We start from the raw sequence: 533,633 nt of genomic DNA, 5'->3' as shown, positions 1-533,633 counted from the left end.
ACTATTAAGTCTAAGGGAGGGGTTCCTTTCCTTTTTTTCCCTTTGTATTTAGTTGAATTATAGTGACTTTGCCAGAATCATTTGTGCTTGTGTTGTGTATTGATGAGTATTGTGTTGTATTTATATCCATATAAATGTAAGGACAGCTGTATCTAGATCAAATTAATTGCAGTCATGTTTTCTTATCTAAGCTTAGTGTGATAATAAACTTTTGAAAGGATATTTCAAGCCGAAAATGAAATGTTTAGTGTAAAAATTAATACGGTGGCTAAGTGCTTTTGTTTTTTGTTTAGTGTGTGTATGTGTTACGTTTTGTTATCGCTATTTCAGTTTTTCCATAGGCTGTGGCATATTGTGATCTAATTATGTTAGAATTTTCTTGTTACACTCAATCATTTGCTATTTAAGTTTAAAATGTAATCATCAGGCTCTTCCTCTTAACCTCTCTTTGGAGTGCACATCCTTAGATGGCTTGCCTATCTGGAGATCCCCATCCCGTGTCTTAAATAAACCAAGTTCATCATTTGGCGATCTTGATTAGTGAATCATTAACCATTATTCTCGAATGGTTTTGTCTTCTGTCCATTTGTGATCTGGTTCCATATATGAACAGGTTCGTGTCGTATATAAGAGGAATTTATCCTTTGGCAATCTCGATTAGTAAATCTTCAATTATGTTCATATTGTAAACAAGTCGCTGTTATCGTTTTCCTTAATTGATTTTGTTATCCATCCGATTGTGATCAGCTTCAAAGTTCTTATTCATTCCAGCTGTAGATTAAAACTTTTAATGTTCCGTATGAATCATCCTGAATTCTAGATCAAAGTCCATTTTCGAGTCTATGTTCGTTCCATTACTATGAAATCTTCCTGGGTTAGGATATTCCATGTCCTTGTCCTTGTGGTTTCATACTTTTGTCGGTTATACCTTGTTATAGGTAGTGTGAACGTGTTATTTTAAAGTTCCGTATGAAATATCCAAAATTCTAAATCCAAGTCCATTTCCTTTTCTATGTTTATTCCATCACCAAGAAATTTTCTTTCCTAGGTTAGAAGATTCCATATCCAAGTTCTTGTGGTTTCTTGGTATTATGGTTTATACCTGGTTAAATGTATTGGGAATGTCTTGAAATCCAAATTCTACCCCTCCTCCTGACGGATATATATTTTGTGGTAGATTCAGATTACAATTGATGATTCTGCTCACACCGGTAATGTCTGAAAGAATGCCACCACTCCAGGCGAGCAATCTGAGGCCTGGGTATGTGCCCGCCTAGAACAACGGTCACTCCCCGGGGAGGCGATGTGGGAGGAGCTGTCTACGTCTGATTACAATAACGGGCACTTCGTCCACATCTTGTGACGAGAACAGGTGATATGGTTATTACTGTGAGAAATGTGACTATCGCAATAACAGTCAAGAGCAACACAAGCATTGTGGATCGAAATGTGGGGGATATTTGGCCTCTCAAGCCTGTATGGACGAAGTACAACCACGAGTGCATTGCCCTGCTTGTCAGCGCACTTTTATAAGACCTGCCTGTTACCAACAAAAGTGCTTGTCAACTCCTGAGATTGTGTCCTACTTGTGGACAAGGCATCCGTACCAACAGTGCCAAGTTTCACGTATGTAGAGGAAAGAAACGACGTCACATTTGTCACCAAATCGTGGACTTGGAACACGAATGCTACATTCAAAAATACCATTCCAAACAAGAGGAGGAAGATGACCAGAAGAAAGGCAATTTCATCTTTTTTCGATTTCGAATGTACTCAAGAGACCAGTATTCACTTTACTAATTTCTGCGTGGCTCATCGAGCGTGCGAAAAGTGCATTCAATAGTCTATCTTTACTCATTGTCCTCACTTCAGCAAGATTCCTGGAGGACGTGAAAAATTATTTCGAGGACCGAACATACTAGCCGATTTCGCCCAATGGATCTCTGACCTCATCGACGAGACTTGGAACCAAGAGGACATCGAACGTTACGGAGATTGTCATCGCCATGCCACGGTAATGGCTCACAATTTCTCTGGATACGATGGTCAGTTTCTTTTGAGATACTGTACGGAACAAAGTACCGAACGTTCTAAAGTGACTTTGAACGGAGCCAAAATCATTTCCATGCAAGTGGGACAAGTACAGTTTAAAGATTCGATGAGCTACTTGGCCATGCCTTTGAGCCGAATGCCTAAAACGTTTGGAATGACAGAAATGGCCAAAGGTTATTTTCCTCACTTTTTCAATACCGAAGCCAATCAACACGCCGTACTACCAAATTTTCCTGAGGTTCACGACTACGACCCTGACAACATGCGTACCGAGCAACGAGAAGCTTTCTACGCTTGGTAATAGGATCACGCCTCGGACCCCTTCCACTTTCAGGAAGAAATGATAAAATTTTGTCGTTCCGACGTGGACATTTTACGGCGTTGCTGTGGAAAATTTCGAGACCTGTGCATGGAACACAGAGGGGTCGCTCCTTTGAAAGAAGCCTGCAAGGATACCAAGTGGTGGAAATGTGGGAACATGAATACAATCACCGTTTGAAAACCGATTCCGAGTTTAAACGCATCGCGGAAAGTTAGAAGCTTGTGGACCCACTGGTCCCGCGGAATAGTTTGTACGGAGGACGGACGAATGCCACCTGTTTGCTGTGCCACGCTGACGAAGAGAAAGAGGAAGAAATCAAATACTTGGTCGTGTGTTCGCTGTATCCGTACGTGTGCAACTATTGTCGTTATCCGCAGGGTAGCAGCAATTGCTGATGGAACACATTGACTTGGACAACATTCGACAATACGAAAGCTTGATCAGATGCAAAGTCTTGCCTCCCACGGACTTGTACCATCCCGTTTTACCTTACCATTGCCAAGGAAACTGATGTTTCCCTTGTGCCGTATTTGTGCCGGAACGTGCAACCAAGACCAGCCTTGTCTGCACATGCAGGAAGAACGCGCCTGGACGAGAACGTGGGTCAGCGTGGAATTGTTTAAAGCTCTGGACCTGGGATAGCAACTGTTAGAAGTGAACGAAATTTACCATTTCCCAAGACAGAACAGTACCACAAGGGCGACGAGACCCAGAAAGGTATTTTCACAGACTACGTGGATGCCTTTTTGAAACTGAAACAAGAAGCCAGTGGCTATCCTTCCTGATGCCACACTCCCTAAGACCAAAATAAATTCAAAGATAAATACTGGGAGCAGGAAGGCATCACTTTAGACCACGAGGAGAAAGCGAAGGAAGGCGATCGTTTGCCAAAGTGATGTTGAATTGTTTGTGAGGTAAAATGGCACAACGACCGTGTTTACCCAAGACGGAGTATTTGATAAGAGCCTTCCCGATGATTCACGACAAAATTAAATACATGAAACACGTGAACGTAGTTCGCGAGGACTTGATCTTAGTCAATTACGACGAAGAACTGGGCTTTGTAGAAGCCGACGAATTTGGAAATGTCATCATTGCGGCATACGTGACAGACCGAGATATCGCAGCTAAACACGAATTGCAGTCGTTGAAGGATCGCAATGATTTGTCCGAAACAGAAAAATCGCAAAAGTACGGTCAACTCTTGCAATCACTACAACTCTTTCATCAGAAAGCTTTAGACGAAACAGCACTACCCACTCTGAAAGATTTTAAGGTCCTGATGAAAAGTCCACCACCACCACAACCACCTCCAGAGGTCAAGACAGACGCAACCCCACGAAAGCCTGAGGAAGAAGTGGTACGAGAAGCCAGCAGCTCCCATTCCTAGTAAGATTTCAGCGTTCTTGTTGACCCCATCTCCCACACTCCAACGAGAAGAGATGAAAGCTTGGGAGAAAAAGACGATGTACACTCCTCCTTCGACAGAAGTGAAAAAGAAAGAAGGGAAACAAGAAGTGAAAAACGAAAAGAAGACCAAAGCCATTCCATTACCACCTCCACCACTACCTTCGTCTTATACTCCCGAGGCACATCGGACACATAAATCCGTTTCCAAACCTCCCTATCGCCCCATCCAAGGTAGCATCATCGCAGTGTGTATGACTTATTAAAAGATGGAGTTACGGTGGAGTTCAGAAATTGTATCATGCTGCCAAAACGCGACTGAAAGGTCTCCGTTTACCTCAAGTGCAACGATGGTTACAAGAACAAGGTACGTACACTTTACATAAACCCATTGGACGAAAATTCCCCTAACGTCGCACTCGAGTGAACGGCATTTATCAACAATGGCAAACAGATTTAGCCGATGTCTCTCATTTGGCCACCTACAATCATGGCTACAAATATTTGTTTAGTACCATCGATGTCTGTTCCAAATTTGGCTGTGTCGTGCCATTGACTTCCAAATCGAGCAGTGAGTTAGTGCGAGCCCTCCAACTGGTGTTGAAACAAAGCGGTCGTCACCCTCTTCGATGGCAAACTGACAAAGGCACCGAATTTCTGAACCAAGCTTTCCAAAAAGAATTGAAGAGATCAGGCAATCCTTTTTTCACCACCAAGAATCCCGAAACCAAAGCCAGCATTGTGGAACGTTTTGAACGCACTTGAAAGAAAGCATGTGGGAATATTTTACGCATCAACACACTCTCCAATACATCTACGTCTTACCACACTTGGTTCAAGCGTAAACCCAATTTTACCATCGAAGCATCGCACGAGCACCCCAAGAAGTGACTCGCGCCAACAAAGTGACCGTTTCTGAGCGCCTGTTTGGTATGTCCCCGACGGGGGCTGTCCCCAAGAAAAGTGGAGTGTTTGCAGTAGGAGATTGGGTGCGCATTGGCAAAACCAAAAACACTTTCGACAAAGGTTACTTACCCACCTAGACTACCGAATTGTTTCGTATCACTGGAAGAGTGCGTATTCTGTCGTCTATAAATTGGAAATAATGAAAGGGGAAGTGTTAAAAGGAACGTTTTACTTGCCCGAGTTACAAAGTATGACTAAAAAAGAAGACGAAGTGTACGACATCGAAAGCATTCTCGAACGAAGAACCCGTAAAGTGGGAAAACGACGTGTCAAAGAAGTCACACTACATTGGAAAGGATATCCTCCCAGTTTTGATTCTTGGATCGACGCTTCGCAAGTCATCGATTATAAAAAGGAGTGACCATCATGCCCTTCCACTCCGCCTCAGCTACCGCTATCACTGCAGTGACCACTCCTTTACCAAGTTCTTCTCTGCAAGATCTACAAAAGCATCCCTTGTTGGTGTTGTGTGGAGACGTGTGCCTAAAAAGCAAATCGTCTTTTTCTGCCAAATCTTTGTGGTGTATTGTGTCATCGGTGCAGCCATTGCCAATTTGAGTTTGCAACAAGGAGACAAACAATTGTGGACCATTTTATTGAGCAGTTGCATCGGTTACCTTGTTCCCAACCCTTCTCTGAAATACTCCTCGAACGGGAACAACGGGAATCTTGCGTCCAGTGTCAGTCACCATTCCTACAACATCAGCCACAACATCTTGGGCGGAGACACTCCTTTGACTTCCCGTGACCCCTCGGACAGCAGAACTCTGGCAGTATGAACAACAACAACCAATTTTACTTAACCTTACCCAGTGACAGTTCCATGGAGGTGTTTCCCAATAACTCTTTGTGTTGTTACACGGCCAAATTACCTCAAGCCATCCAATTAGATCACGAAGCTGATTGGGAAGTGGCTTTGGTGGAAATGATTTACCGCACACAAATCAAAAACATCACTGAAAAGCAATATACTTTCCAGGTCGAAATCCTGAACTCCCTAGTTGCTAGAAGAAAAAAATAAAATCGCGTTTTCAGGTGACACAAAGTCAGCAAGCAATCTATCATTCAGCATCTATACGTTGAAAATTACGTCAGGCTATTATTTTAGTGGTGATCATTTGGTGCACACCATTGCGGACAGGTTCGAGTTAGCCTTTGGCAAAGCCCTGACCAGAGCAGAGAGAGAGAGAGAGAGAGAGAGAGAGAGAGAGAGAGAGTGTTTGTTGAGTGTGATTTAGATCTTTAACGTAGCTTTAACACATTTTCAGTCATACCGCTATGATGTCAGCAGTGTGCCAGTTTATAGTGATGTCTAGCAGTGGGTCATCATGCCGCGAGTAATTAGCATTATGTACCACCCAGTCACATTATCCTGACACCAGGCCAACCAGTCCTAACACTAACGTCTTAATGCTGAGCGCCACGCGAGGCAGCTGTCAATTCCATTTTTGTAAGTCTTTGGTATGACTCGACCGGGGATCGAACCCACGACCTTCCTTATCCGAGGCGGACGCTCTAACCACTAGGCCACCGGAGCTGTCGGGAGAGCCAAACGAAGTTTTAAGATTGAATATCATAAAGTGAATCGTCGCCTAATTATAAAATTTCAGGATAACGACACATTTTCCCTCAGGTTTAATGGTAGTTTGTTTGAAATTTTGGGTGGACATTAACAGATGGTAGCAGAAAATTGTGGTCCAAAGATCAACAGTATTATGGATTTTTACAGGGCTTTTGGATCCCTGGTAGAACTAAACAAAGGACTCAGTTTGATCTTTGTGTACTCCAATATAGTGGAGTACAACGTGTTGGGACACACCTCTGTACCGCTACTGCTTGTCATTCCTTTCAAAGTGGATAGTACCACGGCCAATGACCAGGAAGGTGGAAACACCTATCACGTTCACCGCGAATTAGTACATCCTCACTATTTACCCGTCATTAAGTCGTATTTCGATATTGTCAACATTACTATTAAAGGAGATCTGGGACAAAATATTCCATTCTCCAAAGGTAAAGTCACGGAGAAACTCCATTTTCGTAAACGATTCTCTACGAATTTTAAGTCATGTATCTAGTGTACCGAGGAGTCACTCGACAGCGAGGACACGGGTTAGGAGATATGTTGAAATCAGCCTTTCGTTCGGTGGCTCCGGTGTTGACATAGTCAAGATGTCCAGATGTCTTGCTTCAAACGGGAAATACATTTTGGGCCAACGAGAAACGCATATAAATGCCCTGGACGATACTGAGTCAGGCATTCCCGCTTCTCTGACGCCACAGCAATGGCAAGGCAAAAAGAGACGACGAAAACACCCATTCAGAAGACTTCACACTCATAAAGCTAGAAAGACTAAGAAAAGAAGAACTGCTCGAGACTTAGACGTTTTTGATTATTAAATCATAAAAACAAAAATGATGCACCGAGAGTCTTCCGCCTCTTCCAAGTCGGAAGTGGATATGTTTGCCATGCCGCCTACTATGATGACAATGCAAGAATCCCAATGGGTCGAATTTCATCCCATTTCCTCCGTCAAGGACTCAGGATCAGCCCCCATCGACTTTGAAATCAAAGGACAGCCTGAAGATTACATTGATCTGAATAGCAGTTACTTGTACTTGAAAGTGAAAGTGATCGACACATCGACAGAGGGTCCCGATATAAATGACGAAGTCAGAGTAGTCCTCGTCAACAATTTCATGCATTCCTTGTTCAGTGGAGTAGATTTGTATTTGAATAACAAACTGTTCAGTATCAGTATGGACACTTACCCTTATGGAGCGTGCCTGAAAAATTCTTGACGTACGGATAGAAGCCAAGAACACCCATCTGAATGCTTGCGTGGTATGGAAACCTGACACAGCGGCAAGGTTCTAGATATCGATTTGATTACATATAAAGTCCCCAACCACAATGTGGCATTCAATGTCCGAAGAAACAAAATCAAAAGCCCCAACAAATAATTAGATCTGATGAATCGTTTGCATTTAGACATGTGCTTGCACGAGAAGTATTTGCTGAACGATGCGGATGTCCGTTTGAGACTGAATCGTAGCAGTGCCGCTTTCCAATTGGTAGCTGAGTCTGCCTATTACAAAACCATTATTCATTAAGCGAAACTCTACGTACGACGTGTGGAAGTATTACCTACAGTCGGAAACGACATGAGTCACACTTAAAGCAGAACGACCGCTAAGTATCCGATACGACGCGTGGAAGTGAAAACTTTCACCATTCCCGCTGAACATCAATGCAGGATGTTAAAAATACAGCCTTCAATGGAGCCTTCGAGGAGAATCCTTTTGAGTTTCAGCACTACCATGCGTCCAAGATCGAAGTCAGTCGAGATGGTAAAAACCTTGTGTACCAGACCTTTCGAACCTGACTTTAGTGACGAGAAGAAGAATTGCTTAACCTCGTACTTGTCCCCGTACGAAGCCACAGGACAGTTAGGAACCAACACTTGTCACGGCATTACGTATGATGATTATGCAGAAGGTTACACTTTGTGAGCCTTTTATTTCACCTCAGACCAAGGCAGCGACGAGGGACATTTCCACCTATAAAATCCGGCCAGATTCATGTGGAACTTCAGTTTGCAAAGCAGTATCTGTAAACAACACGGTGAACGTCATCCTGTATGCCGAATTCGATAATACCATAGAAATCAACAGTTTGAGAGAAGTCATTCTAGATTATTAGACGCTATGGGAGACTGTTATCTCTCTTTGAATAGTGGAAACTCTTTGGAAATGGAATGAGGGGAGACCGTGGAAGCAGAAAGACAAAGACGAAAAGGACATAGTCAAGATGTCCAGATGGCCAGAACAAGAACAACATTTAGTATCCTGTTTTGCCAAACACCTGGCAGAAAACAATATGGAATTTATCAAGAAAGATTGCTATGGATGTGAAAACCATCATCCCAGTCAAATTCAACACGATACATGTCTGATACTGAGTCAAGAAGAAAAATTAGACGAGTATCTGGACGAAGCTTGTAGTCTCACATTGATGACTCTAGAGATCCAACACATCGAAGCTCTCTTGGCTCAGAGTGCAGAGACAAAACGAAGAAACGGTTACTTGTCAGACATTTTCAAACAGAAAGTCAGGGCTGAATTTGTCACTTATCATTACCTGTGAAGAAAAACAAGAAGAAAAAAACAATACAAAAAATGGATACCTGGGAACTTTATTATATTACCACAACAGTTTGTACACTGCTTCATGGAATCCTGTCGTGTGTGCTAAAGATGAACTACCTTATCGCAGACCTCAAGACCATCAAGTTTATTTCATCAACACTGACGACAGTCATCTCCCAGGAACCTACTGGGTAGCCGTCTACTTTCCTAAAGAAGTATGTGGGGAGTATTTCGATTCGTATCAACTTTATGAGAAGAAATGCTCAGACAACGCGATTCAATAATGTGAAATTACAAGGCACATTTTCCTTGGTGTGTGGACAATATTGTGTGTGTATTTTCTTCATCAACGCAGTCTTGGATATTCTTTAGAACATTTAGTGACTTATTTTGATCGTCACTCATCCAGAAACGATGACAAAGTAGATCAATGGATTTGTAAACCTTATAGTTATCTTATGTCTTTAGCTAGGTAACGTAGTGTACATCAGTTGCCCAATGACTTCCAACAGTGGAAGTCTACCTTCACTTCACAACGTTGTCAACCTTGTCCAAAATACTTTGTATTAGAAAAATAATGTTTGTAAGTTTATTGGACTGTTTTATATAAAAATTTGTTAATTGGTAATTGTTGGATGTTAGTTATTTGAATTAAAATGTTGTGTTTTGAAAAAGGCATCTGTCGTTTATTTTCCACTTTTATCACGATATATGCTCTTTGACTTCTCTCTATCCTCATATGAAACTATTCTAGCGTTTCGACTCTAAACAGTGTAGGGATGGTTTCTATCGCTTCCGCGTCTGAACCATATAAAGTGGGGTAGTTTCCAGTCTGACCAGCTATTGTTGTCTCATCCTCCTATGAAGATGTGCTCAAGACTAGCCAAGTTGAATGAAGCTTACGTGAATTTACATCGTGAGCGGCAAGGCCTGATACCGAAGCCTGCAGAGATAGGGAATGTCAGAATGTTGAAATAACTGAAGACCTGATAGAAGAGCTCTTCAGAGAGGAAATCAAGGAGGAGAAAGAAGAATGGACGGAGAAGTACAGACTTCAGAAACATCAGAGAGAGAGAGAGAGAGAGAGAGAGAGAGAGAGAGCAGCATCAGCAACAGCAGAGAGAGAGAGAGCAGCAGCAACTTCAGCAGCAGGAACCAGACAGAGGTTTTGTTGACTGTCGTGTAGACACCAAAGAGTTCTCCTTCTCTTTCCGAAGAAGCAGACCCAATCCTGTGGGAAAGCCTGCTGCCAGACGGGGACGCAACCTTAAACAATAAAAGATTGCCATAGCTCCTTTCAGGGCTACCCAATACTCCAGAAAAGATATACTGATTCAATTGCCAATGTATGTTAGTAAGTTAGAAAAAAATGTGAGTGTCTATAAGCAGTTCGTTTGTTGAACTTTGTTAAAAGTGTATCTATAAGCACTTCGTTTCTTTGACTTTGTATGAAGTGTGTCTTTAAGCGCTTCGTTTTCCGTAATTTGGCAAATAGTCAGTTAGTTTTTAATAGTAGTTACGGTTTGTAAGTAAAAAGTGAGTGTTTATTTTAATTCCGCGCGTTCCATATTTGGTTTGGAAATTTTTGTAATTTCTCCTTCTCGTGTGTGTATAGTATATTATGGTTTTGTGGATAGTATAAGTGTTTGTTGTTTCTCATTCCCGTGTGTATGGATATTATAATATGGTTATGTGGATATTATAGTAAGGCTTTGACTTTCTCCATCTTGTGTGTGGATAGTATATTTTGTTTTCGTTTTTTCTCCTTCTCGTGTGTGTATGGTATATTATGGTTTTGTGGATAGTATAATAAGTGTTTGTTTTTCTCCTTCCCGTGTGCATGGATAGTAGATAATAAGTGAAGTGAGTGTAGGGGATGTTTTCCTTCAGGTCCGTGCTTGCCAATTATAAAGTCAAAGCGTTTGTCGTTCGCGCCATTCTACACAGAATAAAAAGGATGACCATGGAATTGTTTCACCAGTTAAAGGACAGTTGGTACTGGATGGTGGATGGTACCTATGTGGTGGAAAGGCTAGAGAAAGAATGGAGGTATCCAGTTACCAAGGACTTTGTGACAAGTTAAGTGACCAATCTGAAAGTAGCTAGGGATCTGGTCCAGGGCATGATCGAACAGGAAGTCAAAAATGTATGAGGCTACATTCAACTTCCGTATGTGAGAGTGGGCAGCTTGAAGGAGGTCTTGATAATGTGAAGAAAGGTGTTTTTTTTTTTGAAGACATACTACGTTTGACGGAGTGGTCTTTTGTGAAGTGGGTGATGGAACAACTAAAGAAAGCAGAACTAATGAGAAAAGTGTTGGACGAAGAAGTGAAGAAGATAAAATGTGGACTAAGGAAAGAAAGGAAAGAGTAAACAGAAAGAAAAAAGAGGAGTTTGACAGACTAAATGAAAACTGGATGAAGGTGCAGGAAAAATTTAGATCAATGGGCCATTCTGACTGGATACCAGAAAAAGAGAAAAAGAAGAAGAATGGATTGATTGACAAAGTGAGGAAATGGTGAAAGAACTGGAGAAAATAGATGAACCCAAAGGCCCTTTTCAGGGCCACTCATATGCCTCAAATTATTGAATTCAAGTGATTATTTTCTCTTGAAATACAAAAGTGCTCTATTGAAATTCTCGAATAAAGTCATTCACTAGAATTTATAGTTAATTCAAAACTGGAATTATAGTACTGCAATTCACCAAAAGATTGCTGGCACATCAACACTCCAGGAGCTATAACAGACCCATCATCGACTTCATTTATGGATTTGTTTGGGAGATCTACTAAAAAAATGTCAGGACTTTAAATTACTAGGACTTGTGTCTGTAATTCTTGGATTATTTTGGGATTTAATTCGCAATAGCGTAGTTTTGTTTCTTCATTTTTACTTTGTATTCAAGGGAAATAAATTATTTGTTACATTTTGCAAAGCTTGTTGTCTTTCACTCTTTTATGTTACATATTTTATGAGCATTGACTCGTAACATTTTTATGTAATTCGAATTTGTTTCATTATTAATAATAATCCTTCACAGTTACGCATCACTGCCATCTCACCTATGTCTGCGTGGGTTCGAGTCTCGGATTCGGCCAGTGTGGGTATGTGAGAACGCTTGCCAGTAGCTTCTTGTGGGTCGGTGGTTCTTTCTGGGATTTTCCCGGGTTCTTCCTCCACCATGTGTACTGGCCGCCATGAATAGCCTAGCTTGAGCTGAAAATGGCTTTAAACCTTACAACAACAACAATAACAATCCCTAAATGAAGGTTTATATACAAGCTCTGTAAACAGACTATACTGGCCTTTATATATTATCTAATATCACATCTGTCCATTGATTGTATGTCTCAGTTGGTTACACCGTCGTGCTACAAACGCGATGGTAGTGGGTTCAATACCCACTATAAGCACTATTTTCCTTTTATTTTATTTTATCCTGCAGAACAAATTTAAAATTTTCATGCTATAACAGTATACAGCTTTCATATCATACATTAATACACAAACTGGTGAATTTCGCATGGTACCATCATGTCTTGAATCAATAGCAAAGATATCTCGTTTATTTGTAAAAAGGTCCCGTATTTGGTTCATAATTAAAATCCTGCGTAAGAATAGGAGCTTGATTGATTCCTTATTATAAATACACGAGCTCTGCCAAATGTCAATCTGGCACAACTTTTCGAAATCAAGTTTCTAATAAGATTGATCAGAAGTCCTTATGTCTTCCTATGTATACCAATTGTAAGAAGGAAGGACACGTTATTCCTCATTGCTACGAACTGAAAAATAAGCAACTTAATCAAGACACACCTATTTCAAATGCTCTTATTTGTAAGAGGTCAAGGCCACGGTCATGTATTACATTTATTGGGTCTAATAAACCCCAGTCTGATTTTATTATGGAGAAAATTTATGAACCATTGATTTCGAAGGGTTCTATATCACTAATGGTTGATTCGGCCAATCCCATCCCTATTAAAAGTTTAAGGGACACAGGAGCTTCTCAGAGACTTTTATTATCAGGTACTTTGCCTTTTTCTAACAAGTCATGTTTTAATGAGAGTGTTCTTATTCAGGGAGTGCGGCTTTGCTAATGTTCCTCTCCATTGTGTAAATTTGTCATCAGAGAACGAGTGAGAGTCGGAACAGTGTCTGATTTATCCGTTGAGGGCATTCGTTTATTACTAGACAATGACCTAGCTGGAGATAAGGTTGTGGTTAATCCATTTGTTACTGACAAGCCTTGTTTGGATCAGAAAGGCGATCCTATTGAAAAAGATGTCCATGATTTATACCCAACTTGTGCAGTTACTAGAACTATGGCAAAGAAAGCTCTTGAGAATGATGTTGATAAGGAAAGTATTCCTTTTGCTGACACATATATTGATCAGGTTTTTGATGAGGTCAGTTTCACTCCTCGTTTGGACCAAAGGGTATTGATCACAGTGATCCTCTTGTAACTACTCATTCTCTTTATTATAATCAGGGTGACAAACGACAATCACTTGTCGTCGAACAGGAAAAATATCATGAAATCTCATGTTTGTTTCAAAGGGCCTTTAGTGAAACTGAAGCCACAGAAGTACCTGTTTGTTATTTTATTGAAATGGGATTCTTATGAGAAAATGGAGACCACCTGAGGTACCTGCTGGTGAAGTGTAATTCCAAAACCTCACAGACAGGAAATTTTTAGTCTGGCCCATGAAACTCCGTTGGCTGGTCATTTGGGGATTAACAAGACTTATCATAAGATCTTGACTCACTTCTAATGGCCAAAAATGAAAAGTGATGTTTGTACATACTGCGGATCTTGTCACATTTGTGAAATAGTACGAAAATCCAATCAGAAGATACCTAAGGCTCACCTGCAACCTATTCCCGCATTTCACAAACCACTTAATAGAATAATGGTAGACTGTGTCGGTCTCTTACCTAAGACCAAGTCAGGTAACCAATACTTGTTGACCATAATGTGTGCGTCAACAAGATTCCATTAGGCAATTCCTTTGAGGAATGTTAAAACTAAATAGAAAAGCTTTGATAAAGTTAGTTTTTTTAATGCTCAATTTAACCTTCCCAAATTTGTCCAGTCTGATCAAGGGTCAAATTTTATGTCTGAGTTTTCAAGCAAGTTATGTACGAATTAGGCATCCGACAATTCAAGTTTTCTGCCTATCGCCCTGACAGCCAAAGGGCTTTAAAAAGATTTCATCATACTTTGAAAAATATGATTAGGTCATGATGTTTTGCTACAAGCGTTCATTTAATTGTTTGCTGTTAGGAAAGCAGTTCTAGAATCTTTAGGATTCAGACCCTTTTAACTAGTTCTTGGACACAGTGTTCGTGAACAATTGAAGTTTTTAAAAGAGAAACTTCTCTCCAAGAAGATAGTGAAATTAGTCTTCTCGATTATGTTTCCAATTTTAAGCATAAGTTGTCAAAGGCTTGTGAGGTTGTAAGAGCTAATATGCACGCTTCTCAGTCCACAATGAAATCAAGTTTGAAAAAAAAATACAAAGGAAAATGAGTTGACAGCCAGTAATAGAGTTCTGGCTCTCTTGCCCGCACCACAAAATCCTCTTTATCCAAAGTATTATGGTCCGTACACAGTTGAAAAGAAAGTAAATGATTTTAATTATATAATAAATACTCATGGAAGGCGAAAACAAAAACAACTTTGCCATATAAATATGTTAAAGGAGTATGTTGAGAGAGATATCCAGGTTAATCATGCAGTTAATTTAACATTAAAGATCTAAGCAATGGAATGCAATATAACTGTATTGATTTTGGAGTAACAAATCTTCGGAATTCAGAAATTATGAATAATATGGACCAGAAACTCTCACATTTGCAGCAACAAGAAATAATGAATTAAAGCAGTTATTATTTGAATATGAGCACTTATTTCCAGATGTTACTACAGGAACGAATAAAATCTACCATGCCGCTGCAGTTGAAAATTCCACACCTGTGAAACAAACCGTACAGGATGAACCCTGTCAGTCAAGAATGTTTGAAAAAAGAAATTCGGTTTTTGCTGGAGAATGAGTTTATAAAACCGGGTAAAAGTGAGGGGAGTTCACCATGTACACTTGCTCCGAACCCAGATAATACTTTTCGCATGTGCACTGATTATAGAAAGGTGAACAGTGCGACTAAAATGGATTCATTTCCGTTACCAAGAATCGATAACTGCACTGGTAAAATCGGAATGTAAAGTATGTCACCGTATTTGGCCTTCTGAAAGGGTTTTGGTAAATTCCACTGACGGAAAGGGCAAAGGAAATTTCGGCATTCGTGACTCCAGATGCACTTTATCAATTGAAAGTGATGCCGTTTGGGATGAAAGGTTCACCTAGCACTTTTCAACTCATAATGAACATGATTACATCTGGTCTACATAATTGTGATGCTTACATCGATGATGTCATCATCTACAATGACCATTGGAAAGATCATTTAGCGACAGTTTGGAAATTCCTTGACAGATTCACTGATGTAAATCTGACAATTTTCTTTTAAAAGTGAGTTTTGCCGTGCCTGCATAACATTTCTAGGACATATCGTGGGGCATGGACAAGTTAAACCTATATATGCTAAGTCAAGGCTATCTCTGAATTCGATGTACCTATCAGGAAAAAGCAACTGATGAGATTTGTGGGTATGGCTGGATTCTATCATAAATTTTGTTCCAATTTTTCCATAACTGCTGAACCCCTGAGAAATTTATTGAGCAAGAAAACCAAGTTTCATTGGTTTGAAAAATATCAGGAGGCTTTTAATAAGTTAAAGGCCATACTTAAGAGTGCACCAGTTCATACAGCTCCAAATTTCAGTCAATCAATTAAACTGTCTGCTGATGCTGGAGTTAGAGCAGTATTGATTCAGGAAGATAAAAATGATTCTGATCATCCTATGTGCTATTTTTCTAAGATATTAAATTAGCATCAGAGAAATTATTCCACAATTGAGAAGGAATGTTTGGCTTCGATATTGGCATTACAACACTTTGAAGTTTACATTAGTTCAGCTCCTTCTTCGATTATTGTGTTTAGTGATCACATTACCATTACTTTCATCGGCAAGATGAAAAAGAAAAATCTGGGATTATAAAAGTAGAGTTTGATGTTGCATCAATATAATATTGACATCTGGCACATCAAGGGAAAAGACAATTTAATAGCTGATGCACTTTCACGTATATTTAGTTTCATGTATTCTTTGTGTTATTCATAAGATTTCATCTTATATATTTTTTACACAATGACTAATAGTAAAAAGAAAGCTTTATTGAACAAATCTTTCTTTTTCTTTATGAGGGTAAGTGTTATGCATATTTGATTTAATTGTTAGTTATTTTTTTATTTCATTCTATGCTATTGTAATGTAACATTGTATACTGTAATTTATCTTGTCCAAAATCGAGTTCATTTCTGCTTGACCTGACCGACTTTTAATTTTTTTATTCATTGTCAACAACTAATACATAGCTGTATTATGTTCTATATGTATGGGTTTAACATCAGGATCTTTATTAATAGAAGTTAATATATGTATTTGGGTCAGGGTTTTGCAGTTTCCCAAGTGAAATTTACAGGTTATGGGTTTGATTTTGTAAAGATCAGGATCATTCTAGAAGGTTATTTTCCATTAGTTAGTTTTGTTTAGAAAATGCTACTTGTGACCTGAGGTCAAGTTGAGAACTCGATAATCTTGTGCTTGTGAGGACTTGGTCATTCGTGCTTAACATGTAGCACTTTGAAGTTGTTTTATGTGGTGACCAGTTAGGATGAATTTTATTTTCTCCCGATTGCTGAATTCAAGTGATTATTTTCTCTAGGAATACAAAAGTGTTCTGATAAAATTCTTGGATAGAGACATTCATTGGAATTTATACTGAATTCAAACCTGGAATAATATTACTGTGATTCAACAAAAGACGGTCGGCACAACAACACTCTATAAACTATAACTGACACGTCATCGTTTCAGTTTTGGATTTCTTCGGGACTTGTACTGAATTTTGTTCAGGACATTAAATTACTAGGACTCGTGTATGTAATTCTCTGATTATTTTAGGATTTAATTCGCAATACCTTACGTTCTTTTTCTCTCATTTTCACAATGTATTCTATGGAAATAAATTATATTTGTTAAATTTTACAAAGCTTATTGTCTTTCACTCGTTTATGTTACTTTTTTTAAACGCATAGACTCGTAACACCGATTTACATAACTACTAAAATATAGTACACTTTAAACTAATTCTGTATGACTTTTCGAGCACATTGGATCAGTGAATTTGATTAGCAGTATTTTTAAAGCAGGTAAAATTTTCACGAGTATAATACCCAATGAAATGTATGCCTCAGTATCTGAAAGTAACAAAGAAGTATGCCAATATTCTCTCCATTTTGCATGTTGAAAATGCAAGCAACTGAACCTATCACCTGTCACTATCTCACACGTTCATAATACCTGTATAGTGCCCTCATATAAGTAAAGTGAATACTGAAACTTTAACCATGGACCCCATAATATTCTATGCATTATATGTTTGGGTATGAATGACTGAATTTTCCAATTAAAATAATTGTGATAATTCATTTGAGTGAAATACGGGAGACAATTTCACTGCTGCGTCGATAAAAAGATAACCATGAAATTCGAAGTCATTTTGCCGAGTGCCAAACATTGCCGCTTCCTGTTAAAAATTAGTGAAGTTCAAATCCAGCAACGCGCGAATTATTATAATTTTTTCTTAATGTGCTATTTTACTTGGAAGAGGGAAGGAGACTTATGTAACTGTGTATATTTACTTTCTGAGTAACCACAAAACACAGCAAAACATAAACAGCAAAGCGCTGAAATAGCTTGATATCCAGTAAGATATCTGCTACTTTATTCTGTTATACACGACATCTTGTTAGCCAATACTGTTGAACATACAATAAAAAGAAACTTTGCTTGTTATGAGTGAATAACGAACACGTTTCATCCAGTGGGTGCAAATACTGAGTTATACAGCCACTCGATGAAATATATTCTTATTCACTCATTTAAAGCAAATATCCTTTGTACAATCAAAGAGATGAGAGTTATGTAATTTATATGAAACTGGAATCAAAGTCTCAGAAGTAAGTGGAATCAAGATTTCAGGAACCATATGGACAGAAAACATTCTCGACCACTGTAACAAGTGTACCGTGAATGTTACAATATACACCTTTGTGAACGGGCAAATTTCTGGCGATCTATGAAGAACACATTAGTTTGAGACCAGAGAACAATTAATTAGATTTATGGGGACAGGCGCGTATCAAATCGCCATACTGCCATGATCGGTAATGTCTCTTGGGGGGGGGGAGAATTTTGTTCTTATTTAAGCACTTGTTTATATAGTGGCCAGATGGACTATTAGGGACACGGTCAACTCTAATTTGATGGCAAAACTGTCACAAATTGAGAATTTCCATTGACCAGTAGTCGCAACGTAGAAGGTCAAATTGACCCAAGATTTGGCGCCTCTGGAAAAAGGCAACAAATATACTTAATCCTGATTGGTTACGCTAAATAAGGGGCGTGTTTCCCACCGTACATTTCCTAGTTTTAATATCGCACATCAAAAAATTTAATCAGTCTAAGCTTTTCTGCAAGAGAAAACAAGCGTAATAAGACGCCGAGAGTACATTTGGGAGAAATTCTCTCGTAAAACTGTTGTCCAAGAGGACTGCTGTCGAAGGAAAAAACCGACGAACAAATTTGGCGATAGGAGCGAGGAACGTTGAAAGCAAAGGTAGTTGTGACAATTCCATGTAATTTGTTGATGCCATATATAATGCTTTGCTAAATTTATTTACTTATATTTGCATGAATCTATTTGCTATATTCGTATATCAGTTTGCTTTATGAAGTATAACTGTGTTGAGTTTATGCATAGGAAGTCGTACATTAATCTGTAGATAAGTTTGACGAATTGTTTGAATTTGTCGTCTTCTTTGCATAAGAAATAGGTTCTAAGAATTTCATGCATTACATTAGTTAATATGAGCTACGAGAATCCGTGTAAATTCACCGAATTTAGACTTTCACGTATGATTAAGGTAGAGTGTGTATTGACTGAAATAACTTAGTAAGCCATGTAATGTATCTCATTTATTCACTTGTGTAAATTGAGGCTGGCTTGGAGCCGATATGCCTCGTGTGGTGTTAACACGTGATGAATTAGCAATTAAACTAACTAGGGACATAATAGGACATGTGGAGCCGACTGATATCCTTAGCATCTGTTTTGCACCGGTAGTAAGATCTGATAACGAGATGGGGATAATTCAAGACCCTGTATTCCTAAACAACAGGAAATTTAGGTTGTCTCTATTTATATTTTTTTAAAGGCAGAAAATAGCTCATGCGACGCATGGTGCGACGTATTAATTCTGAGACGAATTCTGAGACGTATCCTGTGACGTATTAATTCGGAGACGTATCCGGTGACGTATTAATTCGGAGACGTATTCTGAGACTATCTCTGAGACGTACTTATCCTGAGATCCAGGCATCTGTGAATCTACGTGCTACGCAAAGAGTGAGGACCGAAAGAGGCAAGACCGACGAAAGTCGAAGGAACAGCTACAGTGGAAGTGGTGTGAACGAAGAAACAAGTCATGCAAATAGTACAAGGCATTGACTTCGATTGTTCACTCGATCCTATGATGAACTAAATCTATCAGTAAAACAGATCGGCTATTTTATTAAAATATAATTGTGTTTTTTGTGATTCGGTGTAAGTTTATTTCTAAAAGCAGAGTTTATTCCTGATGTAATGAATTCTCAAAGTTGTTTTATGTAATTGATTAAATTGTTTACATGTACGGGGGACTCGTGTTGGTTTGTTCTATATATCTGCTCAGATCTCTATCTATTCCACCTATGAGTTTCACCACTTATATTTATATTTACTCGAACCGGGCAATAATATCGAGGGCGGTCAACCTCTAGATAGCGAGAACCAAATTAAGCGGACACCTTGAAAGAAGGTACAATCCGCCAACCCAACACTTCTTGCAAGAAGAGGGGACTTTGTGTAAGGTTTCTACAAAGTGGACCGTGGGTAGCGTTACAGCTCTTACAACCTTCTTCATGTGTAATCATCCTCTATGTGGGCACTAGTAGAACAAGATCTATGTTTCTTTATTACCCTCAATGCAAGTAATCTGCATAATTTGGTCAAGGACCCATACTCAAAAACAAATGCTATTCTGTAAAACCTATTTTTCTTTGTCATGATTACCTTGATCCCAAAGTCAGTTGTCAATATCTTTAGTGCAAGCTTTTCACTAAACTCTGGTCAAGGTATGTATTTTAGAACATGTCAGTCAAACTGACCTTGACATTGGACCTTCTTAGCTTGAAACATACAATGGTGTGTAAAAAACATTTTTAGACCTCCAGTCAATGACCAAGACTTAAAATCGATAGGCTTCTTATTTACTCCAGGTGCAATCAGTTCATAAAGTGTGATAACTGTAAATGGTGGAGAACCATCGTTACTGTGTAGATACATTTTTTTTTTTGGGGGGGGGGAGGGATCACAATGACGTTTACCTTTTCATCCCAAAATCGAACTGCAAGACGTCTACCTAGTTTCGTAACTGGATATAGTGGACAACTCGAGTGATTATGTGGAGCCAAAATAGACAAGATACAAATGGATAGACAGACAGACATCATTACGTACGATAGGTATTATAATCTTGTTACAAAAAAAATGGTTTGTGCAGACTTGGTAACTTTGGGGCAACTTTTCAAAATTTATTAGAGTTTTAAAGGAGCTATGTTTCAGAAGGAAATCTACAAAAAACTGCGCTTGATACTACTTAAATTTGTAAAACTGCGCTGGTTATAAAGAGCAACAACGTGGCAAACGGAAAAATAAACAAAATAACCTGATGATTGTAAGAATGGCAATGTCAGTTTATTAAGTTTTACAATTTTGTATTTCTTTTTAAAACTCAAAAACCTTTCAGCATTTTTTTAAGATGAAGAATTCAAGTTCTTTTAGAGGACCCCCCCCCCCCTTTGGTAAATTCAAAGAATGTTCCAGGCAACTCCTTAATATCAAGGACATTCTACAATATTATGAATGACAGGTCTCCAAAATTGATCGAAAAATAATAATCTATTGTGTATTTGTTTGCTTAAAAAAGGAGATAAATTACTAAAATGAAAGAAAATAGAATTTCGGATTTCCAATCATGCGTAACCTCTTGGATTAATATCTCTACCATCCACCTCACCCAGTGGATAAAGACATTATGCTTCGAATGCACGATCACCTACATCTTAACAAGCCGCGGTTTCCATGAGATAACCCTATCTACATCTTAGCGTATCGAGCAGATATTTCTGTGCTTTGGGTCTGTGATTGTCATTGTATGCGGCGGAAAGCCAATGCATCCAATCAAAATTAAGTTGTTAAAATTAGAACACTGTTTCTACGTGATTGAGAAAAGGGGAGCAGACAACTGGAATGGACTGATAGATGCGCAATTTTCCAGTGCCGGTCCGTGTTTGCACGAATACCTTTCAAATACACCTGTAATGGCTTCCCTCTGGTACGTAGTTATACTTTCCATGTTAAACTTCAAAGTATCCTGTTTAGGTCAAGTGCCCGAAGGACCTTTTTTTCAATATACAATACACCACGCTATTGGTTAGTTGGCCTTACATACTAATGGAGGCAACTTGATATCCAATAGATGTCGCTAGGACAAAGCACCAATATATATATTCGATACGCCAAGGTGTAGAAAGGGTTATCATATCGGAACCTTGGCTAGTGAAGATGGCTCGCCTAAGGCACACAGCAATTTATCAACGACCTAAATGGAAGAGTTATCTCCCTTGCACTATCGTCGCTGCAGTCAACACTGCATAGACCGTGCTTACTGATTAAAAACAATTACTGATTTTAAAAAAAACAACAACATTTGAATGTTATTTTGAAAATATTAGTAAAGATTTCTTTGTCAAAGAATAAGCTACAGATATTATTTTAAAGAAACATTACTATTAGACATTTGAAATGTATGGGTGATGGTGTAAATTTTGCGTTGTTTATTTTCATATACTGGTCAGATATATAGATATGCCTTTATTAATGATTATTAACAGATTGCTATCAAGGATTAACTATATAAAAATAGGCCCAATGGTGTTGGAATTGAAAAAAAAAAAAGATTTTTTTAAAAATCAGTTTACATAATAGACTTAAGAAAATGCTACTCAGTGAAAATATACAAACAGGTCTTGGTGAAAGCTTAAATGATCATAGCATGATATGGCGATCCAAACTTACTTGTATATTATTAATTAGGAATCAATGCATTACACATGAAGTTATAACAACAAATTTCTTGAGACAACAAAATAACACAATCAAATACGTGGCAAAAATAACTTGTGTGAATAAAATGCATATCTTTACTTTGACTAAAACTGCGTTAGCTGACCTGGTAATAAGGCTTAGTCAAATCACGCTATGGCACTGTTTTTGTCATGTGTTGTCAGGCTATCAACAATGGCTTGCGCCCATTTTGTAAGCCATACTTCTAATCTGACTTACTTCATACTTGGCATAAGTAAAGACTATATACGTTTTTTGAGGGAATATTTCGTGAGTTAAGGTGACGTGTGACACTATTGTGACGAAGAGACGAGACGAGTGACAAAACAAAATGATACTACTTCACGTAGATTTTTTTTTTTCAAAGGCAAAAACCTCCATTCTGTGTCAATGCTATTAAGGATGTATTAATACATGAATGACGACAAAAAGTCACTAACTTTATAATAATTTTGGGACAGCAACGTTTTACAAATTTAGACTGCAGATATAATTTTTCAAATCGTGTATTTTGTTCATTTAATCAATAATTTCATGCAACAATAAGGATAACTTTATTTTCGTAGAGATTTCCTGCAATTATTGAAATATAATATTGCACATTACTGGGGCACGAACATTAGAGCAACATGACAGAACGCTCCAATAGGCTTCAGAGCGACGTATCATTAAACAACATATCCAATGACATCGAATAGCAGTAGAGAGGGCGAACAGACCACTTGTCTGAAACCTAATTTGCTTAAAGTATAAGCTTCTTCCGAAATAAAAAGAAATAAGGTCACTACTAACCTGACCGAGAGTTGTGTTTACATACCAGAGGTCCCGCCCCCTCTGCTGCTATCAATTTATCCAAAATTTTTATCAAGTCCAATACGATATCTTGTTCTAGGATCATGTAAATTTATTGTTATAAATCCGTGCTGGGTTGATTGTGCTTGTGAAAAGAAATTTCTGAATTTAATTATATCCATGTCACCGCTACACCAAGTTTGATGAATATTTCGCAACGTATGCGTATCAACTCCATTAAACATAACTAAAATATTACAGTTATCTCTGATCACTTTTGGTATTTGTGTGTATCGCTGTGTAACATAAATCACATCAGTGTTTTTATGTCTGCCGCGTGAAAAAATTCTGGCAGGATTTGATTGCTTGTCCAGCATCACACCATCGTATACAACTAAATTATTAATAAATCCGTCTAAAACATCAACGCTCGGCGCTTCATCAATATCGGTTATAAACTCTATAACATCATTATCTTCGTCCAGTGATCTTGCGTTTTCATTGAAATCTTTAAGTACATCATAACATCGTTGATCATCAACTGATGGTGCTACCAAATATAACTTATCCCATTTTAGCCATCTCATTATCAAATTAAGTAATAATTGCGTCTTACCAGATCCAGATGGACCTATTATTATCATTCTGATCGAATTTGGCAACGCAGGATGGTGTTTAACTGGCTCTTGTTTTCGTGTCGCTGAGAAATCAATTATATCCATATATAAATAATATGAATCTATATTGTTTACGTTGTAGAGTTAAAACTCCAACTAATGATCTATCTACGGTTACAACAAATAATGCGAGAATAGCATATGGTGGAAAGTGTGCAGTATGTAACAGAAAAAAGTTTTCGTTTTTACCCAGAAAAGATGGTGGTGATATTGCTAAATTAAGGTCAAATTTCCCAGGAACCCCATGGGCTAAATACCCTGGAGATAAACATCTACCAGGATATAATTATTGTGGTCAGGGTACACGACTTGATATCAGGCTTGACAATCAGGATCAACCAAAACCAGGTGTGTATCCCATAAATGATATTGATAAAGCATGTCACGTTCATGATGTGGCTTATAAAAATAAAGATCTACAACATAGGCATATTGCAGATGTGAAGTTGATTCATTCGCTAGATTCCATAAAAAATAAAAATATCAGAGAATCATTAGCTAATTGGTTAGTAAAATCTGCGATGAAAGGTAAACTCGTATTAGGGGCTGGTAATTAATTATAAATGGAATCAATTTATTATAGTCCAAGGGGATACTGGAGGGGTAAAGCAGCAATTAGTAAACTCGCTGATGCAGAAGCAGTTAAACATTCTACTGTTAAAGCGTGGTTATCCAAACAAGCAATATAGCAAATTTACCTACCATCACCGAAACGAATTCTGTACGCGTATTTCGATGCTAGTGTTCCTAATGAGGTTCATCAAGCAGATATTCTGTTTTTACCTTATGATACGATTAAAGTACGCAGACGTCAAATAACACACAAATAAGCGTTAACTGTCATTGACGTTGCAAGTAGATATAAAGAGGCAGAACCATTATCAACGAAAACATCATCTGAAGTAGCCGATGCGTTTGAACGAATTTATCAACGAGAACCATTACGATGGCCACAACTATTACAGGTTGATCCTGGCAAAGAATTTCTTGGTCCAGTATCATCGTTGATGAAGCAACATAATGTCAAAATCAGACGAGGACACACTGCAATTCATCGTGATCAGGCAATTGTTGAACGATTTAATCGAACACTTGCTGAGCGGTTATTTGGATATCACTACGCGAAAGAATTTATTCAAGATAAAAGATCTCGCGAATGGGTTGCAAGATTACCAAGTGTGATAGCCGCGTTAAATAATGAGATTACTCGAACAACCAATATGAAACCATTAACGCAATTACCAAAAAAATATAACTGTACAACGACGTGATTTTTCAACACAGCCAGTACTGGGTAATGTGACCGTAAGATATTTATATGAACGAGGTGAACTTGAAGGTGGTAAAAAAAGAGCGACTGATCCTATTTGGAGTATTACGACACACAAGATATCTAACATAACAAGATCCACTGGTAGACCAGCAATTTACAGACTAGATTCAACTGCTCCTCAACGTGGATTTGTACGTGAACAACTACAAATAATTCCCGAGGACACTCAATTACCACCGCAATCACTTAACTAGCACTCCTAAGTCGATTACACTCAAGACAGGTCAACATCGTGTTTTCTCGTGTATGGCCAAGATGGTTATCTTTCCTATCTACGGTAAATTGTCTTGGATCATTTTTCAGATACCGCCATAACATTATACATTTACAACTCGCACAGTGATTATTCTGCTGTTATTTCAGCGTATTAATAAATTCAACGTCAAGATTAAAATCACGTTTATTTTTTTTTATCACATTGATTATAACCAGCTAATTTTTTTCTTATTATGTCACCGTCAACATCATCATCATTGATCACTGACACGTCCAGGACAATCCTTCGTAGTTAAGATATTCTTCTAACTCTAGATACTGCGAGATAAACCAAATTTGACCACTCGATACGATCATCGACGATCCAAACAACTGTATCAGAGATAGTTAATCCTTGAGATGAATGAATCGTCATTGCGTATCCTAGCGTCCACGGGGATTTATTTGGTTTTAGCGCATCCTCAACAACATTGACATAGACTGCGACAATATCATTCAACACTAAATTCTGTTTCTCGGTCTGTCCTGGTATATCAACGTCAATATTCTGCCGTCGCGTGTCTGCTGGTCGATAACATAACGGCACTGGCAACATTGGAAACTTTTCTCGTTGTAACTGAAACAATTCCCGTTGAAGTGTGTCTCTGACTATCCTTCTACTTGCAACTATCAAATCGTTTAGTCTCCACGCGCGCAAAAAGTCTTTCATGGGTGTTTCTGAAATCACTTCACGCATTACTTCACACTGAATTTTATTTGGTCGCAGTCTGATTAATTTTTTAAACTCCCTTAATTCTGGATCAAGTGCTCTATGATCATCAGTCACTTCTTCGAAGTGGTCAACAAAATCTTTCAGCCAATCATGTGGAGATGGTCCAACAAAAGGTGGTGGTTGACCGTGATCGCCACACATTTTCACAGAAGTATTTCTTGTTAATAACCAATCAAGAAATGTTTTTAATGTTTCTAACGGTACTGTACATATTTCATCCCAAACGATAATCATCGGAATATATTTCTCACCCATCCTCGATGAAGTCCATGCATCACCCTTCCATCGAAAGAAGCTGTGATAAGTACACGATTGCACTCCTCGTTGTTTCATCTCTCGTGCGAGTCTAAGTGTAGGAGTTAAAACGATCATATCTGAATTCTGAAATAATTCGATTGCTCGGGTCGTCTTACCAGAACCACCTGGTCCTTTCAGATAAACCGTTTTATTTCTGGTTATTGGATCGTACACCGATGGTGCAGAAGATAGCTTTAATGTTTGATATTTTTTACAATAAATATCTTTGATCGTAACATCAGCGGATTCGGAATAATGGAGTATGTTTTCTTTTTTTATTCTCCACGAACCCCACTGTGCACAAGTATCGAAATGTAGTTGTTCTAACAATCCTGAATATTTTTATTGATATAAAACGAGTCCGTGGCAACTATGACAGCGAGTGTAGAAACCTTATTTATCATCGATAATAGATTTATTGAAACATATGCGAGTATCGATGATCTTAAATGAGTATACTGAGGTGACTCACCGTCCATGTAGCTCACGATTGTGCCTAGTTTAGTTCCATTTGACAAGAAAGCTATTTCTCGACTTATAAACGTGTTTTTCTTCATTGTATCATCGATTATAAAATCTAACTCAGCATCGTCCATGATCAATCTTATACAATGTCGTTTATGATCGTATGATCCTCCTTGAGTGAACTTGCCAATTATTTTTCTGCCAAGATCTTTCGTAATTTTATTCTCGTAATCTGTTTTATCCGGGTTTTCATCATCAGAATATAGTTTTTTGTTGTGGTAACCAAACTTCGGTTTGTTTCCGATATGATATAATTGCTTCGCTGATCGTCAGTGATATTAACATCGCACAATCAAGCATATATCTTAACAGTACTATTGGTGCCCACATTTTTTCTGAAAAATGTTAGCAAACCAAATATAACAAATTGGATGAAGTCCCATAGCAAACTCGAATGCCTCGATACGAGCGAATACAGTCAGGTCAAAATCCGGTAATGGTCCATTTATTGATACTCGTGTCATTTCATGCGTCGGATGACCGAATCGCTCAAAGTACACAGAACAATCTCTGTACCCGAGAAAACTTCCGGGATAACACGCGACCATATCAACCGAAATAACATCTCTGTGATCGTATATAGTATTCCATAATCCACTGTGTCCGTATTCGACACAATTGGATATTATGTCATCGAGAAAATCAAATCTAGTTGGCTTCCACGAATTTTTCTTTCTAGCAAAATGAGCCGCAACTGACGGAACAGTAAAACAGTTGCTCAATAGTTCATCAGTATCATCAGTATATTGCAGTGCAAGATTTTTCATTTTCTCGTAGAGAAGATCTTTTCGATAAATAACGCCATTAGGTCGTACAAACTGATCAAATTTATTTTTTTCTTCCACGCAAGAACTCTGAAATAACCATATTGACACAGCATCGCCTTTACTTATTTCGTTAATAAAATCAAACATGTCTCCGCGGTCAATTTTAACAGTTCGATTTCGTGGAAACACTGTTACTGCGCTGGTCCATGCATGCGCGTTATGATCAATAATTTCGATCGAAGCTCCTTTTGATTTATATTTTGATTCAAACAATATTTCTCCTGTTATCGTCGCTACGATTATTGGGAACTTTAGTTTTTTTCCTAACTCAGCCACATCTTTGACTGACGCCCCGGTATCTTTAACCAGTTCTCCCCACCTGTTTATTATTTTACGTCTTTTATCCGTTAAGCTGTTTCCACGAGTCGAAACTGTAAAATGTTCTGTTACTCGTTCAGCCACACAGTTTATTTTTGAAAATTTCATCGGCGCCAGTTTATCAACGTTGGGTTTTTCATTTATCACATAGATTCCATAAATAACAGCGGTCACAGGATACGCTCGCTCATAATATGGTTCGTCAATGCCAGTCAATAGACCTGGTTTGGAATCTTTACTTAGTACGACAGTTTTATCACCCTTGTGTACAGGGTCATATTTGTCACGGATAATCCAATTACCTGTTTCTGTTAGCACGACAAATTTTATTCTAAAAAGATATTTGCGATTATCAATATAGTTAATGATAATTGCTGCTCGTTCGTCATTCATCGTAACGTCGATGACACGGTTGCGTATAATCTTGAACGTTGACCATACATGAGATGCACCATCTGTGTGAAATTCTTTCATGGTGCCGTGAATTTTATTAATCAAGCTTTTATTTTTCGGATCAACCAGATCTCGCATCGGTAGGTCGGGAGATATTCTGTCGAGATTAAATTTATCTGCGCTCCAGGGCTTGATTCGGTATAATCTATCGAACTCGCTCATATTATATTTTAAACAAGTATTTAAATGAAAAATATTATATATAATGTCTCAATGCAAATGGTTGATGATCGGTTTATTGACTCGCTATAATAAATCCTGTAAAAACGAATTTTGCGGACAACACTTGCAGAGCGTTCACCGTGGAAGCTTAGGACCAATACCGTGCCTGCGTTGTGGTGCTGGAGTACGAGGAAAAACACAATTATGTGCTCGCTGTGGTGGTAAGCGATACAGGAAACTTAAAAGATATTATGATAAAAAAAATAATGACAGTGACAGATCTATAAAATCCGTAGAGGATTATTTAAATAAATTCTCAGACAATTTATGATTTAAACAAATAATATTATTATATAAATGGAGCAAAATATGAACGAGTTTGTGAAGCATCCTATAATAACGAAATATGAATCAAATAGTAATGGTTTGATCAGAAATTGCAGGTTGCAGAGACCAGTTGGTGTTATTAGTAATACTGGTTATCTCCAGTTTAGTGCTGGGAATAAAAGATATTATTGTCATCGTTTCATATTCGAATGTTTCTTTGGGGTGATTAAAGACGGTCTTGTGATCGATCATAATAACGGAATCAAACTTAATAATAATTTACCTAATCTTCAGGCTATCACACAAAGCGAGAACTCTGCACGGGGAGGGACAGGTAAATATGAAAAAAAAACAGTTGCAAAGAGAGCGATTAAATCTGTCAATGTAGAGACCGGCGACGAGATGATATTTCAGTCAATGAACGCGGCTGGAAAATATTCTCATATTAACTCGCGTATGGTAAAATATGTTGCAGATAAGAGAACGAAATGATCATTTTCATACCGGTTTGGAAACTGGATTTCGTTCTCTTATATTCCATTGGTGTTAGATACAGATAACTCTGCCGCAATTGTGCAAAAGTCAATGATGGAGATAAATCGTCAAATTACGTCGAATTATATTTATTAACTACTTATTTAATATTTGGATCTATAGTATACGAGCAGACAACTTATCTGAAGAAGGGGGATAACTCCGTTGAGCAACCCATGTAATTGAGTTACTTACCTTTGACCGTGTCACGGATCCGCGTACGTGTTTACGATCGTAAGCGGAAAATTGCTGTAATACATCTATTTCAAATTTGCGATGCATTCACGCATGTCAGTTAACCATCTACGTCGTAATTAATACTCGTACAAGGATATTTATGGTTTCTAACTTACAAACAGAAAAAATAACTGCAGTTACATTGTATAATAGTAGATCCGTTGCAGAGATACATATCATTTTGATGATGCGGAAAAATCCCAGAAAAAACTCCCCCCAATTATGGGTTTTCCCGGATACATGTACCATTTTGATGATGCGGAAAAACTCCCCAATTATGGGTTTTCCCGGAGATATTTGGTGGCGCTCACCAGATAATATGTACTTTTGAGAGAGTGACATATGTAAGGTGAAGTAGTTCGCATTTAAAACATGCACAGTGGAGAGAATGTTGGCATATCTCTATGCTACATTAATGTAATGTGGATGATATTTCTTTTGGATATTGTACTTTTGGAAATTTTGCATGACTTAAGCACACTGCTAACTAAAGTGACTGCTCCCTTGTGTTAAAAAATCAGTCTGAATTAGTCTAAAGTACACTATACATAGCAGCTATTAAAATAGGGAAAATGAATTTTACCAGACTAGACAATACCAGCTTCTGAAAGTGCAATGAATGAATTACCAAATATATAAAATGTAAAAAAAGTTATCAGCTCTTTTTTATACAATTGACCTCTGAAGTTCAGGAAGTGAAAATGACCAAGTGGAGCTAGCACTTTTTTGAAAGGTGCACATTTGAAGTAAGGCCAAGCTGTATACTCTATAACCCATAGTACACCTATCAATCATACACCAAAATAAAGGGAATTAAAGGTGCTTTGCATTATACCTAAGATATACAAGGTCTTTTATAAATAGCCAGTATAACCAGTGAGGAAAGCCGGGGAAATTCTTTTCCTTTAAAATCCTAACCCTATGCAAAATGCGAAACTGTATAGCGCCACCTTTATCATTTTGATGATGCGGAAAGCCCCCCAGAAAAAGTTCCCCAATTATGGGGTTTTCCGGGTTGCTCCACTATATATACTGGCCTTATACGTTGTGTTTTTTCCTCTAAACTTGCTAGTGTGCGGTGGCAGACTAGGAGTTATGGGGCCGCCTCTAAACTTGCTAGGCTGTGGTGGCAATCTAGAAGTTATGGGTTTAATGTTGTGTTTTGCCTCTAAACTTGCTAGTGTGCGGTGGCAGACTAGGAATTATGGGGTTGTACTGTCTTTATATGTATCCTTGAACTTGCTAGGCTGCGGTGGCAGACTAGGAGTTATGGGATTTATATGTATCCTCTAAACTTACTAGAATGCGATGGCAATCTAGGAGTTTATATGGGGATTTATGCCCTTGAACTCGTAGATTGCGGTGGCAAGCTACGAGTTCTGGGTTGTGCTGTCCTTTGTGCCCTTGAAGTCGTAGAATGCGGTGGCAAGCTACGAGTTCTGGGCTGCTCACCAAATACACCCTCTTGAGCCTCTAGGCCGTTGTTTGACGGGTTAGGGGCTCTCATAGGGGGTTGTGTTTCGTGTGCCCAGTGAACTCGTAGAATGCGATGGCAAGCTACGAGTTCTGGGTTGTGCTGTCCTTGTGTATCCTCGAATGTGATGGCAAACTAGAAGTTTATTTTGTTTTGTTAATATAAAAATAGAATAATAAACTTTGTTGTTGTTGTTGTGGGGTTTAACGCCATTTTTCAGCACGATAGGCTATACATGGCGGCCAGTATTAATGGTGGAGGAAGAACCCGGAAAACCCCGGAAAGAACCACCGACCCACGAGAAGCTACTGGCAGGCTTTCTCACATGCCCACATTGGCTGAATCTTAGACTCGAACCGCCGCAGACAGAGGTGAGATGGCAGTGATCCGTAACGAAGAGCGCTTTAGACCACTCGGCCACTCGGGGCCCCTGAATAATAAACTACATATCAGAATAAAAAATATTTCTGAATATAATAATTATTGCAGCACTGGTTGATTTATATGATTTTAAGTACCAACCACCCCATCAGAGTTAACAAACTGATTGATTTACATGATTTTAAGTACTAACCACCCCATCAGAATTAACAAAATGATTGATTTGCACAATTTTAAGTACCAACAACCCCATCAGAATTAACAAACTGATTGATTTACATGATTTTTTTTACCCCAATAATAATAAAATATTTCAGAATAAAATATTTCTGAATATTTTTTGTAGTATTTTTTTTTACAAAACCGATCAATTTGCATAATTTTGAGTACCCATAAGAATTAACAAACTGATCAATTTACATGATTTTGAGTACCAACTACCCCATCAGAATTAACAAACTTATCGATTTGTACCAAACCACCCCATCAATTTCTGAATAAATAAAATATTTCTGAAAAATCATTAAGATTTCACATACAGATTCACTATCAATTCCTCTCCCCTCAGGTCAATTAAGTGTCCAAGGTGGTCAGTTAGTTTAAAATTTATTCGTGTTAACATATTATGATACCGCAGATAAACAGGATTGGTTGGTACTTGCACGATCAAATCCCCAGGGGGTACTTGTGGTGTGAACGTATATAAAATGTATCCTTGTTGAGCCTGATTTGATTTTCCAAGATCTATTTGATAGCTGCCATCGATCACATCACAGACGAGATTAACCGCGATTGTCGATGTTATATTAACTACTCCCGGTGAAACATGTCTGCCGCCGCCGTATGGATCGTTATCATGTTTGAAAACAAGCGGAGGTGGGGCTATTTTTCTCCATGATTCGATGATTTTAGGAAAGTTTTCATTGATAAGATCGTTGAATGATTTTACTATTTCGTCCATATTAAATCCTGGTATTACAAATGTTGGTAATTGTTGTTCAGTTATTTTGTAATGATTGAGAAACAGTTGTTTAAGGGTCATTGTTGTACGTAGTTCTATATCATCACCAGAGAGAATCATATTCCAAATGATAGTTTTATTGATGTATCTAAGATCAGATATAACCTGATTTAGATGTTTTATCGTCTCAACGATTTGTTGTTTCACATCATCGCTGTAGTATTTTGTGATGTCAGAAAAGAAATTTCGTAGTTTCTTCATTGATTGTCTAAATTCAGAATTAACAGGATCGAAATATGACTGAATAAATCCTTCATCGATGATTGGATTCATTTTATCATCATAGGCACGCAAATGTCCTATTATTTCAGGAAGCTGTTCACCATCAGGAGCAGTAGTAATTAGGATAATTCCAGTCTGTCTCCACGGGTATTTGCCTCGATATTTTGGAGTTGTCATAAATTTCTTTTCATTTACTATAAAATCATCCCGATGTGGTTCTGGTGGTCCATGATATTCTGGCGGGATTTCAGGCCAACCTAGTACTGATCTTATCGATGATTGATAAATATCAACGGCGTAATCAGGTGAATGTATTTCAATCGTTGCTGATAGTGTCGGCTCATGAACTTTAATTGATATGTTTGCTTCTTTTCCCGTTATTGATTTTATTCTACGCGCAAATTCTTCATTAATCTCTTCAATCTCATAACTGCCAGTTGGTATTCCAACAACGACCCAGTCAGGTGTTCCATCATCTTTATTTTTATTAGCAAATACAAGCGAATTATTTGTTGGTGTATCATTAAATGATTTCGATCTGATATTTGGCCAACTGTGATATACTCGTAATTGTGCTAGTGCAATTTCTTTTACTGGAATCGCAGTTGGAAAACTGACGTTAAATTCAGGATTAATCGAACTTACTGAGATCATCGCTGTTTTCAGCGGAGTTGTGTTTGTCACGATCTGTTGGAGTAGCTCTAGTGATGTCATTATTTAATATATTTGTGCCTTTAATACCAGCACAGCTGTATATTTTAATCATTTCTGTAAACTCAAAATCAGATATAATTCCATCATTAAGACCTGCTGATAACAACGAAGATAACTTCGAGTATGCTGCCGTCGCCGTGTGCAACTTTATCATGTAATCGGATAATTTTTTTATTCGTGCAAGTACTTATCTGTTTTTTCAATGATATTGAGCACACATGTAATTGATGTTGTAGCTGAAATACAGATTGTTACGGCTACTGGCGCCATCATTGTTGTCGTTGATAATAATACACCGGTGGACACAACAACAACAGCGGATACTGAATAAACGATTACGTCAACGATAACTAGTCGTCGTCGATATTTCTTTATTTTTACCGTATATTGTTCGACTCGATTTTTTATGTTCGTTTGCCATTCACGTGCTTGATTGTACCTGTACGATGCTGAGGTACTCATTATATTTTATACAGTAACCAATTGACGTGTTTCAGCTACAAATTCTAGACACCACCAGAAAGATGTTGCGGTTAATTTCTTATCAGCTGCTTCGAGAATAAATATTTCTTCGTTTCCGCTATTTAATATGATAGACACAACTCCAGAAAACTTGTCGGTGGAATGACGCCATGGGGTACGTTGTGAAAATCTCGAATTTTGCAGCACTGAACACAGACAGCCTGTACACGCCAGTGACTGTTGCGGTATATTTGATAGTTTTATTTTGCTGTGACCATGTTGCGAATCCAGATGACACCGTGCATACGATATTGGTAATATGCCCGGAAGTTACTCCGGCTCGAATTTTAATCAGACTTATTTTGTTAACGATATCAGGAATTCCACGCACGACATCTTCTAATGTTTTTTTAGTTGCATCTAGGTTAGTTTTGATATCAGAAAGTTTTATGTCAACGGCGTGCGGAGTGCCGAAGAATTTATCTGTAGATTCATCGGTTTTTTGAAAATTTCTTCGAAATCTTCCAAAAGCGCCTACGTGCACATCATGCTCGGCCAGCAACGTGGATAATGTACCATCTACGGTGTTGTAGTTGACGTCAACGTACTTTTTTGTTGCGGCATCTTCGTCGGATGTTGCATCTCTTAACACTACTATCTTGTTTCCGTTCATGCTAAGTTCACCTGTCATTGTGTCGCCGGTGTTTTTCACGCGATTAGCAACACTTTTTGCAATTTCATCTCTGATAGTTGTAATCGATATACTTGAATCCCTGATTCTATCGCCGTCAGTAAATATAGGAATGTTATCCGTGACCGCACCGAGTACTCGTCGAACTATATCATTTCATTTGATATTGTTCGTTTTTAGTTTTCCGTATCGGTCCTGAAAAATAACAACCTCATCTGGGTCAACTCCAGTCAGGTTCATAATATCAGCGAGCTCATCTTTAGTCGCGTACTTCGACAAATCAATGTCGGATTTTTTTTTCTTACTGGTAGAAGAAGATCTTCCGTAAATATCAACCATTATAATTTAAGATCTGTTTAAAACGAAGCGGTTACTTGTATAATCATGCAGGACTTTATGAGGTGCCGCGGAGGACTTTGATATAGCGTCAAGTACATTAATTACTTCACTGCCGCATATTGGCGGATCAGTCATTGTTTGTGTTGGTAGCGTTGAATACCAAACCGCTGCGTGAAGTGGCGCGACATACTTGATAAACTCACGAGGTGGAGCTAACCCGTACGAATCGAAATAAACGATTCCACGTGGATCAATTGCGTATGCGGTCCAATGAGTACCAGGTCCTGAAATACATCGAGATTAATAATACCTGTTTCAGCGCTGTTTGGTCGGTCCGGCAATTGATCTCGCATAAAAACACCTCTAAAGTTTTTTATTTTTAGTTGTTTAACAGCATCAAGTAAATCAAAATTTGATGCTGGAATAATTAACAAAGTGATCCTGGAAGCCTCAGACCTTTTCCCCAACGAGATCCCGGTAATCTTAATCCGGTCCCTCTTTTTTTTAATCCTCGCCCTGTTGCTTTCTTTAGAGCCATTCCAGCAGCGGTTCCAACAGCACCTAATGCGGCTGCTTTTGCTACGGCAGGTGCCGCTGCGGCAATTAATGCTGGAATAGCCGCGAGAAGTGAAAAATACCGTCTGTTTTGATTGAGTCTTTAACCGCACCCGCAGAGAGATTAAGTTTGACGCCTGTCTTTGATTGTTTAGCGCTGTTGAAATGTTTAAGTTGACGTTCTGATAATGATAATTTATTTTGACCACCCGTGATCTGATCTCGCTTTAGTGATAATTTCATTCCTCAATTTTTTGCTGAATTTGATTGAAGGTTTTTAATCTGACCAGGAGTCAGACTGACACTAACGTGATGATATGGCATTTTATGATAATACTCGTGTTTTTAAATAACATGATTAAAGATTTTCCACTGGTGCATCAATAACCCTCATTCGACCACTACCACCTTCAAGTAACATCGCTTTGTCACTGAGTATGACCGCGATTGCTCTGTAGAAGGCACCACCACCTGGCGGGTCATTAACACGAGCTCGAAAGTGTATATCAACGACAGATTGCTTGGATAAATCAAGATGCTCCAGCGAAAAGTAATAAATCGGATACAGATTTGTAAAATCTAACTGTGATATTTGCAGCCCAGTATCCACATTTTGATCACGTCCCATAAATGACATCAAACAATGATATGCACGCGCTACGTGATTTTGATTAAAATTTAACAATATATCTTCAGCTGGTTCTTGATGTCCATTTATCCACAAGGAAACTTCATCAACTCCAAGTTTGTCAAATATCATATGTGAACGTTCTTGACTATTCGTCCGATCATTATTTTGCAGCGCAATAAAAATATGTCGTGGCGCAGAAACACCTTGCTGTGATGCTATATTCCATATGAATAAACCATTAACGTTACTTTGAACAGCATCTGTGGTTATTGTTAACCATGATAGCAATGATTTACCGCCTTGATCCGTAAAAGAGAGTAATTTTTGTTCTTCAGCAATAGATGGAATCATTACTGGCATCCACAATGAAAGTTTCGTTATATTTACTTTACCAGTATCAGCAACACCAACACCTCGCCAGATTGCATCATTATCATCACCTTTTCTTACTAGCACAACTGTGTGTTTAGCTCCAAAGATGACCTTTCTAACATTTCTGCATAATCCAAAGATGTGAGACAATGGAATCGCACACGAAAAACTTCTACGGTCACCATTTTAACATCGATCGTCGTGATAAAAATCCTAAGTTGTAAGTTGCACTAACACTTCCTATAATATCAAAAACATCAGCTGGTCTGGCTGCATATTCAGGACCATCAGCAACTGGTTGTGGATCAGATGCAGTATTTCGTGGTGTCCGTATTTTATTATATTGAACATGATCGGCGTTGTTGGTAGTATCCTTAGCAAACATCATTGTTGGACCGGCTGATCTTGTGTAATCATCAGAATATCTCGCTAGACCAATTATTTTTGTAGCAACATCAACATCCTTCTGAATTGATTCAATATTTTTTCCATCAATCATGTATGTGGCGCTATCAAACAGCGCCATAATCCCGTTGTTGACAAAACCAACTCGCAAATTGGCATCATATGGCGTATCAGCACATTCGTTACAAGTTCACCTTCTACTTCAATAAACGCCTCAGCGGGCAAGAAATATCTACTTGTATCCTGAACCTGTAATTCGATTCTCCCCCGCTGATTTGGTTGTCTTGCGTCATAGGAATAAAATTGATAATCGCGTCCTGATTCATCTTTGAGGACTGGTGCATCCATGTCAAATGCTGGGTCGGACATACGCTTGAACATTTTATTATAATTACTAATTTTCCAAATGGTGATCTAAATTATCGTTGAAGACCACTTCCCGCCATTAAATTTGCAGTTATATTTCTTTCTGCTTCTTCAGATAATTCCGCTAGTTTTTGATATGCGGCTTGATTTATTATTTTACTGACATTTCCAGGCGTAACTTCAGTGCTGGCCAGTTTCATTGGTTGCTGCTGTTTTCTTCGTACTAATCGAGCTAGTCTGTCCTTGACAGTCGAGAACGCTTTACTGGCAAGATTACCAATAGCGCCAGGACTTTTATTACGAACAGCCTCAATAGCCTTCATCCCTAATTGTTTTGCAATCGGTATTGCTTTTGGAGCCATCCTTCTAAATAGACCCTGAACAACATCACCAAGTCCATCTCCGTAAATTGTTTTGTAATTTGGCAGTCATGAGTTTACTACCCTGACCATGATCGGTCTACGTTGAGCAGTGTGTATAATCATTTTATATACTGATTAATTAATTGTTTAGTCGCTGTGATAATCATCGGCAATTTCTTCAATAAGAGAACGATAAATGCTGCGATCCATAATACCGCCTTGAAATAATCTTCGACAAATATCAGATATTTCATTAACAATTTCTGAAGAATTGTTTCCAGCTCGTTTTCCTCCAATCAGTATTTCTAGTCGTTCTACGTCAGAAAGAACACTGTTAGGACAGGCAATAAGACCACTCCCCAAACCGCTTCCAGTAGCGCCAGGAGGATCATCAAGATCTTCTTTTTTATAATCTTTTTTACTTAATAAAAGGGACAATTTCTTTTTCCGCTCAGTCTCTCTCTCTCAATCAATTCTTCTTTTTTTTTTGTCTCGCTCTTTCTTTTTCTTGTTCCATTTCTGCCAGCCCCCCGTTCCCTTTCTCTTTTCAACTCTTTAATTGACTCCCGCCTCGTTGGAGAAGATTGTTGTTGTTCTATCTGTTGCAGAGGTGAAGGAAGCTGATAGTAAGGCTCTTGCTGGGGGGATTGCGGTGGAGAAGATTGTTGTTGTTTTGCTTGTTCCAGTGTCTCTCTATAAAGTCTCTTTACTCTTTCATCAAGACCTCTGTATTTTGGAGCATCATCTCTGGCCTGTTTTTTGTTTTTACGTATGCGATATATCCATTTAATAAGATTACCATCATTTACCTTTTCAAAACCGGATTTTAAAATAATGGATTTATCAAGCATACCAATTACTATTTTTTCAGGTAATTTTTCACTTTTAGTATTTCTAATATCTCTGATAAATTTTTCATTAAATTTTTTGATTATTTTAATGTTTTCCTTTACTGGTTTAGACGCAAGTTCTTTTTTCACGTCGGCGATTTCAGTACGAACTTTACCAATATCTTCAAGTATTTCTTCGCCGATGGGTAGATGTTGAGCTGCAGCTATATCAGTTGGCAGATCTCGTAAAATCTTTTTTGTTTTCTTAGTTCTCGCAGCTATTTTTTCAGTTTGCTCAGCGGTTTGTTTTAATACTGGAAAAATACCTTTTTTCCTCTCCTTATCATCCTCCTTAATATCTCCCCATATAGTTTTTTCAGCAGCCGCTGCAGCTTTCTCAGTAGCTGTAGTGACGGGTTTAAATAACTTTTTAGTGTCTTCTTCGTATTCAACTTGTGCTTCCTGCTGCGCTTGTATATTTTCTCTAAATGAATCTCTAACAGGAAGAAATTTCTTTATTGCTTCTAGTCTTTCTCGAGCTAATCTAGCGGTGTGAGATTTACTAACCGGTGGCATTTATTAATATGATGATGATTTAATTATAGCAGCAGAGGGGGCGGGACCTCTGGTATGTAAACACAACTCTCGGTCAGGTTAGTCAGTGACCTTATTTTTGATTTTATTTCGTAAGAAGCTTATACTTCAAGCAAATTAGGTTACAGGCAAGTGGTCTGTTTGCCCCCTCTGCTGCTCGAATTTATTTTTAAGTATTTTGGTTACTATTTTTTAAAATTTATTTCTGCATCCAGACGTAAATGCTGGCAGGGTTGCAGTTTATTTCTGTTACAGACGCTGTATCCAAACTGCGATTGTCACTTACATTCGGCTTGCAGTCCACACAATTCAATGACTGATTTCTCCATCGTTTTCAGACATGGTTATGATCAAGGTGACAGTTAAAATCACTAAGCAAACATTGTTATTACTATATGTACTGAAGACTTTTTCTTAAAACTGTGTGAACCATTGTCATTGAGTGTAACAGGTATATGATACTGAATAGGCAACTCAAAATATCGTAACTAAAGGTCATTAAGTTCAGTGACTTTCAATTTGCACCATTCATTTACATAACTAATTATAAAATATTTTAATACCTGAAGCCTGCTTGTTTTGTTAGGAGTTTATTTTTATGCATTCTGGAAGGTGCTTTCTCATTGATTACATAAATTTATACTAGAGGGTGAACAGACTTGACACGTTTTAAGACCTGTTCATCCTGAATCGTGTGTGTGCATGAGAGAGAGAGAGAGAGAGAGAGAGAGAGAGAGAGAGAGAGAGAGAAGAAGAAGAAGAAGAAGAAAAAGAAGAAAAAGGACATACACATGGAAAAAGCGTGTAGTTCCAAGTGATATCACCACTGTTGTGATAAAAGTGGTATCGCCTCCGTGGGCGGTATCATTTTTCTCGCACTGATTTATTTACTTATTTCATTATGAAATATATAATAACGCCCTATACTATCAAGATCTTGTTCAAGTTAATACTCAGCGAGATCCACATATATTGGCAATATGACGCTGCATCTGCTTCGCGGAGTTTAACCTCCTTAAGACTGTATTTCTGGTCAGATTTGAATCAAAGTGGTCTTATACCATAATATATCGGACATGTTTGATGATAAACGAGATCCATGGATATAAACAATGTTGTTGTTGTTGCATGGTTTAACGCCATTTTTCAGCACAAGATAGGCTATACATGGCGGCCAATATAACTGGTGGAGGAAGAACCCTGGAAAACCCCGGGAAGAACCACCGACCCACGAGAAGCTACTGGCAGGCTTTCTCACGTACCCACGTTAGCCGAGCCTGAGACTCGAACACACGCAGACAGTATAAACAATGTAGTATTGCATCTGATTGAATTTTTAACCTTGTATAAGCAATGTTTCTGATTGAGTAATGGTCAGAACCTGAAACGTGGCTTTAAGAGCGTTAAGAAGATCATTCAGGCAGCTCAAGGTCAATTCCTCAATCATTATAAGATAACATAAGAATTCTATATTTCAGACTACATAGTCCATACATCTAAATTAAATACAGATATAAAGTAAAAACATTCAAAACATAAAAGAGTATATATATCATACGTACAAGTATACACATACATCTACACAATTAACGGCGCCATGAATTATTTAGAATGAAATTAAGTGGCAGATTTAAAGAGTAATTTGTGCGTCAACCTTTTCTCGTTACTAAAACACTCAAAGTTCCTGTGATAAAAGCACGTCTTCCAAGTTCAATTAAAATCAGATCCACAAATATGGCTTCCAGAATGGTGACGACAAGTGCCGGAAATCAGATAAAAGATTACTTCATTCATACGCGTGGATCTCGCTCGTTATCGAACCCAATTTCGTTGATAGAAGTCATTATTTCAAGTTTAAACAGGGTCGCATCAGAAATATAGTTTTCAGGTGGCAAAACACTTAGCAAATCAGATGCAGGATGGATTCATCAAAATGTTTACATCTCACATATTATAGAACTTGTACAATATCTGCATGATGTAAGAATATATTCCGTTTGATCAAAATCAGAACATAAATATGACCCATGGAGGAGTCACAAGCTCAATCAGTTAGATGCATGATCACTTTATTAATATGCTTGAATCTCACGAATTAATAACTCATCCGAAATCTTAATGATACAGGCATATATTCAAAATTTGATTAAAATCGGATCAGAAATACGGACTCCTCAGTTGCAACTAGCTCAGTCAATGAAACGCAAGATTATCTCATTAATATGCGTTAATGAAAATCATTATCAAAGGCATTCAAGATTTGGAAGGTATAAACCCATGTCACAAGTTCGATCAAAATCGAAAAAAATATGACTCTCAGAATTGTTGCAAGCTTTGCTCTCAGATGCAGGACCAATTTCATCGGCATACATGGAACTCGCTCACCATCAAACTCGTATGGATTTGAGAGTGCTAGCAAGCACTTGTTGATGGATCGAAGCACAACTTGCAACGGATATGTGTGCACAACGGACATTCCATAAGCTCTCTTGGCTAATAATCCCTATCCAAATGTCCATTTAAGAAAAGTGTCAAAATTTGGGACCGCAAATATTAACCTCTATAGGATGCCCTGACGTGTGAATTACACGCGAATTTTAGGTGTTATAAAGTAAAACTGAAATCTTTGTTGACAGCATTTTCGTTTAAACTTAAAGTACTGAAAATCGATTCATATTATATCAGATGTAACCAGAAGTTGTACTATATAATTAATAGATGCAGAGTCAAACAATAAGTAAAGTTATGATCTGCCTTTTTTAATTTGTAAGAAAAATATGAAACATCTTGTCATCTGCGAGTATTGAAACGTCGTTATCTCTAACTGTCAATCAGAACAATATGAAGCATAATTGTTGGACATACGACAGAGTAGAGAATATTTTTTTAAATACAAATCTTCAAGTACGACATGTTGCAAAAGTCAGAAACTGGTACACAACGCCACAAATACCACCGATGTTTGTGTGAAATCCAATATAATGACCGACACAAGAGATCTTATCTATAATTAGAACAGGTCCATTCTGCGAAATGATCAGGGGGTAACAATTTATATGGCTTCCAGCACGAAAATTGCAGCCATTTTAGAGTTCAGTGGTTTCGCTTAGTAAGTGGCTACACCAAAGTTGTATAATAACACACAAAATACAATTAGAATACCCACTGGGGTTCAAGCATTCATGCAATCTGTGTCATGATTGCTTATCTATTTAATAGCTTTTTCAAGTAGCTTATTTTGATTGAACACCTTTAGTTATTCAGGTATGCTGAGCTTATACTATATGTAACTCATATACAGGATTATCAAAGAAAAATGATGGTATAATATTATTTACACCCATCTATAGGGTTGCAATCATTAACACAATAGTGTCAATTTAAAATAAAAATTGAAAAACTGTATTAAAGTCTGCTACTATAAATGATCATTTTAAATATGGAGTCTCAGAGAAATGTAATTTTATGGAATGAACCAAAAACAGCATTTTCCAGCAAGCAAATGACGAACAATGAAACATTTAAATTTTATAATGTACATAATAGACACGTACACATTTATTTTGTTCTTTGGTATACTGAAATTTAACAATATTGTGAAATTTGGACAGAATGTTATTTTATTCTTCAGTAGACCGCATGAAACTATTGTTTGGCTATTCACACAATTTGAAGTGTCTCCTATTTATCTTGTGGCATTCAAACAAGAAGCTATATCGTGACTGTTCTTGCTCGTACGTGAAAGACAAGGACTACTGCAAATTTAGAGTCTGTGGAACAATGCGTCATACCTGGGAACTGAGTTATAATGATATATTTTGTCTTCATCTGAAGGCAATACAAACCATGCTAGCATAGCAGGGTTAAACGTTTGGCTAATATAATGCCAAAGTTTCTGTTTAAGACCAGGGTCCACACAAAACTAAAATTTTAGGTGAAGCGGCTGTTCTACCCAAGACAGTGGTAGAAAAATCAATTGCCCCTAAAAACAGGGCAACTACAAATTAATACCGTGCATAAATATTTACCACTATAAAAGCTTGATCCGTCAAAAAAACAAACAAATATAATGAATAAAATGATCACGTTTAAATTTATAATATATTTTAATATATTCTTTAACGAAAGACATTTGATAATTAAATTGTCTTTCTGGGTATCTACAGTGGAGTGCCCAACTTATACCCATTTAGTAGCTGTTAACAAGATTTTCAAGACGGCGGCTATGGTGATCATATGGGCGTCAGATTGGCACCATTTTTATTTAGTACAAACTAGAAACAATAAGATTTTATCTGGTGAAAACCTGTTGTTGATACAAGGAGTAGCGATAAAAGTTTCAAGATGACCACTGTTGTGACTATATTGGATATCAGATCGTCACAATTTATATTCAAGATGAGCTAGACACCATACAAAGTGGATTGGTGAAACCCCTATGCTGATATAACTTTCGGTGCAAGAGAGGTAGCAATAACCGAAATTTCAAAATGGCTGCTGTAGTGACCATACTGGCTGTCAGATTAGCAACGCATTCGATTAGGACAAACGAGAGAAAAGCCCAGAGTGATATGACCATCCACTCAGAAGGAGTTGCCACAACAAGCAATATCATAAGCTCTCCTGATCTTAAAACATGGATTTGTAAAACTTCCTTGATGCAATGTTCAAACTAAAACAGAATCCTTGTTCCTGGGCCAAACATGCCAATCAAATTCAGTTTAACAACTATCCATGTCAAGCCGAAGAACCCAACAGTTAACTACTTGAAAAGAGATGCCGCTACAAGCGCTACGTTACCTCTACCAGCGGCGTCAGTCATGTCGCGGCAAGGACTTTAACGGTGAACAATTAAGTAAAATTTTATACTGAGCAAGCGTACATTTTTTTTCGTGCATTATTGCTCTCCAAGTGCACGAATTTGTACAAATTTTACGCGATTCCCGCATTCACGCATCCTGGCAGCATCTCTAAAAATGATGTTAGGCCCAAAACAACAACAAACACGGCAGTTTGTTCACTCGAGCTGAAATCTGATTCGCCACTAGCTGTGCAAAACAGACATAGACGGCAGCATTTCCATGTAGTTAGTAACGCCACATACACCAGGAACTGGCCTATCTGGAATCAATATTTGAGATATGAAGAAAAAAATCATTTTTGTTTGAAATATTGTCAAATTCATTCAGTCAGTCTTTCAGTAAGTAACTAAGTAAGAAACGCTGAACAAACGATTTTAGAATGAAACAAATTATGAACATTAGAACTGTTTAAGATTTTAAAAGTCTTTATAACATTTTGTTGCACGTTTATTTAAAAAGGTATTTTATGTGTTTATTTGTAGATCGAAATTTAGATATTTTTGTCTCCTAATTGCTTAAAACTATTAGTCTACTGCCAACATAAAAATGGACTGGGCATATCAGTATTGTTGTCAAAATAACTAAACATGAACATGAATTAAGACATTCAATTCATAGTTACATATAATATTAAAAAGATGAAATGTGATCAAGGAAATATTAATTTATCACATGACTGCTGTGTTATTCTCGTTAATACACCCATACCTTAAGTGCTATAGATGAAAAACGTATGATAACAATCCATGACTTCACAACCGACGTCATATTGTCACGCAGATGAAAGTTCTGAAGAGAAATGCATCCCCTTTTTGTTTTTCAACATTCATTCACTAAACTATTTTTTGGTCTGATCTTATAAAATTAGTATACTTGTCATGCTATAAATATAATCTTTGTGTTCATTGGAAATAAAGTTCATGGAACTCGTGGAATAATGCCAATCCTTTTCTTTGCCAAGGATCTCAGAAGAAATACATTTTCACTAGTTTCAAAAATTTCATTTGAACTGAGCAACTCGGGTATTATCCTCTATTATGCAAACAGTGGTGATATAATGTATGTTTAAACAGCGACTGAACCGTCAGACGGCAAAATACAGACCTCAGTTAATGCCCAAGAACTTTAAATTAACTTTGAAAAATAAGCACATAAAATTTACTTAACAATGACTTATGTAAAGTGACAAAATTTAATGATCATAAACTGTAATGCTACAAATTCATTCTGCTATATATTTGTTATCATATGCAATGACTTGAGTAGGTTATTATTTCTCGACTACCTTTCTTATCCATTATATTTGGCAAGTCCATCCAACCCTTTTTTATTTTATCTTCGCAAAGACTTTAAACTGTCCTTTTTCAGTCCTAGCGCATCTCTCTAGTGCTCATCGCCAATGACTTTGATGTGTGTGCATGTGTGAGTATGGTGGATGGTCAAAGATGATCGGATTAACTTGAAAATAAGTTTCCTATTTATTGATCTCTACATGTAACTGGGACACCACTACCTATTAAACCCTATTTCTGGAGAATCTGAATAAGATTTACCTTTATAACTATTTCTTCAATATAACTGATACAAAATGTTCTTTTTATTTATAAATCAGAACTACAATAGTTTTGAAGTTTTCTGAGGGAATGTTTCCTAAAATGATATGGTCGGTCCCCAACCGATTAAACTATTCTATGCAAGTAAGAGATGTAGGAACCTGCATGGAAGATTTTGTTGTTGTTGTAGGGTTTACCGCCATTTTTCAGCACACAATAGGCTATACATGGCGGCGAGTATTAATGGTGGAGAAAGAACCCGGGAAAACCCCAGAAGGAACCACCGAACCACGAGAAGCTACTGGCAAGCTTTCTCACATACCCACATGAGCCGAATCCGCAGTGATCTGTAACGGTGAGCGCTTTAGACCACTCAGCCACTCGGGGACCCCTGCATGAAAGCCAGTGCATGGATAGATAAACACTGTTTTCAAGCCTAATGGTGCCAATGAACAGAACAAATGATAATGCCTATCATGGACATGTCGTCCAGTCGAAACATCTTAAGAGTGCATCCACAATTAACTGACCATTGAGAGGCATTCGTTAGCATTATTATATAATTAATGAATATTTACAAGCTATCATTATAAGTACATACATCGCATTCAACAAATAAAGAATATTTCATTTGATATCTTCATGCCTTACAGCAGTAACATTTAAACCCTTATGAACTTCCATCTTTTTGGAAACCGCAATCTCCCAGACAACGTCTGATTTCTCTCTCACAGGTCGACCAAAGAGGAATGAGTTGAGATGGGACAAGCCCTCTGTAGTTTGTCAATGTTGGGTCAGCCCCTCTTTTCATAAGGACTTCCACAGCCTCATTATGGCTACCTCTGCACGCATAATGGAGAGGCGTATTCTCAGCGAGATCGCGTGCGTGTAGATCGGCACCTTGTTCTAACATAAAAGTCAAGCAAGCAACCGAGGAATACTGAGCACCATAGTGTACAGGCTGCTTTCCGTCCTTACATTTGGCACCAATATCTGCACCCTTCTCTAGTAACAGCGAGAGTAGTTTTACGTTGTCCTCAGCAGAAACAAAGTGAATTGGCTGACGGCTCTGAAATCCTTTGACATGGATGTCAACACCTTTCTCGATTAACAACACTGCTGTCATCTCACAATTACTTTCGCAGGCATAGCACAATGGGGTCATGCCGTATTTATCTGGGACATTCATATCAACACCCTGCTCAATCAGAAACTTGACGATGTCATGGCATTTGTCATAACGTTTGCGACACGCATAGTGGAGAGGCTGCATCTTATCGTGGTCCATTACGTTGAAGTCGACGGATGATTTTTTTTCAGTTAATGCAAGAACGCTATCCATATCTGTTTCACATGCGATGTGCATAGGCGTTCTACCACGTGTGTCTGCTATGGTAATGTCCGCTCCAAAATCTATTAGAACACGAATGCTTTGAACTCGTCCCCATTTGCATGCTTGGTGAAGTGGTGTCTTTCCTTCGTTATTGATTGAATTCGGATCTGCTCCTTTTTCTAGCAGCAAACGGAGGGGTTCAGAATTAAGAAATTCGGACGCATAATGAGTTCCTTGAAAATCAAGAAAATCTCGAGCATTGGGGTCTACTCCCCTATCAAGCAATAATTTGACGCATTCTGGTTTTCCACTCAAACAAGCGAAATGGATAGGTTGTCGGCCGAACGTATCTCTGGCTGATAAGTCAACACCTTTTTCTAAAAGAAGAGAAACAGTTGCCACATCACCACTTTGGCAAGCAAAATGGAACGCATTTGTTTCATTTGAATTTGCACTCTCTAATTTACCTCCAGCTTGGAGCAACAAGTTCAGAATGTCCGACTTCCCTCTGTAGGCACTTAAGTGAACAGCGTTGTTCCCTGCTTTAGGACAGGATGCATTCACATCGGCACCATAATTAACTAAAAGCTTTACCACCTCAGCGTGGCTTCGATCGGCTGCAACGAGTAAGAGTTCGCTGGTTAGAGCGATACCTTTATCCAATAAACACTTCACAAGTGATGTTGCACCGATCTGGCATGCATAATAAATAATATTTCGCCTCGTTTTCGTGTCCTTCACGCACTTAATCTTTTCGATGGGCATTTTCTCCATCTCTTTAACAAATGGTTGTAAAATATGAGGTTCCAAAATACATGGGTTTTGAAATGTTGACAGCCGTCCAGCCAACACCTCTTTAAGAAACCTTATAGCCAGATCTTTGTACCATTTCCTTTGCACAACCAAAAGTTCCCCATTGGTCCAATGAGTTGCTGAATTTTGAACATAGAATTCTGTTCTAATTCGTCTCATAAGAAAATCTGTGGAACACATGCGTATGACCTCTTTTGGATATTTTTCACCAAACAATAAAGTAACGGTTTCAAAGACAGCATCATGAATGTAGGCGTAATGGTCTTCATACTCAGCAACATACATCCCAACCAGAGACTGTAATCCCTCTTCTATTCTGGACAGAGGTACATTAGCATCCACCCCACATGCGTCCTTAATGGTGGATATCTTAGATTTTTCCTCCAACGAACCGTGAAATATATCAAACGTCATCTTAGCCAAATGACCGTCATGCATTAGAAGAAGAACCAGACCACAGAACACAGTAGGGTCTGCTTTGGCAAGGACTTTTATATGGCGTTGTAAAACAACAAGAGGCTTCTCGAAGAAGTCATCTATTTCCCTAAGATTTACATCAGCTGAAAAAAAACGACACATCAATGGGAATCCGGACAATGCGCATTTCTTAGACTGCTGTAAAATTCTTGATGACAGCTCAATGTTTCTTTGCTTGCAGTATGCCAATAACATTTGTTCCTTCTCTTCCTCCGTCAGTTTATTACTTTCTGCCGTCAGATCCACCAAGTGTGAACTATAACCGTCTAATTCGCCAAGCAGCTCCGAGCAGAACGACAACACTTGTTTTCTTGATGTCAGGATAAGACCAAAGTTTCCCGTCTTCAAAAAGCCAACTATTTTGTCATGAAGTCTTGTCCACAACTGCACAAGATTGTTGTCCAATGTAGGGCTTCCAAAAGCATCGTCCACGAAAAACACAATTTTCTCAGAGGGATCATATGTTTTTTCAATCAAGATAGGGTCCATTACTATAGCGACTCCAAAGCCAGCAGATTCTGCTTCAACCAATATGTATTTTGCTAAAGATGTTTTCCCATCCCCTGCGTTTCCTGTGATTGTAAGACAATTTCCATCTTTAAACTGCAATAAAGCACGAGTCCAAGCCCGGGTATTCACATAGTTCCTGGATTCTTCTTTCCAGCTTTGAAGCATACGCCTGGTCTGCTCTGAAATCAATAAGATATTAAATAATACTAAGTCTTGAGATTTTGTATACCAAAGCAAATTTCATATCACACTAATTGGTTTAATTTCATTCTTCTATTTATTGCATGTTTTATGTCAAATGATCTGTACTATGAATGACCTACCTTTTATTCTGTTCAGATCGTTTGATGCTGGTCGCTGAAACACAACAGACGCCAAGGCCTCTGATATTTTTATGACATCGGCACATGTTTCACATTGTCCGTCAATATCATCGTAACCTTCTGAAAAAAGGCATTAATATATATATATAAAAAATTCTGCTAATTCCATAAAAGAAGATTGAACACAATGTTCTAAAATCAGGATAAAAACATCATTATCAACATCTTAGGAGAAAAAGTAATCCAGATGCATCTTCATTCGTGGGGAAAATGAGACAATAGGATCCAAGTTTGTATACTAGTTAAAAACTGACATATGTCGTCATTAATATATTACACACTAAGTACAACATCAATTCCTTCATATCTAAGATATCTAACCAGCGAACACTTAGTTACAAGCAACTACCATCCAAAAGTAATAGGCTTAGCCACACCAGGAATAAGATTTGTTGCGACCTGTTCATCTTGATTAACTTACAACCCACTTGGTTACCTCTTAGAATGAGTCCTTTTGGGGTAAAATCTGACATACAATGAAATCCACAAATCGGCGAATTATTAACTGTGATGTTGTGGGTAACTTACACAAGGTTACTTTATTACAAATGGAAAATGTTTCGCCACCATATGATGTTGAACTATATTCAATAGCACATTCCAAAACCACAAACTTAGCATGGTCAGTACCCTCTGAGTGCACTCCATTACTGATCTGACATTGAATCGATGTGGCCATTAAGTAAAGATATGAAAACAAAACTATTTCCACGGCGGCGGAGAGATGCTTGCAATATGGGTGTTTAGAGTGAAAAGGGACTAAACAAACCATACTGTAACAAAAATAATAGGGAAGGTTTTTTTTAATTTGAAATAATATGAATCAGCATGCGAACCTAAGAAAGTCTCAAATATGTTTCACTCCGTGATTGATTATCAAACTATAGTATACTCATAAAGCAGACTTTAAATCCCAAATGGTTGAAAGCAGCGTCATATGTTGTTAATATATTGCAAAATTAGACAAAACGTTAAGTGCATTTATACTATCTATTATCCTGAAATTCTACTGCAATCGGATCAGTCAACAGAATAAAGGGGGAAATTATAGTGCAAGTTTTGAGTCTTTTAAGTATATCACACACAGCTGTGGACAGCCCGGTCATTTAGTCAGTTCAAGAAATTAATAAAGCGTTGAGTCTTTGTTACGAATCTATGCTCTAAAAATAAGTAACAGAAAAGAGTGAAAAGCAACAAGCTTTGTAAAATTCAACAAATAATTTAATTCCATATAATACAAAGTGAAAATGAAAGAAAAAAGGACCTTCAGTTTTGGGAATTAAATCCCGAAATAATCCAACAATTACAGACACGAGTCCTAATAACTTAAAGCCCTGAATAAAAGTCAGTAAACGTCCGAATTAAATCCAAAACTGACGATGATTATGTGTCTCTGGTAGCTCAAAGAGTATTGATGTACCAACAGTCTTTTGTTAAATCACAGTAATAAAATTCCAAATTTGAATTCGCTAAAAATTACAGTGAATGTCTCCATCCAAGAATTTGATATAGCACTTTTGTATTTCCAGTGAAAATACTCACTTGAATTCAATACATTTTAACAAAACAGATTCTAGCCCAAAAGTGAATTACTGGACACAACATATAATACAAGCTGACTGTGCAATAACTTAAAGCAAAAATGAAAACTCGTCTCAGTTACAAGATTATATAGTTTTCTACTTGACCTCATGTCACAATTAGCATTTTCTAAAACAAATTATTACCTAATGGAAAATAACCTTCTAGAATGATCCCGATGTTTACAAAATAAAATTTTTTTAGTTATTATTAGAAACAGTTCCTGGACTATTGTCAAAATACACTAAGGAAATTCCAAAACTTATACCTAGACCCAAATAAACAGATTTACTTCTCTTGATAATGAATCTGATTTTAAACCCACACACATAAAGAATAATTTTGCTATGTATTAGTTGTTTACAAAAAAAGTCATTTCAGATCAAGCAGAAATGAACTCAATTTTGGACAAGGTCAAGTCCAACATGCAAGGTTACATTACAATAGCATGTAAGGAAATAATAAAAAAAAAAACCATGAAGCCCCCCTCCCCCAAACAAACAATGCAAATTAAATATATGTAAGTCTTACATAACATCAGACAAAGCAGGATATACTTTGTTTTAGTCGGTTTAGGGTTAAAGCAACTGATATTCCAGTGTATCCCCTAGGGGTGCAAGACTGAGAGTCAAAATTCACCTTGGTGTCAAAACTGGGGGTCAAATATAAAAATGTGAGGGTCTCTGAAGCGCAAATGAGGGAAAGGGAAAAAACTGTATTCCCAGTTTGGTTCTTCAGCAACACTATCAAAGCAATAAAAAGTCCAAAGCAAATAATAATCTGTTGTTTTGAGTCGTAAGCCCATCAGGTGAAGCAATCAACAATAGTAAGATTAAGTCTAAAATCTATCACTCAAAGGAATTGTAAGTCTAAGTTTTGGGCGTCATGTCTATCAGACAAAGTGATCGAAAGTCGGGGATTTTAGTCTTAATTCTTTCAATGAAATCGATTAATAGGATGTTTATTAGTCTAAACTCAAACAATCAATGCAATTAATAGACAGACATGTAACCTAAAGTCCATCAATCAAATCAATTAATAGTCAATTTTTAGTTTAAAGTCTGTGTAATCTGTCAAAGCAATTCATTTAGTATAAAGTCAGTCATTCTAATATATGAGTGCTGAGTTGACACTTTTGCTGAAACATCTTACAGCTTTGCATCTGAAGTTCCATACCTGATATCCCGACGAGGTTCTTCAATTTATCTGCAAGCTCTATCATACCGCAGTCCATTAGACTCTTGCTCAGAAGTGGAACGAGGTCTACATTAGGCACCTGCTCCAGCACATTGTCCCTCCAACTAGTCAGCATGCTCAGAACACACTCCTGTATGTTGTAGGGGAACATCTGCTGCAACTGTTCTAACTGTACCTGCCGGAACCCCAGGTTTATCCCAAGAAACATCCAATCCTTCCCGATGCCCCAACTCAATTCGGCAAGGCACTGGTCACTCAGACCTATATTTACATTTTGAAAAAAAAATTTACATAGCCTGAATCAATATTTTGGCCATCTTTGTTTTGCTTCAGAAGACATGATAATCGTAATGAATGTATATTCTCAATATAATACACGCCAAATGATGACAGTGGCGTTAAGTCCTCCATATAACATCAAGTCCTACATATAACATAAAGTCCAACATATAACATCATGTCCTACATATATCTGCAATAAAGTTTAAGAAAATATCACCCGAAAAATTTGTTGTAGCAATTAAACATGCTATCTAGTTAGGGCTCAGATGTACATGTTAGGGCGGAGGAATCCATGTCAGCTATTAAAACAATAGATCTGAGTTAAAACCTGTAATATAAAATGTAACCACCTTTGACACAAAGCTTCCCAGTATGTGCGGCTTGCAATATATTGTGCATATAATTGTTCTCATAAGATACACAATCAGCAGCACAGGATTAAATTTGAATAGGCAGCATCGTATTTAACTACGAGGCATGTCAGGCGAATGCTCTGTTCCAGTATGCCTTTATGCCAAATTTAAGTGAGCGGTTTTCAAGAAGCCTTAATAGTAGGGATAACAGGCCAAATTTTAAAAAAAAAATTCATCTCAGGCTAGTAAATATGGTATTTTTGAGAAGGTCAAAGCATCAGAAATAACAACTTAGCAAATAGAGTATACTCCTTTTCATGGTTTTTGCTTAAAGCAAGTGCAAACAACTTATTTTATTGCTTGCTAAAAAAAAGAATTCTCCAAAATGTGAGCATTTTTTGTACAGTGTATATATTGAAAACCAATCCAGTAATGGAAAGTTTTTTTTGGCTAATTAATGAAGCAGTCACTAGAGAACATAACCAGACTGTTCTTGAGGCATAATTAATTTATGGGGAAATGTGCCTCGGCCAATCCAGAATTTGCAGCTTTAATAACTCAGAATTTACAGTTATGAGTGTACGTCCAATCCAAAGGCTTTATTATGTGTAAAGTTTGTTTTTTTATTCATGTTTTATTCAAGTGAAAGTGAAAAACAAAAGGGATTGGTAACATCTGCATCCTTACTTTTCAAAAGAAATCTATAAGAACAACGTAACAAGACAATCCAGGTATTTATTCCTTTTAAATGTCTACCTGTATTAGAATTTGTTTAGACTAATTCATCTAAAAATATTGTTTTTATGACTGAAAGTTTACAAAAAAATATTTACTTTTCTCTAACATTTCCTGTGAAAAGTTAAATCCGGTACTGTATATACTTTTTTTTCAATTTATTTATTTTGCAGTTGCTTTATTGCATAGTTGGATTGTGCCGGCATTTTTTTTGTTGTCATAATAATATTCTTATTTTTTAAACAATGTAAAATTACAATAAAATTACAGACAAATGAAGCTGTTTATGCAGCGGGGTATGGGTGCTACAACAGCCTGAGCTGTGAGTAACCTTAAAAACTTCAAAAGTTTCTTTTAACTTCTTAGTGTGTGTGTGTGTGTGTGTCTTATTCATCAAACAGAAACAATCACATCTCATCTGTGAAGATACAAGTATACGTTTGTATTAATCTTTTTTTTACCACTACATTAATTTCATATCCAAAGGTATCAAACAGGTTTTATTTTACTTTTTAGCAGTAATTATAAAAACAAACTACTGGTTACAGGTAGCGGTTGCAACAATATTTATATTCATTGAGTAAATAGTTGCTACCGAAGGAGTCTGACGTTTTGTCAGTAAAGTACCTTACAATAAATCACCTGAATGTACTATAAATATATGTATATTTATCATACGGATACGGTGATCTCGTATTGTCACAGATTTAGTGTACTTTATTGATAAAACGTCAGACTGGTCGATATCTCTACCAGGTGCTCAAGGGAGAGAACTGACACATATTTCCGGTTAAAGATGAGACGGAGGGTATGCTATAATACAACCCTACTCCCACGAAACGAAGATAAGTATCACAATATCATTGGCACATTCTATATTTAGACAGAAATAAAACCTCTCCCACGTGAAACTCTCCATAATCCACACGTTCTGTGGATTTTTCATGAAAATATTCTCAGAGCCGTATCAATTACTTACCAATAACGTATAGTTTAAAATAAAAGCCAAATGGTTTCCTTTGCGCAGGTTATCGCGCAAAATTTTCCTGCTATCCATGAAATTATCCGATCAAAATTAAAAGAATGGGAGCCCCGTAAAGAGGGGTACCCTCTATGTACAACAATAGTAAGATGGTGTCACTCGGCCCGTCTGATGCGCCCTCTAGTTACGATGTTATCGTTACTAAAAGGTTTTGCTATGTTTAGTAACGCAAGCCCTTGAATATGGATCACCATCATTGGTATAAATTTGAAGGTTTTCATGCCTGAGTATTTTTTCTCAAAATTGATCATTGCCACCATTTAATCGAATCATCCTCGGCTTTGTCTAACATACCGAAAGTGTACGTGTTGCTTTCTTACATTTAAGTGTATTACAATTGAAATGGTAATCCACTTGTCAAGTACTTATTCCAATATTTTCTTGCCTTAATGAATGTATGTGAAGACAACTATTTATATATATGCCAAACACTGGTTCCCCTGCACTCTCTCCCTCCAACAAGTCACTGCCTTTCGTATGACGTGTTCATTTGTTTATTTATTAAGGGCATGCTGTTAGCATGTACATCACATATTTAATATTTATTTATTTACATTTAAGAGGGTGCGTCAACATCTGGGTCCATGAGCACCTAGCAAGGCATATTAAATGTCATTTTTAGAAGTCTTTGGAAGACCTGCCAACCCTGACGAGTCCGTCTCAGTAAGGCAGTTGATTTTTTCCGTAAGACTGACCAGTTGTCAGTAAGGTGTAGCAAAATATCAATAACTGCTATTGTAAAGCTGGAAAACGTAATTAAAAGTTCAACGCAGCGGCAATAAAGATTATGTTCAACTGAAAAGTTTGTAAAGTACGCGTAGACTTTATCTACCACTAGTACAGTAGGACAAACGTTAGTTCCAAACCATATGCAACTCAATGGCTTGGCTCTATCTCTCAACTTGACGTAATAAAATACTTGTAAATTCTTTTTCCATTTCACATGACGACGGCAATCGTATATCCAGCAAAGAAACACTCAAATTGGCACGCGATGTCCAATAAACGTAACTGTGTCCTTTCCCAGTTTTATTCACAATAATCTGAACACTCCTTTTTATTCTTAGTGTTGACTTTTCTAGAAGCTTATTTTCCCTTTCGTCCCAAACATGCATATGTTTCTGGACGCCATTTAAATTTTTTATTTATATAATCAACAATCTGATCATGCAGATACTTCGCGTGAACAAACAGGTAAAGTTTAAAGCGTCTGGGGTGCTGCTGTAAAGCTAGTCTGGTTCCCTGACTAATTTTACTAATTCTAATATGAAACCCGGATCCAAATCAAACACCGATTAACCAATTATCCGGATTTTTCGGCAACGATCATTTTTCCGTAGTGTTTGCTTGCATGCCGTAAGTCTGTATTTTGAGGGTAATTTTCGTAAGACTTACGACAAAATCGTAAGGGTTGGCAGGTCTGCTTTGGTATGATTCTGCCGTGGTTCGAATCCGAGACCTCCCACATCCGAGGCGGACGCTCTAACCACTGGGAATTATGTGGTAACAAGAGTTGGTACAAATTGGATGGCGGTAAAACTTTGCATTTGATCAAACCTTCGTACTGATGAATGTTTCCCACGTCGATGTATTCTGGCAACATTTCAGAGTGGCCGGTAGGGAATAGAGCATATTTTCGTCGTAACTTTTGGTCTTGCGTCTAAATTCTGGATCAGTTTTGAAACGCCGATCGTAATCGTGTTGCAACATTTCTAAACCTTTGGATCATTCAGGTTCTAACCTCAGGCGTTGTTGGCATATTTGCTGGTACAAATATTCCATGGTAAACTCTGAGAAAGGACTTTTCAGTCTCGTTGTGGAAAGCACGTACGGCATTCGTGAAATAAACATCCCTGGAATTCGCAGATGACTAGGAGGTATTCGAAATCCCAGCCATCCACTAAAGGACTTCACATTTTCTCTTCTTCACCAATAGCTAGTTTTTTTTTTTTTTTTCATGAACAAACTTCTTTCCTTAACCTAATCCAAGCTCTGTTTGCGATAGTAGAAGCTTCCTTCAGAGGATTAACAACACCGCGATCCAGAAGTAACTGCTGTCATTGTGCATACGGCGTTAAATGTCCACATCAGATCCGCAATATTTCCATACTTCGTCTTGAAAGTGAAACGGGTTTGAAGAGTGAGTTTGGTATCAAGCGTAGATCTTTTGTAATATGTGATTGGTTTCGTTGAAGGTAACTGTGGGGTACTCAGCGCCTTGTTCTGAATAATATTTCAAGATATTGTCCCTCATATTCATAGAAATCGTGAGCCATTAGTGTAGCATACCGATAGCAGTCCCTGTAACGCTGTGTCGTTCACTCTCCACGTGTCGCCAATAGGCAACATCGCAAAGAGTGTGGGCTTCTTGAAAGATTTTCGCTTCCTCAGGAACCGCTCAGGTGGCCTATTGGATAGAGCGTCCGCCTCGGATGCGGGAGGTCGCGCGTTCGAACCCCGGCCGAGTCATATCAAAGACTTCTAAAAATGGTACAAGCAGCTGCCTCGCCAAGAACTGAGCATTAAGAGGTTAGTGTAAGGACTGGTCGACCTGCTGTCAGTATAATGTGACTGATGACATGATCCTAAATGTTTTCCGCATGATGCCCCAGTGCCAGACATCAGTATAAACTGTCACACTGCAGACATCCTATCGATATGACTGAACAATTGTTAAAGCTACATTACAAATCACACACACACACACACACACACACACACACACACACACGCGCGCTTCCTCTGGGAATCTTACTGCAACTGGGACAGTGAACAAATATAGGTTCTTCCATGTGCTAGTCACAAGCACAATGACCTACGTATAAACTAGGGATGCGAATGACAGTCTGCTGTGTACATTCAGAGTCTAAAAATATAAAATCCACTTGCTTCTTTTTGTTCTTGTGCTAGCCTTCCTTGAAGTCTTCCAACAATTTATTTTCATAGTTCTTAATGTATTATGGATGCTCAACTGCCACAATATAGTTACAAAATATCATCTTTTTTCCCTGTACAAACATATGCTGTTTTTGAATTATTGGTTGGAATAAGACGTCAACAAATGGAACACAATATCAATAATCGGCGAGTACTTTTCCGTTTTTTGAACTTGTTTCAAGCGATGTTGTTCGAAACAAGTGGGACTGACAAAGATTCGCTTCCAAGAAGACCAACGAATTCGTGACTGCATGGTTTGCATGTTAAACAGACAAATCTCTCTCTCTCTCTCTCTCTCTCTCTCTCTCTCTCTCCACAATGAATGTGTTGGTCTTGACTATTAGAACCTTGGTTATATTGCTCACAATAAAAAACGTATCCATGAATCCAAGGATGGTACTAATGGTATTAAAATGCTTCTGATGATGATACATGTGAATGTAGTTTCCGTCTGGGAAATCCGGTCCTCGAAACAAGATGAGCTCCGTGAACTGCTTGAGGACGCACTTTAAAAGTATAAATAGAAGCCAAGACATCTTGAAGTTTCTGCATTTCATGAATGCCACACACCGTCTCTTTGGAAATAACTTGTTTCGATGGAGTTCAGCTTTCCTTCGTTTGTTGGAGCCTTCCAATTTTCGAATACACGCCCATGACCTTTTTTCATTTTGTTGTATCATTATTCTTGGCTTATGTTCGACCCACGATGATTGCACGGGCTAAACAAGTACGGTTTTGTGAGTTGTCAATTTAAAAAATATTGCGTTTTGTACTGCGAATTTCGTGCTTGGTCCCTACCTCTCGGTGGTGAAATGTGCGTCGTGTGAAGCTTTACCATCTCTCATGTTAAAAATGACATTGGATTTTAGGGTGTGTTGAATTTCGTTCATAAATTTGCACGGTCTTAATTATGCCTGTGTATTAAACTCGATTAAGACTGGAAAATTCAAACTGTCGCGATGGATTTAGTCTCAAACGATCTTCATCTTCGCTTTTGGGTGTGGCACTTGAAACCTGAACTCCATAAATTTCACAGTGTATGTGTAAGCGGTGGTTTTGAAGATTCTGGAAGTCGCGTTTTGCTTTTCTCAATGTAAACTGATCTTCAGTAAATGGTGAACGATTCTTTTTCTTCGTGGATCTTTACTCTCCTGGTCTTGTGGTAGAAGTAGAGGGTGTTGGTTCGGGCTCACTCATGTCATCTAAGAAATCACTGGCAAGTAATTGTGCCAACACTTCAGCTAGTGTATGGGGCGAAACAGAAAGTCGTCGTCGTCTCTTGGTTTCTTCTTCTGGTTTCTTGCTGGAATAGTGTTATTGTTTCATCTTGATTGCTGATTCGGATGTATTATATATATTCCTGCTTCTAGCCATGTTTGTGTTGATGACTTGCTACACTTCAAATTTGCCAAAGTTGAAATTAATACGTGAAACAGAAACATAAGTTATGTTTGTTTTTAAACTTGCGCAGTCTCCCAACTTTATGTGTCATGAGAAAAATGTATAAATTATGTTTGCCGTTTTCCAAAACATTAAAACTTGAAACTTTATTAGAAATCCTAACTTCATACAAACCCACAAATGTACTATTTTGAAAAACTGACACTAAATACTGTATCCATTCTCTCTACCCATATGTGTGTGTGTGTGTGTGTGCGCGCGCGCGCATGCGTATGTGTCAAAATGACAAAATGGCCAAAATGTGTCAGTTTCAAAATGGGGAACCAGTAATATTGCAGTTCATTTTTTAGCGTGGCGAGAAAAAATGTTCCATTTTTATTAACATGACTGCACATTTACTTTAGTCAGTCTGCATTTGTTCATATGCATTATTTTGCCACGCTGACTATCCTGAATCGATAATAAAAGACTTCGCCACTCATTACTGTACAAGTGATTTCACTGGCTAACAAACAATTTTTACCGCCTTAGCTTCCAGTAGGCTTCGTTAAATATGTGAGTGAGTATTTTCCACCTTTTGCGGAAAACCCCACCAAGAAATGTTTGGAGATCTACGTTTTCAAAAGTATAGTTTAATATGGATACGTGTCCTATTTAGTCTTGTGATATTTAACCTAAAAAAGATGGAACTCCTCGGTATTTTTAAAAAAGGCGGAGCAAAATTTTCTCTCGCACACTTTATGGCGTAGTATGATTTTTCTGTGTTTCACACACACACACACACACACACACACACTTAAGCATCTTGGAACTGACTTGGATTGAAAACATTATAGTATCCGTTCCAGTTTTAAGACACCTCTAAACAGTTGGTAGTAATCAGAGTGATCATGGGGAATGTTACTTTAGTTCTTTAATTTTTTAAACATTTTCACACCAGAAAGTTGTAGGAGTTTTGGTCAATGGGTAAAATTCATAGATTATATAAAATCTTTAGTCACGTTGTGCTCGTGCATGTAAGATATATTACATTTGTTTATAGGTAGTCCTATATCCCCCACTGTAATGTGTCAAGAGAAAAAAAAGTAACATTATGTTTTTCTTTTTTTCTGTGCGAGTGCATAGTGTTTGTGTGAGGGTATAGAAGTGTCTATAAACACTCCCAACTTTATGTGATAGTATGTCTGAATGCAAATATAACGTGCCTCTAGAACATTCCTACCCTTATGTGATAGTACGTTTGTATGTAAGTAGAGCGCCCGTATAAACATTCACAGGCTTTCCGTTGAATAGTATGTATGTATGTATGTATGTATGTATGTATGTATGTATGTGTGTATGTATGCATGCATGAGAAGAAAAAAAAAGAAATTACGGTATTGCGAATTAAATCTAAAAATAATCCAAGAATTAAAGACACAAGTCCTAGTAATTTCAAGTCCTGAATAAAATTCAGTAAATGTTCCGAAGAGATACCAAACTGAAGGCTATGACGTGTCTGTTTTAGCCTATGAAGTGCTGACGTGTCAACAGTCTCTTGTTGAATCACAGAAATATTATTCCAGATCTGAATTCAATATAAATTCCAGTCTTTATCCATGAATGGTATCTGAGCACTTTTGTATTTCTAGAGATCACTTAATTAAATAATTTGATGAAAATAAACTTCAGACCAAACTGGGCACAACATAATACAACTTGAAGGTGCTAGATGTTAAAGCACTAATGGCAAATCCTCACAATCACAAGATTATATAGTTCTCTGCTTGACTTCAGGTCACAATTAGCATTTTCTAAAACAACAAAAAACAAAACAATAATACCTAATGGAAAATAACTTTCTAGAATGATCTAATGAACCTTATTTATTTACAACAAAATAACCTGTAAAATTCACTCAGGAATCTCCAAAACTCTGATCCAAATCAACATATTTGCTCCTTGTTTACCTGAATAATAATCCTGATAATAAGCTCATACACATAGTGAATAATAAAGCCATTATTAGTTGTTTACATAAATGAAATAAAAAAAATCAATCAGGTCAAGCAGAAATGAACTCAGTTTTGGACAAGGTCAAGTCCAGCATACACTGTTACATTACAATAACATGTGATGAAATACAATTTTTAAAAACTAACAATTAAATTAAAAATACATAACAACAGCGCGTCTATAAATAAAACTAACATTGTTTACTTGCGTGTGATAATAGTATAGTATGTTTTTGTGTGTGTGAGTTAGTATCTATTCCATCCCTTCTTTAACACCCTAACCCGTTGTATGTGACAGTATGTTTGTATATATGTAAGCATAGTTTGTATAAATACTCGTACCCTTTTCGTTGGATGGCAGGAGTGTATGTTTGGATTGTAATTAAAGAGACGGTGATGGATTGTAGAGCGTATTTTTGGATAGTAATCAAAAGGAGCGTACTGGATAATATACGTTGTGCGTTGAATTGTAGCGCAAACGTTTAACACTATCATTTTGGTTCGTCCACATAAACGTTAGTACCCTTCTTCTCTTCACAATTTTAACATTCCCATTCCCGTTTGTCCCCATAAACTTTCGACCCTTTTTACCCCATAACATTTTAACAATACCATTCTCGTTTGTCCCCATACACACTTCTATCCCTAGAAATATTCTTGTCCCGATAACACAATTCCCATATTAAACCTTAAGGACACGTTTAACATACGATTTCTCGTACATATACAGAGTGGCTCATATTCTCGTACATATCCAGAGTGGCTCATATTCTCATACATATCCAGAGTGGCTCATATTGAGGTAAACTCTAAAACTGCAACCTTGTAGCCCCAACTGAGGCCAGCCACTTCTAACAATGTTACGATTTACCCTCAACATTATAACTATGGACAAATATAATAAAGGATTACCCGTAATTCTTACATACTGTCGGATCCATGTAAGTCTATGGGCTAATTTTAATTTCCGTACACCACCCAATACCCACCTATGTCTTCTCACGCATGAAAATACTCGGGAAGAAATAAAAGGACAAGTCAGTCTAAGTGTATCCGATATGAAGGCCAAAAAAAGAAAAACACAAAAGTAAACAAAGCGTGGAGCTGTGAGCGGACGTAAAAGGTATTGTGTATCAGTTAAGTGGTGTGACAGTCACAAGTTCAAAACTCTAGACAAGAGCAAAATTGTGGCTAGTGTATGTATGGATGTGGTGGGAGGGGAAGAGGAGGGATTGCGAAAGCAGCCGCTGAGGCACATAAAGGTTCATCGAGATGAAATGCAATATCAGCAAGGAGCTTGTGGAAAGAGAGTTGTTGTTGTTCTTGTTCTAGGGTTGAACGCCATTTGTCAGCACAAGATAAGCTATATATGGCAGCCAGTATAACTGGTGGAGGAAGAACCCTGGAAAGCCCAGGGAAGAACCATCGACCCACGAGAAGCTACTGGCAGGCTTTCCCACGTACCCACGCTAACCGAGCCTTGGACTCGAACATACGCAGAAAGAGGTGAGATGGCAGTGATCCGGAACGGTAAGCGCTTTAGACCACTCAGCCACTCGGGGCCGTGGAAAGAGAGAAAAACTTGAAAGGATTAAATTCACCCTGACATGCTTTAATCCAAACTTTCGAACATAAAAAGCACGTGGAGGGAAAGGAGAATCGTTTTAGCACTTGCTGACTATCTAATTCGCATTATTTAGGAAATTTAAGTGCACGGATGTCTAACCCCTCTTGGTGTCAGTAAAAGCGAGTCCAGTGATCGAGAGGATTAAAAGGGAATTATGTGCTAATTTCACCAGTTTGAGATGCTACTGTTTCGCTCGATGATATAATTCCTTCGAAAGATATGATCAGTGAAATACAAAAGACGGGTGCTGCACATCTTTGGAAGAGCAGTATAAGCGCTTTCTCTTTGGATATGATAGCGGAGAAATCAACCCAGCTGTTAGGCAGACCAGCAAAGCACGATTCCACATGTATTCGGGGCAGAAGCCATTCGGAGAGAGGTGATAACTATGACTCCGCCAGCCATGCATGCATTCAGTTTCTCTACCCCGCCCCCTTTGTGTAATTTAAAAATGTCGATGATATCTTGTATTTCAAAAACGTCCACATCGTTTCGATTTCTTGAAATGAGCTTGGCCCTTTAGTAAACAGTTACAGAAATAGCTTAGCATAATGTCCACTTCACATTCGAGTGAGCAATTCGGAGATTCGGCTTCCGATATGCATGTATATAATCTGCGTTATGAGTAAGGCGTGCACAAACTTCGTTTTTCTTTAATTTATACTTGATACCCCTGATCAATTGCGAAAACATTCGACATGTTCTTTTTTGTTAGAGTTTATCTTCTGCATTACTGTTTCTTAGACGTGATCTCTGACCTCGATATCGTTTTGTGGTTCCGTAAAAGAGATGTGAAAGATATATGTTTAAATTAATTAAATATTTCGTTTCATTCCTGTTATTTTTTTAAACATAAGTTCATGCAAGCATTTCTACTCTCTTCCGGTTCTAGATTTACTTCACTGCTTTAGATTAGTATTGGGAATTCTCGAGTTTTCGCATTGCCAGACTCAGAACACTTTGTCGTCCTTCATGCATTAAGTCGCAAAATTAACACGTTAGAAAAGAAAAACATTAAAAGAATGCGTTTCTTTTTGTACAAATAACACATTACTCTTTTACGTGAATGCCTTTGGACCGATGAAAATCAAGATTTTAAGTCATATATGAAAATATTTGACAAATTTCCGGTATATAACTAACCGTGCACCCTAAATATTTAACAAAGAGCTGCGGTGAAATTCGCAAATGTGAATTTTAGCAAACACGTATATCACGTAAAAGGTATCCATCTTCATACAAACACTGAGTACTTGGTTTTCGCAAATAACCAATAGGATTTCTTTCGTTGTTCATCATTTTGGTAAAATATGAAAATTCAAAGCAAATAAAAATGTCACAATATATTCATTTTTATTTGTGCTTGTGTCCTAGGAAAGGAACTTATCCTCCATTTCGACAGCATTATAGCCAATAACAAACTTCAACAAAACTAACTTATGCATTACGTGATAAACGGAAAACAATGCCACAGCTGATATCGATAATTTCGAACTGACGTCATCACAGGCGTTCAACCAATGAAACACTGCTATCTGTCTATCGAGTGGGTGATTGACTGTTTTTATTCTTTTAGACCTTTGTTTTTGAAAGCGAAGAAAACCCTTATGGCCTGCTATATTTGTTTTAAAACTAAATATTAAAAACCAATAACATGTTAAAACGTATTCCCAAGATTTTCCCAAATTCATTTTGAAAAATTATATGATGGCGAAATTAGAATCGTATAATGTAAGATGAAGGATAAGACAGGAGTAAACCAAGTCCTACATGTAAGACCTCGACGCTGATATTTATATTGTGGGCGTCAAGGTCTTACAGCCTAACTAACGGAGCTGTGTAACGTGTTTTGATGTCGATTAACATCGTTACGAAAGTCAAATATTCAGGAATTTTTCACGCAACTGACAACTGAACTAGCTACGCTTTACTACAAAGTAAGGTCATAATGTTTTAGTCAGACTTTACTTACTCTGATGTATTTTCTCTAATAAATTCAAATTCTCACAAAGAAAGGGACCTGTTTTGGTGGCGCTCTATAGTTTTGTATTTTGCATGGGTTAGGATTTTAAAGAAAAAGAATTTTCCCGGCTATCCTCACTGGTTATACTGGTTATTTAAAAAAGACCTTGTATATTTTAGGTATAATTCAAAGAACCTTTAATTCCCTTTATTTTGGTGTATGATTGATGGGTGTAATATGGGTTATAGAGTATACAGCTTGGCCTTAATCCAGATGTGCACCTTTCAAAAAAGTGCTAGCTCTACTTGGTCATTTTCACTTCCTGAACTTCAGAGGTAAATTGTATAAAAAAGAACCGATAACTTACTTTACATTTTATATATTTGTTAATTCATTCATTGCACTTTCAGAAGCTGGTATTGTCTAGTCTGGCAAAATTCATTTTCCCTATTTTAATAGCTGCTATGGATAGTGTACTTTAGCCTAATTCAGGCTGATCTTTTAGTACAAGGGAGCAGTCACTTTAGTTAACAGTGTGTTTAAATCATGTACAATTTCCAAAAGTACAATATCCAAAAGAAATATCATCCACATTACATTAATGTAGCATAGAGGTATGCCAACAGTCTCTCCACTGTGCATGTTTTAAATGCAAACAAATTCACTTTACATACGTCACTCTCTCAAAAGTACATAATAACTGGCGAGCGCCCCCTTTCAAGTTTCATTGGCCTACATTTCATTTGGCTGGAAAGCGATGAAAGCCGGGACTGCCGAAATCGGGTTAAGTTGAAATATTATTCTTTAACGAAACGAATTAAAATATATTACGCTTATTGGAACTGTAAGCAATGGTTTGTTTCGTTAAATAAACATATCCCCAACTTGAATCTACATGAACTTGCTTCGGCATACTTCGACTACCGTCACATTGCAACAAATTCAAATGTATGTCAGGTGGCGCTCACCAGATAATATGTACTTTTGAGAGAGTGACATATGTAAGGTGAAGTAGTTCGCATTTAAAACATGCACAGTGGAGAGAATGTTGGCATACCTCTATGCTACATTAATGTAATGTGGATGATATTTCTTTTGGATATTGTACTTTTGGAAAATTTACATGATTTAAGCACACTGCTAACTAAAATGACTGCTCCCTTGTGTTAAAAACTCAGTCTGAATTAGTCTAAAGTACACTATACATAGCAGCTATTAAAATAGGGAAAATGAATTTTGCCAGACTAGACAATACCAGCTTCTGAAAGTGCAATGAATGAATTACCAAATATATAAAATGTAAAAAAAAGTTATCGGCTCTTTTTTATACAATTGACCTCTGAAGTTCAGGAAGTGAAAATGACCAAGTAGAACATACACTTTTTTGAAAGGTGCACATTTGAAGTAAGGCCAAGCTGTATACTCTATAACCCATAGTACACCCATCAATCATACACCAAAATAAAGGGAATTAAAGGTTCTTTGCATTATATCTTAAGATATACAAGGTCTTTTTTAAATAGCCAGTATAACCAGTGAGGAAAGCCAGGGACATTCTTTTTCTTTAAAATCCTAACCCTATGCAAAATGTGAAACTGTATAGTGTCACCTTAAACAAAATAAAAAAATGGTTGTAATTATTTTTCTTTATTTTCATATAATTCTGTATGATGTTCTGAATAAAATGGTACATTCATATTGATGTTAAGCATGAAAATAAGCTAATTATGATCATGTTTCTCTTGCTTACATAATTTGCCATGAGGTATGTTTGTGTGAGTAGTGACCTTAATTATGGGGAAATTAGAAGACTTAGAATATAGGAATAGAGTCAACTTAAATTTAAAACTGTTGCAATAAGTGACAGAAATATATGGTGAAAATGTTTCTTTTCATTTATTTGCAATGAAATAAACAAATAAATGAAGAGAAAGTGAATTCGCTTCTTCCATATTAAACAATAGGCAAATATTTTAAACTTTGACCTTTGACCTTTATGAAGCTGATGAGTTACCTCCCTTTTCTAATTGTAAAATTCATTGTTGATATCTCAGAAATAATTCTGGCTAGTTTCATGTTCCTGTCATTCAGCATAACATTGGTTGCTATGTTTACAAAATGTAATGTGCATTCTTAAAATAGCTCACTTTTAACATGGGGTGGGGAGGCTGGACTTGTTAGAGACTCTGACACTCATAAATACTGTTCTGTGGGGGAAAAAGGCAGGAGAATTATTCATAAGGATTGTTTTGATGCTTGCGACTTAAATGTTTCAGCCATATAAACATAATTAAATCATACAAAAATAATACCTACATCTTCTTTATGGTGGCGCTCACCAAATAATATGTACTTTTGAGAGAGTGACATATGTAAGGTGAAGTAGTTCGCATTTAAAACATGCACAGTGGAGAGAATGTTGGCATACCTCTATGCTACATTAATGTAATGTGGATGACATTTCTTTTGGATATTGTACTTTTGGAAATTTTACATGATTTAAGCACACTGCTAACTAAAATGACTGCTCCCTTGTGTTAAAAAATCAGTCTGAATTAGTCTAAAGTACACTATCCATAGCAGCTATTAAAATAGGGAAAATGAATTTTGCCAGACTAGACAATACCAGCTTCTGAAAGTGCAATGAATGAATTACCAAATATATAAAATGTAAAAAAAAGTTATCGGCTCTTTTTTATACAATTTACCTCTGAAGTTCAGGAAGTGAAAATGACCAAGTAGAGCTAGCACTTTTTTGAAAGGTGCACATTTGAAGTAAGGCCAAGCTGTATACTCTATAACCCATAGTACACCCATCAATCATACACAAAAAAAAAGGGAATTAAAGGTCCTTTGCATTATATCTAAGATATACAAGGTCTTTTTTGAACAGCCAGTATAACCAGTGAGGAAAGCCGGGGACATTCTTTTTCTTTAAAATCCTAACCCTATGCAAAATGTGAAACTGTATAGCGCCACCTCAACGGGAACGTGAAAATGTGTCCATTTGCTCACTGGGGTTCATTAAAAAGAAAATTTGGAGTATCCGTCCTTGAATCAAGGGATGAGGGTTCTAACCGGTAACACAAGGGAAGACATCGGTCCGCACCCCTCGGTAGTTCCAACACGGCTAGTTTTTCCTAATTGCGTCTGCTAATTTCCAACTTAAGCCAGTCGTAATCAAGAATAGTGCAATTTTCAAAACAGCTCGTCACACTTCATTCAGTTTGTGACATAATGGAGAAAATGCAATAATTGTTTGCCGATTTTGACATTTGGACAAATGCCGACTGGAAGTGCTGTTTTGCATTTGGATAGTCTTGGATTTCACCATTGACCGAAAGGTAAGATCCGAACAACCTAGAGTCCGCAGCGTGTCGAGCTATTTTGAAAATTGCACTATTCTTGATTACGACTGGCTTAAGTTGGAAATTCGCAGACGCAGTTAGGATAAACTAGCAGTGTTGGAACTACCGAAGGGTGCGGACTGGTGTCTTCCCCTTATGTTATATTGTTACAGGTTAGAACCCCCATCCCTTGATTCAAGGACGGATACTCCAAATTTTCTGTGTAACGAACCCCTGTGATTTGCTAATGTCATATTTTCATTCCGCCAGGATAAAGAAAGTACAGTAATTTTATTAATTACACATTAGTTGGTGGAAGAGTGTCTATATAGGCTGCCAAGTGCGTGAGATGTTCCTGAAATTATGATTACTCATCCCGATATCGTTGACATCGGAACACACTATACAAGGCCGTTATTTGGATAGTAAACATAGCACTAAAACAAAAACAACATGTGCTATGTCTTACATCGTAGGACTAGAGTAAACATAATGCTTTCACCTTCCGGATACGGGCATCAAGCCTGCTGTAGCCCATACGTAAACGGTATCAACAAGTGACTAATGTGATTTAAAGGGCTATATAGTTAACAGAACTGGGTTACACGTGCTATCAAATCCGTGGATGTAGCTTACCTGCCATTGTGCCACAGCGTGGGTAGACGTCGATAATGAGCTGCCACTATCCGATTCTTTCACAATGAGTGACGAGCATCATGTATTGTTCTAGTCTGGTTCCCAAATCATTATCCACTCCGTTACTCTTCGTTATCAGGGTCAGGTTACGGCCTCAGCCTTGTTGAAATTGCGCAATGTACACGGAAGCACATGAGTGTGACGTTTTATAAATAAAGTACGGCGAAATCTCTGACAACATAAAATCACCTTATAGGTAATATAAATGAACACAAGGAGTGCAAGCGTAACCACAAACCTCCGCTCGATTCGACTTTTCTCACGCGTCTTTTATCGCTTCAGAATCGCAAGAAGACTGAAAAACTGCACATACATTGCAAAGGCAGTGATGTCCCAACGCTTAACTCTCGGACGACCATCGCATAAATCCAATCCGGCGAATTCACCTTTATTTTCACCAAACAGAAGTAGCCCATGCTACCAGTTTCTACCCTGCAGTAAATATGCGTTAGTGTACACGGCGCAGAATCTGTGTTATCTTTTATTACTAGAGAAATTAACAATGCGGTATCAATAGATTAGTTGAATTAGCTCAGAATAATGAATGTATCGTGAAAATGTTATTTACAGTATTATATTACTACTATTTTCAAAAGTTGTAAATAAAATGCTCTCCGCACATACATACATACATACATACATACATACATACATATATATATATATATACATACATACATGTGGGTATTTGAGAGAGAGAGAGAGAGAGAGAGAGAGAGAGAAAGGGGTAGTTTTGAAGATTGAATATTGTAACCTTCCCGTACCTTTGAAAGAAATTATTCAGGTATTAGATAAACTATTACAATTTCGGTACAAATCTTTATATCATTGGCAAGAGCAAGGTATTAAACAGTGAAACATGTTTCTCTTCTCTCGCCTTCTTCACCACCACCATGTTTTTCACCTCATCATCATCAATGGTATAATTATCAGGTAAAGAATAACTTGTACCTCTCTAACGTCAGTATTACCATAAATGTTAAATATAAGTAAATTTTTCATTCGTCATCTGCCTTTGCTCACTCTCTCTCTCTCTCTCTCTCTCTCTCTCTCTCTCTCTCACACACACACACACACACACATCATCGGTAAATCATACCAGAATCATTTTGTTCTCTGGCATCATCATTATTTGGAATGTTTCGTATTACATATTGATTTTATCCGTCATAACTTCTCTCTCTCTCTCTCTCTCTCTCTCTCTCACCACACACACACACACACACATCACCATCATCATCATTTGTTTATCAGTGGTATAAAGTATAAGCCTCTCTCCTTTTCTACTGTTTTTTTTTTCTTTCTATCATCATCATAATAATAAATGGTACATCTCTCATTCAAGTATCACATTTTCTTCTTCACTATTATTTTCTGTTATAAAAAAAAAAGTAAAAAGAAAGATGATCTTACCAGGTGGCAACCTCTAGAAAGTCGATCAAACACATTCTTTAATCTACCGGGTCCACCATAGGTCTTTAATATTTGAAGTGTGACGATGTCATTAACCATTATTTCTACTATCCGATCTTTACATATTTCTGTTCTGGAAATTTATGTAAGATAATAAAATGATACAATCTGAAATAAAAACCAAGCTAAGTATTTTATCTAATGAAATTACTTTCATCGTGTTATTCAGTCCGTGGTAGAATGGGCTACTTCCGTCTGGTGGAGACCGCTCCAGTTGCCTAGTGGTTAGAGCGTCCGTCTCGGATGCGGGAGGTCATGGGTTCGATCACCGGCCGAGTCATACCAAAGACTTACAAAAATGGTACTAACAGCTGCCTTGTTTGGCGCTCACCATTATGAGGTTAGTGTTAGGACTGGTCGGCCTTGTTAGCCAATACTGTTGAGCATACAATAAAAAGAAACTTTGCTTGTTATGAGTGAATAAGGGACACATTTCATCCAGTGGGTGCAAATACTGAGTTATACAGCCACTCGATGACATATATCCTTATTCACTCATTTAAAGCAAATATTCTTTGTACAATCAAAGAGATGAGAGTTATATAATTTATATGAAACTGGGATCAAAGTCTCAGAAGCAAGTGGAATCATGATTTCAGGAACCATATGGACAGAAAACATGCTCGACCACAGTAACAAAAGTACCGTGAATGTTACAATATACACCAGTAGTGAATGGGGACGATTCAGGGACTATGGGACTTACCATAAAAAACCAACCTGGGACGATATAGGGACTATGTAAATTTAACATGGGGAAAACCAGCAAGGCATTATAGGGACTATGGGAATTTAACATGGTGGGATGGGACTGTCTAGGGACAATGGGATATGAACATGGGGAATACCAGCAAGGCATGGGACTGTCTAGAGACAAGGGGAATTGAACATGGGAAAAGAACATTAGTTTTTCCCATTGTCCCTATAACTGGACAAACATGGCAAACATCATAGGCATTATAGGGACAAGGGGAAAATGGAACAGGGTCGGGACCCTATTTTAATAAGGTCCCGACCTTATGGGTCTATAGAAATTGAACATGGGAAAATTTAAACAGGGCGGGTCTCTATTTAAAAAAAAAAAAAACAGGGGTAGGCATGAAAGTCAAGGTCTTTTCGAGGCATATGAAGGGGCCCTGAAAAGGGCCTTTGTTTTTCTTCTTCTTCTAATTTCTTCTATTCTTCCACCAGCTTCTTATTTTCTGTCCCACACTTTTCTATTCTTTTCTTTCTTTTCTTCCTCCTTTTACTTCTTTTTCTCCTCTTTCTGCTTCTCCTCCTCTTCTTTCTTCCTCTTCTCATTTTCTTCTTCCTTTTCAATTTTTTCGTTCCACGCTCTCATCCTTATCCTTTCCTCTTCATCCTCCTTCTCCTCCTTTATTTCTTTCAACAGATCACTGATGATTTCCTTTAGTTTTCTTAAGTTGTTGATCTCCATCTTTATTCTATGTGGACTATAAGAATAGCGATCCTCGTCCAGTCTTACTAACATCTGCTCCATTATTCCTAAATTGTCCAAAACGTCTTGCAATTTTTTCATTTTGTCAAGGTGGTTCGAAGCCATCTTCTTTTTTATTCTTTGTAGAATGGTGCGGACGACGAACGTTGTGGGTTCTTATATAAAAAGCGCGGACGTGAAGGAAAACATCCCCCTAAGAACCAAAACTTATATTACCTAGATCAGGACTTAAAACGCGCGGACGTGAAAGAAAACATCCCCTACTTTTCTCATCTCATATTATCTACTATCCACATACGCGATGCAGCAATAAACAAACCCAAAATATACCATCCACACACGCCAATGAGCAAAAAATCAAACCCATTAATCTACTATCCACACAAACGTACGTTAGCGCTTACAAAACCCAAACTATACTATCCACACACACGCTAAGCAGCAAAATTAAACCCAAAATCTACCATCCACACACTCAAAACATTAAAATCAAACCCAATAATCTACTATCCACACAAACCTACGCTATCGCTTACAGACACACAATCATATACATAAACACATACAATCTTAACAGGAAAAGAGTGAGTGTTTATAAATACACTACTTCACATACACACACATTGGCAAATGGATTACTATCTCTTTTCAAGTTTTTGGCTAGCCCTGAAAAGGGCTGTTTGATTTGAACTCCAGGGCACCTGGTTAATGGTTACACCTCCCCGGCCTGGCACCGCAGACACATCTAAACCTCCAATCTTTCTCCCAGTTTACTCTTTTGACTGGGAGCGCAGAGGGAGGATAATTGGCTTCAGCACCCCAATCCTCTGTCTCTGGAATATTGTAAGCCATCCTCTCTCCTATTTTCTTTTCCTCCTCTTCTTTTTTCCTTTTTTGCTCCTCTTTCTCTTTTATTCTCCCTTCTTCAGCAATGGCCTCCGCAGCCAGCTCATTCACTATACGCCTGGCATATTCCAGGTGCATCTGGAGTTCTAGAAGTTTTACAATCCTTGTATTCATTGTCTTGCTGTTAACAGGTCAACGATAGGTAGCCCGACTGCCGACTAGTTTTGTATTTATACGAAAAGCGCGGACGTGAAGGAAAACATCCCCCTACGACCCAAAACTTAGTTAGTTAGTTAGTTGGATTATAGTGGTTTTCGTTCTTTTGAACATGTACCACTTGTTTATTCACGCACTGCGTGATTTTTAATTACTCCTGGGGGAAGGAAAAGGAGCCTCATCCCCCAGGCTTTTATGTACTCAAAGAGTACTTTTTAATTTAGCTACTCAGGTGTAGGACTAACTAGTCCTTAACAACCTGACTGAAAGGCTAATAAATATGAGTGGGAATAGTCACACCACACACTCGTGTTTCTTAGTAGGATTGAAATGCCCCAGGTGTCAAACCAAGCAGTAGGTGACTCCCGCTACGATTGGTCGGCAGCGACGACGTCACATTAGGACACCTGGTCTTGTGGCATTGACGAAGTGGCCCGCTTTTTTGATATCATCAATTGCCTATTGCCTTTCCCAGTCCCATATTCCGGTAGACAGAACCTTCCTTTTCTCCACTCTGTTTAGGTGGTACAGGTTCATCAGCTTCATCGCCGCTGGATGATGATACTTACAGGGCCGCTGCCAGCGTGGAAGTTTCAAATTGTTCAGGGTCGTCTGCCAACATTGCCTGGATTTGGCTGAGTATGTTAGTAGAAATAGCTGTGGAAGCTTGATTTAAAAGTTCAGCCAGATTTTGTTTTAGAGACAAGGAGACGGTTAGGAGTATATTTTTTTTTTCTTTTTCTTTTTTTCTTTTCTTCATGAATTCCTTATTTATTTTGATTCCTTATCTTATTGGTTTGGAATGAAAACTTGTTTTATGGTTGTTTGTATGTTATTATGGAGTCCTGTTTTAATTAATTCCTATTTTCCTATTTTAATTTTTTGTGGCCTTAATTGGTTTTTATTATTCGGGCTATGAACGGCTGTGTCAATTTATGCACCTACGAGACCTAGCAGGCCGTCATAATTCCCAAACAGTGATTTTGTAATATTCGTCCTTAACTGGTTTTTATTATTCGGGCTATGAACGGCTGTGTCAATCTGTGAACCCACGGGACCGAGCCGGCCGTCATAATTCCCAAACAGTGATTTGTAATATTTTTAACTGGTCTTTTATTTACTTTCTTAGATTTTTTTTGATTAGATTGGATTCGTGTATAAAACTTATAATATTTTTGAGTGTTAGATTAATATTGGGGTTTGTGTTCATCAAGAATTCTGGGTATGTTGCAGGGGATCCAATATTATGCTGTTTAACTTTAAACTTAGCCCTTTCTTTTTCAAGCGTATGGCAGTTGTTAAAAATATGCTCTATGTCTTCTGGGACCCTGCAGTGGTAGCAGTTAGGGTTATGTGGTTGTGGTCCTATGTACTGTCCGAAGCTGTTAGCCAGCTTGGTTTTGCCCGTGAGTATTCTATTTATGAATTTTTGTTCACTGCCTTTTGTTTTGGGTGGTTTCCTATTTCTACATACTTCTTTAATGATGGTTTTTAGTTTCCTGCCTTGAGTGCTTGTGTTCCATAATTCCTGCCATTTATTATCAATGAGGGTTTTAGATATGCTATTGAGTTCGCATATGCTATAATCTAGGTTAATGTGAGTGGTTTCGTTTAGTTTTTGTTTAGCTGTTATATCTGCCATATCGTTACCTGGTATGTTAATATGGGATGGTATCCACATAAATTCTACTTGTAAGTTATTATTGTTCAGTATTTTTAACAATAAATTGGTTTGCCTAAGATAATTTTCTCTTGATTTGGTGTTGTTATTAAGTATTGAGTTTATGACGCTTAGCGAGTCACTTATTGTTACCGCTTGGGGTATTTTGTTCTCTTTGATCCGTTTGAGTGCTTCAAGTATGGCCCAGAATTCAGCTGTGTATATAGAACAGAGGTTAGGTAGTCTTCGTCCTACTTTAATGTTAAGTTCGGGGATTACGTAAGCTGCTGCTGTTCTGGGTGGTTCTGTAATTTTGGATCCATCAGTGTAAATCTTAATGTAGTTGCAATATTTTGAGTTGATTTCTTCTGTACAGATTGTGTTTAGTTTGAGTTCAGTTCGTTTTTATTGCCATATTTCGTAATGAGGGTGTTAACTGAGGGGTTGATATTTATCCATGGTTCTTTGTCATAGTGATTTGCAATTTCTGCTTGGAGGTTGTCTATAGGAAGTTGTTCAACTAATTGATGGACTAATTTCCCTGCTGGTATGTTTTGTGATAATTTAGTTCTAAAAGGTATGTTGCATTTATTTATAGCTAGCAGGGTGGGGTGTGTGTCGGGGTGTGTTGTTAGCCTGGCTGCATATCTGAGGGTGAGTTCTTGTCTTCTAAGGTGGAGCGGCAGTTCTCCAGTTAAGATTTGAAGTTCCACTAGTGATGTGGATGGTAGTGCTCCAGTGCAAATAATTAGAGCCTTTCTTTGTATGCTATCTAGTTTCTTGAGGTTATTTTGGGGTGCCGAGTTGTAAATTTAGCATCCGTAATCTAATTTAGATCTAATTAACGATTTATATAATGCTAGTAAGGTTTCTTGATTGGATCCCCAGGTGGTTCCTTTAAGGGTTGTAAGGGTGTTAAGGTCTTTATTGCACCTTTTGACTAGTTCGTTTATGTGGTGTCCCCAGTTTAGCTTGGAGTCATAATGCATTCCTAAAAATCGTGCTACTTTTACAAATTTAATTTCTTGATTTTGGATGGTGAGTTTGGGAAACTGATTTTGTAATTTACGTTTGGTGGTGAATAATACTGCTATGGTTTTTTCATGGGATAATTTGAAACCCCATTTATCAGCCCATTTCCCTATTTTGTTTAAACTTGTTTGAATATCGCTGACTACTTTGTGGTTGGAGGGGTTTCCTGCTCTCCATAATCCACTATCAGCAGCAAATTGTGAGAACCCTAACACAAAACTTATATTACCTAGATCATCACTTAAAACGCGCGGACGTGAAGGAAAACATCCCCTAAGACAAAACTTATATTACCTAGATCATGACCAAACAACGCGCGGACCCAAAAGAAACACTCACTCACTTTTTTATACTACCCATCACTATTCTAAAACATGTTGACAAGCCACTTAAAGAAAATACTTACACACACACACACACACACACACACACACACACACACACACACTTTCTAAGCAAGATAAAGAATTCATGTGCTTATACACGCACTTCTATTTTTTAACTTATTATAGGCAATCGATTGTTATTTCTTTTCTAGAGGTTGGGGTAGCCCTGAAAAGGGCTGGGTTTTTTTGCGTGTGAACTTGAAGCTATGGCCATCTTTTAGGTTCTAAGTTTGCGGCCTCCTCTGACGATAGGCTTTCTCCCAGGATAAGGTCTGCTTCTTCGGAAAGAGAAGAAGAACTCTTTGGCATCGATACGACAGTCGACAAAGCCTCTGTCAGGTTCAGGTTGCTGCTGCTGCTGCTGCTCTTGTTGCTGTTGCTGCTCTCTCTGCTGTTTCTGAAGTCTGTGCTTCTCTGTCCATTCTTCTTTCTCTGTGTAAATTTTTTCTCTGAAGAGCTCTTCTATTAGGTCTTCAGTGACTTTTAACATTCTCACATTCTCTATCTCTTCTGGCTTCGGTATCAGACTGTGTCTGACCCCATGCAAATTCACGTAGGCTTCGTTTAGCTTAGCTAGTCTGGAGCACATCTTCATAGGAGGATGAGTCGACAATGGATGGTTAGACTGGAGACTTCCCCCGGTTTTATAGTCAAAGCGCGGACTTGAAGGAAAACATCCCTACACGGTTTTCGAGTCAGAACGTTCAATGAGTGTTATGGGAGGGATAGAGAGAAGTCAAAGAGCATGAATCAGGATACCTATAGCAAAACAAAAGACAAAGACATTTGTTTTTCAAACACAACATTTTTTATTCAAAATCACTTAACACTAACAAACAACTGTAACATTTTTAACATTAACCATTTAATATAACATTAAACATTTTTTTCAAATAACAAACATTTTTTTCAATTAACACTCTATTTTGGACAGGGTTGACAACGTTATGAATGAAATTGTGATTTCCATTGTTGTAAGTCATTAGGCCATTGATGGACACTGAGTTTCCTAGCTTGAGACAAAAGATAAGCATAATGGTCATAAAACCATCGATCTACTTTCACATCGTTTCTAGAAGAAGAACGAGGATCAAAATGAGTCACTAAATGTTCTAAGGAATAGCCCAGGCTGCGATGATGCAGAAAATACACACAATATTGTCCACACACCAAGGAATCTGTGCCTTGTAATTTCACATTATTGAATCGTGTGGTCTGAGCATTTCTTCTCATAAAGTCAATGATATCGTCTTCCAAAGGAGGCAATCCATAGGAATCGAAATATTTCACACATCCTTCTTGAGGAAAGTAGACGGCTACCCAGTGGGTTCCTGGGAGATGACTGTCGTCCGTGTTGATCACATAAGCTTGATGGTCTTGAGGTTTGCGATGAGGGAGTTCATCTTTAGCACATACGACAGGATTCTAAGAAGCAGTGTACGAGCTGTGGTTCAAAAGATAATAAAGTTCCCAGGTATCCATTTCTTTTTTTTTTGTTTTCTTGTTTTTTTTCTTCTTCTTCACAGGTAATGATAAGTAATCAATTCGATCCTGACTTTTTGCTTGAAAATGTCTGACAAGTAAAAGGCGTTTAGCTCCGACTTCTTACTCTGGTCAAAGAGAGATTCGATGCGACGGCACTCCAGAGACGTTAATGGAGGAGAAGAATGTTTATCCAAGCCTTTATACCACTCATTCAGCACGAATTCTATCTCGATGAGACCCCAAGCTTTGTCCAGATATTCGTCCAATTTTTCTTCTTGACTCAACATCAGACATTTGTCGTGTTGAATTTGACTGGGATGATCGTTGTGACATCCATAGCACTCTTCGTTGATCAATTCTTTCATTTTACCTGCCAGGACTGCGGCAAAACAGGAGACTATATGGGCTTCTTTTTCTGGCCATCTCGACTTCATCATGATAACTTCTTCGTCTTTGTCTTGGGATTCTTCTTCTTCCACAGTCTCCTCACATTCCATGTCTCAAGTTTCTCCACTAGGTAAAGAGAGATAACAGTCTTCCATAGCTTCTAATAATCTAGAATGACTTCTCTTAAACTGTTGATTTCTATGGTATTGTCAAATTCTGCATACAGGAGACGTTCACTGTGTCAGGTAGAGGATTAGTAAACTGAAGTTCCACTCGAATCTGACCGGATTTTATAGGGTGGAAACGTCCCTCTTCGCTGCCTTGGTCTGGAGTGAAATTAAACGCCCACAAACCGTAGCCTCCTGTATAATTCTCGTACGATATGCCGTGACTGGTGTTGGTTCCTAACTGTCCGGTGGCTTCGCACAGGGACAAGTACGACCTCAAGTAATTCCTGTCACGAAACTTAGGCTCAAAGATTCGGGTACACAGTGTCTTGCCATCGCGACTGACTTCGATCTTGGCTACGTTGTAATGATGAAACAGGAAAGGATTTTCGTTGTGGGCTCCGTTGAAGGCTGAATTTTTGACGATACCAATGATCAAACGCTTGGGTAACTGGCCTTGGAACAGATGATCTTCGATCATGGATCGCTGTCCAGCAGGAATAGTGAACGTTTTTACTTCCACGCGTCGTATCGGCTACTTGGCGGTCGTTCTGCTCAACGTTTGACTGATGTCGTTTCCCACTTTGGGTAACACTTCCACGCGTCGCGCGTAGAGCCTGGCTTCTTGGATGATGGTTTTGTACTCGTTAGCATGGGCCATCAAATGGAAAGCGGTACTGCTACGATTCAGTCTCAGGCGAATATATACCCCGTTCAGTAAATACTTTTCTTGTAACCACATGTCCAAATGCAAACGATCCATCAGTTCTAAACTACGTCCTTGCAGAATTTTATTTATACGTATGTTAAATCCCACATTGTGAGGATCGTCATCTGCTGTCAGGGCTGTATCGTTAAACGTGTTATCACCCGCTGTGTCAGGTTTCCATACCACGCAAGCATCCAGATGAGTATTCTTGGCTTCTTTTCCGTACGTCAAGAGATTTTCCAGGTAGGCACGATACGGGTAAGTAAGGCCGATTTTAACATATCTCCTAAACCGTGTCCTCGCTGTCGAGCAACCCCTCGGTATACTGGATACATGACTTACAACTCGTGAGAGAACCGTTTTCGAAACTGGAGTTTCACCGTGACTTTTCCTTTGGTGAATGAAATATTTTGTCCCAGATCTCCTTTTATAGCAATGTTGACCGTGTCCAAATACGACTTGCTGACAGGCAAATAGTGAGGATGTACAAATTCGCGGTGGACGTGATAAGTGTTTCCACCTTCCTCGTCAGCGAGCGTGGCAGAATCCACTTTGAAAGGAATGACACGCATTATCGGTACGGAGATGTGTCCCACCACGTTATACTCCACCACATCGGAGTACACAAAGATCAAATTCAGTCCTTGGTTGAGTTCTACCGGGGAAGAAAATAACTTGCTAAAAGAATCGTTGTCGGAAATGACTGGTAATTCGTTTTTCTTGATCATGGTCATCCTCATGTCCATGTCCCCGCCCAACATGTCAAACAATTCAGGACAAAATAAAAAAGACATGATTTTACCTCCGTCAAATTTCATCAGGAAGTGACGAGCTGCTTTGCAGTACTCCATGGTGACACTTTTTTGACACTTTCTAAAGCTTTCAGAAACACAACATTAAATCTGGAGGTAATGGTGCTGACTAAATGTTGACCACTAAAATAATAGCCTGAAGGAACGAACGAGTGGTAGGACCACTTTTGAGTTTTGTCATCATAGGTTTTGTGATCATATTTGCCATGGGTATTCAAGTACTTTTGCAATGGTTCGTCATGAACTTCACCGTAAAAAAATTTTGATTAGGAAGGACATTGAGGACTTGGGTCGGGTGAATGATTACTACCAAAGCCACTTCCCAATGGGCTTCGTGATCTAATTGGATGGTCTGGGGTAATTTGACCGTGTAACAGCACAACGTGTTCTTGGGAAACACCTCCATGGAACTGTCACTGGGTAAGGTTAAGTGAAATTGGTTTTGGTGACTCATAATTCCAGAGTTCTGTAGCTGTCCGAGGGGTTACTGGACGTCAGAGGCGTGTCTCCGCCCAAAATGGGATTGTTGTTGCTATTGGAGTGGTGACTGGCACTGACACTTGACACAAGGTTCCCGTTGTTCCCGTTCGAGGTGAATTTCCGGGAGGGATTGGGAAGCAGGTAACCGATGCAACTGCTTAATAAAATGGTCCACAATTGTTTGTCTCCTTGTTGCAAACTCAAATTGGCAATGGCTGCCCCGATGACACAATACACCACAAAGATTTGGCAGAAAAAGACGATTTGCGTTTTAGGTACACGTTCTCCACACCACACCCACAAGGGTTGTTTTTGTAAATCTTGCAGAGAAGAACTGGGTGAAGGAGTGGTCGACGTAGCTGCGTCCGTGTAAAAGGGCATGATGGTCACTTCTTTTTATAGTCGATGACTTGCGAAGCGTCGATCCAAGAATCAAAACTGGGTGGATATCCTTTCCAACGTACTTTGACACGTCATTTGCCCACTTTACGGGTTCTGCGTTCGAGAATGCTTTCGATGTCGTACACGTCGTCTTCTTTTTTGGTGACACGTTGTAACTCGTGTAAGTAAAACGTTTCTCTGAGCATTTCTCCGTTCATGTCTTCCAATTTATAGACGGCAGGATCACGGCCATGCACTCGTTCAGTGACACGAAACAATTCGGTGGTCCAGTTAGGTAAGTAACCTCTGTCGAAAGTGAATTTGGTTTTGCCAATGCGTACCCAATCTCCTACGGCCAATACTCCACTTTTCTTGGGGACAACTCTCGTCGGGGACGTACCAAACAGGCGATCAGACACCAGCACTTCGTTCTCGGTAGTCACCTCTTGCGGGGCACGTCCAATGCTTCGATGGTACGATTGGTTGTACGCTTGCACCAGGTTCGGTAAGATGTCGATGTACTTCAGAGTGTGGTGATGCGTAAAATATTTCCACATGCGTTCTTTCAAAGTGCGTTGAAAACGTTCCGCGATGCTGACTTTGGTTTCGGGATTCTCGGTGGTAAAAAAAATGAATGTCACGTTTCTTTAATTCTTTTAGGAAAGCTTGGTTCAGAAATTCGGTCCCTTTGTCCGTTTGCCATCGAAGAGGGTGACGACCGCTTTGTTTCAACACCCGTTGCAGGGCTCGCACTAACTCGCTGCTCGATTTGGAAGTCAAGGGCACGACCCAGGCAAATTTGGAAAAGACGTCGATGACACAAAACAAATATTTGTAGCCGCGATTGTAGCTGGCCAAATGAGAGACATCGGCTAAGTCGGCTTGCCAGTGATGATCGATGCCTTCCACTCGGGTGCGACTTCTGGAAAACTTGCGTCGAATGGATTTGTGTAAAGTGTAAGTAGCTTCTTCTTGTAACCATCGTTGCACTTGAGGTAAACGGAGACTTTTCAGTCGAGTTTTGGCAGCACGATGCAATTTTTGAACTCCTGCGTAACCTGCAGGATGGGAGGGATCGTAGTAAATGCTGGCTAACACTTTCTCCATTTTTTGTGTGTTAATAAGTCACCCACTCTTCGGTGATGCTACTTTGGGTGGGACGAAAGGTTGGTTTGGAAACTGATTTACGTGTCCGATAGGAAACGGGAGTAGAAGTCGATGGTAGTGGTGGAGGTGGCAATGGAATGGCTTTGGTCTTCTTTTCTTTTTTCAGTTCTGGTTTCCCTTCTTTCTTTTTCACTTCTGTCGAAGGAGGAGTGGACATCATCTTTTTAACCCAAGCTTTCATTTCTTCTCGTTTAGATGTGGGGGACGGGGTCAACAAGGATGCTGCAATCTTACTAGACATGGGAGCTGCTGACGGTGTTTGAAACACTTCTCGTATCTCTTCTTCCTCAGGCCTTCGTGAGGTAGCATCTCTGGTGACCCCTGGGGATGGTAGTAGTGGTGGTGGTGATGGTGTGGGGAATGGACTTTTCATCAAGGTCTTAAAATCTTTCAGAGTGGGTAGAGCTGTTTCGTCTAAAGCTTTTTGATGAAAGAGTTGCAGTCGTTGCAAGAGTTGACCGTACTTTTGCGATTTTTCTGTTTCGGACAAATCTTGGCGATCCATCAAGGACTACAATTCGTGGTGCAACTGGGACATCTCGCTCAAATTGGGATTGGGAGGTAAATGCGGGGTGCGTTGTTCTTGCCAACGATGGTATTCCGTCCATCGTTTGTAAGGCACTAAAGCTAGTTTTCGTCCTTCCATGGGATGTCAGGGGTCAATTCTAAGATCTTGGGACTCCAGAGGGCCTTTTTATCTTGCTCCCACCAGTCCTCCCAACACGGTCCCCAAGACTCCTTTCAGTAATGGGTCTAACAAGAGGGGTAAAATTCCTCCACGTTGGACCAACATCTTCTTTTGTCCGATGGGGATTTTCTTTTGAACCATTTGGCGAAGAACGTGACGTTTGCCTAAGCATTGTTTCTGGTGTTTGGACAATGGGATCGTGCCTTTCAACACGTTCAAACAACATTCGCACACGGTATCGATGACCTCTTTGGAGGCCGTTTGAATGAATTTTTTTTCGCAGGGGCGGAGAAGCTTTGGACAGGACAGACAACATGTCCCCATGTTTGGCTAAACGTGGAGGCAGTCCTTTCCTTTTCTTTCCTTGGGGTTTAGAAGAGGAATGTTTTCTGGAGGGTGACATCTTTGCTTGTGGGTTCCGGGACATTCACCAAACATACACTAACGTCGATGACTTAACACACGCCCTTTTATCTTTTTTGGGACTATCGCTTTGTCATAAAGGTGACAATGTTTTTTCCAAAATCGCCAAGGAATCCTCCCCTTTGTTGACGCCTCTTTTTCTTTGAACGACTGTGTCTTTTCTTAGGGTAACATCGATGCTTGGCTAAGCGCTTTGTCGGATAAGGAGTCTGCCTTTGTCTCTTTCTTTTTTGATGATAGTGACGGTGTGCACTTCTTGGAGGTGACATCTTTTGGAAGTTCACTGATACCCCTACTTTGTCGCAGGCCTTTTTATACTGGAACGCGTCGCCACTGATTGTCTTTACGTCGAATCAACTTGAGGACAGGCATGACACGTCGTGCAGGGGTACGCAACGGACTAAATTGAGCCAGTTCTTGCTTGGACAAATCCAGTAAACTTTGTAACATGCCCGATATTTCTTGAACTTTGATTTTGGGAGCAGGTACTTTGTAAGCAGCTGCCACTGCCGCTAAATTGGAGGGTCCTGCGACTGGGGAAGTTCTTGGGGTCATCAACGGAGTTCTTGGTGTGATCAACGTCTCCAAGTACTTTTCAGTTCTTGGTGTCATCAACGGAGAAGTGGATGAACCTGAGGCTACCGGAGACGCGGTCACCGCCGTTGCAGGTCGTGGTTTGCGAGTGTAAGGTTGCGTCCTGGCCGAAGTGCCTCTCTTGCGACTAGTTTTCTGTGGGCTTTTCTTTTTCTGGGGACTTTTTCTCTGCTTCTTTTTCTGGGGGCTTTTCTTTTTCCGGGGTGGTGACTGGTAAGAGGAGGGTCCCGCCACTGGAGAAGTTCTTGGAGACACGGGTCTCCTTGGGGACCTGGTCTTGACACCGTGGCTCTTTTTCTTCTTCTTGGAGCTTCGTTTGACTTTTTTCTTGGGGAGAACTTTGGGAGCATTATGATCCGATTTTAAGAGAGAGCGAATGATGACACCTCCTTGAGTACCGCTCCCTCAAGGTTTCAAAATGATGTGTTTTTTGGTTTGTGTGTCGATGCGGGGATCGGCCAGTTGGGTCAAAGCAACTTTCACGGAATCTGTTCAATCACATGTGATAAAAGTCGTGGCATGGATTCCTGTTTTTATGGTCTCTTTGTTTCTGAAGCAATAAAGGTACTTTCTAAGTAGACATCTTCGTTCTCCAGTAGGGAATCTAAATCTTGCATACTGTAACCGAAACGTCAGAGTTTGTCTAGATGTTTCGTCTTCCGCTAAGCAGATTCCACGTAAAATATGTTGGTAATCCTTTAACTCGTCTTCCTCAATACGTTGCACTAGGTGAATCTCGAAGTAACCAAAATTACGAACGTTTAGTTCATTCACTAACTGAAAGTGTTCAACAAGGTCTGACCACTGAAACAATTTCTGACGAATCAGTTCTTTTATAGCATTCAGGTACCAGGTTCAACCACCGGTGACGTAACGGAAGCAATTGTTCTTTACCTTTCACTTGTATTTTGACCGGTTCTCGGTAAATGCGTTCTCTCAACTCCACAGGCAAAGCACGAATGTTCTCTTGTAAAGTATCCATGAATAGGTCAGTCCGTACAATTCACAATCTTCTCCTAGAGCAAAAGTAATCCACATAGTGAGTAATTTCTGACCACTGCCACTCAGGGTAACGTCCAAGAATCTCACTGAAATCATTTGATGTAAACGGTCTAAAGCGGTATAATAGGATGAATGCACCCTTGACCCAGAGAAATCTAACACACTGGTGGACTTTTTCACTTTCCTCTTGTGAATTTCTCGGCACAAAAGTTCTACAGTTACCCATTGAGATTTCACTCTGGCAAGTCCCTGCCAAACTTCCTTGTAAATCTTCTCTTGCAGTTCTTTAGGTAATGATTCAATATCATTTTTGAAATGAAGTTTAAATACTGGTCTCGGTGATGTCCAACATTTGACTCCTAGCCAATCTGGTTTCTTAATCAACGACATGGCAAATTACTTTAATGTCTCGGTCCCACTAAGGGTAAGTAATGACAATTCGGTGACCATCGAGCATGTTCTTGGTAGGCCGAATCTTGTGGTTCCCAGTGGTGAAGTGACACACCGCAACTGAAGCACTTGACTTTATCCCCTTCGCCCAAGTAGAAAAATCCGGCTCTGGCTAATTCTTCGGGGGTCGGTCCTCCCAGACACTTAGGCCATTTTCCTTTGAACGATTGAAGACGATTTTCAAAGTCGCAGTATTCCGACAAACGCACAGGGAACGAATATCTGTCTTTCACAGGTTCGTTTCGATGAGGGAAGGGTGACATGGACAGGAGTTTACTCAGGGCTGGATGACATCCGTGGGGGGGGGGGTAGACGTGAAGGTTGACATCCACCTTTAAAATGAAACCCAATAAAGTGTCCACGATGACTAGGGACATCGCTTTCGCATCCCTCAGGTTTGACACGCACATCATCACTTTCCATGATAGGGGCAGTGACACTGAAGTCCCCATGATGCTTTACGGCATCGCTAAGGTCACAACGTACAGCATCGTTCCCATCGCAAAGCTCACAATCGCACTCGTCTGCAAACTTTGTTACGCAATTATAATGGTAACCGCATGGACACTTGCAGTTTCCTTCCGGACATTTTCCGTCGCAATGCATGGGTCTTATCCATCCAATATTAGTCACTAGGGGAAGGTAAAACTTTTTTTACAATCCCCAAACTGAAATGTTGTCTTTTTCAAAAGATTCATCTTGTTCGCTTGGTCTTGGTAGTCGCAATGAACTATCGATCTTGCCTAGGGTTCCTTTTTATACTAGTCGCAATGAAGTCTCAAGCTTGTATATCGTTCCTTTTTTATGTTTTGTTTTGGAAGGTACCGTCTCTAAGGTGCCGTCATAATTGTACCGTAGTGTAATGGGTGGAAAGGCCATAGAAAGGTAAGGACAGTGCGGAGACCATCGAGTATGTTCCAGAATAGCTGAATCTTTATAGATACATAGATCCATTCGTAACTTCAGGCCACAACTAAAACACTGTACTTCGTATCCCAATCCAGTCTCAGGTCCCAAGTAGACAAATCCTGTTCTAGCTAAAACATTCGTAGTAGGTAATCCTTTCCTATCCGTGGGCCATTTTTGAAACGTGTCTAATCGACGGGCACAATCACAATAGTCAGGCAAGAAGACCGGAAAATGGTGGGGTTTGAACTTGGAGTTCTCATCGGGTTTCTCACTCGATTCTTGCTATGGCGAAGTCATTCTTTTGGTGAGTGGCTATGCTCTTACAACCAATGTTTTATACCAACGTGTCCATACGGCAGCGTGAAGTGATTGGGAAGTCGCACTCGCTTCTGGTACACGATTTGATAGACTTTTTCCAAGGGTCTACTGACGATGTGGTGAGTGGGTAAACGTACAATCTTGTTGGGCTGATAGGTGGTCACTTTAAGGTGGTCATCTTTTCCAGAGTGTAAGCCTTCTTTCAATACGCCAAAGTTCACCACTCGACTGGTACGATAATTCAGAGTCAGTCCTTTCACTTTACACTTCGTGTGCACTTCTCCTTGTGGGTTCCGGTATTCGTAGCCGTAACTTTTAGGACCGCCACTTTCGAAACTTAGAATCTTGTCGTCGGGGTGCTCGTCTGTCCAGGCTCCTAAACGGTCTCCTTCGATGTCAGGGTGCTGTTGACTCGGGTGATCGATAAAAATGCAACTATCCATGTCAAAGTACAGGACGCGTTCCCCTAACAGTTCTAAAGCTTCGTACAATTTTAAGCGAGCATGAACTGTCACGTAAGCCGCAATGATGACATTTCCAAAGGGGTCGGCTTCGACAAAGCCCAGTTCTTCTTCGTAATTGACTAAGATCAAGTTCTTACAAACGACGTCCACGTGTTTCATGAATTTGGTTTTGTCGTGAATCATCTGAAAGTAGCGGGAAGGTTCTGTCAAATACTCCGTCTTGGGTAAACACGGTCGTTGTGCCATTTTATCCCACAAGCAATTTAACATCACTTTGGCAAACGATCGCCTGCCTTCGTTTTTCTCGATGTGATCTAAAGTGATGCCTTCTTGTGCCCAGTATTTCGCTTTGAATGTCTTTTGGTCTTCGGGAGTGTGACACCAGGACGGATAGCCACTGGCTTCTTGCTTTAGTTTCAAAAAGGTATCCACATAGTCGGCGAAAATGCCTTTCTGCGTGGGGTCACCCTTGTGTTATTGTTGTGTCTTGGGAAAGTGACAAATTTCGTACACTTCTAACAGTTGGTATCCCATGTACAGACCTTTGAACAATTCTACGCTAACCCACGTCCCCGTCAAGGCGCGTTCTTCCTGGGTGTGCTGACAAGGCTGGCCTTGGTTGCACGTTTCGGCACATGTACGGCACAAATGAAACATCAGTTTGTCTTGACAATGGTGAGGCAGCACGGGATGGTACAAGTCGGTGGGAGACAAAACTTTGCACTTGATCAAGCCTTCGTATTGTCGAATGTTTTTCAGGTCGATGTGTTCCGTTAACAATTGCGGGTGCCCTGCAGGAAAGCGACAATATTTGCACACGTAGGGATACAGCGAACACACGTCCAAGTATTTGATTTCTTCTCCTTTCTCTTCGTCGGCTTGGTACAGCAAACAGGTGGCATTGGTCCTTCCTCCGTACAAACTATCCCTCGGATTCAGGGGGTCCATGAACTGGTAACTTTCCACGATGCGTTTAAACTCGGGATCGATTTTCAAACGGTGATCGTATTCGTGTTCCCACATTTCCACTACTTGGTATCCTTGCTGTTCTAACTTTAGGCGTCGCTGACAAGTGGCCTGGTACAAGTCTTCCATGGTCCGTTGTAAAAACTGATTTTTAGTGCCACGGTCAGGGTAACAGACGGGACATCCGTGAAATAAGCAACCGTTAAACTCGTACTTGGGGTTTTCTAAGTCCCAGCCATCGACCGAATGCGTTCCAATTGTCTTTTCGCCCCGTCCGTTGCGGGCATGCTGAATCCATTTGTCTTCCTTGTCGCACAAGTAATGTAACCAGCGTAGGGCTTTGACCGAGTATTGACGTTTGACATAGCTGGTCGATTGAGGACTGATGACAGCCACGGTGTTTTCAGGCATGAATCGTTGTCGGTACACTAAGGAACATGCTTTGGCAATGGTGCAAGTTTCTTTCAAAGAATCGACCCCTCCGTGTTCTATGAACAGTTCTCGAAATTTTCCACAGCAACGCCGTAAAATGTCCACGTCGGAACGACAATACTTTAACATTTCTTCCTGAAAGTCGAAAGGGTCCGAGGCGTGAGCCTGGTACCAAGCGTAGAAAGCTTCTCGTTGTTCGTTAGACATGTTGTCGGGGTCGTAATAGTGAGCCTCAGGCAAATGGGGTAGAACGGCATGTTGATTGGCTTCGGTATTGAAAAAGTGTGGAAGGTACCCTTTAGCCATTTCTGTCATTCCAAACGTTTTAGGCATTGGACTCAAAGGCATGGCTCATCGAATCTTTAAATTGTACTTGTCCCACTTGCATGGAAATGATTTTGGCTCCGTTCGAAGTGACTCTAGGACGCTCGGTACCATGTTCCGTATAGTATCTGAGAAGAAACTGTCCATCGTATCCGGAGAAATTGTGAGCCATCACCGTGGCATGACGATGACAATCTCCGTAACGTTCGATGTCCTCTTGGCTCCACGTCTTGTCGATGGGGTCTAAGGCCCATCGGGCAAATTCGGCCAGCGTGTTCGGTCCTCGAAAGATTTTTTCACGTCCTCCAGGAATTTTGCTGCAGTGAGGGCAATGACTCAAGATAGGTTCTTGAATGCACTTCTCGCACACTCGATGAGCCACGCAGAAATTAGGAATGTGAATACCGGTCTCTTGAATGCATTCGAAATCGAAAAAGATGAAATTGCCTTTCTTCTTCTTCTTGTGACCATCCTCTTTCTCTTGTTGGGGTTCATATTGTTGCATGTAGCATTGGTGTTCCAAGTCCACGATGTGGTGACAAATGTGACAGTTTTTCTTTCCTGAACATACGGGTGCCTTGGCACTATTGGTACGTATGCTTTGTCCACACGTAGGGCACAATCTCAGAAGTTGACAAGCACATTTCTTCTGTGAACCTTGCGTTTTCAAATGTTGCTGGTAACAGGCAGGGCTGACAAACGTGCGCAGACAAGCAGGGCAATGCACTCTTTCTTGTCCTTCGTCCAGACAGGGTTGAGAGGCCAAACATCCTGAGCATTTCGATCCACAATGTTTGTGTTGTTCTCGATTGTTATAGCCATAGTCACATTTCTCACAGTAATAACCATATCCCAGGAATGCGGTGATACTGGAAATGGTATCGAAATGGTCATCGTGATGATAGAGGTGAATGTATTTTCCGTCCTTAAAGTCTTGGCCTCGAAACAACAGAGGTCCGCGCACTTCTTGAGGGTACACTTTCAAGGTGTAGCGTGGAGCTAGAGCACCTTGCAATTTTTGCATTTCAGGAATGCCACAGGTTGTGTCTTTGGACAGGCCTGCTTGTTGTAACAGAAGTTCCGCTTCATTTCGTTGTTTGGCTCGGTTCGATTTTCGAATGTTCTCCCAGTCTCTTTTCCATTCTACCGTGTCGTTCTTGTTGGCATAGGTTCGTCCCACCACGATAGCCATGGCTAAACACATGTGGTCTTGAAAATTGTTAATTTGAACGAGGCTCTTTTTGGTAACGCGAAGGTTGTTGACCAGTAAGGTCTTTTTGCGTTGTCCGGTCCCTTGAGGAGGAGAGACGTGGGTCATGTCCAGTGTGGCTTTTCCATCGGTGATGTCAAACTGGTCATTGGATTGTTGTACGTGTTGAATCTTGTCCATGATTTTGGAAGTGGTCAATTCTGCAGGGCTGCTAAACTCGATCCAAACAGGGGATTTCAAGCCTTCGTGTTTTATGGAAAGTCTCAAGCGATCGTCTTCTTTCGATTGGCATTGTCGCTTGAGTGTGGTGAGCAAAGAATCCCACATCTCGGTGATGAACCCTTCTGCTTTTTCTAACGGTACTTCGGACATGAAATCTTTAAACTTCACCGTGTTTTTGTAAGCAGTGGTTCTAAATTTTCTAGAGGGACGCTTTTCCGTCTCTCGAATGGAATAGTATTTTTCAGGATTGACTAAGGGTGGTGAACTTTGTTTAGAGGAAAACTCTGTGGGTTTGGATTCTGGTTCACTCATGTCCTCTTCAAAATCACTAGCATGGATTTGTGCCAAGACTTCAGCTCTGGTACGAAGCGATAGATCACGTTTCTGCCTCTTACTTTCTTCTTCTTTCTTCTCAAATGAATTGGATCGTTTCATCTTGATAGCAAAAAGTCAAATGACTAAAGTTTAAACACCATGGGCTACTTTATAGTCATAGCAGACCAGCGTATATGAAGGGTATGTTTCTTGTCCTTTCACTATTCATTTCACTCTCAAACCGAGTAGAACGATGGAAGAGACTACCCAGATCGAACGTTTCATCAGAGCTTTGCGAGGGGTCATTAGAAAATTTTCTTCAGACCCGCCGCCGGACTACTCTCCTTCCTTTAGAGATAAAAGTCAAGATACTTGCTATATCTGTCAGAAGAAAGGGCATTGGTCTTCAGAGTGTCCAGTCCGTCAAAAAAGTAAAACAGGGCCTAAAAGAGACAAAAGTCAAGATACCTGTTATCATTGTCAAGAAAAAGGACATTGGTCTCCAGATTGCCCTAAGAAAAAAAAGGAGCAAGAAGAAGAGAGGGATTATGGAGAGGAAGAAGAAGAGGAAGAAAGTAGACAGGTGAAGAATTAGAAACAAGAGAAGAAAAGAAGAAGGGAAGAAATTGAGGATGAAGAAGAGGAAAAGATTGTGACTGTGAAGAAATTCAAAAAACAGAGAGAATAAACAAAGAGACAGAAGAAGTCCATGAACTTTTTAAAGTGCTCTGTTGTGAATTGTGAATTGGATTGTAAATATTTATAAAAGAATAAATTAGGTATAAAAGGTAAGTGTCTTTAGGTTTTGATTTTAAAATAAGAACCTACACTCAAGCACTCATACACAAACACGTACTATAGGGGTAAAATGGGGGGGGGGTTGAGTTTGAATGGATTTTGGCAATTGAAAGACTATCTCTTTTCGAGAGACATGGGTGGCCCTGAAAAGGCCCTTTTTGGTGTATGAATGAGTTTAAACAATCAACTTTAACTGCCTTAAGCCCTTGCCACGGCCAAAGCCTACTTCTGGACTGCGTAATGTTGATGATGGTGATGATTTGGTTGAAATCACTAAGGGTGGTACGGTAGGCTTAGTCACAGGGTTGGAGTGTTTAGCTCGGGAAGGTCGTATTCTCTTCGGTCGTAATAAAGAAGTCTGATACATTTGTTTCAGACTTCTTAACTCCGCTAAAATGTCCAACAGTACCGTGACCGTTTGACTTTCACCCTCTTGTTTCTTTGCTGCTTCTTCTTGTTGTTGTTTTTTTCTTACCTCTTCTTGTTGTTGCTGTTTCTGTAGGAGGAAAGCTTGTTCCGCTTCCTTTTGCTGTTGTATAAATTTCTTCAATTCTTCTTTCTGTCTCTGTCTAAAATTCTTCACGTGCGGTAATGAAGGAGAAGGTGGCGAAGGTACCGGAACAAATTCTTGCGAGGTAAGAAGATCCACAAAATCCCAATTCACCTCTTCTGAAAGTAAGTCCGGGTTCCCTTGGGTAGTCTCCACGACTGGTGCACCCCAATTTATCGTTTTCTGAGTTTCCGTCATGTTGAAAAACTGTCACATGGATTGACTACGCACAGGCGCTAGCGAATCTATATAGGGAATGTGACGTCACAGACTGCTCTCTTCGGATTGGACGTGGGCTGACTGAATTTTGTAACGCGTGTTTGGATTTGTTAACCAACTCAATCCGTTTCAATCCTTCCTTTCCCTATAAATAATCGCAGTTCACTGCATTCCTTCACCTGTTCTCGGCACCCCCAACATGCGGACCACAGTCGAATCATCAACTCTTCTTTCTTCCATAATGTTCCGGACGGACATACCAATGTATGTCCGATCTACCTGGACTATTGTCAGAATGACAGAAACCTGTGCGTGGAAAAGAAGAATCTACGTGGAGAGGCAAGGATGTTTAAAAAGGGTTCTCATTTATGGCCCTGAAGTAAGACATAGTTTGAGGACAAGAAGAAGACCAATACGATGCCCTGTATGTTAACAGTTTGGTATATTAACATAAAACCAAAGGCCCTTTTCAGGGCCCCTTCATATGCCTCGAAAAGACCTTGACTTTCATGCGTACCCCTTTTTTAAAAAAAAAAAATAGAGACCCTCCCTGTTTAAATTTTCCCATGTTCAATTTCTATAGACCCATAAGGTCGGGACCTTATTAAAATAGGGTCACGACCCTGTTCCATTTTCCCCTTGTCTCTATAATGCCTATGATGTTTGTCATGTTTGTCCAGTTATAGAGACAATGGGAAAAACTAATGTTCTTTTCCCATGTTCAATTCCCCTTGTCTCTAGACAGTCCCATGCCTTGCTGGTATTCCCCATGTTCAATTCCCATTGTCCCTAGACAGTCCCATCCCACCATGTTAAATTCCCATAGTCCCTATAATGCCTTGCTGGTTTTCCCCATGTTAAATTTACATAGTCCCTATATCGTCCCAGGTTGGTTTTTAATGGTAAGTCACATAGTCCCTGAATCGTCCCCGTTCACTACTTACACCTTTGTGAAGGGGCAAATTTCTGGCGATCTATGAAGAACACATTAGTTTGAGACCAGAGAACAATTAATTAGATTTATGGGGACAGGCGCGTGTCAAATCGCCATACTGCCATGATCGGTAATGTCTCTTCGAGGGGAGAATTTTATTCTTAATTAAGCATTTGTTTATATAAGAGCCAGACGGACTATTAGGGACACGGTAAACTCTAATTTCATGGTAAAACTGTCACAAATTGAGAATTTCCATTGACCAGTAGTCGCAACGTAGAAGGTCAAATTGACCCCAGATTTGGCACCTCTGGAAAAGGCGGCAAAGACACTTAATCCTGATTGGTTACGCTAAATAAGGGGCGTGTTTCCCACACTACATTTCCTAGTTTTAATATCGCCACATCGAAAATTTTAATCAGTCTAAGCTTTTCTGCAAGAGAAAACAAGCGTAATAAGACCCCGAGAGTAAATTTGGGAGAAATTCTCTCGTAAAACTGTTGTCCAAGAGGACTGTTGTCGAAGGAAAAAACCGACGTACAAATTTGGTGATAGGAGCAAGGAACGTTGAAAGCAAAGGTAGTTGTGACAATTCCATGTAATTTGTTGATGCCATATATAATGCTTTGCTGAATTTATTTACTTATATTTGCATGAATCTATTTGCTACATTCGTATATCAATTTGCTTTATGAAGTATAACTGTGTTAAGTTTATGCATATGAAGTCGTACATTAATCTTTAGATAAGTTTGACGAATTGTTTGAATTTGTCGTCTTGTTTGCATAAGAATTAGGTTCTAAGAATTTCGTGCATTACTTTAGTTTATAGGAGTTACGAGAATCCGTGTGAATTCACCGAATTTAGACTTTCACGTATGATTAAGGTAGAGTGTGTATTGACTGAAATGACGTAGTAAACCATGTAATGTATCTCATTTATTCACTTGTGTAAATTGAGGCTTGCTCGGAACCGTTATGGCTCGTGTGGTGTTAATGCGTGATGAATTAGCCTTTAAACTAAAAAGGGTCATTATAGGACATGTGGAGCCGACTGATAGCCTTAGCATCTGTTTAGCACCGAAAGTAAGATCTGATAACGAGATGGGGATAATTCAAGTCACTGTATTCCTAAACAACAGGAAATTTAGGTTGTCTCTATTTATATTTTTTAAAAGGGAGAAAATAGCTCTTGCGACGTATGGTACGACGTATTAATTCTGCGACGTATGGTGCGACTTATTAATTCTGAGACGTATCCGGTGACGTATTAATTCTGAGACGTATTCTGAGACTATCTCTGAGACGTATAGTGAGACGTACTTATCCTGAGATCCAGGCATCTGTGAATCTACGTGCTACGCAAAGAGTGAGGACCGAAAGAGGCAAGACCGACGAAAGTCGAAGGAACAGCTACAGTGGAAGTGGAGTGAACGAAGAAACAGGTTATGTAATTGTACAAGGCATTGACTTCGATTGTTCACTCGATCCTATGATGAACTAAGTCTATCAGTAATACAGATCGGCTATTTTATTTAAATATATTTGTGTTCTTTGTAAATCGGTGATAGTTTATTTCTAAAAGCAGAGTATGTTCCTGATGTAATGAATTCTCAAAGTTGTTTTATGTAATTGATCAAATTGTTTGTTTAGATGTACGGGGACTCGTGTAGGTTTGTTCTATATATCTCCTCAGATCTCTATCTATTCCACCTATAAGTTTCACCACTTATATTTATATTTGCTCGAACCGGGCAATAATATCGAGGGCGGTCAACCTCTATATAACGAGAACCATATTAAGCGGACACCTTGAAAGAATGTACAATCCGCCAACCCACACCTCTTGCAAGATGAGGGGACTTTGTGTAAGGTTTCTACAAAGTGGACCGTGGGTAGCGTGTCAGCGCTTACAACCTTCTTCATGTGTAATCATCCTCTATGTGGACACTAGTAGAACAAGGCTGACTCTAGAGATATCGACCAATGGGTTTCGGTGTTCTGACCTTTAACCTTTATCCCCCTGAATCTGTGTTTCTTTATTACCCTCAATGCAAGTAATCCGCATAATTTGGTAAGGGAACTTACTCAGAAACAAATGCTATTCTGTAAACCCTATTTTTTATTAAGTCTTAATTACCTTGATCCCAAAGTCAGTTGTCCATATCTTAAGTGCAAGCTTTTCACTAAACTCTGGTCAAGGTATGTATTTTAGAACATGTCAGTCAAACTGACTTGACATCGGACCGTCTTAGCTTGAAACTTACAATGGTGTGTAAAAAGATTTTTTTCCTCCAGTCAATGGCCAAAACTTAAAATCGATACAGGTACAATCAGTTCATAAAGTGTGATAAATGTAAATGGCGGAGAACCATCGTTATTGTGTAGATACATTTTTTTTTTTTTTGGGGGGGGGAGGGGGTCACAATGACTTTTACCTTTTCATCCCAAAATCGAACTGCAAGACGTCTACCTAGTTTCTTAACTGTATATAGTGGACAACTCGAGTGATTATGTGGAGCCAAAATTGACGAGATACAAATGGATAGACAGAGAGACATCATTATATACGATAGGTATTATAATCTTGTTACAAAAATGAACCCATACAATGGTTTGTGCTGACTTGGTAACTTTGGGGGAACTTTTCAAAATTTATTAGAGTTTTAAAGGAGCTATGTTTCAGAAGGAAATCTACACAAACTGCGCTTGATACTTCTTAAATTTGTAAAACTGCGTTGGTTATAAAGAGCAACAACGTAGCAAACGGAAAAATAAACAAAATAACTTGATGATTGTAAGAATGGCAATGACAGTTTATTAAGTTCTACAATTGTGTATTTCTCTTTAAAACTCAAAAACCTTTCAGCATTTTTTTAAGATGAAGAATTCAAGCTCTTTTAGAGGATCGCGCACCCCCCCCCCCCTTGGTAAATTCAAAGAATGTTCCAGGCAACTCCTTAATATCAAGGACATTCTAAAATATTATGAATGACGGGTCTCCAGTAATGATCGAAAAATAATATTCTATTGTGTATTTGTTTGCTTAAAAAGGAGATAAATTACTAAAATGATAGAAAATAGAATTTCGGATTTCCAATCATGCGTAACCTCTTGGATTAATACCTCCATCATCCACCTCACCCAATGGATAAAGACATTATGATCCGAATGCACGATCACCTACATCTTCGCAAGCCGGGGTTTCGATGAGATAACCCTATCTACACCTTGGCGTATCGAGCAGATATTTCTGTGCTTTGGGTCTGTGATTGTCATTGTATGCGGCGGCAAGCCAATGCATCTAATCAAAATTAAGTTGTTCAAATTAGAACACTGTTTCTACGTGATCGAGCCAAGGGGAGCAGACAACTGGAATGGACTGATAGATGAGCAATTTTCCAGTGCCGGTCCGTGTTTGCACGAATACCTTTCAAATACACCTGTAATGGCTTCCCTCTGGTACGTAGTTATACTTTCCATGTTAAACTTCAAAGTATCCTGTTTAGGTCAAGTGCTCCAACGATCTTTTGTCCAATGTACAATGCACCACGCTATTAGATAGTTGGCCTTACATACTAATGGAGGCAACTCATGAAATCCAATAGATGTCGCTAGGACAAAGCACCAGTATATCTGTCTGATACGCCAAGGTGTAGAAAGGGTTATCATATCGGAACCTTGGCTAGTGAAGATGGCTCGCCTAAGGCACGTAGCAAGTTGTGAACGACCTAAATGGAAGAGTTATTTCCCTTGCACTATCGTCGCTGCAGTCAACACTGCATAGATCGTGCTTATTGATTAAAAAAAATAACTGATTAAAAAAACATTTTAATGTTATTTTGAAAAGGTTACTAAAGATTTCTTTGTTAAAGAATAAGCTACACATATTATTTTAAAGAAACAATGCTATCAGATATTCGAAAATGAATGTATGGGTGATGGTGTAAATTTTGCGTTGTTTATTTTCATATACTGGCCAGATCTTTTAGATCTGCCTTTATTAATGTTTATAAACAGATTTTATATCAAGGAATAACAATAAAAAAGTGCCAATGGTGTTGGATTTTTTTTATATAAAAAGGAAACAAAAAATTAAAGTTTTTCATCCTATATTAGTTTACATAATAGACTTAAGAAATGCTGCTCAGTGAAAATATACAAACAGGTCTTGGTGAAAGCTTAAATGATCATAGCATGATATGGCGATTCAAACTTACCTGTATATTATTAATTAGGAATCAGTGCATTACACATGAAGTTATCACAACAAATTTCTTGAGACAACAAAATAACACAATCAAATACGCGGCAAAAATAACTTGTGCGAATAAAACGCATATCTTTACTTTGACTAAAACTGCGTTAGCTGACCTGGTAATAAGGCCTAGTCAAATCACGCTATGGCACTGGTTCTGTCCTGTGTTGTCAGGCTATCAACAATGGCTTGCGCCCATTTTGAAAGCCATACTTCTAATCTGACTTACTTCAGACTTGGCATAACTAAAGGCTATATACGTTTTTTGAGTGGATATAAGGGAATATTTCGTGAGTTAAGGTGACGTGTGACACTATTGTCACAAGTGGCGAAGAGACGAGTGACAAAACAAAATGGTACTACTTCACGTAGATTTTTTTTTTTCAAAGGCAAAAACCTCCATTCTGTGTCAGTGCTATTAAGGATGTATTAATACATCGACGACAAAAAGTCACTAACTTTATGATAATTTTGGGACAGCAACTTTTTACAAATTTAGAGTGTAGATATAATGCTTCTAATTCTGTGTTTTGTTCATTTAATCAGTAATTTAATGCAATAATGAGGATAACTTTTTTTTCGTAGAGATTTCCTGCAAGGATTGATATATATATATATATATATATATATATATATATATATATATATTGCACATTACTGGGGCACGAGCAGTAGATCAACATGACAGAACGCTCTAATAGGCTTCAGAGAGACGTATCATTAAACAACATATCCAATGCCATCGAATTTATTTTTATACTATTTTTTAAAATTTATTTCTGCATTCAGACGTAAATGTTGGCAGGGTTGCAGTTTATTTCTGTAACAGACGCTGTATCCAAAATGCGATTGTCACTTACATTCGGCTTGCAGTCCACACAACTCAATGACTGATTTCTCCATCTTTTTCTGACATGATTATGATTAAGGTGACAGTTAAAATCACTAAACAAACAATGTTATTACTATATGTACTGAAGACTTTTTCTTAAAACTGTGTGAACCATTGTCATTGAATATAACAGGTATATGATACTGAATAGGCAACTCAAAATATCATAACTAAAGGTCATTAAGTTCAGTGACTTTCAATTTGCGCCATTGATTTACATAATTATAAAATATTTTAATACTTGAAGCCTGCTTGTTTTATTAGGAGTTTATTTTTATGCATTCTGGAAGGTGCTTTCTCATTGATTACATAAATTTATACTAGAGGGTGAACAGACTTGACATGTTTTAAGACCTGTTCATCCTGAATCGTGTGTGTGCATGAGAGAGAGAGAGAGAGAGAGAGAGAGAGAGAGAGAGAAGAAGAAGAAAAAGGACATACACATGGAAAAAGCGTGTAGTCCCGTAAGTGATATCACCACTGTTGTGATAAAAGTGGTATCGCCTCCGTGGGCGATATCATTTTTCTCGCACTGATTTATTTAATTATTTCATTAGGAAATATATAATAACGCCCTATACCATCAAGATCTTGTTCAAGTTAATACTCAGCGAGATCCACATATATTGGCAATATGACGCTGCATCTGCTTAGCGGAGTTTAACATCATGAAGACTATTTCTGGTCAGATTTGAATCAACGTGGGCTTATACCATAATATATCGGACATGTTTGATGATAAACGAGATCCATGGATATAAACAACGTAGTCTTGCATCTGATTGAGTTTTTAACCTTGTATAAGCCATGTTTCTGATTGAGTAATGGTCAGAACCTGAAACATGGCTTTAAGAGCGGTAAGAAGATCATTCAGGCAGCTCAAGGTCAATTCCTCAATCATTATAAGATCATTCAGGCGGCTCAAGGTCAATTCCTCAATCATTATAAGATAACATAAGAATTCTTTATTTCAGACTACATAGTCCATACATCTAAATTAAATACAGATATAAAGTAAAAACATTCAAAACATAAAAGAACATATATATCATACATACAAGTATACAGATACATCTACACAATTAACGGCGCCATGAATTGTTAAGAATGAAATTAAGTGGCATTTGTGCGTCAACCTTCTCTCGTTACTAAAACATTCAAAGTTCCTGTGATAAAAGCATGTCTTCCAAGTTCAATTAAAATCAGATCCACAAATATGGCTTCCAGAATGGTGACGACAAGTGCCGGCAATCAGATAAAAGATTACTTCATTCATACGCGTGGATCTCGCTCGTTATCGAAACCAATTTCGTTGACAGAAGTCATTATTTCAAGTTTAAACAAGGTCGCATCAGAAATATAGTTTTCAGGTGGTAAAACATTTAGCAAAAATCAGATGCAGGATAGATTCATCAAAATGTTTACATCTCACATATTATAGAACTTAGAACTTGTACAATATCTGCATGATGTAAGAATATATTCCGTTTTATCAAAATCAGAACATAAATACGACCCATGGAGGAGTCACAAGCTCAATCAGTTAGATGCATGATCACCTTATTAATATGCTTGAATCTCACGAATTAATAACTCATGCGAAATCTTAATGATACAGGCATATATTCAAAATTTGATTAAAATCGGATCAGAAATACGGACTCCTCAGTTGCAACTAGCTCAGTCAATCGAACGCAAGATTATCTCATTAATATGCGTTGATTAAAATCATTATCAAAGGCATTCAAGATTTGGAAGGTATAAACCCATGTCACAAGTTCGATCAAAATCGAAAAAAATATGACCCTCAGAATTGTTGCAAGCTTTGCTCTCAGATGCAGGACCAATTTCATCGGCATACATGGAACTCGCTCACTATCAAACTCGTATGGATCTGAGAGTGCTAGCAAGCACTTGTTGATGGATGGATGCACAACTTGCAACTGATATGTGTGCACAACGGACATACGGCCATTCTATAAGCTCTCTTACCTAATAATCTCTATCCAACTGTCCATTTAAGAAAAGTGTCAAAATTTGGGACCGCAAATATTAACCTCTATAGGATGCCCTGACGTGTGAATTACACGCGAATTTTAGGTGTTATAAATAAAGTAAAACTGAAATCTTTCTTGAGAGCATTTTCGTTTTAACTTAAAGTACTGAAAATCGATTCATATTAAATCAGATGTAACCAGAAGTTGTACTATATAATTAACAGATGCAGAGTCAAACAATAAGTAAAGTTATGATCTGCCTTATTTAATTTGTAAGAAAAATATGAAAAATCTTGTCATCTGCGAGTATTGAAACGTCGTCATCTCTACCTGTCAATCAGAACAACACGAAGCATAATTGTTGGACATACGACAGAGTAGAGGATATTTTTTTTAATACAAATCTTCAAGTTTGAAATGTTGCAAAAGTCGGAAACTGGTACACAACGCCACAAATACCACCGATGTTTGTGTGAAATCCAATATAATGACCGACACAAGAGATCTTATCTATAATTAGAACAGGTCCATTCTGCGAAATGATCAGGGGGTAACAATTTATATGGCTTCCAGCACGAAAATTGCAGCCATTTTAGAGTTCAGTGGTTTCGCTTAGTAAGTGGCTACACCAAAATTGTATAATAACACACAAAATACAACTAGAATACCCACTGGAGTTCAAGCGTGCATGCAATCTGTCATGATTGCTTATCTATTTAATAGCTTTTTCAAGTAGCTTATTTTGATTCAACACCTGAGGTTATTCAGATATGCTGAGCTTATACTAAAGGTAACTCATATACAGGATTATCAAAGAAAAATTATGGTATAATATTATTTACAACCATATATAGGGTTGCAATCATTAACACAATAGTGTCAGCTATGTTAATTGAGGATCAAATCTCTTGTGATATAAATAATTTAAAATAAAAATTGAAAAAATGCATTAAAGTCTGCTATTATAAATGATCATTTTAAATATGGAGTCTCAGAGAAATGTAATTTTATGGAATGAACCAAAAACAGCATTTTCCAGCAAGCAAATGACGAACAACGAAACATTTAAATTTTGTAATGTACATAATAGACACGTACACATTTATTATGTTCTTTGGCATATTGAAATTTGACAATATTGTGAAATTTGGACAGAATGTTATTTTATTCTTCAGTAAACCGCATGAAGCTATTACGAGAAAAAAAGGTTTTATTTACCAGCTTTTATGAAAAAAAGTATTTATCCGTCAGAAACGATTTATCCATAGGCCTTTACGAGAAAGGGTTGTCCATCAGCTTTTATGAGACGGATTTTCTCGTAAACTCTTGGTCAAGCTGTTTTCAAAACCCAACGGAGAGAGAGAGAGAGAAGGAAAGACGAAGTTCAATCCTCTTGAAAGAGATGTCACTTGACGATGAAGATGTAGCAACATCCGGGGAATTTGGCTTGCGAGAGATACGGGATACTGTAAAGACAGAAGTCTGTTTGAGTTTCTGGCGAACAAACTTTATTGAAATACTCAACATATAAAATTACATTTCAATATCAGTCTACATAAGCTTAAATTGCGGATATAAGAGATACATATAAAACTACGATATTCTTTCACTTACCAACATCATACATTGTATAATTTCTGGTTTGAAGGCATTAGAGCCGTTTCTATGGCGATATCGTCGTGACACAGTACCATAAGATATACATTCATACGATTCGTATGAAAACATAAGAGAAAACTCTCAATAACATTATCGAACCCCATTGGGCTGACACAATAAACATCTGCATCAATATGTCTGAGACGGCTAGGCGGAAATTACAATTCTCGCTAAGATAGGCGAATACGGTAAGACATTGTTAAATGTGTGTAGGCAGCGAAACGTGTATACGCTGGTTTCAGATTTCAGTAGGAACAGGTTTGATGTAAAAGCTTAGTCTGGAATGCAAATTAAAGTCGGTAGGTTCATTCACTCTCAGTTGTAGAAAACTTAGCTAGCGCGATGAATGTTACTTAAGTAGGTATAGAAAAAGTTATTGTTACTAAATAAGAAATTAAGTACAACATAACTTAGATGAGTTATTTGGAAATATTTTGAAATTAACGCACTAACCTTGTAATGTTTGTAATTCAAGATACAAAATATGGTATAGCAAAAACATACCTGTGTGAGAATTACCACAGTCCAGAAATATTCTCCTTATGAAACGAACTGTATATTAAATGAATAGTAAACAATACACGTATTGTCTTTAATATAGAAAGAGTTCAAATTGTAAAAGTTAAAGCCACTATCACTGGAAAGGAAACTGTCTTTGACTTGGGGGATGATGGAGATGTCGCTGTTGGACCCATGGAAATCTCTGTTGTGGCATGGATAGATGTATTTCAGCCTGGGTTGTAGGTAGCTCGAATTCAGGGCTGGACTAAGTATAGTATGCATTCAACAGGTCGGAATTTCAAGTGTTACTGCAAGAAGAATTCTCATCGGCGATGTATACATTGTATACTTGTAATATGTTCGTTACCTTTGTAATGTTTCTGGCGCTGATGTTTCAGAACAGACCCTTTTTGTGTGCGAAAAGTACGAAAATCACAAAGAGTTGTCCAGTCGTTCCGGAGTTGATGCAGCGTAGCAGGGCGGCGTGACGACTGATGTTCGCAAAGGTTTTGGTGCGAGTCTCTCTCGTGAATCATCATTATGTGGAGTGACACCTTTATTCATGTTTTCCACTTCGTTTAATTCTCCACCAATTTTTACGAGAAAAAAACGTTTTATCCACCAGCTTTTATGAAGAAATTTTCTTTTTTTATCCATCGGAAAATATTTATGTATCAGCTTTTATGGATTAGCCACCTGCTTTTACGAAATAAAGTATTTATTCGTCAGAAACGATTTATCCATACGCAGTGCCGGATTTAGGACAAATGAGGCCCTGTGCTAGTAAAGTTATGAGGCCCCTTACTTGGGCCCTGAAAGAGGTAGGCCGCTAGGCCTACATAGGTAGTCAGTCATACATACTTAGGAAGTTTAGGACGTTTTGACCTTTGAAAAACATTTGAAAAATTCATCGTAAAATTTTTTGGTTGCCAGGAAGATGGGGCCCCCTGGCCAACGGGTCCCTGTGCTTAAGCACACCTAAGCGCAATGGTAAATCAGGTACTGTCCATAGGCCTATACGAGAAAGGATTGCCCATCAGCTTTTATGAGACGGATTTTCTCGTAAACTCTTGGTCAAGCTGTTTTCAAAACCCAACGGAGAGAGAGAGAGAGAAGGAAAGACGAAGTTCAATCCTCTTGAAAGAGATGTCACTTGACGATGAAGATGTAGCAACATCCGGGGAATTTGGCTTGCGAGAGATACGGGATACTGTTAAGACAGAAGTCTGTTTGAGTTTCTGGCGAACAAACTTTATTGAAATACTCAACATATAAAATTACATTTCAATATCAATCTACATAAGCTTAAATTGCGGATATAAGAGATACATATAAAACTACGATATTCTTTCACTTACCAACATCATACATTGTATAATTTCTGGTTTGAAGGCATTAGAGCGATATCGTCGTGACACAGTACCATAAGATATACATTCATACGGAGAGAGAGAGAGAGAGAGAGAGAGAGAGAGAGAGACGGAAAGACGAAGTTCAATCCTCTTGAAAGAGATGTCACTTGACGATGAAGATGTGGCTACATCTGGGGAATTTGTCTTGCGAGGGTAGGGGACCGAGCTGTAAAGACAGAAGCCTGTTTGAGTTTCTGGCGAACAAACTTTATTGAAATACTCAACATATAAAATTACATTTTAATATCAATCTACATAAACTTAAATTATGGATATAAGAGATACATATAAAACTACGATATTCTTTCACTTACCAACATCATACATTGTATAATTTCTGCCTTTTAGAATACAATAGAGATAATTAAATATCAAATAAATTCACGATAGCAAAAGAATCTAAAATTCAATGTTTCAGACTAATACCGTAATTGAAATATATTTTACTGAATTTAATGTAAAATGTCAACATATTAAACTCTATTATTTAAAGAGTATTTTATTTCTAAATTAACTATTACTGAGTATGAAGTTGGTAGCGAACTTGCTTTTTATTATAGTCAATAATATAATTACAAGTAAATATAAGTTCTTCAAACAATTAAATTTTCCAATATATTATATTAAAGAATAGTAAAGAAATATTAAAATAATCCAATGTTTAAACATACTAATGTTAGATTAACATCTTAACACTAAAAATTCTTATAACACTAAAAATCCTTATACTATATGAAAAACTGTACATAGACAATAATCTTACCTGTAAAGACAGAAGCCCGTTTGAGTTTCTGGCGAGCAAACTGGCGTGCCCTAGGTCTGGGACCTTTTTATATCAGTTTCTTAGGTCAAAGCCAAATATGGACATGTGTCTAGCTCTTGTGTTCGCCAGAATCTCAACGTGAGGCTTCGTAGTCTCTTACAGATTATCGTATTGGTCTATGCACGTTATTACATAAGTAATTCTGCAAGATCAGCTCATTTACTAGTCTAGGAAAAATCTTTGGAATTCGTCTAGTTCATCTACTTACGTAACCTAGCGAATGTACTTTATGCTGACTTTGAGATACAGGGGCAATGTATGTATAAGACGGTTTTGTATTTGTTCATAAGGGCGCAATCTTTGTTAAATAGTATATAATTGTAATACCGAAATAGATTTAATTTCAATATATTTTAATAGAAAATTACTTTCAATATAATTTAATTAAAACATACATTTAATACAATTTAGAGAAAATTTCTATCTGATAACTTGTACTAAAAAATTCTGTCCTAATAAAACTATTGTTTGGCTATTCACACAATTTGAAGTGTCTCCTATTTATCTTGTGGCATTCAAACAAGAAGCTATATCGTGACTGTTCTTGCTCGTACGTGAAAGACAAGGACTACTGCAAGTTTAGAGTCTGTGGAACAATGCGTCGTACCTGGGAACTGAGTTATAATGATATATTTTGTCTTCATCTGAAGGCAATACAAACCATGCTAGCACAGCAGGGTTAAACGTTTGGCTAATATAATGCCAAAGTTTCTGTTTAAGACCAGGGTCCACACGAAACTAAAATTTTAGGTGAAGCGGCTGTTCTATCCAAGACAGTGGTAGAAAAATCAATTGCCCCTAAAAACAGGGCAACTACAAATTAATACCGTGCAACAATATTTACCACTATAAAAGCTCGATCAAACAAAACAACGACAACAACAACAAAACAACAAATATCATGAATAAAATGATCACGTTAAAATTTATAATATATTTTAATATATTCTTCAGCGAAAAACATTTGATAATTAAATTGTCCCTCTGGGTATCTACAGTGGAGTGCCCAGCTTATACCCATTTTGTAGCTGTTAACAAGATTGTCAAGACGACGGCTATGGTGGTCATATGGGTGTCAGATTGGCACCATTTTTATTTAGTACAAACTAGAAACAATAAGATTTCTTCTGGTGAAAACATGTTGTCGATAAAAGGAGTAGCGATACAAGTTTCTAGATGACCACTGTTGTGACTATATTGGATATCAGATCGTCACAATTTATATTCAAGATGAGCTAGACACCATACAAAGTGGATTGGTGAAACCCTCATGCTGATATGACTTTCGGTGCAAGAGAGGTAGCAATAATCGAAATTTCAAAATGGCTGCTGTATTGACCATACTGGCTGTCAGATTAGCAATGCATTCAATCAGGACAAACTAGAGAAAAACCCAGAGTGATATGACCATCCACTCAGAAGGAGTTGCCACAGCAAGCAATATCATAAGCTCTCCTGGTCTCAAAACATGCATTTGTAAAACTTCCTTGATGCGATGTTCAAACTGAAACAGATTCCTTGTTCCAAGTCCGAACATGCCAATAAAAGTCAGTTTAACAACCATGCATGTCAAGCCGAAGAACCCAAGATGTGTGAACAGTTAACTACCTGAAGAGAAACAGATGCCACTACAAGCGCTACGATACCTCTACCGGTGGCGTCCGTTATGTCGCGGCAAGGATTTTAACGATTAACAGTTAAGTAAAAATGTATACCGAACAAAAGTACATTTTAAATGCGCGACATTAAACTAACTTGCGATAGTTCTCGTGCATTATTGCTCTCCGTGTGCACGAATTTGTACAAATTTTACGCGATTCCCGCATTCACTCATCCTGGAAGCATATCTAAAAATGACGTTAAGCCCAAAACAACAACAAACACGGCAGTTTGTTCACTCGAGCTGAAATCTGATTCGCCACTAGCTGTGCAAAACAGACATAGACGGCAGTATTTCCATGTAATTAGTAACGCCACATACACCAGGAACTGGCCTATCTGGAATCAATGTTATAGATTTGAAGGAAAAAAAACATTTTTGTTTGAAATATTGTCAAATTCATTCAGTCAGTCATTCACTAAGTAACTAAGTAGAAACGCAGAACAAACGATTTTAGAATAAAACAAATTAGGAACATTGGAACTATTTAAGATTTTAAAAATGTAGGTCTTGATAATTTTGTTGCACGATTATTTAAAAAGGTGTTTATGTGTTTATTTGTAGATAGAAATTTAAATATTTTTGTCTCCTAATTGTTTAAAACTATTAGTCTACTGCCAACATAAAAATGGATTGAGCATATCAGTGTTGTTGTCAAAATAACTAAACATGAACACGAATTAAGACATTCAATTCATAGTTACATATAATATTAAAAAGATGAAAAGTGATCAAGGAAATATTAATTTATCACATGACTGCTGTGTTATTCTCGTTAATACACCCATACCTTAAGTGTTATGGATGAAAAACGTACAATAACATTCCCAGACCTCACAACCGACGTCATATTGTCACGCATATAAAAGTTCGAAAGAAAAATGCATCCAATTTATTTTCAAAATTTATTCACTACACTATTCTTCGGTCTGATCTAATAAAATTAGTATACTTGTCATGCTATAAATATAATCCTTGTATTCATTCGAAATAAAGTTCATGAAACTCGTGGAATAATGCCATTCCTTTTCCTTGCCAAGGATCGCAGAAGAAATACATTTTGACTAGTTTCAAAAATTTCGTTTGAAATGAGCAACTCAGGTATTATCCTCTATTATGCAAACAGTGGTGATATAATGTATGTTTAAACAGCGACTGAACCGTCAAATTGTAAAGCACAGACCTCAGTTAACGCCCAAGAACATTAAATTAACACTGAAAAATAAACACAGATAAAATTTACTTAAAAATAACTTATGTAAACTGACAAAATTCAATGATCATAAAAAGTAATGCTACAAACTGATTCTGCTATATCTTTGTTATAGCATGCAACGACTTGAGTAGGCTATTATTTCTCGACTACCTTTCTTATCCATTATATTTGGCAAGTCCATCCAACCCTTTTTTATTTGATCTTCGCAAAGACATTAAACTGTCCTTTTTCATTCCTAGCGTATCTCTGTAGTGTTCATCACCACTGACTTTGATGCGTGTGCATGTGAATATGGTGGATGGTCAAAGATGATCCGATTAACTTGAAAATAAGTTTCGTATTTATTAATCTCTACATGTAACTGGGACACCACTACATATTAAACCCTATTTCTGGATAATTTGAAAAAGATTTACCTTTATAATTATTTCTTTAATATAATTGATACAAAAAGTCCTTTTTATTTATAAATCAGAACCAAAATAGTTTTGAAGCTTTCTGAGGGAATTTTTCCTAAAATGATATGGTCGGTCCCCAACCAATTAAGTTATCCTATGCAAGTAAGAGAGGTAGGAAACTGCATGGAAGCTTTTGTTGTTATTGTTGTTGTTGTAGGGTTTAACGCCATTTTTCAGCACACAATAGATTATACAAGGCGGCCAGTATTAATGGTGGAGGAAGAACCCGGGAAAACCCCAAAGAGAACCACCGAACCACGAGAAGCTACTGGCAAGTTTTCTCACATACCCACATTGGCCGAATCCGAGACTCGAACCCACTGAGACAGAGGTGAGATGGCAGTGATCCGTAACGGAGAGCACTTTAGACCACTCGGGGCCCCCTGCATGGAAGCCAGTGCATGGATAGATAAACACTGTTTTCAAACTTAATGGTGCCAATGAACATAACAAATGATAAAGCCTATCTTGGACATGTCGTCCAATCGAAACATCTTAAGAGTGTATGCACAATTTCTTGAACATCGCCAATACACCAGCGAAAACGACTTCCAATATAGTATGATGAAGTATTAAGTTTAAACTGTTTGAGAGGCATTCGTTAGCATTATTATATAATTAATGAATATTTACAAGCTATCATTATATGACGTACTTGGCATTCAATAAAAAAAGAATATTTCATTCAATATCTTTATGCCTTACAGCAGTAACATTTAAACCCTTATGAACTGCCATCTTTGTGGAAACCGCAATCTCCCAGACAACGTCTGATTTCTCTCTCACAGGTCGACCAAAGAGGAATAAGTTGAGATGGAACAAGCCCTCTGTAGTTTGTCAATGTTGGGTCAGCCCCTCTTTTCATAAGGACTTTCACAGCCTCATTATGGCTACCTCTGCACGCATAATGGAGAGGCGTATTCTCAGCGAGATCGCGTGCGTGCAGATCGGTACCTTGTTCTAACATAAAAGTCAAGCAAGCAACCGAGGAATACTGAGCACTATAGTGTACAGGCTGCTTTCCGTCCTTACATTTGGCACCAATATCTGCACCCTTCTCTAGTAACAGCGAGAGTATTTTTACGTTGTCCTCGGCAGAAACAAAGTGAATTGGCTGACGGCTCTGAAATCCCTTGACGTTGATGTCAACACCTTTCTCGATTAACAACACTGCTGTCATCTCACAATTACTTTCGCAGGCATAGCACAATGGAGTCATGCCGTATTTATCTGGGACATTCATATCAACACCCTGCTCAGTCAGAAACTTGACGATGTCATGGCATTTGTCATAACGTCTGCGACACGCATAGTGGAGAGGCTGCATCTTATTGTGGTCCATTACGTTGAAGTCGACGGATGATTTTTTTTCAATTAATGCAAGAACGCTATCCATATCTGTTTCACATGCGATGTGCATAGGCGTTCTACCACGTGTGTCTACTTTGGTAATGTCCGCTCCAAAATCTATTAGAACACGAATGTTTTGAACTCGTCCCCAGTTGCATGCTTGATGAAGGGGTGTCTTTCCTTCGTTATTGATAGAATTCGGATCTGCTCCTTTTTCTAGCAGCAAACGGAGGGGTTCAGAATTAAGAAATTCAGACGCATGATGAGTTCCTTGAAAATCAAGAAAATCTCGAGCATTGGGGTCTACTCCCCTATCAAGCAATAATTTGACGCATTCTGGTTTCCCACTCAAACAAGCGAAATGGATAGGTTGTCGGCCGAACGTATCTCTGGCTGATAAGTCAACACCTTTTTCTAAAAGAAGAGAAACAGTTGCCACATCACCACTTTGGCAAGCAAAATGGAACGCATTTGTTTCATTTGAATTTGCACTCTCTAATTTACCTCCAGCTTGGAGCAACAAGTTCAGAATGTCCGACTTCCCTCTGTAGGCACTTAAGTGAACAGCGTTGTTCCCTGCTTTAGGACAGGATGCATTCACATCGGCACCATAATTAACTAAAAGCTTTACCACCTCAGCGTGGCTTCGATCGGCTGCTACGAGTAAGAGTTCGCTGGTTAGAGGGATACCTTTGTCCAATAAATACTTCACAAGTGATGTTGCACCGATCTGGCATGCATAATAAATAATATTTCGCCTCGTTTTCGTGTCCTTCACACACTTAATCTTTTCGATGGGCATTTTCTCCATCTCTTTAACAAATGGTTGCAAAATATGAGGTTCCAAAATACATGGGTTTTGCAAAGTGGACAGCCGTCCAGCCAACACCTCTTTAAGAAACCTTATAGCCAGATCTTTGTACCATTTCCTTTGCACAACCAAAAGTTCCCCATTGGTCCAATGAGTTGTTGAATTTTCAACATAGAATTCTGTTCTAATTCGTCTCATAAGAAAATCAGTGGAGCACATGCGTATGACCTCTTTTGGATATTTTTCACCAAACAATAATGTAACGGTTTCAAAGACAGCATTATGAATGTAGGCGTAATGGTCTTCATACTCAGCAACATACATCCCAACCAGAGACTGTAATCCCTCTTCTATTCTGGACAGAGGTACATTAGCATCCACCCCACATGCGTCCTTAATGGTGGATATCTTAGATTTTTCCTCCAACGAACTGTGAAATATATCAAACGTCATCTTAGCCATATGACCGTCATGCATCAGAAGAAGAACTAGACCACAGAAAACAGTAGGGTCTGCTTTGGTAAGGACTTTTATTTGGCGTTGTAAAACAACAAGAGGCTTCTCGAAGAAGTCATCTATTTCCCTAAGATTTACATCAGCTGTAAAAAAAACGGCACATCAATGGGAATCCGGACAATGCGCATTTCTTGGACTGCTGTAAAATTCTTGATGACAGCTCAATGTTTCTTTGCTTGCAGTATGCCAATAACATTTGTTCCTTCTCTTCCTCCGTCAGTTTATTACTTTCTGCCGTCAGATCCACCAAGTGTGAACTATAACCGTCTAATTCGCCAAGCAGCTCCGAGCAGAACGACAACACTTGTTTTCTTGATGTCAGGATAAGACCAAAGTTTCCCGTCTTCAAAAAGCCAACTATTTTGTCATGAAGTCTTGTCCACAACTGCACAAGATTGTTGTCCAATGTAGGGCTTCCAAAAGCATCGTCCACGAAAAACACAGTTTTCTCAGAGGGATCATATGTTTTTTCAATCAAGATAGGGTCCATTACTATAGCGACTCCAAAGCCAGCAGATTCGGCTTCAACCAATATGTATTTTGCTAAAGATGTTTTCCCATCCCCTGCGTTTCCTGTGATTGTAAGACAATTTCCACCTTTAAACTGCAATAAAGCACGAGTCCAAGCCCGGGTATTCACATAGTTCCTGGATTCTTCTTTCCAGCTTTGAAGCATACGCTTGGTCTGCTCTGAAATTATTAAGACATTCATTAAATACTAAGTCTTGAGATTTTGTATACAAAAGCAAATTTTATATCACGCTAATTGGTTTAATTTCATTCTTCTATTTCTTGCATGTTTTATGTCAAATGATCTGTACTATGAATGACCTACCTTTTATTCTGTTCAGATCGTTAGATGCCGGTCGCTGAAACACAACAGACGCCAAGGCCTCTGATATTTTTATGACATCGGCACATGTTTCACGTTGTCCGTCAATATCATCGTAACCTTCTGAAAAAAGCCATTAATATATATATTTTTCTTCTTCTAATTCCATAAAAGAAGATTGAACACAATGTTCTAAAATCATCATTATCAACATCTTAGGAGAAAAAGCAATCCAGATGCATCTTCATTCGTGGGGAAAGTGAGACAATGGAATCCAAGTTTGTACACTAGTTAAAAACTGACATATGTCGTCATTAATATATTACACACTAAGTACAACATCAATTTTCGATTCCTTTCATATCTAAGATATCTAACCAGCGAACTCTTTGTTACAACCAACTACCATCCGAAAGTAACAGGCTTAGCCAGACCAGGAATAAGATTTGTTGCGACCTGTTCTTCTTGATTAACTTACAACCCACGGAGTTACCTCTTAGAATGAGTCCTTTAGGGGTAAAATCTGACATCCACAAATGTGCGAATTATTAACTGTGATCTTGTGGGTAACTTACACTAGGTTACTTTATTACAAATGGCAAATGCTTCGCCACCATATGATGTTGAACTATATTCAACAACACATTCCAAAATCACAAACTTAGCATGGTCAATACCCTCTGAGTGCGCTCCATTACTGATCTGACATTGAATCGATGTGGCCATTAAGTAAAGATATGACAACAAAACTATTTCCACGGCAGCGGAGAGATGCTTGCAATATGGATGTTTAGAGTGAAAAGGGACTAAACAAACCATACTGTAACAAAAATAATAGGGGAGGGGTTTTAATTTGAAATAATATGAATCAGCATGCGAACCTAAGAAAGTCTCAAATATGTTTCACTCCGTGATTGATTACACTGGACAACAAATTTTTACAAAAGTCATGTTACTGAAATAAAATTAGTCAATTCTTATCAATTTTTATGTGCTGAACACGAATATGACAGTCAAATTGCAAAATTGGCTCTAGTTTTTTTGTAATCTGCAAGAAATTAATGTTTACATAACGAAATGCATTCCAATAGTAAAAGGTCAACTGTAATAGCCTACCTATAAAAAATCAAGTCATTGACTACATCTTAGATTTCTTCGCCTGTCTCTTGTACAGCTGTTCGGGAGCATCTCTGAGGAGTGTCCAGCAGTAGTCAGCCAGCATTGTAGTGGACCATTTTCCCTGGTATCTTTGTTCCATTGTTGCGATATCTTGATGAAAACGTTCGCCGTGTTCATCACTAACAATACCACAGTTGCTAGGAAAGAAATCCAAATGGGAATGAAGGAAGTGAATCTTTAGAGACATATTGCAGCCAAGTTTCTTATACTTCATCAACATGTCTTCTACTAGTTCCTTATAGTTTTCTGCCCTAACATTTCCGAGGAAGTTTGTAGAAACTAGGCGAAAAGCATTCCATGCTTGTTTCGCGTCACCTTCCAGCAAGTTGTTGAACCGGTCATCTTTGAAAAGCTCTCGAATCTGAGGACCCACAAAAACTCCCTCTTTAATCTTTGCTTCGCTGAGTCGAGGGAATTTTTCATGCAGGTATCGGAATGCTGGCAAAGTCCGGTCAATGGCTTTCACGAAGTTCTTCATCAAACCTAGTTTGATGTGAAGGGGTGGTAGCAAGATTTTCTGAGCCTCAACCAGAGCTGGGTGTTGGATATTCTTCTCTCCAATGGCTACATTCTGCCTGTGAGTCCATTCCTTCCTCATGTAGTGCATTTCCCTTGCTCGGCTATCCCACTCGCATAAGAAACACATGTATTTTGTATATCCTTGCTGCAGTCCCATTAAAAGGGCAACTACCTTCAAATCACCACAGAGGTGCCAGCTGTACTTGTTATACTCAATGGAATTCAGTAGCTGCCTTAAGTTATCGTATGTCTCTTTCATGTGGACAGCATACGCTACTGGAATAGATGGAAGAATGTTTCCATTGTGCAAAAGCACAGCCTTGAGACTCAGTTTCGAAGAGTCCACAAATAGTCTCCATTCTTGTGGGTCATGAGTGATTTTTAAAGCATTCATGAGGCCCTCAATATCGGAACAGAATATCAGATTACTTTCCTTTCTGAAGAAAGGCTCCAATTGCTGGTGGCGCTTTCGATATGCAGTAATTGTGACATCTTCTTCTAGAAGATTCCATTGTTGGAGTCTTGATCCTAGCAATTCTGCCTTGTTCTTTGATAAGTCCAAATCACGAATCAGGTCATTTAGTTCTTCCTGTGTTATTCTGTGTGGGGTTGATGATGCACCACAGTGAAAATCTGGATCACTGCATGCTGATGGACCAGGAGAAGAACAGGTCGACTCACCTTTGTCTTCGTCAGATGAATCAAGAGAATATTCTGCTGGAGGTTCTGGAATAGGAAGTCCCTCACCATGTGGAACTGGTCTCAATGCAGACGGAATGTTTGGGTAGACTATTCTCGACTTCTTTCGCTTCGTTATTCCGCCGGAAAGAGGAGGAACCAAGCAGAAGTAACAGTCATTTAGGTGGTTGCTTGGCTCTCTCCACACCATTGGGACTGCAAACGGCATTGATGACCTTTTGCAATTCAACCACTGTGAAAGCTGTGTTGTACATGTAGCACAGCATATATGCGGAGCCCAAGGCTTGTCTTGGTCACCAACCTTGCATCCGAAGTAAAGATGATATGCCTTCTTCACTTGAGAATTGATACTTTTCTTCTGGTTGGCAAATGTCACTTCCCCACAAATATAGCAAAAATTGTCCGCGGTATTAACACACTTTCGAGGCATTACTGTTCTTTATTGTACGTAAATGGATAAAATAATAAGTTTTATGTAACAGTAGCTTGAACTGTCTCGCACAACGTCTAAAATATTTTAAATGCTGAACCTATCTGATTGGGCTTTATATAGTACACTGCTTACGTCAGCTTCAGCAGCCGCCTGGCATTAGTATAATAGGCCTACACATGTATAGTACACTGCTGACGTCAACTTACTTCAGCAGCCGCATGGCATTAGTATTGCATTGCATCAGAAAATGATGCAATCAACTGTGGATGATGTGAGCATGATGGTATTATGCAATGTTACATCATTATTCCGGATGTTGCTGCAGTCCTACTGGAGAAATTTACACAGTGAAACATAGAAAATGAGGTATATGAATATCTTCAAAACGAGAGCCAATACAAATTTTTCACGGTTATATTCGTGTTCGGCACACCAAAATACTACAGATTAGGGCCTTTTCAAGTCAGTAATGATTTCACTGTTGACCAGTGTTATCAAACTATTGTATATTAACAAAGTTGACTTTAAATCCCAAATGGTTGAAAGCAGCGTCATATGTTGTTAATATATTGCAAAATTAGACAAAACGTTAAGTGCATTTATACTATCTATTATCCTGAAATTCTATTGCAATCGGATCAGTCAACAGAATAAAGGGGGAAATTATAGTGCAAGTTTTTAATCTTTTAAGTACATCACACACAGCTGTGGACAGCCCGGTCATTTAGTCAGTTCAGGAAATTAACAAAGCTTTGAGTCTTTGTTACGAATCTATCCTCTAAAAATAAGTAACAGAAAAGAGTGAAAAGCAACAAGCTTTGTAAAATTCAAGAAATAATTTAATTCCTTATAATACAAAGCGAAACTGAAAGAGAAAAAAAGAACTTACAGTTTTGGGAATTAAATTCCGAAATAATCCAACAATTACAGACACGAGTCCTAATAACTTAAAGTCCTGAATAAAACTCAGTAAAAGTCCACATTAATCCAAAACTGACAATGATGACGTGTCTGTGGTAGCTCAAAGAATATTGATGTACTAACAGTCTTTTGTTAAATCACAGTAATATAATTCCAAGTTTTGAATTCGCTATAAATTACAGTGAATGTCTGCATCCAAGAATTTGATATAGCACTTTTGTATTTCCAGAGAAAATACTCACTTGAATTCAATAATTTGAAGAAAATAGATTCCAGCCCAAAAGTGAATTACTGGACACAACATATAATACAAGTTGATTGTCTAGAACTTAAAGCACAAATGAAAAATCGTCTCAGTTACAAGATTATATAATCCTCTACTTGACCTCAGTTCACAATTAGCAATTTCTAAAACAAATTATTACTTAATGGAAAAGAACCTTCTAGAAGGTTCCCGATGTTTACAAAATGAAAAATGTTAGTTATTATTAGAAACAGTTTCTGAACTATTGTCAAATACACTAAGGAAATTCCAAAACCTATACCTAGACCCAAATAAACATATTTACTTCTCTTGATAATGAGTCTGATTTTAAACCCACACACATAGAGAATAATTTAGCTATGCATTAGTTGTTTACAAAATAGTCATTTCAGATCAAGCAGAAATGAACTCTGTTTTGGACAAGGTCGAAACCAACATGCAATGATACATTACAATATCATGTAAGGAAATTAAAAAAACATGAAGACCCCCCACAAACAAACAATGCAAATTAAATATATGTAGGTCTTACATAACATCGGACCAAGCAGGATATACTTTGTTTTAGTCGGTTTAGGGTTAAAGCAACTGATATTCCCGGTTTGGTTCTTCAGTACCACTATCAAAGCAATAAAAAGTCCAAAGCAAATAATAATCTGTTGTTTTGAGTCGTAAGCCCATCAGGTGAAGCAATCAACAATAGTAAGATTAAGTCTAAAATCTATCACTCAAAGGAATTGTAAGTCTAAGTTTTGGGCGTCATGTCTATCAGACAAAGTGATCGAAAGTCGAGGATTTTAGTCTTAATTCTTTCAATGAAATCGATTAATAGGATGTTGATTAGTATAGACTCAATCAATCAATGCAATTAAGAGACAGACGTGTAACCTTAAGTCCATCAATCAAATCAATTAATAGTCAATTTTTAGTTTAAAGTATGTGTACATCTGTCAAAGCATTTCATTTAGTATAAAGTCAATCATTCTAATATATGAGTGCTGAGATGACACTTTTGCTGAAACATCTTACAGCTTTGCATCTGAAGTTCCATACCTGATATCCCGACGAGGTTCTTCAATTTATCTGCTAGCTCTATCATACCGCAGTCCATTAGACTCTTGCTCAGAAGTGGAACGAGGTCTACATTAGGCACCTGCTCCAGCACATTGTCCCTCCAACTAGTCAGCATGCTCAGAACACACTCCTGTACGTTGTACGGGAACATCTGCTGCAACTGTTCCAACTGTACCTGCCGGAACCCCATGTTTATCCCAAGAAACATCCAATCCTTCCCGATGCCCAAACTCAATTCGGCAAGGCACTGGTCACTCAGACCTATATTTATATTTATAAAAAAAAAAGATTACATAGCCTGAATCAATATTTTTGTTATCTTTGTTTTGCTTCAAAAAACATGATAATCGAAATGAATGTACATTCTCAATATAATACATGCCAAATGATGACAGTGGCGTTAAGTCCTACATATATCTGCAATAAATTTTAAGAAAATATCACCGGAATCTTTTGTTGTAGCAATTAAACATGCTATCTAGTATGGGCTTAGATGTACATGAAAAGGCGGAGGAATCCATGTCAACTATTAAAACAATAAATTTGAGCTAAAACCTGTTATACAAAATTTAACCACCTTTGACACAAAGCTTCCCAGTATGTGTGGCTTTCAATATTGTTTAAAGAATGGTTCTCATAAGATACACCGGATAAAATATGAATAGGCAGCATCCTATTTTGCTACGAGGCATGTCATGCCTTTATACCAAATTTAAGTGAGCGGTTTTCAAGAAGCCGTTAAAAGGTTTTGCTATGTTTAGTAACGGTGGCCCTTGAATATGAATCACCATCATTGGTATAAATTTGAAGGTCTTCATGCCTGAGTATATTTTCTCATAATTGTGTATTGCCACCCTTTAATCGAATTATCCTCGGCGTTGCATAACACACAGAAAGTGTACATTTTGCTCTCCTATATTTAAGTATATTACACTTGAAATGGTAATCCACTTGGTCAAGTTCTTATTACAATATTTTGTTCCCTTAATAAATGTATGTGTCGACAAACTATTTATATATATACCAAACATTGGTTCCCCTGCACCCTCTTCCTACAACAAGTCACTGTCTTTCGTATGACGTGTTCATTTGTTTGTTTATTAAGGGCATGCTGTTAGCATGTACATCACATTTAATATTTATTTATTTACATTTAAGAGGGTGCGTCAACATCTGGGTCCATGAGCGCCTCGCAAGGCATATTAAGTGTCATTTTTAGAAGTCTTTGGAAGATCTGCCAACCCTAACGAGTCCGTCTCAGTAAGACAGTTGATCTTTTCCGTAAGATTGACCAAACGTCAGTAAGGTGTAGCAAAATTTCAATAACTGCTATTGTAAAGCTGGAAAACGTAATTAAAAGTTCAACTCAGCGACGATAAAGATTATGTTCAACCGAAAGGTTTGTAAAGTACGCGTAGACATTATCTACCACTAGTACAGTAGCACAAACTTTAGTTCCAAACCATATGCAACTCAATGGCTTGGTGCTATCTCTCAACTTGACGTAATAAAAATACTTGGAAATTCTTTATCCATTTCACATGACGACGGCAATCGTATCTCCCGCCAAGAGACACTCAAATTGGCATGTGATGTCCAATACACATAATTGTGTCCTTTCCAAGTTTTATTCACAATAATCTGAACACTCCTTTTTATTCACCAGTGTTGACTATTAACATTTTTTCTAGAAGCTTATTTTCCCTTTTGTCCCAAACATGCAAAGCTTTCTGAACGCCAGCTTAATTTTTTGTATTATATAATCAACAGTTTGATCATGCAGATGCTTCGCATTAACAAATAGGTATAATTTAAAGCGTATGGGTGCTGCTGTAAAGCTAGTCTGGTTCCCTGACTAATTTTACTAATTCTAATATGAAACCCGGATCCAAATCAAACACCGATCAACCAATTATCCGGATTTTTCGGCAACGATAATTTTGTCGCAGTGTTTGCTTGTATGCCGTAAGTCTGTATTTTAAGGGTAATTTTCGTAAGACTTACGGCAAAATCGTAAGGGTTGGCAGGTCTGCTTTGGTATGATTCTGTCGTGGTTCAAATGCCAGACCTCCCACATCCGAGGCGGACGCTCTAACCACTGGAGACGATGTGGTAACAAGAGTTGGTACACGTTGGATGGAGGTAAAACTTTGCATTTGATCAAACCTTCGTACTGGTGAATGTATTCCACGTCGATGTGTTCAGGCAACATTTCAGGGTGACCGGTAGGGATTCGAGCATATTTTCATCGTAACTTTTGGTTTTGCGTCTAAATTCTGGACCGTTGACCGTAATCGTGTTGCAACATTTCTAAATCTTTGAGTCATTCAGGTTCTAACCTCAGGCGTTTGTTGGTATATTTGCTGGTACAAATATTCCATGGTAAACTCTGAGAAAGGACTTGTCAGTCTCATTGTGGAAAGCACGTACAGCATTCGTGAAATAAACATCCCTGGAATTCGTAGACGACTAGGCGATATTGGAAATCCCACCCATCCACTAAAGGACTTCTAATTTTCTCCTCTTCAGCATTTCTAGCATTTCTATCCAGTTATCTTCACTTTGACAAATGTAATGGAGAGCAAATCTTTAGCGAGGTAGCGACACCTGACCGAAAGACAGGACTAATAGCTAGTTTGTTTTCATGAACAAACTTCTTTCCTTAACCTAATCCAAGCTCTGTTTGCGATAGAAGAAGCTTCCTTCAAAGGATCAACAATACCGTGATCCAGAAGTAATTGCTGTCGCTTTGCATAGCAACAGCGCAAAATATTCACATCAGATCCGCAATATTTCCAGATTTCTTCTTGAAAGTCAAACGGGTTTGAAGAGTGAGCTTGCTATCAAGCGTAGATCTTTCGGGTAGATGTGATTGGCTTCGTTCAAGGTAACTGTGGGGTATTCAGTGCCTTGTTCTGAATAATATTTCAAAAGAAACTGTCCCTCATATTCCTAGAAATTGTGAGCCATTATTGTAGCATACCGATGGCAGTCCCTGTAACGCTCAGTGTCGTCCACTCTCCAAGTGTCGCCAATAGGCAAAATCGCAAAGAGTGTGGGGTTCTTTAAAGATTTTAGCTTCCTCCGGAACCGATCCGGTGGCCTAGTGGATAGAGCATCCGCCTCGGATGCGGGAGGTCGCGCGTTCGAACCCCGGCCGAGTCATACCAAAGACTTCTAAAATGGTACAAACAGCTGCCTCAGTATAATGTGACTGAGTGTGACATGATCCTAAATGTTTTCCGCATGATGCCCCAGTGCCAGATATCACTATAAACTGTCACACTGCAGACATCCTATCGATATGACTGAAAAATTGTTAAAGTTACATTACAAATTAGATCATGCAGTAAATATCGTTAATGTATATTGTGATGCGTTTTAATTTTGGTGACAGAAACAAATATTGATTTTGGTAAATTTGGTGCTGATTGCTGGTTACATTGTTGCAGAGTGCATTGTTAACTCCAGAAACATACTTATTGTTTGAAAATACATGTCAATACTTATTTACTGCGGACTCTAGGTTGTTCGGATCTTACCTTTCGGTCAATGGTGAAATCCAAGACTATCCGAATATAAAACGGCACTTCTAGCCGGCATTTGTCCAAACGTCCAAATCGGCGAACAATTATTGCAGTTTCTCCATTATGTCACAAACTGAACGAAATGTGTCGAACTGTTTTGACAATTGCACTATTCTTGATTACGACTGGCTTAAGTTGGAAATTCGCAGACGCAATTAGGATAAACTAGCAGTGTTGGAACTACCGAAGGGTGCGGACCGGTGTCTTCCCTTGTGTAATATTGTTACATATTAGAACCCCCATCCCTTGATTCAAGGACGGATACTACAAATTTTCTTTGTAACGAACCCCTATGATTTGTAAACGTCACATTTTCATTCCGCCAGGATAAAGAAAGCACAGTAAGTATATTAATTACACATAAATTGGTGGAAGAGTATCCTGAAACTTCGATTACTCATTCCGATGTCATCGACATCGGAACACACTATACAAGGCCGTTATTTGGATAATAAACATAGCACTAAAACAAAAACAACATGTGCTATGTCTTACATTGTAGGACTAGAGTAAACCAAATGTTGTTACCTACCGGATATGGGCATCAAGCCTGTTGTAGCCCATATGTTAGTTCGAGTTTCCTCTGACCCTTGCCACCCCACTTTTGATATTTGGACATTTATGTTGGGGTGTAGGGTCAGAGCGCATTCCCTATCGAAAAGTTGGAATTCGCCGACACCATTTGGTGTCGGCATGGGGTAGCCGCTTACTAGCCAGCCCAGCAAACTTGAACGACCTTTCATCGAGATATAACTGCATGATATCGATAGGAATATGATTTATGTTCTCAGAACTTGCGATCATAGCATTCTTTATGTCTTTAATCCGATGATACTAGACAAAAGTACATCGTTGCTAAAATTTGACCTGGATCTGGCCATTTGTACTCCTAGTCACGTGACTACACAGCGCTCGCGACCGACATCTGAATCACATCAGAGGTCATACAGTCACGTGATATCAACAACAGCCCATTTCTAGTGTTGCTGTAGGAAAACAAATCGAACATATATATAAAAGTCATGTAATTTTTATAGAAAAATAAAAAACAAAATTCTCAAAATATTTATTGTGAAAACAACGACGAAAATCTGTAAATGTTGCAAAAGTTGGAAGAAAACCAGATTCACTACGAAGAGCACGTGTCAATGTGGTATAGTCACGTGACACCAACAAAAAAACATCGCTGACGCGTGCTCGGTACTTCTTGAAAATGGTTTTCTCCACCCTGCTGCGATACCGACAGGTTTCTGTTCGTTGCTCTTAGAATAAATATGTTGAGAATTAAGTATGCATTATATTTATTTACAAACATTAAGTGACTTCTATATAATATTTCAAAATTCTATGTACAACAACTTGGGAAATTTGTTTATTTCGATGTCACGTGACTATATGACCTCTGTGATCTAAGGTTGTTAATGCCCGGGGTGTGAGTGGGAGACAAGCGCCCCAATCCTCCAAAAATGCCCCATACGGCTTGCGTCTCTGATTGCCTCTGTCAACTAAAATCCAGCTCCTGGCCTTCGCGAGTGGCATAGATTTGAAGCCCGGCAGACCACGTTTTCCACTAACAAGAGAAGGGGTGAAGGCGGGCCAATGGCGCCTTAAAACCAGTTGCTTCGGGTAGATGGGACTCGTAAACCTTGGATGGTAGCTCATCTAGGAGAAGGAAAACTCCGATTCCAAACCTCTGCTGCCTTGTGGCTATACCCACTCATGGGAAAGGCTAAGGGAGTAAACCCCGACAGAAAATCCGGAGATGGATTCCCTAAGGCGGTCTAACATTGACTTTAACGTCATTCCGGCAACTCCTGCGACGCCGTTGGTGCCAAGCTGTATAGGGATTCCTCGTTCCCTTGGGCCCACCAGCTGTGTGGAGAGGGGGGATCTGCTGCATGGACAACAGCTGATTCTCCATACCACCCTGCCCAGGCTTCATAGCTCCACTGGAGAGGACACTCAAGCGTCGTTGTACGGCGTCGGCACAACACGAGAAGTAGCAGTTTACCGGTTCTAAGTCAAAGCCCGATTGGTGTAGAGCTTGGCGCCAGGGGTTACTTCTGATGGTGGGAGAGATCACCAGGTCTCACTGGACAGCTACCGCCCGCTCAAACTGGGCAGCCCCCAGTCAGTAAGGTGCTGCCCGCCATGGCCTGCCTGCTTCACTGGGTGCGTGGAGCTTAGAGCACCATCTTGACAAGTGGGCCACAAAACTCCGCACAAGGAAAGACTAAAAGAAGAAATAAAGAAGACTCGAACTCTTCGTTTTGCAACCAGGAACATCAGGACCATGTGTCCTGGATTGACCACTGACCTACAGCAGATCGATGATGCAAGGAAGACTGTCGTCATTGACAGAGAACTCTCCCGACTGAACATCGACATTGCCTGCCTCCAGGAGACCCGACTGGCTGACAGCGGCACCATCAGGAAAGCCAATTACACGTTCTTTTGGCAGGGGAAGCCCTCGGATGAACCTGGCAGCATGGTGTAGGCTTTGCCGTAAGGAACACGCTAATCGCCTTCACTGAACCTCCATCAACAGGTACTGAGAGAATCCTTGCCCTACGGCTGTCAACATCCTAAGGCCAGGTCAACATCGTCAGCGTGTACGCCCTAGCCCTATGCTCTACCCACGATGAGAAAGACAAGTTTTATAAGGCTCTGGATCAGGCAATATCCAGTGTCCCCAACAATGAAAGCCTTTACATACTAGGAGACTTCAATGCTAGAGTGGGAGCTGATCATGAGGCCTGGTCCACCTGTCTCGGCTTTTACGGAAGTGGCAAGATCAACGAGAATGGTCAGCGACTGCTGGAGATGTGCTGCTCCCACAGCCAATGTGTGACCAACACTTTCTTCAAATGCAATGAGATCCACCAGGTGTCGTGGAGACACCCACGTTCACGCCACTGGCACCAGCTAGACCTCGTCATCACCAGGCGTGCAGAACTGGCCAGTGTTCTCCTCACCCGCAGCTATTACAGTGAACATTCCCTCGTGGCCAGCAAGGTGCGACTATTACCCAAGAAGTTGCACCACGCCAAGAAGAAGGGTCACCCACGCATCAACACCTGCTGTGCAAGCAACCCAGAGAAAACACAGCAGTTCATCAGCAAACTGAAGGAAGCCCTCACCAAAGTGACACCTGATGAAACTATTGACTCCAAGTGGTCCCATATCCGTGACTCTGTGTACAATTCAGCCATCACAGCTTACGGGAAGAGGGAGCGAAAGAATGTCGACTGGTATGAGGCAAACTGGGAGGAGATGGAGCCCGTGACTGAGGCAAAGAGGAAAGCCCTCCTGGCATACAAGGCTGCACCTAGCCCCAGAACACTACAATCCCCCAGGATTGCAAGGAACAACGCCCAGAAGACCGCCCACCGATGTGCCAACACCTACTGGCTGAACCTTTGGAACATTATACAGACAGCTGCCGACACCGGCGATACAAGAGGAATGTATGAGGGTATCAAAAAGGCGATAGGCCCCACCAGCTACAAGAAAGCCCCCCTCAAGTCCAAGACGGGTGAAGTCATCACAGACCAGGGGAAACAACTGCTGAGATGGGTTGAACACTATCTCAAGCTATATGTAAACCAAAACAATGTCACTGGAACTGCCCTGGACGCATTTCCAGACCTGCCTGTCATGGAGGAGATAGACACACAGCCCATCCTGGAAGAGCTCGGAAAAGCCATCGTCGGAAAGGCTTCCGCCCCTGTTGCCTTGGCGCGCTTGCAGATCCTAGCCTCCCGCGTCTACCCAGAGTTCCAGTGTAGATTTCGAGCCGGCAGGTCAACTGTAGACATGATATTCTCACTACGCCAGCTGCAGGAAAAGTGTCGCGAGCAGCCCCTCTACATTGCCTTCATAGACCTGACGAAGGCGTTTGACCTGGTTAGTCGGAGTGGACTCTTCAGACTCCTGCAGAAGATAGACTGCCTTCCACGTCTGCTTGCTGTCATCATGTCGTTCCACGAGAACATGCACAGCACAGTGTGCTTCAATGGCGCAACATCTGAAGCATTCCCAGTCATCAGCGGAGTCAAACAAGGATGTGTCCTTGCGTCGACGCTCTTTGCCATCTTCTTCTCCATGCTTCTCCAGTACTCATTCAAGGACTGCAGCGAGGGAGTGTACATCCATACCAGGGCTGACGGCAAGCTGTTACAACATCGCCCGTCTCCGTGCTAAGACTAAAGTCACATAGGTACTCATCTGTGAATTGCTCTTCGCCGACGATGCAGCCTTGACATCACACACGGAAGATGGACTTCAAAAGCTGGTATGCCGCCTCTCCCATGCTTGTAAGGAATTTGGACTGACCATCAGTTTGAAGAAAACGAACGTTATGTCGCAGGACGCAGACTCCCCTCCCTCTCTCACCATCGATGGGTACAACTTGGAAGCTGTCGAGAACTTCACATACCTCGGGTCTAACATCTCCAGCTCACTCTCCATTGATTCTGAGGTGAACGGCATGATTGCCAAGCCAGCAGCAGTGATGGTCAGACTTAACCAGAGGGTCTGGAACAACCCCAACCTTACAAAGAAGACCAAACTGCATGTCTACAAAGCCTGCGTGCTCAGCTCACTTCTCTACAGCAGCGAAACATGGACCACCTATGCAAGACACGAGAGGAAACTCAACAGTTCCCACCTGAGATGTCTGCGGAGCATTCTGCACATCCAGTGGCAGGACAAAGTACCCAACACAGAGGTTCTAGAACGCGCCAACATGAACAGCATGTTCTCCATTTTCAGCGAGAGGCGCCTTCGCTGGCTTGACCATGTCAAAGAGAATGGACCCAGGCCGCATTCCCAAGGACCTGTTATATGGGGAGTTAGCAGAAGGTGCACGACCAACTGGACGACCACATCTGCGCTACAGTGATGTTTGCAAGAAGGATATGAAGACGGCAAACATCAATGTCAACGACTAGGAGACCTGTGCAAACAACCGTTCTAGCTGGCGTCTAGCTGTCAGGCAGGGAGTTCAAAACACAGGGGAAGAGAGAAAAATAAAACAAGCTGAAAAGAGAGCTAGAAAGAAGGATAACAAAAGCTTACTTTGGAGCTACGCCATCGTCTCCCGTAGACGGACGGATGCCAAGAAGATATGACGTCTGATGTCATTGACATGTAGGTTCCGAGATTTGTATAGTCATGTGACTCAGAATGCAAATGACCAGATTCAGGTCAAATTTCAGCAACGACGTACTTTCGTCTAGTCTGTCAGCGGATTAAAGACATGACGAATGCTATGCTCACGATTTTTGAGAAAATAAATAATATTCCTATTGATTTCATGCAGGTATATCTGAATGAAAGGTCGTTCAAGTGTGTTGGGTCAGCTAGAAAGCGGCTACCCCATGCCGACACCAAATGGTGTCGGCGAATTCCAACTTTTCGATAGGGAATGCGCTCTGACCGGTTTAGTCTCACTTGAGCGCATCGCATTTGAGCGCCGCTCAGTGAGGCGCTGATTTTTTTTTTTCTTTTTCTCATTACGGCTAATCCCATTAGGGCGCAAAAAAGTCTCACTCGAGCGCGAGTTTAATAAGATTGAATTGCCATCAGGTTTGATGTTATATATATATATATATATATATATATATATATATATATATATATATATATATATATATATATATATATATATATATATATATATATATATATTATAATATGTACAAAAACGGCGGTCTCGTCACTATTAGAAAATAATTACTAGACAGAAACCAGAGAACCATCAATACACATAATTTTATACAACTATTATACCTTACACCGGTTTATTCTTTTTTGTACGCAAATAAACAAGTAGATAAAAAATGTAATGCAAATTAAAATATATAAAGTGGTCATTCCTAGCACAAACACGATATTACATGAATAAAACAATATAGATACATATATAACACAAACACAATACTGTAATAGATTGATCCTTGGTCAAGATCACTATAATTTAGGGACCATGATATATAAACCAGTCGCTCCTCCGCTTCACATGTTTTGGCGCCTCTATTCGGATATTTCGAACAACAGTGGATGGTAAACATTCCGATACAAATGTGGAATGTCTACCAGGTCAACCTACGAACGAACAATCATTGTGAGGGATGGCATAACCGCTTTAATCGTCTGGTCAACAAACATCATCCGAACATCTGGCGTTTACTTACAGCAATTCGTGACGAGCAGGCAAGTTCCGCCGTTACACGACTGCAAACTACTGCAGGACAAGAAGTGGTACGTCCAAACAAGAAATATTTGGACAATGAAAAACGCATTCAGAGACTGACGGTAATGTACAACGATGGGAGCATTGATGCTATTGAAGTGATAACTGGTATTAGCCATATTCTGAATCAACCCATTTAAAATAAATATAAAGTTACAGTTAACAAATGTGTTTTTCATTCTGAATCAACCCATTTAAAATAAATATAAAGGCACAGTTAATAAATGTGTTTTTCATTGTTCGCGCTCTAGTGATACTAGTTCTTCGCGCTCTAATGGGATGCGCCCTAATAAGATTAGCTCTAAAACTATTTTTTGCGCTCTAGTGTGATAAGCTCTACTGGTTTGCGCTCTAATGATACGTTACCCTCTGACCCTACACCCTAACATAAATGTCCAAATATCAAAAAATGGGGTGGCAAGGGTCTGAGGAAACTCGGACTACCCATATGTAAACGGTATCAACAAGTGATTAATGCGATTTAAAGGGCTATATAGGTAATACGACTGGGTTACGTGCTATCGTATCCGTGGATGTTGCTTACCTGCCATTGTGCCACAGCGTGGGTAGACGTTGATATAGAGCTGCCACTATCCGATTCTTTCACATTCAATGATGAGCATGACATATTCTTCTAGTCTGGTTCCCTGAACTCTCTCCACTCCGGTACTCTTCGTTATGAGGGTCAGTCTTGTTGAAGTTGCGCAATGTACATGGAAGCACAGCAGTGTGACATTTTATCAATAAAATACGGCGAAATCTCTGACAACATGAAACCACCTTATCAGTAATATAAATGAACACGAGGAGTGCAAGCGTGACCACAACCCTCTGCTCGATTCGACTTTTCCCATCGCATAACTCCAACCAGGCGAATCCACCTTTATTTTCACCAGTCAGAAGTAGCCCATTCTACCAGTTTCTACTCTGCAGTAAGGTGGCAGGGTCCAGTTTCGTAAATTGGCCCCTGGCAAATTTCCTAACTTAAGGCTATGGTGTGACTTTTTCAGCTATTATTGTTTACTATTTATAGATATGGATATATTTGTGAACTAGGTGTTTTGGGCTTGTATTGTTCTTGAAATTGATGTCAGGCATGTACACCTTCCATAGTTGCTCTGCAGTATGTTGATAGTGAAATACCAATAGTTGGCTAGGAAGAAGAGCTAGCCTCCCATAGCAGTAGACACGTGGGTTCAAGGCAACTAGAGTATCTAAAAAACGGCTTGGATGACAACTATTCTGAATTGCATCAAACTATTTAGTAGACAATGTTTTTCAAAATTTTCATCCAGGGAAAGGGCTTGCGTTTGCACTGTGAGCACCACATGCTGTCAAACATGGCATTTGGATGTGAAAAATGCAGGTATAAAATAGGGGTTGGGGTGCATAAACCTCTACTGCTGTGAACTGCCATTGACTTCTCTGGTCAAGTGAATACTATTCTTATGCTTTGTTTTCATATAGGTATCTAAAAATATGGACCTTTTTGACCTCACTTGTGTATTTGATTTTTTATGATTTTTTATACTAGGTCGCTGATTGCGGCATTAAATTTGTACATAAAAACTGGACCCTGCCCCCTAAATATGCGTTAGTGTCTAATAATCGTACCGAACACGGCGCAGAATCCGTGTTATCTTTTATTACTAGAGAAATTAACAATGCGGTATCAATAGATTAGTTGAATTAGCTCAGAATAATGAATGTTTCATGAAAATGTTATTTACAGTATTATATTACTACTGTTTTCAAAAGTTGTAAATAAAATGCTCTCACTCTGCACATACATACATACATACATACATACATACATACATACATACATACATACATACATGTGTGTATTTGAGAGAGAGAGAGAGAGAGAGAGAGAGAGAGAGAGAGAGAGCGAACGAAAAGGGTAGTTTTGAAGATTGAATATTGTAACCTTCCTGTACCAGTAGTTAAGTGGGGCACTAGAGCCTCAATGGGAATTAGCATTACAGAGACCCCTGGGTCACTATAGCCTCAATGGAAATTTAACATGGAGAAAAATCGTGGGTCAATATAGCCTCAAGGGGAATTTAACATGGGAAATAGTCTTGGGCCACTATAGCCTCAAGGGGAATTGAATATGGGAAAAAAGTCTTGGGCCACTATAGCCTCAAGGGAATTGAACATGGGATTTTTTTTAAAAATTTGTTTAAATTTTTTTAAATTTAAATTTAAATTTAAAAAAGGGGTAGGCAATTGAAAGGCTATCTCTTTTCGAGAAATATGGCTGGCCCTGAAAAGGGCCTTTGGGTTTTCTTCTTCTTCTTCTGCTTCTAATTTCTTCTTTTTCTCCACCAAGTTCTTATTTTATCTCCTACACTCTTTCTCTTCTTCTCTTTCTTTTTTTTTCTCCTGCTCTTCTTTCTTCTTCTCTTCCTCCTCTTCTTTCTTCCTCTTCTCATTTTATTCTTCTTTTTCAATTTTTTCGTTCCATTTGCTTATTCTTATTCTTTCCTCTTCATCCTCCTTCTCCTCCTTTATCTCTTTCATGTCACCACTAATCTTGTCCTTTACCTTTTTTAAGTTATTAATTTCCATCTTTACACGATGGGGACTATAGGAATAATGGTCTTCAACGAGTCTTATTAACATCTGTTCCATCATTCCTAAGTTGTCTAAAACGTCTTGCAATGTTTGTATTTTGTCCATTTGGTTAGAAGCCATCTTCTTTGTAGAATGGTTTGAACGACGAATACTGTGGGTTCTTATAGTGAAAGCGCGGACGTGAAGGAAAACATCCCCCTAAAACATAAAATTGATCTTACCTAGATCATGACCAAAGAAACAGCAACGCGCGGACGTGAAGGAAAACATCCCCCTACTTTTCTCATTTCATATAATAAAACTCAAACTATACTCTCCACATACGCTAAGAAACAATAAACAAAATCCATAATCTACTATCCACACAATCGTACGTGAGCGGTTACAAAACCCAAACTATACTCTCCACATACGCTAAGAAACAATAAACAAAATCCATAATCTACTATCCACACAATCGTACGTGAGCGGTTACAAAACCCAAACTATACTCTCCACATACGCTAAGAAACAATAAACAAAATCCATAATCTACTATCCACACAATCGTACGTGAGCAGTTACAAACACAAACACAAAAACAAACACACAAAATAAACAATAAAGAAACCCATAATCTACTATTCACACAACCATACCTTAGCTCTTACAAACACCATCACACAAACACATACCCTCACATTTTTTTCAAAAAGAGTTAGTGTTTATAATCACACTACTCTACCTACACACATTGGCAAATCGATCGTTATTTCTTTTCTAGAGTATTGGGTAGCCCTGAAAAGGGCTGTTTTTTTGAAACTTCATGGACACCTGGTTAATGGTGGCACCTTCCAGGCCTGGCGCCACATACACATCTTGTCCCCCAGTTACTTTTTACCTTTTTGGGGGAGAGAGCAGAGGCAGGATATGTGGCTTCAGAATCCCAATTTTCGGTTTCTGGGATTCTGAAATTTTTTCTTCTTCTCTCCTTTTCCTCCTCCTCTTCTTTGTATCTTCTCTCCTCCTCTTTGTATCTTCTTTCCTCTTCTTCTTTATATCTTCTCTCCTCTTCTTTATTTCTTCTTTCCTCCTCCTCTCTCATCCTTCCGTCTTCCACAATGGCTTCCGCGGCCAGTTCATTCAACAGGCGCCTGGCATATTCCAGATGCACATGAAGTTCCAACAGTATAGACAGTCTCGTGCTCATTTTTGGTGTTGATCAATCAACAAGGGTAGCTAGATTGCCCAGCGAGTTTCAATTTATAGTGAAAGCGCGGACGTGAAGGAAAACATCCCCCTAAGAAACATAAAATTGATCTTACCTAGATCATGACCAAAAGAAACAACGCGCGGACCTAAAAGAAACACTCACTCACTTTTTTATGCTACCCATCACTATTTTAAAAATTTTTATAAATCACTTCAATAGACTATCCACATACGCAATTCAATCCAATCTAACCCCAAATTTACACCTCAAACACCAAAAAAAAAAAGACATCATTTTAATCTGCTATCCATACCAACTTACTTAACCACTTACAAACACAAACACACAAACACATACCCTCACATTTTTTTAAAAAAGAGTTAGTGTTTATTTTCACACTACTCTACCTACACACATTGGCAAATGGATTGTTATTTCTTTTCTAGAGTATTGGGTAGCCCTGAAAAGGGCTGTTTTTTTGTTTGCTATGGCATTCTTTTTTAGTTTCTAAGAATGCGATGTCCTCTGAGGATAGACTTTCTGGCGATAGGTCTGCTTCTTCGAAAAGAGAAGAAGAACTCTTTGGTGTCGATACGACAATCGACAAAGCCTCTGTCAGCTTCAGGTTGCTGCTGCTGTTGTTGTTGTTGCTGCTGTTGCTGCTGTCTCTGAAGTCTGTACTTCTCTATCCATTCTTCTTTTTCCCTGTTCATTTCTTCTCTGAAGAGCTCTTCTATCAGGTCTTCAGTGATTTTTAACATTCTCACATTCTCTATTTCTTCTGGCTTCGGTATCAGACTGTGTCTGACCCTATGCAAATTCACGTAGGCTTCGTTGAGCTTAGCTAGTTTGGAGCACATCTTCGTAGGAGGATGAGTCGACAATGGATGGTTAGACTGGAAACAACCCGGTTCTTAAAGTCAAAGCGCGGACGTGAAGGAAAACATCCCCCACACGGTTTTTGAGTCGCAACGTTTAGTGAGTGTCATGAGAGGGATAGTAAGAAATGAAAGAGCATCAATCCAACATTCTTATAGCTAAACAAAAGACAAAGGCATTTTTTTCAAAACACAACATTTTTTATTCAAAAATCACTTAACACTAAACAACAACTCTAACATTTTTAACAATAATCCAACAATATAACATCAAACAATTTTTTCAAAACACAACATTTTTTATTCAAAAATCACTTAACACTAAACAACAACAACTCTAACATTTTTTAACAATAATCCAACACTAAAAGTTTCTCCACTAGGTAAAGAGGGATAACAGTCTTCCATGGTTTCTAGTAATCTAGGATGACTTCTCTCAAACTGTTGATTTCTATGGTATTATCGAATTCTGCATACAGGATGACGTTCACCGTTTCATCAGGGTCTCGGTCTTTAAACTGAATTTCCACACGAATCTGGCCGGATTTTATAGGGTGGAAATGTCCCTCGTCGCTGCCTTGGTCTGGAGTGAAATCGAAAGTCCACAAAGCGTAGCCTCCTGCATAATCCTCGTACGTAATACCGTGACTGGTATTGGTTCCTAACTGTCCGGTGGCTTCGTACAGGGACAAGTACGATCTCAAGTAATTCTTCTTGGTAAAGTCAGGTTCGAAAGGTCGGGTACACAAGGTCTTGCCATCGCGACTGATTTCGATTTTGGACGCGCCAAAGTGTTGAAAGTAGAAAGAATTTTTTTCGGCAGCTCCGTTGAAGGCTGTATTCTCGACGATACCAACGATCAAACGTTTGGGTAACTGTCCTTGGAACAGATGATCTTCGATCATGGATCGCTGTCCCTTGGGAATGGTGAAGGTTTTCACTTCCACGCGTCGTATGGGATACTTGGCAGTCGTTCTGCTCAACGTCTGACTCATGTCGTTTCCCACTTTAGGTAACACTTCCACACGGCGTACGTAGAGTCTGGCTTCTAGGATTTTGGTTTTGTAACCGTCACTATCAGCCATCAAATGGAAAGCGGCACTGCTACGATTCAGTCTCAGGCGAACATCCACCCCGTTCAGCAAATACTTTTCTTGCAACCACATGTCCAAATGCAAACGATCCATCAGTTCTAAACTTGTGTCGGCTCCCGTGATTCTCTTTCTTCGTTCTAGAAATCCATCATTGTTGTCTTTCTTTTCATCAGTTTCCAATATTTCAAACTTGGTAGGTTCGTCAGCTTCCCATACCACACAGGCATTGAGATGAGTGTTCTTGGCATCTATTCCGTACGTCAAGAGATTTTCCAGGTAGGCACGATAAGGGTAAGTATCCATGCTGCTACTGACCAGTTTGTTGTTCAAGTACAAGTCCACTCCACTGAACAAGGAATGCATGAAATTGTTGACGGGAGCTACTGCTTCATCGTCTATAGCACCTCCAGTCTTATCTAGAATTTTGACTTTCAGGTACAAGCAACTGCTATTCAGATCGATGTAATCTTCGGGCTGTCCTTTGATTTCAAACTCGATGGGAGCGGAATCGGACAGTGAGGAGACGGGGTGAAATTCCACCCACTGGGATTCTTGCATCGTCATCATCGTGGGGGGCATGGCAAACAGATCCAGTTCCGTCTTGGAACAAGCGCAAGATTCTCGGTGCATCATTTTTTTGTCTCTTTTCTCAATAATCGAAAACGTCTAAGTCTCGAACGGTTCTTCTTTTCTTGGCCTTTCTCGCTTGAAGTCTGGTGAAAGGGTGTTTTCTTCGTCGTCTCTTTCTGCCTTGTCCTTGCTGAATGCCTGACTTGGTAGCGTGCAGGGCATTTATAGGTGTTTCTCGTTGGCCTAAAATGTCTTTACCCGTTTGCAGCAAGACATTTTTGCCTGCCCTCATGAAGGCTTCTTTAGGGTTTTGTTTGTAGATGATGACATTTTGGAGAAATTCTTTGCCTTGCGTCAGTACCGCATCTTTCAAGGCGTGCAATCCGCGTGTCACCATCGGTTTCAACACCGGGGCCACCGAACGAAAGGCCGATTTTAACATGTCTCCTAAACCGTGTCCTCGCTGTCGAGCAACCCCTCGGTACACTGGATACATGACTTACTTACGAGTCGTGAGAGAACCGTTTTCGAAAATGGAGTTTCACCGTGACTTTTCCTTTGGTGAATGGAATATTTTGTCCCAGATCTCCTTTTATAGCAATGTTGACCATGTCCAAATACGACTTACTGACAGGCAAATAGTGAGGATGTACAAATTCGCGGTGGACGTGGTAAGTGTTTCCACCTTCCTCGTCAGCGTCCGTGGCAGAATCTACTTTGAAAGGAATGACACGCAGTAACGGTACGGAGGTGTGTCCCACCACGTTATACTCCACCACATCGGAGTACACAAACATCAAATTCAGTCCTTGGTTCAGTTCTACCGGGGCACGAAATAACTTGCTAAAAGACTCGTTGTCGTAAACGATGGGTAATTCGTTTTTCTTGAGCATGGTCTTTCTCATGTCCATGTCTCCGCCCAACATGTCAAACAATTCAGGACAAAATAAAATGGACATGATTTTACTCCGTTCAAATTTCATCAAGAAGCGACGAGCTGTTTTGTGGTACTCCATGGTGACACTTTTGTTGACATGCTCCAAAGCTTTCAGAAACACGACATTAAACCTGGAGGTTATGGTGCTGACCAAATGTTGACCACTAAAATAATAGCCTGGGGGAATGAACAAGTGATAGGTGGTGTACTTTTGTGTACGGGTTTTCTTGTCATATTTGACATTGCTATCCATCCACTGTTGCATTTGCTCGTCATGAACTTCCACATCAAAAAAATTTTGATTGGGAAGGACATTGAGGACTTGGGTCGGGTGAATCATTTCTACTAAAGCCACTTCCCAATGGGCTTCGTGATCTAACTAGATGGCTTGAGGTAATTTGGCCGTGTAACAGCACAACGTGTTCTGGGAAACACCTCCATGGAACTGTCACCGGGTAAAGTTAAGTAAAATTGGTTTTGGTGACTCATAATTCCAGAGTTCTGTGGCTGTCCGAGGGGTTAGTGGACGTCAGAGGCGTGTCTCCGCCCAAAATGGGGTTCTGGTTGTGGTTGGAGTGGTGACTGGCACTGGCACTGGACACAAGGTTCCCGTGGTTCCCGTTCGAGGTGAATTTCAGGGAGGGATTAGGAAGCAGGTAACCGATGCAACTGCTCAATAAAATGGTCCACAATTGTTTGTCTCCTTGTTGCAAACTCAAATTGGCGATGGCTGCCCCGATGACACAATACACCACGAAGATTTGGCAGAAAAAGACGATTTGCGTTTTAGGCACACGTTCTCCACACCACACCCACAAGGGTTGTTTTTGTAAATCTTGCACAGAAGAACTAGGGGAAGGAGGAGTGGTCGACGTAGCTGCGTCTGTGTGAAAAGGCATGATAGTCACTTCTTTTTATAGTCGATGACTTGCGAAGCGTCGATCCAAGAATCAAAACTGGGCGGATATCCTTTCCTACGTACTTTGACTTCTTTGACACGTCGTTTGCCCACTTTACGGGTTCTGCGTTCGAGAATGCTTTCGATGTCGTACACGTCGTCTTCTTTTTTGGTGACACGTTGTAACTCGGGCAAATAAAACGTTCCTTTGAGCACTTCTCCGTTCATGTCTTCCAATTTATAGACGGCAGGATGACGGCCATGCACTCGTCCAGTGACGCGAAACAGTTCGGTCGTCCAGTTAGGTAAGTAACCTTTGTCAAAAGTGCGTTTGGCTTTGCCAATGCGCACCCAATCTCCTACGGCCAACTCTCCACTTTTCTTGGGGACAGCCCTCGTCGGGGACGTACCAAACAGACGCTCGAACACCAGCACTTCGTTGTCGGGAGTCACGTCTTGTGGGGCACGTCCGATGCTTCGATGGTAAGATTGGTTGTACGCTTGCACCAGGTGCGGTAAGATGTCGATGTACTTCAGAGTGTGGTGATGCGTAAAATATTTCCACATGCGTTCTTTCAAAGTGCGTTGAAAACGTTCCACGATGCTGGCTTTGGTTTCGGGATTCTCGGTGGTAAAAAAATGAATGTCACGTTTCTTTAATTCTTTTTGGAAAGCTTGGTTCAGAAATTCGGTGTCTTTGTCCGTTTGCCATCGAAGAGGGTGACGACCGCTTTGTTTCAACACTCGTTGCAGGGCTCGCACTAACTCGCTGCTCGATTTGGAAGTCAAGGGTACGACCCAAGCAAATTTGGAAAAGACGTCGATGACACAAAACAAATATTTGTAGCCACGATTGTAGCTGGTCAAATGAGAGACATCGGCTAAATCGGCTTGCCATTGATGATCGATGCCTTCCACTCGGGTGCGACTTCTGGCAAACTTGCGTCGAATGGGTTTGTGTAAAGTGTAGGTAGCTTGTTCTTGTAACCATCGTTGCACTTGAGGTAAACGGAGACTTTTCAGTTGCGTTTTGGCAGCACGATACAATTTTTGAACTCCTGCGTAACCTGCAGGATGGGAGGGATCGTAGTAAATGCTGGCTAAGACTTTTTCCATTTTTTTTTGTGTTGGTTGGTGTGTTAATAAGGCACCCACTCTTGGAGGATGCTACTCTTTTTCTCTTGGGGTATTTTCTTGGATTGCAATGCTTTGCGTGTGCGACCGGCAATAGGTGTTGAAGAGGAGGAGGATGTCTGAGCGGGGGATATCGGTTCTTGTTTCACTTCTGTCTTCACTTCTGTCTTCACTTTCTTTTTCTCTTGTGATGAAGAAGGGGTGGCCATCATCTTTTTAATCCATCCAGTTCTGGAGGTAGGTGGTGTTGTTAACTTGCGTACTTTTTCTGGTGGAGTTTGAAACCCTTCTTCTTCTTCTTCTTTTCCTTTTTCTGTCTTGGTCACTGGTACTGGTGGTACTGGTACTGGTACTGGTGATGGTGCTGGACTTTTCATCAAGGTCTTAAAATCTTTCAGAGTGGGTACAGCTGTTTCGTCTAAAGCTTTCTGGTGAAAGAGTTGCAGTCGTTGCAAGAGTTGACCGTACTTTTGCGATTTTTCTGTTTCGGACAAATCTTGGCGATCCATCAAGGACTGCAGTTCGTGTTGTAACTGGGACATCTCGCTCAAATGGGGATTGGGAGGTAAATGCGGGGTGTGTTGTTCTTGCCACCGATGGTATTCCATCCATCGTTTGTAAGGCACTAGAGCTAGTTTTCGTCCTTCCATGGGGTTGTCAGGGGTCGATTCTGAGATCTTGGAACTTCCGAGGCCTTTTTATCTTGCTCCCACCAGTCCTCCCAACATGGTTCCCAAGACTCCTTTCAGTATGGGGCCTAACAAGAGAGGTAAAATACCTCCACGTTGCACTAACATCTTCTTTTTTTGACGAATGGGAATTTTCTTTTGAACCATTTGGCGAAGAACGTGACGATGTTTGCCTAAGCATTGTTTCTGGTGTTTGGACAAAGGGATCGTGCCTTTCAAAACGTTCAAACAACATTCGCACACGGTATCGATGACCTCTTTGGAGGCCGTTTGAATGAGTTTTTTTCGTAGGGGTGGAGAAGCTTTGGACAGGACAGATAACATGTCCCCATGTTTGGCTAAACGTGGTGGCAGTCCTTTCCTTTTCTTTCCTTGGGGTTTTCTGGAGGGTGACATCTTTGAGTCTTCAGGAGCACCAAAAAACACTGATACCCGACTTGGTCACAGGCCCTTTTTATACTGGAACGCGTCGCCACTGATTGTCTTGGCGTCGTATTAGTTTGAGGACAGGCATGACACGTCGAGCAGGGGTACGTAATGGACTAAATCGAGCCAGTTCTTGCTTGGACAAATCCAGTAAACTTTGTAACATGCCCGATCTTTCTTGAACTTTGATTTTGGGAGAAGGTACTTTGTGAGCAGCAGCCACTGCCACTAAATTGGAAGGTCCTGCCACTGGGGAAGTTCTTTTGGGGGTCATCAACGGAGAAGTTCTTGGTGTGATCAACGTCTCCAAGTACTCTTCAGTTCTGGGTGTCATTAACGGAGAAGTGGATGAACGTGAGGCTGCCGGAGACGCAGTCACAGCCGTGGCAGATCGTGGTTTGCGAGTGTAAGGTTGCGTCCTGGCCGAAGTGCCTCTCTTGCGACTAGTTTTCTGTGGACTTTTCTTTTTCTGGGGACTTTTCCTCTGTTTCTTTTTCTGGGGGCTTCTTTTCTTTTTCCGGGGTGGTAGTGTCTGGTCATAGGAGGGTCCTGCCACTGGAGAAGTTCTCCTTGGGGACCTGGTCTTTTTCTTCTTGGGGCTTCGTTGGACTTTTGTCTTGGGTATAACTTTGGGGGCATTAGGATCCCATCTTAAGAGTGAGCGAATGATGACCCCTCCTAGAGTACCGCTCCCTCCAGGTTTCAAAATGATTTGTTTTTTGGTTTGAGTGTCGATGCGGGGATCGGCCAGTTGGACCAAAGCGACTTTGTTTCGATCAAAAAAGCGTTTGGTTTGATGAGGAATCTGAATGATTCCTTGGAGTAATTGACGTGCCGTCACCGTGAACCATCGTAAGACTTCTTTGAGACTAGCTTCTAAGACACGAGCTCGTGTTTGTGGATCTTTTTCTCGACTTATGCCATACAAGGCACGAATCAATTTGACGGGAAGATGCGACTGAAGGGACGTCATGTTCGCACTGAGAGTGAGACAGACGAAAAAGGGTCTGAGGTTTTTATAGATTTTTTTATGTGGAGTGAAATGAAGTCGAGGACGGAGACGTGTACAGGACAGGCCCTCCGTCTTGGCACCAGTGGTGAAACAAGTGGGTACGAAATCGCAAATCCTCGGGAGTCGTAGGTTTCAAATCGACGAGTAAATAGGCGTGTGGCGTTTGAGTGGCATCGTCGTACGCCTGAGTCAGCCAAGGCGTTCCTAACTGTTTGGCTAAGACTTGCACTTGCGATTTATCTCGAGGGCTTTTAAACAAGACCACGTAATGCGCATTGAGACTGATGGTGCGATGGGCTTTACTTTGTTGAAACAAATTTTGGGTGATGTAAACGACACTGGCATTACGATGATGCCCTTTGCGCGTGAACCACAGTTTAATTTCTTCTTCGTCTTCTCCTAACATGTCGTCGAAAATGACCAAATGGGTTTGACGGGAGTCAGAGACGATACCGTCGTCTTCTTTAGGAATGCCTTCCACAAACACGATAGAATCGCCTTGACTTTCTCGCAAGAGGCTGTACGCCGATTGCCACTCTTTGTAACACCACACGATTCGTTGAGGGGGTCGATCGATCAAATGATGTTTATGTTCGATCAAACGTTTGACGAATTCGGTTTTGCCTGAACCGCTAGGTCCAGCAATGAGCATGTTAAAGGGATGGCGAAGATACAAAGTCTCACAACTGGCACGATCTAAGTGTTCGTCGATGACTTTGACAGTAGAGGAAGAGGGAGCAGAGACAGCAGAGGTAGCCATAGTGTGAGAAATGTCACTTGTGACACGAAAACAAACAAGACAAGAGTTTATATACTTTTTTTCAGAACACGTTTATTGAATGTTTTTTTTCAAACATGAATACGAAAGACAAAAATACATAAAAGCCAAAGGCTTAAGTACAAGAATAAAAGGCACATGATAACCATGAACGTGGAATAAACACAAGTGTCTGTACAACATGTTTTGGGTAAAGTTCTAACCAGTTCTATAGTAGGGGGTAAGGTCACACAAGTGTCCTCCCGAGAGGGTCTTTCAGGCCTGTCCACGACAGTCCCGTCCTGGGTGACGGGTTCTTCTGGCACCGTCACTAACACGGGTTGAAAAGTAACTTTTTTCCTTGAATAACTCTCGTGCATACTGGGCCACCTCTTGGGTGCAAGCCAAACCAATCTGGTTTCTTCTTCGTCAACGACATGGTAAGTTACTTCAATGAACAATGAACTATCGATCTTGCCTAGGGTTCCTTTTTATATACAGACCAATACCGCCGTGACCGTACGGCAACGTAAAGTGATTGGGAAGTCTCACTCGCTTCTGGTATACAATTTGATAGACTTTTTCCAAGGGTCGACTGACGATGTGGTGAGTGGGTAAACGTACAATCTTGTTCGGTTGATAGGTGGTCACTTTAAAGTTTCCATCCTCTCCCGATTGCAAGGCTTCTTTCAATACCCCAAAGTTGACCACTCGACTGGTACGATGATTCAGAGTCAGTCCTTTCACTTTGCACGTCGTGTGCACTTCTCCTTGTTTGTCCCGGTATTCGTAGCCGTAATTTTTGGGACCGCCACTGACGAAACTTAGAATCTTGTCGTCGGGATGCTCGTCTGTCCAGGCTCCTAAACGGTCTCCTTCGATGTCAGGGTGATGTCGAATCGGGTGATGGATGTAAATGCAACTGTCCGTGTCAAAGTACAGGACGCGTTCTTCTAACAGTTCTAAAGCTTCGTACAATTTTAAGCGAGCATGAGCTGTCACGTAAGCCGCAATGATGACATTTCCAAAAGGGTCGTCTTGTACAAAGTCCAGATCTTCTTCGTAATTGACCAAGATCAAATCCTCTCGAACGACGTCCACGTGTTTCATGTATTTGGTTTTGTCGTGAATCATCTGGAAGTAGCGGGAAGGTTCTGTCAAATATTCCGTCTTGGGTAAACACGGTCGTTGTGCCATTTTACCCCACAAGCAATTTAACATCACTTTGGCAAACGATCGCCTGCCTTCGTTTTTTTCGATGTGGTCTAAAGAGATGCCTTCTTGTTCGTAGTATTTCTCTTTGAATTGTATTTGGTCTTCGGGAGTGTGACACCAGGAAGGATAGCCGCTGGATTCTTGTTTCAGTTTCAAAAAGGCATCCACGTAGTCGGCGAAAATACCTTTCTGAGTAGGGTCACCCTTGTGGTACTGTTGTGTCTTGGGAAAGTGGCAAATTTCGTACACTTCTAACAGTTGGTATCCCATGTCCAGAGCTTTGAACAATTCCACGCTGACCCAGGTTACCGTCAAGGCACGTTCTTCCTGGCTGTGATGGCAAGGTTGGTCCTGGTTGCACGTTTCGGCACAAGTACGGCACAAGGGAAACATCAGTTTGCCTTGACAATGGTGAGGTAAGACGGGATGGTATAGGTTCGTGGGAGGCAAAACTTTGCACTTGATCAAGCCTTCGTATTGTCGAATGTTTTTCAGGTCGATGTGTTCCGTCAGCAATTGCTGGTGCCCTACGGGAAAGCGACAATATTTGCACACGTAGGGATACAGCGAACACACGTCCAAGTATTTGATTTCTTCTCCTTTCTCTTCGTCGGCTTGGTACAGCAAACAGGTGGCATTGGTCCTTCCTCCGTACAAACTATCCCTCGGGTTCAACGGGTCCATGAACTGGTAACTTTCCACGAGGCGTTTAAACTCGGGATCGGTTTTCATACGGTGATCGTACTCGTGTTCCCACATTTCCACCACTTGGTATCCTTGCTGTTCTAACTTTAGGCGTCGCTGACAAGTGTCCTGGTACAAGTCTTCCACGGTCCGTTGTAAAAACTGATTTTTAGTGTCACGGTCAGGGTAACAGACGGGACATCCGTGAAATAAGCAACCGTTAAACTCGTACACGATCTTGGGGTTTTCTAAGTCCCAGCCATCGACCGAATACGTTCCGATGGTCTTTTCGCCTCCTCCGTTGCGGGCATGCTGAATCCATTTGTCTTCCTTGTCGCACAAGTAATGTAACCAACGTAGGGCTTTGACCGAGTATTGACGCTTGACATAGTTGGTCGTTTGAGGACTGATGACAGCCACGGTGTTTTCAGGCATGAATCGTTGGCGGTACACTAAGGAACACGCTTTGGCAATGGTGCAAGCTTCTTTCAAAGGATCGACCCCTCCGTGTTCCATGAACAGTTCTCGAAATTTTCCACAGCAACGCCGTAAAATGTCCACGTCGGAACGACAATACTTTAACATTTCTTCCTGAAAGTCGAAAGGGTCCGAGGCGTGAGCTTGGTACCAAGCGTAGAAAGCTTCTCGTTGTTCGGTACGCATGTTGTCGGGGTCGTAATAGTGAGCCTCAGGCAAATGGGGTAGAACAGCATGTTGATTGGCTTCCGTATTGAAAAAGTGTGGAAAGTACCCTTTAGCCATTTCTGTCATTCCAAACGTTTTAGGCATTCGGCTCAAAGGCATGGCCAAGTAACTCATCGAATCTTTAAACTGTACTTGTCCCACTTGCATGAAAATGATTTTGGCTCCGTTCAAAATCACTTTAGGACGTTCGGTGCCATGTTCCGTATAGTACCTCAAAAGAAACTGTCCATCGTATCCGGAGAAATTGTGAGCCATCACCGTGGCATGACGATGACAATCTCCGTAACGTTCGATGTCCTCTTGGCTCCACGTCTTGTCGATGGGGCAAAATCGGCTAATGTGTTCGGTCCCCGAAAGATTTTTTCACGTCCTCCAGGAATCTTGCTGCAGTGAGGGCAATGACTGAAGATAGGTTCTTGAATGCACTTCTCGCACGCTCGATGAGCCACGCAGAAATTAGGAATGTGAATGCCGGTTTCTTGCATGCATTCGAAATCGAAAAAGATGAAATTGCCTTTCTTCTTGTGACCGTCCTCTTTCTCTGGTGGGGGTTGGTATTTTTGCACGTAGCATTGGTGTTCCAAGTCCACGATGCGGTGACAAATGTGACATTTTTTCTTTCCTCGACATACGTGTGCCTTGGCATTATTGGTAAGTATGCCTTGTCTACAGGTAGGGCACAATCTCAGCAGTTGACAAGCACATTTCTTCTGTGAACCTTGTGTTTTCAAATGTTGTTGGTAACAGGTAGGGCTGACAAACGTGCGCAGACAAGTCGAACAAGGCACTGGTTCTTCGCTCAGACAGGGTGGAGAGGCCAAACATCCTGGGCATTTCCATCCACAATGCTTGTGTTGCTCTCGATTGTTATAACCATAATCACATTTCTCACAATAATAAACATATCCCAGGAATCCGGTGATACTGGTAATGGTATCGAAATGGTCATCGTGATGATAGACATGAATGTATTTTCCGTCCTTAAAATCTTGGCCTCGAAACAACAGAGACCCGCGCACTTCTTGAGGGTGCACTTTCAAGGTGTAGCGTGGAGCTAGGGCATCTTGCAATTTTTGCATCTCAGGAATGCCACAGGGTGTGTCTTTGGACAGTCCGGCTTGTTGCAACAGGAGTTCTGCTTCGTTTCGTTGTTTGGCTCGGTCCGATTGTCGAATAGTTTTCCAGGCTCTTTTCCATTCTGCCGTGTCGTTCTTGTTGGCATAGGTTCGTCCCACCATGATGGCTCGAGCTAAACACATCTGGTCTTGAGGATTGTGAATTTGGACAAGGCTACGCTTAATGCTGCGAAGCTCGTTCACCAATAACATCTTTTTGCGTCCAGTCCCTTGAGGAAGAGAGACGTGAGCCATTTTCAGTGTGGCTTTACCATCGGTGATGTCAAACTGGTCATTAGATTGTTGTACGTGTTGAATCTTGTCCATGATTTTGGAAGGGGTTAGTTCTGCGGGTCTGCTAAACTCGATCCAAACAGGGGATTTCAAACCGTCGTGATCTATGGATAGTGTCAAGCGATCGTCTTCTTTGGGTTGACATTGTCGCTTGAGTGCGGTGAGCAAAGAATCCCACATCTCGGTGATAAACCCTTCTGCTTTCTCCAAGGGTACGTCGGCCTTGAAATCTTTAAACTTCACCGTGTAGGTGTAAGCCGTGGTTCTAAATTTTCTAGAGGAGCGCTTTTCCGTCTCTCGAATGGAATAGTATTTTTTAGGGTTGACTAAGGGTGACGAACTTGGTTTAGAGGTTTCAAATTCTGGTTCACTCATGTCCTCTTCAAAATCACTGGCATGAATTTGTGCCAAGATTTCAGCTCTGGTACGAGGCGATAGATCACGTTTCTGCCTCTTACTTTCTTCTTCTTCTTTCTTCTCGAATGAATGGGATCGTTTCATCTTGAGTGCAAAACGTCAAATGACTCAAGTGTAAACACCATAGACTAATTTATAGTCATGGCAGACCAGCGTATATAAAAGGGTGTGTGTCTTGTTCTTTCACTATTCATTTCACTCTCAAGCCAAGCACAACGATGGAAGAGACTACCCAGATGGAACGTTTCGTCAGAGCTTTGCGAGGGGTCATTAGAAAATTCTCTTCAGACCAGCCCACGGACTACTCTCCTTCATTTCGAGATAAAAGTCAAGATACTTGCTATATCTGTCAGAAGAAAGAGCATTGGTCTTCAGAGTGTCCAGACCGTAAAAAAAGAAAAAAAACAGGGGCTAAAAAAGACAAAAGTCAAGATACCTGTTATTATTGTAAAGAAAAAGGACATTGGTCTCCAGATTGCCCAAAAAAGAAACAAGAGGAGTCAGAAGAAAAGAAGGATTCTTCAGAAGAAGAGAGGGATTCTTGGAAGAAGAGAGGGATTCTTCAGAGGAAGAAGAGGAAGAAAGAAGACAATTCTATTTAAAAGAAGCAAAGAAACAGGAGAAGAAAAGAAGAAGGGAAGAAAATGAGGAATACGGTGAAGAAATTCAAAAAACAGAGAGACTAAACAAGGAGAAAGAAGAAGTCAATGAACTTTTAATTAAATTGTTCTCTGGTGAATTGTGAATTGGATTGTAAAAAATGGATAAAAGAATACATGAATGATATAAGGTAAGTGTCTTTGAGTTTTGATTTTAAAATAAGAAGCTACACTCACGCACTCATACACAGACATGTACTATAAGGGTAAAATGGTTTGTTTTTTTGTTGATTTTTGAGTTATTGGCAAATTGAAAGGCTATCTCTTTTCGAGAGAAGTGGGTGGCCCTGAAAAGGGCCTTTTTATTTTGGTGTAGGGGTGAGTTTAACCAATCAACTTTAACTGCCTTAAGCCTTTGCCACGGCCGAGGCCTGCTTCTGATGATTGGGTTGAAATCACTAAGGGTGGTACGATAGGCTTAGTCACAGGGTTGGCGTGTTTAGCTCGGGAAGGTCGTATTCTCTTCGGTCGTGATAAAGAAGTCTGATACATTTGTTTCAGACTTCTTAACTCCGCTAAAATGTCCAACAGTACCGTAGCCGTTTGATTTTCACCCTCTTGTTTCTTTGCTGCTACTTCTTCTTGCTGTTGTTGCTGTTGTTTTTTTTCTTACCTCTTCTTGTTGCTGTTGCTGTTGCTGTAGGAGAAAAGCTTGTTCCGCTTCCTTTTGTCGTTGCATAAATTTCTCCAATTCTTCTTTCTGTCTCTGTCTAAAATTCTCCACTTGCGGTAATGAAGAAGGTAACGAAGGTTCCGGAACAAATTCTTGCGAGGTAAGAAAATCCACAAAATCCCAATGTACCTCTTCTGAAAGTAAGTCCGGGTTCCCTTGGGCAGTCTCCCCTGTTGGTGCACCCCAATGGATCGTTTTCTGAGTTTCCGTCATGTTGAATCACTGTCGCATAGATTGACTGCACACAAGCGCTAACGAATCTATATAGACCACGTGACGTCACAGACTGCTCTCTTCGGATTGGATGAGAGCTGACTGAATTTTGTAACGCGTGTTCGGATTGGTGAATGAATTCAATCCGTTTCAATCCTTCCTGTACCTATAAATAAGCGCAGTTCACTGCATTCATTCACCTATTCTCGTCGCTTCAAGATGTGGACCACAGTTGAGTCATCCACCCTTGTGTCTTCCATGATGTTTAGGACGGACATGCTCATGTATGTCAGGTCCAAGTGGACTGTTGTTGATAGGACAGATACTAGTCAATGGATGAGGAGAGTTTACATAGAAAGACAAGGATGTCTCAAGAGGGTACTTGTGTATGGACCGGCAGTTAGAAGGAGTTTAAGAAGAAGAAGAAGAAGAAGATGTGACAGATGCCATCTATGTTAATATTAATATTAACATAAACCCAAAGGCCCTTTTCAGGGCCAGCCATATTTCTCGAAAAGAGATAGCCTTTCAATTGCCTACCCCTTTTTTATATTTAAATTTAAATTTAAAAAAATTTTAAAAAATTTTAAAAAAAATCCCATGTTCAATTCCCTTGAGGCTATAGTGGCCCAATACTTTTTTCCCATATTCAATTCCCCTTGAGGCTATAGTGGCCCAAGACTATTTCCCATGTTAAATTCCCCTTGAGGCTATATTGACCCACGATTTCTCTCCATGTTAAATTTCCATTGAGGCTATAGTGACCCAGGGGTCTCTGTAATGCTAATTCCCATTGAGGCTCTAGTGCCCCACTTAACTACTTGTACCTTTGAAAGAAATTATTCAGGTATTAGATAAACTATTTCAATTTCGGTACAAATCTTTATATCATTGACAAGAGCAAGGTATTAAACAGTGAAACATGTTTCTCTTCTCTCGCCTTCTTTACCACGACCATGTTTTTCACCTCATCATCATCAATGGTATAATTATCAGGTAAATAACTTGTACCTCTCTAACGTCAGTATTACCATAAATGCTAAATATAAGTAAATTTTTCATTCGTCATCTGCCTTTGCTCTCTCTCTCTCTCTCATCATCATCATCATCATCATCGGTAAATCATACAAGAATCATTTTGTTCTCTCTCGCATCATCATTAATTGGAATGTTTCGTATTACGTATTGATTTTATCCGTCACAACTCTCTCTCTCTCACAGACACACATGTACACACACACACACACACACACAGACACACACACCATCATCATCAATGGTTTATCAGTGGTATAAAGTATAAGCTACTCTCCTTTTCTACTCTTTTTTTTTCTTTATATCATCATCATCATAATAAATAGTACATCTCTCATTTAAGCATCATATTTTCTTCTTCACTTATTTTCTGTTAAGAAAAAAAAAACATCAGTCCAAATAACAGAATTTACCAGGTGGCAACCTCTATAAAGTCGATCCAACACATTTTTAAATCTACCGGGTCCAGCATAGGTCTTTAATTTTTGAAGTGTAATGACGTCATTAACCGTTATTTCTACTATCCGAACTTTACATATTTCTGTTCTGGAAATTTATGTAAAATAATAAAATGATACAATCAGAAATAAAAAGCAAGCTAAATATTTAATCTTGTGAAATTACTTTCATCATGTTATTCAGCCCGTGGTAAAATGGGCTACTTCCGTCTGGTGGAATAGTGGAGAACTCGCCCCATGGAGATCTCGCCCTGGGAGAACTCATCCCAGTGTCAGGAGAAGTCGCCCCATGGTGGTCTGAGAAGTCGCCCCACTTTGCCTGGAGAAGACGCCCCAAGGATCATATATAGTAATTCTGAGATGTCGCCACATGGTTGTTAAGGCTTTATTTATTGCTGTTTTTCTTCAATTTAATAACTTATTAAATCGATAACATTTACAATTTTTCAACTTTTCCATTTGATCAACTCCGCTTCTGTACTTAACGAAAACCCGGCCGAGTCATACCAAAGACTTAAAAAAATGGTACTAATAGCTGCCTCGCTTGACGCTCAGCATTAAGAGGTTAGTGTTAGGACTGGTCGGCCCGGTGTCAGGATAATGTGACTGGGTGGGACTTCGTGCTACATGTCTGCGGCATGATGCCCCAGTGCTAGACATCACTATAAACTGCCACATAGCAGACATCGTAGCGATATGACTGAAAAATTGTTAAAGCTACGTTAAAAATCCAAATCACATCACATCACACCACATCACATCACTTAACGAAAAATAAGTATTATCTGTCCCTTTTGCTCTGCTTTTCAAATCATTAGATACATTTTAATAATATTTGTAGAAAAAGCCTTATCAAAAGTTTTGATTACATTTACATCTAAAAATGAAACATGCGTACTAGATGCAGTATAAGTAAATTTAATCGTCGGGTGAAAACAATTTAGGCGATCAGTACATTTTTTCAGTTCTTCAGTTGAATGCTTCCAGTTCATAAATATGTCATCTATAAATCTGAACCAAAGAGATGGATTAAACTTTTTGTTTTGAAGAAAATCCTTTTCTAATTCACCCATGAAAGGGAAGAGTATGAAGAAGCCATATTAATACCCATTTACGTACCCATTATTTGTATGTAATTCGTATTATTATATTGACAGTAATTATTTTCCAAGATAAGTTTTATTATTTTACAACGATCTTCACTAGATAGTGTGCTATTATTAGGATTGTTATCAAGAAAATATTTGCACGCTTCAATACCATCTGCATGAGGAATGTTGGTATATAGTGATGTTACATCTAAGGATTGAAATTATCAGATAGCTGTGGAACAGACTTCAACTTTTTAATGAAATCAGTGGTATCTTTAATGTATGAAGGAAGTGATTTCATTAAAGGTTGTAAAACACTATCAATAAATTTGGATAGGTTTTCAGTATATGAATTATAACCTGATATGATTGGTCGTCCTGGATAATTTAAAGGTAAATTATGGTCAGGATTTTTATGAGTTTTGGTTAATATGTAGAATTGAAGTGTACGTATGTTAAGAGGGAAAGTATCAAATTTCTCAATTACGGAATTATTATTTTTGAGGTATACGTATGTTAAGAGGGAAAGTATCAAATTCCTCATATACGGAATTATTATTTTTGAGGTGTACGTATGTTAAGAGGGAAAGTATCAAATTCCTCATATACGGAATTATTATTTTTGAGGTGTACGTATGTTAAGAGGGAAAGTATCAAATTCCTCATATACGGAATTATTATTTTTGAGGTGTACGTATGTTAAGAGGGAAAGTATCAAATTCCTCATATACGGAATTATTATTTTTGAGGTGTACGTATGTTAAGAGGGAAAGTATCAAATTCCTCATATACGGAATTATTATTTTTGAGGTGTACGTATGTTAAGAGGGAAAGTATCAAATTCCTCATATACGGAATTATTATTTTTGAGGTGTACGTATGTTAAGAGGGAAAGTATCAAATTCCTCGTATACGGAATTATTATTTTTGAGGTGTACATATGTTAAGAGGGAAAATATCAAATTTCTCATATACGGAATTATTATTTTTAGCGATCTCATTAATGCATGTTGAAATTTTTTATTTAATTTCTATTGACGGGTCTTCAATAATATGTTTGTAGTATTTTTCATCATTTAATTGACGTTCAAATTCTTTAACATAGTCATCTTGATTCATAATAATAAAAGTGTTTGACTTAGCATCCTTTTTAATCACTATACTGTTGTCATTCATTAGATTTTATAAAGACTTAATTTTGTCCTTAGAAATATTACTATGATATTGCTTTTTATGATTACCAGTTAATATCTCTTTTGTGATCACGTATCAATAAAAATCTAAATATGAATCACGTAAAGGATGATTTAATTCTGTTATAAAAAGGTTATTTGGGTGACAAGTTTTGGGGTGACTTCAACCAAGTGGGGCGACTTCTCCAACCACTCTGGGGCGACTTCTCCAGATATGTTGGGGCGAGTTCTCCCAGGACGAGTTCTCCATGGGGCGTGTTCTCCCAGAGCGAGTTCTGCATGGGGCGAGTTCTCCTCATACCCGTCTGGTAGATTCTAATGGAAAGGGTTTGTGACCGTAATGGTGAAAATAAAGGTTAATTCGCCAGATTGGATTCATGCGATGGTCGTCCGAGAGTTATGCGTTGGTACGTCACTGTCTTTTGAATGTATATGTGTAGTTTTTCAGACTTCTTGCGATTATGAAGCGATAAAAGACGCGTGAAAAATGTCGAATCGAGCGAAGGGTTGTGGTTAAGCTTGCACTCCTTGTGTTCATTTATTATCGATAAGGTGATTTCATGTTGTCAGATATTTCACCGTACTTTATTGATAAAACGTCAGATTCCTGTGGTTGAATTATAGTGGTTTTTGCATAACAGTGCACGTGCCACTGTTTTATGCCTGCACAGCAGGCTGTTTAATTACTCCTAGGGAAAGGTATTCTTTTTATTTATTTTATTTTTGCAGGGTGCTCTCACCTTTTTGATATTCCAGACCAGTTAGGGAGGCCCTCCTGACCTACTTGTAATTACCTCTTAGAGGTATGTGTGCCATGGCTTGATTTTTTGTAAATGTTTTATTTATTCATTGCATATAAATTATATATATTTATGACTATAAAAAAACTATATATTGTATTTATTTTTTTCTTCTTGATATTATGCAGTATTTTACTTTAAGCATTCATCATAGTCCAGCAAGTATGTTTCCATCTTTCTTCTTGTCTCTTTAGTCTTCTTTTTTCTCTTCTTCTAATATTTCTTTCTAGTTCCATTTCTTTTGTTCCCTCTTCTGTCGGGGATAATTCTGCTAGTTCTCTTAATTCGGTCTTTGCTGATGATACTATTCCGGTTTTTCGGTTTCTTTTACTGTTTTTCTTTTGGTTTGTCTTGTTGGTTTCATTTTTGTTCTTTCTGTTTTAGATTTCCTGTTCTATGTTAACTGAAGTTGCTCCTTTTTGTTCTTGTTTTGTGTTGGACACTTTGGTTGTTATTTCTCCCTTTTGTTTTTGCTGTTGTTTCTGTTTTGCCATCTCTGGTTTTGGGGTTGTCTTTTGTCCTAGTTCTTGCTGTTGTTTTTTACTTTGGGGTTGCTTTGGACATTCTTTCTCTTGTTGCCTTTGTTGTTTTTGTTTCCCCGTCTCGGGATCTTGTTTCTCCTATTGTTGTTGAATTTGTTTTTTCTAGATAGTTGTTGTTGTGTCTCTTTCTTCTGTTGTTTAGAGTCTGGATTTCCTTCTTTTTTGTCGTTTGTTTTTTCCCCTGATGGAATTGTTGTTGTTGTTTTGTTGTTCTTCCTGGGTTTTCGTTTTTGGGAAGATACTTGCGGTCCCAACATGTATTTGTTTGTTTTGTTCATCGCTTATCGCCGCTTGAGTCTCTTCTTGATTACTCTGGTGTATACGTTGTTTTGTTGTTGTTCCATCTTCTCTTCCTGTTGGTTTGTTTTTGGTGTTATTTCGGCTGTCACTACATAGGTTTGTTTCTTTTGTTCATTTGCCCTTGTCCCTGCTTGAAACTCCTAATTGTCTGGGCATTTGTGTGGAGTGTGGCCCGTTTTCTCACACCTGTTGCATGTTCTTTGGTGAATACAGCCTTTGTACCATAACTTAGTTGAAAACCGGTGAGGTAAAATGCCCTTTTCATCTCTCGCATTTTGCTTTTCTCAATTTCAAAAATTCTAATCCAGTTGTATATGGATATTTTTGGGATGGTTGTTAGTCTGAATGATTCAACTTGTATCACAAAATTTAGTCTCGAAGTTTTCCACTGTTGCTTCTAGTGGTATTTCCAAAGGTATGATTAAATCTCTTTCCCCCATGATATGAATTTCGCCGTTTGGTATTATCGGCTTATTTTCTCGTGGGCGTAGAATGTAGCCTTTGTATCCATTGCTACTTACTGAATACGTTTGATTCATATAGTCTGGATTTAGTTGTTTCAGTGCAATCATCACTGTTGATGTTGAAGGCATTCTGTCCCATGGTGTTGTTGACATATCAAGTTTTTGGGTTCCTTCTTTGTATACACATTCAAGAAAAGATACCTCTTCTGTTTCCACTCTCTTTATCTAAAAAAATGTCTCCAGCCTTCTTAACTCCTTGTATGCTGACGCCATATTTTCTTGCTTTCCTTGCTTTGTCCTTGTCACGTGAATACTGTTCACTTCTTGTATTTTCTATTTCACTTGTATAAATTATTATTAATTTTACTTTATAATGTCAATGATTCTGATCCTAATTAATTGTAGACGTTTTGCGCTCTTACGAGCAGCCTTGGATGCTAAATGTTTCCTTGGAGCCGTTCCTCCTGTGGACTTCTGTTTTGTTCTTGCCATGGCAAGGGTATGAGTAAAATCGTAAGACTTTCCTTCTCAGTCCTAAGGAAATGAATTCGAGCCACTTCCCCCAGTCTTTTATATGCTCAATGAGCGTTGTTTAATCGAAGCCATCAGGTAGTGGGACTAATAGAAGTCCCTAACTGTCTGAATGGAGGGCTTGATGGCGAGTGGGAATAGACCCAGCACACACTCAATTTTCCAGTCGATATCTACCGAGTAGCGCAAGGTGTGTATGAGTGGGATTGGACCTATCACACACTCATACTTATGATATAATTGTACTGAAATTTCAGTTGCACTAATGGCGTGCACTGCACGCTGATTGATTTTGATGTCCGTCTGGGACAAGGGACGAGAGGGTGGAAATGACAGTTCCCAGGTCCATAATTGAATTAATGTGGTTTTCGTACTTTGGCACATGTATCAGTTTTATTCCTGCAAGGCAGAGTGTTTAATTATTCCTGGGGGAAGGAATAAGTGTCTCATCCCCCAGGCATTTATGTGCTCAAGGAGCACTGATTAATTCAGCCGTCAGTTGGTATGACTATTATTTAAGTCCCTAACGACCTGAATGTAGGGCTTACTTGAATGGGAATGGACCCAACACACACTCATGCCTAAACAGAAGAATTTCAGTCTACCATCACGCATAGGAATAAAAAATTTTTAAAAAATGTACAGTGTGTAAAATTTTGATGGCAGTGTCGAAATAATTGAATTAGGTTCAGGATAGAGTTCTTATCTAAATAGGTTTTCTTAACTCCTAATTGAAAACCTCATGATAGCAGGCAGTTTGTTAGCCCTTAAAAGGATTGTTTTGGAATTTCACCCACTGCCATATACTCTGATGGTGGTTCGTAATGTTTCCAGGACGATCTTTTAGCGGACTAGGTTCTATCAGATCCATCAGTATCCAGTCTTGCATTAGTAGGGGAAAGCTAATTGCCGGCACGTCCAGGAGATGAGTTATCAGTAAAGTTGCAATCATGACAGACAGGTGTACTGGACATTCCTGTAGCATTTCGCTCTTTCTTCTTGAAATTAGCCACTGCTTTTTTATCCTGGACTTACTGGGTTTGGCTTTGTCTGGCCATTTGTTGAGTATGAGAGTGTTCAAATGATCCAAAAAGGTTTGAGCCTTTGCTACATTGTGTCCCAGGTTATCCATACAGAAGTCCTGCGAGTATCCTCGGGCGATATATCTGTTTGCCTGATACAAACCATTTTTATGCGCTCGCTGTCCTGCCGGCTTGGGTGGTGAAGTTAATGCATGTCCCGGTTGATGTGCATGTTAGTGCATGTCCCGGTTGATGTGACTGGGATAAGGTTGGCGGTAGTGGTGTTGAAGATGGTGGTATTGGTGGCGTTGATGGTGTTATTGTCTCCTTTATTCTAGCCACCTCTTATTGTTGTTTGGGTGTTACAGTCAGCTTCTCATGCACAGCCTTGGCCACTTCTTGCAGTTATGTAGGTTCAGTTTTTTTCGTCTTTGGTGGTGTAATAGACATTTGCAACTGCTGTACGGCTTTGTGCTTGTTTTGGCGACCGTAGACGGCGTGCTCGTAGAATGTTTCGCTGTCTGCTCTCGCGGCTGCGATACTGTCTTTCTACTACTACGTACGTTGTTTTCGTCATTATATCTTCCAGGTTGATTCCATATCAGGAGTAAAGTAGTCCTTTTATCCTGAGCTCTCAAGCTTCAGCTTGTTGCGACAGAAAGACCTAAGCCTTTCAATGCGTTCATTGCTTGTGAGGGAATCATATCTATCGCTAGCATCATTGCTGCTAATAGGTACTGCTTGCTGCTATCTTCGCTGACGACTATATGGTCTACTGGAGAGTTCCCCACTTGACATGGTTGAAGCGCGGGCGTGATAGAAAACATCCCTACAATGTTTAGAGTCGGGGCGCTATGATAGCTGATTTTAGGGTGAGGGATAGAAAGAGGTCAAAGAGCATGTATCATGAAAAAAAAATTGAAAACAAATGACAGACATAATTTTTTTTCAAAACACAACATTTTAATTCACATAACTAACAACAAACAATTAACAATAAAACAAATTTTCAAACAAACATTTTTTTCAAATAACAATCTATCTTTGATAAGGTTGACAACTTTGTGAAGTTAAGCTAGACTTACACTGTTGGAAGTCATTGGGCCATTGATGTACACTACGTTTCCTAGCTAAAGACAAAAGATAACGATAATGGTCACAAAACCACCGATCTACTTTATTATCCATTATTGAAGAATGACGATCAAAATAAGTCACTAAATGTTTTAAAGAATATCAAAGACTGCGTTGATGAAGAAAATACACACAATATTGTCCACACACCATGGAATATGTGCCTCGTAATTTCACATTATTGAATCGTGTCGTCTGGGCATTTCTTCTCATAAAGTCAATGATGTCGTTTTTCAAAGGTGGCAATCTATACGAATCAAAATACTCCACGCAACCATCACGGGGAAAGTAAGCGGCTGCCCAGTGGGTTCCTGGGAGATGATTGTCGTCCGTGTTGATGACATAAACTTGATCGTCTTGAGGTTTGCGATCAGGCAGTTCATCTTTAGCACACACGACAGGATTCCAAGAAGCAGTGTACGAACTGTGGTTCAAAAGGTAATAAAGTTCCCAGGTATCCTTTTTTGTGCTGTTGTTTTGTTTCTTGTTTTTTTTTCTCCACAGGAAATGACAAGATATCATTTTAATGCAGACTTTTTGCTTGAAAATGTCTGACAAGTAACCGTTTCTTCGCTTCATCCTCTCACTGTGAGCCAAGAGAGCTTCGATGTGATGGATCTCTAGAGCCATCAATGGAGGAGAGAAATCATCACGCAAGTCTTTATACCACTGATGCAACAAGGGCTTCTTCCGAGATGAGACTTCCAAGCTTCGTCCAGATACTCGTCCAGTTTTTCTTCTTGACTCAGCATCAGACATTTATCGTGTTGAATTTGACTGGGATGATCGTTTTGATATCCATAGCAATCGTTCTTAATCATTTAAGTAATTTTGTCTGCCAGGTATTTGGTATAACAGGGGACTAAATGTTGTTCTTATTCTGGCCATATTGACATCATCACTATGTCCTCTTCGTCTTTGTCTTTGGGTTCTACTTCCACGGTATCCTCCCATTCCACTTCCAAAGATTATCCACTATTCAAAGAAAGATAACAGACTTTCATAGTTTCTAATAGTCTAAAATGACTTCTCTCAAGCTGTTGATTTCTATGGTATTGTCGAATTCGGCATACAGGATGACGTTCACCGTGTTGTTTACGGGTATTGGCTTTGCAAACTTAAGTTCCACACGAATTTGGCCGGATTTTGTCCCTCGACGCTGCCTTGGTCTGGAGTGAAATCAAAGGCCCACAAAGTGTAACCTTTTGCATAAGCTTCGTACATAATGTCGTGACTGGTGTTGGTTCCTACCTCTCCCATGGCTTCGTACAGGGACAAATAATATCTCAAGTAATTCTTCTTCTCGTCACTAAAGTCAGATTGGAAAGGCCTGGTACACAATCTCTTGCCCTATCAACTGAATTCGATCTTGGACGCATTGTAGTGCTGAAACTCAAAAGGATTTTCCTCGAAGGTTCCATTGAAGGCTGTATTTTTGTCGATACGAATCATCAGACGTTTGGGTAGCTGTCGTTGGAACAGATGATCTTCGAGCATCGATTGATGTCCAGCGGGAATGGTGAACGTTTTCTCTTCCACGCGTCTTATCGCTTACTTGGAGGTCGTTCTGCTCAAAGTGTAACTGATGTCATTACCCATTTTAGGTAACACTTCCACGAGTCATACGTAGGGTCTGGCTTCTTGAATGATGGTTTTGTAATAGGTAGATTCAGCTATCAAATGGAAAGCGACACTGCTAGAATTCAGTCTCAGGCGCACATTCATTCCGTTCAGCAAGTACTTTTTTGCAACTACATGTCTAAATGCAAACGATCCATCAGTTCTAAATTTGTTTGAGTCCTTTTGATTTTGTTTCGTCGACTGTTGAATCCCACATTGTGGTTGGGTTCTTTATCTGTAATCAAATCGGTATCGTTGAGTTTTCCTGTTGTGTCAGGTTTCCATTCCACGCAAGCATCCAAATTCGTGTTTTTAGCTTCTTTTCCGTACGTCAAGAGATTTTCCAGGTACGCTCGGTAAGGGTAAGTGTCCATGGTGCTATTGACCAGTTTGTTATTCAAGTACAAATCCACTCCACTGAACAATAAATGCATGAAATTGTTGACCCTTCATCCTTTATATCGGGACCGTCCGTCGATCTGTCGATCACTTTGACTTTCAGGTACAAGTAACTGCTATTCAGACAAATGTAATCTTCGGGCTGTCCTTTGATTTCAAACGCGTAGGGAGCTGATCCTGAGTCCGTGACAGAGGAGACGGTATGAAATTCGACCCATTGGGATTCTTGCATCGTCATCATAGTGGGTGGCATGGCAAACAGATCCGGTTCCGACTTAGAATGGGGGAAGACTCGTGGTGCATCATTTTCTTTCTTTCTTTCTCTGTGATTTCTTTAGTAATCAAAAACGTCTAAGTCTCTAGCAGTTCTTCCTTTCTTAGTCTTTATAGCTTTATGAGGGTGAAGTCCTCTGGAGGTGTGTCTTCGTCGTCTCTTACTGCCTTGTCTTTGCTGTGGCGTCAGGGAAGCAGGAATACCGCACTCATCAGCGTTCAGGGCATTTATAGGAGTTTCTGGCTGACCCACAATGTGTTTGCCCGTTTGAAGCAAGACATTTTTGTCTGCTCTCAAGAAAGTTTCTTTAGGGTTTTGTTTGTGGATGGTGATATTTTGTATAGATTCGTTGCCGTGCGTCAATGCGGCATCTTTCAAAGGGTGCAATCCTCGTGTCATCATCGGTTTCAAAACCGGGGCCACCGAACGAAAGGCCGATTTCAACATATCTCTTAAACCATGTCCTCGACGTCGAGCGACTCCTCGGTACACTGGATACATGACATACAACTCTTTAGAGAATCGCTTTCGGAAATGGAGTTTCACCGTGACTTTTCCTTTGGAGAATGGAACGTTTTGTCCCATATCTCCTTTAATAGTAGTGTTGACAGTGTAGAAATACGACTTACTGACGGGTGAATAGTGAGGATGTACAAATTTGTGGTGAACGTCATATGTATTTCTTCCTTCCTGATCATTGGCCCTAGTAGAATCCACTTCGAAAGGAATGACACGCAGTAACGGTACGGAGGTGTGTATCACCACGTTGTAATCCACTACATCGGTGTGCACAAAGATCAAATTGAGTCCTTGGTTCAGTTCTACAAGGGATCCAAAAGCCCTGTAAAAATCCATATTACTGTTAATCACCGGACTGAGATTCTGTGATACCATCTATGGATGTCTCCCAGAATTTCAAACAAACTACCATTAAACCTGATGAACAACGTGTCGGTATCCTAAAATTTTATCTATCGGCGACGAGCCACTTTAATGTACTTAATCTGAACACTTTTTTTGCTATGTTCAGGGCTTTGCCAAATGCTATCTGGAACCTCTCAGCAATTATGTCCACCAAATGTTTAATGCTAAAATAATAGCCTGACGAAATTTTCAATGTGCAGATGAGGAATGATGGATTGCTTGCTGACTTTGTGTCAACCGAAAACAAAATTTTATTAATCTCATCTTGCAATTGGACGTTCGGGATTTCGACTTGGAAAGTGTTTTGCTTTTCAGTGATGTTTTTGATTTGTGTTGGGTAAAGTATTTCCACCAAAGCCACTTTCCAATCAGCTTCGTGATTTAATTGAATGGCCTGATATAATTTGGCCGTGTAACAACACAAAGTGTTATTGGGAAACACCTTCATGGAACTGTCACTGGGTAGCGTTAAGTAAAATTGGTTGTTACTGCTCATAATTCCAATGTTCTGCTGTCTGAGCGGTCATTGGAAGTCAAAGGAGTGTCTAAAAGAGGACTGCTGTGGTGGTTGCTGATGAAATGGTGACTGACGTTGGACATAAGGTTCCCGTTGTTCCCGTTGGAGGAGTATTTCAGGGAAGGATTGAAAGAAGGTAAACTATGCAACTACTCAGTAAAATGGTCCATAATTGCTTGTCTCTTTGTTGCAAACTCAAATTGGCAATGGCCGCTCCGATACCACAATACACCACTAAGATTTGGCAGAAAAAGACGATTTGCGTTTTAGGTACACATTCTCCACACCACACCCACAAAGGTTGTTTTTGTAGGTCTTGCAGAGAAGAACTGGGTGAAGGAGTTGTAACTGCAGTGGTAGCGGTAGCTGAGGTTGTGTGGAAGGGCATGATGCTCACTTTTGATAGTCGATGACTTGCGAAGCGTCGATCCAAGAATCAAAACTGGGAGGATATCATTGCCAAAGTACTTTGACTTCTTTGACGCGGCGTTTTCCCACTTTCATGTTTCTTTCTTCGAGAATGCTTTCGATGTCGTACACTTCGTCTTCTCTTTTGGTTACGTGTTGTATCTTGGGCAAGTAAAACGTTCCTTTTAACACTTCCCAGTTTAGGTCTTCCAGTTATAGACGACTGGATGACGACCACGTACTCGTCCAGTGACACGAAACAATACGGTGGTCCAGTTGGTTAAGTAACCCTTGTCGAAAGTGCGTTTGGTTTTGCCAGTGCGCACCCAATATCCTGTTGACAACACCCCAGTTTTCTTGGGGACTGTCACCGTCGGGGACGTGCTAAACAGGCGCTCAAAAACAGTCACTTCGCTGTCAGGTGTCACCTCTTGGGGGTGGGTGGGGCACGTGCGATGCTTCGATGGTAAGATTGGCTGTACGCTTGAACCAAGTGTGGTAAGACGTCAATATACTTGAGAGTGTGTTGATGCGTAAAATATTTCCTCATGCGTTCTTTTAAGGTGCGTTGAAAACGTTCCACGATGCTGGCTTTGGTTTTGGGATTCTCGGTGGTAAAAAAATGAATATCATGTTTCTTTGATTCTTTTTGGAAAGCTTGGTTCAGAAATTCCGTGCGTTGGTCGGTTTGTCATCGAAGAGGGTCACAACCGGTTTGTTTTAATACCAGTTTGAGGGCTCGCATTAAGGCACTGCTCGATTTGGAAGTCAATGGCATGACCCAGGCAAATTTGGAAAAGACGTCGATGACACAAAACAAATATTGGTAGCAACGGATGTAGGTGGCCAAATGAGAGACATCGGCTATTCGGCTTACTATTGATGATCAACGCGCTCCACTCGGGTGCGACTTCTGGAAAATTTTCGTCGATTGGATTTGTGTAAAGTGTACGTGGCTCGTTCTTCTAACCATCGTTGCACTTGAGTTAAACGGAGACTTTTCAGTCGGGTTTTGGCAGAAGGATACAATTTCTGAACTCATCCATAAGCTGCAGGATGGGACGGATCGTAGTAAGTGCTAGCTAATACCTTCTCCAGTGTTTGTCAATAGGTCACCCACTTTTCACTGATGATAATAATTGTTTCGTGTGGTATTTTCTTAGCTTGTAATGCTTTGCGTGTCCGGTGAGCCAAAAATGTTGAGTAGGATGATGTCTGAACAAGCGTAATCGGATCTTGTTTCACTTCTGTCTTCACTTTCCTTTTCTCTTCTATGGAAGAAGGGAGCGCCATCATCTTTTTAATCCATCCAATTCTGGATATATGTGGTGTTGTTAACTTGCGTACTTTCTCTGGTGGTAACTTGCGATTTTTCTGTTTCAGAAAAATCGTTGCGATCCATCAACGATTGCATTTCGTGTCGTAATTGGTACATCTATGACAAATGAGGATTGGGAGGCAAATGCAGGGTCTGTTCTTCTTGCCAACAACGGAATTCCATCGATCGGTTGTAAGGTACTAAAGTCAGTTTTCGTCTTTCCATTAGATTTGAATGGTCACGTCTGAGATCTTTTAACTCCAGATGTCCCTTTTATCTTCTTGATCCTGTCTATCTTGTTCCCATGAGTCCTTCCAACATTGTTGTCAATACTCCTTTCAGCAAGGGTCCTAACAACATGGGCAAAATTCCTCCGCGTTGTACCAATATCTTTTTCTTTTGACGAATGGGTATTTTCTTTGGATCATTTGGCGAAGAACGTGTCAATGCTTGGCTAAGCATTCTTTCTAATATTTACACATAAGTATCATGCCTTTCAAGACATTCAGGCAACATTCACATGCGGTATCGACGTCTTTGGAGGCTGTTTGAATGAGTTGTTTTCACATGGGTGAAAGAGCTTTGGACAGGACAGAGTAAACGAGGAGGAAGTTCTTTTTTTTTCGTTCCTGTCGTAGCCATAAAATGATGTGCACTTCTTTTAGCGTTCAGGGGCATAAAAACACTAATCCCCATCCTTAACGCAGGTCTTTTTCATACTGGAATGAGTCGCCACTGATTATTTTTCGTCGTATCAACTTGATGACAGGCAGGGCACGTCGTTGAGGGGTTCCTGGTAAGAACGTTGGGGGCATTGGGATCCTATTTTAAGAGGGAGTAAATGTTAACACCTCCTAGAGAACTGATACCTCCAGGTTTCAAAATGATTTTCCTTTTGGTTTGAATGTCGATGCGGGGATCAGCCAGTTGCGTCAAGGCTACTTTGTTTTTGTCAAGAAAGCGTTTGGTTTGAAAAGGAATGTGAATGATGCCTTGCAGTAATTGACGTACTGTCACTGTAAACCATCGTAAGACTTCTTTGAGACTGGCTTCTAAGGCACGAGCACGTATTTGTGAATTTTTTTCGCGACCGATGCCGTAGAAGGCACGAATCAATTTATTGGGATGATGAGACTAGACTGAAGGGGAGATGTTGACGCTGTATGAGACATACCCAATGTGAACGAGTTTTATTATATAGATTTTTTGTTTGTTAAGTCGACGACGGGGACGTGTACACGACAAGCCGTCCTTCTTGGCACTGGCGGTGAAACAAATGGGTACGAACTCGGAAATAATCGGGGTGGGTGGGATTTAAATTCTAGAGTAAATAGGCGTGTGGGGTTTCAGTGACATCGTCGTACGCATGAGTTAGGTAAGGCGTTCCTAATACTTGCAATTCCAATTTATCTCTAGGGCTTTTAATCAAGTCCACGTAATGAGCATTGAGACTGATGATACGGTGGGTTTTACTTTGTTGAAACAAATTTAGAGTGATGTAAATGGCACCGGCATAACGATGATGCCCTTTGCGTGTAAACCAGTTTAATTGCTTCTTCGTCTTCTCCTAACACGTTGTCGAAAATGACCAGATGGATTTGACTGGGATCAGACACGAACCCGTCGTCTTCGCCGAAAATGCCTTCGACAAACCCGATGGAATCGTCTTGACTTTCTCGCAAGAGATTGTATGCCGATTGCCACTCTTTGTAATACCACACGATCCATTGAGGTGGACGATCGATCAAATGATGTTTATGTTCGATCAAACGTTTGACATTTTGCTCTGGCAAGTCCCTGCTAAACATCCTTGTAGATCTTCTCTTGCAGTTCGTTTGGCAAACCTTGAATATCACTTTTCAAATGAGGTATTCATACATGTCTCGGTGTTGTCCAACGTTGGACTCCTAGCCAAGCAGGTATCTTAAACGACATAGTGTGCCGCATCAATTACTACGTCCCACTAAAGGTAGGTAGTGACAATGTGGAGAACATCGATCATGTTCGCTTCTGGCAAACGATTTGATACACTTTTTGCAAAGGTCGACTCACGATTTGGTATGTGGGTAAACGTACAATCTTGTGCGGTTCGTAGGTGGTCACTTTAACATTTCCATCCTGTCCAGATTGCAAGACTTCTTTCAATACGTCAAAGTTCACCACTCGCTCGACTGGTGCGATTATTGAGAGTCAGTCCTTTCGCTTAACACTCGGTGTGCACTTCTCCCTGTGGATCACAATATTCGTAGCCGTAATTGTTGGGACCACCACTAACAAAACTTATAATCTTGCCGTCGGGGTGTTCGTCTTTCCAGACTCCTAAACTTTCTCCTTCGATGTCAGGGTGACGTTGACCCAGGTGATCGATGTAGATACAACTGTCCGTGTACAGGACGCAATCTGCGAACAGGTCTGAAGCTTTGTACAATTTTAAGTGAGCATGGGCTGTCACGTAAGCCGCAATGATGACATTTACAAATTCGTCGGCTTCTAGAAAGCCCAGTTCTTCTTCGTAATTGACTAAGATCAAGTTCTTACAAACGACGTCCACGTGTTGAATGTATTTGGTTTTGCCCTGAATCATCTGGAAGTAGCGGGAAGGTTCTGTCCAATACTCCGTTTAGGGTAAACACGGTCGTTGTGCCATTTTACCCCACCAGCAATTTAACATCACTTTGGCAAATGGCCGCCTTCCTTAGTTTTTCTCGATGTGGTCTAAAGTGATGCCTTCTTGTTCGTAGTATTTCTCTTTGAATTGTCTTTGGTCTTCGGGAGTGTGACACCAGGAAGGATAGCCGCTGGCTTCTTGCTTCAGTTTCAAAAAGGCATCCACGTAGTCAGCGAAAATGCCTTTCTGAGTAGGGTCACCCTTGTGGTATTGTTGTGTCTTAGGAAAGTGGCAAATTTCGTACACTTCTAACAGTTGGTATCCCATGTCCAGAGCTTTGAACAATTCTACGCTGACCCAGGTTCCCGTCAAGGCACGTTCTTCCTGGGTGTGCTGACAAGGTTGGTCTTGGTTGCACGTTTCGGCACAAGTACGGCACAAGGGAAACATCGGTTTTCCTTGGCAATGGTGAGACAAAACTAGATGGTACAAGTCCGTTGGAGGCAAGACGTTTCACTTAATCAATCCTTCGTATTGGCGAATGTTGTCCAGGTCGATGTGTTCCGACATGAATTGCGAGTTCCCTACTGAAAATTGACAATATTTACACATGTAACTATACAGCGAACACACGTCCAAGTATTTTATTTCTTCTCCTTTTTTCTCGTTGGCTTGGTACAACAAAACAGTTGGCATTTGTCCGTCTACATACAAACGGTCCTGCGGGTTCAGTGGGTCCATCAGCTTGTAACTTTTCACGATGCGTTTAAATGCGGTATAGGTTTTCAAACGGTGATCGTTCTCGTGTTCCCACATTTCCACCACTTGTTTCCTTGTTCTAATTTCAAGCTCCGTTGACAAGTGGCCTGGTACAAGTCTTCCATGATCTGTTGTAAAAACTTATTTTTAGTGTTACGTTGAGTGTAACAGAAAGGACATCTGTGAAATAATCATTCGCTAAACGCGTACACGATCTTGGGGTTTTCTAAGTCCCAGCCATCCGATGAATACCCTCCGATGCTATTTTCGCTCCTCCGTTGCGGACATGTTGAATCCATTTGTCTTCCTTGTCGCACAAGTAATGTAGCTAGCGTAGGGCTTTGACCGAGAATTGATGTTTAACAAAGTTCGTAGTTTGAGGGCTGATGACAGCCAGTGTGATTTTGGGCATGAATCGATGGCTGTAAACTAAAAAACACGCTTTGGCAATGGTGCAGGTTTCTTTCAAAGGATCGACCCCTCCGTATTCCATGAACAGTTCTGGACATTTTCCACAGCAACACCGTAAAATGTCCACTTCGGAACGACAATAGTTTAGCATGTCTTCCTGAAAGTCGAAGGGGTCTGAGGCGTGAGTCTGATACCAAGCATAAAAGGTCATTTATGTCATTCCCAACGTTTTAGGCATTTGACTAAAAGGCATGGCCAAGTAGCTCATCGAATCTTTAAACTGTACTTGTCCCAATTGCATGGAAATGATTTTGGCTCCGTTCAAAATCAATTTAGAACTTTCGATACGTTGCTCCGTATAGTATCTCAAAATAAACTGTCCATCGTATCCCGAGAAATTGTGAACCATTACCGTGGCATAGCAATTACAATCTCCGTAACATTCGATGTCTTCTTGGCTCCACGTCTCGTCGATGGGGTCTAAGATCCATTGGGCGAAGTCGGAGAGCGTGTTCGGTCCCCGAAAGATTTTTTCACATCCTCCAGGAATCTTGCTGCAGTGAGGGTAATGCCTAAAGATAGGCTCTTGGATGCACTTCTCACACGCTCGGTGAGCCACGCTGAAATTAGGAATGTAAATGCAATTCTCTTTCATGCATTCGAAATAAAAAAAAGATGAAATTGCCTTTATTCTTATTGTCATCGTCCTCCTCTTGGTTGAAACTGTATTTTTGAATGTAGCATTCGTGTTCCAAGGCCACGATTTGGTGACAAATTGGCATCGTGTCTTTCATGAACATACGTGGGCCTTGGCAGTATTGGTATGTATGCCTTGTCCACAAGTAGGGCACAATCTCAGCAGCTAACAAGCACTTTTCTGCTGTGAACCATGCATCTTTAGTTGTTGGTAACATGCAGGGCTGATAAAAGTGTGTTGACAAGCAGGGCAATGTATTCGTGGTTGTCTTTCGTCCAGAGAGGGTTGAGAAGCCAAACATCATGAGGATTACAATCCACAATGGTTGTGTTGCTCGATCTTTTATTCATGGTAACCGTATCCCTGGAATGCAGTGATACTAGTAATGACATCGAAATGTTCATCGTGTTGATCAACGTACATATATGTTCCGTCTGTGAAATCTTTCCTCGAAACAACAAAGGTCCGCACACTTCTTGAGGGTGCACTTTCAAGGTGTAGCATAGAGCCAAGATGTCAAGATGTCTTGCAAATTTTGCATTTCAGAAATGCCACAGTGTGTGTCTTTGGATAGCCCCGCTTGATGTAAACAGAATTTCTGCTTCTTTTCGTTGTTCTATGGCTCTGTTCGATCACTGAATAGTTTACAAAGCTCTTTTCCATTCTACTGTGTCGTTCTTGTCGACATAAGTTCGTCCCACCACGATGGCCCTGGCTTAACTCATCTGGTCTTGAGGTTAATTTGAACGAGGCTACGCTTGATGCTACGAAGGTCATCCACCAATAACACTTTTCTGCGTTGTCCCGTCCCTTTGAGAAGAGACACGTGGGTCATGAACAGTGTCGCTTTTCCATTGGTGATGTGAAACTTGTTGTTGGATTGTTGCACGTGTTGAATCTTGTCGATGACTTTGGAAGGTGTAAATTCTGCTGGGCTGCTAGACTCAATCCAAACTGGAGACTTAAAACTATCGTGATGAATGGAAAACCTCAAGCGATCGTCTTCTTTGGCTTCACACTGTCGTTTCAGTGTGGGTAACAAAGAATCCCACACCTCGGTGATGAACCTCTCTGCTTTCTCCAACAGTACTTCCAACAAGAAATCTTTGAACTTGATCGTGTAAGTGTAAGCCGTCGTTCTAAGCTTTCCCGTCTCTCGAAAGTGGTAGTAGTTTTTAGGAAATAATGGTGGTGGACTTTGGTTGGGTTTATAATCTCAGGGTCTGGATTCTGGCTCACTCGTGTCATCTTGAAAATTGCTGGCTTGAATTTGAGCCAAGACTTCAGCTATTGTACGAGGCAATAAATCACATTTGCCTGTTACTTTCTTCTCATTTCTCCAAGAAATGATGCGATCGTTTCATCCTGACTGCAAAAAGTCAAATGACTACATTTTAAACGACATGAGTCCCTTTATATCAATGTCAGACCAGCGTATGTATAAAGGGTTAGTGTCTTCCCTTCCAGTATTCATTTCACTCTCAAACCGACCAGAACGATGGAAGAGCCCACACAGATCGAACTTCTGATCAGAGCTTTGCGAGGTGTCATACAAAAGTTTTCTTCAGACAAGCCGAAGGACTACTCCCCTATCCTTTCAAGATAAAAGTCAAGATACTTGCTATATCTGTAAGAAGAAAGAGCATTGGGCTACCGAGTGTCCAGACCGTCAAAAAAGCAAGACAGGTGCCAGAAAAGACAAAAGGCAGGATACCTGTCATCATTGTCACAAGAAAGGACATTGGTCTTCGGAATGCTCTAGAACAAAGAACAGGAGCAAGAGGAAGAGAGGGGATCAGAACAGGACGAAGAACAGGTACCCTCCCCAAAGGAACAACCCAAACACGTGCAGAAAGAGAAGAAAAGAAGACACGAAGAAATCGAGGAAGAAGAAGAGGAAAAACTGGAGATAGTGAAGAACTTTAAAAAAAAAACAGAGTGAAGAAAGACAAAAAAGAGGTCTATGAAATCTAAATACTCTACATATGAAATGGAACTTTCAACATAAATTCTTTGAACCAAAATATAAATTAGGAATTATCGACGTATGACACTGAAATTTCAACCAACACCGTATAATTCAAACAACATAATCTAAAACCTCAGCATGGAAAATATAACTTTCAACCACTACTTTTTAATTCAACAGATACGATCTAAAATCTCAAGCTAGAAAACGGAACTTTAAGAACAAGCATTTTTGATACAACACGTGAAATTGGAATTCTGGACATATTACAGTAAAATTTCAACGGCAATGTCTTGGAGGGGGCCCCGAGTGGCCGAGTGGTCTAGAGCGCTCTCCGTTACGGATCACTGCCATCTCACCTCTGTCTGCGCAGGTTCGAGTCTCAGATTCAGCCAATGTGGATGGGTGAGAAAGCTTGCCAGTAGCTTCTCGTGGGTCGTTGGTTCTTTCCGAGGTCTTCCCGGGTTCTTCCTCCACCATTAATACTGGCCGCCACGTATAACCTATCGTGTGCTGAAAATGGCGTTAAACCCCACAATAACAACAACAACAAAAATCATTTACCCCTGGAGGTTTTTGTCGTTTTCGTCTGAAATGCGAGTAGAAACAACTTTTGTAGGCTATTTCTGAATGCATCTTAATACATCGACTTCCAAGTGATTTCCCATTAACCTAATGCCTAATTCTGTTAGAAACATTGTTTTCACTGGCTATTTCGCTCGCATGTGAGCAGAAGGGTAAAACTTGGAGGTTTTTTTTGTGCTTAACGGACCCGTCATTTTCGTATCGAGACCACTCTTCATTCTAAATGCCCGTCTTATCCTACTTTTTGCAAGGTTTCATCTGTCTGTGTGAAGTTCAGACCGGTCTGCCTTAGATCTGAGGCCAAAAAGTCTAAATTCCGGACAAAGAAATCGGATTCCGACCACGGGCGAATTTTGGGTGGAAAAGAATCTAGTCCAAAAAATTTGATTTTTCTTCTGTATTTTGTAGTGCAGCTAGAACTTCCAGATTATTTGGTGTCATTGTAGAGGTACATCTGTCTACCTTTCTGTACTACCACCAACTTTAGTGCATCGTACATGACCTTGATGCTACAGGGCTTGGCAGTAGGCTACTAAATACTGTCACGTAAACGCGGGGCCAGGGCTTAATGAGGTAAATGTGTGCAGGTGACAAATTAGCGGTAGTATTACCAAGTAAGATGTAAAAATCTAGGTCAGCCTTAGGCCTAGGGATATGCCTGTTCTATGGCCATCGATAGAGGCTGGCATATTATGATATATTGGGGGAGAAATTAAGATAGCTTATTTTTGTTGGATATGGATGGGTACACAATGGGCATAGGCCATTCCATATGCTCTCTTTTACGACCAGGTGAGCTAATAATCTCTATGAAGATGTACATTTAAGAAAACTATCAAAATTTGGGACAGCTAATATCGAACTCTTTAGGATGCCCCGAGGTGTGAATTACCCACGATTTTTTTTTTTTTTTTTGTTGCTATAAAGTAAAACAAGCCTACTTCGAGAGCATTTGCATTTTAATGTAAAGTACTGCAATTGGATCAGAATAATTCCAATTAACCAGAATGTATATCACTGACAGAGTCAAGCACTAAATTAAGTTCTTAATTCATGGTTGTTTAGTCTTTTATAATTTGGAAAAATGTGAAAAAGCTTGGATGAAGTTATCTGTGAGAATTGAAACACCAACATCTCCAAAATTAAAAATGACATATTAACAATAAAGAAAGACGAGTTTTATCAAAGAAATCTCTAAACGTCAATAAAAGCATGAAGCATAACTGTTGGACATACTATAGATAGACAATATGTTTTAAATGTTTTAAAGTTCTCAATGTTACAAAAATAAAAAAACTGGTACACAATGACAAGATTGTAATCTCTACCTAGTAATATTATTTTTGAACAGGAAGGTATGAAAAATATTCTATACAGAGATACACATACTAGGGATAGTTATTCATATATACATCTACATGCAAGCACGTGCATCAAAATTTAAATGAACTCATTAACCCCTGGAGCCCCATTTATGCGTCAGGAGGTAGTAGCCTACTTCCGCACTCTGTAGCGTCAAGGTCATTTACGATACCCTAAAGTGGGTGGCAATTATAGAAAGGTAGACAGATGTTGCTCTACAATGATGCAAAATAATTTGGACTTTTTTATTGCACTATAAAATACACACGAAAACACTTATGTTTTTGGACCTGATTTTTTTCTCCAACAAAACTTCGCCCGCAGTCGGAATCAGATTTTGTGTCCGGGTTTTAGACTTTTGGCCCAAGATATAAGGCAGGCCGTTCTGAACTGCGCACAGGCACGCCTTTGCAAAAAGTAGGATTAGATGGGCATTTGGTATAAAAAAAAGTGGTCTTGATACGAAAATTATGGGTCAGTTAAGCACCCCACCCACCAAACCAACTAACTTTTACCTTCTTGGTCATGCGCGAGCTTGATAACCAATGAAAAACGATGTTTCTAAAAGAATAGCGGAGAACTCGCCCCATGGAGAACTCGCCCTGGGAGAACTTATCCCAGGTGTCAGGAGAAGTCGCCCCATGGTGGTCGGAGAAGTCGTCCCAAGGATCATATATACTAATTCTGAGATGTCGCCACATGGTTGTTAAGGCCTTATTTATTGTTGTTTTTCTTCGATTTAATAACTTATTAAATCTATAAAATTTGCAATGTTTCAACTTTTTTCATTTGATCAACTCAGCTTCTTTACTTAACGAAAAGTAAGTGTTATCTGTCCCTTTTGCTCTGCTCTTCAAATCGTTAGATGCATTTTATTTGGAAAAATAGAAAGGGTGCAAGCATGATGTGATGTCTGCAGTTTTATATATGAAATGGTTCCAACCTAATAACCTAAGTCATCCTGAGATGACTTTATGACATGGACCTCTATAACCCAAAATCGACTGAATTAGCGATGACCATCAATAAGCCAAAGGGTTACACTATCATCTCTCTAACTGAACAATTTAATCTGATTGTTCATTGAGATTTGCTAACCACTGACGAATGATACTTTCACTCGATAAAAAGCATCATTGACGCCTATTAAGGAAATGCGGTCGCTACCTAGTTCATCATCATGGCTAATGCGCAGAATTCTAACGGTTTCTGAAAGATCACTTGTACTACGCCCGTCATTTAGTTTATTTCTTAGTTTTTGTCAGTGTTCGTAATTTTATTATTTCTCAATAATAACACACTATTTCAAGTTGAACGAGAAGTTTAAAAAATATTTCACTACTAAATTACCGATGCAAAATAAACAAGATTACGTTATTTTATTATATTTAAAAAGACCATGATCACGCGTACATATTGGTGGATATTAGTTTCCTCGATATGAATATTTATAGAGATAGTATTATCAATATTTTTAAAATTACATTTACATCTAAAAATGAAACATGCGTACTAGATGCAGTATAAGTAAATGTAATCGTCGGGTGAAAATGATTTAGGCGATCAGTACATTTTTTCAGTTCTTCAGTTGAATGTTTCCAGATCATAAATATGTCATCTAAAAATCTGAACCAAAAAGATGGATTAAACTTTTCGTTTTGAAGAAAATCCTTTTCTAATTTACCCATGAAAGAGACGAGTATGAAGGAGCCATATTAATACCCACTGACGTACCTATTATTTGTATGTAATTCGTATTATTAAATTGAAAATAATTATTTTCCAAGATAAGTTTTATTATTTTACAAGCATCTTCACTAGATAGTGTGCTATTATTAGGATTGTTATCAAGAAAATATTTGCACGCTTCAATACCATCTGCATGCGGAATCTTGGTATGATGTTACATCTAATGATACCAGCGTTGAAATTATCAGGTAGCTGTGGAATAGACTTCAACTTTTTAATGAAAGTAGTTGTATCTTTAACGTATGAAGGAAGTGATTTCATTAAACGTTGTAAAACACTAGCAATAAATTTTGATAGGGTTTCAGTATATGAATTACAACCTGATATAATGGGTCATCCTGGATAATTTAAAGGTAAATTATGGTCAAGATTTATATTTGTTTTGGGTAATATGTAGAATTGAGGTGTACGTATGTTAAGAGGGAAAGTATCAAATTCCTCATATACGGAATTATTATTTTTGAGGTGTACGTATGATAAGAGGGAAAGTATCAAATTCCTCATATACGGAATTATTATTTTTAGCGATCTCATTAATGCATGTTGAAACTTTTTATTTAATTTCTAATTGACGTTCAACTTCTTTAACATAATCATCTTGATTCATAATAATAATAGTGTTTGACTTAGCATCCTTTTTAATCAATATACTGTCGTCATTCATTAGATTATATAAAGACTTAATTTCGTCCTTAGAAATATTACTATGATATTGCTTTTTATGATTACCAGTTAATATCTCTTTTGTGATCGCGTATATATAAAAATCTAAATATGAATCACGTAAAGGATGATTTAATTCTGTTATAAAAAGGTTATTTGGGTGACAAGTTTTGGCGTGACTTCTCCAACCAATTGGGGCGACTTCTCCAACCACTCTGGGGCGACTTCTCCAGATACGTTGGGGCGAGTTCTCCCAGGACGAGTTCTCCATGGAGCGAGTTCTACGCATACCTTTCTAAAACAACTAGGCATTTAGGTTAACTGACAATCTCTTTAAAGTCGATGTATTAGCAGGCCCGGCTCTAGGGCAAGGCTAATGAGGCAACCGCGTTGGGCCCCGCGCTTTCAAATCAACTCTGCAATGTAATTTTTTTTATTTTATTGGGGCCCTGCTCATCGCTTTTGCTTCCTTGGCTCTTGCAAATCGTTAGGGCCGGGCCTGTGCCTTAGGATGTATTCAGAAATAGCCCCCAAAATGTGCTCCTACTCGCATTTCAGGCGAAAACATAAAAAAACTCCATGGCCCTGATCATGTCCGCTTAATATGCAAGTAGAACGCGCTGAATGGAATATTACCTTCTCATTGGCCAACTGAAAATAAGTTATAAATAAATACAGGATGTTGTTGTTGTTGAGTTTAATTATAGTGGCGTGCGCACATTTGTGCATGTGCCACTTTTTTTCTGACTGCACCGCAACCTGTTAGTTGTTCCTGGAAAAGGGAATGGTGCCAACTCCCCCAGGCTTTTATGGGTTCAAGGAACCCTGATAGTTTGAACTCAATTTGTGGGTCCATAAAGGTCCCTTACAGTTGAATGGCTGGCTGTCATTAGGGGGAGGGAGAGCTCGGGAACGGTCCTGGTTGTTTTTTTACATCGCTGGTTTCTTGTTGCATTTGCCTGTTTGTTATTTTTCTTTTTCAAAATGTTCTAAAAAAAAAGGGGGGGGGTCTATGCTGTTTATAGAGGTTGTTAATACAAATCATGTATGAAGAGAGATTTTCAAGGTTATTATGGTATTACTAGTCGAGGTGTTTAGTGTGTGCTTCCTACGTTATGTCATTTATAAGTTTTTAGATTTTGCCTCTTTAAGTTATTTATTTATTAAAGTTTTTAGAGATTGAATGTTATTTTTATGTTATTTTTACTTTATTTAGCAAGAGACCGGAGTCCTAGCCGATTACACGGTTCGTTAAGGACATTTAGGACCGGAGTCCTAGCTGATTACTCGGTTCGTTAAGGACATCTAGGACATCCGATTTTGTGGTTTCCTTAGTTTTTGATATGTGCTTCGTAAGTGAATTATTTATTAATATTTTTATAAAATTGAATGATATGTTATGGGTTTTTATGTGGGGGCTTCTAAATTTATTTAGCTAGTTACTGGGTCTTTTGGTTTTGTGGGGATAGTAATTATATTTTGTTCCTAAGTCGTGCTGAGTCTATGAATTTGTTTATTTTTTTATATGCTGATTGTTTATTTTTATTAGAGTCCATAAGTAACTCTGGATATGTGTGTGGTGATCCAATCTCTTTTTGGTTTTTGATAAATATTTTCCTAGCGGGTTGATATTTTGGGCATATATTAAATACATGGTATAGATATTCGGTGGTGTGGCAGTTAAAGCAGTTAATGGTTGCTGGTTTGGGTCCTATAAACCTTCCAAAACTGCTTGCTAGTTTAGTTTTTCCAGTTATTATCCTGTTTATGGTTTTCTGTTCTAAATAAGTACCCTTAGGTAGCTATATTTTCCTATCTACGGTTTTGTGGGTTTCATGGTGCTTTTTACCTTTTGTGGAGGAGTTCCAAAAATCTTGCCATTTTTGGTCTATATATGTTTGTGCGAAGCTTAGTGCTTCTGTAGAGCTATAGTTAAGCTTGATTGAGTTTTGATCTCCTAGTTTGGTTTGTGCAACTTTGTCTGCTGTTTCGTTGCCAGAGATTCCAATATGCGACGGTATCCACATGAGCTCGACTAACTGATGTGCTGTGGCGATATCGTCGATTAATTGGCATGCTCTGTCGAGGAATTGTTCCCTAGAGTGTGTATTGCGATTTTGGATCGATTTGATAACGCTTAGGGAATCGCTTATAATGACTGCTTTAGGTATTTGGTTGTCTTTGATCCATTGTAGTGTTTCAAGTATAGCCCAGAATTCAGTAGTGTAAATGGAGCAATAGTCAGGTAATCTGGATTTCGTTTGTATATTGAATTCAGGGATGACTATTGCTGCTGCTGTTCTTGGTGGGTTGTTTGTTTTTGATCCATCGGTATATATTTTAACATAATCCGGGTATTTTTGTTTGATTTCATTTACCAGCACAGGTTTTAGTAAGTTTTCTTGTCCTTCTTTATTGCCTAATTTGATAGCTTCATTGTTAATCCTTGGTGGTTTTTATAATCATGGTGATTTGTTCTGGTCTGTATTGTTTGTTACCTTTTTTTTAGTAGTGGTATCTTCTCTCTTAGTTCAAGGATTAATTTGCCACTTGGTGTGGTGGGCATGATTTTGGGTTTGAAGACAACTTTACACTTGTTTATAGCTATTTTGGTGGGATGGTTGTCTGGGTGGGTATCTAATCGAATAGAGTATTGGAGGAGCAGTTCTTGCCTAGGTAATTGTAAGGGTAGTTCTCCTTTTAGTGTTTGTAGTTCTTCTAATGATGTTGAGGGGAGTGTTCCTGTGCACAATAGTAAGGCTTTTCTCTGGATAGTGTCAAGTTTTTGTAGTACATATTGCTTAGCCGAGTTATATGCTTGGCAACCGTAATCCAGTTTTGATCTAATTAGGGTTTTATATATCGTGAGGAGGGTTTCCTGGTTGGATCCCCAATAAGTCCCTGTGATGTTCCTGAGTAAATTGAGATCTTTGTTACAATTCTGGGTGAGTTGTTCAATGTGTTGTTTCCATGTGAGGTGGTTGTCAAAGAACATTCCAAGGAATTTTACTACTGTTACGTATTTGATTAATTGATTTTGTATATAGAAGTTTGGAGAGACTAGGTTGTTATTTCGTTTGGGGGTGAATATGATTGCCACAGTTTTTTCATGAGATATTTTGAAACCCCATTTGTCCGCCCATTTCCCTATGTTGTCTAGGCTATGCTGGATTTCTTTAACTACTGTTTTATTGGCAGGATTTCCATTCCTCCATATGCCACTATCATCTGCAAATTGTGACAAGTTTATTTGTGTGGAGGCTGCATTGAGGTCAAGGTCGTTTATCATTAGGTTAAATAGCAGGGGACTTATTACACGGCCTTGCGATGTTCCATTGTCAAGTGAAAATTCTTCCGAATGGGTGTTGCCTATTCTTGTGGTAATTTTCCGGCCTGTGAGGAAATCGCCAATCCAGTTGAACAAGCGTCCAGTTATTCCAAATTGGTTTAATTTGGCCATTAGTCCATTTGTCCATACTACGTCGAACGCTTTTTCTAGGTCTAGAAAAACCGCTATGAGGTTGCGATCGGTTTTCTTATGTGCGTTAAAAGCGAGTTTGATGTATGTTTCCAATCTGAGAAGTTGGTCAGTGGTAGACCGTTTGTTCCGAAAGCCACATTGATTTATGGAGAGTAGGTTACTGGTTTCTGGGTGGTGTTTTAAACTGTTTGCAATTATTGTCTCCATTATTTTGCAAATATTGTTTGTAAGGGAGATGGGTCGGTACGAATTTATGTTGTTGGGATCTTTACCTAGCTTGGGGATTTGTATTACTACGGCCTGTTTCTATTTGGTGGGTAGTTGGCCTTTATCCCATATCCTATTAAAGAGTTTGATTATGGCTATTGTTATATTGATAGGTAGTTTTTTTTATAGATAATGTAACCTAACTGATCCTTACCAGGGGATGTTTCGTTTTTGGATCGTAGGGCTATCTCCCATTCATGTACTGTGATGTCGCTATTTAGGTGAGATTCTTTTGTTCCTTGGTCTTGAAACATTTGAGATGGGTTTCCTCCATTAGTTTTTTGTGTTCTTGAAAGTTTCTGGTGTGGTTATTGTTGCTACTCATGTTCGAAAAATGCTTCGCTAGGAGGTCTGCCTTATCTTTATTTGTTATGGCATTTTTTAATTTTTGGGACTGAGGTAGTTGCTTTCCCTTTTATGGCTTTTATCTTGTCCCATATTTGTTTTGAGTTTGATTTTAGACTCAGTTTAGAGCAAAAGGTTTGCCATAGATTAATTTTAGCAGTTTTTATAGTTTGTTTTAGTGCTTTTTCTTTATCTTTATATTGCTGGAAGTAGATAGAATTTTTGGTGCGTTTATATTTATTTAAGGCCCATTTTTTGTCTTTATGTGCTATAGTGCACTGTTTAGTCCACCATGGTACAGGGTTTTTATTTTGGATATTAGTTGTCTTTGGGATGCATCGGTTAGCTGCCTCTATAATTGTGTCTGTTAAGTTATCATAATATATGTCAATATTTGGGCTTTCTAAGTTATCTGGATTTACTCTAGCTAGTAATAATTGGAATTGGTCCCAGTCTGCCTGTTGGTACCTCCATTTAGGTGGGATTTCGTTTGGAATGTGTTGAGTTTTTGTTTGAATATTGATTGTGATGGGGAAATGGTCACTTCCTAACGTATCTTCTTGATCCACCCACCAATTTGTGATTTGAGCTAATTTTGGGGTAGTGATGGTTAGGTCTATGGCTGAGAGAGTGCCATCTTCAGAGTTTAATCTAGTGTTCGACCCGTCATTTAAGATGACCAGATTGTTCTCAGTTATCCATTTTTCAACCATTTTCCCTCTTTGATCTTTCTTTTTACCTCCCCATAATTCACTGTGTGTGTTGAAGTCGCCACAGATAATTAGATTGTTGTTGTTGTTGTTAGTAATTGCCCTTAGTGAGATTACGTTGGTAGAGCAGAAGGTACCCCCTGGGTCGTATGTATTTATTATTTGAATGTTTGTGGTTCCTATATTTATCATTACTGACATTATTTCGATGCTATTATTGATGTTTAGGTTAGGGGGTACTTCTATTATTTCATAGTAGATTAGTGTATCTATCAAAAAAATTGCTAGTCCACCCCCTTTCTGCCCCTTGGGTCTGTTTTTAAACATTACCTGGGTATAGCCTTGTAGTTTGGGCAGGCGTTTGTGTTCTTGTGTTATGAGGGTTTCCTGTAGGCAGATTACGTCTGGCTTTACGGCCGTATTATTCAGTTTGTTCTGCAGTTCTGATAGGTTTTTAAAGATTCCTCTGCAGTTCCATTGCCAGATGGTGATTTTATTATTTTTTGTACTATCCATTTTTGACGTCGTCTTTATCTGTTAGTCTTGTGGTCCAATCAGCTAGTATGGTGAAAATGGTTTTGAGGGCTCTCATTATGCTATTGAGATCTTTTATTAGGGTTCCTGTTGTTAGGTTCATTACTTCCTGTATTAATTCTGTGTTGGGGTGTGTGTTAGGTTTGGGGATGTTTGGGGTGACAGTTTTGTTTGTATCTAGAGTGTTATCAGGGTGGTCTTGGTTTGTTACAATGTGGGTTGTAGTTTTTGATTCTTTTGTTTCCTGATTCGAGGGTATGTTTTGTGGTATAATGTTTTCCCTTCTGATTCTGTATTGAGAGTTTTGGTGCTCATTGATTGTTTCAGAGGTAGATTTTGGTGTGTTGGGGTTGTTTTTACAGATAATGTTTTTGGCAAAATGGTAGGTGAGGTGTTTTTCGTTCATTAAGTCCACTATTTGTTTCTCTTTTATTGCAAATCTGTATTCTGCCGATCTAGGATAATGGTTTTCTTTACAGTTAGCACATTTTTGTTTAGTTGTGTGGCATTCTCCTTTGTGTGGACCTCCGCAGTACTTACATCTTGGCTTGAATCTACATCTGAGGGCATAGTGTCCCCAGTGCAGGCATTTGGTGCAAAATCTTGACCCGTTTATGTAGTTTTCCAGCTTTTGGTACACACCTGACTGTCCTAGTTTTATTATTGAGGGTATTGGCTCGGTAACTTCTATAACTGCTTTGTTTGTTTCTTGTCCCTTGTGATTTTTAAGACGATAGACTTTCGTGGTTTGTGTTCTATTTCTTGTGAGTTTATGAATACAGGATGTCACTTTATTTTACCTAATGAGAGGACAGAATTCCATTCAGCAGGATCTCACTTGCATATTGAGCGGGCGCAATCAGGGCCATGGAGGTTTTTGATGCAATGCTTGCCATTTGTAAAAAGGTAATTGTCATCAGAATATTCTGTTCTAAACATTAATTTTGGACGCATGGGATATCACCCTGTGTTTCATGACTCGCGAGATGTTGGCCTATTATGCACACAGCTTTGAAAAGATGCAATATTTATCCATCGGGCTGCAGAAATGATATACATTACTTTGGACTTTATGTCAGCAGTTCAGTCAAGTAATTAGGTCAGGTTTATAGCTAGTTTTACAAAATTCAACTTAACAATGCCAATAAATGGCAAGAGATATTAAGCAAACTAAACCGATCATGTAAAAAATTTTTTAGTAAAGTTCAACATTTTAGATAAAATAAGCTATTATATTGAAGAGAAACAACATTGAATAGGATGTAATGTGTTTACAACGTCTTGTTTATGGGGAAAAAATTACTAAAGAATTCAGAAACAGACAATATGCCGTGGAATTTCTTGAGAATCCCATTCTCGTGGAAAGTTGACACATTGGGTAGCAGATGATTTTGTCCGTGTGGACAACATTTTGCAAAATTGGAAACTTGGATTAATATGCAGATTTTTTTTAAGGCAAACATTTCCATCTTTTAAATAATGTATTTCTTTGCATGATTCTAAAAGATACACAGTAAATAGGATTTTGTGGGTTACAGATTCAAGAAGGTCATGGAGTGGGTCTTCATGTTGACATTTAGAAATCACATTTTCATATGCATTTCACTTTTCTTAATTAAATTGCGACTGATCTTGATACAAAATGGATTTTTGACCCAAAATAACACGTGATCCAATGTTTACAGAAACGACATATCGATGCGCAGAATTACCCGACTCACAGAATTGGACGACATGGTGGTACTACACCGTATTCTGTTGCAGCTATTTAATAACTAATGAATAAAAAATTAACTGAAGTTATCTTTCTTATTTTTATTTTTTTAGGATTTTCAGAAAATATGAATACATCAGTTCTGGACAAAAAAGTAAAAATGTGTAATGTTGAATAGAATATCACGGATAACAAAAATACATTAAATAGACTTTTTACGCAAGACCTTGTTTATTACTCTGACTGCTAGGTGGCCTAAGTAGTTAGAGCGCCTGCCTTGGATGCAGGAGATTGCGGGTTAGAACCATGGCCAAGTCATACCAAAGATTTGTAAAAATTGTAGTAGCAGCTGCCTTGCTTGGATATCAGCATTAAGAGGTTAGTTTTAGGTCTGGTCTGCCTGGTGTGAGGATAACGTGACTGGGTGGAACATGATGATGCATGTCTGCAGCACGATACATCATAGGTCGATATATCAGCCGTTCACCCGTGATGATACTGATTTTCGGGTGACGACATCGTCCATCAGTATCAACACAGATTTGTGGGGTTGATTTATCGGACTAGATACCTCAGTGCCAGACATCACCATAAACTGCCACAGTGCGGACATTGTAGCAATATAGCAATATGTTCAAATTGTTAAAGGTGTGTTAAAATATCCACACATAAAAAGACCCACAAAAAACCCAAACACATGCATCAATGTCAGATTTTCAAATCTAATCAATGACAGTATTTTACATTTCAGGATTGAGAAATCAACAGAAACAATATGAACAAATTTTTTAAGAAACATTTTTCCATTATATCAAAAGCAAAATTAGTTGTTAGCAAATAATGAGTCAAAACTTTAATTTCATGCAAAAATTTGACTTTATTATGTTCTATAGGATGTTGAATTTATTATATACAGTAGTATGTTGACATTACTATGTATAATAAAATCTTTTTGAGGTTTAGAAAGGCCCCAGCCACCTCGCGCGTTTGAGGCCCCTAACGCCCTGGTTATACTGAAATTTGTAAATGAATGCCAATATAATTTATTATATAAAGATTTAAAGAAAACTACTGGTAAGTATACATCCAGAGCATTTAAGGGATCTAAATATAACTGGTAAAAACCAAGGCACCTTTGGGGTTGAGACCCAGACAATATGCTCCTCCCCCCCCCCCCCAACTGATTGGGCCTGACTACAGTATTATGAATTTATTATGTACTATAGTATAATGACTTTATTCTTTTTCATAGTATGTACAATATGAGCTAATACTAATATTTGTTCTATTTTTAACATAAACCAATCTGTTATCATTGTTTTTCACATAGACTAGCTTTTCCAAATAGCTAATTTTGCAAACTGATTAAACTTCTGAAGTTATTCAGGTATGTTGTTTTTCTGTTTTTTATACTAAAAAATAGCTCATATACATACTTATAACAGAAAAATGCTGGTACTGGATTATTTACAACCAATTATAGCTTTGCAATCTTTAACACAACATTTTGTCAAAAAGTAATAGTTTAAATATTACACTAAATTCTGCTATTTGAATGATAATCATAAATATGGAGTCCAATAATAACTAATTTTATAGCACTGAAGCAAAGGCAGCATTTTCTGGCAAGCAATTGGTGAACAACAAAGCATTTATAATTTTGTAATGTACATAACAGACACATAAACATTTAAATCTTTTGGCATATTGAAGATGTTAATAATCTTGTGAAAGTTGGTTACAATTTTATTAATTTGTTTAGTAAACTAAAACTAAGTGAAATGCTTTTTGCTACACTATTTTACAATCGGTCATGATTTATCTTATGGCATTAAAACAAGATGCAGTGTTATGATTTATTTTTGCTCGTTGTCAACGACAAGGACTACTGCATGTATACAGTCTGTGGAACATGGTGTCTTACCTGTGAATTGTGTTATAATCATGCATTTTTCTGATTCTAAAGGTGAAACAAAAATCCCAGCATATAATGGTATAAACTTTTGGCTAATTATATACAAACATTTAAGTTTAATACCAGGATCCACATCTAACTAAATCTTTAGGTCAGGAGTGCACAACCCGTGGCCCGTTGGCCAGATCTGGCTTGCGCACATGTTCTGTCTGACCCTCTGGGCAAATTAAAACAACACAGAAATCTGGCCTATAAACATTAATTATATTAAAGAAATTAGTGTTTGCGGCCCTCAAGTGGTCTCAGAAAATGCAGTCTGGCCCTTGGCTGAAAAAGGTTGTGCAACCCTGCTTTACATGAAGGGGCTTTTCCACCCCATCAAAACAAGAGTAGACATATCCATTGCCCATCATACTCAGAATACAAAATCATTTGGGTGGGGGATATCTGGTGCAAAGACATTGCCTCAAAACAAGTTGAAGTCAACTTTGCTTTCTCTGCAAATGTGGGTGAAATGACCAAACAATGGAACAACTACTTCACCTGAGATGCCCCTTAGCATGGACCTTGGATTATGTAAATGTTGTAACACAGCATCTTAACTCTTTTGCTGTGACTGCCTGTTGTCAATGGCAAAGTAATAGCTTGTCTCATAGCTTGGCATGATATAGATGATGATTCCTTAAAGTTATAGACATAATACCAGCAGGACTCTTACAGTCAGGCAAAATTAAGAATTTCTTCCTCTTTAATAGATGTTGAAATGCATACTGCTGCAATCATATCTATTGCAGTTTTGTTACCTTAGACTTCAGTAAGTGTTACATGTATATTATAAATTAATCAACAGGATATGGTTTGATAGAAATAATTTTCAATAGGACTAGGATAGCAATGCAACCAAGTACCTACAGGACCAAAATGGATTGGTGGAAACATGTATTCTACAGGAGCAAGATGGCATAGTAGAAACAAGTATTTACAAGACCAAGATGTTATGGTAGAAACAAGTATCTACAAGACCAAGATGTTATGGTAGAAACAAGTATCTACAGGAGCAAGATGGCATGTAGAAATAAATTGCTACAATACCAAGATGGTCTGATACAAACAAGTATCCACAGGACCAAGATGGCATGGTAGAAACAAGTGTCAACAGAACAAAGATGACATGGTAGAAACAAGTATTTACAGGACCAAGATCGCATGGTAGAAACAAGTATGGGGTCATGCTACAGATATTATTTACTTCTGAAAGAGTTACAATGAAGTTGTTTGCATTTGCAACATGCACTATTGAAAGAATGTTGGCATACCTCTGTTACTTTTACGTACTGTGATTGAAATTATACTTGTGTAAATTGTACAAGATCGAAGCACATATCTAATTTACAACCATGTGCTCTACAAATCAGTCTGAAATAGACTATATTACACATTCTTTAACAATTATTAAAACAGGCAGTGTAGTTTTAAACTCAAGTAATTTACATCTCTGAAAATTGATACATCAAGGACTTGTTTATTTTAGAAGGGATAACAATGAGTATTTTTTTGCCCATAACAAAACTTTCTTCTTTTAAATACATGCCAAATCATTCTAAACTATGCAATACTATGTTGAGAACGGATTAAAATTGATTGTGTTTTTTTACTATTCAATGAGGTAATTATAAACAAGAACAAAATCATGCAAATGTCATTCCATTAGATAAAACATTGGTACAATGGTGTCAAGTTAATCTGATTAGTTGGCTAACCAACAATAATATTCCATATCCTTTCTACTGTCATTTCAAGTTATTCTGATTGACTATCTGAGATCAAACAAACAATAATACTTCCTGCCTTTTCTATTGTCATATCAAGTTTTTCTGATTGACAGGCAAGGATCAAACAAACAAGAATACTCCCAACCCACCTATCGTCACTTTAAATTATTCTCATTGTTTGGCTATGATTGTTGTGTCAAATTAATTTGATTGGTTGGCTACTCTCTACCCTTCTGTTGTCATTTTAAATTATTCTAATTGGTTGGCTATGATTGTTGTATCAAGTTAGTCTGATTGGTTGGCTAGGTATGTTGTTGTGTTTAATGCCATTTTTGAGCACACGATAGCCTATACATGGCGGCCAGTATTAATGGTGAAGGAAGAACCCAGGAAGACCACGGAAAGAACCACTGACCCATGAGAAGCTACTGGCAAGCTTTCTCACATACCAACATTGGCCGAATCCAAGACTCTAACCAATGCAGACAGAGGTGAGATGGCAGTGATCCGTAATGGAGAGCGCTTTAGACCACTCGGTCACTTGGGGCCCCCAGGCTAGGTAGAGATGGTTCTAGGTAGAGATTGTTGTGTCAAATTAATCTGATTGTTTGGCAAGGATCAAATAATCAGTAATATTCCCTACCCTTCTATTATCATATCATGTTGTTCTGATCGGTAGGCTAGGATCAAAAACTAAGAATAGAACCATCTCTTTCTTATGGGACTCTTCTTAAGCTACTGTATATTCAGAATCACCAGGCAAAATGCATGACATAAACAAACCTTCAAACTGTCCATAACAATGGATGATCTGGCAGAATCTCTAGAAGATACATTACCACAATCCCTAGAACATTTTATTCATTGTATTAATGAAACCAATTATCTGTTATTTAATTTATGTACCAGAACTAATGACTGTGCACTTAAAAAAATCCATGCTGAAATAGGAGACTAAGAAAAGCCTTCTAATTAAATGAAATAGATTGTTCCACTGCATTTTTATTTTCTCGTATAATAAAATGAAGCAAACATGGCAATATAAATTTTGGCAGATATTAGATTTTGATATAATTTATCTCACAATCACAAAATCATTAAAATTTCTCCACTGTCAAAATAACCTGCTATATGGTAACAAAATCTGAATGATGAGGCACATCCACTTAATGGCTTTCATATCAAAGCCTTATCAGCTGTCCAACATAAGTTTACACATGTCCACACATACCAAAAACTGGACAAAGAAGATGATGCAATTATTCATCTTAAGTGAAGTGAAAATTTAATATCCATTACAAAAATCTCCAATCATTATTAAGTGTCAACATCGCCATGTAAGGTAAATGAGACCAAAGTAAGTGATTTTCAGGGAATTTTTGAAAATCAAAACTCTGGCTATATTGCTTTTTATCTGACACATATTTTATTTTATTCTGTTCTTCACAAGATCAATTTCAGCATTGCTGCGTACCTCATCAAATGTGTAGTCTCTAAGTAATTTCCCATTTTCAAACACAGTTATCAACAAATCCTGAAAAAGAATGAAGTATGTATCAGTCTATGTATCTGTATGTAGGTAGGTAGGTAAGTATGTAGGTAGGTATGTGGGTTGATGCCAAATCAGTACAATTTTGACTCAATAATGTATTTAAGTATACAAACAAAAGGCATGAAAAACAAAGATAAAGGTTAAAAAAAAAGGGTAACAATATATAAAGGTGCACGGCCACACAACCAACATTATGTGATAATGACTGACAAATAAAAGGGCTGATATAAAAGGGTAACATTATCTGCCCATTCTATTTCCTGATGAGGAGTATAACTAACTTATATTTACCATATTGTCTGTGATGAACATTATTTTATTTCCTGTGGACATGAACTTATAAGCACATAAATCAGTAAGGACAGTCACTCAATTAAAATTAGACTGTTTGTAAAACAACCCATGTCATGAACTAAAGACAGTCATTCAATTTAAATTAGACTTGTGTTTTAAAACAACCTACAATGTAAGCTAAGGACTTGATTTCAATTAGATTTGCATTTCTAAAACAACCCACGTCATGAGCTAAGGACAATCATTCAATTTAAATTAGACTTGTGTTTTAAAACACCCTACAATGTGAGCTAAGGACTGTAACTCAATTTAAATTATATTTGCTTCTAAAACAACCCATGTCATGAGCTAAAGACACTCATTTGGTTTAAATCAGACTTGTGTTTTAAAACATCCTACAATGTGAACTAAGGACTGCAACTCAATTTAAATTAGATTTGCATTTCTAAAACAACATACGTCATGAGCTAAGGACAGTCATGCAATTTAAATTAGACTTGTGTTTGCAAAACAACCCACATCATGAGGTAAGGACAGTAACTCAATTTAAATTAGATCTGTCTTTATAAAACACCTGCTCCATTTACAAACAATATAGGTCCCCAAAAATTGAAAACCATAGATAATTTTGAAAATTGATATTGTTGCCTGCAATTCTGTTCAGGTCATCTATTTATGCAAAGAAGCATGCATACCAAATTTTACTTGTCTGCCTCACATGATTTTTTCTAAGGTGTGCTCACAACTGTTTTTTTCTTAAATGGTACCAAAAGTTTAAAAATATCTTCTTACATTCTTTACATTACTGAAAATTGCATGATTGCTTCATTTTGGTTACAAGGTTTTTCTAATGGTTCAAAAATGTGAAAAAATTGATAACTTGTGTAACAACCTCAAAATCTAATCAGGTCATCACAAGATAAACACAAATACAAATACCAAATTTTTTTTGTCTGCCTTATACGATTTTTGCTGAATCATGCTAACAAAGGTTTCCGTAAAGTCCAAATATTATTATATCAATACCAATTTATGTAATGACCTGAAAATCAAGGGTGAACGGCTTATTTTTCATCCTCTTGTCCAGGACTAGTGGTTTCAGATTATCTACTCAACCCATCTACCTTTATACTTGTTCCAAAATTTAAATCACTCATCAAGAATTGATGAGATGTGGGTGCTTCTAGTCATAGAAAGAACAAACAAGATAGATAATGTACACCATTTATTTCTTAAAGCAATTTCATTTTTTAAAACTTTATATATTTAAGTCAGAGGTTTTCAGTTTTCTTCTGTCCAGGCATCTTGTATGCACTACTTCTTGCTCAGATACACTGGTATTAGAACTTCCATCAGCAAGAATGGAAAGGAATTTACTAGAATTCAGACCTTCTCTAAATATTTTCTCAAGAATTGATCAATTGACAGAATAGTCTCTTGACCTGAATTTTCAACACTGTTCTTCTCCTGGAGTGTAAACATGATTTCTATACCAGAAAGTAGGTTTCCCTTATGGGCTTAGGCTGCAGACGGTGCTAAAGACAGCACTCATTTATTTCAGGTCAATCTCATTTAGTTTTGAAAGGGCCTGTCCTAGTGATTGGGGATTTTCAGCACATGCTGGCTAGTTTCATGGGTATGGCTAGGCCTTGTGTGGTCACGAACTGTTATTAGATTTGACTGGTTCTATCCTGAATTTGACAATAAGTGCAAAACATCCAATCATTTAAGCCAGGAATAACTATCAACCCAATGCAACTAAAAGTTTGATTTTCTCTCAGTAGTGTCAGTTCTGACATGATTTGCTGCCACTAAGTCTTTGTGTGTGTGTGTGTGTGTGTGTCATTAGGATTTTTAATGTAGCTTTAAAAAAATTTCAGTCATATTGCTATGATGTCTGCAGTGTGGTAATTTATAGTGATATCCAGTACTGGGGCATCATGCCGCAGACATGTAGCATGATGTCACACCCAGTCACATTATCCTGACACCAGGCCGACCAGTCCTAACACTAACCTCTTAATGCTGAGTGCCAAGCAAGGCAGCTGTTAGAACCATTTTTATAAGTCTTTGGTATGACTCAGCCAGGGATCAAACCCACAACCTCCCGCTTCTGAGATGGATGCTCTAAGCACCAGGCCACCAGAGCAGTGCCACTGAGTCTGTCTTATATCTCTTTGGACAAATGGTTAACTTACACTTGGTGGTAGTCTTCCATTCTACCCCTTAACATCCACATGAAATTTCCTTCTCTGAATCTTCCTTATCAACTTTCTTTTGAAAATAATTAAATGAACTCATTTTATCCACATATCACCCTGCTTGACAACTACTTCAAAGTGATCATAACATATGTTTAGTCTATATCTGCATACATTTTGTCTTTTATATAAGAACAGAGGCAGCATAATTCACTAATTGTTTTGCTTCAAATCATAAGTGAAAGTTAAATCTCTGTATATGATAAAATAAAAATTAAAGAACCATCTCTACCATTTAATCACTTCATAATGGGGCTGACACTAATGTCAGTAAAGTGCCTTCCATTTGGATTGACCTGCAGGATTCAAATCAAAGGGTGCTTGTTTCATGAGGATCTGGATTAAGTAAATACAACACAGTGAAGCCGTTTAAAACACTGCAACTTATTCATATCTGCTTTGTTTTGTTTCATGTGTTCTGATTGTCAATTTGGTTGCTTAGTCCAATATGCAATTAAGTGGTAACAGAATGTGCACACATGGAACAGTTATCAATGACCACTGGTAGGTGTGATACAGGATGTAAAGAAATATATGCAGTGGGGTAAACTCAAGCATTAAGTGTGCCCAGAGGGTGTAAATGCCCAGATAAAGGCAGATAGTTATTATGGCATGAAAATCTTAAAAAATGAGTCACTCAACCAAACATTTTTAAAATATGAAGAAAACAAAGCACCTGTCCTGGACTAGGACACTGGGTTATGGGATTTGCTTAGTCCTGAAATCTAATCAGATTATCTGCTCATGATCTTGATAAAAGGTATAAAATTCTAAATCCATACATTTTTGTGCTAAAATGGACTTGGGATGGATATACTTATGTATGTATGTATGGACAGCAGCAAAGAAATATGATCCCTTTAGCAATCACATGGTTGGGCAAAAAAACACCAGTGACTGCAATAAGGACTTTTTACAATATTTCTCTGTCAGAGGATAAGACCACTGGGGATCAGTCTAAAAACTTTACTAAAATGATGGGCTGGGCTTATATTCAGACAAAAAGAAGGTTTGCAAATATTTGCCCAAATTTTGAAATAATCACAGTAGACTTATCACCCAGCATGGTATTCTCTTGGATGAATATGAAATTCCTCTTAAATAAAATGATGCAGCATTTACAAATGTCCAAAAGCCAACAAGGCAGACCCAATTCATCTGTAGAATAATGTGCCCAAAAGCCAACAAGGCAGACCCAATTCATCTGTAGAATAATGTGCCCAAAAACTAACAGGGCAGACCCAATTCTACTCAAGAAAAATCTAGATTATGGTTTACAATGTTTGCTCTAGCTAGGATTTCCTATGAACTGTGTAGAAGCCAACCTACCTGTGCATTTTGCTGTTTGCAACAGGGTATACATACAGTAGAGCTAGGTTCAACAAAATAATTTTGCAATACAATATTTCTGAACATTCCATGATACATTCCATGGTACATTGCAAAATACTTTATGGACCAACAAGTAAACTTTCTGGGAAAAGGACCTGGAATGTTTGTTTCTGATGAAAAGGTCCATAAATGTAATTACATTTGTAATATTCAAAATTAATTTGTGGCCCACAAAACTATTTTTAAAAATTAATACATTTTTGGAATTATTTTTTCAACAAAAAATCAAAACATGCTTATAATATAAATAAATTCGTAACAAGATCACTTGGGAAATTTCCATAATTCCTTACTGATGGAAACTACTGAAGTACCTTGGTATATACGCAAGAAAATAATTCAGCAGTAAACCAGTATAACAGTATTACAGAGCACCTCTAGTATACAGTATACATGAGTAAATAATGTAGATGAAACTAGCCCCATATATACCTTTTTGGGATCTCCTGTTCCTTCTGTCATGGTTGCATATTCACCATCTTGAAGTTCAAGAGTAAGACGACCCTTCTTACTCTTTTTTCCTGGGTCTGTAATAGGCTGCTTGAACACATTCACCTATAAAGATTAAAAAAGTAGTTTTAAACTGGTCATGCACTGAAATGAAGTACATGTTTCTACCATGCTACTTCTTTATCATGCTAATAATTGGAACCATAATTCAAGTGACCTGCTTTGTAAGTGAGGCCACTTTATACAAAGATATATTTCACATGGTTCCCATGCTTTTCTAAATATAAATTTCCAGGTTTTCCAGGATGAAATTAATTTTTTCAAGGTTAACATATGACCATTACTGAATGGAATTATAGAACATATTGCATTATAAAACATGCATTTTTCAAATCTGAATATGTTTCTCTTTCAAGAATCTCGAAAACACATATGTCAGAAAAGATGATCATGTACAAAACCACAAAATAAGTCACATGAAACAAATCTGACTATGTTCCTATAAATTGGCATTTAAAGCCATTTCCATGTACAGAATACAAATCCTAACTTTGCTGACATGCATTATGTTGCTACATGGAAACAACATAATGAGCATAAATTATTGTTTTCTTTCAAACCTTTAATTCTAAAGAATTCTAGAGCAATATATGTGCATGTTATACAAAGTAAACATTTCCTTTCACAGTATGAAAAAACCCAATAAATGCAAAGTATTAGAATCTTATCTTGTAACAAACAAAGTTTAACCCTCAATTTATGTGTGCCAATAAAATCTCAAACGAGTTTTCAACCAACCTAAACTCCTTAAGATGATTTGGTTAAAAATTCCATCATTTAAAGACATTTACAAAAGGGCAGATTTAAACTTTGACAAAGACCTTTGAAATTATATATTGTTGTATAAACAAGGACTGAATTTTCTGTAAAATCAACTTGTCTTCTTGTAGTTCAATAAACCAGTCCCAAATCCTGTACTGATACACGGGCTCTTATCGTTTCTTAATATTTAATAAATGGGATGGCAATTTTCCATTTCTCCTGCGTTCTATAGATCTGAAACCAATGTTTCAAACTACATGTCACTGTATAATAAATAGTTCCCCACCAAAGTTCAGCTCAGAGATTCAACATTTTTCTAATCCGGGTTTCCTCCAAATATTCCAACCCCATTTTTTCATGTTTGGACATTTAGGATGGAATGTGGGTTCAGAGCAATTACATATGAAAAATGTGGAATTTGCCACCACCGTAAGACAGCTTACCAGCAGGCCTAGCAAATTTAAACTATCTTATGTCGACTTACACCTACATGAAATCGATAAGAAAATTATTTATTTTCTCAAAAATGGCAAGTATTATATTTGTTATGTCTTTCATCTGCTGGCTTTCATCTGCTGGCAGACTAGATGAAACTTGGCATAGATGAAACCTAACCTGGTACTCACCATTTGTGTTAACAGTCACATGACTTCACAGCTCTCAAACACTGACATCGAAAGACCAATAGTCATGTGATATCAACAACAAACTCTTATTTTTGATGTCGTTGTACAAAATTTCAATTATATTAAATGAAAGTCTGATACATTTTGTAAAAACCAGAAAGAACATATAATTCTCAACATATTTATTTTGAGAACAACTACAAGAAACTTGGTCAGTCTGAGCCATCAAGCAGTGTAGTCTGGTTCCCTGCTTCATATGCTCCCTGTGTGAGAGCACATGTCAACGTAGTAGTCATGTGATACAACAAAACTCCTGAAGTAGGTCTCAGAATAAATATAGAGAATTATATGGTCTTTCATTTTTGTATTTTTACAACCAGTATACAACTTTCATTTAATTGTTTTCCCTACAACATATGAAAATGATGGTTGTGAGATTCTGTGTACTCGTGCGACTAGCAATCAAAATCACTAGTACCAGCTCAAATTTCATCAACGTGTTAGTTTTATCATCTTTCAGCAGATTAAAGACATAACTATTTTAATACTTGCAATTTCTGAGAAAATAAATAATTTTCATATCGATTTTATGCAGGTATAACTCGATTTAACGTTTAAGTTTGCTAGCCCATCCGCTAAGCAGCTATGCTTTAACACCACCATGTTCTCCTCTTGTGATGCTAGACTGGTTTTCATACCTTCCATATAAAAAAAGATACGGATATCGAACTGTCTGTGAAACAGACGAATCTAATCCACTGAGCATTTGGATTGTCTCAAAAAATATTTTTATGGCAAGCACCCAAATGATCCATACTGCAACCTCCTAATATTCTGATCAGAACTCGATAAATTTAACTCACAATCAGTTCAGTTATGAATCACTTACGTAATTGTTTTGAGCATCAAGTTGTGGAGGAAAATTCCGAGGTTTTCCCCAACTTTCGTCAATATTTGCAAAATTCAAGGACTTTTCATGGTCGGGAAGAAAATATAATTTCTCCTGACTTTTTCCCAATGTTATATACATGGGCAAAGTTTCATTAATGTATCTTCAGTCGTTCAAACACTATACATTTTCCCATGTCATGACATCAATCTTGAGGCAGGACTATGGCATGTGATGCACCATCAGCAGTCCAAATTTATTATATCTGGGTCAAAGGCCCAAGCTTATTATCTTAGGGGCATAAAACCCAAGTTTATTATATTAGAAGCAGACTACAAATTTCTCATTAAATCCTTCACTGACAAGATCTTGCATCTCTCTGGTGGAATTTATGTAAAAACAATAAAGAAATAACAGGCTGCATTCGAATTACCTTGCATTATCTTGCAAATAGTTTTCTTCTTTGGAATAGAAGTGGGTATTCTTTACTGGATATATGAATTGGTATTCTTTACTGGATATATGAATTGGTATTCTTCACTGGGATATATGAATGGGTATTCTTTACTGGATATATGAATTGGTATTCTTTACTGGATATATGAATTGGTATTCTTTACATGATTTAGGAACACATATTCTTTACTGGGATATATGAATTGGTATTCTTTACTGGATATATGAATTGGTATTCTTTACATGATTTAGGAACACATATTCTTTACTGGGATATATGAATTGTATTCCTTACTGGATATATGAATGGGTATTCTTTACTAGATATATGAATGGGTATTCTTTACTGGATATATAAATTGGTATTCTTTACTGGATATATGAATTGATATTCTTTACTGGATATATGAATGGGTATTCTTTACTGGATATATGAATTGGTATTCTTTACTGGATATATGAACTGGTATTCTTTACTGGATATATAAATGGGTATTCTTTACTGGATATATGAATTGGTATTCTTTACTGGATATATAAATGGGTATTCTTTACTGGATATATGAATTGGTATTCTTTACTGGACATATGAATGGGTATTCTTTACATGATTTAGGAACACGTATTCTTTACTGGGATATATGAATTGGTATTCTTTACTGGATATATGAATGGGTATTCTTTACTGGATATATGAATTGGTATTCTTTACTGGATATAATTGCTATTCTTTACATGATTTAGGAACATGTATTCTTTACTGGGATATATGAATTGGTATTCTTTACTGGATATATGAATTGGTATTCTTTACTGGATATAAGAATTGGTATTCTTTACTGGATATATAAATGGGTATTCTTTACTGGATATATGAATTGGTATTCTTTACTGGACATATGAATGGGTATTCTTTACATGATTTAGGAACACGTATTCTTTACTGGGATATATGAATTGGTATTCTTTACTGGATATATAAATGGGCATTCTTTACTGGATATATGAATTGGTATTCTTTACTGGATATATGAATTGGTATTCTTTACATGATTTAGGAACATGTATTCTTTACTGGGATATATGAATTGGTATTCTTTACTGGATATATGAATTGGCATTCTTTACATGATTTAGGAACATGTATTCTTTACTGGATATATGAATGGGTATTCTTTACTGGGATATATGAATTGGTATTTTTTACTGGATATATGAATGGGTATTCTTTACTGGATATAAGAATTGGTATTCTTTACTGGATATAAGAATGGGTATTCTTTACTGGGATATATGAATTGGTATTCTTTACTGGATATATGAATTGGTATTCTTTACATGATTTAGGAACACGTATTCTTTACTGGGATATATGAATTGGTATTCTTTACTGGATATATGAATTGGTATTCTTTACATGATTTAGGAACACATATTCTTTACTGGGATATATGAATTGGTATTCTTTACTGGATATATAAATTGGTATTCTTTACATGATTTAGGAACACGTATTCTTTACTGGGATATACGAATTGGTATTCTTTACTGGATATATGAATTGGTATTCTTTACATGATTTAGGAACACGTATTCTTTACTGGATATATGAATGGGTATTCTTTACTGGATATATGAATTGGTATTCTTTACTGGATATAATTGCTATTCTTTACATGATTTAGGAACATGTATTCTTTACTGGGATATATGAATTGGTATTCTTTACTGGATATATGAATTGGCATTCTTTACATGATTTAGGAACATGTATTCTTTACTGGGATATATGAATTGGTATTCTTTACTGGATATATGAATTGGTATTCTTTACTGGATATAATTGCTATTCTTTACATGATTTAGGAACATGTATTCTTTACTGGGATATATGAATTGGTATTCTTTACTGGATATATGAATTGGTATTCTTTACTGGATATATGAATTGGCATTCTTTACATGATTTAGGAACATGTATTCTTTACTGGGATATATGAATTGGTATTCTTTACTGGGATATATGAATTGGCATTCTTTACATGATTTAGGAACATGTATTCTTTACTGGATATATGAATGGGTATTCTTTACTGGGATATATGAATTGGTATTCTTTACTGGATATATGAATGGGTATTCTTTACTGGATATAAGAATTGGTATTCTTTACTGGATATAAGAATGGGTATTCTTTACTGGATATAAGAATGGGTATTCTTTACTGGGATATATGAATTGGTATTCTTTACTGGATATATGAATTGGTATTCTTTACATGATTTAGGAACATGTATTCTTTACTGGGATATATGAATTGGTATTCTTTACTGGGATATATGAATTGGTATTCTTTACTGGATATATGAATTGGTATTCTTTACATGATTTAGGAACATGTATTCTTTACTGGGATATATGAATTGGTATTCTTTACTGGATATATGAATTGGTATTCTTTACTGGATATAATTGCTATTCTTTACATGATTTAGGAACATGTATTCTTTACTGGGATATATGAATTGGTATTCTTTACTGGATATATGAATTGGTATTCTTTACTGGATATATGAATTGGCATTCTTTACATGATTTAGGAACATGTATTCTTTACTGGGATATATGAATTGGTATTCTTTACTGGGATATATGAATTGGCATTCTTTACATGATTTAGGAACATGTATTCTTTACTGGATATATGAATGGGTATTCTTTACTGGGATATATGAATTGGTATTCTTTACTGGATATATGAATGGGTATTCTTTACTGGATATAAGAATTGGTATTCTTTACTGGATATAAGAATGGGTATTCTTTACTGGATATAAGAATGGGTATTCTTTACTGGGATATATGAATTGGTATTCTTTACTGGATATATGAATTGGTATTCTTTACATGATTTAGGAACATGTATTCTTTACTGGGATATATGAATTGGTATTCTTTACTGGGATATATGAATTGGTATTCTTTACTGGATATATGAATTGGTATTCTTTACATGATTTAGGAACATGTATTCTTTACTGGGATATATGAATTGGTATTCTTTACTGGGATATATGAATTGGTATTCTTTACTGGATATATGAATTGGTATTCTTTACTGGATATATGAATTGGTATTCTTTACATGATTTAGGAACACATATTCTTTACAGGGATATACTGAAGAATATGTATTCTTTACAGGGAAACAGGAAGAAGTTGTAAATTTTTTAAAAGGATGGTCAATATAAAATTGCAACTTTTAAATATAACAACAATAATTCTTTTATCTACAAATAGATCCATGAAAAATCCTTTAATTCAAGGAAAGGCTAAAATTTATTCAAATATCCTTCCAAATGAAATAGAGATAATCTTTCAATAAGATTATTACATATATAATCTTTCAGTTACATTATTAGAGGCAGACTACAAATTTCTCATTACATTATTAGAGATAATTTTTCAATTAGATTATTACAGATAATCTTTCAGTTACATAATTAGAGATAATCTTTCAATTAGATTATCAGAGATAATCTTCATTACTTAAATCCACTATGAATTGAAACTTCAGCACAAATTGTATTGTCAAAGATATAGATAATGAAAATGATGTATCTAATGATGTTTGAGTTTTACACCCCTCCACACACTGAACCCTACCGCTACTCACCTCCTTGCCGTTGATAAGTGCATAGCTACACTTAAAGGCACATTTCTGAGTATCACGATCTAATCTCTGTAACAATGCACCACCGCTCCCAAAGGCAATGTTGTCTGCACTCCAGCCATTCTTCTTCATGTTTGTCAAAATTGTGTCTGAAAAACAAATGCTAATTATTGAAATACCACATTTGTTTTTGACAAAAAATCTAAAACGATAAAAGAATTACAAAATATCTTATTTCAAAGAACTAAAGAGATAAAAGAATTACAAACACAGCAAAGCCAGTTTAAAAATATATATTTTTTAATATCAGTGACGACATATTATTATATCGCATTGCCATCATTTTAACAAATTTTGAATGACCCTCATGTCAGCATGTCTTTTCCACAATTTAACTAAATTCTGTTGAACAGGTTTTGAGAAAAAGATATTTAAAAGTTGTTCTATTTTCACTAATAGCTGCCATACTACATAAAGGATCAGCATCAACCAAACAATTCTGTATCAGCTGAAGACATCTTAATGGCCCTGATGCCATAATGATCCCTGTAAAATCATCTTCAAAATAGTTAAGTAGTTTTTGAGAAGAATTTGTAAAAACAATTGTGAAAAGATTACATACAATCTCGAATGCAGACCATACCATATGTGCACTTGACCGTATGACCATACACACACACTGTAGAATGCATACAGGACCATACCATATGTGCACTTGGCCATATGACCATACACACACTGTAGAATGCATACAGGACCATACCACATGTGCATTTGGCTGTATGACCATGCACACACTGTAGAATGCATACAGGACTATACCACATGTGTACTTGGCCGTATGACCATACACACACTGTAGAATGCATACAGGACCATACCATATGCGTACTTGGCCATATGACCATATACACACTGTAGAATGCATACAGGACCATACCATATGTGTACTTGGCCATATGACCATACACAAACTGTAGAATGCATACAGGACCATACCATATGTGTACTTGGCCGTATGACCATACACACGCTGTAGAATGCATACAGGACCATACCATATGTGTACTTGGCCATATGACCATACACACACTGTAGAATGCATACAGGACCATACCATATGATCACTTGGCCATATGACCATATACACACTGTAGAATGCATACAGGACCACACCATATGTGTACTTGGCCGTATGACCATATACACACTGTAGAATGCATACAGGACCATACCATATGTGTACTTGGCCGTATGACAATACACACACTGTAGAATGCATACAGGACCATACCATATGTGTACTTGGCCGTATGACCATATACACACTGTAGAATGCATACAGGACCATACCATATGTGTACTTGGCCGTATGACCATATACACACTGTAGAATGCATACAGGACCATACCATATGTGTACTTGGCTGTATGACCATATACACACTGTAGAATGCATACAGAACCATACCATATGTGTACTTGGCCATATGACCATATACACACTGTAGAATGCATACAGGACCATACCATATGATTGTGTACTTGGCCGTATGACCATACATACACTATAGAATGCATACAGGACCATACCACATGTATACATCAAATGAAGGACAAATGGACAGATAAGATGAATCATGATATTACAATATGATTGGTCTGAAGAAGAATAGATTAGTTACGACAAGTTTCTTTCCACACTTTTTTCTTTGCCATTCCAGTCAAAACAAAGTATGAAATGGACATAATTTGTTGAAAATATATAATTAGATATACTGAATTTCTAGCAGTCATCGTATGATTCATTGATATGCTTAACCTTATTGTGTTGATGAACTTTTCCTTTCCTACATCCTGAGATATCATGAATAGGGTATCAACACCATTTACTATCGTGTCATCGTGGCATGCAATTCATCCATAATGCATGTAATTCAATGGAAAAATTGCACACAGATTTAAAATATTCAATAATTTTGTCACAGCTCATTTGTTTGAATTCAACATCTAATATATAGCATGAACAGAGTATTAACACTGTTTACTTACCGTTTGATATTGTACCTTTGTGGCATGCACTTAATTCATTATACATGTAACTCCATTGCAAAAATTGCACACATATTTAAACTATTAAGTAATTTTGTCACAGATCATTATGTGTCTGAATTCAATGGGAAAAAATAACAGCAAAACAAGGTTAAGAAAGACGAAGCACATGTCCAGTTCATTACGTTCTAGGTTCTATGAATGGTGTCTGTACAAATTTCATACTGCTAAATAAATTTCATATGCATTTCCGTGTACCTTTATCCATTGTAAATTTCCAATAATTAACACTTGTACGCCTATTCATTAGAACAACTACAGCAAGAATAATTAATGAACAAACACGTTTTCAGCGTGCATATAATTTTTAATTCCAATTTTTTGAATATCGAAAGAAACATGTGAAAAATACTTTTATAAATTTTTTTTAGCTGAACGCACGTACAATTTCATACCCTTTCAATTTCCAGCTAATAAAGTGGATATTATTCATTGGTCAACTGACTGCATCTAATAACACTGCTAAGCTCAGCAAACATGTTGGCAGCTTTAGTTTTTTAATGTTTATTAAATTGTGAGAATCTTTTATCAACCACTGCATTGTCTGCTGCTTTGTTGTGTAATGCAGTTAAAGAAGAAACATATGTCAGCTATTGTTTGAGCAACAACTGTATAAAGAATTAATTGAAGTCAATCACAAAGATGACTTACGGGCTTTGCTCATGGATCGGTAATAAGTAACATTTCCGATAATGTTTATTTTGGCATAACACTTTAAGAACCTGGTGAAATTGTTAAATTTCAGAGGCCATGCCACAATCATATTATATTCAAATTCGTACATATCTCTTCCCCAAAATGATAATAAATTTTTTATACACTATTTCACATAGTTTAAAAAAAATATTTCCCCTGGGTACGAGAAAAATACAAATACATGTATTTAAAATTTCAGGAACCACGCCACGATTGTATTATATTTGAATTTACATGATATCTTCCCCAAAATGATAATACATTTTTTATACACTACTGTATGTTTTCGGACTGCAACAAATAATTACTTTTTTTGTCTTCCAAATACATATTTAATTCTTTAATTAGGTGTCCAAAAACATACAAGTGAAGATAGATTTATTCCCCCCATGTCCATAACGAAGTTACCGTTAGCTCACATGACAATGTGCTGCCATGAAGTAAAACAAGTATTTTGTCTAACACTGCAGAAAGGATAATGAATGAAAAACAGGCATTACTTGCCTACTGTGTCTATGTGATACATGTCCATCCACCAGAAAACACAGCGATACATGTATTAGAGCCACGATTGTGTGCGTATTTTCCAAAAGAACCGCCATATTAGTAATCTTGCAATCCACAGTTTAACCCTCTGCTAATCAGTGATCATTAAAATCTACATTACAAATACACACAAGTTTTATTTCTGTGTAATTAAGATATTAATACAAACTAAATAAAAAGATTTTGGAATTATAATTCTTAAGATATTTATGACAGAAACATTTTAGTATCAAGAGTAGAAATACCGGTACATATATGATGGCTAATCTTAGAGCACTAAGGGTGAGAGCCTCCGTATGGGGTGAGTGTTGTATGCACACCTAAGATGGGTAAAAATAACAAGCAAGTTGCAATATACGAGTTGGCGTGATTAATATGTTTGTATTTTTTTACAATATAGGTGATCTATTTGTTGTGATTCTTTCCTTTTTTTTCCACCTAGCCAAGGCTAGCTTCAAAATGTGCAGAGCTTGCCGACTCGAAACAATTGACTGCTCAAAGGTTTTTTTGATGCATATCGGAGACTTCAAGGTGTCTAGGTGATAATTGTTAATAATGTAACTTGTGGGATTTCTTTGACAGGCGTGTTCAGAAATAAAAGGCAGCCATCTGGATTTCATTAAAAGAGCACATGAAATACAGAACATTTAGCACCCACAATCAATGTTTATCGTCTACAAAGAAATTTATTACCTGTAGAACAAAAACTATGTTTAAACCTTGGTATATAATGCCTCAGGGATGAGGGGTTTGTTTTGTTGCACAATACCAATGAATTTTACTAATCCATACCGACTCTCTGATGTATTGTTTAATGATATAAAGCAAGGGTCATGGTTTCTAATCAAAGCCATAACTGTCACACCTGTTTGAAGTGGTTTTGTGAGTAACAATGTCAACACTAACAATCAATCATATTTTTGTTAGCCAAAGCAAACTATTAAATTATAAAGTATAAATAAAATGCCCACCACTATCAAAAGGTTATATACTGGATAGCTCTCATTGTGAAACATAATATTGTTAGTACTGTAATAATTTTGATGGATAAGTTTATTATACGTTATGCAACAAACGAGGAGGCACTGCCTAGTTTGTGAAGGGACTCTCTCTTGCCAAAATCATCTCCAAAGCGGCCAGCAGACTGTCCACAGAAGCAACATCGAATTAGTGATTCTGAGGATGCATCAAAAAAGAACCGCCTATGAAGAAAGCTAGATGACGAGTCTGATTATGTCTGAACCGGAGAGTGCTCCATCCGGTTCTGTACATGGTCACTATAAACATTATACATTAAAGCAAAAGCAGGATATCGTTAACAATGCAAAATATCTAGGAATTAGACCTACAGTGGAAAAATTCAAGATTCTGATATCCAGTACCTGGATGAAAATTGACTTTTCTGCAGATCTGAACTTGAACGGACATTTGCCTAAGTATGGTCGACCCATTTCGTATGGACAAGCTATGGATGCAGATAAGATAGCTCAATGGGTGCTCACTCAGCGTGACTTAAAAAATCTAGTCAATGTTGAAGGAATATGTATATATGCCAAGGAGCTGTTCTCAACAGAATTTCCGGAGAGCAAATTCCATGCCAGTCATTCATGGGGAGAGAGTTTCATGAAAAGACATGTGTTTGTGCTCAGAAGCAGGACCTCTCTTGCCCAATGTTTACCCAAGGATTTGGAAGAATAGATTGTGTTGTTCCACAAGTTTGTGATGGATAGACATGAGGAGAATGAGTTTGACAATAAGTTTATTATTAACATGGACGAGACACCGATGTACTTTGATCTTGTGCCAGGGAAAACGGTGGACAAAGAAGGAACAAAAAGCACTCTGATTTGTACAACTGGAGCAGAGAAGAGACACATTACTGTCATTTTAGCCGTTGCAGGTTCTGGTGACGTATTACCCCCAATAATTATTTTCAAGGGAAAGAGACACCTAGATCTAAAGGTACCAAAAGGGTGGATTATCACAGTTCAAGAGAAAGCATGGATGACGAAATGCTAGTGCTGCAATGGATTGAAGAAATTTATTTGCCATTCACCAGAAGAGAGCGATCACTATTAGTTATGGACTTGTTCTGGGCTCACATCACTGATGACGTGAAGAAACAGTTGTGGAGCGGAAATGTTGTGCCAGCAATAATAAAAGGAGGATGCACATCCAAGTTGCAACCTCTTGATATGAGAATCAATAAACCTGACAAGAGCTACCTCCTCCGCAACTGGATGGAATACATCAGGGATGCTATGAATGCATTAAAATCATTGGATCAAGACAGCCAGCAAACAGACTGGATTGGACTTAGTTGTAAATGCCATGGACACATTGAAGGAAAAGCGCACAATGATAATGAAATCTTTCAAGGTGTGCGGCATCAGTGTCAATCTGAGCGGAAGTGAAAACACGCTGATCAGAAATGACAATTAAACAATATGGATGATGACAGTGATACAGAATTTGAGGGCTTTTCGCCCGAGGACCTAAAAAAGGCTATGGACAAGCTACTTGATATTGAATAATATATTTAAATATATTACAGCATTAAATCATATTTCTTTTCATTCTTTGATATTGCTACTTACTGTGTATGGCTTAATATAAAAATGTTTATCTATCTATCAATCTATCTGCATACATACATACATATACATATATACATAAATACCTACATACGATTAAGAATTTTAAATTATATTAGTTCATGGAAGTTCATGATCACATTAAATAATTGGCGACCAAATGAAGCGAACTTTGTATCAGTTAAATTAACGGCAAACATGTTGTGAATTTTACATTAAAATGACGCAGCAGATCTTCCTAGATTGTGTCCAAAAACAAATTGTAGAAAAAATTAAAGTGGAGAAGCATCCAAAAATTTACAAGGCATTTAAATATTATATTTCCCTCCAAAAAACGGTGTCCGAAAACAAACAATCTTCGAAAACATACAGTAAATATGGTAGTTCATGTGCTTTGAATTTATTTTTTTTCATGTGCGACTGAATATATGAAATTTTGAGAGCCATGCCACAACTGTGTTATATCTGAATTTGCGTTATCGTGTGGCATGTTATAGCGGGGTCGCACTGTATTTGAATCAGTATAAAATGTTCAATAATATTTTCGTCCGGGGATAACTTTCAATGTTATTAATGTTGAATAATCATCTCACCATTCACGGTTCATGAATCTCTGGTATCTGACCAACCACATTTTTTCCTTCTGAATGTACCATCTGCTAAACATTGGTTTGACCACAGGAAGGTAAAATAATAATCAAATGATATATAAAATCTGAAAAGAAGGCCGTGGTGCAGCCTTAAACTAAGAACAGCAAAAAATGTCTGGAGGGAGGAAAAGATCTGTATACTGACCATTAGAAGCAACCTTTCATTTATTAATATATATTTAACAGTGCTGAATCTTACCTAATGTTTCATAGCTGATACCATCTCCCTGAATTATTCTAATGCATTGTGGAAGCATCTTGAAACCTTTACTGTTGATTTTAGTTCCAAATTTCTTCCCAAGAATGTCTAGGACCTAAAGATAATAAAAATGAATCCTGTACTCATGGAATTAAATTCAATGCACACACTACATGCAACATTGGTAAACAAACATGCATTTCTGATTATCTACAGGTCTTGTAAAAGAAAATTGGGTTTAAAAAAGATGTGTGTGTGATTTGGATTTTTAACGTAGCTTTAAAAAAAAGTCAGTCATATTGCTACAGTGTCTGAATTGTGGCAGCTTATAGTGATGTCTAGCACTGGGGCATCATGCCGCAGACATGTAGCATGATGTCCTACCCAGTCATAATATCCTGACACCAGACTGACCAGTCCTAATGCTAACCTCTTAATGCTGAGTACCAAACAAGTAGAATTTTTTGTTCAATCATATTTTCACAATGAGAATTAAATTTTACATATCTTCTAAGTGAAGTTTAACTGTATTTAACTCTAAAAGGTTTGCATTCATACTAATAGGTACCACCCCCCATTCTCAACAATCTCCATTACCTTAACTACAACTTCAGGTGGATCCCCAGAATCTGGTCTTATAACAAGAGTTCCATCCCTTCCCTCAACAATTTCTTTCAGCTGCTCGCCCCAAATTTTTTCACAAGCATTCCAGATGTTATAGCTGTCACTGACGCATGCCATCAGACCCTTAGGAAACTTTGTCAGCATGTTCTTAAAGGCTTCATACTCCCCATCTTTCCCCCATGTGGTAATGGTACTGAAAATGTAGTACATATGACATGATGAAAAACAGCTATTATAAACATACTGAGACCTATCAATGAAGTCAAAGTGACCTTGAATGAGAAGTAACTACCTGTATATACTCACTTTTAAGTGAAGTCAAACTGGTAACAACAGAGATCCTGAACATAATGTGCCAGCAGATCCAGGTATATGTTGTTTTTTCCACAGAAGCAGATCTGCTGGCACATTATGAGATGGCAGATCTGGGTCTGTGCAGTCTGCAGTTGGATTCACCTTATAAGTGAGTATATAGAGTACGTAATTTTCTCTCTGTGGCAGTGAACAGACCTCTAATTGGTTTATTATGTGTCTAACTGTTTTGACAGACAGGCCTGGCCTATCAACTGGCAACTTTAACAAAAGTTGGACTACTCTACACCAAAGAAATAAATACAAATAAAAAATGATAATATAAATTCAATGAATCTGATTATCAATGTGATATTGGTATTACAACCATGGTGTAATCAATTATTACATAGCTGATCTCTATAAAGTTTTCAGTAGTGTCCAGTAGCCAGTGTCAACTATAAATGTCATGCAGACAATAAATTCAGACTAAAATGATTATGACACTGAAATGCTGTCTCCTTATACAGAAAACATTTTAATTTACTTTTTTTATATACATTCTTATAATTTTTTTAACTGAAATTTTAAGAGGCACTATATTGCCTGTATTGTGCTGATATGCCTTACCACATCCATCCATCTATTCATCCATCAATGGATCCATCCAACCATCCATCCATCCATGCATGCATCCACCCATAAATCCATCTATTCATACATAGACCAGACATATAAAACATAAAATAATTATTAAAAAAACATTCTTTTCCATGATATCAAAGTAGATGAATTCTGAGTTGATACTAAGAGTCCCTTAAAAGGACTATTTTTCTACTGTTCAAAATGTCCAATAATTTAAGACAACATCATTTCTAACGATTAACTGCTGAATATTGAAACTGTCTCTGACATTCTTCAGAGACAGCACGATTTTCAAAAAACCTCATTGTGGTGGACATACTGGATATCAGATTGGAATCATTTTCATTTATAATCAAGAAGACATCATAAGAAGACTTCTGGTCAAAATCCCATGTTGATATGTCTTCAAGATAGCTGCCATGGTGGCCATACTGGATATCAGACTGGCACCATTATCTTTGGGACCAACTAGACCTTATAAAAAGACTTTTGGTGAAGCACAATGTCGATATGAAAAGCCATCTAGAAGAAATAGTGATAAGATTTTGAAGATGACCATTGTGGCAGCCATATTGGTTGTTTCAGTAGCACCATTTTTATTTAGGGGCAAAACACATAATAAGAAGTTGTTTAGTTGAACACCCATTTTTATATGAACATCCATTCAGCTAGTTGTTGTTGTTGTTGTTGTAGGGTTTAATGCCATTTTCCAGCACACGATAGGCTATACATGGCGGCCAGTATTAATGGTGGAGGAAGAACCGGGGAAAACCCCGGAAAGAACCACTGACCCATGAGAATCTACTGGCAAGCTTTCTCACATACCCACATTAGCCGAATCCGAGACTCAAAACCACACAGACAGAAGTGAGATGGCAGTGATAAGTAATGGAGAGTGCTTTAGACCACTCGGGGCCCCTCCATTCAGCTAGAGTAGCAATCAAATTTTAAGATGACTATTGTAGGAGCCATATTGGTTATGCAAGTGGCACCATTTTCTTTTAGGACCAACTAGAATCATGGCAATATAACTTTTTGTAGAGGTATCAGGAAGATTAAGATGGATGATGTGGTGGCCATACTGGATATTAAATCAGCATCATGGTGGCCATACTGGATATTAAATCAGCATCATGGTGGCCATACTGGATATTAAATCAGCATCATGGTGGCCATACTGGATATTAAATCAGCATCATGGTGGCCATACTGGATATTAAATCAACATCATGGTGGCCATACTGGATATTAAATCAGCATCATGGTGGCCATACTGGATATTAAATCAGCATCATCGTGGCCATACTGGATATTAAATCAGCATCATGGTGGCCATACTGGATATTAAATCAACATCATGGTGGCCATACTGGATATTAAATCAGCATCATTTTAATACTGGAACAACTAGATATCATAAAAAGTCTTTAAGTGATATCCCCATGTTAACATGACAATCCTTGCTGAAGAAGTAGCAACAATGAGATTTTCAAGATGGCCACTATAGTGGCCAACATTTACTGTTACTCCTCTTACACAAAGATTTTAGTGATTGGTCATGTATTTGAAATTAAAAGTGGAACAATATAATGTGGCATACCATACTGGTCCTGAAACACAATGTTTTAACTGCAATTAATATTTATTCTTTATTAAGCCCCTGTCAGAAATATCGATGATTTTGGCAATGAGTTACATGGTGTAGTACAACCAAAAGTTATAAATAGGGGTGTATAGAGTGGTATTGGGCTTCCATGAAACTTGCACTAATTCAGTACATTTGTATGACTCAATCATTTTATTATATATATATATATAATAAAATGGTCATCCATATCACATGACGACTTTGTTTCTTTTTGAATTTGTTTGTTATTAGAACCTGAATGTTTTTCCAATGAATATTCTTGAGTTTTACAAGTGAATTGTTTGTGATCACTATTTTTTATTTAATACAAATTGTTGTGACTGTTGACTATTAAGACAATACGTCATGAAATGAAGTCAGCTGAATAGATAACACATAAATTAAGTTACATTAATTTATTTATTTACAAATACTGTAACATCATTTACTTTTGTTGGGCTCAATTTTTCGTGGTTTGTATTAAAAAAAGGCATTTTTGTTGGTACTTAAATTTGTGGTTTTGCCTGCCAAAGTTTGCATATCGCTAGGTGTTTAATTTTATTACTAAATAAGGAACAGTCATTAATATGGAAAGTTGGCCTTAGTGTTCAGTGGGCTTTTTAATTATCTCTAGATGTACTGTAGATCCTGTCTACAACAGCCTCGGATGGGAAAAGGTCCTAGAGGCCTTTGTAGACATGTGACCTCTGAATGCTGGTTTATCTCTCAAACTTGGTACATGACAAATGCATGTACTAATGCACCAAATAGCATTATTATTAGAAGCAGCAGAAGTATCATTACCATTATTAAGAATGTATTATTATTAGCAGTAGTGGTGTGCTATCAGGATACATCTATTTAGTGTACCTCTTCAGCAAAAAAATTAAAATTAAAATAAAAAGTTCAACACAAGGTTGTTACATCTTCACTTTATTCCATCATGGACTTAAAACTGACACTGATTCTCGATCACTGTCACATGTGTCAAAGTTTGGATCAGTTTTTAGCAGTTCCTTTAATTAACATTCTATTTTGTTATGGCTGATTGTGAAACAAAGGACTGACTTTTTGTTAGGCCAGCTGGTGTAATTAGGCATGATAAAAGGTGTTCACACTTCAAACTATTGATGGATGAAGCAGTTTCTCAAAATAGTGAAAATACATCTGGCTTTGTGAGAGGGAATGAATGAGGCCATTGTCAGCAGCACATAAACTGTAAGGGATATTACAAATGCAGTGTATCTCAGCTCAAAATATATTTTTTTCATTGGAGATATCTTTTATTCAAAATCTGAAAATAAGAAAAATTACATGGAATGCTGTAATCTGATTTTCTTTGTTTTTCAATATTGGATGAATCTGTTCAAGATTCATCCAATTAATATTGAAAAACAAAGAAAATCAAATTACACTATTTCATGTATTTTTTTGTATCCTTTAATTTTTCGTATACAATGCAGTTATCAAAATAATATTTATTTAAATGGTTCATAATTTTTTGTACATGTAACTTTGTATTTTTTGAAAAAATCAATTTAATTATCAGACATAAAATTTCTACTAAGAAGACATTTTTATGCAGAAAAGATAAAAAAATACCATATTGCCATTTTGTTTTTACAAAAATTAATAATCAATTGTTGGTGAGAAAATACAATGATTGTTGCATAAGCATGGGCACCCACAGCATAGGTCAAGGGGGAGGGTCACATGCCCCCCCCATCATACTGCAAATATACCAAGATATATATATAAATTCCAACAAGTTTAATCATGCAAATGAAGCTGAAAATATGTCACAAGATTCAGTTCAAAACGCTTAGTAAATATTAGCTTTAGTTTCAGATTGCTTACTATACTAACTCTCCTAGCCATGATTGACTCCAATCACCCTTTGCAACAAATCCTGCTGGTGCTCATGTGCATAATTTATCTTTTTATCATTACAATATCTACTGGTGTTTATTAAACAATGGACAAAGGACTTCACAAACCATACCTTTAAGTATTATTGTTAATTAGTTCTCCTTATTAAGTCCATCATCGTAACAAAACACCATGAGCATTTTAAAATGAGTTTGGAAGCCCTTTTGTAATTTGGAACATACTCTCATAACAATGTTCTATATCCTATTTGATCATCTCACTTAAACAGCCACCGCTCATGACCAGTCTGTTTATTGTCTTCCCTAGTGTCTATGTGAATTATGTTAATTCATATCAATTTTAATAGTATTGCCAAAAATGACATTAAACTGGAATTAGGGAACAGGTCCCACTGCAGTATGTTATTAGTTCAGTCTTTAAAACAGTAGTTTGTAGTAATCAGTAAAGTCATTACCTCCCCAGTCACCAGCATCTTACCTCCCCTTACCAGTCACCAGCATCTTACCTCCCCTTACCAGTCACCAGCATCTCATAACTCAGCTAGCTGGCTTGGAGAGTCATGACTGTACTTCTCTATTTTACAGTAGGTAAACGGTGAATATTATTGATTTACACAGTGTATAACACAGAAGAAAGGCCATCATGCTTTATTTACCTATGTTCTGCTGCTGGAATTGAGAAACCAGCCATCTGACAGCCATAATATTTCCGTGCTGTACTGATGCCTGCTATCGTGTCAGTCCCCATGAAGTTTACTAAATGGGCACAGCCTCCTATCCCTGCAGACTGACAGGAAAACAAGGAATCAGAATACACAATGATGGAAATTACAACATTTTCATGTGCATACAAATTTTGATGAAAAGATTTCAAAGCAGGTACTAAAATGCAAGTCAATCTAATTGAGATGAACAATAATTTGTAATATAAGTTAATCTTACAAATATGAGGCAGTGGATAATACTGGTAACAACTTAATGAAGGTAGATTATTATGATTTATAGTTATTATTTAGGATTTGAAATGAAAGTTTCATATTTGCTGAACATATGTTTCACACAGAAAATGCATGATTTACAAACAATTCGACAGATTAATTCAGTATACAATTAATGTACATACCAATAAATGGGACTATTTTATTTTTCTTTACAATAAATTTTGCCTTTGCTTTACATAATATTCTTATAAAGACTTCAGCAATGGGTTATGCTTACACTGCTCAGTAATAAAACAAGAATCTCATACATGTACTGTATGTACATGATGCATATTAAAAAATCTCAAAAATGTACTGTACATAATGCAATTAAAGAAAAATCTCCTACATGTACAACTGTACATACTGCATAAAGATTAAAATCTCTTACATGTACTGTACATACTGCATTTAAAGATTGAAATCTCATACATGTACTGTACATACAGCATACAAGTTGAATCCAACTGCAAACTGCAGAAACTAACATCTGAAATCACATAATGTGCTGGAAGATTTGGGTCTATTCAGTTTGTAATCGGTAGAACAAATAACAATAACCCTGACTGGCTAGCACATTATGTTCCCAAAGTCATCTGCCTCCAAATGTTAAAATATTGTAAAATCAAATACCTTAGCAAAAGCAAACACATTTCTATAAACACTTTACCAAAAATTTCCATCCACACAAGCATTTGCATAAGACAATAATTTCTGTATATCAAAAATTTAAAAAAAAAGTTTTTGTAGACATTTTAGTTAAATTCAAAGGAAGAATAGATTCATATTTGGGCAAAATTATATCAATATTTACATAGTTATCCCAGCTGAAAATTGCTAAAAGATATTTCCCATATTCTCATGAAGTATAATTTCAATCAGTTCTCATAAACTGACTTCCATTATGTAATATGATATAGTCTGTCAGGCAAGGCTGTGTAAACTCTGAGTATATACTTGACTCAAATTTACAAACCTTATAATTTGGAAAGTACAATATGGACACAGCACTAAGCCTATTGATAATAACAGAGTATGGTATTTTATTCATACCTGACAGTATGAAAATTGTATCTGGGATCAAATTTTGGAGTTCAGCGTGCACTGAAACTGAGATATTTGATACAAGTATGGCTCAGCCTCTGCCACCAAACCTCCCACTGGGCATAGGTAATGTGATTAGGGACTGCTGAATAAGGTTGACTGACATGATGAAATGGTTTATAACCAGTCCCTCATCCTCCAAAACATTACTAATAGATGTATATATTATTCCTATCTTGAGAGATCACCTGATCTGTAGTCAAAAGTGTTCTCTAAATATATGTGGCCTCTCATTAGAGGTCATAACATTATATAGAACAGTTGATTTAAGCATGAAATATCTGGTCTTTCAAGACAGGTAGTCTTCGAAAACAGTGTTCTTTCAAGTCAGATTTTATGATATTAAGTTACCTCAACAGATGATGATCCCCTAAATCCAAAATCATGAAGTTTAAATGGAAGTCCATCCATATTATCGGCAGTTTCATCCAGATATTTGGCAATAATCTCCTTCTGGTAGCGGCTGTTGGTGGCTACCGTCATTGGGTACCACACTTGCACCAGAAGAGTCTATAGGGCAGAGGCAGACATATCAGTATAGGAAAGAAAGATGAGAAAATCCTTAAATTTTCATCATATAACAATATATAAGTGAATAAAAGCATACAAAGTACATTTTGTACAATGATTTGAAGGCAATTTTTTACTCTATCAAAAAGAAAGAAAAAAATCAAGACAACTTAATTTAAGCAAAAATGTAGATGAATAGTAAGCAACTTGCTTACATATACATATTTGTCTTCCACCCTTTCTCCATGAGAGAAATGAATCTATAGTTACAAAAAATCCATAATTCTTCTAAAAATAATGTGGGTATGACTTGACAACACGCATACCTTCTGATGATCAACATGTTTACAAAGTTTCAAACCTGCTAAAAATTGCAAGAATGGTTCCATTAATTTTTTTTGTCATACACTGCATTTAACCGTATGTCCAAAAGGGTAATAACTCTTAAAGATAATAAAATCATGGTTGCACACAGAGTTGTCGATATCTACATCTTTAGATGATGACCCTAACATGGAAAGAATGGTAACTTCAAAATATAGTGTGGGACCAAAAAGTGATTTGTCAATATACACATCTTACAGTGATGATTATAATATTTTATTTTAATTACAGTCCATCAAATACTCTTCTGTCATACACAGCATTCAGCTCCATGTCATAAAGGGCTACAACTCTAACAAAATTTGTGCATGCAGAGTGATTTGTCAATATGTGCATCTTCAGATCAAGAAAATAGATATTTGCCAAGTTCCATGGCAATCTATATAATGCCATATGACTAGTTGCACTAATGAGATTGTTTATTACCCTGCTACTGGAAAAAACGAAGAAAGATTCCAAAAGAATTTCCTGAATATAATGATTTGAAACTTTTTGTGGATCTTCAAGTTATTAATCCTGGCAATCCATCAAAGGCTGTAGGACCAGTTGTGGTGGTTGTTGGTGTTGTTGTTGTAGGGTTTAGCGCCATTTTTCAGCACACGATAGGCTATACATGGCAGCCAGTATTAATGGTAGAGGAAGAACCCAGGAAAACCGAGGAAAGTCTCCGACCCACGAGAAGCTACTGGCAAGCTTTCTCACATACGCACATTAGCTGAATCCTAGACTCGAACCCACGCAGACAGAGCTGAGATGGCAGTGATCCGTAATGGAGAGTGCTTTAGACTACTCAGCCACTCAGGGCCCCACCAGTTGTGGTAACAAATGCCAGAATGATGGATAGAAGGATGGACAGAAGGACATAAGGACTAGAGGATTACTACAAACCCCATCCTCTGTGGTGAGGGGATAAAAAAAGCTTAAAATTAAGAGCATAAAATCAAAATGATTTTAACATTCAATTATTTCAGGATAAAATACAAAACAAAAGATCATTTTAGGCAAAATGTATGATATTCCATCATTTAAAGGAGATGTGAGGTATTCTATCGGTCAATGCAAATGTAAGATATTCTATCAGTCAATGCAAATGTAAGATATTCTGTCAGTCAATGTAAATGTAAGATATTCTGTGTCAATGTAAATATAAGATATTGTATAATCAATGCAAATATAAAATATTCCATCATTTAAAGCAAATGAAGATATTCTATCATTCAGTGTAAATGTAAGATATTCTATCATTCAGTGTAAATGTAAGATATTCTATCATTCAGTGTAAATGTAAGATATTCTATCATTCAGTGTAAATGTAATATATTCTATCATTCAGTGTAAATGCAAGATATTCTATCATTCAGTGCAAATGTAATATATTCTATCATTCAGTGCAAATGTAAGATATTCTATCAATTACCATAGTGTAAATGTAAATTTATTTTATTATTCAGTGTAAATGTAAGATAGTGTAGCATTCAGTGTAAATGTATGATATTTATAATTCATTACAATTTTATCATTCAATGTGGACATAAGATATTCTACCATTAAGTATCAATGTAAAATATTCCACCATTCAGTGTAAATGCAAGATAGTCTACCATTAAGTATCAACGTAAAATATTCCACCATTCAGTGTAAATGTATGATATTTATAATTCATTACAATTTTATCATTCAATGTAGACATAAGATATTCTACCATTAAGTATCAATGTAAAATATTCCACCATTCAGTGTAAATGCAAGATATTCTACCATTTGGTATCAACGTAAAATATTCTACCATTCAGTGTAAATGCAAGATATTCTACCATTAAGTATCAATGTAAAATATTCCACCATTCAGTGTAAATGCAAGATAGTCTACCATTAAGTATCAACGTAAAATATTCTACCATTCAGTGTAAATGCAAGATAGTCTACCATTAAGTATCAATGTAAAATATTCCACCATTCAGTGTAAATGCAAGATAGTCTACCATTAAGTACCAATGTAAAATATTCCACCATTCAGTGTAAATGCAAGATATTCTACCATTAAGTATCAATGTAAAATATTCCACCATTCAGTGTAAATGCAAGATAGTCTACCATTAAGTACCAATGTAAAATATTCCACCATTCAGTGTAAATGCAAGATATTCTACCATTAAGTATCAATGTAAAATATTCCACCATTCAGTGTAAATGCAAGATAGTCTACCATTAAGTACCAATGTAAAATATTCCACCATTCAGTGTAAATGCAAGATATTCTACCATTAAGTACCAATGTAAAATATTCCACCATTCAGTGTAAATGCAAGATATTCTACCATCAAGTATCAATGTAAAATATTCCACCATTCAGTGTAAATGCAAGATAGTCTACCATTAAGTACCAATGTAAAATATTCCACCATTCAGTGTAAATGCAAGATAGTCTACCATTAAGTACCAATGTAAAATATTCCACCATTCAGTGTAAATGTAAGATATTTATAATTCATTACAATTTTATCATTCAATGTAGACATAAGATATTCTACCATTAAGTATCAATGTAAAATATTCCACCATTCAGTGTAAATGCAAGATATTCTACCATTTGGTATCAACGTAAAATATTCTACCATTCAGTGTAAATGCAAGATAGTCTACCATTAAGTATCAACGTAAAATATTCTACCATTCAGTGTAAATGCAAGATAGTCTACCATTAAGTATCAATGTAAAATATTCCACCATTCAGTGTAAATGCAAGATAGTCTACCATTAAGTACCAATGTAAAATATTCCACCATTCAGTGTAAATGCAAGATATTCTACCATTAAGTATCAATGTAAAATATTCCACCATTCAGTGTAAATGCAAGATAGTCTACCATTAAGTATCAATGTAAAATATTCCACCATTCAGTGTAAATGCAAGATAGTCTACCATTAAGTACCAATGTAAAATATTCCACCATTCAGTGTAAATGCAAGATATTCTACCATTAAGTACCAATGTAAAATATTCCACCATTCAGTGTAAATGCAAGATATTCTACCATCAAGTATCAATGTAAAATATTCCACCATTCAGTGTAAATGCAAGATAGTCTACCATTAAGTACCAATGTAAAATATTCCACCATTCAGTGTAAATGCAAGATAGTCTACCATTAAGTATCAACGTAAAATATTCCACCATTCAGTGTAAATGCAAGATATTCTACCATTAAGTATCTATGTAAAATATTCCACCATTCAGTGTAAATGCAAGATAGTCTACCATTAAGTACCAATGTAAAATATTCCACCATTCAGTGTAAATGCAAGATATTCTACCATTAAGTACCAATGTAAAATATTCCACCATTCAGTGTAAATGTAAGATATTCTACCATTAAGTATCAATGTAAAATATTCCACCATTCAGTGTAAATGCAAGATATTCTACCATTTGGTATCAACGTAAAATATTCTACCATTCAGTGTAAATGCAAGATAGTCTACCATTAAGTATCAACGTAAAATATTCTACCATTCAGTGTAAATGCAAGATAGTCTACCATTAAGTATCAATGTAAAATATTCCACCATTCAGTGTAAATGCAAGATAGTCTACCATTAAGTACCAATGTAAAATATTCCACCATTCAGTGTAAATGCAAGATATTCTACCATTAAGTATCAATGTAAAATATTCCACCATTCAGTGTAAATGCAAGATAGTCTACCATTAAGTATCAATGTAAAATATTCCACCATTCAGTGTAAATGCAAGATAGTCTACCATTAAGTACCAATGTAAAATATTCCACCATTCAGTGTAAATGCAAGATATTCTACCATTAAGTACCAATGTAAAATATTCCACCATTCAGTGTAAATGCAAGATATTCTACCATCAAGTATCAATGTAAAATATTCCACCATTCAGTGTAAATGCAAGATAGTCTACCATTAAGTACCAATGTAAAATATTCCACCATTCAGTGTAAATGCAAGATAGTCTACCATTAAGTATCAACGTAAAATATTCCACCATTCAGTGTAAATGCAAGATATTCTACCATCAAGTATCTATGTAAAATATTCCACCATTCAGTGTAAATGCAAGATAGTCTACCATTAAGTACCAATGTAAAATATTCCACCATTCAGTGTAAATGCAAGATATTCTACCATTAAGTACCAATGTAAAATATTCCACCATTCAGTGTAAATGTAAGATATTCTACCATTAAGTATCAATGTAAAATATTCCACCATTCAGTGTAAATGCAAGATATTCTATCAATTAGTGTAAATGTAAGATATTTTATCATTCAGTGTAAATGTAAGATAGTGTAGCATTCAGTGTAAATGTATGATATTTATAATTCATTACAATTTTATCATTCAATGTAGACATAAGATATTCTACCATTAAGTATCAATGTAAAATATTCCACCATTCAGTGTAAATGCAAGATAGTCTATCAATTAGTGTAAATGTAAGATATTTTATCATTCAGTGTAAATGTAAGATAGTGTAGCATTCAGTGTAAATGTATGATATTTATAATTCATTACAATTTTATCATTCAATGTGGACATAAGATAGTCTACCATCAAGTATCAATGTAAAATATTCCACCATTCAGTGTAAATGCAAGATAGTCTATCAATTAGTGTAAATGTAAGATATTTTATCATTCAGTGTAAATGTAAGATAGTGTAGCATTCAGTGTAAATGTATGATATTTATAATTCATTACAATTTTATCATTCAATGTGGACATAAGATATTCTACCATTAAGTATCAATGTAAAATATTCCACCATTCAGTGTAAATGCAAGATATTCTACCATTTAGTATCAATGTAAAATATTCCACCATTCAGTGTAAATGTATGATATTTATAATTCATTACAATTTTATCATTCAATGTAGACATAAGATATTCTACCATTAAGTATCAATGTAAAATATTCCACCATTCAGTGTAAATGCAAGATAGTCTATCAATTAGTGTAAATGTAAGATATTTTATCATTCAGTGTAAATGTAAGATAGTGTAGCATTCAGTGTAAATGTATGATATTCTGTCAGTCAATGTAAATGTAAGATATTCTGTGTCAATGTAAATATAAGATATTGTATAATCAATGCAAATATAAAATATTCCATCATTTAAAGCAAATGAAGATATTCTATCATTCAGTGTAAATGTAAGATATTCTATCATTCAGTGTAAATGTAAGATATTCTATCATTCAGTGTAAATGTAAGATATTCTATCATTCAGTGTAAATGTAATATATTCTATCATTCAGTGTAAATGCAAGATATTCTATCATTCAGTGCAAATGTAATATATTCTATCATTCAGTGCAAATGTAAGATATTCTATCAATTACCATAGTGTAAATGTAAATTTATTTTATTATTCAGTGTAAATGTAAGATAGTGTAGCATTCAGTGTAAATGTATGATATTTATAATTCATTACAATTTTATCATTCAATGTAGACATAAGATATTCTACCATCAAGTATCTATGTAAAATATTCCACCATTCAGTGTAAATGCAAGATATTCTACCATTTAGTATCAATGTAAAATATTCCACCATTCAGTGTAAATGCAAGATAGTCTACCATTAAGTATCAATGTAAAATATTCCACCATTCAGTGTAAATGTAAGATATTCTATCAATTAGTGTAAATGTAAGATATTTTATCATTCAGTGTAAATGTAAGATAGTGTAGCATTCAGTGTAAATGTATGATATTTATAATTCATTACAATTTTATCATTCAATGTGGACATAAGATAGTCTACCATCAAGTATCAATGTAAAATATTCCACCATTCAGTGTAAATGCAAGATAGTCTATCAATTAGTGTAAATGTAAGATATTTTATCATTCAGTGTAAATGTAAGATAGTGTAGCATTCAGTGTAAATGTATGATATTCTGTCAGTCAATGTAAATGTAAGATATTCTGTGTCAATGTAAATATAAGATATTGTATAATCAATGCAAATATAAAATATTCCATCATTTAAAGCAAATGAAGATATTCTATCATTCAGTGTAAATGTAAGATATTCTATCATTCAGTGTAAATGTAAGATATTCTATCATTCAGTGTAAATGTAAGATATTCTATCATTCAGTGTAAATGTAATATATTCTATCATTCAGTGTAAATGCAAGATATTCTATCATTCAGTGCAAATGTAATATATTCTATCATTCAGTGCAAATGTAAGATATTCTATCAATTACCATAGTGTAAATGTAAATTTATTTTATTATTCAGTGTAAATGTAAGATAGTGTAGCATTCAGTGTAAATGTATGATATTTATAATTCATTACAATTTTATCATTCAATGTAGACATAAGATATTCTACCATTAAGTACCAATGTAAAATATTCCACCATTCAGTGTAAATGCAAGATAGTCTACCATTAAGTATCAACGTAAAATATTCCACCATTCAGTGTAAATGCAAGATATTCTACCATTTAGTATCAATGTAAAATATTCCACCATTCAGTGTAAATGCAAGATAGTCTACCATTAAGTATCAATGTAAAATATTCCACCATTCAGTGTAAATGCAAGATATTCTACCATTTAGTATCAATGTAAAATATTCCACCATTCAGTGTAAATGCAAGATATTCTACCATTAAGTATCAATGTAAAATATTCCACCATTCAGTGTAAATGTAAGATATTCTATCAATTAGTGTAAATGTAAGATATTTTATCATTCAGTGTAAATGTAAGATAGTGTAGCATTCAGTGTAAATGTATGATATTTATAATTCATTACAATTTTATCATTCAATGTGGACATAAGATAGTCTACCATCAAGTATCAATGTAAAATATTCCACCATTCAGTGTAAATGCAAGATATTCTATCAATTAGTGTAAATGTAAGATATTTTATCATTCAGTGTAAATGTAAGATATTTTATCATTCAGTGTAAATGTAAGATAGTGTAGCATTCAGTGTAAATGTATGATAGTCTACCATTAAGTATCAATGTAAAATATTCTACCATTAAGTGTAAATGAAAGATATTCTATTATTGAATGTAAAAGTAAGATATTCTATCATTCAGTGTAAATATTATTTTTTTTTTTTTGGGGGGGAAGGATACAACTAAAGCTGCTATTGCATATCTTACTCTTTTCCAGACAGAAAATATTCTCAACTGTGTGACAACAATTCACCCTCCACTAGGGTGGCTTAAAATTTCTAGAAAGATACAGAATTCTAACCCATGACCCTGGCCCATGAGCACTAGCCCTCATTCTTTTTCAGGACATAGCCTTGAAACAAGTGGCACATTAGTGCAGGGTGGGATGAAGGAATATGGCAGTAGCAACAGGTAAAGTATTACATCATTAAAATTAGATTTAGCCACCCCATCCAAAAATGCCCTTACATTTTAATATCAGTAACACATAATCTGTTCTGTTGCATTGGTGAATTGTCCAGTTGGGTGCGAGGCTCACAAACCAGTAAAGGGAAAAGTAGAAGTGTTACACTGCTGGATAGTATCTATACTGGGCACAATTTGTGCTGCTATTATTGGTAACAAGGAAAATATGCCTTTGCTCTGGTGAGCCAACAAGCATAGGTAGAAGAAGGTCATGTGCGATTATCAAAACATGTCATTCATCATATCCTTTTGAGACAAATTAGATAAACAGGCTTATATTGTAGCAATGGTTTGAACCTCATGGGCTATAATCTTCATGAATGAAAGGTCCCTTTCACAACAGGACTGATAAGCCCTCTTGACAGTTACAGTAATCCATTTCAAAATGGTGGAAGTCAAAATATCAGCTGAGCCACATAAGGAGGAGGAAAAGATGCTTTCTAATCATTCTTTTCTCTTAAAAAGTTGCCCAATTAAAAATACAAATCCCTAAGTGGGCAAAGAAGTCTACTATGATCTTCCACAGGACAAAAATGACTGAGAATGGGGATCAGGGTCTGGAGTTGAGCTGCACATGGATGCTGATTTTGGCCAAACAAAATCCTGGGTGGCAAAGGAGACAATAAATTGAACCTCAGACAAATTGGTTTTATGGATAAGGCACAAAGTTTGCTCCTACATTTTATGGATACAAAGAAAAGTAAGAAAAGAGTCTTGAAGGTATGGTTCTCAAGCAAAGCTTTGCCTAAAGGTTCAATGGTGTTTTAGACCACAAAACACATGAGAGGATCAATCTAGGCATTAGTCAGCAAGACACCAGTCTTGACAGCATGAAATACCTGATCATCAGCTATATGAAAGAGTCTCCATCGCTGGTAACAACCTTTAAAAAACATGACTGGGGCTCACCTATATTCCTTGAGAGTATAAATTGAGCATTGTTTCTCTTCAAACAGGATGAGAAACATTCAGCCACTGCACTCAGAGAGGAGCATCTAGCATTAACACATTTCCAACTGTACTGATTGCAAAAGATTCTCCACTTAGCATCAGAGACCTTGGATGTTGATCATCTCCTGGATGCACTCTTCTGCAAATTTGCTTCGACACTTGTCTTGGCAGATGTATCATTTAATATGATCCAAGCATGAAGGTGAAGGATCTGGGGCCTGTTGTATAGCAGGAAGCCTCTGTGCTGCATCAGAATATCACTACTCCTTGATTATGTCCTGAGTTAGTCTACCAGCTAATCAAGAAGATTCCTGAACCATGATCACTGGGGCCACTGAGGGGCAATCAAAATGAGCTGAGCAGTAGAGGTTATTACTTTTTGAAGTACTTAATGCTGAATCATTCTGAAGGGTGTAAAGGCTTAAACACACAGCCAATCCCACTTCAAGCTGAAAGCACCCACTGCCCAGTCTCTGTGGTCTAGGACTGTGGAAATGTAAAACTTGGAGCTTGTTGTTAGCTCTGTCCCAAACAAATCCAACAAAGCTTTGCAACAAAGTCTGTGCTGGGAATCTGCTGTCCAGGGAACAGCCCTCAGAAGGATCTTACTATACTCTAGTAAGACATTGTCTGTGTCCAGAGCAACATCATTATGGAGGTCATAAAGCCACAGACATGGACAATGCATACCTAGATTGAGTGGGGGAGTATGGGGATATATGTGATCCCTATAACATGCTGCAAAGACTAAAGATCTTAACATGGAGGGAGGGGGGGCAGACCACTACTCATGCTGTCTAGCAAACTCCTGGCCAAATCTCTAGGAAAGTTCCTTGATCACTGCCAAGTGAAGGAGCAACAAAGGAAATTGCACCAGAGAATCTCTCCAAGTTACAGGGAATTTTAGTGTCCTTGGAGTCTGAATGCTTGGGACACAGACTCCAGAGTAAAAGATGGCAAACCTCATTAACTGCCTTGTCAAAGCACCAGAGCTCTTCGTCCTCTGCTGCCTTGATCCACAGTTGAGAGGAGGCAGGGGACGCAAAGGAAATGGTTAGACCTTGACATGTTCTGTGTCAAACTTGTGAGAATCTACAAGGATTGACATGCCATCATCATTCTGCTCTCACCCCTGAAGGCAAAACTTTGTAACCCAATGTCACTCTACCATGGGGAGGAAACTTGGGGCAAGAGGGACCATGACCCATAACTCCCCACATGGAACTAAATGACTGTTCATAGTGGAAGATTTGGCAGGTGGGTGAGAGCAACTCTCAGCATTCTAGCATGCTTAAGTGAAGGAGATCTGTCCCCCTTCCTCCTTTTTGACCCCACTTGATAAGATGGCCCCATATCTTATAGGTATTTAGGAAAGTGGGGGTACCAATCCAATCTCCTTCCGTAATCTGTTTACCGATTCCCAATCACAAGAGGGATTTGACAGTAACCTGGAATGGGGTGGGGGTCTTGACCTTGCTCATAATTCTGTACAGAAGAGTTCCAAGAATTGGTGAGTGGTACACATAGCAGTGCTTGGTGTCTGGTCACCTGTCAATGACCAGTCTGGCAACTCTGGGAAGTGGGGTAGTGGATTCATGTAAGACATGTCCTCAGACCTGAATTTATCACTGCTGGGTGACTTTAATGTGTGACCAAAATCAAGCTTTGCGTACTGAAAAGATGTTGCACCTCCATCACAAAGGGGAGTGACCACACTTAGCCAACACTGAGCTGCTGACCAATAGAGGGCCCTGCTCTTCCCAAATGAGGTTTGGGTGTGACTCACTTTCCATCCCCTTTTATCGCCCTTGGGAGGGGCCCCAATGGGCATTATATGTCTCTGATGAGACTTATCCAATTATTTGCTGAGACCTTAGGGACTGCAAAAGCCAGAAAATTGGGGAAGAAAAAGAAAGGTCCATTCTTCCTCCTTTTGAAAGTTCACCTTTTTTCAATTAGATCCCAGACCTTATCTGACCAGAAACTGCAAAGAAGGACAACCATCTGTCATTTTATAATTTGTACAAGCCAAGCAAGTGGAATGGGTATGCAGGTCACTTTCTTGTACCCATACCACCCCACACCCACACTCTGTACTGGCATTGCTGCAAGATAAAAACTATTTTAAAAAAAGAACAATAAAAACCTAGGCAAGAGTATTTAAATAGAATTATGTAAATGCGATTTAAACAGCCAGATCATATCTAGTGTCATCACTATTAAAATAATTAAAGGTCATAGAACTGGTTATTTCAATTACAATAAAGTCGTTAGTACTTAATCTAAAATAATCATGGTACTCAGATGTTCAGATGTTTAATGACCATAGAATCAGCAACACTTATTCTAAGTACTAGTAATTAAAATTAGCAAAAAGTCAATTGGTAAGATGCTGATAATAATAATAATAATAATAAACTGACATTTAAGAATGAAAGGTGTTCAGTCACAAAAGATACATAAATAATAGCAAATCTGCAACTTCCTTCCAAAGAATAAAAATAGCAAAATTCAAATTAAAAAGAATGCTTCATTTCAAGAAAACCTATCAAAAGTAATAAAATAATTCTCACTCACAATAAATGTTACACTGATGTGTGTGTCTGTGTGTGTGTCTGTGTGTGCATGTATAGCCTAAATGCAAGGTTAAGAAAGTAGATACCAGACTGGAATAATACTTGATCTGAGGGTAACTTCACACTGTAAAAATTACATACAAAATAAAAATGCTCAATTTATAATGTATGACTCAAAGCAAAGGCAATTTTCTTTTAAGAGTAATTTAAATGGCTGTAATAATGGCAAGTGAGAGAGAAGGCATGCTAGCACACACAGACTTGGGTAATGGGTTAGGCTTTAGGACATTTCCAAAAAGTCATCCTATGGAAGGACAAGTTCTCATCATATGGCTGAGAGTATTTTCCAACAGGAAAAGAGTAAGCAACATAATAACAACAGGTTTATGTATTACATACTTATTAAATGTAAATTATTTAGCCACTGAGTGTAAATTTAAGATATTCAACCATTCACTGCAAATGTTAAGATATTCCACATGGTTCCCACACTTTTCTGAAGATAAATTTCAAGGTCATTTCCAGGATGAAATTAATTTTTTCAAGGTTCACCTATGACCATTACTGAATGTAATTAAAGAACAATTCAGATTGTAAAACATAGATTTTCTATATCTAAAAATGTTTCAAGACTCTCCAAAACAAATAAGTCAGAAAAGATGATCATGTACAAAACAACAAAATGTATCCCACGAAACAAGTTTGATTATATTCCTATAAATTGGCATGTAAAGTCATTTCAATGTACAGAATACAAATTCTAACATTTTGCTGATCTGCATTATGTTGCCAAGTGTGAATAACATAATGAACATAAATTAGTTTTGTTTCCTTTCAAGCTATTAATTTTAATGAATTCTATAGCAATATATATAGAGTGTGTGTGTGCATCTTATAGAAAGTAAACATTTTCTATTACAGTATATATAAAAAACAATAAACGCAAATAATTAAATGTTATCTTGTAACAAATAGAGTTTAACCCTAAATTTATCTGTGCCAATAAAATCCCAAACACGATTTTTCAAACAACCTAATCTCTTTAAGATGATCTGGTTAAAAATCCATCATTTAAAAAATATTTAACATGGGCTGATTTAAATTCTGACAAAAGACCTTCAAAGTTATATACTGTTGTATAAACAAGGACTGAATAATGTCTGTAAAATCAACTTGTCATCTTGTTAAACCAGTCCCCAAGCCTGTATTGATACAAAGGCTCATATCGTGTTTTAATATATAATACAAGGGATGACAATTTCTCATTTCAGCTCTGAGATTCAATAATTTGGACTACAAATTTGGCTTAGAACTAATAGCAGTCCGTTTTTTAATCTGGGTTTCCTCAGAATATTCCCACCCCATTTTTCATATTTGGACATTTAGGTTGGGGTGTTAGGTCATTGCAATTGCATATCGGAAATTTGGAATTTGCCGCCACGTGTGCAGCGACATATGGTAGTCTCTTACCAGTGGGCCTAGAAAATTTAAACTTATGTTATATTGACTCATACCTGCATGAAATCTGTAAGAAAATGATTTATTTTCTCAGAAATGGCAAGTATTATAAATATTATATCTTTAATCCTCTAAGACTAGACAAAACTACGGCACAGATGAAATCTGACCCTGTACTCGCCATTTGCAATACTAGTTCCATGACTTCACAAATCTCAGACGACAACATCAGAAGTCCAAAAGTCATGTGATATCAACAACATATTTCTTTTTAATGTTGTTGTACAGAAATTAAATTATATTAAATGAAAGTCAGATACTTTTTGTAAAAAACCAGCAATCTGGCCAGTCTGATTTATCAAGCTGAGAGCACATGTCAGCGTGGTAGTCTCGTGATAAAACAAAACTCCAGAAGTTGTTCTCGGAATATATAAATATGGAGAATTTTGTGTTCTTTCATTTTTGCATTTTTATTACAACCAGCATATGACTTTCATTTAATATTTTTTTATCTTTTTCTCTACAACATTTGAAAATGTGGGTTTTTAGATTTGTGTACTCATGTGACTAGCAAAGCAAATCGCGAGTACCAGGTAACATTTCATCAACGCTGTAGTTTTATCTTGTCTTTCAGTAGATTAAAGACATGATTTTAATAATAGCGATTTCTGAGAAAATAAGTAATTTTTATATCGATTTCATGCATGTATCACTTGATCTAACAACGTTTAAGTTTGCTCGGCCATCCAGTATGTGGCTATGCTTTGCCACAACCATGTTGGCCTCTTGTGATGCTAGACTGGTTTTCATACCTTATATGTAACTAAAGATACGGATATTGAGCTGAGTCTAAAAATAAAAGTCTACTAGACAAACCTAATCCACTGAGCATTTGGATTCACTCAGCATATATGTTTATTGCAAGCACCCAAATGATCCATACTTCACCCACCAAATATTCTGGTTAGAACTCAATAAATTTAACTCATGATCACTTTAGCTATGACTCAATTACGTGACTGTTTCGGGCATCAAGTGGTGGCGGAAAATTCCAGGGTTTTAACCGACTTTCATCAATATTTGCGAAATTCAAGGACTTTTCACAGTCGAGAAAAAATTATTATTTCTCCCGACTATTTCTCCTGACTCTTTCTCAATTTCCCGGTAATGTGGGAACCCTGATTCCAGCATTCAATGCAAATGTTAAGATATTCTAGAATTCAGTGCAAATGTTACGATATTCTAGAATTCAGTGCAAATGTTAAGATATTCCAGCATTCAATGCAAATGTTAAGATATTCTAGAATTCAGTGCAAATGTTAAGATATTCTAGAATTTAGTGCAAATGTTACGATATTTTAGAATTCAATGCAAATGTTACGATATTCTAGCATTCAATGCTGATGTTAAGATTATCTAGCATTCAGTACAAATGTTAATATATTATTCCATTCAGTATAAATATAAAACATTCTATCATTAAGTATAACTGTAAAATATTCTATTATTCAAAACACTGTTCAAAATGAGCTGTAAAATTCCTTTACTCAGGGTCAAAATACATCTTATTTGATCATATCACTGGCTTCACAATTATATATTTATTTTCTGACGGTGCTCTTTATATTTTCAAAACAATTTCATAGTGAGTCCTTTCACTTTATTTCTTAAATAAGTTTGGCCAGATAATGAAACATAGAAAAGCTATTAATGCGCTCATTTAAAACCTATGTGGTCAGAAGTTTGATTCAGGTTTCAGGACATGAACTAGTGACAAGTGGTTGCAAATTAAGCATGATGGTTCAATGGTTGCACACCAAATTCATGACCAGAAGGATTCAGGTTCCAATCCTACGATGAGATCAGCCCAAGTCTGCTACTGTTGTGTGTGACCCTGAGCAGGTTCTTCAACTTGCTAAGGCTCTAAACAATATTCATGTTTTTCTGTAACATAAAACACCAAACCGAATCATACAGACAGGATCTTTGTTTTTCTCCACCACCACCATTAAAAGTCCATGGTATACATCTGTTAGAGTTTCCACAATGTACAATATATAAAAAATTAAAATGAACTTAAAACTTAACTCCAGAAGGCACCGACTCTTGAATAAACCTGCTGGAAAATAAAATACCTTCAAAAACATCAATCAATCCTGTTGGAATTTCCAACATGGTGTTACTCAGTCACCTGATTTTGCTGGGGGGAGTGAGTCACAAGGTGCTGAAAATTTTCCCCCTCACATAGTATAAAATATAACAAAACCTGTTTTAGACAAACATACATAAAAATAAATGTATGTTCAAAATAAGTGCAATCAGGCCTTTCCACACTTTTACAGACTTGTACAGCGAAATCTTCTATTTAATCAGCATTTTTCTAGAATCCAGTCTTGTTTATTGATGTCTGAAGTTATATGCTTGCCTAGATGTCTCACATATATCACAGAATACAGTGGGAACTTATGTGTCAAGATTAACAAAGTTTCAATGAATACTTAACTTAAGGATTGGTCAGTTAATTCCAAAATTCAGAAATATCTGAAGAGTGAAAAAATATGATTGCAGACAGAAATGAGCATCTATAAAAAAATGGAGACAAATGTTAAATATCTACAGCATAGGAATTTTCGGTCAAGTTGAAAAATGCTATGTTGAGTACCAAGTAAAAATTTTTTTTACCTCAAAATAGTTAGTTAGCCAAAAACACCTTGGATCTGTGTTCTCAACTGTGAACAAAACATTCTTGAAAGGAACAAACGATCCCTCTGGAACAGACTTTATCCTCAAGGGCAAGTAACCTTTGTGATGCTGGAAAAAAAAGTATAAAATGCAATGAAAAAAGGCACGAATTCTGCATAATGTTGTCTCCCCTGCTCCACTGTGGCCATAATCCCCAAAAACTTTCATAGCCACTAGTGCATGAAAAATTGATTACTGTGACCTTAACAGTAGATAACTGTGGCTATAAATCTGTATAGCAGACTTAATGCAAAATCTTAACGTAATCACTGAAATGTAAAAAGGAGCATATACTTGCTTATACGTCAAGTCAAACTGCAAACAACATAGATCCTGATCTGCCGTACCATAATGTGCCTACAAATCAATGTCTATGTTGTTTGTTCTACTAATTACTCCTTATAAACTGCACAGACCCTGATCTGCCAGCATAATGTATGATGGCAGATCTGGATTTGTCCAGTTTGCAGCTGGACTCATCTTATAAGCAAGCATACATCCATCAACTTCGTGACTGTAAATACAGCGGTGTCAGAAAAACTGATGTGCATGTACTGTAGTTTCATTTGTTTTCCTGTCAATTTTTGTGCTAATAAAATAAATGCCCTAAATGTTGTTAGCTGAATCCATGGATTTGCAACTTTTAAAGTTTGCATGTTCATACGTAATTGATTTTATGGACTAACTAATCACCCTAAAGGAAGATAAAGAACAAAAATATGCTTACAGTGGTTTAAAAAAAACTGTACTTCCTGCCTGCTACAGTGAGATGATTAAAGAAATCCCACTTAAAGAGTAAAGTCAACAAAAATGTAATTCAAGGAGGACGATAGAAAGATTTCATCAGTACAAGCTATTCACGTGGTTCAAACCTACATATGTGACCCCAGCATGGAAACACATTTTGTCAGCACTCTAGTATAGTAAAAACGGAGATCGAAGTTAATTTTCTATGGCTTGTTATGAACTCATTTCAGTAAAATGTTTCAGAACAAAAAAAAGTCTTCCCAGTGTTTGAAAAAAGTGAAATAATGATTGAAAATCATAGAGTGACCCTAACAGACAAGAGTTGTAAAATTGCTTTTTATTCTGTTTAACCTAAATTACTAATGTGGTGAGAAGAAAATCTGGAAGGCAAATTGACAAACTCAAGCATTTCCTATAGAGTGTGAAGCTAAATAATTACCAGACTGTCCGCATCTGCATGACAGTTAAAAATACTGACATTCAAATTATCCAAATATTGCTTCTTTTATTAATTTTTCATTAATTTATGATATAAATATCCAAATGATTACAAGTATTATTATTAACTTGCTGGCAGATCTGTTATCATTTATAGCATGATTATTATTATTATTATTATTATTATTATTATGGAAGCAATTTCTATTTATTTACTGGAAAGTTCTCAATAATTTCATTACCTAAAATGGGACTAAAATAATTCATTAATGATGATTATACAGTTTATAAGACATGTTTTAAGTACTGAATTTGACCACTCTCAACAGTTATTTTACAAGTATTGTCAGTCACCCTTTGGTTTCTAACCACATGACAGCAATGGACCAATCAAATTTGGCAAACTGGATCCATTAACAAATCTGATGTGGCAAACAGGCAAACCTCTGTCTGCCACAACTCTTATGCTGGTTTCAGTATATGAATAAAGTTCTGCATATTTCAGTATATAAAACATTTGTACATGTGATTTTTACTCTGCAACCACTCTCTGACTCAAACTCATGTCAACTCGACTATCAAGTTTTCAGTACTAAAACGACAGTTTTACGGTGAATAAATTGTATCAGACCAATGAAAGGATATAAAAGTACTAAATGAAATGTTGCCAGGGAGACTGCAAGTAGTCACAAAATAGTGCCGTCCTTAATGGAACCAATAGCTTGTATACTGATTCAGCTTGTCTAAAATATTACTGATGGTAATGTGTTCATTGTGACTTTATTAGAGTGCAAATGTATATGAATCACACACCTGTAATACTTGTAGATAAAACTATATGTGCTTTGTTCTGAGTAGGTTGAAAGAACAAGTTTAATAAGATATAGAAATAAATCAAGGCCATCAGGCCAAGATGCATGCTCCTACGCTGTATTAAACTCATTCTCACTCAGAACAAAGCAATTACGTAGTTTTGTATTTATCACATATCCCCTTTTTATTCATACATTATTTTCAGATTTTTTTAGTATCCTTTACAAAAAATGACTTAAGACATTCGGAGGTTTATGACAGATAATGTAAAACAAACCAAATAAAAACCACTCATAAAGACATAGGCCCATATGTAACCGGGGCTAGGCCCCGACAGATACAGTGCAGTGACTTACCTTTTCACTCTGGATTTGTAAAAATTTTATATGGGACATATGAGGGGATTTAAACTGCCAAGTGGATCTAAACCTTTTTCTTACATCATGCTTACTGGCTATACACTCCACTTCCAAGCAAATTTCAGTGTGATTTTAATGTAGTGAAGTAATTAAATACAATCAATTACAAGTATACAAAAAGCAAATTAATGTACAGTACATATACTTCCAAACTTTATTTTTTAGCATTTTTGTTACAAGAAATTATACATACATTTAACTTTAGGGTGATAATTTACGCATATTTAGTTTGCTCCCAAACCTCAAACCATGCGACAATTCAATCACTTTCCAACATGCTGATTAGTCTTGATTTGTATTATTATAATCTTCTGGAAATATTGGGACAGGAAAATTCTAAATGATATTGTTTCCTTTTTATTTTTTACTTGAAATGTCATAAAATGTTTCAAATGTAAATATAAAATACAATTCCTTGGTTGTGTCCCAGTGATGAAAATGTCTTATCAACAGTCTGAAACAAGATGTACCGGTAATTCTTTTAACTTTCAGTCAAATTCAACTGACCTGCTGCTCTGTATAATGTGTTGACCTTCATACTGCAAATAATAATAAAAATTTATCCTCTGATTTACTAAATCAATCTGAATCCTCAGTAGACAAATTGAATGCTCTCCCACTTATATCTGCAACCAACTCTACTCCCTGAAGAAATGTTTTTTTCTGAATATCATATTTTCATAGAATGAAGTTAAAATGGCTTTCTGGGTAATGTTGGTATTTTATATGATTTACATTGTGAAATGTCCCTTCTTTGTGTTATCAGTGTTGCAGCTGGGAATGATATCAACAGGTGCCCTATTGAGAAATCTCTGTTCTTTGGTTTCAAAATTCTGTTTGTTTTTAGGCCTTTGCACTGACAATTCAACACTTTGCAACTGGTAATGTTAGAAAACTCAGAAGACAAAATGTTGTAGCCTTGTGACAAATAGCAAACTCATTATAACCATCAGCAAAAGTGTCCGTTTTCACCCAATATCACTACATTTCTTAAAATTTGTAACAAACGAGTTGGCATTTTTTTTATCAGATCAGCCATGTAAGATTAAACGGGTATGTAATAAAAATATTGATGTCCTGGGGAACAGATAACAAACAATGGCATCCATAACTTGGCATAAGAATTTGACAAGCTCAATAAAAGTTCACTGTGAAACATGAGCAAACGTAACATTTAATACATGTGTCACAATGGTTCTATGAAGTAATGACAGAATGGGAAAAAAAGACACATTTGGAATTAAATAAGGTAATAGAGGCACAAAAACTTCACAAGAAATGATACTGAATGTACAATGTTGAACTCTGAAAAGCAAAATGTCATATAGTTGTTTCTCATATTTTCGCAGGCTCCATCACAGGAGTCTAATGTTTTATCAATAAAATATGAGAAAATCTGTGACAACACGAAATAACCTTATCTGTACAATAAATGTAAAATATGATAAGTTATTTGGTGCTGTCACAGATTTGAAAGAAATAAGCATACAATTATTGTACAATTTATCCACTAGAATGCACCACAGCTGCCAATGACATGGCAATGTTGACAAAAATGAAAAGAAGAATGCAGGGGAAGTAACAATGTTTAAATCAGCTTGGAACACTCATCCACAGAAGGAATATGTTTGTATTGGACACTGTCCTTGAAAAAAAAATAAAAGAAAAAGCATTAAATTAAATAAATTAAGAATAGAAATCACAGAGGAACTGACAGACTAACAGCCGTGGTCATTCAAAAAAATAGCATGGTAAAACAGCATGTTTGTTGTAACAATATTTCTGTTACTATTCAAAGGCCAACAAAATTTTATTAATGTATTTAAATCAACAGTTAATATATATCCGCACTTTCCCTTAAATTTAAAATTCTTACAATATAAAGAGGTTATTAGGTCCAATTACCTAGATTAACTTAAAAAAAATTATTCAATGAATCCCTTTCTGACAACAAATGGGAGGGATATGGAAGCAAGAGATACTCAAACATTGTATAGAAGTTGACATGTAATCGTCACCAACAAAATATATGGCATCTCACAATGTACAAGATTACTATTCAAACAATTCAGTGCCATTGTGTGGTCTGTTAGATGTTTGTATAATTAGAAATGAATTGATTCATTCAGCAATCATATACTGTATAATTCAATTTGTGCTTGAATACAATAATATTTCATACCCTTTGAGTGCCATGTCTATTTCAGTGGAAGTTTGTGAAGCCAGTATTTTTCTGTATTAATTGAGATACTTAATAAGTCAAATTGTAAAGTGTATAGAAATATAGCTGAACAAAGGAAGTATGACATTTAATTCAAACAGTTGCATCTTTTAAACCATTTCTTGCTACATGAAAAAAGTAATTTTGAAAACAAATAAATGTTTCGTAAGAACTTGATTGCTATTTGTACACCCTAATGGTTGGTCCAAGGAAAATGTATGCATATAGGTATGTACATGCACACAAAAAAATCCCTATTTAAAACGAAGAAAAATGGGGCATTTCTCTAAACATCATTGGAGCATGATGACAAAGCATGTCCACCAGAAGTAAATGTCTTCAATGTATCAGGGCAGTTTATCAAAAACTGTGATTTTAGTCACCAATATCAGATTTCTCACATACAGTACAAATATTTAACACCAAAAAGTTGCATAACTCTTGAAAAACTCTTCAGCAAAACAATATGGGCATGACGACACAGGGTCAATAATTACTATCAAACTTTGGGGCAATTCATGGACAGTTGTGAAACTAGTTGCCAATATCAGAAATCTTATTTACAGTACAAATATTTAATATAACAAATGTACAAGTCTTTAAAAACTCGATAGAATTGATGCAGGCATGTTGATCTCAGATTATAAAGACTGGTAAGTTTTGGGGCAATTCACCAGAAGCTGTGGAACTAGTTTGCAATACTAGATCATTCTAATATAAGCACAAATATTTAATAACAAAAAGGCGCATAACTTTGGAAAAATAATGATATATTTGCCATGATATATTCATGGCTATGGCATAATTGAATGACTCAGGTATTATGTACATGCAGAAACATAGGAAATGTTCTGACAATGAGTGGGTAACTTAGAATTTGGACAGTATGGTAACATTCTACTTGAATCCTTGTGAATGCCAAGGGTCATTAATAATATGTCGGTATATCTATGTATGTAGTAGTTTTTCCAGCACCTCAGCATAATAGTAGCTAAATGGTACCAACAAAGGATAAAGTTTAAAAAAATGGAGAACTGCAACAAAAATTCAGGAAGATGAACCCTTCCAAATAAAGTGTTATTGTTGTTGTTATTGTAGGGCTACACATGGTGGCCAGTATAAATGGTGGAGTAAGAACTTGGGGAAACCCCAGAAAGAACCACCGACCCACAAGACGCTACTGGCATGCTTTCTCACCCACCCATATTGGCCAAAACCGCGATTCAAACCCTGGTGTCGCAGACAGAGGTGATGTGGCAATGTTCCATTACTGAGAGGGCTTTAGACCACTCAGTCACTTGGGGCCCACAAATAAAATGTAGACACAGAGTACATGATATAATATAAAACATAATGTTGTTATATTCTGTTAAATGTACATACAATAAAGTGTAACATGTAAAATTTTCAAAACATGTAATCAATTTTTTTAAATATATAAAACCAAATTCCATATAAAATTCTAACATTGTATAAACCAAATTCCACATAAAATTCTAACATTTTCTCAGATACAGTTTTCAGGTCACATCAAATTACTTCTGTCTCAAATGGTGAATAATAATAATAATAATAATAATAATAGTAATAATATTGACTTTATTTAAAAAAGAAGCTCATTTGGTCAACTGACCAATCTTCTATTGAGGCCTTCTGTTTTGTGGATGGATTGAAAATCCTGCCAATATCCTTGAAGGGTTCCCTTTCTTACTTAGTGGATGGATTGGCAATCCTGCCTAGGTCCTTGAAGGGTGTCCTTTCTTACTTGGTGGATGGGTTGGCAAACTTTTAGTGGCCATCTTATCTAATATCTCACAGATGTTTAAACATTGTTGTCATTAATACAAACAGCCCACTATTTGTGGACAAGAGGAACAACCTAAAATTCAACTTGTTCTTATTTCACATCATAATTAAAAAACAGACGTCGTGAAGTGACTTGATCTTGTACAGGTACATCTCGTATTACAAAGTTCAAAGAAACATAAAACGAAAGTAGAAATAAATATTCTTTACATATTTATAGAAAAGTGATAGTGCATAACTGTTTCCTTTTCTCAGTATTTCTGAGAACATGATGCAAACGTGTTTTCAGAAAATCACAAGCATATATTTTCTGCAAAGACGCCCATTTTCACAGTACACATTTACATTATATTGGCTTGTGTGTAAAAAAGAAGAGCTGATATACTCTATGTATATTCTACTATTATACAACTGACATTTGTCTCCAGTTGATACATGGATGATCCGTCACAGAATAGTGATGTTCAGAAAGGTTACAGGTTAAAATGAATATAATTCTGATACATCCTTGTATTAACTGAAATCAAATGTCAATAATTATTTTTGAGTTCCTACTGGATTTTTTTCCACTTGTGTAGTATGAAGCCAACTCTCAATGAAGCTTGAAGTGTACACCAAATGAAATTGCAGTGAAGTTTGAAGTGTACACCAAATGAAATTGCAATGAAGCTTGAAGTGTACACCAAATGAAATTGCAATGAAGTCTGAAGTGTATACCAAATGAAATTGCAATGAAGCTTGAAGTGTACACCAAATGAAATTGCAATGAAGCTTGAAGTGTACACCAAATGAAATTGCAATGAAGTCTGAAGTGTATACCAAATGAAATTGCAATGAAGATTGAAGTGTATACCAAATGAAATTGCAATGAAGCTTGAAGTGTACACCAAATGAAATTGCAATGAAGCTTGAAGTGTACACCAAATGAAATTGCAATGAATCTTGAAGTGTACACCAAATGAAATTGCAATGAAGCTTGAAGTGTACACCAAATAAAATTGCAATGAAGCTTGAAGTGTACACCAAATAAAATTGCAATGAAGCTTGAAGTGTACACCAAATAAAATTGCAATGAAGCTTGAAGTGTACACCAAATAAAATTGCAATGAAGCTTGAAGTGTACACCAAATAAAATTGCAATGAAGTCTGAAGTGTATACCAAATGAAATTGCAATTAAGTTTGAAGTGTGACCCCAATTAAATTGCAATAAATTTTGAAGTGTGCACCCAATGAATTTGCAATGAAGTTTGAAGTGTGTACCAAATTAAATTGCAATGAATGAAGTCAAATTATATTTTCAACTGAATATTGAAACCCATTGGTTTCCATTGTAAACAAACTAAAATATGTTTGTAAATGCTTGTTTAAAATGTGGAGAATGGGATTGAAAATAAAGGGAAGTCTTTAGGACCACATGAAAAAAATCACTACAGTATACTGAATATGCTGTTGGTGGTATAATCACATGTAGAATATATCAGATTAACCTCCATCACCTATAGCCTACAACAGGATTAACCTCCATCACCTGTGTCAGGATTAACCTCCATCACATACAGCATATCAGGATTAACCTCCATCACCTGTAGCATATCAGGATTAACCTCCATCACCTGTAGCATATCAGGATTAACCTCCATCACATATAGCATATCAGGTTTAACCTCCATCACCTGCAGCCTTTATCAGGATTAACCTCCATCACTTGTAGTCTTTATCAGGATTAACCTCAATCACATATAGCCTATATCGGGATTAACTTCCATCACACATAGCCTATTTCAGGATTAACCTCAATCACACACAGCCTATATCAGGATTACCCTCAATTACCTGTAGTTTTTGTCAGCATTTACAACTTCAATCACCTGTAAACTATGTCAGATTTTAATAGGGACTTTGTTATTTCAGGGTCACTCATTCGGTTTTGATCTGAATTCACTAATAGTGAACCATGGCATCATGTAGTATATATAGCAGGATTAACCTCCAGTGAGGAAACAGAAACATAAGATCAAAAAAGAAAATATGTCCAAACACTTAAAGCATCTACCAATACAAAAGACCACATTAGGTTACAGTGTAACTATCTGTACATACAAATGTGTTTACTACCAGATGGGTTTAATCTTCCACTACAGCTATTAGTAATTTGTCAAGGAAGCAAAATGTAACATCTGTATGAAACTTCCTTTTATCTCTGCACTAATTGTGCACATCAAACTTAACACAAAAGGAAGTTTTAGTCTTGCTTTAATAGTTTTACAACAAAACAACTCAAGTTATTTAATACTGCAGCAAACTAAATAAAATGCCTTGCCCAGGAACACATTATTTTAGCTGATCCCGACTGATCTGATGGTGTGAATCGAATCTTGGTTAAGAGTCTTACATGCTAACCACTAAGCCACCATAGCTTATGGAAGGAATTTTCTGCATATGTAATAAGATTCATGTGGCAACCAAAACTAAGTGTATGTCAAACTGGTTATGTCGGCCCATTTACTCAAGTTAAATTAAATATTCATTATTTTTTCTTAACTTTAACACTAATATAGTTTCACCAAAATCTATTCAATCCTGAGTGTTGAACGCTTTGCACCTTGCTGATGAAAATTATTGATGACTATGGGGCCACATTTACAATGTTGGCCAGATACTAAACTGGTTAAGAAAAAGTCTATCATAACAAATAACAGGGAATTACTAATTTTCTTCAACATTCACAGCTTTCCTTTTGACATCACAGTGCATGACATTCAATCCCAGTTTTTTTTCAGATCACACTTTATAGCTGACCTCATCCAAAAATGTTAACATATTTAACATTGGTGTTTGATGTATGTATTTTTTGAGGCACATAAATAATGACCTTCCAAAGGAATATGGATCCAAATAATGATAATGTAATCAAATTCTAAAAGCTGTCACTCATCACTGAAATAGTTGGTACTGGATGTCTACATGACCTGTATGATTCGCACTATGATCCCACACATATATCCCACACATATATAAAAAAGCATTATAGAGAGATAGACTGAAGCATGAAAATATACAAAAGACTCAATGGTGCACATAAAAAGTGTAATAATAGGTCTCATTCAACCCCACATCATAGATCAGTGAATATGTTTAACACACTTTGGTGAGTATAGTCAACATAAAAGTTGATCAAAAACTGGCAAAATTTTATAGCAAATTCATGGGTTCATGGGCTTATTCTTTCCCCTAGGGGTGCAAGACTGACAGTCAGAACTGGGGGGGGTCAGGTTAATTTTTTTAAAATGAGGGAAAAAGGAAACACTGGCTTTCAACAAAATTTAGTGTGCTACAGTACATTCTAAAAGAAAACATACAGGATATGACTGCGAGTCAGTGTTAAATGTGAACATCATGCAAAAACAACCATTTTACTTAATATATATTTTCTCAACCACAAAGATAGTAGCAGTTAATATACATAGGGCCCATGTATGCTTCTGTTGTCATGGGCTGCATCATCTGTGTCTTATAATGTCAACTGTATCTTCACCCTTGATTTGTTTTGTTTCCATTACATAAGACATTTAGTGAGACACAAGTTGCCAAAGTTTGGTTTTGGTTGTTGCACAGCAACTTTTTGAAGGCTATTCCAACCTAAATTCGTGGCCCCAAGTGGCCGAGTGGTCCGTTAGGGATCATTGCCATCTCACCTCTGTCTGCGTGGGTTCGAGTCTCGGATTCAGCCAATGTGGGTATGTGAGAAAGCTTGCCAGTAGCTTCTTGTGGGCCGGTGGTTCTTTCCGGGGTTTCCCCGAGTTCTTCCTCCACCATTAATACTGGCCACCATGTAAAGCCTATCGTGTGCTGAAAAATGGCATTAAACCCTACAACAACAACAACCAACCTAAATTCAAGGCCACACCTGGAAGCTGATCTGGCTTGATCTGGGTTAACTGATGGTCAGAAATGACACCATAACATTCTGGACATGAGTTTAAAACCATAACCACATTGCCACTGTTGTTCAACTGGCCACCATGAATGCCTTTTTGCTTCTACATGTTAAGATGAATACAATTCCACATTTCATGCAATATATCTGGCTTTGGTGTTATCACAAGAAAACAAAAGATATTCAGTATTTTTAAACCACATGTTGCTTCAACAGACCTAACAAAAATATATGCTACATCCAGTATTAGGTCAAAATTCTTTCTCACTCTCATTTATAGAGATTTGCTTGAAGAAAATGAGTACATATCAAAATATGCACCAGTCTCCGTCTCAGGGGGAGTGGGGAAGATGTGGTATTGGTTATTTTCAAATATATGTTAGAATTTTATCTTATATTTAATTTCTATTAAATCTACAAAATACACACAATGTTCTCCTTAATTTAAAAGGGCCCATTTGACACTGACCATTATCAGATGAATGTTGACTTAAATGATCAGCTGCTGATCAAAACTTTGCCTTCCAGTTGCAATTGCACATTAGTTATAAATATGAAAACAGCTACCCATCTTTTGAACAAGAGGACTACTAAAATTGTGAAATTTTCCCCTGCAACTAGCCCATTTGTAAATGTAATATGGGTTAGTTACTACTATTTTCAAGCCAGACACAGGTACCACCCCTTCTGAACTACTATATGCCTAAAAATGCTTAAGACATAATGAAGACAGATTATATTATGAAAGGGAGGAATGGATTTCTCATTTTTCACTTGTGTCACTTACAAGTAACTTCAAAATTAACAATCAGAAAACAAGAATGTGCCAAATTTAACATTCATAAGTATGCCCAAAATACAGAATTTTTCAGCGATACAGTCAGTCTAGTCATGGAAATCAAGAAGTCCAAGCAATGCATCTGAATCCCCCACTTGTCAAAATCGGTAACATAGTTAAAGACAGATCTCTTCTCATAGGATCATCAATAATCAAACGAGTATGAACAAGAGGATTATATAAAACTTATGTAAAAACACACAGAGGTGTAACTACTAATACTATTACAGAAAAAATATTGGAAATGGATATGTCACCATATCATACTGTAATTCTTCTCATTGGTGGCAATAATTACAGTAATGGCCAATCTCTGAAGGGCACTGAGGATGAGTATGAAAGCTTGTCGTATGCCATCAGGTCCAAAAACACAGACTGTAAAATAATCATCTCAGGTCTACCGCCAAGAAGGGATGTACTTATGACTCCATTAAATGATACCCTAAGTGCATAGTGTGAAAATTTCCAAATACTCTTTGTTCCGCAATACAGGGTCTTCTTCTAAGACAATTATCAAGTGAACCAGCATATATACCAGCGAGACCAAATCCACTTGTCCAACAGAGGCACTGCCTTACTCATTAAGAATATAGACCAGTACATAAGAATTATAAAAGGGGTTAGACACGAGTCAGAAAATTGCTTGTATTGTGGAAAGCAAGGTCATGTAACACAGCGGAGTCTGCATGGAAAACAGATTTGTTGCCATGTTTGTAATGAACTAGGACATAAGCAAAAGTGGTGCACATACCAATAGGTAGAAGGCAATAATGTACAGGCCTAGGAAACACATATTAATTAGCAACAAAATTCATTAGAATATGTGTATACTTTTCAATGTAATAATTATAATTCTATAAACAGGTTTCAGGCACTATCTGATTTGTGAACAAAGTGAAGCCTGTTGACCAGATAACTATATGATACTGTTCATGTTACTTCTCCCTCTGAGGCTCCTCAACTGTCTAATATATCATTGCCTCTTGTAGGTATGTAAATCAGTCTCATATTGAACATTCACATGTGTCCACTACATGTGGTCATGGTACACCAGATAGATCTTGTAATATTGTTATCTTCTTCATGTGTTTATGTAAATAATCAAGGTGATGAAAAGAAATCTGTCAAGTCTAAAAACAATACATTTCATACTACCTTGTCTGAAAATCAATCCTCTGTTCAAAATTGTCATGTCTTTGCCTCCTCAAAAGAGGTCTGCAAGTAATCAACCTAAATATTCAACACATCCTCCCTAAACTGAATGAGATTAAATTAATATTATAGCAAACCAGATCTAGGTCTATGTGAAACCTTTCTTTCTGATGATACTGATTTGGCTCTCCAAATACAGGGGTTCAACTTTGATGGAAAAGATAGAGAATACATGGAGGTGGGTGGGAGTATTCTTCTCTATGCAGACAGTTCCATTAGTTATAACTGACATGTTGATCTAGAGACTACTTGGGATGAGAGTATCTGGATCGAAGTAACCCTTGCCAAATCAAAGCCAATACCCTTATGTTCAGTTTACAGGCCACCTAGTTCCACAGCTGATTTGACTGACAGATCTGAGGTGCAAATTCAAAGAGCATTACTAAAGGAAGATTTAGAAACTATCACATCAGGTGATTTTAACATTGACTAGATGAAAACTCCACCATTAATATGGATAAGTAACTCTGAAACTTACAACTTTACTCAATTAATTAACACCCCAACTAGAGTAACAGATAAAAGTGCTACTATCATTGATCATGTCTATACTAATAAACCTGAAAACATAAGTGAAATTATTGTGCTAGTGTAAGCACAGAGTGACCACTACCCAGTCTGTATAACTAAATATGTTCCAAAATCATCTAAAAATGGTCAACATATTGAAATACAGGGACTTTAAACAATTTGATGAGGAAATGTATTTAAACGATTTAGTTTGCAAACCGTTCCAATCAGTCTGCAATATAGCTGATGTCAACACTGCCTGAGACAAATGGTATCAGATGTTCCATGCAGCCTTAGGCCAGAATGCCCCAATTAAAACAAAAAGGGTTAAACACCAAATTACACCCAAGTGGATTACCCCTGAGATCAATGAGGCTAGGCACCAAAGAGATAATTTCCACAAGAAAAAGACATGAAAAGCTTTAGAAAGTGTAGGAATAAAACTAAGCACCTGATAGATAAGGCGAAAGAGAACTACTATAAATAGGCTATTGATGAAAGTAAGAGTTACCAAGACATTGTGGAAGCATCTAAAAGAGCTGAACCCGTCCAGGAACAGTTGTCCCCCCCCCCCATGACTTAAGCAAAATGAGGATACAGCAACATCTGTACAAGACATTGTGGAAACGTTCAACAATTTCTTCATAAGCATCTCCAGTAACAGTATTCAGAACCAGATAAACAACCCAAGATGCTCTTCTATCATTTATAAGAGCTAAAACTCCTGATAATTATTTTTCAACAGCTAATGTTAGTGAAGCTGATGTTTTTGATATGCTAATTAAGGTGAATATTAATAAATCCTCTGGAATGGATGGTATTGGTCCAAGAATTCTTAAAATTGCTGCACCAGTAACAACAATCATTAATGCATATCATAAACTTAAGTATAATGAGTGGTAATTTTCCAGTCGAAACACTGAAATGTGCAAAGGTTACACCTGTTTTTAAGAATGGAGAAAAGGAGGATCCAGGGATTTACAGACCAATATTATCAATTCTGCCTATATTGTCAAACTTATTTGAAAACCATGTAGCCACTCAGGTCAATACATTTCTTGAAACCTACTCTCTATTTCATAAAGCACAATCAAGATTTAGAAAGTACAACTTGTGCCAAACAGAACTTACCAAATTAATTGATCTGAAGGAAATGGATAATGGACATATGACTGGGGTTGTTTTCCTTGACTTCAAGAAAGCCTTTGATTTTGTTGATCATGAAATTCTGATGCAAAAGCTGAACTGTTACAGGTCCAAGAATCTATCTTTCAATTGGTTTAGATCATACCTAAACCAAAGGTCTCAACAAGTAAGCATTGGCAATATTAGCTCTCAAACTCGCACTATTCATTCAGGAGTCCCTCAAGGTTCAGTTTTAGGCCCTCTCCTCTTCCTTATCTATATCAATGATCAACCATTAAAAAATGAATCCACAAATACAGATTTGTTTGCAGATGATGGAACCTTGTCTACATCTAGTTCTGATACTGAAGTTATCCAAATGAGATCAAACTCAGACTTTATTAGAGTCCAAAACTGGGCACAACAAAATAGGATGGTAATTAATGAAGGTAAAACAAAATGTATGATTTTGGGGATGTCACAAAAGCTACACAAATCAGGGAACCCAGAACTATCTCTTGCAATAAATATTCATCTGTTAGAAAATGTCAAACATGAAAAGCTTGTAGGTGTGTCCGTAAATAATAATTTACTATGGAATGACCATATTGATAAGCTTAGTAAAACAGTGTCATCCAAAATTGCCTTAATCAGCAGAATCAAGAAATATTTACCTATGGAAACTCGCAATCTATACTACAAACCATATGTTCTTCCAACAATGGATTCTTGTTCAGATGTATGGAGAAACTGCTAAATCTGAGCTTGACAGGATCTATAAACTTCAGAAATGAGCAGCATGCATAATTTTAGATGCATCTATTGATCATCCCTCAAAATACTTGTTTACAGAACTCAAATGGTTCACAATATATGACAGGATAGATTTTCACAAGGCAGTTCTTTTATATAAATGTCTACATGGAACTGCACCACAGTATCTTCAGGACTTATTCAGGCTTTTTTCAACACAATACCAGTTGAGATCAATATCATATGGAAACTTTCTAGCACCAAAACCAAGGACAGAGCAATTTAAAAAGAGCTTCCAATATTCTGGTACAGTTCTGTGGAACAAGCTTCCACTGCATGTAAAATCTTCTGAAAATATTAGAGTATTTAACAGATATCATGAGCATGTATGTGCTTCTAACAGATAATGGAATTTAGTATTTTAATACTAAACATGTTAAAATAAACAGTAATTATTGCTATCTTCATATAATGTGCATTGTTATACTCTCCTTAAGAGGGCCTCATGGGAGAATAGTCGTTGACTAATGAATAAAGTATTATTATTATTATTATTATTGCCAGATATGTCCTCAGTAAAGCAGCTATAACCACTCAGTCAAAGCCAAAAGAATCAGTCCAGTAAATTTTGAACAATCATGCTGTACCTGCTCAGAATGTACACAACTACAAAATATACTCGCTTATAAGAGGAGTTCAGCTGTACAGACCTAGAACTGCCAATGATAATATGCCAGCAGATCTGGGTCTGTGCAGTTTAAGAGAAGTAACTAATGTAACAAAAAATACAGACCCTGATCTGCAGGCACATTATGATATGACAGATCAGAATCTTTGTTGCTTGAGTTTGATTCTATTGACAACTGAGTACATATGGTAGTTGATTAACCTACTGAAAGCTGGGCATCAATATATTGATTGCAAACTCAAGACATTTATGTTGAGAGAACTAAGTTTAATTTACAGTGACCTTTTCAATGCATGCAACTTCGACAAGTAGTCATAAGGCAGAACTTGTAATCCCCCAAGTGCTGGTCACAAGTACGTATTAGCTGGTGAAAATAACACTGTTTTAAGGGAGCATAACTTACATGTTCATTGGTGCAGAAAATGAAGTTCAAGTCAAAATTTAAAAGATGCCCAAGTAGGCCTGATAACACTCACATGGAATACACTAGTCTCAACAACAACAAAAACAAGATGGTAGTAAGGCAGGTTTCTTGTATATAACTATACCTTTATCAGGTATACCTTTATCAGGATAATTTCCAGTTATGCATTAAAATTTAAACACGAAGAGTACAAGTTATCAACATTTAGTAGCAAATTCATTTGTGCATGAAAAATATACAATTTGAATAACACATTTTTTATAACATTTTGAAGAAATATTTAGTCAGGGCATTAAATTGAAATTAAACATTGGTACTTAAAGTTTTTGAAGATTTGAAATTTGATAAATATAAAGTTGTTTGTTTCATGTTTTCACTGTTGATGGTTATGAAAAAAACCTCTTATTAGTTAATCATACTGGCCTAATAGTTAATCATAATGGCTTAATAGTTAATCATACTGGCCTAATAGTTAATCATAATGGCCTAATAGTTAATCATACTGGCCTTTTTCAAATAGTTACAGTGCTTCATGTACCTATCAAACTTCAGTAGAAACAGAGTGTGCTATGAAAATCCCCGTTGAGTCATACCAAAGACTTGTAAAAATGGAACTAATAGCTGCCCTGCTGTTAGTGTTTAGGACTGGTCAGCCTTGTGTCAGGATAATGTGATTGGGTGGGACCTCATGCAACAGGTCTGAAGTACATGTCACCAACTGCCACTTGAGCGATATCATGCGAATCCCACTCATGATCAGCCATTCCTTCCTTAAAAGAAGTAGCCATGGATGTTAATAGGTCAAAGGTTCATTTTATTTTGTTATCTGTTGTGGAAATCCAGCAATTTGCCAATAATGTCATAACAAGAGATCTTCTCACCTGGTTTTTAATGTACTGTGTCAAGTACATTGTTTGTCTACAGTACTGTACATTTATAATGCACTGTAACCAAGTGAATGTGGTCTTTGTCCCTTAAGAAGGTGTGTGTGTGTGTGTGTGTGTGTGTGTGTGTGATTTGGATTTTTAACATAACTCTAACAATTTTTCAGTCATACAGCTATAGTATCTGCAATGTGGCAGTCTATAGTGATGTCTATCACTGGGGCATCATGCCGCAGACACGTAACATGTTGTCCCACCCAGTCACATTATCCTGATACAAGGCCAACCAGCCCTAACACTAACCTCTTAATGCTGAACGCCAAGCGAGGCAGCTGTTAGTACCCCTTAAGAAGGTACTAGCATTTTATCCTGAGTTATGGGCCTTATTGCTTCTTGCTTTATTGATGTTACATTTATTAAAACCCACACAACAAGCGGAAAGTGCCAATGTGAGATCTCTCTTCATATTTTCATTGCAGTGTATTCATTGCAACCTTTGTTTATTGAGTTAATCCATTTGTATTCAGTGAATTAAGCATTTCTCTTTGATCTCTAAATAAATGTATTCTAAATAAATGTATTGTTTCTGGATGAGTTAATTTCACCTGAATTTAATCAGTCCATGTCCCATATTTTACCAAGGTCTGATCAGAATCATGACAGTTAGTACATGAATATGAATGTTAACGTCACATGATAGATGGAATAGGTGGGGGAATGGATTTGGCACTGACACCATCCAATCATTAATCACAAGAGTGGCAAGAGTTAAGAAGATGCAAATGAAAGAAGAGCCTAGACTGATTGATAGTGACATCGAAATATCTACTGATGATAACAGCAGTAGTAATGAGAATGAGAATGTTGAAGAGGATGGAGAAGAAGAAGAAAACGAAAGAAGAGCTGATCGATGAATCGTAAATTAAAAAATACACATTGACAAGAGGCTATACAAAGGACCAACACCAGAGCCAACAACGGACCCTGATGCAAATGAATTTAATTTTTAGGAGCTTTTTTTTCTTTTGAAGAATCGTTAAATAAATGTTTGGGAAATAAATGTTGTTAACATGAGTGTTCATAATTCAAGGTTTGTTAAGTGTTTTATTAATTTTTAAATTTTCAGTGAGAATTATAAGGAAGAAAGGTAAGTTTCTGTGTACATAAAATATAATTATTTCATGTGTTGATGGTCTTAATAATTCTGTGTGAACTCATGATGGATTGGATGGATTATTCATGGCAAGAGAAGCAAATTGGCAAGTACATCATTTGCTTTCACCTTCATGCATGAGTTTTATTTCTGCATGTAGCACGAAACTTATACCATTATGTATGCAATTTTATTGAGAACTGCTGTGCCAAATTTCAGCTTAATTAAACAAATACAAATAAAATAATAACAAATTTATTGCAAGTAGCCCCCTCTATAAAAATCTGCATGCCAAGTGCTGTCAGCAAGTCCCAGGGATACAGCCACTGGTAAGGCTAACACTGCTCTAGGTGACCTCTGCAAGCATACTGTATGGGGACTGCTTAGCTGTTTGGCTCAGGGGTTAATGTGTTATTAATGTGCTCATTATAGATTGACAGAAATTTGCATCCTTACAGTTATTAAGTCCACCCACTATGTTTAACAAACTATTTAACAGAGATATCTTTATTATTAAGACCACTCCTACTTTTCACAAATATTTAACAGGGATAGCTTTATCTGTTATCAAGTCCACCCTCTACTGTTCCCAAATATTTAACAGGGATAACTTTGTCAGTTGTTAAATTCATCAATAAGTCTTCCCAACCGCTTTTAGACTGATCTTTATTGGTCTTAACATTTGTGAAATATTGTTACTCTGAACTTATTTACACTTTGAGCCAAATTAAATTATTATTATTACTCTATGGTCTAAGTAACAGAAAAGAGCAAAAACCAACAAATTTTGTTCAACAATTGTTTTATTTTCCAAGAATACAAAGCTAAAATTAAAAAAAAACTTACTGTATCTTAAAAAAAAATTCAAAAATAGCTCTAAAATTTCTATTACAAGCCCAAACATATAAAGCTCCAACTCCATAATTCCAGCAGTATTCCAATTAAATTCCAAAATTGAATGTGTTGATGTGCCTGTAGTCTCAAATGTGGTAATGTGACAATAGCCTGAATTGTGGTGATGTGCTAAGTCTATCAAAGTATCAGAATATTAAAATCCAAAAATGTTCTTGTCCAAAACCACTATAATTGCAAATTAATGTTTTAGTACAAGAATATTATAGATGAGCACTTTGTATATCCAATGAATAATAATTTAAATACATAATTCCACCCAAATGAAATACTGAACACATCAATAAGACATAACTAGAACTAGGATGAGTTTCAGAAGTTCATTTCTAAAATATTCCAAGTTGTCAGCAAGGTAAAATCTTTAACTAAACTTATAATAAAGAACATGGGAAACATCAGGCATACCAGATTTATCCATGGGGAATATACAAATGTCCTAATCCCAGACCCAAATAAACATATTTACCTCCAGTGATAGTGATCCTAACATTTAAACCTCACTCACAGAGAAATATCAACTATGTATTATTTGTTTACAAAATAAAAAGTTACTGGTGAGGTACACAATGAACATATTTGACAAGGTCAAGTCCAAAATACAATTATACATAACATAATCATAGAGAAAAATAAAAAATAAAAAACAATACAATTAAATATACATAACAAAATAAAGAATAAATAGAAAATTATGTGAAGTGACTAGACTAGACACATATTTCTCCCATAATAAACCTCTGCATGATAATAATTCCATCAACTGCTTTTGCAAACTTCTGAAATATCTTAATTACAGGGACTTTTTAAGTGATTTATTCAGTTTTGGCATGGAAATTTTGAAATAAAAAAATTGGAAATGACCTATGTTACCAAAGATCATAAGAAGTTGTCTGCTTTGTATTAATTACACACTTGTAAAGTGCACTGTAGCAATGTTCTAGTGCTTTAGATGATGTGAAAAATTGCAGCCTACTTCTGACTAGTGCCGAACGTAAATGTTGTGCATGGTTGCTTCTTGTACAGTTGGAGGCAGATCAAGAAACCAGCACATGTTCTTATAACCATAAAAAATTAAATACTATAAGCATTTTGACTGTAATCAAAAGTATATGAACTAATTGTACTATCTGAAAAATAGTCATTCTGATTGATATTAACCCACAGGTGTAAAAAATATTACTACATACTTTTCACCAATGAGAGTGAACATAAGATAAAAATTACATGCAACATACTGGTAAATACTCAACAATTATTATCAAGGCTGGTAAATACTCAACCAATTATAATCAAGGCTGGTAAATAGTCAACCAATTATTATCAAGGCTGGTAAATACTCAACCAATTATAATCAAGGCTGGTAAATAGTCAACCAATTATTATCAAGGCTGGTAAATAGTCAACCAATTATAATCAAGGTTGGTAAATAGTCAACCAATTATTACCAAGGCTGGTAAATACTCAACCAATTATTATCAAGGCCAGTCAATACTCAACCAATTATAATCAAGGTTGGTAAATAGTCAACCAATTATTACCAAGGCTGGTAAATACTCAACCAATTATTATCAAGGCTGGTAAATACTCAACTAATTATTATCAAGGCTGGTAAATACTCTAACAATTATTATCAATGCTGGCAAATACTCAACCAAGGCTGCACATGGTGCATAATGGTCCTGTTGATTTCGTTCAAAATGTCTCTACAGGTAATATGCAGGCATCAACATTAACCTTTGCTGTCAGTTTAAATAAAGGTACTTTACACTTTTTATCCATTCAGAAGATTTTTTCATCTTTGCTACAGATGCATTTTTTACAACTATATAATTAACTTAAAGTTCATAACACTTTTATGCTATTGAGAACAGAGATATTTTCCATTGAACTTTCCGTGTCAAAGTTCTTTTAAAATTATGTCAATGTTGTATAAAGCCTTTCCCATTAATAGTTCCAACCCATCCACTTTTAAATAATGTAAAAAGTAAATAACTCTATGGCTTTATCACAAGAAACACAGTTTACCGTAAATTCCCTGTGCATAATTGACCCTGATTTACTGGTGCATTACAATACATCTCCCATGATCCCTGGACGGCCAGCCTAATAAATTTGCATAAAAGAAAGTGTGGGATTACTATAAGATAAAGATAGTCTTAATAAAGATATGTCAAAATTTCAAAATGAGGAGGAGTAAATCGTCACACATGTGCTATTCAGCGAATAAATATGATGTGCAGCAGCAGAACCTTGGTGGGTACATATCATTGGTGGATGCATTATGTGATGGCAGATCTGGGTCTATACTGTTTGCAGCTGAGTGAAATTGCAATACATGGCTAAATGAAGTTAACCCTGCAATATGTTTGAAAAGACGTTCTCACCTCTAAAATGTAGTTCCATCCTTCCTCGTTGAAGTGATCATGACCAAAGTGAAGACTGTATAATTCCTTTGCCTCCTGAATTTTCTCCTTGGTTACAACTGGTCCAATCAACCATCGTTTCAAAATGTACTGAAGACCAAAGAACACAGTGGATGGAAACTTGCCACCACGACTTTCAAAATAAGAGTACACCACTGTTGTGTTCTCAGGATACTGAAAATGATGGGTTACCTGTGGACAGAAAGAAAATAATTAGGGCTGAAAACTCCCAGGCCTTTCCCAGAAGCCCTTGAAAAGTTAAAACATTAAGTTGGGCAAGTACGATTATTACTGCTTGCCCAGAAAAGTTACCAAATCCCATGAAACATTTACCAAGTATTTGTCCCTGGAATGACCAAGTTGTACAGATACTTGATCCTATAGACACTTTACTCAACATCGTTCACTTATCCACTACACTAGTCTTACTCTTGCAAGTTGCATCACAGGCACCTGAGGCATGCTATTTATAGGTCTCAACCATGAAAATATAATGTTTGGAGTGAAGACAATGATTTGAAACCCATTTAATACATGGTCATAATGAGACAAGGTTTGTAACTCAAAAAATCACATTTTCATACCTAGCCCTCTATACTCAGAAGTGACGATGCCAGCTGATATTTCTATAAGTAGTTACTTTTCACACCAAAAATGTTGCTAATTTACAACCAAAAGAATAACTCCAAGTGTCTCCACAATTTTCACAACTTTCTTACTAAGTAATCAATTTCAGTCAAACCTCCATTATCACATAACTACTCAAGGACACCAATCAATGGGCACATTGCTGATTGGCCAAAAGAACTGGAGGGGTTTTATGTCATGACCCCAAGTATATTATGAATAATCAGCTGTTGTCTCAGCATATTAATTATAAATAGCTAAATTCAGGTGTGAATGTTGCTGGGAATCTGTGGAGACCATTAGAATACTTCTTTCAAATGTAAGTTAGCAACATTTTTTCATTTAAAATGTAATTACAAATATTACAGAAATATCTGATGGTGTCCTCACTTTGGCATAGAAATGTTTCAATTTGAAGCACAGTCCTGAAAATACCCATGACATGGGACAAGTGTAACACTTTCCAACCAAATCATAAAATTTCAACGTTTTCTGGCCCTTAAATTATCACTGGTCTGATTCATAAAAATGTATGACTGCTCATTGAAAGGAAAATTGCTGCACATTTAAACATTGCCGAAGTTGCTGAAACATGTGTCAATGCTAATATCATTAGAAAATTGATGGCTAGGTGTAAAACTGAAATTTCTCTGTTTAGTATACAAATCTTTTCTCTTATTATATATTTATATATGAGGCCATGTAATAGAAGGTTCTTTAGAGCACTGTCTTCACAATAACATAGGGAGCCCTGAGTGGCTGAGTGGTCTAAAGCGCTCACCATTACGGGTCATTGCCATCTCACCTCTGTCTGCATGGGTTCGAGTCTCGGGCTTGGCCAATGTGGGTATGTGAGAAAGCTTGCCAGTAGCTTCTTGTGTGTTGGTGGTTCTTCCCGGGTTTTCCCAGGTTCTTCCTCCACCATTTATACTGGCCGCCATGTATAGCCTATCTTGTGCTTAAAAATGGCATCAAACCCTACCACAACAGCTAAACAAAATCTGGACCAATTTTAGTATCAAGAAGGTGCTGAGTACTTGTGTAAAAGAAACGAAAGTGGAAACAGAGTATCATAGATAGCACATTTTATATCCAACCCATTTTCAATAATCAACTATGCAGGCACTAGTAAGTTATGGTTGAGAATTTTGATAATCAGGTGGAATACATTTAAGGTTGAACCCTTGCACTAATGACACTTGTCATTTTTGGCGCATTAGAAAGTTCCCTCTCTGGCATACATCAAGTGCAGTAAAAAAAAAATGACAGAATTTTTAAAAATGTAATAATTACACTTGATTTTAGACATATTGACTCAAATGTTTTTCATTCTTATTAAATCATGTGTTCTATGCCAAGAAAGCATATGACAATCAATTTCATTGGCTAACAGAAATGTGTTAATGACCTTGATATGCTTGGACACCAACTGAGAGCACATGGTTGATGATCATTATATGAAAGAAGAGAAGATGAAATCTTCAGCAAAATCATTCTGCTGCATTTTTGTCCAGACAGCAAAAATGCAGATTTAAATGCCCAAAATAAATTCTAGTGGGGTGTGGTTACTTGCACATTGAGAATTAAAATTTCAGTATCGACAGGGTGATAATTATTGCCAATAGGCACCTGGGTTGTGGATTTATTACTTTCTGCAATAATCTATTTGTGTGGAATTTATACTTTGTGACATGTTTTTATTTTTATTTTAATGATCATTCTTTTCCACCTGAAAGGACCAATGGGCCCCACCTTTTTCATTTGTAGAATGAACACCAAACAGGTCTCAATGACTTGGACAACTGGTCATGGTAGGTGGTGTTGCATAAAACTTGCTTTGAAGAAAACATTATTTACCTATTAAACATTCCATGACCATGACCTCTGAAATCCCAAAATCAATAGGTTTCTTTCTTCCCCAACATATAAGTCATTCACAAACTTCAGTGACTGTATTTAGTAAAGAACTGACATTTTGTCCTGAAACCATAGTACTTTTCTTATATTAGTCAGTGATCTGGAGCTTTGACCCCCAAACTGATAGGTTTCTTCCGTATCCAAAGGGCAAGCCATTCATGAAGTATGGTCCAGGAATATGATGTAGAACCAATGTTGTTATGTGGCAACCACAATTGGTCTTTTTCAGCCAGGCTGATACTAACCCTAACCTTTTGACCTTTAAACTGACAGACTTTTTCTTTACCTAAAAGCAAGCCTTTTATATTAGACTGGTCTTGGTGTTGTAAAACTTGTTATTCTATAAATCACATTTCTTTCAGTACAGTGACTTGACCCTTTGACACTATAACCCCCAAATCAACAGACTACTTCCTTACCCCATGTGCAAGTCATCCACAAAATTGGGCTTAGGTCTGTGATGTAGAACTAATGTTATTTTGCAGAAATCATTTTTCTGCCTTTAGTCATGGTGACTATTACAGAGATACCATGAACACGCATGTCTCAAAAAGCCAAACATAACATTTTCAGCATCTAGGCAGCTCATCCTCATGATGAGACATCACATTCATTAAAAATCAAAAACTTCTAACTGATCATATTGCATTTTATCCTATAAGCATTAATATGCACTAAGTCCACAACAATTAAGATTCAGCAAGAATAAATAAAGTATCCATTCCTCAGATTCAAAAACCTTCAAATTCCCTGAACACTTTTTGGCCAAAATAATGACAATAACATTAGTTTTTCCTTATATATTATCTGCATCTTTCTATTTTATTTGTCTCTACCACCATTTTTAAAATCAATTTACAATCCAACTTACTGGTTTCTATATGGTAAAAGGCATACAGGTTATGCAGATGCATTTTCTCATATTGTAATTGTTGTTCTAAAACTTAATACTAAAATATTTTAACTAAAACCTATTCAATCATAAATGCTGAATGCTCAGTACCTTAAATATCATCAAAAACTTCCAGACAAAATTTATTGAAGGCTATGGACTTTTGCAATGGTAGCCTGGTACTAAACCGGGTGAAGAAACAAGCATGTTGGGTCTAATCATCACAACATTGGTAGTAAAAATGTTCTTCAACATGTGTAGCTTTAATGTGACATCACAGTGTGTGACATTCAATCTGGTTTGTACTATAACACATCCTTTAAGTTGACCTAAATATGTCCATATAATCTGCCATTGATTTTGCCATAAGTACTTCTCATGATGCATAAACAATGACCTTCCAAAGGAATATGTATGTATAAGGATCCAAATAAAGTGAATAATAGCAATTTAGAGGTACATGTATTTGCAATTAATTTTCATTAAACGACACCCATTATTGAAACAGTTGGTCCTGAATTCCTGCATGACTTGTATGACTTTCACATTAGTTATGTAACTTCTAGTTTTTTTTTTATTTTTACACCAGACAAACTAAATTCTATACCAGTAGTACTTTCTCATGTTCAAAATTGCATCTCATACAATATTGATTTTCTTTGAACTTCATGAATAACTCAGAATGGAGACAAGTTCTTAGGTAAAAATTCCACAGAACCTGGAATGGTTGGCATCTATGTCAATCTTTGACCTGGCAATATTCCATACCCCAAGTTCAATTTATTTGCAAAGCTTGGTAACCATAGATGGTGAAGAACACACCTCATCATGTAGAAACAAAATAGGGAAAAATAGATGGAGAAAACTGTAACAAAATATTCCCTGCCTTATGGAGGGTATTTAAGAAGGACACACCATACATACTCACTTTTAAGATGATTCCAACTGTAAACTGCACAGACCCAGATCTGCCATCACATAATACGCCAGCAGATCTGGATCTGTACTTTGTAGGAAGTAATCAGTAGAACAAAAAGACCCTGAAGTGCAGGTGCATTATGCTACAATGGACCAGGCTCTATTTTGCTTGCAGCTAGACTTGACTTATAAGCAAGTAAAAACAACAAGACTAGTACAAGGATTTTTAAAATATACCATTTTTCATGCCAAACATAAGCCTATGAACATGACTCAAACACACAGTGATAAATAAGCAATTATGAAGCAACTCATGTAGACTTAATCTGAATTGTTAACTTCTTCCATGTGAAAGTTTTTCATCTGAGGATTAATAACTAGGGAAACAATAAAAGTATCTAATTGCTCAATTGCAAACTGTCACTTAGTACAACTGAATGATTAAAGTGATTGTTTTAGAAATTTACATGATCAGACTGTATTAATTAATGTTACAGAGGCTTTATTATGGTCATGGCAAAGTGGCTATGTACAATTTTCATGTGTTTGCTCATTTGTAAGGTGGGAGGGGAATCATCAAATTTAGGGCAGATTCATGTAATTAGTTGCCCTAGAGAAAATACTGCTACTGCTATCTATAGCAAACAAATACAACCAGAGTTGTCAGTGAGCAGGAACTAATAAGATAGCTTCAATTTCTATTTTTAAACAATGTTAAATAAATCCTAGAAAGTAGGTCTCAGTTACCCGGATACATTCACAAGATTCCCCTTTTGTGGCAAAAACTGAATAGGCATCAAAGAAGAGCATAGACAGGATTTTTACACAAAGCTTCAACTCAGTTTGATGCATTACACACACTAATTTCAAAACTGACACTCTAAATTTGGTCTCACCAGGTGAAAAGGCATTGTAATTAAAACACAGGTTTGATTTCAAAGCAATTTTACAAGTAAATAAACCTGAAAAATAGGTCACTGCAACCACTTTTGGTGTGTGACACATCTTAATTTTAAGATACACAAAAATGTCAAGTTCAGTTATAAGTATATTTGAAAAGAATTATAGCCTGGACTGCAAGGTTGAAATCACTAATGCATGTAAACGTGGAACCTGTTTGATTTGACAAATATATATTACAATATATGCATATAACTGACAGCTATAAGGATCCATGCAACTGTGTTATTATTATTATTATTACTACAGTAGAACCTATCTTGAAAGACCACCATGCCTGCCAAAAAATAATAGTCTCTCAAGACAGATGGTCTCTCATAACAGGTCATAACACTATATAATCAATAAATATGTGCATGGAGATGCTGGTCTCTCAAAACAGGTAGTCTTTGAAAGCTGAGGTCTCTCAAGACTGGTTTTACTGTATTATTAATGTTAATATTATTATTATTATTATCATAAGCATTCATACTTTTCATGTCTGGACACATGAAAAATACAACCATACATTCCTTCATACATACATAATTTGTTGATATAGTTCTCCTTCATTTGATCAATTTCTACAAAGCAAGTATCTATTATTTAGAGTGAGATCTGTCAAAGTTCAAATGACTGTAACGGGAATAGGTGAAGCCACATTGATTAGATCATAGCAGACAAGGAGAGAAGGGTTAATCAACTGTCGATTCCTCATGATCATTTTGATCAAAAGACAAATTACAGAAAATGAGAAAAAAAATAGAACATTATTAGCTTTTATTTACCATGTTTAATGACTGTGGAAGAAAAATTGCAATGGCAACCCAAGAAATACCAGGTCCCAAACTTAACAATTTGGACTCTAAACCTGTTGTTGAGAAAGTCGTTATAAGTTTGTTAAAGAAAAAGTGAACACAATATTTTTTTGTTACATAAAGATGAAATGAAAAAAAAGTGAATGGAATATGGTCATTTATTTCTTCTTCCAATGTCTTTCTAGGACTGGGACTGTAACTTTTTCCATGGCGCCATATGAATCCTGGACTGCAACTTTCAAAATCCTACTGAGAACCCTGTCCTTATATATCCCATATAACATAATTTTATACATGTATTGCAGGGGCTGATTTAGCCTAAGGCCAGCCACAAATGGATTTTGATAAGTGCAACTTAATAAAGACAATGACAGGTGGGGGTTTTTCTGAAGAAGTTAATGAAATTATTTGATTCAAAAGATGAAATGATGTTTTTATTGTTCAGTTCATGCTAACCAGCACTGCCAGCCAACTGAAAAATCTTTGCTATGTTGACCCCAGTATTGATATGAATAACCCAGTATTAGTCTGGAGGGAATTTGTGTCATGGTGTAGTGGTTATATCCCTAATTTGTTTCACTTGCAACACCTGTAATCAGCATGTACCACTTCAAGTTACACTACACAAATTGTTGAGTGTAGTTATATGCCATCGAGTCCCAAAGAATATCTGCTACCTTTAACAGCAAGCTCCCAACATCCTTTTTGTTTCACATTACTGAAAATAGTTCTAAATTTTATAAATACTAGCATATTAATAGGAACAGTTGGCTGGATAATGGTAGCTTGATGAATTGAGTGTTTAAATAGTGTCATTAAATGCCATCTATATATAGGCCTGGTCATTGATCCTGCCACATTTTTGTACAAATCTAACAATGCCATCTGTGCAGGAGACATCACACTGATCAATACAAAGATGTCAGCAAATTACTTAACATAATTTCTTCACTTCTGCAAAAGTTGTACCAATTTTTCTTCCAGAATATTTTTTTTCCACAATAAACCTGCTCCCTCATTTGCACAAGATTTACAAATCTGGCCCTTTTAACTTGTCATTAGGAAAAACACTATTTATCTGTGATATTGCAGAGTTTATTGCTGTACTTTTAAACTGTCTGAACAACCAAGAACACACCAAAACATTACACAGTCCCCCAGTCCCCAGCTTATGCAAAGAATTCTACTGAAATTGCACTATCCCTGCTTATGCAAAGAATTCTACTGAAATTGCACTATCCCTGCTTATGCAAAGAATTCTACTGAAATTGCACTATCCCAGCTTATGCAAAGAATTCTACTGAAATTGCACTATGGCCCAGAAATCTCAATTTCTGTACTACCTACAATATGGTGTAAAATTCCTCATTTAAATGGCTACTTGTGCTACACTTTGATTCAAGGTAAATGAAAAACAAAGAATGCAGGAAAGAAATTCTAAGTATCAAAAGGCAACTCAGCTTGCTTGACAAGTGTAGTTGTCAAGTTTGGTTGAAATACCTTGAACAGTTTAAGTTTACCACCAGAAACAAAAAAATGTTTATGAATAGATTGTATCACAATAGCCAGTAAATCCCCATGCATTGCAAACTAAGGAACAGAAGGCAATGTTATCTATCCAGTACATCAACTGCCCCATCAAGCTATTTGTTTGCAGACGGCACAATCTGTCAACAATTTCATATTCATGAAGTATCACATTTACAAAGTATACAAGTCCATCCTTATATCACTGTCAATGGAAGTCATGGAGTATACAGCAATATAATGAAACACCTTATAATAAAGTACATTGTACATACAGCACTCCCTTTTAACACTGCCAATGAAAGCCATTTAGTATACAGCCATGAAGTGTAGCTGCTTATAATCAAGTATGTTATATATTACATAATGATAAAATAGAATCCATAATAATAATTGATTTATTAAAGCCTGTTCTGATGAAGAGTACAACAGTGCTGCATATAGGGATGTGATAGGTATTACAAGTTTTTCTCCAGAAATAAAGGTGTGATGCTGATGAATGGACAAAAACAACAAATGGTTCAAGAGTTATGCTTTGGAAAAGAAAATGTTTTGGACATACAAACAGACAGACATGAAGACAGACAGACAGCAATAGCTATCTCACACCATTTACATATGGGAAGAATAATAAGGGACAACAAATGTAATATCCTACACCCATACATATGTCCATTTGTATTGTCTGTCATAATTTCTCCTCCTAAACCTGGTATAGGGACTGAACATACAAGAATTAATATATAGACCCCAACAGTTCATCCTGTAGGTCAGAGGATAGCTGTAAGGACTTTTATTCATAGTTTACATTATCTGGGATGCATCTTTCTTGTCAATTCATGTATGTATATATATACCATCTGTACTTGCTTATAAGTCAAGTCAAAATGCAAACAACAAAGATCCTGATCTGCTGTATCACTCTGCACCTGCAGATTAGGGTCTATATTGTTTCCTCTGCTGATTACTCCTAACAAACTATGCATTATGTGATGTCAGATCTGGGTCTGTGCAGTTTGTAGTTGGGCTTACAAGTGAGTACATATGGAATATACCATTGATAATGTCCAAATACAAAGATCATATCATGTCATATCTTCAAAAATGTTTACATATCAGCTAAAAACATATGATCTTTCAGGAAATTACAACTGGGCAAGTGTCAATTTATCTTCCACTTGGTAAGTGGTAAAGTAGTGTCAAGGCCCTCCCATGGACTGAATTATTCCTTTCTAAAGTATAGCAGGCAGGGTGGTCTTTCAAGACAGGTTCTACTGTATAGTTATATATTTGGTTCACCTATTTCATGTAAGATTTGAGAGACTGCAGATAAATATTTTTTAAATGTACAACTTTGCCTTAACTGAATCAACAATCTTCATACATGTATTTGTATTTTCATTTTATTGTTGTGATTCTTAGAACTATTTAGACAGTACTATGAATCAATAACTTCCTTCTGGCAATGGAAACAAACATATTGCTAAATATTAAAACCAACTCATCTCTTAAATCTAAAAACAAAGTCATAGAGTTTGTGGCCTGTGCCAATAAAGAAAAATATATATATATATATATATATATATATATATATATATATATATATATATATATATATATATATATATATATATGGTTATTTCTTAATAAAGAATGAGCTGATGTAGCGCTTTTAGCAAAATAGTTAAGAAATATTTAATTAGAGTACTTATAGCTTAAATTATATTATTTGGTACAGAATTGGATTTCATAAAATTTATGTTAAAACGTTTTACAAAATTTCAGAGTTACTAAAACTTGTCCATGTTAGATAATTTTACAATACCTGTTTGTTTTTGTATGAAAGGAGATAGATCCTTCCACTAAAACAATTTTTGGGGTTCAACAAAAGAAGTAATGCAAGACATTAATGATATTGTTTTTGAACAATGTCAGCATTATAATTGAAAAATGGCCAACTGATGCTCTAATTGTTTAATTACAAAGAGTGCAAAGAAGAAATCTCTTTTTTTTAACAAATACTGAATACACGTGCTTTTAAAATGAGCCCAACTGCAAACTGCACAGACCCAGATCTACCACTGCATAATGCACTGGCAGATCTGGGTCTGTGCAGTCTGTTGGGAGTTATCAGCAGAACAAACAACATAGATCCCGATCTACAATAGAACTTCATCCCACTGATCTGCCATTTTTCCAAGCCATTTATTTAGCCTATAATGTGATAATGTTGTAAGTAGGTTGTGTATTGATGTTGTAAAGCTTCGTTGTGACAAAGTCAACCCTTTTATCTTTTGCTATCAGTATTTGATGAGACTCAGAGATGTTATATTGTGATACCAATCCATTTTACTTAACTGGAAAAACATAGAAGAAAAATAAATTTGTGATTTCTTTTTATGACTTATACCATGGATTACAATGCACATTCATCAGTTGTACTTCAGGTGAAACATGATTTGACCTGAAAATTTTGGCACAAATTTGTTCTGATTTTGGAATGTAACAGTTATGATGCCATCTTACATCACAGATGTGGTGACAAATAATTTGTAAGTTGATGACTTTTTTTTCATGCTGGGGATGCTTTTATGATTTTGAATGTGCATCTGTATGAGGCATAAGTAACTTTAATGTCAATAACCACTCACTTTTAGTGAAGATTGTCAATATGACAGCAGTTATTTATGACACACTCCCCCCACCCATCCCAGACACAATAAAACTTGAGAATGTCCATAATTTACCACATGAAAATTACAAGTTCTGAATTCATTTCAGTTTTGATCACTTAAATAGATGTCAGTATTATCTCTCTATAGTTGACTGCAAATGACATGAGCACCAGCTTTACTTTTTTTGTTTATTATTTCTGGAAATATTGACATTTTTTTACAGACATAATATTTAATGAATTCTGTACCATTTCTCCTGGCCCATGATAAATCCTGGGGGACAACGTTGCAGATGTGCCAAATAATTGGTGAGGGTGGGAGGGGGGCTTATGATTGGACAATTCTTTCTTACATACAATCTGTTGTAAATTTTGCTACTTATATACATGTACGAATAACATCTTAAGCATGAAAGCTGCTGTTGGGATAAAGACCAAATTTTCTTTTTTTTGCAAACTGAAGGATTACATTTCTCAAAATACATGAATGTAATGTTATAACCATCTACTGCAAGGTACTCCACTTGTCTAACCATCAACTCATCCAGCACATGAGAAGTAAGATAGAAAAAACCCTGACTCAATACACTCTGAGATGGTTACAATTCATACCCATAATTTCTACTTTTGTTTCCATCAAGAATGTTTGGTATGTTGTAGATTTCTGTGCTTGTTTACACTCTTTGTACATGTATTCCATTTATTTAAATAATTCATGTGTCCCATATATGACCCTGAATGTTGGATATATCAGTCTGAAATCACAAGGGTATGATTAACAGATATAACTACATGTAGCCACCTTTAGATATGGCAAAAGCCCATCCAAGGCTTTTGTGCAAATTGCACAATTGTACATCTCATAAAAAAATATATATAAGCAACATAGTGAGAGTATGATATTTAATTTTAAATAGAGGAAATAAGAAACTGGGGTTAAAACAGTATTGTCAACCTGATTAAAATTCAGATCTGTCAATCTGTCAACAAAACTCTTTTTTTGGAAATAAACCAATATAAATCAGGCATCTTTTACACACAGATGAAGATGAACAAGATATCTGTATATAATACAGCAGACCATGGTATATAATATAGCAACCCATGGTACATAATATAGCAACCCATGGTACATAACATAGCAACCCATGGTATATAATATAGCAACCCATGGTATATAATACAGCAAACCATAGTATATAATATAGCAACCCATGGTACATAATATAGCAACCCATGGTACATAATATGGCAACCCATGGTATATAATATAGCAACCCATGATACATAATATAGCAGCCCATGGTGGTCAAACAGCCTAAGGTGTTTGCTTTACTGATCACTGACATCTCACCTCTGTCCAAACAGGTTCAAGTCTCAGCCATACCAAATGGGTATATGAGAGAGTTTGCCACCCATGGGTTGGTGGTTCTTCCCGCGTTCTAACTCCACCAATTATACTGACTGCCATGCATAGTCTATCATGTACTGAAAAATGGCATTAAACCCCTGAAAACTTATACATAATATTTTATAAATTGACCTTCATTTACTTCACATTTGAAGTGTGTGTGTGTGTGTGTGTGTGTGTGTGTGTGTGTGAACTACACTTCTAAATTATATAGGAATAAATTATTTCTTACTATAAGAATTATGATGAAGTCATTGGTTTATGTATTTATTCCATTTATATTCCAGGTAATTCATACAATTAGTATATGGACTGGGATAGAAAAGTGCATATTTTGTTATGTTTTTGTTTCTGGGATTACACATTCTTTTCAATACCAGGTTTTTATATAGACTGAAATAAGTGTAGTACATATATCTTTTTGCAATGAACCAAAGAGCTATTTTCAGTATTAATCCAAAACTAATATACTGAAGAGAAAAAAATGTTTATCATCTTGTAAACAGTAGAAAGTCTTTTATTTCTTCTAGGCATTTCAAGATATTGTCCCATCTCTATTTAATACCCTGGTCACAGACACTTGTTTGAATTTCATTACAATTGTTATGTTTCTATCTCTAGTAATTAAAAGTATGTAAAACTGATTTCCATTGTAATTAAATCTCAACTATAATAATTTTTTAAAGGGTATAGATGATAAGCTGCAATAAGTGTCAATATGAAAGATGCAAGATCAGACAAAGCAGTGATATTTTGTGGAAAATTTTGAAACAGACAAAACGGCAAGCTGGTCCATTCAGATGGTACAACTCAGACCCAACCAGGATTCATAAAAATTCTTGGCCTTGACTTTGGTTTTTAGTATTCAGTTTTGCTATAATGTTATGCAAGATACAATGCCAAGATAGAATGGCTTTCAATAATGCCAGGATAGACTGACTTTCAATAATGCCAAGACAGACTGTCTTTCAATAATGCCAAGATAGACTGACTTTCAATAATGTCAAGATAGACTGACTTTCAATAGCGCCAAGATAGACTGACTTTCAATAATGCCAAAATAGACTGACTTTCAATAATGCCAAGATAGACTGACTTTCAGTCTGAAAAATTCCTTTAGCCCATATGCTGTTGTAGTTTGCGAATGTATTATAAGCAATAAAAATATATGCTACCAACCCCTTTTAATAATAATAATAACAATAATAATAATAATAAACTGGTATGACTGTTTTTAACTATTGGTTTTAGAAGTACTTTATAAAAGTGCATGTAACTTAAGTGAATTATCTGGGCTGGGTCTATTCTGTTCCATTTCTTTTTTGGGACTTTGTTCCATGTATGATGATCAAGGGGGAAATTTATTTTATGAAACCAGTTGCTTGCTGAAGAATAAAACCTTAATCTATATACCTACAAAATCTGATACTATTTTCTGTAGTCCTGAAATATTCCTAAAATAACAACTGTTCAATTATTAGATTTTGTTTACTGCATCAATGTTCCCTGAAAATTTAAATCTGAATTAGGAAAACAGCCCAAGGTTCTACTTTCACTTTGATATTATCTTTACTCGACAATCTCTGCACATACTTTTTAAGAATAACAGTTAGGACACTGGTCTTTGCAAATCCTATATCTGAACTTTACTATCATGAAATAACACAGATCTTGACATGTCCATTTCTGTTCACCCGACTACGGCTTCTAATCTTACACCAAACCTGTACATAGCTCGCACCTGACGTCATTTAATTATACGAACAACAACGCTGACAACAAAAGCCATATGTCAAATTCTAACTTACTGGTTTATGAACATAACCATGTAATTTCGGCATTAATTATATTAAAAGTTATATTATGAAGATATGTAATCGTTTGAATTTGGGCTTTTAAAATATGAGCTTACCTTGTATGAGTCTGTTATTAACAGAATGTTTTCCGAGCCGCCTGCCGGGAACGCCATCTTGAACACAAGTGTGTGTGACGTCATGGCAACCAAACCCTATATCATGCACAGAGAGGATATCCTCTAGCAGCTGATGGACGTAGCAACGGCTCGGGTTTGGGAAATTAATTATATGTTATGTGATCGTAAGATGAGATTTATTTGCCATATAACGTTCGATATGCATAAATTAACTAGTTGTAAGTTCTGTATTGGGATTAATTTGCGAGAATACATCCTATTATAAAAAAGGATTAAATAATGTGAGAAAATAAATTGTATTTGATATTGATGTGATTCATACGGTTGCTGATTCAATCTATGCGCCACTCATTTTTTCTCCCCACCCCTCCGCTTGATGACGTACATGTATTAACCAGAATTTACTATGCAGACAACTCAAGGAGTACACATTTAGAATACTGTTTCACAGCAACCCGCTTGCACAGCGATATGACAAAAAAATAACAAATAAATAAAATAGTAATAATCTCTTCTTTTTTTTTTTCGTTCTAGTGCAACACACCGACTCAGTGGTAAAGATATTAAATATATACCAACACTTCACAAAAAAAAGGTGCATACTCACTGGCGCAAAATGAGTTTCATTAACACAATAAGACTATTAGTATTATTGTACAAAAATCAATTTTGATACGTAATAATGGGCACATAATCAAATATGAACTGCTATAAAAAAAATGCAGAATAATGTACTGCTTTTGTGTTAGCTTGTAAGTAACTTGGTCTAGGACTAAACGCAGGCCTGGCCCTAGGGCAATGCATAAAAGGCACCCGACTTGAGCCCCGGGCTTTCAGGAAATCAACTCCGCAATTATAATTTTTTTTTAATATTTTTTTTTTTTTTTTTTTTTGCATGAGGCCCCGCTCATCACTTTTACTGCCTTGGGGCCTGCTTGCTGCCTTGGAACCCATCACATACTAGGGCCGGACCTGGCTAGGCGAATAGCGAGTAATTTCTGATGAAAAGATCAAGGTAGACAGGGATTAAAAAGTTTATTTGTGTGAATACACAACAACATAAAACAATATTATTATACACTGGTAAGTGACCCCCACCTCCCACGTATAATATGATTTTGAGTTTTGTGTCCCATACCATCATGAAAGATTCATGTGTTATACAAGTTAAATCAAATTAAGATCCTAAAATGCTGACATAGTTGTATTCACAAAATCAGGCCCCAACCCAAAGATGTGCGGAGCCCAATGCAGTTAGCGATAAGCGAGGGGCCCAAATCAAAGAAAAATAATATTCTGGTGTTGATTTCCTGGAAGGGCAGGGCCCAAGGCGGTTGCCCCATTTGCCTTGCCCTAGGGCCGGGCCTGCACAAAATGGTGGTGTAAAAAAACACCAGCTGCAAAATAAACCTCAGTTGTGCACATAAGAAAACGAAAAACACCACATGCAATATATATATATATATATATATATATATATATATATATATATATATATATATATATATATATATATATATATATATATATATATATATATATATATGATTTAATTTATATTAGATTTAATTTAATTGTTTGTTTGTCGTTACAACTGTTTTAAAATTCCATTACATGTTATTGTAATGTAATTTTATTTACTGGATTTGACATAAACCAGACATTTTTTTTCCAGAAATTCAGTTCAATTTTTCATAAACACTAATAATCGCAACTTTCTATCTAACGCTGACCTAGTTTCTGACCTTAATTCAGAATCAGTAAACAACTGTGTGTGTGTATATATATATATATATATATATATATATATATATATATATATATATATATATATATACACTCTTTCTCAAAGTAGATTCATTAAGTGAAATCGAGGCTATACTTGGAGCACGTGACAAATCACACGTATCAATTAGGGTTTCTCAGTGGACTGACCCACATCCGGTCATCTGTTTTGCGCAGTAGCCAGTTTTAATATTGATGTATTGAGAAATAATTGTTATTCTTGCCTTAACACTTGTGAAGTCAAAGTGATTTATGTTGTGATCAGTTTGAGCTGAATTTTACATTTTTCTTCGAATTATTTGGATTCAAAGAGATTATTTTTCACTGGAAATATTAGTACTCTAAATTAATTCTTGTACAAGGACAGTTAACGAAATTTACAAGAATTCAAACACTGGAATGCTATTTTCTGTGATTCAACAAAGAACTTTGACACATCAGTACGACTCTGACGGCATACGTCATCGCCTTTCATTTGGATTTCATCGAGATTCGAACTCAATTAAACTGGAACATTCTATTACTAGGACTTATATTTTTTTATTCTTGGATTATTCTTGGATATGATTTGTAGAGCCGTAAGTTCTTTTTCTCATTTTTACCTTGTCTTTTTGGGAAATAAATTATTTGTTAAATTTTACAATGCTTGTTTTCTTCGCTTTGTCTTGTTACTGTTTAAAAGAATCTAAACACATAAGAATATATATATATATATATATATATATATATATATATATATATATATATATATATATATGTGTGTGTGTGTGTGTGTGTGTGTGTGTGTGTGTGTTTTATACTTTACGGCACACTTTAATACGAACTAAGAGTATTAAAGGGGAGAGGGCTAACTTAAAAATTTAAATATACAACGAAATGACACACAAATTCCATCAGTAAAAATATCAAGGCGCATAGATTTTACGGTGACAACAACCAAGATATTTATAAATTTGTAATAACATTCAACCAAAATTTCAGATAAATACTTTAATTGATTTTACAATTTTTTTTCTGGACAAAAGTACATTAAATTCAGTGATTAAACATATGAAGACACCGACCCAGAATAGAAAGCTAGTTCGATATAAATATGATCTACCACATAATAAGGCATCTAAATATGGGATAAATACAAACTTTGAGATATCGTAAGCAGCATTAAGAGACACCTTGGATGTCTACGGGAAAGAAAAAAAAAAACACGCCTTAGGATTCGTTGTCGGTCTCTGTGTGTACGATAATTTACGCCTCCGTTTTGGATAAAGGTTTGTGAGTTTCAGGGTTTGTAAAGACGGAAATGTTAGTTATCTACTGTCACACACAAGTGGGTACAAGTGTTTATACACACAAAACACGATGTCAAAGCAAAGTGTAGTACTCTGTTTAAACACAATTACTACTTTGTTTGTTTCATTTAGCTGTAAACATACATAGACATTGACCTACACAAGCATAAAACACACATAGTGACAGTTACTCTGAGCAGTATCTCTCTTTTACACGAGATAGAGAAGTATATCACAATTCGGTAGCTGATTAAAGTCAACGGATTTACTCCATGACTCGACATTTTTTACTCCGCTCGTCACACCCAAGTATATGCAGTGTGCCTAAAATTTAGGCTAGCGTGAACGACTTTGCATAACAAAATCAGCTAATGAACAACGATGTAACCATTACTAAATGTTTGGAAATATCATTAATTCTTTGGATCTACAATCACACAATTACTAATTTTTGGGTGATACCAACAATAACGCTGCCACGCAGGTGCTGACAACTTTATATATGCGTTGTCATCGTTGAACCAAGCAGAATGGACAGGGTTTACTCCAATGTCATTTTCACAAACTTTTAAGAAAACTGCATCTGGAACCGGGTCCAAAGGGGGTGGGGCTGGAGAAAAACTTTCCACCCGGGCCCCTGGGCGGCCATCCATTGAAACAACCAAGTCCAACGGTTGATTGCACAACCGAGGCAGCCACGGCTGCTAACGCGCAATAAAACTATGTTCAGTAATCAAAAGAAACATGTCGTATCCTTCTACAAGACAAACAAGTAATGACCAAACCCAAATTTCACGCTAAAATAAAAAGACATTACAATACGGATGTTTTCCATCACGTCCGCGTGATGGGAAAGTTGAATCCCCTTCCGGTTGGCAAGACATATTCTCCAAAATTTTCTCAGATTTTTTATTAGACTAAACCGACTGCACGCCTTCTCAAATGGAGAAACCATGAATGGTACTCGAATGAGACTCTAGGAGAGAGGGTTGCAATCATACCATTTTAATGCTTTAGAAACTTTATTCAAGACTTTATTTTTTTAAAAAGAAGAAAACAGTCGTAGGCCCTCTGCCATGGGAAAGCCAACTTTGGCGCTTTAACAAGACCGGGGGGGGGGGGGGGGCTTGCGACTGTATACGGCCATTTACATACCCCTCTTTTATAACTAGGCGCTACGGTGCTTCCAACTAAAACTTAAAAAAGGGATGTTTTTCTTCACGTCCTGATGGAGTATTTCAGTCCCCTCTACACCAGAGCTTGAACATACTATGTGCTAAGGCGCATTAAATTAAAACTCAAACAAAATCACTCAAGGATGTTTTCCACTTCCAAGTTCTAACCAGCAAGACATGCTGGGATGGAGCTAAGGAGTGTCAACAATAGGGTTTACAGGTTTTTGTCAAGGCATCGGTTGGTTGTTGAAATCTTGATTTGATCAATCCGGATTTGGTCTTCTGGAAACTATACTAAGGAGAAAAATTATGGATAGAATAAAGACTTAACATCCCAGGAATAAAGTTGTGAACATCTCATCTCATAAATGTATTTCTTAATGTTCTCTTCCATCCATGGTGATACAGCGATGATATGTAGTTTATATTTTTTCAAGTAGATGGCGATAGTCTTGCTTAAGCACCATTGACAATCCCACGAGAATAATTTTTACGAGGTCGACATTACTTAGACGAGATCTATGTAACACAACGATACGCAAACATGCGTAAGTGATACGTGACAACTGCAACACGCTGCTGATATTTCGTGGCATTGATGCGCATGGTCTCGCAAAAATCCATTGGGCTTGGTCTCTCACCGACCACAGGACGGATGAATTTCGGAATAAATGCTCCATTTACTGCCAGTGTCTCAGTGTTGACTCATAATTTGTAAACTCAGACTACGTTAATTTTGAGAAGCTCTGATGAATGTTATAGACAAACATGCCCTAATAAACAGACATAGTGATGAAAAACAATATTACCTTCCATGAACAGATCACTAAGGAAAGCTATGCCTTGTTTACAATATACACTTGGTACAGATCATGCAAAGCCTGAGATAACCATATGATGCACACAAATTTGGTAAACAAACTAAACCATATGCGAGCATATATTTTTAAGAGATGTGCAGGGGCACTAAATCTAAGAACTTTTGGTCAACTATTAAGCCAGACATTTCTAATACATGTGCGGATGATCAACATAAGAGCACTCTTGCCGAGGGTAAAAATTTAATAATTACATAGAAAAATGTGAAATCTTCAATAAATTTTATGTAAATGTGGCACTAAACATTGGCAAAGATGTTCCTTTCGACCCTTAAAACTGTCAGAATATCATGGCTAAAAAATAGGAAAATATATACAATTTTGGAATTTAAGGAAGTTAACCATGCCGAAGTGGATAAAATGATACGAAGTTTAATCTTTTTTTAAAAAAGCTACTGGAGGGGATGAAATTCCTGTTAAATTGTTAAAAGCTAGAGCACCAATCCTTGTGGGCCATATTACATATCTTATTATTAAAAATATAAAATCTAATATTTTTTATGATCGTCTGAAGTAAACTCAAGTAGTTCCGATTTTCAAAAGAACAATCCATTCGAAAAAAATAGCTGTGGATCTGTCATCATATCAAAACTTATGTTGAATTGTTGTTTTAAATCATGCCGACGCTAAATAAATCTTGTCTTGTCTTGTTTTGTCTCGTCTTGTCTTGTGGAGATCATTCAGGACCTGCATAGTTTCATCACTATTGACTTCGGTCCAAGTATTGTGCTGAAATGGACGCAAACATGTAAAACAATTTAACAAATACGAGAAATGTTAACAAAGACGAAATCCGCCTGCATTGCTATCGCAGAGGCTGCTGACCGACGACGCAACGATACGTGATAACAACTTTAACTTATCCGTGACTAATTATGTGCAATCGTGCCGAAGATATGTTAATGTCCCAACAATACGCACGGGAAGACCTCTCACAGAAGGTTTTGAACAAATGTCCGTACCGCTAATCAAACCCGAGCACAAAACTGCGGAGAAAGTTAACGAGTCGAGGAAACCACCGACGTGATGATGGGTACAGAAAAGAAGCCTGGTCTGTTGTCGGGAAAATATGAGGCCATTCTACGTTTACATATTGTTGGAAACAAACAAGGCTTAGATGGTACCAAAATCTATATCAAGCATATTGATAAGATGATTTTTGCATGTTCCACAACCACAACTACCAGAATACAAGTCAGAGTTGGACACAACACCTTGAAAATTTAATGACATTGGCTTATAAACAATCTACACAAATGATGTAGCACTTTCCTCTTCTTTACACGATGACTGAAAAATTACTTAAAAATGAATTAAAAGAATTATTCCAGAAATAAAACAAATACAAATCAATTATAAATTGTTGAGGGTGGTATTTCGGAAGCTGGTTGATCTGAGTGCTGCAGATGGTAAAGGTTGGAATAAAATTTCGTGCTAAAGTTGAAAACTATACACATCAACATGGTAAACCAACAAAATAAAGCGAGAACATCAGCAAGGTGCAACGTTTAGCTCTTGTTGGCTGCGTTGAGTTTTGAAGTGTTTCACCTGTTACGCGAAATCAGTGCAACGTTCAGCATGTTGTTGCAAATATAACCTCGAATATCACCTCGATGAATACATTATCATGACGAAACCAGAATTCAACGTGCTTCCATCTACTCCAACCACCTCGGGCCAATACCTCACAATCCAGTTCACGCTAGCGTCGTTGCGCATGTATTATAGTCACCCTAATATTCAATCATGGCCGTTGGTGGACCTTCCAGTAAATAATTTGTTTGTGTTTTTCATCTGTGGGTGGACAAAAGGGTACTTTGAATGTTAGTGGACTTCCCACGGGAATGTACGACATTGACACTAGCAATGAAGAGACTCGCCGAAGGGTTTCACAGATGGCTGGTAAAGTTTCTAAACTTGACATACACGAACATGAGATTATACTCGGCTCTGCGATCTCGATCGAATTTCTACACTATTAGGTTAACATCACACAGTCTTTGCTGAGGGCAGTTCTCAGTAGGCCTGACGATATTAAGGAAATTTCCAGAACAAGAGAGTCTTACTCACAGGATCTAAAGGGCCTGAAGACCACATCGTGTCGGGACATTGTCAAGATCGCCTCAACGATCCAGGTTAATCTGAGCTGTGATGCCATCATTGGTAGCTACCGAGCAGACCTTTGTAGTTCATCAAGTATAGCGTTGCAAGATTTTATATTGTTTGAGTTTTCCCTAAATTTTCCCCGGGTACTTTGCTCTTAGTTAGCCCTAATAACACATATGTATCTTCCATGACACAATCCCTGGTTAACACACATTTGTATTATTCTTGTGGACCAGTAAAAGGCAATTGATTGATCGCCGCAGGGAGAAACTAACAACATAACTGTACATTAGAAAACGACCTGACATTTAAATACAATGAAAATCGTGAGTGGACATGTGATATGCGTGCGAGTGATCAAGTCAGTTTACTTGACATATTACGGAAATGGTCTTGGTGATCTTGTTCAGGGATTGTTCAAAGGAGAGTCAAAGGTACATGCGGTATTGTCTTCGCGCCCTGCACCCACTGCTAAACAAGTTACAACCCGAGTCGTTGACAGCATGATTCGAGCACTATCAACAGCGGGTACGCTTCCACAAATAGTCACACTTCCTTCGATAACAACAATGCCATCATTGGCCTTTAAAATAATCAATGAGGCTACTCAGCAAAGTCTAGCTGATTAAATGCATGCAGATGCGGTAACGGAAAGTGGATTATGGTTGTGAATTAAGCCTGAACATGGGTTGTGAAAAGTTATTTGACGAAACCGCGTTTGAAATGGATGTACTGTCATGATAGATTGAAACAAAAACTATTTACGGTGTTATTCGTTATCAGCTAAGGGTGATAAAAGGCCGAATTTAATTACAAGTGCATGGTATGTTTCGGTATTTTCTCCTGCTAGAGGCCTTCTGAGAAACTGACGGAAATCTGGTACAAACGATTGTCGCTAATATCGATTTCGACCGAGGTACCATGACTGAATCCGTCAACAACGGTACCATGGCTTTGTTTGGCAACGTGCATTACTTTATCGATGGAAAAGGAAATCGTAGCATGTTTGAGCAACGTTGCTATTTCAATGACAATTAACGGACTCGCCAGATGCAGGGATGACTATGCAAGGTCTGCTAACCAGTCTGTGATGTTTCATAAGTATGCAACGAACATTCAGTTCATCTACAATCTACAACATAACAGATCGCGCCGCCCTCGTACAAACAGATGAGCTCATAATTTACTGTTAATACCATTCTATTATCATTTGGTCGATGACAAATTCTTAAATTCTCAGTATCTTTTTGGTGCGAGATTCCGCTCAGTCATATATTTTGGTATTGCAGAGATGTAAGGCTATTTTCGGAGCAAAACTCACAGTCACATTTGTTATGTATATTTAATTTGTATTCATTAGTTGTTTTTTCCCTCCATGATTACACGTTATGTATAATTGTATTTTGGACTTGACCTTGTCAAAATCAAGTTCAACCAGTGACTTTTATTTTGTAAACAAATTATACATAGTTAAAATTTCTCTATGCGTGTGAGTTAAATATTAGGATCCTTATCAATGGATATAAATATATTTATTTGGGACTGGATCTAAGACATTGGAATTCCCCAGTGAATAACCTGTTGTACCTTACATTTCCCATTATCATTATTAAAATTATATTATCAGATCTTGTATTGTTCACATATTAGAATATTCATGAAAAGGAACTTTGGACCCTCATTTTAGTTAGTTATACCTTTGTGTCTTAGCTTTTTGTATAATCTTGTTTATTTGAGAAATTACTCATTCTTGCATTTAACAGCTGCTGGGGTAGAATCAGTCTTATTGCTGTGTTCGATATTTTATTTGGGTGGAATTATATATTCAAAATATTATTCACTGGAAATACAAAGTGCTCATCTATAATATTTGTGGGCTGGAATATTAATTTAGAATTATAATGATTTCAGACAATAACATTTTTATTAATTATATTATTCTGATACATCAAAATACCGTTAGCACATCGCCACAATACAAGCCACGGGCACATATGCATATTGGAGGCACATTAATACATGCACATTCAATATTGGAATTTAATTGGAATACAACTGGAAGTGACTTGTAACTTTATACATTTGGAGTTGCGGTACAGCTTTGTTGACTGTTTGGGATTGAATTCACAATATTGTAAGTTCTTTCGCAAATTTTCAATTTATATTCTAGAGAAAAAAATATTTGCTGAATTTTACAAAAGTTATTATTTTTTCGTTGTTTTCTGTTACTTAGTTTAAGATCGCAGAGTAGTAACACATTACACTGAAAGACTGGCAGCAATGTTGCAATTCTGGCGCCACTTTGCCGATGTTAAAGTTATGTTTTCGAAAATAGCATCGTAGATGCCCGTGATAATCTATTCTTTGGTTGCAAAAATACGTTTTTATCATTTATGAGCAGAGTACTGGAGATACATCATCAATCATTTCTCGTGTTCGTCACAGACTTGCATGAAGCCCACGTTCAGCTTTCATGGCAAATACATACCCAGCAAGGTGATATTTGACCAGTTAGGAGTGTCTGAGGTTTCACTGCAGTTAAACGGTCATCATGAATCCACCGAAAAAATTTGGCAAGTGCATATTAAAAGCTGTGGTCGTTCTTGGGTCGAGACCAAAACACTGGCACCATTCTGCAGATTTTCCAGAAAGACTTTGTAATGTATATCTACATTATGTGTTTATTTTTTGTTCATGATCATACACTGTAAGGGCCTACCTGACTAGTGACATTTGTTTTGTCAACAACATATAATATAGCCAATATTTGTCTATGATTGTATGTTATATTTTAAGATAATTATGACTTGGGGGTTAGCATGTTTATTTTGATCTGAGTTCAGGATATTGTTATTCCCCTTTGGAAAAATCTGGTCTTCCTGATATTTTAAATGTTCTATACTAACATTTTAGTAAGATACATGACCTTGTTTACAGTTTGGAATGTTCTGGAAACGAATTTGATGGGAAAATATCCCTCATCTTGACTTTGTTTTTATGTTTTGATTTTTTTTTGGTATAGAGGGTGGGATAAACAAAATTACTCATTTCTATCTTATCATCCAACGTGGGATCGGTCTTATTGTTGTGTTCAGTTTTAATTTGAGAGGATTTATTTATTTAAATTATTCACTGGAATTACAAAAGTGCTCATTAATTTGTTACTAAACCACTATTTTGAAAGTATTATGAATCCATTCAAGTATATTTTGGATTATATCATTGTGATACATCAAGACTATTTGACATATTCGCACATTCGAGACTATTAGCACATCAGCACATTCAAAGTTGGAATAAATTCGGAACACTACTGAAATTGATTTGAAATTCTGTATTTTTGGTGTTGTGATAGCACTTTTAGGACTATTTGGAATTTAATCCACGATACTGTCAGCTGTTTTTAAATTTTCACTTTTGTATTGTAGGGAAATAAATTATTTGTTGAATTTTACAAAACGTGACGGTTTTCGCTCTTTTCTGTTACTATTTTAAGACTATAGAGCCGTAACAATGTCGCCACTTTGCAAAATATTAATTATTTGTGTTGGAACCTTTGGACCTGTACAAACAGTCCCAGGTCGACATGCTGTTTGATGCACGTGTGACTGAGATACAAATGTATTGATGTGATTCTCTCTCTGATCTCTGATAAGATGTTGTCGTTTGCGCATATAGGTGGTCGAATGAGGATTATTTACGCGTTAGTGAGAAACTTATAAATGTTTCTCAAACAAGTAGTGCCTGCGGCAGCCTAAGGAGCCGCGTTACAGTCCGTCGAAACTGCATCCGGGACGACTTTGAAAAAGGCAGTCTGTAGAATAAGCTATAATCTTTCCTCAAGGCAGTATCACGTTTTGTAAACGTATAGGAAAAGTAAACGGCCTTCGACTAACGAGGACGACTCCAGAATACTCTCAGGCAGAGGTCGTCAACTACCTGGTACGAATCGCAAAAGACCACGCGACCTTTAACCATTTTTGATTTGCTTGCTGTGTTGAAGTCAGTTAAGCATTTCTGATGTGTTTTATGCGGATGAATTTGCATCGATGGTCCTACTTACAAATGAAACCGGGATTGTTAACCTGGATTCAGCAATAGGACCTGGCATTGATTTGGTGGCGTATGAGGTAACCCCTCGAAATCTGTTATATTTGACTCGTACGGGCTTGCACCACAACTTTAACTTATTGATTATTTCACCTTAGGCGGTGGGCAACAAACACTGTTTCGTTCGACTCCGCAGTTGCAAACTTGGATGGATGGGCCAATATATGGACAGTGTGTTGTTAAAGCGTTGAGTACACTCGAGTGTTCACCAACACCACGCGCGCTTCTTCATATTTCCTTATCCCTTAGAAAGTGCACTTTTAGTAGACGAAATGCCCGACGTGACTTCGAGTATCTAAGTTTGCTACCAATATGGATTTGACCGAGTTTACCAGCGAGGTTGTTGTTGACGTCAGCCTGAGAGAACTTGGGGTTTTCCAAGATCAAACTGGAAAACTAAAACGTCTAACGTGGTGATTCAAGATGTTAATTTGGAGCTGCGCGGTGCTATCATAAAATAAAATCAATGAAAATGGGGCAATCAGAGACTATAGTATGTTGATTGCGTTTATCAAGAATTACATTAATGTAGAAGAAGCTGGGGTGAAACAATACATGACTGCAAAGATCGCAGAGCCACCCTCTCAGCCACGCGTAGTAAATTCACTTGGCTTTTTCAGGTGAGTATTAAGCAAAGAAAGATCTGAAAAAATGATGATAATAAAGCACATGGTCGACTTCTTTTCACTACTCTCGGAGATGGTTTTGGTACACCTAATCGATGGATCTTACAGGTACGTGAGTTTATATCGTATCTGTTTATTATAAATGGATATCGAGACGTGTGGGTTGTGATGACAATAGCGATAAATAATTTCCTAAATCATATATATTAATATGCAGTATTGCAGGAGACAAGACTAAAGAAAATGTTAGTCGCCAGAGATGAACTCCAGGGATCAATCCCTATCCAAAGGGTACTTAACCGTCATTGGTGATTGTGTTTAAGAGTAGATTCTGACTGCGGTGATAAGATTGAGGATTTTTCTGACGGGGTGTTGGATCGTCTGACAGGATATACTAACACGGAAGGTGATTTTTGTTCCACCTGTTGATACATATCTGCTTGAAAATTATGGCATTAACATTCCACAGCACACGCTCAAATGTAATATTATTTAGGGTTTAATAGGAGTCAGCAGTTGAAACCACCCTGATGTACCAATGTCAGCTCGAAGCCAATTTTGAATCATGACATTAGCACGCGAAAAGGTCGCTAAAAACATCACCAAGCGGAACAGCATGTTTCTGACACGATGAAATGGATTTCACCGACAAGTCCACTGCGGTTGCATTACCTGTTGGTTATGTTGCACCGAATTCAGCAAGGACGCACTTGTCTGCATAACATGTTTTGAGCGAAGACAAGAACGATTGTTTGAGACATCATACATTGGTATAATCAGTATGGTAGTATGGTTCTATATGAACGTGGAGCTAGAACCCCAGAACGAATAATTGCCGGAAATTTGAATATTCCCCAAATAGTTATTTTCTATGATTGTATGACGGTTGTATAAGTAAAAAGAGTAGTTTTTTAGATGTCCGGTTTGCGTCTTGCACCTAAGGAAGGCAATATTTTCGAGCAAATTATACTTGGCGATCACATTTTTAATCGATCTCCGATGGACCCTCAAACATAACGACGCTAAAAAAAATAATGGAAGCGTAACAACAACTGCTACATGGAATCACCATAACATTAAATTTTGATTGTTTCCTTTATTTGTGCAGTTTAAGTTTACTTGTAACTATATGTCAAATAAAAGTTCTGTGAAAATTGTATCTTAAAAATTTGCAAACGTATTTTTTCTTTCTCTCTTTCTTTACCTGTTGCTACAAATGGTTGTAACTGGATTTTCAGCATCATAGTAAAGATATGTTTAATATAGTTGTTTTGTCAATCATTTGCAATGGTATAAGATCAAAAGAATATTGTATGCTTGAAAAATTATCTTTAGATGCAACAACAAATCAACAGAATGACGTCTAGCAGAAATACTTTGATTTTCAACAATGTTCAATATTTCTCCAGTCTGTTCAAACATATGAACAAATTCGGACCGATCTTATATTTTCCCGTTGCTATTGGTGAATCTAAATTATCTACTTCCTTTACCGAGTCACCATGCTTTGTTTTTAAATAAAACCTTTTCGTAACTCCTATTTTTTTGTTTTTGTTGATTCATTATTAATTGACTTTGTAAAATTATGAGATCTTAAACGTGTACTGTAATTGGAGCTGAATTCAAATTGGTGTATTCAAACTATTCTTGTTTAATCGAAGTTAGTCATGTTCAAAAAGATATAGACAACAAAAGTGGTAATTTATTTTAAAACAAAAACGACATACTCTGATGCTTCAAGTACTGACTAACATATTGCATTCAATGACAAAAATGAACAGCAACAGAGTCCAATAAAAGGTGTTTAACAAGGATTTTTTTTTTTTTTTTACAAATAGTCAAGGAATGGTTTAATTTGTCATTTATGTGCAATGTTGATGCACAAGTGATTAAATACACAAGGAATATTAAAATTTGGTGACGTCATCAAAATGCACCCATTAAAAGTGTAATATGGGGAAAGAATATATTGCTTATTTCAACGGTGTATATGAAAGAGTGGAACCTGGAATGATTGCAAAGCTGGTTTCTGGCGTTGTTTCCCTTTGACTTCTGCTTTGTGGATTTGTTTCCCTTCCATCAGAATCAAATATTTAATGAAGTTCACTTTGTCCATACCAATCACTACTATTGTTTTCCTTTCCTTTGGAATAGCTGCTTTCAATAATGTATGTAACAGTATTTAGAATCTTCAGCACTCTTCCTTCTAGATCAGAAATGGGTATTTACAACTCTTTTATTAATTTCCACCGCTGTTACCCATTTTTCTGTTTGTTCGACTAGGTTTCAGATAGAAAAGAAAGTTCTAATAGGCTTATGTTGTAAATGGCTTGGTTTTCTGCTTATTTCACACTTGGGTCCCTAGGAGTTTTTAAAGTTGAATATTGCACAATTTTGAAGTGGTCTCTATTATCTCCCTTTGAAAATGGCAGTGCCCATAATTTTACAGTAAAAAGGTGCACGTCTATTAAAAGGTGGGGAACTTTGTTAATAAGACCTCTTCTTGCAAATATTATTGATAGCCTAATAATGGAACAATAAAATATTTTCCCACCAACCCACTCATATAGGGATAATAAAAATAAACATCCCAAATTTCTAGCACATCAGAACAGTGCACCAACCCACTCATATAGGGATAATAAAAAAACATCCCAAATTTTTAGCATATCAGAACAGCGCACCAACCCACTCATATAGGGATCATAAAAAAAAACATCCCAGAGTTCTAGCACATCAGAACAGCGCACCAACCCACTTATATAGGAATAATAAAAAAAAACATCCCAAATTTCTAGCACATCAGAACATCGTACCAACCCACTCATATAAGGTTAATAATAAAAAATACATCCCAAATTTCTAGCACATCAGAACAGCGCACCAACCCACTCATACAGGGATAATAAAAAAAACATCCCAAATTTCAAGCACACCAGAACAGTGAACCGACCCGCTCATATAGGGATAATAAAAGAAACATCCCAAATTTCTTGCACACCAGAACAGCACACCAACCCACTCATATACAGATATGAAGGCATTCAATCAAGAAATCAATATTCACTTGTGAAGTCGGACTATAAGATTGTACTTCATAAACAATCAATATATTCACAAGAGCTGCAGATACATGTTTTCTAGGTTAGATGTAAAACTATACAGCAATGCTGGGAAATGCTGCTGTATCTGGCAACATTTAAAGATGACCTGTCACCTCTGAATATCTGGGCATGTCATTTTATTTACAATTTTAAGTAAATATAGCATCCATTACAGTTTTGGTACATTGAAGTCATTATATCTTGACATTATTGAGATCAATTTGGAAATCAGTAAATATAAAATTTGCTTCAACTCCATAGGATTTTATTTATACTACTTTCCGCATCACATTTTACTAATATAATAGACATATTCTTTAGTTTACAGTTAAGATAATTTTAAAATTTAAAATAATGTTTTTTTAAAGATAATTTCAAGTTAAAACAAGTTATATTGTACTTTGTACATCAAGTTTAAACCACTTTCAGCTTGACAACCATCGTAGAGTTTTATTCTATTCATCTGTAAATGGGCCTATGTGTGGTTTTATTTGTGTGTTGTGTGTGTGTATCTGTGTGTGTGCACACAAGAAAGTGAGAGAGTACTAGCCAACCAGGCTGAATAGGAAGAAATATATTACAAAGACAAACGATACATCAACAACAGCTTTATTAAATGTTCTCAGCAGTGTGTATATAAATATAAAGAGGTTCTTGTTTGTAAAAGAAACGTCAACATATTTACATTGCATATAAATGTACAACAATGAATATACAAAATTCAACTACAAACATATTTACATTGCATATAAATGTACAACAATGAATATACAAAATTCAACTACAAACAGCAAAAATAAATTTAAAAAAGTATACTCAAGCAGTTATGAAGCAGATAATGTATGCTTGAATAAATAATACTAGGACAATAATATGGGGTCATAAAACATCTCAATTTGATTGGACATGGTGCAGTTCCTACTAAGCTAGTGTGTGAGCATATTTATCAAAAACACTATATATCTGAGATTTGTAATACTGATGTTCTTTTTGCAAATGTTTTTTATGATTCCAAAAATAGAACAAATTAATCTTATTTACAAATTTTTACAAATGGTAAAGTTCTCATGATATGTTTGTGTTTGATTAAAATTTGTTTACGTTTAAAACTAAATTTGATTAATCAAATTTGCAATACATACTATTTACCATTTTATTTAACTCATACAGACTTCTTACTGCTGTTCCAATTGCTATTTAACAACTGAACTTCACAGTTTACGTGATTCATGAAGTCATGAAGCTAAAAATTTATTACTCACTTCACAACCAGTTGTAATGAAACATCGGTCATTGATACATAGTGTGTAGTCGATTTTCAATCAGTAAAATGACTAATTAAAAATAGCATTGAAAATAATAACAAAAGTCACTGAAAAAACATGGGAACTAAATTGTAACCATCTTTTAGTGACAAAGTACTAAAAAAGGAGGACAAGAATAGATAATTAGTTATTTTCTGATGTTACGAACTACTAACTTTTAGTTTTGGCATCAGATAATGCAATTCTAAACTCTTGTTACAAAGGCTTGGCAAAAATGTGCAATTATAAATAATAAAAAATTTGGTTTACAAAGCTTTTCTCTGAAAAAACAGCCTCAAATAAAACCCTACAAAAGCAAAGTGCATTTTATCCTGCCAAAAATGCACAACGTTATTTATTTCCCTGATTTATGCTAAACAAACATGAATGTAACTGGCAGTTTCAGGCCATAAAATCAACAAATGCTAGACAATTGTTCACATATTGTAACGGATAACAATGAGTACAAATGGCATGGAAGTGATGAAATTATGGATCAAGTGCTGTACAAAAAGATAGACTGAGTTGTGTTCGATTCACAATCACTGTGTTTAATTAAGTCACTATTACTCCATACTTTAGTGCTACACAAAGAAGAAGAAAGGGAGGAAAAAATCTTGATACATTTGCATGGTAAAGTGGGCTCTGAAACATAGCAAATGTTTCCTCACCTAATAATATCAAAAGATAGGATTGGGGGCAGGAATTTGTGAGAAATTTTAATATTTGGGGGGAAAAAAGCCTGAAAATGTTTAAATACTATTAAAAATTTCTGGAATTTATTATAATAATGACACAACAATTAGATGAAGATAGAAAAATCACAATAACCCCAAAATACTAAATACATGCCTTTTCTCCCAGATCATAACACATCAGACACAGCACTTATCACAGATAGCTCTCTCAAATATATATATATATATATATATTCTTAATTAGCTCAACAAATTTTTTTTTTAACTTAACATGTCGATGTTATATTATTAGAATTGTATTCTTTGTTAACATAATTAGTTTCATTTTTCTACATGATAGGTCAGTTTAACTTTATCAATACACCTGTACCTTTGCCACAAGGCTCGATAATAATAACATACTTGGTATATATTTCAGTACCTAACAATGTCTTTATTACATATAAAATTAGGATAAGAAATTTTAAAAAATTATGTCAACAACATGATTTTATAGATCATTCTACACAAATTCAAAAAAATGTACATGAATACAAACATGCCAAAAAATTACATTTTAACTAAATCTGTCCAATAATTTTTATTACTCTTGAACAGTCAGTGAATCTAAAATGAATTATTATATTTTCTGTAAATTTTATTATAAATGCATTTAAGAAATATTTTTAAATTCTTAGAAAAAATTTCAAAGTTTCTCTCAGAGGAGCTGAATATATTTGTAATCAAGTTTGATTCATGTGCTATTTATTCCTATATAAATTCAACTGGTGCGTTTCTAATAACAAATTTAAGGGTGTGCACATTACAGTAGAGTATAGTCTCATTCTGTATTTCATCAAGATCATAGTTCTACAACAGATTCTTGCAAGTGTAAGTTCCAATACAGCAGAGTTCAGTGGTAATCAATACTCAAAATTCGCAGGATTTGCTCTTATCTAAATAAAAAAATGTAAAATACGGCATTCCCTCACTATAGGACCCTTCATTATAACATGCTAAAAGGCAGGTATTGATGTGGATACCATTATGCTGTAAAATTAAATGTATAATGTACTATATTATATGAGTGTCTCTAGAAGGTGTTGAAACAATATGGCTCCAAGGACAGAGTTTTAATGAGAGAGTACTGTATGAGATAGCATGTTCTTATGTAGGGTTTTACTGTAAGTAATACACAATCTCTTACAAAAAATATAACCAAAAATACATGGTATTAAGAAAACATAATTTGTAACAATGTGACATTTTTCACAGGTACAACTAAATATCTTGATACACATATCCTGCACTGAATAAAAAACAAAAAAATTATTAAAGCTAAACAATGCTATTAGAGTTGAATTATACATTTGAACAAAACAAGTCTTGGAAAGCAAAATATATTCACTTTTACTTAGAAAATGAATTTACAAAACAAACAAAATTAAATGCAAGGTAAGTCAAGTTATAAAATTAACTCTTACAGCTTAACAATATTGTTTGCATTTACTGTGATAATGACTTGCAGCCAGTTTATCTACTGAAAGTTGTGGACACTGTGCTTTGGAACAGGATTTTGTTCAATACTCCATGTTAAAAAGAGAGGCTATAGTATAATTCATTTTATATATTGAATTAAGTACAAAGGAAAATTATGCAAAAACCAATTTTTACAAAATGATCAATAGGTCTGAACCAATTATTGCATAGGAAGCATAAAGTATATATTTGAATGATTGTAAACTCTATAAACTGTACTAGTTTTGTATCAACTACTTATTTAAATTTTGATCATGATAAAGCTGCTAAAAATAATCCAAACCATGTTACCACAAGTCGGCAGTTTTTCTTTGAATTATATACATATATTTTTAGGCTACTTTCTCCAAGCAAAAGTCTGAAGCTGCAAATGTGTTCGTGTCTGAAGCTAATGGAAAGCAATCACCATTACATACATGATTTTGATTGTGATCAGCACCATTCATAGTTTTTCATTCCAATCCACATTTTGTGTCATTTTAGATTGATAGATTTTTCAACCAATCAAATTTGTTCAACATTCAACCAATCAAATTTGTTCAACATGCTCACTTAGCTAATGTGATAGGAGATCTTGGAAAACCAAACACTGATGCCAATTTTACAATGTGTATTGCCTAATTTATATGGAAAGGCTATTAAAACATTAAACCCATACAAATATCTGATCCATAATTGTATATAAAGATAACCATACATAGAACATAGTTTTTTTTATAATTTAAACAACTCACTATGTAGTTTATTATATTTTTCTCATCGTATCATTTATGATATCAAAGGGTTGGCATTAAGAATGAATAATGATTCTATAGGCTTGTGTAAAAATATAGCACTTGATGCAAAGGGAACTTCACATAATGGTTTTAAAAAAACTTTTAAATTCAAGGTGTCCATTATGAGGTTAATATTGTTACTGAACCATACAATTAGTACTTAGTGAGGGACAGAAGTTACATTATGTTAGTACTTGATTATTATACAGTTAACCCTCAAAACACAATAAAGGAATCGTTAATTAAAACTAAAATTGTCCAATGAAAAGAAAACAGACTGGCATAAAGTAATCACTTGACAGGAGGAACTCTGTTAATGAAATACTATGTGCATCATTTGTAACTGCTCAGATTTCGGTGTGTTTAACGTAATACAGATGGGTAAATGATATTTCGAGGCATTTTTGTCTTTCAAGCTTTATAAGCTTTCTCTATGAAGTGATAGGCAAACAAAATTATTCATTTTTTTTAAATGTTATCAAACTGCAATCATAATGATTCATCATTCAACAATTTCTTTGGAAAACAAAAGCTGAAATCTGAATTTAAAATAATTTTAATTCTAAAAAAATATTTTTCAACAAAGATTCCTCTGTGATCTAATAACATATTCAAACAATAGTTTCTTAAGCAACTTGTGGATTTTTGAAGAAAATTGTTGCTTTATTTCATAGATATTTTAATATATAGAAATAAAATTTATATTTCCAACAGTACCAGAAAGGAATTTTCAAATCTTTGCAACTTAGAAATCCCCAAATCCTTGACGAGATTCCCTAATTCCAACAGTGGTCAATAATACCATCTATATTGAAGATGTTTGTAATTGTATTTGAGATATGAATCTTAAAAATTTTAAAATAAATTATAATAAAATCTGAAGCATGAATAAACATAAAACTGCTCTCAAATAATTCAGATCCAATTTTTCAATTATATTTTAAACTTGATAATAAAGGTACATGTACTATATGTTATATGACAATGAAGGTACATGTACTGTATGTTATTTGACAGTGAAGGTACATGTACTGTATGTCATTTGACAATGAAGGTATATGTACTGCATGTTATTTGACAATGAAGGTACATGTACTGTATGTTATTTGACAGTGAAGGTGCATGTACTTTTTACAGTTAGCCACCCTGCTCCCCTTAAAAAACATTTACATTGTTAATTTACAGAGATTAAATGCCTGACTTTGGAGCTGACAGGTTGTACAAAACATTGGTACTGTATATTTATCATATATAACACTAACATTACTGATTAACTATGATACTTTTATCAGATCGCAGTTTGTGATCAGTTACGAGGGTAAGAAAATGATGTAATTGACATCGTATTATCTACTGGAGATGTAACAATATAGGAAGCAGAACTGGAGTTTAAGGGTATGCCTTGGCGACGAACAATGTACCGCCTAACAAAACGTGGAAGATTATTTGAAATGCCATAATAATGTGACACAAGTTGTCTCTGTGGGAGATTATTTCTTTCTGGATTCTGAAGTACGATTCTTTCTTTATCTGTTTTAGGTGGGACAATAGGTTGGGAAGAAACATTTTGGGGCAGAACAGCAATTCCTGTTGATTGCATAGAAACAGCACTGGGTGGTCGGCTAGAACCACATTTTGGCTGATTCAGAGTTTTGGTGTCTCTAGTACTGTTCACATTTAAAGGCTCATGAAATGTGGTACGAATTCCATCCTGCTGACATTTGCAGTTAGCGTTAGTACCATCAAGGCGTAAGTTCATACCATTTCCACATTCTAGGCAAGTCCTTGACCATGTGGAATCAATTAGTGGACAAACACCTGTTAATGAAAGGAATAGTTTAGTATTAGTAGATTTAACATTAACAGCAAGACAAACAGTTTAAATGGTTAATAAAACATAGTGTAAGTATACAGTCATGCATTTAACTTTGAAACTTGTCCGAAACCAATTTTCTCACATATATACTGCAACTTTCCCAAGCGGAACATAGTTGAGACTAAAAACTGTTGCCAATTTGTTTTGTAGAAGTTGCCAGTTCATAAAAGCAAGGCCTTATTGGAACTAAAATATGTGATCAATCTGCAAAGTAGACTGGATTACAAAGGTGGCAGTATAATGAGGTTCCATTAGTAGTAGAACAAGTTTATTGGGACTAAAATTCTTGGTCAATCTGCAAAGGTGGCCAGATGACCAAGCTGCCAGTTTAAGGAAAATAAGAAATGTTCTGCCATTAAAAGAAAGATCATAATGTGCTAATTACAGGTAGATTTATATAATGAATCATTTAATTACCATATTTATCCAAGGATAAGCCCCCATTCCAATTTTTATAATATTTCAACAAATATTATGGTTACCTTTTTGATAATAGGACCACCCCAACTTTTTATTAATAATCTTTATTAACCTGACCACATTGTCTTATCATGGAAGAAATACCATAAAATGTCTGATAATAAACCCACCTCCTACTTTTTGAATTTTTTTTTATAAAGCTGGCCCATGTTATTTCATGGAAGAATTAATGTAATGGAAATTAAGCCTTGTCCTCTAGGCTCGAGAGTGCTACTTTAAAATCAGGATAAAAAGTCAGATCAGGGTGTATGATGTTTGTTCTACTGATTACTCCTTACAAACTGCACAGACCCAGCTCTATTAGCACACTATGCGATGGCAGATCTGGGACTGCACAGTTTGCAGCTGGACTTGTCTAATAAGTATACACAGAACCATTAGCCATTAGCAAACAGACACAACAATATTATGCCAGGGTATACAATATCAGGATCATTGTTTATAAACAAATGTTGCTCCAGACTTGGAAATATTACTTGAAAATGATGAATGCAACATTCCAATTGGTCAGAAGTTTCTGAAGTAAGATTTGGAGTCTAGTAAAGTTTATGATGTATGAGCCAGCTCTCCACACAAAAAATAAGAATAAGCAACTGGGAAGATTTGAGTAATTGTCTGCAACAACATCTGTCAAAATTAGTACCTCACATATACTTTGTGATAGTTATGCATATAGCCTTGGTAAAGCCATTAGTGTGTTAGTGTACAAGAAAATCAAAAGTGCTGACCATATTTTATCTGCACACAATAAGATTAGAAGCATTTTGTGATTTTACTGCCTTCAGTTTAAATTTTCAAAAAAATATAGCCACAGATGATAACTAAAGCATCAAAACATTTGATGTGGTTGATTAGAAATAAGACGTAATATTTAAAAATCAGGCTGGAAATTTAACCCATAGAAATAATGTCATAACTAAAATATTAAAACTAAAAAATTTGTTTTCTAATATTCTAGTTCACCCTACTACAAAGAGCCAGCACAGATAAAAATCTGTCATCATATTATGTGCCATCTAATTAGGGTACTGTGCAATCTAATTAGGGTACTGGCATATAGTGGTTGATACAAACTCTATGTAGAATTATATAACAGCATTGATGCTGAGATTGCTGGTCCATTACCAGTATACAATACCAAATCAGGACCTGTATTCTCCAGACATTTGGGACAGAGTAATCTGAACAAGCTCAAAACCCAAAAACAGTTACATTACACAGTTTTGATTAGAACAAAACATACTGTAGAACTGTCAAGAGTTTAACTTGTGCTTCTTTTTTAGCTAGCTAAAAATATGTATGCATACTAAAATTATCATATCTGATCTTGAGGTTTTGAACCTGAGCTTCAGTTTCTTGTTCAAAAGGTTTTGAAAATATGGGACCTGGGTTTGCATAGATTTTTGCTGGTTATATGTCTTACAATACAATAGCAAATAATTTCCATGGTGACATGCAGACAAGAGCATGCCGACATATATGGGTAGTATTGGTACAAATCAGAAAGCTGCCTGATGGTGAATAAAAGTCTTTTGACACTGAAATTTTTGGAATCTTTGCTTATGAGAAGGAAATTAAAAAATTTATCTAGCAGTGTGCGGAGCAGAAATGTTCCTGAACAAAACTGAGCAAGTCAAGGTCATTAGCTCGTAAAAAGAAACCATGTCTTTTGTCAATTTGTACTTTATTAAAGAATCCTTGCATTTCTAAAATTTATCTACAAATGGAGCTATTGAGTTTGTACATTTGCATTTAAGACATGTTCTACAGATCTAGAGGTTTTGCTTTTTAAATAATATTGTATGAATTTGTATTTTGCTCCTCTTTGGACAAATTTTTCATGTTCTACAATGATGTGGTTAACTGTCTGTTACAACAATGCATTTAAATTTTGAATGGGTTATGATAGGCACCATAGTACATCAGGAAATGTATGTCAAGGTCAAGGTCAATCATCTTTGCATTTTGCTTTGATAAGAGTGTACTCATTTAGAGGTAAAATAGCTAGTACCAGTAATAACAAAATATTTATTTGACTTTTGATGTTGTCATAATTCATCATTAATTGATTGTTGGAATAAATTGTTGCATTACTATTGTGTTGTGATTTTTTTTGGTGTCATTTCTTGTGTGAAATTGCTGGTTTACTTTGCTTTGGACTTACCGTAAGTCTAAAATAAAGTTACCATTATTATTATTATTATTATTATCGATTTCAAAGGAAAGAAATGTGTATCTGCTGAGTCACACATGGGGTTTCTTTAACGTTTTTTTGGTATTAATTAATCTGCACTTTACAACTGTCTTCCAATTATTAAACTACCATCTATACTCACTTATAAGTCAAGTCAAACTGCAAACAACAAAGATCCTGATCTGCCATAGCATAATGCACCTGCAGACCAGGGTATGTGCTGTTTGTTCTACTGATTGCTCCTAACAAACTGTACCAACCCAGATCTACCAGTACATTATGCGTTGGCAGATCTGGGTCTGTGCAGTTTGCAGTTGGACTTTACTTATAAGCGAGTATATATGGTATGGATCCTTTCCAGTCTACACAGTGTAACCAGTATTTTTGACAGAATATTATGCAATTTTCATTTATCAATAAGATATATGAAAATTTTAATTGTTACTGGAATCAACAACCAGTGGAGCAGTGGTGGTGAATCAGGAAACTCCATTTTTTGTCAAGGTTTTAAATGTAATTTGTTATTACATAATTTTGAACTTAATTCAATTACAAATCTTCTCTAACTGCTGGCAATGCATGTGCTCATTTGTTAGTACCTACAAATGTCATGGTGTCATTAAATAAGTGTGCATGTACATTATGAAAAATCACGTATTTGAAGGGAAAATGCAGAAGTTATATAAGCTGAAACAAAGCAAATATATTTAAGTCTCAAAATGCAACATTAGGTAGGGCTGGCATGCAGAAGTTGGCTGAAATTTCTGGAATTGATGAAAGTCTCGGATGCATCCAATAAATATATATGAAGAGGAATGAATATAGTGGACACAATTCTCAGCTGCAAAATCATTCAAAGAGTTCTGATGTGGTGGAAGTAGGGTTGGTAACTCTATGAAGGATTTTGTGACTCCATGAAACATAACGCTTTGGAAACAGTTATATAGTTTGATAAGTAAACTAGTATAATGTGACTATTATTTTTGCTCAACAAAGTAAATAGATAAAACACTTAAGTTTTTGCTTTTACTGCAATTTCTGTGGCATAGTTTGATTAGGTAGTTACATATAAATAAACAGAAACATAGTGTGCAGTCAGTTTAATGTATTTACTTGAGAATTGCATACTGCCATGATTACACTCAGAAACTAAGACAAACAGCCAGTCAAAAACAAATCAACCTCTGCCAAGATGATATACTGAAATGTGCAATAATATGAACAGTATGTACAGAAAAAAGACATGACTCAATTATTGTAAGTATATATTAGCAATTTGTGTAGTATATATTAGTAATCTGTGTAGTATATTACAAAGAAGATGAATGCTCAAGCTAAGTACCTAAGTAAAGGAGCTTGTTAGTCCACCTGGCTGAACCTGAAAAATGCAGTATTACATACACTGCCACTGTCAAAATGTTTTAAAAAATAATGTTTTCTAACTAGATTATCTAATAACAAGAACTGTAATAATTCAAAGAAATCTTTAAAAACAATTTTGGAAAAAGTGATATTGGACAACATTTTAAAAAATTACAGCACTCCCTCAATATTGCATCCTTTATTATAACACATTTCCTGTTATATATATATATATATATATATATATATATATATATATATATATATATATATATATATAATGCATTAATTATAAGGCAGCAAACTCAATGGCTTCCATGGACAGCATATTAACGAGGGAGTGTTGTAGTATGCAATTATTTGGCAATGCTCATCTGAATAATCAAAATCTGCTTTTTCATGTGCAGGAAAGGTCTTTTAATAAAAAGTCCATTCATAAAGTCTGGAAAGAGAAAACATTTTTAAATTTGTAGAACATGATAAGTTTAGCTTGCAACAGCATCTGTACAAGAAAACTAATATAACTTCGGAATTTTAAGATACTTCTGTGTGTGAAAAAAATAAAAAAATATTCCATCGAAAAGTAGAAATATGTTCCCCAAATATCAAAAGATACTGAATTTGATTTAGAATTATTATCTAATAAATCAGTTTAAACTAAAAATCTTCTACTACAAAATATATGATGGAGAAATTGTAATTCTTTTCCCACTGACTGACTTGACGGTTCAAAAATCAAAGATGTGATTAAAATGTATGTGCTAGAAAAAGTATAAAAAAATCTGAAATAAAGTTCATGACCTTTGTGTCCATATTTCAGTTTATACAGGATCTGCTAAAATCTCTGGAAATCAATCTATATAATAGGGCAGCACTGGACTAAAAGACAGAACTCATTATAGGAACCTTCTTTACAACACTATTACTGTTATAAGACCCTTCCTTACAACACTATTACTGTTATAAGGCCCTTCCTTATAACACTATTACTGTTATAAGGCCCTTCTTTATGACACTATTACTGTTATAAGGCCCTTCTTCATAGAACTATTACTGTTATAAGGCCCTTCCTTATAACACTATTACTGTTATAAGACCCTTCTTCATAGCACTATTACTGTTATAAAACCCTTCTCTGTAACACTTTTACCGTTATAAGGCAGGTATAGTCATGGACCCCATTTTATTATATAACAGTAAAACTGTATGTAGTATGTACTGTATACACTCATTTATGAGTCCAACTGCAAACTGCACAGATCCAGATCTGCCATCGCGTAATGCGCCAGAAGATCTGGGTCTGTGAGGTTTGTTAGGAGTAATCAGTAAAACAAACAATACTGACATTGATCAGCTGGTGCATTATAAACCAAAACCATATAATCATTTGCAAAAACAAAAACTACTCTGTTGGTAGGTCTAACTGAGTTTTTATCATTAAGTATACTGCCTCCACTTTCACGATAAAGAAAACAACCGATCGTCCCAAGAATCTATGAGCCTTACTTCCACCCTCATGATGTTGGCAGCAAATTAGCATGTGCAAAACATTTGTAAATTAAATGTGTGGTATCCTTTTATATCCCCCCACCCCCACCTTGCAAATATCATATACCTAGATCAGCTAATGTATATACTGCACAAATTGATCCATACTTGGATCTGCTATTGCATATATTTTACCAGCTGATCATGCAGGTCAGAGGTTAATTTAATGTAAGATCTTGGTCCATATAATCAACAGGTGGTGACTATTATACACAGGTAAATATCATAATGAGCTAGTTAGAAAATGAGAAACAAATATTTCCACAATTTAAATACTCTTGACTGTAATAGTGATACTTTTATTCAATTAATGTTTGAATTAGATTTTGTGACCATCAAATTTCCGTCATCCTTAACTTTAAGCATGGTTAAAACTCTGACAATGATAACCAAAGTTAATCATTTTTTGCTAACCATTATTTCTGAATAATTTTTATATAAACAGGAGTGTGGATAAATACCACAATCAAAGTTTGGTTGTTTTCCTTGCAAATACTCCAAAAATTTTTTACCTCACAAACTGTTACAAAAAGCTCTTTCAATAAATATTTGGTTGAATTACTCACAAACAGTCCAAAAAAGCACTTTAAATCTAAATTGTATTGCTACCTCATAAATTGGTCCAAAATCAGTTTCAATCTAAGTTTAGATGTGTGTACTACAAACAAGGAGTCTAGAGATCCTTCAAAACAAAAATGATGATAAAAAATTTCTTAAAATGTCAAGATAACTTGTTTTCAGTTTTTAAACATGCATGCATATCACAGTAACAGGAATTATTAGCTTGATGAATTTATTTTGTGAGACTTATTGGTATAAATTATTGCTGCTTTTAGTTTAGTATTGAGTCTAATAATGAATATTTAATAACTCACTTTAGTATCATTTACTCAATTGTCAAATTTCATTTTAGTTGATTGTGAAGGAGATTTGTTTTGTGGCTACTTAAGAATCTACTGCAGACTGGTATACAGACACTTTAATTTGTGATTTAGATTTTTTAACTCAGACTGGTATACAGCCACTTTAATTTGTGATTTAGATTTTTAACTCAGACTGGTATACAGCCACTTTAATGTGTGAGTTAGATTTTTTAACTCAGACTGGTATACAGCCACTTTAATTTGTGATTTAGATTTTTAACTCAGCTTTAGCAATTTGTCAGTTATATCCCCATGATATCTGCAGTGTGGCAGTACATAAAGATGTCTATCACTGCGGCATCAGGCTGTAGACATGTAGCATGATGTCCCACCCAGTCACATTATCCTGACACCAGGTTGACCAGTCCTAACACTAACCTCTTAATGCTGAGTATCTAGCGAGGTAGCTGGTAGTACTATTTTTATAAATCTTTGGTATGACTGCAGGGGATTGAACCCACAACCCCCTGCATCTGAGGTGGATGCTCTAACCACTTAGGGCACCAGAGTGGTCCCAGCCATTATAATTAGCAGCATAGCTAATGTCTGATATTATATATTCAATTGATTAGAGAACTTACACAGAAAATAATGAAAGTAATAATTGTATTGAAATGGAAATTAGTAGTACATTCACTATTTTTGCTACATGGTTATATTCTCAAAAATTGAAAAATATTGTAAATTAGCAAGTTTGGTACTAAATACAGATAAGAACATATCTGAATTATATTACACGATTAAACAGAAAACATGTCCAAAGAAGCCTCAACCAAGTGATTGTAAATAATTACTTACATAATACATATATTTAAAGGTTGATAATATAAAAGATATGTAATTGCTAGTTTTGTGATTTATTTTAATTATAATTTGCTAACTCTTTGATTTTCTAAATAATTGATAAGGCTTCATAAGTAATGATTGGCCTATTTTCATGGCTTATGTATTCCATCTTTAAATTATCTTAAATTCTTCACAAAAAGCAAAATAAAAGAATCTCTCTTGATTGACTGATTGATTGTTATAAGTATGATTTCACGCTCAGTGCCTGTATCAGATTCTAATTGTTAGTAGTGACATTTGGCCAGAACATTAATCCTAGCATTCTGGATATTTGTTACCAGAGACTGTCAATAGGTCCAGTTCTGTTAATTATCTTCCCATGGCTAACTGAGCCTGGACTACTTCATGCCCTTGGATAAGGCACAAATGTTAAATTAATTAAGATCCCTTATCTCTAACCCTTACTAAAACAAGAGCAGAGTGGTAGAGCAGGTAGTTTTTTAATTGGGCTTGGTACTGTAAGCAACACTGGTTTTCTAGTTTATGTGAAGATTTTAGATTAATTTTACATAAAGTTGTAGGACCCTTACTTGGTGTTTGTGTGTCCTGTGGGAAAGGAGATGCACATTTTCAAATATTAAAGGAGGGTAAAAAATGCCCAATTTTTGGGGCTTGACTTGACAAAGTCAGCAAAACTGAAGAGTAATCATGTTGCCTGCCTCTCCATTAGTCCCTTTGTTGAGATGTCCATCGCTCCATCTCTAATCTATCTGGTTTGTGCAAGACAACTTTCCTTGGAATTGTTGGATGATAAGCAAATTTTGCATGGAGCTCGATACAGTCATGGCCATGAAAGAGTGACTTTCATTGATTGCCTGTCCCCATAATATTTCTTTCTACAGCTGAACTTTACCAAGAATTGTTGGATTTTACTAAAAAAATTGACGCAGCTCAATACTGAACAGAACCTAGAATGAATTCCACTGCCAACATTTTACAATATCATTTACAAGAGTTATGCCCCTTTATTTCATAACCTCAGGAATTTAGTTTCTGCAGCACAACTTCGTCAAAGCTTACTGGATTTCAACCAATTTTAGTGTGGAACTTTTCAGTACTAACGCCTTGTAGGAGTTTGACTTCTAGTGTTCCACATTATTTACTGTCATTATGCTCCTTTATGCCTGTCACCTTGCGTAACTTTATCAAGGTTTGATGGATTTCAACCAAATTTGGTATGAAGACTAATACTAACAAGACACTGACCGAGTTCAATTTACAAAGTTCCTCGACATCATTTACAGGAGTCACACCTCCTATTTCCTGTCCTCCAAACTTTTGTTTTCACAGCATAACTTTATCAAGGTTTGTTGAATAAGACTAAATATGGTACACAGCTTTATTTTGATTAGTACATGTACTTTAATAAAAACTTGCATTCTTGGGGATGTGGAATATACCTCTCCTTATGTCATAAAAGGAAAGTAATGGCAACCAGAACTGCAGTACCTCACTGTTTAGCATGTTGGACTAGTGATGAAAAGGTGTGGATTTGAATCCTTCTATCAGATCAGCTACTATGGTGTGTCCTTGGAGCATGCTACTTTACTCTGTTTGCCTTAACACTGAAACACCTACCTGTGCCACTGTGCCACAAAACACCAAACATCACCTTGAATGAGTCCAATTTCCAGTGTTCCACAGTATCATTTACAGAGTTAAATCCACTGACTGTTCTTGTTCCTGACTTTGGTTTCTACAGGATTACAATACACATGGATGGCTGGATTCTGAGCAAAATTGACCCGCAGCTTATAATGATGCACTCTTTAATTAGTTTGATTTCTGGTATTCCACTTTCATTAGAAGAAGTATGTCCACTAATTGGCCTTTTCCCCAGACTTTGCTTTCTACAGCACTATTATAACAAGGACTTAGCATGGACCTTCATAAAGACAAGTCCTTGAATTGATTTAATTTCTACATTCCAAAACATACCAGTAATTTACACGAGTGATGACCCCTGATTGTCTTCCCTTCTGATTTTGGATTATTCAACACTACTGTGACAAAGATCTTTGCATTTCAGCCAAGCTGGCAGATCTGGGTCCGTGAAATTTTCAGTTTGATTCATCTTATAAGTGTGTGAATAGTCCAAAAATTGAATACTGGTACTAAATGTTTCCCAAAACACAGTTTACAAAACCTAAAACCTATTACATCCATATGATGATTCTAATCAACACTAAAAACAGAGTTACCAGTAAAAGAGTAATTAGACCTTAACTGACAAAACATTTTTCAGTTTGTTAATAGAAGTTAAGACTATAATTAGTATATTAATCAAATATCTGTGTAATTCATAACAAGTTTCTCTTCTAAAATAGACATCAATGTCCATTTTTAGCCTGACTTTACATTTAGCAATGCCTTGAATTCCCCGCTACAAGGGGCCCTCATGTTAAAAAAGATAATAAATTAAGCACAGTCTACACCGCTAATCTGCCACGTTTTGAATAATAAATTAGAAACATATTACTACATGTATTTGTCTTTCATGAGAAAAATGTAAATTCAAACTTTGAAATATACCTTCACCTACTATGATGTGAAAAAACTGGAAAATTTTCTTACCTTGTCTTCTAGATTATAAAGAAGGATTTTCTCAAGTTTAGAGTAATTCACAGTGACCAAATTTATAATATGAATTTAAAAACTGAAAAATTTCATCAAAAAAATACCAATATTGGTTTGAAATAGAATCAGAATGATTTGTACAAAATGACTTGCTAAAACATTGTTAAGTTTGCCCAAAATGACTTGCTAAAACATTGTTAAGTTTGCCCAAAATGACTTGCTAAAACATTGTTAAGTTTGCCCAAAATGACTTGCTAAAACATTGTTAAGTTTGCCCAAAATGACTTGCTAAAACATTGTTAAGTTTGCCCAAAATGACTTGCTAAAACATTGTTAAGTTTGCCCTAAATGACTTGCTAAAACATTGTTAAGTTTGCCCAAAATGACTTGCTAAAACATTGTTAAGTTTGCCCAAAATGACTTGCTAAAACATTGTTAAGTTTGCCCTAAATGACTTGCTAAAACATTGTTAAGTTTGCCCAAAATGACTTGCTAAAACATTGTTAAGTTTGCCCAAAATGACTTGCTAAAACATTGTTAAGTTTGCCCAAAATGACTTGCTAAAACATTGTTAAGTTTGCCCAAAATGACTTGCTAAAACATTGTTAAGTTTGCCCAAAATGACTTGCTAAAACATTGTTAAGTTTGCCCAAAATGACTTGCTAAAACATTGTTAAGTTTGCCCAAAATGACTTGCTAAAACATTGTTAAGTTTGCCCTATAGAATGGCAAGTATTATACGTAAGTTTATGTGTAACAATACCAAAAATGTAAGTACAATGTAGTACACAGAACCACTTAGAAAACTTTGAATATTTTTAAAATGTAATTTGCATAGCTTATGTCACAATTTTTCTTCCAATTTAAATACAAGAATGCAGTTACTTTAAAGTGGTTTGACATTTTTATTACCAATATCTCTGATAACTGAATGAAGTGATCTTTTGAAATACAATATCTCCCATATTCAAAATGGCAATCTCTCCAACTGCATTCAAATGTTCATGTTTGACAATGATATTAGAGGAAGTGTTGATGCCAAAGTAAACAAGGTATTCCTATTTTGATTGATTAAATTGGAGCACACAATTTTTATCCTTTTGAAAAGTGAAGCACTCCCTTGCTATAATGCCCTTCATTATAACACCCTTTTGGTTATAATGATATTCTGGTTATGAAGCCTATTTCATAAAGTGGTATTAGAATTATATGCAGCATGTACCTCATTATAAGGCAGTTTCACTATAAGGTCAGTATACTCTATGGGCTCCCATGGACATCAGTATAATGAGTAATGTATCATGTACCTCATTATAAGGCAGTTTCACTATAAGGCAGTATACTCTATGGACATCAGTATGAGTAATGCATCATGTACTGCATTATAAGGCACTCTCACAATATTGCAGTACAGTCTATGGTTCCCATGGACACCATTATAACAAGGGAGTATTTTATTAAAATTCCAATGGTGAATAACTTAATGCCAAGGATGAATAAAGTCAGAAAATGATAAGCTTGCAGATAAGCAAAAGCTACGGTTGAAAAGGAATCATATCAGGAAAACAAGATATGAAGTGGATACATGTAGGTAAGAAATGGATAAATCAGGAATTACAACATCATGCTGTAGTTATAAAAATGGAAGAGGATCACACAAACAAACAAACACAGTGTTGTCTCATTATAACATTATTCATGAAAGCCATAAGTGAGAGAGCCCTAGAGTGATGGATGTTCCAACAAGACTGTGTCATATTAGTAAATTAAAACAAAATTAGGATATATAATGATCTGAAATCACTTCATAATTTGTTCTTGACAGCCCAAAAGTAGAACTAATTGAAATAAAAATGAACAACAAAATTTTTAAAATCGAATGTGATCCATATAATGAGAAGTGATGTATAGTGAGGGATTTATTCTTCCTCATAACTAGGCCAGTTTATTTTGCCATCACATTCTTCCTTGTAACAAATGTACTTCCTCATGCAGAAAATGGTCAAACTGTGAACAACGTACACCCAGATGTACCATTACATAATGCATTGCAGAACTGATCAAGTCTACATTGTTCAGTGTTGGATGCATACTGAGCATGAATAAAAGATAAAATACAGTCCATCATTTTATAATACTGATTGCCTTCAACACCAAGATTTCTAGACTTGTGTTATTTTGAGTCAAACAATATATATACAGGACTCTTTCATTATAATGCTGTCACAGAAGTAATAGCGTATGTCACCTTATAATGATACATGTTACATATTATTTTCTACCATTTAATGAAATGGTATCCATGACAATATTTTCCTTATTACAGGAACACTGTCAAGGGGATGATAGTGAGGGAGTACTGTATTGTCCTCGGCCACAAAAATAGTAGGAATGATGACTAAAATGTAATGTCCAAATAAGTCATAGTTTTTCAATCTTTTTCAGTTTGTTAAAAGTAGCAAATTTCTTTTTTCGAACATAATTTAGTGTACTAAATCTGCTGTGTGGGATTTCGAGTTCACTGGCACTGACTGCACAAGTATTTCTTATGGAAGAAAGTACATGTAACGGTACAGACACTTCGATGGATATTATGTATCTGTTGTCATGGAAACCGATGGACAATAAGACAATATTAATCAGACCTTGGATGATATTCATGCAAGTACTTACGGAAGTCAACCACTCAAACCCTGAAATCACCAGATGCTTAAGACTTATGTCACTGAAATTATGACAGGATGGTAAATGAGTCTAATGTTTAAGGGAGTACTGAATTTACTAGAAAATATAAAAATATGTTGAATCTTCAACAAAAACACTTTCCCAAAAAAATGTCTACTACAGGCATGCAAAATGTGAATGGTCATGTGATTTACAGTCTTTCAAAGATTAATTTCTAAAATGAAGACAGTTAGCAGAATAACGGCTAAAAAATCATCAATGTCTTGAAGAAAAGTCATTTCTTGCATACTGAATTTAAAAAAAAAGAAGGACAATATAATGATGATGTTATCAGGTAGAAAAACCGATTTAAGATAGAGTAATCCTGAACCAAGATGACATTTTCAAAGTCCATAATGGGGAACAAACTGCTTGTGACCTACTGATTTTATTAAATGAAAAAATGTGCTGAAACTTTGGTACTTAGCACAAGTCGTGTTTTCTTAAAAGCACTTTTGTAAGTGATAATTTCTCTATTTCTTTTCTGAACTTTTTTCCTGATGCACAGGACATCATAGTTTTTTACCTGTAAAAGCAGTAATAATCCATATCTGTAAAGATATTTACACCATTCTGGTTATGCAACAAGATAACTGTTGAATGATTGCGACTCAATGTTTTGATACCTGTATTGAAGTTTGGATTTCATTTTGCATATAATCTGCTTTTATATGAAGGAAAAAATATATTTGTTTTAGCATCGTCTTAGCCTAGGGATTAATTTTGACTTTACATGACTAATCATTTATAGCTATCTTGTTGTAGTCAAAAGCAGTATGTTCCCAAGTAAGTTGCACAAGTCTGACACCCTTAGAAACTATTTTCTTGTTTATCTCTACAATCTGAATTCATCTTCATTATTTGCTATATAATTTAAAATTGTTGTTTAGCATGATTTTTGAATACTTCCAAAATGATGTATATGGCAACTGCAAATTCACAGACAATGTATTAGTGATACACATAAAGTACCCGTATATACTCACTTATGAGTAAACTGCAAACTACACAGACCCAGATCTGCTGTTGTATAATGCACTGGCAGATCTGAGTGTGTGCAGTTTGTTAGGAGTAATCAGTAGAATAAATAATATTGACCAAGATCTGCTGGCATATTATGCTACAGAAGATAAGAATATGTGTTGTTTGCAGTTTGACTCGACTTCTAAGTGAGTACATATGGTAACTTTGTTACATCACAACTATATCCATCATAATGACTTTTGTAATCCCAACAATCAACACAAATGTAATCAGCAATATCTTTGGTAGATTTGTATCAATTTTGTTACTAGTATATATTTCCATTCAGTTGGTATGTTCATTCAAGACATGTATGACAATAAGAGCTCAAGCCTTTAAAAAAAAATGCAGGAGACAATGTATTAGCACAAGGTATTTATACAGGCATGGCAAGTGTGCAAAATTCATGCTATTCTATTTTATCAATATAACCATGATTGTACTGATGTGCTGTTAAACCCTATACATACATACATACATAAATACATATATATATATATATATATATATATATATATATATATATATATATATATATATATATATATATATATATATATATATAACCAAATGTACTTATGTCTGATGTATACCTAACACTGAGCATCAAATTTGAGTGAGATACTCGAGCACAAGATCAAAACCCAAATTCAAACATGATATTTAGAGTTTATCTATGACATAGAAATTTGTCAGTTTAGATGAAGGAACCTACTTGGGATAATTTTGAAAATTCCATCATTTTCACTTCAATTTTAAAAAAATTACTTGTGGTAAGAGCTTGATTCTGAGTTACTTTCTCAGAATAATGACTCTGATCTGCCATTGCTAAGTACCATATATACATCCTTATAAGTCCAACTGCAATCTTCACAGACCCAGATCTGCTGTCGCATAATGTACTTATAACAAACAATATAGACCCTAATCAGCAGGCACATTATGATACGCCAAATCAAGATTTTTTTAATTTGCAACTTGTAAGTCAATATATACAGTACATATAAATTCTTGAGTTCCAACTGGCTAACTACTGGGATATTTTAGAACAGTATGCATTTCTCCTGACTATGGTTACAATACTTGACTAAGTCATTAGGAATCTTCCAGCAGGCAATATTGAATTGTATTGATTATACATGACAGAACAATACATGATACAATGTACTATAATCTATTATTGCCTTCTTCCTACAGCATTGTCTGGAGGAGGACAGGAGAACAGATCTCACTGAAACTGGCAATAATAATGCATAGGCACATGGAGGTCAAAGCTTTCATTTTTTTTCTGATTTAAAGAGAATAGTACGGGCCTTGATCTGCTAGCACATTATGCTATGGCAGAAAGGGTCTGTTCACATGGTAAACAAGTTACTGGAAATCATGTAACAAATTTAATATGCTACCAGTAATCATGTAAAATGATGATAAACATGTTGCTGGTATTCATGTAACACAATAGTAAACATGTTACTTACTGGAAATCATGTAACAAATTTAATATGCTACCAGTAATCATGAACAATCTTGTCCTATATTCCCAAAACTTATTGAACATGAAATTTATGCAAGTTCAAAAGTAAAAATGACTTTTATGTTCTATAACTTTGATTACAGTAAAATTAGACTTCAGAAATTTCAAAATCTGAGCTTTTGTTCATTTGCCAGGGTGCCAAATTTCAATGAAATAAGTTTACTCCAAGTATCATATTTGATTTTGGGGTTTTGAGTTAGGCCAGTTTCATGTTCCAGAAAGTTTAAATAATATGGGATCCAGTCTCATTAATCAAACTCAAGGCATTTTCTGTACAAAAATCAAACCTGACTCTTTTCAATGAACACATCTGAGTATAACGGAATTCCAACAAGCTGTATGCAATTATATTTTGTGCTTCTTCTCTTTCCTTCCCACTCATTAATTGCTGTATTGGCAACAATGAATTTTGCACACTACATGGAGATATGATGCAAAGTCCTAGTGGGTAAGCATGTAAAGGGATAGACAACAAGGGGAAGATAAACCTCTCATTATATTTGGCTCACAGGGAGATGATGGTTTTGAGTGGTTGGTGCATGGTACAGAAAATTCCTCACCTCTAACCTACAGGAAACAATTAGGCAAGCGTGTTAATAACTGAATAAGTACTAAGATGCTGGCTAAGAGGCATAATGGAATCCAAAGTAACCAATTAAAGCAGCAGGTTTGAAAATAAAAGGTTCCATTAAATACCATATTTACTCTTTTACAATATGCAATCAACTGTGAATGGTGCCGAGTCAGCTCTGCCACCATATAATGTCCCAGACCTGTTAACACATTATGACCTGAAAGATCTGGGTCAATGTTGTTTATTGTTGGTTGTACATTGTATACATGAGTAAATATGATATACCAAAAGGTGACGGAAAATAAAAGAGAAGCCATGCTTTGCATAAATCTTGATACCTTCCAGATTAGTATTTGAACAAGGAAGAGAAGATCCCAGTTCAATGATCATTATTAATAATATGGACCTTAATTACTGGTAGTTTTTGCACCATCACATATGGAGAACCTTTGGTAAATTGAAGTTTAATGGAACTTTCTGCCATGTTGTTGGGGACGCTGCTGCGTCCTGTTAGCTGCTTCTTACGCCGTCTTTTTCCTTCAAAATAAATGTTAACATGAATTCGCTAAATAAAGAAACTTACTAAATTTGAAGAGGACATACAAGAATATATGAATGCTGATAGAACAAATATTAAAAATATTGGTATCCAATATTTAAATGGATGGCTGTATTCACAGGATGTTAGCTGCTGAAACTTCAAATCGACATGTTAGAATGTGTAAAAAAAAACAAAATTCAATAAAATCTATAGGTGTTGGGTTGATCACTTCATATGATGAGGACAAAATATTGGACAACTGAAATGAGTGTTCACCTTCATTAACTAATGCATTATGTTTTGTTACAATTTTTAATATGTTGAGAAAACATGCTTTTAACCAGGTGAATTCATCAAAATTAATCCTTCAAGACAAACAAGAAAATAAAAACGACTGTACTGAGGCAATCAATTCATCCCATGTTTCTGAATATTACTTCTTTGTCTATATTTCAGAAACCTAGACTTAATAAAATTTACACATTAGTGCTAATTCATATAAATTTTCATAAGACACAATTAAAGCTGACCTGATAAGTTTTTTTTTAAAAAGGAAATATAAACTCAAGTATCTAATAAACAAATAAAGACCACACAAATTTTTAAGGAAATTTGTGTGTTTCTTCTGTGTACATGTGGGTATTAATAACTGATCCCACATTAATTCAGATTTTGGACTTTGCAATCATTGTTAATCACTATGGTTGCCTCAATATCTACTTCAGATACTTCAGAAAGTTCAAAACACGGCTGCTTGGATCATACTTAGAGTACCATGCTCAGAGCACACATCCTCGCTGCTCTGTACCCTACACTGGCTGTCCATTCGATCCAGAATCAAACACACAATTTGTTCTCTGTGCTACGTTTCACTGATGGACTCCAGTCCAACATACCTATCCGATCTCACCCATGTGTACACACCAGCAAGATACTTATGCTCCTCTTCTGACAATCGTATACTCATTATTCCCACTATGAAAATGAAGTCATATGGACAACGTTCTTTTGCATACCAGGGCCCAGCAACTTGGAATGAATTGCCCACTGACTCAAAGACACAGTGATCCCATTCAAGAGTGCTCTTAAAACTCACTTATTTCAACTGCAAGAACAAACTTAAAGACCTAATAATATTTCCTAACTTAAATATTTTCAGCAAGCTTTTTTTATGTTTTTCTAATTTCATGGTGTTTGTTTTTAGTAATAATATCATTATATATGTTTTTTATTTTATAGGTGTTGTCTAATGTTGTAAAGTGCTTAGAGCTTATAAAGAATAGGCGCTATACAAAGTCATCATTATTATTATTATTATAATTATTATTATCATTATTATTATTATTATTCTCATCTGCAATCAAAAGTGTTTAAGTTATCGAAGTAAAAACTGGCAACAAAATTCATTAAATTCTCAAAAAATCAACAAATATAAAGGACAACTGAAATTGATATAATTTACACTGTATGTACAAAATAAACTCTGTTTACAATTAATATCATGAGTAATAATGAAATGTTAAGGTCATAAATACAGTACACTAATGGAAAAATAAACTGCAGTCACCACAGCCATAACTATTACATAGGGGCCATCTGAACAAAAAGCTTTCTTACTTGAAAGTACCATAAATATATTAGAACAATATACTGAAAATATATTAAATAAATAACACAAAAAAAATGAAAGCACAAAGAAAAATAGTTAACTTTTGTGAAATAATTCTTGTAATATATTCAAATAAGGATAATAAATCAAACTTTGTATGCTGCTTGAGTTTCAAACCAGGCAATTGGTTATTTTTTTATCATTATTGATATTATTGATAATGACAATAATGAGGAGAATAATTAATTTTTGTACCACACTGGATAAAAATTGTACAAAATGAGCAGAAAAACTAAATAGAACACACAACGTAAGGGAAGCAGGTGTAAGTAATAGTTTTCCATTTTAACTGATAGGAGCATGTGTCTATAATGTACGCTTGATATTAATAATCAGGGATATAACCAAACATACTAATTACCTAATGGTGTCACTGTCATTTATATTGTAAAACTTTTTGAAAAATAGTATAAATGCCCAGTGAGACCTGACAGCATCTCTGGATTGACCTGAAACTCTCTGATCAGACATGCTCATGTTTATTTCAGCATGGTGAACAGAACATGTTAAACATTGAAAAACATTTTTTTAAAATATCACAATCTCTTTCCAGTTATAAATATGGCTAACTGTGTCAAGAAAAAAGCCTGATAGAACAAGCATATAAAAAGTACTAACAGAAAATGCCATAATCTCTACTTAGAAGTCGGCATATCCCTGAGCCCGGTCTACTGAAAAATCTTAAATTTCTATACCACTTCTGAGCAACAAGCTTGAAATGAGTTAGTCTTTAAATACCAATATTGGGTGCAATTATTATTTTCAGTGTACATAAAGCATAACGACAATTGTATCAATAATACTGAATGGCTGATTCATGGTACCATTCACTACAGTTAATGACTTACAAAGTGTTACTGCATAAGCTGCATTCTATAAAATATATAGAAGACAATATCTAACACTAAGAATACATGTAGGGTATCAAATACAACACAGGTACACCCCACCATATTTCAACTCACTCAAAATTGTTTCATTTTTTTTGTCGTCCAATAATTTTAGACCCCTTTTTTGCTCCAAGTTGTATGTGATTCATATTTATATCATCACTTATACCCATTCTTGGCCAGCCACATGAGATGCGTACAACTGACCCGAGCATCTCTAATGCTGCCAGCTGCTATGGAACAACATCACCTGTTTGTTTTTGTGCATTTGTAGAAATAATCTCCATGTCCAAACTCTTTATTACGTACAGTACTGTATATGCTGTCTATGTCTTAAAAATATTTTCATACAATTTCTTTAAAAATCTTATAAAATGTTATTTATTTATGTAATGTATGTTTTCAATCACAATTAAATATATAAAACTTAGCTGTGCTTTTGCTCAAATTTGCTGATTTTTCTTTTAGCCTATCTGCATGCATCACTTACTAATACATTAATTACTATTGGAATAATTGCTTCAATAAACACTGTACTTTTGATTCACACATTCCTAATGTTAAGTGGGGTATACCTGTAAATGCAATATAATCCCACATAATACACTTAATAAGGTAACGTTTAAGTGTATGCCACTGTCACCCAATATCCCATCCCATTTATATGTACCCACCACTGATGCCTGGTTTATTTCAATAAAACAAGGAAAGGAATGGAAAATTAAGAAAGAAAGAAAATAGAAAAACAGCAAGGTTTGGCATACTGGAATTTCTTGCATGATTTCCCTTAAAAAGGAAACATTAATGTAAAAAGTAAATAGATTTGAAGAGCCAATATATAAGTTTGAGTATTTTGATCTTGACAACAGATTATAAAATCAATCTAAACCTAATGAATATCATGCAGATGGATTATTCTAAATTTAAGATGTAAAGAAAACAAAGTGTTATTCAACTGAAAGATCGAGAGTTTTGAGCAATATAAGTGACCCTTAGTGGCTCACAAACTGAAGCATGCTTTAAACAACTCATTCCTCTTTTTATATCCATATACTAGCATCACATTAAAGTTACAAGTAACATCCTTACTCCAAGTAACATCCTAACTCCAAGTAACATCCTAACTCCAAGTAACATCCTAACTCCAAGTAACATCCTTACTCCAAGTAACATCCTTACTCCAAGTAGCATCCTTACTCCAAGTAGCATCCTTACTCCAAGTAACATCCAAACTCCAAGTAACATCCTTACTCCAAGTAACATCCTTACTCCATGTAACATCCTTACTCCAAGTAACATCCTTACTCCAAGTAACATCCTTACTCCAAGTAACATCCTTACTCCAAGTAACATCCTTACTCCAATCTATAGAACACATTTATTTTGTGATCTTGTTTAAATCTTTTTAAAATGGCAATAAATAAAAAAAATGGTGCCCAAAACATGCCTGTAAAAATGCCTGTATGCCTTGAAGGTGAGATAAAAAACATAATGGCAAAATTGTGCCAAAGCACTGCATCTCAGATTTCTATTGGATAGGTGATCAAACTAGGCCGATATAGGTCCTCAGTGGACTTTGTTAGGTTGATGTACCTAAACTTTGGCCCTGAAGAACCACTTTCTTCCTCAGGCTGAAATGAGACATTGATACTAGCATATGGAACCCTTGGAAATCTTATCGTCACCTCAGGTCTCTTAGCATGACCTCGGTTTGGCTTTCTCTTTGGAAGACAACCAAGCTGTCTGTGTCTGGGCCGTCGATGTTTTGCTGGAAAAGCATCTAACTTGTAATACTCATTCAAAATATCACTAGTTGTACTGCTGCTATTTAAATTACCACTGGAAGATAGATTACCTTTGGCTTGCGCTTTCAAGGACTTTAAGTCTGTGGACTCCACATTACTGACAGTTAATGCTGGCTTTTCCTTATTTTCTGCATTAGGGATGGTGTAATTTGTTGAAACAGAGGTTTTTGACAGAATTTTCTTTCCAGGTGGGTTGGCCACATAGCTTGTTGTTGGTACCATAGTAGATCCATAAACTGAAGTCTTTGGAATAATTGGGGAATGAGGTATCCGAATATGGGCATCAATTTTTTCTGGTTTTGCACTGTTGTCATTTTCACTCTCATTTTGACTATTCCCATTACTGCTAGCAGATGGTGACTTTGCACTGCTGACTGATTTATGGGCAGAGGAGTGCTTCTTTTCTTTCTGTCCATCATTTGGCTCATGACTGTTTGACTTTTTCACGGGGGCTGAGGATGTACTACTTTTCTGGCTGATACTTTGGCCAGGCTCTACGTCTCGGTCACTGTGAGGCCTTTTGGTCTTTTGTGGCTGATAAATATTTGAACGATTGTTCAAGATAGTTGTCTCAACAAAGTAAGGGCTGACTTTGTCATTAAATATAACTTGCTTAGTTGATTCCTTCCTGGGTGAGAACAATTGTTCCTGTTCACGCTGTCTGGCAAGCATCCATCCCGGTTTCTTAATTTGTTGTCCTTCAGCACAAAGGCTAATGCCAATGTAAGGTGGTACTGTCACTAGGGGCTGCTTGTAGGCAAGTTCAAATCGCCCAATATCACAGTTTTTATCATACTTTCTGTCAATCACCACTGCAAAGATCAAGGAAAATGAAGTTAGAAATAGTGGCCATGAATATTCTGAAGAAAAAAAAGTTTCATAGAATGCAATATCTTACCTGTGAACAGTGACATGATTCTCCTTATACAGGTGAGACAGGAACTCTTAGTACGTCAGGGTAAAAACTGCCAATATAGTTATATTCCACTAGAATTGCTGCTAAGCACAGATACTGATGTATAAGATGTGACCTTGAAAAACTTTGACAAAGCATCTTAATACACTGTATGTGTATTCACCACCAATGCTGGAGAAAAAAAAAATTCTAGCAAAAAATGTGTTTGATAATACTTACCCAATCTTAATACCTTAGGAGAACTACTACTACCGGTACCTCGCAAATCCAGCCCTACCTATCTAAAACTTTTGAGCTAAAAAGTTAAAAGATATCTCTCCAACAAGGTGGAATTAGGGAGTGATCTTCCACTGATACCAGGACTGGTACCAAATCCCATAAATTCTTCAGTCACTCCTGAAGCGGAATGCATGCTCTCTTTGAGGCTGAAACTGTGGTGTGTGTGTGTGTGATTTGGATTTTTAACATATCTTTAACAATTTTAGTCATATTGCTATGTCCGCTGTGCAGTTTATAGTGATGTCTAGCATTGTGGCATCATGCTGCAGACATGCTGAATCATGTCCAACCCAGTCAGATTATCCTGACACCAGGCCAACCTGTCCAAACACTAACCTCTTAATGCTGAGCAGCAAGTGAGGAAACTGCTAGTTCCATTTTTATAAGTCTATGGTATGACTCAGCCAAGGTTTGAACCCATAACCTCCTTCATCTGAGGTGGATGCTCTAACCACTTAGGCCACTGGGTAACTGTTGGAAGGATGAGAGGGTGTATATATGTTTTTTTTCCTTCAAATACATAACACAATCATAATACCTTAGGAGAATAGGTAAGAAGTGGAAGGAGAGACATCCCCCTTACGCTAGAGAGACCAACTCCAGTGCCCTTAGGTATGTGAGAGACAGTTTCTAGATAACCTGAATGGAGAACAGACTCCATATGTCAGGGAATGGCTTCAAAAGGTCAATATTTTCCCTTCCCACAAAACCTGTGGATGTTGTGAAGCAGCATCCTTATCAAGCTGTTGAATCACCCCGAAATGTAACCTGTTACGTCATGGCTATAGGTCCCACCAGATCAAATTAAGCCTTTTGGGACGAAAGATCTCTGAGATAAAAGCTGGAGAGTGCATTTGGATTTCTGTCCCATGGAAAGGATAATAACAGAGAACACTTTAACTCATGCAAGGTTTGTGGTGATTGTTCTAACTTTGCAATCCAAGATGCTGAGCAAATTCATTTGGTGTAGTGCTATTTTCCAATATGTGTAATGAATAACCCACTTTATTCCAGATGAAAGCATCTGCAAATGTATTGTCCAGTTCCTCTGTGAGCAGTAAGAAGGTGCAGGATATCCCTCAATGTGACATATCTGTCTGTCTTACCGGTAAGTACCACTTCAGCACTTGCACTGGGTCTTGTACATGACATTTAGATGAAGTGTCCAGTGTTGATTGGAATTAATTACAAAATTCAGCTTCTGCATGAATGAGAGCATGTTCTTGGCAGTGAAAGCAGGAACCATCACGAGTGATCCTGATTCGTCTCGTCGGAATTGCATGTAGTTTGGTCCACTAAAAGAACATGTATTTTGCTGACTCTGAATGCTGTTCACTAATGCAGTGAGGAAGGTCTTATGTGACAGATGAACCAGTGAGAGCAGTTCAAATGGTGTCTTGAGCAGCCAGGTTAGTATCTATGGTAGATACCATTTGGGCAAGGATCCAATGTCATTGGATGTGTGTAATCAAAAATGGACAGATTGGATAAGTCTATGGTTTGTCCAATCTTCTCTATTCCAAGATGATGCAGGGTACCAGAGCTTGTGGAAAGGTAGGTTTTAATTGTGATTGATGCTAACTGTTTCTTCTCAAAAAGCTGCAGAAAGTTAGCTACTGAGGTACGGGTTCCTGCAGTGGTATAAAGTGTTCTTGTGCGTAACAATGTGAGAATATATTTCAATGTCCTTGTACACCTTTAAGGAGGAGAGCCATTTTTGTTGTGTGATTTTTCCACCAATGGTTGTAAAAACTGTTTGTTCCTATGACATATTTTAACAATATCCAGGCATGCAGGTTATGCAACTCTGGGTTGGGATGAAACACCTACCATCATGGTTGCTTGAGCAGAATTGGGAATATCTCTTTTTCTTGGACATTCTGTAGTTAAATTAATGATGTTATTGATCCAAGATTTTCCACTTGAGTGGAGACGACAATCTGATTCTATTGCTTCCTGTATCACCTTTGAAGCTGAAGGTGTTGGCAGTTAAGCATATATATTTGGCCATTCCAATCTATAGAAAGAGCATCGACTGTCCATGCCTTTTGCATTCCACCAAATTACAAATAGGTCTACCATATGTCAATGACATTAGACACCTAGTGAGTAAAAACCTAGGAATGAAGAGACCATTACATCTATATTAATTGATTCTTGTGGGATGAAACCACTAATACACTTGGCCAGCCTAGGATATGTCAAATTTGGACACAAATTTGTTGTTGTAGACACCACTTTAGACTATCCCAAACATGAATACAAAGGTCTGCTATGTGACAAATCACAAATCTCAGACATTGTAAAAGGACTCATTTTGATCTAAAACATCCAATAGGGAGTAACTTAATTCTTCTACGAGCCACCTGAACCAACCTATCCAATTATTAGTAAATATAAGCACTTACATAAAGATCCTTTGCAATCTTACATTCTTAATATCTTGAAACAGAACCGATGATTACATTTAGAACTCACTGCATACCATCGTGAACGAAGGATTGCAAATGAGTTGATTCATTATGCTTAGTTTGACAACTGAGTGAAGAGTGCCACATTTGTGTTGGAGGAATCCCTGGGGAAAGGAGGAGGTGCACTGATAGTCCCTTCCACATGTCATGGCAAATCTTCCCCATTAAGCAGCAAATGATCAGTGATAAGTGTGGCCCCAATCCCGTCTGTACACGTGATCCAATTTCTGCATGCAAGGCCGATCACGTCTGTAGTCGTGGTTTGTTTACTGCATCCAGTGGCTGATAACGTCTCCAGTCGTGGTGAATGTGTATTAGTTACAATGTCTCTGATTAGTTACAAATGGAGTTTTTCCAAGAATCAGACCAATATTAAACCAATCAGAAATGATTTTACTTTCCTTTGTGCAAATTTGAATTGTTCAGAAGCCAAGGCTTACTAATTAAGAGCAGTTTCACTACACATGTTCTGTTCATGAAATTTTTTAAATGATGGCAAATGTAAGAGTGATTTTTGATGCCAATGTGAGCAAAAATGAGGAGTTTCTCGAGTTTGATCTAAAAAATATTGAGCAAGCAGAGGAAAGATATGTTCAGCAGTTGGATATTTTGTGAGATTTAGATTTGGACACAGAAGTTTCTGAGATTGAATCGTCAGAAGAAGAGGATACTGACAGCGATGATGACAGAGTTCTTGTGGATCTAGCAGATTAAAGTGATCATCTTTGGTCTGTCCAAATCGAAGATTTTAGTGGACCAAATCCTGTACCTATAATGAACATGGACAAGGAAAAAAGAGAAACTGATTTTTTTCATTTGTTATTTCCAGAGGAACTGTAATCAGACATTGCAAACAAAACCAATGCATATGCCCAAAAATGCATCTTGGCATCCCCAAACCAAACGTGGTATCCAACAACACCAGACGAGATAAAAGCTCTGATTGGGGCTCATGTTGTTATGGAAGTCCTTCCAGCACCAGCCCAAGATATGTATTAGTAAAAGGACAAACTTTTCCATCCTTCCTGCATTGAACTGAAATTTAGTCATGCAAGATTTTGAAACTCTACAGAAATATTTTCATGTGACTGACACCAGCAACAACCCACCTCGAAGAACACCTGGTCACAACAAACTGGCCCACACTTTACCGATATTGGAGCATATTCGCAACGCAATTCACTATAGAATACAAACAACATCATGAGGTGTCCATTGACAAAGCAGTGATTGGATTTTCAGGACGACTGGGATTTAAGCAGTATGTGCCTTTAAAGCTGACCAAGAGAGGCGTCAGAGTATGGGTTCGAGTGGATCCTCATAATCGATATGTTGGGGACTTTCAGGTTTATAGTGGAAGAATTGACAACAATCCAGAATTGAATCTTGGACAAAGGGTTATTCTTGATTCGATGGAACCTTTGTTTCATCTTGGACACCATGTCTACACCAACAGTTGTTTTACATCTCCAGACCTATTTCTTCATCGTCGACAAAAAGGTATGTATGGCTGCAGAACAGCTCGATCAAATCGAAAGGGTCTTCCATCTGGATTACACAAAGTAAAGCTGAAGGAGTAGGGCCAAAGCATAATTAAACAGAAAGGAGACATGAGAGTTACAGTTTGGCGTGACAAGAAAAATATCACTATACTGTGTACCAAATGTGATGATGAGGCCACATCTGTTAGCTGGAAGCAGAAAGATGGTTCCATCAAGGATATTCCATGTCCACTCCCAGTCAAACTGTACAACATGTACATGAATGGAGTAGACCATGTGGATCAAATGCAAGCAACTTACAGCACTGGTAGAAAGTCCTTGAAGTGGTGGAAGTATCTGTTTTTTTTTCTCCTTTTTTGACATTTCAATAGTAAATTCATATTTCCTGATGAAAGAAATGTGGAGCCATAACATCGTCACCAAAAACAACAGGGAAAGAGCTAGAACCCAGTTGGAGTTTAGAATGAATCTTGCACATCAACTACTTGAAGGATTTGTAAATAAAAGGAAAAGAGAAGTAGAAGTTCAACCCCCGCTTCAGCAAGGTCAACATTGGCCAGTGGTCATGCCAAAGAAAAAAAACCTGCAAAATGTGTTCACTGAACAAAGTTCAATCTGAACCAACAACAGGATGTGAACAATGGCAAGTAAATTTATGTGCAAAATGTTTTAAACCATAGCATAGATTAAATGTTCCTGGTTTATTTCAATAAAATTAAGGGCTATGACATGATATTTCTAAAAATGTTGCACATAACTGTGTAAATAGTGTATAAATAAGTTGTAAAAGACATGGACAAACAGGAAAAAAAATAGATCACTGTGTAGACATATTCATTTGGAATAACTGGTGAAAATTTCATCAATTTTTATTGGCTATAAGAAGAGAAATTAAGGTAAAAGTGAATTCATGTGCATGATGGTTACAAAATTTTCAAAACAGGTAAAAACTCTTTGGGACACAAGCAGCTAGACACAGCTTAGTGCTGCTGGGGCATAGCAGCAGGGACACTGATAACAGTGCTGGGGCTGAATGAGTCATTTGAGATAGGGATATTCTTCAGCAGAGAAACGCTGGCAAAAAAATCACCCTCCTTTTTCCTTTTGTCCACTTTAGTTCATGAGAACTGTGGTTTGCAACAGCTGTAAATTCAATAAGACTGCTTTCCAGTTGCCTATATTCTTGGGACATCCGTCCAATTATTTGTTGATTGCCTTGCAAATCCCTCAACTGTAGCTGAGAGTGTGAGGGAGGGAAGGATTGTGAGGAGGAGATTAGATGATTAGAATTGCCAACATAGTTTGGTCTTATGATCTTAAGATGGTCTTTAAAAAGATGGAGACAGAGAACAATGCATCTCATTCAACCAGATGGAGATAGAGAACACTGCATCTCATTCAACCACTTCACCAGTTGTAAGACAAGAACCATTCTATTCTGATTCCCAAGCGTGTCCAGTGAGGTTGGGGGTGGAAGAAGATAAGCTATCTTTGTCCTGTTAAAAAATCACCATAGATACCTGATCCAACATTGAGCCCATGGCCACAACATTGTGCATCAAATGCTGGGGATCCAAATTGGAAAACTGGTGTGTGGGGCTAATAGAATATCTACAAGAAAAAGTGTCTGTAGACACTTGTGACATGTAATTGACAATGTAAGCAACCCTATCAGTAGAGTGCATACTACCTGGTACAAACAGAAGTAGTAATGGAAAAATCATGGGATTTGGCACCAATCCTGGTATCAAAGGGAGATCACTTTATATAACTGCCACCTAAGTGGGTTGATAACTTGTAGCATTTTAGCTAAAAAGTTTAGTCTGGGAGGGCTGGATTTGTGAGGTAGCAGTAGTTCTCCTAAGGTATTATCATTGATTGATGTACTTGAAGAAGAAAAATCAAAGTATTGGGAATATTGATAACTTGGAGGGTTAAGTAAAGATGAACATAATTGTGAAATATTGATAATCATATTTCTCTTTATGATGATAAGCAAACACCAATATCCCTCTATAACTATTTAAACTGAATTTTATATGTTTAAGTTTTTTCTTCTCTTTATCTCTTAAAAGAGAATTTAGTAAATTTCATAAAACTTTTTTACAGAAAATGTTTAGGCATCAAACCTTTAAGAACATTTTTGTATTGAAATGATTGTTAATAGAAGCTGTCAGATTCTATAAAGGGAGGTAAGCAATGAGTATAATTAATTCCTCAAAGGATTACAATTATATCATGTACCCCAGTAGGATTACAATCACTCTTTCAGTTTCAAAAGACCTAAATACAGAAAAGTGCCTATTATCAGAAATAGAAACTACTCTGAGTAACTGAGAACAGACAGCATGCCAGAGTTTTGAGAAGAGTAAATCCATTTATGCCAATGATATCTATGTTTCACCATTCACAGGTCAGACAACAATGCTCATGTTAATAAAGGTCATATGATGAAAGAAGATTGCTTGACACAACATGTGCCTTTTAGAAACATGTTTACTACGTCTCTGTGTATTACTAGTGTTAACTATGTCATCTGAAAATCTCATGTAAAAGGACAGCATGCTGGGCTGAAACATACCATGCCAGTATGCAACAATGAAATCGAGAATGTTCTCCATTATGCAAAAGCACATTTTCGTTCCAACTTTACAGTAATAAATTATAAAACATGTAATAAAGGTCATTCTACAGCTCATTGGTGACTCTGTCCTGTTTGATCTACAGATAGTCAGGGTTATAAATGTTCTGGGCATCCATCTAAACATCGTTTCTGAGACCCAACAAATCATGTCACCTCTATCATACAATAAAGAATTAATGAATGCTGAAAATATGATAGAGAGCAAAGATATACATTGGTCATCCAAATTAAACTTCAAAAGTCTAACATGGTCCCTTTATATAACACATGTTTGGTCGTGGAACCTGAGATACTATTTTGAATTTTCTTTTCCACAAAACTTACCCCAAAATAAGGCAACATTGCTGATATCACAGTAAACTTTATGGCTTCCTTGAATGGTGTTATAGTGAGATCATTGTACTATATATCATGTAGAAGGTGCCCTCACCTGTATAACATGATACACTTTTATGATTCCCCTGAACATTGTTATTAGTGAGAGATCACTGTAAATATGTATTGCACCCCATTATAAGGTGCTCTTACATGTATAATGTGCACCAGTATAAGGTGCAATACTTATGAGACTGCACACTTTTATGACTTCCCTGAATAGTGTTATAGTGAGAGATCACTGTAATATACCTTAAGTACCTCATGATAAGGTGTCCTCACCTATAAGACCGTACGTTTTTATGACTTCCCTGTACAGCATTATAGTAATCATTGTACTGAAGAAAATTGTCAATGGTTTAACTAAAGTAGTAGAATAATTCTTTATTTGATGTTTAGAAATGTTGGGTTCTTTTTTCAATGTAGTTATCATCTTGGCAAAGATTGTGAATCAACATATTAATTAAATTGACATAGAATGTGTATCAGGTTACCTAAATATGTAATTTTATTGATTATCACAGATATTCATATCATGCTGCTCACCATGACAATATTTTGTGAACTAGGTGAAAATTTACGTATCTTGAAATCTGTTAAAATTAAAATTAAAATAAAACTTGTAATTTTTTAACCTGTATTTTTCACTAGAAGAACAATTCATGTAGATTTACATTACAGCTGTAACTGTTTTTCATTTTTCATGAATTGTATTATTTTTATTTAAGACAGGAATGTAACAAACTTCACAAATGTGCCTTCTCCTTCCCCCGTTTCATTTTCAGACTGACCTTTAATGGTATCCTCCAGGACATTGGTACATAAGCGTGATGTAACAGCTGTACTGGACTCCATGCTGGGACTGGAGTTGATCTCAATTAACCATGGACTGTAATCTTCTGTCAGCATGAAATCTGCACCATACAGCTCAAAGGAGGCCTGGATAAAGTGAATAGAGGAAAATCCATCATATATAAAACAGTGGTGTCACACACTTTCTAATAAATCTATGAGACAAGTCATAATTACTTTCCATCTTATGCTTACCTTGGGAATCAAAATACTCAAATTGTTCGACTAGTTCTACGAAATTCAAAAGTCATAATAACAACAAATGAGTATAAACTTAAGAATCCATTAGTCACATGAAGAAAAATACTAACTGTACAATTTCATCTTGCTGTCGAATTAACAAAGTGTTATAACTAAAATCAAAAATCTAGTTCTTGTGTTTATCAAAACAGAGAACCAAATTATTTTGCACCTACTGTGCTGACTGGCATCTTGTCTCACAAGACCAGGTATGCAGATGTCATAAAGGCATTAGCCATTGTTTCATGTGCAGCCCTGTTAATCACTGTTGCAATAATGAATGTGGATTCCCAAGTAAGATCACTACCTGCTTTTTGGACAAGTCAAAACATTCCTAGTGAAGACAAATGTAGCAATCATGTTTCACAAAAATCTGGAGGTGGCATGCAAGACATTTAAGTCCATCTTAAAAACAGAGGGCTGGTCATATTGTTCATTGCAATATTTTGTCCAAGTATAGCAGCTCAGTGCTAACTGCCTGTGAATGTGAGGTACCAGCACAAAAAGAATGACACTGATTCTTGGCTTCCCAGGTTTTTCATTTTACTAGTCAGGTTGTCAGAGATTTCTGTCACGTTCACTGACCTTGGAAGACCTTGGAAGACCTTGGAAGACGTTGGAAGACCTTGGAAGACGTTGGAAGGATTGCTGATCATATTCATCTTCCAAATCCACTGAAGCCTTGACCTTATAGGTCTGGCTTGCAGCTGACCAAGTAATGCACTTAGAAATCAGCAGAACTCTGAATACTACTTCCATTGCCATTTTAGAACTGCATTCTGTATGTTTCATTGTAGGATCAGTGTAGTCATCAAGGTTATCCCTACACTTACTGCTGGGATTGTCTTCACTGGGCATTCTGTCAACATCAGAGTAAAACATCCTGGGGAGCATTATACCTGTGTACACTTTGGCATCTCCCAAACAAATAAGTCATAACAATTTGAGCCAGTAGTTGCATCGTCATCTGGGCAAGTACTATGGTTTGTCTCACTAGCATGAAATGCTGGTCAGTGTTTTGATAGTTTTGCTCTGTCATCACCTGTAGGGCAGCCTGAATATTGACTGGTCAGTCAGTTCAGCTCTAGGCTGGATAAACAAAATCAGTTGTCATCTGGACAGCTGGTTTGGTAACTGCCTGGTCAGTCCATGTGGCAAAATGGACAAATTGGCCAATCATATCCCTTATTGCTTCTCATACTAAGGCATGGCCAGCTGTATATGACCCAGCTCATCAAAGTGTTGGATACTGGATCAATGAATGTGGAATATGGCTGGCGATCTGGACAAGATCATTGCAGCCACATAACTACTTATGCCTGCGTATGTACATTTATGGGTGGTGTGAGGAGGTTGGGTCTACCTTTTACCTTACTCTGTTAAGACAGTGAACATAGCCCGGAAGGGCCAATTGAATTGTGCCGGAGTGGTCACATGGGTTTCACTGGCCAATCATTAGTCAGGGCTTGCAACTGCGCACAGTTACTGAATGGTAATTAGCGTCACTTTCAAGTGAACAGCAGAGGAGCAAATTTTATGGCCTGGATGGACTGATGGCAAAACATATCATTCACTTCCAAAAATAAATGATGTGCCCAGACTTACCGGTCCTCAGGCTAAGCTCAGACATACAGTGGGACTTGCACTCACTATACAGCCTAGAATAGGACAGTTGTCCCACTCACTATACAGCATAGAATAGGACAGTTGTCCCACTCACTATACAGCCTAGAATAGGACAGTTGTCCCACTCACTATACAGCCTAGAATAGGACAGTTGTCCCATAAGCTCCAAGTCATCGCTGAAGAAATAAGCTGAATGGCAGGGAACAAATTCACCTGAGACCAGCAACTTTGTTACATTGTCTTGTACTAGTCACAACATCTGCAACACCAATAACATTTGTGGAGAAAGTGTGGGCGACAACTCTGTAACCCCTTTTTCCTCCAAGACACATTACTTTTGATGGGGGAGGGACAATCAGTGTCCCCCAATGGTCAGTGGTGATGTCTATGGATGTAAACTTAGCAAGTTGCAATCCTTCTATCTAGATATGCTGCATCTTTCTTCCATCTTTAGTCTTTCTTGCAGCATCTAAGACCAAATGTTTTTTGACCATGACACAAATACTACAAAAATCGAAGCTGTAAGCAAATATCTGGAACATGCAAAACATGTTCCAAGCATGTGCTCATTTGCCTTAAATCTTTTGTATTTTACACATTTCCTTGACTTGGTCAATCAATGTTTGGAAAACAAAAGTGATGAAAACATTTCAGGAAATAACAAACCAAAAAAGTGTTTATCTGCACAAATAAGCAATGTTTGTTACTAAATAAGCAAAGAAATATCAGCAGTGTGGATCACTAGGAAAGACAAAAGAAACTGTGATAAATGCTCACAACTATAAAGAAATGTCTCAAAATATTAACTGCAACATGTAATACAAACTTTTACACTCAATACTATACTGACTTTATCAATAAATTGTTCATAATTCACAAGATTAATTTAGATTCTGTGAGTTGTGTGATATATATCATATTGAGTTAAATCTCAAAGCTGGTAACCAATCATAGCCACCTAGTGGTGGTGAAGTGAGGTAAGGGTAAAGGCTGAGAAGAGTTTCTTCCCTTTGACTATCTGGACTATAGATGGGAAAGGTGAAAATTTCATTTTTCAGCAACTCATGGATTTGAGAGATAGCAGAGTTTCTTGCTAACATTAATGTGATCATGAAATATATTCAAAGGACAAATCATTTTGTTTTTTATTTAAATTAATAAAGATGATAAAAATGTTCTATTTTTAAATGTTGATTTAAAATATATCAATTATTAATTTTTAAAGGCACAAACTCTTTAAAAAGTTGATAATTTTTAATCTACTTTGTACCGAACCTGCATAACAATAAAACTAATAGTTCCTCCTTGTGTTTGTCTTCAATGCATTCTGTGCAAATGTTATGCAGTCCTGGGCAAACAAAAACCCATTCAATGTTTGCTCAATCAACTGGAAGATACACATGTGCACTAAACAATGCCATTGTTGAAATATGTTTATCACATGAATTAATAAATCAATTAAAGTACCTAATAGCTAATCAAGTAATTGCAGATCATGAAAGCTAATTCCATTATGAAAGATTGTTGGAACTATCATGTACCACTGCTAAATATAACAAATACAGTCAACTCTGCTTATATGCATAGCCTCAGGACAGGACCCAAGCTATGCATATAAATGGAGTATGCATTTAAGTGGAATTCATGTATATTTACAATGTACATGTACTTGTAAAATAGAAAATCATCCAAACAAAGCTCATATGCTATATAAATGTGTTTCAGTGTATTAAACATCTACGTATACATTTAATTCCACAATACAAGTAAATTCAGATAAATACTAAACTGTTATTGCCAAAATTATTATTGACAGTGTGTATCACTCTTTTGGTAGCAAAATAGTATATGGGTCACTACTAAATTTATTTCCCAGTGAAGTAATAAGTTTGCATAAAAAGAAAGACATAAAAATCATTGCAAAATGTTTGCAAGTTACTTGGTAAAAAAGTCTGTAATTTCTGTAATTGGTTTTTGAACACAGTTGGTGTGGCCAATCTGGTCGACAATAGTCTGCAAGTTATAAAATCTGTCATACGATTCGCACCCATTTGCTTCCGGAAACGCTCTAATAGTCTCCAGACTTTTAATGGCAGTAGCAAAGTTTGGCGGTGGGACAGGCAAATCGTTGGTAGACTCCTCCACATCCTATGGATCTGAGTCCTTTTCTTCTTGCTGGACGTTTGAACAGATATCGGCATCTGTTTTTTTCTTGATCAGTATGAAAGTGTTCATCCTATGCCACATAGCAATTGAAATCATCCAATGCCATAGTGGGTGGGATAAAAACTTCAGTGTTGTCGTCATCTGAGTAACGTCTTCAGTGGATGTGGTGTTTTTGACAAAATTTGCACTAGTATCAGTGGGCCGCTGATAGGTACCTGTCGACTCCTTGCTTTGGTGAACCATCGCAACAGGGCTTCCTCATCATCTTCTGCTTTTCCTGCCCTTTGACACTTTCTGTTAGGATTGCTGTTACTCTGCCAATCTTCAAGAATCTTTTCCTTATTTTTCTGAATTCTCGATATCGCACTTTGGTTAACACCAAACAACTGTGCAATCGACGACTGACTTTCTTTATTATCTAGCTTCTTTATCACTTCCACATGATTCGCCATGATGTCTTACATGTGCACTTAGCCACTTTATATTTAGTCAATGGGTTGAATTTACATTGCTTTCTTCAGGAGTTGTACAAGAAACTTGATCCGATGCAGGGTTAGTACTAGGCCATCAGCCAACAAGGGATTTGTGCTGACCACTGAGATTACTGTGACTAATGACTCATCAGGTGGTCACCTGGCCGCTGCCAGCTGACAATAATTTCTAGCTCTAGAGCCAGTGCACCGGCATTAATAACGCCTTAGCTGATGAGTGCAGAGGTTGGCTGGGGCACCAGTCTACAATTTTCTACGATCTTTGGGATAGCAGTCTACACGTATACAGCCTTGAACTCCTCTTTAGATGTCTGGACCATGTTTATGCAAATAAGTGGTGTCAAATACGTATAACGTCAATGGTTAAGACCAGCAAATTGTGTGTAATTAAATGATTTATGCATTTAACTGATATGCATTTATCCAATATTGATACTATGGATATTAATGAAGGAAAAATGGGACCATACTTTCGCTATGCACTTAAGTGATTTATGCAATTAAGCGATATGCATTTAAGTGGAGCGAACTGTAATCACATAATGAAAGCCACCTTCATGCACATGTGGTCTGGCCATGTTGGCAACCATGCTTTTACTTCATCAATCAACTAGCAGCTGAAAATCCAATTTTCAGAAAACAATAATGGATCAATGTCTATCACTAAATAAGTGGTAGAAGATATTTTCAGTATTTACATAGTGTTTTGTAAGTTTATGTGAGTTTATTAGCAATGAATTGAGTAAAAGGATTTTTCTAGCCAAGAAAATTCTAGGGGTTTGAAATTTACACAGATATTGCTTAGTGACCTCTACACATATAAACAGGCATCATGAAATGTAATTGTGCTATATTTGTCCTTTCACTATTCTTAGATTTATGTTGGCATTGAATTTAAACAAATCATAATCTATGCTGGATCATTAAACATTATGCTTATTTGTGTACATTTATATGGAATTTTTATGGATTCACTGTTATGGATGCATTGACAGCTGGAAGATTTTATTTTTGAAGTAGGGGTGGCTGCATAGGCAAAGTTACATTCTGATCTAGGTTGATAAGTATACTACTCATATTACATCAGAGCATGTAACAATAGTATTCAGTGATAGCCAATCAGCTTGGAAACATTCATACTACAGCAAAGCATGTAACAATAGTATTCAGTGATAGCCAATCAGCTTGGAAACATTCATACTACAGCAAAGCATGTAACAATAGTATTCCGTGGTAGCCAATCAGCTTGGAAAGAATCATACTACAGCAGAGCATGTAACAATAGTATTCAGTGATAGCCAATGAGCTTGGAAACATTCATACTACAGCAAAGCATGTAACAATAGTATTCCGTGGTAGCCAATCAGCTTGGAAAGAATCATACTACAGCAGAGCATGTAACAATAGTATTCAGTGATAGTCAATGAGCTTGGAAACATTCATACAACAGCAGAGCATGTAACAATAGTATTCATTGGTGGCCAATCAGCTTGGAAACATCAGTACTACAGCAGAGCATGTAACAATAGTATTCAGTGATAGCCAATCAGCTTGGAAACATTAGTACACAGCAAAGCATGTAACAATAGTATTCAGTGATAGCCAATCAGCTTGGAAAGAATCATACTACAGCAGAGCATGTAACAATAGTATTCAGTGATAGCCAATCAGCTTGGAAACATTCATACTACAGCAAAGCATGTAACAATAGTATTCAGTGATAGCCAATCAGCTTGGAAACATTCATACTATAGCAGAGCATGTAACAATAGTATTCAGTGGTACCCAATCAGCTTGGAAAGATTCATACTACAGCAGAGCATGTAACATTAGTATTCCATGGTAGCCAATCAGCTTGGAAAGATTCATACTACAGCAAAGCATGTAACAATAGTATTCAGTGGTAGCCAATCAGCTTGGAAACATTCATACTACAGCAGAGCATGTAACAACAGTATTCAGTGATAGCCAATCAGCTTGGAAAGAATCATACTACAGCAGAGCATGTAACAATAGTATTCAGTGGTAGCCAATCAGCTTGGAAAGATTCATAATACAGCAGAGCATGTAACAATACTATTCAGTGGTAGCCATTCAGCTTGGAAAGATTCATAATACAGCAGAGCATGTAACAAAAGTATTCTGTGGTAGCCAATCAGCTTGGAAAGATTCATACTACAGCAGAGCATGTAACAATAGTATTCAGTGGTAGCCAATCAGCTTGGAAAGATTCGTACTACAGCAGAGCATGTACTTCTGTTTTGAGGGGTTTTTTTCATTGTAAAATTTCTGAAAGTCGGATTTGGCCCAAATATATTCAAAACATTCTATTTAGCCACCGTGTTAGCATACAATACATTTGTCAAACATGTGATTAAAAGATCATATACATATTTGTAATATTCAATATTAATTTGTGACAGATGCAGGCATTTTGTAAAAACAAGAATTTGTAAAAACAAAACCTGTTGTCATGAATAATGGCAAAACCCTGTTAATATCATTAAAACCACAAGATTATTCCTCAGGAGTTTCTATACATTAATTACTGACAGAAACTACTGATTTACTGGTACAGGGAAAAAGTACAGTGGTACATACCACTGGCAAAAAATACCATGGTAAACTGGTTTAATGGTAATACCATGCACCTCTATTGTTCATTATTCAAAAATACTCATGATGACTTGGGTTTCCATTTATGAATGGAAGAATGGTTTGCAGTTCTGCATGGTTGTTTTGTAATAATTAACTATTATTAGAACCAGCTTTTATTAATAAAGTGCTAGTGACAAAACTTAATCAGCTCTAACAGTGGATACAAGTGATGTGGAGGAAAAAGACTAGGGCAGGTGGGTAACTAATTACCTTTCTAAACTCGACAATATCCTGGGTGGTCAACAGCGCACAGACAATCGACTTTTTCATTGTAGGGTAGATGTGGTCATCCCATATGTGACCAAGTTTCTTGTTTCTGGAACAGCATGGCAGAGACATGTCAACAAGACTGCAAAAACAGCTCTAGGTTGCATGGTTGCTTGTTAAAATAAAAATTACTGATTGTGTGCAACTGTATGAAATTAAAATAAATAAGCTTAAAAAAATATTTCACATTACAAAAGATGAAGTCACTGGAAACAATATATCTAAGACCAAAGTAACAATATATCTAAGACCAAAGTAACAATATATCTAAGACCAAAGTAACAATATATTTATGACCAAAGCAAAAATTTATCTATGACTAATCTAATATACACAAAAAAAGTACAACTATACATAACAAAGCTAAAGACAAATGATAACAAATTGTAACAAAAACAAACATACACCTCCCCTCCCTACTCCAAAGTACAAATGCATGTACCATACTGTTTTGCTTTTGGACACTACATTTTCAGACACCAAATAAAATCAAAATGATTTATCATGCACTGTATTTTCAACATTGTTTTACAAGAATTTTATTTAGACATTTATGTTTCTGGATACAAATGTACTTCTCAGATGCTACGATAAGATGCAAACAGTAATATCTTTTCAGAAAGTGGAGGAATGTGCTGCTTTTTATTTAAACTCTTAACAAATTATTGTCATAAATTGGGAGAACCATGATTGCGTATTTATTAGATTGATGACACTGACAATATAAAACAGGCTATCTGCTTTAACAATATTACCTACCTGCTGAGAAAAGATCTTAATCATGAAGAGAAGAATATGTCATCCTTTATTAACGAGAAACTAATAAAAATTAAACCATCAGTGCCAAAAGATGTTTTAATGTCCAACGCAACTAATTATTTGGAAGTGAGTGAACCAATCAGTTTGATGGGGAACACTTAAATATAGAGAATAATAACTCTTACACTATTCCCATATTCCTCACTTTGGATTACTTCCCCTTATACCTCAGGTAATGTCACTGTCACCACTGCTGAATTTGCTGGAGACTTGAAGAAAGACTTTTCCTCTATTTAACTTTGCTTTCAAAAGAATTTGCCAAAGTTTTGTCTTGATTTGGTACTTTATGGAACAGCAACACACAAAATTTACTTAGTGCCAAGGAAATTAGAGTGTCTTGCCCTCAGACACACCATGCTAGCTGACCCAGGTTAATCTTTAGGTAGTATCTTGCACACTAACCACTGATCTACTGCATCACCTGCCAACATTAGTTGCCTCTTATGACATTAAAGAGGATGCATCAGCCCTATTCTACAGCCAGTGAGCCTGCATGGAGGTTGTACAGATAATATAAGACAATTCAAAGCATAATCTGACAGATCTAGTACTATTATATTAATTTATCAATCTTTTCATCGAAATTGTATTGCTAAATTAACATAAATGTCATTTCAAAATGAGGCGGCCCTGAGGATCAAAGCAAGCCAGTGATGTTGTTTATGACACCACATGGAGAGCAGTTTGCTGCCAACATGCAATATTCTGCAAGGTAATGATCAATTCTATTGATTCAGCTTGTGAGTTCTTGGGAACAATAGTGACGATGATTTGTCAATCCATGTGATGGCAGACCTCGATCAGGCTGTTCACAATTGTGTGCATGTCCATGTGTGAGTGGTCTACAAGGCAAATATATAAGAACTTAAGCAACAAAAAGATTTGTTGTTGTTGTTATAGGGTTTAACGCCATTTTTCAGCACAAGATAGGCTATACATGGCGGCCAATATTAATGGTGGATGAAGAACCCAGGAAAACCCGGGAAAGAACCACCGACCCATGAGAAGATACCAGCAAACAAAAAGATGAAATTAGTGTTATGTGTGTGAAGTTTCCATAAATTCTCCAAACAGCACAAAAATCGAATCAAGTCATCCACATATGCATGTAACCAAGCATATGCTATATCTGTTACCAAGGTCAGTCCTAGATAATCTTGTTAACAGGTTTTCTCCAAATATGGTTTTTCAGTCCAAACTTTTCACAAACTTTTAACAAAATGAATAAATGGTTTAATGGCAAGAAAATAGAGTCAGATCGTCTAGTGATAAACATGCCTAACATATTTCACTTGTTTACAATTGTACATTTGTTTTTCAGTCAAGCCAATTATGCTTTGCAGAATGGATGGGAGAATGGATATACAAACAGATGGATGGATAATTTCAGCTGGACAGCTTGATAGGATCAAATCAAGATGCCCTAGCTGCAGGCAATGGGGGAATATAAATACCGCAAGCTTACTTGAGGTAGTCCTTGAACTCTTCATGAGACCACATATTTTCGTCTGGCAATTGGCTGGATCTAGGACCATTCTTGTAATGCTTCTGGATTGCATTATTACTCAGATGAATAGACTCATCAAAATTATCCAGCGTGAACTCTTGCGAGCAGAATCTCAGGTAACTGTCCATATAGAACCAGATTGTCAGTGGGTTCCAGTCTGTCACCAGGAACCACTGGCGGATATCAAACTTACAATTGTATATCAGGAGTGGTCTCTCTGCAAGGAGAAAATACAAATTTTACTACACTTTTCAACTTAATTTCCTTTGAGGTTAATTTAAAAATTCTAACACTTTATATTCCAAATGGTGAAATTATGTGTCACTTATGGTATTGTAAAGCCACGAACCTGGAGAAAATACTGACTTTGTACAGGAAGCCACCACTAACTGTTTAGTGTACACTGGGTCAAGGGATCAAACCATAAACTGTGATATGCATCATTACCATCATTATTGGACAGTGTACTGTACTATCTGTAATATTTGATATTCAATGGCATTTTATGCACAATAAATCCAAAGAAGTTATGTTATTTATTGTATTTTCATTTTTTGTTAAGAGAACATCTTTTCTTGTTAAAACTTTGCGATTTTTTAAAACTTAAAAAAATCTGAACATTTTTGTCATGTCAATACATTCCTAGTAACCCATAAATAAACAAAGTCATGTAATCTTGACAGGCCCTTTAACAACCCCATTTCTCTGCTTAAATGTGACGAATCTGATAATAATTACCTCTTTATACAGTTCTTAAACATTTACTTCAAGAAGATAAGTAAAATTTAGTCTATGACCGTGATCTTTGCTGTCTGAAGGGGCATATGCATAGCTGCCTTAGCCAGCTTCAATAAGTTGGGAAACTTCTTTATGGCTGTTCTGTAGTATTGTCCAGAGTTCACATGTATTATTTCATGAATATCTCTACTCCATAATGTATGCGATCTGGTGATTCAAACAGCTGACTTTTTACAAGAAAAGGTTATTTTTCTGACAAATTTTGAATGTATTACACAAGAATTAAAACTCCACTTAATCATTTATTTTATTCATTTTGCCATTCACTTTGCACATCTATGCCATCACTGACATGATGTTAAAAATTATCAGTAATTTTCTGCCCAGCCATACTGTACTATAATCTCATCTTCTGGAAATGGAACAAAGTTTGTACATGTGCAAATGAGAGGAAAGGCCATCAACTGCAGAACCATTATAGCAGTACCCACGTTTTTCTTTATAAGAAATTAGTAGGCTTTGTAAGCATTCTTTTGTACTAACCTACATCTGCCTACTTTTCAATGGACAGTGGTATTTTGATAAAATATCTATCCATATTTTTGAATTATTTCTTTTGTATACTTATTTATTCAGTTTATCTTAAGAATGCCTTTTTATGTGCACAACATTGAACTAATTTGTGAGAGTTCTAATGCATCACTGTTTCCCAAGTGTACAAATTTGTATAAGTTTTGCATGAATTGTGCTCTTGTTCATCCTGGAGGTATCTCAATACCTATAATTATAAGTACATGCAAACATAATATAGAAAATACATGCAAAATGACCTAAAATATGGTTACTCTCTTGAGTCTTTTGCTCATTTCATCCAATGCAAGTCCTAATTCAGTAGTAATTTCATTTTGAACCTATTTGTGCTAAATATGTACAAATAATCTGGTTGGTTAACACAATTGTACTAAAAGTATACAACTATGCACAGCATCAAGTCACAAAATACTAATGGTTTATATATGTACTACCTTTTTACTTGCTATAACTTTTGAATTCCAAGTGCAGTGTTAGATTCCTAATAAGAACATAATTCAGTCAAATATTGGCAGAACAATATAAATCAAACAAAAACTATTGCATTTGCCTGAATCTAACACACTCCAAACTTAAAGCAACATACACAGATTTGCTGGTACATTATGATGGCAAATCAGGTTTTCAGCTTCTTGCAACTGGTTATGAAATAAGCACAGCTAATACGGTAAATATACTGTATCAACATTTTGTATAAAACTGTATCTTAATCCATCATGTCTTTCTCAAGTTACTGACAGCAACAAACTCTGGGAGATATGGGAGAGAAAGTGGATGGACAGAGTAAAAGTATTGCCTCATGCATAGTAAGGGGGGGGGGCACTGAATCAGTAAACCAAATAAAAATCAGATGACACTGCATTAAACAAGATAGCTACAGCCTGCATGTTGAGCCCATGACCAAAGAACTGATGTAAAATATGTGAGCGTGACTCTGTGGTCATATTGGCAATGTGACCTTGACTCCATAGTGAATGGGGGATTGTAACCTTGACTCCATAGTGAATGTGTGGCAATGTGACCTTGACTCCATAGTGAATATGGGATTGTGACTTTGACACCATAGTGAATGGGGGATTGTGACTTTAACTCTTTGGTCAAAGGGGCAAAGATCTATGCTGCAGAATTTTTAAACAATTTCATTCTGATTCATGCTGGAAAATCCATCAAGGAGATTAGGTAATATAATCCAATGAAATAACTTTAACCAATACGGTTTTAAGACAAGTTTTATATGACTGGTATAGAAAATTCAGAATCAAGCAGACAGAGAAACAAATTTTAGAAGGAACTGACTTAGCGTCATAAGAAGTACATGAGAAATAATCATGGATCAGAAAAAACAAGCAAATGAAAAAAACATTAACCAAAACCTTACTGCAAATTTTCTATGAATGTGATCATAATATTAAGATCAAAGGGGTGTGTGAACGTGTTACTGAATGAATTCTCTTAGCTTCATAATGATTCATGCCAATTACAATGAAAATCTATCAAGAGGTTTAGGAAGTGTATGCAAATGAGGAACTTTAACCCCAAAACATAATAAACTGCTATAAATGATGATGCAGATGCTGTTTAGGGCAAAGGTGACTACTACGTCTCACTTCCCACTAATGTGGGATTGACAAAACTAGTAGAGGAATGAATTCTCTGTGGTAAGGTTCCTTAAGGCAAAGAGATAATTATAAGAATTCACAGGTAGACCTACCAATGTATTTTTGGACAACATATTTATTGTCTTTTCTGACCACTTGACTGTTGACAAGTTTCAGCATGTCCTCCAATCTGTGATAGCATACAATTCCTGCAAGAAACAGAATATAACTAAGCAAGAAACTCGTATCAGAACACCTCTGCAAGTCCAACACAGATGTGCTCTGTCATCACTATTTTTGGTGTAGATTATAAGAAACATGGCATAGTCCTATCATGCACAGCTTTTACAAATTGTGAAAAGATTGTATAGCTGACATTATATTGTGTTTATTGCTTAAAAAATTCCCCAAAAACATAACTATTGCAACAAAAGGCTGGTATTAGATCATTTACCACTAACTATAATCTAAACCAAAGTACCATACCTAGAAATGATAACAATTACCAGGTGTATTGAACAAACTGACCTAAGAGTACAACTGTAAAAAGTTGATGAAATTTGGAAATATTCAAGCTGACTTTTATTTCCTTAAATATTTGTGCTCATCTAAAAAAACTAAATCCCCCCAAACTATGTAAAATCAATGAGTAACATATATTCTGATTGTCCATGTGGGCTACAGTTGAGCTTATCACAAGAATGGTTAATTATAATGAAATATAGAAGGAACATTTTCCATTAATTCTGTCCTTACCTTGCTTTTACAAAATGTTATTTTACTGTACAAGAGCTGCTTGAGAGGCAATGAATTATCTACACTCTTAATTCTCCCAAGTCTATTTAATATGCTGCTATTCAGATTGTCAAACACAATCCGTCCTATACTGTAAATGCTGATCTAAATAACACTGTAAATCGAATTCTTTTGTGGGAATCAATTGTAAATCGAATTCTTTTGTGGGAATCAATTGTAAATCAAATTATTTTGTGGGAATCAATTGTAAATCCAATTATTTTGTGGCAATCAATAGTAAATCCAATTATTTTGTGGCAACCAATTGTAAATTCAATTATTTTGTGGGAATCAACTGTAAATCCAATTATGTTGTGGGAATCAATTGTAAATTCAATTATTTTGTGGGAATCAATTGTAAATTTAATTATTTTGTGGGAATCAATTGTAAATTCAATTATTTTGTGGGAATCAATTGTAAATCCAATTATTTTGTGACAATCAATTGTAAATTCAATTATTTTGAGGGAATCAATTGTAAATCAAATTATTTTGTGGGAATCAATTGTAAATCGAATTATTTTGTGGGAATCAATTGTAAATTCAATTATTTTGTGGGAATCAATTGTAGATTCAATTATTTTGTAGGAATCAATTGTAAATCAAATTATTTTGTGGGAATCAATTGCAAATTCAATTATTTTGTGGGAAACAATTGTAAATTCAAATATTTTGTGGGAATCAATTGTAAATCCAATTATGTTGTGGGAATCAATTGTAAATCAAATTATTTTGTGGGAATCAATTGTAAATTTAATTATTTTGTGGGAATCAATTGTAAATCCAATTATTTTGTGACAATCAATTGTAAATTCAATTATTTTGAGGGAATCAATTGTAAATCAAATTATTTTGTGGGAATCAATTGTAAATCGAATTATTTTGTGGGAATCAATTGTAAATTCAATTATTTTGTGGGAATCAATTGAAAAATCCAATTATTTTGTGGCAACCAATTGTAAATTCAATTATTTTGTGGGAATCAATTGTAAATCCAATTATGTTGTGGGAATCAATTGTAAATTCAATTATTTTGTGGGAATCAATTGTAAATTTAATTATTTTGTGGGAATCAATTGTAAATTCAATTATTTTGTGGGAATCAATTGTAAATCCAATTATTTTGTGACAATCAATTGTAAATTCAATTATTTTGAGGGAATCAATTGTAAATCAAATTATTTTGTGGGAATCAATTGTAAATCGAATTATTTTGTGGGAATCAATTGTAAATTCAATTATTTTGTGGGAATCAATTGTAGATTCAATTATTTTGTAGGAATCAATTGTAAATCAAATTATTTTGTGGGAATCAATTGCAAATTCAATTATTTTGTGGGAAACAATTGTAAATTCAAATATTTTGTGGGAATCAATTGTAAATCCAATTATATTTTGGGAATAAATTTTTGAAGTTTTGTGAAAATGACATGACCTTTCTGTCAGTACTTATATACATACATTTAGCAAGCGGTCTTACTGTCACAAGTGCCAACATTCCAGACAGCTTTTGGGGTTTATAATACTCTGAAAAGAATGTTTTGGTGTCCCAAAGAGGGTCAGTGCATGCAACAACAAAAAAAGTGACGCTGTACAATTGAGATTAGGTTATCTACTCGTAAATGCCTAAGAAGATAGAATATGTTTTCTTTGAAGCATGTAATAACTTTCAAATATAACAAATAATTGGTAGACTTAGAACTGTCAAATATCAGCATACACTCAAACAAATGTGCACTCATAATTGCAAACACACAGAAAATAAAAACCTAAAGCTACACCAAGTTTCTGACTTTAAAATCAATGGACAGCGGAAAACAGTCTTAACCTGATGCAGTTTTTGCTGCTCTGAGTAGTTCATTGGGAGTTCGAAGGTGGTGCAATTGTCAGAGTTCAACTTTGCATCCTGCAAAGGCTGGATGGTACCATTGTTCAAACTTCCCGAAAGATCTTGTTAAATTTTTCTCAGCATAGAAAATTATCTTTCTGCATCTGCACTGCTGAAACGGAGCATTAAACATGCAATGTCCATGCTTTGCATTGCGCATTGCTCTGACGGTGGGTTGTGTCACTATTCTGATCCATGTCATGGACTCTAGAATTTCATATGGCATTTGCAGCATATGCAAATAATAAACTGTTCCACTTATTGCTGTGCTATACAAATTTTCTTTTGCTTGGCTTCACTCACTTGACCATTGACTCATCCTTCCCTGAATCACACCGACCAATATTTAGTCTTAAAAAATGAATCACACTTTCACACTATTCTGTCTAAGGAAATAACCATTATTTGCATGCTATATATTTGTTTTCTTATGATTTGTTAATATATCTCATTCAAGTTGACTTGTTTTGTTTCAACCAGATTAGCTATGTCTTTCCACCCATCAGAACTGCAGGTCCTCATCTATTGTGTATTGAGAAATCCACACCTATATACTCTTGAGCAAGCTTACCCCTGCCTCTTGACTTTGCACCAGGTTTAACAATCCAGACATTTTTGACGCCATCCAGTTCAAGCTGAGGCCACTTGGTCTTCATCCGGTTCAAAATGCTTTCCACCTGGCCTAACAGGTGGTTGGGGATACTGGGAATTATGCCATTTTCACTGCAAAAAATAGCAGTAGTCATATTATAAACCATTACATAACTCAATAAAACATACCACAGATCTGTGGTATTCTAAAACTGAATATCCCAAACCAAGAAATAAGAGACAATTAGAAACTAAATGCACTAGTAGTGAAGAATAAGTCTTAAGTTAAATTAATTGTTTTTTTTCTATCTTAAAAATCAAATAAACCATATCATTTTGACTCACGGAATATTGTTGATAGTCATTCCAAGTTATATTTGACTTACAATCATCTGGACCCGTGAAAAAAAGCTGCATGTATGCTAGACCTTGACCTGTTGTGCCACTGGTAATCTGCAAGCAACTGCCATACCAGGTAAATTTCATGCATGGAAACACTGAACACACTGACCCAGCAGTATCTAACATGCTTCCTCAAGTGGACGACATTTCACGAGCTGAATTATCAAGTATTCTGAATGAACCAACTAAACTTTAGTCACTTGCCAGTTGGACAACCAGATGATCACAATCTAAAACAAATTAAATCTCATAAAGAGGAATGATGACCATAAAATTAAATGATTTAAATTTCTAAAACAGTAAGATCTCTTACATAAACCCCTATCTCAAAGCCGGGAAATTGAAAATCTACCAAGGAGAACTTAAGGGAAATAATTACTTTCACTGCAGCTGGTTACACTGATTATTAAAACTATAGGTTGTTGTTGTTGTGGGGTTTAACACCATATTTCAAACTATAGGTTGTTGTTGTTGTGGGGCTTAACGCTATTTTTCAGCACACAATAGGCACACAATAAGAACCACCGACCCACGAAAAGCTACTGGCAAGCTTTCTCACATACCCACATTGGCCAAATCCTAGACTCGATCCCATAGCACTAGTCATATTATAAACCATTACATAAGTCAATAAAACATACCATAGATCTGTGGTATTCTAAAACTGAATATCCCAAACCAAGAAATAAGAGACAATTAGAAACTAAATGCACTAGTAGGAAGAATAAGTCTTAAGTTAAATTAATTGTTTTTTTTCTATCTTAAAAATCAAATAAACCATATCAGTTTGACTCACGGAATATTGTTGATAGTCATTCCAAGTTATATTCGACTTACAATCATCTGGACCCTTGAATGAGTCCTAATGAAACCAAAACAATGTATTTTTGGACCAAAATGCTAGTAGGCAGCTACTGGAAAGTATGCCACAGGACTCTGAACACATTGGTGTAATAGACAGGTTTTATTTCATAGCATGTGAGCATATGTCATGCCGAAAGCACACATTATAGTGAAAGCATATCACAAAAAAATGCATACATGACAAAAACAACTGCGACAATCTGTGTTAGGTGACATGTCCAAACATGACTTGCACATAAAGGATTAGGCTACTAATAGGATAGCTAAACCAAACATCCAGTAGTTAATCACAAATCATAAAGATTCAAAAATGGTTTTTAAACATTATGTCATGTTAACCTTTTCAACAGATTACCATCATCATATTCTTGCAAAAATTGTATGGCATTTTTATCTTACTTTCTATTTGTCTTTCAAATATATAACACCTAGAAAAAGGCATGGCATTTTATCAAACTTTCTACCATATTCCCCCAATTTCATGTCCCTGGTCTCTTGCCACCCTCAGTTACCACCTATAAATTTGAATGTAACAATTGATTGGTGCTGTAATTTGCAATTTCATTCTCCATCTTCACCATCCACCATACCTTATCAATGTACAAATGATGTAATTATCATCACAGACCTTGAAAATCTGCCATTTTTGTCAGAAAGATTTATTAAATTAGTCAATCCAATTTCTGACTGCCTCCAGTAAAGCTAATTAGTATTATCTCAACTTGCTTTCTGTGTACCTAGTGTAAATACCGAGCGAAGCCATTAGAGCAATGGCACAGTGATGACCATTGGTCAATAATTGCAATTGCATTAGTTGTTGTTGTTGTAGAGTTTAACGCCATTTTTCAGCACATGATAGGCTATACATGGCGGCCAGTATTAATGGTGGAGGAAGAACCCGGGAAAACCCGGGAGAGAACCACCGACCCACGAGAAGCTACTGGCAAGCTTTCTCACATACCCATATTGGCTGTGCATTAGTTAGTTAGAACAGAACATAACCATATGATCAGGGTGAGATGTGTCAATTTCTGTATAAACTGTATGGAGAACTATTTTATACCAAATTCTGTAGAGTCACATGCAAGGTAACTAATGTAAATACTGAAATAGAAGGCATACACATTGCATGCCTTTAAAATTAAACAAAACTGTTGGTGGGTATATAATGTATTATATTAATTGAATAAATTGATTTTGACAGAATCAAATATCATATATTTTTTCTGAAAACAAAAATCGATCTCTCTTTGACTAGATTTGATCTAAATCTGGAGAAAAAAAGTTGCATCTATGCTAGACCATGACCTGTTGTGCCACTGGTAATCTGCAAGCAACTGCCATACCAGGTAAATTTCATACATGGAGACATTGAACACACTGACCCAGCAGTATCTAACATGCTTCCTGAAGTGGACAATATTTCATGAGCTGAATTATCAAGTATTCTGAATGAACCAACTAAACTTTAGTCACTTGCCAGTTGGACAGCCAGATGATCACAATCTAAAACAAATTAAATCTCATAAAGAGGAATGATGACCATAAAATTAAATGATTTAAATCTCTAAAACAGTAAGATCTCTTACATAAACCCCTATCTCAAAGCCGGGAAATTGAAAATCTACCAAGGAGAACTTAAGGGAAATAATTACTTTCACTGCAGCTGGTTACACTGATTATTAAAACTATAGGTTGTTGTTGTTGTGGGGTTTAACACCATATTTCAAACTATAGGTTGTTGTTGTTGTGGGGTTTAACGCTATTTTTCAGCACACGATAGGCTATGCATGGCAGCCAGTATTAATGGTGGAGGAAGAACCTGGGAAAACCCCGGGAAGAACCACCGACCCACGAAAAGCTACTGGCAAGCTTTCTCACATACCCACATTGGCCGAACCCTAGACTCGATCCCATGCAGGAAGAGGTGAGATGGCAGTGATCCATAACGGAGAGCACTTTAGACCACTTGGCCACTCAGGGCCCCAAAACTAGAGGTAAATTGATATTAGAATTTGAAGGAGAGGGGATTCAAAGACTTGGCATTATAACATTGGTTGAATTACTTATTTGATGTGTACATAACTATTATATTATTGATGGAGAATTCCCTGTTCTATAAATAGCTACATATCAGAATCCCTCAGTTCATAACCTTAAATAAGGCTCTAAAACTGATTGTAAATATCTTTAAAAATGCACAAAAAATAAAATAATAAATAAAATAATCAAGAATTACAATTATGAGAGTTTAATTATTTTTTCTGAGTTTATCATGGTGTAAATTGTCAGTTGCTGACTCACACAGCATACATAATGCCCTTCAGGCATTATTTGCTTTGTGAGTTGGCAACAAGTTGGCAACTAACAGTTTACGACAATAAACTCAGAATAAAAAAAAACAAACTCTTAAATGTCTCAGCAAATTGCCCTTGAGACCATTCACACTAATAGCCAGTGTAACTTTAATGTAAAGATGATCATGAGTGCAATTAGATCTATTAAAAGAAAGTCAATGTAAGATTGATTAAAATCATTGTCTTAGAAGTGGAGTGGTAGATCTGTCCTCCTCAAATAAAGTTGCATTCAAGGCCCATCATAATACTGATTTCATCTAGAACATCTCATTGACTGCAAATACAACAAAGAAACACATGCACTGGTTGTAAGTAATGCCATTCACTGTATCAAATGGCATCAGGTTGTGCTGTAACACCTGAACTAGATGACAATGCTGGCTACACATAGGAGTTATCTCCAATGTACGCCAATCAGGTGAGATAGGAGAACCTGCCTATCAGAACACCAAACTTGCCAACCTCATTTGTGACTTTTCTACCAACCTGAACATGATTAGTGATGTCAATTTGGATGAATATCTTTCTATGAGGACATAAAGGATTCCAGCATCTTAATAACCATGTTATGGAATTATGCTGAAAATGATACGGAAATGGAGCAAGTGTATCAAACACCCTTACGAGTTAAAGTGAAAATATATTCTAAAGACTGTCGTGTGATTTCTAGAATCCAGTGACCTTAATGAGGAACATGATAGAGAATTGTTTAAAGAAAAAAACTGAACACCTTGACATTTCAAAGGCATAAACAACAATCAATTATGGATTTCTTGGGGGAAAGCAAACTTAGTGATACTAGCAGTAGAGTGTACAATGCAATATAATGATTTATTATATACTCATTTTTTTCTCCGTTAACTTTACATTGTCAGAATCATGCAATATTACCTGATACTGAACTTGTGTGCAAATACACATATTGCATTCATGTGCATAAAGGAACTAAATTCTATTGTAAACTAACAATGGATGCAGACGCCAGCACTTTTGAATTATAAACTAATCATGTACACTTGCGTAGTAGGCGCTTTACGTTGCGTTTGTTTAAATTTGTTTTTGAATGAAGTAAAGCAGATGCTTCATTGACTGCCACATACCAGCTACTTTGGCACATTCTGCGTTAACTTTTTTGATACAATGTTTTGGATTTAGGCTAGCTATACAACAGATGCAAGAAAGGGTCCTTACAAATAACATACAAGTGACAAAGCATATACTGTCTTCTTTAGCTGGTGATAAGAATGGCAAAAAATTATACTTACTTTTACATCCTGAATTTCCTCAAAATGTACTTTCTTAGTTTTGCAAATCCGAATTACATGAGCCATGTCATACGTTCTCAATCTTGATTACACATTTCGAAATTGTACTGTAATTTCAAACATAAGTGCAATTACATCCTCCTTACTAAACTCAAACTGAAATAAGCATTAAATTCCATTGCGTCTTTTTGATAATTGCAACTGAAAGACTTCATATTTTTCCCACATTATGATTTCAAACATTCAATGACAGAAACAGAAACACATTTGCAGATGTCAACACGCTTCTCCCTCTCTTCTTCAATCCAATGTATTTCATGTGGAATTGTCACATATAAATCCAGTCCATAATCAAAATCTTTCATAGAATCAAAAAAAATACCAAAGTTTATTCATTGCAGAACAAATGAAGAAGTTGTTGCAATGCACATTCATTCACAATGACTCCAAATTTCAATTTAACAAGACATGCCATTTTCTTTCGAAAGTTATGTCGAGCATGTGACTAAGTTCAAATTTATCTGGGCGGAGTTATGTGCGTTGTAATAATGTTGTTGTTGTGTAATGATGAATCTGCGCTTGTGTATTTATTTTGGAATACGGAATACATTCAGTTACTTTGTTTCTTGTAGTGTATTTTGTTAATATAATTAAGCATTAGGTAGAATAAAAAAATGAGCATATAATAAAAAGGTTACTGCATTTGTATGGGAAAACATGAACTCGTTTTGTCAGATGGATATACCATACTCCCAAGGTCGTGCAGTATTTCCATTAAAAAAACTCATTCATATTTTCCCATACAAATGCAGTAACCTGTAACTATTATTTTCTTCAGTTTCCATTGATTGATTAAGAGACTTTTACATTTTGTTGAAAATGCGTCCATTACCTTTACTGAGGGAATTTGTTGTTGATATATACTTACTGGACTAGCTGATAGTACCATCCTATCAATTCATCCCACTGTGCCTGTGACAGCTGATAGAGCTGAAAAAGGAAATGAATAAATAAATAACTAGAAGAATAACATGGAACTGAATATGTAAGAATAATATCCAACATTTTATTGTCAGTTAGTGACTCACTGCTGAATTAGATGCACATACTGTTTCACTCAAACACTGGATCTATGACAAATCACCTCATCGTCCCCAAGTATTAGTTTACTTGAGTAAATCTTTTTTTGAAATTTTAAAGGATTAGTAGTATGATACTTTGGATTGGGTTTTAGTCAAAGCAGTTATTACATTTGTTGTTCATTAACATTTTCAGCTATGTTGAATATAACTCATAACCAAATACAATATCAAACTTATAATAAACTATTGCATAAGTTTATTATTACTCACATGATACAAAATCTATATTATACATTACCGTTCACTTTTATACATCACTCCCTCAATAACACGCATCCTCATAACTTGCAAACCTGCTTATAATGTTGGGTCAGTCGTGGATTTTTTTACTAGAAAGTACAAATAATTTGACCCCTACTTGTTGAACATGAAGAAAATTGCAATCAAAATTGGTAAATGAAACCTTGATATATCATTCTTTTTATCATCTAAAACAGTTGATCTGACCTGGAAATTTGAATCAATCTTATGAAATTATAAACATTTAATAAGAAGTCATGTATTTTATTAAAATTTCTTTCCAAGCAATGTTCTTGGTACACCATAATTATAAGAGTATGCAAAGAAATGAAAATGTCACTAAAGCCTACCTGAGGCTGCACTATAATAAATAAATACCAATTAAATAAGCATTTTCATCAAGTGAAATGTGTGTTTTAGTTACATCTTTTAGTTTGGCTTAAGTGTGATGATCATAAATACAAAGTGCCCTGTTGTATTGAAACGTAAAATATGTCAATCCACCGTAACAGCTATGTCCGAAAACATTTCTGTGAGAACCTAATTAAGTGCCAACGACGTTTTGACACCTAATTTGCGTAAGTATTCGTTGTATTGTTGCAATGAATTAAAAGCTGACCTCCTTGTATTACCACATTAATTAGTATTTTGTATCAAATAATGGGGGTGGAATAAATTAAAAGTTAAAAGGCATGCAAATCCACCTTGCATAACAGCTAGCAATCCCAGTCAAGCGTCAGGTCAACTCATTTCAAGTGATCAATCGAACACTGTTACATTTTTTCAGTGAACGTTATATAATTTTACTAATTTAAATTAGCATATCATTCACAACTGTGATCAAAGATAGCAAGACAACCAAGCAAAAAAAGTACTTGATGAAATTTTTTCTTCTTCACAGATATGTTTTATTAATCATATGCTATTTGAAGAGTTTGTAATTTGTAAATTTTTGAATTGGCACTAGGAAATATCTTCATGGATGATAAGAAATTTCACCATTACCTGCAATGAAATCCCTGTATCAATATTTACAGAACAATATAAAAAATGCCTTTTGACAATGACAGCTGTTTCACAAGCTAAGTGTTCCATTTTTTTAATTTTAAATAAAAGGAATCTTGTTTATGAATTTGAATCAATTAGTAGTCTGGTTCACTGATTAGTATGCTCTTTGTCCACTACAGTAGACAGCAAAGCAGGAAGCATATGGATCAGGGAACCAAACTATTTAACAACACAAAGCAGTGATGTAATACTCAATGTTTTTGTGTACACATAGTTGGAATAATGTTATTGATCTCTCAGCGGTTGGGCATCTTGAAAATAAAGGTAATGTTTACATAAAACGAATAACTTAGTTAGAAAATAGCGCTTTAGTAACAATTATTCCCAATACAAATTTAAAACAAGTATAAAGCCATTAAACAGACCAGTTCGCTCCACCCCCTCATGGTTTTCTCTATGTCCAGCAAGGATGGCATCAATTCATATTGTTATGGAGGTCCCTCGATAACTCACTTATAGTGCAGTTTATGTTTTTGGACCCCATTGTGCGTAAGTTATCGAGGAAGAGGTGTAATAGAATCTTTTATTATGTACTAATCATTGTACAACTTTTGACATGGCTGATCTGAAACAACAGTTGCATCACAGGAAGAGAAATATGGAATCAAAGTAAACCAATAGTAACAGAAAAATGCATCTTTTTGTTATGAATAATTCCTTAGGGTATATAATAAACACATCAGTATGATAACATGATCTGGGTGTTTGTATCATATCTCATTTGACAGTGGAATGTCACTTGATTACAATCAGCCCTATGGCTCTCACAAGATTCAGTATCCTTCCACTATCAAACTCGACAAAATACAAGCAGCCAGATGAAGTCACTGTACTGATTACCTGTTTATGTTAGCATCGTTTATTTTTACAGGTCTCAAATTCTTTGGTTTTGTAAGAAAAAACATTTTCATGGGTACTTATATTTTTGGTTTTGCCTGTCAGAAGTTTGCATATTAGTAGGTATCTAATTTTATTGATCAACATCAAATTAATATCCCAAATAAAGAACATAAAAGAACAAAACTATTATACTGACAAATATGCTTCAATTTATGAGCACAACTCAAACACATAACAAAATAAATCACTTACAACAACATTAAACTAATGGGTAGTAAGATAATGTCCATAAAGTTGCACCATCAATTACTTTCTGATGAACAAACAAATTGCTTGAAGAATGGTAAAATCAATTTGTATGTTATCAGTCCACATGTGAACCAAACAGAGGACCAACGGCCCCTTACTCAATGCAATTAGCAAGCATTGTCAACATTTGATGTGTTCAGAGAATGACCAAAGAGTGAAGATGATAACTAAATTGAAAAACAATAGAATTACTTTGTGTGAACTAATTTCAACAACTAGACTTTACTTAAACATTTGTCAATCAAACTGATTCATGATGAATGGACACTTGTGGTTAATGCAAAATTGTGTGAAAGATCAGACCTAATTATCCATGGCTTTGAGAATAATGGACTTATTTAATTCAACAATTTTAGGAATATTTATCAGACAAACATCTGTGTGTATCAGCTGACTTAGTTGACACAATGTTGGTTTAGTGGTTTTACCTGAAAATCAGTGAACTGTGAGCTTTAATTGAAGCACACAACAGTGTTTTATTAATAACTGTACCTCAGGTAATAAGTTTAGTATTTGTAAGTCATTTTGTTCATTGGGATTTAGCATGCAAAGGTGAAATGAGACATGTTTTCACAAGGATTTAATTTTTTTGACAACAGTTTTACCTGAATGATAAAATGATTTGAATAAATATTAAATCATATTTTCATTTATAGTAGCATTTCTTAGTCTTTCTTTCATTTTCAGTAATAACAGTGTTTGAATAATTTATGCTTTTCTCATTTCTCTCTAAACTTACTTATCTCACAACATATCAATTTAAGAAACAATATTAACTACTTTATAATCCTTTTCTTAAAGTGTTAAAATAAAACATACACATGTAAAAGCTAATATTTGTTACCAGATTACATAACTGGCATTGATTTTTCAAACAGCTTTGTTGACCTTGATGGATGAAACACAGTAAAAAGAAAATGAGGGGGCAAAGGGGGGGGGGGCTTGCTTATCATATGTGGTTATGTTTTTGTTGGGTGTAGTTCATGGCAACAACAAAATCCATAAAAACTGGTACCCAAAGAAAATTAGTAATAATACCATATCACAACTGTCTGCATGTCCTTTATGTTACCTGATTTAAAGTCAAATTATAAAGGTAGATGAAAAGACCTAATTACAGCTGTTAAGTTCGACTGTCATCTTTATTAACAATTGAAAGAAATTTACATAGTAAATTATGTTTCCCCAAGAATATTTACCCAATCACATTAACACTGTCATTAGGAGTTAAGCCTGCTACATCCCAAATCCAGCCCTACTAAATGACAAAAAATTCAACTATTCTGTTTGCATCATATAGACAAGGGGCAATAACTCCTTTCCATTACCTCCCCTTGCCCTGCTAGGTGTCAGGGTGTTCAATAGTAGGATGGCTGGGAAGGTCTTCAAAACATGTGATCAGGTAAGTATTCTATGAGAAACTTTACCATAAAATGTGCTTTTATTTTTCAAAGACATTCCCTGTTCACATTAACATTAGGAGAAATAAGTAATAGGTACAGGGAATGATGAGCATCCTACCTATACTATGGTATCCTTCTAGGGAAGAAAGATTGGATTCACTATGTGAACAATAACCTGTTCTCCTGCCTGAAGAAACCCATTATAATCATGTAATCAGTGACCACTCTATCAGGTTAGGAAGATGATTATTTAGATCTTGTTACCATAAAAATTTACAGGAAAATCCAGGGAAGCTAAGAGGCTGTGTTTGTTTAATTATGTGAGGTGGTCATCTGAGCTGCAGCCACAGGACCTACCATATTCAAATTTGGTCTCTGTAAAGCTAAATCTCTTGAGATAAAAAAACTTGTGAAGCTGGACTCTGCATGCCAGCCTAGAGCATCTATGTATTGGATTGAATCATTGCATTATAATGTGAGGCTCACAGAGATCACTCTAATTTCATGAGCTGAAATTCTGATGAGGTGACTTTGACAATGGCAAAGCATGAAGGAGAAGATGGATCATGCAGGGATTAAATACCTGCAACAATGGTTGTTGAAGAAGATTTGGTTTGGTCATAATCCTTCTTGGTAGGTCTATCACCAGCTTAAGTAGATCACTGACCCAGTAATTGTCCCATCTGAAAGGGGCAATCAGAATTATAAAGGTCAATAACCCCTCCCAACTGATTATCAGTTTTCCAGGGCTCAAGTTTCTGGGTCTAGGACAGGTGAGACAAAGGTTGGCAGCTTGTGGTTCCAGCCAGTCACAAACAGATCAATCACTGAATGCACCCAAAAAAGCACAAATCTGATAAAAAAACCAACAGGTAATAAGAACATTCCATATGAAAAACCTGACCCTGTCTGGACAGATCATCTGCTAGGTATGTGTCTGATTTGCATGTAAATTTTAAGTTGTCAAGATGAATAAACTGCCGAACCAGCTGGCACAGGTTGGCTGATTTGACATAAGGACTTAATCCTGCCAAGTCTATCCTTCCAGAGCTGAAAGGTTTTATGAAAGCTTTCATTTCTAGAAGGTTTTCTGTGAAGCAGGCCCTTCCCCTGGTCTCCATTTGCCACTTACCATAGTGAAGCCAGGCAGAAAGTATGCTCCCCAACCATATATACTAGCATTTGTATATACCATCATTTCTACTTTGGGATTTTTCTAGAGGAATTCCATTTGTGAGCCAACTGTGATTGTACAAATGACACATGAATGTTCATATCTCATTCATGATACTGACCTTCTGGTCAAGTGGACTGGAAAAGGGACACCACTGAGCCAGAAAAGTACATGTAATATGTTGTTGTTGTTGTTGTAGAGTTTAACGCCATTTTTCAGCACAAGATAGGCTATACATGGAGGCCAGTATAAATGGTGGAGGAAGAACCAGGGAAAACCCCAGGAAGAACCACTGACCCACGAGAATCTGCTGGCAATCTTTCTCACATACCCACATTGGCCGAGCCCGAGATTCGAACCCACGCAGACACAGGTGAGATGGCAATGATCCATAATGGTGAGCGCTTTAGACCACTCAGCCACTCGGGGCCCCCACATGTAATATGTAATGTACAATATAAAGTTGGGACTGTGGGATAAGATCCATTGAGTAACCAAAGGTGTTGCCAGAATTTTCTCACTGAATTCCATGTCCTATTGAACTCTTCTAGTTGGATGATCTGTAGGACATGGACATGAGGGATACATACAGGACTGAGATTGGATATAAACTCCATACTCAGGTGGACAAAACACTGGGGATGGATAAAGGTCAGATTTGCCCCAGTCAACCAGAGAATGGTGATGATTCAAAAGGGATAGAGATTGTTTCTTCCTTTGAGGAGAATATCCCTTACCATATGATATACTACTGTTGCATAAAGGATGTGAACCAGAACAAGGTGACGATGCAATCCATAATTTTGGTGAAGATAGAGAGGTTGATATTTAGACCAAATGGAAGGACTTGAAATCGGTAAACTTGGTCACTGCGAGAAAATTGAAGATAATTTTGCAATGTCAGGTGAAAAGGGACATGAAAGTAAGCATCTATGAGATCTGGGCTGACTGCATACTCTTCACGTCAGATGGAGAGCTAGGTAGACCTTGCCACCTCCATCTTGAACCTTGGTGGAAGAATTAATTCACTGAGGGGACTTAGGTCTATGATCAGCCTTAACTTGCTACTGGCCTTTTTGATAAGGAACAGTCATGAAAATCAACCTAGAATGTTTATTTTTGTGTACAATCTTCACTGCCTGTTTGCCAGTGAGTGACTGTATCTCCTGTTGAAGAGCATCACCCTTCTCCTGATCTGATGGTACATCTGTTAGAAAGGGAGAGGAAGAAAGAGGAGTGGGTCAGATAAACAAAATTCAAAGCCTATCCAAAATCACTTGGGTCATCCATCCATTTTGCAAAATTAAGCTGATCCATCATTATCAGAACAGCTGAAGTCTGTTGCCCACCATCAGGCGGTTTATTGATGGGTGTGTCAAGTCAGCATCAGGAAGAAATAGGCTTGAGGGTTGAGGTATTTGGTTTCTTACCTCCCCTGTAAAACTGCCTCCTAGACTGGTCTGGCTGTTGTCTGCTGACATAAAGATGAGATCTGAATGACCCTTGAGATGTAAAAGATCCATTTTGATTGACTAGTTGTCATCCCTCCATTGTGGCAGTAACAGTGGGTTCCTAAACAAGGATACAGGTGCAGAAGCTGTTTGTGGATAAGGGTCGTTCCTGAGCTGCCTTTCTCTGAACATGTTGGTCATCCTTAAAACCAGGACATGACACAGTTTTAGCAATGTGGCACTTGAACACACATAATACTTACCAAGTCAAGACTGGCAGAGGCAGTCAGTGCATTAGCCATAATATGGCGAGTTGTTCTGTTAATGACTTGAGCATTTGGGCTGTCAGCTCCCAGGCATGTTGGTTAGTCAATGTTTCCACCAGCCAGAAAATGACAAATGAGGCCAGATCCAGCATCAAAGATATGGCAGCAATGTTTTGAACCAGCATCAACGAGGCAAAAAACACATTCTTATCCACTTTATAAAATAGCAGGGCAGACATGTTAACTGCCATTACATTTTTATCCAATACTGAGAATTCAATACAGCAGGCCATGGAATTTGTCTTGTACCAGCACTGCCAAAACATGGCTGGTACCTAACTTTCCGAAAAAAAGCTTTAGCATTCCCCGGGCCAAAGATATGTTTGGATAGTCAATCATTAGTCTTGAGTTCTGCTGTGCAGAGGAGCAGCCAGAAAGATGGAGAATCTTCCTCATCAATGATGTTGATCAATGCTCTGACGTTATAGGAGGTAATTCCAAAGCCAGTAATACCCAGCATATCTCCTTGATGGCAGGCCTTAAAACAAAAATCCATCCTCGCCATGGTCATGCCAGAGTAGGGCTGTTGCTCAGAAGGATATTCCCACTCACTGTGTTAAGTATGCATGAATACTCTTGGTCTTCATCTACTTCCATCAGTGGGGCCCCGAGTGGCTGAGTGGTCTAAAGCGCTCTCCGTTACGGATCACTGCCATCTCACCTCTGTCTGCGGCGGTTCGAGTCTAAGATTCAGCCAATGTGGGTATGTGAGAAAGCTTGCCAGTAGCTTCTCATGGGTCGGTGGTTCTTTCCGGGGTTTTCTCTGGTTCTTCCTCCACCATTAATACTGGCCGCCATGTATAGCCTATCATGTGCTGCAAAATGGCGTTAAACCCCACAACAACAACAACAACTACTTCCATCAGGAATTAAGTATGCCCTCTGGTAAAGATGACACGCTGCCTACATCCCTAAATAAATCACTACCTACATCATGTGGACAAGCAGTGAAAATCAGGAAATCCAGCTCTGCCAGGTGATTCTGTAGCACCTGGGCAGATGGCTGATTAGCAGAGAGAATGGTCAGCTTGGTTGTTGGACAAGTGGAATCTGGTCTGGTTGGCTTCCTGTACAAGCCAACCCTGAGAGAGATATAAGTGCAATTATTGCTAATTTAAGTGGCAAAGAAGCCTTATCTAAGAATAAAGTCACCTATCATTGACTTGCTGTCTCAAGTCCCACTCTATTTTTGGTCACTAAATGCTTTTGCAATCTGAATTCAGTATCTTGTGATGTCTTCTTGTTTTTCAAAAAAGAAATGTTACTCAGTCTAAATATAGTATTTTTGATGGTTTATTTATCAGCCAATTAATTATTTAATATGTCTGCAACTATATTTTAAAGATTGATGAGATTCCTGCTGAGAATTCATGTCTGAAACCTGAAGAAGTGAATGCATTTTTAGCTTATCCACTTGCTAAATATTACTCTGTGTAGTTTTTATAAACTGATTACTAATAAAGTCACAAAATTTAAGATTTCATCATATGTAAATAGGAGGCAAGGGCATATAATGCACATCACTAATTTTTTACATTAATTGACTTTTTGGTGACCATCTTTTGCAAAAACAGTTACAGAACTCTTCTGATAACTCAAACTAAAAAAATGTTTAAATCTTCTCACAAAGTTCAATGAGTTTTTCTTTTCTTTTTAATTATTTGGCTGTAACATTCAGTAAAATTACTGTCTTAAGTGACAATCTAAATTTGTACCTCTCAACACTCTTTTTTCTATTCTACCACCACTATGCCCCATTCTGACAGGGGTAAGAAGTCCACTTCACCCTAAAATTTGAGCCCAGTATGGACTCTGAATAAAACCTCATTCGCCAATCCACTAATTAAAGTACGGATGAATGTGTAAATCTTTGCAAGAACCAACAAAACTGATATCCATAAAAGAAATGAATTCTGAGTATTAACTGAGTAAAAATATTACAAGATAGTTCTGTTACAAGTACATGAGTATAAGTATCAACAAAAAAGACCTGCAAAACCATTGTAAGTACACAAGACAAATGGTATCTAGTATAAACTTAAAGTAGTTGGGTCCAATAGAAATGGAAGTATGGGTGTTGTCTTGGTGTCCACATTATTATGTCTTATTTCACAATGAGTGAACAACATCAATTACGGTCACAAGACAAAACATATTTGGTAACATACTGTTTGGCTGCTTGTTGGCAAAATAAAATGCAAGCCCCAAAAAGTTCAGAAAGAAAAAAAATTGAAACAAAAAGGCAATGGTGCTTGCATGTCAAGACCACAATTAAAGCACTGCCTAAAATATTTGCTTTTCTGACCTCATTCCCATTATATCTATCATGTCATGGTCACACTGCATGAGATACATTGATGTCAGTATTGCTTTTCTTACCTCATTCCCATTATATCTATCATGTCATGGTCACACTGCATGAAATACATTGATGTCAGTATTGCTTTTCTTACCTCATTTCCATTATATCTATCGTGTCATAGTTGCACTGCATGAGATACATTTATGTCAGTATTGCTTTTCTTACCTCATTCCCATTATATCTATCATGTCATGGTTGCACTGCATGAGATACAGTGATGTCAGTATTGCTTTTCTTACCTCATTCCCATTATAACTATATTATCATGGTCACACTGCAGTGACAGATTAATGTCAGTAATTGCTTTTCTTACTCACTCATTACATATATAGTGTCATGGTCACACTGCATGAGATGCATTAACGTCAGTAATTGCTTTTCTTACCTCATTCATTACATCTATATCGTCATGGTCACACTGCATGAGATATTTTTCACACTGCCCTATAGCACGGTCCAGACATTTCAAGGGAACCATAACTCTCTTCTTCTTTTTCCTCTTTTTATGGTCAGTTTTTGGCACTAGAAGATGTATAGATAACACAAATGTTCAAAAATTATATTGATAATTTGTAATTTTAAATTTTTTTTTGACTTCTCAAGATTTAAAATTCATTATACAAATATTTGTGTATTCATATAATAAAGAAGATTCTAATCTATCGACGAAACTTGCTAACACTGACTGTAATTTACAAAAGGTGGGGATTACACTACATTTTAATTTTCACATATAATTATCAAAGAAAAATTATAAATTTATGAGCAATCTGACATGAAACTAAGCAGCTTATAATATTCTAAACATTCAAAACTGAGTCAGCCTTAAAAGTGAGCCTTCCTTGAAAATACATGTAAGCTATCCAATTTCTACCAAATTTTTCAATCAAAATAAGCCTCATTTGTGAGCAAGCCATTTAAGATATTTTATTTCTATGATATGGAAATGTGTAAGAGATAACAACAAAGAAATTTAATGAAAGGCAGAGAGAATAAATATTCTAAGTATCAAGGCAGAAAAACAACATTTATGTACAAACTGGAAATGTGTCCAGATGGCCTGTCGATGACAGTGTAATTAAGGAAACCTGCATACTTATTATGCAATGGCAAACTTCAAATTCAACACAATGATAATTCATTAATTATAGGGAAAAAATGTTAAAAAATAATCTTGAACTAGTTCCTACTAATATTAAGATCCATATCAATTTTGGTCTACTTTCATGAAGTCAATTAGAAGTTGTTACCTGAAAAGAAAATCAAGAAGCTGGGGCCAGCTTCTAAGTCAAACAAAACTCATAACGCAGTCAAATTCTGGCAGTACATGTCCATATGGGGTTTAACAGCATGTCAGCATAACATTAACTATGTAAAGCTGATGAAAATGAGTTATAAAAATGTAAAGATTGAGAATGGCAAGGAAAAACTTCAGGAACATAACCATTCCAAATAAACAGTAACATGTAGCACAACAAGTAAATTTTGACTCACAATCAAAACCATTCCACATAAACACAAACATGTAGTACAAGTAAATTTTCACTCACAAAGAGGATGATCAACCTTGACCTATTACTCTGAAATGTAAGAAGCCTAATATCAAATTTCATTTCAGTCCATGAGGTCCTTTAAAAAGGCAAACTTTTAAGTCAAAGACGGGTCATAAAAAAGTGGAAATCAAACCTGGCCTACCTTTCTTAACAATAAGTCTTGTATAACACTTGGTTTAAATCCACTGAATCCTTCAACACTTAATGAATGGAAACAGAATTACTGGCATATGGGGCTGATTCTACAAACCATGTTCAACAGCAATTTTCTGTATGCCACAAGTCACTTTTTTCCACAACAACTCAACAATTCAATCTTAACTAAAAACCATACCTCAAAAGTAATCTCATTTTGATAACAAGCCAAACCAATATTAATGATCATGAAAGCAAGCTGCAAAAATGTCATGGTATCCAATTTAACCTGGTGGAGGAGTTAAATTTTCCTTTTCTTCTCCCTTCTTTTTTTCCAGCTCCTCTTGTTCTAATGCATGAATACATTTGTTTTCTGTTGTCATATTTGGCCGTGAGTGGGTACATTCTGGGTTTGTGCAGATAAAAGGCCTGGTTTCAGACACTGGTTCTTCATTTTCTTTATCCTCGCAATCATCTTTCTCTCGCCTTTCATCATCACACTCTCCTCCTTCCATGTACATATTTATGACAATCTTCAAGATGCTGATACAGGCTGTCATCCTGAAATCATCTGAAAATACAATAAATGACATTTCATTTATGTTGATCATGATGATAAGTATGGTGAGAACTGGGGTGAATTTTCATGAAAAAACGTGAATCACAACTTTTTGTTTTAAGGAATCACATGTCATTAAAAGAGGAATAAATACTTTTCTCCCTGGCATGAGGTAAGTTGAGATATTTCATAATTCTGAGCCAATACTGTTGGTGCAGTATTGTTCAACATTGTTAAAATCACACTTCTGTCAATGGAAACATTTCCAAAATGGTTAAGAGAATCGCAGGAAATGTACCTTGAACAATGTCACAAGAGTGCTTTGGATAAAACCAGTGCCATATATATGGTCTCAATCATCAGAATGACATTAGAAATTATTTCGGGGTTCATTCCAAGGATATCCACTACATGTCTCATTTGGGAAGATCAAACCCATTTAACTGTGTAAGCAAAACATACTTAGAAAGTTTCATTAAAAGACTTCAGTTGTTCCATACCTATAAATGCCGTTTTTCAGTTGTTCCATACCTATAAATGCCATTTTTCAGTTGTTCTATACCTATAAATGCCGTTCTTCAGTTGTTCCATACCTATAAATGCCGTTTTTTCTTCTTCATGACTTAATCTGTAGCAGCGAGGATAGAATGAGTCTGGATCACAATCTTCAAACCACGGAACATTCCGCATATTCACACACAACCCAACCTTCAAAATTAAACATGACAGTCAATACAAATTTAAAAAATCCATTCTTTTTTGAAAGTATGATGGCAAACATTGACTACTACTCACAGCACATAATGGAAAGTACGTTGAGTATAACTTCATCAGATCCTGCATCCACCTGGTATTATTTAGGTTAAGGCTTACAGGAAAAACAATAACGTTGACTTAATCCTTTGTAAATATAAATATAAATAATTTCAGGTGCTTATGATTACAATATTTGATTTATTTCAAAAAGACTCCTCTCTGTGTGTAAAAACTAAGCCATCATATCATATGTGCACTGTAAGAGAAAGAAAACACTTTTTTGTTTGGCAGAAAACATGAGAATATTCAATTGCTTTTCATGATGTGTAATGTATTGAAGACAATAATAACGCACATTTTTAATACCTGAAAAATAGGGGTAATCACAATCTGAATACAAGTTAGCCAAGCACAAGTCTATAGTAATTTTCAAAGTAAAGGGTAAACTCTGTTCTCAATATATGCTTGATATGTTTCATTCTAAGTCAAAGGAACAATAACAAGGATGTAAAATGAGATCAGTCACAAATGATCATTGCAGAACACAACTGCCAGACATGAAGACTTTTAAAAGTCATTCACTTACTCTGGTGCTGTTCTTTGGAATGAACTCCTCTGGACTGTTTGATCAGAAACAAAATGCATTCAAAACCTAAATGACTGACCATTAACTTAAAAAGTTGTCTTCACTGTTAACTTGAAACACGTCATCTCCAATTATTCTGGTAATATATATATATATATATATATATATATATATATATATATATATATATATATATATATATATGCTATGTACTTGTTCTATATAATGTATATAAATATGCTTGGTTATATCAAATATACATGTACTTTTTCTGTATAATGTATTTAAGCACACTTTGCTATATCATATATTTAAGCATGCTTTGTTATATTATATACACAGCGTACGTGTTACAGTGAAACCCCACTACAGCACACGTCATTAAAGCATGAATTTAGATATAAAACAATCTGTGGCATGGCTCCTGAAATTTCATATATTTTTTTTCGTACACAAAAAAAATGTTGTTTCTTCAAGGTACAAAACATAATGTGTAAAAATTTCATTATTAATTTGGGGAAGAAACTGTGTACCAATTCAAATAAATAGAATCCTGGCATGGCTCCCATAATTTCATAATAATTTCACCAATTTTTGAAGTTTTGTTCCATAATAAACAAGAGTTTGATTTAATTATTTGGTGAAATGTGTTGTATTCTTGAAGGAAAAATGTGGCTTATGACTGGATCTCTCTTTATATGAATAAAGTTGTTAATGACCTCTATTTTTGAATGTCTGTTTCAGATAATAATAATAATAATAATAATAATAACAATAATAATGAGGACTTTGTATAGTGCCTAATTTTTGGAAGCTCTAAGTGCTTTACAACATTAGACAACACCTATAACATAAAAAAACATAATGATTACCAAAAAAAACCAAAAAAACAAAAACCATGAAATTAGAAAACGTAAAAAACATGCTGAAAATATTAAAGGTAGGAAACATTATTAGGTCTTTCAATTTGTTGTTCTTGCAGTCGAAATAGGTAAGTTTTAAGATCACTCTTGAATGGGATCACTGTGTCTTTGTGTCTAATTTCAGTGGGCAATTCATTCCACGTTGCTGGGCACTTTCAGTGGGCAATTCATTCCACGTTGCTGGACCCTGGTATGAATAAGAACACTGTCCGTATGAATTTGCTTTCATAGTGGGAATAATGAGTATACAATTGTCAGAAGAGGAGCGTAAGTATCTTGCTGGTGTGTACACATGGGTGAGGTCAGATAGGTATGTTGGATTGGAGTCCATCAGTGAAATGTAGCACAGAGAAAAAAAATTGTGTTTGATTCTGGATCGAATGGGTAGCCAGTGTAGGGTACAGAGCAGTGGAGAGGTGTGCTCTGATCGTGGTACTCTAATTATGATCCGAGCAGCTATGTTTTGAACTTTTTGAAGTTTCTGAAGTATATATTGAGATGAACCAGACAGAACTGAGTTAAAATAGTCCAGTCTTGAAAGTACCAGTGAACACACTGGATGATGATCTATGACACTTAAGAGCAGCTGAGTGTATAGAATGAAGAGAACAGGTCCAAGAACAGACCCCCTGTGGAACACTACAACATAGATTAACTGGGCTGGAGTTTATTCCATTTGCAGATACAATTTGTGTCCTGTTGACCAAGTAGGACTTGAACCATAGTAAGGCTCTATCATGAATGCCATATACATGCTGGAGACGGTGAAGTAATACATCATGGTCTATTGTGTCAAATGCTGCAGACAAATCAAGGAGGGTGAGGACTGTAATCTTTCCGCTATCCAAAGCAGAGAGAATATCATTAACTACTTTTAGAAGAGTAGTTTCAGTACTGTGGCAAGGGCGATATGCAGATTGTACATTGTTAAAAAGACTGTTTAAATTCAGATGAGATACAAGTTGGGATAGAACAACTTTTTCTAAGATTTTTTATATGAATGGGAGATTAGAAACTGGGTGGTAGTTCTTTAAATCATTATGGTCAAGTGTTGGTTTCTTCAGCAGAGACTTTACAATGGCAGTTTTGAAAAATGATGGAAATTCCCCAGATTCTTGGATTATAGATAGATGGACTAATTACCCTTTAAGTGTCTTATATAACTTATTCTTAACAATGACATACATATGCTGTAGTTGCAAATGTGTCTGTATCTTTATTTGTAAACAGGTCACCTATGATCTATGTTCAAAATATTTTATATTTTAACTTAGATGTATGGACTCTGCAGTTTGAAATAAAGATTTGTATCTGATTAAATGCATTTAAGCATGTTTTATAATAACACAAATACTATGTGCTTGTTACATTAAATGCATTTAAGCATGTTTTATAATAACACAAATACTATGTGCTTGTTATATTAAATGCATTTAAGCATGTTTTATAATAACACAAATACTATGTGCTTGTTATATTAAATGCATTTAAGCATGTTTTATAATATTATATATGCTATTGTGCTTGTCATATATAATGTACTGCAACAAGCTTTGTTATATACTATGAACTTGTTTTAAATTTTGTATTGAAGCAAACTGTAGAATATCATATAGACCATGTCTGTGTTGTATTTAATGTATTTAAGCATGTTTATTATATCATCTATACAATGTGCTTGTTACATTTACATACATGTGAACCAATTGCTTGAGATGGTTTTTCTCCCAATATTTTGGTTGTCTTCCATCCTTCCTATCACTCACTGTAATCTCCCACATATGCGAAATTATTATTTGAAAATTATTTGTTTTTCCATTTTTTCACATTTTGGTTTCAGTATAGTATGTTTACAGCAATACTGCTTGTGATCACATGACTGCAAATTGGCTTAAGATGGCACGAAAAAGTATTTGCTAATTTCACCCTTTGACCCTGTCAGCATGAACAGCTGACTTGATTATTTGAAGTTTGTCGAGGTGAATTATACTACATGTGAGAAGAAGTAATTCTGAGAGGATTAAAGATGTGAATTGACTATGGTTGGGCCAATAAAGAGCTCACTCAGCATAAAACAATAAACATTACTTTGATTCTCTCAGGAGGGTATGTTCTGCTTTATTGCTTAAAGTTGTCAAGATGGACTAGAGTCTATACTGTTTATGATTAAAAGTAATTTGGACAGGATTATTTACTCCCATGCCAAAACACCAAATTAAAAGCAACTGAAACCTCATACAAAATGCAGTGATGGATGGAAATGGGATTATCAATATCTGCAATCAAGTAAGAGTTTAACGTTTTTTCTGAGTTTATCGTGGTATAAACTGTCAGTTGGCGATTCACACAGCAAATAACGCCTGAAGGACGTTATGTAAGGTGTGTAAGTTGGCAACTGACAGTTTATACCATGATAAACTCAGAAAAAAAACGTTAAACTCTTATAATTGAAATTTCAATTATTCATTATGTTATTTTGTTTGCATCATTAAAAAATAGAAATCTTAATTGAGCACAGCAATACATGTTTAAGTTTTTTTTCTGTTACGTAGCTATATATAGCACTTGGGATTGTCCTGCTTGATCGTAATAAATAAGGTCATCATAATACAAGTCCTTCAACCAATGGAAGCCAGATTTATTCAATTTTTTTTAAAAAAATGTAAGAATGTTGTTTTCCTCTAATGCTTACTTTGTGTCTGCCATCACTGGCAGTGTCTATCTTATGCTGTACACATGACTCTATTTATAGAATTGGGTATTCTTAGAAAAGTAGTTCTATTTACAGTTCATACGGAAATGAACGTAATTCCTTTTGATCATGTGGTAACATTCTGACCAATGGAAATGTTACTTTCCTGCATCAGCTACTGCCATTGCAATTATGTTAGAGATATGAACATGTATTCTGCTCTCCAGTAAAACTATTTTAAAATCAGTTATGGTGGCAAGAATGACATCGCACATCAAACAGGAACCTCATCTCATAAAAGAATATTAACCACAACAACAAAATACGCTCTCACTGAAATCCATGTTTGCAGAATCTGCATCACTTGTGAATAAAATTACACATGATACGCATTATTTGCCAACAATACAGCTGAAAATAATCTCCTATTCTGATAGCAGATCATTTCAGATCTATTCAAAATAATATTCCTGGACTTGAAAATCGTACAAAAATTCTCGTACAAATGATCAAAATCTATTCAGATAGTGACTATTTTATCGTTCACAAGAAATCAACAATAATAATAATTTATTACATAAACTCACTGGTGCAAGTGACCACCTGCACAACACGACAAGTGACCTTGGTTTTTAGGCAAAAAAATGTGTTTGACACTAATAGGAATGACCACTCAGAAAAACTGATATAAACTCCATGAACTTTGACTTAATCCTGTGTAAACATAAATGTAAACCAGGCTAAAGTACACGTCACTAACTGAGTAATGACTGGATGAATGAGGTCCTTGTTGTCATTTATAATATCAGCAAGTGATATATATTTTCCGGATTTAATTGTCATTATTAAAGAGTGGTGATAATGATGATAATGATAGAAGTGTCTGCAAATTAGGCTTAAAGTTACAAAGGGTATCATGTATGAGTTTGTTTTCCATGTGGAGAATGTTACTCAGACATTAAAACAACATTTGATTTAGAAAGTACCAATCTTGAGCAGTTTTGGCAGTCAGTCAGCAATCTGAATCTACCCAAAGGCAGGAAATAATTTAAACTTCTTGGTGGAATTGTACTTAAACATTGCCTCATTCCAATGCAGACACAGACAAGACATTTCCCATTCTTAGGAAAGTTCTGGCCGACTCCAGCGGAAACCTGGATCCAGTAACAGCATATCATCTCCTAAGTGTTAAAATCAACAACGATCAGGACTGCAACCAATATAATCCAGCAATGTTCTCCCAAGGAATGCTAAAAATGCTTGACTGGTACAAATAAGAAGAGTACAAAAGGCAGCAAGTTACTGTAAAAACTCTAATCTGACGAGATGATGCGCATATTTTAATATTTAAAAAATGTAGATTTCTTTAATAATTGTCATTTTTTAAAACTTTGCATGCTAAAAGTCTGGACGATCAAAATCCTCCCTCTTTTGAAGTAAAAAATCCTGACCAAATGTTTTATAACTCTCCTTATCTGACCTGACCTGACCTATTTTTTCTGTCACATGCATGCATTTAAAGTATTTAAGCAGGCTTTATTATATATTTTATATTCACTACAGCTTATTCATGCTGTGGGCCTCAGGAGACAATAGTTTATCATAACTCAATGAATTATCCCCATAAATTATTTATTATTATTATTATTATTATTATTATTATTATTAGTTTATCGTAACTCAATGAGTTATCCCCATAAATTATTATTATTATTATTATTATTATTATTATTATCATAACTCAATGAATTATCTCCATAAATTATTAATTATTATTATTATTATTAGTTTATCATAACTCAATGAATTATCCACATAAATTATTATTATTATTATTATTTACATCATTAAATAATTAATTAATTAATCATTTTGAGATGTTTTGTGAACCAGAGGTTATGTGTATAATCAAACTGCTTTCAGATACAGCAAATGGTAATGAAGTACAACTTCCCTGAACTGTCCACATTTTGTTACAAATATATGGAAACCATATCTTTTATTAAAGTATTTCCCTACAAAAAAATGCAATGACTGTTGCTTTTAAAAATTAGACAACTGGGCCATAATGTTTGTTCTGAACAAAGAAAGCTTTACCTTTGTAGTGAAAGAACCAGCTTTCACATAATGGTTAACCATCTGATCCTTTGAAAGAAAGCGGTAATCTATAACATCTCGCTTCAGCACCCATATGAAAGATGGATTCACATTCCGAACTGTGCGGGACTGTGAATAGAATGTGAAAGTAAATTAACAAAATATCATTGAAATTCCATTTTGGAAAAAATCTTAACGAACAAAATGGATGATGATGATGATGATGATGATGATTTTGATAATGATGGTGACCATCAGGATAATGTAACTGATGATGAAATGTCTTTTGATAAGAAGAGAATCCTCACCTGAATGACATATGCTTATTAACCATGATCAGTTGGTCAAGAAACCAGGGCCAGTAGGATGCTCTCTCAAGTGATTTATTCCAATGATATTGACTTCATATTCTTGTGAAAACACCGTTTTCATGGTTTTCAGCTTTGTGTATTTTTTCATTCCATATTCAATGACACATCAACAGCCTTTCATTCCATATTTAATGACACATCAACATCCTTTCAGTCCATATTTAATGGCACATCAACATCCTTTCATTCCATATTTAATGACACATCAACATCCTTTCATTCCATATTTAATGATACATCAACATCATTTCATTCCATATTTAATGACACATTAACAACCTTTCATTCCATATTTAATGACACATCAACATCCTTCATTCCATATTTAATGACACATCAACATCCTTTCATTCCATATTTAATGACACATTAACATCCTTTCATTCCATATTTAATGGCACATCAACAGCCTTTCATTCCATATTTAATGATACCAACATCCTTTCATTCCATATTTAATGGCACATCAACAGCCTTTCATTCCATATTTTAATGACACATCAACATCCTTTCAGTCCATATTTAATGACACATCAACATCCTGTCATTCCATATTTAATTACACATCAACATCCTGTGATTCCAGATTTAATGACACATCAACATCCTTTCATTCCATATTTAATGATACATCAACATCCTTTCATTCCATATTTAATGACACATCAACAGCCTTTCATTCCATATTTTAATGACACATCAACATCCTTTCAGTCCATATTTAATGGCATATCATCATCCTTTCATTCCATATTTAATGACACATCAACATCCTTTCATTCCATATTTAATGACACATCAACATCATTTCATTCCATATTTAATGACACCAACATCTTTCATTCCATATTTAATGGCACATCAACATCCTTTCATTCCATATTTAATGACACATCAACAGCCTTTCATTCCATATTTAATGACACATCAACATCATTTCATTCCATATTTAATGACACCATTATCCTTTCATTCCATATTTAATGGTACATCAACAGCCTTTCATTCCATATTTTAATGACACATAAACATCATTTCATTCCATATTTAATGACACATCAACATCCTTTCTGTCCATATTTAATGACACATCAACATCCTTTCATTCTATATTTAATTACATATCAACATTCTGTCATTCCATATTTAATGACACATCAACAGCCTTTCATTCCATATTTAATGACACATCAACATCCTTTCATTCCATATTTAATGGTACATCAACAGCCTTTCATTCCATATTTTAATGACACATAAACATCATTTCATTCCATATTTAATGACACATCAACATCCTTTCTGTCCATATTTAATGACACATCAACATCCTTTCATTCTATATTTAATTACATATCAACATTCTGTCATTCCATATTTAATGACACATCAACAACCTTTCATTCCATATTTAATGACACATCAACATCCTTTCAGTCCATATTTAATGGCACATCAACATCCTTTCATTCCATATTTAATGACACCAACATCCTGTCATTCCATATTTAATGACACATCAACATCCTTTCATTCCATATTCAATGATACATCAACATCCTTTCATTCCATATTTAATGACACATCAACATCCTTTCATTCCATATTTAATGATACATCAACATCCTTTCATTCCATATTTAATGACACCAACATCCTGTCATTCCATATTTAATGACACATCAACATCCTTTCAGTCCATATTTAATGACACATCAACATCCTTTCATTCCATATTTAATGACACCAACATCCTGTCATTCCATATTTAATGACACATCAACATCCTTTCATTCCATATTTAATGGTACATCAACAGCCTTTCATTCCATATTTTAATGACACATAAACATCATTTCATTCCATATTTCATGACACATCAACATCCTTTCTGTCCATATTTAATGACACATCAACATCCTTTCATTCTATATTTAATTACACATCAACATCATTTCATTCCATATTTTAATGATACATCAACATCCTTTCATTCCATATTGAATGACACATCAACATCATTTCATTCCATATTTAATGACACCAACATCCTGTCATTCCATATTTAATGACACATCAACATTCTTTCATTCCATATTTAATGATACATCAACATCCTTTCATTCCATATTTAATGACACATCAACATCCTTTCAGTCCATATTCAATGACACATCAACATCATTTCATTCCATATTTAATGACACCAACATCCTTTCATTCCATATTTAATGACACATCAACATCCTTTCAGTCCATATTTAATGACACATCAACATCCTTTCATTCCATATTTAATGAAACATCAACATCTTTTCAGTCCATGTTTAATGACACATCAACATCTTTTCATTCCATATTTAATGATACATCAACATCCTGTCATTCCGTATTTAATGATACATCAACATCCTTTCATTCCATATTTAATGATACATCAACATCCTTTCATTCCATATTTAATGACACATCAACATCCTTTCAGTCCATATTTTAATGACACATCAACATCCTTTCATTCCATATTTAATGACACATCAACATCTTTTCATTCCATATTTAATTGCACATCAACATCTTTTCATTCCATATTTAATGACACATCAACATCCTTTCATTCCATATTTAATGACACCAACATCTTTCATTCCATATTTAATGGCACATCAACATCCTTTCATTCCATATTTAATGACACATCAACAGCCTTTCATTCCATATTTAATGACACATCAACATCCTTTCATTCTATATTTAATTACATATCAAGATTCTGTCATTCCATATTTAATGACACATCAACAGCCTTTCATTCCATATTTAATTACACATCAACATCCTGTGATTCCAGATTTAATGACACATCAACATCCTTTCATTCCATATTTAATGATACATCAACATCCTTTCATTCCATATTTAATGACACATCAACAGCCTTTCATTCCATATTTTAATGACACATCAACATCCTTTCAGTCCATATTTAATGGCATATCATCATCCTTTCATTCCATATTTAATGACACATCAACATCCTTTCATTCCATATTTAATGACACATCAACATCATTTCATTCCATATTTAATGACACCAACATCTTTCATTCCATATTTAATGGCACATCAACATCCTTTCATTCCATATTTAATGACACATCAACAGCCTTTCATTCCATATTTAATGACACATCAACATCATTTCATTCCATATTTAATGACACCATTATCCTTTCATTCCATATTTAATGGTACATCAACAGCCTTTCATTCCATATTTTAATGACACATAAACATCATTTCATTCCATATTTAATGACACATCAACATCCTTTCTGTCCATATTTAATGACACATCAACATCCTTTCATTCTATATTTAATTACATATCAACATTCTGTCATTCCATATTTAATGACACATCAACAGCCTTTCATTCCATATTTAATGACACATCAACATCCTTTCATTCCATATTTAATGGTACATCAACAGCCTTTCATTCCATATTTTAATGACACATAAACATCATTTCATTCCATATTTAATGACACATCAACATCCTTTCTGTCCATATTTAATGACACATCAACATCCTTTCATTCTATATTTAATTACATATCAACATTCTGTCATTCCATATTTAATGACACATCAACAACCTTTCATTCCATATTTAATGACACATCAACATCCTTTCAGTCCATATTTAATGGCACATCAACATCCTTTCATTCCATATTTAATGACACCAACATCCTGTCATTCCATATTTAATGACACATCAACATCCTTTCATTCCATATTCAATGATACATCAACATCCTTTCATTCCATATTTAATGACACATCAACATCCTTTCATTCCATATTTAATGATACATCAACATCCTTTCATTCCATATTTAATGACACCAACATCCTGTCATTCCATATTTAATGACACATCAACATCCTTTCAGTCCATATTTAATGACACATCAACATCCTTTCATTCCATATTTAATGACACCAACATCCTGTCATTCCATATTTAATGACACATCAACATCCTTTCATTCCATATTTAATGGTACATCAACAGCCTTTCATTCCATATTTTAATGACACATAAACATCATTTCATTCCATATTTCATGACACATCAACATCCTTTCTGTCCATATTTAATGACACATCAACATCCTTTCATTCTATATTTAATTACACATCAACATCATTTCATTCCATATTTTAATGATACATCAACATCCTTTCATTCCATATTGAATGACACATCAACATCATTTCATTCCATATTTAATGACACCAACATCCTGTCATTCCATATTTAATGACACATCAACATTCTTTCATTCCATATTTAATGATACATCAACATCCTTTCATTCCATATTTAATGACACATCAACATCCTTTCAGTCCATATTTAATGACACATCAACATCATTTCATTCCATATTTAATGACACCAACATCCTTTCATTCCATATTTAATGACACATCAACATCCTTTCAGTCCATATTTAATGACACATCAACATCCTTTCATTCCATATTTAATGAAACATCAACATCTTTTCAGTCCATGTTTAATGACACATCAACATCTTTTCATTCCATATTTAATGATACATCAACATCCTGTCATTCCGTATTTAATGATACATCAACATCCTTTCATTCCATATTTAATGATACATCAACATCCTTTCATTCCATATTTAATGACACATCAACATCCTTTCAGTCCATATTTTAATGACACATCAACATCCTTTCATTCCATATTTAATGACACATCAACATCTTTTCATTCCATATTTAATTGCACATCAACATCTTTTCATTCCATATTTAATGACACATCAACATCCTTTCATTCCATATTTAATGAAACATCAACATTCTTTCATTCCATATTTAATGACACATCAACATCCTTTCATTCCATATCCTATAAGGATTTTATCAAAGGATGCTTTATGTCAAACCTTGGTCAAATTCTGTTTAGTGGTTTCATCGAAAGAAAGTCATGAAAAAGTTTTATAGTTTTGGTAACTGCATCCATTTTGGATGGTAAATCAACATAATACGTATACAGTTGAAAGTTCTTGAAGCTAAGACACTTTCTATCAAATCTGGTCAAATTCTGTTGAGTGGTATTAAAGAAGAAGCCATGAGAAGAATGTTCTGCTTTAAGTAACAGAAACCAGGATTTTCTATTTTTGGCAATTATGGCTCAGCATCATTTATATAAAACTTGAAAGATCTCTATGCAAAAAATGCTCCCTGTCAAATTTGGTCAAATCAATTTGAGCATTGTTTAAGAAACAGTCACTGGCATTTTTTTCATTATGAGTAATGACAACCATATTTAATAGTGGATTGGCATCATTTGTACAAACCTGAGAAAGACCGACACCTGGATGGCACTCGTGAAGCATGTTTGAATTCCAGTTCAGCAGTTTTAAAGATGAAAGTGTTCATGAATGCACAGCAAAGGACTGTAAGCTCACTTGGCAATACAAAAATGGTGGAGATAAAGGTTTCCTTGGGCACATATTTATAGCAACATGGTAATGCTAGAACAGTAAAAATCTTTTCAAGTCAAATCCAGTTCTAAACCCTGTTTCAGTAGGACAAAAAAATAATAATTGATACACTGACAGTTTGCATTATTTCATAAATAATTTGAAATCAAGTACAAAAAGCACAGACCCAAATCATCTGTTGCACAATATACCAACAGATCAGGTACTACACTGTTTAATCTACTTGTGAATTCATATAGACAATGTGGATCCTGATCTGCTGTGTAATATTGCATAGTCTTGTTCAACCAAACCTATCACATGCCCATGTCTGTGTAATACTGCATAGTTTTGTATTACCAAACCTATCACATGTCCATGTTTGTGTACTTTTGCATAGTCTTGTTCAACCAAACCTATCACATGCCCATGTCTGTGTAATACTGCATAGTTTTGTTTTACCAAACCTATCACATGTCCATGTCTGTGTAATACTGCATAGTTTTGTTTTACCAAACCTATCACATGCCCATGTTTGTGTACTATTGCATCATTTTGTTCTATCAAATCTTTCACATGTCCATGCCTGTGTAATATTGCATAGTTTTGTTTTTCCAAACCTATCTCATGTCTGTGCCTGTGTAATATTGCATAGTTTTGTTTTACCAAATCTATCACATGTCAATATGAGAGAACTCCACCAAATTAGGGTCTGGAAAAAACAACTGAGTGTCCCTTGTAATTTCAGAAAGAGGCTTTCACAAAATTTGGACAACTGATTTGATATTTGCTAATTAGATAAAATGACATTATATATCACTGTGATGATGAAATGATGTCATCTTTTGCATAAACATGCCAAGTGTCACTGGCTTATTCAGACACAAGTCCTGCGCCAGTGTTTTCTTAGAAAGTGATGTTTAATGAAGTTGTTTTAAGCTTACAATTGAATTTTGGCTCAAATGATTGGAAAATTATGTTTAGAAATTACTTTAGATAAAATCTTCATAGCTGTGCTTCTATACACTTTGACTGAAAAACCTCTAATCAGTAAAAGAGATCAATGATGCATTTAACAAGACACCCATATGACAGAGGTATCATTTAGCCACATTAAAATTCTGTATAAAAGATTAAGTATTCCATGACAGATATGGGTCAAATGGATTCATAATGTATGTGAGCAAATACTGTATCTATTCTGCTTACCATGATTCCATAAATGCCATCATCTTCTTCCCAAGGGGGAATTTTGGGCTGGTCATCTGAATTAATAAAATGACAAATGTAAGAAAATCTGGGAAGAAAGTTACAATCTTATGTTCTCTTTACAATATTTATTTCGGATTTACTTTCAAATGAAAGCAAAAATAATTATGACTTTTCTAACACTTACCAGAATAGAAATATTCATGACAGAACTGATACTAGATCAAGAAAATGTTGACCAATGTTCAGTCAATAGTAAAATGTATTAAGTCCTCTCTGTTTTCAACAAATCTCAATTTTGTTTGAATTTTTTTTATCAGTCCCTAAAATGTTAGTATTGACAAATTCTAATGTAAAATTCACATCAATATGGTTATGATGGCACTTTTACCAATCTTAAACAAAATATTGTTGTTTAAAATTGAATACTTCTTTAGCAATATGGCCAAAGTCTTTTCATTCCTTATTGCTAAATGATCTACAACTTCCAGAAAACAATGTACTGATCACTATGAACTTTTACAATGGAGACCTGGCACTAAACTGAGTCAAGAGATGCAGATGCTGGGTCTAATCAATACCAGTGCAGGGTATAGTTAAACTTTTTCCAAATAGGAGTGCTTTCACTGAGACATCATAGCAGGACATTTAGTCCAGTTTACAGTGGATCATGCCTCTTGGTTGACCTAATCTTAAAACATTGATGAACTTTAAGGTTGATTTTGTTCTATGTATTTCTTGAGACATTTACATAATTATCTTCCAAGGAAAGTTGATTGACGAGGATCAAAATAAATTAAATAATCACCTTTTAAAGATATTTATAATCAATTTCTCTAAAATGACATATATATATATATATATATATATATATATATATATATATATATATATATATATATATATATATATCAGAAATAGTTGGTACTGAATGCCTACAAGACCTATATGACTTCTATTTTAGTTTATGCAAAAGCAATAGATTTAACCAAAGTCAAATAAGTTCAAACTGATTCATTACACAGATCAAAGCAATGATAATTAAAGGCCACCATGACATGTACATAAAAGTTAGGGATTATTTTTACACTTTAAGGACTGGAAAAACAGTATGAAGAAATGTCCTTAGAGGCTTTATCGAAATAATACAAATCTGACCTACTGAGGTTTTTTGGGGTGGGTTGTAATTAATAATGCTTTCCATGATGTAGCTAGAATAAAGTCTTTCCCAAAATTAAAATTCATGTGATAAATTATATCATTCTTCTCATAAAGAATTCTCTAATTTCTCCAGTCCCTTATTATATTTGATTCTATGAGTTTTACATGATTAAAAAAAAAAAAACATTCAAGCCAATGAAGACTTTATACAGAGGTCAAATTATATGGCATCTTAAAGTTGCCACTATTTAACAAACCTGACAGTAAGTTATTTCACCTTTTAAACTACAAGAAACTTACTATCACTATCAGTATCATCAGTATCATCATCATCATCATCATCATTGTCATCATCCTCATCCTCTCCATTTTTCTGCCGCTTTTTTGTTGTTTTCTTTGGTGGTGCAGGCAGTTTGTAAAATTTTTCCACCCATCCTCTTCTCCTCAGACTGTGTCTCACAGCTGAATAACCCCCTTGTATTGTGAAGACCTTCTTATTCTGCATGAATATTCATTAAAAGGATTTGATAAATAAACATGTTGATAACAGTTAGTGTGAAGCAGTTCATCTGAATGATACTTCAAATTTTCAACAACATTTTCCAAAAGTATGTTAAAGTAAAATGTTTATTCTTTAAAATATGGGCATTATACATCTGTGACCTGTGGTGCTCTTTTTTGTTTACAGTTCAGCCTCTCCCAAAAAAATCCAGTTTGTATATGACATGAACTTCTTTGTGAGTTCAGCTTTAAAGACACTTTAGACTAACATGATTTTGTGGGACACAATGGAAAGTTCAGGGCTGATAAATAAATGTAAGCACTATATATGGAGAAAAAAACTGTGATCTGAGTTCATCTGTGGTCACAATCGAAGTGAGCATTGTAAGTTAATGACGGGTCATTTACAAATTACCAAATATCTAATGCAGGCTTTTTATTCAGCAACAATTTTAAATGAAAAGAGAAATAAGGTAATGAATAATAATATTTTTTGATACACTAAAATAAAATTATTCTGCCTTTTACTCCCTGATCAAAAGTGTCACAATAAACAAGTTGTGACTCTATCAATGCTACTATTCCTTTTAAATCAATCTTTTCCACTATAAGTTTATCATTAATAACATTTAAACAGATATGTCTCATGTTTTTTTTATATCCTATATATTTCATTTTATTTATTAAATAGACATTCTCCATTTCAAGAACCAGATATCATTTCTGGAATTTTTCAGTGATGTTAGTTTATAAAGTTGAGCAATTCAAACTGTATTATGAACCATAACACAGTTACTTCATTTGACCGCTCCAGTGGCCTAGTGGTTAGAGCGTCCACCTCGAAAGCGGGAGGTCATGGGTTTGAACCCCCACCAAGTCATACCAAAGACCAAAGACTTACAAAAATGGTACTAACAGCTACCTCACTTGGCACTCAGCATTAAGAGGTTAGTGTCAGGACTGGTCAGCCTGGTGGCAGGATAATGTGACTGGGTGGGACATCATGCTACATGTCTGCGGCATGATGCCCCAGTGCAAGACATCACTATAAACTGCCACACTGCAGACATCGTAGCAATATGACTGAAAAAGTTTTAAAAGCTATGTTAAAAATCCTAATCACACACACACACACACACACACACACACACCTCATTTGAAGACAAATCTGATATCTGACAGGATGTGCTTCAATGGCAGCTACTACGCATTTTAGTGGAAACAACTAGCAATGAAAAACTGGTTAATAATAAATATTAGCTTAATGGATACATATTTAGGAATTCATATTTTGTAGATCACAGTCCCATCTACATATTTCCTGGTTAAAATCATATTTTTCATCTGACATAGCGTGATGTGGCTGGTATGTATGGGAAGGTGGGAACCTAATAGTTAATTTTTGCATAAACTAATTCTTTAGGAGTAAACAGACTTGACTGGATTTATGATGGGAACAAGGAACACAGATGAAAATAAGTTGTTATATTTATGGGATGAATCCCTGTCAGTTTATTACACCAGATTCAATTACAATGAATGTTTTTATGAATAGGCTCCTATAGGATGAATTCAACCTATCAAATGGACCCAGTGGATTTCAGTTGATTTCTGATCAAGGAATCCTCCAATTTACAACTTACCCTGATTGCTTTCTCTGCGATTTCCTTTGCAGTCTTCAGCCTCTCTAGACTACTGATGCTTCCAAGAGCAGTAATTTTACGGGTAAGCTTGGGCCGCCGAAGAGTTGGCATTGTCTTGCTCCGAGAAAAGGAGCTGTTGGTATCTGTATCATCTGACAAAAGCAAGGAACAATAATTACCAAAAAGACTTGGACTACATGTAATTTAACAAAGAATATATTATTAGCAAAGAATATATTATTAATGAAAATTATATTATTAAAAAAGAAAATATTATTAACAAAGACTATATTATTAACAATGAATATACTATTAGTGAATATATTATTAAGTAAAAATGTTTTATTTTCTTGGGAATATTTTCATTGCTTTTCCAACATCTTTTTATAGAATGTTTGAATGCCACCATAAAATATACAGTACTCCCCCATTATATATAATGCTCACAATGGAGGCCCTAGTGTATGTGGCCTTATAGTGGGATCACCATATAATAGTATACATTACACAGTACTCCTCCATTCTAACACTGTCAATGGGGGCCATAGTGTATATTGCCTTACAGTAAGACTGCCTTGTAATGAATTACATGATACAGTACTCTCACATTATAATGCATTCAATGGAAGTTACATTGCATATGGCCTTACAGTGTGACTGCCTTGTAATGAATTACACGATACAGTACTCTCACATTATAATGCATTCAATGGAGTCATAGTGTATATGGCCTTACAGTGAGACTGCCTTGTAATGAATTACACTATACATTACTCTCACATTATAATGCATTCAATGGGGGCCATAGTGTATATTGCCTTACAGTGAGACTGCCTTGTAATGAATTACATGATACAGTACTCTCACATTATAATGCATTCAATGGGAGTCATAGTGTATACTGCCTTACAGTGAGACTGCCTTGTAATGAATTACACAATACAGTACTCTCACATTATAATGCATTCAATAGGAGTCATAGTATATACTGCCTTACAGTGAGACTGCCTTGTAATGAATTACATGATACAGTACTCTCACATTATAATGCATTCAATGGAAGTTACATTGTATATGGCCTTACAGTGTGACTGCCTTGTAATGAATTACACAATACAGTACTCTCACATTATAATGCATTCAATAGGAGTCATAGTATATACTGCCTTACAGTGAGACTGCCTTGTAATGAATTACATGATACAGTACTCTCACATTATAATGCATTCAATGGAAGTTACATTGTATATGGCCTTACAGTGTGACTGCCTTGTAATGAATTACACTATACATTACTCTCACATTATAATGCATTCAATGGAGTCATAGTGTATATGTCCTTACAGTGTGACTGCCTTGTAATGAATTACACTATACATTACTCTCACATTATAATGCATTCAATGGGAGTCATAGTGTATATGGCCTTACAGTGAGACTGCCTTGTAATGAATTACACTATACATTACTCTCACATTATAATGCATTCAATGGGAGTCATAGTGTATATTGCCTTACAGTGAGACTGCCTTGTAATGAATTCCATGATACAGTACTCACATATTATAATGCATTCAATGGAACTTACATTGTATATGGCCTTACAGTGTGACTGCCTTGTAATGAATTACACGATACAGTACTCTCACATTATAATGCATTCAATGGAGTCATAGTGTATATGGCCTTACAGTGAGACTGCCTTGTAATGAATTACACTATACATTACTCTCACATTATAATGCATTCAATGGGAGTCATAGTGTATATTGCCTTACAGTGAGACTGCCTTGTAATGAATTACACGATACAGTACTCTCACATTATAATGCATTCAATAGGAGTCATAGTGTATACTGCCTTACAGTAAGACTGCCTTGTAATGAATTACTTGATACAGTACTCACATATTATAATGCATTCAATGGAAGTTACATTGTATATGGCCTTACAGTGTGACTGCCTTGTAATGAATTACACGATACAGTACTCTCACATTATAATGCATTCAATGGGAGTCATAGTGTATACTGCCTTACAGTGAGACTGCCTTGTAATGAATTACACTATACATTACTCTCACATTATAATGCATTCAATGAGAGTCATAGTGTATATTGCCTTACAGTGAGACTGCCTTGTAATGAATTACACGATACAGTACTCTCACATTATAATGCATTCAATAGGAGTCATAGTGTATACTGCCTTACAGTGAGACTGCCTTGTAATGAATTACATGATACAGTACTCTCACATTATAATGCATTCAATGGAAGTTACATTGTATATGGCCTTACAGTGTGACTGCCTTGTAATGAATTCCATGATACAGTACTCACATATTATAATGCATTCAATGGAACTTACATTGTATATGGCCTTACAGTGTGACTGCCTTGTAATGAATTACATGATACAGTACTCTCACATTATAATGCATTCAATGGGAGTCATGGTGTATATGGCCTTACAGTGTGACTGCCTTGTAATGAATTACATGATACAGTACTCTCACCTTATAATGCATTCAATGGGAGTCATAGTGTATATGGCCTTACAGTGAGACTGCCTTATAATGAAATACATGATACAGTACTCTCACATTATAATGCATTCAATGGGAGTCATAGTGTATATGGCCTTACAGTGAGACTGCCTTATAGTGAAATACATGATACAGTACTCTCACATTATAATGCATTCAATGGGAGTCATAGTGTATATTGCCTTACAGTGAGACTGCCTTGTAATGAATTACACTATACATTACTCTCACATTATAATGCATTCAATAGGAGTCATAGTGTATACTGCCTTACAGTGAGACTGCCTTGTAATGAATTACACTATACATTACTCTCACATTATAATGCATTCAATAGGAGTCATAGTGTATACTGCCTTACAGTGAGACTGACTTGTAATGAATTACATGATACAGTACTCTCACATTATAATGCATTCAATGGGAGTCATAGTGTATATTGCCTTACAGTGAGACTGCCTTGTAATGAATTACACTATACATTACTCTCACATTATAATGCATTCAATGGGAGTCATAGTGTATATGGCCTTACAGTGTGACTGCCTTATAATGAAATACATGATACAGTACTCTCACATTATAATGCATTCAATGGGAGTCATAGTGTATATTGCCTTACAGTGAGACTGCCTTGTAATGAATTACACTATACATTACTCTCACATTATAATGCATTCAATAGGAGTCATAGTGTATACTGCCTTACAGTGAGACTGCCTTGTAATGAATTACACTATACATTACTCTCACATTATAATGCATTCAATAGGAGTCATAGTGTATACTGCCTTACAGTGAGACTGACTTGTAATGAATTACATGATACAGTACTCTCACATTATAATACATTCAATGGGAGTCATAGTGTATATTGCCTTACAGTGAGACTGCCTTGTAATGAATTACACTATACATTACTCTCACATTATAATGCATTCAATGGGAGTCATAGTGTATACTGCCTTACAGTGAGACTGCCTTGTAATGAATTACACGATACAGTACTCTCACATTATAATGCATTCAATGGAAGTTACATTGCATATTGCCTTACAGTGAGACTACCTTGTAATGAATTACACTATACATTACTCTCACATTATAATGCATTCAATGGGAGTCATAGTGTATACTGCCTTACAGTGAGACTGCCTTGTAATGAATTACACGATACAGTACTCTCACATTATAATGCATTCAATGGAAGTTACATTGCATATTGCCTTACAGTGAGACTACCTTGTAATGAATTACACTATACATTACTCTCACATTATAATGCATTCAATGGGAGTCTCAGCATATATGGTCTTACAGTGTGACTGCCTTGTAATGAATTCCATGACACAGTACTCACATATTATAATATATGCAATGGAAGTTACATTGTATATGGCCTTACAGTGTGACTGCCTTGTAATGAATTACACGATACAGTACTCTCACATTATAATGCATTCAATGGGAGTCATAGTGTATATTGCCTTACAGTGAGACTATCTTGTAATGAATTACACTATACATTACTCTCACATTATAATGCATTCAATGGGAGTCACAGTGTATATTGCCTTACAGTGTGACTGCCTTGTAATGAATTACATGATACAGTACTCTCACATTATAATGCATTCAATGGGAGTCATAGTGTATATGGCCTTACAGTGTGACTGCCTTATAATGAAATACATGATACAGTACTCTCACATTATAATGCATTCAGTGTGAGTCATAGTGTATATGGCCTTACAGTGTGGCTGCCTTATAATGAAATACATGATACGGTACTCTCACATTATAATGCATTCAGTGTGAGTCATAGTGTATATGGCCTTACAGTGTGGCTGCCTTATAATGAAATACATGATACAGTACTCTCACATTATACTGCATTCAGTGTGAGTCATAGTGTATATGGCCTTACAGTGTGACTGCCTTATAATGAAATACATGATACAGTACTCTCACATTATAATACATTCAGTGTGAGTCATCGTGTATATGGCCTTACAGTGTGACTGCCTTATCATGAAATACATTTGGATTTTATTCATTTTCAACAGATGTTTTATAAAATTTCCTTTTAGCAGACTGAATCATGGCAGTACATCAGTAGATCTCTGACCCTTCTATAACATGCGTATGGTGATTGATCACATAACAATATTTCTCCCATAAAAACACAAGAAAGAATCAGCCTAAAATGGTTGTCAAATTATGGAGTGGGCTTATTATCAAACAAAGATATCTTCTGCAAATATTTGCCAGATTTTTTTTAGAAATGAGCTTATCAACAAGGATGGGCTTATCTTTTAAAAAAAAGGTGATATTTTACTGAGTGTGAACACCTTTAGTTGAAATATATCATTGCCTGTACCGCAACATAAAATGTACATTTATGAAAAGATTGCACTGCATTTTACAAAACAGATCAGATAAGCCTATCAATAAATTCAGCCCATCCTCCTCCAGTCCAATCATGGTACTGAAAGGTCAAGCTTTATAAAACTTAAGTTTTATATTGGAGGATTATTCTGATGTGCTGTTAAACCCTATGCCATACCTACCAACTCAAATAGTGTGTTGTGGTCCCCCCTAAAAAAATACAACAAGTTTATGTTTTTTAAATTTGTTGGACTGCTGAATACAGTATTAATATCTAGTTATTGTGCAGCTTATACATTTTCATGATAAAAAACCAAGGTAGAAGAAGGAACAGACCACCCTCTATGCCATTGAGCAAAGTCTTGGACTGTGGAGGATCCCCGTGATATTACCTCCATCACTGAGGAATGTGGAAGAAACAGGATATCTGGGTGAGGTTAATTGCTAGAGACATTTTTCAACAAGGAAAGAATCTTTTTGGGCACCAGTCAGCAAGTAGTATTCATTTACTACCTTATCCAAAGAAATGGATCACTTCCACTTCATCTAACTGGGAGGAGCTTGTGGGTTTGATAGGAGGCATTAGTTGTGCTGTTCCAACCTCAAATTCATTTGAGTTGATGAGGATAGAAAACACATCATCATCTAAAACACTCCAAGTAGAAGAATGTTTGGGTATCACTGTGTCCTTCAGGGGAAGTGACACAGAAGCACTCAGTGCCATTGCCCATACTTATTCATCATGGTAAGTTGGGGCTCTATGTGTTCTAGAAGTTCCAAGGTGAAGACGAGACCACTTGTTGCCTTCCAGTGGATGCCACCTGCGAGAAGGTGATCACAGAACATGAGCTGCAGCATCACCTCTACTCTGGGTCAAGGGCCCAGTAGCCCAAGAGGTAATAAGGGACCAATTTCCCAGAGGTGGAGAGCCTCATAACTCATAAGGATTACATGGGATACTAGGGAGGGGGAAATTTGATCTGATACCCTTCCCTAGTTTGAGACCAGTGGGCAGACTCCCAATCCTGCATTAGATGGGACAGTAGAGGTGGGGTACTCAGTCCACAGATTATCCCAATACTGTAAGGCTACTGAGCGATAATTGGAGAATATTTCACCCTCAATTGATTCATCACTCAGAAGGGTATGATGCTGATCCTTCCACTGAGTGATGCGGAGGAAGCAACACATTTCCATGAACATGAGATGTGCATTTCACTACCTCTCTGTGATGGGCATAATGTGTGCAGTGCAACACTACCTAATGGGAGGGAGGAACACACAATTATGTATATGAGGAGTGCAGTGCACCAACTACCTACAGGAGGGAGAAACATGCTGTCATTAATATGTGTGCAGTGCACCATTTTGCTAGTAGGGGAGAGTAACACTCTGTCGTGAATATATGTGTGGTGCACTACCTAATAATGGGAGGGATCAACTCAATGTCATGAATGCGTGTGGTGCATCACATCCCTAAAAGGAGGGAGTGAGCAACATACTGTGATGGGTACAAGGCAGCCATTGCACCACCTTCCTAATGGGAGGAGCACATGTAACTTAGGGCATGAGATGAGTGGTGCACAACCTCCTTCATGGAAGGGAGCAACACACAGCCCTGAACATGAACAGTGTCCTACATCTCTTCCATTTCGGGGGAAAGGTGATAAATTCCTTTAACTCTGAGTCCCTCCTCTGCCTGGAGAGGCCTCACAAACCATTAAAGGAGAACCTTGGGGTTTCTCCTGGCAGAAAAAAAAGAAAAAGAAAAAAAAATGAACATTCCAAAAAAGAGGGGGAGGGAAGTTTTCTCAACTGCCCATATGTGCAGCTTGGAATCAGCTAGATTCCATGTTATAGAAGGCCATAATCTGCAATGTGCACAATAAGCAAAAAATGCAGTCTGGGACGGTGTACCTAGGGCCCTTCTTGTGGCCACAATGACCTTCAGACTGTTCTGACATTATTCTAGGAAACAAACAATGACAATATATTTAAATATTACGCATACTCAACTGGCTGAATGCAGAGAGTACTACATAGACCTCTGTGTATGCAAAAAGTAAACAATTGAGGACCAATTTGATCTATCTTTTTTCTTTTTGTTTCCATAACCTTTTATTGAGGAAAAAATGCAGACACACATGCAATTACAGTTGAGATCAAGAGTGTGGACATTATTAATATGCAGCATGTTTAAGTAATTACAACAACAATAACATCAAGATTTCACTGATCTCATGTCAATAGAGAGAGGAATGCACAAGCGTCTCACTGCCCTATGTTAGGCAGACTGTGCTGTTATTCCTTAACATGATGACTTACCTGTACTTTAGTTGTATATTTCAAAGAAGGATAGTGTATCAAAATCTCCAAATTGTGGGATATATGAGGTAAAAGAAATGAATTTCAAAAGGGACAAAATGTTACCGACATATAATTTAAATTAAAGAACAGATGTAATACCAAGATTTAAATTAATAGTAGAAGGAAATGGCTAATGTGGTAAACACACTCGCTACAAGCACATTTTGTTGATATAGGCATAATGTCCAGACAGCATGGCATCAGTGAAAAAGATGATCATTCTATACATGTCCCAAGCTAGCTGCATGCATCATACTGATAATTCTCATACTCTGTTGGAGGATGTATTCACTTAGAAGAGAGTGGTTTTTCAGCATGAAAAAAATATAAGCTGCACAAAAGTGATGGGTAAGGTATTGCTGCTAATAAACTGTAGTTGCTGACTTTCCTGCTCTTAATAGTTCATTACAGGGTTTGAAAGTGAAACAAGTGTCATTACTGTTCATCTTTGCACTCATTAGTGACTGGATGATACTGTTGTTTAAATTTCCACAAAGATCCTGTTGATTTTTTCTGACCACTGAAATTTTGCCTCCAAAAATGAATCATACTAAATGCAAAACTTCACCTAAGCCAGTAAATTCTTAAATGTAGGTAACAGTGACATTGTTTTGCAGTAAGGAAGTGGAACTAACAGAGATGCATACAAGTGTCTAGTTTGATGATTTTGCCATGAAAATAGCTTGAGAAATAAACCTAAAACAAACAATAAAAACAAAGTCAGTGAAGTGTGAAATATAGATCACAGTAACATAATTTTGAATGAGGGTATAGTCCCCATTAAGATGCATTACTCACCAAATTTCATGAATCTAGGTATAATGGTACATATACAGGTGCCAATATTTGATCATGAGCTCACACAAAAAAACTTGTGTGAAATGTTGGTCAATGTGACCTTCTTCTGTGGTAAGTACTAAGAAATGCATACATTCATCTAATTTGATGATTCTACCATGAACAGAGCTTGAGAAATAAACTTGAAACAGAAAATTTAATAATAATTTTTAAATAATAATAATAATGCTTTATTTATAGAATGACCCATTAGTCAAGGACTATTCTCTCTTGAGGCCCTCTTAAGGAGAGTATAACAGTGTGCATTATATAAAAGATAGCAGTAATTACTGTTTATTTTAACATGTTTAGTATTAAAATACTAAATTCCATTATCTATTAGAAACACATACATGCTCATGATATCTCTTCTTAAATACTGTAATATTTTCAGCAGACTTTACATGCAGTGGAAGCTTGTTCCACAGAACTGGACCAGAGTACTGGAAGCTCTTTTTAAATTGCTCTGTTCTTGGTTTTGATGCTAGATGGTTTCCATGTGATATTGATCTCAACTAGTACTGTGTTGAAAAAGGCCAGAATAAATCCTGAAGATACTCTGGTACAGATCCATACAGACATTTATATACAAGAACTGCCTTGTGAAAATCTACCCTTTCATATCTTGTGAACTATTTAAGTTCAGTAAAAAATGCTTTTGAGGGATGATAATAGAATGCATCTAAAATTATGTGTGCTGCTCATTTCTGAAGTTTATAAATCCTGTCAAGCTGAGCTTTATCACAGTTGCCCCATTCATCTGAACAATAATCTGTTGTTGGAAGAATATATGACTAAACATTTCTTGATTTTGCTGAGCAGGGCACTTTTGGATGACAGTGTTTTACTAAGCTTATCAATAAGGTCATCCCATTGTAAATTATTATCTTAACCAACACACCAAGCTTTTCATGTTTGACATTTTATAATGGATGATTATTTATTGTGAAAGATAGTTCTGGGCTCCCTAACTTGTGGAGCTTTTATGATGTCCCAAAAATCATACATTTTGTTTTACCTTCATTAAAATTCAACGAACTGTGAAATATAGATCACAGTGACCTTCTTTTATGATGAGATTATAGAGCTCATCAATAAGCATCCCCTCAACAAGTGTTATGATTCCAAGTATAACAGTATTAATATAGTAAGGAAACAACCTGAGCTAAATGTAATAACTTAACCAAGAATGTACAACTAATGTTAAGTACAAAGTTAGCCCATTCAGCCCCCTTGCTAGTGGATTATAGGTGCTGTAAACCCCTCCCTAAACTGTCACCTATTACTTAGGAAGAAAGAATGGTTAAAATTTAGTGATCCTGTACATATGTATATACATTTATCTGTGCAGATTGCAGTGCTGATGCCAGTACTGGAGGTAGTACAGTAGCTTACTTATACTTCATATAGGTGAGTTAAAATGCAAAGTAACCCCATTAAAATTTTAGTAATTCAGATATCAATTATTTGAGTGTTCATCGCAACTCAAATGACTCGCTCAATAAAAGTGTAGCTGTAAAGTAGTTTTTTGTCTGCACTCTAATATAAAGTTTTAAACAAGCAAAAGTTTCAACCAAAGTTATTTTAACCCACAGTGCATATGTTTTCAAAATTCTACTTTAATATGAGTATCTTATGAGTCCAACTGTAAAATGCACAGACCCAGATCTGCCAGCACATAATGTGCCTGCAGATCTGGGATAGTACAGTAAGTTAGCAGTAATCAGGAGAACAAACAAAATAGACAATGATCTGCAGGTGCATTATGCTATGGCAGATCAGGATCTCTGTTGTTTGCAGTTCAACAACTTATGAGTGAGTTCATAAGGTATGCTTGAGTTTTCAATATTCTACGAGAATGAGTATGGTAGAGGAGATGACACTGCAAACCTTTATCATCAAAATCACAGTATGCTTCTTCTTCCAGTTTCTCTTTAAATGAGTGATTCATCATTCGCATCTTGTGATGCTTTAGCACCATGTCTGGATTGCCATTGGCATAGGGTCCTGAAGCAATTATATGTAAACAGGTGATTATCGGACCACTTTATCATTTAGATGAATACTGCATCATACTTACCTCTATTACTCAGGTTTAATAATGTTCCTTGACATCACACATGATGTCATGTTGACATCCAAGACAAATGTGTAAATATTCAAACATACTTCAAAGTCAATACGAGATGCTATTTACAATTATTTCCTTCACAAAATACAAAGATTGAGGGTCAACAACAGTTTTTCTCGTCTGAAATAAAATTCTTTAATATCTTTGAATTCTGAATCTTTTGCTTGACAAGGCTTGCACAAAATTCAATTTGCATGAAACTATAATTTAAACTGAACACTTACTTTTGCCTGCAATCTGTTTATCATGGGAAATAATATGACTTTTGCAAATTTCCATGACAGATGTTAAAATTTTGATACCATATGTGAAACAAAGTAGTAAGATGTGACATCACATGAAGTATTAGTTGTACATTAGAGGCATTTGAAAATGAGCATGGTAATTTCTCAAACAAAAATATCTGTGAATTTAGTAATGTGATAAATATAATCAATTATGCACTCGTTTCATATGAAACTTGTACTACTTATTCAGTGAAATAATTGTTCTTTGTAAATTCCACATGGACTGAAATTATTCAACTAATTTGATACATTTTGCATGAAATGTGCACTTGTGTAATATATGCACCTAAGAAACAAGCTAGGATAGTTAAGTGGTTAGGTCATTCCCTGTTCCAGGTTCAAACCTTGGTTCCAGCATGAGTACAGGTTAGTGGTTTGGACATCTGCTGTTCTTTTAGTGTTTTTCTCCAACTATCCACCACCTCAAAACTCCAAACTTGAATTTGAGATTGAGTTTCCACTATCAGCCAATTAGAAATGGCCTTCAAAAACTAATCTATTCTGTCACTGGTTGAAACAAAATCTTCAGCTCAAACTCAGACTCGAAAGTTCTGTAATTTCCAGTCCAGAGGTACTTACATTGCTTAATATAGTTTGTTAGCATATGCTGTATATAACAATGTGAAACAGATAAAGATTTATTTCAAGACATTTTCAATAATATGAAATAAATAAAGTTCTTTTTCAAAGACATAAGAAATCAATGGCTTTACTGGTGCTCAGGTAAACCCCCTTCTTCCAGTTTAAAAAGTTAAAAACAGATTAAGTCAGTCATCTTAAGTACACAAAAACTCCACCCACTTCGATTCTAAATTCATCTTTTCTATAAATAATTAATGTGTTTAGTTGAAAAGGGATTATAACTAAGTCAGTGGAATTGTTTTAAAAATCTAAATGATACTAAATTGATATAAGACACTGTCAACCCTGATATGTCTATCAATACAAGAATTGATAATAATTTTAAAAGAACTTTTGAAATTTAATTTTGTATACTGAAAAGTGTTTTAAAAAAACACGGTGAAGACAAGTTAGTATAATTTTTTTCTCCAGAAATTGGTTTGAAATCAAACTGAATGCATGCTAATGTGCTACCTATTAGTGATCAATAATTATGTTCAAATGTATCAAGACAGATATTACACGTATCAGCTCTTTAATTGGGAATATCATAGTGTAAATCAGGGGTCTCAAACTCAAACCACCCTGAGGGCAGCATAAGGGCATTTTCGATGGCTCAAGGGCTGCACCACCTTTGTTATCTCTCATGACACCTTGTGACACCAATGATTTTGCAGGCCACAGAATACAGCTTGCAGGCCACATGTTTGAGACCCCTGGTATAAATAAATGCTGCTGACAGTTTTAAGCCTGTGACCAACATTACAATATTTCTTCCATGATCAGACCTGGCGACCAGTACAACAAATTTATCAAAATGTAAGGGATGGGCATATTATCAGACTTTGATATCCTAGTGAATATTTGCCAAAATTCAGTTAAAATCATTGTCTGGCTTATAATTTAAACATGGGCTTACTGCTGGATATACCATACCATCACAGAATATGGAGTGTCCACACAATACAGTGGATGTAGACACAATGAGTATGAGAATAGTTTCCACTATGAATATTTAATGTCCATTATGTCTGCTGGATGTTTACTAACCCAAGTGAATACTTGTGTAACTCTGTCACTGATTTTATTGCAGCCATACTGGGTATGTATTATGGCACCCATTGCTGATTTTACTGCACTCATGAAAAATAAACAAAATGGATAACCACAATGCTGTAGACCCGACGATTGCAGCTGTCATGCCTTTACTTGTACAAATTATACAGCTGTACCATTGTCTGTAGTATTTATCAACAGTCAAACTAAGGATACATGGAGACAAATGTGCATTAGGTAGAAACATTTCTTGGATGTCTTCCCACTTCTGCCCATGTCAGAGAAAACATCAGAAAAACTGCCTAGCTACGATATACATCCCTGTGAATTGACAACATGGATTGCGCAGAAATTTACAAACTGTTATCCATCAAAAAGCAACTTTGACATTCTTTCTCAGTAAATTATACTTCATAAAAGTACTTGTTGAATGGGTTAGTAATTTATGATACTTTTCTTTTAATATCTACACTATTTCCAAGGCCCCCCTCTGCACAAATTATTGAAAGCAGTATACAAATAAATAAAAAAAATGAAAAGCTCAATCTTATCACAAATGTATATGACATTCATGCAAGATAGTTGTCATTTATTGCATTCATCATTTCGATAGAACCTGAAACAACTTTATATCAGGTAAACAGCTTAATTCAATTTATGAAACTTACTGAATGTCAGAGACACATGCAGCAATAACTTTGGAAAATGAAGATAACTTTAAGACTAACAACTGCAGCCAGTAGTGACTACAAATGAATGCTGTAGAATTTTTAGCATACATGCATAATAAAGAGAATGACATGTACGGTATGTTATATTTCTTATATTTCTTTCTCAAGTATTTTGTTAAGAATAGCATGATATCATATCTTGACATAATACAGTAAAAACAAAAGACATTCAAGTTGTGCTAGAAAATATTATCTTGCTTGATCCAAACACTTTTTGAAAATAATTGATTTCTGATTAATTGATTACCTACAGGATGAAAATATCAAGATGTCCAGAATTAATTAATGTTTCAATGACAAGGTAGCATCATTACCAGTTTTTTTTTCAATCTAATTTACAACGGTCTTCTGCGATATAGAGGTAGTCTATCTACATTCATTAATAAAATTTCATAACATTAAACTTATGCCGTGCAACAGAAAGAATATGGATAGTTTTGTCAAAATCAAATGAAAACCAGACTTGTTATCATACAGCACTATGTTCCCAGTGAAGCCCCTCAAAATGTAGAAGTATGAAATGAAAAATAAAACAAAACAATATGTACTTAAATCACCAAAATTTAACCAGGTCAGATAAATATCCAGACCTATCTCCCTCTCTCATATCTCTTCTGCTATTGCCATCGAGGGAATAATAATTTCAACCCAAGAATTATATGTGAACAAATCAATGAAATAAAACAAAACCAAGTTCTGAAAATAATGGATAATTTGAAGATAATTCAATTTAAACAACAGTTTTTCCTGACTCTCTACCTTTTGCAAAAAATGATGGCATTTACAGTTTGAAAAATTTGCAAATTATCTGTACTGACTGACAATGTTATTCATTTCCAACACATATTGTATCATATATTTTACTGTGAAAATATTTTCTAAGAAGCTTGATATTCTTATAAATGAATAAAATTTCAATATTAGCTGACTTGCAAAATTTGCAATTTGATTCGCTGATTACAATTTTATGCAATTATTTTTCAATTCTTACCATCTAGGACCCTCTGAAGATTAGTTGAGATTGTTGTCTTGTTTCTCTTTAAGCTTGAATGCATCATCTCTCCTAAATTGTCCTCAGTTTCAGCTCTTGGAGAGTCTGGAGAATCAAACTCTTGGGAATTGGAATTCAGATTGTCACTATCATCAATCTGAAAAAGAAAATAAATTCATGTATACAGTATTATCTAACTGTAATGAACCTATTAGTAACACATATATGGAAATGATATATGCCCCTTCTTAAGTACAGTGAATGCTGATTTACTGCAAAAAAGTAATATGCTATATAATCAAAGGACTGAGATACTGGTAGTTGACAGAGATCTATTAAAGTGTATTCAGTGCCAAGAAGGGGTAAAATCCTGGACAGGGGAACATGTTGTGCTCCTCATTGTAATTGCCTACTTTGGATCCAACCTGACACCTAGCTCTCACCTGTGGTTCCAAGCAGCTGTAAGCATGTGACAGCAGTCACACACCCAGCAGACCATCACAACAATTGGACTTAAAACCAGGTGAGAATAGCCAATGGGTTTTATATACTTACTGAGCTAAGGTCTTGCCTACCTGAGCATGCGAAGATAGTTCCAGCAGACTTGGCTGAGATGAGATTACCTGGAAGGTTCAACAGCCAGGAAGGCAATGTTTAGTGGAGAGCATATGGCATGATAAGGCATTCAGAGGACATCATGGCCACCCAAAGCAGCTAAAGAGGTCTCGAACCATGATGCTTATCATGCAACTGGACCCAAGCTTCTAAGGCCATGAGAGTGGGGCTGCCCCCCATGCAACAACTTTTCCATTTTAAAATGCTTTCTTTCCTCAAGCCTTGTGGCTATGGGAGTGCGATGAAGCAATAGGTAGAGATGACCACTGGCAGTTGTAGTTATGATCCCGCATGCATGCAACCCTTGGACCAGTGGTCACACATCTTCATACTCAGGGCAGCAAAGGTGTTTGGCAGAATCCAGGGCTATTTGGCAGCCTCTTGAGGACAGCACTACCCACCCTCACATGAAGAAGGGGGCTAGAAAAGGTGCCAGAAAACATTGTCTATGCTGCAGCATCTGGCCAGATGATGGTGGCTGGCAGATCATCCCAAAGGCAGTCATGGCTGGTAGATCATCCCAAAGGCAGTCAAATAACTACAAAGAAAAAACAAAAATGGCTCATTCTTGGAGCCTGGAATGTCCTGACACTTTCAGAAAGGGACACCATCACAAGACCTGAGAGAAGGACAGCCCTCATCTTAAAGGAAGTAGCTTGCTAATGCATTGGCATTGCTGCAAATAAATGAAACAAAGCTCACAGAAAAGGGCATGCTGAATGAAGCCAGAGGATAATACACATTGGAAAAGCCGGAACCAAGGCAAGGCTGTAGAGCAGTGCTGTCCAACCTGTTTGACACTATGGACCACTGACAAATATTTTTCTTGAAGCCAAGGGCTGCAGCAGAAAACTGAAAAGCAATGACTACATAGCTGCTCAAGCTCTAGCGGGTCATTTAAAATCAACCCACAGGCTGCATGTGGCCTGTGGGTCAAGGGTTGGACAGCACTGCTGTAGAGAGTGGGGCTTGCTATCAGAACTAGTCTGATGTAGGACATCCCCACCCTCCCAGTTAGCATCACTGAGCACCTCATGAAGCTGCACTTCCCTCTAAACAAATCACACCATGTGACCCTCATTAGTGCCTATGCTCCTACCCTCTCAAGCCTAAGGAAGAAGCAAAGGAACAGTTCTAAAGGAACAGTTCTATGTGGACTTAGACAAAACATCTTATTAAGTCTACACCCCCCCCCCCAGTGACGAACTAATTATCCTAGGTGACTTCAAAACCAAAGCTGGGAAAGCTAACAGTGACTGGAAGGGAATTCTTGGCCAACACAGAGTAGGGAAGCTGAACAGCAATGGTTTGAACCTCTACAGCAAATATGCTTAGCATATGCTGTGCATCACCAACACTTTATTCCAAAAAGCTGAAAAGGACAAAACAACCTGGATCCATCCAAGGTACAAACAGTGCCATCTGATAGAATGACTACATGACTTTCAGACTGAGGGACCTGCAGGATGTCAGAAATCACATGTGTTATGCAAAGTGTTGAGTTATGGACCAACCATAGACTAGTCAGCAGTGCCGGATTACCAAATAGGCAGAGTAGGCACAGACTTATGGGCACCATGCCTTTTTGGGGCCCCGCGACAACAGATCAAAATAATATTTGATCATTTTTGTTTAATAACATAAAATGTTAATTTGTTTAATAACATTAATAATTGTTAATATTTGTTTTGTGTAATAAGTTTGGTTTATTAAAATTGTTGGTTGGTAAAATTAAAAACATATTAAGCGATAATTTACGAGGGGGCCCCAAGATTTTGACTGCCTAACGGCCTCTATAGGGTTTAATCTGGCACTGCTGGTCAGATCATATTCTCAACATAAGCATCACTCCCACTCAGTGCAAGCATCCAAAGGCTGTCAGGGCAACATTAACAAAAGTGAGGCTGAAACATGAGTACCACTGAAACCAATTCAAAGAAGCAAGAAGCAAGACAAGAATCTCACGGATAAAAGCATCACTGGCTTATGTCAGTTCTGAAAAGTGGTGTGAATTTCAGAGAGTCAACACAGAAAGAGCAAAGGCCATTCTGGGACTGAAGACATGCATGTATTAGGATTGTTTTGATGGAAACAATGAGCATATTACTCAGCTAATCAAGCATAAGAACAAAACATATCTTCAATGGCACAACGATCCAAGTTCCACCTAAATGGAAAACGAGTTCAAACACCTTAAGGGACAAGCCAGGAAAGAACTGCAAATGATGAAAGAAAAGAGTTAGGATAAGAATGCTGAGAAAGTGCAATTGCCGAAACTCACAACTCTAAACATTTCTTCAGTTCATTGAAAACTATGATCTTTCAAGAACAGCTGAGAGATTGATGCTGATTAAAAACCAGGAACAGTTGCAAAATTGCTGGGCTGAGCACTTCAGTGGGCTGTTAAACATGCCATCTTCCATCAATCCCACCATTCTAGAACAGATCCCTCAACAGGCAGTCCAGGAGGAACTTGATCTGCCACCTTTGGTTGAAAAAATCAAGAAGGCCACATGCCAGATGAACTCAGACAGGGCTCCAAGAAAGGATGGAATCCCAGTGCAGTTAGCAAAGCAGCAAGACCCCATGCAAAATAAGTTTTCTGTGTTATACATCAGAGCATCTGAGAACAAGAAATAATGTTGGACGACTTATATGATGCCTGGATCATCTCCCTCTTTAAGAATAAAGGTAGCAAAACACTGCAGCAAAAAACAGGGCCATTTCCCTCTTCTCCAATGCTAGCATATCCTCGAACCAACTCATTTCTGTGTCAGTAGCTATTCTACCTGAGACCCATTGTGGTTTATGTCAAGGATGCAGTAATGTGGACATTATCTTCACTCTAAGGCAGGACCTGGAGGAATCCATTGAACAAAGCTTGGACATATACTCTGTCTTCATCAACCTACCAAGGCATTTGATACAGCTAGCTGAGATGCTCTTTGGTCTTTACTAGCAAGGTATGGCTGCCCATGCAAATTTATCCAGATCGTTTTGCTTTTCCATGATGGCGTGAAAGGATGGGTTCTCTCAAATGATGACACATCTGAACCCTTCAGAATCTCAACTGGGGTAAAACAGGGCTGTGTCCTGGCATCGGTCCTCTCCAACATCTTCTTTACCTGCATCCTCATCCACACCATACAAGATCTCTAAAAGGAAGAGTATATCAGATACTGGCTAAATGGATCACTCTTCAACCTGCAAAAATGAAGACACTGAAAGTTCCCATCTGGGAAGCCCTATTTGCTGATGACTGTGCCCTCATGGCACACAAGACAAATAACACGCAGACAATGCTCAATGTTTTCCAAAGCCTCCAAGATAAGATTGAAGTTCTTTTCCAGCTAGCCCCACACACCAGTGTGCCACAGCCAGGCATCACCCATGACGTCACTCAGCTGAAAATTGTGGACAGCTTCAAATACCCTGGCAGTGACATCACCAACGATGATTCGCTTGATAAGGAGAACTCTGCTAGGATCAGAAACACAAGTCAGTCACTCAGAAGGCTTCACAAAAGATTACTTCACCATCACAATGTTACCCTATCCACCTAATTGAAGGTGTTTAATGCAGTGGTGTTCACCTCCCTGCTCTATGGTTGCACGACTTGGACTGTATAACACAAACAGATGGAGAAATTCCATATGCAGGCTCTCAGATCTATCCTTGGAATCTAATGGCAAGATAACATTTCCAACCCTGAAATCATGGATAAAGCCAAGACAACAACCATCAAGGCAATGCTGCATAAGGCCCAACTTCACTGGCCAGGTCATGTTACCAGAATGGATGGCACCCACTTTCTGAAACAGGTCTTGAGGAACTGGGACATAGCTGAACAAAGACACCAAGAAAGACAGCCTTAAGTGGTGTGGTATTATTTAACAGGGTACGTCATATGTAGTTCTTTGTGAACAGTAACTTATGCAACTGCAAGTATTCACAAGGACTCATTTTTCTTTCTGTTTCTGATAAAACAGAGAAAGATAAAATTGTATTTAATTACATGTATCATTTCCACTATTCTAAACCTGCAGAAGTGAGAGCTCAAAGTAATCCTGTACACAATGCTTACAATTCATGAACTCCCTGCATAATCAGCATATCAACTTTTTCTTCTCTTTCTAACTGAAATGATGTTAAATATATGTATCTCTGAAACATATTATTACAAAACTTTAACATTATTTAGATCATGAAACATGCTTTTTCTTAAGCAGGCAACTCAAGAAAGACAGAAATATCAGCATATAATCTAAAGACCCAAAGATACATTACCTTAAAGTTTCTTTTGAAAGGAGCCACATATGTAGATCCAATATGTTACATTAAAAACCTGAATGCAAAACTTTAACATTGTTCACCATGATGCTGAAGTAGGCATTAGACAAGCATGATAGGAACTCCTAACATATCATGGTATAAGCTTTAGATATAATATGATACTACCAGAGTTTCACTTTTGAGTTTTGCAATCCATAACATAAAAATGGTTGACGTCACCACCACCATAGCTTATCCCAGCAGAAAAGTAAAACTATGTCTCAATATGCGTACACAGGTGAAACAGCATCATTGCAGCATAAAAGGTGTTTGAAAGTTCTGAATATTTGTTTGAATTTTTTTTCTTCTCTAAATCTGTCAATAAATGTTACACTTAATATAAAATAATGTTTGATAAAACCATCTGCAAGTCTGCATGCGCAGTATGTCAGACACCTGCAGACATATGCAGGCAAAGACAGTGACCTAAAAATGTCAGAAGGAGAATAATTCTGCTACTGACCAAAGACCTTAATGTAAAATCATGGCACTCTTTGAATAGTCTCCATTGGATATAATGGTCGACTTTGATAAAGTTTATGGATGTAATTCTCTGCCATATCATACAATTTTGAGGTTGTTTTATAACTTCAAAGATGGTCATGAATCCACGAAAGATAATCCATGGTCTAGAATACCATAATCCATGATTGGTGAGTGAGAATGGTTGCTATGAAGGGGTCTTCTGATGAAGATGCTCGATACAAAGCAGAAGATATTTCTATTATCACGAACATTCATTTAGCAGCTATTATTAACATTAAGAAGAAGCTCAGACAGGTTTGTGCAAGATGGTTCCTGCATTTGTTGATGGCTGATAAAAAAACAGACTCAGGTTGAATTACTAAACAGTTACTCGCTTAATATTAATAGGGTGAATCAGATTGTCATAGCTGATGAAACAAAGATAAACTTTTTAGAAACCAACTCGAGAGAAAATAATAAAGTTTGGACTCGAGAAAACAATCCCAAACCACAAATTGTTCCACACAGACTGTCAAAAGAGTTTTACATCCATTTTTTTTCGATGCAAAAGGTCCAGTTATCCAGGTACCTGTGCCTGACTCTGCTAGTGTGTGTGTGTGATTTGGATTTTTAATGTAGCTTTTTAAAAAAATCAGTCATATCGCTATGATGTGTGCAGATAAAACACATGCATACTGTACAAAGACTAATATCAGTGCAAAAAGACCGATGTAGATAAAATAGATGTATACTGTACGAAGACCAATATCTGTGTCATAAGACCTGTGTGGATATAACACCTGTGCTGTACAAAGACCAATATGTGTGCCAAAAGACCTGTGTTGATAAAACACCTGTTCTGTACAAAGGCAAATATCTGTACCAAAAGACCTATGTAGATAATACACATAAGGTGATAATTACCTGCCTGGCTGCCATGGCCACTGTGCAACCATTTTCAAGAAAATGTTTAGTGTCATAAAGATTGCTGGCCACACGAATCATTTTATAACTTTCCCATGCTCAAGAAAAAAACTGCACCACATGAAAATTTGTTGGACAACCCAAACATGTAATTAGAGAACAACTTGTGTAAGGAGATGGACTACAAGCAGAGAAGCATCATTGCATTAAAAAATTACCTGCATGAGAATTCAAATGTCTGTTGAAAATTACTGCTATTACAAGTATTTGTCTTTGTTTCTGTGCCCAATGAATTTTTTTTTTTAGATTAGAGCAAATAAAAGGAAATATTACCTTCTAAAATAGAAAAACTATTAATGGTTTCATTTATTGTTGTTGTTGTTGTTGTTGTAGGGTTTAACACCATTTTTCAGCACAAGATAGGCTATACATGGCGGCCAGTATAAATGGTGGAGGAAGAACCCGGGAAACCCGCAGAAAGAACCACCAACCCACGAGAAGCTACTGGCAAGCTTTCTCATATAACCACATTAGCCGAATCCGAGACTCAAACTCATGCAGACAGAGGTGAGATGGTAGTTATCTGTAACGGTGAGTGCTTTAGACCACTCTGCCACTCGGGGCCCCCAGTTTCATTTAGGAAATGCTAAAAATGTCTGATAAAAGTGACACTACATGAAGCCTTACCTAGGTTGAAGGCTGAATATAATTTGCAGCCAAGCCTAAAGTCAGTGAATCAAATACTTAATCTGATGTTAAATTAGAATGGTGATAAACAAGTTTTGATATCTGATAGCCTAAATTCATACAATTAATCAAAAAAAGTTCTTCATAATGACTTCAGTAAAAATTCAAAATATGCTAAAAAAAGAAACAAACTGTGAGGTTGATTATAGAACTATTTTATAGAGTGCATACATGCCTAGTATGTGTAGTGACTAATTCTATTGACAAAGATAGCCTTTCATACCCTAATTGTACATTATTTAAGTACCAACACTACCTTATTGTAAGAGCCTTTTGTTCACACCAAATTAAAAAGCAGACTGGAGGCTTTTTGTGTTGACTGTTACAAATCGAAAACAGAAATGTCATTTTTCATTTTCTAAATTGAAATGCTATATTGTTACACTATGTCCTTCAATCTTTCAGCTGTACAATAACAAAAGTATGTGTCATTTCTCAATCAAAGCTAGAAAGCTGAAGGTTATTTGAACATCAATTATATGTCATTTTTCATTCTATGAATTCAAATACATGATTGTTACAGAAAGTACTTTAGTCTTTTTGTTGTACAATAACAAAAAATTATGTGGTGTTTCTCACTGAAAGATAGAAAACTGAAGGATATTTGACCATAATCTAACAATTTTGATGTGTCAAACTCCTAAAATAGTTCTTTATATACTGAGTAAACACAATCAAAAGTAAATAACATTGTTAAAATTATGGGGGGTTTTAAAATTAAAAAACTGGGTTGAAGTGTGAGAGTGAAAGCATCTATGAAATCCAGAACAAAGACATCCTTTATTCAAGTGGATGGTTTAAACATGGAATTAAAATTCAATATCTAATGATTTATTCCTGTAAAAAGTGATAAGAAATTGTTCTTTAATTGTAATAAAGCATGGTTGCCATAACATTCAGGAGGGGGGCACAAAAATAAATGACTTGGGTATTCAGCACTTTAAAGAGAAGGCAAAATATTCAAATGTAAATAAATATCTGCTTACTGTAACTAATAAAAAGTATTACTGCATACTGTAACTAATAAAAAGTATTACTGCATATTGTAACTAATAAAAAGTATTACTGCATACTGTAACTAATAAAAAGTATTACTGCATACTGTAACTAATAAAAAGTATTCCTGCATACTGTAACTAATAAAAAGCATTACTGCATACTGTAACTAATAAAAAGTATTCCTGCATACTGTAACTAATAAAAAGTATTACTGCATACTGTAACTAATAAAAATATTCCTGCATACTGTAACTAATAAAAAGTATTACTGCATACTGTAACTAATAAAAGTATTACTGCATACTGTAACTAATAAAAAGTATTACTGCATATTGTAGCTAATAAAAAGTATTACTGGATACTGTGACTAATAAAAAGTATTACTGCATACTGTAACTAATAAAAAGTATTACTGCATATTGTAAATAATAAAAAGTATTACTGCATATTGTAACTAATAAAAAGTATTACTGCATACTGTAACTAATAAAAAGTATTCCTGCATACTGTAACTAATAAAAGGTATTCCTGCATACTGTAACTAATAAAAAGTATTACTGCATACTGTAACTAATAAAAGTATTACTGCATACTGTAGGTAATAAAAAGTATTACTGCATACTGTAACTAATAAAAAGTATTACTGCATACTGTAACTAATAAAAGTATTACTGCATACTGTAACTAATACAAAGTATTACTGCATATTCCAGTATAGGCTATCTGGTAATACTCCCCACCTGCGATCCATGTCTACCAAACAGTATAAAATTCCCAAACCAAATAAGGAGTTATTTAAAAAAAAGTTTCCAATACTTCTGGAACTCTGCTCTGGAATAGTATTCCTGTTGAGATTAGAAATGCCCACTCTATTTCCTTCTTCCAAACCCAATACATGTGTATCCAGTGGCTTCAGAAATGCAGCTAAAATAAATAAATTCCTTTGTATGAGGACCTCAAGGTAGATTAGTTCTTAGCTAATTGTGTTACCCTCTTTAAACAAGGTCATTATTATTATTATTATTATTATTATTATTATTATTATTATTATTATCCCACCAATGATGTTCACATGTATGCAGTATTGTAGTACCATAAAAAAAAGTAATCATTAGGTCAAAATGCTGACAACTTTTATGTCATATTCACTTACCACAATATGTCAGATATATTCCAAATATGGAATTATCTTGTCTTTTATTACAGGTATAACAATCTACCAAAAATTTATGTAAACAAATATTGAGTTTAAATGAATGAGAATGACTGTACAGCTGAAAAGACTTGATGAGGAACAGTAACATATTTGTTCTAACTACATTTAAAACCCTGGAAACAGTTGTCTAAATTAGTTTCCTGTTTGAAATGGAAAACAAAGGCTTAAGCTCTAACAATTACAGTGTCTTTGTTTAGATCTTTGATTTAGCAAATCAGAAAAAGCTTCTTGAAATCATACACCATTTTCTTTCTTCAAATTCCATATTTTATAAGGAGAAGCATGGACCATATGATGGTGTTCATTGAGTTCAAGGTAAGTAATTATTATGAAAGCTTTGGAAACCATATGGAATCAAATCCGGTTCTAATAGACAGTAAAACTACATTGTGACAACCTCTAAATAAACTATCTTTGTTAAATTCCATTTATATTTTAAATGAGCAAATTTATCCTCTGAAAAGAGACCACCTATCAATTTTTAAGGCCACTTTTCCCATCCAATTGGTGGTGTTAATTAGGTTTTGCTGCACAGTGGAAACCCCACTATAACAATTCTGTATATAAGATGGTATTTTTCTGGCTCCCAAGTCTTTTGTGTGATGTCCATGTTTCCTGATACTACTCAAAACATTACTACTCAAAACATTACCAAGTTAACAAACACATAAAATTAATTCAGTTAAGTTTCTGTGCTTGCAGATCATAATTAATGTTCTTACACAGCAATGATTTATTTTCATCGTACATGGGTCTGTCTTAATCCTGATTCTTATCTTAACTGGCAGGTAGTAACATTATTACCATATGTATGACTGGCATTTTATTTATTCCCCACCTTCACCCCCATTTCAATCACTGACACAGGCATTAATGACATTTTCAATAATTCTTGGCTACACCATGGTTCAGTATACAGCACAATCAGCATTTGTGGTCACCTAAACTACTGCATTATAACAGTGTTCAAATGTGTGTATTAATTCTTTAGATATCAACTGTGGTCCTGTAAATGACACTGGCATTAATGTAAATGAGTGTCTAATGTAACTGCTCGTACTATATGCATCTATGAATTTGCAGTATGTCCATTCAACTATGATAAAGTACTAATTAAATCTGGTGGCACTGTCATATAATTTCTCAAACTGAGTATGTTCTCAACATACTGTCCTTTCATAAGATCTTGAAAGTCAAATAAATGGATAATAAGTGTCAGATTCTTATGAACACTGGATCCAAACGGTCTCTCTTCATAAATCATCTTAACTTTGTGAACATAAAACCTAAATTAAAAGTACCAACTCTCATTTGTTTGAAGGTACAAAAGTAACATGGCAATAAACTGAAGTTTTTTGTCTCCATTCCTTTTAAAAATAAAATGACTAGCTATTTCTGTGCAACATCTATATATTCTTCAGGATTTTATATCTCTAAATTATTGGTTGTGGTGGTAAAGGTTTTTGGGTTGGGTATACATCTTCCATTGATATATATGTAAATTATGCTGCATATCCTTAAAAACCCCACTTATGTAAATACTCCAAATAGAAGTACCCTATAGTATAACATTCTTAATTCATATACTGCCTTATTCTAAACTTTGGTTCTATGGTAACATAAAAAAATATAATGCAGTAAATTGTAAGGATCAAAAGGTATCTTACAACTTTCTAGACATGTATGATAAATTTGGTTGAGAAACATCGACTGAATTTTGAGTTATACTCCAAACTGTTTACAGACAGACAGACACAGCAATAGCTATATCTTTATCCCATTGTATTACATACCAGGGTGATAAAAATGAAGGTAAAGGTCTCTAAAGAGTTTAGTCATTCCAAAACTGGAATGTTTAATCAAAATATAGGCCTGAGTCATTCTAAAGCTGGAATGTTTTATCAAAATATTGTTTTATGTCAATATTGACCCAAGCAAATAGGAAGCATTTGTTTTGAAGATATATCCCTGTCTACTATAAAGTGATTTAAAATAAAAATGGCACCAGTGTTTCCAGACTGGTTCAACCAGGATTTTTTTAATCATTGTGTATCCAAGTCATGAAGATCTAGCTGATATTAGTCAAGAATTCTGTCTCTTGTCAATTATTTCCCCAGGAAATATGCCATAGATTGATTACATGATATCAATAAAAATCAATGACTGTACCCACTGTTGTAAAACACAACCTGTAAAGAAACAGATGAAATAGTACTAAAAGCCTGTTCTAGGCAAAAACTGTTTTCACTTAGCATGTGGAACTTTGATACTATATTTTCATGTATAATGCAAACCCATTGTTAACAGCACAGACTTAGATTAGTCATTTCATACTGAACCAGAGCATCAGGGTCTTTTCTAAATTTGGCCTTGGAGTATTATGTATAATTTAAATTAAGAATCTGTCATTTTGGTTGAAATTTGCACTTCACCAAAAATATCAGTATTATATATTTGTTCCCAAAAGACACATTTCTTCTGAAGCGTAATCAATAGTAACATTTCAGGAATATTTATAGGATATTAGGGAATGAGTTCTGGGCCTATTGTTTTGGAAAATAATTTGACCAGCAGACCCTGCTACCATTCTATTCACCTGTCCAACAATCATACTTCAGCAAGGACTGATAATTAACAGTAAAAGTTAGTATCTCAAAAAGCAAGTCAGAGTTGTCTGAAATGTATAGTATTATGTATATTTAATTTGTATTGTTTGTTGGCTTTTTTCTCCATCATTATATGTTACGTATAATTGTATTTTGCAATTCAGCCAAGTCCAAAATCAATTTCATGGTGTACTTGACTTTGGACATTGATTTTGAAAACTACTTAATACATAGCTAATTTTTCTCTATGAATTTAGATTAAATATTATGATCATTATTAGTGGAGGTGAACATGTTTATCATAATCTAAGTCTAGGACATTGGTATTCCCCCATGGAGAGACCTGGTGTAACTGAGGTTTGCTATTGTCTTTATTATAATTATATTAATATACATAATCTTGTTGACACTTAGAATGTTCTAGAATTGAACTTTTGGCCTTCATCCTGGTTCTATTATTGTCTTAATTTTTTTTATATAATGTTATTTTCTTGAAACTTCTTACCTTAACATTTTGAAGCATTATCGTTCTTATTGTTGTGTTGAGATTTTCATTTGGGTGGAATTACTGATTCATATTATTATTCACTGGAAATACAAAGTGCTCATCAATATTATTCTTGGACAGAAACATTAATTTGGAATTATAGTGAATTCAGACAAGGACATTTTTGGATTATATTGTTGTGACAAATGAAAAGGCTTCCAGCACATTGCCACAATCCAGGCCATTGGCACATCATCATATTTGAGATTACAGGCACATCAAGAAATCTAGTATTGGAATAGATTTGGAATACCACTGGAATTCAATTGGAAATTCATACACTTGGACTTGTGATAGAACTTTAGGACTATTTGGGATTCAATTCACAATACTGTAAGTTAGTTTTAAATTTTCACTTTGTATTCCAGGGAAATAAATTATTTGTTTAATTTTACAAACTTTGTTGGTTTTCGCTCTTTTCTGTTACTTAGTTTAAGACTATAGATTATAACAATAGTTAAACTCAGTGTCATCACCAGTATCATACTTGAAAATTTAACTAAAAAGGGAGTTAGAGGTCCTCTTTGGTTGGGTCATTTGGAACAAAATTTCTGGAGTAAATTGCTGAAGCTGGGAATTTAAGAGCTTTGCAGTTGGGGTCAGATGTGGGCCACATTTATTTCACAGCATTAATTTCACTAGCACTGCCTCCTATATGGGCTATAGTTTGTTAAGTAGTGAACAAATTATTGATAGTTTTGACCTAATGTACATGTGTGAGGGGTCTGTGAATGCCATTGATTCTTGTGTGATATGGTGACTATATAACTGTTGTTGGTAAATGTTTGCTTAAAAGGCAATCTCTATAAAAGAGACTAACTATTGAATTCTTTATATAGGGGTAAGCCCAGATGATAAACCTATTTTATGTGCTTTTTGATCAGATTCTTTTCATATTGATACAGTTTTATAAAACATACAATGGTTGTGTGACAGCCCCAAATTACATCTCTAATAAGAGCTTGTTTGTAGTGATAAGGTGGTATAGACTGGGCTTATATACTGTATAATAGCTCTCAAATACTGATCACATTAGGTTTCACATACCTGTACTATTCAAAACAAAATATACCTATACTGCAAAAATTCAAAAGAAAATATACCTATGTGGCATGCTACAACATAATCACTCTATGCCCTCACAGTGTCTACCTTCAACACAACTCTGATGGTAACCTTAAAATAACTTGAACAGACTTTATTAGTTCAAATCCATAATTCAATTTGCTTTTGTGATTTTCTCCAAGACACCTTACAGCATGGGATAACTTGTTGATTGGATTGAAAAAACACTAGTATATTAACAGTCTTAAATTCTGTGGGGAGCAGTGGTGGCTCAGTTGATAAAGTATATGACTTGCAATCCATATATCATGGGTTCAAGTGAAAACAGTTTTTGCCTAGAACAGGCTTTACTGCAGGATAGGTCAACAAATAAATGTAGATAAAAATAGATATAAAGAAATGTTGTGATGGATATGCATATAACCATGTGTAATGATGAAGATTTATATTTTTTGAAAAAAATCTTAAAATTTTCAGATCTACTTCACTGTTCATGCATCAACGCCATAAAACAATTTGTGACACAAGCGTTGTATTGGATGGGTTTCAGGTAAAAATCCATTCTGCAAAAATGATTGTTTAACAGAGAATAATAATCATAAATACACACAGTTAGTGCAATAAAAGTTGTTTTGTATGATATTTCAATAATGCAAACATAGATATACCAGTACATGTGCAATTCTAAACACCACATAATTTTCCATCGTTTTAATAAGCATAAAAGTATGTAATGTAGCACAGGGGGTGGCAAAACAAATTGAATTTGAATGCTGAACAATGAATAAAACATTATATTATGTGAGAATTATGTTGATCTTAAGAGTCTATATCAAGCCTTCATTAAAAATGATGCACTTGTAAATTACGTTTCAGCCCCAAAACAGAGCCCTACATGAAGATTTCTGTTTAAATTGTATGTCAGAAGTCAATCTGTCTGGTGATTATCATATTTTCTGGACAGTCAGTCATTCACATTCTCAAAATCCGTAACCAGTATCAGACTCAGAATCCAATGGTCATGGACTTGATACCTGCCTCTGTGTCTCCTAGACACAGCTTCCATTTCCTCTGCATGACATAGTCAATAATGCAACCAACTGACAAAAATATACCTAAAAAATACTAAATGTATTTCCCAGCAATAGGCAGGCAACTCAAGTCAATGCATCTGTTTATTTTATTTTCTACATATACACACCAAACTATAAAGAGAAGTGTCTTACCTCATCATTGCAGAGTGAAAAATGATTTGGTCAATCCACATCTACAGTTATCAAAGCTGGAAGAGGATAATGTGTCAGCAGAGCTAAATTGTATTATGTTTTTTCTAGATCTGCATGTATGCCTCATTATGTGACTAGAGATCTAGATCTATCATTTTGGCAATTGGATGCATGTGATAGAAAATCAAAAACTGTTAGATATGTATGCATACATGTTGAAACATCTAATAAGGCACAGTCACAGCCTCCTAAAGTACAGACTACATACCTCTTTGCTGCCTTTCTCCTTGCTTACTTTTTGTCCATATCGGTTGATTGGAGACAGATTTCCACCATGATTCTTGAAGTTGTATGGAAGCCCAGCCTGTTCAACCTGGAAAAATGTGTACTGCTAGTACATGTGTCTTTTTTTCTTCATGTGATTAATTGAAACACACCAAAAATGCTAATCATGTCCTGACAAAAATAGAAATTTGCTTTATTTGCCTAAATATAAGGAACAATAATCAAGCTCTGTTTGCTCCTTGTAAAAAAGGATACATTATTATCATTTTCAAAACAATGTTTTCTTGTGTAAAATGTTTCATACCTGACATGACTAATGCAGATGGTGATAAACTTTAAATGGAAGTGACCTACTTTGGAGTTGTTAGAGAAATTCCAAAGTAATGAAGATAAGTAGCAGTGACCGGGTTAATGAGTCTTCTTTAACAGAAGCAGTACCAATATGAGTGATATCAGCTGGGAAGCTGAACCATGCAAAATAATCTTAATGGGAAAGAAATAGAGAATACATGTTTTTTTAAAAATGTATATGAGTGGTATATTAATGACAGAGCATACATATGTACATATATTTTATTTACATTTTATGCAAATACACATACTATAATTTCCAATGAAGTCTGCTTCAAAATGAAGTATTGTATCTTTATTGGCTATTCATAATCCTCTTGGCAAATCAATAAATTGCTTGTTTTTCTTTTTTTCAAGCTTCTGTTTTTATCAATATTAAGTCAATATAAAACACACATATGATTGAAATATGAAAGATGGTTAAAAATCAAGAAAGAAGAGCAATACAAACACAGCATAATTAACCTTTAATACTCCACAATGAATGTGGCAGCCATTTACTTACTGACTAGTGCATTGAAACAAAAGGGGAATAAAAACTAAGTGAAATGACAAACCAACAAGAGGCAATTCAATTTTCTTCCATGGATTTTTGCCTGTACCTAGCTACAATGGTTAAGATAAAGAGAGAGAGGAGTTGGGTGATGTGAAATTTGCTATCAGGTCATATTTCATTATCCATTCCCATATTTCTCTGTTGGTCAATAAGTTTGCCTCCTCACCAACCAACACAGAGAGTGAGTTGGAGGGGAAGAGCAACCTTCTGACATGCTAATATTTAAACATAATCAAGTTTTAGAACATTGTTATAGGTTTGTACAGTATGTATGTGCAGTTTTGACAGGCTATTGCATCACTTGTACTGTGAACACAGTGTGAAGTATATACATACTGTTACAATGACCTATGTTCTTTTAGGTTACTTTAGTTTCATCAAGCCCAAAATCTTTTTCTCTCTCACTGACAGATTTGCATGTATTTTGTCCCTTACACACGAAAGAGAGTGAGAGATGGAACACTGGAGAAGGGTGTTCAATGAAATTCTGTAGCATGTCTAATTTAAGTAGAAAGCAGGCATTGTTTATATTTTTCTTGTTATTTTCTTTATGTCAGTAATGATTAATCAGTGGAAATTCAACATGGATCCAGAGAGCATAGAAGTGATAGCCTACTGTTGAAACAATTTTTGTCTATGCGTATCACTGCACTATGTTATTTATAATGTATGTGATTTAAATATGTGTATATATGTAGTGTTTAGAAACAAACATTATCAGTGGCATAATTACAGAATATTTACAATACTGTACACAGGGCTTTAAATCAAAAGATGTAAGATTTCCCACTATTTTCTATTTGATGGACCATTCTTTGTGCATATTTGAGTATATATAGCTACTTCATTGAGAAGCAAAGAAAAACCCAAACTAACACTAACATTTAGCTTAAATCTCATCTGCTGTTGACCAAGTTATTCTACACAAAGCTGCAAAATCCATTATTCTCCTCCAATATGGTGGAGTAAATGAGAGGAAATGCTTTTGTGAAAAGGGCCAACAAGGATGTAGCATTAACAACCAAAAAGAAAGGAACTAAATATTCAAACATAACGGGTGTTACTATAAATCATTACCCTGTTATAACGCAGTAGTTGCAAGGGAGTCCATCTCTGCCAACCATGATATCTACCAAACCAAAGTATAGTCAGGAGCTGCCAACCTTGTTATGTATTGTCCTGTGATATACTGCCAACCAAGTTATATATCATGCTGTGGTATACTTTTGAAAAAGTTATGTATCATCCTGTGGTATAGTGCCAACAAAGTTATGTATCATTCTGTGGTATACTGCCAGCAAAGCTACGTATAATCCTGTTGTATACTGCCAACCAAGTTATGCCTCATACCGTGGTATACTGTCAGCCAAGTTATGTATCATATGTAGTATACTGCCAACCAAGTTATGTACCATACTGTGGTATACTGCCAACCAAGCTATGTATCATACTGTGGTATACTGCCAACCAAGTTATTTATCATAATGTGGTATACTACCAACCAAGTTATGTACCATACTGTTGTATACTGCCAACCAAGTTATGTATCATATTGTGGTATACTGCCAACCAAGTTATGTACCATACTGTTGTATACTGCCAACCAAGTTATGTATCATACTGTGGTATACTGCCAACCAAGTTATGTACCATACTGTTGTATACTGCCAACCATGTTATGTATCATACTGTGGTATACTGCCAACCAAGTTATGTATCATACTGTGGTATATTGCCAACCAAGTTATGTATCATAATGTGTTATACTGCCAACCAAGTTATGAACCCTACTGTGGTATACTGCCAACCAAGTTATGTATCATGCTGTCATAAACTGCCAACCAAGTTAATATATGCATCACACTGTGGTTTACTGCCAACCAAGTTCTTATCAAACCAGGATATAGTGAGAATTTTAAACAATTCAATGAATGCTTGTGTTCACAGTTTGTAAAATGAACCAAAGTCCAAACAAATGTATAATAATAAATTTTACTCGCTGTAAATTTATATAACAATTGAAATTAAGCTCCATGACAATTTATATGACAATTGAAATTAAGATAGCCCCATGCCAATTTATATGACAATTGGAACTGAGATAGCTCCATGCTTATTTATATAACAATTGGAATTATGATAGTCCCCATGCACTATTAAGATTAATTATTGGTATGTATAACTGGACAGTAAATGCTCTAGGTTTTCTATAATATAACTGATTTATTTTTGATCTGTTTGTCAGTTTGATGTGTTTTTGATTAGCATCAGGGAATATGGGACATTTATGACAAAAAATATGCCAATTTGTACTACACGTACCTGATCATAATACCTTCCAGGAACATATACTACCTTCAAAACCACCCCTCTCCAGCTATAACTTTTTAAAAGATATCTGCCCACCTAGGTGTCAGTCAGATAGTGATCTCCCCTTGATACAGGGTTTTGTTCTAAATACTGTGAATAATTCAGTTACTAATGGAGTTAAAGGCATGATCTCTCAATGGATGTAACTGCAGGAAGGCTGTATTTTATTATGATCAGGTAAATATTATTGATTTAACATTTTACTAGAAAACTTTTGTTTGCTTCAATTACATTACTCAATCATAATACCTTAAGAGAAAACGTAAGAGAAGCAGGGAGTCGCATCCTCTTACCCTGAAAGGCCACTGATGATCCCCAAAGATGTGCAAAACAGCTTCTAGACAACCCAAATGGAGAACAGGCTCCATATGTCAAGGAGTCCTTCAAAAGGGAACATTTTCCCTCCCACATATCAAGCAAAAGTCATGAACCTGCATCCTTATGAAGCTGTTTAGCTTTATGGGATGCAAAGTTTCTGAGATAAATTCTGGAAACAGTGAGCTGTCACCTCCATCCCACAGCATGGATAATGTCAGTTTGGAAACATATTTGCTTGTGGTGACTGCCATAACTTCATGAGTCGAAATGAGTATCAAATTCATTGATCTAGGGTTATTTCCGGGTATGTGGAGTGAAATTACCTCATTTCATCTAGGCTGAAAGTATCTATACTAACATGTCATGCTTAGGCATAAGAAGATGTAGGATTTCCCAGAAGAGCTCTTGTCAAGTACCACTTCAGAGCTTGCATCTGGTCTTAAAGTAGTAGACAGTGATTCACTACGCATGTTTGATTCCCCATGAAATGGAGTCTCTTACTGGCAATATAAGTATAATGGCTGTTATGAGTGACACTAATCATCTAGCCAGAACTACAAGTAATTCAGGTCAACTGGCAGACCATATATTTCAATTATTCTGCTTGCCATTGCTAGTGTCAACAGGAATCAATTCTTTTATAAGAGGTGAACCAATGAAGCTTCGATCGAGAGCAGTTCAAACAGCGCCAAGTTAACACCAATGACAACTTGGGGCACAGAACCAAAGTTTGTGGACTTGTAAACTTAAAATCTGACAGCAGATCAGATAAGTCTTTGCTTTATTGTGAGGACACAGCATGTCAGATATTGCGGAACTGTAGCCTTTAATTGTTACTAATGCTGTTTCTCATCAAAAAGCCACAGTAGGAAGTTAGTAGTCTGAGGTATTGAAGTGTTCAGTAATGCAATGTGTTCACAAACACATCATTGTGCGATATTCTCCATTGCCCTGATACACTTTTCAAAGTGAAGGGCCATCTTGCTTAAGCAAGACAGTTCTGGATGAACTGTCAGGCTGAAATACAATTCTTTCATAGAATGAGCTATCTGCTGCCCTGGGCATGTAATAGCAACATAGGTACAAAGGCACTAACTGGCCATTGAGTAGCATGGAACTATTCATGGTACTATATTTTATGTCTCCACAAACTGGATGTCTTTTCCCTGTGATGGTCTGTGCGCAAATGCGGGGACAAAATATGTGATACTAGATCATCGTAAACAGTCCCCTCAGGAATATTTGCAAGTTATATTAGGTTTGGTATTGACCATGAGTTAACTATACCTGATGGCATGGAGAAAAATTGTGGTGGAAGGATCTACTTCTGTGCTTTTATCCACATTGATTCTGGAGACTGTGGCTTTGAACTTGTATTGGATCTGCAGGACTGTCCCTCTCACCCGAGAAGAGTCCATATTAAGTTGATTCTATGGCAAAACTGAATAGGCAAATCTGACATCTGAGATAAAACTGGACAAGATTGTCTAAAGGGTGGCCGGGTCATGCTCGCAGAATGTCCTGATTGGGATCTGATTAGTTAGTGTTCCCTTTTAGTGGCAAAGGCATGAAAATGAATCCATATCCTTAGTGTACTAGGGCATTAAACTGGGCACCTGGTGCATTTAGTGGATTTTGATCCATGAAAGTACCTGGTGGTGTAGGCAACTGAAAACAGGCCATCCATCATTTGCTTTAAGTGGTAAGATTGACTGTATATTGAAGATGGAGTCCAGTTTTGATGGAACAGTGCTATTTAATCTTGCATGACATTGTGCTGTTATATGTTTTGAGACAGGTTAGGGAACATGATCCATGAAACCAGTCCATAAGCTGATATGTGATTGGTTCATGGCACATGCAGGTTAGACTAATCTACAAGATTGCCTATATTATGTGAATTCGGCAAACTGGAGAAAGATTGTTCCTTTAGTAGCTGGCGATGAATGATCGACCCATTGAGATCAGAGCCATAAGGCAAAATTCGGTCATGGACGTGGAATAGGAGTCCATCACAGTTAGCATGACACTGTCCAGTTCATTAAGTTGGGTCAAGCTATGGGATATTTGATCATACAGAGAGTCTGTACAGCAACTGAAGTGGTTAATATGTGATTTTGATCTTTAACACACTGGTAGGTGATAAAGGCAACTGGGTGTCAAGCCCATGCAGTAAATGGCCTATTGGTTCTACCAAGAAAGGCTATCATGATACAGCAGTGAGGGAGAAGTCAGACCTGTCATGACCTTGAGAGCTTGAATCACTTTATGGTTAATCAACCATGTGGAATGCAATACCCATCAAGAAGCAATCATTCTTTGCCATGATTGATGATGTTTTCATCCCTCAAAGTGTGTTTCTGTGCCTTCAATTTTATTAGTATCCCGGGACTGCAGCCCATTGACTTCAGTCAATAAATTGTGCAAGTCTAATAATTTTGTATTCATATATTGGCAACCAGAGCAAGCTATGGATGCAGAGTGGTTGTCAATCCTGTGTTTCTTATATTACCAAATTTACACTTGGCCTTGCCCATGGCCTGAATCTGTAAGACAAAACATAGCAGACAATATAATATACATATACTGATCATGTGTCCACCTTTATGAACTTCAGAGTGTACATGTTGAGTTCCACATGGTGCAGTACTGTTTCCCTTTACCCTCATTTGTGCTTCAGAGACCTCCAGATTTTTAATGGCCCCCAGTTTTGATACCAAAGTTTGTTTTTTTACTCAGTCTAACCCCCAGTTTTGACACCAAGGAGATTTTTGACTCTCAGTTTTGCACCGCTAGGGGATACATAGTGGTGACAATTATCTTTAAAAGGGTACATGTGAACAGAAATAGAACATTGAAATGCTGCTGTAAATACTTATGAAGTAGACACTAAAATATCAATTCTAATAAAGTTACCTGTAGGAAAGGCCAAATTGACTTCCTATACAGGTAAAATCATAGAAGCATCACTTATAGTAATTACTAAGTGGACTCTAAGACTAGGCAGTATAAAACTTAACGGTACTTATCTGACCACAGTGGAACTACACGGCAATATAACTGAGTTTCTATAGCATACAAAATACAAGCATTTAAAACTGGACTGAAGTGTCACTATTGATACTTGATGAAATGGATGCTATAAATCAATTTGTAAGACAATGTTACCTATAGAAGAGACCAAATGACGGCCTATACAGGAAAATCAGTTGTTATTGTTGTTGTAGGGTTTAACACCATTTTTCAGCACAAGATAGGCTATATATGGTGGCCAGTATCAACAGTGAAGGAAGAACCCGGAAAGACCCCGAAAAGAACCACAGATCCACGAGAAGCCACTGGCAAGCTTTCTCATATACCCACATTGGCTGGGAAAACCAGTAAAGCATAGTGTATATAAAAATATGAAGTGGATTCTAAGGCTAGATTAATATCGAAAACTGACCATAGCAGAAATTATATTGCAATATTATGAGTTTTCTATATCACACACAAAGCCTACACATTTAAATACAGCTATTATCAATGTGAGGGAATGCTCTAGTAACATATGCAAGAACGTACCTAGGGTGTCTAAGCATGTTAGGATGGAAAAGTAATTATAATAAAAATACAAAACTATGCCATCAAAGAAGTGAAACTTGGAAATTATATATGGAGTAATTACTTCCCTTTGAAAAGAACATTTCTCCAACTTGCTTTTAGATAGAATTTCCAGAATACTTGCATGTAGATTGTGAGGCCTTATTATCTGTAGAGTCTAAGCTTGCCACCGGACACAAGCGAAAGTTTAGAGCAAATTCCTGTATCGGGGAAGATCACTCTATCTAACTGCCACCTATGTGGGCAGATAACTATTAGCTTTATAAGCTAAAAAGGTTTAGCATAGGAGAGCTGGATTTGCAAGCTAGTAGTATAGTAGTTCTCATAACTTAAAGGTATTATGATCAGGTAATGTATTTGAAGAAGAAATGGGCTTATGTTTTGAGTAGTGTCAGGGAATGAAGGACATATAAGATCAAAAATTAGCTGATGCTAAGAGTAGTATCAGGGAATAACGGACATCTATAACAATAAACTGGAAATCATAATGTGCCTTTGTTGTATCTGAATTCATGTTATATAGAAAAGAGCATTATAGCAGGGTTCCCCTATACCTAGTTCTCTTTTTACAGTAAATGATAAAAACTAATATATTCTTATCACAGCTGTTTTGAATCAATGTGTCCACTAAAAGACAAATGATGTTTATCTGCCTTACCTGGACCAACAACTAGTGTGCAAAGATAATTAATAGTCTGGCAAACTGCCCTCAGTCTATAAGTTAATCTCTACTAAAAATGTATATTATACTTTGCTTTTAAGAATACATGTAGTTAAACATAATCCAGGATACTATATATATATATATATATATATATATATATATATATATATATATATATATATATATATATATATAGTACCCATTCCTTGTTTGTAAAAAATGATAAAGAATTAGTAAAATGTATATGATAAAACTTGCAAACTATGATAGGCCATCACTTTTAAATATTTATTATCAACTATTAAGAAAACAATCAGCAAAATTTGAAGGCAAGGAAAACCAGGAAGACATAACTAGTTAATTACATGGACATAGGTGCCATAGCAAAGAGTTTGTGCTATCCATACTATTTAATTACATGGACATAGGTGCCATGGCAAAGATGTTGTGCTATCCATTCTATTTAATTACATGGATATAGGTGCCATGGCAAAGATGTTGTGCTATCCATACTATTTAATTACATGAACATAGGTGCCATGGCAAAGATGTTGTGCTATCCATACTATTTAATTACATGGACATGGGTGCCATGGCAAAGATGTTGTGCTATCCATACTATTTAATTACATGAACATAGGTGCCATGGCAAAGATGTTGTGCTATCCATACTATTTAATTACATGGACATAGGTGCCATGGCAAAGATGTTGTGCTATCCATACTATTTAATTACATGGACATGGGTGCCATGGCAAAGATGTTGTGCTATCCATACTATTTAATTACATGGATATAGGTGCCATGGCAAAGATTTTGTGCTATCCATTCTATTTAATTACATGGACATGGGTACCATGGCAAGATGTTGTGCTATCCATACTATTTAATTACATGGACATAGGTGCCATGGCAAAGATGTTGTGCTATCCATACTATTTAATTACATGGATATAGGTGCCATGGCAAAGATGTTGTGCTATCCATACTATTTAATTACATGGACATGGGTACCATGGCAAAGATGTTGTGCTATCCATACTATTTAATTACATGGATATAGGTGCCATGGCAAAGATTTTGTGCTATCCATTCTATTTAATTACATGGACATGGGTACCATGGCAAGATGTTGTGCTATCCATACTATTTAATTACATGGACATAGGTGCCATGGCAAAGATGTTGTGCTATCCATACTATTTAATTACATGGACATAGGTGCCATGGCAAAGATGTTGTGCTATCCATACTATTTAATTACATGGACATGGGTACCATGGCAAAGATGTTGTGCTATCCATACTAATTAATTACATGGACATGGGTGCCATGGCAAAGAGTTTGTGCTATCCATACTAATTAATTACATGGACATAGGTGCCATGGCAAAGATGTTGTGCTATCCATACTATTTAATTACATGGACATGGGTGCCATGGCAAAGATGTTGTGCTATCCATACTATTTAATTACATGGACATGGGTGCCATGGCAAAGAGTTTGTGCTATCCATACTAATTAATTACATGGACATAGGTGCCATGGCAAAGATGTTGTGCTATCCATACTATTTAATTACATGGACATGGGTGCCATGGCAAAGATGTTGTGCTATCCATACTATTTAATTACATGGACATGGGTACCATGGCAAAGATGTTGTGCTATCCATTCTATTTAATTACATGGACATGGGTACCATGGCAAAGAGGTTGTGCTATCCATACTATTTAATTACATGGACATGGGTACCATGGCAAAGATGTTGTGCTATCCATACTATTTAATTACATGGACATGGGTACCATGGCAAAGATGTTGTGCTATCCATACTATTTAATTACATGGATATAGGTGCCATGGCAAAGATGTTGTGCTATCCATACTATTTAATTACATGGACATGGGTGCCATGGCAAAGATGTTGTGCTATCCATACTATTTAATTACATGGACATGGGTACCATGGCATAGATGTTGTGCTATCCATACTTTTTAACTACATGGATATAGGTGCCATGGCAAAGATGTTGTGCTATCCATAATATTTAATTACATGGACATGGGTGCCATGGCAAAGATTTTGTGCTATCCATTCTATTTAATTACATGGACATGGGTACCATGGCAAAGAGGTTGTGCTATCCATACTATTTAATTACATGGACATGGGTACCATGGCAAAGATGTTGTGCTATCCATACTTTTTAACTACATGGACATAGGTGCCATGGCAAAGATGTTGTGCTATCCATACTATTTAATTACATGGACATGGGTACCATGGCAAAGAGGTTGTGCTATCCATACTATTTAATTACATGGACATGGGTACCATGGCAAAGATGTTGTGCTATCCATACTATTTAATTACATGGACATAGGTGCCATGGCAAAGATGTTGTGCTATCCATACTATTTAATTACATGGACATAGGTGCCATGGCAAAGATGTTGTGCTATCCATACTAATTAATTACATGGACATAGGTGCCATGGCAAAGAGTTTGTGCTATCCATACTATTTAGTTACATGGATATGGTACCATGGCAAGATGTTGTGCTATCCATACTATTTAATTACATGGATATAGGTGCCATGGCAAAGATGTTGTGCTATCCATACTAATTAATTACATGGACATAGGTGCCATGGCAAAGAGTTTGTGCTATCCATACTATTTAGTTACATGGATATGGTACCATGGCAAGATGTTGTGCTATCCATACTATTTAATTGCATGGACACAGGTGCCATGGCAAAGATGTTGTGCTATCCATACTAATTAATTACATGGATATGTGTACCATGGCAAAGATGTTGTGCTATCCATACTATTTAATTACATGGACACAGGTACCATGGCAAAGAGGTTGTGCTACCCATCAAACAGGGACATGAAATAGCAGTTTCATGTGCTACGACTCAACTACAGATCTTGTTACCTATCAAAGTAAGAAACAACCCAACACTGCTTAATTTTGAAGTTTACTTGAAATGATAAAATGATACTAGGCTAAAAACAAAGTGTGTAATGTTTATATTACAATTTATACATGAATTGTGCATCTACTTATATGTATGCTCCTCTGGTGAAAAAGATAATGCAAAATACTTTCTTCTATACTATCCAAGATACTCTGATCTTCAAGATCATATCTTATTTTCACACTGCCTTTTGCTGTTGCAAATGGAACTTTATTATTTGGTAACCCTATGTTCTCTGTGCAAAATAACAAGCAGATATTTTTGTTGGGGCAAAATTCATTAGGTTGACTAAAAGATTTCAGCAATTGATTCAACTCACAACCTTCTGAATCATATGCAATTAGTCCTTATTCTTAGTTTTGTTTTGCATGTGTATTTATACTATTCCTTATAGACCGCACAGGTGACCTAGTGGTTAGAGCATCTGCCTCGGATGCAGGAGGTTGTGGGTTCGATCCCCGGCCGAGTCATACCAAAGACTTACAAAAATGGTATAACAGCTGCCTCGCTTGGTGCTCAGCATTAAGAGGTTAGTGTTAGGACTTGTCGGCCTGGTGTCAGGATAATGTGACTGGGTGGGACATCATGCTACATGTCTGCGGCATGATGCCCCAGTACTAGACATCACTATAAACTGTCACACTGCAGACATCGTAGCGATATGGCTGAAAAATTGTTAAAACTATTTTAAAAATCCAAATCACACACGCTATTCCTTTATAACCACTTGCTCCAGCAGATTGATTTATTAAATATTTTTTTCATGCTGGGATGACAGTGCTCTAATAAGTTCATGCTTTCTACTGAATTGCCAAAATCACGTGTTTGTAATTGAAATTGACAAAGTTTATAAAATTAAGCATGCTTTAAAGTAGACAATTTTTATCCAGTGCAATTTTTGATCCTTAATGGAATATTTGCTGTATTTTCTGTACAAATTAGACTTTTTATGGCACATCAACATATGGAGAAGTATATGATCTCAAGGAAATAAGAGTTAAATGCCTTTTCCCAGAGATGTTCATTGGGGGGTTAACTTGGTCTGGCCTGGGGAGGATTCAAACTCACATCCTTCTGGTCATGAGACCAGCATGTTAATGACTGAACCATTACTTCTCCTTGCACAAAGAAAGTAAAACAAGTTTACTATGTAGCACAAAAGGAGTGCACATTGTGTACAGGTAAACTGAGACAAAACTGTAGACCTAACCATTATTCTAAATTGTACGCAAATTAACTCAGAACCTTTGTGAATATGGGGCTTTGGTCACCAAAATTTAAAAAAAAAATAAAAAATATCACTTAGGTATAGTACAACTGTCATTGTAGCTAGCTATTTCATACTATAAAAATTCAATGGGCCCATTTTGTGAAGAAAACCAAAGTGTCTTTTGTCTGCATGATGTTTTGCACTCACTACAGCCATAAGCTATTTTAGAGAATAAAATATAGTAAAGTTAAAATGAAATAAATTCAAAAGACATAAAAAGTTTTATTTCATCCTTTTCTAGAACTGAAAATTGTGATTAGAACTTCACCTATCCATTTAAAAAAAAGAAAAGAAGCTTCTGAATACAGGAAGAAGAAATAAAGGCAGGGCTAAAAGATATGCTGGATTTACGCTTATTGATTTTCAATCAACTAAAAACATACAAACAGAGGGATAATTTGTACCTTATACAAGTCACAAATGCAAGAAAATTCTGAGTCATCTATCAGAAGTCAGAGGGACATTAGGTGCTGGATAACTCTTATATTCCCTTTTTTATACAAAATTCATCTTCATTTGGCAAAAGAAAATGTGTTTCCAGTTAGCTAACCATCTATGTTTCTCATTGCTGACCCTATACACTTAAAATTTTTATAAAAAAAACTAAAACTGATTTTTGCATCTAACTGGTCTTGTTTGCCCAGTACTTTGAAGCATTTAGTATAATATACATACTAATCATTAAAATATATATAATGTTTTTAAAAAAATACCCTACTACCTACTCTAATTATAAAACCTGTGCAATAGGAAACATACATTTTGTGGGTGTGGGGCCTTAGGATGCCAAAGACATTGAAGGGACAACAGACAAGATGGAAAGAATGGAAATATCCCTAAAACTATACCATGACATTTAAGAATATTACCTAAATCATTTCAGAATTTAAAAACAAATCAGGAAAATATGAGAGACTATTGTTATAGACTATGTGGTGGGGAAGCTGATGACCTTAACCCACCATCTCTCTCCAAATTAATTTATTAACAATATACTTAACAAAGAAGTTAATAAGTATAGCGAACCACTCAATTTTCCAACATGTTAGAACAATTTAACTAGAAACAAGTCAACTCCAAATCAGAAATAACAACTGTAAAACTTGTATGCATAATCATACTATATATATATATATATATATATATATATATATATATATATATATATATATATATTCATTTTCATGTTTAATATCTGTCCAATTCTACAAACTATACATGCCAAAAGAAATTTACTTACAAACTTTTTTTGGCGTTCCAAGTGTTGCTGTTGTCTTGCCATGAAGTCAGTTCCCATATTTTCAACAATTTTCATGCTGGCATGACTGACTTTTGGTCGAAATGTAAAAATACTATCATCCAAAAAAACCTCTGACTGCTTATTCATTCTTCCAGTTCTCAAAACAGGCCCCGCAAAGTTTGGAGCAACTTCATCATCTCCCGTGGAAAAAATATTCAATTTACTCTGTTCCTCTGACCATTTAAAAGTTTGTATGGGTTTAACAGTTTTTTCTGTAGTGGATACGATCGGCGCTAAAGGCTGCAAATCTTTGGCTTTACACTTTATATCGAGCATAAAATGAGGCAGCCCTCCGGTGTCGAGTTGTTGCAACCTTCTCGCAGCTATTTTCTTACTTGCTGTACTAATTCTAGGGACGAATGTATGCTGATTAGTTGCATTCAGCTTAGTTTTCCCCATTTGTTGACAAAATATTGGCAGCCATATTTACAAATCCGACCTTATCCACTTTTAATCGGATAGGCCTTTGATATTGGCGTACATGGTAACCAAGGAAGCGCCATATTGTTTGGTTTTTTGTCTCGCTTTATAATCTAAAACCCAAATTTGTTTTCTTATCGTTTTCAATACATTTTATAAAATTACACTTATTACAAAATTTGGCTCGCAATTATTATTCATAATTTTATTATTTAAAGAATTTAAGTAATAAAATTATAGTCTCCAATCTGAGAAGTCTTTTCCTTATTGACTCTAAAATGGAACTTTATTTTATTTTCGGCTCACTCAACATATTTTATTTCTGTAGATAACATATATATATTAATTTTCAGCTTTAAATAAATATTAATAATTTTAATTTTACGATAAATTTTATTAAAATTTTAGTTTCTATATGCTCTAATTTTATTTTATTTTAATTCGTGAAAGTAAAGATGAAGACATGCCTATAACCATGATCAAAATGGAGACGCAGATACAACTTTTCTAATGTTGTGATACCCTTGTACCTCTCTGACACATAAAAGGGACATATGCTCGTATTCGATCAGTGGAAGTTCACATGCACTTGTTTATGTTATAATTTCCCATAGCTTGCATGGCGATAACGGTCCAGTTTATAACTATCTTGAGAAATCACTAGGTATCTCATGTTTCGGGAATCACCTGCTTTCGTTTCTGAACATTATAAAGTGCATTAATGTTTATAGGCTCTTGTCTGAAACGAAACACAGTTTATTATAGTATTTTCAACATTATTATTAACACCGCTTTTTATCGTGGATGATCACATTTTTTGTTTTATTTTTTCCAGCAGATATCAATCGTGTACAAGGCCCCAGGTTCATTAAGATTTAAATATTTCGTCATCCCTTGAGATTTTTGAAAATCTTTCTAATCATTTGATGGATAACTATGATGTTTTCAAAGAATAATTAGCAGGAAGTGGGAAATAAATATACATTCATAAAATATTTACATTTTCTTAAATGATTATAGCATTATCTTAGTCCGAGTTTCCGTTGACCCTTGCCACCCCATTTTTGATATTTGGACATTTTCGTTGGGGTTTATGGTCAGAGTCCATTCCCTGTTAAAAAGGTGGAATTTGCTGACCCCATTTGGTGTAGGCATGGGGTAGCCGCTTACTGGCCCACCCAGCAAACTTGAACGACCTTTCATTGAGATATGCCTGCATGAAATCGATAGGAATATGATTTATTTTCTCATAACTTGTGATCATAGCATTCATTGTCTTTAGTCCACTGACGATGAGGCAAAAGTACATCATTTCTGAAATTTGACCTGGATCTGGCCATTTGCATTCCTAGTCACGTGATAACACAACTCATGCATTCTACATGTCAGTGACGTTAGAGGTCATACAGTCACATGATATCAACAATAAACAATTTCTTGAGTTGCTGTAGGAAAACATTTTTGATATTTGGACATTTGTGTTGGGGTTTAGGGTCAGAGTCCATTCCCTGTCAAAAAGTTGGAATTTGCTGACACCATTTGGTGTAGGCATGGGGTAGCCACTTACTGGCATGCCCAGCAAACTTGAACAACCTTTCATTGAGATATGCCTGCATGAAATCAATAGGAATATGATTTATTTTCTCAGAAATTGTAATCATAGCATTTGTTCTGTCTTTAGTCCACTGACGACAAGGCAAAAGTACATCATTTCTGAAATTTGACCTGGATCTGGCCATTTGCATTCCTAGTCATGTGACTACACAATTCACGCATTCTACATGTCAGTGACATTAGAGGTCATACAGTCACATGATATCAACAATAAACAATTTCTTGAGTTGCTGTAGGAAAACATTTTTGATATTTGGACATTTGTGTTGGGGTTTAGGGTCAGAGTCCATTCCCTGTCAAAAAGTTGGAATTTGCTGACACCATTTGGTGTAGGCATGGGGTAGCCGCTTACTGGCACGCCCAGCAAACTTGAACAACCTTTCATTGAGATATGCCTGCATGAAATCAATAGGAATATGATTTATTTTCTCAGAAATTGTTATCATAGCATTCGTTCTGTCTTTAGTCCACTGACGACAAGGCAGAAATACATCATTTCTGAAATTTGACCTGGATCTGGCCATTTGCATTCCTAGTCAAGTGACTACACAACTCACGCATTCTACATGTCAGTGACATTAGAGGTCATACAGTCACATGATATCAACAATAAACAATTTCTTGAGTTGCTGTAGGAAAACAAATCGAACATATAAATGAAAGTCACGTAATTTTTATAGAAAAATGAAAGAAAAAACTTTTCCAAATATTGTGAAAATAACGACCGAAAATCTGTAAATGTTGCAGCAATTTGAAGAAAACCAGATTCACTATGAAGATAGCACATGTCAATATGGTAGTCACGTGACACCATCAAAAACATTGCATACACATGCTCTGTACTTCTTGAAAATGGTTTTCTCCACCCTGCTGCGGTACTGACAGATTTCTGGTCATTGTTCTCAGAATAAATATGCTGAGAATTAACTGATCATTATATTCATGTACAAACATTGAGTGACTTCTTTATAATATTTACAACAACTTTGGAAATTTGTTTAATGTCGATATCACGTGACTATATGACCTCTGATGTCATTAACATGTTGATTGTGAGATTTGTATAGTCGTGTGACTCTGGATGCAAATGGCCAGATCCAGGTCAAATTTTAGCAACAATGTACTTTCGTCTCATCTGTCGGCGGATTAAAGACATGATGAATGATATGCTCATAATTTTTTAGAAAATAAATCATATTCTTATCGATTTCATGCAGGTATATCTCAATGAAAGGTCCTTCGTGTTTGTTGGGCCAGTTAATAAGTGACTACACCATGTTGACACCAAATGGTGTCAGCGAATTCCAACTTTTCAATAGGGAATGGACTCTGACCCTACCCCAGCATAAATATCCGAACGTCAAAAATGGGTGACAAGGGTTGGAGGAAACTCGGACTAGCCTTATCTCAGAGTAAATCTGGTCACTCAGTCAAATCGCCATTATTGTTTCATATATAGCCCCTACTACAGTATTAGCACACCCTCTGGTTTGTTTGTACCCACTCCCACCGATTTTAAAAACAAAAAGCATCAGAGATATTTAAACATGCACAAAACGTAGTCATTTCATTTATTGATTTATAATTTCTAACCTGACGGATGCCAAGTTGTCCTTATCACCGTCTAATAATTAGTGTTTCAACACAAATGGAAGCTCCTAATGTAAACAAGCAAATAGACTGCTCATTGTCCATTTCTGGTTTCTACAATAGCCAATTTCAGTAAAAACTTTGTCGTCTGTGTTAAATATTTGCAATATTTTAATATTTCTAAAACAGATTGAACAAAGAAATAGGAGGAACTCTTGTACACGTGTTCAGATAGATGTAAATCTAAAATTTATGGAACTATTGAGATTTTCAAAGATGTTGAACTGCATCATACATCTGTTGCTTGAAAACATAGTCTGGCCCCAAGCAAATATGGTGACCTTGGTGCTGAAGAAACTCCATTTGATTCAAAACACCAACAAGTTAAAAGTGTTTGGGACCCCATGACAACAATCTGGTTAAAACTTATAATTCAGTAAATGAAATGACTACATTTTTTACATTTTTTTTTTATATCCTTGATGTCTTCAGTTTTAAAAAAATCAGTAGGGGGTTACAAATGGGATGGTGTGAGAATACTACAAGAGTAAACCATTCCATCTTTAAAGAATTAGCAGTCATGGAGCAAATATTTCAAAGGTTCATAATGTTTGTTTATCTGTTATGCAGAGTGCTACAATGAGAGGTCCTCTGACTCTGCTTATACTATAGTGCTATGGGTATTGCTTTACATTTATTTGTCTGTGTAATGGCAGGTGAACGAGGTCTTTCTTTTTCTCTAAGTTTTATTTGCTTTTTTTGGATAAGTTAATTCTTTAGTTATCGTAAAGGTCTCAATTCCTTGCTGCTTAATTGATGTTGCTTTTAATATTAAATTCATTTACTGGGAAAGTGTTATCGTAGCTATCCTTACAACATGTGGTGAGGCTTTGCAAGTTTGACCTTATAGTTAAATTTGCAGTTTATATGCCAATAGACTATTTGTGAATATGGAACAATACATATATAGTAATTATTTGTACTTTTTTAACCCAGTTGGATTTTGACCTTGAAAACTGGCCCTTATGCATAGACCTGTTATGAGGCCACATGTCTTGTAGTATTGTTCCGATTATTGATTATAACCGATCGTTAGTTGGTTAAGCAAACCAGTAAGATAATCAATTGCAAAACTGTAATCGATTATGTGGAAAGGGAGACTACTTCTTTTTAGTTGCATGCAAAACACTAAGATTAGTAGAACTCATGTGTAAATGGTAAGCTGAATAGGGCTTCCAATCCACTAAAGTTGATCTTAATTATTTATTAACTTCACAACTTACAGTTATAAAACCATACCATATTCCGTAGGTGCAAACTTTCATAATTAGAAACATGTAGTCATGATTACATGATTAATCTGTCAAATTGTTGAGTTAATAAATTTAAAGACATTTTGATGATTTGTTTAAGTTTAAATGTAAAATCCTTTGTAGTATTTGTAAATAATGACAAACAATTAAACCATGTCCTTTTAAATTACAGACACATCACAAACTGAATGAAATGATTTTGGGGGATTGCACCAGTATTTCAGTTACATAAGACTGATGAGCCATAGAAAGTTGCTTTCATTTAACAAAGTTGTAGAACAAAAATAACACAACAGAAAAAAATGTAATATTTTGTATCAAGTTAAAGTATACATGTCATTAAAAGAGATTACTCCTGTACATTTATTAACATTTGAACTCTTGAGCAAAGATATAACTGTAACAAACAAAATTAAAATTTTGCTCTTAGTAGCCAATTATAATCGATTATCAGTTTTTTAAGTGTAACCGATTATCATTTATGAACTTCTGACTGATTACCATAACTACTGTCTTGCATGATCACATTTATACATTATAATTTTGTTTCTTTTTTGATTTGGGTCCAAAAATACATCCAAGTGTTTATGCAACTCTGTGTCTCACCTGCATTTAAACACTTGAATAGCATAGATGATACTGCAATCTTGGTTTTCACACTGTTTCTCCATGCTAGAGGAGGTGAGACACAAAAAAAATGTTGCCATATTTTGTTGTTATTATTTTGATGTTAGAGGTTTAGCGCAATTTTTCAGCACATGATAGGCTGTACATGGCAGCAAGTATATTTGGTGGAGGGAGAACCAGGGAAAATCCTGGGAAGAACCACCGACACATGGGAAGCTACTTGCAAGCTATCTCACCTACCCACACTGGATGAGCCCAAGACTCAAACCTGTGGACAGAAGTGAGATGTCAGTGATCTGTATAGGCTAGTGCCTTAGACCACACTGCCATATGGGGCCCCTGAATATTTTGTAATGGAGGATGTTGTAATCTTAATATGTATGGATGGATGCATGTATGTATGTATTTATGACCAGAATTCTCAGTAGTAATGGTCCCTGCTTTGATGTTTATGTACTGCTATTTCACTTCTGAAAATTTGGGCAATACTTTCTACAGTATGGACTCTTCAGATTTGTATAAATTTGGCCCTGAACATCCATTTTAAAAATCCCACTGAAAGTTTTGATCATCTGCATGGCTAACTGACAGTTTGCAAGGATGGTTGGGATGGAGTAAAATAGTATGTTTTATTTTCTTTTGGTATACACATAAATTTGTTCTGTAATATTCCATGAATATCGAAAGTTTTGATCCTTGTATTGATTTTACTGAAAAAGTTTATAAAATGCTCAAATCTTTGTTGGAAGTTTATGGTAGCAGTCACCAGGAAAAATTAGATTTCAAAGCAGTTAGATAATTCCAGCTATGATACAGGCTGTCAGAAGATACACAGATTCAAAACCAGACCTATACTGAAAACATACAAGGAGCCATGATGGCTTTCTGGTTAACATGCCAGACTCACAGCTGATAGGGTGTGAGTTAGAATCCTACCCTTGTATCAGCCTAGGTAGCTAGCATGGTGCATTCTTGAGAAAGGTATTTTGCTCTAATTGCCTTGATACTAAATGATCTACTTGTGTTGTACCTAATTTTAGCCAATACAAGTTGCATCAGCACGAGTAATCCACAAAGCAATTTCTTTAAACATGTATAATACACACTTTTTGTTTTGTTTCTTAATTTAAGAGAGGCATATTGTTTGAGGCAGCTATTGAACTCCGTAAACAAATTAAGTTTCTTCATCATGATCTGCACTGATGTGATATTTTTATGAAGAATTCCAAGGTTTTACACTTAGAAAAATACTTTGGTATTAAACTGCCCAAGAAAGAACATTTATTGTTGCTTTGGAAATCCAGCTAAATTCCCCATCAAGAAAATTTAGTCTGGAGGGTAGAACAGTTAGATTGAGTTGCATGTATCAATAGGATTCTGAGAATAGTCTACAGTCATATTTATCCCAGAATTGTTAGTCCAGTACTTAGAGAACTGAAAATAAAAAAACTGTACAAAACATAAATCCATGAGAGGAAAAAGAAAGTCCTGGAAGAAGAGATTATCTCCACAAAGAGGTCTTTTGCATTTCCATGTCATTTTGTTGAGCTCATCACAAGCACACGATGCTGAATTACACCCAGTAACACTTTATTGGTTCTATTATGATGTTATTAGTACATTATGCATATCTAATGTAACTGGCAAACAAAACTCAAATGTAATTAAATCTTCACCAAGCCTAATACAATATTTCTGTAAGCTTAAGAATTATTTCCTTTTTGTCAAGCCAAAGTGGTCTCTTGCTATAATATACATTCAACAAGAGGATTGGACATTAAGAATGTTTTTTCTTAAAGTTCTACCTTTCATGATAATTGCTCAAATTGACATTTTACTTTACAATATAGTCTCCCTTTATTTTCAGAAATGAGCCAGTTTTGCAGTTATGTTAGATCAGAGTTGCGGCTAAAGAACTTTGGCTGTGGAGATGTACACCCAGCAAGATTTGCATATTCTCAGGTTGAATGAAAATAATTATATTTATATTGGTGACTCAAGCCAACATATATCTCCTATACACCAAAAACTTGGGCTACACATGTTTACATAGAATTATGAAAAGTAGTTCAGCTAATGTCTGTCAGATTTACTACGTGCAGATTAATCATTTTTTCCTCATGTAAATGCATTATAATATGTGAAGAAATACCCTTTGTTAAACCTGCTGTCATGGATAAAGTTATCCTCCACTTGTGCTGATATGAATATCTAAACGTGTGATTTGAATACTTTTATGCAAATATTAAAATTTTAAAAAATTGGTATTAAAATATTTTATGAAGATATTAAAATAAAAAAATTGGTATTCAATTATTTGTTTGTTTATACAGTGCAGCATTTTGTAGAAGAAAGAAACAAAGTGAAATGTAAACAAGGAAACAACCTGCTAAATTGTCTGGTTATCAAACTCTTACTCACAAAGTAATTATAATGTCAACATTATAAATAGTCATATTAATCACAACATTACCAGTAACATTCATGATATCTTAAATAGATAATGTGTAATGCAGCAGTCTGAATAATATGGTATACAATACGGGTCATATCAAAAGGCAACAAAGCGTTTACACATCTGTCAGCCAGACCACTGAAAAATATAGGAACTATTGTTAGTCACTCATTCAGTATCACTAACCATTACCATCTCTAGAAAGTTAACTCTAACATATTTCTACATTTGGTCTATTTTGCATTTTGAAGTCATTAGATAGCTATTTAATTACAAATCTAATTCAGATCTGATGCTGTCCATTTCTTTATTTTCGTTAAAATCAGTAAAGCAGATGTCAGCTTTGTATCAATAAGATTCACATGGGCTAGTCAACATGACTTTGGAACAGAATCATTTAAGTTTTTGCCGTGAGATTTTGCTGTTACGGTAAAGGGTCCTTCTCATATATTCCGTTTGGTACAGAAATTATTTCACTTTTTCTTTCCTGTGACTTTCTGAGATTGACTTTACTGTTTCATGGGAATGTTTTGATTTTTCTCATGAAACTAAATGGTGTACTCCTAAATTTGGTTGAGGCAGGGAAATAGTTAGCAGGTACCAGGCCCCAATGTAGGTTACATCATACTGTTTATAGAGGCTGCAAGGCGATTTCATGCCTGTTGCAGTCTATGTTTTGTGTAAAAACGAGTCTTTAACAATGTATGGGTTTCACATGCACCCATTGTTCATCAAATATGAATATGAGAATATGAGTTTATTTCAGCTAAACAGAATATTCATATGTCCAACATGGGCAGTGAGTTAGCCCTGTTGGATACGTCATGCATAGATTAGTATGACAAATTCCAGATACCTGCAATAGACCTACCCAAATTTAATTAAATTGGCCACATGCATGTGTGATTTTGATTGTGAGAAAATCATATGAAAATTAGGTATTCATTTCAGCTCTATGATGTACCATTTATGTTAGCTGCATGATCATCTGTGAACAAACTGATCAGTTGATTGGTTTTTAATGGCATTCAGAATTCATTATTGGCAATATAATGCAGAGGAATGAAAAAAACTAAGATTATTTCTCAAGGACACAAAGAGGCAGCCATTGCATGATGGCCTGGGTGGGTATTGAACCCACATCCCTTGGATTACAAGCATGAGCTGTCATGGTTACCCTTAGTTTTGAATCTTCTTTTGTATAACATGCTGGTAGATTCTGTTTCTTTCAGATATAAATAGAATGAGTAGTTCAATTTGCTGGTTTATGTCACAGCCACACCAGACATGGATATGTTAGCAGATAGACATGTGTTATGCAAGGAATTAGTGAAAATGGTCACCTGTCTTAATAGCCACTAGTCACCGCTCATTTTTCAGTCTTTAACTTTCCCAGTAGTTATTGCTTACATATTGTGCTCTTAAACAGTTATCTCCCTTAAACAGCCAAATTCTTTTTCAAACCACGGGAGGACTGTACTGTAGTTGGTAATTCTGACAGTTAATTGCTGCAATATGAGTGGTTTATATGACATTATTTCTGTTTCAGTGGCGAATACCAGTTGGAGTATATCTGGCCTACAGATTCCTTGTGGCAATATATGTTAGCTTTTGGTTAATTTCTACTGCAGCAGATGCTCCTGTCATCTACTTTCCAAACAGCAATACCCAATTTTCCTGGGGTTCCTTTTTGACCAACTGGACCTACTTTGTTCTTGCATTGTACCTAATCCTTCATTTCTTTGTGTGCCTTTTCTACTGCTGTAAAAGATGCAAACAGATTTGTTGTGTCCCAGATGTGGATGGACATAAACAGCTTTTTAATGAACTTCAGGTAATGTTTTCACTAATATTGTACAAAAGCTTAAATATGTCAGTTAATCTGCCTGACCAGGAAAAAAATGTCAGGGTCTTTAAGTGGGATGGGTGGATCCTCTTGGGCCAAACACAGGCCTGATTCAGTTAATAAAAACAAGCCTTAGTCTTAGAACAAAATAACTCTGTGTTCATGGAGATTTGAATCATCATGCACAGATCATTTTTATCATTTAAATGTACAGTGATGAGCAGCACATTAAGCAGTTTGACATGAATAACCGCATAAAGAACCCAGACAAACACCGCTAAACTTTATTTCTTTGTAACCATGATCGCTTCTGAGAGTCTATAGGCAAAGTGGAGATTGTTTTCAACAACTCTGCATGAACAGCCACAGTGCAAGAACAGAGATGAGTACCACTGACTTTTTATAATCCTTTGTAAACAATACTGCTTAAAAGTGTCTGTTTTTAAGAAAAAAATAGTTTTTAGTCTGGCTACTAATTTTCTTAAACCTACAGATAATGCAGATAGCATTGTATGCTCCCTGGACCAGGGAATGATTTGGCCTTTATATTAAATAAGGTTGCCTAGTGACAGCAGATTTCACTGGAGACCCTTGATTATTTATTTTGAAATATCCCTATCGAAAGTTAATCCTGCTGGCCAAAACTTTGCCTTCATTCTTTCATACATGTTATATGTGTTACTAGATGGTAGCCGTAAGGTTATCTTTTTCCTTTCCAAAAGCCATCTTATCATCCTGAAACTTGCCACTCATACAAAGTCAGGGTCCAAACTTGGCCCTAAAATCTGGATAAAATTATTTCCAGCCAGAATAAAGAAAATTGGCAAAACAAGGGAGAAGTGGGTGTAGAATGTTCAGAATAGAATAAAGGACCTATGTTTTTTCATGTCAGCTGGCTAAGAGTTATAAAAAATATTACATTTATTATATTGTTTCATCTTAGTTGTATAACTTAAATTGGCAAATAGTCTACAGTGGAAAATAAACAATATCATCCACAACAGAAGTTCCCATTTTTATCTGTATATATGATGAATTTTCGGACAAATGATTAATGTTATGAGTAATGGACATGAATATGCCCAGTAAGTCATAATTTGCTTCAGAATGGGCAGCACAAACTAAAGATTTTCATTGGTTTTTCAAGGCTTTAGTGTGAATATTTGGTGGGAATCTCATAGTAGTGTAATTCTGGTATATATGAACATAAAATTACCATCAAAATTAACTTCAGGAGAAAGGACTTCATTTTGTAACTTTCTGCCATCTTCTTTAAGGGTAAACTGACACAAAAGTCAGGGTTATACTTTACTAATGCATTGTATTGAAGCAAAATGGGGTGGGAGTAATGTCATGAAATCAGTGCAATGCAAAGTGAACTTTGGCAGTTTGAGCCTTATTGGGTGAAATGATAGATTCTCTGATGACTATTTCACCTGATTCTTCCCCTACTATTGACCCTGTAAGTATTGAGATTTTCAACCATACATGCATGCATTTTCAGAACACTTACAATAGAGCAGACTGTTCCCCATTTTCATCATAAAAGATATGTATTCATTCCATAATTAATTTGTTGTTGACTAGCTATTTTGATTGTTGACAGTTCATATTGGTTATGGTTGATACACACATTTTGTGCTTTGGATTACTTATATTCAACACATGGCCAGGGATTCGTCTGCAAAGGCAGGCATTGTCTAGCATGAAAGACTAAATAACTTTTCAACTACATGTACTTCTAATTTTACTTCTCTTATGACATCTTATTTCAGCCTTGAAATTGGAATATGGTTTTAAAAATATTCAGTATTGTCATTTGTTGACACATATCTCCTTGGTAAATATGTTATAACGTTCTTATCCTTTAAAACACAGTATTTTAATTCGGTGTGTAACTAAGTAATGGTGTTATATGATCATTGGGCACATTTACTCCTATGACACCTATAAGTAAAAACAGAATTATAATTCAGCCTTAATTTATAGTGTTACATAAATAAACAGATTTAAAAAAGTCTTATGGACTTGTTATAAAAAACAGTTATCTTAAATACCAAAAACACAACAACAATGACATCTACTTCAGCTGCTATTTAAAAGGCATCTTTTCTATAAAAAAATATTTATAAAAAAATAATTACTGGTAATTGTGGTTTATAAAATTATGTTGATTTATTTGTTATAAAGGGACGTAGTAAAAGATTGCACCACAAACTATGAGTGACAGGGTTTAGAAGGTTGCAAGCATATGTGTTCAAAATTCCCAAAGATACTCATTTCATGACAAAAAATTCCCAATTTCTCAGGACAGGGCTCCTGAAATTTTATTGTTTAGGTCATCCTTGGGACCATACACCAGACTAAGGTACATGTAACTAACCACACTTGTAGTGCCGAAGTCTTGAAAATCCCTTTTAATATTTATCATTCTTCTTTAAATGCATAGTCAATTCAACCATTTGCATTATTTCTTTATCTTTGGCAAAACTCCACAAGACTGATAATGTTATAATTAGAAACCTTAACTTATTAACACCTGTCACCTTGTTTACATGTCAGGAGGTAGTACCCTACTTCCAAGCTCTGTAAGTGGGTGATATTATAAAACAGTAGACAGATGTAGCTCTACAATGATACTAAATAATCTGGACTTTCTAATCCTACTACAGTATACAGAGGGAAAATCAAACTTTTTTTGGACCTGATTTTTTCCCGCCAAAACTTCACCTGCTGTCGGAATCCGACTTTGTGTCCGGATTGTAGACCTCAGATCAAAGACAGACCAGTCTGAACTTCACACAGACAGGTGAACCTTGCAAAAAGTAGGATAAAAAGAGGATTTGGAATAAAAAGTGGTCTAGATATGAAAATGATGGGTCCATTAAGCAAAAGAAAAAATAACACCAACTTTTACCCTTCTGCTCATGTGCAAGCAAAAGAGTCAATGATAAATGATATTGCTAACACGACTAGTCATTAGGTTCACCGGAAATCTCTTGGAAATTGATGTATTAGGATGTATTCAGAAATGGTCCCCAAAATGTTTATCCTACTTGCATTTCAAGTGAAATTGACAAATCCTCCAGGGGTTAATGAGTTAAAGGGCTTTACTGTAGCAGTCAAGTACATTATTTGTCTTTGGCGTCAGTCTGTAATGCCTGAGATGACTGAGGTGTTTGTCATAGTCATTTTAATAAGTGATTATTATTTTGTGGATTCAGTTGACTTTGTAAAGTTAAGTTGTTTGTTGCCTTTTTTAAACCCAGACACCAAATCAGCATCTGTTTTCCATTTTGCAACCTGTTACACTCTTTGTTTATTGAGTTCATCTCTTTATGTCATTGTGAATTAAGCCTTCAGCATTTGTCTCTCAGTAAACTTATTTTGTTTCTGGATGGGTCAATACTGTTTTTCTGTTTCTTTTGTTGGTACATGTATATTCTATATTTACGCAAAGCATTATCAAAACTGTTAAATCGTACAATTGGTAAGTGTTATCATAGCTGTCTGCAGTTTTTATGTTACATTTGAAATAATTTTGATGTGAAGTTAACATATTAATGGGATAATTAAATGTTACCTTAGTTAATTTTGCAATTCATTTGCTAATACATGAACACCTAATCTTCAGATATAAGTGTGAATGTTTTATGATAGATGTAAATATGTTGATTTGTAAAATGATTTTGAGATGAAATGAATGCAGTATTTTTACAAGAACTATGACCTAAGAATAAAATACATGTACATTAATTGTGTATATATTTCCATTTAAAAGTGTCCTCCATTTCAACCTTGAAAACTGGTCATCTTGTACAAACCTGTTATGAGAAACCACATGTGTTGTGAGGTCCCTTTTTATTGACAGAAGGGATGGTCTCACAAGACAAGTTTTATTGTATATTCAGAATTTTCTCAGAGTGGTTATGAGTCTGTTTAGTAAAAGTTTCCAGCCCTTGAAAACACCTGTAATTTGAGAATATAGCAGTGAGGACAAGACGTGTTTTGTGATAAAGTCCCACATTCAGTTTATAGAGTGGCAATTGCAAGGGAATCAACTGACTACCAAGAGTTATTCTATATTGCAATAAAATAGCTTGAAATCAATGTCTTTCAGAGATCTCACACAAAAAAATAATGTATGAGGTGTTCTGGAGCTTTGTCAAAGATACAGAAATGAAATGTATAAAGGAATCCTTAAAGAAAACTCAAACACAAATCAGAGGATGACATTTCCCTAGCCTAGACAATATCACCATTTTTAAAATAAAATTTGGTGCTAGTAACCAGAGTTACAGAAAATTTCATTTTGAGAGCATTTTCCCCTACATTATCCCTTCAAGTTAAGTAGGTAAAGATTGGAATTGTCTTCCCCACCCACCCACCCAACAAGCAAAATAGTGAAGATGTGACTGGCTCCCTACTGGTTCTCTTCCATACTGCAAACATATTTTTCAGTTTTTTAAACAACAGTCATTATATTTTCATGTATTAAACATTAAAAACTATCAAAACAAAGTCGTTCTGTTAACAAATTGTTGTTTTGTTGTTTATAAACTGACCTCTCTGAAGTAAAAGTTTCCATCCACTGATATGGTTCCTGTCATGGCTGTAGTATATGTCTGGGCAGTTTGTTTAATTTCAGTATGTTCTTTCCTTTTACATTTTTATACATAATTTTTTCTTTATAATAATCAGTTCAAGATGCATGATTGAAATATAAACTAAAATTGTTTCCACCTGGTAGACTGCAAAATAACATCGTAATCCATAAAATAAATTCTGCATAATTTATTAGTTTTGCTTCTTAAATGCATGTATTTATTGGGCCATGCATGTAATAAAAGACTTATCCTTCATTATTTACCATTAATTTTCCTTATTGCTCATGCACAAAATTAGTATGTGTTTCACCCATGCAATGCATTGTAAACAATGGTCATTCAGTTCAGCATTTGAATAAATGCATTTACAGGTTGGTTGATGTTGATTGTTACTCTTACAATTTAGTTTGAAGGCCTGTTTGAAAGAACCTTGGAATTCAAAATACAAAGGTCAAAATGTAAAGCAATCAAAAACTGTAGCAAAAAAGCATTTTTGAAAAGTATATATAAAATCCTGTATTAATCTGTCACAAACTATTGCTATATAGAGGTGTTGGTTCCATTTAAAATTACCTCCCTTCGAAATAGGTGTCTGGGATCTTTTTGAGCTAACCTTTCTGAGCATAAGTAGCATTATTATTAATTTGTTCCATGTTATAATATAAGCTAGTAGAAGTTGAATCACTCATAAATGGTTTCACACTTATAATAAAGCTATTTATTTAGTCACAGCTAGAAATTGTTTTTGTGGAATCAATTTGTTCAGTGTGCTCACTGTAGTATAATTAGCACAAAAAATTTCAAGGGAAGTAGCTATGAAAACTATTCTGGATTGAACCGGTTGCTAATTTTTTTTCATACAAAGTGATTTTTAATTCATGGTTTTTATAAAAACTATATAACAGTTATTTTAGGAAAAGAAACTGGTAACCTATGTAAATACAGTTTGCTTTTTTATCATACAAATATAACCATATAAAACATACTTTTTAAAAATTTTTGGGCTTATTTCAATTATACTGTAGCCTCAGATTTTGGTGGGTTGCTTGAAACTGCACATTTTGACCAGTCTTTAGGCTTTCACACTTATTTAAGAGTGATTGCACTTTTTTTATTTAGACCTGTTTTGACTCATTTTGATGATGGATGTAGGGGTAGTAGTGGGTAGAAGCAAGGTATAGTGACATGTGCATGCGCTAATCCTTAAATTGTTTTTGCTTTGTGTTTGCAGGTGACACCAAGTCTTTGGTCAGGTGATTACCACCCTGTAGATAGTGTGGAAAATGCAGACCAGTACTATGGCAGACAAGAAACAACATTTCTTGGAACACCATCACTTCCAATTCTTCACAAGATTACGTGGATGTTATTTACTACAGTTTCCAGTGCAGCCTTAATGGTCACATTGGTGTTTTTCATTTTTCTCTGGCCACAGATGGGCACAAGCAGTCTAGACATGGCAAACTTACAGGAGCATATACTGAACTCTGTACTTGTATTTTTGGATCACATAATCTCAGGTATTCCAATTCGGATTTACCATTGTATCTACCCTTTCTTGTATGGTGCCACATACACTGTTTTCAGTGCCATCTACTGGGCAGGAGATCACAATCGTGTCATGTACCCAAAGATTCTAGATTGGAATCAACCAAGTCACACTGCCTTAATGTTGCTTTTGGTAGCTTTTGTTATTCTTCCAATTCTTCATATGTTTTTCTTTGCAATTTATAAAGTTAAACTTTTTGTGTATCACTTGTTACATCAAGATAGGCTTTGATATATGCTGTCTATGATAGATGACACTAATATCAAACTAGGTACATTTTTATGCAAAAGTGGAATAAACTATGGAAAACAATAAAGTCTGAATGTGATATACTATTTATTTCAGAATGTGCAAGATAAGCTGGAACATTCACATATATGCATCATTACTCACTATGCATTCAGCTGATTCTGGATCTGTGATCATGCATTAAACATGTGTTAAGTAATATATCAATCACTTATACCATTTTTTCTGTGAGAGATGTTTGCTTTTGTTTGCTTCTGTGTCCCACATTAAGTTCTTTTTAGTCCTGGAACATATGCAGTCACAACAATCTTTCATACATTTTTCATTACTATGCTTATGAAATTTTTGTACAAGTCATTGCGATTTTTACTTTTCACCTGATTGCAGTGTGTCTGACCACAAGAAGAATTATTCAGGGATATGATCTTTTTAAACATTGTAACAGTGGTAGAGGATATTGTGTAACTATTCTATATATCTTTATTGGTACATCAGTTTGTCCATCCATGTCACACCTTGATTAAGTGTTTCTTAAGTTACTTTTCAGCATTAAGAGATTACTGTTAAGACCGGTCGGCCTGATGTCAGGATAATGTGACTGGGTGGGACATCAAGCTACATGTCTGTGGTATGATGCCTCAGTGCTAGACATCATTATAAAATGGCACACAGAAGACATCATAGCAATATGACTCAAATTGTTAAAACTACATTAAAAATTCAAAACACACACGTATTCACCATGTCTCTCATTGTATACACAATTTGTTTGTGTTAAGCTTGGCAGAAATTAAATACAGTGTTGACTTGTTGCCCATATATGTTTCTTTCTGCCCTTATGTTCATACATTCACCAGATAAAGACATTAGATTTGGTAACATGCAGATTGATGAAACTATTTCGGAGGCATATATAATATGCATTGATACGAGGCATATATAATATGCATTGATACGAGGATCACTAAATATAAAACATCAGGAAACTGTTGAACGCAGTATGATTAATTCTCAATACAGTATTTATTAGCTATCATCATGATAACTTTCGCCCACATAAAGCACTCCTTCACTGTAAGACTCTGTTATATTGTACTTGATTTTAAGGTGGTTGCATTATAAGGTGCTATACTCTGGATCCCATGGACAGCAATATAATGGGGGGAGTGCTGCATTGCTAAGTACATTAGCATATGAAGGACTGAGTAAGTATGCTGTTATTAAGCTTTCTCCTTTGTAACAATAAATGTTTAGACTGGGTGACATGATTAAGCATACATTTCAAATTTTGTGAAATGTTCAATATGAGAGAAAAATATATGATAATATTGAGACACATAATGAATAATAATATCATTTGAAGTTACTGGTACATGTACTGACAGGATGGAGTGGGTTGGTAGGATAATATACATTTCAAGATGTATTTGCATTTCATTGATATTGGATATGAATGGGACTATCAAAATCATACTAGTAAAGTGGAAGTGCAATAAAAAGGTGTTGCTTAGAGACTGTATGAAAGTTAAAAATATATGTGGATGTTGCATTAAGCCTCAGATGGCTGTACAACATGGTTCAACTTGTTGTCTTAGCTTGATGAAATGACAAAAGCACTGTCTTTTGCGTCCTAATAATGACCTGTTGTGTGTTTTATGTAAAAGGAATTACTCCACAGAGTAATACTTTAATATAACCATGGACGATTTATTATGAATTACTTGGTATTTATTGCATAATTGACATCTAATTAAAGCTATTCAAATAACAAGTTGTACATGTACTCAAAAAAGCCATTTTTGGTCAAGATACACATGGTTTGCACACTTCAAAATTGAATTTAGATTTTTAAATTGAGAATGTGTTTGGTTTATTATTAAAGTTTTCAATTCTGTCTTGTTAGGTAAATTGTGAAATGTTTCCTGAAACCAAATCTCTTTGCTAAGTATTCATTTTAACTTTTTCTTAAGACCCTTAAATGTTAGTCTAATTTTCTAGATTTCTTTATTACCTGTTTACTCTACATTCCTGTATATGATTTTTGTTGTTTATAAAATACTTGTATACCAATTTGCTGTGTACCCATTTTACCCAAGTGCTTCCATCACATTTATGGATTTTAATAAAAATGTTTTATTTCATTGAGCATTATAATATCTCTCTAATATGACCTTGTTATAAAGGGACCAAAATCATACTCGAAAAGTGTAATGTAATCAAATTATGGATATTTTTGTGTGTCAGATATATTTCTGATAACGTTGTTGAACAGGTAATAAAAAGCTTGGTGATGAATCACTTAGTTTGTTTGGTTTTTTTTAATGAACTTTATTCCTATATCAAAAACTGTACCTTGTCTTGCCTTAAATACTGTATATATTTACTTATAGCTCAAGTCCAATTGCATCTATAGTTCCTGATCTGCTGTAGTATAACACACCAGCAGATCAGGGTGTATGTTGTTTGTTTTACTGATTACTCCTAGCAAACTGCATAGACCCAGATCTCTGCTGGCACATTGTGCAACATCAGATCTGGGTTTGGCCAGTTGACCTGGTGTCATAAGCGAGTAGATGCAGTAATAAAAAATGGTTCTGGTATTTAATTTAAAGTATTGGTTGTAACCACATGAACTTTTGTTCCAAGCAGACAATAAGTATAACCCACATTGTAGAGATAGTTTCTGTGTTTATATTGCTCCTTTTGTCTGTTATCCCTCTTCAGGCTGTTACTCTTATTATTATGATATTATGAAGGGACAACTTGGTATGCAAGAACATCTTGGGATTAGGGTGTATGTGTGTGTGCATTAAAGTATGGTCACTATTTCCTACTTTTATAGGGTATAATCAGAATTACATTAATATTGTATCTTGATGGTGATTCCAGCACCTGTTAATCTATTGTAACCATTTGCAGTTTTGGCACATCTGGAATGAAAAGGTTGTGCTTCAGATTTCTTACATTTTTACCTACTTTCCAAAATTTATTTAACTCGTTCGGCCCTGGAGGTTTTTGTCATTTTCGGCTGAAATGCAAGTAGGAAAGACATTTTGGGGGGCTATTTCTGAATACATCATAGTACATCGACTTTCAACAGATTTTCCATTAGATTAATGCCTAGTTGTATTAGAAACATCGTTTTTCTGTTGGTTATTTTGCTTTTGCATGACCAGAAGGGTAAAAGTATTTTATTTTTTTTGCTTAATGGACCCATCATTTTTGTATGGAGACCACTCTATATTCCAAATGCCCACCTTATCCTAGTTTTTACAAAGTTCACCTGTCTGTGTGCAGTTCAGACTGCTCTCCCTAAAATCTGAGGCCAAAAAGTCTAAAATCCCAACACAAAATCTGATTCCGACCACGAGCAAATTTTGGGTGGAAACAAAAACGGGTCCAAAAAATTAGGTTTTTCCCTCTGTATTTTGTAGTGCAGCTAGAACGTCCAGATTATTTGGTATCACTGTAGAACTATATCTGTCTGCTTTTTTGTAATACCACCCACTTTGGTGTATCTTAAATGACCTTGATGCTGCAGAGCTCAGAAGTAGGGGACAGCCTCATCACGCCTACAGGCGGGATTGGGTCTGAATGAGTTAATGCAGGTTAAAAGTGATGTCCTTGCATGTGGAATATCAGTTTACCTTTTGAGGCCAAATGTGCAGTTTGGGTTCAGAAATAGAACATGTCTAGCACCTAAACATTTTTACCGACACTTTGATCTACTTTTCCAGGGTTATTAAGAATTTCTGACCATAAAAACAAAGATGCCATGTGAGCTTCAGCACACTCTAAACTCGGTCAGAATTGTACTTTACTAAAGCATTCCTAATCAGATGTAGTTTGTCCTTACTGAAGACCAGATCAATTCAATAGGAAATATATTTGCTATTTTTCCCACTTGATGTTTTGGTATCATTTGTCTTTGTTGTTTCGTTATGTTTGCATAGAATGGTAAGATGTTTACATGGAATGGTAACATATAGGAAGAGGAAAATTTCTTTTCTTGAATAATCTGAATGACAATTAAAATTGGGTTGTAAAGCATCTCCTCTGCCATGAGATGGAGGGTAGTTGGGCCTCAGTAATAAATATTTTTCAGCTTTCCTTTCAGTTGTACATTTACCATTATTAAAACAATTACATATGGAGCTATTTGTCCCAAGTGAAGATATGTGGAACATTTGATGCCCCATTTAGCTGTAGGTAAAAAGCCCTTTTTAAAAAATACCATTGAAAAGATTTATTGGATTTAACTTTGAATATCCTCAAAAGCATTGAGAACTTGATATCTGCAGATTATCATTATTTTCCTATTGTTCCTCACCCTTGTCCTTTGCATACCACTTAGTCCATGACCTCTTATGGCTACAAACTCTTAATCTGATTCTTTCATATAAATATCATTAAGTTATTTTCTGTAACTTGATCAGTTTATCGGGAATGATGCAGGAGGTTTTGCCAGATGTTTACACCTGTACACACCTAAAAACTCAAGCACATATGAACAGGAACATATAGCTCTCTATTAAGAAAAACTCACATATGAAGAAAAAAATATTTCTAACCTGAGAAAGTGAGCTTGGAAATAAATTTGTATGCCCCATAACTTTTATATATTAAACAAGTATTGTGTGACAACCCTGATATAAATTTGTGGATGAAGCAGAAGAAACCACGAGCTGATCATGCATTCGTCTGGCCACTTGAATGACTTCTCTCTGTCTACCTTTAATCAATAATTATACTAAAGGAAAAGTTATATCTCTATCACCAGAATCTTGGATGGCAGACATCTTTTTCACAATGCGTTATTCTTTATCCTACACCAGCAAAATGTGGAGGGGTATGTGGCGTTTTTCTGGTTTGTGTCATTCATATGTTCTTTCATTCATTTTTATTAACCCCTCACTGTCTCGGATCCTATTTCACTTACATTTATGAAAATTGGTATGTGGGTGCATCGCAGGAGGAGTAACTTGGTCATATTAAAACTAGGCCCTCTATGAGCTATGCTCTAAAGACCTTTGTTTTTTATCTGTTCGTTTATTGCATCAGTCTTGGATTCATTTTCACCTTTACTCATGAAACTTGACAGATGATAGTAACAAAGTCATGCGAACACTAGATCATACCTAATTTTCACTTTTGTGTAACTTTTTAATTTGCATCTATTTTGGACCATGTTTCACTTTTACTGTTGAAAATTGGTACTGGGTATATAAATGCATCTCACGAAGAGTAACTCGGCAATACCAAATGTAGGTCACTAATCGTAAGGTTGTAGTGACATATTTTTCCTCAATACCAATCTGTATTGTCAGCTGCTCCAAATGTTGGCATGGTGATTCTTATTTACAAGCAAATATCTTGTGTTTGAACTGTGAATAAACCTTGTGAGGATATTGATGCTGTTGGTGTTAAATCATGAAAGACCTGTTTCATTCTAAGGTTAAAAAACAAAAGTTGCACATGTTACACCATGGTATGTTTAGCCTTCAGTTGGATCTTAAGACAATTCCATTCTCAACCAGATGATCCTCTTCACTGACCTAAAGACACACCCTAAAAGAGTAACAAAGGGCAAGACCTCATTACAGTGTGTTGACGTCATATAGGAAAATATTCAACTTCATTGCATGCTATCTTGGGTTGGACCTAAAATGAAACTGGTGCCAAATTCTAGTGGCATTCTTGAAAATACTGTTATTACTCCCACTGAATCAAGATGGGATCTACACTAAAATATTTTTCTTACGTCTGGTTGGTCCTAAATGAACAAGGCATGAATCGATGTCCGCCACAGTTGCCATTTTCAAAGTCTTGTTATTGCTGCTTCTCCTGTGTGGAAAGTCATGTTTACTTATTGTTTTGTCTAGTTGGTCCTAAATGAAAATTGTACTGCTTAGACATTAATTATGGCATATTTATCCTGAGTAAATGATCATATCAGCATGAGGTTTTCACTAAAAAAAATTCTTATGATGTCTCGCTGGTCCTAAATGAAAATTGTACTTCTCAGACATCTAATATGTCATATTTCTCCTGAGTAAATGATCATATCAGAATAGAGTTTTCACTAAAAGATTTCTTATGATGTCTCGCTGGTTCTAAATGAAAATAGTGCCGATCTGACCTGCAATATAGCCACCACAATGACCAGCTGGAAACAAATTTAGTATCAGTTCTTCTCCTAGATGGCAGGTCATAGCGACATTATGCTTTCACCAGAAGACTTCTTATTGTGTCTAGCTGGTATTAAATAGAAATGGTGCACATCGGATAACCAGCATGACAGCCATTTTGAAAATCGTCTTCTTGTTACTTCTTCAAAACTGAAAGCCATATGAACGGGGAGTTTTCACCAGAAGACCATTTATAATGTCATGTTGGTCCTAAGCAAAAATGGTGTTGATCAGATTTCAGTGGCCACCAGGATGGTCATCTTTAAAATTTTGTAACGTTAATTGAAAAGTCATTTCGACATGGGGGGTAAGGATTTGATCAGTAGGGTAGGTGTATGGTGTCAAGTTGGTTGAAAATGAAAATGATGCGGACTGATCCTCAAAATGGGCACCACTGTTACCATCTTGAAAATATTGTTATTTCTACTCTTCCCAAACGGATGGTTATATCAACAAATGAGTGTCACCTATAGACTCCTAGTGATACTTATTTGGTCCAAAATGAAAATGTTGCCATTCATACGGCCGCCCGTGTCGTCTGACTCGAGTATCTTGTACTCCCCCAGACTGGTTTGTTATAATGATTGCACCAAAAAACTTCTAGGCTAATGATGTCTATCTGGTACTGACTGAAAATGGTGCCAATCTGACATCCAATATGTCCACCACAGCAGCTAAAGTGAAAATCTTGTCCTCGCTGAAGAGTATCAGAGATGGTTTCAACACTTAGCCGTTAATGGGAAGAAATGGTCTCATCTGGGAGGATACAAATCTTTGTTACTGTAAGGTTAATATTTTTCATACTTCTAAAACTTCAAACAATGAGCAAAAACACTTAGCAAATTAATTTGGTACACATTACCGTAAAATGATCGGATTTATGCTCGCATGCATAGAAGCGTATTTTGCGAATATCGTTTGCAATTTATACGAATAAATTTTCATATGTATATGTCTTTTTCATAGCCATTAGTGGGTGGAAACTAGCTATATATGTAAACAAAGATAAACGTGCACTTGTTCTTCGATGAACATATTGCTATGCTATGTGAGTGCCTTTATTACATGCCGTCATTTACATTAGATTTAGTTTTCGGTTATTTACCTCTGATAGGCTTGATATGGAATTTTATGAACCAGTAAACCTCATATTGATCAACGCGAAAAATTCATATTCATCTTTAAAAAAATAGGTTTTATTACATGATTTAGAGATATGTCTATATGTATGTTAGAGAAATAAAATAATTTCATTTGCTTCAGAATATCATTTCAACTTAAGACACCAAGAAATTAACATTATGACTTAACGTAAAGTTAATGATGTCGTAAGAAGATAATTACTAGTTCGGGACATCCTCATCTCTTTCTGAAAGAGAATCGGATTGAATCGTAGTGACTGTTCCGAAAATGGTAACATTTTGGCGGAAGAACATCAGGCTAGCTGTGCGAAGAACAGGGTCCTATAATATGATAAGTCTTGAAAAGAACACTCGACGACATGCTAGCAGTCAATTAAATACCTTCACATTTAAGCTTTAAGAATAACGCAGCAACGTTGTAATTTAAAGACGCTGAAGAAATCATTTGGTTTCAGTTATCTGCTATTGGTGTTTGCGTAGCTGCTGGTGATGACACGGGGTCTATTCATTTTAACGTTTTTAATTATTATGACGTTATAATAACCATATGATTGAGGGCAGTACGGAATGGACTTAAGGTGGTACTCTACAGTTTCGTAATTTGCATAGGGAATTTTTTTTATATTTGTAAACAAACGAATTTCTCAGGTTTTCCTGACTGGTTATCCTGTTCATTATTTTGGTGTCTGATTGACGGATGTACATTGGGTTATAGTGTACAGAGTTTGGTCTTACTTCAGATGTGCATCTATTTAAAAAAATAAATTAAAAAAATGCTAGCTCAGCAATGTCATTTCCGTTTCCTGGACATCGAAGATAAGTTTTACAAAAAGAGACAATAACTTTGTTACTTTTTACATAGTGTGTAAGTCATTCCATGCACTTTAAGAAGCTGGTATTGTCTAGTCTGGCAAAATTCGTTTTCCCTATTTTAAATAACTGCTAAAGATAGTGTACTACGGACTAATTAAAGCTGATTTTCACATCACATGGAAGCATACATATTGGTTAGCTGTGACTTAGATCGTTTACAGTTTCCACAAGTATAACATCAGGCACAGTACATGAAAGTACATGGAGGTATGCCAACATTCTCTCACTGTGCATGTTGCAAATGCAAACAACTTCACCTTACACCTGTTACTTTCTCTCAGACGTACATAATGTATATAGAGCGGGACCTTATTTACAGGCTTTTATTTTAGCACGCGATGAAAGTGCCGAGGATGTTCTGATTGAGAATGACCATTCGACATCGAGAAATATTACATATGACGTGAATTGGTGCCGTCAAATGAAAAACCATCTTTCACAGAAATCCTATAATAAAGTACACGTATCATATAAAATCACCGATATAACATTACTTCAACATATTTCAGACTTATGAGAAGAAGAAAAAAAAAAGCAAAACTGTCAGATTACGTAAGAATTCAAATAGTAGCTTCAATTTACCATGTTGAGCTTTTATCAAAAAGAAGCTCACATTGCATTCATTTCACTGAATGTAATTACTGAAACTCATTGATTAGCTCGCGATTAATATTAAGCTCGTTTCATTTTAAATAAGCAAATATAAAATCATTTAGTAGATCTTTGATGCGTAATGTTACATGCTGACATTATAATTACAGTAGATGTTATTGTCAGTGGATTACGGGTTGCATTTGCATCTGCTGATGCATTTATTTATTTTTGTTGGGCGGGGGGAAGGCAAAATTGTCTGTGAACCACCAACTTTATCCATACGGTTAAGCTGAATTCATAGTAACATTAACGCGAGAACATGGTTATTGAGTACGTTTATTATAACACGTTATAGGTATACTCAAACAAATCGAAGGGGTTATGGCGGTATATCATTGTATTAAAATCCAAGACAGCGCAATCTGTATACACATAACTTTAAAAGCAATGATTAAATTAGAATATTGGAGAATATGTTGAATGCAGTGTTTTTTGTTATGTACACCTCTGAGGATTATCTATTATATTTAGATAGAAAGCATAGCGAATACTATGGTGGTGAGATTATGTAGATAATGTTATGTTCGTTACTCAGTTGATCAAAGTCATCCAACAAAACCTAGTGAGCAAGTCCAAGTTTAACCAGCCTTTTTACATTTTGTTCGTTTACACTGTCCGAACGAAGCAAGACATTCAACAATATCGCACCACAGCAAACACACACACGAACACGCGGGGAACCACGTAGGAATTGTTCAGGTGTTTTTTGGGGGGACGAGAATTGAGAGTATCCAGACATGCATTTTTTCAATGACTTATTGGTCGGAAATGCTTAGTACGTTTTGTTTAAATGTTTTCTTCATTTGTAAGTAACGCTTAGAATCAACGTTTCCGCAGTTTTGAAGAGAGCGCGCGGTAGCACGATGTTTATTGTACTGGATTCGCCACCATAAAGGTACCGGTTCCAGTCCTGCTCAGACCAATTCTTAACATACTCCGGGCAAGACACTTAACTCGGATTGCCATGGGACGATACGATCTAGTGTATGGCTTATACATGAACCAACCAACCTACCAATGTTTCCGCAAATAATTCACTCGAATCAATCACAAGTGATGTTGTGATACTTAAATCCTCCAACTGGCTGAATCTGTACAGCCTCCATCTGGATTCTCCTTCTGATAACTAAAAGGGTGTTATAAACTGTTTATGTTTTCCATGCTCTCTACCTATCAATAAAATGGACTTAAACACATTAATTACTGTCTGTATATAACGTTCTCTTTATCACTGTGTGCAAGACATGTTAAAAAAGCATAGAAAACAAAAACATTTACTTCTGTTCGCCTCAAGCACTAACATTATTCATATTAAGTTGGATGGTCCGATAACGAACCTCGTTAAGTTTAGCTTTATGAACCTCAAGTCAGAGAGAGAGAGAGAGAGAGAGAGAGAGAGAGAGACGTATCATTCTATAAAAAAAAATTAAATTTGTTTGGAGAAGGACATTGTAGTCTTCCAGTATTATGTAAAAAACAGTTTTGACTAAGTCGCAGTAACCAAGTTGAACTCGTAACCAGAAGGGTGCATGTTTGAATCCTACCACCAGATCACCCCGAATCGTTTACAGTGGTGTATCGTTCAGGAGGAGAATTTACTCTACATGCCTAGGCACGATATAACCTTAAAATTGTTATTGAGCCGTAAAACAGTCAAACCACACCAGAGCTGAGTTTGACTATCGTACAAGCACCACAGAACACATACACAGCCCCATGGAGCATAAACACAGATTAGAGAACTAAATTTGGTCCTCTACTGAGAATCGAACCTGGATCTGCCAGTATAAAATTATACACTTAGACAACTGCAAACTGAACAGATCCAGATCTGCCTCGCATAATGCAAGGAGTAATCAGTAGAACAAGCAACATATACCCTGGTTTGCAGGCGCTTTATGCCATGACAGAGCAGGATGTTTGTCGTTGGCAGTTTGATTCGACTTATAGGCGAGTATAAACCGTATATCAGCGGTTTTAATAGCTCACGTATGTGTGTGTCTGTCTGTCTGATTTGGATTTTTAATGCAGTTTTAACAGTTGTTCAGTCATATCTTTACGATATCTGCAGTGTGGCAATTTGTAGTGATGTCTAGCACTGGGGCATCATGCCGTAGACATGTAGCATGAAGTCCCACCCAGTCACATTATCCTGATACCAGGCCGACCAGTCCTAACACTAACCTGTTAATACCGTGCGCCTATCGAGGCAGCTGTAAGTACCATTTTTATAAGTCTTTGGTATGACTTGGCGGGGTTTCGAACCCGCGACCTCCTCCATCCAAGGAGGACGCTCTAAACACTAGACCACCGCTATACTGATTTGGCATCCTCGATTGAAAGGGCGGCAACAGTGGTGTACTTTGGGTATCTCAGGACCTTTGGCGGACGTGGTTTTAGTGTGGAAAGACTTCACAAAATACTCACGGAAAATATCATGATGGTAAGAATCAAAAATGTATAACAAACGAACGTCACATCAGGTTGTGTTTTATGAAATGCGGTGGACTGTAAAAGGTATCTTTCCTCGTTGTTCTCGTTGTTTTGTATGCATATTAAAATGTGTCGATTACGTGTCTGTGTCAAGTATTGGCGTGGAAGTCTTTGATAAAGTGGTGTAACTAATATTCCATGTCTTACGGTATATTTCCCCGTTCTGCATTTCATGTTATGGCTCCTCTTATAAAAAAATCTCCAAAACCTGGATGAAGGCTAAGAACCGATCGACTTAACAACGACCATATGGTATTATCAACCAGTTAAGAAAATATAAAAAATTAAAAGTTATATTGATGAGACTTTATTAAACAAACTCAGCGCTGTGCAAGTAAACTTGAAATGTTGTCCAAGAAGACCAATGCTCTTACAAGAAGACTTCTAATAATACCCAAACTCAAACTTCAGTCACATTGTAATGATTATATATATATATGTGTGTGTGTGTGTGTGTGTGTGTGTGTGTGTATGTGTGTGTGTGTAATTTACTATAAGCGCTTCAAGTACTGGGCATAACCGGTACAATAAAATGCACAAATCAATTTCGGTAATTTTTTAAAACTTTAAAAAATATAAAATAAAAAATGGGCGTGGGGCGCTATGGTCGGCAACGAAAAAAGGAACATATTATTTGACATTGAGGAGTTCCATCTGTGACACATAGATACACCAATCAATGTCATCATTGCTACTAATTTTAACTATAAGTCATACATATCGGTATAAAGTAATAACATTATTTTATAGTAATGTATAACTGAAACTTAAATTGAAAGCAACGATACGAGTTTGATTTTCAATGGAACTTTGTATACTAATATTTACCAACGTAATTTATTAATGGATAAATTTAGTAAAATGTGAAGGTACTTTTGAGAAAAAAATGAATATTTGGTTATTTACTCTTTATCGTTGTAGCATTATACATATCGGGGAATGAAATTAAAAGTCAGTATTAAAGAATTTATATATTGTTTTTAAAAAAAATGCTGCATATACCGAATCGGAGTAGATGAAGTGGCCATTCTTAATCATAGCTGTTGTAAAATAGAACAGACAAGGACAGATGTGCATGTATCACCAATAAACCAAACATGCAAGCAACGAATTGAGTAACATACTTGCAGACTGATACGTGGAGAGGCAGGCAAATTGACGAACAGACAACAGAAAAAGTGTTAACGAGATGGATGTATCTTTGGATAGGACAGTAGTACAGTTTTCTATGTAAGATATGTTGACAGTTATGTTTAAGCCCGTGTTTGTGCGTGCGTGCGAGTTGGAGTGAAAGAGGCCATATCGTTTTTGTCCCATAACTTACAATGTTACACTAAATTATAATGTTACACTAAATTATAATTTTAACACTACTTACCTGAAGAAGTTTACACTACTAACCTGAATAAGTTACCGTCACCTTGCGAAGGTTCCCTTCTACGTGTTTCTGACCTGCGAATGTCGTACCTGACATAAGCTTGACACAAAGAGAAATGCTAATTAATGCTAAGTGGTTGCTCCTCTCTCCAGGAATGTTTATTATAATTTTCCTCTGATTATACCAATCAAACTGGTTCTGTTCAATAGCCGCAACTAAGGAAACGCCATCGAATACACACCTGTAAATAAAAACCCACCTGTAACCGCCTATAATCAATAATTCGATAGATCACGACGGCTTTAAATACAAGGGAGATAAGCAAAGTGACAGGTATTGTAATACAATTTAAGTTATCTTTTCTTCCACTAATTATCAGAAAAAAATATCTCATCACTTCTTTAGAGACAGGTCCCTAAATCAGTTCTTATTTCAAGTATGTATTAAAACAGAACATTGTTCATTGCGTTTGGCACATATAGTTTTTACCTACCATACAACTCAAGAATCGACCAGGTATGGAACACGAAAACAACGAACCTATAATAGCACTATTTATTATTTTCTTCGCACAAAACAAAATAAGTGGCGCAAAGTAATATAATGAATCAAAGGTTCATAATTATTCAAGGTTATTTAAGTGTAAGTTTATTATCAGGGAATGGAACGAGACGTATTTCTGGTGTAAGAAACAAGAAGCTGTCTCAAGGAATTTTTCCCAAGTTGAAAGAAGTTTGAAACTTGTAAGGTTAAATCATTGTCATCTTCTCTTCGTTTCAAACCAAACGTAAGTATTCATTGTTAACGAGGAGACTGATCACTGTAGGTTTCCGAATGCTGGAAGGTTTCATTTTCAGTGAAGGGGTGGATGCAACAATGACACATCCAAACAAGTTAAACATTTTGTCGTCTGCATCAGTTTGCACGGTCTACTTTTAATTTTACAAAAATTTTATAAATGAAGGGGTGGGGATGCCCTAACACCTCAACGTTATGGAAATTTACTGAATTATCCGGAGATTACTGAACAACATAAACAACATCAGCCAAGATCAGTCCTGTTGTGTGAACAACACGTACTCACCTACGCCAATGAAATGATAAGGTGATACTGTTTCTGGACCTCGAGTTATAAATATAATTCAAAGAATTAAATAAGTACGTGTTGTGTACTTTGTTGTATCCTTGATGCTTTTCGTTTTTAAAGTCGGTAGTGGGTATACGATGCGGGGTGGGGGTTGCAATCTGGAGCTTCATTGTTTTTAAATGAAATGTTAAAAGTATTTTCACCTCACCGTATTGTAACGGGGAAAATTCTTGACAGGACTTAAATTTAAGAGGGAGAGGAGGGGGATTGTCAAAATACGTCAAAAACGGTTCAAAATCATAATTATACCTTTAATATTCGCACACCCTCCAGTTTGTTTGTACCCTTCAACCGATTGAAAAAAATAAAGATATTAATGACATAAAATGCAATTTTTTAAAGTCATTTCATTCGTTGATTTATAAGTTCTAATCTGATTGTTGCCAAACACTCTCAGCTTACAAACTTCAGAAGTTCCGGTGTTTATTTAGCGCTATGGCGCAGCGTGTCAACTTAAGGCCAGGGGTCGGCAACCTACGTCACGCGTGCCAAAGCTGGAACATCAAGAGGTTTTGCGTGGCAAACAAAGGGCAGCTAAAATCTCGATTTTAACAGTGTTACTCTCTTACTTCTGGCACGCGCTCGTTCATTTTCTAATTAATCTGAAAAAAGTGGCAGGCTATGTAAAACAGGTTGCCGAACCCTGTTTTAGGCGTTTTGAATCAAATAGGAGTGTCTCTAGTAACACGGTAGCCACATTGGCACGGACGAGTCTATGTTTTCAAGCAACAGACGTGATGTAGTTCTCCATCTTGAATAGTCTCAATAATTCCGTAAAATTTGGAATGACATCTATTTGGACATGCGTATACAAGAGTTCTTCCTTTTTATTTATTTAATTTGTTTTAGAAATATTAAAACTGGACATTCAAATATTGGGCGCCAAAGACAGTTATTGCATGCTGGTCTAAAAGAACAGTGAGCAGTTTATCTGCTTGTTTATATCGAGAGCTTCCGTTTGCATTGAACGCAAAAGTCCACAGTGTTAGTGACCGTTTGGCGACAGTCAGGTTAGAAATTATAAATCAGTAAATGAAATGACCAAGTTTAGTGCACTTTGTAAAGCCTTGATGCATTTCGTTTTAAAATTCGGTGGGGTGGGCGGGTTCAAAGAAACAAGAGAGTGCGCGAATACTGGAGCCGAATACAAGCGGAAGTATCTTTATTTAGTTCACGTTGTAATACTTGGGAACCAAGCCAATACAAGACTTTGTACCGCTCTGGTGGCCTAGTGGTTAGAGCGTCCGCCTCGGATGCAGGAGGTCGTGGATTCGATCTCCGACCGAGCCATACCAAAGACTTACAAAATGGTGCTAACAGCTGCCTCGCTTGGCGCTCAGTAGTACTAATATTAGTACCCTTACTCGTTCCTCGTGGACAGGGTACTAACATGAGCATATACGTGTTAATGGAGCAAGCCGGGTGTGATTCACACCCGGCGCTCTTTTAGCCTAATAATAACACTTTAAACATAGTCCTCGCATATAATCCAATAAATTGAGTAGTCCTCTTATTTAATACAGGAAGTATCGAAAATCATTGTAGAAATAGTTGTAAAATCTCGTTTACCTTTTTTAGCCGATATTTTCGTTTAGATGTCTGCCATATTATTTCAAATAATGATTACTTCCGTTCTCAGCCTCGTTTGTTTGTGTGCCATATTAGGACATTGACGCCTTATTTGGAAATGTAAACAAATCGTAGTAAACATTTGGCGCCGTTTGGGTCAGAAATTCTGCGCATTAAAAGTAAATATGGTTTATCGGCAACTTTGAAATTCCACCAAGAAGCGATTATTCGCACTTGATTGATAATAATATAGCGTAGAATATCCAAATATGATCTGGCAAGCTTTACGTAGAAAAGAGGTAACGGTGAGAGCCTCGCGTTATCTGTCATGGCGGACAGAATGAGGTTAGTGTAACCATGCCAATTTATTTTACCGTGTACGGGCTTCATAAATTCAAAATAAGCCAAACTTCTTTCACAGCATGATTATAATTATGTAGTTGATTTCTACACTGTTTGTTTTTCTCACTTTAGTGATGATTTTTTTTTGCTCCATTACATGATATGGGATCAGTTCGTAGCCTCAACCACAACAAATCAAGTTGAGGCTACGACATCGTAGCTAGGCGCTCAGCGTTAAGAGATTAGTGTTAGGACTGGTCGGCCTGATTTTAGGTTAATGTGACTGGGTGGGACATCATGCTACATGTCTGCGGCATGATGCCCCAGTGCTAGAACACTATAAAATGGCACATTGCAGACATCGTAGCGATATGACTGAAACAGTGTTAAAGTTACGTTAAAAATCCAAATCTCTCTCTCTCTCTCTCTCTCTCTCTCTCTCTCTCTCTCTCTCTAACACACACACAGAGTTAGGTGTTTAATTTATTTTTCTTCTTTTCGTGTGTGTGGGAAGGGGCAGGATAATGTGACAATTCAAAAGAAAAAGATGGAGCCTCTCGATTAGCTAGAAAATTATTATTGCTCTAATTTATATCAAAGAAAAAAAAACACAACCTATTATATCCTTACTTTAGTTGCCAAATATAACTTATCATAAGGATAAAAGAAAACAAAAATTATCCTGACTGGAAAGAAGATTACACTCTCCACCCCCGTAAAATTAAATAGTCTGTCCGTAAAAATTCCCTCCGACATCCTTGCAAAAATATTCGAGGGCTTCAGAATGATTAGGTTACGTTTTTGTTTGTTCAGTGCCATATTTCCAATTATGTTTTTGAAAGAACTTCTACATGTAGATCACTCGGATCACCTCGGCTGTTTCTGCGCCATTTAACTCGACCACTTTTGCTATTTCTACGATTGGATATATTCGCATCGAATGTGTGTGTGTGTGTGTGTGTGATTTGGATTTTGAACGTAGCTTTAACAATTTTTCTGTCATATCGCTGCGATGTCTGCAGTGTGGCAGATTATAGTGATGTCTAGCACTGGGGCATCATGTCGCAGACACGTAGCACCCAGTCACATTATCCTGACACCAGGCCGACCAGTCCTAACACTAACCTCTTAATGCTGAGCGCCGAGCGATGCAGCTTTTAGTACCATTTTTGTAAGTCTTTGGTGTGACTCAGCCGGGGATCGAACCCACGATATCCCGCATCCGAGGCGGAAGCTCTAAACACTAGGCCACCGGAGCTGTCCGCATTGAATGACAAGATGCGAATTAAAAAAAATAGTTCCATACATTCGCACATTTTCTATCAATCCTACTTTCGTAAATAACGAATGTGATCCGATCGGCACTGTCAGCATACAGTAAAGGCATCATAAGTAGGATTGACCATGACATTGCGAATTATATTAGATTTTGAGATAACCGAAACGTATATTTTTGAGCTTCATTTATATTTTGAAACAAACAAAAAACTTCTTTTAGGACTGCTTTTTCTTAGTTTCGCCAAAGAAACGTTGACTATAGTAGTCGAATGGTGAACCTATCACGCACAATGCAAATAAAAGAAGTTGCCCAACAATATTGGTCTGTATATGGCGATTTGAATATCGATTGGCCATTTCCATCAAGTAGAGAAATTAGCTTTTAAACTTAACAGAAAAGGACGAGAACATTCTGATTATATCGAATGCCAACGAGAATTGGAACAAAGCTTTACCATTTCCATCAAATCAGAAATAAAATCGGATGTAGTTGCAGGAATACACGTACATTTGATGTGTTTCATGATTCTTCTTTGATGGTATGTACCACTGCTGTTGCGAAAGAAAAGGCCGACAGTGTTCCAATTGTGACATTGTCTCCTTCTGACGCAATATGATGTTATGCGAACAAAAATAATTCCGAATATACTTCTAAATGGTGGCGAATTATGTCCTCAGATCACAATTAGCTCTCTTTGAAGTTGCCAACATTAGGAAGATATTCCGAAAAGTACTCAGTTAAACAGTGTGTTTCACATATGACTTGTTTGGAAACGTTTCAAGTTATGTTGACTTCAAAGTTCACAAAACTAAATAAATTGTCCAAATTAACTGTTCTGCAAGGAAGTGAGTGATACAATGTCGCCTAGTTTCATTTTAGTCAAGCACTTTGTTATTACCTCCCTTGAGTCATATGTTTAGAGTATTAATACACAAAAACGGCCGTTAAACCCGTGATGACACTTTCATAATTTCAGGCATCAGGACGAGTTAGTTTGTACACAAAGTTACGAAGACCTATCAGTTATATAAACAGATGTACAGTTATGAAATGGTTATATATAACAAAAACGGAAAATTACTGACATGAGACCACATTCGATGTTTCTTTCTCCATTTTGACGGAAAAAGCCTAGGATATTACGATTGTTTCCATGGTAGATAATTTAGGAGAATGTTTGACTATAACAATGGAATGATTTATCTGGTACGCACGATTTAGAGTGGACAATGTATTCAACAATTATAAAAACAAATCAGTAATTGCATATCACCTTTCCACTTTCTCCGCATATGTATTTAAGGAGGTTCATGTATCGATTGATTTATGTAGTCGAAGTTCTAAAACGAAATGCCTGATTTAAAAGAATGAATAATAATCTAATTTTAAAAAATAACCATGTACTTGCCTTCTCACTTCAGACAAAGATTGTATAGCACGTGCGCATGTGATCAAAGAAAGTTAATACTTAAATCTGAATCAGAAATATATATGATAGATAGACGTCCTCGCTTTATATGTGGTATACAACGAAGGGTATCGGAAATACCGTTATCACATAGTCGGTACATTTTGCCTATAGTGTGTGCAGTTTAATATTTTTTTTATATATATTATAACATGTGAATATATCACTTTATGTGATTCTGATTGGTCCAAATAACCCCATGAAATTATTGTGCAATATTCTCTTTACTGATTTGCCGCGATCGTGGGGAAAACTTTTTGAACCCCGCCTTCTGCAATGTTTTGTTGTCGGTGAATGTTTTGGCCACCATTGTTTGATTCAATTCACGAAAGGAATTGGGGAATAAATGATTTCGTCTGTCTGAAATAGGCCAATTTATCACCACAGGGGATTCTTATGCCATGTATAATATATCATAAGTTTATAACATGAAAAATGGCTAAAACCCCAATACAAAAACAACAACAACAACAAGTAAAACTAAGGGTATTGCTCAGTTCATAGCTAACGTGTAAGTTGAGGTTGGAGGGGCGGTAAACCGTAAGAATGGAATTCGCCCTATATAAAAGTGTTGTTTAAATGTTAACTTAACAGAAGTTAATAAACTCATCTCTGTTCACAGAAGAACGTGAACATAAACCGTCTCCAAACTGACAATAGTTTATCGAACCACTGCATATTCACGCGGTAAATATGTGATGTAATTCCGGTTCAAAATGAAATTTGTGTACATATTCTATTGTCTGCTGTTCCATTGTCAAATACTGCAAATATCCAGTCACAAATACAGTACAGTAAATATGGAAATTTCGGCATTCATGAAACCTTCTTTCAAATGAATATTGCAACAATGTTATGCTTAGTTGTGATAGTGACATATTAGATTATGTAAACATGGGCCGTCTACAGCATTCTAACCGATGCTGCATCAAACAATGTGACATAACGAGTATTGGACATTCTGTAAATGATTTTGTCTATGTAAAATGTTCTGTTTATTCGGAAGGACGCTTGTTCTTTGACTGTATGAAAAGTATAATCCAGTTTTAGAGGTTAATAATAGTTCCGCTTTGTTTGGGACTATTCTGTGCGTACAACAAATGAAAAGTGCAACGTCTGTCAGAATGAACGAAATGATTCGTTCTTCTATCTAAATAATTTCCACTGGAATAAAAACTGTGATAAAAGAATCTCAAATAGGTAATGATTTAATATTAAGCCAAGGCTTGCAAAAGCTGGACATTATTCAACTCGTTTCATAAATTCAATATTAAATCATTACCCGTCTGAGATCCTCTATTTATGACGTCACGCAATGCATGCTCGTCCGACGCAAACGTCATAAGTTGTGGTGTTTTCAAAACTGATTATTTCAGCTGGTCAGCGCCTGCATAATATCCACAACTTGAACCGTAACAATCCAAATAGCAGAAGCGCCTACTTAGCGACGATGGTATAGGGTGACTCCAACGTTTACTAACTACTGCACTACTCTCATTTAACAACACTCTTACGGGGCACAGATAGATCTATGTTCAGTGGTATGCTACCTAACTTGGTAATCCAGTATCATACGCCGGTAATTAGTGAATGTGTATCTCCCAGCTGATTAGTCAACGAGGTTTTTGTTCGACAGCGACGTCATTTCCAGAACAGCTGGTTTTGATACTTCTTTTTAACTGCAGAGATTGTTTGGTAGCTTCACATTAGCGCGATGCATCATGGGTAAAAGAACAGAGAATCTCACGAATACCAGAAGTGTGACGTAGTTCTGAGCTAAGAGATTAGCATGCTTTCCGGACCGTAGGCAGCTCTACCAAAAAGTACGACAAGAACTGGTCTACGGGAATAGCAACGCCAATCGAGACAAAAGCCTAACGGAGTCACGCGAGAGGACTGGTTGAGCTAGACTAACTTACTCCATAATTGAGCCGATATACCTTTATTTCCTGTTCTAAAAAGAAAACGCCAAGGTGGTGTATTATCCCCGTGCCTTTAAATTGTGTTTATAAATTAACTTTTGTTTAATGTATTATCAACGAATACGCATGGGTTTGTATTTTTTTAACATATATATATAATCCTTGCCTGTGCCCTTTATTGGTGGGAACCCTCGCAGCATTCCACCTATGATTAAGATGGCTGGCTTTGAGAGGACCCCTCGTGCCGAAAGATTTAAAAGCTGTTATATGATTATATTTTCCCCCAGTCTTTTGTTGCGTGTCTTCTTGAAGAAAAAATCAAAAGGAATTTTGATAACAATTTATATAATTTTGAAGTAGTGTTCTGGTTGCACCTGACCCTAACGTGTATCATAAGGCTTGTACTCCCCGGGCTGGGTACTGAGCATATGCCCGTGTCCTACTCTATCAGACGATTTGCGTATTTTAAGTTATTTCGAAGTCAGGCTTGTATCAATTAATATTTATATGTAACGAATACTTCATAAAATGGATGATTTGGATATAATTCCAAGAAAACTAACATTGTAGTGTTCAACGAAAAGTCGTCTGATTACAAATGAAACAAAATGCAATGGTTCTTCAGTTCTGAGAGTGGTCAAGAAATAGTAATGTATACATGTAGATGCTAATGTGTCCAAGTATTTCAGAAATATAAACCAAACTTAAAGGGCTAAATATAAACCTGTAAGAATGCGATTCAGTTTTCTTGATATTGGAGAAAATAAGAATGGATTTAATACGCGCACATCTAAGATTTTGTGTGAAACTATTGCAACACCACGAGTGTTGAATGGTTGTGAAACTTGGTTTAACCCAAGTCATCAGAATGTACTTGTACGAGGGAAAGCGGACATCGATTTTGCTCTAAGCTTATACAATGTGTCTCTAAAAATACACGAACTGACGTTGCATTGTCTATTGTTTATTGTAGCCAATTCAAGCTTATATTTATTTTTACCAAATCAAGCTTACATTGAAATTTTAAAAAATTATTTTATTTGAGTAACTTTGCAGGCTGCATGAAATTTATTTTGTAAATCAGCTATTTATACTACACTCCTTTAGCTAACATATTACAAGATTACAAGTTAAACAAACTGGCTTTAATCCAGAAATGTTTAAACCGCTGGCAAAAATTAATGTAAAAGACGCTACAGAATCGTACATATTTTAAGACCGATTCCCGGTTAATATATCTGAATGGAAAATTATTGTTAAATTCCAAGTCCATATCTTACATGAAAATGCTTTGAAAGTTAGACTTTGTAAGGCTATTTCTCTTCGTCTATTTCAGAAGTTTTTGCTTAATGGCAGTTTAATTTCTTCTGTGGCCATACCAACCATTTGAATTGCGCTGTATTGTTTTTCCTATGCCTGTAAACATCAGTGACGTGTCCTTCTTGCCCGCAGTAGATGCAGTAAAGTCGAGGTGGTGTTTGTCTGTAAGATAGTAATTTAACCGTCAATGTCTTTTGAGAAAAACTGCAGTATGTGTCTGATTTAGATGAATGTGGTCTATGTGATTATACGTATATTGTACACCACCATCAAGACCGAGAGAGGCGTCGTTATGATTGACGAAGGGCAGTCCAATGTTTTTACACATGTACTGCAGAAGTGAATTGACCATATTCACTATAACATCTCTTCGTGACCATACAGATGATTACAGTAAGCCTGGACTCAGTACAACAAACATTCGAATCTTGTGTCCGTGGTGTGACCACATCTGTTATCATTGCTACAGTCAATCACTATTACTGCCTTGCATGAAGTTAAATACAACTTTATCAAAGCCTCTGTGTTTTTGTTGTAATTTTGGCTCTTATGTGAGTGCGGACACAAATGTCTCCTTAACCACGAAGGTTTGTTCCTTTTAGAAACGCTGAGCCTACAAAAAGAGTCTTTCCGCCATGAGTGACTTTCTGCCCATTGTAATGTGGCCTTGGAGATGTACCTATTGCTCTGGATTTTCTTTTATCGCTACTTGCATCTGTGTTTATGACTTGAACCAACACTAGACCGTATTTCTTCTTTTTGCCTCCTGAATGAAGGTATAGGTATTATTTGTGTATTGTCGGATCATGTACTGGTTTTATTTATACACCAATCTGTATTTCCATATTTTTCTTCCTTATTGCAGGAACTGGTGTTGTTTGTAACTCACTGAAACATAACTTGGGCTTTGTTTGTACACACATATCAACCAGGTCTCTCTTTGACTCCAGCATATTGCTTAATTGATTCTGGAGCATTTTAATTTGGTTTTGTAGGTCACTCTCAAACTGACCGTCGCTGTGGATTGGGAATTAAAGGTGTTTTCCTGCATGTGTAAAGACCCATTGTGTATTAATTATTTGTAATTTGAGCTGCCTTTGTTGCAAATCTGCAATAGATGTGAAGGCTTTTGGCTGAGAGGAGAAAACCTTAGGATCTGTCTCTTCAATGAGATTTCCACATGATTTAATAAAGTTTTGCAACTATAGTATGTGTCCTGGATCCTGTATATGTATTGTGTTTGCTGAATAACAAAAGGGACCAGAAAATCATCATCATTCGCAGTAGATTTTTATACAAGACCACGTTGAACATTTTCTGATTTAAAGAGCGGAGTCTCTTGGAAATATTTATGTATGAGAGGTGCCATACGAGGATTTACCTTTATATTACACTCTGCAGATTTTCCTTCATAGCAAGAAAGCTTGATATAGCAGCCGTATTGGCAATTTCACTTCAACATCATGAATTTCACAATAATTGTAACGGATATTATTCTGAATTATAATCTTCCATGTTAGTATGCTTAGTAGGAGATATTTTAATATACTTTAGGTGGCGCTCTATTGTCCGAATTTTATATAAGGTTAGATTTTTAAAGAAACGAAAATTCCCAGGATTTTCTGACTGGTTATCCTAATTATTCAAAAAGTGACTTTGTATATTTTAGTCATTGTTAAAAGAACTTTTAATTCTCTATATTGGTGTATTGTTCTTGGGTGTAATTTAGGTGTGTGGTTCATGGGTGTAATTTAGATGTATGGTTCATGGGTGTAATTTAGGTTATAGACTGTATAAATTAGCTTCACTTCGGATGTACAGCTGCTAAAAAGCTGTTGGCGCTGCTTGGTCATTTTCGTTTCCTGGACTTCACAAAAAATTGTAAGAAAAACGAGCCAATAACTTTTGTTTTTGTTTTTCTTATATATCTAGTAATTCATTCCTTGCACTTTCATAAGCTGACATTGTCTACTATTGTTCAGTCTCCCTATTTTAGAAATTGCTAAGGAATGTACTTTACACTAATTCTGACTGATTTTGTCAAGTACTTTGGAGCAAGCACAACAGCCAAAGAAATTTCAGCCACAGTACATGAAAGTAACATAGACGTTAGACAACATTTTCTATAAGGTGCATGTTGCAAATGCAATCAATTTCACCTTATACCTGTCACACTCAGAAATATATATTAATCCCAAAATTGATATGGACAAGCTAGTGAGTAGGAAAGAAAGCCAAATGAAATATTCCCTGAGTAGGCATACGACTGTTTAAAGTTTAAAAAAAAAAACTCCAAATAAAGCAACAATAACAACAACCCCACCCCCACAAACCCCAAAATCATTGTAGAAGATTTAAAATACTTTATGAAGAACTATAATCCGATGAGCAGATCATTAGATGAATCAAAATGCTTGACGAAGAACTATGGTCCGTTGAGTAGATTATTCGATGATTCCAAATGCAAGATGAAGAACTGTCATTCTGTGAGTAGATCATTCTACGATTCCAAATGGTAGATAAAGAACTGTCATCCGGTGAGTAGATCATTAGATGATCCCAAATACTAGAGGAAGAACTGTTATCCGGTGAGTAGATCATTCGATGATTCCAAATACTAGAGGAAGAACTGTTATCCGGTGAGTAGATCATTCGATGATTCCAAATGCTAAAGGAAGAACTGTTATCTGGTCAGCAGATCATTCGATGATTCCAAAATGCTAGAGGAAGAACTGTCATCCGGTGAGTAGATCATTCGATATTTCCAAATGCTTGAGGAAGAACTGTCATCCGGTGAGCAGATCATTCGATAATTCCAAATGCTAGAGGGAGAACTGTCATCCGGTGAGTAGATCATTCGATGATTCCAAATGCTATAGGAAGAACTGTTTTCCAGTTAGTAGGTCATTCGATGATCCCAAATGCTAGAGGATGAACTGTCATCCGGTGAGTTGATCACAATGTTTGATGAAGTACAGTGACCACAAAGCTTCAATACAATGACTATAACAGCAGGTGTTTCATAATAATATTCCTCGTGCTAGATGAAGAGCATTAACGACGTAGTTTCAAAATGATGTATATTGTGTGCTGCATTTAGTTTGAAAATAATAATGAAAGTAAGACTTTCAACTTTCAAAATACTATTCCTAATATCAATAATTCATATTTTAATGGTCGGTATCTATTCTTTATATATTTACTGCAAGGGTCAATAGCCTTCATGATGTATTTGTTCACAACTCAAAGATCAATGTATCTGGCGAACTACATGCATATTGCATGTCTGAAAAATGCAGCATAATTTCAGAATGAAAGCAATGTTTTCCAGCACATGAACATGGCGCCAGATTTATGGCCTTCCAGGGTCCTAAGCATTGAAAACATATTGCCCACAACCCCTTTCTACAAAATGTGAAACTAACAAAAAAAATCTAAAAGGTGGGAGAATACCAGTAATGCCATCACTTCAAGTCAAAATACTAGCGCTTGCAGATCGAAATGGTCATATATCATTCATGCAATTTTAGTATCAACAATTAATTTGAACTTTTCATGGTGCCCATGTTGAGCTGATACCCTAAGCACGTGCTTAGTGTGCTTAATGGGTAATCCGGCACTGAATGCAAATAACATACAGTGTGTGTGTGTGTGTGTGTGTGTGTGTGTGTGTGTGTGATCAATTTATATAAACCTGCAACGGTACAAGCGAATATTAACGGCAGTCATCTTGAGCAATATCCCACAACACCAGAGAAGAAGGTAATTGTCTGAGCTGAACAAATGTGGTTCTGTGTGAGGACTTCAGTGCTAACAGTTCTGTTGTTTTTGTTGTTGTTGAGAACGATGGATACGTTTCTTTTTAGTTTACCTTTTCCTCGTTTATTTTAAGCAATAGCTCTAAAAATATACCGTTAGCTTGTTATACGCACTTAAGTTAGCCAACGATTCATTCCCTTCCAACCTCCATCCTAATTCATGATTAGTGTCTTTACTATAAGGATTAACATCCAGTAAGCTGATTTCAGGTACTGGGTCAATTTCCTTGTAAGGATCAGTTTATATAGTTAATTAAACACGTTTCTTGAAAAGCTAAATAAATTAAAGTCCATGTCGGAACTAGTATATTTAATGTTGTAACGAGAGTTATCTTCATCAGTTTTCATTGTCAGATGTCAACCTCGATTCAAATTAAATGATCTCAGTTTTTCGTTGATTTCCGCCTATGTCCGGTTCAAACATTCTTTAACTGACTGCGATAATGGAATTTACGTCACGCAATCACACGACCTTTCCTGACGTCAAAGGGTCTGACGTACATAGCTTAGCAACAACACAATGCCATGCGTCTTGCTCTCTCTGTTTTTAACACCCAAAATGCAAGGAGATTAAGACATCCCATTAAATAACCCTCAATGGCGTCAACGGGAGAAGAAAAACAGGAGGCTGGGGACTTATTTGAGGAAAAGGGATATGTTCGTAACGAGGTTCGTTCCACTAAAAGAAGTGCGTTTTCACCGCAAGAGTTCAAACAACCGCTAGAATATGTGTCCTCACGACCGTCGGAACAGGGGTCGTCGTCCGGATTCCATTTAAATTCAAGGAATGATCTAGGTAGAAACGGATATGAATCGCCAAGCAGATTTGATCGGCAATCACTTTCGTCAACGCCTACCAAAATATCTGTAAAAAATGATGACCCTAAAGTGTCAAAGGGACATTCGTCTATTTCAGGCTCAGTATTATCGCCGTCAGAAGTTTTTGTGTGTGATTTTAAACCATTGGTAGCTGAGCCAACGGGAAACGAAGATTACGATGATACTGAAGATGAAAATCGCAAGAAAAGAGTAGAAGAATTTATAAAGCATGCGAAAGGTGAGAGAATGTATCTTTAATGAATTTGTCAGTTATACTGAATGCAACAGTTCGTAATTCACTGCTGGAAAATATCGTTCAAAAGAGTAACAATTTTTCTTTGCGTGTCCTTCAAATTAAAATAGCGCAAGGTCAAAAGTTAACCATAATGTAGGGCAAGACATTGACGTAAGCTCATTTCCACTGACTAAACAAGCAAACACATATCCACTCCATACCCACCATAACAACAACAACAAAAAACAACAACAAATAAACCCCAAAACAAACAACAACACAAAAGTAACAAAACGAGCAGTGTGTTGAACAAGGGTCAGAATTCAAAATACCCCCACACCTCAAAGTTTAAACTGAGAACCAAATCAAAGAAAGAGAAGCTTAACAATTTGCTAACTAATCCATCTCAACGTATATTCTCAATATATTCATTTCTGTAAGCATATTTTATTTGGTGAAGGGAAGGGTATTCAAACCTGAGGTGGGTAATGGAGGACATATTACTTTTCTTTCCAAGCCTACCCCATAATTCTTTGATTGGGGATTCTTGACTACAAAACTGGAACTGCAAATATTTAATCTTTGAAGACAATGACTTCATAGTTTCAAAATGTCGTTATAATAATGTACATTTCTTGTCCATTTATGTCCTCGACTTCAATCAATCAATCCAAGAAGTTCGCAACGTGTCGGAAAATAAGAAGAATACAAAAGAAAAAGAAAAAAGAAGCGTATTGGTGAAATCCATTGGTAAAATACACTAACAGTCGATTTTTTAAAAATCTAAGTAAAGGGCTACATATAGGTTAGGGTAATAAGCGCTCATAAACTCCAATTAAACGCACTTTGTGGAATTTGTCTTACATACCTGCATATTAACGGTTTTCTCAAACATTCGAGAACAACTGGCATGGCCAGTAGAAAAATCCCAGTGTATATACTGGCAACAAATATTGAAGTTTAGCAGAATAAGTCATTTTCAGTGTGACTGAAGTAAGAAAAACGTAGATAGAAACACTCCCACTCCAGGTTTGCATTTGTCTCTGTTGATAAGGAAAATAGAACGAGGTGGAAAATAATCATAAGTAACGCAATGAAAGGAAATCGAGCCATGTCCTATTATTATTATTATTATTATTATTCTACATTTGTATTGGTTTCCGTCTACATTTGTATTGGTTTCCGTCTACATTTGTATTGGTTTCCGTGCGTTACTTAACTTTACATGCAGAAATTGTATTGTTGTTTTGTTTTCAAGGAATATCCTAGACTCACGTTGCATTTAACCAACATATGCAGGGTAAATTATCTTCTCCTATGCATAATTTTGCATATCAGACGCGTAACGGATTTCTCCTGTTTGTTACTATTTATACTCAATAGTAACCTGAGTACATTCGTCAATATATATCCGCTTTGCCAATGTATTCTGTGCTTTTTATTTCCCCCCGCTGATAATCCGTCTAGAATAGATAATCATTACTTAATGGCATGCTATTGAGAATTTGGCCATATCAATGCCTGTTGACATGTGAGATGTTTTCCGTGATGGTTAATCCTATTAATAGCCAATTAACACGTGAAATTTACCTTATCCAAACGAGGTAAAAGATGCAGCCGCCATTTGATTGACTCGGATTACAGGGTTAAATTAGACGGACATAATTTCGTCAATAAAGACAACAACTATTTATTTCTGTACCTTGTTCTTCTTAAGTGTGTCTTTCGGATGTCAAACAAGATCTCCGAGTTTGCGAAATCAAACTGGCAATCAGGCATTCTGTCAGTGCTGTCAACTGTCAGGTATAGCATTCAATCCTAGTGAAGTTAACCTCTGAACCCGTGTCTGCCTCAGTGCAAGCAAAGGCCTAACGACGATAATCTTTGTTTTTCGTTTGTTTGTTTTTTGTTCGATCCGGTCGTTCATAAGCGGACAAAGTGAATAATTTTCCTTACTCAGCCGGTGCCATGAAAAACACGTCCCGTCCTTTTATTACACACTCTACCACAGTTTTTGTTCTCATAATCTACGTGAAATATCACAACCATCTTTCCTGTGGCCATTTTGAATTTATCGCTAGATATAGTTATTACCAATTACTAGAATGTGTTTGAAGTGTACGCAGGTTTATTCTGAAACGATCTGCATGCAGCAAAGTTGCACATTTTAATGAACAGGTGACATCATACCCACATACCGTCCATCAGTATCAACACAGATTTGGGGAGTTGATTTATTGGACTACGCTGACACAACAGATAATTGTCCCACAAAATCTTACGTTGTAATAAAATTTACGGTAAAACCGATTGTACGAACTTTTTTTCTTCATTCTTTCAGTGAGTGAAAAATATATGGCAGTCAATTCAAAACGTAGCGTTCAGGATAGCATGTGCATTTTCAGAAGCATGATCAACTTGAACAGAGTTACCGAACTTGAAATTAGCCCGTTTAATCCGAGAGGTACAGCAGAGTGCCTTAGGCTTATAATGTTCCAGGCCAGTCTAAAACTTAAAGAAAAAATGACTTGACTGTAACCGAGGCTAACTCAGTAGTAACACAATACACAAGCACATTAGCAAGATTTGCCCAGTTGAATTAACTTGCATGGTCTGGAAATATATATTACGATCGCGGTAGTTCATAGGTTAGCACCACGTGTGTGTGTGTCTGTGTTTTGGATTTTTAACTTAGCGTTAACAATTTTAGCCATATCGCTACGATGTCTGCAGTGTGGATGTTATATTAATGTCTAGGACTGAGGTATCAAGCCGCCGACAATTAGCTTCATTTTTTTGTTTGATGTCTAGCCCTGAGGTATTATGCCGCCGACATTTTGCATCATGTCCCACCCAGTTATATTATCCTGACACCAGACCGACCATGCGTAACACTAGCCTCTCAATCCTCTCCACCTGGGCGGAGCTCCCCTTCACCCAGTTTAGACACGTGGAATTTGTCTATTGTAAATATTTTAAATCCGGTTGTCATTTCTGGTGTGGGTTTGTCTTTTTTGTGATTTTCACATAGTGTTTTAGCTGAGGGTTACATTATTCCTCATTTCCTATGACAGACAGATTTCCTAGGAATTTGTCATGTGTCGAGTCGATTTGTTTTTCTCCTTGTTGTAGGAATAATGGATATGGTGACTAGACTTTTTTCTTTCTTTGCTTTGATGCTGAAAAGGCATGTGCGGCTAGTTTATATCCACAGTGTGGACTTCTTAATTGGTTGTGGGGGATTAGTGCCACCCCCCACTCGCGTTTATGGATACAGAGCATGCTTTTTAATTGTGCCCGATTGCGGGATAATTATGTCCATGGGGACGTATGGTGAGTGGAATTTGTAATACACACATACTCATCATCATACAGTCTATCACTTAAGACTCCTGGTGGGGATTAATACCCCACTCAAAGCGTCCAACCGGCTCCTTGCGTACACGCCCTTACGCGTATTTGGTAACTAGACGAGTGGGAATCGAACAACTCAATCGGTAGTCCGAGCCTGGAAAGGAGGAAGGGGACTCGGCTGTGAGATCCAACATCAACAGGAGGGTTCCGACCGACAAGGTTGTATTTAATCAAATTCCACACAGTTTTATAAATGGGTTAACATATTACCAATTTGGTCTTTTCCACCTTAGGAATTAGAGTCATGCAATATAGTTTAAAATTTTCCTATTATATATAGTTGAAGAACTCGTACACCAAGTGTACATCCAATTTGAGCAAAATAAATGAAATTTAATCTGGTTTGGCCTAAGTGACCTGTTGTTATAGTACAGTCAAATTAGGTATATTGGTGTAAATTTGAAATGGTGGAAAAAGGATCATATTTATTTAAGAAATGCTATCTAGTCGGGATTTGAAGCCGAAATTAATTTCCGTAATAAGAGCCCTTAAAAGGTCTGAGGTTACACTTCAGGTAGCTGGGACAGAAACAGTTGAATTTCATATGGCACCGCCATTCTTTCTCTTGTACGATTCTAGCTTATCTTTGCTATAAAGTCTCCCAGCACCAACGGTCCCAATATGTTGATGCGATTGGATCGTTGGAGTCTTCTCTCCATGAAATTTGAGCAACTCATTGATCATTAGTGCCACTCTTTTGAATGGACAGTCATGGGACTTTTGCCTGACGGTGCTTAATTCCCTGATAAATATTGTGGTGTCCTCAAATTTCCTCTAATACTATTCTCAGCGCGTCACCGTATTTAATAGTCGTCTCTCTATCGTTGAGCATGTAAGTTAAGCCGCAAGCTTCCTTCTGATCGAAAATGTAATTAACAATGGCTGCTCGTTTATGCACGTCTGGTTTCGGCTTGGGCTGATCTCTTCTTGATCATGGCTTTTCTTCCTTCTCCACAATGTCTACTAGCCTTTGCTTAATAGTCAGTCGGTAGTTCAGTCGGTGGTTCTTTGACTGTGGTAGTAACTGGTGATGCTGCAGCTATTGCCTGTATAGGAGTAGTTGGTGTGGCTGTTACGTGTATATCTTAGTGGGATACACAGGATGCTGTTGTTGTCAGTGTTGTTGCCATAGTGGTTGAAGATGTTTCTAATTTATTTCAAGTAGATAGCTCGATGGTACGTCCTACTCCAATTGATGTGTTTTTTATTGATGTTGCTGTAGAGGAGGAAACTCTACCCCCTGGTGCTGTAAAGGGTGAAGTTATTTTCCCTGGGGTTAAAGTTGTTCTTTCTATCTGGTATACCTAAATTACCTCAACACTCGTCTTTTTTCTGCTTACTGTTAAACTCCACCATACCCTCTTTGACGTCTCTTTATAGGATGGTAAGGAGCTCATTGTGGTTGTTGTTGTTGTGAGCTGAGGGTATCCTCCGTTGTTATATTTGTTGAACATAATGTTCTTCATGGTGGAGTACTTGTAGGTGGGGCAGAGGTTTGACCGGTGTTTGAATTCGGTTGATGACTTGGCGTTATGTTATTCACTTCTTGAGCCTCCCGTGACCTTCTCTGAACCGGTCTTCTTTTGGGTACATTTCCCAAGTTATTTCTATTTGACTTATCTTCCCACATTATCAAAAGTGCTGTGCGTTTTGCCTGGCCCTCAGGCTCCGTCTTGTAGCTGTTTGGTATCTAGTTCTCTAACAGCGTTCATAGGTTGGAATGGAATTAACGTCACCATCTCTGGCTGTCGTGTCTGCTTTGGCCATAATTGCTGCTATCTTAACCGATTTATAACGAAAAAGCACGAACGTGATTGATTATATCCCGCCGATTTCGTGCGCGGACGTAAAGAAAAACATGACTAAGTTTGATAGAGAGAAATGTGAAAGAGCAAGTCCAACCAATTTTGTTTTCAATGAAAGATGACAAGACTTTAACATTTTTTCTTTAAAAAAATCAACATGTTTAATAATGATAAGAAGCTTCTCTAACATAGGAATACCAACAAAAAAAAAACAAGAAGCAATATTAAACATCAACTCAGTTACAAGGTTGACGAAGTTGTGGAGTCAAACTTGTCTCCCAATCATCTAAGACAATATGATCATGCTATCGATGCTGACTTCGTTTCATAGCTAAAGATTAGAGACAGCCATAAGGTTCACAACACCATCTGATGTATTATCATTTTAGTGTGCCCCCGATCAAAATAAGTCAATAAAGGATCAGATCGAAATGCAAGACTGCGTTGATGAAGAAAATGCACACAATCTGTCCACACTCCATCAAAATTTGGTCCTTGTAATCTTATAAAACTGAATATAGTCGATGCAGCATTTCTTTTCATAAAGTCAACTATGTCTTCAAGAGGAGGTAATCTATAGGAATCAAAATATTCAACACTGTGTTCCTTCTGATTGTAGACGGCTACCCGCTGAATTCCTTGATGATGTCTTTCGCCTTCGTTGATGACAAAGGCTTGAACGTCTTTAGATTTTCGATGGATGAATTCATCTTTAGCACACACCACATGATTCCAATAAGCTATATACGACCTGTGAATCGTAAGGTCAGGTTCAAGGTATCCATTTTTCGATAGTGTTTTGTTGACAAAATGATAAGTCATCAATTCACAACTGACATTTTACTTGAACTTTTCCGTAAAGTAAATCGATGAAACACTGGTAATGGGTAAACAAAGTCCTGAGCAAACCAGCAGACTTAATGGTCTTCTTGTTCTTTTTGACATCATGATTGTATTGCTGTCTTTTTCTGCCTCTTCGTTGCCGTGGAGAAGTAATGTTTTTATCAGAAGTGTAAGTTGAATTTATAGGAATGTCTCGGCGACCCAAAAGGCATTTTGTAATTTGATCCAACACATTTTTGAAAAAATAAGGAAGTTTTGATGAAATTTATTTCCTTGCTTCAGTGGGGCATCTTTTTAAGCAAACAATCCTAGAGTGACCATCGGTTTAAGATGGGTGCTACGGTACGAAAATCTGACTTTAACACATCTCCAAAATCACGTTGTCGAACGAGCCTGAGGTACACAGGATATATCCATTTTCTTTCAATCCACTGGAGAATCCTCTATGAAAAGTAGTTTCAATGTGACATTTCCTTTCAAGAAAATACGATTTACTGACAGGATGATAATGAAGATGTACGAATCCCCGGTGAACGTAGTACGTGTTTCCATCTTCCTTGCAAGCAGCGAGGCAGTATCCACTTTTGAAAGAAATGACTGTAACATATACAAAACGCGAGAAAAAGGAATGAAGATTATTTTACCGTCCAAAAAAATAAATCCGCAAACAAACAAAATGAAACATGAATTGTACGAAGAAGAGCAATTTCATTTTACTTTTTAAGTATACTTTTGCGAGCTTTTTCCAGGGCTAAGCGAAATTGATCGTTAAAAATGTCGACATTCGTTTCGACCAGACGTTGAGTAATAAAAAAATAATACCCAACAAGGATTCTCATTGTATAAGTATTCAACTAAGAATGACTGGTGAGTCATAAATGAGAATATCGTTTTTGTCCAACTGTTCGTGAATGTGTTCGTTCAGAACATTGACTATGAAACTGTTTTGACCGTTGTTGATATCCGGGACTTGCGTAGGATGAATGATTTCTACCAAAGCAACTTCCCACAGAGCTTTGTGATCCGATTGTATGACTTTGGGTAATATGACCGTGGAACAGTATAAAGTATTGTTGGGAAACACATTCAAGGAAGGATTTGGAAGAATATAACAAATAAAACTGCTGAATAAAATTGTGCACATTTGTTGATCGTTGTCTCCTATTTGCGAACTCAGATTTGCAATGGCTGATGAGATGACACAATACATCACGATGATGTCGCAGAAAAAAAAGATATTTTGTTTTAGGAACACGTTCTCCACACCATAACCACAAAGAATGTTTTTGTAGTTTTTGAAAAGAGGAACTCTGGGAAGGAGAGGTAGCTGCTGTGCTTACAGGGATGTTGGTTACTTCTTGGTTTCATAGTCAATGACTTGTGAAGAAGCAATCCAAGAATAGAAGCTAGGTGGATATCCTTTCCAACACACCTTCTCTTCGTCGAGTCGCTGTTTGACCACTTTACGTATGTTTTCGATATCGTACACGCCATCTTCTTGTTTGGTGCACTCGTTATAACTCCTGCGAGTAATATCTTCGTTTTAACACTTTTCATATCTTCCAATTGCTAGACAGGAGGATTACGTACACGTAATCGTTCAGTCATATTTTCAAACGCGTCGGACGGGAGGGGTGCAAGCCCTGTCGCTTCATTGTATTTCACCTGGATTAAATCTTTTCAGACAATCTCCACATGGTTCACGAGTTTTCCTTTGTCGTCCATCAGTTGCAAGTAGCGTCTTCAGTCTGCCAAATTTTATGTAATGGTATCCACACAAAATTTAAAACAACAATAACAAAAGAACAACAAAAAAAAACATAAGCAAGGAATCTGTTGGGGTTATTATACAAATGAAAAACAAATTATAAATCCCTCTGGTGTTTGTCTAGGAAATTAGTTTGACGTATTGTCAGTGCCAGCTCTGTTCTCACTTAAATCGTGTAAAAAAAAAAATGCAGTATATGTGAGCATGCCTGATCGAGACAACTGTCTTTGAGAAGATATTAGTTGTTGCGTCACATTGCATGCCTATACTGAACATAGTACGCTATGCAGATCTACCTAGAACAAACAGATCTGACGGGCGCCAATAAAGGTCAACTTTCTGGTAACCTTTAGAATTCCCGTCTATTTATTATTAGCAATCTATTAGATACAATCTTGCATTTCGTGTCAGTTGAGTTATGGTTATAAATGACATGTCCTGAATAAAATGTTTCATTCAAGTTAATATGCAAGATGTATTCTAAACTGCAGTTTCTAAATATCAACAGAACATGACTTCTTACCAATGTTCGTCAGTTCTCCATAATATCAAAGATTTCGTTGCAAATTTGATTGAGTTATACTCCAATGTTCATGGTTTCCTACTATAAATGATTTCTGGATGTAAATTACTTGAGATGTTTTCTGCCTGAATCGTTTTTCTTTTTCCAGACGAGAGGAAGATGTGGTTTAATGTTAATATCAACGGAAAAAGTGAAATAGCAAGAAAAATATGGTTTAACATAAACTTTCATGTTCATTTTCATTTACACGTAATGAACTGTAGAAAGAAACATTTTATCAGCATTTCGTCGACTCCTTTGAGATTTATGGCATAAACGGCAGAGAATCATAGGATTTGAGAATAAATTGCACTAAAATTTGTATGTATTCCAAAACCTTTTTATAGCTTTTATACCAAATGAAAAAGTAGATGACATCTGTTTATGAAAGTTTTGCTTAAATGTGTTCTTTCATTCATTTTGTTATTTAGATAATAAAGAAATAGCCAAGAGCAAGATTGGTGATGAGACGCCTACCATGGATGATGACGTAATACACGTAGATGGAGGCCTTCCATGCCGGCTTTTTTATGTTGACCAGAATTCAGTGCTAAAAACCATGGGAACATTCGGTGATCTTTCTCGCTATTTGATGGAAACAGTTAAAAATCAATCAACACCTCGTGATAATAATGATCTAGACTTTGATATCAGCGCCATATCAGACATTTCTGTTGATCAGATTGCACATCACGTGATAACAGGGGCAAATATTCAGGTTCTTTTCAAAGAAGACCGGTTGAAGGACGTCATAATAGAGGTCGAAGACAGAAGATTTTATGCTCATCGTTTTGCCCTCGCTTGTAATAGTTTGTACTTCGCGGAACTTTTCAACAATAAAATTACCGAAAAGACGCTTCCTTGTCAGATAAAGTTGCGAGGTATCAGCGCCGAGTCCTTTGAAGAGTTCCTACACTTTGTGTACACAGGGGAAGTTAGAACTACGGACAAAACGGCCTCAGATTTGGTTCTCGTCGCAGACTATCTTCAGGTAATATATCAACCGAAATTTATAATCTCTATAACCGCTCGTGGTAATTAGTTGTCCAAAAGGTATATCTATAACAATGAAAGAATGAATTTTGAAATTGTGATTAAAAATTAAATCTTTAAATTTATATGACATGACTGGAAAGAACACATCTTCGAATATAAGTCTGTGGCTGGTTCATGAACAAAACAAACCATCGTTTATTTTTAATATCCAGGCTACACATCTTTTAATCCTAATCACTCTTAACTTAATAAAGAAATTCTATCTTTATAGGTCACAAGGCTACAGCGGAAGTGTAAGTTCATTATAGAGAAACTTCCAGCGGAACAACTTCTGAAACTCGTGAACCGGAATCGGGTGATAACTTCCGGTGCCGTGTATGAACAACTGTATCAGCGGGTTTTGAGAGACTTAGATACATTAGTAAAGTACGAGGGTTTTCTCCAGCTAGACGTGGACACAGTTTGCAATATCCTGTCTTCTGATTTGTTAACTGTCTCATCAGAACAGGAGGTTTTCCAAGCAGCGGTCCAGTGGATTATGCATGACTTTGCAGATAGGCTGAAATATGCCCTCCGGCTGATAGCATGCGTACGATTTTCTTACATGACCAATGAAGAGCTGTTCACGTGCGTGGAGACAACTAGTTTGATGAATGGAGATAAAAAGTTTAAAGATATGATTCTAGTTGCTTGTTGGTGAGTTGTATATATATATATATATATATATATATATATATATATATATATATATATATATATATATATATATATATATATATATATATATATATATTGTTTTAACCACAGCGATAACATAATACAGAGGTAGATTCCGTTATAATTGGTGTTATCGAAGTCGTAGATAGTACAATTAATTTTATAACTAAAGAGAACGTTACTAGTTCATAGAAATGGGCATTCGATGATTTAAAGACATAAGGTCTAGAATTTTCAAAGATTTTATTCTAGACCATTAAAAAAAGCCTTTGTTTTACTTTGTTTATTACTATTCGTCTTATTATTATTGTAAAAAAATTTCAATTTAAAAGGTTAGAAGAAGAGATATTTTAATTAGTTTGTTGTTGCTTTAAGCAGATATGGTTGTTACTTTTCTCCACCTTAAACAATTCAAATCGGAAAGTGAAGATGGGTTTCAAAAATTATTTAAAAGAAACCAACAAAACAAACACAATGAGTTTGAAAAGTTGATCCTGTCATTTTATATTTAAACTAGATTGTCGTTAAATTTTGAGACATTATATTTATCACCACATAATTAATTAATAATGTTTTACCACGTAATAGGAGAAGATCATTTTTATGACGATGTATTATAACTCTCACTGCCTTCGTTCCATGTTGTTGTGGATTTAATACCCTAGTTATACACGTTTACTTGCAAACTGTGTAAGTTCAATTTGTTATCATCAAAAGGGGTCTGAAATCACGCAAACTCCGATCATCTACCATTTGAATGCTTTATTGCAGGCAAATTACCGGTCGAAACCTTAAAAGAGAAGATCCCTTTATGTTTGTGGATAGACCAGCCAGGATATGCTACAAAAAGGACCAGATGGTAAGTTTGCTGTTATAGAAATTTTTCTCGAGTAAATATTCAATTTTGTTTCTGTTTGTTCAAACTATTTCATTAATACCAACCAGGCCCTCATTTCCTTATTTTGATATCAGAACGACACCTTTTGGATTGACCCATGCATTCGTTAATCAGGATTAACGCCTTATCTGTTTGCTTACATGCAACTGTCAAATGAACATCTCTTTTATTATAAGAATGTCTTCTAGATAACTATATATCCATATTTTTTAACGACCAGCTGTGTGTAATTGTCATTTAATGGTCATCTAAGAGGCGTCTGCAGAATTATTAATTATTTTTTTGGGAGGGGGCGCACATGTAGTGGTCAGCTATTAAGTTTTACGGCCGTAGCCCTCCCCCCCCCCCGCCCCTATGTGTGGTCGCCATGATCTAATTTATTTATATCGTTTCTTCTGTATTTACTTCGTGTAACGAAAACTTCGAAATCTTATTTTTGTCGACAAAAGCCGTACAACCTGTAATTTGCAGTGGTCTAATTTTCACATTTACTTGTTTTGAAAGCGAATACAGCTTTAAAAAATAAAAACCCTACCATTTTAAAGCATGGTTTAGATATTTCTTAGTAGATATTATGCGTCGAAGTGTAAGCAAATTAAAACAAATGGAGACAACTATTTAGGAACTAATGTCAAGTTTGTCCAGGACTTAATAGAATCCATTTTATTTGCAGACTGTGTGTGCAGAAAACGAGTTAATGTTCAATTTATCCACACTGTAGAAACCGAGATAATGTTCAGTTTATCCACACTGTAGAAAACGAGTTAATGTTCAATTTATCCACACTGTAGAAACGAGTTAATGTTCAATTTATCCACACTGTAGAAAACGAGATAATGTTCAGTTTATCCACACTGTAGAAAACGAGATAATGTTCAATTTATCCAAGTTTTATTAGAAATTAACTTTCCCATGCCACTAAATGGATTATTCATAAGTGTCAGTGGCATTTCATTTTCACTACGTTAAAGTTGGTGAGCAAAAAGGTATGGAATTGTTTCTATTATATAAAGTTATTCTTTCAAATACACACTGCTAAATGGTGCATGGTACTTAAGTGAAAGAAATGGGAGGTCACTATCGTCATACGTTTTAGTCATTTCTTCGCAACCTGTAATGAACTGTGCAATCCAATAGTCCTTAAGGTTGGCACGTGCTGCCATACATTTATACTTCAAATGAGAAGACGTCGAATATGATTTCACAAAATATGGATTTTATTATGAACAGAGTTTATGTGTTTGACATACTTTTGTACAGACGCACCCTTATGCTCGAGATGTTGCATCATTCCAAAGTTGCGAAAATGACACTCTGCATCACACTGTGACTGCAGCCCAAGCACAGAATCAGTCCTTTGAAAAAGAAGAAACCGTTCACGACAGCCAATCCATGAAATCGCTCCCGGAAAATTCGGAATTCTTCCAGCCCGCTCGAACATCAACGCCTAAATGTGACCGACATGCTCCTGACACTTCGATCGTATATGATCTTTTCTTGATTGGTGAATTTGAAGTTGACAAAAGTAAAGCAAGTAAGTATATTTCCTTTTTAGAAAATAGTACACACATATCTATGTGGTACATTAAAACTTGAGCCAATGAATCATTCATGTACTTGGGTTAAACGTAAGACCTCGTTTTACAGTGCCAGTTAAGTTCGGTGTCACCAAAACAGCATACAAAAGTTACGTAAAAGTTTGGTTTGTGGAGTTTTATACCATTTTTAAGCATATGATATACACATGGCGGTCAGTATATTTGGTGGAAGTTAAACCCTAGAAGACATGGGGAAGAACAACCGACCCAATGGAAGAAACTAGCAAGTTCTTTCACGTACCAAACGTTGGCCGAGCAGAGACTTGCACTAAAGCAGACAAGTTGGTATGTGCGAGTAAATGCGTGCGCCTTAGATCACTTGGGCCCTCAGGGCCCCTAAGTTACAAGCTTATATGCGTAAAGTCTTTAAAATTCAAAGTCACATGTTACCTCGATTCGTCTTCTCATACGACATGCAGAATGGTGCATCGGGCCTATTACGCATTTCCAAAAACCCGCAAAAGGAGGTGGGGGAGGGACAAATTGATTAGATAATGAACAAGGTAAATAAAAACGCTCATGCATACTGAGTAGAAAAGAAGCAAACATTATATTACTTACTAACAACTAATAATTTATATAATAAATCTTTGAATGAAGAATGCACTGCGCATTCACAAGGTAGAATAATCTATTTGCATGACTTAATATTAGTTCACTTGCCAGACTTGAAAATCCATTGTATTACTCAAGTCTCTCGAGGAAAGTAGATTTGTCTTGTAATAAAGCAATGTTCTTGTAATAAAGTAATGTTTTATTTACGCAATGATAATTTCTTAATGAAAATGTCCTTCGCTATGAGTGTTTAAGAAGTCTTTATTTAAAATGAAAATCCCTTTATTGTAGGTAAACTCGAAGAACGTCACGACCTTTGTGAAAACCAGTGGATCGAATACATATGCCTTCCGGAATCTAGTCGTCATCATGCGGTAACGGCTCACATGGGGAAGCTGTACCTTATAGGTAAGAAAGAGCTATACACGCATTCTCAGTCCAAATTTAAAAGCAGATTTTGATAAAAAATTTCATTGGTTATAAAACATTTTAAACTGGTCTATATGTTCGGCTTGGAGACAAAGCTCCTTACTCCCGACAAGTCTTCCTTTACGACGGACCCTCACCTCAGGAATTTTCCGTCATAGCTGTTATTGAGAGATGAGGCTGTATTCTGAGGGCAAAAGCAATGGCTTTGGTTTGTGTTTGAATTTTTTTTTGCCGCAGTTTTCAAAAACCTGCTTTTAGCATTGCCCAGCATAACACCAATCTTTGAATTTTTTATCTTTTAGTAAGAAAGAGTTCATTTCCTGTTAAATTTTTTTTATACGTTTACAGACAATGAATACCATTAACACAGTGTATCTCTTGTGAACTATATCGGAAGTAGAAGTGTACTTCTTGTGAACTATAATGGAAGTAGAAGTGTACTTCTTGTGAACTATAATGGAAGTAGAAGTGTACTTCTTGTGAACTATATCGGAAGTAGAAGTGTACTTCTTGTGAACTATAATGGAAGTAGAAGTGTACTTCTTGTGAACTATATTGGAAGTAGAAGTGTACTTCTTGTGAACTATATTGGAAGTAGAAGTGTACTTCTTGTGAACTATAATGGAAGTAGAAGTGTTCTTCAATTTGTACGCAACACAGATTAAAATTAGTGAATTAATTGCATACTACAGGTTCATGCATGGTGCTCATGGATGTATGTCTTTCCATGCAAGCATTTATTCTTGTAATAAAAATATTCTTACCTGTATGATAATGCTATTTATTCATATATATACACATACGTGAGATATCACTTTTGTTCTCGCTCTCTTTCTTTCTCTCTCTCTCTCTCTCACTCTGTGTGTGTGTGTGTATATATATACACACACACACAAAATGTAGATTAAGCTCAAATTCGCAAATTTTGGTATTATGCAAAGTTTCATGTAAGCCTTATAGCCTTATATATATAGAGAGAGAGTCTCAGTTTTCTGCTTCATATGCTCCCTGCGTTGCACTTAGCTATACGAAGTTATTCGTATAGCGGAGTGCAACGCAGGGAGCATACGAAGTAGGGAACCAGACTATGTCGATACTCTTTGTCCGTGTAGTTTACATGATTAAGGCAGAAAAGTTGACAAAACAACTGGACAATGTCAATACGCATTTGGAAAGAGTTCTGTGTTTCAGTGAGAAAGTGCACGTGTTTGACGAAGTTTTAGATGCTATTTTATATATGTAGATATTTGAGATTACTTATTCCCTTCTGATGATAATACAGTAAATTAATATATATATATATATATATATATATATATATATATATATATATATATATATATATATATATATATATATATATAATGGCTCTACCACAAAATAGACAGCTTTTCATCATTGTCGGAGGATCTATTGAAAATGAAATAATTCAGTATTGTATCTGTGGCATGACGAGTTGTTACGTCATCACTTTGGTAGGTGTGGGGTAGGGTGCTTCCGATTTTTTAAATTTAAATTATTATAGAAGTTCCACCCAGGCTAGATTTTGGTTGGAAGTCAAATTAGCGAAAGATAGATGTAAATCTCCGAGCCCCCAGTCAGGAATGCAGACGGTTAAATGATTGAATATACAAAGAAAGTGAAATTCAAAGTATAACAATTTAATGACAATTCAATAGTCAAATAATTAAAATTTCCCATGTACTCTCTTTCCGCTCGACCCTGTGATAGCCTATTGCATCATTTGTTTAGTAGTGTGAAATAGCTTTCCACCTGTCCTTGTATTCTACTCATCTGTGTATTCTTCTCTCCTATTCCTCTAATTCCTTCTCTTCCTCCCTACTTCCTCCAAATTCCTTCTCCTACTAGACTTCTCTATACTCCTCCTCCTTCTCCAGTTTCTTCTCCTTGACTCCTTTTCCTCCTCCTCGACTCTCTCCACCGACTAAGCTTGTTGACACCGACTGCTCTGCTAGTCTTACTTCCGTCTCTCCGCTTAGAGACTTAACTGAACCGGATGTTCTCTCCCCAAAAAACTTCCTGTAAGGACGATATAATATTTTCCTAAGCCCTCTCATCTCACACTACAGCCAGCATATCATCAGATAACGGCTATTAAATTTCTTCAGTCACGCATTCATTCGCATCGAAATACTCATACGTCCTTGCATGGTAAAACACCGTCGTAATAAAAGCACGGTATCAATTACTTCTCATACATACATCAATAAATTGCGTCACATCAGTGCATATTCCTAATCCAGTTATACTAAACAATATCACAGCAATCAGGCGCATCTCCTTACATTACAACTCATACAAAGTACATACATATTCAAATGTCCATACTCTGATATATCAATACATACATATTAACTAATCGTACACACTTAACCCGTTTCCAAATTCACAATTCAAGCATGTGTAAATGAAACATATCACATGAATAAATGCAATATGATAATACGAAGTAATTTAATAGCGAATTACATAATTAATTCTGAACACAAGCTAACAATCTACATAATTATCTACATAATATTCTAGCTCATTTCTCAAATAAGATAAATTAAACACTACAAAGGTAATTATACGTACTAAACGATCCTAGTAATTATGTATACATACTATACATAATTACAATTACAATGCCATAATATTCTGCGAAAATCGATTAAATAACTTACTGACCTTTACGAAGCTTTGTCTTTCTATAGAATCTTCTAAGTTTTACCGCCAAATTACGAGTGGCTCTCTCGAAGTAACCCTATATTGCTCAGCAATCTTCCTAGGCGACACTAAATTTTCGCTTGGTAGTTAGAAGTTATAATTCGGATCGAAACTGTACTGTTATCACACCCTTCGTCTCATTTCCGATCGGATGTCGCTTTGACCCGGTCCAATCAAAACTTAGCGGACAATGTCCTTCTCACTGTCTGTCCACGTGAGGACGGATTTAGAACACGCCCCGTTTCCCCCTTCGCAGTTCCTCTGATCTCTGTAACAAATAGGTATGAAGTCGCTCGATCTAAGCCTGTACCGATTCAAGATGCCTTGTCGTCTCTCTGGTCACGGTAACCTTGCGTAAGAGACTGACTCTAGCCTGCGGCAATGTTTGGACTTCAAAAACATGGTTTGTAATAATACCTTAGTTTATATACGACTTACTAATTGGGGCTGAGCAAACGTGACATTATCGCACGACCACTGTTTTATTTACCTTAATGTACCTATATCACGTGTTTTACATAGGTAACACGTTTAAATAACACTTTATGACGCTACAAATGACATCATGACGTCATGCAAATGAAATGGGAAGGATAAAGGCATCTGAATACATTTCAAAGTTGTTTTATTACACTATTCAGTGGTGTAGTAACATAAAATCGGAATTTTTATGAGAGAAATAGATTTTCCTCATTTCAAATGAAATGGATCACATTCATTAAATAATTTCAATATTTTATTCGCAAAAGCTTGACAGAAATAAAGAAATATTCGTCTCGTTTCTTTTATTGTATGTTATTTCAAATGAGCTCTCATATAACATCCGCTATGCATTGGCTATATTCAGATTACTAGTTGGGATTTAGTATAGTAGTTATTCAGATAAATTGTAAACTTTGAACAAGTGTAACTTCATTGCATCGTCACTGGCTGCTGCATGTTATTATTGTGATAAATGAGCATGTTTATTACCAATCATATAATATAACTTAAAAGAAAACCCAATTTTTAAGGAGGTTCTGAGGTGCCAGGGCCTGGTCAGAAGGAAGTTCCTTCAAAGAAGAATTTAGAATTCAATCCAGAGAGGATGGAATGGGTCATTTTGCCCCGACTTGGTACAGCCCGAATGCAGCATTGTGTACAATCACTATTCGGGATGGTGTACGCTATAGGCGGAGTAGATGAATCGGGAAAGTAAGTTATCTCAGAAATATTTCTCTTTCATTAGGACAAAAATACAAAAATACATAACTTTTTTTTCCACAGTAATGTCAACTAAGCTCTCCTAAAATTCTAGTTTTTTTCTTACCACCACCACCACCACCACCACCATCATCATCATCTATCTACCTCATCCTCCTAAAATTCTTCGTTTTTCCTCCTCTTCGCCCTTCCTCTGTCTCTTTTCCTCTTTTAAACGAGCAATTAAAACGATTACAGCAATGAAAATAAGAATAAACGAAAAAATAACTATAACATTTACTATCATGACAAGAACCTTTCTAACAAGAACACTAGTTGTGACACCGCGACTGCCACCACCACCACAACCAAGCCTTGGCAAGCATTATTCAACGAGTTTTGTAATGTCAGTAGTAAATCATTACCGATTTCAGATTTCATTTAGCATGTAGTTTTTATGTTGAGGAGAAAAAGAGTCTAAGTGGTAAGAAAAAGATGAGGATTTGTCGGCATTTAAGTTAACCCTGGATAGGAGGCTGCATTTTTCCATTCTTTAAGAACTAGTAACGTTTAGAAGTAGTTTTCTTTACAAATTATAATTCAAAGAACATCTGTCCTTCCTGGCAGCCTATTGTAATCAGACGATATAGATCTTGCACCCCACCTCAATGACAAGCATCGTTAAAATGGCATCATATAGGAGCTAATAAACTCACCTTTCTTAGGAAGGGAATGTCGACAAATGTTGGTCTCTCAACTGTTGAAAGTTATCTAACCAAAGCATTCTTCCGAATCAATCATTCAAATATCCGGCCACAAAAAATATATTTAATTTAGGAATAACTGGAGCCATTTTAACGAGAAGCGGCAACACACCTGCATAACACATGTTGACTTAGTATTATTTCTATATCCAGTGATCACTGGTTTAGACAAATATTCAACAAATAGAATGCTATTTCTTCTGCAAAATCCATTACTACATCTGTGGTGAATGTCCATGGTGGACACGTTGTAAACAGTCACATCGAAATACATGTATATGGTACCTCAACAGCTCCAGCTGACCTGACATAGTAAACTATGTGATGTCACACAAGAGATCCGGAGTTTAAAAATGATGTCTTGTCAAATATTAAATTGATTGGAGGGACAATTGTTCTTTGAACTGTAATCTGTGGAAAGAATATACTTCTTAATGTTATTGCTTATCAAACTCTGCAATTTTGCTTCAACTCATCCCTGGGATTATGTTTTTATGCACAACAATAAAAAATTCCGCATCTGAGAAAGAATTAATCTGAACGTTTTTCTTCTCAAAATAAAAGCAGTGTGATAAACAGAATCTCTAACAGGCAATGACAGAATGTTGAGTTGATCAAACTTGTCTGAATAATTTGCACTTTTGCTAGCGAAGGCTTGCAAAAGATGAAAATTATTTTTCTCTTTTCATAAAATCAGTATGAAATGATTTGGGATCTTCCGTATATTATAACTGACATGCATGCCAAACAGATTCTTCAATGGAAAGGAGATCTAATATTTTGCTACTTATTTAAATAAAAAAGCTCAGAGAGATCCAAAATCAGTTTTTTTTTCCTCCAGAGTTTTGAGCAGTGTTGAATGCTACAGCATCCTAAACAGGAAGTGGTTCTATGTAAATCCCATGTTCACAGCCAGAAAGGGGGCGTCAGCGGGAGTCTTGAAAGGCAAGTTATTGGTTGCTGGAGGAATCGGGGAATCAAACGATGTTCCATCAATTGTCCCGGTCTTAAACTGCGTGGAGTTGTTTGATCCGAGAACAAACAGGTGAGTAACAAGACAATGACAATTAAAGTGAAATGGGCTCCAAATGTACTATGCAAAAAGTGCTATAAAGTTAGTACCACATTATTTTTCTTGTTGACGGTTTCATAGAAACAAACCAGAAGATGTAAACCCGATAGGACTAACAACGAGAAATATCAATTAGTATTTACCATGCGTAATATGGACATACAATCTACTTTCTGGAATTGAAACTTTCATAAAACTTCCTATCTATGTATCTATCTATCTATCTATCTATCTATCTATCTATCTATCACATGATGCATAATTTATTTACTTTGGATTTTTGAACCTCTAAATCAAGGTGTATGAAGAATGCTTTTGCGTTCCTTGAAAGAGATATGTACAATTAATTTGCAAAATATCTGCATAAATGTTTACATTTTACGGTTGCTTATCAAAACAAAACGTCGACGACAAAGATTAGGCGTACATACTTGAGGTCAACATAGAAGAAAATCTTAATAAATATTTCTTCAACATTAAACAATGAAGAAAAATAACTATTAATCTCAAATACATTGAGCATATTAATCCCAATATTGAGTCATAATTGCTAATTTTCTTTTAGCTGGACGAAGTTGAACAACCTCAGGTTCCCCCGTTGCTATACCAACGTTGTCAATGTGCAGGGACGGATATATATCTGCGGAGGCGCCACGAGATCGTACAATTACAAAAATTCTGTGTTGAACAGCGTGTCCTCCATTGATACGTATGAACCAAAGACTGACCACTGGAGTCTAGTTACCAATATGGTCGTCCCCAGACATAGTGCGGGAGCAGCGGTGATTGGTAAGAGTCTAGTTTGGTTTTAATAAAGGGCTGATCATTACAGATGTCCTGAGTCCAGAATTGTTGTCACTCCCATGTTTCAGGAACAAATGTACATAGTCCAGCCCTAAAGAAAATTCTAGCGTTCCCCCCCCCCCCCCAAATTGTATGGTCTTCTCCAAATGCACTTGTTTGTGAAGAAAAAATATAATACTACAAAACTTATTTTAATGATTCAATTTGTCTGATGCTAGATTCCAATCGACTGATTCTCTTTTTGCAAACGTTAAAAAGTAAGCATTTCATAAACCATGACGCTCTTGGTGCTGCCAAATTTGATAACACTGTTATGCCCATCGATCATAAATCGTCATTTATCAGCGAGAGTTTTTTTTATATAGTCATTGTCACCAAGACTTCTTCGTTTCTGATGTCATCCACAACACGCGTATTTATAACTTTTCAATGTGAAATCAACACGATTTACTACCAGGTCTGTGCTTTGAACATACATACATTTTATTCCGGTCCTTGGTCAGCCGTTTTGGCAACTTTTGGTTGCGTCCTTTTTGACTTAGTTATGTTGATCAAACTGTAGCGTACACACGGTTCGGCAGATGCAAGATTTCAGAGATAAGGATAAACCGAGAGCGCAAAAGATCCTTTTGTTATCCCCCACCCCGATTACAGTCACACTAACTCCCTCCTGCAACACGTTAAATATATTCAACACGCCGCTTTCAATAATATAAAGAAGATACACTTTTACAAAATTGCCCCAGAAAAAGGGCAGTAATATTTGCGTCCTAGATATTACTCTAACGAAGACGAATAGGCACCACAAAATCACTTACTATGAACATTTCGGTAACACATGTAAACCGAAACTGGAGTAAATGGGCAGCAGCTCAGACACGTTTTAGGCCAACATCTGAAGTGTAGTAATGAGAAACAATACTGCAAGTAAACTCCTGTACTCTGTTATCGTGCCCTTCTGGCCATTTGCACATCTCCATTTGACTTAGAGCAGGCAGCTGAAAAGACCAGCATCAAGACCAACTTATGCGGGACTTTCGGTCATTACAAACCTGAAACTACATATATAACATTTGCAATTCATTAAGGATACCGGATTAAAATGTCAAGTCGAATATGTACATATACGCATGGACGCAAGCACACACACACACACACACACACACACACGAGAGAGACAGAGAGAGAGAGATTTTATACAGGGTAATTGTGCGAAATTGCAATCGTTAGCTTTTCTGTTTTTGTTTATTTGATTATTTTTCGGGGAAGGATGCTTAGTTGTAACTGTTCTGAGACATGACTCTGGTTGCAGGTGATCGGATTTACATCCTTGGCGGTATATCATCCCCCAACAACCGGCTCCTTCAAAGCGTGGAGTGTTACGACACGACCCGAGGAGTATGGCTGACCAATATCCAGGACATCCCGTTTCCCGCAAGGTGGATCCACTGTGTTACGATGGCATCTCAAAAAAAGGATGACTAACTAGCTCGTGAAGCCCGTTGAAAGCTAAATAGGATTAATAAATAGAAGATATGAGTTTATTTAACATCACGAACACTAATATTTTTATATGATATTTTTCTACTGACAATCCAAATCATGTTGGGCTATTCAGTTCGTGGGGTGTTTTTTTTTTAGGAGGGTTCCATTTATATTCATAGGGTATGGGAGGAAGTGTTCTGTATGGGTTCATTTTACAGCTATGCATAATGGAACAATATAAATGTAAATATAGATAGGATACAGTCTGATTGCCAAATATGGTATAAATGAGAACATGATTCTTGTACTTTTTGTTTGAGAACACTTTTAAAAGTTTCGAGGGCTAAGTATAAGTTTTTAAAGTGTTGGTCCTTTGTCCCCAATTACTGATTTTACCAACTAAAAACTTCTGCACTTCATTTTTTTCTTCCTCCGAAGCACTGTCTAAATCCCTAGGACACCTTCTCAAATCACTTTAATGAATTCCATTAAGTGAACGTGTTCTCTAGGTGCAGTGTTTTGCAATATTGAGAATAGTCTATTCTTTAAATGTGGATGAATTATTTATACCGTATATCCTTTTAAACATACCCTGGAATGTTATGGGGAGCTGTTAACTTTTTCAGGCACACAATAAGCACAAGAAACGCATAATTTTATGTTATGTTAAAATTTAATCTAATTTGGGTGAAAAGAAATAGTGTCGGTGTTGATATTCCATTACTTCTGTGATGTTTAAAATTATACAGTTATCACACAAGTATCTATTAAGCATATTTTAACACTAAGAATTGCATAGTTCAAGTTGAATCGTTTGGGAACTGCTGTATAAAGACACGAGCACAATTACAATGAGAGAGATTCAACAGGAATTCATATTGTTGTTCATGGAATCATGAATCCAATGAAAATTATTAATGCGAAAATACTACAATATACATTACGAAATTGGGAACGTCAGATACACTTTGGAGGTATATCTTTATTGAATGATATCGTGCCTAAAAGATATAATGCACACATCAGTACAGAATAAAGTTATTAAAACAAGTATGTTTCTTTGTATTATTTATCTCCCCTCCTACCCTCTATCGCTAGAACAGATAGTGTTAAGCCTTTTCCTTCATTTCCGTCCTGTTACGTCCATCGCGAATCACGCTTCTGCTCCTTAACTTGAGGGACTGCTTGGACTGAAAGCAAATCTGGGATATGGTAATACATTAAGAAGACCTTGATACAGTTGGATTGTTATAATTTTTCATCAAGCTTTTACGCAGTTATTGACTTCAGTTGCATGAATATTGGTGGGGGCATTCGTGTCATATTGACACACTTTTAAACTACTTCCAACAAAGAACGTGGTATAGAAGATGAAACTTCTTAAACCTATGCCAAATTAAAGTTTCTTCTAACCAATGCTTGTACTGTAAATCTTGTCCTAATAGTGTTTTTGTACCTTCTGGTTTGTATAATCACAGGGGTGATTTGTATTGTAAATCGTGTCCTGCTGGTGTTTTAATACGTCCTCGCTTTAACGATCACGATGCTAATTTGTATTATAAATGCACTAATGGCGTTTTTTTAATTATTATACGTTTCTAGTCCTAATAATCCCATGGGTAATCAGTATTGATAAATTGTCAGATCAAAATTCCATTTTTATAAACGTTGCTAATTATTCATTCAATACGCTTATGATTTGTTTCGCATTCAATTGATTTCATTGTGGGACTTTTATTGTCAGAATAAAGCCAAAAGTGAAATAAAATTTGAATAAAAAACGTTTTGTCTTTAGTAAACTATACATCTTTCACGTGTTAGAGTTAAGGTGCGTCTGATTTACATCAACAAAGACTGACATCCGTATAAAAGCAACGATTTAAAGATTGACAAATTGTTCTTTATATATCACTTTTAGCTTTTTGTAAGATAGATACGCTGCTAACAGATACGTTATCATGAACATATATATATGAAGTCTACCATGTCACCTTATGTTACGATTTTCGTTGCCAGATGAATTTTTGTTTCGCTAACAAAATTGGAAATATGCGGCAATGCGGTCACGTTTAGAGTGGAGGATGCGTCCATAGTCTTGTCATGGTTTTGGTTAAAAGTTTTTATTTGCACATATTTCACACACACACACACACACACACACACACACACACACACACACACACACGTGCTAGCTAAACTTAATATGGAAGACTCGTGTCAAGCAGTAATATTTACTGAAAACTCAATTGTCACCACTGATAACCCTGACCTGTCCACACTTTATACATTTCTAGAAAAAATAAAAATAATCAAACATGAACTTAAGGCAGTTGGCTTAAACAGAACCAAGAAAATAATTCTGTATTTTCTCAGTCAGATGTTAAACTTAATGTAACAAAGCATCCACTTAGATCTTTTAAACCTAATTACGATTCGCACAGGTTAATGCCAACAACGAGTTTTGGGATATAAACCAACGTCAAGGTCACTACCCGTTCCGTAAATGCAACAGATGAGACTTGCGAAAAGATTGATTGTTTAAAGCAGGCCGTCCAAGACAGATTTGAAAAAGACACCAGATGAGATAGGTGTTGATATGCAAAAGATGGTCCCACCAGAGTACAGGTCAAGAATGGCCACAGAGCCCCGGTCATTTACTGAGCAAGAATGCAAGTTTATCATGATTGTCGCGGCTGCGATTGCGCTGTTGTCGTCTCTCCAAGTCTACTACAGCTAACTCAACGTCCACTCTCAGCCTTTTCTCTCCTTTTCGGCCAGCAATATTTTTTTCCTTCATTAATAGCGCTACACGGATTACAGTAAAACTGATAGCGGCTGCCCTGACCACGAATAAATACGACGGTACCAAAATTAGCACAACTGGCAATAAACCGACCTTTTCCACACCGATTGATGTCAGTTCCGCTAATTACAGCGTCAACATTGCGCACTCAAGCCCGCAACAGCTCTTAGTATTGCGCCACGGAAAACCCCGAGAACACCATTCTGGGCCAGTGTTACAATGTTGTGCCCGGTAAATTGCAGGTCACCACGGTGATATCTGTACATCCTACCCATGATTGCGCTTACTGTTGGCATATTATGATAACCCCGTTACGCACTGTAAAAGTGCGAGTTATCAGCGTACGTCGGGCGGACTGATCGCTAGGGTAGAAGTAGTGGCTACCACTGAACCGGCCAGAGTAGCCGCCAAGGCCGACACTTCGTATACCACGATCACCATGACAAGAGTAAACAAATCTCTCGGTGCCATTGACAGGAACAATGCCGTAGAAATATTACGTGATCACCTCATCAAGTTGGCACTATCCATGGTCAATAATATGCCACTCAGAACGTATGCTGCTGTCAATGAGGTGACCCGTTATAAAGTTGCTGCACTGGGTCCATAGTTCGCTGTAAACTTGATTGCAACAAAGAATATGACGGGTGAAACGCGCGATGCTATCCATTTAAACTTAGCGGTGGGCGCAGGGCTGCGAATCTTACCGTATTAGAAGCTGGCGGTACAGCATATTCTTTTGTGATGACATGCTTACAAGATGTACAAGATCCTGCCCTTGACATGGGTAACACAGATGACCGCAACATTCGAGAAATGTAGTACTGCTGGTACGAAGCGCGCTATTTTAATAAAAAGGATCGTGTGAAGACGCAGATGCGGAACTCCTAGCGATACCTTCTTCTCGCCGAATTTACCTAGTTTGTCAGAAAATTTACAAAGAGAGAAGGTACCGACTACACCGAAACGTGCAAGGTGACAATTGTCTATAACGGTTCTACAATGACCACTATCTCATCGGTAACAAAGAAGTTAAGTCCTCCCTGCATAACATCGATATCGCCATGACTATCGACTATTATAGGCCTTGTTCACTATAATGACGACTACGCTCTCAGCGCTGGTCCATTGGTGATATTTACATAGAACACAACAGTCCACGCTGACGATACCCACTTATCCATGACCAAGGTCGGCACTGGCGTGAGGGATTCCAAAGTCGATGTGTTGAAATGAAAGCAACCGTCCCAAATTCAACGTCAACTTCCTTCACACAAGGCAGAAGCGGACGAACATGGTAACTTTTCTTGTGCCATACCACTGACTTCGGCTTTTGTATAGATGTACTCAAGGTCATCGTCGGCGCAAAAAACATCATCAAGCTGTCACGTACAAGGAATGGGTTGAGGAAATCCTCCTTAACTACACCAATAACGACATGGCTTGTGCTTATCGCCCAATGTTAAGCTACATGAGATCTGATCAAATTATGGACTCTGGCCTTAAGATTAGACATACGGACTTCTTCAACCTTGAACAACTCATATTGGCCAATCAGGCTTTGCGTTTATGTTTGCCACCCGCATACACCATCTCGTTCGAGATCTGGAAGCCAGTTGTATGCAGAAATCGAAACCTGCATTATAGATAACTTAAAGCGAAGAACAATTTTTCGCCTGCCAGTCCTAAAATCGACGAGAATGTCGAAGTATTGGTGCCTAAAATCGACGAGAATATCGGAGTGTATGTGCCGGAAACCGACAAAGAATCCAAAACGTTTGTGCAAGAGTATCTGTGTCAATTTGGAATTGACACGTACCATTCAGCGCACAAGTCCACGTGCTTTCAGATTGGTGTAACTGCGATTTAAGGATCGAAACAATGTACAAACATAATGTCCTCTGGGTATCTCGGGCGTGACTGTTACTAAAATAGCAGCTTCATATTTGAATATGAAAACACTCCAAGGCATCGCAGTATTCGGACAAAAGACGGACCTTTGCAGAGGCTTAAGGACACGACCTTTCTGGCCCATACAAATAATGCTGCATGCATTTTGGAATTTGGTGATATCAGGGAACAGATCAGCTTCATAGACTTAAAAATCGTCTTGCTTGCAAGTACAGCCATTATATTATGAGTGTGGATTGGGAAAAGTTCCATCTTATGCTGCTTATATAGGAAATAATTTTCGCCTAAATTGGACCAGCGAGGCTAAAACTCCCGTACAGGCAGAGACTGTACAAGCGCGGAGTAATTATGGTGGATGGTGTTAACAACATATTGACGACTGTTTCTATAAGCACCGGCATGACAGGAATTTGAATATGTTCAACAGTCTTTGTAGCCTTCATTCGATTGCCCATGAAGTCACAACAGCTTTGAGCTTTGAGCTCTGATTTCCCAAGCAGAAAATTGTATCGACTGGCAACTTTCCACGAATGTTAAGATGCACTATTAAATACACGTCTCGGCAGAAACAAAGCTTAGCACAATTTAGGCCACAAATCTAACGTGCTCTGCTACAACGTTGTCACTGATGAAGGGGTCTAACTTATCCTAAACGAAATTAATAATAACACGATCATGAAAAATAAAAAACGTAATGCGTCTCACAAGGCATGCACCTCGGTTGTATTCGTCAAAATGGCAAAACTGAAATAATAGCCAGCGGTATAGCCAGCGTTCGCAAGGTGATTTTGAAAGATCTAGTTTTAAATTTATCATAAACTATGTGTTGTCTGTGGGAACGATAAAAACAACAAAACCGTCGTCAGAACAGTTTTCTGACTCGAGACATCAATAATAATAATACCTCGCAACCAGTTTCGGACAGCCTAACAAACTTCATTTTCTTTTCCATAGCACTCCATTTAAATATTGCTTTTTATAAAGACGCAATGGATTTGCAGCGAGGGCCGCAGTAAATAGTTAATTAAGACCAGCAGAAGAAAAAAAATAAAGAACAAAATAAAGAAAAGAAAACCAACTATATGCAGAACAAAGTCAGCGCATAGGTTTAAAGTTGAACCAAGCTCGAACAAAAGTCTGTTCGTTTATTAAGATGAATGTATGCGTAATCAATGCAATGAAGTACTAAACCGAAGGCATATACATAATTTTAAGCTTGTAAAGAGCTGCTGTCGGAACTACAGAACATTAGCGTGCTCTCTGGAAAAAAATTAAATTGAGCCCTCTTCCTCGTTATGATGCACTGCTAAACAGCGCCATCTCTGAAAGAAAGTTCACAGTTGCCGTAAATAAATACAATAAGATTGTCAAGCTGCTGCATGAACAAAAAGGTAATGACCGTAACAGCTAATGTAAATAATACTTCCATTCTGAGCCGGCCTCATGGAATATTTGAACTATCTGAACAAATACAGCCAGCTTCTACACAGTACTACAATGGCATCCCGTCACGACGAATTAGGAAAAAGTTAATCTCAGCCTGCCTGTTCAAGCAGCACAAAAGGCGACTGAATATGGCTTTGGCAAAAGGGCTTGAAATGAATAGCGTCATGGGTTTTTAACTTAGATTTCGGTACCAAACGTGCTATTCTCACAGTAGACACTGCTAATAGTGATATGACCGTCAAGTGTAACCAGGTAGGCTGGAGCAAGGTAAAACAGTTCAGTCATCTGGTGTAGAGATTAGCATGCTGCCAACATCTGATGAAGTTAGTGATGAGCTTGGCTGCGGAGACGACAACACAGATTTGCACTGCCTTAAGGCCATACAAGCAGCTGATGACTAGGTAGCGGAACAAAACACCTACAATTATACGCTTTTTCAAATGCGTGATTTTGTGGAAGAAGGTGCTAATAATCTGATTACAATCAGACCTCCGCTGTCCTACGTCAAGATCTGGCAACGACCGCTTAAGGGCAGTGTTCTGGTGACCTTTGAATTAGGCAAATGCAGTTTTCAAAAATCGTAAAGTGTATCAAATCGTTCGGTACACATTCGTGCTCTTCGTCCACACTGCTCAGTCTCCAAACGCGACGATGTAAGACTTCCTCTGATTGGCTCATAAACTTAGCGATTATAGTAATGGCACAGGTTACAAGAACATGACCCTTAAGCGGTTGCTCTCAGATCTTCATGTATAACAGTGGAGATCTGATTTTAATATGGTGCTGACAGACGTTCAGATTAGACTGTACGTGACCGATATAGCGTCTGGAAAAATCTGAGCAGGCTGATGGTATACAGAACATATAAAAAACAAAGTAATTTTAGCTATGCCATGCAATGCTGAAACAAAGTAATGCCTGCTTGCATGATTTTAAAGAAACATTTTGTGTGCCACTCGCAGCTAGCCAGTTTCTCCCGTTTGCCGCTCGTTCCGACATGGCCGGCACAGGGCCCTGCTGAGCCCATGGCTCATGCCAAATTTTATATCCCGTTTAGATACGAGGGACAATATACAAGAATGTGGTACCACGATGTACCGCTGCCCCTTTACTACTCGCAGAATTTGGACTGGTGGTGTAGATACGATGACTGACTCACTCGTACTTTTGACATTGGGTTCAAGCTAAAGGTTATCCAAGATCTGCGTTTAGGTTGGGATAAAGTTTTGCATTTGCTGATATTTTTGAAACCCCTCGATGGATTTTGCTCATCCTTGATATAATGTGAATCAGAGAGTTGGAAGCCAGTTGCATACAGAACTAGAAATCTTCATTATTATCATTTACTCTTCTTGATGAAATATCACACGAACTATGGTCACCTTCCCTGTAGATGGATTTCTAGTTGACCACTAACCCAATATCACCCTCTCGCGGGTGGGGGGGCTACATTCAGGATACGAAATCTTCGTTTTCATCAACTCAGCCCCCTTAAAACATTAAACAAACACTTTGATCACTCTCCTTCAGACAGTTTAGAATGAGTTCAGCTATATGGAAAACGGTCACAGATGAACCAAAGGACTGACAGACATAAACTATCACAAAACATCTGCAAAAATGTGGTAATTAAAAAAAAATAAAAAAGCATGACGACTACACCAACAATGAGTTTTGTGTTCTAGACTAGGTGAATGAATCTTCACAAAATCATTTTGCAAGATCATATCTTATAATTGTGTAATACATATATTAAGTAATGCCTTTTAATTGAAAGTATTTTTGCACAAGTTCTTGACCAACATTACATTCTTGCAGTGGATTTGTTTGTATTCCCTTTCTCATGTTTTTACAACATTTGCCCAAATATTATGAAATTAGTTTATATTTGTTTAGAAACTTGACAGAAAAACAGATACAGTATGGTTTTACATGCGACACTTATACAATGTCACAATTGTTTAGTCTGCATGTACCTGTTACTGGAAATGGAACTTAATACAGAGACCTAATACGATAATTGCTGCATGAAAGTAATGCAGCAATTATTGGGTCGATTGTATACATCCAGTTCTGCTACAAAGTATTGAAGTGACATTACATTATAACATCATCTATTTGAGCATTGCAGGCGAGACAAAATGATATAACCAGAAACAGAAGACACTAAAAGAGTCGCAGCCACTCTAGTGTATGGCCAGTAGGCTTATTAGTAAGGTCCAACTGCAAGCAACATAATGCGGCAGGAGATCATGGCCTGTTGTGCCTTCTAATGATTATTCCTAATAAACAGCATATACAAAGATCTATAGGCTCATTACGGGACGACAAGTCTAGGTCTCTGAAGTTTGCAGTTGGATCGGACTTATATGCGAGTATTTTTGGTAATCGAAAGAGATACATGTTTATGGATTTGGTGCGACTTAACAAGATAGTAGATAACTAAGCTTAACGAATGGCAAAACAGGACTGGTCGAAGATTATGTCATAATGACCTTAAAATTAACACTAAAAATGACAAACATATACATCATTATCTACTTTTTTACAACTTTACTTTAAAAATGCAGTGCATAATGGGCTACAAGCATAATGGGCTACAAACTGAATCGACTATCTCGTGTAGAAAACGGTAAAACATCTGAACTTGAGATTTTGTGTCAGCCAGTGGTACAGGACTTTACTTTTAAAACGCCAGTTTTAATTGGCTGATAGTGAAAACTCAGTCTCACACTCAAGTTCAAAAGGATTTGATCACCAAGTCATATTTATCTATTTTTATTTTCCAACGTCGGTCACATATTCCGAATCAAATCAAATGTCCCAAGAAGAAGAGAACCTTATGAATAAAGCCAGGTGTATTAATTTGCCTAACCGCTAGGTAACATGTCTTTATGAACCTAATAGGTATTCAGCTACAAAGGAGAAGTTATTTATACTCTTAATTAAATACAGGACCCAAACTGTTCAAAACCAACTATGTTAATTCTGCTGATAAAATAATGAAGTTATCTCTTTTTTAATGCACAGACTGTTCAACTCTAACAAGAAAGTTATATTTTTTTCGTAATGCTCAGACTGCTCAACTTTTGTAACAAAGGGTTTAGGCTTTTGAGCTCAACAACGATGCATAAATGCACAGACTGTTCAACTCCCCCGACGAGTTTATTTCTGGTCTTGTAAGGCCATAACTGCAACTCCAACAACAAAGTTATTTCTGTTTTTAAATTACATAGTCTAGACTGTTCAACTCTACCAGCGAAGTTATTTCTGTTCTTAAATACAGGGCGTAAACTGTAAACTGTTCAGCTCCAGTAACGAGGCTTTGATGCCGGGTCTAGACTATGTAATTCCGACAATAAAGATTAGATACATGGCTCAGACTGCATACTGTTAAACTCCAACAACTCATCCATTTGAATTCTTTAATACAGGGTCATAACTGTTTTAAGTCCAAAAACGAATTTATTTATATTCTTAATCACTCTATCACGATTGCTGATCTACAAGAAAGAAGTTAATTATATTCTTAATCACATGGCCCAGCTTGTTCAACCCCAACTGCAAAGTTGTTTTTGTAACTCAGTAGAGGACCAGGATTGTTTACCTCTACCAACGAACATATCACTCTTAAATACATAGCCCAGACAGTTCAGCTACAACAATAAAGCTAGTTCTGTTCCTAAATATAGAGAACGGATAATATAACTCAAACAATGAAACTGTTTCTCTATATTGTTCCGCGTCAAGATGTACAGTATGTTAATACAGGAGATTATTACGGTCATTTTGATGTAGATGTACATGAACTCCATAAAAAAGCAAATTTGGCCAAAGCGGCAAACTAACATCCTAGCTCAATAGTAAATTATTGTCTCATATCGGAGAAGGCGTGATATAACGTTCTTTTTGTTGCTACAGTTTCTGCAGACCACTAGAGAATGAAAGTATTATTTTTGTATTTTTGAATACGCCATCATGACTTCTATGCAGATTTGCATATTAGTGAATGCAGGTGATTTCAATTTAGGTTGCATTCAGAAAATTAAACAAAGTAGTATACAGCACGATTCTTTGAGGGTTTACATCCACAGAGGGGATTATAGTAATATCTTTAATCGCGAGGCATTAGGCATGTACAGTTTAATTCAGTTAGAAATGTAATTGTGGTATATAAAATAATTTGCAGGGAGGGAAGCAGCGATTGTACAAACCTGTCCAGCATAGGGGCGCAATCTAATGTGAAAAATACACTAAAAACTTAAGAAAGTAGGTCACTTTCTCTTACTCTTAACGTCAATGAGTAGTCTTACTAGAGCGAAAAGCACCAAAATACTCAACAATTACAAGAACATTCGCGACTATTCCCGACCACCTTCCCTCGTCTACTGCAACATATTATCTTAAAATATTTCTTTCTTTCATAACCGAAAGACGATAAAAACATTACGGAATCTTAAGTTTTGAATAGCTATCGCTTGTAGGCAAACCTTAAACGCATGTGCGATATGACGGACCGATTACTACTGTCCTAATTTCAACACCCTGAGCGGATTTTAGATTTAGCCTGCTTTCCAAAGCTAAAGAGTAGCTTTCTGCAAATAGGATTGCTTGGAATGCGTTTGGATTGAAGAAAACTAAAACATTTTCAGGAACACGCGCGAGAAGCGAAATAAGTGTTATTAGTTACTTAGATGCGATAAACCAAACCAGTCCTAACAATACAATAAATATGGACCAAATGACAAGATATAAAAATGTTTTGGGCACAGGATAACATATTCTGTGAAAAAAAACCATGAAATTGCATCATGTCTTGATGATGATGAATTTGTACAACCTGTATAACGAATATGAATTTTATTACACCAATTAATAGATTATACGGATATAAAATAATCAGAAGGAACGGAAGAGTATCAATTTTGCATCGGAATCAGGGCGATCCAGGCGGCCATAGTTTTCACAAATCTTTCACAAATTGTCATTATGCTGATTGATGGCCATCCACACCCCACCCCTATCCGGGAGAATGGGAGGAGATCAACTCGCGGTACCTCAATAGGTACAATTATTCAGTTATATTTTCGTGATTCGGTCATTAACTCAGGCGTATTGGTCTTTAATATATCATCACGTGTTGATCCAATTCTGATTTGTGTTCTAATGAGACACTGAGGTCAAGAGCGAAAAATCTTACACCCACCTTCAGTTCCTTAGCATGGACTCGCTAAAGAATCACAATCTTTCAGTCATGTCCGTCAACTGCTATTAACCGTAAGTAGCAAACGAATATTAAGTGATTTGCAGCTTAAAGGAAAATAAATTCACTGTAGTACATGTTTGGGTACCTTTTGGGAACTAGGGATGCACATTCCTATGTAAACTTGTTTGACGTTACCACTACCCGCAACTTTTCCTTTTGATAGTGATGGCGGCCGTACCTATTAAAATAAATTTCCCATGGACACATAGAAAAAGTGAAGACATCGTATCAAGATATAAGTTCATTCCGATGTTTTCGAATCACAGGTTTATACATCATGAACATTGCAGCTTTGGTTAAATTGAAGGAAGCTATCACCTTTAAGATTTTCTTTGGACAAATGAATTTCAAACAGAATTTCGAAATAGAAATTTATGGTTAAAATGATTAAACCTAATTTATTATCCGATGTTATACTTACATTTCCCCGTTTCGATCTTGTTTACAAATTGCAAAGTTAAGGAAATGGTTGTGGTGTGCCTTTCTTTTAGGGACTACAGTAATGACATGTTCCATATTCCTTCAATGTTTACCTTTAATCCATGAATATACGTCATTCTTATCTCCCTTAGTCCAACGTTTCGTAGGCATTTGGAAGAATGTTTATTTTAAATAGTTCCAAGGGTCTACCGTATCAAACTATTTCATTATAATTCATTGATGCTGATTGTCCTGGTTGTATGTTACAGATGTCAAAAGTAATGTAATGTATAAGAGGATATTTTGGAGTGCAAATGAAATGAAATATGAAGAAAAATTAATTATGTCCCTCAAAAATGGCGAATGACGAAATTAACTAGTACTAAAAGTAATCTATATAAAATATTCTGTTCCGATAGGATGGTGTTGTTTTTTTTATAGCTTGGATCCAAATGAAAGGGACCCTTCTTATGTTATTCATCAAAATAGTCAACACTGCGGAATCCATATGTCAAGAAAGACATCTATTTCACTGAGACAAACTTCTGAACTGTCTTTAAACAAAATAGTCTTTCGAATCAAATTGACATGTTTACAAAAGGGAATAAAAGCTATTCCGCTTCTCAGCAACCTTACATAAGCTTGAAATGCCTTCTCAGCAACCTTACATAAGCTTGAAATGCCTTCTCAGCAACCTTACATAAGCTTGAAACGCTCATATTTGCTCCTGTGTTCTTGATCGAACTGCGAACTGGAAAGTCTTTTATCTAAAATTCCAATCCGTTATGATCATAGCAACCACGAATGAAACCTTTGTTATGATGTCTTCTTTGAAATTAATACGTAGTGCTTTGTAATCACAAGGACATTGCTTATTACATCTTGAAATAATTAAAATCGGAAACTTACGTCGAAAATAACATTTCTTCTTGTAAAATACCTTAATACTTATAATAGCAAAATTTCGGATGTGATGCAGCGGTGAAAAAGAGCATATAGGGATGAAAGTGGGCAAAATCCGTGTTTTGTGAGACTGTTTCATTCTCATAAAATATACGAATTTATGCAAACAAAGCATTATAAAAATGCTACTTTAACTCCCGTATTTTAAACCTAGGAGAACTTGATTTATACCTGGTTTTGTCTGGCGGATTATGAAGGTTTATACTTCTTCATCGGACGGTAGAGAGTTTCGTTTGAAATATCAAAACCAAGGTCAGCATGAACAGTGCCATGAAAAGTTTTTGAGCGAAGGATAAATCCATTAACTTCACGAGAGTGCCTTCAGTATTGCTCGAACATCAGAGTGCCGAGGGAAAAGCAGCATGCTCTAATTCAGATTTAAGAACCAGTGCAAAATGAGTCGTCTTTCCAGTTGTGCTGACAGTTTATAACTTTTGGCTTCCAAGGTGCAAGTGCCCTTAGCCTAATATGTTAAATGTATGACAAGAAAAAAGAGCATTTCTGAATCGAATGAATGGGGGTTTGGCGTTTTTATAATGTTCCTTTGCCTTACTGAAAAGTTTTGTTCTTAGACCTAGAAGAACGAGTGGGTAGGCCATTATCTTACATATCGGCGTCGCAGCAGATATAAAAAAGCAGAAAATATGGGATGAAAGCCTCTGAGATTTGCAGTAAAACCTTGCAGTGATGGTTGCCCATCAAGGATTGGAAGTTTCGTTATTCTCCAGCTACCCTTCCGATCCTTTTTTAAGGTCATGTAACACTTCCAATGAGGCCGTCAAGAGTAATTTATATGTAATTTAATAGCTGTTTGCGGAATCCGTGTTAAATAATGTGAAATCACTATGGTTTTCCAGGGTACCAACAAATGTGGACTTTATGATTGCCATAAACCACAGATCTAAACTCCCAGTGAACAATGATTCATCTTTAAAACAATAGGATCCTTTCACCATTCCAATGTTTTCAGTTCTGAAAAAAATACTATTATTTCCAACAGTACTAAATCTGAACCACATTAAAATAAGAATTCAACGGAATGAATTGTCTTCATTGCTATGCCGTGGCACAATAAAAAAGTAATTGCAAATTCGCTAGAGAAAGATTGTCACTTTAACCTACTTTTGCATGTGCGGTGCATGTACGAAATAGTCACCTCCAAGATGAACATACATATCAAATATCGTAAACGTGCTTATACCAGTGCTAGGGAAACTACTTAATGAAAAAACTTAACATAGTCAGTGACGTCTGCGCCTTTATTGACGCCGTCTAAAAAGTCTTTTGTATGTCTCGACTATACTTCGCAGGCGAGACAATAAGTACAGTGAGTGACCACTTACAACCTAACAAGAACTAAATTTTACCAATATAACTTATGCCTTGACTTAAACTGAAGTTTAGATTCTTGCGATATTACTGGCTGAAATTTAAGTCGAAATATAAACTGACAAATGGACTGTGTTAAATTTAACGTAAGGCTAGTGTTGGTGAAACTGAGATTAGGATGTAATTTGGCCAAAGTAAAGGTTAAAGTTAGTCTAGATTAAAAATAATTTGATTGGTCAAATTTAAGTCAGGCTTAAATTTCATCCAATCATATGTATGGATTCTTTACTTAAGTTTGAGTCCATATTTATGTTCTGTTAGGAAAATCCAGGTTAAGACTGAAAACATGTACTACTAATACAAAAAGTGGGAGCTATGATTGGCCCCTAACAAATAACCTTTCAGTATATTTAAGTTTCATCACGAACATGTTGGCACAGGGAAACTTAGGTGTCTATAAATTCTATTAGCGCATGATTTAACTACTGTTGTCACAAACAATAAACCACAATCCTCCTTCAGTTCAGTTTGGTTTGATCCAATTGAACTCACCGACAAATCTATATCTAACATATTACTTCAGTGGTATATACTAAATGTGGTTGGAAGGCCTGTTGTCAGTCCCCGTCATAAAAACATTAATCGAGCAACAGTACAGGTCGAGTATATATGGCATTGAAAACCTCGGGTTGTTCAATGTAGTTGATACAGTTGGACAAGTACATTGAGACTAATTCGATGGAATACGATCTCTTAATAGGATCTGATATAGCATTATTGAGTCTATTTCCTATAGAAAAAAACGATGATGAAGACCAGCTCTTCTTTTTTCAAGGACAGAACGTATTCAAGAGATTGCGATACGTGATCAGAAACTATTGTTCGATATGAAGCGCCAAATAATGTAGACTGGGTCTTGTCAAAATTGTATGTCAGAAAAACTACACATGCTCGAAATTAGGAAAGAAGTACAGTAAACTCACAGGGGTTGCTACGAAGTTTAGGCAATTTGTATCTGAACCATGGCGAGCTCTCGAAACTCCAAGTTTAAAGTTCTATTAGGTCCGGAGTATCTACTAGAAAATAGTTCTGCAACAGAAATGATAAACAGTGATGGACAGCAAATCAGAAAGAATCAACAAAAGACATTGATTGATGAGTATAGATTTGAAAAGAAGGGAGACTCTAATGTTTACAAACGGACACGTATTAACAACCATTTCCACAAGCATCCAAAACTGGAGAGAGTTCCAACTTTAATTCTTTCCGGGACTAAAGCCATTCAGGATGAAGAAGATGGCGCCCATGGTAAACGGACGGACGAACAAGATTCAGAATCACAGAATCACAGCGCGAAAGGTGGCTCGAGGTTGTCGTTTACGAGACATAATCCGATCTCTACCAGTCCACGGTTTAAAACGAATACAGGACAAATCACTGGATTAAAGCTATCCAAGGCATCAAAACCCAACTTAATTGATTTTGGTCTGAGGCCTGAACGTACGGATACTTTCTCTGGACACCTGCGTCGCCGTATGCGTCCAGACAAGTCGGAAATACTGAGAGAGTTTGCGGAAAAGGCCAATAGACATATATACGCATGCCAAATATCAAGTACCATAAAAAGGGGCAGTAGAACTCAGTTAAACGTATCTAAATTAAGGGAGTCTGTGTCGCCACGTTTGGGATCCATATCAAGACACCATACCGAAGAAGGATTCCCGAAGACTGTCAACAAGATGACAAGTTTGTATAGGTCAGATACAATGCTTGTGAAGAAATTTCCTTCGTATTCTTTCGCAATACGAACCAGAAATGCAACCACGCTCTCTAACATAAGAGCAAGCAACGAACCCTTACCGGAAGTTACGGGTTATACACTCGTTCCAGAACTTGGTCTGGACTAATTAACCGATCAGTTGAAAATATTGGAATGACATTAGAAATTCTTAATTGCCATGAAAACCAATCGTATATGGATGGATTCTATGCAAAGTCCAAGTAACTGAGCCGCGGTCGTGGAAATTGCCTTGGTTTCTTCGTGTCAAATTTGTTCAAGGAATTAAATTTGTGTTTTTATTTTTGTTCCATCTCCTTTGACTACGTTTAATATGGCTACATTCGCTGATGTCAACTAATGGGAACCTACGAAAACAAAGTTGCCTGATAAAATGAATATTTTTTTGAAGCTGCGATTCCAGTATATGACAAAGACAGCCGAAGTTATATATTACGGTAATTATTTCAAGGTATCATAAAATCGAAAACTGGTAATAACATACATTTCATAAGGTATTTCAAACTTTTTCTAAGGGCCAAGCCTGACAGAATATATAGATCTTTTTTGTGTTTAATCAGAATACCAAATTCCGGAGTTTCTTTTAAAATATATACCCAAGTATCTAGCTAGCTAGTTAAACAAACAAGTAACCGAGAGACAGTTATTATGGTTATTCATGAAATGTCTGTAAAAATAAGTCGTATGTTTATGTTTAAACTTACTGAAAGATTTGTAATATTTTTGCAATTTGCTTATATTTACCATTATGGCCAAATCATAGTGGTTTTTATACACAGTGTTCGACGATTTCATACTAGCTATGGTGCTGTTTTAGATAGCCACAGCAATACAATGACTCCACATATGCAAGTGTAATTAACTTTACTATAAATGCAATCATATGGTTCTATTTGTGGATAACAAGCAAAATCAATACCTTTTGTAAACCACAGTGTGTCTTTCAGTGGGATATTAAACATGTATTCAGATCTATCAACTGTTGTCAAGGGGGGGGGGGAGGGAACAGTGTGTAGATTTGACTATGTTAGGTGGAGTGTTTTGCCCTTTGGTTTATATCTAAGCAATACATATATACAATTTAGACAATTTACCATTTATAGAGTAATTACAGTAAGCAATATGATATTTCCTAGTTGTGTTTTGAAACATAATGCTTCAGATATGATCACACAGGTCTCTTCCACCATGCTTAATGGTGATGACCTCTCATGACTTTGCATCCCACTAATTTCTTTTAGTGAATGTTTTGAAAGTTCATATTGTGCATTTTAATGGACTTATGTCTACTTTATTTTAGTTTTAAATTATATGTCTTGTGGGAGGAAGTTTATGTGGTTTTTGTCATTTATATATCATTTTCTGTAATAATACATGTACATATAGATGGTCACCTTGACCTTTTACTCATTAATTACATAATATGACAAGGCTGGTAATATATTTCAGTATTAAATTGAACAGCGATAAATGGTGATATTAGAAAAGATGACTCTCATCAGACAGCTTTATTTTGATATTTTTTTATTTTCTTAAATAAAGTTCAAATATTTTAATGTTGCCTGAAATGTACCATTGCTCTTTAGGTGAACACGAACTTGCATCATAATTTAATATTCACTAATGTAATCACTGACAAGCAGATCTATGCACATTGCTTACGTATGTATTGAACTACTATTCATATAGTCCGATAAATCAACCCCATAAATCTGTGTTGATACTGATGGACGATGTGGTGGGTATGATGTCACCTGTTCATTAAAATATGCAATTTGTCTGCATGCAAATCATTCCGGAACAAACCCGCGTAAACTTTAGACACATACCGGTAACTGGTTACAACCACGACAAGCACGAAATTCAAAATGGCCACAGGACAGATGGTTGTGCTATTCCAGGTGGATTTACAAGTCACCAAACATATGATTTGCTCAGGAAATATAATCTACATGTCACCAAAAGAACCCTTCAGCTGACAGTAGCTGCACAGTCACGAGAATAGCGGTAAGTGTATAAAATATACATCGATGTGTGCAGCCAAATTTGAACGCAGATAACTGCAGCTTTTAATGTATAGAACTATAGATGATATTCATCGGCCTATTATTCCTAGGGCTGTAAAGAAAATCAAGGGTGGATATATATATATATATATATATATATATATATATATATATATATATATATATATATATATATATATATATATATATATATATATAAGACACACGGTACCAGTCATATGGAAAGAATTAAGAATTAATAAGTAATGGGTGAAAAGTGAGTGAGAAATCCGTGCTGAAGAGCGAGTAATGGGTAAACATAAAATAGAGTATATATGGGTTTGGCTGGCCAGGATTGGTTAATAATGTAAGATATGTTATGAAAAAGAAACTTTTGAGAGTTTATCCTAGTTGTAAGTGAACAAAAATAGAGACATTGTTTTATGGATGGAATTTCAGTCCTTTAACAGTCTTGAGTTTGGAACACTCATTGCTAAAATTAGCACCTGACTCTTTGGATCGGAATTGAAAGAAAATGCTTCAAACACATGCAGGTCCAGAAAATGCCGCGGCTCATATCCTTTCCTCTACACTGAAGCTGACATCCAGGTGTCATCTATACTAATAAAAATAGATCATGAGCACTCAGAAAGTTTAAGTTATGGAATTTTTAGTATCACGGAGTTTCCATAGATTTACTATGAGAACTGAATTAGTACCGTGAGTTCTATAATACCATTTTATCAGTCTGCCTCAGACTTTAAATCTAACAGTGTACCAGTCTCCAAGCATTGGGAACAGGTACCAGTCTCCACAACACTAGAACATTATTCCATAGTGGACAGATGTAAATTTGGTGTTTTCTCCTCGTTTTTTCTTTTTGTTTTGGTTTAATATTGAGAATTAAAATGCGAACACAATTTTCAACACGTTTGAGTAAGAATTACATTAATAAGTAATGGGTGAAAACTGAGTGCGGAGCCCATGCTGAAGAGCGAGTAATGGGTGAGTAATTCGTCCATAAGCGCCTAATGAGTGAGAAATCCTGCTAAATTACTGACGCTGTGGTCCAACATGACGCGAAACAAATAAACTGCAAGTGTCAGTAAATCCTGATAAATCAAACGAGTTCAGTGTAAATAGTAGCACTGAAGTGGCTTTAGTAATACAGCTTTACCTAGTTGCCAAATCATGAGGCCGGAATGTGTGTACATTTCTAATGCCTCATTAAAATTTAACTCTGTCTCTCTTTCTCTCTCTATCTCTCTCTCTCCGTCTCTCTGTTTTGTGCTTTTCTTGTCTGTAACAATGCAGCCGGCGTTATTACTGCTTTTAATGAGAATGGGGACTGATGCGATGTTTGTGATTACAATATGGTTAAATGGAGAAAAGGGTGGAGAGAAGAAGAAGGATATTCTACGAGGCAGCATAATCCTTCTTGTCTTATCTGCCCATCTATTTACGCCAAAGTTAAACCACTCACATCGTCTCTCTGCGCCAACGCCCAAAACACGTTCCTTCAGTCGAAGAAGATACATTCTTCAACATTTCTATTCTGTACCAAAAATATATAACTTGTCCAGTTTATATTTTTTTTTTCCAGCCAAGGATGAAATCAGAAAAACGTTGCCGGGGGAATTATGTGCCATGTACACAAGTGCTGCCGGATAACTCTGGTCTGATTTGTCATTGAAACGTATGAGGATAATGTGTGTGCGTGCGTGTGTGTGTGTGTGTTGGAGAGAGAGAGAGAGAGACATCGTTTTAAAGCAACATGCCAAACTCCGTCATTTAAAAACCATTGATTATGGACGCAAATATTGAATACAGCGGGATTATACATTTCAACTGATCACCTCCTCGGGGTAACTCGTTTGTCAGTCTTTACAATCAGGTGTGTCGCCATTGTCTCAGAATGATTCAGCATAGTTGATTCCTCTCAAGTCTGTCAGCTGTATCTACCCACATGTAGGACTATACCGTTATTTCATCTAAATGTAAAGGGTTGATCTTTGCAATTCATTGATAAGCGGTATATATGATGCCATTCTCTCCATAAAGGACATTACGATTGAAAACCTTTATCTCCTGTCCCATTAACACATTCCTTTTATATGTTTAAATTTGTTAATGTAAGTCTATATTATGATAATGATGAAGTTTAGTTTAAATAAATAAATAAATAAATAAATAAATAAATAAATAAAATGAAAAGCACATAGATCAACGATGGACTGTACAAGATAGTTTTATCAAACAGAGCCTCGACCACTTTACAAAGCACACATCACGGCTTTGAATTACTGTTTTATTACCGACTTTGTATAACAGCATTTATAAGTTAGTGTTCAAATAATAATACGAGTTTCGAGTTACAAGTGGCCTTTGCACCACTACATATATTGATATGTATATTTTACCGACTCTCATATCAGGTCACTGCCATTTCTGATAGAGGAATCCGACAAAAATAATTACCTTGTTTAATCAGTCACAGTTCAGCTTTGAAAATATGCGTATCTTTATTGGCCACATCTACAAACGACCTTGTCGGGCCCATAGTAAACGGGATGCGTGACAAGAAACGTGAATGGGGGTTGGGGTTTTGTTCAGTTCAAGCTTCAATTTCCTTTCTGAGTGGTTATCTTCAGACTGGGCAGCGTGTAATCAAAGTATTGTGAATACTTGTCAGGATAAAACGAATTTAGCGCTCTCTTGTCTAATCTTCACATGGGAGAAATCATGACAAATGTATCGCTTCTCGTCGATATTTGTCTTACTCTCGCCGTTGCCGTTCGGTATATATCTCACCGTCCTAAGGGTGTCTTTGCTCGACTGCAGAAATTGGCAGAAACTAGGTAAAAGTTAAATCAGTTTAAAACAAGAGTTCTAAGTGGGTTCGAGATCGCTTACCAGCAATGAACTTTTATATGTCACTAGATGTCGTGAGTGTACTATATAAGTTAAAGACAAGTTCGTTGTTTTAGGAGGTTTCGCTTATGAACATTATTTATTAAATAGGGAATCATAAAGTCGATAATTCAAATACGGCGTTGGCAGGTGTAAGTTTTGGGTTTGAGCTCGATTTGTCAGGTTCTCGAGTTTGAAAGATCTCGATACAAAGATAATCACGCCAATTTTGATTAAAAGTGGTATATATTTTGTAGTAGTTGAAGTAGTAATAGTAGAAGCAGTGGTGTTGGTTCCTTTTAAGGACACGGTTATTAGCATTAACAGTGTATGCCAGGATTATTTCAGTCAAAATTGCTAGCATTCTCTTTATCGATTTTTGAGACATCATTTGTGGTATAGTCTATTTGATGACTGAGTCGGATTATACTCGTTTTCGTCCTTCCGGACATGTACGACTGTTTTATGCACGCACAGCGTGCTTGTTAATTACTCCTGGGGGAAGGAAGGAGAACCACATCCTCCAAGCTTTTATGTGTTCACAGAACACTTATTAATTAGGCCATCAGATCGAGGTACTAATTGGTTCCTGGCGATCTGAATGTAGGGCCGTATGAGTGGGATTGGACCCAGCACGCACTCGTAACTTATCCACGTTTGATGTCTCTTAATTGGCCTTATAATTAAACTCATTTATTTTTCGTCCAGTAATTGTAAGACAGAACAGTTATAAAGTTAACCTTGAAAAAACACCTGAGTATTTTTCATAGTTTTATATATGTATGGTTTGAATTGCGCTTAATAGTGCAGCCCCCAGGTGTTGCTCTGCACATTAAGCAACATACAGGCAAGGTGTGATTAGCTGCTGCTCAGGGTTAACCTATCCCAATGTGCACGAAACTGTTATGCTGAACTTAACCAGTTCATCTATCTACAGAGAACCCATGGCTTCTATTATTATTGTACAGATAATCCTTGCTATTGATTTGACTTTCCCTATCTATTGTTAACCATTTTAATAGATAAACACAGAAATAACGATGACATAAGAACCACGTTTTTCTTAAACCTGAAGTCGTAAAGGTAGAGTATGCTTATCCCAAATTTGCAATTAACATTCAGATTAATACAGCATGATGGCAGATCTACATTTTTTGTACAGAACTATTTGGGCGCCCAATGTTCAATTTGGTATGGGGGGGGGGGGGCGAGTGGAGACCTCAGCTGGCCGAGTGGTCTACGGCGCTGGTCTTTATCTCGTGGGTTCGAGTCTCGGCTCGGCTAACGTGGGTTTGTAAAGAAGCTTGCTAGTATCTTCACGTGTGTTGGTGGTTCTTCCCGGGGTTTTCCAGGGATCTTGCTCCAACAAATATATTGGCCGTTATGTGCTGAAAAATGACGTTAAACCTATAAAACAAACAAACACCAGCTTAGTAAAAAAAGTATGTCAAGCGGCATTTCAGAAAGATAATTTAAATGTATTTCTAATAGAAAGCGTCTAGAAGTTTCTCTAATTTTAGCAAGCACGGCCATATTCGATAACGGATAGGCATCGTTTTATAGAACTTAGAAAAGCCTTGATAACAAAGTTTATTTGATGGCGGATGGACATAATTTGTGAATATATGACAAGCCTTGATACCAAAATTCTTTCTTTCAAAATATTATTATTATTATTATTATTATTATTATTATTGTTGTTGTTGTTGTTTTTGTTTTTGTTAGAAGAAGAAGTATTAATTAAAGCCGTTTGATATTTAGCAACGACGTCAACATTTGACGGTAGATGCGCATCACTGTAAGGCCTTGATATCAGCATGTTTTCTTTCAAATTTAGTAAATTTATTTTTTTACAGTTTTTGACGAAAATCTAAACTAAGTTCTTGTTTAATTTCGTTTGATCAGTACTATTTGCAAACAAATATATCTGGCTGCCTTCTGACAAGTTGCTGTTGTTTTTGTTGAGAAGTCTAAAATAACAAATATGGACGGACAGACGACGGACTCTGCATAATGGACACAGATTTATACTGTTAGATCGCTCACTTTGCTTTGCGAGAATCTTTCCATACTACATCACAAGCGTGCGGAATGCTTTGGGTCTTTTGGCAGTGACTCTCTCTCAGCAACAATGACAACTGGAAATGAGACATGCTTCGTCATTAAAGAAAAGTAAGCTAAATAGCTTCAGTGGCTTCATAGAAATATCAAAAGCCAAAATTTCCTTCGAATCAAGTGCTGCCAGCTTGAACCCCTCCCCACGAAAACAAAAACAAAAACAAAAAATCCCCCAAACCCCAAGGCCAAACATCTCCACCCCACCCCACCCAAAAAAAACAAACAAACAAAAACAAAAACAATGCTTGATTGAAACAAGCTTTCTGCCAGTAACTGTACATTCAGCAATGGATTGCGACAAAGATGTAGCCCACCACAGACACTAAAGAGCTTCTATCAGCAAATGTTAAAGCCGATGCAGAAAACCCAGAAGTGGTCCAAATAAGAGTGTCTTCTGATGGTGAGATTGATGTGTGAAATCTCGTGCTGAAATGCTTTCTTTCGTTATGATTGCATGTGCAAACCGTAATATTTAATATTATGTAACCAGTTGTCTTCGAGGGGCACAGCAGTGTGGGCTCTGAACAATGAACTCCCATAGGCAAGGACAGCTGTTTAGCATCAATCTATCATTAACCTGTTTTAAGTGGCTATTATAAAGTAGTCCTTCATTTTCATGTAGAATCAAACACAAAAGTAGTGCATGGACAAGATGCAAAAAATGAGCGCAAAGTGGCAATCTGACCGTCTATATGTATGTCTAATCCTCTGTAAATAATTGCCACGTGTTTAGGCTCGAATAAACAGTAGCACAAGAAAGAGTGAAAACAACAAGCTTTGAAAAAATACGATAAATTATTTCCCTGGAAAAATTCTGTAAAAATGAAAAAATATGAACTTACGGTTTTATAGAATCAAATCCAAAAATAATCAAAGAATAATCCACGAATACATTTTTTAAGTCATAATAACAAAATGTTCGACTAATTTGAAGTTCGAATCCCGACGAAGAATCCAAGATGGAAGACGATGACGTATGCTGAAATATGTAATGTTGAATTCTACAGATCCTTGTAGAAACAAGAATTATCACTCCGGTTTTGGAAGTTTAAATAAATTTCTTTTTAAAAGCTGTCTTTAATTAAGAATCTCACATGAGCACATGTATTTTCCAGAAAAATAACAGAAAATTAATCCTTTTGAATCCAAGTAATTTGAAATAACTCCAAACAGCACAACATACAACTTCTAGTGTAAGAAAAAGCCCAGCTGCAACTGAGAATAATTTTCCAAAATAGAGGTTATATCTTATCCTAAAAGGTAAACAAAGGGTCACGTTATCATCTTCTGGCAGCTTATAGAAACTACGTACTTGTTAAAGGTAACGTACACCCAGTGTGACCATGACTGACGAAAACCAATCATTTTACTCTAAGAAAATAAAAAAAATTAAAGAATTTGTTTACATCTTAAAGACGAAGCTCTATCATGACCTCGAAAACAATCATTTTAAAATTAAATAGAACTTGTTTACGTGGACGCTACAAAATATGAAACAAGGTTGGGATTTAGATCAACACCTGGTGTTTATAAGCTAACATTCAAGGTCAAACTATTTTCTGAAAAAAAGTATCATCTCTAGTGAATTAATTTACATTACAATATTATGTAATGAAAATGTAAAAGAATTAAAACTGACAAACAATTAAAATAAATATATCTTAAATCTGATATAATTAAATCAGATATACATAAAAAAAGTCCCTTGCCTGTTTTTCGGTCTCGATAAGTAAGTACAAGCAGTCACTCTTACATGTACTCATCAACACGTAACGTATGTAAGTATCCTTTGTTTTCACGTGACGTAGCAGAAAATGGGTACGCATAAATCCACCATTTTGAGTCTCAAGCCAATGACAACGGGTGTAACAACAAGCCTGTTTTCCGCAAAGGTATACAAAAAGATGTAAGCCTCTTGAAAGTACCGAAAATTTTGACTGATCAAGGTGAAGTAACAATGAGTAGATATATGGCCATGGGTAGATCTACAAGTATGTCAGGCCTCCATTCTTGTAACATATAGCATTGTATGCACGTATCTACACACACATACATACAAATACAGGATCCATTTTCATAACATATATGTATACAGCTGATATAAATTGATTTTGTTTCACATCTTGCATAAAGAGTACTTTACAAATAACTAAGTCTTGAAACTAGAGTTATATAAAACACTAAATTAGATTTAATATTCAATAAATCCAAATTCTAAGTAGCGCTTTGTGTGCTTAAACATAATTAAACATACTGACTGTCGTGGATAATAAGGATAAATCAATTTTCTCGCACGTTTTATCACTTGTCAAGATCATTCTTAGTTCTCTGTAGCTAACAAAGGAATTTTTATATGGTCCTCTTAAATTAGGAATTCTTGATGTTTTATGGTTGTTCATGCGTTAGCATTGGGATTCAAAAAATAGAAAAATAACATGTTTACCCGTGTGTGAACCACGAAGTAGCTCTATTCACCAGGTATATAAAACAAGTCCATTCATACCCTGTTGTTATTTCATTGCGGTTAACAAAAGTTGAACAGATAGCACCCATAAATAAGTAAGTATATTCAGAGTTTGCAGAATGTCGATCACAAGACAAACAAAAATGGAAATATAGATTTTGATTTATTTCCATTAGAAAAAACATAAAAAGCAAACAAACTCCAACCCCGCTCAACCAAACAAACACCCCTGCACCTCCCCAAACCAAATCAAACAACAACAACAACAACCCCAAACAAATGTAGAGGTTTCATGTATGTAAATTGACCGTTGCGCTAACTACCCCCAACACGGAATATACACAACAATTTTGACTAAATAGGCAAGAACATTACAAAAACGATTCCTGCATTTTGAAGCCACTGTCAACTCCGCTGATTTGTTTATGCACTCAGGTCAATATGAATTTCACACACACACGCGCGCACATACATACATACATACATACATACATACATACATACATACATATATATATATATATATATATATATATATATATATATATATATATATATATATATATATATATATATATATATATATATAGCATCACACACTCACGCACATACGTACGTACATCCATCCATCCATCCATCCATCCATCCATCCATACATACATACATACATACATATATATATATATATATATATATATATATATATATATATATATATATATATATATATATATATATATATATATATATATATATATATATATATATATATATCATCACACTTTTAACAATCTTTTATGCAAGTAGCAGTACATAACTCATACCAACACCGGATTTAACATTCACTTTCAAAGGACTAAAATTGATAAATTATATTGCACCTAGTGTATGATGTTAGTGTTTCCTCTTTTCACGGCAGAAACAAGCGCTACGGTTAATCCGAATTGATAGCAAATATTTATTTTTAATCTAAGCATTCACTTCCAATGCGATTATATGAAACAGCGGTGTTGTACTTTAAACGATATATCTAGGTGTGATGTGTCCGGTCTGATAATTTTAGTGTGTTAGTGGTGACATACACTTCATAAATGATGTCAATGAAGTACAAGAGTTATATTGTTCAGAATATTTAGTATGTCCGCGGAGAATCGTTAAACTGAACGCATTTTTGTTACAAAAGAAGTGACCCTATAAGTTCTATTCCATGATTTGAAGAGAGTATATAATACTAATCTCTATACTGTAAGCCATAGTGACCTAATTTGACACTGTGTTGGTTTTGTATACACAAGGTTTAATGATTGCAGAATCGCTCGTGTTCAAGGATAGCAGTGATGTTGGCTGCACAGAGAAATACAACAGAGCTTAATCGAAGGAGGAAACCCTCCATTTATTTCTCAAGTGGGTCACCAAGATTTTCTTCTTGGTGTACATAAGAAATGCGAAGTTTAGGATTTGCTGAAAAAGGAAAACAATGAGTTCTTTTTAACTTACATGGAAAAAAATATCTAAAACGACAAGGTCAAAATAATTTTAATGACTATAATGAAAAATGACTTCTCTACAAATGAATCCAGAAAATTACTTTACATTTTGCCAGAGATTTTTCTATGGATAGAATAACACCCCCTGCATATTACATGACATAACACCAGCTGAAGCAAACAAAACAGAAAACAGGTTGCATACATACAATTTGGCGAGTATACACAGGAACGATACAATATATATGGGATGAAGGACACACTATACATATCTTTAGTCACTAGACTGTAGAAATATATGTATGACACCTATGTTAATGGTGTACGACTTCTCCAGATGTATATGCAGATTAAATTGATGATTAGAAAGCTTTGACTATCACAGTCTAAGTCAATGGATGTGTCTGACAAAGTTACTAACGCAGGAGAATCATATGTAGGGAACATTGTATTCAGAAATAAACAACACTAGCTGTGATTGGTGCATTACGTAAAGAGTTGTACTTTATGTTAGGCTTAAAAGAAAGTTGAGCCTCTTGGCAACATGTGAGATTATGTGAATTCATATCTAGATCATATTTTGTATTTTTTATGTTTTTTTTTAAAATGTGGTACACATAACTGAAAATGTCTGTTGTGACTAGATAATTCTTAACCCTGTCTAGTTCCAACAGAGTTATCTCTCTTAAATGCAATGGAGTATTTGGTTTTGTCCTTGTCAAATGGACAGTCTAACATTGTTCTCTATGACAGTGTGTGACATGCTTGCTGAGGTAGGATAGAAAGTATATTTATTTCACAAAACATTAGCACTGAGGTCTATGGGAAAACAATCGGTACCGGGATACCTTATGCATGTTCAAACAAAAACTTAGATGAACAGTTATCCCACTCTCCGCAATCTCGCCACTAGCTCCCAAAATTCAGGTTTCTGCATCAAATCACATAAATATTGCTTTGGTTTCAGCATTTCAGCATTACAAGGCATTCATAATTAAAGTGTATAAGCTGTAAGGATAACAGGCCAAATTTAAAATTTCATCTCAGGCTAATAAATATGGTATTTTTTAGAAGGTCAAAGCATCAGAAATAACAAATTAGCAAATAAAGTATACTCCTTTTCATGGTTTTTGCTCAAAGCAAGTGCAAACAACTTATTTTATTGCTTGCAAAAAAGAATTCTCCAAGAAGTGAGCATTTTTTGTACAGTGTATATATTGAAAACAAATCCAGTAATGGAAATTTTTTTTGGGTTAATTAATGATGCATTCACTAGAGAATATAATGAGACTGTTCTTGGACTGGAGTAATGGCGGCTATAGGTGGAAGCTAGTAAAGTGGGCTCTGTAGATTTTGGCAGTTATAAGTGGTTATTTTTACAGTGAAATGGTTCATACTTGTTGGAATTATGTGTGAATATTCAAGGAATGCAGGACATACAACATTATTGGTAGATCTCAATCAGTTTTGAAAAAAAATATGTTTTTCCATTCCAAATTCAAATATGATGGAATAGAGATGGAAGTTTAGTGGTGCAGTTTTGAGACATTCCCTACCTAATCTGTTTGACTCATTTACTTACTTCAGTGTAGTTTGCCTTCAATTGTAAGAATTGTTTGGCACATGGTGAGTAATAAATGTCAGTGTCACAACTGAGTAGTGAGAAAAAATTAGTCCAAACAAGATTATCTACAAGTATGAGTGGAAAGAAAGATCAAGGCAAGCAACAAATAAAAACCAAATTACAGAGTGGCACCCTAATGGAGACATCTGACACAAGTATGAGTGAATCAACCTTGAGTACAATTCAGCTGGACTTGGATGAAATAAAGCAAAGTCTCAGAGGGAGCATTTCAAAAGCAGATTTTACATCTGCTATTGCTGACTTGGTGAAAAAGGATGACCTAGCAGAAATTGTTACAACTATTGTGAGGAAACTGTTAGAGAATGTGAAGGAAGATCTGAAAAAGGAGATAGTAGCAGAAAGTGAGAGGGTAATAAAGGAGAGGACAGGAGAGTTGATGGACAGGGTGGATTCACTGGAATTTGAAAACCACCAATTGTTAGAAAAATTACAAGAAGCAAAGAAGGAAAATGATAAAATGAGGATTGATATGAAAGATTATGAGAGGAGATCAGAGCAGGCAAGTGCAGCTTCAAACCAGTTCGAACAATATTCAAGGAAGCTGAACATAAAAGTTTTAGGGCTGGAGGAGGAGGAAAATGAAAATCTGAGAGAAAGAATTCCGAAGTTGGTGAAGGAAGTCACAAAAATTAATTTAGATAACAGGGACATAGTGGCTGTGCATAGGATTCCAGGTCGACAGGGACAACCAAGGCCAGTGATTGTCAAATTCTGGAGTCTGGATTGTAAACTTCCAATTATCAAGAAGCGGAAGGATTTTCTGCAGTACAAAGGAATTAGACTGGTAGAGGATGTAACCAGGCTGAATACTGAACTTATCAATAAATTATCTAGGCATCAAGAAATTGACAGTGCATGGTACTTTAATGGATCTGTGTATGGTAAAACCAAATCAGGAAAAAGGATAAAATTTGACATCTATGATGAAATTGATGAGAAAATTAGATTATAAGTGTAATATGCAATTCTGTGAACTTATGAAATTGACTGAATAGGTATGTGAACTTTCGTTTTTATACTCCTTTTTCTACTCTAATTTGTTTTAATATTTTGTTTATAAGACACTTCTTTCCCTCACCAATTTTATCCATAATTTATATGTCTGATGATTCACTGGTCCACTGTTATATCTCTCCCTAATAAATTCTCTCACTAGTTTATAAATCATCTTTCACTCTTATACTCTCATATACACATTTACTAAGTTGTTTACTCACTTTTCTCAACATTACTCTTCCATGATAAATCTCTCAGTCTCACATTTTTTGCTCATACATTCAATCACCCACCACTTCCTTGTATGCGCTCTTTCACTCTTTCTTTTTCTTCCCTTTTACCCCTTTTTTTATTCATTAAGTTGTAATTTATATTCTTTTTAATCTGTGCCGTTTGGTTTACAAAACTGTCTCTAGCTCCGGAAAGGTCTGTCAGAGGTGCATAAGAGTTATCGCAAATGGAGTTGTTTCACTTGTTGTCCATAGTATACTGTATCAATGTTAAATGCAGCCAAAGCTACAGCCTTTACTGTAACACCATGGATGATTTTATTATGGATGTTTGTATTCTGTGTGAGTGTGAGTGTGAAAGCCATGCATATGATAAACTCAAGGTGATAATTACTTCATACATTCCTGTACAAGAATATGTATGTGTAAAATTTCTGCTGTTTTCATGGATAATAAAATAAAAATTATATCTATTAATGTTAGAGGCCTGCAAGGTCCAGTCTTAAAACGAAGGGATATTTTTCACTGGGTAAAACAAAAGAATGTATCTATAATATGCTTGCAAGAAACTCATAATACAAAGAACGATGAAATATATTGGGCAGCTGAATGGGGATACAAATGTATATTTAGCCACTGCTCTAGTAAGAGTGCTGGGGTTGCAATATTTTTTAGAAATACTTTTGAATTTATAATTCATAGAGAAACATGTGACAGTCGAGGGAGATTTATTATTTTAGATATTACAATTAATGGCAACAGAATAACCCTCGTGAATTTGTATGGTTATAATGATGATAATCCTAGCTTTTTTAGAAAGTTAAAGGAGGAGACTTTATTTTTTGAGAATTCATCAATTATAATGTGCGGAGACTGGAATACTGTTCAAGACTTAGATTTGGATACTTATAATATTTTACATGACAAACACCAACAGTCTAGGGCAGCGATTCAAGACCTGAAAAACGAATTGGAATTAATTGATCCCTGGCGAAATTCCAACCAAGACTTAAAGATGTATACCTGGAGGCAAAAATCTCCTTTGAAACAAAGTAGACTAGATTACTTTCTTGTATCAGATGACATTCATATGAATACAGCTGATGCATGTATCTTACCAGGGTACAAGACTGATCATTCAGCTATTGTTTTGAGTGTGGTTTTTTCAACGTTTCCAAGGGGAAAAGGATATTGGAAATTTAATAACCAACTGTTGAGGAACATTGAGTATTCTGATTTGGTCAAAAAATGTATAACTGACACTGTAAATGAATATTATGTAGGGGGAAATAAAGATGACTCTCTCCATGTTTCTCTTTCCTGTAACGACCAAATGTTCTTTGAAATTTTGAAAATGAAAATAAGATCTGAAACTATAGGTTATTCTATTAGGAAATCAAAAGAGAAACGGGAAAAATTAAAGAAAATTGAGCAGGAAATAATAGAAATTCAGGGGGGACTGTCGAATAACATAAATGGGGAAATTCTGAAAAATTTAGAGAGAAAAAAAGCAGAATTAGAGGAATCTAGGAAAAAATACATAGAAGGTGTTATATTAAGATCTAAAGCTAGATGGTATGAATTTGGGGAAAAAAGCACAAAGTACTTTTTAAATCTTGAAAAAAGAAATTATGTTAATAAGACAATAAAGGAAATTATTTTAGATGATGGGACAAATATATCTGACCAAATAGATATTTTAGAAGCACAAAAACAGTTTTATATGGAATTGTTCAAAAATTAGAATTGCTCAGCTTGATGATGAGGCTATTCAAGAAACTCGAAATAGATTTTTTAATCACAATATTAAACTTAGTCGAGAGGAAAGAGAATCATGTGAGGGTCTGCTTACAATTAATGAATTTGGTATGTCTCTAAAACGGATGGAAAATGGAAAAAGTCCTGGCTCGGATGGATTCACTGTAGAGTTTTATAAATTCTTTTGGAAGTCTCTGGGGGGATTTATATGTAGATCAATAAATTACGGATATACTGTAAGAAAACTTTCAGATTTTCAGACTCAAGGAGTCATCACCTGTCTACCAAAGGAGGAAAAAGACAGAAGATATTTTAAAAACTGGAGACCTATATCACTTTTAAATACTGATTATAAGATTGCTTCGGGAGCAATTGCAGCTAGGATTAAAAAAGGTTCTTCCATCAATAATCAGCGATACTCAGAAAGGATATATGAAGGGTAGATTCATTGGAGAAAACACCAGACTATTATATGATATCATGGACCAACTTGAGAATGAAAACAGATATGGTTTATTATTGTTAATAGATTTCGAAAAAGCCTTTGACTCAATCAACTGGATCTTTGTGGAAGAAGCTCTACAATCTTTTAATTTTGGTGATTCCGTTTGTAAGTGGTTTAAACTGTTTTGTAATGACTCTAATAGTTGTGTTATAAATAATGGACATATGTCATCTTTTTTTAGACTTAAAAGAGGATGTCGTCAAGGAGATCCCCTTGCACCTTATTTGTTTATCATTGGGGTTGAGATTTTAGCTATAACTTTAAAGCAAAACGTGGATGTACGGGGAGTAATCTTTGACGCCAGTGAATATAAATTGGGTCAGTATGCCGATGACGCTTTTATTCTTCTTGATGGATCTAGTTTTTCTCTTGAAGCAACTATGAATATCTTGCAAGGTTTTTCTCTATTATCGGGACTTAAATGTAACATAACAAAAACAAAAGCTATTTGGATTGGAAACAGGAAATTTTCTAATGAAAGAATATGTCCCGAAATGGGCCTAATTTGGTCCTCTTCTAACTTTACACCCCTTGGCATAGAATTTTCTCCAGATTTACAACAGATGGTGGAAATCAATTATATGAAGAAACTAACAAAGGCAAAATGAATACTGGCAAGCTGGAGTCAAAGACATCTATCAATAGTTGGTAAAGTAATTGTTGTAAAGACTCTTGTTCTGCCCATATTCATACATCTTTTTTCAGCACTTCCTAACCCATCAGCAAAAGTTGAAGCAGAAGTAAATCGCATGTTATTTAAATTTGTATGGGGTGGAAAAGTAGAGAGAATAAAACGTGATATACTAGTTTACCCAGAAAACGAGGGAGGACTAAATATGATACACATATTTTCATTCATTAGGTATATTAAGATAAGATGGGTTAAAAGATTGCTGGAAAAGGAAAATGGAACGTGGCAGAACTTAGTCAATACAACTATATTCAGAAATAAAAAGGATATTTGGAATTTAGGGAGAAGGAAATTAGAAGAATTTTGTAAGTTCATTAAAAACAGTTTTTGGAGAGATGTAATTTTGGCAGTATCTAAATGGAAAGAAGAACCGCAAAGTCCTAACGAGTATCTATCCATGAGTATTTTAAATTTGTCCCCCCTAAAATGATCTATCAATACAAATCCTGGACAGAAGCTGGTTTTGAAATTCTGAACGATCTAGTAGATGCTCACGGTAATTTAATACCTTTTGAGATAATAAAACAAAAAACTGGAAGCGATGATTTCTTGAAATACTTCTCCTTAATATCCAGAATTCCTAAAGCATGGAAAGATGCCATAAAAAACCACCTAGTACATAATAATTTTGATAAGCAGGAGGATAAAATAACGAACTTGCGAAAACAAGATTCACTCAAGTTTGTTTACAAAGATCTTTTACAGGAAGCTAAAAGGCAACACACTGCGAAGCAAGAAACTTGGATGCAATTATTTAATAAAAATACAAGTAGTGAGGAGTGGTCTGATATATATAGCCGGGCAAAATGCTGTACCAAGGATACCAAGTTGATCTCTTTTAACTTTAAATTAATCCATAGAATAATCGCTACTAATGATTTTCTTAAAAGAATTAACATATTTGATGACAACAAATGTACTTTCTGTAAGAGTGAAACTGAAAGTATTCAGCATCTCTTTTATGACTGCAGTATTACTTCACAATTTTGGTACCGTTTTATTGAAGTTTTTGCACCTTTTTGCCCAAATATTGTACATCTGTCAAAAAAAGAAACATTTTTAGGAAGTGAACAACTGGACAGTTTGGGTAATTTTCTGCTTATTTTGGCAAAATATTATATTTATACTTGCAGATTCAATATGAAAAATCCTTCTATTTTTGCTTTTAAGCAAATAGTTGCAATGTATAAGAACATTGAAAAATACACTGCTAAGGTAAATAAAAAAGAGGACCAATTTCTTCAAAAATGGACCTCAACAATGAACATTTAACTTGTCTCTGATTTGAGGGTAAACAGGAACAAAATACTGTAATATCACAAAAGCCATGTCACCTAGATTGTGTGCCATATGCATGTGTATATGCGTGTGTGTGTGTGTGTTTTTTTTTTTTACTTTCTCTGTAGATTATATTTATTATCCCTAGATTGTCTGATAACCAGAAATGTTTGATTGTAAGGTGACCCTGGGATGGTTCCCCGACCCATTGGTCAACCTATTACGGGGTTAATAAAAAAAAAATAAAAAATAATCAGACTGTTCTTGAGGCATAATTTACAAATGTCTGTGGTATATAAAAGGAAATTTACAGGGAAATGTGCCTCGGCCAATCCAGAATTTGCAGTTTAATTGCTCAGAATTTACAGTTATGTGTGTATGTCCAATCCAAAAGCTTTATTATGTGTAAAGCTTGTTTTTATCCATGAATTATCCGATCAAAATTAAAAGAATGGGAGCCCCGTAAAGAGGGGTACCCTCTCTGTACAAAAATAGTAAGACGGTGGCACTCGGCCCGACTGAAGCGCCCTCTAGTTACGTTGTTATCGCTATAAGCAGTAGGATGAAAAATTTGGTATCGTGTTTATCAATACGTTTTTTTATTAGTATTTCGTAACAGCCATTGGAAAAAAAAAATTAATAAGTCCAAAGCACTATAGTATAAGGGAAATAATCCAAATTGTCAGTTATAGTTTGTGCACTGTATGTTTGAGCGTTTTATTGACCATGATACATTTTTGGAAAGATTGCGTATTATGGTATAAAGGAAGTCAACTGTCCCATAGTGTATGCAACATGCGCAGTGATAGTATGGAAAGTCAGTTAATCTTGAAAGGCGCAGAAAATGTCAGTGTTAGGGCCACTCTGGTGTCATTCAGGTTAGAAATTATAAATCAATGCATTACTTGACTAAATTCTGTCACTTTTTATCACATTAAAGATTTCCGTTTTTAAATCTTTGGTAAGGGGTTCAAACAAACGGTGAGGTATATTTAGACTATAGTTTTGTTGTTATTTCTGAATCCATTTATTCCCCACAAAATAAGCTCCTCGTCCGTATCCCTCCAGGTGACTATTCATTTAGTACCGTTATACCTTTTTCCACGAATCTTGTAGGTATAACGGTACCAACTGAACAAACCTACGTGGGAGGAGCTTTAGGTGTAGGGAACATTGAATTCATAAATAAACAACAAAACTGCCTGTGATTGGTGCATTATGTAAGAGTTATACTTTCTGTTAGGCTTTTAAAAAAGTTGAGCTTCTTGGCAACATGTGAGATTATGTTAATTCATATCTAGATCATATTTTGTATTTTTTATGGTTTTTAAAAAAATGTGGTACACGTGGCTGGAAATGTCTGTTGTGACTAGATAGCTCTAAATCCTGTCTAGTTCCAACAGAGTTATCTCTCTTACATACACTGGAGTACCTGATTTTGTCCTTGTCAAATGGACAGCCTAACACTGTTCTCTATGACAGTGTGTGACATGCATGCTAAAGTAGGATAGAAAGTATATTTATTTCACAAAACATTAGCATTGAGGTCTATGGAAAAACAATTGGTACCGTGATACCTGTAAGAGATTTCTGTCACCAACCCATCTGCCCACCATAAATACTATTTCAGAGCTACTATCTGGTCTTTACTGCTGCTGGTTTTTGCCACTTTCAGCTATGTGCCATATATATATATATATATATATATATATATATATATATATATATATATATATATATATATATATATATATATATATATATGAGCAGCCAGTGGTATGTGGATACAGCCTAAACACTGTGTATGAACGCTTGTTTACTACAGTTTAAATTTTTCGGCTTTTGCATATTTATTTTTTTAAAAAACAAAACAGATTCAAACATATTTTCATTGTACTTTACTTAAAACTTCTCTTGAGATCTAAAATAAAATCTGCCGCATACCTTAGAAAGGGTCAATGCAAATGAATAAGGGTTTCTAAAAATCAATGGATTAGTGTGATCCGGGGAGACGCCTAACTAAGGATCATGAAACTCACAACTAGCTCATACATGAACACATCCTACCTACTGTGCTTTGAGAGGGAAGGGGTGATTTCGAAAGATGGACCCGTAGTTGTCACCAGCGGACCCATTCTGCATCTGGTACCCGAAGGTAGTTTGTCTGTCTCTGTAAGTCTCAAGAATGAGTAATCAAAGATGTAGATTGCTAAGTGGGCACGAGGAATCAGTTGGGAACCATAACTGATACTGTCGGACCCGTGGAGCATGTGCGGACAGATCCCTTTTACTACCATGAGGTCGATGGCATTCCCAATTACGTGAAGTCTTAGTTGTCAGTTCGTCTCCCTGGAGCTATTAATTAAATCTGTGATTTTTTTTTCTTTTGCTGTAGCCAGTTTATCCCAATATTTGCTTTTGTGTTATTGCTTTAGGTAGTAATATAATGCCTGTTTTTTCTATGTTTGCTGTTAATACGTGCATTATCGTATAATATATATGAGTCTTCAATTTTGATTGATATCTTTCATACATTAATGTACTTGACAGGAATATTTAAATAATTTTAATAGTGATATAATTGTCAACAACGAATGTTTTCAATGTATAACATGAATATTCTCTCTGTATCTCTACGTTTGTCTCCCATCTGTTATTCCCCGTAGAAATTTCCTCCCCTATTTACTACTGTGCTTTTTTTTAGAAACGAATATAAATTAATAAGAAATAATCAAAATATATTCTAAAATTCTACCAGCCAATTTCTTTGAAGCCAGGGATGGATGGCAGACTTGAGGTATTAACATATGGATTGACAGAAGAGTGATTAAATGGGGTGGGGATACATGAATTAGTACACAAGGTCGAAGACGAGTCTCTAACTTCAGTTGAATTTATTATAAAATACTCCATCGATCAAGTAATACCTTAATACATTCAGAACTGATGTTATAAATTAATTAGTTAATTAAGAATTGGTGTTATAAATCCGATTATACTCTATAGAGTATCAGTCAGTGAAATCATAAGAGAATCACTTTCTTTGGTTGGTGCGGATTACTTAGCGCTATAAGGTTTACCAAAAGTGCAAGACAAGATTGAATGAGGGATCGTAGCCAGTTATCATTCAAATAGGTATAGCCAGAGAAAACCTCGTCCTAATTTTTGGTGACCCTTGGAGTTTATCGTTAGCCAGACCAATCTACTGTTGATCTGTCGAGCGATAAACAACTGTCCAAACTTCAATAATAAAATATGAATAAAAACAAATATTGTCTTATTTCGTTTCCTGATGAATCAAACTATATACTACATTAGCGCTACAAGACACTAAAATAGCCATTTGTCTTCTAATTGTGTGCTCCTTCTGTTCAAAACTTTAGCGCCAACCTAGTATGTATCAAATATTAATGTTATCAACTATATTTTATTATCCACTAGTTAGTTTGGCTTGGTGAAAATCTCCTGATTAGTGTGGCTTAATGAAAATTTCCTGATTACGGTTTATTGAAAATCTACATATTAGTGTGGCTTAGTGAAAACATCCTCAAAAGTGAGGCTTAGTGAAAACATCCCCAGAAATGTGGCTTAGTGAAAGCATCCTCAGACGTGTGGCTTAGTGAAAGCATCCTCAAAAGTGTGGCTTAGTGAAAGCATCCTCAAAAGTGTGGCTTAGTGAAAATCCTGATTATGGCTTAAATCGACATATTAGTGAGACTTAGTGAAAATCTACATATTAGTGTGGTTTAGTGAAAATCTACATATTAGTGTGGCTTAGTGAAAATCTACATATTAGTGTGGCTTAGTGAAAATCTACATATTAGTGTGGCTTAGTGAAAATCAACATATTAGTGAGACTTAGTGAAAATCTACATATTAGTGTGGCTTAGTGAAAATCTACATATTAGTGTGGCTTAGTGAAAATCTACATATTAGTGTGGCTTAGTGAAAATCTACATATTAGTAAGACTTAGTGAAAATCTACATATTAGTGTGGCTTAGTGAAAATCTACATATTAGTGTGGCTTAGTGAAAATCTACATATTAGTAAGACTTAGTGAAAATCTACATATTAGTGTGGCTTAGTGAAAATCTACATATTAGTGAGACTTAGTGAAAATCTACATATTAGTGAGACTTAGTGAAAATCTACATATTAGTGAGACTTAGTGAAAATCTACATATTAGTGTGGCTTAGTGAAAATCTACATATTAGTGTGGCTTATTGAAAATCTACATATTAGTGTGGCTTAGTGAAAATCTACATATTAGTGTGGCTTCTTGAAAATCTACATATTAGTGTGGCTTATTGAAAATCTACATATTAGTGTGGCTTAGTGAAAATCTACATATTAGTGTGGCTTAGTGAAAATCTACATATTAGTGTGGCTTAGTGAAAATCTACATATTAGTGTGGCTTATTGAAAATCGACATATTAGTGTGGCTTAGTGAAAATCTACATATCAGTGAGACTTAGTTAAAATCTACATATTAGTGTGGCTTAGTGAAAATCTACATATTAGTGTGGCTTAGTGAAAATCTACATATTAGTGAGACTTAGTGAAAATCTACATATTTTTTAGTGTGGCTTAGTGAAAATCTACATATTAGTGTGGCTTATTGAAAATCTACATATTAGTGTGGCTTAGTGAAAATCTACATATTAGTGAGACTTAGTGAAAATCTACATATTAGTGTGGCTTAGTGAAAATCTACATATTAGTGTGGCTTATTGAAAATCTACATATTAGTGAGACTTAGTGAAAATCTACATATTAGTGAGACTTAGTGAAAATCTACATATTAGTGTGGCTTAGTGAAAATCTACATATTAGCAAGACTTAGTGAAAATCTACATATTAGTGTGGCTTAGTGAAAATCTACATATTAGTGTGGCTTAGTGAAAATCTACATATTAGTGTGGCTTAGTGAAAATCTACATATTAGTGTGGCTTAGTGAAAATCTACATATTAGTGTGGCTTAGTGAAAATCGACATATTAGTGTGGCTTAGTGAAAATCTACATATTAGTGTGGCTTAGTAAAAATCTACATATTGGTGTGGCTTAGTGAAAATCTACATATTAGTGTGGCTTAGTGAAAATCTACATATTAGTGTGGCTTAGTGAAAATCTACATATTAGTGTGGCTTATTGAAAATCTACATATTAGTGAGACTTAGTGAAAATCTACATATTAGTGAGACTTAGTGAAAATCTACATATTAGTGTGGCTTAGTGAAAATCTACATATTAGTAAGACTTAGTGAAAATCTACATATTAGCATATTAGTGTGGCTTAGTGAAAATCTACATATTAGTGTGGCTTAGTGAAAATCTACATACTAGTGTGGCTTAGTGAAAATCTACATATTAGTGAGACTTAGTGAAAATCTACATATTAGTGTGGCTTAGTGAAAATCTACATATTGGTGTGGCTTAGTGAAAATCTACATATTAGTGTGGCTTAGTGAAAATCTACATATTAGTGTGGCTTAGTGAAAATCTACATATTAGTGTGGCTTAGTGAAAATCTACATATTAGTGTGGCTTAGTGAAAATCTACATATTAGTGTGGCTTAGTGAAAATCTACATATTAGTGAGACTTAGTGAAAATCTACATATTAGTGAGACTTAGTGAAAATCTACATATTAGTGTGGCTTATTGAAAATCTACATATTAGTGTGGCTTAGTGAAAATCTACATATTAGTGTGGCTTAGTGAAAATCTACATATTAGTGTGGCTTAGTGAAAATCTACATATTAGTGTGGCTTAGTGAAAATCTACATATTAGTGTGGCTTAGTGAAAATCTACATATTAGTGTGGCTTAATGAAAATCGACATATTAGTGTGGCTTAGTGAAAATCTACATATTAGTGAGACTTAGTGAAAATCTACATATTAGTGAGACTTAGTGAAAATCTACATATTAGTGTGGCTTAGTGAAAATCTACATATTAGTGAGACTTAGTGAAAATCTACATATTAGTGAGACTTAGTGAAAATCTACATATTAGTGTGGCTTAGTGAAAATCTACATATTAGTGTGGCTTAGTGAAAATCTACATATTAGTGTGGCTTAGAGAAAATCTACATATTAGTGTGGCTTAGTGAAAATCTACATATTAGTGTGGCTTAGTGAAAATCTACATATTAGTGTGGCTTAGTGAAAATCTACATATTAGTGAGACTTAGTGAAAATCTACATATTTTTTAGTGTGGCTTAGTGAAAATCTACATATTAGTGTGGCTTATTGAAAATCTACATATTAGTGAGACTTAGTGAAGATCTACATATTAGTGTGGCTTAGTGAAAATCTACATATTAGTAAGACTTAGTGAAAATCTACATATTAGTGTGGCTTAGTGAAAATCTACATATTAGTGTGGCTTAGTGAAAATCTACATATTAGTGTGGCTTATTGAAAATCTACATATTAGTGTGGCTTAGTGAAAATCTACATATTAGTGAGACTTAGTGAAAATCTACATATTAGTGTGGCTTAGTGAAAATCGACATATTAGTGTGGCTTAGTGAAAATCTACATATTAGTGTGGCTTAGTAAAAATCTACATATTGGTGTGGCTTAGTGAAAATCTACATATTAGTGTGGCTTAGTGAAAATCTACATATTAGTGTGGCTTAGTGAAAATCTACATATTAGTGTGGCTTATTGAAAATCTACATATTAGTGAGACTTAGTGAAAATCTACATATTAGTGAGACTTAGTGAAAATCTACATATTAGTGTGGCTTAGTGAAAATCTACATATTAGTAAGACTTAGTGAAAATCTACATATTAGCATATTAGTGTGGCTTAGTGAAAATCTACATATTAGTGTGGCTTAGTGAAAATCTACATACTAGTGTGGCTTAGTGAAAATCTACATATTAGTGAGACTTAGTGAAAATCTACATATTAGTGTGGCTTAGTGAAAATCTACATATTGGTGTGGCTTAGTGAAAATCTACATATTAGTGTGGCTTAGTGAAAATCTACATATTAGTGTGGCTTAGTGAAAATCTACATATTAGTGTGGCTTAGTGAAAATCTACATATTAGTGTGGCTTAGTGAAAATCTACATATTAGTGTGGCTTAGTGAAAATCTACATATTAGTGTGGCTTAGTGAAAATCTACATATTAGTGAGACTTAGTGAAAATCTACATATTAGTGAGACTTAGTGAAAATCTACATATTAGTGTGGCTTATTGAAAATCTACATATTAGTGTGGCTTAGTGAAAATCTACATATTAGTGTGGCTTAGTGAAAATCTACATATTAGTGTGGCTTAGTGAAAATCTACATATTAGTGTGGCTTAGTGAAAATCTACATATTAGTGTGGCTTAGTGAAAATCTACATATTAGTGTGGCTTAATGAAAATCGACATATTAGTGTGGCTTAGTGAAAATCTACATATTAGTGAGACTTAGTGAAAATCTACATATTAGTGAGACTTAGTGAAAATCTACATATTAGTGTGGCTTAGTGAAAATCTACATATTAGTGAGACTTAGTGAAAATCTACATATTAGTGAGACTTAGTGAAAATCTACATATTAGTGTGGCTTAGTGAAAATCTACATATTAGTGTGGCTTAGTGAAAATCTACATATTAGTGTGGCTTAGAGAAAATCTACATATTAGTGTGGCTTAGTGAAAATCTACATATTAGTGTGGCTTAGTGAAAATCTACATATTAGTGTGGCTTAGTGAAAATCTACATATTAGTGAGACTTAGTGAAAATCTACATATTTTTTAGTGTGGCTTAGTGAAAATCTACATATTAGTGTGGCTTAGTGAAAATCTACATATTAGTGTGGCTTATTGAAAATCTACATATTAGTGAGACTTAGTGAAGATCTACATATTAGTGTGGCTTAGTGAAAATCTACATATTAGTAAGACTTAGTGAAAATCTACATATTAGTGTGGCTTAGTGAAAATCTACATATTAGTGTGGCTTAGTGAAAATCTACATATTAGTGTGGCTTAGTGAAAATCTACATATTAGTGTGGCTTAGTGAAAATCTACATATTAGTGAGACTTAGTGAAAATCTACATATTAGTGTGGCTTAGTGAAAATCTACATATTAGTGTGGCTTAGTGAAAATCTACATATTAGTGAGACTTAGTGAAAATCTACATATTAGTGTGGCTTAGTGAAAATCTACATATTAGTGAGACTTAGTGAAAATCTACATATTAGTGTGGCTTAGTGAAAATCTACATATTGGTGTGGCTTAGTGAAAATCTACATATTAGTGTGGCTTAGTGAAAATCTACATATTAGTGTGGCTTAGTGAAAATCTACGTATTAGTGTGGCTTAGTGAAAATCGACATATTAGTGTGGCTTAGTGAAAATCTACATATTAGTGTGGCTTAGTGAAAATCTACATATTAGTGTGGCTTAGTGAAAATCTACATATTAGTGAGACTTAGTGAAAATCTACATATTAGTGAGACTTAGTGAAAATCTACATATTAGTGTGGCTTAGTGAAAATCTACATATTAGTAAGACTTAGTGAAAATCTACATATTAGTGTGGCTTAGTGAAAATCGACATATTAGTGTGGCTTAGTGAAAATCTACATATTAGTGAGACTTAGTGAAAATCTACATATTAGTGAGACTTAGTGAAAATCTACATATTGGTGTGGCTTAGTGAAAATCTACATATTAGTGTGGCTTAGTGAAAATCTACATATTAGTGTGGCTTAGTGAAAATCTACATATTAGTGTGGCTTAGTGAAAATCGACATATTAGTGTGGCTTAGTGAAAATCTACATATTAGTGTGGCTTAGTGAAAATCTACATATTAGTGTGGCTTAGTGAAAATCTACATATTAGTGTGGCTTATTGAAAATCTACATATTAGTGTGGCTTAGTGAAAATCGACATATTAGTGTGGCTTAGTGAAAATCTACATATTAGTGTGGCTTAGTGAAAATCTACATATTAGTGTGGCTTAGTGAAAATCTACATATTAGTGTGGCTTAATGAAAATCGACATATTAGTGTGGCTTAGTGAAAATCTACATATTAGTGAGACTTAGTGAAAATCTACATATTAGTGAGACTTAGTGAAAATCTACATATTAGTGTGGCTTAGTGAAAATCTACATATTAGTGAGACTTAGTGAAAATCTACATATTAGTGAGACTTAGTGAAAATCTACATATTAGTGTGGCTTAGTGAAAATCTACATATTAGTGTGGCTTAGTGAAAATCTACATATTAGTGTGGCTTAGAGAAAATCTACATATTAATGTGGCTTAGTGAAAATCTACATATTAGTGTGGCTTAGTGAAAATCTACATATTAGTGTGGCTTAGTGAAAATCTACATATTAGTGAGACTTAGTGAAAATCTACATATTTTTTAGTGTGGCTTAGTGAAAATCTACATATTAGTGTGGCTTATTGAAAATCTACATATTAGTGAGACTTAGTGAAGATCTACATATTAGTGTGGCTTAGTGAAAATCTACATATTAGTAAGACTTAGTGAAAATCTACATATTAGTGTGGCTTAGTGAAAATCTACATATTAGTGTGGCTTAGTGAAAATCTACATATTAGTGTGGCTTATTGAAAATCTACATATTAGTGTGGCTTAGTGAAAATCTACATATTAGTGAGACTTAGTGAAAATCTACATATTAGTGTGGCTTAGTGAAAATCTACATATTAGTGTGGCTTAGTGAAAATCTACATATTAGTGAGACTTAGTGAAAATCTACATATTAGTGAGACTTAGTGAAAATCTACATATTAGTGAGACTTAGTGAAAATCTACATATTAGTGTGGCTTAGTGAAAATCTACATATTGGTGTGGCTTAGTGAAAATCTACATATTAGTGTGGCTTAGTGAAAATCTACATATTAGTGTGGCTTAGTGAAAATCTACATATTAGTGAGACTTAGTGAAAATCTACATATTAGTGAGACTTAGTGAAAATCTACATATTAGTGTGGCTTAGTGAAAATCTACATATTGGTGTGGCTTAGTGAAAATCTACATATTAGTGTGGCTTAGTGAAAATCTACATATTAGTGTGGCTTAGTGAAAATCTACATATTAGTGTGGCTTAGTGAAAATCGACATATTAGTGTGGCTTAGTGAAAATCTACATATTAGTGTGGCTTAGTGAAAATCTACATATTAGTGTGGCTTAGTGAAAATCTACATATTAGTGTGGCTTATTGAAAATCTACATATTAGTGTGGCTTAGTGAAAATCGACTTATTAGTGTGGCTTAGTGAAAATCTACATATTAGTGTGGCTTAGTGAAAATCTACATATTAGTGTGGCTTAGTGAAAATCTACATATTAGTGTGGCTTATTGAAAATCGACATATTAGTGTGGCTTAGTGAAAATCTACATATTAGTGAGACTTAGAGAAAATCTACATATTAGTGTGGCTTAGTGAAAATCTACATATTAGTGAGACTTAGTGAAAATCTACATATTTTTTAGTGTGGCTTAGTGAAAATCTACATATTAGTGTGGCTTATTGAAATCTGCATATTAGTGTGGCTTAGTGAAAATCTACATATTAGTGAGACTTAGTGAAAATCTACATATTAGTGTGGCTTAGTGAAAATCTACATATTAGTGTGGCTTATTGAAAATCTACATATTAGTGAGACTTAGTGAAAATCTACATATTAGTGAGACTTAGTGAAAATCTACATATTAGTGAGACTTAGTGAAAATCTACATATTAGTGTGGCTTAGTGAAAATCTACATATTAGTGTGGCTTAGTGAAAATCTACATATTAGTGAGACTTAGTGAAAATCTACATATTAGTGAGACTTAGTGAAAATCTATATATTAGTGAGACTTAGTGAAAATCTACATATTAGTGTGGCTTAGTGAAAATCTACATATTAGTAAGACTTAGTGAAAATCTCCTGACTAATACAGTTTGAAAATCTCCTAATCAAGAGTTGAAAATGACATGCTGATACTTGATAAGTTTATACATAAGTACAATTTATTGTGTTATTATTTTTGTTCATTCACTATGAGACAATTAAATATATGCAAAACAACTGCGAGAAAAGCTTGGTATTTAAACCTAAAAAAACCCGAAAATTTGCATTTATTTGGTGAACAAATTTAAATTACATTGTAAAATAGAAGTAGATAGATTTGGTATAAATTTATAACAATCACCTCTGTGAAGAGAGTCAGACTTCGTATAAATAATACATCATTAATGCATAAATGAACAAACGTGTGTGTGTGTGTGTGTGTGTGTGTGTGTGTGTGTGTGTGTTAATCAAAAACACTTCCATTTTAAAATACTACATCATATGTTCTATTGGCACAAAATTTAATTAAAGTTTCTAAATCATATTACATTTTAAAAACTGTCATTGCAGAACTGACTGAAAACACACTAATAAACATTCAACTTTATTTATACCATGATAATTTCACTCGTTTTGTCCTTCCCATGGCGACAAAACTACATTAGTCAGGAGATTTTCACTAAGCCACACTAATATGTAGATTTTCATTAATGTTTTGAGTATAGTTTGTCTGAATAAACAAAACTTTTTCTCTCTCACTTGTAGCAAATCTTACCTATATCACTGCACACACACACACAAACACACACACACACGTATTGGCTAAATATCAGATTAAACCCTTCTTAAATAAGAAAAAAGTATACTTAATCAAGGTACTAATACTTTTTCTGTTTTAACCGAAAATTATTTTCTGGACGAGAGCAGCAGTAACACAGCAAACTTTTTCATTTATATGACTAATACAAATACTTATCAAGGACGAAATTTTAAAACAACGTGCTGTTGTACGCCTCCAACCTTAAAGCAAGAGCATTTTCAGTTGAATATAATGCAGATATAATATTATCTTAATAATATATCAAGTATATGTTTAACGTAATAAATATTCAACGAGAATCTCGTATATTTTCAAACTAAAGAGCTAAAATCTTTTCTTAGGAAGTCTAGAAATTTCACTCAATTACACCACCAACTAAAAAGCTATTTAAAAAAAATTATTCGCAACAAATCGCTGAATGGTTCGTTAATTATATAATATTAGAGAATTGAATCTGCTGAGAAACAATTACAGAAAATAATCACAAATTAACTGTGTAAAAAATGACGCGTATTCCATTTTTATGTAAATATGAGAAAATGTGATTTTTTCCATTTCCGACAACAACTATCACCGATTATTTATAAGTTTCGTACATACCGATCAACCCCGCCCAAATAACGTAGCTCCTCGTCTTTTGAACTCATCTCTCATCATCGATAACCTCCATGATCCGTTAAAGTGAGACGTTTTGTTAAGCAAGATGAAGATACTATCATTTTTGTTTTTGCTTGTTTGTTAAGCAAGGAGTAATCCAGAAGTAGTATTGGACCCACTTGTCTTATGCTTCCACCTATCGATTTAAAGGGAAGATAACTGTCTGCGATCCCTCATTGGTTTTAATTGTTGAGCAGAGTTTATTCCCTTTACTTCATCATGACTACGTAAAGCAAACTAAGCTTTTATGATATCTTCACAGCTAATTTTAAAACTTTCAAATCAGGAGGAATTTGTCTATTTTCCTTGTCAACTTATCGTTTGCTTATTTAGAATCCAGCTACTTGTTCCATACACTGTGCTCAGTTAAACATAAAATTCCAAGAACACGTTCCTTTATCAAGTTACTATGAACTCAGTTTCAAAATATCCCCATTCTGCCAGTGTTCATACAAAACATACCAAATTTCTAATTGCCACACGCCCCCCCATGCGAGCGGCTTTTATACTCACCGCTACAGTTTCAGTTTTAGACGATCTTCACTGAAACCTGTGAGCAAGAGACTAAAATTCGATTGTCACTACAACATAAACAAATATCATATATCGTATTAAATTGTTTGAATTCAACATCTTCATTACTTTTTAATAGCGTCAGTTCTAAAGAGAATACAAAATGGATGGTCCAAAGTAGCAGTTTCTTTTAAACGACATGCATACCGGTTTCTAGCACACGCATACATTGAAGGTTGGTGTGGCATAGAACAACAGTATGCTCACTCTGCGCCATAGTCAATATTTAAGCGACTCTGTTGTTTGGTGATTTATCATCCAGTTTTGGATATTAACCGTACCCCGACAAGTGCACTAAGTCAATTTAATACATCTCTTTGAAGTAATTTTAAATTAAGCACAATTCTTTCAAAAGAGGTTTGATCATAGGTGTTTTTGAAAAGCGTAAAATTACCGATGTCTATTGGAGTACTTCCGTTGTGAAATCTTCATTTTCGGAGGTGCGTAGTTTTGCACTTTGTAAACTCTTCAATTTTGGAGGAAAGTAAATCTTCCTTGTAGCTCGCAATCCCATAATGCTTAAATAGAAGTCAGAAGTGATCGGCTTATAAAAAAAAACATAAAAAAAAACAAACAAACAAAGCAAACACCAAAAAACCCCAAGCAAACCCAAGCCCAGGAGCTTGTGAAGTTTGCGGTATGCTATCGAGTAAGCTTTGTCCCTAGACAGAACTTGTTTCACAGTTAATTTCGTTGTATAGTCTCTACGTTTGCTTGTCTGTAATGAATTTTCCAGTGTGTCAGAATCCGAGAGAGGCGGAACTGTAAATAAAACAACGTGCCATGGATCATAGATTTCGCTTAAGGGCACGTACCAATGTCTGATTACACACTATGTAATACCGCCTAAATACACACAGACAACCACAATGCTCATATTGTAACAAATAAAAAGTTTCCCTCAAAATCAATACTCAATGTAAAGCGAAGATCGCCACCAATACAAGAGAGTGGAAAATATTCTAAATACAAACTGGGATTACATTCGTGGGAGGTAACAATTGTAACCTAAGTCATATCAGGCCAACTTATTTATGGCCAATCAAAGTATCCTACCTGCATGCCATTAATACATTTTTTATTCAGTGAATTGAATTTAATTGAAAGACGGATAGTTGTTGTGGGTTTAGTGCCATTTTTCAGCACATGATTGCCTATACATGGCGGCCAGTATAAATGGTGGAGGTAGACGGAAAGATCTGGGTAAGAACCAGTGACCCACGAGAAGCTACTGGCCAGCTTTCTCACGTACCCATACTGGCAGAGCCCCAGCCTTGAACCCACGCAAAGGTGAGATAATGGCGGATAGTACATTACACAACAAGGTGCAACACATAAAGAAAACAGTATGAAGAAGAAATAAAGAAAGAAAAAAAATCAGAAATTTTTTTTACCTGAACATATTACAGATAATTTTGCCTAGGAATGCATTTCTCAAAAGAATCGGAATTATCCCAAACGTGCTCAACTCTTTTTGAATGTTACATGCAGAGGCAATATGCATATCTTTTGGGATTGTCACAGAATTACGATTCTTAAACATTATATTTTACAAATGATCAGTGAAAGTAGTCATACAAATAATTTTCAATTAACAAATTTAACTATTATCTTTGGAATTAAAGACAAAACTAAGGCTGATGATATAATTAATCTGATAATTCTATATGCAAAACGATATATTTATAAATATGTATTTAATGGAGACAGACCTAGTTTGCCTAAGTTAAAAAATATTACTTTTAACTTAGACATAGAAAAATATAGGACTTATAAAAACTGTACATGGGAAGTGTTTGATATTAGTAGAGTCATTGTACACACATTTAATGGAGTCATAAACTATGTTATTGGAAATATATGTGCGTGTATGGGTTTGCATACACATGTATCTGTGTGTGTAGGTGCGATGTGTATATATGATTGTGCATATATGTGTATATGTATGCATCGGTGAATGAGTAGTCCGATATTTGTATACTCTTATATTTGCTTTGTAGAAATGTCAATTTTGCCATATATATTGATATTTTATCTTTAAATTATATATTTAAACATTATTTCTTTTAGTATTGTACATTGTCTTTCTCTTTCCTTGAGTTGTTTCCTTTCATTTTAAAGTGACAAAAATAATTGTCTACAAATAGGCTGATTTAGTCTTAAGGTTGATATATTGTGCCAGTTTTTATTTATTACATGTATGGTTCCTCTGTATTTAGGTCAGTAAACCATAAAATAAAATATAAAATTACACATGCATGTAGATGCAGATCAATGGAAATACAATAAGCAGATTACTTCACAAATATCTGCTTCGGGAGAAACATATTAGTACATTACTAAGGATAATACTATGAAGATAAAATCAGCTATCTAATTCAAATTAAATCTGAAGCAATGGTCAGTGAAACATATTAACAAGATATCTGGATATATGACGCTATTTTGTCGCGTTCATTTAATTTGTATTTGTTAGTATTCCCCCCCCCCCTTGATTATAGGCTTTGTATAATTGTGTTTTGGACTTGACCTTGTCCAAAATCATTTTTAGTGTACCTGACTAGGGACACTGATGATGTTTTCATTTTATACGCAGATAATATATACTTAATATATCTCTACGAGCATGGGTTAAATATTAGGATAATTATCAATTAGTTAAACTTGTTTATTTGGGTATAGATCTAGAATATTAGAATTCCCCTATGAAGAACCTATCGAGCCTGACGTTTCCCATATATTACCTTGCTTGCTTTAAGAATTATTCATCCTTACGATAACTTTAGAAGCAAAATCATTTGTACTGATGCGTTCATTTTTTTATATTTGGGTGTTATTTATTCAAAAATTATTCTCTGGAATTACAAAGTGCTCAATAATATTCTTGGATAGAAACATTAATTTTTAATTATAATAAATTTAGAAAATGACATCTTGGATTACAGTATTGTGATTAATTTGAAGACTGTTAGCTTATCATCACACCTACTGCATTGTTATATTCAAGACTAAAGGCACATCAACACCTTTAGCGCTGGATCTTATTTCGAATACCACTGGAACTTAATTAGAACCTTATTCATTAGGACTAGTGATATAACCTTTTGGACTATTTGGGATTTAATTCGCAGGCTCTATGTTCTTTTTAAATTTTGACTTTGTATTCTAAGGGAATAAATTATTTGTTGAATTTTACAAAACTTGTTGGTTTTCGCTCTTTTCTGTTACATATTTTAAAACCAAAGAATCGTAAAAATTTCTATCATTGAAAGCTTTAGAAATGTACGTGTCCAAATTATTACAAATTCAGGTGTTCTGTGTATTCATAAGTTCTATAATTTAAATATAATATGTCTTTGTCTGAAATTGTTCTCGCTATTTTTGGCTCTTAGATAGTTATACAGTAAGCATTCATATACGAAGGATATTCATCTTTTTTTTTTTTTTTTGGGGGGGGGTGCACAAACAGAACAAGTCTATCATGAATTAGTTTGGTCTGGACCATCTACCAGTGTTAATTTCGAGTCTGTGTGATGATTGTTACTAATCTATGCTCTTAAAATAAGTAACAGAAAAGAGCGAAAGGCAACAAGCTTTGCAAAATTTAACAAATATATTTATTTCCCTAGAATATCAAGTGAAAAGGAGAAAAAAAAAGAATTTACGGTATTGCGAATTAAATCTCAAAATAATCCAAAGTATTACGGATAGAAGTCTTAGTAATTTAAAGTCCTGAATAAAACTGAGTAAAAGTCCCGAAGAGATCCAAAACTGAAGGCGACGAGGTGTCTGTTATAGCTTATGGAGTGCTGATGTGTCAACATACGTTTGTTGACTCACAGTAATACAATTCCAGTTTGAATATATTTTAAATTCCAGTGAATGTCTTTATCCAAGAATTTTATCGGAGCACTTTTGTATTTCCTGAGAAAATAATCACTTGAATTAAATAATCTGAAGAAATGAAAATTCAGCCCAAGCTGGTCACAACATAATACGATTTGAAGGTGCTAGAAGTTAAAGCACGAATGACCAAATCCTCACAATCACAAGATTATATAGTTCTCTACTTGACCTCAGGTCACAATTGGCATTTTCAAAATAAAACCCATTAACTAATTGAAAATAACCTTCCTAAATGATCTAATGAGCCTTGTCTATTTACAACACAATAACATGTACAATTCACTTAGGAAACTCCAAAACCCTGACCCAAATCAATATATTTACTCATTCTTGTATACCTGAATAAAAATCCTGATTTTAATCTCCATACACATGTTAGTTGTTTACAGAAAATGAAATAATAAAAAAATTAAATGTCAATAAGGTCAAACTCAAGTTTGGACAAGGTTAACTCCAGTATACAATGTTACATTACAATAGCATGTAATGAAATAAAAAATTTAAACTAACAAACAAAAAATTAAATTAAATTAAATTAAATAACAGGATAATCTAAATTTAGAGATCGCATTTCTATATTTCAGAGAATAGATGCTGTCGACGCAAAGTTTGATCCGATATTTTGCAATTTTACATGAAAATAATGCTCGACTACTGTTATTAAGACAATCCATCTAATTTTGGAGATAGTGTCCAATAGTTTTAGTGTTATAGATTGTAAGTATTACCGACCCTTTGATTAACCCAAACTTCTTAAAATCCTCATTTTGACAATAAATCTTTAAGTAAATATGCCAAATTCACTTTATTGGATAGAATTTCTAAATCGTTCAACATCAGTTGGTCTATATATTTTACATTTTTGTCCTCCTTTGCATCTAATATAAATAAATACTTCACAATGTAATACAATATATATGCTGCCATTGTCGTACGCCACAACTCCTCATAAATAAAAGCATTTTGTTTTGTTTTCTTTACTCCTAATTTCTCTTTGCAAAAATGTAAATGCACTCTTTCAATGCATTTAGCAGGAGTAAATCCCCAAATTTGGAAACAATAATTTAAAACTAGTTTTATCAGTCTGCCAAAAATATTCATGCCATGGCTTATTTTTAAGGATCTAAATTTATAAAAGTATTTTTCAAGTAAACATATCCCTTTCTTTATCTTTCCCAGCCAGTGTTGTCTGTGCTCGGGGAAGGAACCGCATAAAGTGACTCTGGGTATTGTCTTTGTTACATTTGGATGTTTTCCTCTTTGACGAAGATCTTGACCCATGACCATGATGGGTGCGAGTGTGATTCAATGGCTTGCTGAATAAAATCATTTCTCGTGGAAGATTTGGGGTCCAGGTATGATTGGTTGTGTTTTTCTCGTTGATGATTGGCGTCCGTGTACGTCTGCTGGCGCATTCGAGAGAAATATAGACTGAATTTCTCGCGGACGTAATCTATGTTTATATTGAGTGGTTGGTGCATTGTTTGTGCCAAAATTGGATGAAATGTCCTCTTGTTTCTGAATGGACATTTTGGCGATATATCTATATTGTATCGGTGTAATATTGGTACCTTGCTGATCGTAACCAACAAATTGTATTAAAACGTCTTGCTACTGATTTCTTGTGCTGTACTACTCGCTAAATCTTCACCAGTCACACACTCTATACTCAGTGAACTCGCCAATTTTACTGTAAGGGGATGTATCTTTTTTGTTGTTGTTGTTGGTTTTTTTAATTTAGGATAGTCATTGTATCCGTTCCGTTTCTCATCATACACATTCATTCACACTGAATTCTGATTCTTTAGGTATTCTGTCATGCAGTAAAGTATGTGTTCTATCATATAGGTTAGTGTTGCTTTGAAGTTTCGTTGCTTGACCATGATTCGCTCTTTGTATTCATGTGTTTTGTTACTGGCGGGGACGGAAACTGCTATGCTGGCTTGTCTGGAACGATTGCACGCAAGACAATAACAAATTACTGAAAGCCCAAATGTGGGTATATGAGAAAGCTTGCCAGTAGCTTCTCCGGGGTCGGTGGTTCTCCGGTTTTCTCGGGTTCTTCCTCCACCATTAATACTGGCCGCCATGTATAGCCTATCGTGTGCTGAAAAATGGCGTTAAGCCCCACAACAACAAAAACAACAACAACAACAATTACTTAAAGCTTACATTGTATTCAACCAATCTGGAAATTCGCCACTGATGACAATGATGCTGATAGCTATATTTGCTGGATTCTTGATGGAAGTTATGGCTCCCGGATTCCTTGGTCCTGGGACTTTAACTTGTAACTACGGTCCCTTTCACGCTTTCATTTCACATTTCTCGAGGGTAATCTCTATCAGATAAAAAGCTAGTGCCCTTCAAGACTTTGGTTTTTCTAAGATACATCTATTTTGCAGAAAATGTATTTACACTGTATATGAATAAAAATAGTCTATCTGATCATGCATTTCACGCCCAGTATTTCACGGCATTGAGATAGTTTTGAAATATTGCGTTGTAATTTATTTATTGCATGAAGACTGTAAAGATGCAACGAGCGTTAGATTTTTCATATATGTTGGACCTTGCGTAGAACGCACGTGGCAAACATCACGATGTCATATAATGGGAGATGCCATATTGGTCTTCTTCCATTCAACCCGTCCCATGACTGACAGTCATATTACACACATACATGTAACCCGTTCGCTATCAGATTTCTCAAACTGAAAGTACAGATGTGTTCGGTACTGATACTATCGAAGAGAATTCCGAAACGGTCTTGAAATACATACCATGAAATAACTTATTTTCTTGTTTACATCTGACTTCTTTTCATCTGGTCTTTCACCACAGTTAGTTCTCTAAATACACTGGACAACAAATTTTTACAAAAGTCATGTTACTGAAATAAAATTAGTCAATTCTTATCAATTTTTATGTGCTGAACACGAATATGACAGTCAAATTGCAAAATTGGCTCTAGTTTTTTTGTAATCTGCAAGAAATTAATGTTTACATAACGAAATGCATTCCAATAGTAAAAGGTCAACTGTAATAGCCTACCTATAAAAAATCAAGTCATTGACTACATCTTAGATTTCTTCGCCTGTCTCTTGTACAGCTGTTCGGGAGCATCTCTGAGGAGTGTCCAGCAGTAGTCAGCCAGCATTGTAGTGGACCATTTTCCCTGGTATCTTTGTTCCATTGTTGCGATATCTTGATGAAAACGTTCGCCGTGTTCATCACTAACAATACCACAGTTGCTAGGAAAGAAATCCAAATGGGAATGAAGGAAGTGAATCTTTAGAGACATATTGCAGCCAAGTTTCTTATACTTCATCAACATGTCTTCTACTAGTTCCTTATAGTTTTCTGCCCTAACATTTCCGAGGAAGTTTGTAGAAACTAGGCGAAAAGCATTCCATGCTTGTTTCGCGTCACCTTCCAGCAAGTTGTTGAACCGGTCATCTTTGAAAAGCTCTCGAATCTGAGGACCCACAAAAACTCCCTCTTTAATCTTTGCTTCGCTGAGTCGAGGGAATTTTTCATGCAGGTATCGGAATGCTGGCAAAGTCCGGTCAATGGCTTTCACGAAGTTCTTCATCAAACCTAGTTTGATGTGAAGGGGTGGTAGCAAGATTTTCTGAGCCTCAACCAGAGCTGGGTGTTGGATATTCTTCTCTCCAATGGCTACATTCTGCCTGTGAGTCCATTCCTTCCTCATGTAGTGCATTTCCCTTGCTCGGCTATCCCACTCGCATAAGAAACACATGTATTTTGTATATCCTTGCTGCAGTCCCATTAAAAGGGCAACTACCTTCAAATCACCACAGAGGTGCCAGCTGTACTTGTTATACTCAATGGAATTCAGTAGCTGCCTTAAGTTATCGTATGTCTCTTTCATGTGGACAGCATACGCTACTGGAATAGATGGAAGAATGTTTCCATTGTGCAAAAGCACAGCCTTGAGACTCAGTTTCGAAGAGTCCACAAATAGTCTCCATTCTTGTGGGTCATGAGTGATTTTTAAAGCATTCATAAGGCCCTCAATATCGGAACAGAATATCAGATTACTTTCCTTTCTGAAGAAAGGCTCCAATTGCTGGTGGCGCTTTCGATATGCAGTAATTGTGACATCTTCTTCTAGAAGATTCCATTGTTGGAGTCTTGATCCTAGCAATTCTGCCTTGTTCTTTGATAAGTCCAAATCACGAATCAGGTCATTTAGTTCTTCCTGTGTTATTCTGTGTGGGGTTGATGATGCACCACAGTGAAAATCTGGATCACTGCATGCTGATGGACCAGGAGAAGAACAGGTCGACTCACCTTTGTCTTCGTCAGATGAATCAAGAGAATATTCTGCTGGAGGTTCTGGAATAGGAAGTCTCTCACCATGTGGAACTGGTCTCAATGCAGACGGAATGTTTGGGTAGACTATTCTCGACTTCTTTTGCTTCGTTATTCCGCCGGAAAGAGGAGGAACCAAGCAGAAGTAACAGTCATTTAGGTGGTTGCTTGGCTCTCTCCACACCATTGGGACTGCAAACGGCATTGATGACCTTTTGCAATTCAACCACTGTGAAAGCTGTGTTGTACATGTAGCACAGCATATATGCGGAGCCCAAGGCTTGTTTTGGTCACCAACCTTGCATCCGAAGTAAAGATGATATGCCTTCTTCACTTGAGAATTGATACTTTTCTTCTGGTTGGCAAATGTCACTTCCCCACAAATATAGCAAAAATTGTCCGCGGTATTAACACACTTTCGAGGCATTACTGTTCTTTATTGTACGTAAATGGATAAAATAATAAGTTTTATGTAACAGTAGCTTGAACTGTCTCGCACAACCTCTAAAATATTTTAAATGCTGAACCTATCTGATTGGGCTTTATATAGTACACTGCTTACGTCAGCTTCAGCAGCCGCCTGGCATTAGTATAATAGGCCTACACATGTATAGTACACTGCTGACGTCAACTTACTTCAGCAGCCGCATGGCATTAGTATTGCATTGCATCAGAAAATGATGCAATCAACTGTGGATGATGTGAGCATGATGGTATTATGCAATGTTACATCATTATTCCGGATGTTGCTGCAGTCCTACTGGAGAAATTTACACAGTGAAACATAGAAAATGAGGTATATGAATATCTTCAAAACGAGAGCCAATACAAATTTTTCACGGTTATATTCGTGTTCGGCACACCAAAATACTACAGATTAGGGCCTTTTCAAGTCAGTAATGATTTCACTGTTGACCAGTGATATTAATCCGCCTAAGTTTGTATCTTCCGAAATCACCAGTCCTTCGTTCATAATCACATCTAAAGATAATAAAAAGTAATTGCCATTAGCTTCTTTTCCTAAATAAACCTTGTATGTAAGCATTCATTGAATATATATTGAAATTGCTTGTCAGTATGAAAACTATTGTAGTTGCTTTATGCATTTCCGCTAGTACGTGGGGAGACACCTTCCGCAAAATAAGAGTGTGTTTAAAATTAAGAATAAAAACGAAACACAAAAAAATGCAAACCGATCAGGTAAGATATATAAGCATTTGCATACTTTTGATGAAAGTACTTTGTTCAGTTCTGTTGGATGTACGTGCACTTATTCTGTATGTATAACACAACATACTTAGTCGTGATGAATATGACATGTTTATATATGTAGATGTTCTCGCAGCACATATTGCTGCGGTCAGTGTGATACATAACAAATTAAATTTACTAATGAGCTAAGTGCCACATTAAATCGCTGGACTGCAGTGGTTTTAATATCCATGGTTTGGGGCGTGATTGATTTTTTTTGGGGATTACGGTCAGACAAATGGAAGAGGCAAGGTGAATTGGGTTTAAGTAGCGAAAAAATGACAAAGTGGAGTCTATCCAGAGACACATTTATGCCATTTGAACTATGTATCATACATTGAAAATTTCCATTAATCAGTTTATTTAATAAGGGTAGAATATAAAATTATTCAAACTTCGATAATTGTGTATTAATAACGGTGGTCAGATAAATTTTGTCCTGATTGTCTAAGACGAAATTCCATGCTTTAAGTATCATACCTAGCAAAATTAGTCAGTTTCACTTTATGTTGGCAGGCAAGAAGTTCTTAGCTCCGGGGGAGTATAAAGTATTCTCCCATTATAAATTGTCTGAGTAGGATCCCCCAACCACATGTACCTAACTGTGCATTGCTAGTAGCCCTTACGGCAATATATCCCAGTGTGGTAATATGAACTAGTCCTGGTGACTTTTGCCGAGTACATTGGACATGTCCCAATGAGGCATCACCACCTGACTGCTGGAGAATAGCCAAGCTAAACTTAGTGTTCCACCTTGTCCCAAATAATAGGCCAGACCTGAAAAGAGATAACAGGTTTTCCTTTATGTCATAGATCAGTAAGATGTAGGTAAATGAGGTGAAAATGTGCTAGATATGGAGATTTCAAAATTGCATTAGATCTGCTGAGTCAGGAAAGCACATTAAACTTGACATAGTGACACTCAGAAATACGAAGCAAAAGACTTGTATTCAAGTGACTATACATCCCCAGAACATATGGGGTTTCCAGAAGTGTGTTTATCAGGGCATGTTCAGCCATTTACAGTTTAAACAACCAATAAGATGCACGAGCTATCATTAAGTTTAGAGGCAACTTGGAGATGGCGAGGCAACATGGAGAGGGTGAGGTTTGTTCTCTTGAGAAACATTTAGTAGATAACAGTGTACATTAAGGTTGAGTGGCAAAGTACTAAATTAAACATTATCACATTAAATAAGCTAATTCATGATGGAAATAACATTTTTGACCATTTAGCTTGCGTGCAGCTGGTTATATGCCTAACTGATCAACTATAGGTACAGTTAGATGATATAGCATGAACTATAGGTACAGTTAGATTAGCTGCAACTAAATATGAAAGTTTGATCCAAAAATAATCTAAACAAGGATGGACATTTGTTGTGTGGAATCCATGCACTTATTCAGAGCAGTCATGCAAAGTCAATTCAGATCGCTGAACATTTCTTGTAATTTTTTAAGAGTGTCAGTTCACAATTATTAAATGGAATGGTTGGTTACAATGAGTTATGAGCCTATGCTAAACTGCCACACTCTGCCAATGTTTCAATCAATGTTAGCAGCATAAAGGAATGCATTTTGTGTTTAACTTATATTATTTAGTAGTTTTCATGCATCCATGTGAATAAGTCCAGAGGAAAGTGCATTATATCCATTTGACGTACATTTCTTTTCACATTTTTCGTTTTCTGACTGTTTGAAATAGCCTTGTAGACAAAAATGAGAAATGATGTCGATACCTTCTTCAGCAGAAAAAAAAGAAGAAAGGAAGACAGAGCTCAAAATGATACAAGAAAGTTCTCAACAAGTGATGAGTACTCATACTCCTATTGTTCGTCGGTCATTTCAAGCTTCGTCGCAATCCCCCAAAATGACATTAAGTACAATCTAAAAGCAGTATCAATAAGTGGGTAACTGTTTGAGCAACAACAAGTAAACAAAGAACAGTCAGACCCATCATGGAGTCATTTTTAGTCAGTATTTATTACAATCCTGTTCATACTGATGGTTACGGAAGAGTTCAAAAATCGTATCGAGCTGCTAAAACCAAATTCAAAAGTGTACGTTTGCAAGATGCGCGACAATAGTTACAAGACAATCGACGTACATGCTACAAAAACCCTTTCGACAAACATTTTTTCCAGATGTCAAACCAAAGTATCAGCTATCAGTCATCAATGGCAAGCCGATTTAGCCGATGTCATTTGGCAGAGTACAATATTGGTTAAACATGTTTATTTTGCATTATTGCCGTGTTTTCAAAATCAGCTTGGGTATTTCTTTTGACTTCGAAACCAAGGTCGGAATTGCTGCGATCTTTAAAACAAACTGGTTTTAGAAAATAGTTGTCACCCTTTACAATGGCAAACAATTAATGACACTGAATTTCTGAATCAAGCTTTCCAAAAAGAATTGAAAAAGACACACTCATTTTTAACCATCGAAAATCCAGCAACAAAAGCAGTTGTGGTGGAACATTTTCAAAGTTCTTTGAAAGAACGTATGTGGAAATGCGTTACACATCAACACACTCTCAAGTACATAGACGAGTTACACCGTCTCACCAGTCGCACTATCGTGACAATGGATCTGCATCAGATGAAGTGACCTCCGAAAACGAAGTGATGACGTATAATCGATTGTCTGGAAGGTTACCTTTATCTGCCACCATCAGGGAAGATATATGAAAACAACCTCTGTGAGTGTGGTAAGGAGGAGAACGTGTCCCTAAATCAAATTGTATTTTTCTGCCAAATCTTGTGGTGTATTGTATCATCAGATTAGTGATTGCCAATTTGAGTATGAAACAAGAAGTCAAACAATTCTGGACACTTTTTTCAGCAGTTGTACTGGTTATCTTCTTCCCAGTCAGTCTTGAAATATACTACTGAAATAATATCAACAGCACCCTTGCGGCCGGAGCCAACACCGAAACAACTATCCCAGTGACAACAGAAACAGCATCCCTCTTTTTGGAACATTTATAAAATCGTTCTCCTTTGATCACGATTGACTCCTCGGAAACCAGAAACATCGAACTATGAATACTCAATTTTATTTAACCTTGCCGAATGACAGTTCTCTGGGTGTGTTTTCCAACAACACCTTATGTTCTTTTCCTCCAAATTACCTCAAGCCAAACAATTGGACAATGAAACTCATTGGGAAGCGTTATTCATCCAACGCATGTCCTCAATATAAAAGAAAGTCAAAATACTTTCGTTGTTGATATCCTGAACAAGTAAATTCAATAACACCTGTATAAAAGTGATCCTCATTATTACGAATCCAAAACAACGTCACCAGTCAATCCTCAGTTGATCATATCCACCAGTAAAATTTGCGTAAGCTATTTTTTCAATGCACAACATCTCGTCGAAGCAATTTCTCAACGATACAAACTCAACATAGTTATACTTATATCAAGAAAATTGATCTACTAATTTAAACAACTAAATTCATGAACAGATCAAATAATTCAAGCAAATCATTATATCGGTATCAACTAATTTCATGAATTTGTCGCAAATACCTTTTTTGCTTTCAAGCGTTGTTCGTTTATACCGCCAAAATAGTGTCCGTCGACCTTCCAGCATCCGCTCCCTTGGACAAATGTTTTACGAGAGAATTTCTTCCGAACTGACTCTTGGAGTCCCTTGTACCTTTACTCTTGCAGCAAAGCTTAGACTAATTAGAGTTTTCGATGGGGGAAATATTTGCAGCTCGGAAATTTCGTGTGGGAAACACGCCCCTTATTTAGCGTAACCAATCTGGATGAAATATATTTACCGCCTTTTATCTAGGCGCCAAAATTGGGGTCAACTTGACCTAGGTCTTCGAATAACGGTTTCTGGAAAATTTCCAAGTTTGACAGTTCCACTGTGAAATCGAAGTTAGCCTTGTCCCTAATAGTCCGTCTCGCGGTTAAGTAAACGAATGCTTAATTTAAAATTTTCTACCACTACCGACCAGACATTTTGAATCACTGCAGTATAGAGATTTAACAAGTGCCTATCTCCATAAATCTAATTAATTATTCTCTGGCCCAACTAATGTACTCTTCGTAGATCGACAGAAATTTGTCCCCTCACAGTAACTTAATAAATAAACTTTCGTGTCCTTTTTACTTCCTGACAATTTTTATATCTGTAAAAAAAAACAAAAAAAAACGTCGTTTTATCTTATCACATACTAAAAGCCTGTGTGAAACTAGTTCAGTGAAAATTAGTAAAACCATGTTGAAAAATGAAAACACAAACGAAAAATTCTTGTTAAGACATACTTTTCTTTTTCTAAAGCAAAAGTCAATTTCAAATTTATTGTTGAGCGGTATTTTCATCGTACGTTTTAGCGACGAAGAAGACGATGATGATGACGAGAAGATAATGATCTTGAAGATGACAATAATGAGAACAATGAAGATTAATATAATTCTTATGTACTTCGATTACCATTGTCATTTTGAATATCATTATATTATAATTTCATGCATCTACTTTGCATTTCTAAATTAAAATCCAATGGATATTTAGATTCTGATGAGAATGGATTTCTGTTTGACTGATTTTTCAGTTGTTCGCTGAGTCCTATCCTTTGTGTTTTGTCATCCTTTCGGGGGATGAACTCATGGCTGTTAGATTAGATCGCTAGAGTGCGGGACGTGAAAACTAAGCGATAGGTTCCGTTACTCGCAATAAGCGTTGGATTCTGGCTTGGAGGAATTATAATTATGTAACCTGTTTCATTATATTCGTGTCTATACATAACAATTCATTATATTCGTGTCTATACATAACACTTCATTATATTCGTGTCTATACATAACAATTCATTATATTCGTGTCTATACATAACAATTCATTATATTCGTGTCTATACATAACAATTTATTATATTCGTGTCTATACATAACAATTCATTATATTCGTGTCTATACATAACAATTCATTATATTCGTGTCTATACATAACAATTCATTATATTCATGTCTATACATAACACTTCATTATATTCGTGTCTATACATAACAATTCATTATATTCGTGTCTATACATAACAATTCATTATATTCGTGTCTATGCATAACAATTCATTATATTCATGTCTATACATAACACTTCATTATATTCGTGTCTATACATAACACTTCCTTATATTCGTGTCTATACATAACACTTTATTATATTCGTGTCTATACATAATTCGTCTCTATACATAATTCGTGTCTATACATATCACTTCATTATATTCGTGTCTAAACATAACACTTAATTGTATTCGTGTCTATGCATAACACCTCAAATAACTTTTTAGTCTGTGTGTAGTATTTTCCAAACTCAGTTGTATGTGCTACATTAGGCATTAGCTGAATAACAACAGAAAATTATATAAAAATTTTTAAAGTTAAAATGGTGGACACTATTCCTTAAAAGATATTACTTTATTTCGCGAGAAATAGTTATGCCAAAGTTTACATTTGGGATTACAATCAATAAATAGAAAACAAAAACTGATAAATTATTTTAAACTTTTATATTTGCAAAACTTGAGATGCGAAACGGAATGTGTCCATTTTTATTGAACAGCATGTTGTAAATGGTACATCCGGGATCCATCTTATATTTTATTTAACAGGTGCCTTTCACTTTTTTAAAGGCATTTCTACACTTATTGAATTCCTTATAAATTGTCTTCATATTTAGAATTTTTTTCATAATATTGAGAACATTAGTTATAAGTTCATATGCATCATGACTATATTATTTGTTAGGCACTAACTATAACCCAACATACGAGAAAGACAGGTTTGGTTATATTGCATTTTCTGGGTATATTTGCATTTAAATTAAATGACTGCGATTGTTTTTAATGCAGGTGATCTTTTCGGAATCGACCGGGTCCCGGCTGTTTGCTGTATGCACATTAGTGAAAGCCAAAAAGACTCGTTGTGACGTATGTTTCATACATCAAACCCCATTAAATGTTTTTGTTGATTTATCTCTATGAAATGACTAATTGTGGTCAATGAAAGTGATGGGTTTATATCAAGCTATTTTTTTAACTATTCGTTTGATCGACGTTGGTAAAACTATAAGGGTAGAGAGATTTGTATTTACTGAATATGTCTACCAAACTTTTAGAAGAAAAAAGTTGGTTTAATCCAACGAATACTCGGTTAACTATAAGATGAATACCACCATAGATTTTATTTAATTTTATCAGATAGTTTCTTTGTCTGTTTCTCATTTCAATGGGGTGGGTGGTTGAGTAATACAAATGGCATCAAGAATTTGATGCTGATCAGAAAATGTGAAGAAAAAATGTCATTAAACTTGCAATTACATTAGGTTTTTTGTTAAAATGGCTGCAATTGAAGCGAATCAATAAATGAAGAGTAGGAAGAAGAGTGTTTCTGTTTTGTCTTTGTTGCTGATTCTAAGGAAACGTTTAATACGTCACTGGTATTTCGTGCCGAGGCAAATAGGTCATATGTGCCTTTCCCAAGGATACGGTTCATATGTACCTTTCTCAAGGACACGGGTCCTAAGTGTCTTTTCCAAGGAAACGTGTCTTATGTGCATTCCCCAAGGACACGTGTCATATGTGCCTTTCTCACTGACACAGAGAGGCAGCCGACCACGGGTTGGAATAATCGGGTACCAAATAAAGACGAATAAACTAATAAACAAGTTAGGAGAAAATAATTAATATTCCAAGATACGGGCAAGTTACGAAGAGTATTTGTTTTTACGCGTATGATATAAAAGCAAACTTTATCAATCACCTACTTATAGAGAAAGATGCAAAACACAAATAGATTTTTAAAAAAAGATAGATCGATAGATAGCTGCATAACTTTTGGAATTTAAAAGTGACTCAAAATCATAAATTCTTGACGACAGGAACGGAAGAAAACCCTTAAAACAGAACTATCAATCCCGTGCATTCCGGATTTTAGCTCTCCTTATGTAGCTGAATAGTTCATTTTTCATCCAATTCATTTTGTGGGTTTATCCAATTCTGACTTCCTTTTCGGGGTATATCCAGTTTTTAGTTCTTTTGGAGAGGGCATATCCAATCCTGAGTTGCTTGTGGGGGTATGAATTAACACTTTACTCCGGATTCTCTCGAGTATAGTCACTTCTCAATCTAATGTAATGATCATACAAAACCAACCCGTGTATGCTTGCCATCTTACCATGAACGTAAAAATGGTATTGAGAATATCCACGAATATATACCATATCTCACAACATGTAATATACGGTAAAGATGCATTTGAGCAAATGGTCAAAAATTACATTTTTCAGCTAGCGATGATGATAGATACTTAGCACAGTTAAATTGCAAAGACACGTGCACGGTAACTTTGGATACCTTTCGTACTCAGACTGTTGTTCTTTGTACGAAATGGTGGGTAATTTGTTGTCTAAACTGTATTACATGGACTCATTAGAGCACCTGTGTATGGACTGATTTATTTGCTGCTTATTAAAAAATTCCAGTATGACAACAAGAATTTAAAAGTTCTCAACAAATATGCTGTTAGAATAATTGCACACTTTAGCCAAAGGAAAGTCCAAATGAATGCAGTATTTTTATCATTGTTTGGTCTGCATAACGTTTTTTAAGAACTGTTTGCCAAGGGGGTGGTGGAAAACCCTAGGACAATTTTCAAAAAGGCGAATACAAACTAATGCTTCGGTTAACGTAAATACAGCGACCTCGTTTGAGTGTCACGGGCATTCAAACTAGTCCTGTGTCAATGTCGCTTGTCTCCGTCTTTATCTCCACCACTACGTCAGTACAATTTTCTTGTTTCCCTAATCTTTGTTCAAATGTCTCTAGTTTAGTGCCAGTGCTTCTCAAATGGGATACGCTCAAATGTTCATTTTTAATTTTGATACGATTATATGGTCACAAACAAAGTAACAAGAAAGAAGCAAAACTAACAAATTTTGTAAAACGTAACAGAAAATTTAATTGTCAAAGTCATAAATGAAAATGTGAGAGGAACTTAGAATATTATGATGTGAATCCAGAATAATCCTGACAAAGTTCAATGAAAATCCTAAATAAAAGAAACGTTCTGCATAAATTTCGAAGCCGGAAATATACTGGTCTGCTAAGAATCTTGACGTTGTCAAAATGGCGTTGTCAAGAATTCCTTCAGATATTTCATAACGGTTCCAGAATAGTATTATATTCAAAATAACTAACACTTTCTATTTCCACTGAAGAGTCCAAATAAACGTTTTCCCTCTTGAAGAATGTCAAGTACAACATAAAACGCGTATGCAGACATACAACAGGAACACAAGAAATGAGGATGACTACAAAATCGGAATGAATTTGATTGCTCAGTTGTCTCCTTTCTACTCATTTTGCATTGAACGTGCCTATTCATGTGACCTAGCCCAACCAATGGGAAATTACTGAATTCTTCTAGAAACTTCAAAATCCCATCAGCCAATGAGAAATTAATCCAATGGCCACATTAAGTCATATTAATAAGATTATTATTATTAATTGTCAACACATACATAAACATTTATTTATATAGCCTAGGTAATATTAACAGACTCATGTTACGTAGGTAAAATTTAACTAAAGATATTCTGTATTATTTACAGCCATGAAAAAATTATACAAATTAGACAAAATCTTGTACCAGGATTTGCAAAAAAAAAATACACATTTGTATAACAAAGTAAACGCTTGTAGAATCGATGGTTGCCGTAAACATCTTTCATAAGAAAGAGAACAGTGTATTTACCCAGAATATAAAACAAACCAGGACAAAGAGTAAATGACATCGTTCTGCAGCCAGAAAAAATGTATTTTAAGACGATGAGTAATTGTATGGTACTCAGTGTGTACGGATTTGCGAGTTTGCTCCAGGGCTTTGCCAAATGATCGTTGAAAAATTGCTTCGACGAGGTGCTGAGTATTGAAATAATAGCTTACGCGAATTTTAGTGGTAGATGCGATCAATTGAGAATAAACTGGTGACGTTTTTTGAATTCGTAATAACGAGGATCACTTTTATACAGGCGTTATTGAACTTGCTTGTTCAGGGTATCAACAACGAAAGTATTTTGACTTTCTTTTATATTGAGGACATACGTTGGATGAATAACACTTCCCAATGAGCTTCACGGTCCAATTGTATGGCTTGAGGTAATTTGGAGGAAAAGAACATAAGGTGTTGTTGGAAAACACATCCAGAGAACTGTCATTCGGCAAGGTTAAATAAAATTGGGTATTCATAGTTAGATGTTTCTCGTTCCCGAGGAGTCAATCGTGATCAAAGGAGAACGATTTTATAAATGTTCCAAAAAGAGGGATGCTGTTTCTGTTGTCACTGGAATAGTATTTTTCGGTGATGGCTCCGGCCGCAACGGTACTGTTGATGTTACTGTCAGTAGTATATTTCAAGACGGAATGGGAAGAAGATAATAAGTACAACTGTTGTATAAAAGTGTCCATAATTGTTTAACTTCTTTCAAACTCAAATTGGCAATCACTATTCTGATGATACAATACGCCACAAGATTTGGCAGAAAAAGACGATTTGATTTTAGGGAAACGTTCTCCTCTATTCCACACTCACATATGTTTATATAGTTCTTGAAGAGTGGAAGTCTGAGAAAGAGTGGTAGCTGCTGTGCCTAATTACACGATGATCACTTCTTTTTACTTTATAGCGGATGACTTGTAAAGCAGCAATCGAAGAATAAAAACTAGGCTGATACTCTTCTAGCGTAATTTCACATTCTGAGGTCGAGGTTTGCTCACTTTACATTTTTTTAAGATCGAGAATACTTTAGACAGCGTACCCGTTGTTTCCTTCTTGGTCACTCGTCGTAGTGCAGAGTTCATCTATCAAAAATATTTTGCTTTGTCGGTGAAGCATTCGCCATGTTAAGAGTAGATTTTCCATCGGTCATGTTAAACTCGTTATTGGATTGTTGGACGTGCTGCATTTTGTCGATGATTGTGAAGTGTTATAACTCTAAGGGTATACTAAACGCTAATGCAGACACGAGACTTCAAACTATCGAGATGGATTAGAGTCACAAACGATGACCTCTTTAGCCTATTGTTGTCCATTCAATGTCTTTAACAATGAATCAATCAAATCTGTAATAAATTATATGCTTCTTTCTCTTTTGGCACTTCAGACTTGAACTCTAAATTTCACCGCGTATGTGTAAGCAGTAGTTCTACATTTTCTAGAAGCCACTGTTTGGGTCTCTCGTATAAGAAAATAATGTCGGGAGCTACTGAACGACTTTCTTTTTCGGCGGATCTTGACTCTGTTGGTATTGCGACAGAGGTAGGGTGTTTTAGTTCAGGCTCAATCATTTATATTTGAAATCACGGAAATACACTTTTGGTAACCTTTCAGTTAGCGTATGAAGCGACACCGAAATTCATGATCGTCTCCTCTTGATGCCTTCTTCTGGCTTCTTCTCAGCAAAGTATATTCATTTCATCTGGATTCTACAATTTAATTTGACTAATTTTCACACCTAGCTTCTCAAATATAGAGAGCTTTTCATCCTAAGAATATATTTTCATACAACTTTCAGACTGTGAAGAAGATGGAAGAGTGAAACCAGATCACCCTTGTCGTCAGATATTTTCAGAGCGTCAAGGGAAAGACAGGGAAAAAAGAGAGACAAAGGTAAAGATACCTGTCATCAGTGTCAGGAAAAGGGACATTGGTATTCGTAAAACAAAATAGATGCTATCATTCACTGTAGCTTGAGGCTTCTACGCTAGCATCATTATAAAACAACAGCTGTATCACAAAAACAAATCTTCAGTAAAGGCTATGTTTCACACCGCATTCTCAGACATTGGCGTAAAAACCAGTTTTGAATCTAAGTGGCGCATATAGACAATTATTGACGAGGTAAAGTTTCATTTACGGCAACGCATGTGAGCCATGCGTGTTCTTGACTTCCTTTTTTCCAGGTAGACAAATTTAACTTGTTTTAAAGAATTTTCTTAGGTGTCTAATGCATTGAGAAAAAAAACATACGTAGAAATTATTTTTCTACCTCTAAAGAACTTTTATTATTATTAATGTTATTATATATATATATATATATATATATATATATATATATATATATATATATATATATATATATATATAATTTGTGTTAATTTATAATATAATAAATGGCTTGCTACCAACTTCATGCTACAAAATAACTTATTTAGAAATAAAATACCATTGAAATTACAGGAAATAATATTCTAGTTTTTAGAATGAAGATTTAATAAAATACTTCGATTGAAAATAACTTTGGTTGTAGTTTGTAATATTTTTGTTCTTAAGTAGTTCTTCACTATTGGCAATGTTTTCTTTTGCTTTAATTCTAAAATACAGATATTAAAGAACTGTGTGAAGTTGTTTGGCTGTAATTAAACATAACATTTTATTATATATTTTAAATGCGTTGTGTGTAATTTTTCCTCTCTCTCTCTCTCTCCATGAATAAACTGGGGATGACGAAAGGACAAAATGGGTTAAATTACTACACACACACACACACACACACACACACACACATATATATATATATATATATATATATATATATATATATATATATATATATATATATATATATATATATATATATATATATATATATATACACACACACACGTGGGAGGATGGTGGTGGGGGTGATAGAAAGATGGTTATAATTGCACTTGTTGCCTTGCCCTCATGCACCAGAGCCCTAACATCCGCCAAATCCTCATCCTCATAAAAGAATGGAACAAGGTCGAAGGTTATAATTCGACATGTACGAGAAGTCACTCGCTATACATACGGATGTATACTCTCAAGGATTTGTTTTTAGACAGGCAAGAGATATATATGATGTTAAAATTTGTGATATTCGTATCAAACGGAAAGGACGGGCGTTCCTTAGACACCTGACTGTAAGAAATATATTGATATTAAATAACACCATATAATGAAACGGGTTACTGAGTTAAAGTTCGCTGCAACCAGGAAATTGAGCCCGTGCCAAGAACAACGCCGCTTATCGCCTTGCTTTCATGCACCATGTGTGTGTGTGTGTGTGTGTGTGTGCATACCCTTTTGATGAAATATGTAATCTGAGGAGTTATAATGCCCTTAAAAGTGTTTTTTAAAATAAGGTGCAAATTTTACAAAAACATCAATCTCATAATATCTACAACA

General features: G+C 36.2%; 4 protein-coding genes and 1 pseudogene across 10 annotated transcripts; 2 read left to right on the top strand and 3 right to left on the bottom strand.

The window, feature by feature from the left end:
- Window positions 1-40,732: 40,732 nt before the first annotated feature.
- LOC149802221 (uncharacterized) lies at window positions 40,733-125,949 on the bottom strand (annotated as a pseudogene). Its single transcript, XR_016420811.1, has 7 exons — window positions 125,627-125,949; window positions 115,219-115,500; window positions 110,153-110,272; window positions 107,367-110,007; window positions 51,890-52,171; window positions 49,073-49,192; window positions 40,733-48,928 (listed from the first exon to the last, which is right to left on the bottom strand). The product of XR_016420811.1 is annotated as an uncharacterized LOC149802221 (transcript).
- A 49,245-nt stretch (window positions 125,950-175,194) lies between these two features.
- On the bottom strand, window positions 175,195-256,245 carry LOC149802220 (nicotinamide phosphoribosyltransferase-like). Its single transcript, XM_089956640.1, has 10 exons — window positions 256,154-256,245; window positions 242,480-242,710; window positions 221,155-221,283; window positions 205,519-205,677; window positions 203,740-203,870; window positions 198,605-198,824; window positions 198,008-198,122; window positions 191,214-191,359; window positions 184,727-184,849; window positions 175,195-180,329 (listed from the first exon to the last, which is right to left on the bottom strand). Exons 1-10 carry the CDS (start codon window positions 256,235-256,237, stop codon window positions 180,222-180,224), a joined length of 1,446 nt encoding a protein of 481 aa, XP_089812766.1. The 5' UTR covers window positions 256,238-256,245; the 3' UTR covers window positions 175,195-180,221.
- A 15,594-nt stretch (window positions 256,246-271,839) lies between these two features.
- On the bottom strand, window positions 271,840-429,660 carry LOC149802218 (tubulin tyrosine ligase 3-like). Of its 5 annotated transcripts, XM_089956637.1 has the most exons (21): window positions 400,395-400,952; window positions 387,014-387,118; window positions 372,004-372,160; window positions 368,077-368,193; window positions 358,047-358,198; window positions 356,203-356,401; window positions 354,742-354,797; window positions 347,628-347,756; window positions 341,167-341,281; window positions 340,304-340,585; window positions 338,712-338,848; window positions 328,940-329,001; window positions 323,104-323,255; window positions 319,963-320,058; window positions 316,881-317,139; window positions 314,540-314,645; window positions 307,088-307,235; window positions 298,160-298,921; window positions 293,611-293,741; window positions 281,436-281,471; window positions 277,225-277,361 (listed from the first exon to the last, which is right to left on the bottom strand). In XM_089956637.1, the coding sequence occupies exons 1-20, from the start codon at window positions 400,851-400,853 to the stop codon at window positions 281,436-281,438; spliced, it is 3,660 nt and encodes a 1,219-aa protein (XP_089812763.1). In that variant the 5' UTR covers window positions 400,854-400,952; the 3' UTR covers window positions 277,225-277,361. The 5 variants fall into 5 exon arrangements, with proteins under 5 accessions (XP_089812765.1, XP_089812761.1, XP_089812762.1 ...); XM_089956638.1 differs by lacking the exon at window positions 281,436-281,471 and having other exon boundaries at window positions 277,198-277,361; XM_089956639.1 differs by lacking the exons at window positions 281,436-281,471; window positions 293,611-293,741; window positions 400,395-400,952 and adding an exon at window positions 429,476-429,660 and having other exon boundaries at window positions 271,840-277,361.
- LOC149802219 (protein rolling stone-like) lies at window positions 401,346-419,019 on the top strand. 2 transcript variants are annotated; one of them, XM_089956634.1, is made up of 4 exons: window positions 401,346-401,451; window positions 407,886-407,980; window positions 410,023-410,307; window positions 416,158-419,019. In XM_089956634.1, the coding sequence occupies exons 2-4, from the start codon at window positions 407,888-407,890 to the stop codon at window positions 416,704-416,706; spliced, it is 927 nt and encodes a 308-aa protein (XP_089812760.1). In that variant the 5' UTR covers window positions 401,346-401,451; window positions 407,886-407,887; the 3' UTR covers window positions 416,707-419,019. The 2 variants fall into 2 exon arrangements, with proteins under 2 accessions (XP_089812760.1, XP_089812758.1); XM_089956632.1 differs by having other exon boundaries at window positions 401,346-401,538.
- A 13,176-nt stretch (window positions 429,661-442,836) lies between the features above and the next one.
- Window positions 442,837-466,037, top strand: LOC149802217 (kelch-like protein 24). Its single transcript, XM_089956631.1, has 10 exons — window positions 442,837-443,374; window positions 452,195-452,754; window positions 453,031-453,455; window positions 454,248-454,335; window positions 455,635-455,908; window positions 456,819-456,935; window positions 460,700-460,880; window positions 462,474-462,677; window positions 463,270-463,493; window positions 464,821-466,037. Exons 1-10 carry the CDS (start codon window positions 442,915-442,917, stop codon window positions 464,991-464,993), a joined length of 2,706 nt encoding a protein of 901 aa, XP_089812757.1. The 5' UTR covers window positions 442,837-442,914; the 3' UTR covers window positions 464,994-466,037.
- Window positions 466,038-533,633: the final 67,596 nt, after the last annotated feature.

Source organism: Sinohyriopsis cumingii, chromosome 4 (genome assembly GCF_028554795.1).
Source record: "Sinohyriopsis cumingii isolate HCF-2022 chromosome 4, ASM2855479v2, whole genome shotgun sequence".
NCBI lineage: Eukaryota > Metazoa > Mollusca > Bivalvia > Unionida > Unionidae > Sinohyriopsis > Sinohyriopsis cumingii.
Note: the sequence above shows the minus strand (reverse complement) of the source record. Positions and strands in the feature narration are given on the sequence as shown.

Coding starts and splice junctions, on each gene's coding strand:
- LOC149802220 (XM_089956640.1), bottom strand. CDS start 256,237: ATGACGTCACACACACTTGTGTTCAAGATGGCGTTCCCGGCAGGCGGC. Junction 203,871..205,518: donor GGGGATCATCATCTGTTGAG/GTAACTTAATAT, acceptor TTTTCCTGTCAG/TCTGCAGGGATAGGAGGCTG. Junction 180,330..184,726: donor GAACAGGAGATCCCAAAAAG/GTATATATGGGG, acceptor ATTCTTTTTCAG/GATTTGTTGATAACTGTGTT.
- LOC149802219 (XM_089956634.1), top strand. CDS start 407,888: ATGAGCCAGTTTTGCAGTTATGTTAGATCAGAGTTGCGGCTAAAGAAC. Junction 407,981..410,022: donor CAAGATTTGCATATTCTCAG/GTTGAATGAAAA, acceptor TTTCTGTTTCAG/TGGCGAATACCAGTTGGAGT. Junction 410,308..416,157: donor AGCTTTTTAATGAACTTCAG/GTAATGTTTTCA, acceptor TTGTGTTTGCAG/GTGACACCAAGTCTTTGGTC.
- LOC149802218 (XM_089956635.1), bottom strand. CDS start 400,853: ATGGGGAAAACTAAGCTGAATGCAACTAATCAGCATACATTCGTCCCT. Junction 341,282..347,627: donor CTGGTTCTTTCACTACAAAG/GTAAAGCTTTCT, acceptor TTAATTTTGAAG/GTTGGGTTGTGTGTGAATAT. Junction 320,059..323,103: donor TGCAAAGTCAAGAGGCAGGG/GTAAGCTTGCTC, acceptor TGTTTCTTGCAG/GAATTGTATGCTATCACAGA.
- LOC149802217 (XM_089956631.1), top strand. CDS start 442,915: ATGGCGTCAACGGGAGAAGAAAAACAGGAGGCTGGGGACTTATTTGAG. Junction 455,909..456,818: donor AGTTGACAAAAGTAAAGCAA/GTAAGTATATTT, acceptor CCTTTATTGTAG/GTAAACTCGAAGAACGTCAC. Junction 456,936..460,699: donor GGGGAAGCTGTACCTTATAG/GTAAGAAAGAGC, acceptor CCAATTTTTAAG/GAGGTTCTGAGGTGCCAGGG.